The sequence below is a fragment of the Melospiza melodia genome, chromosome 8 (assembly GCF_035770615.1).
Source record: "Melospiza melodia melodia isolate bMelMel2 chromosome 8, bMelMel2.pri, whole genome shotgun sequence".
Lineage (NCBI taxonomy): Eukaryota > Metazoa > Chordata > Aves > Passeriformes > Passerellidae > Melospiza > Melospiza melodia.
In genome coordinates this window covers 34,599,592-35,064,823 of record NC_086201.1, presented here as the reverse complement: position 1 = coordinate 35,064,823, position 465,232 = coordinate 34,599,592, and the positions used below count along the sequence as shown (strand labels likewise).

General features: G+C 41.7%; 2 protein-coding genes across 3 annotated transcripts; both read right to left on the bottom strand.

Moving 5' to 3' along the window:
* Positions 1-16,795: 16,795 nt before the first annotated feature.
* On the bottom strand, positions 16,796-63,258 carry VWC2L (von Willebrand factor C domain containing 2 like). Of its 2 annotated transcripts, none has more exons than XM_063162651.1 (4): positions 62,838-63,257; positions 60,340-60,806; positions 43,423-43,552; positions 16,796-18,769 (listed from the first exon to the last, which is right to left on the bottom strand). In XM_063162651.1, the coding sequence occupies exons 2-4, from the start codon at positions 60,748-60,750 to the stop codon at positions 18,621-18,623; spliced, it is 690 nt and encodes a 229-aa protein (XP_063018721.1). In that variant the 5' UTR covers positions 60,751-60,806; positions 62,838-63,257; the 3' UTR covers positions 16,796-18,620. The 2 variants fall into 2 exon arrangements, with proteins under 2 accessions (XP_063018721.1, XP_063018722.1); XM_063162652.1 differs by lacking the exon at positions 16,796-18,769 and adding an exon at positions 34,660-37,748 and having other exon boundaries at positions 62,838-63,258.
* A 1,252-nt stretch (positions 63,259-64,510) lies between these two features.
* On the bottom strand, positions 64,511-443,902 carry SPAG16 (sperm associated antigen 16). The gene is made up of 16 exons (XM_063162650.1): positions 443,845-443,902; positions 440,575-440,621; positions 440,041-440,139; positions 433,926-434,050; positions 429,519-429,656; positions 423,010-423,117; positions 421,648-421,765; positions 420,011-420,080; positions 415,093-415,244; positions 388,700-388,830; positions 266,542-266,685; positions 243,960-244,145; positions 221,864-221,990; positions 190,770-190,835; positions 171,054-171,180; positions 64,511-64,844 (listed from the first exon to the last, which is right to left on the bottom strand). Exons 1-16 carry the CDS (start codon positions 443,888-443,890, stop codon positions 64,663-64,665), a joined length of 1,866 nt encoding a protein of 621 aa, XP_063018720.1. The 5' UTR covers positions 443,891-443,902; the 3' UTR covers positions 64,511-64,662.
* Positions 443,903-465,232: the final 21,330 nt, after the last annotated feature.

Here is a 465,232-nt window from a genome sequence, read left to right as displayed (position 1 = left end):
AGCTGTAGCATGAATTTATATTAGTTAATGTTCTCCTGCTAACCTGCATATATTTAATGTGCACTCATGATTGGGGCATTTCACAGGAACAGAGAATGGGTTGGGAGGGACCTTAAAGATCATCTAGTGATCATTACCTCACGTGAAGAGACAGAAGTTCAAGGCTTGCATTCAGGACTGTAGATATTTTTATTGATCTTGATCAAAACCACTGCATCACAGAATGGTTTGGGCTGGAAGGGACCCCAGAACTGATCTCATCCCACCCCCTGCTATGGGCAGGGACTTCCACTGTCCCAGGCTGCTCCAAGCTGGCCTTGGACACTTCCAGGGATCCAGGGGCAGCCACAGCCTCTCTGGGCACCCTGTGCCAGGGCATCACCACCCTCACAGGCAAGTTCTTCCTCAGTTAATGATTTTCAAGCATCTTGAAAATTATCTGTTTCTCTTAATTAATTAGTTGATCTGGGACACCTGATAACACCTTCAATAGCAGTGTCTGGGGTTCAGTGACAACATCAGTTTAACACCCCTAATAGTTAACAGAAGATAACATTTTAAGTAAATGCTGTGAAATCTTTTTGAGAGGTGTTTCAGTATTTCTGCAAATGGTTCAGGGAAACAACAGGCAACCAAGCAGAACCAAACAGCAGTAGCTGCTTTTGCTCTCAAATCAGAAATGGCTTTACCTGGGAGCTGCTGTGGCTGTTTCTCACAGCCCTCCTGTAATGATAACAAGCATGGGAGTGTCCAAAGATCTCTGGTAAAAAAGATGTCAGCAAGTGCTTCACCCAGCTGGCACCCACACAGCCTTTAGGGGGATAAAGCCCTTTCTTCTGCTCTGTGCCAAGCTGTGAGCTGAGGCTGAGCCTGACCCAGCATGGCTATCCCTGATCAGCCTGGGCAAGGCTCACTGGAGGGAATTAATTCAAGGGAGTAATTCTAGGCAGGGGATTGAAGCTGGGTCTGTTTCCTCCATAGTTCCAGTGTCTCAAGACCAGACTAACTCTGGAGCAGTTATTTTGTGTGGCAGTGTTCCAGGAGAACTGCATCTTGGCTGATGCAATCTCTGCATTCTGCTCAGGACATGGAAGCTGTGGCCTGCTGTGAAGCTGCACGTTGGTGTGGGTTATTTGGGGGAAGTGAATAAACACAGGGGGGATGCTCTGGTACCCCTGTCTGTGCTTGCTGTGCTGCCTGCAGCTCCTGAAGGCTGCCTTGGCTGCCAGGGTGGCACAGGGCAGGCGAGCAGCAGCTCCTCAGTGCCAGCCCTGCAGTGCTGACAGAGCTGCTGGGCAGGAGCCCTTCTGCCTGGCCTGGCCTTTGGCTGAGCTGCCAGCAAAGTCTGGGTAGCAGCATCTTGGCATCTTGTTGAGGACAAGTCTGTGAAACACAGCAGAACAAAGCTTTCCCTTTTTCCTCTTTAGGCTATTCTGTCCTTCAGTGCTGGAAGATCACCAGCAAATGGGGCAGATGTGATGTCACATTAATTGGTATTTATCAGTTTGGCCCCATGTTCTATTTCTGCCTTTACTTTGATAGAAAGGTTTGAATCTTTGATGTCTAAGGGGACAGCTTTGTGTTTAAAGAGCCAACAAAGCAGGCTTAAATACCAGCTTAAAAACAACAGCAAGGGGTCTTTGGACAGCTGGGTAGTACTGGCTTGGGAATGGGCAGCAGTGTCTCAGTGGAACAAATGAAGATTCAGTTGTTTTTAATAGCAGTGCAGCATGTTCTATCTTTTCAGACTTGTTTGATTTAAATTAATGGTAGTTTAACTAGTGTTAAATTGCCCTTAAAAGCAGAAGAACATTTTGTGTGCAATCAGATGGAAGAAGGGGAGGAAGCCTCCCCACCTTTATTTGTTTCTTTTCCTACGGAGAAGATGCACTTTGTGTGCTTCAATTGAATTGCCGGCAGGAGGGCTGGGCTGATGAAGGAGCAGAGAGCCGTCAGCTCCCGCTGCGTGTGTGAGACCCCGCTGCCATTCCCTGCTCCGAGATGCCGAGGGCCGCGGGGAGGCGGCGTCCCAGGGCTCGTGGTGCGGCAGGGCTCGGGATTTCTGCCTCCAGCGGGGTGGGGACAGCTCTGCTGCGCGCCTGGGAGGAGCTGCGGGGCAGCTCCGCCCTCGGCTGCCTTCCAGAGCCCGCCCTGCGTGTCCCGGGGTGTTCCCGAGGCAGGGATGCTCCTTCCCTGGGAGGTGTGGGCTGCCCTCGGGGCTGTGCCTGCCCAGGGACACTCGCTGCAGCAGGGCAGGGCTCCCTTCTCGAGCCCTGCAGCAGAGCAGGTGCACAGTGACAGCAGGGTTAAATAGGGATTAAAAAACAGAATGTGAAGCAGCAGCTAAGCTGGCTGTCTTGCTCAGCTCGCTGGAGTGATAAAAATGTACTTATTTCTTCAGCTGGTGTGGGGCTGGGTTAATTTCCTGATAGTTTAGGGAACTGCCTCTTCTGGAGGCTCAGTTGCCATAGGAAGGCTTCTGAGGTTTTTACATTGCCATCCACAGCTGTGTGCTTCCCAATCCCCTGAGGGGGTCCCAGTCTCTCTGCAGGGTTTGTGCTGGGTGCTGCTGGCAGCCTGGCCAGGGAAATGGTTCTTCCTGCTCAGCTGGAAGTGTCAGCTTTGAGCAGCTGGTGCCAGGAGAAACCCAGAGCAGCTATAGTTTGGGTCTAGCTGGAATTCGTGGGCTAGCAAAATTTAATTCTGCAGCACAGAGGATCTCAAGGAACATTTAAAAAAATTGTGAGCCTTTTAATTGAATTAAATATTAATATGGATAATGCAATCAATGCTTTATTGATTGCAATAGCCACAATAATGTTTAATTCAATAAGTCTGCAGTGCTGGATCTTTTTCTTCCCTTGTGCAGCAAGGGAATGCCATATGCTGTGCCTGGCTGTGTCCCCCAGGCCTGTTCAGGAGAGCAGGAGGTGATGGGACTGGGAGAGGGCAAAGGAGCCAGGCTGTGCTGGGGGTTGAACTCCTTCATGTGCCCTCAGGTTGGCTGTGTAATGCCAGGGTCACTGGCATGGCTGGATTCAAACCAGCTGCTCTTAGCAGCATGCCTCTTTCCTAAAGCCCTCTTACAAACAATATTGTTATTAATGCCATATTGCCCCTGACCCTGTGTGCTCCTGGAGCCCCTGCCCAGTGCAGTGCCTCATTCCTGCCCTCAGCAGCTGAGCTCCAGCAGCTGTGTCTGTCAGAATGGGAAGATTTTCCACCCTCAGCTCACTAACGTGCTTCTGAAGAGGTGCCAGCTTCTGGTTTTAAACCCAGCCAAGCTTGAACAATTTTATCTGTGGTTGTAGGCAGAAGGCTTTTATTAAATTAAAGTCACAGTTTTGTTTCACTGCAAAATCAGAGGCAGATGTTCTCCCCAGCTCAGTCACTCACACTACAATATTTCTGGCCTGTGCTTCTTTGCTTGCTGTGTACCTGTTGCACAAGGTGTGGTAAAAACATCTGGGAAGAGCCTGGAATAAACATTTGGGGGTTTTTCCAGTGATGTCTTTTAGAGAGTTTGATGAAAGCACCCTTGACTCAGTAAGGAGAGATGTAGGAACTGCCCATACAGAATTGGCAGCTGCTGCAGTGCCTGGGGCTCAGAGTAGCCTGTCCCTACCCAGGCTGGGATCCTGGAAGCTGCAGATGTGGTGTCCCTGCCATCAGCAGCACACCAGGCTTGCCCAGGGAGCTGGCTGGGTGTCTGTGCCTACCCTGCACCCTGGGCCAGCCTGGGACACTCAGGCTTTCACCAATCTCTGGGGCCCCTGAGGAGATTCTCACCAACAGGCAGAGGTCAGGATTTGATTTGGTCTTGTTGCATTCCATCTACACTTGTCAAATCCAAGGAAAAACCCCTAACCTTGCTTTGATTTCCTCCTTACAGGGTCCATGTGTTTCACCACAAAGCCTTATTGGTGTGCAGGGAATCTGGGTGCACAAAGGATGGGCTCAGCTGCAGTCCATCCGCCAGGACCAGGTTTGGACACAGGTTCATGTTTTCTCTTGGTTTTGGGAGCATGCAGTCAGGTACTTTGGGCAGGATTTGGACTGAAGGACAGGCTGTGAATGCAAAATGCAGTAGAAGCTCCCAAATTCACACATCAATGAGTGAGTGATCAGGTGCAGCAGCTCCTGCTGTGGTTGTTGCACACTGTGATCCACAAGCTGGAAGGAGCCACAGTTCTGAAGGCCAGGCAAGGCTCTGGATCAGTCTCTGGATGGCACCACAGGGAGCTGTTAAATTGGGGGTGGCACTTGCACTGCAGGCATGAGCAGTAATGTTTGACCATGGCAGGTAACCACACCTGAGTGCAGCAGGGAGAGAGAGAGGCTCTAACCTGGCCTGGGGATGTGCTGCATAGTCCCACACTTAATTAGGGCACATTAATGTAAGTATTGCAGCTTTCTTGGTGTATTATATATTCACTTCTGGTCTCATTCTTTCCCCTTTCTCTTCACATCACTGAAAGAAAAGCACTTTAGTCTTACAATTTCAAAGCAGAACACCACGGCAAGTGAAAACCCCCTCAAATAAAGGCATTAGAGGCTGTTCTGTCTCTTCATTGCCATGGTCACTTTCACCTCTTCTGTTCCTTCTTCACTCTGTGTCCAGGCTGCTCCTGGTATTTCTTTCATCTTCAAAGAGATGATATTAAGGATAATTTTGTACCTGCTGGAGGAGGGAAATCATTGTTTTGGTGCTGCCCAGCCCAGCACAAGAACTTGGGAAGGAGCTCATGTTGCACTGCCCATCAGCATTTGTGTGGCAATGGAAGGGGTTTTATACAGGGGCTTCAAGGCTCTGCTCTTGGCATGAGCAACAAAATTCCCCTGCTAAAGGGGCACTGCAAAGCTCACTTTGTGAATCCTCACCTCCCCAGAGCCTGTTCTGCAGGGTTTCTCTGCCCAAAGCAGATGGGAGAGCTCTCTTTGATCATCTTGCACCTGTAACCACCTTTGCATGGGTTCCTGCTGTGCCCACTCCAGAATTTTGGCCTCATTCCCTGCATCAGAGCAGTTCCACACTCTGCTTCCCAGGTGTTTCCCTCTGCATTAGCAGCTAGTATCAGGAAATCTGGTACCAAAAGGTTAATGTTCATCCATTAGTCCTCTTCCCCCCTTCTTCTTTGTGTGCAAGTAGAAGACAACCAGTTTCATTAAATACATTAAGTCTGGAAGCACTTGAAATTCTGTATGTGCAGAGCTCTGGGGCTGTTAATATTGTCCTGTGTAAGCATGCAGGTCAAATGGGATTTGTGGATGTTGAATGATTCCTTTCAGGTGTTTCCAGCCTCCACAACCTTTCTCTTCCTCTTAAAAGGAGTTGGGGGTTTTGGAGACCTGCTCAGGATTACTTGCTTGGCATCTCCTCCTTCTGTGTGGTCTCTCAGCTATGGCAGGGTAAAGGAGGAGGGATTTTAGGGAAGTTGGGATGGTTGTTTGGGCAGCTGAGCTGGCTTTGACAGCCAAACTGTTCCTCCAGCTGCAGCAAGTGGTTTTCTCCTTCCTCTCCCTGAAGCCAGCATGACAATTTCTGTCCCACTAATTAGAGAGAAGCTGAACCCTGTGAGTATCTCACTGCATTCTCTGACCTGCATTTTAGACAAGGAACTCTGTGAGTATCTCACTGCATTCTCTGACCTGCATTTTAGACAAGGAACTCTGTGAGTATCTCACTGCATTCTCTGACCTGCATTTTAGACAAGGAACCCTGTGAGTATCTCACTGCATTTTCTGACCTGCATTTTAGACAAGGTCAAGCTGTTTCAGTGAAAAAAAATCTATTACTCTAACAATCCCACGTGGCAAGTGGGAGGGCTGGAGGGGGCTGGCTGTTTGTTTTGCCTTCTGATGTGTTTATGATTTGAGGAGTGTGCCACGTGCTCTAACTGAAGCCTTGTGTTTGGAAAGGCAGTAATGTGGGTGGTGGTGCTGTAAGGCCTCCTGTCTCTGTGTGTGTTGGGATTGCACAGCAAGGTTTGGGCAGCAGCTGGAAGCTCCCACAGGAAGGAGTGGCAGAGACAGCCTGTGATGCTCTGATGCAGCCCCCACTCCCTGTCTCCCTTTGCCACTGGGGGAGAGGAGGTAGACCAAAAAAAATCTGTATTTTTAGGTGAAATGGGGACAGGCAAAGCAGGGGTGCATGAGCAGCAAGTTCAAATGCAGCAGAATCGTGGCCAAAAGAAAAGAAAAAAGTTCCCACGGGCTTTAATTTCACTTAATGAGAAACCATTCACAGTGTTCCATTTCTGATCCATATCTTTCCATTCCTATTCTAATGGTAATTACTGTAGCAGTTTATTAACAAAGAAATCATTTGATAGCTTTCACATGATCCCATACTTCAAGTATCTAACAACCTATTGATTCGATAGCTTGGCAGCCTTCCTGATTGAGGGGCTGGAGTTTGATTTTTTTAATCACTTTGATCGTCTCACATGCAAAGGATAATTATTTTTCTGGTTGAAACATGGGCTGGATTGCAGAGTGATGGAATTTAAGCATGTCCTTGTGTGGGATCCCTGTTGCACCCACAGTCAGAGTGAGCAGTGTCTGTGCTCTTACAGAGGGCTGAGTTACTGCAGTCAGGTGTGCAACACACCTGCACAGAGGGGATTGCAATATTTGTCACCACTGAGTGTAATTATGCTGCCCAGAGAGCTGTGGATTCCCCTTCCATGGAAGTGTCCAAGGCCAGGTTGCATGAGGCTTGGAGCAACCAGAGACAGGGGAAGGTGTCCCCAAGACAGTCTGTAAGGTCCCTTTCAACCCAAACAATTCTGTGGGGATTCTTTGATCTCTTTGTGGAGGGTTTTGTGTTTGCACCTGTGTGCCCTGCTCTGCTGAGCCCCAGGTGTGCATGGAGCAGGTTTTGCAGTGGCATTTTGGCAGCCCTCCCTTGTGCTGCAGACTCATGGCACTGCTGGCTGATTCTCCTGCCCTGCTCTCACTTGCTCAAGGTGTTTGGGGAAGTTTCCCTGGACAGCAGCTCCCACTGGGACACAAGACCAGGAGCTCCTGGAGGGCTGTGAAATTTGGCAGGGGGGACTCTGCCAGAGCACACGAGCCCAGAATTGTGGCCCAGCCCCTCAGAGACAAGCAGCAGCCAGTCTGCAGTGTCCAGGGATGGCTGGTTTGTATTTCACTGGCAGCAGTGTGTGGCATAGGCTACTTGTGCACGATGCTTTCATACTTTTTGAGAACTTCTAGGAGATTGTTCCCAATTTTATTGGAGGCCAGTGTGGGAATTGTGTTTCTACTGTTCAGTTGGGAAGCTTGGCTAGAATTGAACAGTTAGACTTGGACCAAACAGCTTTTGTCACATCGTGAGCCCTTCTGAAAGGAATGAGGGGAACAAAATGGATGGAAGCAATTTGCTGGAAGTTTTCTCATGCAGGTTTGGAAAGAACAGAAACATCTGGACCTCCATGAGGAGAACCTGCCACCTGTGCTCTCTCAGGGCATTCTGTGCACATGCCCCAGATGGGTCCCTGAACTGGTTGGTTAACAATTCATACACTTCTGGAACAGCCTGGATTGATCATGCAATGCCCAGGTGACCCTACACCCTGTTGGGAATAAGGTGCTGGGAGAACTTGAATTACAGGTTGGTCATTTTCTCATCTCATATATCACAGACTGAAAGCTTTATGACTTCAGAGCTTACTGTATTAATTTTATGCATGAGTGCTTTATTTTTTGCCATATGAGATATATCACTGGCTTACTAGAGCAAAATATCATTAGACCTGGAGAAGGATTTGGTCACTTAAACTTTGTCACCAAGGATCATTGCACACAGATTATGGAGGGCTGTACTGTGCCATTTCTCATGTGTTTATTAAGTGATTATAAATATCGAGCTGTGTGCCTTCAGGGGACACTTGAGATCTGGGCCTGCAGCAACATTTCATTGAAAAGGTGGCACACACACACACACACACACACACACACACAGAGTGATTTGTGCCTCAGCAGGGTTTGCCTGGTGGGAAGGCAGAGGTCTGTTCCACCTGAAGGAGCTCTCCACTGTTTTTAGGGATTGGTCACAGGTTGGACTCGATGCTCTCAGAGGTCCTTTCCAACCAGAATGGTTCTGTGGTTCTGTTATTGTGCATTTTCTGACATCCTGCTGGCTGCCAATGAGGTCAGGATCCTGTGGCACCCAGGCTCCAGCCCATGCCTGAGCCCTCAAGTGAATCAAAGCACCCTTCAGCTGCTATGGTTTCCTCCATCTCAGCTCAGGATGTCAGTCTTGGAAACACCACAAACCTTTCAGAAGTGCTGAGCCTACAGTGTTTATTGTTTCAATAATAACAAATGGAATTTTTATATGAACCCATAAAATGCAGCTGTTCACCCTGAACATTCCAACTCCTCCTGCACAAGCCATTTCCTGGCATCAGGTGATAGGACAAGGGGTGATGGCTTCAGACTGGCAAAGGGCAGGTTTAGATTAGAGTCAGGAAGAAATTCTTCTCTGGTGAGGCCCTGGCACCTCCAGGGTGCCCAGAGAAGCTGTGGCTGCCCCTGGATCCCTGGGGGGTTCCTGGCCAGATTGGACAGGCTTGGAGCAGCCTGGGCTAGTGGGAGGTGTCCCTGCCCAGGTGGAATGAGATGGTATTAAGGAATTTAAGGTCCAAGCCAGGCCATTCCATTTCTGAGTCTGAAGCAGTGCAGGACCATGGCTGACCACACCAGAGCTCCTCCACTCCTCAGTCACCAAGACCAAAGAGCAGCCCCCATCTCCAGATTTTCCTTTCCATTTGCTGCCAAGATCCTGCTGCCCAACCTGATCCCTTCAGTCGGGTTTTCCAAAGCACTGTGTTCCTCTTCAGTCACTGCAGTAGGTTTTATTTTCCACAGAAAATTAGCTTGTAAAGCATCTGCAGGAGAGCTGGTAAAGGCTGAGCCTGTTCTGGAAATGGATGCTTCTTTAGGTCCCTTCTTTTCAAGTAAAATTTTATATTAAAATCTTTTCTGCTGGATAAAGCACAAGCTGGAATTGTAGCTGTTCTCCATTTCTGGATTTCCACCTATAGCTGAACAACTCAGGCCCACCTTTGATTCAGTGATCCACAGAAGAAAACACAAACCTGCTGTCTGCCTCTTAAAAGTTAATTAATGCTTCTGTGATTCACTAATGAAAAAGACCAAGATGAGAAATAGGTGAGCAGTAAAGAGCTGCATAAATTCACCAACAAAGCTGACAGAAGCCTGCAATTGTGTTCTGAGCCTGAGAACACGAAGAAATGGGGATAAAATGATTTGTGCCCAGGAGAAGGAAGAATTTCCTTCTGTTACATGACTGCATGTAACTTTTATTAGTTTGATGATGTACACAGGGACTATTTCTCTTGGAAATGGCTTTTTGGTTAACATTTCATTTTCCTCCCCAAAGTTAGCTCTCTTGCAGTGATAGGAAACACAGCTCCCTGCAATTTCCTAGCCCCCAACTTTATTAATGGCACTTGTTGTCATTGCAAATGATCTATTTCAGGCCAGGCCACAAAGCTCTTGTTTTGCAGGTGAGTGAGCCCTCTGCCCTTTATTGCATAGCATCTCAACAGCAGGGCAAGGATGAAAAAATTGCTTAATAAAAAATAGCAAGAATAAAGCTCATGATAGGTTGCATTGATAGTTTTATATCAGCTGCTGCTCTTTAGGAATTGGAGTCTGTGCACTAATTTGATGTCATTAAATTATCCTGGGTTTTGGTGTGACCTCTCTCAATATTGCATTTCCAGCCTTTGGTATTGCCCAGTGCATCCAAACAACACCTGCAAAAGTACCAAGGTCACTCCTGCCTGCAAAAGGCACAGGTTTCCAGGGCTTGAGAGGTGGTGCAGATGACCTGGCAGTGGATTAGGATACATTTATCACCAAATAGACATGAGAAAATCAGATGGAGTGCCCTCTTGCCTTGGGAATAGTTTTCTGTGGGGAATGGAGCTTTTAAGATCATGTCTTGGGAACGGGGAGAGATTCCTGCTCCTGTTGGTGCTGGATCTTCTCATGAGGCCAGTTTTTACCCCTGCATCTTCTCCAGGAGCAGGTTCTGGTCTAAATTTCTGTTTGCTTGAAGGGAATGTGACTCAGTTGTTTTCATGTTTCTTTTTTTCCCCATTTTCTAACCTGCTTGGTTTCTCTTTTCTCTTCATAGGTAACAGAAAGGCTTTAGCTTCAAGGCTTCCCTCCAGCACTGGTGGCCCCTGCACATGGAGGTAGCAGAATCTTTGCTATGTGTTGTGCTCTACAGGTGTTTCCATTCTCAAAAGAGTGGTTTTAGTCTCAAATTTAAGGTCAAATGCCATGGTCGGGTAACACTACTTGAGGAGTGTGCCTGACAAAATGACAGAACAAGTCTGTGGTGGATGTGGGTGGATTTCTCAAAGCCACTCTGTGCCCTGCTCATGGTTAGAGGTGCAACAGGCCAAGCCTGGGTGGTGACACTTCCCTTGCTGGGGTAATTCCTCCAGAGGATGCTTTAGTGGTCAGGAATTCAGGTGTGTGTCCACCTAAACTTCTATTTCTACACTGACCTAACCTGCAGCATCTTGTCTCCTATCTGGGAATTTCTTATTTCTGCCCTTAACATGATTTCACAGAAGCAAATTCCTGTATTTCTGCCAGAAGGCATCACACTCGTGGGCAGCATACAAACACTGGGGGAATTTTGGCCTAGGAAATGATGGCTTTGGTTTGGGATCCACTTTCTCAAATCCAGAAGTGTAGGGGGATAGAATATGAGAAAATAAAGATGGTGTAGAGAGTAATCTTACCCCTAAGGAGTTGCAGCTGGGCCAATTATCAAAGATTAGGAGCAGGCCTGACTTTAACAGGCCACAGATGAGAAGAAGATGCTATAAAAGAGTGGGGTGGCTGGGTGAGAAGGGAACTGGAGTCAGTGGCTGCTTTGGGAAGAAGAAAGAGTCAGTGCTCTGAGGAGTTGTCCATGAGAAACATCAAGGTATGAAACCTTTGTGATAAGGAAACAACAGGTATGGAACCCTGCAATAGGATGACAACACAGAAGGATGCAGAGAGATGAGACTGCAAATGATGATTTGGTCCCCATGCTCCAGCTGGATGGAAATCAGCCTGGGATCTTCTCAGAAGCACCCAAGAGGAGCAGGCAGGGAACCCCCATGGTCTCATGGCAATGTGGTATGATTTCAGGGCTTGTCTTTCCCATCCCCCTGCTGTCTTGCCTGAGGCACCTGCACCTCCTTCTATTTATTATTTTTCATGCTGCTGACAAAAGCCAGTGGGATTTAGGATGCCTTTTAGGAGGGCTTAAATATCCCAGGAGCTTCCCAGCAGGATAACAACCACACTTTATTATCCAGGCACGTCTCCCTTTGCTTTCCCTTCAGCTGGGGGCAGGGAGGGGCAGTGCTGTTTGTTTGGGAATGCAATTAGCCCAAGTGCTCGGGCCCATGGCCAGCCAGGAGGATAACCTTGAATCCAGGGAAGTTTGGGGAAATGTAAAGCCATCTGCAGCTGCAATGGGTCCCCACACACCCCTTTGGCTCTCAGCTTCTATTCCTGACAATAAAGTGCCAGAAGATTCGCACTACAATGGGAAATTGCTTCTTTGGGTATCACAGTATCTTGACTTAGCAGTGCTTTAACCTTGGCCTCATGCTTCCTGTGGGGCCTGTTTGCTGGGCTGCACAAGTGCCCACAGCAGCCAGCAATGTATAGGATTTTCCATCTGAGGAAAATTAAACCCCAGAACCTTTACCATCCTCTCGTTGCCAGACATGCTCTACCTGCATTAACTTGAGCTTAATGGACTGCAAAACGAGCCTTTCAGCCTGAATGGGAGTGGGTTATTTGCAGCAGAGCAAGTTCCTCACATTTTTATCTCTTCCCTTTCCCAAAGCTTTTGTCCTTTGGAAAAAAAAAAAAAAAAAGAGAGAAAAGGCAAACACAGCCAAGTTGTAGGAAGAGAGTTGGGCCCTAGGAAGTCCAGAGAACTGTGAGGGCAAGGCAGAGGGTGCAGCCACAAGTCATGTAAGTAATGGAAAGAGCAGTGACCATTGCTCCCTGTCTCTTAAAACCAAACTGATGTTAATTAGCCAAGATCTTGGTGGCAGTGTTGGGGATGGTACAAACACTCCAGGCCACACTTTTCAGCACACCAGCTGAACTCCTCACCCTGGGCCTTATTTCAGCCATCCCCAAAGTCCTCCAGGTAGGACCTGAGGCTGCAAAAGACAGAGCCTGGTGCTGGTGGGCTGCTCCTGTCTGCAGGGTGCACTCATCAGCTCCCCTGTTGCACAAGGGGTGATGGTTTTACACTTTATACTGGATGTAAGGAGATGGTTTCTGCAGTGAGGGTGTTAGGCCCTGGCACAGGCTGCCCAGAGGTGGTGGCTGCTCCATCCCTGGAAACATTCAAGGCCAGGTTGGGTGGAGCTGTGAGCAGCTTGGGCTGATGGGAGGTGTCCCTGCTCATTGCAGGGGGTTGGATTGGATGGACTTTAAAGGTCCCTTCCAACCCAAACTATTCTGTGAGTCTGTGATCATCACACCTTGTTTGGAAAGGCAATTTAAAGCCTGGTGAGCCCCCTTTTTCACCTGCTTCCTTGGAGGTTTGCCTTCCAGATTTCCAAATCACAGGATTTTTTTCCCAAACTCCCTAGGCTTGGATTTGGCTGTTTGTCCAGACACAGAGCCAAGGCACCACTGAATCCCTGCAGAGACAATCCAGATGGGTAACAGGACAATCCCTGTGCAGCCTGGGAGGGACAATGGGCTGCTGGTTTCTCTTCAAGCTCTCATGGGTTATCATTGTCAGGACAAGCAGCATGGAACATTGTGTGTGTTTAATGACCAAAAGTACCTTCAGTGTGTCCTTCCAGTGCCAGATGCCTTAGAGTCTAAATGAGGATCTTTAATAGAGGCATTAATTATTACTGAGACCCTGCTTTGTCCCACTGAAACAAGTCTGATAGCTCACACTTGCTCTGCCTCTCTCCTCCTTTCCCCAGATCCCCATCTCCTGTATCTGATGCCAGTATCAGGAAGGCTCCTGTCACCTGGCTGCTTGGGCCACCAGCATGGGGTGCTGTGCAGAAAAGGTCAGGCACAGCTCCAGGGCTGCTCCATGAGCTGAGGATTGGGAAGGATGCCCTGAAACTGTCAGAGGGCATCACTTGGGGCTGCCATACCCACACCATTGCCTTCTTTTGTGGGAAGCCCAGGCCAAGAAAATATCAGCTCCCAGCTCACAGGGATGCAGGTAACTAATTGAAATAATTAATTAAATGCAGATATCTCTTCTCTGTGAGGGTGGTGAGGCTCTGGCACAGGGTGTCCATGGAAGCTGTGGCTGCCCCTGGGTCCCTGGAAGTGCCCAAGGCCAGGCTGGTCAGGTCTTGGAGCAGCTTGGGATAGTGGAAGGTGTCCCTGCCCATGGCAGGGGGTGGAATGGGATGATTTCTGAGGTCCCTTCCAACCCACACCATTCCTGATTCTGTGAAATAGTGGCTCCAGGGGAGCCAGCACAGTCAGAGGACGTGAACTCCTGAGAAAGGAGAGGCTTTGTCTGGCGCAGCCATGGATAAGACCCAGCTGTCTGTCTGTCCAGAAGATGAGGCCATCTCTGCAGATGGGTGCCACCATCACCTGCCCTCAGGGACAGGAGCAGTCAGTGCTGGCAGGTGTGGGGGGAGAGGATGTAAGAGAACAGTGCAGAAGGTAATCCACCCCTGAGGAGCTGCAGCTGTGCTGATCACCAGAGATCAGGAACAGGCCCCAGCTGTGTCCAGTAATGATGAGTGCTATAGAAGGGTGGGTGAGCTGGGTGAGGAGGGCATGGAGATTGTTGGCTGAGCTGTGGAGAAGGAATCAGTGCTGTGAGGAGCTGTCCATGAGAAATCACCAAGAAAGTATGGGAGTTTTGCAATAAGATGACAACAGGCAGGGGCGCCATCTTGTTCTGTGCCATCCCAAAGGAGCCTGACTTAGCTTTTGTGTTGGGTTCTGTCTTTCCTTCCAATTTCCTAGTGTGTAATTATCCCTTTGTCTGTGTGGGGCTGAGCAAGCTGGCATCTTCTGAGAGCAGAGCTTTTTTAGGTACTGGACTTAGTCATGTAAAAAGATAATTTCTCTTAAAAAAAATAAAAAAGGTAATCTATCTGCAAGTACAAATGGTATGTTATGGTATATAATTTACCATATGGTTTATATACCATTTAATAGTCCATGTGGTATGTTAGATGGCCCCTGAAAGGTTCCAACCCAACTCATTCTATGATCCTAAATATATAAATACAGGCAATTCCTTTCCATGCCTTCCATCCCCTGTGTTTTAAAAGCTGAGCTTCCACACCACAAGGAAGCTGGATTCTTGATAAATTTTTCATTTTCTCTATTGACTTGCTGTTGCAAACCCATGTCCTTTTGCTGTGTAAAGGGCATTCATTTGCCCTGTATCCACATGGGCCCTCTTTCCCCTTTAACAAGCACCAAACAGAAACACTTTATTGCTCTTGCTGTGCTGGAATGTGGGATTTGCTCTTTGCTTTTACCTCCAGCAGAGCTGTGGCTGCACAGGGGTTGCTGCAGTGGGTCTGGTCTCCAGGGATGGTCACCAGGGCACTCAGCTCAGTGTGTGCCACTGGAGCCACGGTGTGCTGCTGCCTCAGGAGCCCTGGTAGGGTGGAGAGTACCCAAAGGTGGGGATTTTCCCAGGCTCAGCCTGGTTTGGAGTGTGCTTTGCAGCTTCCTGGGGGAGAAGGACATTGCCCTGCTGTGCTCTGGAGCTGAGTCACTCCCCCTGGGGTGTGCAGGAAATAATTCTGTAATTATAAAACAATCTTGACTAATGGCATATTAATGAGGACAGGGAAAGGTGATGCTCCTGGGATGGGCTTCCCCACTGCTAGGAGAAGGAGAAGGGAATTGTACACAGCTGCTGCATTTGGGGGGCAAAAATGGCATCACATCAGCAAGAGGTGTGAGAACCCTAAGGTAGGACTTTTCCTGACTCTGGGTCTGTTTCTTCTGCAAAATTCTTCTGCAAAATTCAGTGTTGTTAAAATTCACACAGCTCCTGCTGCAGGTGTTGCCTCTGAGCTGTCCACTCTCTGACCTGCTCTTTTGCTCCAGTTTGAGTCATTTTGGCTCCTGTTCCAGCCACATCTGCTAGGCTGTACCATTGCTATCTCCCCTCATTTTTCCAACCCATCACCTCTACCTTCCCCTACTTTCTGCCCTACCAAGCCCTCTGCTCTTCTTCACCCCTCAGTATCTTCCCTCACCTTTATCCACCTTCTCCATCTCCCACAAACACCTGATGTATTTTCAGGAGTGTCAGCCTGGGGGCACGGGGAGGATGGTGCCCACAGAGGGGGTTGTGCTCTCCCATCTGATAACACATGTACCAGGCACCTTTCCCTTCAGCTGGCAGCCTCTGGAAGCCCAAGATGAACCTTTCAACAAGATTAAAGAGATGGTATTAATTGCTATCGATCACGGGTCAACAAATTAAATTGCATCTGCAGCTGCATCTCTGAAAGGTCTAAATGAGAAGAGTAGTTAATGGCTCTGGCTGGCCCAGAGCTGTGATTAATTAAAGAAAGAAATGAACTACAACACTGAAAAAAAAAAAAAAAAAAAAAAAAAAGGAGGAGATTGGGTGAGAATGACATTCTGTGGTGTATCTGGAGAGTGCCTGATGGGAATTCAGTTCTGGTTCCACCCTGGCAATGGTTTTTGGGGCTACTGGCACCCCAGTGCTGTGGGGACACTGCCCACCTGTGACTGGCAATTCTTCCACGTAAACAGTGGAAGGTTTCCTAGAAAATGATCAGTGCTTTTCCCTTCTCCCTGTGGGATCCCTCAGTGGGACTGTCTGACACTGCTGGATTTGGAAAATCACTTTCCCTTCTACAGCCTGAGCCAACAGAGCCCTTGCAGCCACTTCCATGATGGATCTGCAGGGCTTTCCCTCCTGTGACCCTGAGCATGCTCCTGCTCCCTGTGTGGGCTCCTTGGGGCAAGGGGTCCCCCTCCATCTGCTGCCTCTTCCCATGTTTTCCCACAGAGTGAAGGGCAAAATCCTGAGCATTCCCCTGTTCCTTAGCAATCCCCCTGCTCTTCCCATGCCAACCCAGCAGTGCAGCATCCCCCTGGCAGCTGGGACCAAAGGACTCCTGGGTGGGAACAAGGGTGCTACTGTGACTCCTTGGGAAATGATGAAGTAGCACAGCATGGAATGGAGATGGTGCTTAATTAATAATGAAGAAAATAATAATATGTGGCACGTATAGTGCTGTACTTGTTCCAAGCACTGTACAAACATTAACTACAGTAATTAAGCTGTAATTAATTAGAGTAACTACTAATCAGTGTAAATAATGATGCATCTGGAGGTACCAAAAGGAGTTTGTGAACTGAAAGCAAATTTCCATGTTCAGGAAATGGTATCAAATATAAAATGGCACCAGTAAAAGTAATAAAAAAGCAGATGGAGGTTGAAGTGAGAGCCTGGGAGCCGTGTTGGTCCATGGCAGCTCCACAAATGGGAATCCTGGTTTGGCAAAGCAAAACTTTCAGTGAGTTACTGCTGAGACACCCCCTAAGCAACCCATCCCATCCATGGCATTCTCATGGCTACTTCCAGGCTTCTCATGTGCTCTTCCCACCCCAGCTGCACTCACCAACACTGGGAAGAGGCAGGGACTGGAGCAAGGGGTGAGATGGGGAATTGGGAGCTTGAGGAGCTGATGATCAGCTGAGTAAAATACACCACAAATATGTAATTTTGGGGTTGTTTTGCTGGTTCACACACTTTATATTTAACAAAATAATTTTTTAATAATATAGTCTTTTACACATCAAATATTGTTTCTAGGACCCCTCCCTCCCATTTGTACAGATTTTTTTTTTCTCACTAGTTTCAGGCACACCATTGTTTGTAAGTTTTGAAACTGGATAATCATTGACAGGCAACAGCTTACAGAGAGATGTGGTGATGATGTCTGGAATGGTACCAGCTGGGCCTGCAGGGAGCCAGTGCTCAGCCACAGGACAGCACTGCTGTGCTGAGAGCTCCTCCCACCCCTGCCCTCCAGGGAAACACCAAAATGGGGGAGAAATGGAAGTATAAAGGCATTAATTAGTGTGTATGGAGTGAGCCTGATGTGCTGATCTGCTTGGGTGAGGATGCTGTGGGGAGGATTTGCTGCCATCACTGGGAGCAGGTGCTGGACTGGAGCCTGAACTGAACAAAATGAGCACCACCCCCATGGATGGCACTGACCAAAAAGCAGGGAACCGAGCGTGGACAGAGATGGGAAAGGCCCCTGTGCTCGCCTGGCCAGGCAGGCAGGGAGGTGACATTGGTGGCCTTTCTTTCACAGTATTGCCTGGGAGCTGCAGCCTGAGAAAGGAGGAGGTACCAGTGCTGGAATCCCTTGGCTGCTGGGGAGCTGTGCTCCTGGCAGGCAGGCACAGAAAGCAGCTGCTGTGGAGGGACAGCCCTCAAGGAGCCCAGGCCTGCCCTGCTGGCTCTGTCCCCAGCTGTGTGGGTGCTCCCAGGGAGTGCCAGGGCAGCTCCTCCCTCTGCAGCAAAGGGTCTCACCTGCCAGTGAGCCAGTTTAGTGCTGCCACAGCCATGGGACGTTCCTGGGCACCTCCAGAGTGGGGTGATCCCATATGTTAATTGTCACCTGCTCTCACTGAAGGCAGTGGAACTCTGCCCTTGGCTCCAGCGAGAGCAGCCTGGGGATGGGACAAGGCAGGTGAGCACGTGCTCAGCTCAGGAACCAGGGACAGACTGGGCCCTCTTCCCTCTGCTCCACCACTGATGCCCGAGCCAAGAATCACACATACAAGTCATGTAAGATTTTGCTATCATGGAGCACTTGGATGGCTGCCCCAGCCTGCCCATGCAGCTGCTGTGGGCCCTGCTCCCATCAAGGTCACATTGACTGTGTAGGTGTCTTCAACTTTATTGTCCCCACTCAGTGGAGAAAGTGTTACACAGATACAGCTTTGTGTCATGGCTGTCCAGTCTATACCTGTGCATCTACCTCAGTCCTGCTGCAGGTTACATTCCAGTTGGGATTTTTTTAAACCCCCCATCCTTTGTAATTTCTACCTCCCTGCTGTCCTTAGTGTCCCCTGCACTTACAGACACAATCCAAATGCTCCACCTCTTGCTCCACTCGTAGCTGTATTGTCCCGATGATCCCAGCTTAGGAAGAGACTTAAAAAAAAATCACAATAGCAAAAAAACCTTCAAATAAATAACTGTGAAAAACCCCAGGATCCACACTGCAGGAAGTGAGAGCAGTGACTCCATCGGTGCCTTGCCAGGCCAGGAACATGTGTGGGCTGTTTTCCTGCTGTCCTCCCCTGCCAGCTCCAGTGACTCCCACAGCAGAGCAGACACCTGGGAACAGAGCGTGTACAGAGGGACAGGAGCTGCAGGGGACACGGGGACACCCTGCCCCACAGGGACCCAGCTCTGTTCGTGTGGCACCCGCGCAGGGCTCGCAGCTGGCAGGAGGTCGGGCACGTGGGCAGCATCGAGGCCATTCCTTCATCATCACCATCATCACCATCACTGTGAGCAGGCTGTTGGCCAGGGGCTGCTACAGAGCCTGCTTGCCCTGGCACTCGCGCTTGGAGCACTGTGCTGGCTTCCACCAGTCCCCGTTGTGGCAGTGGCAGATGTTGCAGTCGTCCACCTTCACCTCGATGCCCGCGGGAATGATGGTGGTGCCCGCAAAGCAGTTGGGACCTGTGGAAACAAACAGGGGGGACAGGATAAATACTCTGTGTTTGCATGGGGCAGTGCTCTGCCCTGAGCCTGGCACAGGCAGGGATCCACAGGGAACAGGATAAATACTCTGTGTTTGCATGGGGCAGCGCTCTGCCCTGAGCCTGGGACAGGCAGGGATCCACAGGGGAACAGGATAAATACTCTGTGTTTGCATGGGGCAGTGCTCTGCCCTGAGCCTGGGACAGGCAGGGATCCCAGGGGAACAGGATAAATACTCTGTGTTTGCATGGGGCAGCGCTCTGCCCTGAGCCTGGGACAGGCAGGGATCCCAGGGGAACAGGATAAATACTCTGTGTTTGGATGGGACAGGACTGCCCTGAGCCTGGCACAGACAGGGATCTGTGAGGGAACAGGATAAATACTCTGTGTTTGCATGGGGCAGTGCTCTGCCCTGAGCCTGGGACAGACAGGGATCCCAGGGGAACAGGATAAATACTCTGTGTTTGCATGGGGCAGGACTGCCCTGAGCCTGGCACAGGCAGGGATCCACAGGGAACAGGATAAATACTCTGTGTTTGCATGGGGCAGTGCTCTGCCCTGAGCCTGGCACAGGCAGGGACCCATGGGGGAACAGGACTAATACTCTGTGTTTGCATGGGGCAGGACTGCCCTGAGCCTGGCACAGGCAGGGATCCACAGGGAACAGGATAAATACTCTGTGTTTGCATGGGGCAGTGCTCTGCCCTGAGCCTGGCACAGGCAGGGACCCATGGGGGAACAGGACTAATACTCTGTGTTTGCATGGGGCAGGACTGCCCTAAGCCTGGGACAGGCAGGGATCTGTGAGGGAACAGGATAAATACTCTGTGTTTGCATGGGGCAGTGCTCTGCCCTGAGCCTGGCACAGGCAGGGACCCAGTGCCAGCCCCTTGCTGTGCTCTGGCCATGCCACCAGCACTGCTCATGTCTGCAGCAATGCTCTCACCTTGCTCAGTGCCCAGCCCTGGACCCACAGCAATTCCTTCTCATTTTTTGGTTGCACTCAGGCACTAAAGGGGAAAATGAAGGCCTCAAAACTTTCCTCTTTGTTTCTAGAACAAATGGCATTGGCAGTCAGTTTTTTCTACTTGGCTGACCACTAATTTAGTACCTCTTTCTCAAATTTTGGCTGCAGGATGGACAAGACCATGAGGACACAGCCCAGCCTTCCCTGCTCCAGTCTGGTAAAGCTGCAAGGAGCTGCAGGGACCAGAGCCAATCCATCCCCTAGGGCCATTGGCAGCCATGCTCCAACACCAGGTAACCCCAAGGACATCCACCAGCTTGGAGCTATTAACCAAAAATTATGTCTTACATCACCTCTCCAATTAGCTTTCTGATAAAATCTTGGTTATTCTCCTCAAGAGTAATTCCTTTAATCTGCTTATTATTGCTTTGGGTATTTTTTAATTTATTTTTTATTCTTTATAACACAATATCAAAGCTGAGCAGCAAGTCAGCAAGGATCTTATTTCCCAGTCACAGAATGGTTGGGTAGGAAGGAATCTTAAAGCCCTTTCCTCCTCCTCCTCATAAAAGCCCCACAAATATCCACTGCCCATCTCTCCCTCTGCAAGATCTTTCTTCCCCTCTTATTCCTTCACTACTTGGTGCCAGGAATTAATGTCAGAGCCACACAGAAAATTCAAGGCAGTCACACTGGTGGCATGGAGGAAGCATAAAGACATTTGAAAAGTGTTTTGTGGCTCGAGTGCTGCTCTGAAATGTCACCCCTTGACTGGCCACCAGTTTCAATCCATGTCTCCAGTGCATGAGGTGCATTCCAAAGGTGACAGCATGTACAGACATGGAGTTATGGGCAAGTTGTTCCTTAAGGCTGGGGAAAGGGAACTGGGGTCCCTTACAGGCTGGAAACAGGCTGAGCTGCAGCCAGCCCAGTGCCAGGGTGCCAGAGAGCTGCTCATGGGTGCCCTGGGTCAGTGAGGTGCTCCTCAGGGCCCTTTGCTGAACAGGCAAAGGGTCTGGCAGGGCTGGGCTTAGCCAGACAGTTCAGGGTGCCTCAGTGTCTTTCAACACCCTCCTGCCTTCATTAAAGGCCCCTTCAAACACGGCCTGCTCTCACTTTCACAGCAAAAAAAAAACTCCTTTTCATTGTAATATAAACAAAAAAGCTCCTGGAGATTCAGGTGGCAAGGAAAGGGGAAGATCATCTTCCCTCTTGTTGCCCTGCCTGCTAAGCAACTCATTTGAGAGGCCAGTGCTGCCTGCACACCCACACATGGCTCCAGACACAGCTTTGTCTGGATTCACAGCCCTGCCAGCCCATTCTGGGGAGGCTGGCACTGAGGGAGCCAGCAGGGTTTGCTCACTCAGGCGAGTCAGCTTTGCCTCCCAGACAGCTTTGGGGTCCCAACACCTCCCTCAAGGGACTTTGGCACCCCAGTGGTGCAGGGACCATGGTCAGCCAAGGGTGATGGGGTTGGGACTGGCTGATGGGTGCTGCCAACTGGGAAAAGGTTATTTTTCCTTCATCCTGCTTATCTGTCCATTCCTTGGCTGCCCTTTCTCCTCCCAGCAGCCCCAGGTCTCTTCTCCCTCCTGAGCTTCCCCAGCAGCTCATATGGAAATAAAATAATTAATAAATACCATTCATTAATGCCCCAGGACAGGCAGGAGCAGAAAGCAGACACTGAGCAAAGAGGAGATGGATGAGGGGGATGTGCTAAAACATCACCTGCACCTCTGAGGTCCCACTGGAGAGGGGATCCCTTACTCTGGGGACATGGGGCAACTCTGCAAATCTGTAATTGAACACTAATGATCTGCTCCTCAGTAATTAAACACTAATGATCTGCCCCTCTGTAACTGAACACTAAAGATCTGCCCCTCTGATCCCTGTTGAGCCTGGAAGGACCTGGCAAACATCTCTCTGTCTCACAGAAGATCCTCGGGATACTGCCCCCATCCCAAAGGGGGAGAATGACAGCTGTGGTGGGTAAATCCCAGGCACTGCCACAGCAGCCCCACTGCAGCAGCACTGAGCACCCCTGGGCTGCCCAGGGAGCTGCAGCCAGAGGCTGAACTGAGGGGCAAATCACAGCAATTGGGTTTGTTTTCTTCTTGGCTTTTAGCAAAATGGAGGAAAACATGACCCAGGGCTCTGCTGACATCTGTCCTCCTGTGGGAAGTTCTGCCTCTCCCCAGAAAGACTTCAGTACTTTTAATTTGGGCCAGCACTGCCACTGCTCTGGGCCTTTTCTTTCCCAGCCCTCCCAAAATAGCCCCTTCTGCTCTGCCTGAGTGAAATGGTTTCTTTTGCTCACCCAGTGAGCTGGACAGAGCTTTACTGCATCCTCCCTCTGCCACTGCTATCCCCCATCCCTACAGAAACATGGATTTCTAACAGAAGGCAAAATTTCCACACTGCATGTGTGGTAATTGAACTTCAATTCCCACTGCCTGAAATCCAGTTTTCCAGCACAATCACTACCAGCCAGCCTCTCCCCCTCTGCTTGTTTTTTCTCCCCCATTTAACTTCTCCCACCTTCCCATGGAAAACTGGGTCCTGTTTGTCCAAACTGGGATGCAGTGAGCATTGCACCTGCAGTGAAGGTGTGAGGAAGAGGCACTCAGAGAGGGAGCACTGCTGGAATTCAGGTGCAAATGTGCCATGGCACAGCAAATGCTGCTTGGCAGGAGCAGAAGTCACCAGGGAGTTTTCCAGAAAGGTTGGGATTTATAGAGCTGGCAGCTACTGGTGGAGATAACCTCCAGCACCTGGGGATCTGCATGGCTGTGCCATAGTTGTTGTTTTTTTTTTCTTTTTTTGTGCAGTAGAGCTCAACAGACTGTTTTAAATTCTCTAATATTCTTTTTCCCTCCCAACATTTCCAAAGCTCAGGGCCCCAACCCAGCACTGCTGAGGACTGGCCTGAGCTTTTCCCACCGTGGCTGCTTGGAGGAGCTGGATGAGAGCAGGGTCTGCCAAACCCCCAAGGAATGACACAGAACAGCAGCATGGCTTTTTTAATTGTCATTCAGAGGAGGACACTGCTCAGAAATATTTGATGACATGTCAAGAACATCAGGTTACTTAGGATAATAGCAGCAGGAGCAAGATGCTGCTTGGGGCAAGGGCTCTTGTCCTGCTCTTGGTAAAAGCAACTTAAACCACGACTGTGATGATAACAGGACACCAATCACCCTTTTCCTTGCTCAGGGAGACTGATGGGAGAGGTTTGCTGCTCCCACAGACAGTGTAATAGTGAGATTTGCTTTGCTTAACATAGTTAATACTCATAAAAGCCAGCAGCACTCCAGGCTGTTTGCTAGAACAGCTGTGAAGACTTTTATGGAGATGTATTAGGGACATTGAGATGCTGGTTTGATGGGAGAGATGTAAAAAAAATCATATTTGGTTTGTGGTTTGGGGAGAATGATGGAAAATTCTGCAACCATCTGCTGAAGACCAGTACTTGGGTGATGACCCTGCTCCACTGCAGCCCTGTTCCAGAGGGGATTCAGGGCCAGGCTCTCTCCAACACCACGAGCTGATGCCTTGGAGCCACTCTGTGAGATCAGCAGGGTCCCCCCAGCTCCCTGGGACTCCTCAGATGGGTTTTACTGAACTCAGCAGCTCTGCCTGTGGCTCTCAGCAGCTCTGATTTAGCTCTGTGTGTGCAGAGAAGCAATAAAAGGAAATCAAATGTTAATCAAACAGCAAGCACTGATCACTTCAGGCCAACTGTGATATTCAGATGTGCCCTGAATAGCATCTTGCCCCAGACACAGCTCACAGTCTCCACCAGAACATCTCATTGTGCAGCCTCTGATTCCAGCAAGAGCAGAGGCTTCCCCTCAATAAAACATGTCTCCTGCCACTCTGAGCCCCTCCCCGTGCCTTTAGGAAATATTAAAGCTGACTCCAGGAGAATTTAGCTCATTCAGTCAATGGACTCCATCAAGGAGGGAGAGAGGTGCTGATGGCTATGCTTATCTGCCCAGCTAAGACAGCTGCTAAACAGCAGCTCAATTCAGCAGCCATCCCTCAGGCTCCCAAGTGGTGTGCCCCACTATTGAAGCTGCAAGGGATAAGTGCAAAGCTGTGCTGTTCCCTGACAGTGCTCAGGAATGGAGACATCCTGGAACATCCCCCTGGACGCTCACTCAGCTGAATGAGGCTCAGGGATTTTGCTTTTGGAGCTCCACCATGAGCACAACTGGGAATGGGGCTTTGCTGCTGGCAGTGTGTTCTGCCTGGGGAGGTGTTTCTGCTGAGCATGGCCAGGTGTCTTCCCAGTGGGAAGGCAGATTTTCCTCTGCATGTTTCCATAAAAACAGGCCTCTCCCAGGCTTCACCATGACCACCCCACACCACAAACCATGCAGTCTCCAGCACTGGTGTCTGGGACTGAAACAGGGACCAAATGAGGATGCCACTTGGAATCCACACAAGGATGCTCGTGGATCCCCAACAGAAAAAGAGGAAAAACACAACAGAATCCCCAGGCTCTGTCACAGAGACAAGAAATTGCCTGTGCCTGCATCCTGGGACTTTTCCATGTCTGGGCTGAACTCTGTGCTCAGAAGGAAAAGAAAACCATCATCTTGTTTTTAATGATGGCTGCCATTTCTGGAGGATAACACCACTCCTCTCTGCTGATCCTGCAGGATCTTTTCAAATGTTCATGTAGCTCTGGCAATGTTATTCATGTGATCACTTCAGATTGCAAGAAAAGAGCTCAATTTGTGGCTTTAATTAAGGAGCTGGGGAGGGAAGAAGTCCTGTTTTCACTCTGCTATGCAGAGTGCCAGGCCCATCTCCCTGGGGAAAGGAGGCAGCAGGAGAAGCAGGAGGTGAGACATAAAGAAATCAGCTGGTGCTGCTGAGCTCTGCCCTGCTGAAAATTAAATTTGGTGACACTCTGCAGGGGCAGCTGAGAGCCCCACCCATAGAAAACAACCCTTGAGCTTTCTTGTGTTAGGAGGAGGCCAGAGCTGGAGAGCTGGCTGGGAGCATGGCTGAAGCCTGAGGCTGCCATGATCCCAGGATGTGGGGCAGTGAGTTCCCACCCCAGGAACCCCTGGCTCTGACCCACGTCTGCCACTCCTCAGTGGTGGCAGGAGGTGTCCATGTTCCCCAGGCTGCAAAGGACACAGCTCCTCCCAGTACAAACACCAGGAGAAAAGACCCCCCTGGACTCAAAGTCCATCATCACCCAACCACCACAGAGACTCCTGCAGGGCTGCCAATGGGGCTGCTTCAGGTCAGTGTCCCCATCCCCATCAAGTCTGGAAGCTGCTTCTCAGGCAGCAGTGAGCTCTCCTGTGGTGCACAGACTGCATCACTGCATCAGCTGCCCCCTCAATAAAATCTGTATGCTGCTCCATTTGCAGGAGGCACTGAGAACTGAATCTGCCAATCCATGCCAGCCTGAGTGCCACAAATTAAACCTCCTTCCCTCCAGTGGCCAGTGGCGGCTCCAGCACCCTTCCAAAAGCTCAGGAATTGCTCTGTTCCCCTTTTTTTGGCTTGCTGTTGATATTTTCAAGTACCAAAACAAAGCCTTGACCTCTGTCAGTTTAACCCCATTCCCCCTTGTCCTGTGTGGCTCCCATCTGTAGTAACAAGTGTCTCTTCCTTGAGGTGACCCCAGCATGGGAGGTTCACTCTTCCCCTGCCACCCTGCCCAGCCACCCAGGGAGAGCTGGCTCTGGCTGACAGCTCCTGGAGTCATCTGCTGGTGCCTTCTAGATGTCCAGGAGCTTTCACTCATGTGCACCACTGCCCCAAAGAATTCCACTCCTCTGAAGCTCATCTGCAGCTCTTCTTCTCCATCCTGCCTGCATTTTGCACTGCTCAGAAGTCAATGTTAACAGCCCTTCTCAAGTACTGCCTATTTACAGGGGAGATTTTTCCAGCCATAATTCACATTACTGGGTGCCTGAAGATGCCTAAAAGTTATTTAATCTCTGCATTAAAATATATATATATATCTCTGCAGCATCCTTGTCCAAATGAAATCCAAGTTGCTCAGTCCAAGCAGCCCTCCATCTTTAGAAGGAACGCATTAAGAAGGCGAGGGGGAGGTGAAAAGCTCAGTTCAGGTCAATGGGAGCTGTTCCACTGATTTTTGCCAGCCATGCAGCCACACAATAAGGAAAATAGAACACAGCAGCAGCTCCCAGCCAGCCCAGTGGGACAGGGACCTCATTGCCTCCTGGCTCTCTGCACACTGAGAGGGTCACATCGTCCAGGCTGTGCTCAGACAATCCCAAGTCTCTGCTGCCTTGCAGTCTAATGGATGCAGGGCCTCACTCGAGTTCCCTAAATTGTGAGCTGGCACCAGTGACAGAGACTGATTTAGGCCTTTGCACTGCAGTTAGAGAAATACTGATGGCTCCTTATCCATCTTAATCAGCAGCAGCAAACGTGAGGGACAGGGAGACATCCAGAAGGGAACACACGGCATTACTCCTCCTTATTGATAGCACAGTCACTTAATTTGATGTGGAGACATAACTTGAGGCATCACTGAGTAGTGCAGCAGGGCTGGTTTGGTGCAGGGAAGATCCATGGGTGCAATTTAAAACCCCTCTGTTTGGCAGCGGTGACGTCCGTGGCGCCCTCACGGATCCCGGCTCTGCGGACAGCTGGACACCATCCCTCACCAGACAGATGGGACAGTGTCCCTTCCACAGACAAATGCAGCAGCTGAAAATGGTGGAGCCTCACCCCACTCTTCACTTTCTGTGCTTGTGGGGTGGGCTGGACAACAGGGGACCAAGCCAAGACTGAGCACAGAATCCCAGAATGGTTTGGGTAGAAAAGGACCTTAAAGCTCGTCCACCTCCACCCTCTGCCCTGGGCAGGGAGACCTTCTGCTGGACCAGGCTGCTCCAAGCCCCATCCAACCTGTCCTTGGACACTTCCAGGGATGGAGCAGCCACACTTCCAGTGTCTGATGGCTTCTGGTCATGTCCAACCCTCCCTTCCCTGGGCAGCAGAGCTCTGGGTCAGACCTTTGGCACAGCTCACTCGGGGGAGGCAGCATGGAGATGGTGGAGCAAAGCTCATATCTGGGCACACCAAAGAAAATAACGCATGCTGTACATCTCCCACTGCTTTAGGTAATGGTATCTGCCTCCCCATATGGACATTTCCCCCAGCCCTGTGCACCCAGCCCCTCTGTTTCTGATCCCAAGGGCACCAAAATCAGAGCTGGGAGCATATCCAAGTGCACTTTGAGCTCCCTGCAGCCCCAGGCTGCCCATTTGCCTGGGTTTCTAACCCAGCTGTGGGTTAGGGACTGCTGGCCAGCAGGGTTAGGCATTGCTGCAGTGGGAATTAACAGGTATCAAATTCATAACCCTTTATTCACTCTGCTCACTCATACAGCCTTGAAGTGACCTGGCTGGAGGAGCCAGCACGTGGATCAGCTCCCAGACAGCACAAGAGCAACTCCCAGTGTTTCAGACCCATCTGTAAATCCAGGGCTTTCCCCCCTCCTTTTAGTGTAAAAATGCAGGTTGGTATTTTCAAAGTCACCTATGGGATTTACATACCAAATTCCTCTTCATTTTAAAAGGATCTGTGTGTGCAAATACCTTGATCAGCACTGAAAAATTGTAAAAAAACTGCAAAGGCAAAGGGCCCAGCATTGCATAGGGACAAACTGTGCATCCAAAGCAGATTTTCTGCACCAGGTTTTACTGTGCCCACTCTGGGCTGGAGGAGGAAAACTGTAACACCTCAAAGGCAGCAGTAACCACCTATTAAAGGAGAAATCTGTGTTTCAGCATTTACCTGAGCAAACAAACAGCATTAGCTCTTAGAAACCTTTTTGCAGACAGCATAAAGTTTTGGGAAAATAGCATAGATTTCTTTTTAAAATACAGGTAGATTGCAGCTGTGAAAGCTACTCTGAGGTAATTTTAACCTTTCAGGTAAGTAGCAGGCTTTCAAAAATTTGTCTAAATGAGTACTTCCCAAAATGAATTCCAACAGCACTGAAGGTACATTCATTCTTTTAATGCTTCAAACGTTAAAAGGTGAGGTGAGTTTTTTGAGCTGGTATCAAATAGATTAATTGAAAAGAAATTAATTAATAGAACTACCATTAAACTATTGCATCAGGTGAAGAAAAAAATCTATAAAAGCATGCATAATGTGCTGCAGTGTTTGTGCTTCCTTCACCTCCCTGGCTCAGGTGCCAGGAGCAGCCACAGAACAATGTGTGCCATGGAACAGGCTCAGGCCCAGGACTGTGCCCTTGCAGCCAGCATTGCCCAAGGAAGGAACTGGGATGCAGAGAAGCAAACTCATCCAAGGATGCATGCTCACCCTGCAGTGCTCTGGGACACTGGGACACTGTCAGCTCCCACAGGCAGCTGCAGCTCTTGGTCCCTGCAGGCATGGGAGGACACCCTGGTGTAGGGAAATAAGGGCCCGGATAGCCCCTGGATGCCAAAGCACCAGGCCTGTGGAACCCTGCCCAGACATGTCCACTCAAAGGCAAAGGTTAACAACAGAAGAATAACAAGCAGAACTTTCTCCCTGGGTCTTGTGAGATTTTAGCCAACTTATTCGCCTCTTGGTTGCGCTTTGTGTGAAAATATAATGATTTTTATGGGCCACTTTAACATTTTTATGTCTTTTTTTCTTCAGAAAAAAGAATCCCACATTTGGTGTAAGAATTAAAACAGTATTTCATGCTTAACTGCAATCACAGATGATGTATGGAAGAGAGCTGGCTTCATGTCAACTCAATATAAAGCCAGAATTGAATCTAACTTGGTCACTACAGCTGTGCGATGTTTTATGGGGTGAGGGGATTTTTTCAGATCAGTCATAAATGAAATGGAAACTTTGACTGTGCTCATTTTGTATCAAATGGGAGCAAAAAAAAAAAAATGTAGGGCAGAACCAAGACTGCTACACATTCATCTGAGTCGTTCCTTTAGAGGTGGAGCGTGCTGCAAAGCCAGCCCAGCACCAGGCCCTGCTGCAGTGCCCATCGGTGCCTGTGGGCACAAGGGCCCTGCCAGGGCAATGGGGCTTTCCTGAGCTCTGGGAACCACACGTGGGGATCAGCCCCCAGCTCCTGTCTGCAAACAGCAGCACTGCAGCCCAGAGCCCTGTGGGATGGGCTCAATTGATGGAAAAATGCCCTCAGGCCTTTCTGCCACCATGGCATGGGTGTGATGCCTTGAGGGCACCAGCACGGTCCCACCTGCATTCCCTACCTGGTTTTTTGGATGGTTTTAAATGTGGGGTTGTGTTAGAAATGGGAGTTCAGAGCAAAGATAAAACTTTCCATGTAAGGGAGGAGCTCCTGTGGAAACCATTTCTTCCTGCTCTTGGCTCATGTTTGAGTTGTTGGGTTTTCTGCTGCTGACTTTGAGCTGAACCCATCTCCTGCTGCCTTCACACCACGCCCATCTCCCTGGCCTCCACTATTCCCAGCCTCCTGGCCTCTGTGATGATGGACACAGAAATGATGGCCACAGCCAGGTAAGACCCACATGAAAGGGGAATTTATTGGTAAAAGTTAAAGTCAGTCAGCAAAGGTTCCCCTTCCAGTCAAAGGATGGATCTCCTGGGGGGTGTTTAACAGCATCAGCCTTTGGATCTGCCTGTTTTCATCCCTATAAATTTAGGATGGGCTGCAGTGGCAAAGCTCCATTTCTATGCAAATCCATACAAATGATTGATTCCTTGTAGAAACAGAATAACCACAATGGCAGAAACAGTATTTCTTTGTTTATGTGGGGAAGTTAATTACTTGCCTGTGGCACAGGAAAAGAAAATCAGGAGAACATCTTCCCTGAGCCCACCCCAGCCATTAAGGCTGGTGGAAGAGAGACAGGAATTGGCACTGCTGTGCCAAAATCTGCATCTCCTGAGGAAACAGGAGGAGCAGGGAATGGAAGGGGCAGGGCAGGATTGGTGGATGGATCTTGAGGACTCACATGGGGAGACCAAAGCACTGCAAGGACGGGCACACCTTGGTCTGATGGACAGAAGACACAAACAGAGGTTGGTGCTTCTGGAATAAACAGGCCCCTAAACACTTCTGCTGGCACCTGCCCTGCTTTCTCCAGCAGCTGCAGAAGAGCTGTAATCCGTGTTTTGTCCCAGGTTTTGCCCTTCCCATGCTGTTCCATGCCCTGAATTGAATGGTGTCCATGGCATTTCCAAGGTGCTTTCTGGTGGTTCAGAAAGAGCCTGGCTGGTGACAGAAATGAAATGAGCAGTGCTGGTTTTGCATGGGAACAGCTGCATTTAATGACATCACCCAGTGAAAGAAGGAAGGTCCTTTGCTCATAACCCTGGGTGTCCCCACAGAACACCACAGTGCACGAGGGCCTTTGTTCCCTGGAGGGTGAGGCTGTGCTGATGTGCTGGGACAGGACAGTTCTGTGAGGTACCAGCTGGCAATGATGAAAGGCTGTGGGAAAATGATGCTGCCTACACGTGGTTCTGCCTCCCTCCTGCCCAAACCTCCCAAATGCTTTGTTGCCCTTCTCTGCAGTCTGTTTTTATTCATTCCCAGATGAAATTCTTGCTCACCCTCTGGTCTCAGTGGCACCACAGGATCTGAATGGCTCACAACCCCTCTCCTCCCACCTTCCCCTGGCTCAGGGAAGTGCACTGGGCAAACTGAGGCACGGAGGCAGTGGGGGCTCATGAGGGGATGCAGGTTATTCAAACTACATCCAGCAGGAAAATGGATTTGACTTGCAGCAACAGGAAGGCTTGAGGCTGCAAACTGCCTTCTCAAGTGTGATGGGAACTGGTTCACCTTATTGGCAGAGGGAAGGAACTGTGGGACAGGCTGGCAAAGTGAGGGACAATGACACCCAAAAATTCCCCAAATGGGGAGTATTCCCACACTCTTCAGCTAGTATTCCCTGCCTTGTTTTTCCTGCGTTCATTCTGTGCCTTAGAAATTTTTTTTAAAGCCAGAAGAGGGATTTAGACATTAGAACAGCTCCTGACCTGATATGAGTTAATGATTTTATAAAACCCCTGAAAAATGCTTTACTTTAAAAGATTGATGTTTCCTATTGTATTTTTTCAATGCCAATTAATTACTTGATTCATTAGCAATGTAACACAGGAATAGTCTTTGAAAATCTGCTGCTTTGTGTAGATGCCTTTAATTATGGATAATTAAATACTGTGGAAGGACCTGATTATACCTCTGAGCATTTTCTAATCTGGAAAATGAAACACACTCCTGTACTCCTGAACACATAAAACAAAAGCTGAGCTCAACAGCCACAAGAAGTAAAAAAGATGGGAAAACAAACACCCCAAAAGCCAGAACCACTCCAAACCCTGCAACTACAAGAGGGTGGGAGTTCCTGGGGAGGCTGGAAGGCTTTGTGATGCCCTGACACAGGGTAGCACCCAGATCCTGCCTTCTTGGGGTACAAGGGGGAGCCCAAGTGTGCTCAAGGTGGAGCTGCTGCAGGCAGCTAACAAACATGGGCCCAGTGAACACGACTGGAATCATACAAACTGGTCCCTGTTAGCACTTGCTAAAGCTGGGAGCAGATTTCCAGGTGTTCCTTGTACATATGGCAGCAGTAGCCAAAACTGCCCCAAAGAGCAAAGCAAAGCACTCTGCAAACATAGCCATTGGAAGAGAAGAACCTGCCAATGGCAGAAGTTATGCTGTGGTTTCTTTCTGTCTCAGAGTTTTAGCCCCAGAAGAAAGCCAAGAAAATGCTTGTCTTGAAGACAGCATTGCCCCAGGGCCTCTGAGCCAGATCCCCTCCCTGACTCTTCCTTTGCATCCTTCCTCCCTGGGCCATGAAGTGCCAAACTCAGAGAACAAACTCTCTTGTCTTTATTTATTTCTCAGCTGGCAAATTTTTGGAGAAAACTTAGGACAGGTCTTGTGAAACATTAGGGGCAGGATGGCATGAGGGGCACAAATACATGTCTGGCACAGATGGAGACACTAAAAGAAGGAAAATGTCATCCCTGACACAGGGACTGCCTGCCTGCTGTAATTCAAAGCAGCAGTGTGGATGGAACTGGATGATCTTCAGGGCCCTTTCTTACCCAAACTCTTCTGTGATGATTTCTGGGTGCTGATGTCCAAGTGTGCGATGTTCCCCTGCCCCAGAGATCCCCTCCTGGGTGCGCTGCCAAACTCCTCAATGCAGCAGCTGATTTCAGCTGAGAGATGCAGAAACTCAGCCACCATGGGGTGAACTGCGCAAGGACACATTGCAGCACGTGGGACAGACACACTGCTGGGGGCAGTGCCCAAGGCATCTCTCAGGATTCCTGTGTGCACAAGGACACACTGCAGCACGTGGGACACACTGCTGGGGGCAGTGCCCAAGGCATCTGTCAGGATTCCTACTGTGTGCTGCCAGGTGCCAGGCCTGCCAGCAGTGCCAGCCCCACTGCTGCTCCCACCTCACCCCCTGGTGAAGTTTGAGACATGATGAGCTCATGTGGGGGATTGTATTTAATTATTTTTGCCCAACAGATTAGTGGAAAAGAGAAAGTCAATGCTGTCTTGCTGACCCCCACAGCTGTGCCCTATGAATGCACACAGTGATGAGAACCTTTGGGTTGGCCCCACCTTGGAGCCAACATTGAATGAGCCCATGACTTCCCTGTGCCAACACTTCCTGTGCCAGGGCACATTGTGTCTAGAAAGCCCAGACCTCAGTCAGGCACACACCTTCGTGATGCACCTTGAGCCTCACCATCACATCTGGCAAGCCCTGTTCCAGCAAGGAGAAGCTTTCACACAACCTCACTCTTCAACTGAGCCTTAGCAAGAGGATAATTGAATGTGCACATCTGGCCTGTGGCATGCACAAGGTAAAACCTTTCATGTTGAGCAGGCTCACGTTTGCTTTGGAAGGCTGGTGCATCCATGGGTGGAAGAGCAGGGCTTGTTGGGCACAGCTTGTCCTGGCAGTCATGGTGCCTGTCAGCATCCCACAGGAACCTGTCAAGCACTGCTCTTCATTAGCTGATGCTCTCATCTCCTCTCATCTGTGGCTACTTTAACCCTTGGTTACAAGAGGAGCTTGGGCACATGAAGAGGGAGAGAACAGGCAGCACTCCCCTGAGAGGGAGAAAACAAGCACAGGGCAGTGCAAGCTACAAAACCACTGTGCACACAATAGGGGAGCAAGGAAAGTCCTGGGTGTTCTTTACTGGGGGCTTGTAATGCCTTCTGTGGAGGCCACTCCTGTCTCAGCAGCTCCCCTCTAGCCTTTGGATCCATAGACAGGAGTTAGGCTAAATCTGTAAAGAAAAGCAGGCACCTTTATTTCAGGGGTTGACCCAACTAGGAAACCCAGATAACCATTTGGGCAGGGGTGTCTCTCAAGTGTGGGTGAAGCTGTCCAAGGAGGGGCCTATGCAGGCCCAGGAACTGGCCCTGATTATTTTTGTGCATGTGAAACCTTCACTATCCAGCTGCTAGTATGAATGAGAGTGGGGGCAGATCCCCAGCACACAAAACCTGGATGTTTCCCTTGGAGCAAGGCAGCCAGGCTGGTTTTCAGCAGCCTCAGGGACTGGATCACAGCATATTTACTCTCTGGGGGGGCTTGATGTGGCCAAGACAAAAAGTGGTTTCTGTACAAAACCAGCAAATGTATCTGATCGTTACAGTTGTGGGCAGGTTTTCATTCTTTAACACAGTTTCCCTTTTAATTTCCAATTTAATAATTACAGTTTGACGTTGCCTGTAATAAAACATTTCTTTTTTGTTTGGCACAGCTTGAAAAGTAACCAGAAATTCCCTCTTGCTGCTTTCCTTGTAGCACAGGCAGTTGTTAAGGGGGAGCAGTCACTGCCTGGGTGTTGTAGCCCTTTCTGTACCTGGTGAGAGCTTCCAGGGATGCAGGGGCAGCCACAGCTTCTCTGGGCACTCTGTGCCAGGGCCTCACCACCCTCAGGGAAGAATTCCTCCCAGTTGTCTAAACTCTGTCAGTGGGAAGCCATTCCCCCTTGTCCTGTCACTCCAGCCCTTTGTAAATTGTCCCTTTCCATTTTCCTTGTCAGCTCCCATCGATCCTGGACCTGGTTACTTACCCAGATGAGAGGGAGAGCCAAGCAGGAAGGACATTTCCCATCAGACAGAGTTTTTCTCCTATTCCTCTCCCACTCACCTGGGGAGGGAAAGTCAAAGGTGCAAACACTTTCTGCTTTCAGTAAAAACCAGAGCAGGCTGTCTGAAATAATAGGACAAAACGTCCCTTTGTTTCTGTCTTTTCCATTGAAATATTCCAAAGTATAAAACAAAGATCTACATCTGAAACCATATCACCCCTTTTATCCTCCCAGGTTTGAGGGAGTTTGTTCTGAAAGTTTTAAATGGGGCATCTCATCACTTCCAGTTTTTTTCCCAAACCTTTCTGAGGTACAAACAGTGAGTTTGCTGTAATTGGCCCTTTTCCCAGGGAGGTTTCAGTGAGTCAGCATTTTCTGACCAACATATTCCCATCTTCTTCAAATACTTTCAGGCAGCTGCAGTGAAAATGTCAGAACTTTGACAGCCTGGGGAGAACTTTGTGTGCTCTTCTTCATGCAGATCCACTGCTCCCAACAGATCCTTGGGCAGGACACCAGCGCTCCTCTCTTTGGAGCATCAGCTCCTGCTCCATTTATTCTAACAAACTGCTTCCCTACCGGCACTACCTGGCACAAAACATTTGTAACTGGGACAGATTGTGCTTAGTTGATGTAAAATGAGTTACACCAGTTTGCATCAATGGTGGCACTGGTCTGTAATGACTCCTTTGAACTCCTCAGGGAGTTCCTCGAGGGGATTATGATTCCAGAAGTGGGCACAAGTGGAATATGGACATCCTGGAGTTCACCTCCCATTACAAATGCTCATAGGGTCCCATGGGTGCTCCTCTGTCCTTGAGCTGCATCAACACGGCCAGAGCTGCAAAGAACTGACCCAGGCCAACCCCACCAGCCACAGCAAAGAAAGCAACATCCTCTCCTCATTCCCACCAGGATTTTATTTGCTCGTGACCAAGCCTAAGCTCTTCAGTCTTGGGCAGCAATTCAGACCAACACTGCAGAAAACACGAACAAGGAGAGCAAGAAAGGAAGCCCTGCACCAGCCAGGCTCTTTTGCAGCCATTGCTGCAGTTGTGGTGCCCTGGTGCTGGGCTTGCATTGACACTGAAGGCGCCTGTGCAAAGGCAAGCAAGGCAGCTGGGAGCGAGGGTGGGCCAAGGGGGGGAAGTGATGGATGCTGATGTTTGTGGGCAGCAGAGCACCCTGTGCAACAGGAGTTATGTGATGGCTGGCACTGTGCCAGCCCCTCCCTGTCCCACAGGAACCTCCCTCAGGCAGCACAGCGCCACCCCTGTCACACAGCAGCGCCACTGCCACCCGCACACGGTGTCCTTGCACCCCCACCTGGCTGTGCTGCAAACTGAGGGTCCCTCTGGCAAAATGCTCTCCTTTTTGTTCTGTTCAGGTGAGGCACTTCACCAGCAAATCAGGGAGAGAGATGAAGAGCAACACACCTTCAACCCCCTGTTAGTCTCTCCAGCCAAAGGGATGGGTGAGTTGGCAAGTGACAGGCTGGGGTAGTGTGTGGCCACACAGTAACAGCCAGGTTGAAATGACTGCCCTGCTGTCCTTCACCCAGCTGTGCCCTGTGGGAGGGACAGAAGGCTGCCCTGGAATGCAGCACCCTGCCAAAGGAGAGGGGATGGAGATGTAGGAAAGGTGGAGGGAAGAAAAGGAAGCAGGAGGAGAAAACTTGTAAGCACCTTTCTTAATTCCAAGTGTTCTCAGACTTGCTTAGCTCTAATCTTTAATTCATATTTTCATTTCAGTCTCTTTGCTCTGTAAAGTCTGCATTTCATGTAAAAGGAGCAGCTCAGACATAAATTATTTGAAATAAGTCAACCCCTTCTTAAAGACCTCTACTCTACACATGTGTAGGCTCCAATAAAGAAGCATTAAACATTCATCAAATGAGAAATACATGAAGACAGTGTCTGCCACTCTTCTCACACAGACATGCCTCACAACCCCAACCTTCTGGAGCAGCCAAAGCAAAGCCTCTCTAATCCTTTCAGAGCCCTGGCCATGCTAAACACCCCAGCCTCCTGCAGTGTGCCCCTGAGCCACCCAGAGGTACCTGCAGGTCAGATCCTCAGCTGGAGTAAATCAGAGTAAAAAATGCTGTTTTACACCAAGTGACACCGACACAGGATTTGGCTTTCAGCTTCTCTTGCAGCAAAGTGGTTTACAGCAGTGTCATTGGATCATAAAGTCACTTCTGGTATTTTAAAGTCACACCAAGAACCAGGTGGGGAACAGCAATACAATGCCTGCTTGAATTTCAGCACTGCCCAGGCTCCTTGTGTTCTGCAAAGGAACCTGGCTTCCCAGCTGGAATGCAGGAACTCCTCCCTCCCCTCCAAAACCCCCTAACCCAGCCCTTCTCTACAGGACACAATCGTGATGATAGTGAACCTTGGACTAGCACTCTCACAGGCCAGTGCACACAAACTTCAGCACATCTCCCCAAGGGAGAACAACCGTGATGAGCAAAAGCTTCTTCATAAATATTTCTGAGTTTGAGGGGTAATGCAGAGCAGGTAACGTGTTTCCCACATCTCTGAGAACTGAAAGAGAGCTTTGGAGCTGCTCCTGTCCCACAAATGGCTCCTCATGATCCTCCCTGACCCTTCCATGATCCTCCCTTCAGGGTGCCTGTTACATTCATCTGCACTCTGCTGTGTGGAAGCACAGGAGCCTGGTTAGGACCTGGGGTACCAATTCAGGCCAGCAGGTAATTGCAGCAGTCAGGCAGAGCCTTTTCCTCCTGTTTAACTGGTGAATGATCCCTTTCTTGCTTGCAGGGCAGAGAGCACAGAGGCTTGGGAAGCAGCAGGTGACCCGTGCAGGTGAACACACCAGGTTCCTGCTGTCCTGCTGGCTCCAGGCTGCAGCTCCCTGGGAATGGAGCTCTGCAGCAGCAGCATCCCTGCACTGCACAGCCCAGCAGCCTGGCTGTGTGCCAGCACTGAGCTGTGGGATGGGTTTCATCACATTGAGTGCTGCTCAGTTCAGGGCTTTTTTGTTCTCCAAAGGCTTTTCCTCTCCCTCGTCGCTCTCAGTCTCACTTCCTCTGAAACTTCACAAGGTGGCAGATCAGCTCAGCCCTCCCTGATGCTGTCTAACATCAGCATGGCTAATTTTGGAGGTTTCAACTTTTCCAAAGCTTTTCACTGTTATTGAGGCCTCTTCCAAAAGCTGTGACCCATCTTGAGTCAGCAGGGCATTTGAGCAGCTGGAGAATCCAAGTGCTGGAGATTTCCAAAGCAGTGGAGGATCTAGGTCTTGACAGATGCTTTTGTGTCAAGTTCAGCACCTACATGCCTTTAAGCCCTTGGCCTGAAGTGATCAGATGGACGAGCTCCACTGAAAATCAGTTTCAGGGAAATGACTTCTTAAGGAACAGTAAAGCAAGCACTGGAGTATTTTGTCAGGTTGGTGTCTGCCTGGCTCTAATACCCCTCTTCATTATCAGTCTTGATCTTCTACCAGCTTTCAAATCAATCCTTTTTTCTTCTTCTGTTGGTAAGGAAATCACTGCTTCAGTTGAGCTCAGAGGGCTCCACAGTTCACACTCCTGGTGGCCATCCCAGAGAGCATCATCCAGTCCTTCCTGTGGCCCCTCAGGACGACACCTGAAGGGGGTGGTGGCCGTGGGGGTGACCAAGTGCCCCAAAGGGTGGCTGCCATCAGTAATTCCCAACCATGCAGGGTGATGGGGCTATGCTATGCTACTGCCTTCAGCTGCCAGGACCTGGGGAGAGGATGGTGGAGTCCAGCAAAATCCGGCGTGGGGAGCACTTCTTCTCCTTGGCTGGGCACATTCCCTGGCATCTGCACAACCAACCAGCACATTGCATAGACTGGGACTGAAGGGGGTTTAAGTGCAATCTTAAAATCTGGCCATTTCAGGAATTTCTGAAATAAATTAGAAGAGGAATTTTATTTAGTTGTTGTTGTTTTTATTTTTCTCTAAAGGCATCTCCCCATGGCTCCAAATCACTGTTTTCCACAAAGTAAATGAACATGAAGTCTTCTCTCATCCTCTTGCCACAATTTCTGTGTTGCCTTTATCCTCCATCAGTTGTATTTAATCAAATGGCAGACAAAACATCCTGTCCCCAAATCCTTCCCTCTTTTTTCCTCAAATTTTAGTAATTTTTTTCCATGCTTCCTTGATTTTTTTTTTTGTCACTGATCAAGTTGGAAGCAGAAGCTTTCCAAAACAATGACCTGGAGCTTCAGCGATCCACATCTTGCAGATAAGTAACAAGCTACATTTCTGCACTGGATTATTCCATATTAAAACCTCGGCACTTTTCAAGCAGTGATAATTTGGAACAACAGAGAGCATGTGGGGAAGGGTTTTTGTCAGTACTAGTTACCAACATGCACTGTTAATCCATCACCTACAAGAACTGAGATGGGGCCTTTTGTCCTGCCAAATCCCAAAGGGTTTTGCAAAGAGGACAGCTCCCATTGCCCTGCCAGGGCAATCCCTGAGCAGGGGTTTGGCTGTCCTGCTTGGGAAGGAGGAGCCCTGCTCCCTGCCTGCACTGCCAGTGCCTCTTCCTGGGGCATTCCTGCCCTGCTTACTTTGGGAATGGGAATGAAGCTCATGAACCACCTCTGAACTGGCTGGGCAGGTCAGGAACAGCCTGGCCCATGCCCATTCACCAAGTGCCCCAGTGCCCAGAGCCCAGCTTTTCCAAAGGGACACCCCCTGGGCACTCCCAAACATCTCCCACTCAGAAAAAAAGCATTTCTGCATGGCACTTGCTAAGAAAAGGCAGCATCAAAGGTCTGCCCCCAGGTGTTATTGCACACAGAGACATGCCAAGCTCACTCAGGGACACGTGGAACACGGAGTTGTTTGCCAAAGGAGAGGCTTCAACAGGCTGGGAAAATCCCTGGGGGGTTCCTGAGCAAGACACACTGTGTTACAGCAGGATCAGGCTGGGGTGCAGAATGCTTATTTCAAATTAACTCCAACAGAGAAATAATGAGCACTGAGTTTATATTTCAATAAATTAAGACAGAAGCTTAGGTGAAATGTGGGTTTATATGCAGAGAAATAAATTATTATTTACTCACATTTGTGCTCATGCCCTCAAATATGAAGATATTTGTAGGGATTAATTAATATTTATACCACATTATAATAAATACCCACAAGAGCTTTGCATGAAGACATGCTATTTTACCAATGTAAAATCTGTTGAAGGTCAAAGGGATCTTTTACTTGTGTGTGGATGGCAGGATCAGCCTCTTTACGTGGAAATCTGTATCAAGTGTGATAATTTAAAACTTTAATTAAAGACTCAGTGACACATTATCTACAAAATGTCTTCCTGCTGCCCAGTATTCCATCACAAATGTCTTCAGAAGCCCAGGCTGAGTAAGCACACTTGCCAGGAATTATTTCACTGTGGACATGTTAGCTTTTATCTGGCTCCTTGGGCAACAAATTCTTTTGTTGAGGATTGGTGACAACAAACTTAAATTGGAGGCAAAACCAGACCCAACCCAAAAATGTATAATATTTGTTTTGTTCATCCCTCAAGAAAATGAAGCACAGGGAATTTCTCCCTTTGTGAAGTGCAGCAGGTGAGAGTTGCTTGAAGCTGGCAAAGCAGAGGAACCCATTTAATCTGGAGCACAGATTAAACCAAATGAAAGGATGTGAGGGATGATACAGTGGGGATGGCCCCATCCCCTGCTCCCAGACCTCATCCAAAGGGTTGAAGGAAATGGGAAGAGCAACCTCCAAGTGATGCACAGAAAGGGAGCTAAAACACACACACCCCAATAGCAGGGCTCACCCCACAGCAGTGGATGGGTTTATGGGGAGGGACAAGCAGAGCTCTGGGAATGAGGGGCACAGGGTGAGCAGAGAAGGGCCCAGAACACCTCACAGGCACCTCTGCAGCCCTGGCCATGCAGACCTGGCTGGGAATTTTGGCTCTGCCACAGTGGGGGGATGTTCTCACAGAACTGCAGCAGGACCTGGGGCAGGAGGGACAGAGGTGGTGGCACCACGAGCTGCACTCTCACAGTGCCAGGCACTTGGAGACTCCACACAGCACAGAGTTAACAGCAGTGACACACTTTTGTCTGGAGGAGTCACAGGGACTGGAAAGAACAACTCGAGGCCATAATTCTGCGGTCTGTCACTACCAGGAAACGTGAAATCCAGTGACCTTTCATCTCTGTGACAGAAATGCTGCACAGCACCTGGAGCCATCGCCCTCAAAATCCACTCTGGCAAATTGGATGATAGGACATGAAGGAGAAAACGTCCTCTGCCTCCTTCACCCCCAGACTGGAGCCTCCCAGGGAAGTCTGCATGCTCAGTGTGGAATGTGGGATCCCTTGCCAGGAACAGCCAGCCTTGAAGGAGCTGCTGTGGTTAGTGAGGCACGAGACAACAATTTCATTTCTTTGGCCAAGAAGCAACAAATCTCCCAAGCCGTTTGTTCAGACTGCTCTTAAATGATGGGACAGAAATCAGTATTGGCCTTCTATGAAAGGCCAGGAATGTTAGAATCAACAGATTTTTGCATTATCACAGAATCACAGAATTCCAGACTGGTTTGGGTCGGAAGGGATTTCAAAGATCATCCCTTCCACCCCCTGCCATGGGCAGGACACCCTCACTATCCCTGGCTGCTCCAAGCCCTGCCCAAGCTGGCCTTGGACACTGCCTGGGATGGGGCAGTCACAGCTTCTGTGGGCAGCCTGTGCCAGTGCTCACTGAATCACAGCACTTCTGCCCTTGGCAGAACATAATTAATGAGGTTATGAAAATCTACCTGACTGCATGGAAAGAGAATTATTCTCTCATTAATAGCAGCAACAGCTAAACAAGCAGGCAAGTCATGCTCCTAGCATAGTGCAGCAAATGATGCAGGGCTGTGCTTAACCTAAAATAAGGATTTTCCCTACCAAAACTTTAAGGGGTAGCTTTTGAATTGAGGATTTGCACCACAGAGAATACTCCCCCCCCCCCCAACAACTGTATCCCTTGTGCTCTTCTGTTTGTCAGCCTGACATTACAACCACAGGGACTAAAATCTTTTCATCACACCAGAACATGGCACTGTGTCTTCACCACCTTGGCAGAAGACAAAAGCTACCCAATGGAAGGAAAAAAAATAAATTTAAAAAGGGTGTTTCAGTCATTAAGTGGGTCTGTCAGCTTGTGTTATCTTCATGCATTTGTGAAACTGAGCTTTAATTGGCTGGCTGAAGCAGAGAGCTGCAAGACAAAATGTTGGTCTCAAGATGAACACAGAGCTGAAGACACTGTGCTCCTCATTCATTAGGATGTGTCAGAGGGATTCAGATGGGAAGGGACACAGGAATGGCTGCTACACTTCCATTTTAATCTCTCAGACTGTAAGAGAAAGGTGAACACTGTGTGCCACACTCAGCCACATCCAGGAGCAGTGACAAACTCTGAGATCAGATTCCCCACGACACAGGAACTGCCTTGGTGCCTACCAATTTCTGTCCTGTGGGAATCACTGCATTACACTGTGAAGGACACAGCCCAGACTGCCAGCTTGGGCCAGCTATGAGCCAGCCAGCCCCAGCAGCAGCAGCAGGAGCAGCCAGCCCTTCCAGCTGAGGGGTGTCCCTCCCTACAGCCAGGCTGGGACACCAGCAGGGGTGCAGCTCCCCCACAGCACCCCATGCAGACATGCTCCTCCATCCCAAGGAACTGCCAGGACCTCCCCTGGCTGAGCTGTGCTGCAGCCCCAGAGACCAGCATTCCCAAGGCATCCAGGCTGCTCTGAAGGGGAGCTGGGAAATACATCCCTGCCTAAAACAGGTCTCAGATGTAGAGCTTTATGTGTATCCCCAAGAGATGAGCAAATAGAGCATTGGAGAGATTGGCTAAAACCATGGATGAAGCCTCCTGGTTTCCCTGTGAGGGTCCCAATCACTTCACTGTGTCCCACAGTCCCTTCAGCACACAGCTGATTTTCCTCCTGCCCTCCTGTCCTTGTGCCACCAGCAGGAGCTGCTCTTTCCCTTTCCCCCTGGCTGCTGTGGGAAGAAAGATGCTTCTCAGCCCTGGTCACCATCACAGAAAGCCACCAAGCCCCAAAGGGGTCCTGGGGGGAATGGCCATGGTGGGAAACACAGCAGCTGCTGGGGCTGTGGGAGCCCCTGTGAGCCTGCACTCCTGGGAAGCCCAGGGATGCTCATCACAGGTGGGATTGATGTGACACAGGCTGGGTGGGATGTGCTGCCACTGGAAATGGGGGATTTGGGATGGTGCCCTACCTGAGACAGGAACACAGAGGCCACACAAGCTCCAGAGGTGTTTGTTGGGGTGACAGTGGCTCTGAGCTCGGTGACAGGCCTGGGGACAGCCTGAGTCACCAACCCAGGACACCAATCTTGGTGAGTGTGATGAGAAACCTCACAGCCAAACACAGCTGTACACAAAGGTGGTGCACAGAGCCGGGTAACAAACCTCTCCTCTGCACTTCAGCAGTAAAAGCAAACCAATGAGATTTCCTACAAACATTTTCTGCTTTCCAACAGAAACACAAAACTCAATGAAAATCTGACAAAATATTTTGGAACAAAAATACAGATACAAACCTCAGGATTTCAAGTAATATTTATGGTGTAATTTTCCAAACATTTTTAATTTTTCAAGTTCCTTCAGTAAAAGTATTTTATGTTTCAACTCTTTGCCTTTACTCTGTCTGACAGAGCAGAAAATGTGTTGAAAATGTTATTTCTTCACCAACATTTTCATTTAGGTACAAAAGCAGCCATTACTCTTATCCAGCAGCAGTGATGTATGTAAGAGCAAATATATACGGATAGTGAATTCTAAACACAAGGAGATGAATCCAAGGAGCCATTTCTTACATGTTTAGAAAGCTGTGAAAAAGTTTATGTGCAGCTGCCTTACCTTTTCATCTGTCTTCACATCTCCATTAGGAGAAAGGTGCTGTTTCAGAGATGTATGTGAGTACAGGCTGTGGTACAAGACCCGGGAGACCTTTTTGGAAACAGGTTTATTTTCCAAAGAGGTACTTCCAGTCATTCCAGAACATTTCTTGAAAGTATTGATGAATCTAATTCATGAAATCACTTCAGCAGGACAATGGGGGCCAGTGCTACACAGAGACTCCAGCACACAGCCAACAATGGGGTTCTTCTGGGGTTGGGGGGTGTCTTACTGGCCACAGGAAAAGTTCTGCCACTGATTTTGGTGAGTTTTCCCTTGGCCTTAAGCAATGACCAGTGGTTTGTTAATGCAGGGACAAAGGCCCTCTCCTTTCTCATGTACTTGATTCTCCATTAGACTCATTTTGAGAAAAAAACAAAGAAATGAAACAACAATCACTGACATCAGGACTCAATCCCATAAAACCTTTGTCAAGCCAGCCATTCCATCTGCTTCAAGGAGAAGCCACAGGCCAGGAAGGGCAGCTTAAATGTTCACCCCATAAGCAAAACATTAGGAGAAGGACCAGCCCGTGCCAATGGAAGCAAACCCAGTAAGAGCACTTCAATCAAAAGTTCCCTTTGTGTCTCTGTTAAAGCCAACACGGTTCTTTCTTACCATTTTTGCAGACAGGACAGCACTGCTCTGGCTCATAGACCGGGTTGACACACTCGGGGACTGCGCAGTCTGCTACAACACAGTGAACTTCATTGCTGGGCTCGCAGCGACACCATTCGCATGGCGAGGGCTAGGAACAAAGGTCAGATTAGCCCGTGGCCTCCCGCAGCTCACAAGTTTGCAACATTCCCATCTCGCCACAAGATAAACACATCAGCGCTCAATACCCCTTGACTGAGTCGTTCATCATGGCTGATACAAGTTAACCTCTGGCACAACAGAGCGACAGCTGAGAGAGGAAACCACAACATCAGAGAACCAGCGAGCCCTGTTTGCCCATGCAGAGTGCCAGGTCTTTTAGGATTTTAGGTCCCTTTGCCAAAAATCCTGAGCTGCAGCCTCTAGGTTGTACCTTGCTGTACCCATCTGTGTTATCCTACACGTGTGGCCAGAAGAAGAGCAGGATTTGTGGAAGGTTCATTCCAGGAAGGGAGGACAGGCTGATTTTCCAGGCCATACCCATCTCTCACACAGACCACCATTGCCAGCCCCCCCAAGCTGTTGGAAGGGTGCTGCTGGCATGGCCTGTCCATCCCCCAGCCTCCTGGGCTGTTTGCATTCCCACTTTTCAGAGCAGAGGTGAACAGTGCTGCTCTTGGAGGGACAAACCCATTTTATTCTGTGTTTGTGCAGCACCTGCCTCAGGGGTCTGTGAGCGCTCCTGTAGCACAACCATGAGATCTCAGCCTGGCCCCTCTCCTGCTTGCTTCAACAAGGGTTGTGAGCAACAGTCCCACATAAAATACATAAATAATTAAGAGACTGAGTAATTCTGCTGAGTCAGGGAATTCAGGATTAAAGCACCCAGCGAAATGGTTTTGTTTCAGCGCCACCAACTTGGCCTGGAAGCTCTACCCACCTCCAAATTGTTACTGTCTCGACCTTTAAAAAGCTGTGAAAATCTGCTGCAAACATAGAAAGGTCAGTGTTTTAAGGTTTCCAGTGCCTTATGTGTGTGCTGGTGTCATGAAAGCATGGCAGCAGAGCTAAGGAAGGAGAAAAAAAGGAGAATTGAAAGGAAAATAACTTCCTTTCAGTACCAGTAGGTTTGATATGTAACTCCCAGTTTCTCAGCATCCATCACTAACATTTCAGTGAGTAAATGTGGGTATTGGGAAAAATTCTGCTTTATGTCCATCTGCAGCTGTGAGAATTCCTCAATATTAAAAAATATTACTCAATATTAGAAAATAAAGTGGGATGCAAAGAAAGAAGGATTCATGCTGATGTATTTCATACCTCAGTGCTGGGTCACTCATTTCTACAAGACAGATATAACCTGCGAGCCCCCTGTTTGTGGCTTGTAAGAAGCTCTTCAGTTCACCTCTGAGAAGCTTCATGTGTCTTGAGTTGAATAATTTATTCCCAGGAAATTTATTTCTACCTTCAAATGCACTAATTAAAGCTTCCCTTGCTTTGTCTCAGCATCTGCAGTCTATAATTCCCATCACCTCTCATTTGCTCATGGCTTTGGCAATTTAGATAAAATCAGCACTCCTTGAGCAAGGGAAGAAGTGTGTGGAGGTGGAATTCCTCTCTCTAATTATCGCTCCTCTTTCAATCCTGCTTTGATTTCTGTCTCAAGCACCAGGAATCTAAATTCATTTGACTGACATTTCTTATTCAAGGCTATTTAATAGGAAGAAACAATACAGAAGCAAACAGACAGAGCTATTTGCTGAGGGATCAATAAGAAAATTGCTGCTTTGTTTTTACTCATTTTAATCACTAATTATATGGAGCAGTAGAACTAGATCTTGTGATTTGTGGAAGCTTTCACTGGCATCTCCTGCAGGGCTTGTACCCATCCTCACAACTCCAGTGGCTGCAATGCTGAGGAATAAGTGATGCTTTTCCAGGGCTGCAGCCCAATGCAGGGCTCAAAGGGGATCAGCACAAGCAGAAGCTGCCCCTGAACGACTCTGCAGCTGAGCAGATGAGACATGACACACACATCTTCTGCTCAGCCTTGGTGGTGCAGCCTGAAAATGACACTGTGACAAAGCAGGATGTTGCCTGATGCTCAGAGCAGCTTTCCAAGCAGGAAGAGCTGCACACAATTAGAGAAGGAAAGCACACCCTGGCAGAACACGGTGAAATGATGCTTTGAGAAGGCTGACCTAGAACAGAGTTAAAGAGTCAAGCAGGGATTTATTAAAAGGCCTCAATGGTTACATCTTGGGCAGCACAAGAGCCCAGCCAGGGATGCACCCAAGATGAACCAAAATGGTCACAAAATAGATGACCAGTCACAAGGTCTCTCACTTTTATAAGTTCTGCTCCATTTGCATATTGGAGTTAATGGTCCAATTACAGCTTTAGGCTATGAAGTCCCACCCTCCTTGTTTTTCTCTCTTCAGTCCACTGTTGATACTTTTTGGGCCTGGAGTTGTAACAGTTGTCCTTGGACAAGCTGGAAAAGGAGTGTTGTTCACCTACCCTGTGAAGAGAGCTTGCTAACACTTAGTATGAAGCTCAGAGTTACACAATAAAGCAGCACAGAATCTGAGAAATATAAAAGCCAAAACTTAAGGCATCATTCTCCCCTTTAGAAGCTCGACCTAAGCCACCAGATGAAAAGGCAGCTTTGGCATGAACCAGACCCTTCCCTGCCACCTCCTCCTCCTCACTGTGTTAAGGTCAAGCCACTTGGTCTTGTCACCAGGATCTTCCTCTATCTGAGCACTTAGGTCACTTGTCAGTGCCACTCACCATGGGGGACTCCTGCCCTCCTGTCCTCTTGGTTTATGAGAGCCTGGGCACTTTCTTCCATGGGATGTGCTTTGGGATGTGACCTGCAAATCCCTGCCCGTTCAGAAAGGACTTTGCCCCAGGCACACTGGTTGAGCATTTGAAACTGTTGTCTGCAGGCTCTGTATCCAAGCTATTACTTTCCCTGGGGCTACCCTTCTTGTGGAACAATTCTGGGACACTGGCCAAAAAGTCCTCTGTCTGTTGGTACAGGCAGCAGGAAGCCCAAGCAGCAAAAGGACAAACTGGGAACCAGTGAAGAACAGGGAACCAGCAGAAGATGTCCTTAATTTTGGTTTCCTATTTCCCAATTTAAAGATTTATCACTCATGACAGAGGGGTGGTTTACACTTTTGCAGCCACCAAAGTTCAAAGAACAGTTCCAGAAAAGGAGCTCTCATCCCTGCTGAAGGATACTGAAAAAACACAGGGGGTTTTCTGGAGTATGAGGGAGAGAGGACACTGTCCCACATGAACAGTGCAAATGCATTATCTGTGTCCCTTTAACTGGTCTTCTGGAAAGAGTGTTAAGATTAAAGGATCACAAAAGGTGGTAATTTACTCACTCCTGTGTCCAAGGCAGGATAATCTCTTAGAAAACTCTCTAGGGAAGGATTTATTAGGCAGGATTTCAAGAGCTGTTGGTGAAGAAACATTCTGACCACTGCCCAAAAGGAAAGGGTGCTCCTGCTGCCCAGCCACAACATGGACACATATCCACACCATTCCATGGTCCTGCCCTGCTCAATATGATTCCAGAAATGGCTCTATCAGGAGCAAGCTGAGCCCTTCTGTAGAAGGTATCAGTCAGTAGAGCAGCCTGACTTGGCCAAACCAGTGCAGCACTGAAATTCTTTTTACCCCCTCTCCACTCCTCATGGGGGTGAGAGCAGTGACCCTCAGAGCCAGTGGGGTAACACATTCTTGGATGCTGTTGTCAGGGCAGGGGCCAAGTCAAGCCAAGCTGGTGGGAAGCAGACGTGGCCAACATCTATCCACCATCCATGGGCTTTTAACAGCAGCTGAAATGGGGCACAGAGCACAAGGGACCTTCTCAGTCTCTGCAACCACCCCTGAGATCACACCCCCATTTCCATTTCTCTTCTGTTCTACTGATCTCAAAGAGGACTGTTAGGCCAGGTTTTGCTGGGAGGGCAGGTTCAGTCCCTGGGCAATCCTCTGTGGGACAGCCCCATCACACCTCAGGATGGCCAGAGGAAGGAGCCAGCACTCCCTCCATTGTGTGCCTGGCAAACCTGAGGCTCAGGTGCTGTCAAATGGGAAACATCTGCAATCAGCAGAGTTTGTTAACAATGCAAGAAGGAAGGGAAATTAGAACAGAGAATAGAAAATACACACGGCTAATAAAGATTTTATGTGCACGGGCACATAATGATAAACTTGATAGACGACATAAACAAACACATGGAAAAGGCAGCAAAGGCAGCAGAATGAAAAACAAGATACACCCTGAGCAGGGGAAATGGGGAAACCAACCAGGATATGGGTGCTCCACCTCCTCATCTTCACTCCTGCACCCACACACACCAGCTCCCCACTGCTTTCACCCTCTTCTTGGAAGCAAATGCCAGCAGATGTAGGAATTATGACTGCTAACATCATCCAGCTACTCCTCTCTTACAATGCTGGGCACCACCTGGGTCCTTCTTTAGTCTGCTACAAGGTTTCAAAAATTTTTTTACCTCTGAGGGGTCTATTTTGTGAGCAGGCCCTCTAAAAGTCCTCTAAAAGGAGGGCACCCATAGAGATCACACAATCAAACAATTCTTTAAGCAATACTCTACAAAACTGATTATTTCCAAATATAAGGGAGAGGTGGAGAGAAGAACACGGAAATCTGGATTCAGAACTCAGAATGGTTAAATCTACTCCTTTATGTTTTTCTACAGCTGAAGAGATCTGAATTAAACTGGTACAATCACACCAATAACTGACACACAAAACTTCAAGATTTTAGGCAAGACCTTGCAAGAAGCACCTCAGTCATCTCATTTAGTCACAGGAATTCTCCTGTTGCAAGTACTCACTGAACCTCATCTCTGTATTTCTCCCTTAGCTCATGTCTTGGCCATAGCTACAGCACCTGAGCCACCCCTCTGCTGTCCCAAACGTGGGAAAGGCTTTTCTATGTCCTCACCACGTAGGGAATATTCTCCTTGAGTGAAAGGAGGAAGCACATCTGTATCTGTGAAATATCATTTTGCAGCCCTCTTCTTGCCTGCCTGCAATCAGGATTTCTCTGTCTTTCTGTCTGCTTGTCCATCACTCTTAGCTGCTTCTACCACAGCTCTGGAGAGGTGGAGAGGGAGTGATTTACCTAAGACAAACTAAAACCCCTGCAGATGACATCTGACTGATACTTTTTGTTCACCTGTTTGTTCTGTCAGTCAATGAGAAACCATTTCCCTCACTTTCTGCTCTGCTGCCACATTCACCAGGCTAACTGGTTTCCAAGCCAGGAGATGTCTCAGACCAAGTTTGCAGTTCCCTGTGATCAGTTGGGATTCTTCCAGCTGGCTTTGCTCAGACTTGGGGTTTGAGGCTCACACCCCTCCAGGAGCTGGGAAAATGCTGCTCATTTTCCAAGCAGCCTTCCAAGACTAAAGTGCTGTTTGGCACCTGAGGATTTCAAGAGCCAGTAGATCTCGTATCATTAAAACTCTTACTCCTGGAGACCTTCCACTCCATGAATTTAGACACCAGCTCCTCCAGGCATGTTTAGCTCAGCCATTTCCCAACACTTAGGACCTCTCCTCACTTTTCCAAGAAAAGGCCTTGAATTGTGTGGCATTTTCTTTGTACTTGGGTTTTTTGCCTCATGGAAGAAGATTTACATCTTTGCTGAAGTCAGGCTGCTCAAAGCCTGAGATGCAGTAATCAGGATTCGTTGTGCTGCTCTCTTCCCCTCCTTCCTACAGCTCAGCCTGAAGAGATTTTGTACAAGGCTGTGCCCAAATCCCATCCTGGAAGCTTCACCTCATTGCCAAGGTCCCATGAAGTGGTGCAGAAGGATCAGGTTCTTGTGCTGCCTGACACACAACAGCCCTTCACCAAGCAGACACAGCTCCTACCAGACTGGGCAGAGCAACACAGACTTCACAGCTATTGTATCAGGAATACTTCACTTTTCTTTGGGGGAACAAAATAAGTGTTCACAACCACCTAATCATGTTACAATGCACCTACTGATCATCATGCAGAGGCTGCATTGGAAGACAATCCAAGTATTTTCACTGAATACTGTTATTGAGGGCTGTGGTGTTCTTCAGTCAAAAAGGTGAATTTATAACACGGCCTGAATGACTGGAGCAATCTGCTTGGTTGACTGGAACACAAAGAGGGGTATAAGCACAAAACTAAGCCAGTGGGCTTGACTCTGAGCTCTGGGGAAACCCAAGGAGTCATCACCTCAGAGCAAAGGCAGAGGAGATACCAGGACTCTCAGTACCACTGCAAACCAAAATCAGGCATTTCAGCTCCCAGCTCCTTCAAACACCAAAAAGGACGTGGTGTCTAAGGATGTTCCTCTTCTGGGTGATACTGCAAAGGGAAAAAATGCTTTTCTTGGCAGTTTTACTGATTATGGAGTTGAAATACTTTCTCCCCCTTCAAGAACACTTTAGAAGAAGAAGTGCCAACCCCTTAAAAAGGAAGTGCCATCCTCTGCATTTCTGCTGATGCCAAGGTGGTTTGGGATGCAATGGATGTCAGCTGGCAGCTCTGCACACTTAAGGCATCACTGCCATAGATTCAGATCCATGAACTGCATCCACACTCACCTCCTGCCCACACTCTGGATGTGTCCCACCCCTTGCAAGTGCTGGGCTCCAAGAAAAGGAAGACTGAAAGCCATGGCTGCTGTCAATCCCTCTCTCTTTTAGTTTTCAAGAGACTCCCAGAGAGAATCCCTCAGTCAGGCTGGACTGAAGGCATCCTGCTCAAAACAGCAGGAACAGCAGAGTGATGCAGAGTGACGTCTGTCAAATTGGGCACTTCATCTTAAGAGGAGCTGTAACTTTTAATGACACCATGGACAATGGCAATTCTGATGGAAATTATCCCTGTAGCTATAGTTTCAGGTGGGGAATTTATTGGCAGGAAGCAAGAAAGGGAAGAAAGTTTGAAAGGACCTGATGAGTAAATTTGGAGGCAAAAATGGCTTCCATATTATGGCTGAGGTGGGAAGTCATAAACCAGGGGAGAGGAATAAAAGAGGAACTGGGATAGCATTCATCAGAGATACTCCTGGAGGAGAAATTAGAATCATTTTCATTGTTATTGAAATTGCCTGTGATCTCAGACAGATTAGGAGAAGATTGCAGGAAAATTCAGAGAGCTTTCAGCTGAGAAATTTTGCAGGTGCCAAACTTGTGGAGAAGGAGCTGGTGAACAAGTTCCACCTGAAGGTGGGACTGAAACCTGCCTACTTCTCTTCTGAGCTGCTCACTTGGCTTCACTATAAGCAGTGCATAAATAACCATCTAATTTCTGTTAAAAATTTGGTAAATGGCTCTGTTGTATGTGCCAATACAAAAACCCTCAAAGTGCAAAACTTTCTCTCATTTTTGCCACTTACTTAATAAAATAGAAATCATCCAGCCAGCTAGTGGAGATACAACATAAATTATACTAAAAAAACTGTAACCACCTGGATTTTCCATAGGTGGAAAGTTGCTCAAATCAACAATATGTTGAGTAATTATAGACAAGCACACTCACTGAAAACACCATCAGGTTGCAAATGACTTTGCAACAGGAAAAAACTATTAAGTCATTAGATAATTTATCTGCAGTGAAAAAATTGGAGCTCTATCCTACTTATGTGGAGCCCTAGCAATACAAATCAACTTTGCCATCCAAAAACTGAAAAATGCTTGCACCACACTGCAGATTGGCTAAACCAAGCACCAGGCATCCAAGAAGCAGCAGAAGCAGATGCTGAGATCCTGTTTTTAAGGGAGCCCTCAACACACACACAAATATTGCTAACACAAGAGTCTTTCCAGGGTGCTGGTGACCAGGCTTGGATTCTGGAGCTGGAAAAGCACAAGGATGCTGTGTATTCCTCTCATTCCTCATTGCCATGCCTGTCCATGATCACAAACAACATTTTCCTTGCCATTCTTTGTACACATTCCTGGGGAGCCCTATAGATCAGTAAAGGCAGATGAGGGGCACAGAAGATGCACCTCATCCTGGCTATCCTGGGCCCACATCTGATGAGTCAGGGCTCTGATGGCTTTAGGAGCTTTGCACTCAGAGATTAGCTCTGTGCCACACAATCTGATGAGTTTAAAAGGCTCCTGGAACCCTGTCTGGATCTGAAGAGTGACTCCTCCATTAGCTGATGAGAGAGACAACCTTGAGCTCAGTCCTGGCCCCTTTTCCACCAGAGCTGTGTGTCTGCAGTCTCGTGGTTGCTTTTCCCTCCCGAGAGCAGCAGCAAAGCTTTCTGTAAAAACATGACTTTGCATTTCCTCCGTGAGAACACTCTCTTTGCTTTGATCTATGTCTCCTTTTATTCCTTACAATAGTTGCACCTCACCTACCCTGGGGCTCTGGCACTTTGCTGATAATTTTTATGACTCGATGACAATGGTGTTTTAGTTCAGACATGGCCAGTGCCCAGGAAGGGGACTCCTGAGAGGTTACAGACATGACAGATGGCTCCAACGTGTGATGTGCAGCCCTGTTTGGACACACACAAAATGTCTGGGTGTGCTTCACCTTTGTTAAGCTGCTTTTAATGTCAGCAAGGGAAGTGAGCCCAGCTGGCAGCTTTCTGCTCTCCATTCCCTCCTGGTTGGCTTTTGCAATGATGGAGCCAGATGCAGGAGAAAGCCTCCTGGAGCAGGGAGAAAGGAATGGAGGCCCTGGTCAGAAAGGTGATCCCTTTTACACATGTCTGCTGTTTCCTCCTTTGTGCACACTGAGGTGGGAGAAGGTGGTGAGATCAGCTCCATGTACTGATAAAACACTGAGTTTCCATTATAAAGGAAGGTATAATACAAGCAGACATCACTGGGGAGGAGATGTGGACCTTGGTCCTGGTTCCTTCTGCAGCTGCCAGGGAGGTTCCTGTCCCTCAGGGGATGTCATCCTTTGGTTATGAGCACAGGCTGGGAGGGATGTGAGCTGAAATCAGGTTTGAATGGGTTACCTGTGATGAGAGAACACACTGGGCTCTGCTTACACAGGAGCACACTGGGCTAACCCTCAGTCACAAAGTTTTGCTGACTGGGATGACCACAGCTAACAGACTGAGAGATTCCCAGCTTTCAGGAGCTGTTTCAAACCCTACAGCTTCTCCAAGCATACTGATTTCACTGCAATTCCCAAAGAATTACCTCTGATATTACCACAGAACAGAGTAAGGAAGCCTCACACATCCTTATTTTGCAACTAGACTGAGCATTGTCACTACACAACTTATCTAATTACAGCTTTTAAAACAGTAACTAGAATAATTGGCTGATTGAGCACTTTTTTAATGAATGCAATTCTGCATGGAGCACATTCCAGTGGCAACAAACACATACCTGCACTTCCCCTCCCTCTGGCAGGAAACAGTTTCCTAAAAAACCTTCTCACCAATGAGCTCTGGATGTTTCTAAGGATGACATCCTTCCTCCTAAGCTGATGACCTGAGGAGCTCCTCCTGCTCAGCAGCCCCACAGAAACAGCCTGGGTGACAGAGACAAACAGCTTGGGGGAGCCAAGGATGAGCAGGTCTCTCCTTGGCACAACAATAAAGCCTCAGACTTGATTTTACCACTCTTAGTAACACCTGCAGGAACACATATTCCATTTTCTCAACAGCAAGGCTCCAGCAGCCATGGAGGGAGGGCAGGAAGGTGCCAGAGCTTCTCCACTGGCTGTGCAGAGATATCCCCTCTCCTTCAGCCCCCTCTCTGGAAGCCAGCAGAGCTGATGGGCGTTTTCCTGCAGTGAATCACTGAAAGCCCAGCCCCAGCTCTGGCAGCACCAATGCTGGGCACACATTAATTCCTGTGTCATATTGACTGGGGAAATACCAATCCCTTGGGACTGCATGTACAGGCTGAGCTCTGCACTGTGACTAAAACCAGGGGCCTGTGCTCAGTTCCTGCTGATTCTGAATAGTGGGGATTCAGGTTTTGGGTCTCATCCATTTCAGTGGAGAGCTCTGAGACAGTCTGTGTGTGGCACAGCCAGCATCACTGAGCTCTGAGCTTTTTAGGCCTCCCATGTATTACTGTGCTCTATTTTCTTCCATGGATTTTTTTTTAGCCAAATTCTGAATAAAGCCCACCTTCTTCCACCTATTGGAACAATATATTTGTGCATAATGTGATATATATGTTACAGAATCAGTAGCTAAATTCATAGCATAATTTTAAAAATAGGTTTCACTATAGATCAATATGTGACAGGCCTATCTATTTTAGTATGTTTTCTTGGTACAAATTATGACAGAAATACAGTAAGTCAGTAATTTTAGATTCCTTTGCATAGACATTGTCACTGTAATTTTGCCAGGAGGGAGATAATAAATCATACTTTTCCATCTGACTGATGTTCTGTTTCCCCTGTCTGATTTCAATGGCTGTGTGCTATCTTCAGAGCTGGCATTGTTCATGGCTCCTTTTATTAAAGCACAGGCACGTTATTGAAATTTCTTTTGTATTATGATTTTCTAGCCATATGTGAAATTGCAGAACACACAAGAAGGGGGGAAAAAAAAGCCCCACTTGTTTGAGTCATAGTAGGAAAAAAAAAGCCTGCTGCACACATCTTGGAGAGAAAAATGCCAATATTACAATGGGGGACCCATGCTGGCCCACTCTGGTTTCTCAGAGAAATGTTCTCTAAGAGCACCACCCCACCCCTAACACTCTGCACCACCCCAAGTGCTCCATTCATATTTGATGAGCTTGCACTCCAAGGCTGGGTACCTGGTGGTCAGAGCCAGGCTGTTGTTTACACCACTTAAATTCTATTTCTGTTCAGAAATTTCTATTCCTGGCACACTTCTGGGGGGTGGGGAATCCCTTTTTGGTTTCACTGCCTCCTTTTCTCCAGCATCAGGATGGACACACTGTGTTTCAGGGGCTGAGAGCTGCATACCTGCCTGCACGTGCCTTTTGATGAGAGGCCTTGCTTTGCTCAGTTAAATTCAGGTAATTGCATTAATAAAACATTTTAAAGAGAATTACCAAAGGAGAAGGAGGTGCCACTATGCTGAAGTAAAGGTTTCCATAATGAGCTGAGAAGCAGTGGATGATAATGCTATGCTTACACGGTCCCTCATGTATTTTGGGTTCTGATTACACCCTGAAGAACCCTGCTAGAGCTGTGTCCCTACTGTGCAAAGCACTGTTCAAGAAGACATAAAGTCAGCAAGATACAAAAGCCTTCACTGAAGGATTGCAGGTGATTTGTGGACAAAACAAAGCAATGAACTTAAGATATAGTGGCAGGGAACAGGGGAGAGAAAAATAAAGTAGAATTTTTGCAATGAAATCCTGCCTCTTTTCAAGTCAGCAAAAACTTTGCCCTGGAAGGAAAAATGTCACCTTTCCTGCCTTTTTTTTTTTTTTTTTTTTTTTTTTTTTTTTTTTTTTTTTTTTTTTTTTTTCCTTAACAGTGTGAAGGAAAAGGGCATGAGCAAGGTTTGTTTTCTCACCTCTCCACACTTGTGCTGATGCAAGGGACTAACACTTGGGCATTACAATTTTCAGTGAGGATAGGTCTGGGAGGAGGCAAGGTGGAAGGGGAGAGGACAAGGAAGTGGAGAACTCATTGGGAAGGGCAGGCAAATAAAGGCAGCAGCAGAGGATAAGCACTGGCAGAGCCAATGGCTAGAAGAAATTCCAGCTCTGTGTAGGGGGCTGAGTAAATATATGTGTAGGGGCCTGAGTAAATATATGTATTGTAAATATATGTATGGCAGTAAAAGATCTCTGCATTGTATTAGTGACCCTGCCCTGATTCTAGTTATTGTAAATGGGCTGCAGCTGTGATGTCCTTGATTGGGCAGCAGCTGTAGCCCATGGAGGTAGCTGGGATTAAAGGGGGTGGGGTGGTCAGGGAGAGCCTTGGAGAGGAGCCCTGACTGAGAGGCAACAACACCACTGCTGTGAAGAGCTGCTGTGAGAAAACCACCCAGAAGGTATGAGACTCTGGGAATATGATATACAACAACATGAATACAACATCTGGTGACCCCGACGTGATTAAGAACATGCAGCCAAACATCAAATGAAGGTATGGAATCCCCCGGACAGCCGAGAGCTGTGGCAGCCTGAGAGCTGGGACAGTAGAAGATAGGACAGCTGAGAGCTGTGGCAGCCTGAGAGCTGGGACTCTAGAATATAGTATGGCCTTTGAATCAAGGAGCTGTAACAGCAGAGAGCTGTAAGACTATGGCCTTTCAGAGAGCTGTAAGACTATGGCCTTTGAGGAAAAGAGCCTGGGAACATCTAGGGATTTGTGTGTATTCAAGACAGCCGAGAGCTGTGGCAGCCTGAGAGCTGGGACAAAAATGTGTATTGTAATTGTATAATTGTTAAAAGAAAAGGGGGAAATGTAGGGGGCTGAGTAAATATATGTATTGTAAATGGGCTGCAGCTGTGATGTCCTTGATTGGGCAGCAGCTGTAGCCCATGGAGGTAGCTGGGATTAAAGGGGGTGGGGTGGTCAGGGACAGCCTTGGAGAGGAGCCCTGACTGAGAAGCAACAACGCCACTGCTGTGAAGATCTGCTGTGAGAAAACCACCCAGAAGGTATGAGACCCTGGGAATATGATATACAACAACATGAATACAACAGCTCTGTGCTTGGCAGAAAGGAGGACAGCCACTGAAGAGCACCCAAAAAACATCCAGAGTGTTTTCCAAACTCAAGTTCACAACTGCAGGTTGAAGCTGCCCTTCTCACTTGAACATCATCAGGAAGGCCAAAACCTCTGGTGTTGCCACCCAAAGGGTAACTCACCCAAGGTTCTGCCAGGCTAACACAGATATTTCAATGTCTGTGCTTAGGAAATTCCTGTCACTGCCCTGCAGGAGGATGGCACTGTGCCCACCCTCCTGCAGGGACAGGGAGCAGTCCCTGCCTGTCACTCTAAAATGGAGAGAATATTTCAAGATGTCAGCTTGACAATCTCTTGTGAACTGACCATTTATCTCCCAGCACTGGCATTTTGCTACACATCCAGAGGTCTGCAGGAGGTTGTTGTGGATGTGCCTCTGCTGGGTGATGAGAGAGCCAGGAAGTTCAGAGCTGATGATGGACTTTCCAACCTGACAACCCAACCCTCTTCCAGTGGCTCCAAATACACTGCATCCATGCCATAATTGCATTTCTCAGAGGTGTTTGCTTTTCTGCCAGTAAGTCATGCAAGAGAGCAAACACTAATCAGCACTTGGGGACACTGCTGCCTCAGTGACATTTGCAGAGCTCTCCATCAGCTGCCAATGAACATCCATCACACTGCAGAACACTGTCTGCTCAGCTTCCCATCAGTGCTGGCTGGGGACATTCATCCCAAACACAGCCATGGGGACCTGCAATAACCAACACCAATCCCCATTTGCTTCTTTTCTGGCTCTGAAAGATCTCTGCTCCTACAGGTGAGCACAGAGCACCTGGGCTCAGAGCTCAACCTCCAGGACTGAAATCAAGGCAAGGATGATGTGGGAGAGATCTCTGCTGCTACAGGTGAGCACAGAGCACCTGGGCTCAGAGCTCAACCTCCAGGACTGAAATCAAGGCAAGGATGATGTGGGAGAGAAAATGCAGCTGCCAAGTGACCCTGAGAGCCCCTGCCAGATCCCTCTGGAGAAAAGAGCCTGGGACTTCCAGCATCCTTCACCCCTTCCCTGCAGCCACCACAGCTGCCTTCAGCCCTGCTCTGAGAGGGGGCATTGGGGACCTGAGGTACCACATTGCAGTCCAGCAAAGAGAAAAGCAGAGAACAAGATGGGAAATAGAGAGAGGGATCCCAGTACAAGCCACCAGACCTGCCCTCTGTCCTGCTCCACAGGTATCAGAATCATGACCACCAGGCATCAAATCTGTATTTCTGTCACATTTGAATCAGATCATGGCTAACACTACAGAGATTGTGCTGGCCTTTTCTGCAGGTGGAACCCCAGCCTCAGCCAAAGCTGGGAGTAAATCCCACTGAAACTAGGGAATGAGGCAGGCCCCAAACCCACCAACATCTCCCAGGACCCATAAGAGATAAAGATGCTACAAAGATGCTGCCTGGGGTTACTAAGCCATCTGTCAAAGACACAACATTTTACAAAAGGATACAAGAAAAATTCTCAGTGGGTTTGGATTTATAATTGAACTTCAGCATTTCAGTTGTACATGTTAATGATTGAGGGGCACAAGCATAAATATTTGGACAGCTGTCTAAGCTACATGGCTTGTTGGCATGTTTGTATTTTGTGCTTATGGCTGTTATGACTCAAAAAATCAGATGTACAAGATCTGTTCACTAGAAGAAAGCTACATATTCAAGAAATGGGTCTTTGTAACTACTCCTTTACCCTGACAGCACTGCAGTTACTGCCAGTGGTAAGAAAAAAAGATTGAATCACATTTGGATTTCTCACCCCAAAGCTGAGAAAAAAAAAATCTAGAAACAATTCACCCAACTGGAAACCTCTCATAGATATTGATATCCTAGGAAAAAAAATCCAAGAGAAAAAAATTAATCCCAATTTGTGAAAGATCAGGCAGCTGAAATTTCTACAAGATGAGTCAGTCCTGGCACACATACACAGACACACACTTGCAAAAGATTTTTAAATAGAGGCTAATTTCAGCTGAAACTCAGCAGTGACAAGCACTTCTATAGATGACTATTTGAAATCTACATACCAGCAAGAGTAAATCAAGTGGGTGAAAGGGTTCTGAGACCACATAAAACAGTGCCTCTGTGTCCACTGAAAGCAGCCTGGGCCTGAGTCACAACAGCCTCTCGTCTTTGACTTCAGTGTGTGTGCAATGGATGGGAGAAAGTTTGCAGACATTATAAATTCAACAGGATGAGGGAAGAGCAGAGCTCAGAGCCTGTAAAACCTATGAACTGCTCCAGATTTCATCTGCAGAGATAGCAGGTATAATCTTTCTTCTGCTGAAATAAACAACAAAATGCTTGGATGCCTCATAAAGTCAAGACTTCAGAGCAGCAGCTTCCTGAATCTCAAAGTTCTGCCTTTCCTATAGAATTTATAAAGTTCACAGGTGCTTCTTTATTCCCCACAAAACAGTGATCTTCCATTGTCTGACTGTCCTACAGAACTTTGAGGGGAAAAAAGCAGCCCACTGTTTATTCTAGGTAAACACAGAGGTTTCCAAAACATTGGTTTCTGCCCTATCCCACAACATACTGGGCTTTCAGTAAAACACAGGTCCAGGTCAAAAGTTTGACTGCCAGCTAAATAAAGTGTGAAGGATCTGCCATTAGCTCTGGACAGAAGGTTAGTGTGTCACAGTGGTGTGACACTGTCTACTTTGTGCTTCCCAGAGGGTGCTGCAACTTTGCTTTCCACACAGCACCCCAAGTGCTTGAGTACAGCAAGCAGGGAACCAGATGGCTCCTAACTCTCTCCAACAGCTTTTCTCTCCTCTATTCTGTTTTCCTAGAGTTTAAGCTGTTATCAGGATGAAATTATTTCTTTCAGGAAAAGAGATCACTACTTTTCCACTTAATTCACACACAAGAGATATTTTTATGACAAGATCTATCTCTCCCACTGAAATCTCTTCAGAGTCCTTACAAATTTCTGCTTCCTAAAAATGAGACCTTATAGCTCTCACATGTAAACCTGATCACCTAGGTGGGATATCTCACCACTTGACAACAGAGCTGTCAAAATGGGACCACTGATGTGGGATCATGGGATGAACTTGGGCCTCCCCAGGGCAAGAAGGATCTGAGCAGTTATATCAAGATCAGCATCTTCACATCCCTCAGCAAAGCAGAGCAGGTTGATCAGGGTGGCCCTCAAGGAGATGCCCCTCATACATCTGCTTTATGCTGTGTTTGTGACATCAAACTGTCTTGGGCAGACTCAGTGACTGCAGTTCCAGATGGACAGAGAAGGATAAACACAGCACACATGATAGAAAAAAGGAACTACTGACTGCTACCCTCCCTGAAAATGCCCATTTCTGTGAAAAACAGAACTGCCATCTATGTTACTGACAACTGTGAAGTACTCAGACCTGTATGAAATTATTTTCCTTGCAGGAAAGACAACAAACTGGCCAAGTATATAATAAAATCTAGCACTCAGCCAGGAGGAGTTACAGGCTGTTGTTAATTATGGAGGTTCAACTCTCAAAGCCACATGACCTGAACAACAAACTTGTGTACCTGCAGCTTTTACAGCCCCTGTTCTTCACTGGGAAATGCTGTTTTCAGAATTGAATAGCACAATTGAAAGCTCGTGATCAAACTCATTAGAATGAGAACTGCAGGTTGTGTAGTGGTTTTGGAAAACACTGACTTGTTTTTAGGATCTATTTCAGGATTTCTTTATGACATTCCTTACAATAACTCAACCATTACAATGAATCCCCGTGCTTCTCATTGCTTGAGATGCTCATCTGCCTAGGATTTCATCTTCTCTATTCTAGACAGCTTCATCACAGTTGAAATGAAAAAAATAAATAGAGTTTACCATCTACTTATTTGCATGCTCATACAGTTATAAGTAACAGCTCTCAGTACCATGCCATCAATTTTTTGCTATCCAAATTGCAAAAGGGGTTCTTAAAAAGCACTCAGTAGTGGGTTACACAGCCTTGGCAGTCCAGCATGAGCCATGCTATGAGCAAAGCAGGCAGATGCAGAGGGCTGGCAATTCCCTCAGAGGCTTTGGCTGACCACTGGCCCTCAGGGATGCACAGAAAGGGGAGGTGACAGCTTTTACTTGAGCCAGATCTGCATCACAGCTAAAAATGACTTCAACTTCAGCATTCATCAGTGGCAGTAAGCAAATACTGAGTGCCTTTGAGAGCTCCCACCAAAAATACAATTCCTAAAGCATACTAGTAGGAAATACTGAAGAAAGGGTTCCATACCTTAAATTCCTCCAAGATTTTGTAATTTTTCCCATGATATTCACAAAAGTTTTTCACTTCTTTGCATTCTGGACAGCATCCATTGTGTTCCACTTTTGTGCACTTTGGGTGGATTTTAGGGCATTCTGGTTGATCACAAACAGGTCCATCCTCAGTACAGACACAGGGACAGTTGGAATGTCCTGGGAAAAAACGTTCTCCCAGTTTGTACACAAAGCCACTGTCATCCACACAGCCCTTCCCCCGGTAATCATCAAAGATCAGATTGTCATTGCTGGAGGTCTGGTCCCCTTCATCAGCGGGGTAATCTTCATGATTGATGGCAGCTGGAGTGACCAAACCAGGGAGCACAAACAGAAGTATCCAGGCTTCATGGATGTGAAGAGCCATCCCCCTCCTCAGCTTCTCCATGGGACCTCAAAGCCAGATACAAACAGCTGCTTCCATAGGGAGACCAGTGTTGTGGTCTGAAAACAAACAGTTTCAAGTGAGAAAAAACTCAAAATTCAAGGAATACTGACTTATAGAAGTCATTGTTTCAACCAGTACCAAAGAATAAATCAAAGTTTTTAACTATCACTGTTTCATTTGAATTAAACCTCTTCTTAACTATTGGCAAAGAGAACAAAGCATGTGAAATACCTAAAATTAGACACACATGCCTGGAAGCATATGACCATAAAATATCTCTGAAGGAATGGTGGTTCACAGAATCATCTAATTTTTACTTTCCTCATTTTTGCAGTTGAGTTTTTGGATGCACCAGAAATTAAACCAGCTGCCTGAAATCTCATGGTGATGGGCAGCTCTGAGGGTTTTGAAGCCAAGTTTAAGGATGGTCTAAACCTCCTGTGAGGGCCACTGTCCCTTGGTGCTACGGATGGAGCACAGCCCACTTCATTAACCCGAGGTGGGAAACCCGAGCTGAAAAAGGAGTTAAACATAATCTGCTGTCAGATCTGTGCCTGATCTGAAAGATGGTGCTGGGTTAACTTGGGCTGTGAGAGATGGAATAGTACAGAATCTTATTTACAGCATTTCTGAAGAGGGACTTTTGGGCTACCAACACAGCCCAGCCTGCAGCAGGTACGTTTAACCCTGCCAGAGGCAAAGATGCAATTCTCCATCCCCATTATTCAGCATTTCAGAGATTCCCAGCAAAAACCGCCGAGTGCAGGACGTTAAATGCCTGCATAATGCATGGAGCCGCTGAAACGTGTCGGCCTGATTAAGCTGGAGCCTTTCTAAAACTTCGGGAGCGACCTGCGGTGAGCTGTGCCGGAGCGGAGGAGCGAGCACGGAGCCCAGCAGGGAGAGAGAGGGGCTCTCGGTGACCCCCGGAAAGGCTCCGTGCCGGTGCCTCGGGAGCACCTCTGGCTGCCCACAGTGCCACATCACCGCCACCAACCTGCCCACACACCGGTGCAACCCCGGCAGCAAACTGGTTTCTGCCCCCTCTTAGAAAAGTATTACAGGAAACTTTTAAATGAGATGAAATATCAGCATTACACGGACTGCAGAACTACGGAGGCAGATGCTGGCACAAACCAAAACAAGAAGGGCTGTTGGGGTGTGTGTGTGTCATCATCCCTGCTCTTCCTCCATTCCCAGAGCATGCACACACAGGCTCACGGAGTCTACACAAACATGCATTATCCCCCACACACGTACTGCCCCCACCCCTCGGGGTGACATTTTTATATACTGGCTTTTTTGGTGGACTGCAGATGTTCAGCAATTAATTCTCCCCTAATTGAAGCAAAAAAGGAGCAGCAGGAGGAGAAAGCTTTAATCCCAGAGAAGCAGCTAAAGGATCCTGTTGACCAAGCAGTTTTTCCGAAGCCACAACAGAGGGAGACACCGGATATTACACAAGATTTATCAAATTCGAAAAGATATCTTCTTAATTGAAGTACTAGCTGTGTTTCCATCACAAGGACTGTGCACCCTCTTGTTACTCCTATCAGCAATATCTCGTGTAACATGCTGTTTGGAAATCCAGCGATTCATGCAGATACGGCTGCTTTACATATCTACAGAGCAGAGCATCTCCCCACCTAACGCTACAGGTAGGTTGCAACACTGCAGATTTGTGGGCATTTAGGGGGAAAAAAAAGAGCAGCAAACAGAGTCATTAATATCTGAGGAAATGTGAAACGCTTGTGAGAATTTGCTGGAGTTTCATGAGGAAGCTCTCAAAACAAATGCGTGTGTATACATATATGTATATAAAAGTTCTCCCCAGATATTTTGCTACAGCAGCTGAGATGTCCCACAGCAACTCACAGGCACTCGGCTCGATCCTGTAAATCAGACAGACTGCAGACGTCTTGCACGGACACATTTCAACAAGTAAACAAATGCTGCTTGGCTCAGAATTAGTTTACAGCTTGAACTTTCTCACCATTTCTCATCCTGAGAGGGGCCAGGATCATAGGTAAGTCTCTGAAACGCTTTCATCCGCCTTCCCTCACCCCAAGTAAATAATTCACACCTACCTGATCGGGCTGGATGTGAAAGCTGAGAGGGGTCACAGGCCAACATGGACTGAAAGGTTAGAAACCGATTAGTGAAAGCAGTTCATCCTAATCACGTTTTCGGTGTTGACTCATGGACAATCCCTTTTCCTCCACCTCCCATCGCAAAACGGGAGCGCGGCAGCCCAGCAACCACAACATGAGAACTGAGCTTTAACCCGGCGCCGACGATTCAGAGGGAGCAGGATTCAGGCGGTCCGGAGGCTGCGATGCCGCGGAGAAGCCCCGGTGCCAGCAGCAGAGTCATCGCGGCGGGCGAACTTGGGCTGCATCTCCTCAGGTCTCGGGGCGGGCGGGGGAGAGAAAACAACCCATCCCTGTCCCCTCCCTGTGCCCGGCGGATCTCCTGCGGCTCCAGCTTCGCCTCGGCGGGGGAAGGGGGGGAGCGATCGCGGGTTAGGCGGGAGGCAGGCGGGGGAGGGCGGGCGCAGGAGCCCCGCGCCCGGCGGGCGGGCGGCCCCCGCGCCCCTCCGGGGACTCCCCGGCCCGGGCGCCGGCCATGCCCGCGCCGCGCAGCTCCGCGCTCCCTGCCTGCCCCTATCACGATTAATTTTGCTTTTAGCGGGGTGGTGGTGAAAAAAAAAAAAAAAAAAAAAAAAAAAAAAAAAAAAAAAAAAGAGAAGAGCCGGGGGGGGTAAAACCCAAAAAATAATGCAGGGGCGGGGCGCCTCCGCCCCGGCCGCTGCTCCGCCTGCCGCCGGCTGGGGCGACAGCTCTGCCCAGACCTGCCGGTCCCCCTCAGATCCACCGGCTCCCGTCAGATCCGCCGGCTGGAGCTCCTGTCAGCCCGGCTCTCTTCAGCCCAGTTCCCCTCAGATGCACCGGCTGGAGCTCCCCTCAGCCCCGTTCCCCTCAGATGCACCGGCTGGAGCTCCCCTCAGCCCGGTTCCCCTCAGATGCACCGGCTGGGGCTCCCCTCAGCCCCGTTCCCCTCAGATGCACCGGCTGGGGCTCCCCTCAGCCCGGTTCCCCTCAGATGCACTGGCTGGGGCTCCCCTCAGCCTGCTTCCCCTCAGATGCACCGGCTGGGGCTCCCCTCAGCCCGGTTCCCCTCAGATGCACCGGCTGGAGCTCCCCTCAGCCCGGTTCCCCTCAGATGCACCGGCTGGGGCTCCCCTCAGCCCGGCTCCCCTCAGATGCACCGGCTGGGGCTCCCCTCAGCCCGGTTCCCCTCAGATGCACCGGCTGGGGCTCCCCTTCAGCCCCGTTCCCCTCAGATGCACCGGCTAGAGCTCCCCTCAGCCCGCTTCCCCTCAGCCCAGCTCCTCTCGGCCCCGCAGCCCCCTCAGATCCACCGGCTGGGGCTCCCCTCAGCCCGGCTGCCCTCGGATCCGTGGGCTGGGGGTTCTCTCAGCCCCTCCGCTCTCTCCAGCTCCGGCTCATCGCCGCTGCCCCGGCGCTGTCCGGGAAAACATCCCCCATGGCCGCATTGTGGAAACTTCGCCTCATCTTCCCACAGGCGGCTGCGCCGGGGAAGGGGCGCCCCGGCTCCTGTGGCTCGCGCTGCGCTACATTAAAAATCAATCTCCTTGCAATTCGGCTGCGCCGGCATTAGGCGTCATTGTAAAGCTGTTCTCCAGAAACCGCCAAAAGAGAGATTCTTGGCGTTGGGGAAAACGCGGTGACAGCAGGAAGAGGGAGAACTAGAGGGGTTTATTTGGATAAAACGCTAAATAATGCTCCGTTTGGGCGAACATTCCCCGAATAGCGCAAAGACGAGCTAGGAAGCTATAAGCGCGCAGTGCTGCTGTCAGACCGCTCTCGTGGAAGGCGATGTCACTGTGTGTCACTGTGCCCAGCTCCAGAGGCAAACCCTGCCATCGGCACCCGCGGACAGCAGCGAATCCTGGCTGTGGAAGCGCACGCAGCGCACCTCGACCCCGGGGCCGCGCAGGATGGAGAGCTGGCCCACGGCCAGGGACAGCACCTTCACGGAGCCCTCGCTGCTGGCCAGAGCCACCAGGTCACCTGAAACACACGGCAAAGGCATCATCGAGGTTGGCAAAGGCTGCACAAGAGAGCGGCACGGGAAGTTTTGAGATGTTGGCTTTAATGAGACTCGCGTGTACTCCTGTTTTCTGAGATAAATTAACAGAAAGTTGGACGGATCAATAACAATGAGATTGGATTTTGGAGTAATTAGGCCAGTCTGGAGACATCATGTTCTCCTCACAAGGAGCCTGGCTACTTAGACAGAATGACAGAATCTGCTCAGTTGGAAGGGTCCCACACGGATCATGGAGTCCAACTCCTGGCCCTGCACAGGACACCACAAGGGTCACACCATGTGCCCAAGAGCGTTGTCCAAACCTTTTTTGAACTGTCAGGTTTGGAGCCGTGACCATCCCTGGGGAGCCTGTGCCAGTGCCCAACCACCCTGTGGAAGAAGAACCTTTCCCTAATATCCAACTAAACCTCTCCTGACACAGCTTCAGGCCATTCCATGGGGTCCTGTCACTGGTCCCCACAGAGCACAGATTAGTGTCTGCCCCTCCACTCCCCCTCACAAAGGATTGGCAAACCCGTCTCCCCTCAGTCTCCTCCAGCTGAACAGACCAAGTGCCCTCAGTCATTCCTCACACAGCTTCCCCTCAAGGCCCTTCACCATCTTTGCTGCCCTTTGGATGCTGTCTAATAGCTTAATCATTTTTTTATGTTACAGTGATGAGAAGTGCACACAATACTCAAGGTGGAGCAGACCAGAGCAGGACAATCACTTATATTTAAATACAGTTGTTCAGGGACAGATTCTGAAACACAGACTGAGCACCAGAGGAGTAGATGCCCTCCTAATACCTGTAGGTATCAATATCAGACCATGCTTTTGACACTCCTTTTCTTGTACCACTCTAAGACATGAGGATATGAGTTTTCAGCTGAATTTCCAGAAAGTCAGGCATCTAACTGTACTGAGTGCTTGCTCCCTTATATCCTTATGGAAAAAATGATAATTAAATCCTTAGTATAGAACAGGGATTAACAGTAGAAAAAATAAAAGAAAACCTAAAAAAGGTTCTAAGGAGTTCTCAGTTTCCATGTGCTTTTTTGCAAATCAAATGGACTCACTTTTGAACACTTTTAAGGAAGCAGAATGTGTTTATTATCTCCCTGCTTAAATAAAAGCAGAGGTAATAGTTGGTAAGTGATATGTTTGAAGTGCCTCTTATCCAGCCTCCAGATAAAGATTCTCCTTTAGAAATTAACTATAATGATCATGAGTTTCATGTACAAAAAATAAAGATCAATACATTCATTTCAAATCTGATGTGGCCCTAACAACAATGGGATCACTATAGTGTCAGTAATGATCTTGGTCAAACACTTTTTGCTATTTAGAGCAAGTTCAATACACCCTGTGAGTGATTACAGCTCTTCTTATGTATTGAGATTTTCTCTCTGAAAGCAAAGACATCACCAGCAGAAGAATAATTGAAATTGACGCAGACCAAGTCCACTTGGCACCAAGGTCATAACTTTTGGGAAGATTATGAAAAACAGGACATATTTTTCTATTTTTAGTAACTCAGGTTATTTACCAAATAGCCAATGGGAACATACTATCCAACAGACATGAGCATGGAGGAATTTATCCCAGTTTTAACACTTCAGGGCCCTGGATGTGCCTATATGATGTACAGTTTATGCAGGGAATATAGTGTCCCTCTGTTCAAACTGGTCATAACAATGATGCTGTCTGTTCTGCTCATGAAGATCTGATGGCTTCATTTCACCATTTATCAAAAGAAACACGTAGCCTCAAACAGCTTACAAATGCACTGAGAATATCTAACCACAACTTATGCTCAGTGTGGTCATGGATATTTGTGCAAGAAAGGGAACTAACAAGTAGAGCTAACCATGATAAATATGCCCTATTTGCAAACCTTTACAACTACCCGGCTTCTTCATCTAGAACAAAGCCTGACACAGCAAAGATCTGTAGGATGGATTAGAGTGTCCAAAGCAGCAGATGTGAATATTTATTATAAACTCTCCTCCAGCAAGTCTTTGCTGACAGAAGCATTGCATATGGATTGCACTTGCAGCGAGACTCTCCAGGCAATCGCTGGATGACTTCTCCAGCAGCCAAACAAATGCCATTCTGCCTGCAGCCCTGACACCACAACAGCTGGGCAGGGGGTTAATGTCACTTCCAGCTTCTCAAAACCACTAATGAACCCAGTTGTTACAGACAGGGACAGGCAGGAGAAAAGATCTGGACAGCTGCTGTCCACTCCAGAAAGCAAGGGCAGGACAGAATGACAACTGAGACAAAGCTTCAGCTCATTCACTCCTTGGGCTGAGCAGGGCAGGGGCAGGCCCCAGCCCTGCATTTTTCTGCATGCTTTGCTAGGTAAGCCACATGCCTGAAGCAAAACCATAGCACTCATCCTGTCAGTCCATGCCAGAATTCTGACCGTCCTGGGAAACGACAAAGCCAAGAGGAGAACAGAGAGGGTCAGTAAGAAGCAGCCAGCTCGGAGGTGCAGTAGTACCTGCACTGCCTCCATCACTGGCACTCACTGGGGGAAGGATGGAGCTCATCTGGCAGCCCTGGTGAAGGATGATCCATTCCACAGGAGTTTTCCCTGAGTTAGGATGTGTTAGTATCACTGCCCACGACACAGCCACCTCCTGGCTCAGCAGCAGCAGGATGCACAGGCAGATGTGTGCGAGGGGGAATGCACAAAATGACAACATCTCATTTCCCTCACCCTTTATATCAACACTGATCTACAGGCTCATAACCATTTGCTCATTATAATGTAATTTACTCCCTCCTTCCTTCCGAAAGGAGATGTTTCAATTTGGGAAGAGGGAACAAATTGTGTTTTATTGCTCTGCCAAAATTTTTTTCCAATTAGGAAAGCAAACAAAAACTACTACATAATTGTGATGCAAAGCTGTATTTTAATGAAGGATACTTACTTGTCACTAACAAAGGCACTTTGATAGAACACTGGAGGAAGATAAAAGCCTGAAGAGAGGTAGTTCTTCTTACCTCTGACCCAACTGTCAGGTGGGACTGGTCTATGCAAACTCACTGAGCTGAGCAGTTAGGCTGATTTGCATTGAAATGAATAGAGTCTGCTTAGAAGATGCAAAGTCTCCAAGACTCTGACCTCTAGATCTCACAGCCTCTAGATCCCCAGCTCACAGGGCTTCCAGAACCTGCTCTGGATCTCTTGGTTCACTTGGCAACATGGGGAGATGAAGCGAAGCTTTGCTCTGGCTGGCCCCATGCCAATCCTGAGCTCAGCCTTCTTCCTCAACCTGGCACACAAGGAGTGATGACAAAGCACATTGCCTCCACAAAGAGACCCTAGAGCAGCAGCCTTTGTGCTAGTCACAGCTGATTTGCTCTTGCCCAGTGCTAAACACAAGTACTAATTTTTCTGATGTACCCCTATTATGTCCTTAGAATAACATAAGCTCTGACCATCTGGACACTTGCTTCAAGAGGGATGCAGTGAGTTGGAAAAGGTAAAGAAAGGTAGCAAAGCCAATTAAAGGTACAAACAACTTCTGTGCAAGGGATCCTTGAGGGGATGACAGCTTAGCCAAGAAAATGGCTAAGCTGTGCATTAAAATGTATTTGGCTGATGGTGCTTCCTCCATGTGTAAACCTCAGGCTTTATTCCTTCCTTGGGGATCCACAGAGAAATGTGGAGCCAAGCCAGACCCAGATCACCCCCCAGGGAAGGTGAAACACAGGGTTTCCATGAAAAATGTCTGTATCTCACCTCACCTAGGAGCTGCAGGGCAGCCAGAATCTGGAATCTCCGGACAGTCACCTTTCTGCTTGGACCAGGCTGAGTTTTCTCTGGGGAATCACTGCAATTTCAGCTCTCTTTTTTGCCCCTACAGTACTGCTGTAGGTTTCCAGTCCCAGTGTCCTACAGAGAACTGCTCTGTTCTTGTCTCTGGACTGGCAATGCTCTTCGGTTTAGGCATTGATTAATTACAATGCAGTGCTGTTGTTTGGGCTGGAAATACATTTGTACTTAAAACAATAAAAATCATCCATGCCCTTCTAGAAGAACTATTCCTGCTACTAAAACTGTATATCTACATTGTTTTGAGACAAAAGCTGAACCCTAAAATCATTTAGTACCTCAGAGAAAGTAATATTTTAGTAATTTTTTTTTTTTTTTTACTTATAGGATACATACCCCACTCTGAAAAAGGGGGTAGTTAAGATTAATTATGTTGTATGCAAATCTGTTCTTGTACATTTTCCAAATGTACAGAAAGTTATGGGTTTGATAAAGACCATAGCCATAAAGTGCCAAAAGCAGGAATCTGGCAAAACTCCCACCAAATTTACTGGAGTGTCCATACTGACCTAAACATGTGAACTTAAAAGCAAAGTTACTGCATTCAGCGAGGCTCAGTTGTGTTAGATATAAGTAAGCAACCTGCTTTTTCTCATCTGCAAGGAACTGTGCATACCTAAGGAAAGGAATCCTAAGGAACCAAAGCCCCTCCTGTGAAATCAGTATGAAATCCATCTCCTAATTTGAACTGGTGGATAAATTTAAAATAGGGCAGGCGTGTTGAAGCAATCTAATTTGTTACTGCATTTCTTCAGAAGACAGAACTAGACAAGATTAATTTGCTGGGTTGATGGTTCCAAATTACTTGGGGTAAAAGGAACAAAACCTGTACTTGTCAAAAGACAGTTTGACAATTTATATTTCAGGAGAGCCTAACAGAAATCACAGCCATGATAACTGTGTTCTTTGTACAGTGAATTTTGAGTGAAACCTCGCCAGGACCACACTACACACTGCTTTACATGTCCAAAAAGCTGCAAACTGTGACAGGTTTGGAGCAAACCTCACCACTGCTCACTGGTGAGCCTTTTTATATGCCCATTAAACATTTAACTTTTCTTTGGGCAAATTAATTTACTCATTCTGTAACATCCCATTATCAAATAGTCTGAAAAGTTCTGTTTTAGCCCACCAGTACTTCATGTTTCTAGAGGAGTCTCACAGCTTCAATGCTAATAAAATATTGTTGTAACAAAAGTCACAAAGTCTACAGGTCCCCAGGCACATTCCTCGTGATGACTGGCACTATTTGCTCACTCCCAGTCTATTTTCCATAGACTCAGCAGCTCAGGTGAAGTCTTCTGCTCAAAAATGGGGCACAACAAGGACAGTGACAGATCAAACCCTCTCCTCCTCTCAGAGACAACAGAGCAGTCGAGGAGCAGGAATTGGGCAGTTGTTTCTAGGAAAAGTACAGCAGTTACTTTAGATTTCCTTGCAGATAATTCTGATGTGATAACTTCCCCAATTTAAAAATTACTTGCACTGCCTAACTATAAGCAAAACATCCACCTTCAAAGACAAACCTAGCTATTTCTGGGTTTAAATTAAAAATAAAAAATCTTGCATGGATTGAAGAAATCCTGTTTATCATAACTGCATACAGAAGCCTGAGACCATTCCTGATGGCAGAGATGAAATAACATATCAAAGAAAGAAAGCAAGAAAAGCTATGATCAATAGGGAAATGGTTTTTATACACATCAGAACCAATTTAAAGAATTCTCTAGGATCAATTTAGATAGACAGAAATGCTTCTCAGCATTTATTACCTGTGGAGGGAATATTGATCCCATCCATTGATTTCTCCTGTGCATGTAGAGCAGCATCTGGTTTTGTTGTGTGGGTTTTTTCCCAAAGAAAGATGACCCAAAGTGGAAGGTATCAAGAAACTACTTATATTTTAAGGATTTACATTAATGGTTCAACCAATGTCATCACTCAGAACTTTTAAACTCTGTTCAAGAATAGTCAGAATGGAATTTTGCTTAATTTTGGCACATGATTGTTAGTCAATGGAATATATTTTAAGATAAGTGGAGTTTTTTGAACCTTACTTACCAAAGGCTACCACTTCCTTACATTACACATTGCATCAAACATATTTTCTTTCCTGTTCCCTTTTTAAAAGGAATGTCTCTTCACAATAATGTTACAAATTGCACAGCCCTAATGGATTATATTCCCTCTGAATTTAGGTCTTTTATCATTATTGGAGCTGCAAGTATTTGCATCTTCAGCAGGATCCCTCAGCCTGGAGTCTCCTAGGAATTGGGCACCTCTCAAGTGAGGTGTGAAAGGTAAAAATACCCAGTCCCTCCCTTTAGCAATCTGCCTAACAGTTAATGTGCTTGCCTACATAAAAGTAAATGGAATATTTACAAGGGCTGCAAACTATGATTGCAGTGGCTGTAGATAAAATTCTTCATTACTGTCACACTAAGCAGAATGTTATTTACCAGGCAACTGATTAGAACATATGATAGATGGTGGACAATTTTTTTTGTTCTATAAACAGCTTTCAACAAATATAACAACTATTTCTTGTATGCTATGTTTTGCTTAGGAATGCACTTTTTAGATATTATTATAAGTCCTCCATTCTCAAATGTGAGTACAACCTCATAAATATTCTTGTGGAAATAATCATGACTTCCTTCCTCCCTTTGTATTTACACTCTATTTAGATCTTTCAAGGGTCAGGGCATAGAAGAATAATCTTGAGCAGTTTGTAATTCACTTGCAGCAATTAACTAAATATTCTCAGTAATGAAGACCAAAAGGCAAGCTGGGAAAGAGAGAAGACATCCAAGAATCTGCTGATACAGGTGTTTAATACACTGGTACCAAAATAAAATTCTTTTGTCATTCTCTCCAGAGACCTTTTTTTCCCCCCTTTCTCAGAAGTATTTAAATAGCCATAGATTTGGCAAAGCATATTAGGGAAAATTAGCTCATCTCAGAGTGCACTTAGGCTTGTGACTCACAGTGTGCATGTGAAGTCACTGACATCAGTGCAATCACGTTCCCAAACGAGGCAGGATCAGCACACCACAAACACAGCCACTACTGCAGCAAGGACTCACAGCACTCTAAGGTCTCACAGTGAGCAAACTCACTGCTTGTCTGGCTTTCAGCAGGACAGCAACAGTCAGGCCTCCCAAACAGAAAGGCAGCTTTTTATGCTGAGTAAGGCCATATGGTGCAGGTGTCCCAGACCAAGGATCATAGAAAGGTAATAACAGGAAAGTCAGCACAGAGAAGTTTCTCAGACAAATTATTCAGTAAAAATTTACAAAGGTAGAAAGGGATTCCCCTGGAACACAGAAAGACTTCAAATTACCCAAGCAGTGTGTTAGCAGAAATTCAATTCACATCTTTAAAAATCTGCATGTGGAGATTTGGCCTGGCTGATAAGTGAGTGTGGAGTGGGATGATGTGGCCTGATGCATTTCCCTCCAAAGAGCAAAGGCCTGGAGTGATGTTTGGCTGATGGAAAAAGGGGACTTCTCTTAACTTCTTACTCTGTGGAACTGTGACCTAGATGAAGGGGCATTATTCCTGGAGCTTAAACAGATCTCAGAACTTGACAAATCTTTTTCAAGCAAGAAATCACCAGAAAGTTACTCAGAGCAAAGAAAGCATTTATCTGATAGAAAAAAATCCTTTATATAAAAGAACTTAAAGCCTTTTTATAAGGATTTCTAGACCCAGGCCATTACTGTAAAGCTCCCTTTCAGCTGGACTTGAGCTTGTTTATATTACATTTTAGTTGGCCTTTTTGATAGCATTTTGTATTTTTAAAGTTGCTTCAAAACACAGCAAAAAGTATTAAAGCAGAAACTTTTGAAGCAGAGTCTTCAAGATGTCAAAACCTTTCTGGATGTGTTAACGAGGCATGTTGAATATATTAAAAATAAAATCTTGGGAATAAAAGGAAAATACCTTCTTGTCTAGGATTGGGTTTTTAAAATGAAAATGTCTGTCAGAACAGAATATTTTTATGCATATAATAGAAAGGCACTTGTCTAGCTTTCAGTGTTACCTAGAATACCTGTATGTGGGCACATGTGTAGGTCTGTGTTTCCAGGGGAATCTACCTTGAGGGAAAAAACCAATGAGGGAGGACCAAGCCATCCTGGCAAAAATCCTTGGATTGCTACCAAGTGCGGGACCTCAGGCCCACCAAGCTGCTCTGAAATCAAAAATCCCCAAAGGCAGCATCTGGTTTTTTAGTCACCACTAAAGGGGAGGTGTTGAGTGACACTGCATCCATGGGGAGCTGCAGTAACAGGGCTGGCTGAGAAACTCCTGAGAAGGTGACATCAGTCCTGGTGCTGCTGCAGTTGTGCTTGTGCTGCTCAGGGCAACAACATGACAAAAATGTCACATTTTAAGAAAGCAACAGAGGAAAAGAGGATAGATCAGTATCATCTGATGCTCTTCAAAAAGGAATAAATCACCATAAAATTATCTGCAGGAGTTGCCAAGCTGAACCTCTGCTTGCAAAGAAACTTTTTATGTGATAGCAAATGCTCCAGAGCATGGTTACAGTTCACATTCAGATCTTGTTCTGAAGAATAAGCTTTTCTCTTCTGTTAAACTTAGGTATTGGAAGCAGCATGCCAAGTACTGTACTGCAAGTAACACTGTCTCCAGAACACATTAGCTGTTTTCTTGGTGTTTCAAGAGTTGCACTTATATTAACTAAAAACTTTCATTAAGAAAAATAATACTTACTGATGAGCTAACTGAGAAAAATTAAGTCACAGCAAAATTTCTGTTACCACAAATTGAAAATTATTCTAGTTTCTGCTGCAAGTGAGGTCCCTGAATACAGATTTGGATGCACAAAACCAAACTTCTTACTTGGCTGCAGCTGTATGTGTTTTAGGCACTGGTGTGTCTCACTTTTAAGAATTCAGTGAAGTTGAGTGGTGTATAAAGAGATGAAAAATTCCAGGTGTGTAGGAACATAGCTCTGACTAATGGAAACACTGCTTTACAAGCATTCAGAGAATAGAAGATAACCTTTGTATTAATCCTCTGCTCCTTCTCCTTCCCCTGCTTTGAGATGCCTGCAGTCATTCAGGGAAAGCCTCCCTGATCCTCCTTCCCTTCTCAAGTGATAAGATGGATATGCTTGTGTTACAGGAGATGAGACTGGGATATGAACACTGATTTATTTTTCCCCTGGACAGCATATGCATCATCCTTTCCATTAACTGCAAGGGAATGACCAGATGTGTAATCTCTTTCTGGATTCATCTCATCTGACCTTGCCATCCCACAGTGGGCTCAGTTCACCCAGGCTCCCTCTGCAGCTACCAGAGAGGAAAATTCCCTTTTCCCAGGAGCTCCCTGCCTCTCTGGGACAGCAGGTGGCTGCCTCTGTGTGCTGACTACAGAAGGACCTCCACAGCTCCTCCTCAGACACCTCAGGCAGGGTGGCACTAAATCCCATGCAGGAGTTCAAAACAGGCAACTCAAAGGAATTTTAAAAGAATTCCCTAACTTGCACTGCTGGCAGATGTGTAACCCGGAGCAAATGTACCTAGGCACATGTATCTATCCAGGGGTTTAAATACCATTGAAAGCCAGATTTCCATAGGCAATGACCTCAATTAAACACAAGTCTTAATCATTTCCTGCAACTCCCATGCTGTGGCAACAATCCATAATTTCAGTAGCATTTGATAGCAAAGCAGATCATGTGCATTGTCAACATTTTGTAACCCTATTAACTCTGAGATAATGGACTAGTCTCTGCTATATTTCTAAGCTTATTGGAGTGGACTGTAATTAGCACTTCCTTTTTTTTATACAAATCTCTTGACCCCCAGAGCCAGTTCTTACACCACAGCTAATAACCACTGCAGGTGAGCAAAGCCTGAGATGGAGGTGGGACACAGACCTAGAAGCCAAACTTCAGTTTACTTCCAGAGTTGAAGCAAGTCATGAAAACTACTACTTCAGAGAAAAAGTGCTCTTAAGGGATGGTAATATTTATTTTGATTTGCCTCCAAATTATCTGCTTAAGTGTTTTACCTCTGAATATGCTCCTTAAAGAGAGGTTCAGTGTCTTTATGAGCCCAGACCTGAGCAGCTCTGGATAAACATTGTGGATTCCTAAAGCTTTTTGCACTCATCAGTGTTTCCTTTTTATTTGCTAGGAAATACTGATGAGTATACTTATTTCCTAGCAAATAAACAGGAAACACTTCTGTTTTGTCCTTAAACTAGGTTCTTGTTATCATTATTATTTCAAGCTTAGAGGATGATCTAATGTATGTGGATTCTGGTTTCTGTCAAGCCAAGTCCTTTGTTACATGATGCTCCTGGGACATGGAGGCTCATGTGGGGAAGGTTAAAGCCCTGCTGAGGTGGCTGGGAAAGCCAGGCTTGGTTTGTGCCTCCAGCTTAGCCTGAGGTTCCCCTCCTGACTGTGCAGTGTCCCATCTGTTGGAGCTGTCTGGGCATCTTCTCTGGTGACTGGAGAGAGATGAGTGGCATAAAATGTGCTCTGCACACCTGCACTCTCCATTCACCCCATGGCTAGCTCGAGCAAATGATCTCATTTTCAGGTGGTCAGATAGATGGGGCTCAATGCCACTCTTCATCTCAAACTTCAGCTCTCCCAAATCAAGTTGGGTTTTTTTGTTCATTTGTAAAACTTGCCAGAGGAAAAAAAATTGGAGATTTTAAATCTTAATCAGTGCAGCCTTCAGATGTTGCCTACGCTATGACAATGATACAGGTGAAGCAGCGCTGCAGAGTGGCTTTTATCTTTCTTCCACAGTACAACTAAATAGTATTTCACTATGGTAGTAAAACCAGACAGACAAACACACAGGAAGACTGAAAACAAAACAAAAACCCTGAAGTAGAAAACTGGGCTTAATAATAACTTCTCCAATACAAGCTCCAAGAGTCTCCCTTTAACTTAAGCATGTTATTGTCAACAGTGGCATCTTTGTTCAGCTGTTCCCTTAAAAACATTCCTATTACTGTCATTCCTCAGGTTGTCATATTCACTGCCTTGACAGCACAAACACTGTGCTGTAAAATCTGTCAGAGAGGCCACTTGATTTCCTACATCTTCTGACACTTGCAGGTCTTTAATATCAGGCTGTCAGAACACCTGTGAGAGAGGTGGGTGCTCCCCTGTTCAGGCTGTTCCTGTGATTACCTTCACACACACTTTCATCATTAGCCTCACACTACTGGGAGATCCTGAGCTTTTATGCCCTCAGAGTTCCATGCCAGAAAATGCTGCTGGCATAAATCTATGGCAGAGGTTAGCTGCCTCACTAACCATGGAGTTCTACACCAAGTAAAACGAAGCCTTTATGTCTTTATATTTTACAAAGCTTATATAGTGTTTTCTTAAACTTTCTTCTGTGACTTTTTTCCTTTTTTTTTTTTTTTCTTTTTCCCAGAGGGGAGCTGTAGTAGGTGTAACAATTACTCAGTGACAGGTGTAGGTGAAAGTCATCTGCTTAAAATAAACCCTTCTGTGCCAGGACCCTTTTGTCTTTGGGTATACTCATGGAGCAGATGAGCTTGGTGGGCAGTGAGTTTTCTGTAATGCAAAACTCCTTAGATTCAATATTAAAATGAAACTGAGAGAAGCAGAATAAGAGTAAATCAGACCAGAACAGTCCCTGGTCTTTAACTGTTTATGGCACTCCCTTTACAGAGATGAGAGCATCTGTAATCCTGCTCCTGCTTGGCTGTTGTCCCATAAGTGACAGTGAAGTGTTCCTGGGGCAAATAATTACCCTGGGATACTTGGATACAGAGAAAAATAAATGAAGAGCTGTTAAAAAAGGTTTTATAGCCCCCAGATCTGGGTGCTGTTGCTACCAACAGCCCAGTTGATCTCATGGTGTGACACAGTGCCACATGGGTGATGGATTTAGGAAATCCCATTCCAAAAACAAAGTGTGATAAGCAAAGCATGTACTTCTGTGAGTCAGATAAGCCACCAGGAATGATGGATGAATGTTGTGTAGCTTTAAGTGACTGTATTGATGCTCCAAGAGTTTCTGCTCACAGAGAGGAGAACAAAAATTTAGGTCTTTAGTGCTTTAATTGCTAAAGAACATGTGCTGCAGGAACCTAATAACTTTTTTTTGTGTGAATCCACGAACACCCCACAAGGACATTACTGGAGAATCAACAGAGCTGTGGCTGAGGTAGAGGTAGGACAAGTTTGGAGATCAGTTCCAATAAGAGCCTTGCAGCCCAACAGCACAGTTTGTTTAATTTCCCTGGGCCTCAGCTCTCCATGTGCATCAGAAACCCGAATCACCACTTTGTTCAGCCATCTCTTTAGGCTGACTGGAGTGGGAACTCCTACAGCTTGTCCAGTGGAGCCTCTGGGCATCTTGAAAAACATCATAAATAATCACAGAATGGGTTGGAAGGGACTTTAGAAGTGGTGTGAGGCAGCAGCAGATCCCCTGGCTCTGTGTGCACACCAGGGATTGAATGAACCTTGGGGGATAACACACAGTGTCACCCCTTGGGCTGCCAAGCGCCCCTGAGCTGTCCTCAGGGCACGGCCAAGGCTGGGCAGGGAGTGTGGGCTGGCTGCTCCTGCCTGCAATGCTGCTGCTGTGGGGGTAACAAATAACAAATGCTGTCACCACGGCATTTATGGCACTGATGCTGAACTGCTGGACAGCATCCACAAAAACCTGTGCTGAGGAAATGGGACACAGCTAGAGAGTGCTGAAAGAAATCCTCAGCTAACACAGCTCTGATGGTTTTGAGTGTACACAGAATATCTTGTAATACTACAGCTAAGTGATAGTTAAATAAACAACAAAGGTACTTGTAGGGTACTTCAGTCCCTTTGCAGATTTATGGTGCTTTGAAGGCAGCTCCTTGCCAAGGTTTTCAGCAGGGTTAACGCTTTTGACTCCTATGTTTTAGTGTCTGAAAGATATGAATTGTGTTTCACTCGCTGGCCTGGACTGACTGGGATATTGCTACTTTTATTCACAGTCAAAAAATATCTCTAATTCTTTATGGATTATTCATCCCTTGCCTGAGAAGGCAGCATAGGTCAAGTATGAATGAGTTTGTCTCAGACCCTGCAGACCAGCTGCTCTTTCAAGCCTAAGTCCATGACGTGCAATGGTTTCCAAAATTAAAATGTCCTGCTAGACCCAAGTAGTTTCTGATATATTAGATTAAGATATAAAACCTAACTGTGAACCCCTTGAACTGTATTCCTTTTCCTTGAACTTGCCATTTGCAATCCTACTGATTGCTTGGAGATGTTAGTTGCTCTTTCCTGTGCTCACAGAGCCAGTTGCACACAAAAATTGTGGTGCAGGGGATTTTTAACTCCAATCCATCCCCTTCCTAGGACTGCATAGGCATGAGTAGTTTAAATTATTTTCTTTGAAATCCAGGTTACCAAAGCAACCCTGTCAGATAGAGGCATTCACCCTTCTCATCTGCTGGATGACTCTGGCTAATACTTAGGCTGTCATGGTCTCCAAAAGAAGGAAGACTGCAATTCTGCTCCACCACCATATTATCTTTTCTCATTGCTTTTATATTTTGGCAAACCTGCAATGATAGGAGGTAATTCTAGCTTGTAAGATCTGAGAAGAATTGAATGCAAATCCCAATGCATAGCTTTCATATCTAAATATGCAATTTTCTGCAACCTCCCTGTCTCCTCCTGATTTACCCAAAAAGCTGGTGAATGCTTTGCTATTTTCCCTTTCTTTTGAAACACAGGCTTTGCTCTAATAGCTCTTTTCCCTTTCCAGCAATAATTTTCCTTCCTCTTGTACTGAAGCTCAGCACCTACCTGCAGATGTTGTTCTCAGTCTAGCCTGGTTCTTCTATGTTCTCTTCTACACCCATCCAGTTCTTTACTCCACACTCCTTCTTCTTCCACACTTGTGCCTCAGGTGGTCCCATGGCCATCCATCCATCCATCCATCCATCCATCCATCCATCCATCCATCCATCCATCCATCCATCCATCATCCATCCATCCATCCATCCATCCATCCATCCATCCATCCATCCATCCATCCATCCATCCATCCATCATCCATCCATCCATCCATCCATCCATCATCCATCCATCCATCCACCATCCATCCCCATCCATTCCCCATCCATCATCCATCCATCCATCCATCCATCCATCCATCCATCCATCCATCCATCCATCCATCATCATCCATCCATCCATCCATCCATCCATCCATCCATCCATCCATCCATCCATCCATCATCCATCCATCCATCCATCCATCCATCCATCCATCCATCCATCCATCCATCCATCCATCATCCATCCGTCATCCATCCATCCCATCCTTTCCCCACTAAACCTGCTCTTCTCCTGACACATTTCCAACTTGAAGCACTGGTTTGAACTTGTTTTTTTTGTGATTTACATGTTCTTTTGACCATTTCCAAATAAAATCTTTGTCATTTAGCTTTCTAACCAGCATACCAACACAGGCAGGCTCCTGGAACTCCTGGATTACTAAATCATCTACACGACTATCCTGATGAGTCAAAAAATGATATTATGGAAAATCACTTAGAAATTCCATCCTCCACAAAATTTTAAATGCCTTCTGTATTATTCTTAATTAGTAAGTTGCTTAATAATACTGTCCTGACATAGTCCTGTGAGGAATTATAGGAATTAACCTGAGCTGTTACCAGGCACAATTTTCCTTGTCAGAACATGAGTCTTACTCTCACAGTGCCACGTGTTTTGGGCCAGCACAGACCCAGGCCCTGGCCAAGAAAAGCTTTGGCCCCATGGTGGGACAGAGTAGTTGTCTCACCAAAGAAACATCAGCTTTGTCTTTCTTCTTCATTTATACACAAAGAATTCAAACAATGATGTTAGGGCAGAATCCCAGATGTTATTTTGTGTACAGGGAAAGCTGGAGTTAGGTTGTGTTGCTCCACATTGGGAGAGCTTTTTCTCTAAGTATTACCTTGTACTCCTGTGATTCTATCCCTATGGACACAGATCTCTTTCATCTGTACACTCAGATGGTTCCCTAACATTGTTAATGTTTTTAACTTCTAATAACCCCCACAATTAAATTAATTTGAAATTTCCATCAGACAATTGTGTCTGTTCTTTCTTTCTACTGTGAGTGAGTCAGATATTTGAGTTAAAGCTGCAAATGGATGCAGCTTCAATAAATGGTATTTGTTTTAAAATGGGGCTCCTGTCTGGTCCTAGAGTTTCTCAAAAGCTGGAAATGCTGCACTGAATTTCTGATTGCAGCAACTACTGAAGGGAAAAGCCAGGCTCCACTTTCATTTCCAGCCTCTCTCTGAGTCTCATTATCCATCTATCTGTCTGTCTGTCCATGTAAATGGATCTCCACAAGTTTGATTCAGACTCAGTCGCTGATTTCTTTATGTAATACATTTGCCAGGGAGTTGGTCTGGTTTCACAACAGCTTTAGCCACATAACCAAAAACCATGCCAGGCTGCATAAATGGAGTTTCAGCAAGTACTTCTGAACAGAACCTCTTCACCAAATTGTTTTTCTGTAATTGAAAAATGTCTTTCAAATGGAACCACTTAGCATAGCTCTGAACTCCATCCAGGATGGTCATAAACTGCTGCTCACTGGCTAAAGCCCAAGGTTTTAACATCAGATACAAATGCAGTAGCAGATGCCCATTCTGCCAACACCGAAATCTGGCCTGATGAGCTCCATTTTAAAGGGTTTGTTTCTTTGTTCTCATTTCTGCTTGTAAAATCAAGGAATGCATGAAAGCAGAGCTCAAATGAAATATTCTCTGGGAAAACCAGCATGAAAACTCTCTCCAAGCCAGGCTTCTGGTCTGCCTCAGTCTTATCCCAAATAACCCAAATAGCTTGTGATGGAGCCTTCTCCAGAACTCCATATTCATATATGAGCAATAAAAGAAATATATACTGAGGTCAAGATACTGAGGTGAAAAACCTCAGTATCAGCTTCAATTATTTTCTTATCAAAGCATCCCAGATAAACATAATTTCAGCACTTCTTCCCTGTTGTCTGTAGTGAATCACTTTTAGCTTCTCACTGCACCCCTTTCAAAGGTCTCCGTTCTCCAGTCACACCAATTCAAAATTCTTTCTCCCAAGACATCTTATTCCTTTAGGTATTTCATCCTCTCCATTCCACCTGTTTGGCTTTCAATGTCTCATTTCCTGATTCACCCAGCAGCTTTTACACCCAAAAGCTCAACAACCCAAATATTGATGCTTTCTGCAGAACACAAAGACTTGAATGGGATCAATTGAAACCAAACTGATGTCAAATATAATGTTAAATGTTCTTCCTGCTCTTGGTAATGGCTGTTGAGAGAAGAGCCTTTCATGGGACTTGCTGCAAATTCAGACATTTGAACAGCACAGACGCTGCAGTGGAGTCACAGGTAGAGATGTGTCAGCAATGAGTCAGAAGGCAGAGAGAGGGGGAAAACGCCTCTTGTATCAAACTGATTGTTCTTGTTTCAGCCCAACACCTCTGTAGGCAGCTGCTGTGCCACCACCTTTACCTTCACTCCAAGCTCATTCCTGGAGTACAACTCAGGCTTTCAGAATTACTTGGGGAACCAAGGTCTGAGCTTCTGCTGAAAGCTCTTTGCATTTGGCACCCAGCCCTCAATTATATTTCTAGTTAATACCCCTAGGGAACTAAAACTGCCCCAGTCCCATCCCGTGAGCAATGCTGCCTTGGAAAGATGAACCACTGCCCTGTCCTAGACCACAAACAAACAAACAAACAAAGGACTTTGCTGCCTTGAAGCTGGAAATCAAGTAGGAAAGAAACAGAAGTTCCAAGAAGGGATCCAGCCTAAGGAAAATCCTAGTTCCTGTATTTACTGCAGCTATTCCTGAGCTAGTATGTCTGGGATAACAAGGATGAGAATTCCAACAGACAGATGATAATGACTAGAAATAATTTGATATTATCTGTTTCTCTATCCCTACTGTTGGAGTAGTTTGTTTCTTACAATTTTGGTTTTGCATCACAATAGATCATGGGAAAATAATGATTAAATCTGAGGTCTTACAGATGAACTATTTGTAATACCTAGTATGAGAAAATAATGTAACTCTTAGAATCTACTGATTAACATATAATTCATGTGATTCCTTTTACTGTTAGAAATACAGTTTAATTTAAAGATAATCTTCTAATCCACTGTATTAAAAAGCAATTATGGCAAGAGTGCATTAACTAACAATCAGTTGCCAGAGACAAAACAGCTCCAGGACTTTATTAAAACACACTCATGTGGTGGTGACTGAACAACTGGGGAGGGCATCCCTTAATCCACTTAATTATTTAATGCAACAGGATTTAATTTGCTAATGAAATTAATGAAATTGTTGGATACTGAACACAGGCTGGTTTATGCACGCCCACCATGGCATCACAGATACTCCTCCCTCTGTTTGCAGGCACTGGGGCTGAGGGGGCTGTGGGCAGCATCAATACTGGGAAAAGCTTCCCAGAAACCTTTGAAATGGAATTTAGAAACTGAGATACAGGAGGAAGAAGCATTTGTAATCAAGCCATCCTGTGCACAACACCACAGAACTTCTGCACGTGCCTCTGGCCTGTATGGGATGCACTGATACATTTAAGGAAAGATGGAATCCTTAAGTGTAAAGTTTTAGACAGAAGGGTAGAATCTCTCCTCAATTAAGGAAACCAGGGGAAAAAAAAACAAAAGAGAAGCCCACACAGACTGAACTCCATTGTTTAGGATGCTAAAGAGAGATTCTACTTAAAAATTAAAATCACATTTTCCCTTAGTACCAAATATCAATAATTCAAATACTTAAGTCAGCAGAAACGATAGAGTATTGGATCTGCACGAACAGAAGAAGTCAATGGCACATTCAGGATTAGAACTTGAATCTGTTTCTCAGAACATCTCCTTTTGAAATTCTCTTTGTGCTACATGGATCAGTTCCCATCACTCCAGCTGCCTCAACAGGATGTGTAGAGTAAGACTTTAATTCCCCTGAAAGACCCAGGCATATTACAAATTATTAGCATCCTCCACTGCCTGTATATGGAACTCATATACCTATTTGTCTTCTGCACAATTGGATTTCAATCTTGATTTTATTGGTAACTTGTTCTGTATTTGGATTAATTATTTAGTGAAAATGAACATCACTATGTGTGGCAAAGATGAAAAGCTTACCAATGGAGAAGTAGAATTCCCTTTTAGAGGTAATTGTACTCACTGCCTCTCTGAGTGTATCATGAATGCACACATGATTAACTGAAGTTTTTCACTTCTCTCTGAAGGAAACCAATGACCCCTTTTTGCTGTCCTCAAGTTGCAAGCTTTAGGTGCTCTGAAAACAGATTATGGCCCCTGCAGCTTTATATTATTTATTGATATTAGCTGCATCTTGCTAATCTGCCCCACACAAAGAGAGAAGATTCCTTGTTTCAAAGTCAGATTTATCTGAGAACTGATTCCAGACTGTTTAAAAGTCCTGCTAAGTTTGAAATTTGAATATTTCTATAATTAACAGAAATGCAGCCTGAGTAGAGATTTGTTCATCTACAGCAATGATTGTTTCTTAAACTTCAGCTCACTGTGGTTTTATAGCAAAGGCAAGCATACAAACCTGAAACCATCTCATATGAACCTGGGTGTAATTGGGCTTGCTCTCTCACTAGTGAAAAAAACCAAAATACAGGCAATATTAAAAAAATAAACCATGATTAAGTGAGTTGAGGCTACCTGGGGGCTGAGCAGGACACAGCAAGAAGAGAGGCAGGACTGCAAAGGGAGAAATCCCTTACTGGATGAAACCAGCTATTTTTTTCTTGGTGGATGCCCCACAACATTGTGGCTGTGAACACCTAACACCTAAGGATGTCAAAAAATTTTAAGCAATTAAACAGGAAAAAAAGAGAAAGTGTAGTTGATAAGTGTTTGTAGGAGGAGCAACTGACTGGTTCAAAACAACCAGGTGGAAAGTGGAGGGGGAACAGGGCAAGCTCTGTGGAGGTGGACCCAAAATGGACCCCAAATCCTTGGTGTAATTTCTTTTGCTGCCTGTGGGACTCACTGGGTAGGGAGCAGTGAAAATAGGAATGTCATTGCTCACTGCTTTTGTATTTTGAACGGTGTAGCTGCTGTCCATGGTGTGATCACCTATCCCATCTCTTCCCTCTTTTCTCCCTCTATCTGCTGTGTGAAAATCACCAGCATGGAAGAAGATTTGGAGTGAGCAGCAGCAGCAGAGGAATTATGGAATCTGTGAGCTATGGGTGGTATCAGACTGAAATGTTACAGGTTCAGGGCTCACACCATCAGCCACTTGCAGAAGCAGAGAGTGCTCTGCTGACCCTGTGCCTGGGAACAGCCCAGGGAATGTGCCACAGGGAAAGGGAGAAGAAAGAACCAAATGACAGTCCCTGGAATCACCCATGGATGACAGAGCACTGGGAATCCTCCAGAGACAATGGGTAATTCCCACTGCCTTGCATTTCTGGAGTGGAATGAGAAACTGCATTTCTGCTGACAGGAACTAAGCATTAGAAAAGCAGCTAAGCAGAATTTCCAGAGCTGGGAAAAGCAGCTTTCTAAGTAAGCACAATGATACCCTGAGATGAACTGTGCATGGGTTTGCCATATGCTCTTGCCATCACTTCATGTGCCAGCATTCCATTTCCCTCCCATCTCTTCTGTGACTTCAAGACAAAACAAAGCCAAGGCAATGCTGTGAACACATCCAAGTAGTTTAAAGAATAGTGAATAGTGACTTTCTCATCCTGTCTGTGTGTGACTGAATTTGAGCTGCATTTCTGTTGCCTGTTTGCACAGTCTGGGGCCAGCCTGGGAAGTCAGCAATACTTCCAAGGAGGAGTTACTCATTTAGCAGAACAGGTAATTCACTGCCAAGCTGAACTGGTCATGCAAATTCCCTGCACTAGGCAAGCTTTTGCTTCTTATATGCTTATGCAGCTTATCTGTTACTCTCTGAAATCCACACATGAATCTTTCCCTGCATTCTCACCTAGGGCTGCATTCCAAAATTTTGACATCAGAGGCAAATACCAAAATCAAGTCCTCCAAGTCAGCTCTCTCTGTTCCCACTACTGTTGAGCTCCAGATTTCTGATCTTAGAACCTGAAGGAGAATAAATATAGGGCTCCTATTTGATTTATTTCTATGTTATTAAATCTTGCTTGAGCTTCACCCAGGTACAAGCAACAGTGTGAACTTATTTCATGCCACAATGGATCATGTCATCAAAAGTCATCATTCCCACTGGAAATACTGCAGTTGCTTGCAGCCTTGGGAGCATATGATACTCCTGACTCCAGACTCTGTGATGGGAATGAAATTCATTGTAAGCTGGTAATTACATCTGGTCCTATCTGTGAAGATACAGGTGCTTAGAGACAAGCATGCCAATACTCTGTGTTTATATTTCTGCAAGATAGGAGAAATTCAATTTTATTCAGCTGCTTCCCAGTTTCTGCAACTATGTATCAGCAGAACTTTTTCCACTTTTTATTTTAAAGATAAATTGCTTGGTGCACTATCAAGGATACTTATAATTTAAGAATAGAACCTATTAGGCTGTCACTCTTCCAGAGACACAGACCTTCAAGAGTCTGAAGGAGCAGTCTTCATGTGACAGTATAATAAGGATGTCAGGCCCCCTCCCTCCTCCCCCAGTCTTCCTGAATGACACTTTCCCCAGCAGGGAAAATTAATACACTTCAAAAGTTACAACAGGCCAGGAAACACACATCAGCCATCAGCATGATTTTCTAAAATGAAGCAGTGGAGAAACCACATTCTTAATCAACTTTCATAAACCAGCTCTCTTCCTTCTGCTAAAAAAAAAGCAAAATAAAATAAAAAAAAATTTGCTTCATAATGCTTTCAGTGTGTAGCATTAGATTTGCTAGTGAAGTGTGGAATATTTTTCTTCTTATGTTATTAAATTTCAAAGCCACACTCCTCAGGGCTTGTCTTAAGTCTGTCATCTGTGCTGCAAGTTAAGACTCTTAACAGCTGGACAGCCCCATCCTCCCCTTGGAGCAAATCCATCCAAATGGCAGCCCCTGCCCTGCACGCAGGCTTTCAGCAGCCTGCCAGGACTGCTCCCATTCCATCTCACTCAGCTGGCCCCTGTCACCCCTGGGAGGTGTCACTGTCACACAGGGGTCCCTCCGTGGGGCTGGGTCACAGCCAGGAGTGGCTGGTGCCTCACAAAGGGAGGAAAACAGAAGAAAAGCCAGGGAATTGAACTATGGCAAAATAATCAGAGGAAGGGAAAGAGAACAAATACGGAGAAAAGGGAGATGAATATAAATAAGAGGAAGATGACAAAGGATTAAGGAATATGAATCAAGAAAATATTATGTCAACTGGAAAAGCAAACATGCTATAAAAATAAATTCAGATAAGAGGAAACAATATGAAACAAACCCAGCAGATTCAACTACAAAATAAGAAGTGAGGTATCATCATTGATGTTCTCCTCCCTGCCAGAACCTTTTGTACCTTTTGCCTAAGGCTGTGCAGAGAGTTTTATAGGCAGTGCTGCCTATCAGGGGGGAACAAGACAAACATGAATTCAGGGACAAAAGGGTATGACTGTGAAGGTGGGCAGCTTCCCTTGCTGGTACTTCCTACAACCTCAATAGAAGTTCAAGGTACAGAGCAAGCTGAAAACATTGGCAAATCCTTGCTAATGATTCATGGAAACAAAAAGGGAACAAATGCAAAGCCCCTTGATGGTCTCACTGACCTGCCTGTGATCAGGGAAAGATTAAAGCTTTACCTGGCAAACCATTTCCCCCATTAGCATCAGGCATGTGATGGAGAATAAAAAATGAGTCAGGAAATCCATGAACAATCCAAGAGTCCAGAACTATATCCAGGACATGGCATGTGTTCCAGGCTGCAAGGCAAGATGTTTTCCATTCCCATCTGTTTGGCAGATCACCTTTGTCAAGTGGGCAGTTTGCCTTATCTCTCTCTTTGAGTGACCACATTCACACCTCCCTGGGAGGGGACATTGCTGATAACAGACTATTGAATGTCACTGCATGGCTGATAAGAACTAGAACATCCCATTGGGAGATGTGAGCCCAGAGGGAGGAGCCAAGCATTGCTACCCAGATATAATCTGGAGCTTCTGGAATAACTGCATGGCTTCTGCACTGGATTCCCCAGAGGAACACCTGCTTCTTTTTCTTCCCCTGGATCTTCAGAGGAACACTTCACCTTTCTACAGGATCCCTGCTCCAGCAGAACCACCCCTGACACTGCAGGAGGGCTGCAGCCACATTTCCAACGGGACTGCCACCAACACCCTGACCCACAGGGTGTCAGGCTGAGTTCTGACTCTGTCAGTGTTGCTCTAGTGTATTGCACTGTTTATTTTATCCTTTTCTTTTTCTTCCCTATTAAAGAACTGTTATTTCCTACTCCCATATTTTTTGCCTGAGAGCCCCTTAATTTAAAATGTATAACAATTGGGAGGGGTGGGGAGGGTTCACATTCTTCATTTCAGGGGAGGCTCCTGCCTTCCTTAGCAGACTCCTGTCTTTTGAAACCAAGAAACCACGAAAGAGCTGAAGCCACACTGTGAGTCTGGCAAGTGAAATGGGAAGGTCTACATCACATTCATATTTTCTGAAAAATCCCTTTGCCAGGATTTCTCTCCTGGGAAGCTGAGAAGCCTCAGAGAGAAATGAAAACAATATTATCTCATTTGCTTCTCCTGTGTTTTGCTGCTTTGGAAAGTGGTTGGAGATTGTTTATCCAACATGTGAATTGTTTTTACTCAATGACCAATCACAACCAGCTGTGTCAGGACTCTAGAAGAGGTCATGAATTTTTCATTAGTATCTTGTTAAGCCTTCTGAATCTTTTCTCTATTCTTTAGTATAGTTTTAGTATAGTATTCTTTAATATAATATCATAAAATAATAAATTAACCTTTTAAGAACATGGAGCCAGATTCATCATTTCCTTCTTGCCACAGGAGACCCCAAAAATACCACAGGTCTAGAATGGTGTTCAAATAAATAAACCTGAGTTACAACATCCCAGAGCCAACCCTGTGGAACAGGACAACTGCAGCATCCTCTAAGGGCTTGAAAATCCCTCTGACTGAAGCAGGGCTGTCACTTGCAGGCGTTTCAGAGGAACTGATCAGTCACAGGGAAAACAAACACTGGCTCTGCACCGTGTTTGCCTCTGAGGGGGCAACTGGTGGTCAGTGGCAGTTTACAGCACTGCCAGTTTCCTGATTAGCTCCCTTAGAAACAAAACAAGCAGAGATGACAGATGATGATGTCCCTATCACTGAGCAATAGTTTTTGCTACACAAATCATGTTATTTTCTGTTTAGAGGAGGCAGTGTGGTTATATCATTAAAGGAATTGCTGACAGCTTCTGCTATTAATGGTCCCAAATGTGCCTCCTGCCATCTGTGATGGGCAAACCACAGAAGCAGGCAATGATTGGCTTCCTGAACTACACTTAATGAAAAAGCAGATTTTTTTGGAAGCACAGATCTGTTTCTTAGTGGCCCTTAAGAAAGCTCTTGATCTGAGTCATCTGCTTTGTAAAATGAGGTAATTTCACAGGGAAGTGCCACAAATTTGAGGAGTACCTAAGTTTGCACTTATGAATGGATTTTCATTATAAACAAGGTGGGAATTACCTTTGCTGTCAGGACAGTAAACCAGAACCAGGGGGATTTGGCAACCTGACTCTGAGGGCAGGCTGTGTCAATTTGTGATGGGGTGCAGGCTCTGTTCATTTTGCTATAACTGCAGCTATGGGTGTTAAACACTTCTGGGGTTAAATATTTTCCTGCACTGCTGGGGTTAAACATTTTGATTAATTTTCTTTTCTTTTGCAATTTCAGTGTGCTGTTCTTTTTTCCTAGAAGGGTATGTTAGTCAGCCAAGTCGGGGCCACAATGGCAGTCCCATATTTCTCGCATCAGCTGTTCAAAAACTTCAAAGAATCATCTTGAAAAACAGAGCAAACTGAAAAATGGCTTGGTTGGTTTGTGCCTTTTTTAAATAAAGCAACAGAAACCAACTGACTCAGTGCTTGATGATTGCTCTGAGTGTTTCTGCAAGCACAATGGAAGGGAAAAAGCCATACAGCACTGAATTTCACCAACTGGTCAAGTGCCAGCAAAGGTGGCTTTGCTGGCAGGCAAGTTAGATCTCCAATTTATCCAACATAATGAACACATATTCCCTTTTATTTTAAACTGAAATTATAATCATTTCTGAATAGAAATGTTTCTCAGCCCTCTAATATACAGTCCACTAAATGCACACACTTTATAAAGCTGTAAAAAGGCTGTAATGAGGTTCTAGTCATGCTAAAAAATGTGTCTTTATTGAAGTTTTCAGGTGCAGCAATGCAGGATGGATTTGCATCTGCTTTGACTGTCCTCAGAGCAAGCATTAAAGAAACTTGCTCTAGAATAGAAACAGATGAATGCCAAACTTTTCTTAAAGAAGAAGAAAGGGAGTATTTGAAAGCAAAAATGAAGGAAGTTGTCCATTTTTTCCCCCTCTCAAGCAAACAATGGAAATAGAAATATTTTTCTCTGCTTATGATGGAAAGATAAAAACATCCCTTTAGGGTCAAGTACAGGACACAAAAGTGCAGTGCTGATGTTGCAGGAAGTCCTGCCATCAGTTGGAGCAGCCAGCACACAAAAGACAGACCTTCTCTTGAATTACATTATGCTATTCATTTTTCAAAGAAAACTTATGGGGGCAAGATTTGCTATGAAAAAAACCCATAAACTGTAAACAGTTTTGTACTGATACACTCTGACCCAGGAAAGAGCAGCAAACAAGGTGGGTGAGGGGCAGGAAAGGCAGCAAAGCTGTAAATGCTGTCTGAAAGAAGCTCAAGCTACACTTCTACCACGGCACTTGCACACCATGTTATTTTCATCGTGAGTAATTAGTGAGAAACAAAAGCTACTCATGGCAGGATAAGAACTGTCATAAAGAAATCAGTAAAACCATCAGGTGATGTCTATTAAGACCAGATTTAAGAGGGTCATTATTTTAATTTTAATATTGCCAGCATAAAACATAATTTAATGCAACAGAGCCCAGCTTTTATTTAGGCAGTTACCCCACTGGATTAATATCATAGTAAAAAGGAAAAAAAAAAGAAGGTCAATATCTGTATTAAACATTTCTAGTGCTGTATTAATTTAAGAGCACTCATGCTCAGCCCATCCTGGAGGGGGAGAGGAATCTTTGGGGTGGATCTTTGATTTGAGGATTGAGTCATAGGGTCCCAGAAGGGGTTGGAAAAGACTTTAAAGAACATTTCATCCTGCCTGCTGCCATTGCCAGGGACACCTCACCCTGTACCAGGCTGCTCCAAACCCTGTCCAAGCTGGCAGCAGATAAAATGTCTTGTGCTGTCCCAGAAGGATCCCTGGGCTTGGAACTTCATCCCAGGGTGAAGTTCATCATCAGTGATGAGCAGATGTGATCCCACCCCGTGTCCAGGTGCAGGGACTCAGTTATCCATCAGCACACTGCTCTTCAGCAGGGTCACACAGGGGAATGAAGAGGAGAATCCATCCCTGATCCCTCTCTCATGTGTCTCAGCTCTCATCTGGAGCCTCACAGACACAGATCAGAAAGCCAAGGCTTTCCTGCCAAGGGAAAAGGCCAAGTGCTGCTGCACAGCCAGTGCTCTGCCATGAGACCCTCCTTACAAGCACCACAAGTGGCAGAGCACCACTATATGCTGGATTTTGGCTGCTTTTTAACTTCTGTTAAGATTAGGATTGAAGGTACTTGAGATGGTATTTCACATTTAGATGTTTATTTTTTCTTAGCTATGTTACAGTCTTACAGTAGCGAGTTCTGCAGTATTTCACTAATAAGGTACAAAATGGTTATCTATCTTTTTTTACAAGGCTTTTAAGGTTAAACTATCTAATTAAGAAATGGCACTTAAATTATTTTTATTTTTAACTCAATAACTAATCACTCAAAGTCCACAATGTGGACTTGTCTGCCTAATTATAAAATACCACCCAAACCCATGAAGAAGGAGGAAGAAGGTGAAGAAGAAGGACAAAGGTGAAGAAGAAGGACTAGCTTCTGTCTTCAAACTTCCATCTTGTTTTATATATATTACTATATTTAAAAACTTTAAGTTTTCTAGCTTGTGATATACATTTCTAATCAACTAGTAACCTTAGTTCTATCAATCAATTTTGGAAGCCTATTCTATGGCTTCAGGTCAAATGTGGTGTTTTTTTTGGGGTCAGAGTCTGTCAGCACAGAAAGTCTAGAATTTTTAGCACCTAGAACTCTAACTGCAGAGGAGATAAGGGAGAGATCAAGTTTGTGCATATTCTCCTTCATTTTCATAAAGTAACTTTGTATCTGAGGAGAAAGCTGGCTGCAGAATACTTGGGGGAAAAAAAAACCACTGAAAGGCAGATTTGCTCACAGTTGTCATCTTGGTGTCCTTTTGCAAACAAAATTCCCACTAACTTGTGTATTTGAAACAGATTCTGCACAAATTTGCCCAGCATCCTCAATGTATATTTATTTAGATACCAGAATAAAAACCAGTCAGTCACTGCATACTGCTCTGTGAAGACACCTCAAAAACAGAACCCAAATTGTCCTTTGATATTTGAAATTTTGTGTCCACACTGGGAGAGTGGGGGGTTTCACAGGGAATTGTAAACTATTACTACTTCCAGGTAGATAGGGGGTGGGTCTATGTGAAAAATGCGTATTTTATGCTTGGCTTTTTGCAAATATTGAAATGAATATTATATATGTGTTGTGTTAGAAAGTGATGCTGTATTAATTCTCTAAAGTACTGTGTTAAATATAGTTTTAGATTATAAAAATGTTAAAATAGAAACTGTGCTATGTAGGATACTTTTTTTAAAGAAAGGACTCACATCGAGGTAGCAGCCACAGGACACCTGAATCTTTCAGAGAAAGAGAATTTATTGCTCCATTATCAGAAGAAATGAACTTCTTCCCACCTCAAAGGTGCTGTTAGGATTCAGAGGAAGAAGTTGACACTGACCAGACAGAATCCTGTGTTTGAATGGAATTTATGCCTCATGTATGAGGTGCATGAATATGCAACAGGCTGTTGCTGTTAAGGGTTAATCCTCTGTTAATGTGGGTACTTTTTCGGGCTCTTGCTGCCCAGAAAAAGGTACCAGGCACTGTCCATAACTCTTTGTATTTGTTGTCTCATATTGTCCTAATTCAAATTGTCCAAATTATTATCACTCTAATTGTATTACTATTTTTATTACCATTTTATTACTATTAAATTTTAAAAATTTTAAGAACAAGTGATTGGTGTTTTTCACAGTCTAGATGATGGTTAAGGGCCCTTCCAACTCAAACCATTCTGTGATCCAGCCATCTACTCAAATATTACAGGGAAGAGCTGGGTCTGGGATAGCTGCAGATCAGAGGCTGTGCAAGAGCTGTCATTTCCAAGGGATTTATGTCCTGTAGTGTCCTGGCAGCAGCTGCTGTGGTTGCTGACAGGAGCTACTGTGGAGGCATGTGAGTGCCTTTCCCTTCTGGGGCACTGTCAGGTGCTCCAAAGTCTCTGCAGGAAGCTGCCAGACAGGAGATTCTTATTCAAATGGGCATGAACCCCACGTGGAGACAGAGAGAAAAACAAGGCCAGGGAAGACATGTACGGGGTAAATAACAAAGAAAGCACAATGCTGAGAAAATGAGGGATCGGAGAAAGCAGCAGAAATCTGTGTGCTCATTGGAATGAGAAGTGTGACATTTAAATGACCCAGCAAGTTTGTAGGAGCAGTCAATCGGGCGTGCTGTTACAGCATTTAAGGGATTTCAGGCCATAAGGCAGTGGCACCTGCCTGAGGTTGGCCAGAACCACGCTCCCCCCCGCCACATTATTGCTGAATTGTCCATTATAGGGGTTTTAAACCATTTTCTGAAGCATCTGCTCTTGGCTCCTGTCAGAGGCAAGGCACCTTTGCAGCTCCAGATGAACCATTGCTCTGATGTGTTATGACAATTCCTCTGTTCCTACAAATGTCTAGATTAAACTCCATTTTCATTTCAGCTGAACAGTCCACTTTGCAAAAACAGCTCCTGGAAATACTTGCTGGGAAAAAAGAGAGGATAGTAACCTGAATATCTTGCCACTACAATAATTAAAATATCATATCAGGGGCTTTCCCCAGAAATTATTTTCATTGGAATTGTATTATCCTGCACAGTGTAATGGCAGGCCACAGGCATTCCCAGTCAATTGACAACCCACACACCAGATGCAGGAGATTAGTTTGATGCCTGTTTAGTTACTCTGGTGGCTGCTGTGACAAACCCTCTGAAAGGTGAACCCAGATTGCAGCAGTCCTTGAAAGTAAAGAAAACATTAACTCAGAAGCTGGGACAAATTTAGCAAGGCTGACAGTGCCAAAAGAGCTCCTTGCAAGAACAATGAAAAATTATCCCTGGGGTTTAAGCTAAAAAAGGGCACTGAATGATTTCAGAAAAAGTGGAAACTCTTTTGATTTTAAATCCTTGTAAAGCAAAGTCAAGTTGAAGCTGTCACTGTAATCTGAATGGAAGTTTCATTTCAAATCCCTCACAGCCTATAATGTTCTGATTTTAAAGGTTAAACAAGAAGCAGAAGCACAAGTTTATTAACCCTTATCTTCTTCTCTCCCAAACCCCAAACCATCTAAACACAAACAAGCTAAATTAGCTGGAGGCCAAATTTAACTTCGTAGCTGACAGCTGGTTGAAACAGTGATGGAGGAGAAGGAAGAGCAAGAAAACAGGAGCTCTACCAAAGTGAAAAATGATGTCTTAGAAGATTTTGTTCATCTTAAACTCCTGGCATCATCTGCTTCATAAAGGAGAGAGAAGGAGAAGGAGAAGTTCTCCTTGGAGCACTTTAACAGACACAAACATAAGGAAAATGTCTTGCTCCTCTTTGCCAGTCTGATCTGTCAGAATGAACAATTCCCAGTTCAAATCAATCCCCTCCTCCTACTTTATCAAAATTCTTTGTTTTACAACATGCTGCCCAAGATCATTTACAGCTCTCCTGAGTCCTTTTCTCCACCCTGCAAAACCTGGGGGATACATCTCTCTTCCCCCCCAGAAGAGGGAGGACTTATGCTAATTAAATTGATTTCCCTTTAGGAAGGGGGAATGTTCTTCTCTACTGGTGTTTCCATTACAGTATTACAAGCTCCCCTCTTCTACAGAAAGCAAGAAACACAAATGACCTTTTCCACCACCGAGAGAATTGCCAGGCAGCAGGAATAAAGATCCACAGGGCTGGAAAGACACACACAACATACAGAGAGGGAGGAGGAAATATTTCACTATAAATAAGAGTATAAAAATTCTCAGAGCATGGATGTTTTTATGGACTCCCAGTGAAGGAATGGCTTCCAAGAAGCTATCCATAAGTGAAAAATCAAGCATCACCACGTTGAGATAGATCTGTTATCGCTGTGGGTTTATTATTTACTTCCCTGACAGCTGCCACTCACTGGCATGCAGCCTGTGTCTTGATTTGCATCTCTAAATCTGTCACAAGAAGCTGAATGACTGCATGGCAAAGTCCTGGAGATCTGATGGCTTCACATCTCTTGTCAACCTGACCCATTTCCCTCTTCTGCAGAGGAACACCACAAACCCACTGCTCTTCAGCCCTGAGAAAGGAAAGAAGCTTTTCTCAGAGAGCTGAGGGTCAACAGGCCATCCATCCCAAATCTCCTGCTCAGGGAGACTCATGGGTTTGCCATCAATAAAGAAAGACAAATTGACTTGCTCAGGTCACAATCTTTCCCCCAGGTGCTCTCCCTCAGGAATGCACCAGGAGTCACTGCATAAAGAGGAATGGCCTCTGCAAGGTACCTCAGTTTTGGGTAAGAAAATGCTGGGTGGTTCTGCATGACCCAGTTTGCTCAAGTTCTTATCTAAAGCTCTGAGCACCTTCAGTCTAAATAACCAGAGACCACAGCCACAACAGAAGGGCCAACAGCACAGAAATACTTCCCAGAAGACTTCAACACCCTTCATTCCAGCTGAGAACTCTGAGAAACACGCTGGTTTAAGCTGGCTAACATCAGCAAATCAAATCCTAAGGAATAAAATGTTGATATATGATGTCTCAGGAAGGTTTCAGGTTCAAAACTAAACTTTTGAGTGGATTTGTGCCGGGACAGGAAACAGGGTGATCCATGGGAGTGTCTGCACTCTTGTTGAGATGTGTAGCAAGAGGCAGAAGACAGAATTATCAACACCACCTTGCAAAGGGGATCCCCAGTGCTTTAAGCTCCACTAAGAATATGTTGAAATCTGATCTCAGCAAGCCTTTAAGAGCCTCTAATATATCCATAGTTAAACTCCATGTTTGCCACTGGGAAAGCACAGCTCCAACACTGAGGGTTCCTGTGTCTGTAACCATTTGTAATTAGGCAGTTTTTGTACAGAACAGAGGTTTTCTGGATTTTGTAACCAAGCTGACCAGAACAGCAGTGAGGGTAAGAAAAGGGAGTACAACTTACATGAAGTGATGAAGAGGAAAAGTGAAGCCAACAGTCCTAACTTGACCTAAAGGAGCAATCACAGAGCCCTGGAAGCAAGAGAGAAGCCTCAGGATGTGTCAGGGGGCTGGAGCCATCTGCTCTGGGAGCAGGTGCCCTGGCATCTTTCCAATGCACTCCCCTCCTGTGAATCTGCCCCAAAATGTCCTCCAGATGCAGTAACTTGGCTGTCACTGAGGATACCCCTTCACTCTCACTGCTGAAAAAAACACTTCTATCAGAAATGCAAAGCCAACAATCCAATGTCAGAAAAGGATTATTTACATCACAAGAAGCAATTCCACATAATTTGAAATTTTTTGTCTGCATTTTGTCTTATGTCCTGGAATTGGTGCTGTTAAATTAGGTCAGAATCCTGTCCATTGACTGCAGAACTACTCATAATTTAATCTCCCTAATAACATTAAGAGTGCAGTAGCATCATTCCAAACTAAGGGTAGGATGATCTATTAGCATTTCAAGTATATTTTCATGCAGGATGACTGATACTAATATAAACAAATTCTGTAAAATATGAATAGTTTCAATACATTATTTACTGAAACCTGAAAATAGAACCCCTGCTTCACCAAAGGTACAGTTTAGGCTTTTTAGGAGACTCCTACAGGATTTATTAGAGATGAAATTAAAAATATTATATGAGGAAATAGAAACTCTTGGGAACGCACTCTTCTGAAATAGAAGGATACAATTCCTCCAAAGGATGTCTGAAGTGCCTTTTTTGGTGCACTGTTTGTAAGGCTCTTGCATAAGTAATAAAAACAGAAGAACTTTTTCTGCCTTTTAAGATGTTTCTATGCCAGACTAACCCCACAGGTGAAGCCATGTGCATTTAAAAGGCAGCTGTGTGTTGGAATCAAGGTGCACTAGTAAATATTAAAGAACAGTGAAAATGAGTCAGGAGTTAACACGAGATATAGGTAGAAGGTTTTAAATTAGTTGGTTCCAGGAGATGGCCCATCAAGAAAAAAATAAGGAGAATAATTAGATTAGTTAGAAATAATTAGATTTAGGATGAGGACTAAAGCACAGGTTTTACTTTACATGTGGTTTCAAACAGTGATATCTAAAGTACAAGAAAAAAATCTGCCCAGAACACAAAATCCACAGCTCTGCTTCACAATGGAAATTACCTATGTGAAAATGTATTTTTCCATAAATGAGTCCTGAAATGTTTTCAACTATAAATCATCTCCCTTTTCCAGCCATTTCCACCTCCTTTTAATGCCTTAGCTGGTTATCTCAGCAATAGCTGGGTTTCTCTAGCCCGGGCTAGGAGAGAGGCCAGGATTGATGAATTTCTGAAGTGTTTGTGGCTCTGCTGGCAGCCCTCAGCCCCACTCAGGGCAGAAGGGGATGAGCAGGCAGTCAGGAATGATAGCCCTTCTCCTATGACCTCCAGTTCTCCTGACAGGCAAAACACCTCACAGAGCTGGAAGATGAAGGTCTGGGATGATTTTTGAGGCCACAAAGACTCTGAAAGTAATTTTTATATTCTTTATAATGGTATAAAAAAGGGACAGTAGCAATACTAGTGCTATAAAATGACTTTGTGAAGAATCTCCCCTGATCTTCACACTCCAGACTCTCTGTCACAAGCACAAGTCTAATGTTTTCATTCATCATCTCAGCCTAGATAAAAATGATCCATTTTTTGAGGAGCTTATTGTCTTTGGATTACTTCTTCTAAACACAGAGCCTTATCTATTCAAGGTGGATGCCTGGTTCAACCATGACCTTGTCAATCTCATTAAGTCTTGAATGAATTTTCTCAAATTTTCTTATCAATCAAGGTAATTGCTTCTTGCAGGAAATCCAATCTTCTGTTAACCACATCATTACCTGGTGATCGAAGTCCTCAAACTCTGGGTAAACTGGAATTACTCAAATTACCCAAGAGAACAGAGAAGCCTAAATTCATAAAAATCCCCACAGGTCATTTCCATTTCAGCAACTATTCCACAGTTTGTCAAGTAGCTTGAAATATTTCTCAGAATTAAAAATACTTTCACATCACAGTTTTACATGAGGCTTTGCAGTCATAAAAGATGACAGCATCCTTGCAAAGGCTGTGTAAGATGAGAAAGGAAAAGAAGGAATTACAAAAACCTCTAGAAGAAAGGGGATTTTTAGCAGGGATCTGAAGACTACAGTAGATAAGAGCTTAAGAATATAAGAGAAGTCACAGAGATGGGGCAAAAGGTCCTTTCAAGCTAAAGCCTCCCCAGCTGGGAGTGTGAAACAGGAGTGCAGTGATCCCTGCTCAGGGCAGCTTTCCTGGGCCAGGGCAGCCCTGCTGTATTTCACAGCCCACACTGGATTTCCCTGCTGTGATCCCACCCAGCTGATTTGAACCTACAGAAGCTTTTAGCACATGCATTATCTCCCTATTTTGGCCACGAGTGGCTTGGATCCCATGCTAATTCAGGCCACAGATAACTTAACTTTGAAATTATTTAATTAATTACAAGAATGTAATTAAGAAGAAGGGTTTGGGGAGGTCTGGAAGCAAGTAAGGAAAGTTTCTCTTCCGTTGATACAGACCAAGACAGATTTACCAAGAGGTGCCCTGCTTTCAGAGAGACTGCATGAGTTTTTCTCCCACCAATACAACAGCAAGTGCTGGGGAGAATGGTGCTATGTGCTAATAGTTCTAAGCTATTATAAATCAAAAATATTTATTTCACAGGCAAAAATGAATTAGTCCTTCAGTACTAATTTTTTTTTTCATTTACAGCTCTGATCTTTATATTAATATATTTTCTTTTCAAATACTGAACATAGAGATTTGTCTTGTCCTCTCTCCTCAGGCTCTAGGCAGGCATCCTTGACCTGTTAAGTTGCTGGGAATGCCATCATTGCCTTCAGCCAATGTAGGCAAGGTATCTGCTCATGGTGTGTGAATCTGTTTCAGGTCCCTGAACAAAATCAGTAAATTCCTTCTCATTTACAAATCTCATGTGATTAAGCACACAAACAAATGTATGCTATAAGTAAATCCCAGAACTGTGGAGCTCTATGTATATACAGACTTTCTACAAACTTTAATGGAAGAAAGTATGGAATCCAGACAAGCTCCTGAATGCCTCCCAGTTCACCCAGTAAACACTGACACAAATGCTGGGGGCACTGATGTTCTCTGTGATGCCCTGTGCAGGCTGACCTGGAACAGAGGCCAGACAGGGTTAAAGAATAAAGCAGGGATTTATTAAAAGGCCTCCATGGACCCACCTTGAGCAGCACAGGAACCCAGCCAGGGCTGCACCCAAGATGAACCAAAATGGTCACAAAATGGACAACTGGTCACGGGGTCTGTCACTTTTATATGTTCTGGTCTATCTGCATATTGAAGTTAATTGTCCAGTTACAGCTTTAGGTTAGGAAGTTCCATCCTTCTTGGTTTTCTCTCCTCATTCCACCATTGTTTATGCTCTTGGGCCTGAGATTTGGATAATTTGTCTTTGGTCCCCAGCTAGAGAAGGAATTGTTTTGTCTCCCTACTCTGTGAAGAGAGCTCACCATCCCCTAATATGAAACCCAGACCCACACACTAAAGCAGCACAGAATCTGAGATACATAAAAGCTGAAACCTGAGGCATCAGTGTGGAGGAACAATTCACACTCATCCATAAAACTGGCTGGGCAGTACTGAGTTACAACCCAGAGCTGCCACACTACCAGAGGACATGTGTGAAGCCACTTCTGGAGCCATCTGGGTGTCCAGGAGGACCAGGCATTCACATGCTGAGCAGAAGTGCCCACAGCCTGGACACAATGTGGGATTTCCCTGCTTTGGGACAATTACAGCTTTAAGCTTCTGGAAAAAGGCTCAGAACAGACCTGAGGCAGACGTGGGAGCTGGAGCAGACCCTGCTTGGTGTGAAGGGGGAAGGTATTTTCCCCCTTGCGTTGCCCATCTGGACCTGCACTTGTCCAGGGCCCCTCCACACCACCTGGGGGATCCTGGCACATCCAAATGCAGAGCCCAGCTCCACTCTGGAAAGCTGTGCACTGGGATTACAGTCTGAGTTGTGCTATTTCCTCCCCTACCCCCAGCAGTAACCCCAGGCTGTGGCTGAAACAGAATGATGACTTTGAGGGAGGCTTGTGCAGACAGATCACTGAGGAGAGCAGGAGCTCTGCTTCACCAGAGAATTGCAGCTCTGTTTGAGGAGGCAGCAACAAGAAAATGACTGTGATTGTACCTTACAGTTCACCTCAGACAAACACCAGGAGCACAAGGGACCCAAGGACACAGCAGGAGACATAGGAGTGAGTGACACAAAGCCACCAGCCACTTTATTTTCCCTTTCACCTGACCTAAATCCTTCCCTTTTATATCTCTTGCTCTGGTCTCATAAGGAAAATAAATGCTGGATTTCCAGATTGCCTGCACTTGCACAATGACTATATTTAAGCCTGAAAAAGATTTTGGTCTGACTGAAAAATTTCAAGACATGTTTTGCATTAAAGATAAGACAAAGGCAACCACAAGATTTTCAGCTTTTCAGAGGCAGAATTCAGTGCCTGTCTCAGGAAGGGAAGCCTTTCCACTTGCAAACTCCAGGGCAGCTCTGCAGAACCTGAGGAGTCCTTACAGGATTCATTTCAATACAATTAACTATGAGGAACCAATCACTTGCAATAAACTAAACATGAGATAAACAGCAGATGGAAAAATCCCAATAAAGATCCCAAAATGCAACAAAGCAGCAGCTTCTCTTGTAAGTGAAAGGAAAAGATGCTGTGGGTGCATGAGTGCCCTGAAGAAGGCTGCAGAAATGAGCATGGCCAGACTTCAAGCTGTGTGTTCAGAGAAAGATTCCCAAATCACAGTTACAGAGAAGATACTCACAGAAGGAGCTTCATCCTTCCCTGTCCCCTCTGGCTGGGGCTGGGCCTCTCCTGAGCACACAGCTCTGAGCTTGAGGCTTGGGATGGCATCCAGCAAAATCCATCTCCCTCCACCAGCCTGAGAGGGATTGAAGAGAGCCTGGCCTCCCAAACTCAGCCTAGCTCATGGAGTGGAAGCCTATAAAAGCTCCTTCTGGGGATGCCTAATCCAGTCTGACAGGCATCTCACACGCCTGCAATAATGACAGGATCTCAAGAAATTACATTATTATACAGTGAGAGCTTTATTTTATCAGGTTTTATTAGCCCAGACTAACGGCTGGTATCCTCCCCAGGGACCTCAATCAATGATCAGGTTTTGTTCAGCACCAAAGTGTATTTTTACATAGCTGAGAGTAGGATCCCAATAACCTGTCACACCATTTCTATGTGCTAAGAACATACTGCTGACATTTAAGATTGGTTTATTAATATCTTAATTTTTAAACTCCTATAGCAGTGTGTTTGCAGGTGCAGAAGTCAACCTTTGCTTTAATTATTGATGAACACAGTTGCTACTTTTGTGTCTCATATTTTTGGATGATAGACAGAAGTCAAGCATTAAAAACATTCACTTGAAATTTCATTTTTCTAATAATTAATGTTCTTTGTTGGTAGGTATGGAATTACCTGTAAAGCTAATTCCAAAGTAAAACTAATTATAAAATTATTGCTAAATAAATGATTGCTTCTTCGTTGCTCATGCGTCATATAATTAATACCATGATGTGATCTAACATATTAAGGAAATAAGAATTTGCCATCAGCAGGCTGAAAGAAATTTGTTTATTAGTTTACTGTGATTCAATTTATGAGAATGTGCTTCAGTGATCTTTGCAAAAGAACTTTAATTGGAAATGAATATCACAATCTATTTACCACACCACTAAACCCAGTCTGCTACAGTTCATTTAAACTACACCTGCTACTTAATTTTCCAGTAAGAGAAAAACTTTGAATTAATACAATAAGGAGCAGTTAGAAAGCAGGCCCAGCACACTGCTGCTGCAATCAGGCTGTTCCTTGCATGCCCTTATGGAATTCTGTGAGGAGCTGTGTGCAGAGTTTATCTCAGCCTGCACTCAGCCACTCTGCACTTTGCTGCTTTCAACATGCAAAGTCTTGGCCTGCAAGACCTAAAATCCACACCCAGCATGCACATTCAGGGAAAACATTTCCATACTTGGGACCAGAGATGCTCCTAACACAAGGACAAAAAAACCCAAACCAGACTTTTCCATCTCTGTGCTCTCTGGAGAGTTAAACTGGGGAGAAGCCTCATGTGCTCCTGGAGAGGAGAATCAAGGAAGGAGACAGAGTGTAGCACCCTCATAGCCTAATCCCTGCTTTTGAGCAAGAGTCACAACAGTCCTGAAGGTCTTGGAGCCACTGGAAACTGTTAGTTGGAATCTTTTCCCAAGGACAGAAAGCATATGTGCCACCTTTGGTGGGCAAGGGGTCCCTTTTAGGAGTCTGCCAGGGATGAAGGATGACCTGGGTCTGTGTATTGTGATAACACTGCCAGGGAACTCAGGACAGCAGCTCCTCCTGCCAACAGATGGGGGGGAAATACCCTGCCAGGTTCACCTGAATTTACAGAATCACAAAATGACCAGGTTGGCAGTGACCGTAGAGATCATCCAGTCCAACCCAGCCCCAACACCTCAACAAACCCTGGCACCCAGTGTCACATCCAGAGATGGTGACTCCGCCACCTCCCCGGGCAGCCATTCCAGAACTTGATCACCCTTTCTGTAAAAAACCTTTTCCTAATATCCAACCTCTATTTCCCTTGGTGCAGCTTGAGGCTGTGTCCTCTGGCTCAAGGCAGGTGTGAGCCAAAGCACAAACCCCCCACCTGGGCTAGGATTGGGAGGTTTTCCCCCCAAATAATCATCACCAAGCAGCCCCCCAACTCCATTTCCCCACCTGTCAGCACTCTTATTTACTCTTCATTTAGTGAAGTTCCTCAACAGTGAGCATGCAAAAAATACATCTATATCCTGATGTAATATGTTTATCTTAATTAAAGAACAGGACTGCAGTGCAACACTCATCTCCTTCATAAAGCCTTTTCCAGTTTAACACAACAACTAATTAATAGGGTTCTTTTAACATGATTACTCTTTGTGTAATACTTTAAGAGATTCTGAAAAATTAATTCTTTCACAGGTTACACTCATATAATTATAATTTTTTATTAAAGATGTTTTGTAGGGTCAGCTTCTGACCCTGCATTTTGGAAAAATGGAAAGCATTAACTACTGCAGAGTTATTGCAGATTTATCACATCTACAAAAGCTGGTATTGCACAGCCTCAGTGGGAGCTTTGCCCTCTGGCTAGTCACACTGCCTCTGACACAATTATTTTCTTCCCTCTAGAAACACTGATTTGTCAAAATTGAAACTGCTCTCCCAAAGGAAGAGATTTCAGGTGATTTTCCAGACCCAGAAAAATAGTGGAAAAAAATTAGGAATGACGAGAACGTTCCCTCTGATTTCTTTGGGATGAGAAATCTTAAAGGGAGGGCTGCATAAAACCACTTTCCATTTTAAAATTTAATTCAGGTCTCTTTCCCAAAAGGTGAACTATAAAATGAAAAAGAGTAAAGATTGTAAGGAGATGTTACAGTTGAGATTTGCCACAATGCACAGAGCATCACCACACAATTGCAGAAGGCTTTAAGCATTTACCCACACACAGTAACACCTCACCTCTTCAGCAGGCTGCAAGCATCTGCCCTCCTTGTCCTTCAGCCCAGCCTTTTATCCCCTGCTGTTGCTGCCCTGCACCTGTGTGCCCTCTGTTCCCTTTGGTGGTTGGTCAGTGCCCTGGGCACTCCATGGCTCGTTCCCTTCAACAGCATTCACCTGTCCTGCACAGCTGTGCCCACTGGGGATGAGGCTGGGCCAGTCCCAATCACCACAAACACTGTCCCTACAAGGAGATATTCTGAAAATATCAAAAAGGAAATACTTGCACTGGCCACATGTTTTTTTCCCCTACTCTCTGAGAATGTATCAAGAGTGTCACTTTTTATCTCAAGTGGGGATGCCCTGGAAGGGTCCAAGGCCAGGCTGGATCAGACTTGGAGCAGCCTGGGATAGTGGAAGGTGTCCCTGCCCACAGCAGGGGTGGCACTGGATGGGCTTTAAGGTCCCCCCCAAATCCCAGCCATCCTGTGACTGTGCTATTCTCACAGGAAGGGGTGGATGGTTTGCTCTGAGTCTCACCTCTACCCTGGGGCTTTTCAGGGAGTGCAGGAAAGGCAGGAGTGCTGCCAGCAGAGCCAGGCACTCGGGAGGGCTGGGATGTGCTCCGTGATGAGTGGTGCTGATGCTCCCCCGCATCAGAGATGAAGGAGAGCCCTTTGCCAAGGCCCATTTCTCCCTGACTTTCTGCATGGGCCTAGGAGTTGGACCGTTACATTACTTTTCCTGCTCCCAAATTGTTCCCTGCTGCCTTGTGAAAGTATGATTAATATTCTTCAGGACTCTGTTATTAATTCTTCATTACAGCGTAGTCGCACAAAAGGCAAGGGGAATATTATGTCTGGCTTGTTGCACCTCACCAACCATTTCAATAAATATCTTAAAGAACAGAGGGTGTGCAGAGAATGAAGAGTACCAGGGACTGCTTACATTTTGCACTGCAGAATAGATCACTAATCTGTCTGATTTAATAAAAAAATTGTACAGAGCAGAGTTAAATCATAGAGCTGCATGTTGGAAGTAGAGTACTGTGAATGTGCCTTAATATATTCAGCACTGAGATGGATATGTATTATATATGTTATTTATTTTAGCTGCACAAAGGCAAAGAGGTGGCTTTTACATGCTATACTGTTCTAATAAATATGGTGGTTCCAAAACTAAATTATGAACGGCATTAAAAATGAAGTGCTTCCCAAACGTGCAACCTGTACATAAAGAATATCCTATGGGGAGAAAAAGAGCTAAAAGAATTCACCAGTGAATAAATACAGCACAGCATAATTACAGGCTCCTGTGTTTTTCAGCCAGGGTACAATCATACAGTTTACTCAAAAGTCTTCTAATAGCCTCTGGGTACGTACTGCATTTAGGAGAAAGCTTTCTATAGTGAGCTCTCTCCCCTCCCTGCCTGGCCCTCCACACTCTTTAAATGTACTTTTGGGAAAAAGTCTGCACTTGAAAGGGGATGGAGCAGATTCTGGCAGAAATAATTGGCTTTTCTGAAGTTCTAATTCTGACCATTCTCCCTTTCTCAGATCCTCCCCAAGTCCAAACTCTGCTGATGCTCATAGCTACTTTTCACTTGACTCTGGCTTGGACCACATATGTTTTTGCTAGGTCCAAAATTTATTTATTCATTATCCTTCCCTGGCTATTCAAAAGAGGAAGATATTAATAATTAATTTATTCTAAGCTGTCACCTTACCATGTTTAGTTAAGGCAATTTAGCAAATCAGTCACTTTATAGAGACTGCACTACCATGGTAATCCAGCATGTGTGATCACACATATTTAGTGCCACGTGTGCCCCCTTTCCCCCATTTTCCATCTCCTGGCAACATGGGAAGAGCAAGAATATAAAGGACCAATTCTGCCAAGTTCTAATTGTTGTTCCAAACTTTTAGGGAGGAGTAATTCTGAAGTAATGTGACATTGTGAGTGCAGCTCCATCTGTCAGTGCCAATTAATTAGGGTTTCAGCTATTCCACCACCAAGCCCAATGAGAGCTGGTTCTGCTAATATTTCCCCTGCAGGTCACAGATACTCACAAAAACACTGTCAGTTTTGGGAGATTTATAAACGTTTATATACAGTACTTTGACTCTTTATTTTGAGACTTCCACACCACAGGAAAAATCTTATTGGAAATCCAGTCAGAAAGATCTTTTATAGAGATTACTGACTTTAAAAGGACCCAAATAGAGTATCTTAAATCCATTTGTCATTGATACAAATGGATTTACCTTTTTCTTGCTTTGATCAATGGGAATTTGGTAGTTTGTGAGGGAGTTAAGCTTTCCAAAGCTCTCCAAAGGAAAAAAAAATAAAATGCTGCTACAGGTTGTGTTTGTGGAAGCACCAACTGGCAAGAATGATAAAATGTGACTGATTTCCTAAAGCATGAAATCAAAGCTTGCTTTGTTCAGAGCATTAGCACATTTTCTTTTGACTGTGTATTTATTATAGAAGGTGCACTTTAAAAAAGGAGAGCTAGAATAAAGCTATTGGGATTGAGATCATGGGGATATTGAATCAAACCCAGGTTCACCCAGTCAACCACTAACAGAGGTTTGTATTAAAATACATTTTAGAGCAGTCCTGGGATCCAAAAATAAACTGCCTAGATAAGAATCTGAATGGGCTCAAGAATCCTGTTCTTTTTTATGAATGCAGGCAGAGAGGCTAATTCCAGGTGCAGGACAGGCCATGGATAAAGGCAGTTTGCTCCCCCAACACAAGTGGCTTACAGAGGACACACATTCTAATGAGAAGTGCTGCAGATGAACACTCCTGAGGTGACAATGAGACAAGAGTTTCCTCTCCAAACCCCACTCTTCCTACCAACTCCTCTCCCTCCCTGTGCCTTGGCACTCCTAAGAGCTCTCAATCACTCCTTTCTGTGAAGTACTTGCTGTCTCATTTCCCTCCTGCTCATCCTTCCCCTGCCTCAGCTCCTCTTTGTTCCCCTAGCAGCAGATTAGACATTATTCCCTCTCCCTCAACAACCAACCTCATCTCCAGACATGAGCAGCCTCTGCCATCCCTGCTTTATCTCCAGACATGAGCAGCCTCTGCCATCCCTGCCTCATCTGCAGACATCCCTGCAGCCTCTGCCATCCCTGCAGCCTCTGCCATCCCTGCCTCATGGCCAAACATCCCTGCAGCCTCTGCCATCCCTGCTTCATCTCCCTGCAGCCTCTGCCATCCCTGCTTCATCTCCAGACATCCCTGCAGCCTCTGCCATCCCTGCTTCATCTCCCTGCAGCCTCTGCCATCCCTGCAGCCTTTGCCATCCCTGCCTCATCTCCAAACATCCCTGCAGCCTCTGCCATCCCTGCCTCATCTCCAGATATCCCTGCAGCCTCTACCATCCCTGCAGCCTCTGCCATCCCTGCCTCATCTCCAGACATCCCTGCAGCCTCTGCCATCCCTGCAGCCTTTGCCATCCCTGCCTCATCTCCAAACATCCCTGCAGCCTCTGCCATCCCTGCCTCATCTCCAGACATCCCTGCAGCCTCTGCCATCCCTGCCTCATGGCCAAACATCCCTGCAGCCTCTGCCATCCCTGCTGTGGCATCCTGGCAGCTCTGAGTGCTGCCTCTGGAGGAGGAGCATTACTGCCATGTTTATGGATGCACAATTCCCAGTGCCCAGGGAAGCAACATGGCCAGGCTGAACCAGGACAAGGTGAAAGAGTCCTTCCAGAAGGAACAAAACCTCCTGACTTCTCCTTCCAGGCTCTTGCCATCATATCCATTTGCCATGGAAGGTAAGAGTTCAGGATTTAACTCTGCAAACATGAACAATGACCATGGACCTCTCCAGAACAGACAAATATCTGCATATTTCATCTTAAACAAACCTTTAATCTTCATGAGAACATGTGATAACTCCAGTCCCACATCTCAAAGGTGAGGTACATCTCACCCCACATGACCTACAGGGTACACTTGTTTTTTATTTAAAACAATTTTGGGATGAGATGAATCATTATTCAGAAAATAGCTCTTGATCTCTCCAGAGACCACATGGGGAGGAACTTCAGATGATTAGAGTCAGCTGAGATGGAATCTTTCACAGAGAGATGAACAAAGTGTACAAAGCAGAAAGATTTAATGGAATATTTTGCCTGATTCTCAACTGAAATGTTAATTGGCTACTATTTGCAAACCACAGAATTGTTTAAATGTAGTTAAACAATAGAATGTAGTTAGAGAAGCAACTTCTATTTTACTTTGTAGCACTGATGCTCATTTGATAAATTTTGGAAAAGTCAGACATAAGTTGGAATTGCCTCTTAACATAAAGATACATCTTTAATACTATTCTTTCTTGCAAGATGCATGATTCACAGGAAAAATTTCTTTTGTAAGCAATAACCAGTTCAGTCTTAAATGACTGATCTTCATACCACAAAATAATCTCTTCATATTCAATGTAACAGCCAAACTTGGCAGAGAAAAATACTGAGGAAATGTACTTACAGCTGACATGAAAATATAAAAGAGATCCAACAATGTGAAATAAGCAATAGAGCTTTGATAAAGGAGTGTGGGGAACGCAATTCAGAAATATTCATTCATCAGATAGGTCTGAAGAAGTCTACAGTGACAATCTGAATTTGGATTAACTGCACAGGTTTTGATCTGTCTCATGCTACTTCACCCAGGGTATGTAACAGAGAAGGTTTTCATAGAACACAAATGAGCATACAGGATAGAGAAAGAGTAAGGGAATGCTGTTCCAAAAAATCAAATGTGAGCAGATACACAGACTATGAAGGTTTGGATTCACATTGCATATCCTGAAAAGATGTAACTTAGAGAATCAAAGCAACTCCACTTACAGCTCATCTGCAGGAATGTGCTAAACCTGCTACTTCTACTGAGTTAGCAATCTCAGAAAGGTTCCTCTTAAATAAATGAGCCTGCTCTTGAGGTGACAGCATCACACCCAGTGCTCCTCCTGAGGGACACTAACACAGCACAGATGGCTGGGACAGATAATCCCAAACATCTGCAGTGCACAGTGGGGAGCACTGGTCATCCTAATGTTGACTCTTGGTTAGATGACAGATGCATGACAGTGACAGATTCATGACAATGACAGATTCCCAGAACATGCCAAAGTGGAATTAGCATTCTCATGAAATCAAAGTAGCTAAAAGAGAAAACATTTTTTGCTTGGATTAAACCTTAATATGCCTTGACATCTTAAAGATTTACTGCACGTTTTTTGCAATCAAACTCCCCATACAAACAGAGGTAAGGTCTGGATGAGGGAACAACCTCTCCTCCAGCAGGCCAGCCAGAAACACTTCACCTTCAGGAGTATGAGAACACTACTGCAGAGTGTTTCCTGAACTCTGAACTCATTCATTCTGAATTGACCATTAGAATTCCCCACTCAGGAACACGTTGGAAAGATCAGCTTTTGTCCCCGTTTTGTGAGGGAAAACCTTAAACACTGAAGAAATTCTCTGTAGAATGGCTCATCAGGGATTTCAGAGCAACCCACTGCACTGATCACAGACAGGCTGGCCTGATCATGATCTTCCTCTCCTGCTTCCAACATGTCAGGCTGTAGTAGGAGTCCTTGTAAAATATATGTATTGTGTAAGTGGCTGTGCCCCAATCCTAGTTGTTCTAAATGAGCTACAGGTGTGAAGTCCTTAATTGGGCAGCAGCTGTGGCTTGTGAAGGCAACTGGGATAAAAGGGGGTGGGCTTTCTGGTCAGGGAGAGCCTTGATGAAGCAGCAGGCACAACACTGCTGAGAAGAACTGCTTGTGAGAAAACCAGCCAGAAGGTACAGGACTCTAGAAATAATATAACAGCAATATGAATACAATAAGTGGTGACCCCGATGTGATTGTTGGCAGAGATAAAACAGTCAAGAGCTGTGGATGGCCTTTGAGCCAGGAACTGTGGATAAGGCAGCCAAGAGCTGTAGAAGAACATGGCCTTTGAGTCAAGGTGCTGTGTGTGTTGTATGAGGCCTTTGAGTCTTGGGGTAAAACATGTATTGTGGGGAAATGTACATGTTGTATTTAAATATCTATATTGTGTTTGAATATCTGTCAGTAAAAGAAAAGGGGGAAATGTAGTAGGAGTCCTTGTAAAATCTATGTATTGTATAAGTGGCTGTGCCCTGATCCTAGTTGTTCTAAATGGGCTACAGCTTAATTGGACAGCAGCTGTGGCTAATGAGGATAACTAGGATAAAAGAGGGTGGGCTGGCCAGAGAGCCTTGGAGGAGCCCTGATGAAGCAGCAGGAACAATATTGCTGAGAAGAACTGCTCATAAGGTATGGGACTAGAAATAATATAATAGCAATATGAATACAATATTAGGCCTGAGAGAAATTCCTTTGATCACAAAACGGTTTGGGTAGGAAGGGACTCTAAAGCCCACCTTGTTCCACCCCTTGCCATGATTCCCACTATCCTGGGTTGCTCCAAGCCCTGCCCAACCTAGCTTTGAACACTTCCAGGGATGGACAATCCACAGCTTTTTTGGGCAGGCTGTGCCAGGGCCTCACCAACCTCTACTTCACACCCACAAGTGAAGACGTATCAGTGCTCCTTTCAAAGTTCCTCTGCAACTTCATCTGGAATACTGTAAACTCTAGTTTAACAGCTCAGTCTAAGTGGAAAAGCAGGCAAATCCAAGAGGAAGACCTAGGAAATGAGGAGCCTGGAAGATGTAATGTAGCAGATCCAAACTAGGGTCTGAGCGAGGATGAGTCTGATATTACAATAAAAGCTGCAAGAGAAAAGTTGATGTTTTAAGAGAGAATTTAAGTGAAAGTATGAATTGACTAATTATGAATAAATGTAACCTAGAAACGAAAAGCATTAGACTCATGAAGGCTTCAAACAGCCTTCCAGTAGAAATAGTGGGAAGTAAAAAGAAGAAAAAAATAGCAGCTATCTTTTTTTAAACAGAGCTTGAAACTTTACTCTTGAGGAATAAAATCATCTGTGATTGCTACCTTGAGAATGACACCACAATATCTGGTTTAGGATATCAATTGATTTTCAGTGGGAGTCAAGGTAAAACCAGTGCACTAAACAAACCTCTGAAGAGCAGAGAATGATGGAGCACAGGAAAGGTCAGTCTGTTCCAAGAGGGTGGGAAGCTTTCCAGCCTCTGTCACAGCCCAGCTGAACCCAGTGGTTTTGCAGTCCTTTCAGTGGAATATGAAACTCTCAATATGGCATTCAGCTTTTCACTCACACACATGTTCAGGCAGCTTTCAGTGCCTGAGAATTGCCAGGCACACCAGCAGTCACTTGCCACCCAACCTTTCTAAAGGTCGCTAAGTTAATGGATCTAACATTTAGAGACGTGTTTTACCCTTTGTACATTCCTGTTAACTTCCACAGGGTAGCAAGGGGCAAGATTGCTGCAAACTTCTCTCCTTTGGTTAATTTATCTGTAGAAAGACTTAGAAAAGCTTGCAATACAAAAAGCATTTCATTTGAGAGGGAGAGCAATGGACACAGACATTATATGCAGAGAAGATGGAAAGGCAAATAGGAAGGGAAAGACATGCAAGAGAAATGTTTTGGTAATAAATGCCAGCCTACCTGAATTTGAAGGCAATGAAAAGAAAAAGCAGATTAAAAAAAGATGCAAATAACAATATTTTGAATTGCTAAAGATATTGTTTTCTCTTTGGAATAACTGTTTTATCATACACGTTAAAATGTGTGATTTGCTTCATTAATCACACTCATTTCCCACCCAGAGGTAGGCATATGATCACAACCTGTTTCACAGGACTGAGATAAAAAGGTTGAGCTTTTATTTTCTTTCATTTGAATGTTCAGTCTGATTACTGTGAAAAACATTTCCACCCCAAAAAGTTTAAATGCTTTGTATCTGAATGCACAGGCTGCAATAGCCAGCAGCATCTTTTGCCTATCTGTAGTTGCAATTCCAAATTCCCTTTCTGACTTGGGAAAGAGAGATCAGTGATTTATTACTCTACAGGTTACCAAGAATAAAGGCTTTGATTCTAGATTTTTCAGCTTGGGGAGAGCAAACCCAGCTGCAGCATGAGTTCAAAGGGGAAGAAGAGGAGCTAAACCCAAGCCACAGAAATGCTTTGACTTAAAACAACATTTAATAATGGAGGGAATAATGAGGACTTAAAAAACCCCATTCTGGACAAACTGAATGGAGCCCAATATTAAGGGTTAGAAATCACAGGGAAATTACTTACTGAATGATCAAAAGAAAGGAATGGCAGGTCATTCTAACAAAGCAACTGAGAAAGGTAAAGTTCAGCAATTCTACAGCCTAAATGCTTCTCCCTAAGATGCATTAAGTGAAATTCATTTAATATGAAGAAAGCTTCTGAATTTACAGGCAGAATTTGTCTTTGTGCAGGTCCCAAGGAGAACAGGCAGGCGAGATTGCATTGAATAACAATCACGAGGAGAAGGGGGACATTTTCAAAGACAAAAGAAGCCAGTGCAGGACTGCCTGGAAAAGGGCATTATTCTGTCTGCAAAAAAGAACTCTGGATGAACAACAGGCAGAGCTTCAAAATATTTTTCAGTCAATATGTTAGTCAATCCAGCCAGAACTGCTTTTACAAAGGCAAACGAGTTCCCTGGTATTTATCACTGAAAGTAATGCATGGGTATGAAATTACAGAGGATTCACTAAAACTGTGCTCTTGGGCAGGTGGTTTTCCTGGAACTAAAAGCAGAAAAGATAAATCTTTAATAAAAAAAAAAGAAGAAAAAGAAATTATACTAAAGTAGGAAACACAAGTCAGATTCACAACTGGTATAACCTGGAAGGGATTCTTTGCCTTCCCATTGAGGACACACTTGTGTGAAGCAGCTGCCCAATGAAAGCAGTGTCCTTCTTTTTCTCACCTATTCATCATTTTTACTTTCCTCCAGTCCTTGTTTCATTCCACTGCAACAATTAGCAGAAGAAAAAGGGAGAAAAAGGTACTTGTTTCTCTTGAGTTTTCCCACTGCTCCCTGCCCATCATCCACAAAGCAAATGCTACTGGATTTCTCTTGGGTTTTACTTTTTTCCACAAATGATATCCCAGTAGCAAATCCCTGCTTTCCACATGAAGAATGGTTGTGACAAGCCCCTGGCAGAGCTGCAGCTGGGCCATGGCTCCTGGCTCAGCACCTTTACACAGCAGCCATGGGTCATGGCTCAGCTCTGCACTGAGCAGGACCTGCCTGCTGAGGCAAGGGCTCTGTCTTGGTGTGCTCAAAAAATCCTGGCCTGCATCTCCAGCCCTGGTACAACAGTGGACATGCTGTGGAGTTACACAAATGTCAACTCTCCGGGGAGGGAAATGGCACAGAAAAACAGGACACAGCTTTTCAGCATGAGAAAACTGAAATTCACATCTCCAAGTTAAGTGACCTCAGCTGATGTTCTTGTTTATTGCTTTAAATGTCTTTCTTGGAAAGGTCAAGCCTGCATCCACCTGATTTCTTCAGTGTCTTTGGTACTGCAAAGCAGAGGTGACACCTTCTTTGCCACTTGTTTCCAGAAGTTAGATGAGCTCCAAGCTCAGAGGGTGAGCTCTAGAGCTCCTAAACCAAGAGGAAATGTTATCAACACTGGGTCTAATGAACCTGCATTTCAGTAAATTCCAGCTAAGCCTAATTGTCATTTTACCTTACTAAATTTATTCTCTTCTCTCTGATAATTTGTGTGTGTGCCTGCTTCCCTAAAAGCTCCAGGTATAACAATTTTATTTATGTTAAAACAAATTGTTGCTTAAAGGAACAGGATAGGATTGGCATGTTCACAAATGGGAACAGATTTCTCAAATCTTCTCAATCTCAAACCCTTGTGTGCCAGAAGGGATTGTGTGCACTTAGAGCATTTTCCTCATTAAACACCAAGTGTTGGGGCAATATAAAATTGCTGACATTTTTCTAATGTACCATTGCTTTGGAATACAGCTCTTTATTCCATTGGAGTTCAAGTGGCTGGGTTGCATGTGAATAATTAAAAAAAGTACAGGTAAAACAAATTTACCTATGGTTGCTGGGGGAATAAAGAATCCTGCAATTTAGCTGGCCAAGACTGAAGAGAAACATGGCCACCCCAACTCAAGGAAACTCCAAGGCAGTAACTGGATCACAAGAACAACAACAGATCATATTTGATTACATATGACCTGCTTTGGGAGAGCTCCATCTGCATTTACAAACATGTAGTGGTACTGATCTTCACCAGCATCCCCTCATTCCCTTTGCTGAGTTTTCATCCCTTCTGCACACATGGGAGGCCCTCAGTTCCAAGGAGTGTCATGGACATATCTTATGAAAAATCTTTTAATTGGGTTTTTCCCCAGAGAAGCTGCGAGGCCTCAGAAATGAAATGTAACCAATGATTATCTGCTGCTGTGGAATGCAACAGGTGGATCTGTTATTGGTCTCATGTGGTTGTTTTTACTGGATGCCCAATGACAGCCACCTGTGTTGAGGCTGAGCAGTCACAAGATTTTATCATTCCTTTCTATTCCTTGCTAGCCTTCTGATGTAATCCTTTCTTCTATTCTTTCAGTATGGTTTTAATATATGATTTTTTTAATGTAATATATATCATAAAATAATAAATCAGCCTTCTGAAACATGGAGTCAAGATTCTCATCTCTTCCCTCGTCCTGGGACCCTTGTGAACACCACCACATTTGGTGACCTCGAGTGAGGAACAGCCACAAAGGAGAGCTTGCTCCCTTTTCCACAGAGGGTGTTTCTCTGCCCAGTTGCTGTTACATGATATATCAAGCTGAAAGGCAGAAAACCCGCCTCGGTCCTTCACCTCCCTCTCAAAAGCTGCCATGTCCTCTCTACCTTTCTCTGGAACTAAATTTAAGTTCTTAAAATAGCTCAGGAATGTCTCCTGTGTAACAACAGAAAACTTTTAAGTCCCTATGTAACACGAACAATACCCAGTAATCCAGGGGTAGAGCAAATAATCCAAGACTTTTAATGTAATAATCTGAAGAGCTTTCCAGAATTCATTTTGGTGAAAAAAATGCTGTTTGTTATCGAGGAATGGCCTCATTTTTCTAGTTCTAATGATCAGCACATATGAAAAGCAGTGCAAAGTGCACAGGATCCAGCCATTCAGGGGCATTCCTGCCAGAAACAGCTGCTTGTGTTGATCCAGCTGTATTCCCTGAGCACTGGGATCAGTCACACTCCGTTCAAACCCACCCCTTCCCAGGTTTCTCTTTCCTGAGGCACACATGTGACAGGGGAGCAATGAAGCTCTGAGCCCAGAAGGAGAGTGTGGAAGATAATAGATATTCTCAGAGCAGCAGCCTCACTAAATGCAGATGATATGCACTATATGATCCCATTTATGGGCTGTGCCTGCTCGGTGGCACGCTGCATTTGCTCCTCTCGACGGTCGGACACGGATTATCCTCATTGCCGCTTCTTTTACGGCCCACAAATGGTGAGCTAAGCCCTTCAGAGGAGTGCAAAGATACAGGCCCCTTATCCCAGGAGCTGTGTTAATTCATGCAATAAAACCTGGGGCTTAGGAACTCGCCTTACTCTCCTGCACACTGACCGAGTTCAGCTCTTGCTGTTTCTAAACTGGAGAACTGAAGGGGAATATGAGAGAATAATTCAGATTGTTACAGCGTGAAGGCCTAAGGCAATTAATGCTTCAATCGACAAAGTACTGCGTGCATTTCCCTAACAACCAGAGATATGCTAATTCAGGGAAGGGAAAAAAACCCCCACAAACACAATGACTTCTAAAATTTGAACCTGAGAAGTTCAGACACAAAAAATATTAAAACTTTTGAATGGCACATTTATATGCAGGCATGGCGAGGTGTTTGTCTCCTTCATTTGCATGCACACGTCTGGCAGAGACAGGCACAGCCTCCCCACTGAGCCTGGCTCGAGGACACAGCTCACCCTCCCTGAATCTGGTTCCTCCCCACAGAAACAGAGGTGCACAATAATTTCCTACTGCCCCTCAGAGGCCAAATCCTCACTCTGACAAGAGTGGCTCTTGATTCCAACAGGAATGGTAGAATGTAGTGTGTTTATCCCTTTCCACAAAGGATTTAACAGGATCAGCAGATCTTCCTGGAGAATTGCAGAAGGCATCTGGGATAACTTATGTTCACCTGCCCCTTACTGGCTTTAAGTACCAACCTACCCATCTCCTAGTATGTCTGAGTAAACATAGTTTGGTTTTTTGCCAGGAAATAAATTTAGTTATCGTGTGTCTAGTAATTCAGGAAGGACTTCCCACACCTGCAACTGCTTGGCAGCCCATTTAAAATTCCCTCTAGGAAAGAATACATTGGGAGAGCACTAAGTTAACTGGTGTCTGTAGTTACCTGGGATCTCTCAATCCCAGTTCCTGCTCCCAGCAGCTCTGAAGCTGCACACAGCAGCAGGCTCCTGTGCACAGTGGCCCCAAGCACAGGCTGTCAGTGCTGGCAGAACAACAGCCAGAGCAGATATTCATATTTCCAGATCGATTGTGCATCACACACATACCTGCAAGGCTGCAACATGGGAGCAGTGCTCAGACAGCACAAGGCTGACAGTATTACCTTGACAGAAAGTCCTTTTTCATTTGTTCAGCAGACACAGCCTTTGTACTGCCAAGGGGGAGCTTCTGAGGGACTCTACAATGCTACCCCACAAATGTGCTCCAAACCCTGTCCCTTCACTGGTCAGTGTCACCGACGGGGCAACTGCCCAGGGAAACAGCAATGAGCAGAGCACCACACGGATATTCAGCGCACGTCAGGGAATGCAGACAAAGTGACAGGGCTGAGGGGGGTTTGCTGCTGCAGACAGCTTGTACTATTACATTATTATTCTCTTTAGCTGTCACAGAGCAGACAGAGGGCTGCCTTGACTGGCCTGAATTTCCCAGTGTCCTCTGTAACATCATGGGAGCTCATCAGCTCCCCACACAAACATCTTTGATCCTCCTCCCTTGCAGTCTGCACACGTGGCATAGCCATCCTCAATTACTTTGTGAAACACTACACTGTTTTTTTTCATCCTTCTCCTAGACCTACCTCTTCCAAAATTACTGCAAGAAAATTATTAATAATAACATTTGCAATATCAGGGAAAAAAACTTGATATATTTGCATGATTTTTTTTTCATATAGACAGACATTAAACAGCTGCTTTTCTGAAGAAACAGCAGGAACACAACAGGATTTAATTCACTTGCAGTGTAAAGCTGCCTGCAATAATCACAAAATAAAGACCTGCCAATGGAGAAATCATTTAAGGCATCTTGAAGAAACATAAAATATAAGACACTAACAACAATATCCTGCACATATGGTTTTCTTGAGTTTTATTCCTGTGCACAGGTTATAGATGGCTTTTCAAAATTAAAAGCAATAACAGAGCTTCTCAATAAATCACAATCCAGAAGTTACTGGTGAACACATTATGGCAAAATCTGCCTTGATTCCAGCAAATAACTTCTCCTAGGAGTTCTTGCACTGAGCCTCTCTCTTCTAGATATATAAAAATATACTTTCTATACTATATCCCAGTGGTATATGTTAGACTGTACTTCTTCCACTCCCATACTCACCATCTCCTGTTTATGCTTATATAAATCCTGGGGCTTACATAAGTTCTTGTGAAGAAAGAAGAGGCCTGTGTGGATCCCAGCAGCACAATGCCAGTTCCAACTGCAGCCTGTGACACAGACACCACCTGGCTGTTCCTGGGGCAGGGATGCAGCAATTTGCTGCTCTTCAGAAGATGCTTCCAGCTCTTACACTGGACTTTGTTTTGCATTAACCTGCAGGATATTAAAATTTCAGATCTTTCTTGTCAGATCCCCTTTGAGTCAATACAAATTCAAGGTTTGACTTTCTCAAACTGTGTCATTCTTCCTGAAAAACTGCTTGACAGTGACCCTAGGAAGAAAAATGCATTTTCCACCATGAAGTGCCACGTTTCTCTTTTTATTAATCACTTCTTGATCTTAATAATACAAGAAGTAGAGTCAGAATAGCTGACAACTTCCACAGCTTTGGCACTGATGCTACTCAGATGATGAAAGGCCTGTCCACTGGCAACACCTGAGAGGTTCAATATATTGTATTTCCACAAATCCTGTAGACTTTCTGAAAAACCCACTGTCCACAGTGTAACCAGAACTCCTGCTAACCCTCACAGATTCTTCTGATTCATCTCTTTCAGGAACTGTAATTTTCAGAAGTTGTCATATGTGTTTCAAAGTTTGACAGAGAATATACTGGCCTGAATGCTTGTTTTGCTATTTTAATTAAAGCCAAGCTTCAAATGCTTACATTTAAAAGTGCATAAAACTATGAACTAAAGATATGCATTATTACTCATCAAATTTTTTATTCCTGTACTGATTTTATATATATACACACAGGTTAAATATTCATGTGTTCCTTCTCCCTTTCAGACTATCATAACTCTCAGTTCCCTATTCTCCTGCACTGGTGTTTCAATGTGCACTGTAGAAGTTGAAGATGATTTAGGTAAAAGCATCCTTAGGGACCTCTCTCTAAAAATTCCAAATTAAGTGGGTTTTTTTCCTATATTAGTAGTGGAGAGCTGTCCATATGCTTATGTTAAGCCTGACAGATCTTTGATTACCCCTTAGCTTGTAGTTATGCAGCTCTAATGCAGTTTAGATACATTCCATAGTTGTTAATGGCTCAACACACTGAGACCTTGAAGAATAACAAGCAAGGTTATTTAGTAATGTAACACAGTAAAATAAAATAGACTTCACCATGTGTGCAAAAGTAGTAAATGCTTTGCTGATTTTAAGGCATATGTTTCTTTAAAGTTCTCAGAACATAAATGATTTAACTGCTACAAACACAAAATCACAAGCCAAATTCACTGCAAACCTCACAAGCTGCAACAAATAGGTGAAGGCATAAATTGCTGGCAATTAGGAGTTTGCTGAAGAGGGCATTTAGGGGAATTGCGCTGATTCAGAGAGATGAAATGCAAATCTCAGGCGCTGCATGCCCAGGGCACTGCACCTGAGCCCGGGCTGAAGCACAGCATCAGCAAGTCCTGCCCAGCACAGGGACCCGAGGGTGCTGGAGCACAGCAGGGAGCCTGGAAGTGAGCAGGAGCTGGGCCCCTGTGCCACCTCTGAGGTCCTCCTACACTGCAGTCAGAAAGCAAAACTGCACAAGCCAGCACCGATTGCACCAGTCCTGAGGCACTGGCAAACTGTAGTGAGAGTCCTATGTATTGGATAAGTGGGTCCTAGCTATTCTAAATGAGCTACAGCTGCCAAGTCCTTAGCTGTGGCTCGGAAAGATAGCTGGAATAAAAAGGGGTGGGTCAAGGGCAGAGGAGGAGCATCTGTGGAAGTCATGAGGAACTGCATGGTAGAAAACTAGCCAAGAAGATATGGACTTTAAGAATATAATAACAACAGTATGGGACTTGAGAAATATGAAATACAACAAGATATCATCAATTGGTGACCCCGATGTGATGGAGGTATGCAGCCTGAGAGCTGTAGCAGCCTGAAGAGCTGTGGAAGATAGGTGTAGCAGCCTGAGAGCTGTAGGACTGTGGGAAAGGCAGCCTAGAGCTGCAGAAGAACATAAAAAGGGGGAAATATAGTGAGAGCCCCTGTAAAATCTATGTATTGGATAAGTGGGTCCTAGCTATTCCAAATGAGCTACAGCTGTGAAGTCCTTAGTTGGGCAGCAGCTGTAGCTTGTAAAGATAACTGGGATAAAAGGGGTGGGCTGAGAGCCCTGGAGGAGCCCCTGTGAAGTCATGAGGAACTGTGCTACAGAGAAGAACTGCATGGCAGAAAACCAGCTAGAAGGTATGGACTTTAAGAATATAATAACAACAGTATAGGACTCTAGAAATATGGAATACAACAAGATAACAACAGCAAACTGGGGATGGCAGCTTCACCCAAAGAGTGTCCCACTGCCCCCATGTGTCCTGTGTCTTTGTGGCACTGCAGGATGGCAGTGGTTACCCTAAGGAAAGCCCAGACCAAGCTGACTGAGCACTGGCAGGAACATCATTTCACCTCCTGGAGATGAACACGGCCCAGTGAGGATGTTCAGGGATGGGCACGGACCAAAAGGTCCTGTGAGTTAGGAAACCTCCATCTGCTGAGTTCCTTCTCTGCCAATGTATTCAGGCTGTAGCAAATCCTTGTGGAGTAGTCTAAGCTGTGGGCTGGGGGCTTTGGTGAGGTACCTCTGTCAGGACACAGTGCCACTTCTGTAGGGGCAGGCTGGAACTGGAGGGTGATGAATTACAAGCCAAAGGGAATCCCAGAATTCCACAACTGTTAGAGTTGGAAGGGACCCCTGGAAATCATCTAGTCCTATCCAAAGTACAACATAAGAGGGAAGGAGCACAGTTGAAGGTCTACAATGCACCACACACAGGAATCCTACACAGACTCGGTGGAGCCAACACACAAATGGAACACAATAGCTGTCCCAGCCTTGGCAGGCAGGAATGCCAACTCCTTACCCTGCCAGCCCTGTTAGCAATCCTGGTCTCAGGACAGGCACACATCAAATCCCAAACTGCTGTGCAAGTGGCAGAAACTTCCTTACAGAGTCACACAACCTCCTGGGTTGGGAGGGACACACAAGGATGAGTGTGTCCTGGCCCTGCTCAGACACTCCAGGAGTCTGTGCCTGACACCATTGTCCAAATGCTCCTGGAGCTCTGGCAGCCTTGGGGCTCTGACCATTCCCTATTCAGTGCCCAACCACCCTGGGGGGGAGAACCTTTCCCTAATATCCAATCTAAACATTCCCTGACACAGCTTCAGGGCATTCCCTCAGGTCCTGTCACTGGTCCCCACAGTGAAGAGATCAGGTCTGTCCTCCTCTATCCCTCATTAGGAAGCTGTAACTGTGATGAGTTTCCCCTCAGTCTCCTCTTCTCCAGCTGAACAGACCAAGTGCCCTCAGCAATTCCTCTCATGGCTTCCCCTCAAAGCCCTTCCCCATCCTCATGGCCTCCTTTGGATGCTCTCTGATAGCTTAATAATCTTTCTTATGTAGCACAATACTCAAGGTGAGCCAGCCCAGAGCAGAGCAGGACATTGCCCTCTCTCACCTGGCCATGCTGATACATCCTAGAAGTTGCCTTTAGCAAGACCTAATCCATGACAAGTCTGTCTTTCCACTCCAGGATAAGCCAGGACTGCACTTAGCATCCAGTTGTTGGTGTTCATGACTGCTTGAGCCTCTGTGCTGTGCGTGCAATGTCCCCTGCCCTCAGATCAAGGGGGGTTCACTGGCCACTGGCAGGAGGAATAATTTTGTTGAGATTCAGTCTATAGCTAAAATAAGCTGTAACACAAGCCAGGCTCAAGGGAAATCCATTCAATGAGCAGCTTGAACAAATCTGTGTTCAATTAATGTAGCTTTTCAAACAGTGTGACAGTGTTTGTGCTCTGAGAAGATGGTTAAGACATTGCTGCCACCAATCATTATGGCTGCTCTCCTTCCTCTCGGGAAGCAGTGTCAGTCCAGGAAGGGAGCACAATTAGCAGTAACAAGAGAGTATGTGGGGGAGTGCAGGATGAAAGGCAAAACTGAAATTGCTGTTGAGGCATTCCTTCGGAGAAAAGGAACTTATGAAGAGAGGATGAGGACACAGAGGTGAAAGATGGAAAAAGGGGGAAAAGATAAAACCTTCTGAAAGGAGAGAAGGTAGAGAAGGGAAACATATGGAGGGAATTCAAACAGAACCTGGAGCTTGAAGAAGGAAAAACATTATTCTGCAATGCATTGTATTCAGGTTGCCTCGTTTTAGGTAAATTGTGTCTCCTGTTGCCTTGCCCTGCCCTCCTTGCCACAACTGCCCACTTGTCCCATTCAGTTGGCAAAGATGAGAAATAGCACCAAGGCACAGAATGGATATTAGTGAACAGCTTTTTTCTGCCAGATATAATGTCCAGGGCTGAACTCTGCCCCATTTTCCTCGATTCACTACTCACGCTCTCTGTCCTGTCCCCAGACACTTGTTTTCACAAAACCTTAGGGAGTTTGCCCTCTCAAACTGTGCTGCCCCTCCCTCTGCTTTAGCTGCAATTAGCAAACAGGTTCCAGGTTATTAAAGAAGGATTGACAAACACACAGAGGGCCTGACAGATGGACTAATTATATAAACCTTATTTCCTCAGGCATCCAGGCTGAAAAGAGGACAAGCCATGAGCAACACGAATCATGCTGGGAGTAAAGCGAAAGTGTGTGGGTAGGTGGCTGAAGGGATGTGGGAGCAAGGGAATACAAGAGGAAAGAAATTGCTGTAAGGGAGTTGAAAGGGACAGGAATGAGCAATAGAAAGTGGTGATGTTACTGGAAGGGGTCTGGAGTTACGTGTCAGGAAAGGCAGCTGGTTTTGAAAGGAGAGTGTGTTACCTGGAGCTGTAAAGATGCTCTGTAACAGGAGAGCCCTGGGAGAAAGAGTTTGCTGGGAACGTGATCCAGGAAGTAATAAAGGGAGCACAAGAAGTTGGAGGATGAGGTTAAGGACAGAGAAGCTGTGAATAACTGCTGAAGTCTTCAAGGGATGAAGAAAAAATGAAGAATAGAATAGATTTCTCCTTTGTGCAAAGTGAGATTCACCGAATTTGATGTTGCTATGGTGATTTAGACCACCCGAGGACCCAGGTTCAACTGTTTAAGGCAATGCATATAATTATTCTTTTTATTTTCACAAATAGTTATTTCAGCCTCTTGCTTATATATAACGTGTTTTATAATTCAGAACTCTGCCACAGTTCAACAGCTGGCTGGGGTATTTGCAATAGCAAAAGCAGTAGCAGCCTTGACTGGAAAGGTGCAAATAAGAAGTGTGTTATGAAACAAAGGCCCTTTACAACTTAAATGGCATCTGAAAAAAATGTGGTAATTTAACAGGTAAGTATAAAAGAGGAGAGAAAGTAAAATCCAGTCTTTAGAAGATTGGTTTCATTTGAAAATTAAAGAAAGGACAATAACAAAGGATAGACAGTTTTGTTATCCAGCATAGACAGCAGGGATCCAAGAATCCAGCATTACTAGAAACTTCTACAACTTCTGATAAGTTATTTAAACCCCTGTGCTTCTGTTTCACAACTTGCATAATTGCTGGAACTAAACTTACCCGAAGGATGCATTTTGAGACTTCAGTAATAATTCCTAAGTGCTTTCAAAAGCACTACATCATGTAAGTGAAGAATGTCATTATTAAAATTGTGCTTCAGAAATCATCACTAACAAGGGTTTGTTCTACAGCTAGAACTGCACCAAAGACATTATTAGCTTGCAAATCACAAAGCTCCCATTGACTCAGGAGAGCAGCAGTGACAGAGCAGTGCTGCAAGGGGAGGGCAGGGACACCCAGCATGAGAGCACAGGAGCCATTGCTGGGCTGGGCAGGGGCAGTGTGGCCATGCTGAGGTGCCATGAGCTTGTTGCCACAACTGGGACCTCACAGTCACAGTTATTCTGTTCTCAGGTGGTGTTTTTAGAAGAGGAATTTGTATGAGTTTAGAGTTCTGGGACGCCTTCCTATGCATGGATGTTGGTTTGGTACAGTCAGTGGCTTCGTGTGATTGAAAAAATATGATGTGATGTTCACATGATTGAGAAAACCTGTCAAGATGCATTTCAGAAGACAGCCAGAGACAATATAGAGAGGGAGCTTTATTTAGGAGCAACGAGGAGTGTATGTAAAATTTAGCAGAAACATTATGTGAAAAGCAAGCCTGCCTCCATCCCACTTTGCAGAGAAAGGAATTAAGCTAAGGCTATTAGAAAAGGACTATTCTCTAAGAGAACACAGTTTTCCTGTAAACTCTAATACTCTGAAATCCTAGGAAAGCTGCTTGTGAGTTGGAACAGCTCTACACAAGTTGTTACCTCCCTCTAACATGCTTGTCCCACATGCAGGACAAATGTTCCTGTAACCTGCTGCCAGCTTTATGTAAACACTGAGGTGAGTGATTGTGTAATTCGAGGTCACTGGATGCCACAAGTGCCTGCTAATGTGAAAAGCTTGTTAGCTGTCTAGTTGTCTGGCATTGTTTAACCAGCTTTGTCTACCAACTCAGACAGAAAAATCATCACCTTCCTAAAGACAATCTGAGAAGAGGCATTGTCTTCTGCAATAGATATGTAATGTTTGTCTTCCAACATTTTATTAAAAACCCCAGTATTGCAAAGCATCCAAAGTATGTTATGCAAAGATTAAGGTTTGTACTTAGTTCAGTCTTTTTTAAACTTCTTTCATAGCCAAGTAGGGCAAAAAGAGTATTTTGGAAAATAATATTGAAAAGATTTAAAATCCTTCCTCTGGTCTGCAAGTTTCATCAACAAAGACATAGGCAACTAAGCCTGAGTTGTATTGGTAGGGCACATATTACATATGCATGAACTGAAAATCTCACCAAGACACACAACAGTGCTGAGCCAGCTGAAGGGTAAAAGTTGATTTTGAATCCAGACACAGTTAAAAATCTAAGTATTCCCACCTTCTATGAAAGGTGTTAGGAGCATTCTTCAACTCAAAAGCTGAAGCTGTTGGTTCAGCACTCTGTCTGCAGTGCAGGTACGTGCCAAACCTTCACAGCCAGCATGGCTCCTGAGGGAGATGCATCACTCTGCCTAAAAACCACATATTCCTGCAGACAGCATGGTTATATCCTTGATTTACCTCTTCCAGGACAGCTTTCTGGAGCAAATGACAAATGCTTGCCCTGTGCTCATAAATCTTATCTAAGTTTACTCCAATTGGTCACAATGGAAGTACATAAACGGCTTCCTTTAACCCTGATGCATTGAACACAGCCAGGATCCAAAGCCAGTTTGGTCTTCTTTTACAAACTATTTATTTACCTGTGGTAGAGATAAAAATGGGACACTCTACAGGGACTCACTGCTGCTGTTGGGGCCCTTCATCCCCTTCAAGAAAAAGCCTACTTGTGAAGGTGAAACAAACTACAGAGGAGATACCAAAGGGACTGTAAACAGAATGACTGCAATTAGGCTGAAGTTTTACTTTCATACAATCATAGAGCATCTTGAGTTGCAAGAAACCTACAAGGATCATGGACTCCAACCCCTGGTCCTGCACAGGCACCCCAACAATCCCACCCTATGCCTGAGGGCATTGTGCAAACACTCCTGGAGCTCTGGCAGCTTTGAGGCCATGAGCATTTGCTGTAAATCAAGACCTGGAATGCTTCCTGTCTCAAACAAGCCAGCACCCACTCCTCATCACTGCTTCTTTTTGGCAGTCATGTCCCTTACAAAACCATAAAGATTCATAGAGAATCCTCTATTTGTCCATGCAGAGAAAAGTCTTGAGGGTTAGTCAGAAGAAACAAAAGCTGTTTTCAGGGTGTATTTCAGATAAAATATATCACTGTTTAGCTTAGAACAGCTCCTCTTGCCTCAGCCTGGGCCACAGAGTCACTGATGAGGCTGTGCCCTGGTCTAATGGGCTCTGTGCCTCCCTCTAAACCTCCTCCCACCTCCCTGTCCCTTCCCTCCTGCCCCAGCTGCTGCCCCTCAGCCCTGCCAGGCACTGCACAGCCCACCAGGGCATCAGAGCATTGCTGCTCTAATATTTAATAATGCTAGAACACTTCTAAGGAAGGTGCATAAATACTGGGTGGGTTTGGCCAAAGGCTCTCCCCCAGTGCCCCTCCACAGAATCTTTCAGGGTTTGGTGAGACACCTTTAAAGCTAGAAAGTTAAGCTTGAAATAAAAAGTGTTCATTGTGTTCTGGAGAAAACAAGGCATAGGAAAGTCACTGCAATCAATCCAAACTTCTTCCTGTTAAAATCTAACCCTGTCTTACAGCTTTGTTTTGTTATTTTTCTCAGATCTCCAGATTCATCTTGCAATAATGTGCTCTCTCCCCAGAGAGCGAGCCAGTGCCTTTCATCAGCAACAGCCCTCCAGAAGTTCCACTTAGCTCACAAAGCAAACACAATGTTTGGCATAATATTTCAGAAAGGTCATACTGTGCTTCCTAACTTAATGGCCATTTATATTGCTTTACAACATTCAGATTCACACTCTGCTATCAAGTGGAGCCATGCCATCTAAAAATAAATGCTTAAAAGCTAAATAAAAAAAAAAATGCCCTAGATACCTGGGTTTGGAAATGTTTTCTGCTTATCTGAATGCAAGTTCTGATGCCCTTCTGGAGTCCGTTAACTCCAGGGCAGGTCCACTGAAAACAGCAGGGCTGATGCTGGGGCTGTTACTCACAGATAGTGCCACAGGTTCCAAAATACCCATAGTCACCCTCACATGATCCCTGTACACATCTTGAATTGAGTTTTTACTTTCCCAGCTCCCCATTGGAAGTTGCAAGGGTATCAATGGCACAGGACAGTGAGGCACAGAGAAATCCATAGCACACCTGTGTCATATCCCAGACAGGAACTGGTGCCAATCCATGGATCTGGAGATCACACCACTTCCATACAGGCTCTAAAGCTAGCACAGGTACCTGGGCACAAACAGCTCAAACTCTGACATTTCCCACCTGAGTGTTACCTTACCTGTAGTATTTGCAGTGACTCCCTGTCCTTTGGGAGGGAATCTCTCCAAATGCCACTGACCCAATGCTGGCTTCCTAATTTGCATTGCTTTTACATATTTCACTTTAGTGCCTTTCAACCACTGCCAAATCTTTGAAAATTGCAGTGTGCCAAAACTGTAGGCAATCCACACTGACAATTTCACAGGTCTGGGAATCCTCCCTTCCTCATTTGTTCCACTTATTCAAACTACAGGTTTTCACTCACTTGCATATGAAGATAAAGCAAACCAATTATTTTCAAATATGCACATTCACCATTAGGCTTTCCAGGGGATGTTAAAAACCCCCTCTGCTTCATGAAGAAGTATGATATAAAGCTGGGAATTGGCACATCAATACCACAGTAGATCAGAAAAGGGTACCCAAAAATGAAAAAGCATAATTTTTCTCTTTTTTCCTTACTTTTACATAGCTATGCTATGTAATTATCTGTTATTTTAAAAATCTCCATTTCCTACCAAAAGATGATAAAGGTTAGATTAAATGCAAAAGTGCTATTGTAAGTCCATATTTTAATTAGCAAGGCCCAAATTTACTCTGCCATGCAGTTACTTCTGTATATCTTATCCTGTGAAACCTGAATTTTGGTTTTGCTGATATCACAGTGGATTCTGTATGAAATCTGTCTAAATTTAACACATTTTACACTAATTTCAAGTCTCCATTTTTCCCTTACCATAATTATGGAATGGTGATTAAGGAATGCAGAAAAAAGGCTATGAGAACATTTATCCCAAATCCAGAAGCAGCAGGGGCCATGTGGAATTTTTCTGCTGGAGTTGCACTCGTGATCATGAGACACATCTTGGGCAGCTCCACTCAGCATTTTTCCCTCTGCACCACTGCTCAGACTTCTAAATTTCTGACTCTTTGATCTTGCCTAAAATAGTGACAGCCAAATATGCCAAGGGCTTTTTCAGGTGGTGGCTCCTTCCAAGGGCTTTTTCACTGACTTCCAAGGGCTTTTTCAGGTGGTGGCTCCTTCCTCACACTACATCAAGAGCCATTCCATTAACTTGGTCTGCACAGCACTGGGGGTGGAAGATAAAACTGGAACTGTTTCTCCTCTTTGCACTAAACAGCACAAGTAAAAACCACAACAAATTTCTCCAAGGGTTGTCCTTCCATAGAGAAAAGTGACAGCAGCTGCCCCACCACTGGCTGTGCAGTGACTGGGTGATGTTCTACTTAAAGCAGAGTCTGTCCTGACACAGAATAAGTAAATATTTTCAAATAAAATAACCTTTTCTCTGCTATGAATAAGAGACAAACACTGCAACATTCCCAAGTTAGCTGCACAAATCAGGGAAGTAACAGTTGTGTTAAATTATTTCATCCCATAAATTCTCTTCCTTTGTGCACAAACTACTTTCAGTATTTACTGTTTAAATAACTACATCATATTCTTCCATGAACAGTGAGAATAAACCAGAAATCAGATGCATGGCCATTCCCTGTCACATTTTTGTGGATCCATAATGAAACATTTGAGAAACTGTATTTGCTGCCTCTGATCACAGTTGTTATGTTCATTAGTAGACACATTCCCAAGTAAACTTCCAGCCACACTGCCAGTTAAATCGACTTATTTGTGTTTGGGAGCTAATTAATAGTAAATTAACATTCTGAATTCCATGCATATTTCTTATCCATACATTAAATTTATCTCATGGCTGGCATTTCAGAGGAATTTTTTGTGAAATTATTTTCATCTAACAAAAGAAGCTACTAAAATGGCCTTTGTGCTTTGTTTTGTGGTGGCACTGAAAGGCATCTTTCAGGATAATTTACCAAATATTTTCAAAGAACACTTTTCCCCTCCTCTTGTTTGTAGTAGCTGTCAACACTGCATTAGCATCAATAGAAGTGTTGTAAAAAACTGGAAAAATAACCCCTTCAAGCTCCTAACTCATTTCACCCTTGCCTGTTGCCACTCCTGGGTTGGTATTTATTCTTTCTACCTCCCAGGCCATCAGATGTGACAAAAGGAAGCCAAATGAAATCATACATGTATCAGATAAATAGCTGCACCTAAGACAGATTTTTCCTTTGCCCTATTAAAACATTTACATGGTAAAAATGAATTAAAACACTTACTCCTGACATGCAAGAGTAAAAAAGAAGTTGAAGAACAGCTCCAAAAAACCAGAAAAGAGTCATGATTGTGTCAGGCATTCATGCTAATTCATGGATAGACCTCTGTTCCCTAAGCTTTCTGCTGGCCAGTATTTTTCCATATTTTTCACAGATTTAGCCAGTTCCTTCATCAGCTTGGTTCTATATTTGCTGAGGACCATTTCCAGGTCCAGACTGAGTCCAGGTCCCAGGTGGCTGCGGGTCCCTGAGACATCTCATGAAGGAGCACGTGGCAAATCACTTTTGTGAGAAGAAATTCTGCAGTGGGGCCAAGTTAAATGTGCTGCTTTCTTTGCTCAAGAAAAGCAAGGAAGCAGCAGGAATCAGCTGCTGGAAACAGGGAGAATCCAAATTTGGGGCCTGATAAAAATACAGTGGTGAAAGGTACTTTCTTGACTTGTGCTGAATTGCACATGGGTGCAGTGATTGGGCTACAGACTGTCTTAGGCTGGAAAGATGTGCCTGGGGCTGTGTATTCTATTCTGTATCTGTCAGAGGTGGGGCAGTTCTCTTCTGTTCATTGAGCAGTTTTCTTTATCTCTTCCACACCCATCCTCCCTTCAGGAGATCTCTGCTGTCCATGGCCAGTGAGTGTCCCTGCATGGCTGATAAAATTCCATCATCCCACTGGGAGATGCTCTGCCCAGGGGAGGAGCCAAGCATTCCTACCTGGATACAATCTGAGGTTTGGAACAGCACAGCAGCCTTTGCCCACTGCATTCCCAGAGGAGCAGCTTTCTTCTGCCCTGCATTCCCAGAGGAGCAGCTTTCTGCTCCCCTGCATTCCCAGAGGAGCAGCTTTCTCCTCCCCTGCATTCCCAGAGGAGCAGCTTTCTGCTCCCCTGCATTCCCAGAGGAGCAGCTTTCTCCTCCCCTGCATTCCCAGAGGAGCAGCTTTCTGCTCCCCTGCATTCCCAGAGGAGCAGCTTTCTCCTCCCCTGCATTCCCAGAGGAGCAGCTTTCTGCTGCCCTGCATTCCCAGAGGAGCAGCTTTGTGCTCCCTGCATTCCCAGAGGAGCCCAGGCCCATCTCCAGCACCCCTGGAGCTTCAGAGGAAACTCCCCCCTTGTGCAGGATCCCTGCTGCAGCAGAACCACAGCTGGCACTGCAGGAGGGCTGAGCCACCATGGAATGGGACTGTGCCACCTCCCTGACACACAGGGGGGCAGCTCCTGATCTGACTCTGGCAGTGTTGGTTTTTTTTGTTTTTATTTATTGCATTAATATTTTTAATTTTCCTAGTAAAGAACTGTTATTACTACTCCCCTATCTTTGCCAGAGAGCCTCTTAATTTCAAAATCATAATAATTCATGAGAAATAATTCATTTTCCTTTTAAGGGGAAGCTCCTGCCTTCCTTCACAGACACCTGTCTTTGCAAACCAAGACACAGACCCAAACCATAACGATGGCAGAGCAGCCTAATTAGGTTGATTAGTGCTGGGACTTCCTCAGGGACAGAGCCAAAGTTCACACAGTTATTTCTGTGGCAGCAGCACACAAGGAAGGAGGACTGCCATCCTCCAGATCAAACCAGTGCCCCTGCAGGGCTCTGGGTGCATTCCCCTCCTTGTACATCTTGAGCAGATCAGGAGTCAACAGCCCAGAGCTGCCTCACTGAACCTCCAGGGCCATGGACTTCAGAGCAGCTGGAGGAGATACGAGACCTCCAGTGACCACAATATCAGATTCAAGATTGCAAATTGCTTGTTCAGGAGCCCATCATGATTTCAGAAGTCAGCCACTAGAAATGGAACATAATCAATTCTTTTTGATAACAGCTATTTTAAAGAATGGTTGAGGTCAGCTGTAGAATATAACTGCAATTGTACAGCTGAGCCTGTAAAATTACCCTTTGCTAATACAGCTATGGCAACTTACACTGAGCAGTCTGTGCCACAGAGCTTATGGAAACATTAGATTTGCTTAAAATTCCACTCTGTTTCCAGAGGATGACACTCAGAAGGATGTCTGGAGGGAGTGTCTATATGTACTGCATGGTTCTGAGTCACCAGGCAGCTCTGTGATATAATTGTCCATGGAACTCTAATGGTGACCTGCTGAATAGAGGCTAAAATCAGACAGGAACCACTGAATTACTAGCAATTCTGAAAGAAAACCTGTTTGAAGTGGGTTTGTGGTGACCAGATCCTTTAGGAATGCTGCCCTGCATGTAAGCATGTCAGAAGACACGACAAATAAAGAGATCACAAATCTGTGAAAAAAAAATCTCTGTAGTTTCCTCCACTATCACTTTAAAATAATGCTTCATCTGATCTTCCAACTATATTTAAATTAATTAAAACCCATTTATCACCACAAGTTCTCTGAAGTACTTGTGGATTGGAAGTCAGTTTTTCTTGCTCTATCAAATATCCTAGTTTTCTAAGTGGGTAGGATGTGACCTATAAATTACCATGATTAATAACTTCGTGAGCAAGAACGTGGGTCACTTTTTCATTAAAATTAAAAGGTCCTCATTCTCTGTTGTCAGATTCTCAAGTGCTGCAGCAAAGGGAAACAAAGAGCTGTCAAACAGAGTGATTATATTTTACACACAGTTTGCCCTGCTGTAAGGAACACGTCATGTTACAGGACACTGCGTAGGCACAACCATTACACTCTGATTTCAAGGACAGCAAGTAAATTCTGATTTATTCATGGAGAAGGAATTTCTTGCTGGTTGAAACTTGCTTCCACGAACACACAGGGTCAATGTACCACTTAATTCCTATATAAATCTTCTGAAGATGAACAAATTTCAAGCAGTACAATATTGTATCATTTCTGCCAGTCTGAAGGAAAACCAGCATTACTGGAAAATCCTTCTCCTCATCCAAGGGTTTTGAAAGTCAGAGGAATGTGAGCAGGTTGTCAAGTTATGGAGACTGCAGGTGAAAGACAGATTTTAGGGTATTCTTTAAAATGCAGCAATGAAGCCTCCTGGCATTACTGTGCATTTTACAGAAAAAAACTACCAAGAGTAAAAGATGCAGCTGAGAGTCCTTAAAAAAAATTTGAAGGTACCCTGAAAAGAAGCCCAAAAGCAGCTTGAATACTCTCAGCTCACAAGTTCATAACTTCAAATTGTTACTTTTCAGCATGGGGACAGCTGTTCCCAAAAGAAGTACTGGTGGATGCCATGTAAGAAGAGAGAAAGTGCTTACAAAGCAAAAATCAAGTGCCCCAAGGAACATGCATGGGAACAGAAATACATTTCTCTAAAATATGGACATGGGCATTTGTAAGAACCATGGAGGAGTGAAGCTCAACTGGAGATGTGGTATTTTCCCATTTGTAGTGGCGCCTCTCTGGTGTGCACATGCCCTGACTCCTGGAGAGCAGGAGGCACTGGAGGGAACTCTGTCCTGCCAAGGGGCTGCTTTAACACTCAGAGACTGAAAGGTGCTGCCAGGGACAGCAGGGCTCTTCTCTTCTGGCCCTGTCACAGACAGGAGGCACCTCTGCATCTCCAGCCAAGCTGCCTCTTCTCCAAAGCAGTCAGCTCCTGAAGGAATGAGGGAATGGATCTGACAGGGCTGACATTTTCCATCCAAGCCAGTTTTCTGATGAGAAAGGAAGGGGGGATCAACAGAGGAACTCAGCAAACTCTTGTCCTAGAAAGAGAGATGTCACACAGTGTCTCCCAAACTCTGTGAGGCCAGGAGGGAACCACAGGTGAGGCTCTGCAGTTGGCTCTGTCAGCAGATACTTTTTGAATTTGGTGGTTTATTTACTGATTTGTAGCAGTGCCCTTCACAGAGATTTGCAGGATTGTATAAAGCAGAACAAAGAAATGCTCCAAGTGTCTCATGACGAATAGATAGAAGGAATATTTAATGTTTGACCTTAAACATATTGAAAGCATAATATGGTTTCATCTGTTTTCTTAAATGAGCAAAACATCTATACCAAGAAACTGCAGAGAACATAAACAGAACATGAAGTGAATTACCTGACGTGAAAAATAAGGCTTTGGGCAAAGAAGTGAACATTAATCAGCACACAAAGATAAGGAATGAGCCAACAAATGAGGGGTTTTCATTAGAAATAATGAAAATTTGCCTTCTAATCCTGCTTTTGCGTTAAAAGGGAGCTAAGGAAGTTTCTTGAATAAAGATGTGAGAAAGGTGGATGGCAGAGAATTATAATAGATATGTTACTGAACTCTGAACAGGTCAATATAGGTAATGAACAACACAAACATAATACAGACAAACTGTAAATAATAAAGAAATTCACACCTACAATAATATAGAATGATTCATGAGAAGTTAATATATAACTACACAAAGCACACTGGGACAAAAATCATAATCAGATATGTGAAGACAAAAAAAGTGAACCAGTTTATGGCGTGTTGAACTCACACAGCTTTGAAGAGTAAATCACTTAGAAGCACCTTATAATGATTTTATGTTCTCCCTCAAAGCACAGGTTAGTTCAGCCCCACAGCAGCCAGAAGAGTGAAGCAGAATGTTCAGTATCAGAACCCAGGAAATTCCTCTGGATGTCCTGGATTGCCTGAGCCCCTGCCAGGGGGCTCAGAGACCCTGGCACAGAGCCCAAGACCCCTGTGCCTTTGATTATGACCCATGGAAAAAATTACCAACCTTATATGAGGATCTGCAAACCACGAAAGTTTAAGTAGAAGGATAGTGAATTTATCACAGGGTGAAAATGCAGAATTTCGGGGTTTCTAGAATGGGGGTTCAGGAGGCAAGATGGAGGAATCTGAGTGTGCCCAGACTTTCTCCTTCTTCTTCCTGGCCTCCATTTTCTGCTGTGATGGTGGCACTTTTGGGTTGGTTTAAGGTGGAAGCTCACTGTCTAACATAGGTGATGGTAAATAATGTACACGTAGTTTTTAGTATAAAAGGTTAACACTGCCTCTGAGGGTGTTAGAGTGCCTCCATCCGACCTTCTGAATGGACCTTGGCAGGAATTTTATAGATAGGAAACAATAAACAACCTTGAGCGTCACAGACATTTTTCCACAGAAATCCTTTCTTTCAGATTTCTGTGTCTTCTGGAAGGCAGAGGCCTCAGAAGGGAAGGTAAACAATTGTTATCAGCTGCTGTGGAATGCAATAGGATTCACCTTGATTGGCTCATTTTCTATGTTTATAATTAAGGGCCAATCACCAGTGCAAGCTAGGGGACTGAGTCCCTGGACACAACTTTGTTATGGATTCTTTTCTATCTATTCTTAGCTTAGCTAGCAGCTCTGCAAACCTCTCTCTATATTCTATTAGTATAGTAATAATGTATTATATATATTATCTTAATAAATCAAGCCTTCTGATCAAGATACAAGATTCACCGTCTCTCTCTCACCAGCTGCGACCCACTCAGGCGCGGTAATACTTGAGAAGGAGAACTGCAGAGTTCTGACTCTTTCTCTGACAGCTGGGCTGGAAAAAGTGACTTTCTAACGCATCTTGGGGTCACTCTGAGCAGAAGTCCTGAGAGTTCAGAACAGCTTTGACACCCCACAGGATTTACACATTTACACAAGTGTATTCCCTGTGCAAAGGTGAGATCCAATTGCCCCAGCCATACCCACTTGTCCCTGCAGACCCACACAAGGTCCATGGTACAGCATCCCTGTCCCCCTTGGGAGAGGAGCTCGAGTGTACCTGGTGGGAGCTTTGGGGAGGCTGCAGAGAAGGGGAGCTGTACACAGACTCTGATTTAGTCAAGATGGCTGAGGTGTTCCTGCAGATGGGGGTTGAAGCTGTTTCCCCAGGGCAGCCCAGGACCCATCCTGATCTGTCGGATCAGGCAGTGCCAGGGCAGTGCCAGGAGGTTGGCAAACAAACACAAGTGAACAAGGTGCTGTCTCTTTTATCCTTTAAAGAAAAAAGGGAACAGCCTCCCTCCTCAAGGGCAGGCACCAGCCCCCAAAGCACATGAATTTCAGCTCTGTGGATTTCAGTCACCTGAAATACAAGTTCTCAGAGACACAATGTGACTCTTTTGAACCTACATGCTCCATCTTACTACAAAGATATGTTTTTAAAGAGAGGATTTTATAGTGAGCAGCAAAGCATAATAATGATTAATCCCCTGATTGCCAGCAAGTGCCCTGAACAACTCTTACTCCACAGACAGTGACATTCTCTTGCTCAAGTGAAAACACAGTGGCATTTCAAGTTAAAAAAAAAAAAAAATGTTCATTGAAATAGAAAAAGCATTAGCTGGCCCTGAGAGTAACAAATGAGAAGGTCAGCTGAACAGACACAAACAGCACAGAACATAGATGCAACATACCCTGTGCAGGATTCCTTCCAGCAGCATTGATAAAGCTTACATTAGTTCAACAAAAAGAAAAATGTATTACACTGCATTTGTTACCCTTTTTGATTAAATGCAAATAACTCCTAATCAGCACCTTCTAGCAGGGTTGCTAATGGAAATGCATTAATTAATGCTGGACACCTATTATTTTATTCTGGTTTGAAGAGTAACTGTTATTTGCAGCTCTGTTATCCAGAAGAACACCTGTAATTTTCAGAAAACCCAATCAAAGCTTCACAATAGAGTTTTAAACTGTGATTCAGCAAAGGCTCATATGCTTAAAGTCCTATCAGAACAATATCCTAAGTAAGCACCTATCAAATCTTTTTGTGAGGATGAAACAGAAAGAAAGTACTCCTCCTTTTCCTTTACCTGATGGATCTACCTGAAATCAAGGACAGCCAGTGCTCCCTCTGTGCACTTCCAGAGGCTTTATGGCACTCCTGACAGGTAGGTCAAGCTCAGGCTGGATTTAAGGCAGCTCTCAAAGCTTTGTGCCAGGAGGTTTGGAGATAAGGCAATACTGGCCCTAAAGGCCAAATTCAGGTCAAAATGGATAACCAGCATCTGGAGCAAAAAGGCTGTGGAGGAGCAAAAACTACATCCATGCAAAATCTGTGTACACAGAGTGTGCTGGAGTCTTAAGTGATCAAAACGAGAGAAAGAATCCACAAATTAAAGATTTTCTGTAGTCTGAGTTAGCAACCCACAGCTACAATTGTTTTCTGATAATAAACAGAAATACCAGTTCAATTTGTATCAAAACAGTAGCTACCTGAAGGGAACTGGAATGTATCTGGATTAAACAGGTGAAATAAGCTGGTTAAACACCTTTGAAATTGTATTTGGAACAGAAAGTTTGTTATAAGGTCAGTATTATCACCCAATGAGGGGCTCTGCCATTCTGCTGCAGGAACCACAACAAACAAAATATTTTCCATTAGGGATTTGTGTTTTGTTTTTAAAAGCACAGACCTTATAAATAACATTTTCACTCATACACTTGACATTACCTGAAATAAAAATGGAACAGGAGCGAATCAGCCCCTATCACACACTGATGAGTTAAAAAAAGCCCTGAAAACCTGGGGTGCAGGGAAAACTGAACACAACAAGAGAGACTTTAAAATTTTTTTTGACCAAAAAAAAATTTGACTGAAGATAAACTTTATTTGTATTCCTGTAGGACACCAAATTAACTGCTACAGGGGAAATTATTAAGCTCAAAAGTATTGGAATCAGCACCAAAACATACTTCAAAAAAAACAAAACCAAACAAACTGGCTGATGGGGATGAAATAGGATGTGGTAAAAGAGAAATGATCAAATGGGGAGAAGCTTATTAATGCAAAACCTCCAATACTGGTCCCAAGACTCATTTTATTTAGCATTTTCATCAGTTATCTTGGCACAAAATACACGAACCAAACTAATTAAACATTAATTGCACAAAGTTAGAAGGCAGTGACCATCCTAATGAGGATCCCAATCAAATACAAGAGGAGCTGGATGGCATTAAAGACTGGGGAAACAAAAATTACATAAATCACAACAGTAAGAAGTGCAAGGTCTTGTCCTGGAGATTAATACAAATTACTCTATAATCTGAGGGCAGGAGAGGTGTGCTGGACATGGCAGTGTGATGGAAGCCAAGGAGATATTGCAGGAAAATGGGTTCTTTAGCATGGGGAGCATCAGAGAACTGGAGAGATGATGTTATGAGTGGGATTTCAACACCCTCATTATCCATGCCCACAGAGCAAAGCTGGCACAGGGTACCACTGCTCAGTGAAATTCTGCTGAACATTCAACACCACTGAGGAGAGAAAGGCCATACACACAGGAGAAGAAGAGGTGCTTCAGGGTTGGAACTCAGAATAAAGTTTTCAGCTTCTCAGAGAATAAAGTTCCAAACCAGTCTTTTAAAAGTTAACAATTTTTAGGGCCAGTTTTATAAAAAAAGGATTAGCTGCCACATTTGCCTGCAGTTAGAGAGCAGTAAACATGGTCACCCAGGAGAGCTGCCTTTTGCTTCCTCATTCCCTGTTGCTAATGGCCAAAAGCAGCTCAGTGACACAGATGGAGCTTCAGTTCTCCTGCCAAGCCTTGGTCTGAACTTGCAGATCTCAGTCAGGGACAAAGGCAATGCAGCCCAGACCCTGCCCCACTGTGCCCTGTTTGATCTCCCGTAGCACTGTGGGTTGGAACTCCCTCAGGAGATCCCTGTGACCCCTCAAACTGGTTAAAATAAGGCAAGCATTTCCTAGTTTCCTATTTTCTGAGTATTTTGGCAGTTGCTTTCATGTGATTTCCCACAATATTTGAGTGAAGGTTTTTTGAAGCCTTCATAAAATCCAAGCATGCATTACAAGAAATGACTTAAGTTTACGACCTGACATTATGTCATGTAATTACGTATTAATGTCATTTTTAAAAAGACAATTTTTCTTCTGATTGCAGCAGAAATGCTGCCACACATATAAATCCAGCAAAGCTGTGTCCTGCCCTGGAATATATTACTGTTCAAAAGTGGATTTTTTTGGTGTGACTTTGAGAAGTGAGCCCTTGCTGTTCTCACAGAGGCTGCTCTGCATTCTGGGCAGGGGAGAGGGTTAGCCATGTCACCAGAAAATGTTCCACAGCAGCCTCTGAGACATTCCCAGCTCCACAGCTTCACTGATGCTTTAGTGACTGGAATCCAACTGCACTTCTGTTGTATGACATGGAAAGAAACTCACCCCTGTGTGGAGCTTTTCAAAAAAGATTTCAGATGCAGTGTTTCAAATAAACATTTTGGTGGTGTAACCATGAATTTTAAGTGGTCTAGTTTTAGCTTCTCTCTACTAAAACTCTTAAGGACAACTTAGCTTTCATCATTCATTCTTGTCAATTGTTGGTGCTCATAATCAAAATGAAAGACATTAATAGTGTTTCATAATAATTAAACATTGTCAATTTAGCTTCTCCATTCATTTATCAAGGGTTTTTGCCTTATTTGCCACTAAGCACCAAATGTTCACTGATCTGTTACGGAGACAGAATTATTAAAATTATTAAAAAATATTAAAACCTTATTTTCCTAGTTCTGAATGGAAATTCCTTAAAATAACACTAAAATACTCCAAACTTGGCTTTCATCTATCAGAAGCCTTAGAGAGCAAGGCAAATCTTCAAAATGCTGAGTAATGCCTTTACTCCACCAGTCTTTTACTCTGTCAAAACATTAACTTTTTACTGCACCCCATTTCCATGCCACGCACAGTAATTATGAGGTGACAGAGAGGGAGCCTGGCAGGTTGGGATCCTGTGCAGGCTCCAGACTTTAATGGGGCTGATGAGCCTCAAGGACTCTTTTGCTGCAATGGGGGTATTGTTCTGCAAGTATTTCCATATATTGTTTAACAAAAGGAAAGCAGCAGCAAGGAGAAAAGTCAGAAAGCTGTAGAGAGGTTAAAAGCATGGTATAAATCTCACTGGATATTTGCCAGTGTTTCTTTATTTGAACTGGCACATGCAGAATTGTCTAGTCCTTTCTTATCTATGCAAGGAAACAGAATCTGAACTCTCTGGCCACTGCAGGTACAGAAGGGGCTGGCAGTGGTACAGGCCAGCATGGTCAGTGACACAGAGCTGTTGGAGCCCTGGCTCACTGCTGTGGGATCTCAGCACCTCAGGATGAAGGTGCAGAGTGACCGAGACCACCCTTGGGGGCTCGGGAGTCCTGGAATGTTGCCAGAAGTGTCTGGTGGCTGGACTTTGATCCTGCACGGGAGACGACACCTGTATGAGGACGGGAGGATTTCACTGGGTGAATGGTGAAGGGATAAGTTAATTAAGGTGTAGAACACAGGGTTTAGGATTTCTGTACAGGGGGGTCTGGAAAAGTAAGATAGAGGAATTGGGGCGTGTCCTGTCCTTCTTCTTGGCCTCCATCTTCTGTGGTGATGGTGGCACTTTGGGATTGGTTATTACTAAAAGTGCACCGGTTAATAAGGGTAGAAGGTATTGGGGAAAAATGATAAATATTGTACACGTAACTTCGGGTATAAAGATAAGTGACCGCCCCGGGGCCTCTCAGTGTGCTCATGGCTGGCTGCTGTGCAGACCTCTGTTGGGCTGAGAGAAAATCTTTTAGATAAACAATTAATAAACACCGAGACCGAGAAAAGATCAGAAGTCTCTTCTCGTCCTGTGAAGCGCCGGGCTGCCCAAGGCCACCCCGGGCCTTTCCAGGCCACCTAAACAGCCGAGAAACCGACACACTGCAGCATGCCCTGGTTCACCCCTCACTGGAGTTCCTGCCATGACTCTGGTATCTGACCAAGGAAAATGGACTGCAAAAGGCTCAGACAAAAGCACTGTTACAGCTACTCATTGACAGGGATGTGGCAGGCAAACCTCTGCTTCTGTCAGCTCCTCATTTGGAATCTTTCCATTCCCCTTCTTCTCCTCAAGTGCTGCAGCTCCCAGAGAGACCTGGGGGTATCCAGTGGTGCCTGGTGGTACAGCTCAGAGAGCAGCAGGTGTGAACACATCTGCAGCACCTCCTTCAGTGCTCAGCTTTCAGAAAGTGCTGGCCTGGGAGTGCTGTGCTCCCAATCCTCTCCTGAATAAACAGCAGCACCCTGCAGTGCAGTCACGACTCACCCTGAGCATTTTGCTTTTCTCTACTTTCAGGGAAGACGATGTGACCACAAAGCCCTCATCTCATTGGGCTCCTTTGTCATCTCTTTTTGCAGACAGAGAACTAACACAGCATGTTCCATCTGCTGCCATGAATCATGAGCTTCCACTGGCTGCAGATCAGTCTGGGGCCAGGCAGAATTAACACAAGGCAGCAGCCCTCCAGCCACAGCTCTGGGAACTGAAGTGATCTGGCCACTCAACATGTCTTTTCAACAGCTCCTGGAAAGCCAGCAGGCATGGCAGATCCCCAGAATGCTGGAGGAATCATTGAGAGGTCATGTCTCTTTCTGCCATCTCAAGGCAAGATCAACTTTACTGCAACTCTTCATGACAGATCTTTGTTCTTGGAGCTGTAAAAGGCTGGAGCTCCATCCCACAGCTCTCCTCAGCATTGTTTTTCAGCAATAGTTAAGAAATTCTCAGAAATTCACCAACATGAAGAACCTTGCACCTCTGAAGACTGAAGAAGTAGGAAAAGACACAAATGCTTAATTCACAACACAAATGCTGCAGACAAAGCTGATGAGGGGAAGTTGAGCTTGAGATGTCTGAGGGCCATTACTATCCCAACCCTCACAGCTCTAATTCTACTCTTTCTGATGGTAAAAAGCCCCAAGTGAATTTTTCTTTCATTGCCTTCCTTCTTAAATTGTTAAAAAGAGAGATCTTTTGTCACAGACATTTTATGAAAAATCCTTTCGTTAGGATCTTTTCTCCTGAGAAGCTTCAGCTTCTCCATGTTTGCTGCTTTGGAATGTGATTTGAAGAATTGTTTACCCAGCATGTGAAATTGTTTTTACTTGATGACCAGTGACAGCCACCTGTGTTGAGGCTGTGAGCAGTCACAAGATTTTATCATTCATTCCTTTCATTGCTAACCTTCTGACTAAATACTTTCTTCTATCTTCTGTAGTTCTAAAATATCATTTTCTTTCAATATAATATGTATCATAAAATAATAAATCAGCCTTCTGAAACACGGAGTCAAGCTTCTCATCTCTTTGCTCATCCTGGGACCCCAGTGAACACCACCACAATCTTTCTCTGATAAAGTCAAATCAATACCTAACAGAAGAATGGCTGGAAACATATTGTTTGTGGCAAGGAGGGTTAGAATGCAGACTGGAATAATTTCCATGACAATTACCTGCCCTGTTGCTGTAGAGAAGAGCTGCAGAAAGCACAGTGCAGGGAAACATCAGAGTCCCGTGGCTGAGTGGGAGCAATCAGTAAGGAGTTATCCAGGAATGGCTGGGAGTGCCCAGCTGCTGCAGCTTTGGAATGGGGGAAGCAGCAACACAGCAACCAAAATTCACATCCACATTTGTCCTTTTTCTGTCTTACCCAAAAAGGTAACCTGCACAAACAAACAGGAAGATGTGATCTCATCCCCTTGGGCCCTGCCAACCTGGGAGGGACACCCAGCTGGTGTTGCTGCATAGCCTTGGCCAAGTCACCTCTATCTGTTTCCCTGACCACTGTTCCTTTGTATTCCTTACTTAGATGATACAGTTTAGGTTCCTAAAGGCACTTGGGCACCTCATGCCTCTGTAGACACATTGTGAAGCCCACCAGGTCAGGTACTGTCTCTCACACCCTGCACAGCCCAGCCTTAATCTTACCTGCCACACCTCACTACTGATCCCAAAATTATCATCACAGCTCAGCTCTGAGCTCTGCTGTTCTACACATGATTATCAACCACAGGGACTGCAGGAGGCAACAAGGGAATTCACTTTTATACAGTCACACACATCAGGATGAGGATTCACACAGAAGGAAGAGCAGATTCAGGATCCATGTCACAAAACCACCATATGAAATCCTCTTCACAACAATGACAGCTTGTCTTTAACTGTAAATTTCATACAGAAGAAAATGTAGGGAAACATCACTTTATTCTGAGACCAGAAACCTCCCCCAGTGTTTGCTGCTCAGCAGAGTGGGCTCAGGACACCTTAACTTTCCTGAGCTTTAGCAGCCTCATGTGGCCACTTCCAGAGCAAGGGGACCACAGAAAAATTCTGGACAGTGGAAAGGATGCTCCAACTTGGACCAGGAGCTGGGCAGCTGCAAACACACTCAGAGTCACAAATTGTAATTCTTCCTTAAAAAAACAAAGGCTGAAATGTGACCTTAGTGCCCATGTGACCTTACAGCAGCCAAGGGAGCTGCTCAGCCTTATTAGATAAAGGTATCATCAACCCCATGCTCTGGTAGCTGGAGAAACTCAGTTCTGTAAAAGCTGCACTCTCATGGTGGTGTGTCCTTAAATGCTGCTGGTGCACCACCTGAATTTTTTAGATGTTTTGCAGAACTACTGGGAAGAACCCTTGACTCTGTAATACACAGATCCGGTCACAGGCTGGCTACAGGATGATCTATGATCTATCTCCTGATACCTCAAGACCTCTTAAAAATGTTAATACTTTTTGTTATTTCTATGTTTCTACAGGGGCTCTTCTGGCCTCAGAAGATGGAATCTGCCCTAGCTAAGCGCTGCTGCTGTGTCCTTATCCCATCCCTGAATAGAGGCCAATGAATAGCATGCCCCATTTGGCAGGTGCTTTCTCAAGTGTAAACAAGTGCGTTTTTAAAATGCCCCTCCCTACTCCTTCTTACAAAAATAAACCAAACTCACCATATTAACTGTTAAACTGTGTACTAAAGTACTGACAAAACCCAGCAATAAATAATAAAAGCACAGCTCTGCATTTCAAAAGAAGCCTTGGAACAGAAGGAGAGGTTATCTCCTTAGCTCCCAGGAAGAACAAGGATAAAACAGCAGTAACATTGTGCACTATGGTTTAAAACCTTGCTGAGATCAGGAGGAGAGGCACTGTAAGATTTCAAATTATTACATTGCATAGTATAAATTCTATAGGGATTGAAATGCTCATGTCTTTTTAAGCCCTTCTATCCTTCAGGTAATTTTTCTATTACATGTAGTAAAGAAAAAGCTACCCAGACACATTTTCATTGCTCACCTGAAGGAATTTCAGGAAAAAATTCAAAACCTGCATACTTGGTTTTTTTTATACATGTTTTAGGAAAAGAGACCAAATAAAATGAACGGTAAATGCAGCAATTAAAAGCAGATATTTGAAATAAAATATATTGATAATCTGCAGTGAGTTCAGTGAAAGGTCACCATGTTGGTCCAGGGGTTTGGGTTGCTCTGGGAGGTGCTGGATGATGGATGGGAGACAGAAGAACAACAGACATAAATTGAAGCTAAAGAGCTTTACACTGGATAACAGGGAATTTTTGCACAATGAGGAGAGCTGAGCAGTGGAAGGGGCTGTCCAGAGAGGCTGGAGGTTTCCAGGAGCAAGCTGGATAAAGCCCCCAGTGGTCTGATGTCACATCTGCCCTGCTTTGGGCAGGAGGGTGACTAGAGACATCCTGCAGCTCCTCCCAACCTGATTTGCTTTACTTTCCCCACAATGCTCAAGACAAGGGAATTCTGAGGAAAATGGGAAAGCAACCAGATATATGAGATAGTAGAGAAGAAAGTGATGAGAATTCTTTCCCTGTCATTCTTCAAGATGACTCTTACACAGTTATATATGTAAGATTCTGGACACTGTCTACTATGAAAGCAGAACAATTTACAGTGTAATCAGGGGCAAAAAGGATGTGTTAAAAATGCTTTCCCAAAGCAAACACCTCATTCACATAGAACCAGGTGCTATAGTTGAAAGGGACATAGCAAGAGGTGGATATGAAACTTTAGATCTCTAAGTATCAGGTAAAACAGCAAACATTCTCTGGTGTTGGTCTTGGAGTGTTGAGTTCTTTAAACAAGAAGTTCCAAAACCTCAGGCACTGCATCCCAAGAGCTGTTCCAGTGGGTCTCTAATCCATTCCTGAACAGGATGAAATGAAAAAACAAAACTTCAAGCATTTTAAAGTGTGTTTATAGTCAATCACTGCTCAGTCAGATGTGTGCCTTTCCAATGGTGAAGGTACAGTTCCAAAAACTTATTTGAGACTATCCTCAAGGAGCTCAATTTTAGGAGGAGTTAATTCATGTTTAATTCAGAGAACTAAGAGGCACAGAGAAACTTGGCCAATACATAGAGGTTTTTAAAAAATTCTCTGTATTCCCTGATGTAGAGACAATTTATGATTCTCTTAGGGCTGTCTTTGAGAGCAGGAAAAACACTGGATTGAAATAAGACTTCAGATTCAGGGGATAAAACCAAACCAAACATTTGGAGAGATCACTTCAAATGAAGGCATCTCCAGTGTTAAGGCAGATTCACATCTTGTACAAACCCACACCAATAACACAAACCATCAGAGACCCTGACATCAAACAGGCCCAGCAACACATTCAATTGATGGAACTACTCCTGCAGCCTTGAAATGATGCTGTGGCTGGATGCTCTGATCACTGCAAGCTGATTGTTGCAATCCTCATAGCAAAACTTCAGTTTCTCTCTCACTTCAGAAGTTTCCAGAATCCACAGGAGCTTATGCAGTGTCCTACTATAGAAAGGGCCTTCACTAGGAGGCAATCTCAGTTTCACAGGCACAGAGATTTCAAAGTAAATGGAAGTTTAAAAGGAACTGTGTGCCCATCCCTGCAGGCCCACAGGCTGTTTGGAGAAATAGGTTTTTGGGGGATACATCAAGCTGCAGGAAGGCTACTTCATTCTGGGAAGATAGAGAGCAAAGGCCTGTGATTAAGTCAGGTTTTAGGAGAAGAAAAAGAGTTTAAAACAGTGGAAAGACAGAAACTTCAGTGTCACAACTGGAGAGTTTCCATCCCCGATGTGTCCCATAATCTGTGTCTGCACAATGTCTCTAAGAAAATGTAACCTAGAAAAGTGCTAGCATAGAGGAAAAACCTCTTAACATATAAACCCCTCTGTCCTCTGCACTCAGTACAGAGATTATTTAATACTAGTGAGTGTGGAAAGGGGAAGTCAGCTGGCAGAACAAAATCTATCTGTATTAATAAATACCTGAATAGAAATCTGCCTTCAGGCTTGTTATACAAATTTGAGGATGAAAAGGCTTGTTCACAGTTCTTGAGATAATTTACCACTTTTCTTTCTATTAAGGTACACATTTACTGTGTATAAAATTATGGTTATGAAAGAATATTAGGGGAACTCAAAATAAATTCTAGTTTAAATATGGAAAAATTGTTAATGGAGCATTTAAGAACAAGGCTTGCATCATATTGCACAGATTAGGATTCACCAATATCTCCTGACAAATTACAGAAAGAACCATAATTTCTGCCAGAAAGAAGTTCCAGAAACTATTTGCCTTTGGAGACTGATTCTGGTGTTTTTCTTATCTTTAAGTCAGGTTCCTATTAAGTCCTTGGATTTACTGTGAATATGTTTTAAATCTTGGAAAATGCCAATATTTCCTCCCTTTCTTTCCCATTTATTGCAGCATACTTCTGCTTTCTGTCAGCCTCCATAATTGGCAGAAAATAAGAGAAAAGCCTGGCACAGTGCTGAATCAATCTAACAGCAAGTTACAGCTGCTGGAGGATCCAAACTCAGCAAGAAATGGGCTGGATTTTCCCAAAAGGGAGGAATCTCTTATTTTGCCTTCAGGGGCTTGGGAGGAACCTGTGGGCCAAGGGAAGGGGTGACACCAAGCACAGCTCAGTGCAGGACACCAGGTGTCTGTAGCATACAAAGGAGGCAGGTGGTTTTGAGGCATTTCCACCACTTCTTCCTTTTCTTTATACACCAGACCTTTTAATTCCATGCTTTTAGCCAGCTAACTTCCATCTTTCCTGACTAAGGAATTAGAGGGAGGTAACCTGCCCAGGATAAGCTTCTGCTGTGCACTATTAATAGAGCAGAGGAACCACTTAGAGCTGCAAGTTCAGAGCCCAAATCCACTCTGACCCCACAACTGCTTAGAGAATATGTAAAATTTGCAGGGCACAGCCATGCATTAACACCAGGGCTAACAAAAAAGAAGCCACCTGAAAGGTCTCCATTTGAAGTTACTGTTCACTTACCAGTAAGTGCAAGTTCCTTTCTTGGGGCTCTTTTTCACACTTTTTAAATAGCATTTCTCTGGTTTGCTACCTTTTGTCATCCATTCCTATTGCAGAAAAAAAACTAAGCAAATCAGAGTGAAGCAAAGAAAAACCCCAACAAACTATAACAGCTTGGGATTTCTAGCAAGGAAGGATGTAATTCCATCTAGTAAGATGCACTTAAAATTTAAAAGCAAGCCAAACAAATGTATAGCTGTACAGATACACATCATCTAAATAAAAAATAGCAGTTCAGTTATTCTTGCTGAAATTCAATCACACTAAGACTCCACTCATTTTAAAAATAGCATGAAACAATGCTTATTAAGCCATCTGAAATGTATCTTTGGATGACTATTTAAACTTCTGAAGCAATTTATATAAATTCAGATTTTGGCTCCTTTAGGACAACACATTAATGAATTTTATGCTCATTTAAGACAGAGATTCTTCCTGATAGATTCAAGTGCCAAACAGAAAACTGTTTAAATTATTTCAAGCATTATTGCTCTCTAATATTTATGCAGCAGCAAATGAATAAAAGGAAGTAAATTCTTCCTAGGAATTTACTTATAGAGCAATATTCTGAAGTTATCCTGAATTCCACTTAAAAAGCAAGGTGGAGGTTTTAATTCCTTTTAGAAGAAAAGCAAAAGCTACTTATCAAATCAATCAGGAAGCTCTGCCTGTGTCTCTTATTTATTTTATGAGCTGTTGGTTGCATGAACATAAGGAATCACAAAATCCTTTAGGTTGTAAAAGCCCTCTCAAGATCATTGAATCCAGCTCTTAAACCTAACACTGCCCAGCCCACCACTAAGCCACTTCCTTAAGCACCTGCCTTGGGTTGAAAGATGTGCCTGGGGCTGTATATTCTACTCTGTATCTGTCAGAGGTGGGGAAGTTATCTTCTCTTCATTGGGCAGTTTTCTTTATCTCTTCCACAACCAATCCTCCCTCCAGATCTCTTCTGTTCATGGCCAGTGTGTTCTTCTTCTGTTCTGAGTGTCCCTGCATGGCTGATAAAATTCCATCATCCCATTGGGAGATGCTCTGCCCAGGGGAGGAGCCAAGCATTCCTACCTGGATACAATCTGAGGTTTGGAGCAGCACAGCAGCCTTTGCCCACTGCATTCCCAGAGGAGCAGCTTTCTGCTGCCCTGCATTCCCAGAGGAGCAGCTTTCTGCTGCCCTGCATTCCCAGAGGGATCCCAGGCCCATGTACACTACCACATGTACACATCTTTTCCTGGGCAGCCTGTCCAGCTGTTTGACCACCCTTTCAGTGAAGGAATTTTTCCTGATATCCAATCTGTATCACAGCAGAGTTGCTCCTTATGCTGACAGGCCAGCCTTTGTTTGGATTCCCCACCATCTCAGTGTTTGTCAAAGCAAAGGGAGGATGGAGCCCCAGTCCACCAGGGAATGCACAGAATGCCCTGCCACAGAAGCTAGGGAGCAAGCAGCTCCCCATGCACCCTATTCATTGAGCCTCCAGTGATCCAACTTGGCCACTCCTGCCTAAATAACACCAGGCTTTCCTTTTTCTAAGCATAACTGTCTATTTTGCTCTAGTCACTTCTACTCCCCAGACTTGGGCAACCCAAGGAAAGTGTATTCCATCTGAAGTCCTTTTGTCAGCTCATTTGTAATTCTCCCTTTCAGCAGAGAACTATGAATATAAACAGCCATTAATGCAAAAGTCTCCCATTCGACCCAACACACAAACCCATACAAGCTCATTACTTTTAGCAGAAAATAAATCTATTCCCTCCACCTGGAATTGGAGAGCCTCCCACGCACGCTTTGAGAACAAAATATGACAGGGAGGGAAGTAAAGAGCTGATGTATTGCACTTTGCTCAGTCCAAACTGAAAGCCTACACGCCCTAGTGGCATTTTGGTTTCCCAATGAGTTCATTGAATAATATTCCCTTCCCCTCTTTCTGTTAGAATATACAGAAATTAATAATTTAGTCTAGTTATACTGTAGGCCACATGAGTGGTAACTTCTGAATAAAACAATAACCATTCATACCCACACTTAAATTGCTGGAAGGCTTTTGAGACTCAGTGCCAAATAACTCACCCATCTTGAGCATTTGGAGTATCTAGGACTTTGGAAAAGCAGCTGAAGCCCAGTCAGCATTAAGTTCAGTTTAGGAGTTTGGGTTTAATTTGTTATGTTGACTTGTGGGAGACTCTATATACACAAGAAAAGGGATGTCCAGAGAAAGAACACAGCCATGGCTTGTACAGCTTAGTGGAGCTGCCCTGGGACTTTTCCTACTGCTAGGTCACACAGAGTCTCTGGGCTCTGCCCCTCTGTCAGCCTGTTAGGAAGATCTATGATCATCATGCTCCTGTCAGCAACACAGTATCCAGACAGGATCACCATGTCTGGGACTTCTGCATTGAAGAGATTCATCCAAGTCTGTGCCAGGACCCAACATTTACAGGGGTCACCACTATGTCTTGTAAGTGCAATCAGAATATACAGTAGATGAAAGAAAAAAAAAAAGAAAGAAAGACAAAATGTTTCTGTAGGGCACATCAGTGTAGAAAACACAAGCTCTATATTGGTGATCCATATATTGCCAGGTCAATTCCCTACGAATTGCAGCTCAAAGGTTGCAGACTGCTGTGTTTTATTACACAGGGGCACAAGGACAATTGTGGAGGCTCAACCTGTGCACCTCAGAGGTTTAACCCTCTGTGGTGAAGGTTTCACACCTCAGGAGCCAGGGAAATCTGCTTAGCCCTGATGGCCTCACCCCTGCCAGCAGCTTCCCTCTGCTGTCGCCTCTGGCTTGATGTTAATTAAATTCTCCACTTTAGCACGCTGGTTGGAATAGAGGCAGGGTTTAGTGACTGTAATTCCAGCCTCCAGCTGTGACATTAGCACTGAGACATGCACAGAGCACATCCAGAATTAAAAAAAGCAGGTTCCCCCTCGTTTACATGATGAGATGAGAAGGATTCAGCCGCCTCAGACATGAGTGTACCAGAAGCAGGGGCTTTTGGCACTGAGGAGGAGGAGGATGTTACATGCCTGTTTTCTGCTTCCAGCTTCTCAAAAGCATTACTTCAGTTTGCCACTTATTCCATTATTCTCTTCCTACTTATTCCCAAAGCCAATTAAAATGCAAACAGGAGATTTTAAAGGCTTCAGTTTGATAACAGGCAGCAAGACAAGCGAGGCATGGGACAGCACTGAAATATGGCTTTTTAATGCAAGCATATTAATAGAAATAATTGGATTCCTAAAGGCTCACAATTGAAAGCCTTACCTCTTATTGTCCATTAAACCAATAGACATCCTGCATTTGTTATTGCAAAAGTGTGATTCTGATTTCATGAAGAGTGCTAAACACTCAGTTTGCTCTACTGAAAGCTGTGAAGAAAGCTCATACTGAAAGTTTTCTTCTGAAATACATCTGAGCCTCATAGCATGCAAGAGATCCAAAGGATTCCCCAAAGCCAGCATGGTAAATGCCACCCTTGGAGAAATTAAACTCTCAGTTTTGCCTTTAGGAAGCCCAGAGTTTCATGCCAAACACATAATGTGTTATTAAGCTTTTAGCAGTTATAATAAAGGAGTTAAAGAACTTAATTTCAACTTTTCAAAAGAGTCTATGGGAAGAAGATGCCAGAGCTCATCAGAAGCTTCACTGATGAGAAATTAGAATTACGCACCAGTCATGTACGGTTATAGATCTAATTCCAAATTTTAAAACATAAATTAATATTAAAAAATAGAAAACAAATAAGTATAAAAATGTGCATTAATAATATAATAATGTATATTTTATAATTATTATACTTAGTAATTTTCTATTTCTTACTCCAACATGAATATTTCCATATCTATAGCCTGATAAATGATCATCTTTTTAAGTCTTCCTACAAGCAAGACATCAGTTTTCTATTCAGCTCCTTCAGATAGTGCCTTCTAGTGCCATGTTTTTATTACCACTAAATGCAGAATAAGTAATTCTTCCAGTTGACATAATGATAACTATATCACAAACAGAAGTAAGAGCAAACATGTTTATGTTACTTCTTTAATGGTTAAAAAAGGAAAAAAAAATACCACTTTTCTTGCATTTCCTGGAAGGAAGAGTTAAAGAGCACTTAACATACACCTCATAGTCTTGAGCACTAATAACTTGAAAAAAGGGCTCATAGTGAAATAGCTTTTTGTGTTTTTACCCTAAGGTGAAAAGCAATGTAGGGGATTGAGGATTTACCCAACAGAAAACTAAGTATCTCAATTGAAAATTAGAATTACTTTTTGTTTTAAGCAAATGAAAGGAGAAAATAGTGACAGAGTTCAATTCTAGTTCTATCCTCAGTTCTTTAGCTCTTAATTCATATACTTAAATCTATTGCATTGAGTATTTTGCACTCAAACATGGACAAAGTAATGAAATGTAAAGGTTAAGAGATGGAAATCAGCATTATAAATGATCAGCACTCAAATGGTGAGCAAAGAAAAAAATGCAGAGACCCAATTCAGCATTGTAATCCCTCTGCTCTGGACCATTCCTGTCAAATTCTGAATGCAGCCTGAGCACCTCACTTCCTTCACTGAAGTAGCATCACATAGAGGAAAAAAAATAATCTTTAAAAATTCCACTAATTCGAGGCTACAAACAGGAAAACGTCTTAATTGTTATTTTACAGCAGAATTTTATGCCAGTACATATTTTTTTAGATGCCTTAAACTGCTAATTTCCACAACTTAACATGCCTGGGTCTCTTTTAATAGTAAACATAACTTTGCATTTCCTGCTTACAATGCCAGGCTTTAGCATAATTATAGCATGTTCCCTGTTTTCAGCCCCATAAGGATCCCTCTCACTGCTCTCTCCCCAGCCACGCTCTGCTCACCAGTTTTGTATCAGCACAGGCACAAAATGAACCTGCAAGATTTACTCAGATTTGCTGCATGCAGAACACTTACATGTGTATATGCAAACTCACATTTGCATCCTCTAAATGCCTGCTGTTGCCTGCAAATGAGAGTTATTTTGGCATGCAAAATTCCCTTCTTCCAGCACCAATTACCTACTCCCCCACAACCAATACACCCCCTTTCAGACCCTATGTCACTTTGCTTTCCTGTAAGTCAATAAATACTGCCACGTCCCCCTACAGAAATGTCTTTGCCCAATTGTTTTTATGGATTCTGTTGATTCTCTGCTGGTTCCTGTTTTCTTTCCTAAATCTTCAGCTCCCTCTCCCTTTGCCCAGACTCTGCTTTTGCTCTCACCATGACGAGAAAGAGCAGCAGCTCTGCCTGTTCTGCTCCCTCTGACACAGAGGCACCTACTGCTCCCTTTGCTAAAGAAACAGCATCCCCAAAAGGATTCAAAAGGATTCAGTAGGATCCAGGTAAGGGACTGTGACTAGGGCTTGACAGGTTAAATTTACTTTTAATTTTCCCCGCTGTATAAAGCCTATTTGCTTAATTTAATGTTTTACAGCTATCTTTAATGTGCAAATACTTTCCACAGTGAATACACAATATATAAAAACAATCAGAAACTCTCACTCTGAAGTTGGGCTATTTATTTCCTTCCCAAAAACTCAGCTGAGTGAAGTCAGGTTAATTGCCTTTAAGTCACTATGAATAATGCTGCAGAGCCTTGCACTGACAGTCACACCGTTCTTCTGCTGCTTGTGTATCCCAGAGCTATTTCAATGGATGACTGTAATTCATTTTGGCTGCTAGATCTGCATGTAAAGATAAAAGCTGAGAGCAAAATTCTTGAGTCTACCTCAACTTTCTACCCAATAGGGGTAATTCTGGACATCTTACATGCTCCAGAATAAAGGAAGTCTTTGCTGCCCTTACAGTATTCCCTGCATGTGTCCATCACTTATGGCAGCAGCAGCTGTCCCATAGCTCATCAGGTTGAGCTGATCTTGCTACCTGATATTCTTTTCACCAATCAATCTGTTGATTACAACCTGTTTAAATTGTAGCCATAAACATGATTCTGAGATTTTTCAAAGGACAATGGAATCTGAATTAATTAGCATGCAGCAGAGGAAAACCAAAATCCTCCTACAAATAGAACTGAGAAACCTCAGAGCCCACAAGGACACTGTTTATGGAGCAGTGGATGAGTTCTCACACGCTTGTAGAGCAGGAGAGCATGGCATCCTCAGCTCCCAGACACCTCTCAGGCTATGGAGCAGTTAATTCCCACACAGGAATTTATTAATTACACCTTGAAACTTCACCAAGTTAGCTTGCATTGACGCCAGCACTCTGACTGTGCTCATGCATAACTCATCTTTACAACCTGTAAGCATGAAGATTTGAAGCTTCTGTCAGAAGTAATTCCAGGTTACACTTCCTAGGCTATCACACACACCTCACAGAGCCAAAAGCTCTCCCAGCCTGACATGTACACGGATAACTGTCGCAGCACATGTCACAGCTGAGGCAGCCACACTGCACAGAGCATCCCCACACAATTTCAGAAGGCTTTAAGCATTTGCCCACACACAGTAACACCTCACCTCTTCAGAAGGCTGCAGGCACTGCCCACACACAGTAACACCAGGGCACCTCAGCAGGCTGCAAGCATCTGCCCTCCTTGTCCTTCAGCCCAGCCTTTTATCCCCTGCTGTTGATGCCCTGCACCTGTGTGCCCTCTGTTCCCTTTGGTGGTTGGTCAGTGCCCCTGGGCACTCCATGGCTCGTTCCCTTCAACAGCATTCACCTGTCCTGCACAGCTGTGCCCACTGGGGGTGAGGCTGGGCCAGCCCCACTCCCAATCACCACAAACTCTGTGCCTACAGAAAACCAGGGGAGGAAAAAAATACCTGTTTTTTTCAAACTCTCTTTACAATATGTTCCATAGTTGACAACATAGCGAGACAGGAGGTGTAGATTGGATGTTGGGAAGGAATCCTTCCCTGTGATGGCACAGGCTACCCAGAGAAGCTGAGGCTGCCCCATCCCTGGAAGTGTCCATGCCAGGTTGGACAGGGCGTGGAGCAATCTTGGATAGTGGAAGGTGGCCCTGCCCATGGCAAAGTGTGGAGCTGGTGATCTTTAAGGTCACTTCCAATCCCAACCATTCTGTGATACTATGATTAACCAGTTCTCACAAATGCTTTTCAAAGGACATTAATATACATTGCCTTTGAAAAAGAGTTAAAAACCTAAAAGACATTATTTGCATGGCTGGCATTTATAAAAATAACAATAATAATCCTCACTTTTATGGACAACAGTAACATTTGCAATCCAAGAAACCATAAATGTCCTGTAACAGATGATGATCACCTTGCTGACATGATAAATAAGAGGCATTTAGTTTCTAATGGCTTTCGTAATTTCTTTTTTCCTTATGAGAGCACCACTCAGTGTAAATGTAAGGCTAAAATGTATTTTAGTCTTCAGTACTTGGGAGCAAATTCACACATTATTATTCTACATTAGCTTCATTTGTCAATTTGATGACTAAAGACCTACTGGCCAGATGCAAATGCTGCTTCCTAATCTGGATCCATCACGCACAGCAGCCGTGGGATGCCATTCCCCACAGAGGAGGATGAATCAGGAGAGGTGTTCCATAAGGGAAGGTGCAGAGATAAACCAGATGCATTCATTACCTGGAGGAAGTTCTGGTTTCCTCCTGAGAACATTTAGTTCTAGTGAAAAACCCCAATCAAAGTGGCCCAGGTGTAAGATAAGCCCTGTCAGAAGTGCAGGTTTCCCAGTCAGGAGGTGCTGGCACTGGCCTTGGCTCTGTGTGCTGAGGAGCTCTTTGCCCTTCACCAGCCACATGTGAATAGTCTGGAGAAGTCAACATGAATTTTGATGTTTTGCTGGATCCAGGCCAGGAAATCTAATATACTTTATTTCTCATTTCCATCATGTGTGCATAAGGTGATATCCTTGAATTCAGGCATACATAAAATAATTAACTTCTTTTTCTTCAAGTAAGCATCAGGAGAAAATAGTAAGATGTGTTAAGGGTTTGCTAATTGATGATATATTGCCCTAAATTAATTTTCTACTATTAATGTTACTTAATGGAATTTCATATTTCTTATTTGAAAAATGAGGGTCAAAGGAAGCAATGATGAGAGACAATTACAATTACCACTTAGGACCATTAATATGTAAATATATGTGTAAGTTAAGATTATTAATTAAAGTTGCATAATTGCTGGGTATTTTTGAAGTTAGAGCCTAATGGGTTCTGCTGTTATTCGTGCCTGCTTTATGCATACAATGTCAATGATTCTTACTCTTAACATACCATGAATAACAGCATGGCATTTATTTTATTAACTGATACGGCCATTAATGTCTCATTATGCCATTAAAACATTTTATTCCTTTCTAAAAATACAACTGGTTAAAAAATTATATCCCTTATACACCTGCATGCATCAGCTCATTAGTCAACCCCAAAAATATCCAGTGGGAAGATCTCTCCATAACCACCCAGTGAGCTTTTTCCTACCTTCCCTTGCAGCACTGATGTTACCAACTTTAAAGCACAGATATTTTGAAAAGGTCAAGGTAGAGAATGGACTTGATCCAAGGATACCCAACTATAGCAACCCAAAAGTCAAGAGAACTCTATCAAATGTCAAGAGAAGCTGGAAAAGACTTTGAGAAATCATTTCTGCAATACTTCTCATTTATGCCATGTGTGTACAAGAGGAATACTTTAATCAGTTCTAATTCAATAATATTTCACAAATTTCATCTTATTTCAAGCAAGTAAAGTATAAAGAATGAGAATTTCCTCAGTTGTGGTATTATTTTTTCATGAATTTTACACTGTACCGAAAACTTTTAAAGAAAAACTGTCCTTCAAAAAATATAATCCTAAGTTACAGCCTGTATTACACAGACCATGAAAATAAAACAGAAATAATACACTGCAGGACAGTTATAATCCCAGTGCATTATTCACTTTAATTTAAAATAAAATATGTGTTCTCAGAAGAATGCTATGCATCCTTCTCACAGAAGTGTGAAAAAAAATGATGGCTGTAGGAATTTTTGTTATATATGAGTTCAAGAAAACTTTGAAAATATGGAGGTTTTTTTCCTTAAGGTATATATCTAGTGCAAATATTCAGTGTCTCACAGTAAAATAAAAGTTTTCAATTTCCAAAAGTACAAGGAATTTTCTAAGCATGTTTGCTAAGATATAACCAAGCTAAAATCATTAAGATCTTCCTTCTCCTTCCCTTGCATGATTTAAATTAATGCTTGGTTTAAATTAATGCTTGATAGTTCTAGGAAGGCATCAAATAAAATCAAACACTATCATCAGATGAAACAATTTTCTTTGGCATGTCCAAAGACATTTATGTAAACTCTCTTCAAGCACACCCAAAGCATAAATAACTGTGTTGATAAGTTGTTGCAACAACTTTTTCTTTTTATTTCTGAATCTCTGTTCTGCTGCAAATGAAAGAAATGTTTTGGACCCATGAAGAAGCAACTCCCTCTCCAATATGCCCTTTAGTCTGTAATAAGTATGATGTGGCCTTTCTGTAGACAATTCACTCATGTCACTGCAGAAGATATAAAAAATAAATCAAGCCTAATATCTAAGCCATCTGTAATAAAGTTTTAACTACTGATCCCAGAGATATTTTCCCCATAAATTGACTCACTGTACAATTGGGATTGCTCCAAGCCTTTAAGGCTTTATCTGCTAACTGTTTGGAAATAGAGATGATAACTCCCCACAGCTGATAGAGCCAAGCAGTTAAAAAGTGTTTTAGACAGTATCTTCAAAGGTCTTGACAGAGAATCCCATAATACTCTGAATTTCTTTAGCTGTGATCTATTCTTAAATATAAACCTCTCCTTTAATCCATGCTTTGGACTGCTGGAATCACTGGATGGGGTGGGAAAAGTATTTTGTTACAGCTGAACAGCTGAAGACTACTATGCCCAAATGCCTACAGAGATATGGAGAAATCTGTGTAAAATCCCAGAATCCAAGAATCATTGAGATTGGAAAAGGCCTCCAAGGTCATTGAGTCCAACCTGTGACTGATCCCCACCTTGTCACCCAGCCCAGAGCACTGAGTGCTACATCCAGGAGATCCCTGAGCACCACCAGGGATGGGGACTCCAACACTTCCTTGGCAGCCCCTTCCAATGCCTGGCAACCCAGTCTGGGAAGAAATTCTTACCTAAAACACAGCTAGTCACAGTTTGCAACAAAGAGAGTAAAAATTAGGTAAAACATTCATCCTTTGAAGTGACAGAAAAATTCTAATTTTACCTTGGCAATGAAGGCTGGAACTTCATGGAAAGTCTCCACTAGGAAATGCTGTGGTGGGAAGCTTGAAGAGTAAGGAAGGTTTTGGTGGTCAGAATGGAATTACCTGCCTGGGAAGAGAGCAGCAGTCTTCCAAACACCTGAACCACTAAAGCTGGGTGGGAGGTCACTGCTGAAAGTGAGATGAATTCACAAATTTTGGTTCCAAAGAAACTGACAAGGAGAAAACCCATCCTCATTCTAAATCTGTAATTCAAAACTTGCAATCAAGTCCATATTTCTTTGAAGGGGCTAATTTAATTTGCTCCTTTTTTGACTTGGCCTCATTTTATTTTTTATTTGCCGTGTCACTATAGTTTATGTAAAGAATTTACACTTTGATAATTAAATCAGAAGTTAGAACTCTTTAGAGGTTTTTATTTGTTCTAAGAATTCTAAAGCAATTTTACCAAAGTTCAATAGAGTAGGAAGAAGATTAGGCCACTAAATGAAAGAAATGCAAATGATCTTCAAAAGCTGGCATCCTTCCATCTTATCTTTGAGAGTGGATAAATCCACTTTGATACCAGGATTTAATAAAAAGATCAAACAAGTCCACATCCTTATATCTGATGTTATTCAGGCAATATTGTTGTTGAAGTAGTTCTAGGGATGGAGCCTCAGGCAGGGAATGAGCAGCATTAGCTCTACATTTGTAGAACTCCTGGGACTGGGGCACACAGGGAAACACAAAGTTTGGAGCTCCCCAATTCCTCTTTCTCTTTTAAAAAGAAGTTTAACAATAAAAGAAGTTGACACCCCACAAGAATACTTTCCACATGACCAATTAGATATAAAATAATCTATACCTTTAGGTTTGACAAGAAATGGTCTGAAGGTCTCCAGATGAAGATAAAGAAGTGGAAGGGGAAAGAGAAACAGGAGACCAGACTTTGAGCCACTGTAGGTATGAGCACATGGCTTGCAACTGTTTGTATTCATTATGAAACCAGAAGAGAACAAACTCTTTTAATTTTAATGCTAAGTCCATAATTTGTCTTGCAAATGTTCTATAAGACCATACTAAAACCATTAATTGTATAGTTTCTTATGAAGAGAGAGAGAGAACAAACAGGAAGAGCATTCTTGAATGATAAAATGTCTGAGGGATCTGGTGGGAATTCTTCACATAAGATGTATTCTTCTTTAGGGAACAGCTGTAGATCTAAACAGATGGGCTTATCTAAGTAGAATTGGCAGCTCCACAGATAGCTGCTTTCTCTTCTATATGATTTTTCAGACTTGCCAGGGTATTCAGGACCACTCTGCTTAATTATTCTTAACATTTTGCCCATTTCATATGTTCACAATATAATGGGCAAATATAAAAATAATTTAAGCAAACTGCAGTTTAAATCTCAATAAAAACAATCCATTTTATTCCAACAAAACCCTTAAAGAGGGAACTGCCTATTTTATTAATGTTAGTCCATCTGTTTGCAATAGCTCCTTTGGAAGTATTTGTTTTGCTTAGAAATACCCAAACTGATTATGTATGTGGCAGTAGATGGGCTGAGCTGTGTTCAGTGATTTTAAATCACTGAGCATATGAAGGTGCTTTTACTTTAGTTGGGCCAGGACTACAGAAGACATCAAATGATTGAATCCCAGACTAGAGCATCTCCTCTGTGAAATCAGGCTGAGAAATTTGGGATTATTCAGAAGAGAAGGTTGTGTGGAGACCTCAGAGCCCCTTTCAGTATCTAAAGGGGCACAGGGAAGCTGGAGAAGGACTCTGTCAGGAAACCACAGTACAAGGAGGGAAGGGTTCAAACTGACAGAGGGTAGGTTTAGATGTGATATTAGCAAGAAATTCTTCCCTGTGAGGGTGGTGAGGCCCTGGCACAGGGTGCCCAGAGAAGCTGTGGCTGCCCCATCCTTGGAAGTGTCCAAGGCCAGGCTGGATGGGCTTGGAGCAACCTGGGATGGTGGAAGGTCCCATGGCAGGCAATGGAATGAGATGACCCTTAAGGTCCTTACCCAAAGCAGTCTGTGATTTGGTGATTCTGTGCTCCTCTTCTGGGGAGGCTGCACCCACCAGCATGTTTCCATGGTGATGGCCACGCTGTACTGGGGTTCAGCTCTCTCCTCCACCAATGGCAGGAGAAGAACAAATCAGATCCCACAAGAGAGGAGTCCAGTGCAGGACACTGAATTCATGCCCACAAGGTACAACAGTGCCCACAGCACAGCTGACAGAATCACACAGCTAATTCAATTGGGAGCATGGGATCTACCATTTCCTAATGGCCACTCTGCCAAATCTTTACCAAGACAAGCCCCACACACCTATGAACTAATTTCTGGAAGTAAAATTTCTGGAAATAAAACCTCCTCATCCAGCCTTTAGTACATCATTCCAAAGAGCCCAAACAGACTGTGAAGATGGATGTTAAGAGCAAAACTGTGCAGAGCCACAGGACCATAATCCACATGTACTTGTACACAAGGTGGATGTCAGCTCTGTGTTATGGGTGTGATTGTGCTCCCAGCTATGGAGCAACCCAGTCTGTGTCATTTTGGATCTGCTGAATTATTAATTCACCTCAGTACTACTCAAACTTATAATTGCAGAGAACATCAGGACAAATCACAGAAGTGAACATCAAATGTAAGAACAGAAGAGCTTTTGTAGCAGCAAAAGAGAAGTAACAACAGAAAACAAATGAGCAAGGAATGAAAAGGAATTATCATAAAATATGTACCAGAGCCCTGGTTAGTGTAAGAGTTTGAAGCAGGCAGCCCCAGGAGCCCTCAGGCCAGCAGCAGGCACATGCAGAGATTTAAATTCCCATGGCTCTCAGTGAAGCTGTGTTTGGAAAACTTCTCAGAGCTGGGATGAGTGAGCTAACCAACCACTAGAGACAGGCAGAGGAGCCTGCTGCAGGTTCAGCCTGCACCTTCCCAGCTGGGTGCCCTGCAGTGTGGGGGATGCCCTACACACAGCACGGGGGCACTGGCAGGGGCTGGCTTGGCTGATTACAGAACAGCCACCCAGAGCATGCTGCAGTTTCACAGAAGCCAAGAAGGGGAGGTCACAGGCTCAGACTTCTCTTCCCTTTAAAGAAGCAACACTGAGACTCAAGGCAGCCTCCACCTTGGCCCAAGAAGCCCAAGGCTGCCACAGAGAACCTGCTGCACAAGGCACACAATGCCATGAGGATGCTCAGCACTTCCCAGCAAACATCACTGGCCTCTCCAAACACTGTGTGTATCTACCAGATTAGGCTGTGGGTAATATTTCAGGAGAGCACCTTTTTTCATTAGCTGAGGGGTTCTGAAGGAGGTGATCCTTAATAATTTCTATGGGCTTGGTTCTTCTTATTGATTTCCTTTCCCGTTTCCTTTCCCTCTGACTTGCTCTGATGCCAGAGAAGAAGTGTTCATTATACTCAATAACCTTGTGTTTACTACGCCTGCAATATCCCATCAAGCATCAGAGTTGCCTACTAATTTACTTAAACAAATGTGTTAATTAATGAAAAAAAATCAGCAGCACATTACATCACTCACAATACCTGCACCATAAGGCTCAGCAGTCCCAGATTCAAGCACTCCACATCAGATGCAGGAGCTGGAACAGGAGGGCTGGGAGTTTCTCAAGCCAGGTTGTTCACTCATTCCTGGCACTTGGAGGAAGGTGGAGGAGCCCCCTCAGCCCCAGTGCTGAGCAAGGCCAGCACTGGCACAGATCTGCTCTGCTTGGGGTCTGACTCAGAGGCTTCATCTGCTTAAATGAAGCCCTTTATTTTGCTGGTCCATCAGCCAATGACTCCTAATCGTGCCAGTGCCTAAACTCAGCTTGCAAGCACAGCTAAAATACCAACCATTAATTTCAGTCACTTATAAATGCCTGTTATGCTATCAGGTACATTCCAAGTGCCACTCAGGATGACTGGCTGGGGCATGGAAATTGAAGGAAAAAGAATACACAATAGAAAATAAACCCCCTCAATACTGGGCACAAAATGGAGATGTTAATAATGCCACTGATGCAAGGAAAGACCTGTTTGGCCAAATACACATAGCTGTGTACCAGAGTTTTAAGGAGACAGCTGGGACTGCAGTCTGGAACACAAAAAGGGATGATCCTCAATAAAAGGCTGTTATCAACTACTACTACAGCTCTACCAGGCAGTGGAAGGCAATGGATTTAACAGACTGTGTTTTAAGTCACTCTTTTTTTTTCATGGACTGCAGAGTAAAATGCTCAAATTCAGTGAACCTTGCACTCCCAGGACAGTGTTAACAATTTGACTCCTAATTTTAACACCCAACTTCAGATGCACATCAGCTGAGCAACCAAAACACTTTCTATTATATAGATAGATGTCTTTGTTTGAAGGAATTGCTGACTCATTCCTTCAGTGGGAATAGTCATCCATTCCTTTGAAGATGAGGTCATGCAAAGGAAGCCAGGTGACCCATATAGCAATAGCTTAAATCCCTCTCCTCTGTGAGGGATTCCAAAGGCACCTGTGCACTATTCCAGCCATCCTCAAGCAGCTGCAATCCCACCAGGCAGAGCAGTGCAGAGAGCTGACTGCTTTTGTAACTCCTCAGACAGACTGCTTTGGCTACTTAACAGGAAACACAAGTCCAAAATCTTAGAATGAGGTGATTAAATACTTGCCAGAAGCAGAAAGTATTCAAACAGGAACGTTAAATATGAAATTAACTGAAATTGCTCCTGAAGCAACTGCTTAGCCTGGCCCAAGGAGCAGAGGAATGGAAGGTGGTAAATGTGACAGCAACTTCTGAAAAGAGCCTGAGAAACTGCCAGCTGGTGCCTGGGATTTATTTACAGGTCCAATAAACTCAGCTGAATAATAAGGAGCAGATTGAGCTGATGCATGAGGAAATACAATACCACAATGAGGAGTTATCATATCTTTTACAGCTCAAAAATTGGTCAGAAATTGGCCAAGAAGCACAGGAATAAGGGCGAACAGGCTGACATTAGATACTTAATTTCCCAACAGTTTTGATGACCAAAATTGGGAGGGAAAAAATGGACTCTTTCCAATAGGACAGACAAGTGAGAAAAATACAGATTACCAGAAGAATGTGACATTTATTCTGGGACCTGTGCTAGTCAGCACATCAAAAATTTCTTCTTCTTAAAGGATGTGAAGATTAACACTGAAAAAATAAAATTATTCATATTTTTCAAGACAACAGCACATTTCACAGAATGATTGAAGAATCCCAAAATGCTGGATTAAAGAATAGAAAGGCAGATGGAATTGTAATAAAAGATGGAACTGAATTCTGAGAAACATTAAATGATTCAAATAAACAAAAGTATTCTTAATTATACAAATCCAGTGACAGACAGTAAACTGTCCTTTGTCATTCAGCACAGAGATCTCCCAGCCACCATTGACACTTCTTTGAAAACATCACCTTGTTATAATGTCAAGAATTAAGACTGGGGGGAAAAACCCAAAAGCTAGAGAAGAAACTAAAAAACCCTTATTAGGCCTCTATTTAAAACCCTGATTTAAGCACATCTTGAAAACATCATATCAGACTCATCCCTCTTCTCCCTTTTTATAGGAAGTACCCAAAATAAGATTTACAGAAGGGCAACAAATGAACAAAGAGGAGGAATAGCTTATGTATTTAGGAGATTAAATGGACACAGACTCTTCAGCTCCACAAAGAGGGCAGGGAAGATGTGCCAGCAGGAAGGGGTTGAACAAGGAACAATTATCCAATAATTCCCACAGTATGAGAATCAGAATGTATCATTAAGAGATTTAGAGCACAGGCAGGGAGGTACTTCCACATGGCTAAGGGCTCTGCTGGAAATACAAAGTGCCAAACCAAAAGTTTCACAGACCCAGGAACACTGAAGTGCATGAGGAGCCAGTTCTGGTAGCCCTGACCCACAGGAGAGATCCAGGAACACTGAAGTGCATGAGGAGCCAGATCTGGGAGCCCTGACCCACAGGAGAGATCCAGGAACACTGAAGTGCATGAGGAGCCAGTTCTGGGAGCCCTGACCCACAGGAGAGATCCAGGAACATGGAAGTGCATGAGGAACCAGTTCTGGGAGCCCTGACCCACAGGAGAGATCCAGGAACATGGAAGTGCATGAGGAGCCAGTTCTGGGAGCCCTGATCCATAAGAGAGATCCAGGAACACTGAAGTGCATGAGGAGCCAGTTCTGGGAGCCCTGACCCACAGGAGAGATCCAGGAACACTGAAGTGCATGAGGAGCCAGTTCTGGGAGCCCTGATCCATAAGAGAGATCCATGAACATGGAAGTGCATGAGGAGCCAGTTCTGGGAGCCCTGACCCACAGGAGAGGGCCAGGGAAACCACAGCATCTCCTGAGTTTATCTGTTGCCCTCAGCATTTCCTCCTGCCCAGCTGGACACTGCCACCACAGACCAGAAATGCTCTGCTTTTCTTTCTTTTCTGTGTTTTCAGGCAGGTCACTGAGGTATTGCACACACATTCACTTGCAATATAAAATGTCAAAGGAGGAAATGATGTTTGACATAAACCCAACATTAAAGAATTCACTGTCATCACGACCTCTTTGGTGTTCTAGAAGGGGGGGAAAAGGATTAAGATATTTCCTTTTTACACTCAATTTAGTTTAGGAAGACTGAAAGGAAGTAGATTTTACCCTACTCCCCAAGAGCATGTGATACTCAGAGAGATAACAGCTCTTCATAAAAGATATTTTTATGAGTTGAAAAACAGGAAAAGAAATAAAGGAAGTCATTCCAGAGGAAAAAACCCCAAACAAACAAACAGCTCAAATATTCAAGTCAGGAGTTGGAGGCTGTTTATAGAACTTCTTTCCTTGCTTATTTTCCCATTCATCATTATGTATAATATTTTGCCACAGCAAAAGAAAGGGAAATAAAATACTTTATTTAGTTGCCCAAAAGTTTCAATGCAAAACCTCTTTTCTGCCCAGGAAATGACCATGGGCTTGCTGGTGGGAGCCTTTACAAAAGGACAGGCAATATTTATGAGCAGTTTGAAGGTTTCCTAGTGAATATCCATCTGGACAAAGTGGATATGCAAGCTTTGCACTCTCTCTCCCTCTCTTTCTCATTCCTAGGTCAGTTACCTAATCCTAAAATTACATCCAATTTTCTCTGAGGAATAGCTCTGCATAAGTCTAAGTTAAATGCCTCAAAGGCATCTAAATCAGGATTTTCTTAGTAGTGGAACAGCCTTAAAAACAAATTAAAATCATGCTTTCATGACAAAGAGGATTTTGTCTCAGGCTTTGAATTCCTTTCATGGAAATGGGTTTACTTTGTACCCATGCAAGCTTGACAAAAGGAGGCTGCACATCCTGTGGTGGGAGCAACTGGTGGCATTTTTCCCCTTTCACCAAAGATGCTGCCAGGCAACTGCAGAGATGCCCTGAACTTTGTCTCACTCACCTTCCTGCAGCTGCCCCTTGAAATGCAAGCAGGACTCCCAGATTGGCCCATAAAAAATAACAAGCACTCCTAGGACATCTGTATGGAGATTATATTGTTAATCAATAGATTTTGCATAGCCCCATGGATCACTTGTTATTGATGATTACACACTTTAGCTCCTGTGACAATTTGTCAATAAAATAAAAATAAAAAAAGGCTAAAGACAGCATACTTTTAATTCAAAGATGATCTCTTTCTTGAAAAGAAGTGCCGCTTTCCAAGCTCTGAAAAGACCTAGTTCATTAATATATTCCATTTACCAAGTGGAGGAGCTGTTCAAGGATTCAAAACTTTCTTGGTAATCACAATACAGGTATCTGAAAGTGAACCATTTTCTTTTGGACTTTGGTTACTTTAAAAATGAATATTGAAAAAAGAGGACATTTGAGTTTTGAGTTACTGAACGTGTGTTATTCAAACTCAGCATAGACTGGCATAGTTTTTACCCCCACAAAGGAGAAAGAAAAATGCTGGTTATGGACAGTTTATCTTTTTTTTTATGGAACTGACATTTCATCTCTAATTTTAATCTAAAATATTAAATACTTTGCTTTCTAAGAGGGAAAAGAATAGTGGGTGAACAGACCAAATTCCCTAAATTATCCTTATGTTTGAAACAGCATACTTGAGTTACTTAGGCAGTCACAAGGATTACTTTTCTATCCACAGCATCCCAGCCCCTCTGGACTCTTTCTCCTCTCTCAGGGTTTGCTTCCCTTAAACAAAACTACCAGGTTCTCTGTTTTCCTAAATGTGTTTTCTCCACTCCCAGCACAAGCCTGGGTCAGCCCACAAAGCTCCCAGCTAACTCTCAATTACTGATGACTTTCTGTTTAATTTTGGCAGTGACAAAGATGCAAACGCTGTCCCCTTGCAGATTGCCTGACCTATCCAGCCCTTGGCAGAGAATGCCATGGCCATTCCACCTTCCATATTCAACACACAGAAAGGACCCACAAATACTAACCCAATATTTCAGAAATCCCTTTCCTTTATTACAGGATATGAATGATGAATGCACTATTGATCCTCTCTTTACATACAGATGCTGTACTCAAAACACAGGACCTGGGGAGCTGTCGATATTTAAGAGGAGCTCTCATGGAAGAAAGGCTGTGCTGACTTTCAGAGGTCCTTCATCCCTGACTGTCTGCAGGAGTAAGTTAATCAGGAGATGAAGCTCTTGTATCTAAGCCAGGCTTGGGATAGAGCTGTGCAGTCTGAGTGAAAGTAAGGAGTTCTCTTTTATCACTGTAAATACATTCAAAGTGGGAATGGGCTAATTGCAGCACTCTGTGAGCTGGAATTAATATAAACAATAAATATAAAATGGAATCCATAAACCTGGTAAAGTTACAAAAGCAGTAAATGTTAGAGATGAGAGGTTGAATACATTATTATTTTAAGACTTGTGCCTAGTTAAAATAAGATTAGAAAAAAAGCCAACTTCTTGCAAGCCATTTTAATTCAGTTTGTGGATAGCTGCTGGAGAATCAAAATTTTGATCAGTTATGCCCCACTTGGGATGAATAAAGCTCCGATTTTCAGCTTCTGTTAGTTTAATACAAGGATGGCAAAATTCATGTGGACATTCCCTTCATTTACTCTTGGAACAAACAATTTGCTCATCCCCATGTTTTGGCTGTCTGCCTGAACTGCTGGAACTGTTGCTTCTCCTTGAAGAATAACATTTAACCAGACAGATGATAACCCAGTCACCCTGAGGTCCTCCAACCCCCCCCTATCAGGTCAATATATTGCTCTAATGAGGAACAACCCTGGCTTCCAGAACATTGTTTTTCTGTGGGAAATCTGCAGGTAGGGGAGATGGGGATATTCAGGAGTACAGCCTGTACTTGAAAAAGGCTGGCTCTATTAAATAGCTGTCCATCTCCTGGCACTCCAGGGAAGGAAGCATGCCCCTCTAACAAAGATGAAGGGAATATCAATGGGGCTAATCTCTTCAAAGTGCTCTGTGCTCAAAGCAATCGCCTGCAGTAGCACAGTCCCCACCCTCATTAGCTCAGCAAACACAGCCAGACACAAAACACTATCTGCAATCAGGGCAAAAAATGTAAAATACAGGAGTTCCAAGCCACCTCCCTCTCCTTTCCAAAGGACAAATATTTCATACATTTTAAATTATGTCCGCACTGAAAATAAAGTCGTATATTTTAAGAATCCCTTTTCTTTCCCTTGCACCATATTTAAATATTGTGGCGTTTGCTTGTATTGAAAAATGGCCATGACACAACAGAAATACTGCACAGCACAACTCTCCCCCTGATCAACAAAGGGGGAAAATTCATTGCCAGCCTTTTCCCTTTGGCAAACTGCAACAGTCAGAAATAAGGAGAGTGATAGTTTCCTACCCCATGAAACAAGGAGACAAAATGATCTGTCAATCAGCTCTTATTTGTGTAAGTCCAATCTACCCATTGCCTCCCAATTAAAGCATTTTTATGGTCAGGAAAACAGATGTTGTGAATGAGAAAAGATGGCATAGAGCAGCAGAGAGGGAAGGAGTGAGAATTATGAGACAAGGGATTATTGTTGAGTAATTCAGTCTTGCACACATCCTTTTATTCCCATGCTGACCATAGGAGCAATTAAGGATGGCCAACAGACGCTGTAAGCACTGCTCAGGGAAAGGGGCTGACAGGGACGTCTTGTTGATCTCACTTCCCAGGCAAAGCAGCATGATCAGGGCTGGAAAATAGGCCATGGCTTGTATAAACCCACTCCCACCACGCTGCAATCTCCCCAGGGAGCCCACTAATGGATTCACCAGTGCAAACACGTGGGCTGGGAGGGCTACCTAGGGACAAAACATCAATACTGGGGCAGTGACAAACAGCACACAGCTGGGGCAATGGCATCTGCTCTGCCAAAGCAGGGATTTCACCTGGAGGCACAAAGGACTAAACATTTTTCCCAGTGTGGCTGAGGTGAACCACCCCACCAGTACTCCTTCTATCCAAGGAATCACTTTTGAAAATCTTTGGCTTGTATACAAACAGCTTGGTCAATGAATGGACCTGAAAGTTTATCTCCCACCCATCAGTTTAAAGTAGGGCTCCATATTCAAACATGGACCAAACATGTATCACAGGCTTTAAAGGGGAGTTTTATAAAGGTATATTCAAGTTTAGACTGAAGAATCAGAGAGGGACGGACAAGACAAAGGAGAAATGGAGAACCATCACTGCTTGAAACTTGCCAGCATAAAGCAAAAGGCCTGACTTTTGGTGTTCAGCCCTATCCCCTCCTGGAAGGAAAGAAAAGGAGTTTTCCCTGACTACTGCTTGGCCAGAGGAGGCAGACACAGATCAGACACACAGCCCTGACACAGCACTTGCACATGAGCTGAAGCCAAGAGGAAAGTGAAGATGACCTAAAAGTGCTGAGTATCAAATAATAAATGGCAAACTAAGATATGCAGGTGGCTGCATTTGTGCTCATTAAGCAAGATCTGTGAGAATGTGGATCAATTATATACAAAAGAAACAGACCATGTGAATGCTTAGTTAGTACAGAAATGGGTGTACAGGGATGCAGGGAAAACCCACAGATCTTGGAATGCTGACCATAGGAAAACAAATGGTTCTGAAGGGACAGACATGAAGCAATTCCTGATGGGAACAAGGAGAGGAAAAAATGATGTAAAATTACAAATGGACTTGGAAAAGGCCTGAATGAAAATCAAAGCAGGCAGCAAAATAAGTCTCAATTCTCTATGTAAAGAGCAAATCTTTCAAAGATTTAAAAGATGTGCTCCAAAACCACAGCTTGGTCCCTTTGCTGTCCTGTCAGGAGGAGTTACAGCACTGGAGCAAGTCTGAACTGAGTAGTAACAAGAACTGGGAGTTGTCTGAGTGAAAGGGCAAGTGCCAGCACAAATCCAAAGAATTACACTCCTCCTGCATCCCCTGTTGCTGCACAAAGGAATTGGGATGATGGAGCACAGCCCACAGCAAAAACAAGGCAAGAAGAAAGCAGGAAGAGGGAAGGAGAGATGTTTGGCTCATGGTGAGACTGGGGAAGGGGGAGAAAAAACACTTAACTTTAACAATTGTTTAATCCTTCATGGTTTGTTTTTTCTCAATACCCAGAATCAGTGATCAGAAGGTCGTGTTAATTGTCAAGAACTTCAATCAAGTAAAGATTACCCAAGCTGAGGCTGTATTGCCTGTGACAGCTTATACATAGTCAGAATTGAGGCAGGAACTCAGGCATTGAACCACAAGGGGAAAAGCACCCTAAGGAATCAATTGATGTTATCAAGTAATCTGCCTTGGAGATTAAAGAACACAGAGCAATAAAGTGTTGTAATGAAAAAAGCTTTTGAGCCAGAAATGGGAGGCATAGGAAAAAACACACATTAATGTCAGCACATAATTGCTCTATGTGGACAAAATCAGATGCCTCTAAAGAGATTACTGCTAAATTCTGTGCTAGAGGATTCTTCTCCCATCAAGTGTGACTTTTACTGTAATCAAAAGGAGACAAATACAGAAAGTAAGTTCCAGAAACTGCAAAACAAGCAAAGGGTGAAGATCTTGTCCTGCTCCAGTTCTGTTTACATGTGCACACAGTGGCCACAGTCACCTCCTGAGATCTGCAAGTTGCAGGGGCATCCACTGCTGATTCAGCCTCTGACTCCAAAATCCACTGTTGGCTTCCCAGCAAAGGAGAGCTTCTTTCTTCCAGCCTAGAAAACTCTCCACTCTCCACCCTACCAAGATGAAGCTTTATCTCCTCAGTGCCACTTAAAGAGTATCAATTAATTAAAAATGTGAAGGAAAAGAGGAAAGAAGGAGCAAAGACAGACACCTGGCTCTGTCACCTTAACACCAGCTTGTCTTTGCAGTCAATACACCAACCAAAATTGAGGAAATCAAAGAGAAAATTGAGAGGGCACCTCACTGCAAGACTGATTTGCAAGGACTACATCTTGCAAATCTGAGCACACAGATTGTTACCAGATTAGGGATACACTGCAAACTGTAATTTTGGAACTTTACCTGATGTCTCAGTATCAGTGGAAACCATCTGAGCTCTAACCTCCATGCCCCCCTCCATGAGGGGATTGCTTGTGGCTTTAGCATTATCAGTAATAGCCCAAATAATATCAAGTGCAAATATTGAAAATGCTCCAGCAATAACATCCCAGAAATCCTGTCAATAATTCTGTGTTGTGTAAAAGGGTGGGTAATACAGAGATGAAAATTTGTCTCTGCAATTTGACACCAAGAACAACTGCAGAGGAACAGCAAACAATTGCCAGCCATTGGAGCAATGTTTGCCTTGTGGTTATGGTGCTGGGTGATGTCATGTGATGTGTAATTAAGCAAATGAAGCTTGCTTTCAGAGAGCAACACTGAGCAGTTGCCCTGACCCCACCATGGCTGACAGTGGGACCATCTGTTCACTGTCAACGGGTCTCCTGCATCCCTAGAAATGTTGTCTCCTAAAATAAAAGGTTTGTATCACAAGAGAATCTTGATCCTGCCATTTCTCAACTTTCACATTCATTTACAGCTTTTACATTCTTTTAATCTACTTTTCCTCAGGATAAGACATGCACCTATGGCCCTTGGGAATGGTGAGAAGCATGGAGAGGTTATTTGCTCATGCTGAGAGCAGCACAGCCCAGCCTGGATGGAGGCAGGTTAAATGTTAACACCTCACTGTATCTCCAGAGCTCAAAATAAAGCAGTGCATTTTTCCAAATATTATTTGCTTGCCCTCAGCCTTACTGTAACTGCTCTTGATTTTGGATTGTTGCTGTGAAGTGGGGCTTGTTTGGTTTGTTTGTTTTAATGTGCTGTGATAATTAATAAATACCTCATAGCACACAAGCTAGAACCTTCTGCACCTTCTCTTACATATGCAATGCTGAGCTGTGATTAATCTCATTTACATTTTCTAAACAGCAAATGGAAAAAATAAAGGTGGTGACAAGAGGGTGCTCCAGGAATGCATGAATGCTACACAAGAATATGTGCATGTGGAGATGCTGCTGACTTGCACATAAAAAAGTAAAAGTGAATTTAGTTTAAAAATCAGTTATGCTGGGGGTCCATCTTGCACAGTAACTCTGGTCAGCCATCCACAGCATGCAGAATTCAAAGGATATGTTAATTGTGTATGACATCAGAAAAATTTCTGATACTAGACACAGTATTGTAGAGCAATACCACCAGCAGGCTGAGTTCCAGGCAGCTCCATCACCACCTCTCACTGAAAGACCATGAGTTTGTTGCAGAAAGTGCAGGACAAAGCAGAAAATCCCCATGAAGTGCAGTGGCAATTAATAATATAATTATTTTCTGTTAATTCACAAGTATGGAAAAGTCCACCTTTAAGCTGGGCTAAAGAAAAGCTGAGGCAGAGTGCAGCTGAAGCAGAAAGATTTATACACAACAGCTGTCACTAATTTATCTAAGATCTGAGTGTGGCTCTGGTCAAGCAGGAAGTGGCTTTAGGCTGCTGTTTAACTAACAGTGCTGCTCAGGCATTTAGGCCTGGACCAGCAATGGATCACTGGAGCCAGCAAGGCTCATCCCCAAAAATGCCATTGGGAGAACCCCAGTAACTCACAAACTCCTCCCACCTGGAGCATGTCATACCCACAAAGGTAACACCACTTAAAAACAAAAGGCAAGATGTGCTTGTCTACACTGCATTTGCAAAGATAATTACTTGAAAACAATACAAAGGAAAGCAGAACAAATTCTTCCATTAGCTGGGGCCTTCCTATCTCCACCCTCAATCTTGTTTGCTGATACTGCCAAACTTTTCATAAACCTCTTCTATCATTATTAACTTTCATTTAAATAATTATTGGGCAGAAGAAAAAAAAAACTTGCTCAACCATGGCTCTCTAATCTGGTAATTAAATCCACCTGTAAGAGCTGAACAATGTGTGCCTCTGACTATTAATGCAGTCAGGCATTTTACACTGGGTGGTGCAACATCAGCTGGAGAGACTGAGGGACACAGCTGGAAACTGAGCCATGTTTTGATAAGGAAAATCAACACAAGCTGCTCCACAGGCAGAGGTCCTGACTGAGGCAGATGTCCCATTCCCAACAGGCTGTTAAACACAGGATGTATTTTATCTACTCTGCCCCTCTTGCAGCAGGTACAGCGTGTCTCAGCCAGGTATTTGCCTATCTTCAGCCAGCTGGAATTCCATCCTTTTGCATTCTGCCTCTCTGATCATCCACCCCAATTTGATATCTCTGTTGTGTGGTTATCTCTGCAGAGATAATTTTGGATTTTGTCCAAATGATGGAAAAACATGCCCATTTAGATTACCTGAAGCTGAGGACATTTCTAAAAGAAAAGTTCCCATCTGGCAGAACTATTACAACTGCATTTTTCAGGGGTGTGGTTCTGCTGCAAATGACCCAATATTATATACCATAAACAAAGATGCAAAACTTCTTCAAATCCTCCTGAACAAAAAATGATGTCTTATTCCAAATCACACACATAAATACCATAGTGGTTAAACGTGTCTTTGGGAAGCTGCCCAAAACTGGACACTGCCAATGCATTTTTTATCCCCTGGAAAATGCAAGCACCTTATTCAATGATACAGCAGAGAGATCCATGAAATCACTACACATATAATATGGAATTTGATGTCAAAGTTTCCTGCCAAGGGACTCAATATATTGATAATATGCCTTCCATAGTATGTGGGTCATTATGACAAAACATCATCCTATTATTTTTCTTTAATGATTCCTTATTATGCCTCAAATTCTATCAAAGCTTTATGTTTTATGAACACATAATACAAATGTATACTTATTTTTCATGTGCCTATATATATTATGTTATATATTGTTGTATTATATCATGTTGCACTAGCTTTGAGTAAAACCATTTCCTAAGCCAGGATCTAATTCTGTGTTGCAACAGGAATGCTTGCCTGTGCTTTGGAACTGAAGATTGTTTTAAAACAAAAATGTTTTAGAATGGCTCCTCTTCAAATGAAAATGCAATGTGCACTCACAGTACTGCTGACATGGTAATACATGGTTGATGATGAAAAAATAACTGCTTAATTCAATTCCTGTGCCTAGCAAGCAGCCCTGTCAGCACGATGAAGTTCTGAGGCACTTCTAAGAGGACTTTGTAAGAGCGTTATGAAATGCAACTCCAGAATTAGCAAATAAAAGAACAAACAGTAATGGGGAATAAACACCACTGGAACATAGGTAATCTCACAATGATTTTTACCTCCATTGATCAATTCTGTATTTTATATAATACTGTTGCAATTAATTGTACTCTTTGTTATCGTGCATTTTTCATTTTATATACATGGAGCAGCAATCCAATTTGGCAGTTTAGCCCATAGAAAACAAACATATTGATCATTGCCACAATCAGGCATTTCTTCTTCAAAATTACCACATCTGTGCTGTCTCACACATGTTATCTGCCTCCAGAACTAGAGAGAGATTAGAGAGACTGGACAACAAACCATGTTTTAGGGAGGAAAGCTGTCTTAGAAGCCTACCAGAGCGATGAAAGGCCACCTGGTTGGCAGGGTGGGGACCTGCGTCGATGGAGAGAACAGGGAGCAGCATCCGCATGTCCCAGAGCTTCAGCACGCCCGAGGAGTCACAGGAAGCAATGCTGTCCCCCTGCCAGGGATGGAAACAGAGTCAAGGCATTGCTGCTGCCCCCTGCCATTCAAGTTCATTGACCCGTGCACCTTCCACTCCTTTTTCATAGGGTGAATCGAGACCATGGAATCACAATTCCTCGGATTCTGTTCTTAACTTTAGGAGAGAAGTACAGCACCTGAAGTACCTGTTACTGATGTGATACCCAGAAACACAGAGTTGACACATTTCATTCTTGGCCAATCACAACAAGCAAGACTAAGAGGATAAGGCTGGCTTATTTTCATGACACTTTTCTTGTTTTCAGGTGAAACTTTTTCATTAGCTTCTCTCTAAAAGGAGAAAGTCCAGTTCAATGTCCCGACCTACTCCTGCAAGTATACCATTTGCTTTGTCGAGCCTAAAAATTGAATAGGAAGGTACGGAGCCCCCCGGAGCTAAGAGCCGCTCCGGGGCGTCTTTGGGCAGAAGCCGCGCTAAGGAGAGCGCTGTGAGCGGCACAATCGTCTTTGCGCGGCAGCACAGGGCTGCCACACACAGCAACTGTAGCTAAACAAAGAAATAAATAAGCTATTAGATGTGAGCTTATCACAGCCTCTTATCAGCTCTGGTGGCTTGAATAGCAATGGAGACAATGAGACTAGTTCTAAAGAGACCAGTTCAGGAGAAACTGGAAGTACAAAGGAGAAAAAGTTCATCCTGTATTCTGACACCAGTGTCCACTAAGAACAGGTCTTGTGGTTCCTTTCTTCCCACACAGACACAGGGTTGGCCTTTTAGCCCTGATTTTCTCATGTTTTCCATGTGAAGAGTACGATGAGAGCAGAACAGACACTCCTTCCACACTAAGGGACAACTCCCCATCCACTTCAGGGCTGCACTGGATGATCCTTCTGGGTCCCTTGCAGCTCAGAATATTCTGTGATTCTGTGAGAAACTCCCTTCTTTCAATGAGCCAGAAGCATGCAGGGACTATGCAAGGAAAGAGAGCAGGACCATGTGTCCCATGCCTCTGTTCGATATTAACTAAAACCAAACCAACCAACCAAACAAACAAGACCCCCACAAACAAATAAAAAACTCAAACAAAAACCACCCAAACAAACAAAACCACTCTATCCTGCCCTCAAAAAAACCAAAACAACCCACCCTCCCCACAAGAAACAAAAAAACCCAAACCTCTACCCTACAAAGAGTTTTTTGATTATGTAGCATATAAATAAATGCAAAAATCTAAGAAGGCAGAGTAAAGGATGCCAAACTATAACTTTGTTTAGCTAATTGCTCCCACTAGAAGAGAAAGAGCTGCCCAGCTATCCATGCAGAAACATTTATTTTTCATTTGAACCTTCTAAATAAGGATTCAAATCCCTAAGGCAGCTCAGCTGGTGTGCACTCACACTTATCAATGTCTCTTACAATTCATGTAAATATAAGAATATATTAAAGAATATTGTTTAGAAGGGGAATCATTGTGGTATGGAAGTAAAAATCAGCTGAAACAGGGGTCAGATACTGCAGCCATGATTTTAAAAAACAAAATATTTTTTACATCTTCCACATAAATAGTACCTGCAATAAAATTTGTGGTGTTTTCTAGCAAATAGAGGGTTTAAGATCTTAAAATATCCATCAGCTGCTCAACTAGAAACTAATGGCTTGCAAAACACTACCCTGGTGTAAGTAAAATGAAATCTTTAGGTTCATTTGGAGGAGATCTAAATGTCAAAACTCCATTCTGGCTTGTTACAGGGACTAATGCAGACTAAACACCAAGCAACAAAGTAATCATTGCTTGGAGAATTCAGCAGCCAGGCTCTCAGCACCTGCTGTTTTGCAAAAAATATATCAGTAACCACAACTATACCCCACCCAACACAGTGCCATGAGCATCATGGCTCTTTAACTGTCTCACCATCTGTGCCCACTGAATTCTCCTTCATTTCATCTGGATCCTTCCAGCAAATTCAGCCTGTACAAAGGATGAGGGCAAGCAGGCTGGCTGGGAAACAAAAACCAAAAATCTCCAAAATGCAACAACTACACTCCAAACTGTTGTATGGCTTGAACTGGAACTCAGGAAAGCAAATTCTTAATGTGGGGGAGAAAAACCCCATCATTGTGGATATGAGACTTGAAGAGTCATCAAACTCAGTCCCTTCCTCTTACAAGCAGTGTTTTCATACATTTGCTGTGTTAGAAGTGCTAAATTCCACATCAGCTGCAATTCCCCATCCACCTCATGCTGCTGATCCAAAGCAGCCCATGAGTATAACAGGAGTGTAACAGGGCTTGTTCACATGCAAACTGTGTCCTTTAGGTTAAATAAAAGTGGGGTTTTGCAGCAAAACTCCCTTCTTGCTCCCTGATGCATTTCAGTTACTGTGTTATCCACATCCCACTTGGACACTATTTTCTTAGACTATAAATAATTAGCCCTTCCTTCTCTCCTTCCCACCCTTCCCAATAGCATTGAGCCTGGATTAATTATGCATACACCCACTGCTGATGTTTATAAAGCAACTCCTGCCAAACTGATCACCAATTTTGAAATGATCTCACACTCAGAGGGGCTAGGGATGCACATCTCAGCTGATCAGAGGTGTTACACAGGAATAACTACAGAGTGGGATGTCCTTCCCTTAGGTCATCACCCATCACTCCAGTAAAGGGAAGAGGAAATGATTATGTGTGTACAAAGATCCCTCCATTCCCCAGCATAAATTCTTGACCTCTGGACCAGCTCTTCACACTTCACCAGCCCCTCATTTCCAACTTCTTCTGCAAAGATTATATCCATCTCTATCAATGGCCCACTTTGGAAATCACCAGTATCCTTTACACCTGCTATTTCATATCCTTTAATACGACTGTGACATAAATTGCATTTTACTCTGTTTTTTTTTTTTTTTTTTAACCAGAGAGACATTTTAACAAAAAATTACTTTGGGAGTGCGTGTGTGAGTAGCAGTTTTGGTTTGGTTTAGAAATGCGTGCCTTCCCACTTGTTTTGCATGTGTGCAATAAATGAGTTCAATAAATGCTGCTTAATTACAGCTTTGGTAGCTCAGCAGCTCTGACCCAGATCAATGGGCAGCCCACCTGGGTGAGACTGCACATAATCCACTCAGGGTAGTTACAGGAGACACTCCAGTGGCTGCTCTGTGACTCCTCCTTGTGTCAGCCACAGTCACACCCATGGATTTTCAATATGACATTTCTCCTGTAGGTAACAGCACTGCCCAGCTGATGGATCACAGCAGCACTGAGAATGTGGCCCTGGAACAGATATTATGCCAACATTGATCAGAGACAGTCCCTGCTGCAAAGTGACTGAGAATGGAGAGCTGACTTTGACCTTCTCACTGGTCCTGATGTGAGCATTGTTACTAGTGGCATAATTATGAGGAAAACACTCTAATTTACTTGTATTGCATGTTTTCCCTTCTAGTCATTATTTTGCTACAGTAGCTGGCTTATCACAAGAGAAGAGCCATTCCCCCCTTTCTCACAATGCTGCCATCCCATTCTCTGCCATGTTTACTTTGCTCCATTGCTACTACAGACCCCTACAGGGGAAACAAAGCTCCTCTCTGGCAGGGATTTACACAGTCCAGCTGTCTGTAGGTGCCAGATGCACTGCACTGCCCTCACTCATTCTGGACTCACTTGCTCAGGGCCTGCTGTTAATAGGACTGAGGCTGTGGGTTCAGTCCCTGCAGAGGCTACTCACTGAAGAGCTGGACTCGATGATCCTTGGGGGTCCCTTCCAACTCAGATTATTCTGTGATTCTGGGATGTGTGGCCACACCAGAAAGGATGAACCCCCTGATCCCTGAATAGCAGCAGTGCTGGAGAAACCTACCCTGGGATCATCCCACTGTGCTGTGTGCTGGGTGACCTAGACGAGATGGTCCTGCTCCAAAGGGTTCACACACTGCCTCAGTGGCAAAGATAACCAGCTCTTGCTGTCACAAGGCTGCAGACATTTTAGCAATTTCCTCCCAGAGGCCTGCTATAAACAAAGTGTGTGTAAAATGTAACAGCCAGCAGTGTATTTGGCCTGATTTCTGTGATTAGACAGCACACCTCATCAGGAAACAGAAGCAAGAAAACAGACTTCTGGTGGCAACATATCAATGTACACAAACAGGTGTTTGATCAGCCTTGACACACTCTGCCCACAGACTTATTACTAAATGCATTAATTATCCCTGATCCCGAGGCAGCTGTTCACTGAGAACATCACATAATGATTTTGTTAGTGAGCTGGCTATTACACTTCAGCACTCCTTCTCTCTATTCCACACCTTATCCAAATCAACTGAGCTGGAGATGGGGGATAACAACTTTTCAATAGGAAGAAATAAACCAGGACTGTAACCAAGCTGAAAAATTATTTGGAGTTATACACCATTCAAAGAAAAAGAAAAGGATAAGTCATATGTTAAATGAACTCATTTCCATCTGGCCATGGGCCATTTTCAGAAGCTTTTAAGGCAGAATCACTCTAAATTCTCCTGCGAGCTTCTGGCTTTTTCATCCCTGCTACAGTTATTACTTTAGTCATTCATGGAAGAACCCCCTGCCTTGCTCATGGTTTTCTTCTTGTTGTTTCTTGCCACACTGAAGTCTTTTTTATGATGTATTTTGGATGCTGTATTTTACTGAACAGCATGGTAGACTATCAGGGCTTGACTGATTTTCTACATGTAAAAGGAGAAGACAATGAGTTCCAAGGAGAAGAGGTGCAAGAGCAGATTCCCCTTGTTCTGATTTCCATTCACACTACATTTGCTGCTGCTCAGCCCAGCTGCATCAGCTCCTTTAATCAGAGAGCATGTAGAATGATTCTATAAAACTGGTCAGACTTGCTGCCTAGTCTATAGAATCAAGCTGGTACTGTTTCGTGTGTGCACGCTGGAGTAATTAAAGAATTTATACAAGGATTCAATTAGTTTGCATTCACACACTGGCTCTGTTCCAGGCTCTACTTAAAGGACTTTGCAAGTCCTTTAATTGCCTTCACAGTTACATCCTCCACTCTTTACCTTCCTGCCAACTCAATGAACATCTTTATATTCCAGAATACCTCCCATTAAAATGGACATGCTCAGCTCCATATGCATCACAATCCCAATCTCAACTGACACTTGCAACAAACCAAATAATTGTTACATAGGGAATGAAAAGATTTATTTAGTTTCCATGAAGTTTTTTTAAAAAAGCAACTTCCTTCTTCCCTTTTCTTAAAAAATGCATTTTTCCCTTCTGAATATTAATGGTTAGCAATGGGACTAATCACCAGGTACACTTTAGGTAAATATTCCCTGAAAACTGCTGTTTCACACCCCTGAGAAGGATAAAAATCTGCATAATTATGTCTCTTGCTTATAAACACACCTCTGGATTTATTGCTGAAAGATCAATAATACATGAAGCACATCAGGCTGCTTTATCTCATTGAGACTGCAGTGGCATCCTCCCAGGAGCATCCTCTTTAAATTGAAGGCAGGTCAGTAGTTGTTCCATCACCTTTTGCCCATATTTTTAAAAAGGCAAAACAGCGGCTGAACAGCAACTCATTTCACTATGACAAGTCCACTGCTTTGCAGTCCTTTGTTTCCTGGACAGATGCAGCTGGATGAGCTGTGTTTTAAGGGACTCCTGCAATGACTTTGACATTTTCATCAACCCCAGTGGCAACAGATCTATGGTAGGCCCCTTCCCAGCCAGAGAGAAGCTTGATAATTACTGCCCCTTTCCATTACTCCTGGGAATCTCTTGAGCTCGGCCATGACAAAGGGCTGTTGTGTCGCAGACATTTTTTCACAGGAATCCTTTATTTCAGATTTCTGTGTCTTCTGGAAGGCTGAGGCCTCAGAAGAGAACATAAACAATTATTATCAGCTGCTGGGGAATGCAACAGGGGCACCTATTTTGATTCCAGATATTACCGCGCCTGTGTGGGTCGCAGCTGGTGAGAGAGAGACGGTGAATCTTGTTTCTTGAATCAGAAGGCTGGATTTATTAAGATATCATATATAATACATAACTATACTAAATAGAATATAGAGAGAGGTTTGCAGAGCAGCTAGGCTAGGCTAAGAAATAGACAGAAAAGAATCTATAACAAAGTTGTGTTCAAGGACTCAGTCCCCTAGCTTGCACAGGTGATTGGCCCTTAATTATAAACATAGAACATGAACCAATCACCAATGAAAATAGGTGCCCCTGTTGCATTCCACAGCAGCTGATAATAATTGTTTACCTTCCCTTCTGTGGCCTCAGCCTTCCAGAAGACACAGAAATCTGAAAGAAAGGATTTCTGTGAAAAAATGTCTGCGACATTGTTGAGTTTCTTCCTGGTCCTGCCAGCCTTGTTCGCAGTCTCTGAACCCAGCAAAAGGAGTTTTGTTCTGTGTGCACAATCTGGTGGGAGCTCTTGGCCATGAAGTGCCAGTAGGCAAGGTGGCCACATGAGGAACAGCTGCCTCAAAAGGAGAGGCTCCAATAATCTGCATTTCTAAGGCTCCCTGTGGGACACATCCTAAATCACTTAACTGTACCCCCATTTCATACACCTTCAAGGGAATGTTTTTAAGAGAAGGAGTCATTACCTCCCACATTTACAGCATGAGCACATCAGAACCTGAGGAGAGTTATTACCTTGTGGCAATGCATAAACCAAATACTCTCCATAAAAATAATGAGAAACACAGGCAGTGCATCCAAAGCCCTGTCCCTGTGCCGCCCCATCCCACTGTGGAGCAAGGGCAGAGTGATCCCAAGAGAATCCAGGCAGAGGTGGGTGAATCTGCTGTAGTGGTTACAAGGAAAAAGATTTTAATGTCCAATTAATCCAAATGAATTATGTAAAATATGATAAAGATGGAGGAAAAAATGTAGATGCAGTCCATTATTAGATTAATGACTAATCAATCACCACCCATTTTTGAAATATCATGCTTAAAACATCACAGTTTCAGATGAAAATAGCATCTTTTTAGAAAGCCATGGAATTACCTAGCCTGGCAAAAGTACAGAACCACACTGATTACACTTTCAAAGTGTGGTGGTGCATTTTTAACAATTATGAGCATCCAGAGTGGGGGAAAACAGTGATCAAGGGTTTTTAACAGGCACTTTTAACAGGCCAGGATTTTCCCATCTGCTTTTTTCCTATCTTTGTCCTTTCATAGTTTTGAGTTCTGCATTGTGATCAAAGTTGCAGAGCATCAATTATATTTCAAATCAACTGAAAACCCAGAGCTCATGAAACTGGGGTTTTCACTCCCAGTGGATTTTTTTTACAGCTTTGAATAGCCAGGAACTGGTGAGACACCAGCTCTTGTGGGGGTGAGGAGAATCCAAGACATTGATGCAAAACCAATAATCTCAAAGCTTCACTGTTGGCTCCTACAGAAGATTCCTCCAACTTAGCAGCTGTCAATGAACAACTCCTGATTTTGCACTAAGTAGAACCAGGAGAAGTTGACCCAAGAAAGTAGCCATTGTTGCTTCCAGAGCATATGTGATGCCTCAGGTTTTAGCTTTGATATTTTTCAGATTCTGTGCTGCTTTAGTGTGTACTTCTGAGCTTCATATTAGGGGATGGTGAGCTCTCTGCACAGAGTAGGGAGACAAAACAATTCCTTCTCTAGCTGGGGACCAAGGACAAATGATTCAAATTTCAGAGCATAAACAATGGTGCAGCGAAGAGAGAAAAACAAGCAGGATGGGACTTCACCATCTAAAGCTGTAATTGGACAATTAACTCCAAGATGCAAATGGACCAGAACTTATAAAAGTGAGAGACCCTGTGACCAGTGTCCATTTTGTGACCATTTTGGTCCATCTTGGGTGCAGCCCTGGCTGGGCTCTTGTGCTGCCCAAGGTGCATCCACTGAGGCCTTTTAATAAAGGGATTATTAAATGGATCCCTGCTTTATTCTTTAACTCTGGCCTCTGTTCTAGGTCAGCCTTTCTAGGCATCATATGGAGACTCAGAACACTCCTTGTGTCCTCCAAAGGAGGAGCTCCACTAAAAGCAATCCATGGCAATGGCAGAACTTTGCTGCAGCAGAATTTCCAATTCTACTGACTTTCAAAAACAACCATGGATCACGGGTCTCTAGTTTGTGTACATGCACTCTGCAGGCTTTTCCCTTGCTGTGTGAAACCTGGGGAGTCTCTCCTCCCTTTGTCACATCAAGTAGCAGGAAGTGCCTGGTGGTGTGTTTGAGGAGCACAACACATGCTAGGATTGCAGAAACCCTTTGCATAAATTTACATAAGAAACCACTGCACTCCCTGCAGAGTTGCTGCTCACAGTGTTTGACATTGCACTTGAAACAGTGCTGCAAAGGGAGCAACAGCTTTTGCAGGGAGGTTTAAAATAATCAGTTTTGTTTTTCCTTTTCTAACCATCAAAGAAGGGTCTGAATGCTGGGAGCTGTGCAGTGAGAGGAGATGAATGATAATTGCCATTACTGGCTTTTCTCTGCATTTTTGAGGGATACCATGACTAAAGTAAAGTTAGGTGCCATCATTACCTGATCAGTCACTGCTGAGAGCAACAAGCATAAAAATTCCTGAGCTACACCATGTTTGTGCACAAGGATTTTTTTGGCATTCAGTTCCAAATGTGAAAAACTGGGTACTATTCACTGTAGCAATGTTAAAACACAGATATAACACATATTTTATAAAATTCATAAATTAGAGGCAAGAGATCTATTGCTGAAATGCAAAATTGTTCATTTTAAAATGCAGAAGATCAAAGTCACTGAAAAAAATGAATGTCAGTAAAGTACACGTGATTTTTTTAAAGAGAAACCACCAAAGAACACATAAAATCATGGAATCCTTTAGGTTGAAATAAACCTCTAAGATCATTGAGTCCAACATAATATTTGGCTCCTTAACGTGTCTTTGGGTATTTAGTAAGGGGAACTAAAAGCATAAAGAAAATTAGAAATGTATTCACACAAGCTTACCCAATTCTGAACTCAAATAAATGTATGAATCTCTCTCACAGTTAAAATGTATTTCAGGTGAAAGAATGATCAGTTCAACAAATCTCATCCCATTATTTTGAGAACAACTTAACAAAAAAACCAGCTAAATATCTATGGTGGGATGACACTGCTGTGATCCAACTGTCCCTCAAACCCACTCTGATTCCCTGCCTCAGCTAGACAGGACAGAGAGAAACAGAACAAAAGTTTTGTGGGTTGGATTAAAGACAGGGTGATATCACTCACCAAGCACTATTATGGACAAAACAGACTTGACTGGGGAAAAGAATAATTTAATTTATGTAGGAGACTGGAGGAATGGTTAACAGGCTCAAAACAACCAGGTGGGAAGTGGGGTGGAAACAGGATGAACTCTGTCTCTTTTTTTTCCTTCTTAAGATATACTGTAAACCTGACTGAAAAATTCCAGTCAATGCCTTCTTACCTGCCTTCTTGTGTCTGGGTAAATTGAAGTTCCTGAAGTGCCTTATTCAGTCTGGATGTTGTTTTACATTTTGCCAAGTACCTTATTTTACCTTAATGTTCTAAAGTTTGCAAGTCAAAGTTTGTTATTCAACCACCTGAGAATTTAGTTGTTTCTCCCATTCACTGCCCAGATTAAACCAAACCACCCTCTCCTGAGCCCACTGAGTGGGACAGGACATTCCATCCTCATGGACCTCACTGTCCCCATGGCCCTCACAGCCCTCACGGTCGCCATTGCTCTAACAGCTCCCACAGCCCCCAAAGCCCTCATGGTCCCCATTGCTCTAACAGCCCCCCACAGCCTTCACTGCCCCCACAGACCCCACAGCCCCCAAAGCCCTCACGGTCCCCATTGCTCTAACAGACCCCCACAGCCTTCACTGCCCCTCCAGCCCTCACAGCCCCCATAGCCTTCATGGTCCCCATTGCTCAAACAGCCCCCATAGCCCCCATGGTCCCCATTGCTCTAACAGCCCCCATAGCCCCCATGGTCCCCATTGCTCTAACAGCTCCCACAGCCCCCAAAGCCCTCACGGTCGCCATTGCTCTAACAGCCCCCCACAGCCTTCACTGCCCCCACAGACCCCACAGCCCCCAAAGCCCTCACGGTCCCCATTGCTCTAACAGCTCCCACAGCCCCCAAAGCCCTCACGGTCCCCATTGCTCTAACAGCTCCCACAGCCCCCAAAGCCCTCACGGTCGCCATTGCTCTAACAGACCCCCACAGCCTTCACTGCCCCTCCAGCCCTCACAGCCCCCATAGCCTTCATGGTCCCCATTGCTCAAACAGCCCCCATAGCCCTCATGGTCGCCATTGCTCTAACAGCTCCCACAGCCCCCAAAGCCCTCATGGTCCCCATTGCTCTAACAGCCCCCACAGCCCCCAAAGCCCTCATGGTCCCCATTGCTCTAACAGCCCGCCACAGCCTTCACTGCCCCCACAGACCCCACAGCCCCCAAAGCCCTCACGGTCGCCATTGCTCTAACAGCCCCCCACAGCCCCCAAAGCCCTCACGGCCCTCACAGCCCTCATGGTCCTCATTGCTCTAACAGCCCCCCACAGCCTTCACTGCCCCCCCAGCCCTCACAGACCCTATAGCCCTCATGGTCCCCATTGCTCTAACAGCACCCACAGCTTTCACTGCCCCACAGCCCCCATGGCCTTCAGAGTCCCCATTGCTCTCACTGCCCTCACAGCCTTCACTGCCCCCACAGCCCCCAAAGCCCCCACAATCTCCATTGCTCTCACTGCCCCCAGTGACCCCACAGCCCCCACATGCCTTCACTCCCGCCCTACCTGGTCCCCATTGCTCTAACAGCCCCGACAGCCTCCATTGCCCCCACAGACCCCACAGCCTCCACAGCCCTCAAAGCCCTCACAGTCCTCAAAACCCTAACAGCCCCCTCAGCTTTCATGGCCCCCAAAGACCCCACATGTCTCACAGCCCTCACAGCTCCCACACCCACGACAACCCTCAGAGCCCTCACAGAGCCCACAGCCCTCACAGCCCCCATGGCCCTAACTAACCTGAGAGTTCCACACACCCCACAGACCTCTGCAGGAGACCAGAGAAATGGCTGAGTGGCTCAAAACCACCAGGATGGCCACTGCTCCTTCCCCGTCTTCTTGAGTCTTAGTCAACCTCTGGGTCACACTGAAATGGTGGTGGCTAACCTATGGCCTGTCCCAAATGGCAGCGACTGAGCCATGGCCTGCCCTGAAATGGTGCAGCTGATCCAGAGCCTGCTGAGGGCTCTGACACAGCCATGACTGAGCCATGGCCTGCCCTGAAATGGCGGCCGCTGATCCAGAACCTGCTGAGGGCTCTGACATGGCCATGTCTGAGCCATGGGCTGCCCTGAAATGGCGGCAGCTGGTCCAGAACCTGCTGAGGGCTCTGACACGGCCATGACTGAGCCATGGCCTGCCCCGAAATGGCGGCAGGTGATCCAGAACCTGCTGAGGGCTCTGACACAGCCATGACTGAGCCATGGCCTGCCCTGAAATGGCGGCCGCTGATCCAGAACCTGCTGAGGGCTCTGACACAGCCATGACTGAGCCATGGCCTGCCCTGAAATGGCAGCAGCTGGTCCAGAGCCTGCTGAGGGCCCTGACATGGCCATGACTGAGCCATGGGCTGCCCTGAAATGCTGCAGCTGATCCAGAGCCTGCTGAGGGCTCTGACATGGCCATGACTGAGCCATGGGCTGCCCTGAAATGGTGGCCACTGATCCAGAACCTGCTGAGGGATCTGACACAGCCATGACTGAGCCATGGGCTGCCCTGAAATGGCGGCCACTGATCCAGAACCTGCTGAGGGATCTGACACAGCCATGAATGAGCCATGGCCTGCCCTGAAATGGTGCAGCTGATCCAGAACCTGCTGAGGGCTCTGACATGGCCATGACTGAGCCATGGCCTGCCCTGAAATGCTGCAGCTGATCCAGAACCTGCTGAGGGATCTGACACAGCCATGAATGAGCCATGGCCTGCCCTGAAATGGTGCAGCTGATCCAGAACCTGCTGAGGGCTCTGACATGGCTGTGACTGAGCCATGGCCTGCCCTGAAATGGTGCTGTCTGCATGGCAAACCTTGCCCTGCAAACCCAACACAGCACCAAAACAATATGCATTCCTAGCCCTGATGGACTTCAACTGTGCCTTCTCAATTATTTTCAGATTAAATCAATCTGATATTCAAGTACTTTCTAACAGTGATATTTATTCAACCACAGATTAATTGCATTATCATAACAGAGAAGCTTTTCCAAAGTAGGTCCTACTTTCATGCTTGCATAAATTCCTTTTAAATCCATCTTGATATTCTGCAAAGCCACATCCTTTGCACCACAGATCCAGCACTGTTCTAGGCACCCTGCTTCCCTTCGGGCATGATTTGAGAAGTGCTAAATGTATTCTTACCAAATACAAACCTCTGGTGTAAACTAATCCCATTTTTCTACCTTACCTTTAGGTTAAGCCCTTTTGAAGACAGCTTTGCACAAACATTGCTGGAAGAGCTGTTCCTTGTCCATAACCAAAGCAAATCCAATAGCACCTATATCAAGAGGTGGCTCTGCCTCACAACTCCCAGTCCAGGCAGTGACAGCAACAGCAGAGCAGGCAGAACTTCCACAATTTGCCAAAAATGTGACTGTCACATGACAGAGTCACAGGGTAGAAGGTGGGGATGCTGTGCTGCCTTCTCATGTGTTTTAGAACATAATATCCCATGAAATGCCACAAAGAGAGGCAGGTTGGACCATATTGCATATGGGAAGTTGAATTTTGAAGAATCCAGGTGGATCTTTGCATTCTGGTTTTGTTTGTTTTGCAAAAAGATGGGTTTAAGAAACAGCTGGTAAAAAATGAATTATGCAGGGGTCTGGACCCATGGTGTACATCTGCCACAGGAAAGGCTGGTGTGCTGGGCCAGGAGATGCAATTTAGAAAAAAATCCTTATTCCTTAGGATACACAAATTAATTCTTCTCCTCTAAGAAAGAAGGGCAAAGTTTTCCACAGTGCTTGTGGTTCTGCATGCTAAACAGTACTTGCTTCATGTACTGTATACACAGAGGGTCACATTCACTGCAGAACACAGAAACAAGCAAACAAAATCACATTAAAGGAGATAATCTCTGTTTCATTTAGTTAGCAGCAAACAGACATAACAGTATGTTTATATTTGTAAATATAAAGTCCAAAAACATAAAAGAAAATACTCTATAGTCAATTATTATCAGTTTCTGCTGAGGATCTTTCAAGGGCCAATCTGACCTAGAATATACAATTCTTTGAAGTCTTTTTTAAAGTCTTTAAAGTTACTCAAACCCAAGTTATGTCAAAGCCATCTAAACATGATGCCACATTTTTTCTTCCCTGTACAGGTCTGTACAGAGCTGTCTGAATCCAAATGTCAGTGCATTACTCCAAATTTTTATCATGAAGTGTTGAGGCAAAGCTTCATCATGTGCAAATATTTACACGAGAGCAAAATCTGATTAAAAGCTTCAATTAGAAAAGCTCAATATTTAAGTATTTCATTTACTGCTGGTTCAAAACAAATGAATGAGACAGCGTGATGGCAGACACCTGCCTTGCTTCCTATCCCACATTCCTCATCTACACCATCATCATGTGGATTTCTTCCCAATATCCAGTCTAACCCTACTCTCTGTCAGTTTGAAGCCCTTCCCCCTTGTCCTGTCACTCCAAGCCTTTGTCTCCATCTTTCCTGTAGGCTCCTTTCAGGCACTGAATTTCTTGATGTGTACTGAATTAATTCCTTGATTGGTTTGAAGTACTCTCCTAGAGCCAGCCATGAAGAAGAGCAAAAGAAGGTCTTCTAAAATCTAACCTTCCCCAGTTTGTTTGGGTGAATTTTACAAGATAGTTTGGGCTTTACTGTGAGTCCCTGCATGGTGACATCAAAGAGCACCAGAAGGGGTTGTAAAAACAGAACTAAAAAACCAACTCTGTGCTAAATCATAGAATCACAGAATATCCTGGCTTGGAAGGCACCCACAAGGCAAATCAAAGTCCAACCCCTGGCCTGCACAGGACAGCCCCAAATCCCACCCTGTGCCTGAGAGGATTGTCCAAACAAAAGGGGGATGCAAACCCTGAGCATGGAGGAGAGAGGTCCTGTGGCAGAATGAGCTCATCTCACATCTCATAATGCAAAAGCTTGAAACAAAAGAAGGCAGATTTCCTTGAGCTGTGGTTATTTTTAGAGTTAGTAAACTCGACAGGACTGAGTTTAGAATCTTCAAACAGGTATATGTTTATTTATATATAATGTATTTATATATGTTAGAGAGAATAGAAAAAACAGGTAATGCCATGTTTTCAAAGGCAACTTGTGCCTTGATGAAGCAAGCTGCAAGGCTAAGAGATTTTTAATGATTTTTTCCCCAGAAAAAATTATAACTGGGATGTTGATCCAAAAACAACCCAGTGAGACAAAACAAGCAGAGAGTGGAGGAACCGCATTTTGTGTGATTTTGGAGTGCAGAAACAAACTCCAGCAGCAGCCAGTGAATTTACTGACACTGAAGGTTTGTTTCTCAGTGCCCATCAGCTGCTGCACGTGGCTTTTCTCTGCCCTTGGCTTATCGAGGTGTGTGACACCTATTACTGAGTTTTTCTTTGCAAATCATTTCTGATGAGAAACCTGAAATGGTGATGGGAAACTGAATGACACAAACAAGATGTGACATTTCAAAATCAATCCTGGATTTGTGGGTGTTTTAATCCCACTGAAGGGCCTTGGCTTTGAGACTGTCTCTTTTCTCAAGGACACAGGGATAGAGCAACTCAGGAGAGCCACTCCCTTCCGACCAATGCATCATGAATTTCCTTGGTCTTTAACACTTAAATAAATCTCTACAGTTTTCTCACAATAAGATCCAGAGGAATATTTTTACTTCTAGGCTATCTGCTAGACATATTTATCAATACTTCCACATCGAGTATCAGAGCTGGAGAGCAAAAATATTCAAACTGATCAAAAGAAAGATGAACCTATTCTATTCTATTCTATTCTATTCTATTCTATTCTATTCTATTCTATTCTATTCTATTCTATTCTATTCTATTCTATTCTATTCTATTCTATTCTATTCTATTCTATTCTATTCCATTCCATTCCATTCCATTCCATTCCAAATTTTTCTACCCCATTCTACTCAAGTGGCCTCAGAACATGTTATCAGGTCTGCACATAATGTGTAAAGCAGGCCCAGTGCTAACTGCAGGCTCTGTGGGTAAAACAGAGAGGATGGCCAAGGGAAGGGAGCACTCCAGCAAACTTACTTCCAAAATTAGGGAATAACATGACTATGTCAGATAATGGATGTAGAAGTGAATTCCAGAACAATTTTCAGAGTGACTCCCTAATATCAGAAAGAGCTGCTTGCCACCAAATGAAATGGGGGTGTTTTGACACAGATTTTGTTCCTTGCCATGACAGAGAAATGGAATAGATTTGTTTTCACTTCTAGGAGTGTTTGATAGCCTGAGAATGGTTAACTAATGATAATAAAAAATCTGTACTTAAAATGTAATTCAGTTCTGTAATTATATTTCTTATGCATGGAGACAGAAATAAACTAGAGGAAGAACCCATTAGCCCTTTTGCATGTATAATTGAACATGTTTGATATTACTGGGTAACCTTTGTAAGCAACTGGCTTTGAGCTTATGCAAAGAGGTGAACACTTTGAATACATAAATAACAATAGGACCAGAGAGGTTTTTGATTTTGTATTCTGTTCTTTTCTTGTTTGTGTCTGTTAGATGCAGTCAGACATCCCTGGCTTTATCTGGCTATCCATAGAAACATCTGAGAGATCTGACTTTTGCATCATTTGGGTGCAGTAATGAATAAGAACTGACATCAAATATCAATATTATTGGCCCAGCTAAATGGTAGCTGACATCTAACTGGACTGCTGAGGAGGTAAACAAAATTGAAATTTTTTTTTTTGTTTAAAAACTGTCTGACATTATTTGCCCTTCAGTAAATCAATGGAGGAATGACCTAGATGCTGTTTGCATTTTGGCCTGGGGAGGTAAAATTGGACAGTTGTTCTCAAGCATATTTTTTATAGTCTTTTAGGTTTTCCTAATATTACCTGTAATTCTAAAAATACTCTTTTTTTTTGTTTGTTTTAGGGAAACTTGGTAACCACTGTAATGATTCCTAAACCTGCAGATACAACACAAACACAGCATGGCATACTTCTATTTGGACACAAACACATATATACACACACATGAGGGAGCAAACCTTGTTCTACTTTAAATTCATGACTCAACCAAGCATCTATAGTCTTTATACTTCATTAGCAGAGGTGATTTACCATTGTAAAGAAGGAACAGAGCTTACCTGAAATGCTGCTTGGGTCATATCCTAGCGCAAAATAAATACCTGAAACATTTTTCTCTACAAAGTTACTGTGTTCTGGAAACATGGGACTAAAAGGGATAGTAACAGTAACTTTTAGGAGGAAAGGTGCATTTTTCTATGTCCTCAGTTCAAAAGCAGCTGTGTGAATTTTGCTCAAAAGTTCCATGGACAGAGAATCAACTTGGACAAGTGCAGGATTTAAATGCTGCTGGAAGTGTTAAGTGCTGACATAACCACAAGAGCAGAGGTTTGTGCAGGGCATGGTGACTCCTGTGTCCCAGCAAGGCAGGACCCAACAAAAGGGCACATTCCAGGTGCCAAGCTGGCAGTTCTGTTCCATAGAGAACAGGCCAATTAGGGAATCTCACCACTAATAAGAGTACTGGCTGCAAACCTTGCCCACTTAACCAAAAAACTATTAACTGCAGTTTCAGAAGCATGGTGTAGTAAATAACTCTGATTTAATCAGTTTCACAAAGCTTAATGAGGATTTATTTAATTTGTATAAATGCATTATTCTCTTTTATCTTCTTCTTCACACAATACTCTTCCCCTTAATATTTGGACATACTGCCTGAATGCCATCCTGATCTAACTAGAAAATTATTCCTTGTTCTTGTGCAATTAGAATTTCATAATTTTTTAAACTTCTTTTGGCATCAAGCAGCCTGAGACAGGATTACCACAAGCCCACTGGAGGGATGTAGGAGCCCACTCAAGCTGACCTATGTCCAAGCAGAAAAAGGAGTGAATCCCTTGGGATCTCTCACCATTACAGCTCTGCACCCACAGAGTGTGACCATGCAGGCAACACTTCTGGCAAAGCATGGGATGTGCAGACCCATGACATTGGGATATAAGAAAATATAACAACAACAACAACAATCTAAGCAGGGTTTTTTCAGCAATCAGCCTTCAGTTTTGTCATTTTAGACTTCCTGGGCCAGGTACAAACATTAGGTTGGACATTCTGAAAGTAATGTTGCACTTTGTCCAAATAGTCAATGATCGATGTCCAAAATCTTTTCTATGAAAGTATTGTTGAAAATATGAGTGTTTCTACAAAAACATTTTTCCTCATAAAATATGCATTTTAAAACAAAAATATTGACACCCAAAACATCTTAATCAGCTTGCTTAGGGTGGGGTATTTTAATTTTTTGACGAGCAAGCACTAGAGGGTAAGAAAATAGTTGTCAAGTGCTGTATTTGGCTGAAATATAACACTTGCTTTGCTAGCCAGCTGTGAGACAACTGTTACTTGTTCAACACAGGGCCACTACCTAATTTTTCAGTGGCAGAATTAACGCTTACAATTGCAATCACAGCTTCTGGAGTTATATTCCTCACTCTGACCAGTGCGGCACCAAGTATTTCCATTTTTACTAATTCGATCACTGAGAATGTCAACCATTGATTTCAGTCTAGAGGTAACGCCAACTGTAATATTCCTTACCATAACTCCATGCTTATCTGAAAGGTTATCAACACGTGGTCTTTCAGCTTCCTGTTAATCATTGTAGGTCTCATGAGGCCCTTTGTGAATTAACACCCACATTAAGGACAGCGCTGTGGTATCTCTACAGGGTTTCCCTCATCATGCTTGCTCCTGTGTTGTAAGATGTGTCTATTCTATTTGCCATCTGTTAGAGGTGGGGCAGTTCTCTTAATTGGGCAGTTTTCTTTATCTCTTTCTTTATCTCTCAGCCAACCCTCCCTCCAGGAGATCTCTGCTGTTCATGGCCAGTGAGTGTCCCTGCATGGCTGATAAAATTCCATCATCCCATGGGGAGATGCTCTGCTCAGGGGAGGAGCCAAGCATTCCTACCTGGATACAATCTGAGATTTGGGATATCAGAGCAGCCTTTGCCCACTGCATTCCCAGAGGAGCCCAGGCCCATCTCCAGCAGCCCTGGACCCTCAGAGGAAAACTCCCCCCTTGTGCAGGATCCCTGCTCCAGCAGAACCACAGCTGGCACTGCAGGAGGGCTGAGCCACCATGGGATGGGACTGTGCCACCACCCTGACACACAGGGGGTCTGCTCCTGATCTGACTCTGGCAGTGTTGTTTTGTGTTATTGCATTGTTTATTTTATTTTTATTTTCTTCCCTAATAAAGAACTGTTATTCCTACTCCTTTATCTTTGCCTGAGAGCCTCTTAATTTCAAAATCATAATAATTTGGAGGGAAGGGGTTTACATTCTCTAATTCAGGGGAGGCTCCTGCCTTCCTTAGCAGACACCTGGCTTTTCAAACTGAGACATCCTGTTAAACACTCTCTGTTCCCCACCTCTCAGTGTCTCAGGGCACTGAGAGGCAGGTTGTGCCTGTCAAATACAGATAGATGCACACAGCCAAGAAAGAATTAAGATGCCTTGGGAATTCCTATTCCCCTCCCTGAAATTAGTTTATCCCACACCTTCTGCTGTGCCAGCCCCTGGGGTTTGCCCTACAAACACACAGGGCTGGCAGAGCAGTTGGCAAAGCAGCAGCTGATACTGAGCAAGAGGAGAATATTCAGGATCTCCAGCAGGAAAAATTAGTACCTTGCCCTGCCTGTAATGAAGGTGCCAGTGGGAGCACAGGAAGCAGGAACACCACAAAGTTATTTTTCAGGAAAGACGGTCTCTGAGAAAAAGGCTGCAGATACCAACACATGCCTCAGCACTTCCACACCAGCTTTAAAGAGCAGTGTGGCCAGGAGAGCTGCAGGAATCATACATCACAAATGTTTGGGTCAGACTATTTCATACGGCCTCTTAGAGCCATTCGGAAGAAATTCCTCCCCTTCCAAAGTTATCAGTCTTTCAAACAGCAGTCTGTCACCAATCCCAGTCAAAAAGGTTCTTCTCGGACAACAACTATAAATTAACCATCCAGGGGAAAAAGCCCAACAAAAAATTCAGTTAAATAAAGTAATCAATGATCCCAATAGAGGGGAATGGCTTAGACATCATGCACTGATCTAAGGAGGAAGGAGGGAGCAGCAAGGAGTGGGCAGCTCTATTCTAACAGGCACTGGGGCTCTGCTCTGGCTGGCAGCTGGGGCCACTCTGAGCCACCACTGATTCTGAATCCAGCCCCAGAGGTCTCTGTGTCACCAAGGAGCAGGACAGTGTGGGCCAAAACAAGGAACATGATGGTTAAAGGGGGAAAAAAAAAAAGGAAATTTGCATGCAGAACTTACCTTCCTGTTGAATGTAGCGTGATTACAGGAATGCGCGTGACCCTGGAATGTGTAAACACGGAGACCCTTGGAAAGAAACAAACATTTAAATCAGTTACTGCAATGTAAGTTATTCTACAGCCCTGATGTAAACAGAAAGACCTTGTTTTTATGGCTGTGTGAACATCAAGACACACTGTGTGATACAAAGCCAGCTCCTGGTTGCTGGAACAGGAACACGTTTTGCACCATTGCTAAGGATGTATCTCCTCACTTCCCATGGCAGCCAGCAGCAAAGGTGCATTCAAATATCCCCAGGTAAAGCCATGCCCTGGCTGCAGGGCTGCAGTCAGAAGGTGGAATTGCTCCTGCCAAAACACTCAGGCACTGAGTCACTACATGCTTCTTGGTATTCCACACACACCAACTAAGGCTTCCCTAAGGAATCACAGGCATGAAATCAAAATTAATTATCTTTTGTCATCTCCCACATTAGGCCATAGGTGACCTACATAGTGCACTAACATATGTCAGATGTCATCATTGATATCTGGCTTGTTCTCCCAGTACAGGAGCCATTCAACCACAGTATCTCCTGCTAAAAACCCTGAAATCTTCACGATGGCAAGACACAGGCATTGAAAAGAGATATCCTTCTCTGTTTTCATAGAAACCACTGGCTTCATGGGTTAAAAAATACTTCCTGTTAAAAGTGAAGCCCAGGTCGGAGCAATGCAATCATATGCTGAAGAACAGATTTTCCTCTAAGAAAAGCATTTTATTAACCTGCAATTGAAAGACAGTTTGCTGCATTTTTCTGGAGAGTTCAAAAAACCCAAACACAAGATCTGAAACTCCACTACTCATCCTGGTCTTGAATAAATCTCACAGGAGCAGGGGTAACATAGGTTAATCATATGTCTGTCATGCTTTTGGAGTTTATATCATCAGCTTAATCCCATTTTATTTCCCTGATTAAAAAAAAAAAAAATCAATCCTACTCTGACATAAGAAATTTGAATTCTCTTTTTCACTGATAAAACCTCCTACATTTTATCATCAGCATGTCTAGCAGCATATTCTCACTGTTTGCAACAAGCCCTTTCAGAAAGCAGTTAATGAGCTTTGACCACAAAGTAATTCTAGAGGGACACTCCCCAATAATGCTCTGTGGTTCATATTATATCTCTGAACCACTTAGGAGAACTCAGCCCAACCAAGCAGCAGTTGAAGGGGATTACATTGTTGTTGTAAATATCTCAGGGGTTAAGAGCAAAGAGGGGAAGGAGCTATTGAGGCTGAAGAGCACTGTTGATGCAGGAACATATGGGGATTCATTATCTGCAGAAAAATTCCAGTGGAAAATTAGAAGACAGTTCTTGAACAGAGAGATACAAAAACTTACTCCACTCCAAGAAGTGGGGATAAAAAAAAAATCTCATTACTATAAGAAGCTGCTTGAAAAGCCTGGAAATAAATGACCTTCTCCTGTATGTGATCTTTTGCCTGGACTTGGAGACCAAGGAGGCTCTTTCCAGTCTCACTCATATGGCATTAGAATACAAATCTCTGATAAAGCCCAGCATTTAATGCTGCACAGATCTCCTTTTGTTTAAAAAAATGTCACCCAAAGGAGGGAGCATGCTACTTTGGCAAGTGCCATTTTGTATCTCATTGTATTTTTCATTTACCTCTCTGTGTTCAAGTAGTTTCTGTCCAAGGCCACATGGCTATTGTGATCATACTAGGAAATTGGTATTCCCATAAAAGTATTGCAAGGCAACAAGAGAAAAAGGCTCTGAACTATTAAAAGCTCTGTATTTAAAGAGCACACCATCCACCTTGAGCATAAAAAGGTTATCTGAGCACAGTTCTTGAGTCCTCCATGGTTTTCAACAGAGTTACAAGGGGAAATAGTGCTAAAAAACTCATTCCAAAACCCCTGCATATTTATAAGTTAGATATTAGATATAGGCTGGATATCAGGAAGAGATTCTTCCCCCAGAGGGTGTGTGGCACTGAACAGACTCCCCAGAGAATATGGGCACAGCCCCACGGTTGCCAGACAGGGTGGGATTGTTGGGGTGTCTGTGCATGACCCGGAGCTGGATTGATGATCCCAGTGGATCCCTTCCAGCCCAGCAGATTCTGTGATTCTGTGATTTCTAAGTAATAAAACATGAACCAATAAATGCTGATACAAGGAAAATTTTAATAATTACAAATTCACTGCTGGAATAGAAATGCAACTATACAAAATTCCCTAAGACTGACAGGCAACTTAATTTGATAAAGTTAAAAGGATAGGAGACAAAGATAACCAAACATAAGCAGTCTAGTGAGAAAAAATGTCAAGGACATGAGCTGTACCTTGTGGCCCAGCAGCAATATCGATTGCACCCAGCCCATGGTAACAAACCAAGTGTTGGTGCATGTTTTGCATGTAAAAAGTAGCCCTTGTAAAATAACTGCTGCTGCTCAGCAGGGTGTAGTATTTACCCTCAGACACTCTCAAATACCAATACACACACAGCAACCTTTCCACAAACACAGAAAAAGCATGCTGTCACAAACCAGTGGGAAAAAAGAAAACCACACACATGCTGCACAAAATGGATGTGAACTTTCAGCTTTCCCTCCTTAAGTCAATTCAGTGCAAGCCCTCTGAAAAGGATTTTAATAAAAGTAATAATAATGATAATAAAAGTGAGACAAAGGCAATGGTTCTGCAAAGTGTTTCTCAATACTATCAAAACTTAATTTCCAAATTGCCACTTTGTTTTTATTCAGTGCACAGCTCAGGTTTTCTTTACCCACACTGGGAAATCTGAGTTTTGCAAACATAAAAACAAATCTGGAAAGCTACTACTTGGCTGTAATACCAAATAGTAATAGATATTCTGTGGACCAGAATTCAAGTCAGCACTGAGCTTTCAGCAGCAAGAGCTCAGCAGCAGGTTAATGAAATCCCTTTTGCACATGCATTCTGCTTTTCAGGCTTTAATTATAAAATAAGCCACTATAGCACCACCAGTGCTTCATGCAGTGTGGAACTGAACAGGGTTCAGTTGCAACCCGGGTGCATCTGCCATTTCAATGAGTTTCTTTAAGGCTCAAGTTGAGCAAGAACAAACATTTGGGACTTCACAAGGAAAAGAGCAGGGAAAAAGAAGGAGATTGACATTAGGACATTTCTTAGTTAGGGGAAAATTATGGTCCTTTGCTGTAGCCTGAAGGTCTCACTGACCATCACCCCCTACAGAAGGAACAATCACAAACAGAGCAGGAGCAGCAACAAAACAGCAGAGCAGAACTCTGAAACTGGAAAAAGGCCCATTTCCCCCACCTTGGTCTGGACCAAGGGTCTATCCAGTCTCATTGAATTGGACATGCCAGCAGTATAAACCATGGAAAATACATTATTATTGTCAACTGAGTCTTGACTGAAACATTAATGGAGGAAGTGTGAGTTCCATTCCCTCCTTGAGCTATTGTCAATTACATTAATAACCATCCAGTCTTCCTCTGCAGGAAATACATTGACAACAGCATCATTCAAAGAAAACAAAATATGAAGTGCTCTCCATTGTTGAGATTTTGGAGGTTTTTTTACTTATTATTCCCACATGCACACACACATATAATTTTCCAGTCTGAAATCCAGAAATTAACATTAGAATCAGTGGTTAGAAACACTCTGGCATTATGCTGTGGAGCCTATCAACCCTTCAGCTTCCACTGAACACAGGCATTAATTGCCTGCCTTGGACTGGAGCTACCTAAAAGACTCCTGAGAGAGAAAACATTCCTTTGTTAGAATGAAATCTGGTATTGTGGAAAAGCAACCTGATCTTTGGAGCCAGGCATCTGTGAGCAGTAATCCTGCTGAAAAGTAGTTAAACAAGGTTTCAAAATTCAAATTATTTTTTTTGTTCCTACTTTCAAAGGATAAAAGCCCAAGATTTGGGAATCAATAGTAAAAGTCTGCTGTAAATCCTCCCTATTGTGTGTCCACATAGATATAAGAATACCAGGGTAAGACAAGACAGGCTAGAGACAATCCTAATTAATTTGCTTCTTTGCATTGCAATAATTAAGTTCCACCTTTAACTATGTAACACAGCAGCTGAATCTTCCTGTACTTGTTTTAATTACCATTTCAACAGCAACAAACTAAAATTCCCAAACTTAACAAGCCATACTGCATGCACCTCTGGAGAAAACAGCTAAAACCAGTAGGGTGTCATTTGAAAGCTATTAATGTTTCTCAAAGTCTGCTCTTTTGGTTTTCTTTCTGGATTTTGAATGATTTGCTGTACATGAACATCTGACACAAACAAACTCACTTTGCAGGTCCAGAATCAAGATAACAAATGCATTAGATCAAGCTGGGTGTAATATTGTAGTCACAATAGGTAATTATCTTTATGAGTTTGATGTGAGCTTTTAGATAACAACATTTGAGTATGAGATTTATCTAAACAGTGTTCAGATAGGAGATTTATTTGTAATTTCTTGGTTCATTTAGAAATTAACTCAAAGAAATAATGTTCATTCAGAAGGACTAAACTGAGAAAAGTGTTCAAACCATGAAGCACTCAGCTGTGGAAATGTTCACCACATTCTCTTTATTAAAAACAAACAAAACCTCCCATAAGTTCTTCATGAAAAGGTTTAATTGTGTTTGGGGGAAAATGAAAGTTCTGAGCTTACACAGGTAGAATTTTTCCAGTAAATCAAATATCGTAATGCTTTGGAAGCTCCCTTGGCTGGACCTGAACTTTTCCTAAAGCAGGAATGTTCAGTGTGCTGTGATTTCTGGCTAACGACTCATTTGGAAGTTCTAACTCTCCTCCTTCCTTGTTGGATTATATATCATTATATATCATGGCAAAATGCAAAATTAAAACGGTGCATCCTCCTCATTCCCATGCCTTACTCACAACATGGCCTGGCTGCCTCAGCCAGCACTGGGGAGCTCCGCAGGGAATGGGGCAGATCCAGCAGAACTGTGGTTCCACCATCCCTCCTTGCCATGAAGTGGGAGACATCAAAAGGGACTTGGATCTCTTCACGAGAGCAAAAGGTCATTTTTAGGAGAGAGAAAATTCATTTTCATGGGAATAATGGGTAAGCACAAAGACTGGAAGAAAGAGCCCAAGTCCTTTCGAGCTCTGCAAGACAGCTCCTTTCTTTCCCAACCCATCCCAACCATATGGGGTTCAACAAGGGAAAGTGCACTTGGGATGAGGCAACCCTGGGGGTATGGACACACTGGGACATGAGATGCTGGAAAGAGGCACTGCAGAAAGGGACCTGGAGATCCTGGCCAGTTGGATCTGAGCCAGCAGTGCCCTGGAACCAGGAGGGACATCCCTGTCCTGGGGGATCACCCCAGCAGTGCCAGCCAGGCCAGGGAGGGGACTGTCCTGTCTGCCCTGGGCTGGGCTCCTCAATGTAAGAAAGATATGATACCAGAAAGCCTCCAAAGGGCAACAAAGATGGTGATGAAGGGCCTTGAGGGGAAGCTGAATGAGGAATAGCTGAGGGCACTTGGTCTGTTCACCTCAAGGAGACTGAGGGGAGACTCACTGGGGCCTGAAACTTCCTTGTGAGGAGAAGAGCAGGGGCAGACACTGATCTCTGCTCTGTGGGGAACAGTGACAGGACCCAATGGAATGGCCTGAAGTTGTGTCAGGGGAGATTAGGGTTGGATATTTGGGGAAGGTGCTTTCCCCAGAGGGTGCTGGGCATTGCCCAGGCTCCCCAGGGAATGGGCACAGCCCTGGGGCTGCCAGAGCTCCAGGAGTGTCTGGACAACGCTCCCAAGAATGCACAGGGTGGGATTTTTAGGGTGTCTGTGCAGGGTCAGGGGCTGGATTGATGATCCTTGTGAGTCCCTTCCAGCTCAGGCTATTGTGTGTCAGTAACTCATTCCAGCAGCCCCCTGCACACTCCAGGCTCTGTGTGTGTCCCCCCAGGCCAGTCCTGCTGGCAGCCAGACCACTGTCCATCTGTCCCATCCTGTCCCACTCCCAGCAGGCAGAACTCCATCCATCTCCCAGTTACACCAGAGGCCTCACAGGCACATCAGTGCAGTGCCTGAGCAATGAGCACTGAGCAAATCTGGAGAACAGTTCTGCCATCTGTCACCACAGAATTTACTGCATGAACAGGAGCACAGAACCTTCAGTGCAAAGTTTGCTTCTGTTCTCATCACTTGGAATAGACCCTGGGTGAAAAAGAATCACACAAGAAGGTTTCTGGATGTTACAGCAGGGGTAAGGCCAGGGCATTACTCTGATGTTTTGTAATCCCTTCTTTGGGAGTAAAATTAACTTGCCACTATTTGTGTGCTCTGTTACATGAGGATTCACAGAGAATCAAAACCAAAAACGTTTTGTGAACCAAAAATGAAGTGCATCAGCTGATGGAGGCTTTTTAAAAAAAAAAAAATGTTATTCACTTCATCTTCCTAAAGAAATGGAAAACAATTCTGAATCTCTTTAAAATGTATGAACTTCTATAACAACTTTCCTACAGTGAAACATTAAAAACTTGAGAAGCAGCATTTTTCTAAATCTGGTAGGCAACAGAAACTAGAAAGAGAGCTCTGCCTGCCAGCTAAGCCCAACATCATGCTCTTCATCACAGAGCAGCCTTCCTTTCACTTCACAGTTAGTAACACCTGCTATTAAATAAATCAAAAAACTTAATTAACCTTGCTCTGGAATACCCCTGAATTACCTCATTTGTGTAGGTCTGAACTTTCACCTGAATGTAGTATTAATATACCTTTTACACTGATGATGCAGACATATTAATCTTTCATAATTGGGATGAGAAGTATGTTTCTAGGCCAAGACCTTGTATGCTAAATCTGTTCAAAGTGAACCTCTAAGGCTCTCCTAAAAAACCTTAAAACCAGAAGTTTACAGTAGAAATGCTGACAGATTATATTCTTGCCAGCATAATACAACCTGACTCAAAGATAAATGTTTCATGAATTAAAAAAGTTGAAAAAAGCTCCTCTGTTCAGCTTTGTTCTCAAGATGAAAGTGAATTATCTTTTTGTCTTCTACTGACACTTGGATTTTTGTACTGCAGTCTGCAGAAAACTGTAACCACAGGCAATATTTAAACAGACATGACCGTGTGGGATTCTCTGCACACTCAACTCCTGTAAGAGACATCAAACTTCCAGCTGCATAAGGAGGAACAAAGGTTTGATGGGAAGCAGATCCTTTCTTGTCCCTGCTTCTGTGAAGAGAGAGAAATGTCACCTCCAGTTGAAGAGATCACACAGGAGCACAGTCCCACCTGCAGGGCCCCGACAGGACAGGCAGGGAGGGCACACAGAAATGCCTTTGCTGGACCCATCATTCCTCTGCAGAAAATAAACAGCATAAAGGAATCCCTCCAAGCATTGGAATCCTTTCAGTGAGAGCAGAGCTGTATTGCTGCCCTGGCTGGGGCTGGGTTCATTAGCAGAAGCTGCTGCATCTTCCTAAGGATCCATAAAGCAGCTGAACAGAAATCACCCTGCCAGCAGCAGGAAAGCCAAATTCCAGAACTGCATTCCTCCTGCCCAGGGTGACTTGGAGTTTCAAAGTTCCAGGGAGGGAAGGATCAGCAGTGCAGGGGTAAGGATGGCCAGGGAAGTTCTGCTGTGGTAATGTGAGTTGCAGATTAACCCAGAAACTTTGCAGCACTTTCAATTAACTTGGCATTCCATTGCTTTGCAAAACAGAGCAGCCATTTCCAGGAGAGCAATGCCTGAATGACAGGAACCTGCTAGGGCTGTCTGAAATTAAACACCATGAGCTCTATTACTTTAATGTAAAAAAGATCAAAAAGATGAATTATAAATGAGCAGAAGCTTCTGGTGGAATAGAACTGGAAAAGTTACAAGTGCAGTGCAAGCATAGAAAAAATACAAAATCATTTCTGTTGGCCTTGAAAATTAAATTATATGAAGGCAGAATAAAACAATGAATATATAATTTAATTATATGTAAGAAAAAGTGAGAGCACTACATGTGGGAAATAATTTTCTCCTTACATGACTATAAGTTGCATATCAGTCTGAAGGGCTTTAGTGCTTTTAAAAACTGAAGCTAAATTTTGGCCAAAATGCCAAATTGTTGCCTTCTGTGAATTCCTATCAGAACAATGATTTTTTTGTAGCAGGAGAAAGGAAAAGCTAAGTGGCTTTAACCACAAAAGTCAGTACAGAGATAAAAGCAGGTAGATGCACAACCATGTTTATTAAGTAAGACAAGGGAGGTGGCCCAAACATTTAAAAAAAAAGAAAGGAAAAAAAAAAAAAAGCTAAAGAATTTCTTCCCTTCAAAGAGTCAGCATAAATCAAGAGTAAGCCAGTAAGATCAAAGTTCTTATTTGTCTGACAGCCACGGGGAGAGGGTTTACTTCTATTGAAATAAAGAAATTTGTAAGCCTGCTGCATTCACAGTGTGAATTTTGTTCTGGCAGTCACCATGCATCGAATGCATCTCAGTCAGCTTTCAAATGGCAGATGCACAGCAAAAAATACCAATAAAAGCACAACAAAAAAGGGCAAACCTCACAGAATATGGCTGCAGTTCTCCTCCACCAACCAGCACAGCTGAACAGCTTTGCAAAGGTAAACTCTTCTTTGATCTCTATTTCTCCATTAACCAAGAGGAAGGGAAGTGACTTCCCAAAGAGGGCTTGGCAAAGAACCCAGGACCTGAATGGAAGGGGAAAGCACACCTCTTGCTCACCATGATCTGCTTTCCCAACTGCTGCTGCTGCTTTGGGAATAACAGCATTGCTGACCTGAGTGACCAGGATCAGAGAATAATCCAGATTATTTGGCTACAAACACTGAAGAAGCTATTAATTGAAAAAGAAGTCCCTGCAAGAAAAAATCAAAATAAGAAAAAAAGTGACTGTGTAGTTAAAAAAAAAGTCTTTAGATATCAAAATTAAAATGAAAAAAACCAGCTCTAGAAGAGGAGAAAACATTGCAGTTTGCTCTTACAAACACACTGTCCACAGATTGTCTACAGCAGATCCTGCTTACATCATCCACAGATTCTAAGTGAAAGGAAAAAAAATGTTCGTAAAAGCCCATCAAAACTATTCCTAACCTCAAATTTCAAATTCTGAATTCTAGAAGTATTTGAAATCAAATTCACATCAACATTTTCAGCAGTCAAATTTTCTAGAGAAAAAAGAAAGTATTACAAGAAGGTCTGGGTAGTGATGGGAGTAGCTCTGTTTTTGTAAGCCTGCTGGATATTTAAGCTTTATTTTTGGTCATAGCACCGCTACTGCAAATAAAAATCTGATACAAATGGAATTAGGCAAAACACCAATTTTGAAATTCCTACCTGCTTTTAAGAGTTTATTGATCACTCCACAGCATAATTATTTTAATAATTAAAATTATACTCTAGTGGCTTAGCTTTGTTAAGTTTATTAATGTTCCCCAATAAACTTAATGATGAAAAGACATAGGAAGAAATATAGTTTTCAATCCATCAGAACTGGTGACTGAACTTTTGGGATCAGAGCATGCTGCTATTTATGTCACCTTCAAAGAAGCAAGAGTAGAGAGGTAAAGTAAAAAATCTTTATCCCACAACAAACCAGATGTCATTAAAAAGTCATACATATGTACATAAATACATAAATCCTTCCTGTGTAAGAAGCTGTCAAATAATAAAAAAGCACTGAACAACATAATTCCAAAGCAGCATGGGATTTTCCTAGAATGTTTTTGTCAGGGGTGATAACAACATTTAGCAACTGAGAGCAACAGCTCTTCACCTGTTTTAGCACCATTTTCCCAAGATATTCACATCCTGGCAAAATACTGCAGCGACACTGAAGAGAAACAAAATTCCTAGCAGCCTTTTCAGAGGCCTCTAGTAAAATTACAGCATGATGGCATTACCTCTTAAATTAAAAAAAGTTTCTCACAAAGTTCAGCCTGTCAGAGTTGCCAGGATTAGATCTGGGACCAAATGTATTATGACTGAGCTCAGTGCTGTATAAATATTAGATCCATTATTCAAACAGCTCACAGGGCACCACCAGCTTGATTTTACAGTCACAAAATCTCCTTGTGAAATCTCTGCCCTGGGATTTTTCCCCAGGAAAGGAAGGGCTGTGGCATGGGCCCTTGTCTGAGCAGCAAGGAGTTGTAAACAGCAGGGTCCCACTAAAGGAGCCTCAGACAAAAGAATTGCAGCCTTGGGCTTGGTGAGTTATTAGCAGCAGCCGGCTCTGTAATTGTCAGTGAAATAATCTCATTGACACATACAAGTTAGGAAATGGAGGGCTCATTAACAAAGCCTCCAGCCTTTATTAGATCATATAAATAACCAAGAGCGCCTGCAAAAGATCGATTACGGCCTTTAAACGTTTACTGAATCAGTGTTTAATTAAGACAATTTTAATATGCAAATCAAGCCTAATTATCATCATTTGTTAATGTTAGTCTGCCTGAGCTCTAAACAACTACAGCTGCAAATAGGGTAACAGCATCATATTTCTCCTGCTTTTCTCCCCCTACAAAGACCTGCAGAGCACAGATCGAGGTGCACTCCCCATGTGTATGAATGCTTTCAACACCACATTTCCATCCACTGTTTGAAGGTCAAAAAAGTGCTCAGTCTAGCATAAAATGGAGTGGAAATGTTATGCATTTTTTCACCCACTATTTTGCAGAATGCTTTAATTAATGTATTTCCTACCCCAACCCCTCTGGGAGCTTCTTTTCATGAATATCTGCCCTTGTTCCTTGCAGTGATTAAATAGGTGGGTTTCTAACACAGACTTTTGTCATTCAGAAGCTGATATTGGGACTTTTTTTCTCTTCCTATTTCCTCTGGCCTGGGAATAGTAACCTTCCCATGCTGAGAAACCACAGCACTATGGCAAAGCCCCTGGAAATGAAAGTGTGAAGCAACCAAGAGAACAATGCAGCCTTCAGCATTGTGATGGGAGGAGCAGCTGGGGAGAAAACAAATGTCTGTGTTCTGATTCTAAAAGTAAAATTAAAGCCTCCAACCTCCAGGAATTTGTTTTGGGAAAGAGGGTGGGGCAGCTGCAATACAATCCTGGTAGAAATCATTCCCTTTTCCTGGCACTGCTGCTCTCCTGATGCCACGATGAGCTGCACAGATTAAAATGAAGGAAGGGAAGCACGGCCTGCTGATCACTATTGATTTGTTGTTGATGCTTACACTGACAGTGAGGGAAATATGAAATGTTCCTGTTGGCAACGTTTCACAATATATAAAGTCCCTTCTTTGTTTTTCTTTGCCATTAAGTTTTCTTTTCTCACATTCCCACCAATTTGGAGCCTGTAGCTGCCAAGCCCTCAGCTGGCTGAGGGCAAAACAAGAGCTTTCTACTTTTACTTTCTATAATACATTTGGTATTTCTAAGGAAAACAAGTCCTCATGGAAGGAATAAAAGGACATGCAGTTACAAAAGGCCAGGAGTCTCTTAAGACAGAATGAATAAAAAATGTAACAATCAGAGGAGAAAAGAAACAAGAGACAACTTGAAATGCCCCCAGTTCAAATGGGAGCAGAGTGGCTTTCACTGGCATATGGACAGGCTGGTGGATGAAAGGGCTCCCTACAGGAACCACATTTGGATTCATCTGGGTAGAGATCTGTCAGGATCTCCCAACTTCTTTTTGAAAGGTCTTCTCTGCAGACAGCCTTGGAGAACAGGGCAAATCCAATAAAATCTGGCCATGTAATTGCCCACACAGCAAGTTCACACTGAAGCTGGGCCAGGCTAGAGCACAGATTTGGGCTGGGGGACAAAGCCTTGGGTAGGAGGAGCCCCTGGCCCATGTGAACTGCAGGCAGTGAAGAGCCAAGGCTGGAGATGGGGCTCAGCACAGGCAGGTACCAATTCCCTGCATTCCCCATATGTTCTTGGGGAACTGTGCAGGGGCACAGGGCTCCCACAGGGACTGATAACAGCTTTGGGAGCTGTGGGTGCTTCTGGTGAATACCTGAACCTGAGGAAAGTACAGGAGTTTGAACTGAATCATGTGAGGGAGAGCCTGCAAAGTTTAGTCTTCTAAAGTTCTCCAGTAGCTGTGATGAAAGATGTTGACACTCTCTTACTCATCCTTCATTAGAGAAAATGGCCAGGATTTTCAGAGCTGGAATTGCAGTGGAACTGTGTGTAATGAGTGAAACAAGTGCACTTTCAGGAAATACCTGTGTCACTGTGATATTTTATGAAAAATCTCTTTGCCAGGATTTCTTTTCCTGGGAAGCTTCAGCTTCTCTCTGTGTTGCTCTTCTGGAATGTGATTTGGAGAACTGTTTACCCAGCATGTGAATTGTTTTTAATTAATGACCAATCTCAGCCAGCTGTGGTGGACTCTCTGAGTCTGTCACAGGTTTTTATTATCATTCTTGTCTAACCTTCTGATGTCTTTTTTCTCTTTTTTTTTAGTATAGTTTTAGTATATAATTATAATATAATATAATATAATATAATATAATATAATATAATATAATATAATATAATATAATATAATATAATATAATATAATATAATATAATATAATATAATATAATATAATATAATATAATATGAAATCAGCCTTCTGAGAACTTAGAGAGTCAATTCTCATCTCTCACCTCATCCTGGGGACCCTCACAGCAAAGCAACATACCTGCAAATCCAAAAGGCAGGGAAGAAAGACTGGAAATCAAATGCAAGTAGACTTAGTGGAGAAGTTCCATGCTCAGACATGGGAAAAAAAACACTTAAACCTTGGAACTATTCCACCAGGACTAGGGCAGGGAAAACCAGAGGAGCACTTCGCAAGTACAGTTCATCCAGACCTTCCTTCAGCACTGCCTTGGCTGCTTTTGCCCAGGGGATGTTTCCCTAAGAGTCAGCTTTTGACTTCAAACACACAGGAACTGATGGGAGAATTCATGGCTGGGAGTTCTCCTTTTCCTGGTCACCTTCAGGCTACTCAAATAACACTGGAAAAGAGACCTTCTTTTCTGTTCCAGTTGCAACTTCCCACCATGGAAAGGGCTGTTTCAGTTACATACAAAACCTGCACTGAACAGTGACTCTGCTGTCCCCACCATTATTTCATGTTCTCCAGTTTAACCTTGTTATTCATATCACAAATACACAAAATGCATTTTGACATCTTCTATGGTCCCACTATATGAGTCAGATGCCCATTCACTTTGTATCCTGCTAAAGGTGATGGAAAGTTACCAACATTCCCAAACCCCCTCCCGTCTCAGCAAGATTCCTGAGTCAGACATGGATCTGACAACTCCCTAAGATACACAGACATATCTCGAAGCAGATATTACTGTCAAAACCCACAGGGTTTTAAAAATTAATTCAGAAGAAAAATGATCTGCATAAGACATGCATATCAACAACTCTGCTCCATAGCAATGTTCAGGCATCCTCCAAATTCAGAGGTACTTCTGACGCAGAGATCTTCTCTGGGCTCAGCCATCTGAACACCAAAGTTCAAGAACATTGTTAAAAGAACTTTGCACGTGAACATTTTCAACACATGATTTTGATTAGCAAAGAATGAAGTACAAGCTAAGCTTTGTCTTTTCAGAAGGCAAAGGCAAAAAATTATATATAATTTTAAAATGAGAGATGCCTTCTTTGATAAAATGCTTTCATTTGGGTTTGATTACTACCCCCCAACATACTATTTTCCTTTTTGCTCATTCTCCTTTCCTGTCTCCCTCATCACTAGGGTCAGCATACTCAGACATCTCTTGATCTAAGAAGTAAAGCTCTTTCATTAGTTTTATTGGTTTTGTACTTTTCAATTTAAGCCAGAGCTTTACTGATTACTCAAAGACAGACAAGCATTTTTTCTTAAATTAGAAAAAATTTAACATAACAAAAATATTTCAACAAAAAAAAAAAAGCTCAAAAGGAAATCACATAAAGCCCTTTAAAATGCACATGCATTTTAACTTGCATTCCAGTTCTGCAAACTTTCAAATAAAATTCTAAAATCTCACGAACAAGACAAGATGGCACAAGAAGCTTTCCACTACAAGACACCACATTCTGTTCATTTTCTCTCCAGTGAACTGAACTGCAGATAAATGACCCAGAAACCAGCAGGAAATGAGGACATATCACCAACAGGGTTTTATGAATATTATTTGTTAGCAGACGTAGCTCTCTTAACAATACCTGACCTGTGACTAATTTCAGGGGGTCAGGGTGATCTTTGCCCTCCCCTGTGTAGGGCATTATTCTTCTCTAGAGAAGTTCAGAGGTTAATGAATAAAGTGCCAGCAAAGAAGAAATGAGACTGAGCAAGAAAATGCTCCTTCTTGGTCTCTGCTATAAATAATGCTCTCATTAAAATTCTGCCTTGGAAGAAAGGCAAGTCCATTAGTCTAGGAGCTAATTTTTACTGGCTCCTTAGATGTATGCATATTAAAAATTCAGCGTTTATAATTGCCAGCCATCAACCACCTAGTCAGTGCTGTTCTTGGAGTTTTTAATTATTTACTTCATTTGCATAGACACTCCAATTTATGATCAACCATTTGGTTATCAAGGGACAGTTTTAGCAATTCCTCTTTTGCGTTTTTATTTATTCCTTCTATATCCCCAGCAGGAGGGCTGAGAGGACCTTTGCCAAGGTAAGTAGCAGTGGGATGGGTTCATCCCCAGCCTCCCACTCTTCCTCATGGCCAGGTTCCATGGACACCTGCTGAACACCACCTTGGAGCATCACAATGGGGTACAAAACCAGCCCGCCTACCCAATGCCTTTGCCTCCTCTTCCTCAGCTCTTGCTGAAGGCCCTGGCCTGGTTCCATGGCCCCAGAAGAGGAGGGAGGAGCTCTCACCTGGCAATGTGCTCCCTCTTTTGCTGAAGGTTGTTCTGAAGCTGTTCTCCTTTGGGATTTCAGTCTGGGGCTGTGCTCTCCTCCTCCCACAACCTCACTCTGCTCCCTGAGGATACAAATGCTGCGAAACCGCCTCCAGTCCCGTCCTCCCTGGAGAACAGCAGCCTCTGCTCTTCCTGCTCCTAGGCAGACACTCCATTTTCTCCTCACAATGCTGTCTGCCCAGTGCTTGGGCACATAAGAAGGAGAGAAAACTTTGGGAGCTCTGCAGTGGCACAGGAGCTTGCCCCAAGATGTGCCCTGGGCAGCCTGAGTGCATCTCCTGCTACCAACACACCCTCCAGCTGGACATCATCCCCCAGGGAGCACCAGCCCAGAGGGACACTGACTCCTGAAAATCCACTCAATCTTTGGCTCATCCTGAAAAACAACCAAGTTACCAAAGTCAAGGCATGCTGTCCTCAGTGTTCCTGGTGGGCTCAGCAGCCATGGCAGATTGATTTGCCATCCTGGTACCCCTGTGTCCTCCCTGGACACACAGCCAGTGACTTTTTGCAGACAGGATACCAGGCAGCAAAGGGGATGGGAGGGAGCAGCCCTGGCTGGCAGGAAGGGAGCTGATTACCAATCCCTCTTTTTGCCAGGAACCATTTCTTTGCTGCAATTCATACTTTTCAACAGCCAGCCTCCAGAAGGCTTTGGGGGAAATGAGGGCAATGACACCAGAGATTACAAATCAATCACTACTAGAGAGCCTTTTTATCTGGTAGAAGCTTCTGAGCAGAAAACAGATACCAAAAATATATAATATATCCTGATTTTCTGTTAGCTGTTTCCTTTCCTTAAGCTCTTTTATATCCTGTTTTTCTCTTGACACCACTGCTTACTCTGTTTTCACATCGATCTCTCTTACTACTTATTTTTCATTTATCCTTGATTTTATCTTTCTATCATTTTTCTCTCTCTTAACCTACACCATGCACAGTTATCTGGGAGGGAAGTATAACATGGTCTATCTACTCTACACTGTCATCTTCCCCTTATTCCATCCTCAAAAATGGGACAGTAACACTGACAGAGGATGGAGCAAGGTCTACCTGATTTATATTGTCCTGAAGTCATCACTTAGATCATTCTGCCTGCTTTTGGTCATGGCATTTTGTGGGGTTTGGCACGGTAGGATCCATGCAATAAGGAAAAATTTCAGGCATGGAATGGGACATTCCTCATTTATGGGACACGTCTCATCAGGGCAGGATTGTTGAAGGGCCACCATGGATGCAGCCAGAAGAAATCAGAGCTGGGAACAGTGCTGAGCAGCCAGCCCTGATGGTACTCACATTTATGCTTTCTCTCATCATCTAATTTGCATCCCGTTATTAACAGAAATGCCGTCAGCAGGAATTGACAAAGTGGGAAATAGACCTCTCCTAACAATAAACCTAGTCAAGGAACTGGTCAGTTTAAATAACACAGCTGACATGAATTTGGTAAAATAATATCAGCAGTGCTGAAAAACACCTTTTATAAAGTTTAGGCTAACTGAATCAAAGCAACTTCCTGTTCTAAAATATTATGAAGTTAAGGTTTAAGTATATTGTTAGAAACTGAAAAATAGATCAAAAATGTCAAAGGGGAATATCCAAAATTATGTACACTACAGTCTGGTTCTGCAGAACAGAGGTTTCCTCCATGAATTGATACACAGAAAGTTTTCAACCTCTTGACTTTTCCTGCTAATCCCAATGATCCCAGTCTGCAGACAGCAGGACACAGCTCATGGGGAGTACGGGAGCTGAGTGACCCATTCCACACATCCTGATACAAGATATGGGATCCAAGTGCTGTTTCTCCATCTATTCCAGGATGAAACTGTTGACAGAAGCAGCTCCACCAGACATCCCTGGGCTGCCCAGGCCCTTGGCAGCACAGCAGCTCCTTTGCCAGGCACTGCACACCCCGAGCTCTGAGCTCTGCCCACCTCAGGAATCTGAGGAATCTGCACTGAGCCCTCCCTGCTCCCCCTGGGGATGGAGAAAATTCCCACTGGGATGTTACCCAGCACGTGAGAGAAGCCTGCAAAATAAAGATGTTTCCACAGAAATAATTGGATCAATCAGTTCTTATGATTAAGTTCTCTTTCATCAGATAATATTCTAACCATGCTAAGAGTGATTTTGTGTTTAGGTCTCTAACATATCCTTAGCCTCTGTAATTATTTGGAAAACTATACTGTGTTTACTGTATTGATTCAACTATTGGAAATCTTGAGATTGCCACGAAATATTTCTTTTTATTATGCCATTTCTGAAGTTGAATATTGCTGAAAATAAATAGCAGGCAATTATTTTAATACCCTCTTACTGCACATTACTTATGAAGATTGTTCTAAATTGCTAAAGACAGAACCAATTTATCTAAACAGAGTTATTTAACAGCAGTATGGATTAACTTTATTTAGTCAGGTAGGCAGAAACTAGGCAGAAACTATGGAACTCTTTCCTAGTCTTAAATTAAGGAAAAGAGTGCTGCTCCAGAACAAGTCCAAGCATTGACTTTTATACCAGAAAGATAAGATGTCCTCTATCAAAATCTCTGCTACTTTGGTAATGCTTATAGAGCAATTTGGTGTTACTGAGGAAGTTTGTATTTTATATATATATATATATGTACATATATATATATATATGCATATATATATATGTATATATATAGATAGAGATAGATAGATAGATAGATAGATAGATAGATAGATAGATAGATAGATAGATAGATAGATAGATAGATAAAAGCACCATTTGCAATCCATGTTACCTGTACCTAATGAATTGATAAATTCCTCTAAGCTCATATACACAAGGCACAAGGGAAGAAGATTTACAGAAATGGAAAACAATTTTTGGTGGCTTTTTTTTGGCTGTGAATGCTGGCAGAAAGCCACTGCTTTTCTGAATCTGTAATTTTATGCCCCGGTGTTCAGCAGATGTTTATCTAAATCATTTAAATCTGTCTTTTCTATTTCAGACACATTTAGTATTAAGGAATGATCCCCGAGTAACAGCATACATTAAAAGTTAATTAAGAGGAAGTTAAAGAAGAAAGAATTACTTTTTTCATACCCCCAGCAGACATTTATTTCATTTTGACAGGTTAAAAAATGAGAAAATTTGGAGTAAGGTGTGAGAACTGGCAATGCATATTTTTTGGGAAAAGCTTTATTATCCATTTCCTTACATGCTAATTAGGGAATGCAATCCACTTGCTAATGCTGAGTGAGTAAGAAATGTAAATTGCTCCATTAATTTGTTTAATAACCAAACTCTCAAAAGTGGTAAGTCAGACAGCAGATGGGGGCTGTCACCACAAACCCAGCCCAATTTTGAACATTACACCAGTACACACAATTTACTGCCTTCTCAGTTGTCATCGGTGCCAAGTAATGTCTTCATTGTTTTAGATTTAACACAAAAATTTGCTCTTGACTACTCATAAGTGTTTCTGGGGTAGAAAAATGGATCCAGAAAAGGTGTGCAGCCCCATCCTCATAAACACACACTTTTACAGGTGTGTGGCAGCTGTCTAACTCTCCTTTACAGCAAGTCATACTCCACTGGAAACACCAGGGTATAAATTAAAAGCAATATGTACATTTTCCTCCAGAAAAAAAAGAGCATTTTCTGGATTAAAAAAAAAAAAAGAAAAAAAAAAGAATACTCTGCAAGTTCATAGCAGTTCTTGCAAACTCAATTTTCTACATTAGGAAAAGAAAGGTTATAGAGGGACCCAATTTCACCAAAAAATTAGCCCCTAAACCAAAATTATTCAAATATGTTACACATTTTCTCCCAGAATAAAACTGCTTAACTTTTTCCCCCTCGCAGCATCTTGCATTGCCAATCCCATTTCCTATGAACCTTTTTATAAACTCCAATTACACCATAAAAATACAACTGACATTTATTTGCACTTTAACTGGGTCAAATAAATTCTACCTGCATTTCCTAATGCATTGAGTTTCAAACTCAGCTTTCCATCTCAACAAAACCAGTTGCATGGCACCACTGGATGGAGCTGGGGAGTGGGACAGCCCTGGCACAGGCCCTGACCATTCCACTTCCATAACTTTTTGCTCAAGCAACTCTTTGTTGCTTTTTCATGAATGTCATACAAACCAGGTAAGATTTAAATCAAAAGTAGGCCTTGGCACAGTTGTATCAATTTCCAGCACTGAGTAACCTCCTTTCCTGTGTTTGTTCACAGTGCAGAATTGGCCCATTGATGCTGGACTATTGTCACCAGCTCAGGGAGATCACAGACAAAGGTTTGAATTGCTGAATTCTGCTTCTTGCCTACCAGCTTTGTCCCAGTGCCTCCAATCTGAGTGTGATGTCTCATTTCTGAAAGATTATTGCTTCTCTATAAAACGTTTTCTGAGGGGAAAGAAACAATCAGCTGAGTAAGGGACTGGCATGTAAAATACTATAATTTGCAAAACACTGGCCTGAAACCCCCTTGGAGGCACAGAAGCTGGGCTTGAGCCACAGAAGAGGGAAAACAGGAAAGCCATAATCACATATTTATTTTTAGAGAAAATGAGAAGCTAAATAAACTGTAAACCCAGTCTTTACTGGTAAATCCTTTCTGTCCTGACAACCACACTGAGCAGAGTGGGAACTGCCAGTTCCCAGGGGAACAACTGGTGGTACCTTTTTGGCAGTGCCTCATTCCTCCTGTGTTGGTGCCAGGACACTTTGAGTCCTGAAACAATTAATTTCAGTGGTGCCACAGTGAACCACTGCCAGAAATCTGAACTTGAGAAACAATGGTGCTGCTGCTGAAGATGGTTTTTCTGCTCCAGGTCTGAAATCACCTCGCAATCAAGAGGGGCTTTGGGACTGCTCTCCTGGAAAGAAGCTCCCAGACCTCAGCCTGCCAGGAAAGCAGCACACAAAACATCCAAACATAACATTTATGAGGGGATTAATGCACTCACAGTTGGATTTGTCATGGGATGGTGTGGGACACTGGGATTTATGGCAGGGATGAGCAATTGCATGCTGACTGCCTTGATAAATGTGTGCCTTTGAGGTATGTCTAATTATTCCAAGAAAATAAAGGAGATGCCAGTATACAGAGGAGGAGAAAACAGGCAGAGGAAATTCTGTGAGCAATCCCAGGGCACTCAGAGGACAAGCCTGTCATCAGCTGAAGAGCCTGGCAAATGTCACAGTGCAAGAAAACCTGGCTGTCAACTGCAATGACACAGCAAGTCACACCTCTGACTGGAACACTGTCTCCTTGATGGGAAATTCCAGATGGGCCCAGTGATGGAGACAGATGTCTTTCCACTGCCTCACATTAATTTCACATGCAATTAGCAGTGGATTCTCTGCTGCTGAATGAGGGACACTCAGGGTGCTCAGGTTACCAGAAAGGACAATTCTCCACAGAGTCACTTGTGGTTCTGACAATCTCACAATTCCAGTGCCATGACACCACCTCATCTGCAAGGCAGCAAATGGACACGTGCTCCCATTTCTATGGCAGATGTGAAATCCCACCAGGATTATCTCCTGGAGCACTTTTAAATACAACTGTACAACACAAATGCCCCTTGTTGGGTCTTCTCCCCAGCAGCCCATGCCAAAGTCTCCCAACCCACACTGAAACTGTTCAACACCTGAAGCTCCTTCTCAGGAGGTCTGTCATAGTCTTCATCCCACCTCCACCATTTTAGCAATCAGCTCTGTCTCTCATCTGCATCAAATCAATCTTTTCTACAGAACAACCTAAAAACACAAGTGGAGAAAAAGATCCCTGAAAGAGAGAACTGAATATGTTGGATTTTAGAATATCAGTTGAAACACCTCGATGCTTCTTGGAGGTCCCTTCCAGCTCAGCATATTCTGGGATCTCTAGGTTGTTAGTACAGGGTAGTGGGATAGAATATAAGATAGTGTAGAAAATAATCTTACCCCTAAGGAGTTGCAGCTGGGCCAATTATCAAAGATTAGGAACAGGCCTGACTTTAACAGGCCACAGCTGTAACCAGTGAGAAGAAGATGCTATAAAAGAGTGGGGTGGCTGGGTGAGAAGGGAACTGGAGTTGGTGACTTTGTGAAGAAGAAAGAGTCAGTGGTCTGAGAACTGCCCATAAGAAACACCAAGAAGATGTGAAACTTTTGACATAAGGAAACAATAGTATGGAACCCCTACAATAGGATGACAACAGTACAGCACACTGACAGGGCAAGACTCTCACTTTTTGATGTGCTTTTCTCATGCCTTATTGTAAACTGCAGGGCAACCCTGATGTCTGGGAGGAATGATGCATCTGACTCCATGATATCAGAAGGCTAATTAATATCTTTATTTATATTACACAACATCTAAACTGAAACTGCACAAGCACTCAACCCAACTCAGCTGCCCAGAATCTCATGGTTGTCGGCTGGCAGTCCCGACACACACACATGGATTCACACATGGCCAGTGAATCAAAACACTCACACCAGAATCCAATCCAAATTGCATTCAGGTAAACAACCTTCCACAATGCATTCCACTTTGGTACAACACAGGCACAGCAAATGAGATAAGAATTGTTTTTTCTTTCTCTGAGGTTCAGAGAATGCGAACCCCAGAAAATCCTTGGGAAGTTGTGCCTTGCTTTTCTATGTGAAGAGAAATGTGGCCACAATGCCCAACCCTGCAGCCCAAGGGTGCAAGGGGAGATGGAAGAGAGGGATATGAAGAGATATGGTGAAGGGATGTGCCTACCACTCACATGCAAATCCCTGGGGCTGTGAAGAAGCCAAGAACCACCTCCTAAGTTCCACATCTATTGCAATGGACCAACCCCACTGCCTCTTAGCACAAAACATCCTCACTGCTAATCATGCTTCTAAATGTGGCAGAGGAATTCAGCTGTAGGCAGAGGGCTGCATTTTGGCCTTGGACTACAGCATGTGAACAGCACCTCCCTGTCTGCTGCCTTCAGGGTGTCAGAGAACAGAACTGTTTCACACCCCTGAGTGCCTGGCAGCTCCCATACATTAAATGTGCACCACCACAATTCCATCCTTTGGGCAACATTTGAAGTGTGAATTCCCAATGCAAACCTTCACCATCCATCAGTGCTCCATGGAGTGTTCTACCCAAAACCAAGCTGACAGCCTACAGCTTTTCCTGCAAAACCAGGGCCCTCAGCTATTCTGCACAGGATCAAATTGACCACTTAAGCTTTCTTGAAGCAACAAGAAAATATTTTTATGCAAATACCTTACAAGGTCTGAAATTCCATTTGTCTGAACACAACATAGCTGAAGTCACTGCTTCTCAGTTTAAGCCATTTCCCAGGCAATATCTGGTTGCTCCTATGAAAAGGATTTGAAGTCCAAAGCAGCCATTCCCTGAGGCTGTGGGGAGCCAGAATGGGAATAAATGTATCCACTAGCACTTAAAAGGGAGTAATCTACAAAAACACATCAAGTCATCACTAATATTTTGATCCAGTTTTTTACCAAGCTGAAAACCTAATCATTGAAAATGTATTACTTCATGTTATTGTTAGAAGAAAAGAAATTGATTTGTGAGGCTTGGAGTTTGTTTGGGTTTTAATAGATCTTTTTGAGAATGTGTAGCCACAGTCACCATAGCATTTAACTTCACTGACTAACAGATTTATCTAGTTCTCTCACCACCTGAGCTGCACAGGAATTCCCTCCCTCTCCCCCTCCACCACTGCCTCATCCAGAAGAAGATTTGGTTTGGAGCAAGTCCATTGAAGCAGAATCCATCTGCAGCCAGCACAACAATCACTATCCAACAGTGTTAAGTGGTCTTCTGGAATTTTTTCTGGAAACATCTTTATGCTCTCCTCCCTGCCACCTTTCCCACCTGTAAAAATCCATGGACCAATCTGACTGGCATCTATAAACCCTTACTTCTCACACCTATAAAAAAATAATAATTAAAAAAATAAATGCTCAGTGTAGTACAAAGCATTGTTTATGACATTAAACAATAACATAATAGTTCCAGTGAAATTTTGTGCTCTTTGGCTGAAGTTTCTGGCTTCTGCCCTGGGCTCTCAGCTGTCCAGAGCAGAAACATGCTACAGCTCCCTATCTCCCACTGCACTTCACACACCAGAGGCCTGGTCTGGAAGAGATGTGTTAATATAACATCAACTAAGTAAATTTAGCCATTATTTTAAATTAATTTAGGTATTGTGTGGTCAGTGGTCATCTGGTAGACACATTATTACACACATGCACACACCAAATTGCTTTTTTGCTAATGACTCATTTGTTTTATTCCTGCCTGTTTCAAAAAAGCAATTAAGTTGAAAATGACCTTTTGAAGATTGTACTTGTGGACCAATCTTTTCATTTTTAATTACTTACTTTGGTTTAATTGTTACATTAGGAACTATTAAGAAAGCAGCCAGCTTCATAATCAATAATTTAATTAGAGTTTTAGGACCAAGAAGTCAATGCAAATGTTATTCTGCAGCCAGGCCTTTCCCAAAGCCTTTGAAAGAACTTTACTCCCATTTTGTTTCAAAGTGACATTGGCCACATGGAAATCAAACTCATTCTTACTGTAATATATCCTGCCCACACATTATGGATGGACACAGGCAGCTGGTAAGAAGTTCACATTCAGGTCAATCTTCTCTCTGCCCAGGCAGGAGCACAACCTGCTTCCCTCCCTCCATTTCCCTCATTCTCATTTCACCCCATGCTCCCCAGAGCCCTTGCCAGGAGCCACACAGTGCTTACTGGAACCCATGGCCAGACTTCCAATATGTTACATTTATCTATTTATAGCTCTCTAATTACTACTAATATTCAAAGATAAGCAGCAACAGATGAAATCTGCCTCAGTGGGTGGTGAATTAATGTCCCCCTTGCCTCCAGTGCCTCTCTCTGCCTGCCCTTGCATGTTTGCAACCCAGCAGTGCAGGGAGCTGCCAGTGCAGTGGGAATTGCAGGGCCTGAGGTGTCCCTTTGTGAAGGCAGAGCTGTGGATCACAGGGCTCCATCACTGCACACTGCCTTGCCCAGCAGCAGCTCCCAGCAGCCATCAACCACCACCCATCACCCATTGTCACAGACATATGTTATGAAAAATCCTTTTGCTGGGATTTTTCTCCTGAGAAGCTGAGAGGCCTCAGGAACAAAATGTAAACATTGATTATCTGCTGCTGTGGAATGCAACAGGTGGGTCTGTGATTGGTCTCATGTGGTTGTTTCTAATTAATGGCCAATCACAGTCAGCTGGCTCAGACTGTCTGCTCAGTCACAAGCCTTTGCTATCATTCTTTTCTATTCTTAGCTGGCCTTCTGATGAAATCCTTTCTTCTTTTCTTTTAGTATAACTTTAATATAATATATATCATAAAATAATAAATCAGCCTTCTGAAACATGCAGTCAAGATTCTCGTCTCTTCTCTCGTCCTGAGACCCCTGTGAACACCACACCCACCATCCATCATCACCCACCATCATCCTGGGCAGAGGAAAGCAGCACAGGAATGAGAGGGAGCCTTGAGCCACAGCAGAAGCTTTGCTAGAATGCCCTGAGCCCTGCAGGGCTGCAGCAATGGAGGCAATCCATGTGCTGGGAGCTTTGGGATTGGGGCAGCAAACAGGAATTGCAGGACAGGCACTGCTATATCTTGCTAGGGATGGATCACAGGGCTGCTCACATCCTGGGAAAGGCAGGCATGTGAGAAGGAGCTCCAAGACACCAAGTCTTGACACCAAGTCTTTGACACTAAGTCAGAGCCAGGCTGGGCTGCACTGCAAGAAGCTCTGGAGGGGGCAGACTTTGGAGGAAACTCCTGCAGAGCTCCTGGGGAAACCATGGCTGCACAGGAAGGAAAGCATCTGGCTGCAGAGGATCCTGGGGCTCTTGGAACTGGCTCACCACAGAATGGTGACAGCCTCAGGGCTGCCAGAGCTCAAGGAGCATTTGGATAATGCTTCAGGGACAGGGGGGGATTGCTGGGGATGGTGCTGTGCAGGGCCAGGAGCTGGACTCGATGCTCCTGGTGGGTCCCTTCCAGCTCAGCAGATCCTGTGATTCTCCAGCAGCAGCTTAAATGACTGTGAATGTCATGATGGAAAGTGTTACTTTAATCTAACCTCACTGCCATTTATACATTTCACATGAATTGCAAGCCAACCTGGAGATTTAAGCTTTAACACACAGAACTGTCTTGTCCTCTCAAAGACTTCCCTTTGAAATTAAAAATGCAGCTTTTCTGTGTTTTGGCAAAAAGGCAGAGGAAGGCAACTCATTAATGGGCTGAATTCCTGCTGGCAACAGGACTCAGACATCCACTGGACAGAACTGGGCATATCAGTGAACAGGAACAGCTTAATAAAACAATTATAACCTTTTAAGGGCCACTAATTCACCTGGAGCTTTAGAATCATGGAATCACTTTGCTTGGAAAAGACCTTTAAGATCATCAAGTCCAGCTGTTGAGCTCTGCAGAAAAACCTGATTGATTCTAAAAGGTTTAGCCTGGTTTAAACATAGTTTAACAGGGAAAAAGCCTATGGGATGAGCTGATTATACAGTTTGTTAAACTGTTGATTAAATGGTTTGATGTGGAAGAAAAGACAAAGAAGGAAGAGGTAAGAAAGACATAGTTCCAGTGTGAGGGTGATCCTGGGGACAGCAGCCACACACAGTTTGAAGGGCAGTGGTTTTCCTGCCTCCCAAAAAGAAAAAAAAACCTCACAGCAAATCCAGAATATTGGATATTTTCTTGCTTACATCTGGGTCAACTGATCCAAATTGCACTTATATGTTCATTATTGGAAATATTTTATTACAATCTGCCTTTTTCAATGAAGCTGTTTTGAGATAAAGTCAAAATGAAGCATTTTAAGAACTACATTGACCAAATCAAACCTTTTTTCCCCAATTGTTTTTCATTATTGGAAAGTAATTTTGTTTTTTTTCCTCAGCCATACTTCTGGTTTTTAAAAAACTGGCACTAAGTCTCTAGGAAAGCATCCCAAACAGATTTAACATAAACCTTTTCAAGTTTTACTTTTGTCTTTTGTGATACTACTTCTGGGAGCAAACATAATCCCTATTCATAACTATTTGTTCTTGATTTCATATTTCACTGTGACTCAAATTCCTTTTCATGTGAAGACAGGGAGTTTTAAAATATGAACCCATTATTTACAAATGCACAGAATGAGGAACACAGAATTTGTTACACTTCATGCCAGGAACTGGACTTATCCTTGCACATCCCTTATTTACAGCAGCATAATTCAATTGCACTGGGAGATTTGGAGTTTGCATGGAAGAGCTCTTTGTCTCCAACACTGACAACTTCAATCTTTGACCTACTTTTGAAGAGGATTGATTTGGACCTTAAACTGCCTGTCAAAGGTTTTTTAAATGACCCATCCTGTCTATCCACTCAGCTCATGAATTCATTCCTCGGGAGTTCAAAAGGGTTCAAATAAAACTGACAAATCCAATACTCTGAGGAGATTCTGACTGATAATTTTGTGTCTAAGGTGTTTACTTGGGGATAAATCAACTGAAATAGGCTAAAAATTATAAAGACAACCAGACTGCTTTTCAAAATCACTCCCTTTTGCTTGCTTAATGCTTCTCTCGTACACTTGATCCTTAAATTCACTTTTCCTGAGGTTGCCTTGTGAATGACCATTTCAAAGGGACACGGCCAAAGAACCCCCCACCACAGATGGGCACAATCCCTGAAAAGATCTGGGTGTTCCTATATGTTTTAAGTCTACTGACAAAAATGTTCTGACAAAATCCATATGGAAAAGCAAAACATCTACAAACTAATTTATATTGCACTGGAAGAGAAAAAACTAAAATAGGATATGCAGGGGAATTACTAATTTGGAAATTACTAAATAGTGATAAAATAAACACTGGAAAGTAAGTGGTCTAAAAGATCATTTAATTAGAATAAAATAAATTTAGAAGGTTATCTAAGGAAATTAGAAGCTTGGAACAATTTCCCAGTTTAACCAAAAGTTAACCAAATTTGAACTGCAACAGGAACCACAGCAAGGATGTCCCAGGCCAAAGACATCCCAGGATGGGAGAGGATGGGCAGTATTGGGAAGGAGAAGATTGCAAGGCTGCAGCTTAGATCAGCATCCTGTAATTATTCTACATCCATATGAAACACACAGGCAGCCAAGTGCTCATCATTAAAATGCTGCAGCACAGCTGGAAACCTCAGCCAACAGCTCAGAAACTGCCCTGTGCATGGATTTATTTATTCTCTGGTAGGACACAGAGTGAAAAGCCCTTAGAAATGGCCACTGTCCTCAAACGACCCACGTGCCTTCACCCAGAGCCCTTTTACAAAGGAAAAAATGCAAATGACCACTCCCAGATTCTTGGGGTTCATTCTACACAGATTTTGAGACCTCTGTGGGGCAAAATGCAAAGCCAAGGATGAACAGAACAGGACCTGGACTGTGACACTCCTCAGAACGTGCTGCTGGGGTTGCTGAGTGCTGCTGCTTGCCCTCCCAGGTGGGACATTCATTTGGGTTTCCCTGCTGTTTCCCACAGAGCTAATTATGTGGGAACTCAATCAAACTCAGCCAATGCTCAAGAGCCATTAGCACACCATGATAAGCAGACACTGGAGCACAGAAGCTGCAATTTATTAACTACTGCTCTAAAAAGGGCTGTGCCTAAGAAGTTCTTTTATTTTATAGTATTACCCTAGAGAAGCCCCCAGCAGCCTCTTGCTCTTTGCCCTGACTATTCCTTCCCAATGAACTCCTGTGGGTGTGGTGCAGCCCCAGGGCCCCAGCCTGCCCTGCTGGGTGAAGTGTGGTGCACCAACTCAGGAACTATTCCCAGGGGCTCAGAGATCCAATTTCTCCACAGCCATGCACAGATATCCCTGCAGGAGCCCAAAGGAGGCTCTGCCTGCATTGCCAAGAGGGGAAACTGCAGGAGCCTCTGAGGAGAATGGCCTGAGCTGCGTTTTTACTGGGAAATTCTTGCTGCTGCTCAGGCATGATTTTTGGGCAATTTCATTCTGTTTTTTTTTTTTTTTTTCTTTTTCCTATGAGATTGGTGCCTGCATTATTCATCAAGGACCACACTACCTTGCAACTTCTAACTTTTGGTTCTGCTGTCCACAAATTACTGACAAGGACACAATTTGATGTGCAGAGCCAGAACTGTGGTCACTGTGCTGCCTTAGTCATCTTTGACACAAATAGAGAAAAGTTGACATCCTTGATGTCTTCCTCCCTGAGTATCAGAGGTATTAGTTTGATAGTGGGGTGGGAATGGGATCCTTTTATTTGTGTTATGCAGCAATTTTCTGCAAACAGAATGCAGATAAACCAGGTCTCATCTTAAACCACTGAGCTGCACCGCATAAAGGAATATATCCTGGGTAACTAAAATATTAAACTTGAGTACCAGTGAGCAGTAGAGACCAAAATGGACACGAATTATCAAACAATATCTCAAATGCTTGTTATTTCACAAAATGGAATAGAAATAGAGCATTGTATGAGTGTGACTTTTTACAGAGCTCTGTGTGTGCTGAACTTTGTTCCCAAGAACAGTGTCACTGATGTAAATGGGCCTCTGTCCTGCTAAGGACACACAGAATTCTTCCCAAATCCTCATTGGACACATTCCTCAGGGCATTACTACTGCAAGCTGCCTTTTAAATGACAGTCTCTCCACAATGTTTTCAAAATTGAAATATCCAGTTATAAAACCTGACATTTCAAAAATCAGAAAGCACATGAGATAGTTACTAAATCAATAAGTTTCAAACATGTAGAATGAAAAATGAGTATGTTTTTTTCTTCCCTTCTATTTAATTATTTAAGTGTATAAATATTTGGTATCTCATCTGTCTGAAAAAAGGCTCAAATGGTGTCGGGACAAATGTGAGTGGTCCCAAGAAATGGCTCCTGAGGCTGTGGGAGATGCAGAGGAGTGGCAGGAATTAACCCAGGCAGGGGACCTTGGACTCAGGGGAGGTCAAGGGGCTCTTCTGCACCTCTCCCATTCATCACTGGACACACTTAGCAATTCATGAGTGGAGACGCCTTCCCTGATGTGTCAGCGAGGAATTGTTCTGGTGAAAAGCCAGACCACGCTTGTCTTTCTATGAAACTGGCACCAAGAGGAATAAATTCTGCAGCTTATCTTGGCATCAGAGCCATCAGCTTCTCTGGCAAGAAATTCCCACCAGAGAGCTGCAGCCTGGGTCTCCACATCTGATCTACTGCCTGTCTGGCACAGCACAAGCGTGGTTGCTGCCCAAATCCAACACCAAAGCTGTAATTCTCCCTCAGTGTCTGGAAAGAGCCACAAGTGCAATTCATCTTCCTCTGTTCTCACTTTCCTATAGGCAACATAGCCCTTAGGTTTAAAATTAGAGTCAATGTGATGAAGATTTTTTTAAACCACTGGATGGATCTTACTTTGTTATCCAGAAAAAGAAAAAAAAAAAAAAGAGGAAAAGTAACACCCTGCATTTCCAAAGTCTGCAGTCTTTAGTATCCTAGTAATTACAAAGATTTATGTTCCATCCTGCCCCAAATCCAGAGCTCATTGTCCATTCAACTTACACTGCGCTGACTTACAGCTCTCTGTATCCATTATCTTTAATAATAAAGAGCTGACTGCACTTAATGATGGGAGAGCAAGATGTGATTAGCAATAGGAATCTGATTTATGAGCAAACAAACCCGAGCGTGGTTTTCATGTTTCATTAAAAGTATCTTAAATGTACTCCTTAATGCTAATTGAGCTCACAGAGATGAGAAAATACTCTATTCCCAATTAATGGGACAAAATAATTCATCTTCTTTCTGGAGGGAACATTTAATATCATTCAGCATTTAGAGGGAGGTGGCATCTTGACAGGGATTTTACCACCTCAAGTGAGGTTTCACTGTGAGCATTTATCCTAAACTTGCAAGATTTCCCACTGGACATGAAAAAAATTAAACAGCATAAATACACCACAAAATGCCATATACAGCATTTTCTTTTCACAAAAGTCTTTCCTATCTTAGCTAAATTACTCAAAGCTGAAAAACAATATTGGTGAGCAAATAGAGAGGCTTTATCCTTATGTTTGTCAAAGGAAAACTCCTTGATGACTCTGTTAATTTGCTACAAGCAGGAGATTACTGAGATATTTGCAAGATAAAGTTCCTTGCAGGATTTATTGAAAACAAAACAAAGCAGAAATCTATTTTTCCATTAAGCATTTCACTTTTGTTTGTATTGCAATAATTTTTTTCCTCTTTTTGAATTATTCATATTTGGATATCAAATATTCCTACAAACCAATGCATTTAGGAATAATGAGTCCTGACTAGTTTCATTTTAACTCATTGTGCTTTCTGACCAGGATTATTATTATTATTATTATTATTATTAAATGACCTTCTATTCAGTCTGTTTCTATAATCCATAAATAGAAATTGCCTAATGAGCATCTCAAGTATTCCAGTGTCATTTCCATGGTAGTTTTTCCTACCCTGTGTTTGTATAGCTCTGATGACAACACCATTTAATCCACAGCAACAGCTCTGCCTGCTTCCTCTCAAATCCCTTCCATGAATATAACCTTCTGCATTTGAGGCTGGAATCTTGTACCTTTACACTGAGTGGCTGTAACAACAACTGAAGAATTAATTTGAGAACTTCAAAAGTTACTCCATACCACAGAAACAGCAATAATTATTAGATTTTTCTGATGAAAGAGGAAAAAAATTTCTTTTGCCTTGTTCTCATGTTCTACTTGAACAGGATTTGCATATTTTGTTTGCAAAGCAGCAGGGACAAATACACTCCCCAGTGTATTCAACCCATTTTTACCCATTCCAAAGAAAGAAGATAGAGAAGAACAAAGGAGGAGATGCAGAGTTTCTCTCACCACCTGCAGTGATATAACATGGAGAAAATAATGTATGTTCCATAAGGAATCAGCAGAGTTCTGGAGGAGGAGAGGCAGATTCCTTCTAGAGGAAGTGTTACATGGTGACATTTTTGGTCAGAAGATAACAAGTGTATTAGTGAATATTTTACTGGCACATTGCCCTCACTTTCTATTTTGATTTCACACTGGGTATTATTTTTCTCATGTCACACACATCACTACATCCTGAATTTAGGGAAGACCAAGGCAAAGCCTGCCTACCTTTCTGACATCCCAGAGAGACAAGGTCTTGTCAGCAGAGCTGGTGACAACGGTGCTGGAGAAGGGCAGGAACTCGATGCTGTTGACTGAGTCCTTGTGGCCACGCAGGGTGTACCTGCACCTCTCACTGCAAGAGAAGAAAACAGGAATGCAGCACCCTCCCCTCATGGTAATATCATCAACAGACAGCTTTAGGTGAATGAAGAACACATTTTGTGCATCTCTGGAAAAATGAGCACTGACAATGATTCCTCACCCAAACACTGCACCACAGAGACAGCTACAAACCCCAACCCACTGGTGTTTGCTTCCCAGTAAGGAAGGCTGGAGCAGGAAGGCATAAAGAAATGAGAAGTGGGTTTGAAAAGATTGAATCCTAAGGAGGAACACTGAAAGCACCACTTTGTGTTCCCTGGGTGGATCCTCAAAAAACCTTGTTGATGCAGAATTGAAAAGGAACGTGGATGAAAAGGCAGGGTGGAGACAGCAGAGTTTCCTTTATACAGACATGAAATTCCTTGTTTTCAGAAGGTCTGAGAGATCTATTGGACTGTGCCCACATGCCCTCTGAAGAAAGCCAGTGAGTGCTGGCAACCTGGTTTTCCTCTCAAGGTCTGCACAAAGGCTTAGAAAAAGCAAGTGGTGCCTGGGAGCTCTTTACTGAGGGTAAAGTCTTGTCCCTGTGGACACCCCAAACCCCTTTTCCCTGAAAGAGAAGTCTCTGGCTATGGATGAACCACTCCAGAGGCCACTGTAAGCTCCAAGTTCTTAAGGCAAAGGTGAGGGAACAGAGGTGCACCCCAAGAATTGAGGTGTTCATCATGAACTGACAGCTCAGATGGAATTACCTGTGAAGTGGTTCTGAAAGTTCTTTCAAGGCTGAAGACACCCAGTCACTGCACCTTCTCCCAGCTGAGCAGTAACACCCTAGAGCTTTTGGGCTGCCTTTCTCACCTCCTTGCTTGGTTTTCTTTGAATGAGTTGATTTCTGGGACAACACTACTGGTCCTTCTCAGCTGAGGGGATGGACCTGATACAGATGGAACCCCAGACAGGAAACTTTTCCCATTGTAGGAAACATTGTGGACACAACCACAATGACACTGCTGTGGAGAATCAGTTCACTCACCAAACAGCCTGACCTTGGGTGCACAGCTGTAATCCCATGAAAGCTTTTTGGGTTTTGCTTTGCCTTCTGTATGTACACCAGAGCAGAACATTCCTTAAACTGGAGGTGAGGACAAGAGAAGGAAGAGCCCAAGGATGCCCCATCCAGACAACACAGAAGGTGACAGACAAATCTGGGATTACTTAAACTCAGCAGACTGGCAAAGGTTTAACTCCTTCAGGAGAGTGTCAAGAGGGGGGATGATTGAAATAATCCAGGATCCATCACTCATTATTAATCAAGGGCATCACTCTGTGATTTCTTCAGATATATGTAAAACTTAAATGTGCAGTATTTGTATTGTTATATCCTGTGAAAACACACAGGTAGGGGAGCATAGTGTAGAAAACACTAATCAATGTAAACTCAGTAGCAGCTCTATCCTCTTTGTTCAGCTGAGTAAAAAACAGTATGAAAAAATAAAAGCCAACAACTCATCATAAATTACTGCAGCTTTCAGCAAGAGCTCAGAATTTTATTCCCTGCTCATGTGATTCTGACAGTAGAAACACACCTCCCTGGAGCTGGCTGCTGAATATATCACTGAGGCTTGCCAATTAGATTACTGGGTGGCTCGTAACAGAGAAATTTCTTACAATATTTATTAAGGAAGCTGTCAGCAGGGGGGAATTAAAGATGTGATTTTTCTGCCTTTATTTTTCCCTGCCTGTGTGTCCCCAGAAGGCTTTCAGAGCTCTTGCCAGTTCTGTACCACCAGCACAGGAGATCAGTGTCTGCAGTGAGAGCCAGGGGAGTTGCAAGGTTGGGATGGACACTGCCCTGAGCACTGATCTAACCCAGGGACTCCTCTGATCTGTTCAGTGCTTTTCCATTTGCCACTCTGGAATGATATCCTGTGCTGAACACCAAGCCTGTCCCCACAAAGGCAGAGCAGAAGGGAAATAAGTAGCTTCTGAGGAGAAATATTATCCAGGACATAGATTTCAAAGAAATATTAGATTCCACTGGTATCATTTTACAGAATCTATGTTTTTCTATTATTGATAATACATTATCTCACCCAGTGTTATCTGTTATATAGACTACATGTATTATTTTGTCACAAGGACTCATTTTAAACTAGACATAAAGTGCTTGGCTGTTAGAACTCAGTGCACAAGGTATCTGATATTCATGATCACTTGATACACGACAGTAAAATAACTTCAGTAAAATAATTCTTTTGTTTCACAGTCTCGTGGCAATGTTTTACACCACAGATATGCCTTTTCCTTCTCAGATCTTACACTTTATTTGTGCCTAGGAATGCCATTTTTTAAAGGTGTCCAATCATTTCCAGCCAGCACGTTCCAATGTAAAGGCTCTGAGCTGCTGAACAGTTTCTGACAAGGAAAATCCTGCTGCATTTTTTTGGGGGGCACTTTGCATTTTTGAAAACACAGACAGCTTTCCATACCACAGTGTGAGAGTGGTTCCATTAGAAGAAAGGGAACTACTTCCAATTTTCCTGTAATAACAAGGTGTGTCTATGCTCTCCTCAAAGGCTGGAGAAGAATAACTCCAACCTGCTTGACTGGGCTTGGGATGAAAGAATACAGGAAAGGGAGGCAGTTAAAGGAAAAATAAGATATTTTTTCAGGCACTGATGTAAGATCTGGACTGTCCCAGGCAGACAGGCTGCAAGAACAGGCTTGTGAGAGATTAATTAGGTGCCAAAGCAGGAAGGCCCATTCAGAATCCCTTAGCAAGGTGAAAATGGACTGGTGATGTGATGGACCCTGACAGCAGCAGAAGGGAAGGAAATGATTTGCACTTTTCCATCAGGAACACAAACACCCAGCCCTGATGCAGACTTTCACCTTCCCACTTCCCCATCACTGCACTCTGATGAGCTCTGGCTCTCGAGATCTCATTTACCACTCTGATAACTGACTTACTGAATATTTTTGAGAACCTTTCCCCAATGCTATATAAAATAAATTCATCTTTCTGTCCAGCTGAGACATAATTTCAGCAAGATTGTCTTGTACCAGCTATCTTCTGGTCAGAAAGGGCAACAATTTATCTAGATGTTCTTTTTCCACAAAAAAAAAAAAGAGAAGTTGATATGAAGGTTAGAGCACCACCCCATTTTTTCCTGGAAGCTCATGTTTATATTCAATGGAACAAGTTTATCTACATTAGAATAAATCTGCAGTGTTTTTTCATGGAAGCTCATGTTTCTATCCAATGGCACAAGTTTATCCACATTAGAATAAACCTGTAGTGTTTCTTTCATGGAAGCTCATGTTTCTATCCAGTCGTTTATCTACATTAGAATAAATCTGTGGTGTTTTTTCATGGAAGCTCATGTTTCTATCCAATAGTTTATCTACATTAGAATAAATCTGTAGTAGTGTTTTTTCATGGAAGCTCATGTTTCTATCCAAAGAAACAAGTTTATCCACATTAGAATAAACCTGCAGTGTTTCTTTCATGGAAGCTCATGTTTCTATCCAATGGCACAAATTTATCTACTTTAAAATAAACCTGTAGCTACTTGCACTGGGTATTTTTCTCACTGTGAACACAGAGCCTCGTGGATATAAGCCTCACAACCTCTGAACATCCTTGTTCAGAAGGCAGAGGGGATCATGTATGAACAGAAGGTTAAACACTTGCACAAATCTTGATGCCTCAAGAGGTTCCCAATAAATGATGTCACGAGATAAATGCTGCTCAGTAGTTTAGCATTTTGCAGATTGCATGCTAAAACATCACTCAGCCACCACTCCTACCTTCATCCATCCCCTGTGTTAGTACAGGACTAATTATGTGCAATGTTTTCTTTTTATCTGCAGCCAATTCCTCTCCCTTAAATCCAGGTGAGATAATAATGTCCATCAATAAATCAGCCCTCATTCTACCTCACCAGGTTTGGATATTTTTTAAGAGTTTCAAAAAAACATGGACAGATACTAATCCAGAAGCACATCTGTGCCAGGAATGTTGGCTTCAATTAGCCATACCAATATTGATATAATTAACTCAACACATTGGGAAGATTTCATTTCTAGAGACTTCTCTTCTGAAAATCACATTCCAGAATGGTTCATTCAAATTCCAAAGGGCTTTCAGTACAAACTGCATTGAAAACAGAAGATATGAAAGATTTTCACTTACATAAGACTTCAGTGAATATTCCCAGACTCTGCACAAATGTAAAACAGCCAAAAAATGCACCAGTCAGATATTCCAGAGACTGTGCAGTAACTGAAAGGGAAGACAGGCAGTGGGTAGATTCCTCTTGCCCTGCATGGTTTCCCAGTAAAATTCAGGAAGAACAAAGCAGTGCCCAGCCTGCCCTGCCTGCCAGCCATGCAGCAAACCCCAGCCACGAGGCACACAACGTGTGGCCAACTCTTCTGCTACTTTAGTGTTTCAAAAACACCCCATGCTGTCATTCCTACAGAATTAGGATTTTTTTCCCTGTTTCTTGGCTTTTTTTCTTTTTTTTTTTAAGGTTTCTATGTTCAGCTCTATTTGGAAAAATTGGGGGAGTGGAAGGTGATACCATTTCAGTGAGTACTTAGGTAGTCATCATTACTTATTTTATTTCTGTGCCATATTGAGCCTCAGTTCAAGCATGGTAATTAAAACTACCTATACAGCCAATGAAAATTAATGAGATTTTGAGCTTGTTCTTTGGAGTCAGTGCCTCTCCCACACACCTTTTTCCATGCCTTCAGAAGAATTCATTAAATAACGAATTCCCAACCAGGAACTCCCAAACTGTACTATCTTTCCCTAAAACTGCTGTCCCAAATGGAGCAAACACTAAGCTAAACTCTCTCTCATGTCTATTGAGAAACATTTTTCTGTGTGAGCTGCAATCACAATTTTCAGGGCAAGTTACACCAGAAAGTCTCCTGCTGTGAAGGTGGACACAGCATTTCTGTGGTGGGTAAAAACACACCACAACCAGCCTCCAGTGCTCCTACTGGGCTGTAATTGGAACAGTCAAAAGGAGAATCTTTCTAACAAAACCTAACCCTATCACTTTCTCATAGTATGGCTCTATCTCCAGAATTTGTTTACATTTGGCATAGAACTTTCCCAGCCAAGATCAATGGCCAAGGATAGCAAATGGGCTGGCTTAAGACATTAAAATGCCAGTTTGGTTTATGCTGTTATAAATGCATCCTATCATGTCTTTACATTTTATGACCTCTATTTTATTTCTAGGTAGCTTCACATATGACACATCCAATTATTCATGTCAAGAATGTAAAACTACCAGTATTTCAGTAAAAAGTGCCTGCCATCATTTATGACAGTGATTTTTTTTTTTTACCCATTATTTCACTAAATGTAACACATTTTCTGAGACATTGACATGTGAGGACACTTACTCTAGAAAGTACATTTGTCTCTGAAAAAATACATAAAAGTATGATGCTGTCAATATGAAACACTTTGTTTGATTATTACTTCTATTGAAGAAAATGGAACTCTCTTCCAATTGTGAACATTCATTTGTGCTCTCTCTCAAACCAGCGTTTGACACTTGGAAAATGCAGTGCTAAAGGAGACATTACTGCAGCTTCTGTGACAATGCAAACATTTCTCCTCCAGTATTTAGAAACATTTAGAAAGAAAATACAAATTTAAATCTTCTCTGTGTAATTTATTTTAATATTTAGCACCTGTGGAACGTTTTAATCTCTGAGTGCTTTGCAAAACAAGGAGCAATCCCCTGATTTAAACAAAGCTCCGAGTCAGGCTTTCCCTGGTAAGGATCAGTTTGAAGCGCTACTCCTGAGTTTCTCAATCTGGTGAAATCTGGTGTCAGATAATTTTAATTTTTGCACTTTTTAGGTTCACATTGAGCAGAAGCAGGATTCAGCATTAAACCCATCAGGGGCTGAACCACACAGGCACTGTGAGCTGTCCCAGTCCCGCTGGAAGCAGCACAAGCTCTGCCACTGATGGCAGGAGGAGCAGGACGAGATCCAGCTCTGTCACCACAGGAGCCTGACAGCTCACACTTTGCTCTGGTGCACAGGAAATTGAGCATGTAAAAGGAAACTGATCTCTGAAGGGGGATGGACTTCACTGCTTAGTGCAAGGGTGTGATTCTCCCCCTTCCTCTGTCCTTGTCTTCCTCCTTCTACCAAAAGCAAAGAAAAGTTTCCCAGCTGGGAAGGCTTAGCCAAGGAAGAAAGAACCCCAGACATGATACATATGTTTCATTACTGTCTTCTGGGCATATAAACAAACATTCCTCATCTGACTCAGCACCTTTCTAAGTCCACTGTAAAATCCTGTAACATCCTTTTCTCAGACCTCCTTGTGAACAGTTGTACTGTTAAAACACAGAGCCTCTGAACTGGATCAAATTGTGTCCTTCCACTGACAGGACATAAGTCAATGTCAACAGTTACATTTTTCACTTGTTTGGTAAGTTTTGAAAACCTGCAGCAGTTTATTTTTGAGAGTGCAGATTTCCTCTCTGAGGTCAAGCAAGACTCTTTTCCCCTCCCTTTTCAGGAGCTGAACCGAGCACGGCAGCTTTCCTTAAACACCAGTTTGTAAAGACTCAACTCTAACCAGCTCTGCTGCAGCTCCTGCTGAAAACTGCAATAAAAGCACCAGGATTTAGTAGCTGAAGAGATTCCACCTGCTGCAAGAGGGAACTGCAGTTCCAACCCTCTCCTGGCCCTGCTGGGGGAAGGAACACGCTGGGCTTTGTGCTCACACAGGATGCACCTACACCTCCAGGTACCCTCCAGTCTGCTTCAAATTTGTCTCACACTTATTGGGGGCCCCCACTTTTAGCAAAACTCCAAGAGAAGGCTGAAGGGAAGTGCCTGAACATGATGGTCCTTAAATGTGGGTATCATTGAGCACACCTCGTGCTCCCAGCCCAGCCCCACGCACTTTGGGGCTCACTCTCGTGAGCACCTCCAGAGGGTTAAAGCCTTCCCACAGCAGGGAGGTGACCAAAATCTTCTCTAATCCCTCCCTTCCCACTCCACACCCTCCCATTCCTTGGTGCTCCCTCATTTGTGTGCTGTTAACAAGATACTCTGTCAACAGCAACACCCAAACAGGACAGGAAAGCTATTTTATTGTGTTGGAAATTCATTTCGTCTCCAGGGACCTTGCCTCCTTACATATTTTGCTGTTCTAAAAATGACTTTGTCCCATTTCTATAACTTGAAAGAGCCTCTTTGGCAAATAATACACAGAAAGGGAAAATTGAATGTACCTGAGAACAAAAAAATACAAAAAGCCACATGCAGAACAGAAAAAGAGGGCAATGCATTACGTTAAATGAAGTCTGATAGCTTGAACTTCAGATTCAGTGAGGTCTAATAGTGAGGGACATTTGGCAAAATTCCCCTAATAAATTTATAATTAACCAGCAGATAGCAAGGCTCCAGTCAGATTTCTATTCTGCAGTGAAATTAGATAACAGCCAAATAATCACAGTCCTTGAAAGAGAGTGCTGTGAATGCAGGAGAAAAAGGCTGCAAAACTTCATGCCTTACCTTTGGGATTGAAGTGCTTATTTGCCTCAATTCCTGGTAATTTATGTAACACACTATGTATTACTGGAAAAGTAGCCAATTATAACACTGTATTTATTTTTCTGGCAGAGCTCTACTGCGTGTATTTAAGTAGAAGCTGTGTGTTTATTGAGCGTGTGGAAACTTCCTTTACCAGGCGGACACCAAGATGCAGCACTGAGTTTAAAAATACTCTCAGACAAAAAAAGCACAAAGTTTTGAGGCCACCACTGCTTGCTGTGGTGTTGGACATGGGCCTGGCTGCATGATGCCAGCCTGGGAAATATTAAAAACCTTATTTTTTACCATGTTTCTGTATGAAGTGCACATAGATGGTGGTAGGGTGAGCTTTACAGAATGAAGACTCTCCCTGTGCCATGGTGGGTTAGAACTCTGTGGCACAAATAGGCAAAAAAGAAAAATAATCAATTACCTTTTGGTGCTTGATTGAGTCCAATACTACCCAAACTCAGGATCTATTTTGATGAAAATTGAGAATACTAAATATGATTGACAAGAGCTTTATATGTTTTTGTGAGTGGAATGCCCAAGTTATTGAATTAATAATATTCTACTTAGGCTTTCATTAGAAGGCGTGAAAACTTTGCCAATAATCTATCTCCTTTTTTATTGGCTTGAAACATGAATAATGAATCTGTTCATTATTACACTGAAGATTTAGTCTCTTAATGTCTTGCATTTCTTGGAACAAATGAAGTGTTCCATGAGAAGTATTATTATTTGTATTTTCTGATTCTAGATGAAGGGGTTTTGCTGTGAAGCTCTATTTTTTTCAAAGGAAAGAAAATAATAAGACTGAAGGACTTAAAATCTCTACTTAAGAAATGGTCTAGGGTCTTTCTGTAAGATCGTAATGTATTCTTCAGACCCTTTTGCTATCTAGGCTTGGCTGTAGCTCATAAAGGTATCTTTAAAATCTCACTGCTCAACACTTGATTGCTGGCAGCACAGGGCACGTTTCAGCTCATGGCAACAGCTGTTGCACAAGCTCACTTTACTGAAATTGGGCTCCAAATACATTTTGGTAACTTATTTCTGCAATTTTAGTCTGAACAGAAGCCTGTTACTTACAATCCAAAATTTTCAGAAGTGAGATGAATTTTTATATGTTTTGAATTTGGATTATGTTCCATTTGACAAGGACTGTACTTCCCCAAGGTTAGAGTTAGGTCAACAAAAATGACTTTGGAAGTCATGGGACAGAAGATGATTTAGGCTTTTATATCCAAAATGTAGATTTTAAGTGCCCTTTTCATCAGCTTGGTCAAAACAGACCAAGTCAATTACAAGGTCTTGCTTGAAAATGTGCCTAACAGAGTGACACCAGGGAATGATCTAAAGTAATCCTGGTTGAATTAGCAATTCTCACCCCAGCTGCCAGTCAGAAATGACACATTTGTTAATACTACTCTAATGGGAATGTTCTGTGCATTCCCAGAACATCTGTAACACAGCAGTGGGATCTGGTCCCACATTGGTACCCACTCTGAGCACCATGCAGGAGCACACACTTCTATATTTCAAAATCCAGGTTTAGCTCTTTCCTCTGCCTCTGGAAAATCAACACCCACGTACCAAACCATCCATTTGTGGCTATGGCTTCTAACTTTTCCATCAAGTCTGTCTGCATGCAGAAAATAAATTCCATCAGCCAAAGGGAAAGCTTTGTGCAGCTCGGTGCTCCCAGCACCGACACGATCTGCAGCCGTTCCCCTCCAGGGTCAGCTCTTGTATTTCACAGTGATGGAATAAAATGCTGTTTCAATCCTTCAGCCAGGAACTAGAACACAAACTCCTCCTTGGAAATGCCTGTGCCTCCCTTGCAACATACAAAAAAACAAGCCACCAGAATCCCAAACCTCAGTCCAGGAGCAAGGTACACTCAGGTTCAAAAAGGTACATGGTAATTCTGAGATTATTTTTTGACTCTGACCCTTGCTCAGCACTTTCTGCAAATCAAGTTTCCTCAGGGGATTATTTTGTTGGACAGGTGAAGACAGGAGCATCAGAAATCACTTATTGAAACGCAGAGCCTTGTTTCATGAAACAATTATCTCCTCCCCCCTCCAGGCTCAGGGGTCTGAGCTAATCAGATCAGCCCAGGCTCAGTAATAATGAAATAGCTGTAACCCATTTAAGCAGGGCAGGACAAGCAGCGTGTTTGCTGCTCAGCAATTCTGCCACTGAACAAGCAAAGCCTCTCCCCTGGGACAGTGGGCTCTCCTCAATTACCACATCAGCTGACATCAGTGCTGAGCTCATGGCCTGCTCCACACTCCATATGAAGCTGTCATCATCTTATTATTTGTGTCTTCTTTTTCCCTTTTACTACAAGGACTTTACCTCTAAAACTACTGTCTTTTCAGGCTAACCCTGAACAAGTAAATGCAGATGTCTGAACAAGTAAATGCAGATGTCTCAATCCCTCCTTGCTTTTCAAAGACAACAGCACACATGTTTTGATGGATCACTGTCAAGTGATTTCATTTTTTGTGTCCTTACATTAAGGCTTATGTGAGAGCTATTTGAACAGGTTATTTTGCAGTTTTAGGCTTTTGCTGTTCAAATAAAATATTGTGGAGAAGATGAGCCATCTGCACTCCACATAAAGATCCCCTTTATGGTGCATTCCAACCATCCTGAACAATTTGTTATTTTTTTCCTTCTCTTCCTTGTCATCATTTATTTTATTCTTCTACACGATCATGTTAATAAATAAAGAATATGGCATTATATGCACAACTTTTGACTGGTGAGACATAACACAGAAAATAACAAATATGACAAGGAAAAACATAATTTGAAATATATTTTCACCAGAAGACCAGATAAACTTACTACATTATGCTGGAACACACATTTTCTTTGTGAGGCTAATCTGATCTATTGCTTCTGAAAACTCCCAGGCAATGTAGGAAAGAATTGTTTTCAACAAGAGTTTAAGTCTGTAACAGTGGATAACTGCACACTTTTAAAAAATGTCACTCCTGTAGCACTAAAGCCTAAAATACCTCACCAAAGCCTACTATGTTCATCCCATTAAGCTCTACCATGTCATGTTCCCTATAAATTTACATATTTAGGAGGAGATTTCCAAGCTGCCTGGACAGTGCAGAATCTGAGATTCCTGCAGCTGTTGGGTGCCCAAATAAAGGGATTTTCCCACATGACAATGTGGCCACACCAACATATTTTCAATCAACCCCTTGGGCTCTTTGAAAACTCCAACTCTGGGTGAATTAAATGAAGGGTTGGGGTGAGGCAGCTGCTGAGGGACAACTTGTTTTGTGAACTTGTTTAGAACTTCTTCTGTGCTGTCACCAGAATCAGGGAGCAGCTGATAAGGCGAACAAGTGGCTCTCTTCTGTTTGCTGCATTAAATTGCACGATGGGTGACCCAGGTCTGCACTAGCACAAAATTCTTGCCTTTCTTCAGAAAAGCCACCACTTTTGGAAAACTACCAACAAAAGGGAAAAACTGAAACAGGAACTGTACAGGAGGCCAGCAGAATAAATCTAGAGAACTCAACTAGGTCCACACAGTTGCCATAAAACTGACTCAAACCAGCTTTTAGCTCTCAAAAAAACAACCAAACCCGAGTCCAGCCATAATTTCATTTCACTACTTTTTAATAATTTTTTGTGTCTTTAGTATTTTTAATTTATTTTTAATATATTTCTTTTATGTCTTTAATCCCAACCCATGTACATAAAAAGCACTGTGACTCTTGTCGGATGTTAGTTTATTTTCCTCCACATTTTAAATTTACTGAAACTTCTTTAGACGTATTAAACAAGCAAATTCTTTTTGAAAACAGTACAACAAGGCTGAGATGCAATAAATATAAGCACTTCAATACTTAAGTGAGGAAAATGAATTTCAGTGTGCTTTCAAATTGTTTTTTTTCAGTGTAGAGTTTCTTTATTTGTCCAAATAAAATGGATTTGAGTGGGTGGCAGCTTTAAGGAGTTATGCAGCACTATTCAATAGATTTGTGAACTTGGGAAGGGATTATGAATAATGGATTTGCTGTGCTCTTAGACATGGAGCCACAACAAAACCAGTGCCATTGGAAGCTCTCTAATGGGCATCTGCTGGAGTGAAGAATAAAGAGCCTGGTCCACCCACTGAAGCTACAGGTGCAGGAATGTTTGTTTAGATCAGTGCCTGAACACAGAATGGGAAGAGCTGAATTCCCAGGGATACCTCCTACCACTCCCCAAAAAGGGAAAGAAGGGCTGGATTTCCCTTTGCCAAGAGCTGGAGGAAGGAAAAGATTAAGTTGGAACACAAGCACAAAATACAAGAGTGATTTCGTCTCCTCCTCACCTAGATGTGAACAGTTTGGTTTACTTTCCTTTTTGTTCCAACTTTCCCTGTTATCAGCATGATTTTCCATCAATATATTTATATTATAACATATATATTACACCTGTCTGATCCCAGTGTGCACACAAAATAAGTGCCACTGGATGAGAAGAGTCTCTACTGTTCTCCAGGGAAAGAGAGGCCTTTCCAAGTCCCTACTGAAACCTTCAGCTGCACACAGCAAAGCTCAGTTTACAACTGAATATGTAATCAAAGTACTGTCAAGCCATGAGTGATAACCAGATATGGATCACTTAAGAAGGCTGACACACTTAGAATTAGGTTTTCATCAGCCCACAGTGCCAGCTGCTAACTTCACACCTTGTATCTCAGTGTTCCCAAACCCTCATTTCAATCTTAACCTTCCAAAGTCAGCTAAAATCTGTATAACTATGAAACAAACCCTGATATTAAAAAAAAAAAAAAAATTTAAAAGGGGCTTTTAAAGGAGCAGAAGATCACACACAGTGTTTTTACCTTTTCCTTTGAATTTCAGAGCAGGGATATGAGTGTGACTACAGCTGTGTTCCCAGTGTGCAGCAAACTCCTGTGCCCTTTATGCCACAGAAATACTCTGTGACCGTCTGCTCTGCATTAAATAATTCACAAATTTTGTTGACATTTTACTGCAGTCTCCATATTAAGATTCCATTATCTAGAATGTTTGTGTTGGTGACAGAAATATGCTTGAAAAAGACACTAAAATATAAAGAAATTCATTGGGTTTGCATCAAGTGGATAATTCCAATACATATTTAATAGGTTTCCCACAGACACATGCCTTTGCAGGCTCTGAGTTCAGTAAATAGATGCATAAAAATTGTCTTGCAGATGGTGAATTGATTCCTAGCTGGGAATGATATTGGTCAACCTAAAACAAGATTCTTCTGTGATGATGTGTCTCAATTCACATCAGAAAACCTACAAATATTGAAGTGCAGAAGGGAAATTGCCAACATTTTAATTTGCTTCATCCTGATCTTCACCTCCACCAAGGCAAAATCCCTCTTATTTTCCTGGGAAGTGTCAGAGGGGTCATGTCTGCTGAATTCACAGGCTTAACCACTTGGGTCATGTGGGAACAGACCTTACAGCTCCCAGCCTGCTTGAGGATTTGGAGATATGTCTCAAAGAATAACCCACACCAGAGAAGCTGTGTTACTTGTATGAGGTCCAACAACTTAGGCAAGTGTAAGGAGTGAGGACAGAAATGAGCCCCAAGCTTTTGAAAACTGCCCCAGAGAAATGAAATCACTATTGGGCTGGGAACAGTATTTATTCATATTTTAAGGAAGTACAAAACCAATTCAGTGTCTTCCAACATCAATTAAAAACCCAGGACACCTTTTTTTGTATGCAAGAATTAATTGTTAAAGGACTAAGATGCGACTTGTGTTCATTTTCCAGCTGAGGCTAATCAAAGATGAATAGAGTTTGCTCTAACAGGATGCACAACCAGAGTTCCACCACTTGGGAGAGAAAATAATCTTGTGTAACATCTGAACCCTTAAAAGGAAACAATAAAAAGGAAGGAAAATAAAACCCAAAAGCATCACACACAGATATGTCTGAAGACTGCCTGGAGCCAGAGGACAAGAACTCAGAAAATTACAAGAGGAATTTACATGCATTAAGGCATCCTCTACAGCAGACTTTTACTTTGAAATCAAATGACCAATGCATCTGATTTCAAACCAGGAGACATGAGCAGCTCAAAATAGCTCACATTCAGGTGGATATGTGGATATTTCTGTCAGAGTATTGTTGCTTATGAATAGTAAGATGTATTCCTGCTCTTTTTTAGTTCACTGGGAGACAAGAAGAGAAATAACCTACAATTACCTGTGCTGCAGACACGGAGATTTTGGGTGACAGTGCTCCACTTGATTGTGGAGCACAGACTGTGTGTGTATTATTTGCACTAACTGGTACTGACAGGATGTGGGAGTGATGATAGAGACACATAATTTTAATGAGCTGTTGTCTTCCCTGAGTTCTGTAATAATATCTGACACTTTTCACTGCTCTGTGAATGACTCTGTTGGTACAATTAATTTCTGGTTTGGTGGAGATACTGTAAGTCAGTATTTCTAGGAAAACAGCTTAGGTAAAGAAAAGCCTGCCAGTAATGAGTGACTGTAACGTGAGGGAGAAAGAAAACATCTGGATAATGAGCCTGGATGTGGAGTGGAAAACTATAATCTGACTTCAGTTGTGCTGAGTGCCTGCAGTGCTGATCCTCTGCACTTCAGTGCTGAATCTAGGACAGTGGAAACACCCTGTCAAGATCTGACTAACATTTTGCAGGCTATAATACCTGCACACTTGCAAATAGGACAAAGAGAGAAAAAAGCAGTGCCTGAGCTTCCTCCAGTGCACACAGCCCCAGCAGACTCAGATTTTTGGACCTGCCAGGTGCTCTGGTTAGGATTTGGTGGAAGGAAGCCTCAGTTTTACCTCCCTCATTCCTCCTGCTCCTGAAGTAGCTTGCAGGGAATTGAGGAGGTGTTTGGACAAATGAGGGACACCAAGCAAAAGGTGTTCAACTTCCAGAGGAGCACATTTCCTCACCAGCTCAAATAAAGCTCCCTACTGTCCAACAGGAGCCTCTCAGCCAACTACACATAATTTAGGAAATCTGGCTTGAAAGAGGAGAACTAGAACATAAAAAAACCCTAACAGCTGCACCTAGTATGTTTTTCCCAAGCCATACTGAATGCTGAAACAACAGAAGCAAGGAAACTTCTGAGATCAGAAAATTATACACCCTTTAATGTAAATCAAGTGCAACTTTCTCATCTATCTCTTCATAAAAGAAATACTATGTAGCTAACTATGGTAGAGTTCAGGTAGGCCTACTCAGAAATCTCTGCAGCACTCAGACTTTAGAACCAGTTCTATTTTCAGCTTAAGTTTAAAAAAAATAAAGTAGTAACTTGGTTTTTTCCCCCCTCCATTAATCAAAAACTCCCCTGTGCATCTCAAGACCAGTAGCAGAAATCAGAAAGCAAAGCACTTACATTTCTGTGTATTTAATGCTTTATGAAAAAAAGTCAAGATATTCTTAACCAAAAAGAAAAATTATCACTTTAACTACTAAGATCTTCAAATATGCTTCTTGAGCACAGGCTAAATTGCCACAGATGGTTCCAGTAAAAGCCAGAGAGAAAATGGATTTATCTAGACCAGTAGCCAGCAGTCACCACTACAAATATTTCAGAAGTTACACTCCTGTCATTTTTTACAGAGTAATTAATAATCACATTAACATCTATCTCTCATGGATCTATATTATTACTGAAAATCCAATACTGATTTTCTTCCCACCCAGTAGGAAGATTTGAAGTCAACTAATCTTGACATATTTTCATCATCCCCAAGGAATGGAAAGGCAGGGTTTTAATGATGACTTCAGTTGTTGGCCTTGAGTAAAGCCCTTCCCTCTTTGTTTATTCACCAGATGTAAATAATGGTGTGGCTTGCCCAGCTCAGGCATTCCATGGACATCAGCTAAGATTTTTCTGGCCTTTGGGACCTGCAAATATGTGACCGTAATAAACATTTCTCATTGTTGATGCATGTTGCCTTATACTAAATTCCCTATGTGATTTAAGTTTACAACATTGAGTTCAAGCTACACTTCCTGTAAAGTTTTGTACTTCAAGCTTCATCTTATCCAGTATTATGAAGATTTAGCAATATCTTCCCCTTAACTGAATAGCTCTGCTTTGAATATAATCTTTTCCCTGATAATTCGCATTTGCAAATTGATTTTTTACAACTGGCTCTCTGGGAATTATATCAATGAAATTTTAGACATTCCTGATCCTGAAAAATGTGTTATGGAATTGTAGCATAATTATAAATTTGGAGGCTTGGGCATAGGCTTGGATTTGATTTGAAGGATTAATAGCAGCTTGTCTCTCCAGTGCTCCTTGGGGGATTCCAAAGGGAATTCTCCTTTATCAAAATGGCAAGCACTTCCTGCTCTGCTGTCAGGAGAGGCATTACAAACTACCCAAAAATGGTCCTTCCACATTTCCTCTGAGTTCTTCTACCTGCCTTCTAATTTCCTGGAGGACATTTGTCTTCTCTGAAAATAGATTAGCTCCACTCTTACTGGAATCAATTAAATGTGGGATCTGGCCAGAGGAGCCTGTGGCTTGTGTCCCACTGAGCAGCCATTCAGATACCTCAAATGGGGTATCTGGACAAGGACTGGCTACACACACTCACCCTGATTCAAAAAGTGAAAATACAGCTCCATTTTGAAAGTGGGAAATCTTTGGTTTCCTTCTGAGGTGATTTTTCGGGATCCTGATATGGATGCATTTGGTGTGGTGAAAAAACCCTACAAATCTGTGAATAAATAATGCAATTCAAAGCTGTCCATTGCCTAAGGGAAAAGGAAGAAAAAGAAACAGAATATGAATGTCAAGGATGGCAGGAGAAGCCAGGCCAAACCCTGAGCTCTGATAGCACAAAGCAAAGAGCGTGACCAGTCCACTTGGCTACTCCAGCTACATTAAATCATTACTTTAGTGAAACTAGAGAAAAAACCCACCCCAAAGTGTAGCAGCAGTTTAAAAGTGTAGTTTAAAATCAACTTAACCATGTCTTGCACAGCACACTCAAGATGTGTATTAATAAAACACAGGCAGTGCCATCATTGCATGATATCATATCATGGTATCATTCCAAGAAAACTGTAGCTGACAAGGGGCTTCTAATTAAACAAATTCCATCCCTGCTTCATTTCTTTAAATACTAACCCTAAATTTTCCAAAATTAAATGCTTCTCATGAAAAGAAACAAAACTATAAACAGCAGTTACCAAGGGGAGAGAAATCACAACAGGAGATAATTTTAATAGGGGCATTGGAGCAAAAGAAGGAATTATTTATATAAACTAGTAATTAATGTCAGATACATCTGACCCTTGGGCAAAGAAGTGAGAATGTCCAGTCTTGTTGCAGAGAAGCAAAAAGTGTCAACAACGTTTTTTGTATATCTGGAAATAAGTAAAAGAAATATTAACACCTCAGTAACAGGATGCTATCCTGGAGGTTTTACAGGAGAATCAAAAATAATCACTATTAGTCACTTCTAACATTTGCACTTGAACAAATGCACCAAATGATAGAAACGACTGAAGACTCAGGTAAACACGCATTTTAAAATTTTAAAATAAAATTTGATTATGGGAAAATTTCCATGAGTAGACAAATTGCCAGGTTAATGGAAAAGGAAAACAAATGAGTGATGGATTAAGGAAGCAGAAGTAGCTCCAATTCACAAACACTTCCTCACCCTGGGCTCTGCTGCAGGACAGCACAATTGCATTTCTTCCTGGCCTAATTCCACATAGTTTGAAAGGAAGTAGAGAAAAATGGAGAACTGGTCTAATGAGTGCAGAATGGATCAACTGGAGAAAACCAATTCTGGCTGTTCTGACTGCTGCAAACCATTTCTCAAGCTCAAAGCATAAATAACAATGTTTGCATTTAACATTCGGTGTGGAGCATATGTCTGCAAAGCGAAACAACCGCCTGTGTTTACATGAGATATATGATGCTCAGCTTGATTTGCATATCACAGATCAGGCTGTAAATCTCTGATGATATTTACCACTGGATAATTGAAATTAATCCTGCCAAAATGACTTTGACAGTGTTGAATTTATGGTCTGAGAAAACACCCCTGGAGCTGGCTGCTGTGCTAGAACATAACTGGCTGCATATTTTCAACCTGAGCTATGCTGCTGCATAAAATCCTGGCCACAAATGAGAAACCTCTCCCTTTCTTCTCCAACTTCCTATTTCCATAATCATTAAGAAGTGGGGATAATTTTGAAGGTAGCAGATATGTCCCTGTTTTGCTGTTTTGTTTCGGTTTCATTTTTTTCTAGCCATGGCAGGCACACAAGTTACCTTTCTTCCCTGCACTCCCCATCCCAATGTTACAACATTTTCTTTTTAATTCTCTTTAAAAGCAACCAATTATCCCAGCAGAAAGCATCAGGAAGTTCCAGCAGCAGAACTCAGATTCCCTTGAGTCCTTCAGTAACTCAGATCATGGCTGTGTCTCAGCCTGTGTCTGTGTTTCCAGAGAAAAAGGAAGGGGCTTGGATTTTTGTTTCTTTGCTTTTTGTTTTATTTCTTAAACTCAGCTTGTATCTTTAAATAGAAGGCACATAAGTTGTCTAGAACACAGTTTTATACAAAGCTACCTCACATTTTCCTCCTGGTAGGAATGTCATTTGTGGCTTGATATATGATTGAAACTTTCATTATACAGACAAGAAAAACATTTGTGAATAATAAAAACCCCCCAAAAACCAAAAACCCCAGCAGTAATTTTACATTCTAAGAAAATAAAATTCAAATATTTAGTAGGCAGAGCTTTCTCATCATTGGCAAAGAATTATAATTTATTAAATTGTAATTTATTAAAACTACTGACAACCTTTTCCTATTCAAGAGATGTTGCATCTTGAATTCTTTAAACTCCAATAAGGGCTTTGATGATTGTGCAAGTTGCACCTTGGATTTCAGTGATAAAAGATAGCAAATAGCCTCCCCAGTTTCTTACACCAAGTGTGCAACTACAGAGAATGCTGTATATTTTCCAAAAGCAACACTTACAGAAAAGTATGCACCTAATGTATAAAAGTGGCTTTTTTGAAACTCAGGAAATGAAAAACAACTGTCACCCACTACAGAAATGGATGTATTTTTATTTGTAGCATTTTTTAAAAATATACCTCTTTCAGAGAGGTGCCAGTGATAACTCTGACATCCTTCTTGCTTTTCTTCCCCTACAATCTGCTGCTTTCCAGGCCCATTCAATTTGAAAGCAGGCATCCATCCAAATATGTAATATTAAGGAAGAAAGACAGCTCTCATTTATAAAATCTTAATTCCTTGTTAGTGGAAAGAATAAAACCACCAGATTAACTGTGATCACTGATTATTATCCTCCCACGAGAATGTTATCTTGGGCTCTGTCCCCTGCTCAGAGCTTGTGGCACCTGTGATGCCTTGTCAAGGCTGGCCCAGAACAGAGGCTAGATGGAGTTAAAGAAGGGATTTTTTTAAAAATTATGAAGTAGGGATTTATTAAAAGGCCTCAATGGATGCACCCTGGGCAGCACAAGAACCCAGCCAGGGCTGCACCCAAGATGGACCAAAATGGTCACAACATGGACAACTGGTCACGGGGTCTGTCACTTTTATAAGTTCTGATCCATTTGCATATTGGAGTTAATTGTCCAGTTACAGCTTTAGATTATGAAGTCTTGTCCTTCTTGTTTTTCTCTCTTCCTTCCACCATTGTTTGTGCTCTTGGGCTGAGACTTGGATCATTTGTCCTTGGTCCCCAGCTAGAGAAGGAATTGTTTTGTCTCCCTGCTCTGTGCAGAGAGCTCACCATCCCTTAATATAAAGGTCAGACTTACACACTAAAGCAGCACAGGATGTGAAAAATAGAAAAGCCAAAACCTGAGGCATCACTTGGACAGAGAGAATGCTGATGATGGCACCTGGATGAGCACCTGTTGTGTGGGGATGGGGAGACAAGTAACATTCCAAGCATCATAAACCATGGAAGGCCTGCTCCTTGTCCCTCCCAAGGCTGCCAGGGAGGCTGAAGGAGGGCACACATTGCTGTGGTGGCCAGCCCAGCTGGCTGTGCTCACACCAGAGAGCTCCAGGCTCGTGGCACATTCCAGAGGACACCCTGGGACAGCTGGGATTAGTGCTGCACACTTGGCCAGATAGCTCAGCAAGCAGCACTGCCAAGCCCAAACTCACTGCAGGCTCTTCTGTAGAGCAGCTCCAGATCTAACAGCAGCAATTTAACAAGCCAATGGAAACCATCAGCTCATTAATCTGTCCATAGCCTTCCCTAATTTCCAAATCTTGCTATACATCCTGCACAGGCTGATTTGTCACTTGAATGAGCCAACATGGGCATAAGGCCCAGCTGCAGCTGAGTGTTCTGCAGAACCAGGATGGCTTAAGCCTGAAACAGCCACATTGTCATCAAACCCCTTGTAGAGAAGCTCTTCCAAAGTGTGTCATTTCTGCACAGCCCTCATTTCATATTAAGTGCCTACACCACCTACAGCTCTACAAACTCACCTGAGCCGACCAGCAGAACTCACCTGTTTTGCACTGAGGCAATGCAACAGCACCCAGCACATGGCTTTTACTGGGAACACACCAAAACCCCAAAACCCCAGCAGTGAGGACTCCCACAGCATAGGGGCTTTGTTTTTTTTCATACTCTGAATACACCTTATTTTAATCAGACTATGTCACATCTTTATACCACTTCCTGCTGCTTGTAGCCACTGAGATTTTGCATCATTTTTGGTGTTTCAGTGATTCTGCATGGATAGTGAGCCTTTCACATCATGGCTGGGTTGTTACTCTCTTATTTTCACAAGCAAAGCACAGCTCAGATAGACTGGAGGCAGAAATGGGAGGTGGTGATGAGTGTGAGTGGGAGGCACCATGGGCTGGTGGTGAAGGTTTGCTTTGATTCTTCTGACTACAAAAGCTTCCTCAGTAGAGAAAGCATTTTCAACTGTCTAAACAAAACCTTTGTCTATGCAAATTCAAACCCATTCTGACATAAAATTAAAGCTATTGTTAGTATTATTTTTAAAGGTCATGAATATGCCATAAAGGATGATCAAACCATTAGAAATATACAACAGGTTAAGAAAAGAGGTTACAATACATTAGATTTTGCTCTTTCCATTTCTAAGGAAAACACTGACCATTAATGTTTATTACTGATAGCAGTGGTGGAACATCATCTGTTCTCAGGACTTGCTGACCATTCATGTTATAAAAGCCACCTCTCAGCTGGCTTGAACTTTGCCAAACCTTAACTAGTTGGGGTTTTTTTCCAAAATAATTTGGAATAATTCATGAAAGGATGGGTAGTTACCCCATTTTGAAAACAATATTTTTAATATCATTTAATGCTTCTTCAATTCATGGTTTGAAAGCAAGACTGGAAATCTGATACTGACAGAGTTTTAATTAATTCTCAATGGAATCTGGATGAATTGCAACAGTTTGAAAAATCTCCAATAAGAGCTCACTGCAGCTGCAGAAGACTGGGAGGGATTTAGGAAAAAGGAACAGAAAAAGAAATTTTCTCTTGCTTTTTCAGTGAAGCTTCTTCCCCTGCATTGGCCAACAATCATGAAGGGGTATTTTACCTCATTCAAATGTAAAGGAAGTAAAAGACCAATAGGAAATGGAAAAATCCATTAGGACAGGATAACAAAGAACCAGGGAAAAGGCCCATAGGATTGGAAACTTCTCTGTGGACTGATGGCACTCAGCTGTTAATGATCAGACGTAGCACAGTACAGTACAGGAGTCTAGTTTATAGAGAGATAGTTTGGAAAGAGATAAATCCATCCCATTTCTTTAAGGGGTAAGTAAATCAAAACTGAAGACAACTGGAGAGAGTTAAGGAACTAATAATTAATTGGTAAGCACAAATACACTGATATTTTAAAAGCACCTTCATAAAAATGCATTTGCCTGGATAACAAAGAAGGTATATGTTGATTTATTAATCAAGAGTCACCTTGCTGAAACATAGATAATGACTAAAATAAATTTCCACTCGGCTAACCTTAGAGTGTGTTGTGTACTTATGAGGTTGAAACAGCATATACAAAACTTACTGAGAGTTTTATGCAGTTACTTATTCAAATTACACATTGAAGTTCCACTAAGCTCTTCCCTTAAAAAACCCGCAGCAGTGAAGAATAATGGATACCAAGTGAAAGCCTGTAAAAGCAAACACTTTCTTTTTGACACTATTTTAATTTAAGTCCTTCCCAGCTCCCTTTATCTAGTAAATCCCACCCGAGGCTGATTTTTCCAGCACTGCCTTTGATTCCCTCTGCTCTCCGAGTGAACTCCACCCATCGATGGGGAGCTAAACCCCACCCCTGGTTAATGAAGGTACCAATTAGCGAGCACAGAGCCCCCGTACCTGTTGACATCCCAGATCTTGCTGGTGCAGTCGGCGGAGGCAGAGGCCACGAAGTCCCCGCAGGAGTGCCAGGTGCAGCCGCGCACGGCGCGGGAATGGCCCCGCAGGGTCAGGATGCAGCCGCTCCGCGACAGGTCCCAGAGCCGCACCGTGGTGTCACCGCTCGATGTCACCAGCTGGGTGCCACTGCCACAGGAAAACAACACGTCTGAGCCAGGAGACAGATGAGAAATGGTCAAGCAAAATAATTTAGCTCTGTTTGGAAAGACAGGTTAAATTACAATTGTTGATTTTACCTTAAATATGAACATAAACGAACAATATGAACATAGGAACAAAAATGATCTTTGGAAATGTTCATATTTTACTGTGCATGGTTTTCTGACATGCTATGGATGAAGTGGCCACATGTGGGAACCCAGGACAGCCAGGACCACTACCAGGGGGCTCAGAAGCCCTGGCACAGAGCCCAAAACACCTGTGGGTTTGATTATGACCCGTGGAGCAAATTACCAACCTTATATGGAGATCAGCAAGCCATGACAGTTTAAGTGCAATAATACTGAAGTTATCACAGGGTAGAAAAGTAGATTTTGGGGGTTTTGGTATGGGGGTTCAGGAGGCAAGATGGAGGGATCTGGGCGTGTCCAGCCTTTCTTCTTCTTCTTCTCTACCTCCATCTTCTGCTGTTGGCACTTTTAGATTGGTTTAGAGTAGAAGCTCACTGTCTAACATAGGTGATAGGTATTGGAAAGTGATTGTAAACATGTTATACATAGTTTGTAGTATAAAGAGATAACAGCGCCCCGGGGGCAGGCAGAGTGCCTCTGGCTGTCCTGCTGAGTGGATCTTGGCTGGACAGAAAAATTTTTATAGATAAGATCCAATAAACAACTCTGAGACTGAAAACTGAAGAGCTCCGACTCATTCTTTGGACACGCCGGCCGAAACAGAGACTTTTCACGTACCTCGGGGCTGCAATTAACAATTAAACTCCGAGAATACAGAGCCCAAAACACCTGTGGGTTTGATTATGAGCTGTGGAGCAAATTACCAACCTTATATGGACATCAGCAAGCCACAACAGTTTAAGCAGAATACTACTGAAGTTATCACAGGGTAGAAAAGTAGATTTTGGGGTTTTTGGTATGGGGGTTCAGGGGGCAAGATGGAGGGATCTGGGCATGTCCAGCCTTCCTCCTTCTTCTTCTTGGCCTCCATCTTCTGCTGTGATGGTGGCACTCACAGATTGGTTTAGAGTAGAAGCTCACTGTCTAACATATAGGTGATATGTATTGGGAAGTAACTGTAAACATTGTACAGGTAGTTTTTAGTATAAAGACATACCACCACCCCAGGGACAGTCACTGTGCCTCGGACTGTCTTGCTGAGCAGACCTCAGTAGGGCAGGAGAAAATTTTTTACATATAAGATACAATAAACAACCTTGAGGCTGAGAAATGAAGAGCTCCGACTCATTCTTCAAGTGCTCGGGCTGAGAAAAGAGACTTTGAACATTCTTGGGGTCACAGCAACCCAGAAAGACCCCGAGAGCCACATATTAATAAATACACTATCAAAAGAAAGGGAGATAGGGAGTGGCTATCCCTGCAGGAAAGTAAGTATGGCTTTCAAATAAATTCCTACTTTTTGCAGTTCATTTATGAGTTAACCAGACCTTTCAAAATACAATAAGATAGATTCAAGGAAGAATATTTTGTTATTTTCCAAATTCATACAATTTTCAAGATATATTTATTTGTTAAAAGCATCTTAATTTTGTTTTTTCTAAGTTTGTATAAACACTTCAACACATTCACCATCTCTTGGGGTCATAGATATGTTACATAAATGAAAAATACAGGGTTCATCTCAGATTTTTTTTTGGCCAAATCTCAGATATAAACTAGTATAATTCTGTCTCCTTAAAGCACAGACATATGGCTTCAGACTAAGAGTCCATCTGTAACATTTTATATAACTAGTAGGAGATTCTTAATAAAATAATTAGAAAAAGTATTTAGAGTGTTTCTCTTATTAAACCCTCCCAGACCTACCCTGTTGCTCAGGATTTCTTTGTGCTTAAGAAGAATCCATGGATTTTTATTTTTTTTTCCCTATGAGTAATTGATTTTTGAACATATGCAAACCTTTGGCAACTGCAATCTCTTATGTCAATGAATTCCAAAATTTAATTATGCCTTGTGTGAAAAGCTCCTCTGGGGTCTTAAACACCTTACTTCATTTTGTTTCATGCTTCTAATTCTACTGCTGTGATGAAAAACAAACACTGAGTGCACCTTCACCACGTCTGAGTGTGCCACCAGCTGTGGTGGGACAGGGCCTGTCCTGTTCCCCTGCCAGGATGGAGACTGACTCATTCCTTGTGCCCTTGGAGCACATTTCCCATCCCTCTCAGCACCCTGCCAGCTGAAAGGGAAGGAACAGGTCCCCAAGGAAGGCACACAAGGACACTGTTTCCTGCTTTATTCTGTCTTCTTTCCATTTAGTTACTATTTTTGGCACTACTGAAGAGAAATTTTCAGCAAACTGACCACAGTGGCTCTGAGATCTCCTTCCTGAGTGCTGATAATTAGACACACTCTTACCTATTATCTATTCTTATCTTAGGACTGTTTCTTCCTGTGTGTATTCCTTTGTCATCACCTGCACTGATTTTCAGCTGCTGCTTCACCATCAAATCAACTGTAGAGACAGGAATTTTTTCCTGTAATTCTTCACATGCTCCTTTTCACTGCCCTGGCTAATAAGCAAGCTCATCCTCATTCCCTTCCCCAGTTTCCAAGATCATCTTAACAACTTAGGTCCCAGCACACATCTCTGTGGGACTCAGAAATTAATTTCTCTGTTCTGAAAGTGACATTTGATTCCTATCCTTTCACCAGTTTTTAAACTTGTGAAATAAATTTCCTTTTTATTCAGGACAGTTCTGCTTCCATGAGAGTTTCTGTCAAATGACCTCAAGAAGAATTTGCTGAAAATCCAAGTATAGGAAATTCATGAACCTCCCTTGATCAAGTGCTCAATAAACCCTTCAGAGAATTCCCAACTGATTTCTGAGGCTTAATTTCCAAAGCCATGCTCACAGCTCCCAGGGCTTCACTGTCATAAATGTATCCATGGATCCTGTAATTTGCCTCTTTAATATAATTCCTATCAAGATATGAAAATTAGATCAATCCATCTAGAATGCCTTCATCTCAAAATCTTTTAAAATATTGAAAAAAGTTAACACAGCCCTCCCAGGAATAACAGAGGTTTTTACTTTCTAAGCAATAATCTGTTTAAATTGTTTTCATACTAAACAAAAACAAGAAACAGGAAAAATGTTTGGGGATAATACACAAAAGCACAGGTCAGAAATAGTTAAGCTGTAGGTTTTCAGACCAATTTCTGCCGTTATCTGAGCAACATCAATAAGATGACCTTGCCCTTAGGATCCAATGAACTCTTTTATTTGAATAATGGCAAAGGTCCTATCTCAGGCAGTAGAAATCCTTCTTCCACATCTCTGGATATAAAATTGTGGGAACTGAAAACAGCTCAAGGGTTGATCCTAAGCACTATTGTAAAACTCTGAGTAAGAATACACTCAGAGATATGTAATTCAGTGCTGCAGTTAATTTAAAAAAAAAGGTCTGGGACCTGTGGTGTCAACCCTTTTATGTTATATTTTCCCTTTCCTCCTTTTCCAATAGATGTCCACTGAATCACTTGGTAAAAGTAGCCAAGTGACAGCTTGAAATATGTGCATCATTTACCTGATAGATCTTAGGGGAGAACTTGCCACTATGAAAGATCACCCAGCCAAGATTTTGACTATTTTTAACACTTGCAGTTTAGGTTGCTATTTTTTGTGAAAATATCATTATAATATTCATTAATGCAGTTACACCCCCATGCCTCAGACAAAGCCTGGAGAGATTAATCTCTCAACATTTTTTTATAACGTTGCACAAGAATAGTCCTGAAGCTTTTGTCACATATATCAGAGCATAAAGGCTTGAAGTCTGAGTAGGGGTTCTGAGGAGACCCTAATTTTGTCAAGCTGTCAGGAATAAATGTGCTTTTGTTAACGAAACACTTTCAGTTTTAATAAGCCAGATCTCAGTTCTGGAGATAGATAAAATTAGAGAAATGACAAATTATCATAGTCCTTAGACATTTATAAAATAGGAGCTTAAAACAAATTCAGAGTCAGGTATAAAGTGGGACTGATGAAATCTGCAATTGATTCAGAGGGAAACATGCACTGCCACTGTTGTGAATCACAAAAAGAGATATATGGTTTATGCATTTTTTAATACATAATCCCCAAAATGCTACACAAAGAACAGGTTCCTTGGGCTGAATTTCAAAAATACACCATCCAGGCAGTGATGAAAATCTTTCAGAAAACAGATGTGAGCAGGAAGGTAGTTCAAATGGATTCAATTTGGCAATCTGCAGCAGGGGAAGGAGTTACAAGTGAGGTTTAGCACTCCTTACAGATCAAAGGAGAAAAAATAGTGGAGATTGGAAACAAAAGTGCAGCAGGAAGCAGTTTTGAGGGACAGACTGACAGTGGAAGTAAGGGCAAAAATACTCAGGAATACAGGAACCCAGTGCCCCAGCCCCTTGCAAGACAAGTTCCCAGATATTCCCTGTGCACAAAAAAAGCATCAGGTCATTAAAGGATGGGGACCTGTGATTATCCATGTAGGAACTTAACACCAGCATTTTTGGGAAGCACAAAGGGAATGGTGGCTGTCAGGGCTGCTTCACACAGGGGCTGCACTCCCTGCTCAGGAAACCCTCCTGGTCAGGATTCACACCAGACACACACACAATGAACAGCAAAGTGCTGTGTCAAGCCAAGTCAGACACCTAAATCAAGATGCTGCTATTAGGAAAAAGCCCTATCTACTTAAAAGCTGATCAATAATGACACACTTTCTCTGATTTGCAGCATTTTTCAGTCCTGGGAGATAAAAAGGAAATGCTCCAAAATCTGAGGGAATGTTTTGTTACCCATGGCTGCAAGGTTTTTTGTACAGTGCTATTTTTCCTTATAAGAGCATGTGGGGGGAAGAAACAAATGTATCAGGGAAAGCAGCTGTTTTTAATGTTTAGTCTGTCAGTTTTACCCAGGTATGGTAGTCACACAGTCCTTTATCATATGACTGATTTAAAAAAAAAATAAAGCTTATTTTGATATTAAAACATATGAAAATATGACCTCAGCCTTAATTCTCAGCAGCAATACATAAACTCCATTTGAATTTCAGACTGCTCACTAACAGAGAAAGCTCCAAAAAATCCTGTGCACTGTGCATATATCTAACTCAGAGGAGAATAAAACACTTTGTTTTTTAACAAATACATCAAAGAACTAGGCAAGATATTAGGAGACAAGAAAAAGGTAAATCCTATCTTGTTCTGTCACTTCAAACACATTCACATTTATGCAAATGACTTTGCCAGCTGTCAGAAATGTGGTGTTTTTGTAAAGAAGCAGCACCTTTGTGCATGGTGCTCTGTGGATCCCAAACAGTTGGGTTTGTAGGGTCTTGTGTGGCTTGGTTTTGGAGGTTTTCTGTTTGTACTTTCTAGCAGACCAAAGGACTATATGGATGAAACATGCTTGTATTGAATAAAATATTTGTCTAGAAGAATCTTTCCAAAACTCTAGGCAATGGAGAGCCCATGGCACCCATAACCCCTGTCTTGCCTCCATGGATAGACCATTTTTAAAACCACAAAATGCACATAAAGTTCTACCTTTCTGGTATTTCTAGTATTCCTAACTGATACTGTAAACCTGCTCTTCCAGAAACAATTAGAGTGGAAACAACTTTGGAAACATTAATTCCACCTTCCACAAAAAGGGGTGGAACATTAACTTCTCAAGCCTTAAATCTTTCCTCCCCATATATTCTAAACACACATTTCTTTTCATTACACATTCCTGCTCCTTCCAGCTTCACTGTTCTCACTACAAAGACACCTCTCCATTAACACTTCCCAAGTTGTAGACACATTAATAATTAAAACTCATATTCAGCAACAACATCAGCCTTTGGCACAGAGTCACTTTACAGCATTTCAGGAGGGTGAGTGCCAGTCAGGTGAAGGCAACAGCTACACCAACAGTGCTCCCCTGTGAATGTGTCATTCCTAACACCAACAGCCAAAGTGCAAATATTGCTCCTGCTTCAAATATTTCTGGACAAGGGACTGAGGTCTGGATCTCAGGCTGCTCCAGGGATTGTTCATGTTCCCTCTGAAGACCCAACAACAGTTCTCAAAGCAAAACTAAGTCAAACACAACCTGGGTTCAAGATTTTTGTCCTAAAAAAGCTGCAGCAAGAGGCAGCATCTGACTGGAGCTTAAACAATGCAAGTGATGCCTCAGGTTTAGCTTTTATATTTTTCACATTCTGTGCTGCTTTAGTGTGTGGGTCTCAGCTTCATATAAGGAGATGGTGAGCTCTCTTCACAGAGTAGGGAGACAAAACAATTCCATCTCTAGCTGGGGACCAAGGACAAATGATCCAAATCTCAGGCCCAAGAGCACAAACAATGTGGGATGAAGAGAGAAAAGCAAGAAGGGACTGCATGGGCTAAAGCTGTAATTAGACAATTAACTCAAATATGCAAATGGACCAACACTTATAAAAGTGTGAGACTCTGTGACCAGTTGTCCATTTTGTGACCATTTTGGGTTCAGCCCAGCTCAGCCCTGGCTGGGCTCTTGTGCTGCCCAAGGTGCATCCATGGAGGCCTTTTAATAAATCCCTGCTTTATTCTTTAACTCTGTCCAGCCTCTGCTCCAGGTCAGCCTTCACAAGGCATCACAAGCCTCAGCAACACAACAGCAAATCTTAAACATACAGTCCAAAACATCACAGGGGTAAGGGTCTTTCACCATGACACTGAAAAACACTTCAAAATCAATATTCCAATCAGTTAATTGGAAAAATGATGTCTCTTATTTACCTCTGTTCATGCAATTATTCTAAAGCAAAATTCTAAAAGCCTCTATGTTATTTGCAATATCAGCACAGGTTGACAGTGGGCACAGTAAAGTACAAGGGAAGAACTGCAAATGCTGCTAAAGTTTACTTGAATTTTGGTGACATTTTCTGCTAGGTCAGAGAGGAAAGATAAAAAAAGAAAATGCCTAGGAAAAAAAGTTATTCCATGAAGCACAGAACTAATCAACACTGAGTGCCTATGGAAGCATCTTTTGCCTACTTCCTTCATCATCTTAGCTATTGATGAAATAAATATATCAAGAATTGATTGATTCTTTAGAGTTCTGTCATTGAATTTTGGCCAGAATTACCCTGTGAGTTAAAAGTTACCAGAGAGAGTGGAAGAGACCATAAGGAACATGTGCAAGGGGGTTGGGGGAAATACATCCTTGTAAACCTAATTTACTTGGAAACAGAGTAAAATCAGGAATCCAGACAAGTACACGTAGGAAAGCAGACATCTACTAATGGAGTCCCACCTTGGGATACAACAGCTGTATTTAAAAATTCCATTTTCCAGTTGGTGCTGAAAACAATGTAAGGGATGGAAATGCCAAACATCAGTTAAGCTCTGCAGCTGCTGCAACTCTTCTTTATTCTCCTGCTTTGTCACTGCCCTGCATTTTCCTCTCACCAGAGAAGGTGGAAATTGGGCTGAATTTAAAAAATGTTGGAGTCAATTTACAACTTAAGAAGTTCCCATGAAAATGATTGGAAAGGCAATGGGTGATTTTGTGCCTCACCAGACAGGATGCTTGCACACTTCCTCTATAAAGGGTGATGTGGATTCAACTCTCTGTGGGTCCAAAGAAAGATGGGACAAAGACATGGAAGAGGAATTCACCAGGGATTACATGGAAACAGCATCTGGCTCAAAGTACTTTGAAACAAGAAGGAGAGTCCAGGGGAGTACTAAGACCAAACCTCACCAATGCCTTTCCTATTCTTAGCTATTCTGAGGCATGCCCTGATACTTACTGCTGGGAACTGGATGATGGTCCAGAAAATTCTGGCATGGAGAGCCATCCTTATGGTCTTAGTCTGTGTTTGAACAAAACACTCAGCAGCAAAGATTTTGTTTCTAAGATTTTCTGACCTTGAAACAGACTTCAGATATAGTTCACTTTTCTGTTGCTGAAGTTCTAAGACTCATTAATTATTTACAGTGACACTTCTTATTAAGAACCCCTAGGTTTTTTTTTGGATCCATGGTTCGTTTTGGGTGTTGCTTTAATTATCCTGGTGGTCTATGTGTCTAAGACACATTTTATGTAGTAATTGTAATATGTTTCATCCTTCAGAATATTCTTAAGCCAAATTTTCCTCACTTTATTAATAGATATGAAATGTCATTTTTACAGAAGGTGAATGCTAGAATACTCAGCAGCAGAAATACAAAAATACCTTTTCTTTTCTCATTCATCATCGAAGGTGAGGAGGAAAAAAATTAAATTTCAAAAACACAAAATCAATTATAAACTGCCATTCTACAAGCCAAGGAAAGCCTTCCAAAGGCAGGAAGCAGGGCAGTACCCAGCAGATGGTGGATGGCACATGGACACATGGCTTTTTGTAAGGGAAGGAAAACACAACCATCCTGCAAAATCTTTTGCCATGAGGCTATTGGCTGGAAATCCCCAGAATCCTGTCAAAGTGTACCATGCCAAGTGCAAAACTTGAGGCAATTTTTCACTCCACTTTACCTAATTGGGAGATCTTTCTGTGCTATTTGCTGCTCATACGCTGACCTGTGCCAGGACAAGTGTTTCCCCTCGTGCTGCAGCTGGCTGTGACAGCAAGGGCAAACAGCAAAGCAAGGTATTGGCACCAAACTGCTTCTGGACAGACTGACACCAGGACTAGGCATCACACAAGCAGCAAACTTCTGTTTGAATGAAGTTCATCTTCTCCATGTAAACTTCCTCAAGGCTACTTCCACTTGAAGAGTGACAGGTTCACATCTGCAGACTTTTAAATACAATGTGCTCCTAACTATCAGGAAGAGTCCTGGTATGGGATGGGTGAACTCCAAGGTAACAAATTCATGCCATTTATCAACAAATTTCAATTTAGCAAGTCCTCCATACTTAAAACCATCTTTCCTTTCTGAGTACTGGTACCAAAGCTGCTGTGTGAGCAATCCTGTTTCACCTGAGGCCCTTCCCACTGCTCTTACCTGCACATCTTCCTGTGCCCAAGTATCCCTTTTTCCCCAAGTGCTGGCCCACTCTAAACACAGCCTATAGTTCTACATTCATAGGATCATTATAGATTTTTAATAATTTTTTTAACATGACTTTTTGTTACAATAATTTGGTATTTTCCAGATTGCTCCAATGCAGGTTACAAACCGCACAGACTCCACTCAGGCCTTCCCCATTCCAGTATCTGAGCTTGGTACTCCCCAAAAAATATTTACTATTTACTGCAGGCTAGACTCTTTGATGCATGAAAATGGCTTAGCTGTCATGCAATATCATGTAATTAGAGGTGGTTATAAAATAAATTAGGTGCCTGGTAGAAGGCAGCTTTTAAATTTAAAATTGGCTTTTAGGAGGCTTGGGAAGCACACCAGGTAAGGAATAAAAATAAAAAGAGGAAAGATAAACTAGTTACAATACTTGGAGATTAGATGTAGCAAAATATGTGTCAGCAAGACAGCAGGCACTACACAATGCAGGGCTCTGGGGAAAATTAGACAGCAATGAATTCCCTTTTTACAATTATTTGGCATTAAAAAAAGATGCCTTTTCTAAAAGCTTCCTGCCAATGCACATCTAGCAGCCCACAGCAAAATCAGACACATGTTTAACAAGGGGTAGGAGAATCCTGGCCTCCAGCTGGAAGCAGGGAGCTCGTGGGAGCCTGGCCAGTGATATCTCCAACAATTACGAGGCCCTCTTATGCTGAAAGCAGTGTTCCTGGGTCCAGTTGTGCCACTTTCCTGTAGCCTACTGCCAAGGAAATTTTCCTCCATTAACATCATGAGAAATAACTATTTTACCTGAAATCAAATCTAATGAGTAAACATTGCAAAACCGCCACATTTTGCAGAAATGAGATCTATTCTGTACCATTCCAACACGTTCTCTAAAACAATCCAGTGTAAGTTAAAGTCTTTCTGTACACTGTTAAATTTTTAAAATAATGTATTTAGCCCACATAAAATCATGCATAGTACCAATCAATATCCATGACATACATTAAACAGTGAGCCATTACAGTGTGATATTTCATCTCAACACCCATCCCATCCAGTCTGGTCATTTTTCCTCCACTGGAATGACTCCAAATCCTCAAATTGTAATGAAGGGCTGTTGAAGTAGGGAAAAATGTAGTTTGGAAGGAGTTCAGATCCATGAATTCCATGTACAGAACAGATTTATGACCTATATTAACAGCGATAATCCTGTGTCTCGGTTCCTCTGAAATGCAAAGTTGTGACTCAGTCGTTTTAAATCCATTATCATCCCCCTGTGGTGGTCCAGGGATGTCTAATCACAATCAATAGCCACTAATGAACCACAGTCATTAATCCCATTTGCATGTTTGTATAAAGCATCATTTTTAAGCTGCATATTCATATGCAGAGAGAGTTCAGTGAGTGCACAGAGATTTTGCAGCCAGTGGAAAGTTCTGCACTGGGATTTGAACATTCCCAGGCCCCTGGAAGGATATTTAACTCACTCTGTGTAATGATCCTGGCAGTGAAGGCCAAGAAAACACACAGGACAGTGCATGAGCCCAGTGTTTGTACTTGGGGCAGGTGATGAGCTCACTGAGCCATGCCCTGGGGATACAGGGACACAGCTTGAGGATGGGGAGTGAGTTAATGGAGACAGTGATCAATAAAAATCTAACTGCAAGAGTGGAGGAGGAATGGAAATGCTGAACATGAGCAGAATCCTGGGCTGATACAAGAGAAAGCAGAATAGCAAAGTGAATATAAATTTCTACCCTTTCTCTGAAAGGCTTTGTATGAAAACTGAGCTTTCATCCATGAGGCCATGCAGCCTAAACACTGACTGCTCAAGAGAGGGGACACCAGAAACCCCTTCAAACACAGCAACTCTCACAGGTGATCTAAACCACAGACACAAACACCGTGGCCTTCTCCCTCTGATCCCCATTTGTTTTATATACACTACCCAGACACAAAGGCAGTAATTACCACAAAATAAGAACTTGGTTCCACGTCCACATCCCTCAGCAGTCAAACAAGTCCCGATGCTTCTCAGCCTAAACACTGACTGCTCAAGAGAGAGACACCAGAAATCCCTTCAAACACAAAACACAGGTAATCTAAACCACAGACACAAACACTGTGGCCTTCTCCCTCTGAGCTCCACTTGTTTTATATACACTATCCAGACACAAAGACAGTAATTATCACAAAATAAAAACTTGGTTCCACATCCACATTTCTCAACAGTCAAACAAGTCCTGATGCTCATTCCCAGCTGGGCAACTCCTCCTGCTTCCTGTGCTACTGCAACTGTTTTTGAATCTGGAATTTCCCAAATTACTGCAGCCACACAGCTTGAGGGGAAGCACAGAAACACAATAAATGACTGTGCAATTCATACCTGGAGTTTGTGCTCCAGACAAAATCTTGTAAACACTCTAAATATTTGGGGGTTATTTCCAATTCAAATATCTTAGATATTGCCTCAATTGAATTGCCATTCTCTAGTCAACTCTAACACTAATGTTTGTTATTTTAACAGCTGCACTTTAGGAAAGGCTCGTTTTAACAATATAACAAACACAGATATCTCCTTAGCCACTCCACTAGAACCCTTGCAGCAGACCTGAGGGAAAATACAATTGCCTTTATTGCACAGAAGAAAGCAATAATGAACCGAGGATGTTAAAGGCATCAAGATTCTAATTGCACTCAGAAACATAACACAAGAGATTCTATTAAGAGAGATGTTTTGATGTGTATAACAACCCTGAACAGAGTCAGAGCAACATGGCCAGGATCAGAGCAGTGAACTGAGACTCCCCAGCCCCAGAGAGATGGCAGCTCCCTCTGCATCTCCAGCTCTCCAGCACAAAATGCTGATGAGGCCAGAAGAAAAGCTAAACTACTCAAAATCTGAACCACCAAAGTGAACAACAGGTTTCTTTCTCACAGCCTTAATAAATGATCAGCAAAATTGAACTGCTTCTGGTGACTCACAGGCAGCAAGAGCTGCAGGAACTGAAAATCAGACAGATGTACAGAAAAAGAAACCAAGAGCTCCTTGAAGAGCAGGCAAATTTCTGCAAAACTTTCAGAGAACACACTCATGACTTCAATGAAGCTGAACTAATAGGTTTAGAAATATCCCATTTTATTGATACTCTATAAAGAGATTTCAACTGCCTATTCCTCCACTCTTTCTCTATCAAAGTGGTTATCATATAGAAATTACTTTTTTTCTTTCAAGTAAACACCAAATCTAATTACCTCACAGTTGATCAGAAAGTTTCCTTGCAATTTCTAAGTCAAAACAATTACATCCATATGGTGATTCTTAATAACTAAATGATGTTTTTTTCAGAAAGAGAAATTGTAAAGAGAAAGATTAAACTTCACACCTCTTTTGTGAAATTGATAATCACAGTATCTTTTCAACCTAATATCAGAGTGTTTTAAAGCCCTCCAAATTAAATATGTCAGTTTTCAGATGTAAAATTCAGATAATGGCAGAATGTAGCACATGAGGTCATCACTTAAGCAAAATAATACCATTTCTGTGTAAGGTAAACATTCAGAACAATTGAAAACTATTACCTTATGGGCAAGCATAGATGAAGATAAGGTAATTAAATAAGAAATTAAATAATACTACACAAAGACCAGCTTACTTTCTATCCCCATTAGGATTTCTAATGCACCCAAGGTCACACATTGTGGGTATGAAGATTGAGGTTTTGTAAAGAGCCTTTACAGAGATGTTCTGCATCTGTGATGGAGGGGCTGCAAATTCATCAGTAGAAATGGCTTTAGTTTATCAAGAGGATGCAGTCACTGGTGTTGAAGTTCAGTGTGTTTAAAGCCACCTGTGAAAGCAACTGCAGAGTTCTTTCAGCAAAGGGCAGCATTTATGACAAAGGTTTTTCTTCCTGTAGTTATTTCAAATATACATCTGAATTGCTCAGTGGGAGGACTGCTGCTTCTGCCAAACCTTTCCTCCTTCTCCTGTCTCCAGCTGTCCTCAGCACTTCTCTCTCCTGCCACTCACTGAATTATTGTAATGGAGATATTATTAGTGAATCACTACCTTGGAGTGGTCACTGTTTTCATTCCTTGTATAAGAAACACAAGCCAAAGGTAGTTTTTCATGGATGAAAAGTGAAGCCTATTCAGTAACCACACTATGGAATTGCACACTGTTTGCTTTCTAAAATCAATATAATGAAAGACTCTCCAGGTTCCATGCAATAGGAACATTCTTTGGTCTTTTTATTGATGGGGAAAACTACTTCTGTAGAGCAGAGGTAAGAGGTAACAGCCTTGGAGAACATGAATGGCCTAATTATGAATGTATCTGGAGGCAAACCTTCCAGGTGGCATGTGGGCTGCCACTACAACCACCTCAGAGACAGAAGATGAGAAGCACTGGGGTAAAGCAGGCAACTGAGGATTTGGCAACAAAGAAAATCTCCAGAAGTTTGGACACCTGCTGGGAGCCCTAGCCTGTGTGAGGAAATTCTCCTCAGAAAAAAGCCAAATACTGAACAACAAATCAGGATCTAAATCTGTAGCAAAGTTCCAATTGTTATCAGCCCATGTTTTCATGCTTTTCAGCATTGCAGAACTGAGCTCTCCAAAGAAACTGAAAATGAGATACAAATGAGATTCAGTTTTTTCTTGAAATAGATACTCACCAATAGTTAACAGAGCTCTTTGAAATGAAAACATACTTTATGTATATATTTACATCTCAAAACCCCACAGAGAATAACCAACAGTGCCACATGCCAGAAGAGATTAGAATGGGTAGAAACATTTGGCTTTTGGGAGTGGGTGGAAGGGGAAAAATTTTAATCAAATCCATTACCTGGTTATTGATTTCTCTTTGCCAGACTGATCCTGTAGAATACTTATAAAGCCTTTGACATTGAGACGTTTGGCCAAAAATATTGGATTAGACTAAGCAAAAGCTGAGCTTCTCGTGTAATCTCTCATATTTCATTTATATGTGATTTATTCCTTTGTCCAGCAGAGGCTTTTTATTGATAAAAATAATGAGATTGAGAATCCCAAAGGAAATCTAATGCCCACCCACACATGTTTGTGAGGTAAAAATAGCAGGCTTTGTAAGCTTGAGAGAGAATGATGTTATGTTGAAATTGTTTCCTTGTATAAAAAGTATGAAGCTTTTCAAAGATTTTGAAATAAATAAAGCTACTTTTGAAATTAAAATTTTGCTATACTTGAAAACACCAAGCACACAGTGAATACTGTACTCTGGGGAACTGAATGAAAGACTTCTGAAATAGTTTTTTTTTCCTTGCAGAATAAATGAATACAACTTTTTTTTCTTTGGGCTCCTGTATTAGCTCAGTTTGATAAAACACTTTAACAGATGTCTTGACTGCTAAATATGATGTGTTACATAAAGCCAGTCGGATGACTGAAAATTAATCGTACCACTCAAAAGAAGTTTCTTACCACTGGCAAATTTAGTATGTAATCTGGTAACTAAAGGCTTTATTGAACTATACAGGAATTAATCATCCTCTAAAAAATTAAATCATTATGCCTTTTCATGAAATAAGTGTTCAAAAGTCCTAAGTAGAACATACAGACTATCTCACGTTTCTTTCATAGCTATCAATAGTAGTAAAAGGATAAATAAAACCCATCTGTTTCTGCAGTGAGACCTGAATGAGGTTTTAAAGACTATTTCAAAGCACAAATCAAAATAATTCTATTCCACAGATAGCCAACAGAGACCTTTGTGATTAACCTGAGCCTTACAACTCTTTTTTAACTTAATGCTTAGAGGGGAGTTGGTGGCTTTCAAGTCTCAGCCTTGTTTAATGTATAGTGTGAAACTCAGCATTCACAACTCCAAAGCCAGCAGAGAAAGTGTTCTGTAGCTCATTGTCCATGGACCTTTTATTATCAGTAATCTCCAAATCTCTTCCCTGGGAGGACTGTTGCTCTGGCTGGCTCAGTGGCCAGGCAGGAGGGTGAAGCTGACATTCCCTTCCTCCTCCTCCTCGTCCTCCCTGGCTCCCAGGTGTGCACAGCAGCTCCTGAGCAGCCTCTCCCACCAGGGCCAGTCCTGCCTTGCTTCAGTTCCTCACTCTCCAGCTAAAAGGTGCAACAATGGAACCCTGTAATGTAAACTCTGCTCATGAAACCACTTCCAAGATTTCTGTGCTGTCCATTATTGTTGTTATCTTATTGTAGTGCATATTTCTAGAGTCCCATATATTGTTATGATATTCTTAAAGTCCATACCTTCTTTCGATGTTTGCCTGCGTGTTCTTCATCACGTCGGGGTCACCAATTATTGTTGTTATCTTATTGTACTGCATATTTCTAGAGTCCCATATATTGTTATGATATTCTTAAAGTCCATACCTTCTAGCTGGTTTTCTACCATGTAGCTCCTCTCTGCTGTGCAGTTCTCCTCACGGCTTCACAGGGGCTCCTTCTGGGCTCTCGACCCACCCCCTTTTATCCCAGTGGCCTTCATGAGCTACAGCTGCTGCCCAACCAAGGATCCCGCAGCTGTAGCTCATCCAGAGCAACAGGACCCACCTATCCAATACATAGGACTCTCACTACATATAGATATTCACAAGGACTCCTACTATACTTCAGTTGTTGTATTCTTGTTGTTGTTATAACAATACATATATTCAGGCCCCCACAGTCCATCATGAATCCAGCAGCTCCCTGAGAGTGCAGACAGAACCTATCCCTGGGATGTGCTGCACATCTCCTGCCCGCTCGGGCAGCTCATGCTCAGAACTCAACCCCTCCAAAGGGCATTGCAGAGCCACACAGTGCCTGCCCAGGGAATTACCTGTGAGGTCCAGGGGTTGTGGAAATGGTGTGGGATTGGGCAGTAATCCCATAAAGGTGCACAAATTCTTAACACCACTGGAAAAGCAATGTGGAGCACAACAAACAGGATGGTCCCTGAGCACATCACTGCAGAAACTATTTCATAACAGGGTTTGAAATGGTCCCTGAATTTCCAGCCTGCTCATCTCCAGGAGCTTCTTTTGGTTCTGCTGGCTTACATGTACAGGGTCACCTTGGTGTGACTGCTGACCCAGCCTGGGCAGTGCCTCTGAAGGAAGGGTGATAAAAACCAACAGTTGAAAATCACTGACTCCAAACCTCTCTTAATTTCTTCCTGGGGACAGATTTTTTGCAGACCCCAAAAGAATATGTGAAGGTCTCTTCTAAGAGAGAGCCTGCAGTAGCATAGTCAAATCCCACTGCTTAATGCTAAATTACAGTTTCCATGCAGACAAATGCTGCTGCATTTCACTAAAACAAACAAACATTAGATTGTAGCAACATCTTGTAGATCCTGGAATGATAACTTCAGCAGTGACTGTTTGTTGTCTAAGTCCCCCTAGTTCCACCAAACAACTACAGCATCAAATCTTGGAAGCCAGAACATTAAACAACATGGCATCATAGATAATTCCTGCTTCTTTTCATAGAAATAAAAATGAATTGAAGAATGGCATTAGGAATTATTCAAGTACAAGGAGAAATACATTTGATGTTAGTGGAATGTTTTAAATTATCTTGCTACTGTGACTAAAGAACCTACTCTTCCCTGTATGTCATCAAGTGCTTTTCATTTGCTGAGGCTTTGTGGGTCCTGTACCATCTTAGCTATTTAAATGATATTATTTGTAATTTGTAACTAAGAAAGCAGTCATTTATCTTTAGTACCAGATTTTGTGTGGTTCTCTTCATACCCTGCAGATGTTTCTCACCACACATTCTACCTGAGGACATTATGATTGTCAAGAAGATTGGTGTGGATTTATGCTTCAGCAGCTCCCAGGACTGGGACACTCCTGAGCAGCACAGCCTGTGGGGAGCCAAGAGCAGCAGGGGTGGGGGATGAATAAAGCAGCACACCTTGTAATTCACCTTGATAATCAAAGCACTTGGGGCTCCCAAACTACAAAGGCACGTCCACTGAGAAATTCACAAGTGGTGCCTAGACCTGCCAAGCTGTCAAGCCTGATTTTTGCTCCTCAGTGTTTCCCTCCAAGCACAGAGTCCTGTGAGATGCAGTGAGCAAGGAGCAGTGTCAGCCTGTGCCTGCTGCCTCAGAACATCTGAGCCTGCCTGGATCAAACCCAGCTGCCTCTCCTTTCCGGGACTGCCCTCCCTCCCATCACTCCTCAGAGGTTTCTCCATTCCTGTTCTGCTGGGCTTTTCAGTCCCTTCCTCCATTCCTGTTCTGCTGGGCTTTTCAGTCTCTCCTTCTTCCACACAAAGTCATCTCTGGAGAGCTTCTTCACAAATGACACAATCAAAAAAGAAATTAAAATAATGTAAAAAAAAAATAAAATTAGGGGCTTACCTGAGTAAGAATTAATTTAACTTTCAAAGTTTATTCTGACTTCAATTCTGCTCAGGAATTTACTTTTTAAGAGGATTTTATGAAAAAAAAATTCTGAGAAGTTTTGTATGATGAGAAAATAACTTCCACTATGATAGAGTCTTACATATACAATTTTGTATTTATCAGACACTGCTCTTGAAAACTTTGAGCAAATATCATTATTCTGGTTCTTTTTCCCCACTCTGGATTGTCAGCAACATTTTGGACTTGGTCTTGAGCACTTGAACAGAGCTCAGTTACCCAGAGCCTGCTACAGAATTGCCCTAAAATCTTGAGTGAATTCAAGCCCACCTGGAGCTGCATTCCCTCCACAGCTCATTCAATCTCTCTCCAATTCCTCACATCCTTCTTCCACAGATTCTGCTAATTCTCTCTCTACAGGGTTGTCTTTCTCCTATATCCATGTACAGGTTTCATCTGAGTAACATAAGCTCCTCCAGCTTTGAGAAATACCACCCAGACATATATAAATACTTATGCTCTGGAGAACATGGATTTTTATTTCATCTTTCCCTTGCTTCCCCTCATTGGCAACTTCTTCAAGGGTATCAAACATTACATGCCTTTATTTGCATGTTTGGTGCATGAACATACTTATTCTACCTTTCCTTTAGTTTTTTCTACTAATTACTAACTGCCTACATGTTTTCCAACAGCAACAGGACTTTTACCTGTGTGGATTTTCTCTAAGTGCTGTGGCAATTTTTATATAATAATAATAAATCGATAACAGTTTTGATTTCTTTCCTCAGGAACTCAGGAACACCAGAAACTCTGCTTCTTTTTTAGGAGAACAGGACATTACAAAGGAGTTGACAATCTGTCAACTTTCAATGCAAGTTTTAAATAGCTTCAAGAACCTACAGTTTGTAGTTCAATTCAGAAATTCATTGTATTCCACAGAACCAGACAATATTTGCATTAAAAGGGCTACAAACATTTTAGAAGAGTTGACTTGATTAATATTTATGAATATATTAAGGACATTACATATTATACTAGCCCACAGGCAGGGCAAGAATATAATATTTTACTGTTCACTGGGATTTATCAGACATTAACACACACTTCTGCTATGCTGCAGAGCTTAATTCTTTAGCCACCCAGGAAGGTTAGTAACAAAGATAAATAAATCTAGTACATGCCATGAAACACCTTTGTGTAATTAGAGTATGGTCCTTAGAGGTACAGCATTAACATCCTCAACTTATCCTGGAAATTGGCAGAAGATGGAGATTTTTGTTTGCTATTTCAAATATCTGAGCCACCTGGCACACACAGGTGCATGACACAGCTCTTCCCCAGCTCTCCAGATTCCAACCACAAAACCTCTGTGTGTCTGTGACAGCAGTCATTCTCATTCCCTCATTCCTTCACATCTAGGAAAGCCACACTGAAAAACAATAAATTTTTCAACAGTGACAGGAGCTTGAAACAGCTAATTCATCTGCAAAGCAGTGTTCAGCCAGACCAGACTAAAAACACTGGTTTTTTTTGAAGTTTGACCAGGTGTCACCTGAGTTTCAAAGCAGGAAGCACTGTTCTCCTCCCTCCTCCCAGCTGCAGATGACAGGAGCTGTTTGAAGTTTTACTTTTATTTTAAAAGCTCAAGGCAATGCTTTACTGTCAGATCAGCAGGGAGCTGCTCTGCTCTCCTCACATGCACAAAGCCAGGCAGCTGCCCTTCATCCCCTGTCCTGGGAGCCACTGCAGGGAGAACACACGGGGCACCCAAAGCCTGTGTGCTGCCCCAGGAGCGACACAGCAGCAGCCTTGGAGCCTCAGCACAGTGTCACCTCACCCTGCTTTGATCACAGGTGAAACAGAGGTGGCTTTCAGCATGAAATCACTGTGGAATGAAGCACACTGTCAGCGGGGGCATGAGGGGGGAGACTCCTCCACCCAACAACTCTTTGCCCCTAAGGCTCTGTGATGATGCTTAAGGACACAGTCCTGGCAAAGCTCCTAAGGACAATCCTCATTTCTCTAATCCAGAGCCTAAACCACACCTTTACCTTGGTATTGCTACTTCCTGGAGACAATGAGGATATATAAACCCAACTTTGAAGCACTTTAGCTTCAAGTCTCTAGATCTTGCCAGCCACCTGGCAGCTTTACCCCTGTTTACACAGTGGTGGCACAGAGACAACCATGAGAAAGCCCCTTGCTCAAGTAATACTCTGTGAGCACATAAACCCCCAGATTTCTGGGATTTTAAGTCATTTGTATGTTCAGAAGCATCAGTGAAATGCCCATCACAGCTCCCCTCAAATCATTAGATTTTGGGTTATTATTGCAGGATGCTGTGGCAGGTGATCTGAGAGCAGACTCGTGTGCCTGCACACAGAACACTTCCCACACCAGAGGTGCAGGTTGTTCTAAACCTGATTTTACAGAGAGAGAAGAAACTCAGAGAAGTGATCTCACAGAGAACAAACAGGAAAGACTATACAACTATGGAAGTTCTACACAGGTCACCACTTAATAGCCCAGTGGAACAAAAATATTTTTCTTTTTCACTTCTGGAGTGAACATCACTGCAAATCTTTAAACAAGATTTGCAACGGAACAAAACTAGAAGTTATCTACATTTGATTCCAGAAAAAGAAAAAAAAAATCTATTAGAACTGTTCATTTTTACTTAATTGGTTTTCCTTCCGAGAAAAACAGATATATAAAAGTTTCCTATCTAAAAAAAAAAATTAAAAAAATTAAAGTATGATTAAATGTATTCTGCCACATTATGTATTTTATGCAGTAACAGAAGACAATATTTTAACAGCACTGCTTTTGAATCACTCCAGAGCATTCAGCAGGAGTCAATTTATACTGCAAGAGAATAATGATGTACCTCAACTCATTTTAATTTCAATAATTGAATGAGAAATAGGAAAGCCTATTGAAAGGACTGTATTCTGGTCAAAGACTAATGAGAAAATAGTTCTGAGTCTCTGAGTCAGCGGGTGTCATGGTAACAATGCATTATCGAAATCTGATTAGTATGGCCAGCAGCCTTATAAATGATAACATGCTCTTCTAATTGTATTTCCCTTTCTTCCCCTGTGCTAAGTTTTACATTCACAACAGGTAAGAGGAAAAGGCAGGATTTTGTTTATCTGCAAGTTTAAACCATGTCCAGCACTAACAAACTCTGAAATCTGTCATGCAGCAATAGATAAATTTTCCTACCACCTTAAAACAAGCTTCCATTTCTCTCCTCCTGTATTACATGTAATTATTTAAGTTAAATATTGTCCTCTTCTTTTAAATGTAATTATTTCTAAAGATATACAAATGAAAAAGAGAACACAGTGAAAATGCAAGCATCTTAAGAAAAAGTCTATTTTTCTTAGGAGAAAGTGATGCAAGAGAAGAGTAAATGCATGTTTAATTCATCCCAGAAAGCGTGACTCCTGCTCCTTGAGGTTTTGAAAAGAAGGAGGGGATTTTCTTGTGTTTAGAGGACTATGTCTGCCTTTGGTAGCTCATTACAAACTCAGAAATCAGGAGGAACCATGAAATTAAATAGGATACATTTCCTCCTCGTGAAGAAGAGAGCTAATATTGCTCAATAAAATAAACACAATGAAAATACAAGGTTGAAGGCTTAATAATGCTCCTTTTATAACCAAGCCTCAGGTGAATAGCCTGGCAGACCTTTATTATACTAACAGTAAAGAACTCTATTTAAAATGCTGCCTCACAAATCTGATGCAAACTAATTTCAACATATAGAAGCTGAGCCTTATCAAATGCATTTTAGTTTTGAGAGTAAAATGGTGTCCTATTTTTCAACAGAAAGGTGAAAAAATCTACTTCATGTTTGCCCTATTTCCATGACCCTTGTAACTTAAATATTTAATTTGTATTTTCCATGTTCACCTTCATTTATTAATTCAGCTTCAAATCATTAAGATGAAAGGGCAGGAAAGCTCATATTCTTTAGGTAAACCCAAATATTCTTAGTCATATGACAAATAATGCATAATACAAGAAATCAACTTTTCAGTATTATTAATAATGGGGCTGTGTTTGCCATAATGCATAAACAGGGAAAAAATTAATATAGCAAGGCCTGAAAAGCTTATTACTCCTTGTTACATGCACTGCTATAGGGACAGAGTTTAAGGTGTACAAAATATTAAAAGCCATCAGTCTGAAGTCAACATTGTGAGAGGCAGAGGAACATTTTATCTACATGTTTGGGAATTCAGCAGAGTGCAGGGGGAGAACACAGAGGCAGCAAAGCAGGGCAGTGGATGGAGGAGCTCCAGGAGGGAGCAGGGCCTGTAAAAGGACTTGTGGGAACCCAGAACATCCCTCTGGCTGTCCAGAACAGCCAAGACCCCTGCCAGGGGGCACAGAAGCCCTGGCACAGAGCCCAAAATGCCCCTGTGGTTTTGATTATGACCCTCGGAGCAAGTTACCAACCTTAGATGGAGATCAGCAAGCCACAACAGTTTAACTGCAATAATACTGAAGTTATCACAGGGTGAAAAAGTAGATTTTGGGGTTTTTGGTATGGGGGTTCAGGAGGCAAGATGGAGGGATCTGGGCATGTCCAGCCTTTCTCCTTCTCCTTCTTGGCCTCCATCTTCAGCTGTGCTGTTGGCACTTTTAGACTGGTTTAGAGTAGAAGCTCACTGTCTAACATAGGTGATATGTATTGGAAAGTAATTGTAAACATTGTACACATAGTTTTTAGTATAAAGACATAACACAGCCCGGGGGGCAGGCAGAGTGCCTGGAACTGTCTTGCTGAGCTGACCTTGGCAGGGCAGGAGAAAATTTTTTATAGATAAGATACAATAAACAACCTTGAGACCTAGAAATGAAGAGCTCTGACTCATTCTTCAGGCACTCGGGCTGGGAAAAGAGACTTTGAACATTTCTGGGGGTCACTCTGAGCAGCAAAAGATGCTGAGAGGCACTGACCTGGGCCTGAAGCAGCAGCCTGAGAGCCAGTCCGTGTGTCCCTCCCCTGTCAGGAGGATGTTCCCATCGGGGAAGCCCCACGTCTTCCAGAGGTGGTCATCACCGCCCGTCAGCACGATGTTCTTCCGGGGGTGTAAAGCCAAGCTGCAGGAGAAGAGAAAGGCAGGTTATGTTCTGTACCAGCTCCATTTCATAGGAAACACATGAGATCCATTTAACTCAGGGCAAGAGCCCCAGGAGTCTGATTCTGGATGGACTGAGCAAATGGCGATGCTTTCTAAGCTCATGAGAATTCAAAATACACGCTGTGGAGATGAGCTGCTGCTGCTGGTGCTGAAGACAAAAGAACAGAACTGATTTCTATGAAACCAAAATTGTTTTCACACTCTCTTCAAGTTCCACTTAACACTCAAACAATGCTTTGAAATACTTTGTTTGGTTATGTTCTGACAAACATGCAAGAGGGTAACAAGCTGCACCAACATCATTAACATTCCCACTTATCCAAAATAATTCCAAAAAGCACCGATGTCAGCCTATCCCCACTTGTGCCCACAGGTGTAAAGTCTGCTACCACTGTGAAATAACTGAAATGATAATTACAGTCCAGGAGCTACAGGCATTGCCAGCACTTTAGAGCCCATTCACTGGGACTAGGTCAGAAAATTCATTTCAATTCTGTACTCAAAATGTGTTCCATGTTTTCATTTTTAATATGTGGCACGCTGTGATGTAATGGAAATCATACACTTAACACGCCCGTAGACTGAAAACTCAGTTTATTTTTGATTTAGCAACTGCAGTGCAGCTCAGAATGGATCCAGGGAAGAAAATCAATCTGTTGGAAAGATAACAAGAAGAGTATTTCATATGGATTTGGTTATTTGATTTAAATCATTGTAATGCCTTACTATTTTGTTGAACATCAAAAAGTTCTAGTAGTTGATTTTAGTCCCAGGAGTGGCTTCTTTAGGCAGATTAAATCTGGAATTCAGACTCAAACTGCAGTAATGGGGAGAAGAATCACAACCTGTGTGTGCACCTATTTCAGCTGTGCATCGGGGCCGACAGGTCGGAGAGAAAAAAGCTTATTAAAGCAGAATGAGAGGAGAGAGACAGACAATGCTAAGCACCCAGATGGGGAGAAAAGAGAGGACTTAGAAGGCACAATGTCATAAAAACTTCTTTTTTATTAGCACCTTTCTCCTGCACTCAATTTTGTTTCATAAAATTCCTAAACCAGAACCACAGCATCTACTATAGTGGGAAAAATAATTCCCTCTATCAAACCCATGCTAAAAATATATTTATGTCAACTAGAATTTCATCAGAAAACATCTTTTCTTGCAGTTTAATGCCCAGCCTAGGAAGATTCCTACAGACTCCTCAGTTGAATCCATCTGCTCGAGCGAGGAGCCTGGGATTTACTCATTCTCCACTTTCTTAGAAAAAAATGCTTTCTATCTTCTCCTAAAGAGGATAAACTTCCTCTGCATTTATAGGAAAAAAGAGAAGGAGGCAATGATGCTATTTAAATTCTCCAGAGATGCACAGAGAGCAGTTGTATCACTCAGATTGGCCACAGCAGATATCTAGAAGAGCAAGGGGGGAATAGAGATAAAAGGAGAGAATTAAAGGCTGAGGGAAGGCACCAGTGGCCTGCAAATTACAGGATGAGAAGAGCTGTCCCAGAATCCCTCTGCTACAGAGACCTCTGAAGCACCAACAACCCCACTGCTGCCTTCTGCATGTGCACACAGCTGACATTTTTCTCTTAACCTGCTTCAGACACTTCAGATCCCCTCCAGTTTTCCCCTCCAGATATTTCTGCTCTCAGTGGGGGCTGTTGTGAAGCCTTTCCATCAGCTCTCTTAAAACCTCCTAAAGATCTCCCTTCTCAGTTTCCAAGCTGCATTATACAGCCTTAGATCACCTTCAGGTCACCTTCCATGCAGAGAAAATTTTACCTGGTGTGTTCCTCTAGACCCTGACTCCTCCTGAACAATCCTTACGCCCTGGCCAGGCTGCAGCTGTGCTCTCATCCATCCTCAGCTGCCAGGAACATTCTGCCTACCCTCAACCCTCCCAGTCCAGCTTCTGCCACGCCCAAACTTCTGCAGTGACCACCAGACATTCCTGTGGAGCTTTGGGAAAACCTATAAAGTGAATTTCATACAGAAGAAAATATCTTGCTGTCTGTATGAAGGCTGCAAATTTGTTTTTCACAGTCTTCCCTTTAAATTGCAGAGCTTTTGCAAAATGCTGCTGCTGTCCAATGTTTTTCTTCCTCCATGCCATTTTTACAGGCACACAGTGAACACCATTTAATTAACAGCAAATTTGTGACACAACTGCTGTTGAGCTGCTTCTGAGGAAGGGAAGCCCATTCATCCAAAAGGCATTCTATATGCAGCATTAATTAGGCACCCTTGTCTTCGTTTCTGGCAATCCAGCCTTGTATAGATTTTTGCTTCATCTCTGTTCACAGGGTCTAATTATTTCCAGCACAGAAGACTTTGGGTGGATTGGAATGGAAATCAATAATGGAACATGTGTGATAGGAACATTAGTTTTCTCCTCCTCCTCCTTGGGGATAAAGTGGGATCAGTGGAGACTCAGCCAAGAAAAAAAAAACAAACCCAACAAAAAAAACCCTCTGGGAGATTTGCTGCTGTTGAGTATATAAATACCCTTGTTTATACAACTCACTCTGGCATTATAAGACATTCTCATCTCTTCAGCACTTGCCATGGTAGATATATAGTACTCCCAGTAATTTGCTTTCAAAACAATCATCGATTATTTTAATTTATTATGACTGAGCCATAAATAAAAATACAGTTTCTTCAGATGCAAAATACTTTCAGTCTCAGGGCTTTCCACACTTGACCACATCACACAAAATCAACCTTCAGGTCAGGAAGTGCTGCCCCCAGAGGGGCCTGAGGAACATCAGTTGGGGGTTTAATACAGCCACTCACTTGAGGGAGGGCAGAGCTCAGATCCATGTGGAGGAGAATTTCCTGGCACCAGGGTTACTGAAACACTGGAACCAATGTGCCATGGGCAGCCTGCTCTCCCAGCTCCCAGCACACCCTCAGGTATTAGACAGGTAGATGGGTTCCATCATGGTTAGGAGAGGGACTGGGCATTCCACACACAAAACTGACACTGCTTGGATGTGAAATAAAAACATAAATTGTCTCAAAATTAGGCACTGAGAGAATGAAAACCACAAAATTAATGACCAGTTTAGTACTCCTAAGTGACTTATCCAGCCTCACCCAGTTTCTCTGTGGCAGAAACAAGGACAAAATCCAGTTTTCTATAGTTTCACACCCAGGATTTATACAGAAAATATGTTCTCAATATAGACAGCATTCAGCTGCCAAATTCTGATACAGCATTGTACTGGATGCTGCTTGTGATACGTAATTTTTAGAACTTCATGACTTGATCAAATTTATTTGCATTCCTGGGTACTGGCAAAGAGGTTTCTTGTTAATGCCAGTAGCTGCTTTCAGACCAGAAAGCTCTTCTGCTGCATTTCTTACTCCAAAATATGAGAGCAGGAAAGTTCCTGCAAGATTATAAAAAAGCTCTCAAATGCATTTTTCCTAGTGACAAAAAGATTGCAGCCAACATTTTCTTACATAAAAAAATCAGCCTTGCTCGCCATACCTAGCACAGGAAATTTTGGGCTGAGCAGTTATATTTGGGTGAAGTTACAACTGGCTGAAAACCTTGGTTTTATAGTGGAAACTGTTGGGAAATTGCTGATATTTCTTCCTCTGTCATCAAGGTGGGTTTTGGAGGTGAGGATTTGACATGCACTGAATTCCAGAGGATGGATACTGGTTACAGCCTCAGAGGAGAACAAATATATAAATAATATATATATATATATAATATATATAAATAAGAGGGCATTAACAGTCCTACTGAAATCAGTGATATTGTTCACATGCACATACTGTTATATTGCTGGGCTGTGCCCTAAAAATCTACAGAGTTTGTAAAATCTGAAATGTTATTCCGGCCTGATTTTGCTGGACATGAGCCAGTTGTGCTGAGACAAAGGACACATTAATCAGAGCATTAGGAACAGTTCCTGTGGCAATGCATGCATGAAATGCACAACCTAACCATGTTTTCCCACCCATGAGCTGCCACTAAGGTGCTCCCACTCACTTTTGAGGTGCCACCCAGCCAATGCCACCCAGCTTGGGCCCAGGAACAGCTGCTGTGGGATTGATGCTTTAAGTTCTAGCTTTCATATTTTTCAGATTTTGTACTGCATTAGTGTATAACTCCGAACTTCATATGAAGTGTTAGCAAGTTCTCCTCACAGTTTAGTCACACAAAACAATCCAGCCTGAGAACCAAGGACACCATTGCAGCTTCAGGCCCAAAAAGTAAAAATTAAAAAAAAAAAACAACATATTGAGGAGAGCAAACTGAGAGGCTGGGACTTACCCTAGAGCTGCAACTGGACCATTAACCCCAATATGGAAATGGACCAAAACTTATAAAAGTGTGAAAACTCGTGACTTGGGGTCCATCTTGCGCGGAGCCACGGCCAGGCTCTTGTACTGCCCAAGGTGCATTTATTGAAGGCCTTTTAATAAATACCTGTTTTTTTCTTTAACTCTGCCTAGCCTCTGTTCCAGACAGCCTCTTTAGGCATGAGGGAGGTCACTATTCCCTCACACCCATGCTCCAAGGATCTCACTACAAACAAATTTAGCCCACACAGACCAGATCCAGGCATGGCCCATTTTCCCCTCACGGCCAGCTGAGGGGTGCCAGCGGCGCCATGGAAATTCCCTCCCTTCCAAAGGGGAAAGGGAGTGCCAGAAAACACAGAGATCACCCTTTTGCTGCAACACATGCCTTATTTCCCTCCTTACCTACCTGATGGTGGCTGGGGATGAGGAAAAGCAAAGTAAAAACCAAGGTGAGCAGCAGCACTGTGAGGGCAGCGGGAGCAGCTCCGGCCGCTGCCCCACAGAGCCCCTCAGCCACACCGGCCAAGGAAAGGGGACAAACTGCCAGAGAAATGCTCTCAGCTGAGATTTACCTGCCAAAAAATTCAAACTAAACACTGCACAACAACCTAATCAATCATTTTGCCTGTTGCAACTCATCCTCTCTCTAATATAGTCATTTCTGCCACCTTTTTTATCTTGGCTTGAGTTACCTGATCTCACCTGACAGCGTTCTTCAGTAATAATTGCAACACTGACATTTAATTCAGGGTTTTATTATGCAACCGTAGCATAACTGAATAGCTTGCATTGCTGTTTGAGGTCTTAGAATTTATCTAAGAAAAATGGTTTCAATAGAGAAAATAAGAGCTAAAAACAGACAAAAAATGGATAAAGAAAAAAACCCCGACCAAACCATTAAAGAACATAAGAAGGGGGAAATACTCAGAGCACAAAGCTCCTATCTTTTGTTTCATTTATATAAATGCCCATCTGGAAGTCAGTGATAGATCTCAGTCACAGCAATGCTCAAGAAACCCTATCCTGTCTGGTGAAATTCCTGGATGCTTCCCAAGCTCCTATGACTCAGGGTTTGGGAGGGAGAAAACTTGCTAAAATTCTGATACACCTGACGTTAACCTTCTAAACTGGCCAGCAGACCTTGGTACACCCTAGAAAATAATGAGAAAACAGTCTTCCAGAGACTTGAACTTGTATCTCTAGAGGCCAAGCAACCTCCTAACTCACAGTCGAGTTTATGTGCTTGTTCTAGTCTCCATGCACAGAGAATCTTCACTCCCAGCTGTAGAGCAGCAGCAAACATATTTATTCCTGTGAAGTGGAATAAACGCACACACTTTCTAACTTGGCAAACCCAGTTCTCCTCTCAAAAAGAAACAATTTCAGGAACTGGACTCTCCCTACAATATAAAGTGCCTCCAAAAAGAATTGTATTAAACACATCACTCTGTATTAAACTCTATCACTCTGTGATAGAGACACAGTTGTGATAAATTCAGAACATCCATTTTGTGGTGTTCTCTGATCACTTTCTGTTTATCTACTCCATGTGCAATTATGAAAATGCATCAATTTAACTGAGTGTTGTAACCTACCCAGGTTTTACTGCATTAGATCTGACCATGTGCCAATATAAAATCATCTCCTTCTTAAGAACAAAGTTTGGCCCTGGATCAAATCTGAGAAAAAGTCAAAACTATGCTGTTGATCCACGTGTGTTTTCAGAGGTCTCATCCTTTAAAGACACGTGCATATTCCTGAGTTATGCAGTACCAGGAATAGTGCCAATTTCACAGCATAGCAACTTAAAAACATCCATAATCTGGTTTAAGATTGTCTCCTTAATCACATCAGGGCAAAAGGATTTTTCTAGAAGCTTTGTAATAACATACAAAGTGTTTATGTCATTATAGTCTTGTGTATTGCAAACCTCTGCACCCTAACATGAAGCTTTTTATCTAAAATGTCTGTAAAATAACAACAGGCATGAATCTAAATTACTTCTTAAGAGAATCTTTGCTTATTAATTCCTTTGATTGTGCTTACAAGGTTGTTGATAATTACTGCAGGCCACAGGAGGAAAAAAAGAATAAAAATCACTTAGTCTGCAGCATCGGCTGTTACCCATTTCAGAAACAACTCCCTTCTAACCTGCTTTAAACCAGAGCAGCAGGCAAGGAACAAATCACTTTTCTCCACACAGAAAACCACTGTTTATTTTCAGTGCAAAATCTAGGGGTGGGGCTTGGCTCGATTTTTAGATTTATTCAAATTGTCATAACGTTTAGATGCTGACAAAGCTGTGAACAGAAAAAGAGATCAAGTCATTGGGGTATTTTTGGTAAGACTGAGGGTGCTATTAAAGAAACCAACTAACTCAGGAGCTGCTTGCTGTAAAGTAGCTCACAAGCTCTTATTTAATATCTATTTGAATCAATTTTTCAAGCTTAGTCAACTTATTAGGTAAGCAGCATACTTTAGGGAGAAATAATTAAGCCAAAAGCAAAAAGAATGAGAGTAGCAACAAACAAGTAAATGCAATTAAAAAGTTAAAACACTGACATCCTTTCCTAATAGCTTTCCTCTGGAGTGAAAGCTGCACGTCCGTGCCTGAAATGATTTATGCCATGATTCACACTGCCCATCACTCACCTTTTACTATCCCTTCATGAAAAATGCTACATCACTCTTTTAGGGAAAGGCAGCCCCCTAGGAGTGTTAAATCTCAGCATCCAAAAGAGCACTGGAACGAGAGGAGCTGGGATCTGCAGCTTCTGGAAGGGATCACAGCTCTCAGGGCAACTCCAGAGCAGAGGGGAGAGACAGAAAACAGGGACAAAGCTTGGCAAAGGAAGTGCCTCTGTGGGTTTTCACACTGCACCTCTGCTTCTGAACCACTTCATGGGCAGAGAACCAAAGGGAAAGGCAATGTTGGCAAACTTGGCAAAAACTTTCCCTCCTCAACACATCCCTGCTGCCTCCTTTTTTGCCCTTCTCATTGGGTAGAGAGATAATGGCTGGGCTCCCTTTGGAATGAAAGAAACTGCTTTTCTAAAAGGCTATTCTAGCTTGACCAGCTTGAAAAGATGCAGATTGCTTTCCCAAAAGCTTCTACCTGTGGCCTGGTTTGAATTAGTTTCCATCATTACTGTTAGCAATTCCCGGCCTTCTGTTCCATGGCAGCTTTCTCACAGATGATTAGGAGCAGTGCTGTGGTATAAAAGAGTTTGGAAGAAAAAGTACTTGAGACTTGCCAGTTGGTAAATTCTGTTAAATTATCAAGGTTGATAAAGGAAAATATATAAAAATATAATTTGCAATTACAGCATCAAATTAACTCAGATTTCTAAATTACTAAGAAACCAAAGCATTACCTTTTCAAGGTCAGTTTCCTGCCTGTGTTTCTCACTTTTGGAGGCAGAGAAGAATTTAATGCTCTGTGCTTTAGTTCACTATTGTAATGCTGAAAAATGCTTCCATCAACAGAATTAATGGAAACTCTTGTGGGAAGAAAGTTACATAAATAAATAGTTTCTTCACAGTTAGGACTAAGAGGCAAAGTCAGCAGCTGTGAATTGTGTTCTTCCTCTGGTGATCTCCATAACCAGGTGTATGTGTATGAGAGAGAAATGGATTTTGGCTTCAGAAATTCCCTAGTCCCATGATCCCAAGCAGCTGCAGCCCCACAAGGCTGTGCTGAGCCTGCCCCACAGGGTAGGAAGCTTTCCCCACTAAAAGCAGCCATTCCACTTTTCCAGGACATTTCAAGAGAAGAATTTTTCAAGCTGTTCATTCTATTTTCATCTCCTGCACAGAGTTACAGACACATGCTGAAAGGCATCACCTCATCCACCTTGGGCTCAGGAAGGTACACCCAGCACAGATTTTATAATTTCTCCTTGAATAGCTTCTACAACAGCTCTAGGTGGCTTTTTCTGGGACTCAGGCTTCAAAAAGTGTTTTACAGAACACAACCTTCATCACTGTGAGTGCAAATAGGCAAAAAAATTCCCTTAATTTTTCCCTCAGGAATATGGAGAAAGTTTCCCTCTTGCTTTTGTCTTAAAATCTTTAGATATCAGATGGTTGTTACCAACACTGTCTTAAATTAGGCAGTTTTCCAGAGGCTTTTTAGAAGTCATAACCAAACATGGATACAGCATGCCAACTCAGACCTCACCAGCCCTAATTTGGAGTAATTACCCAGCATTAGAGACACAGCATCCCCCTTCACACGTTCCAGAATTAATTTCCTTACTTTGCAACAGCAGTGTACTGTTGACTTTGTTACTTGTTTTTCCTCTTAACTGAGCAAAACCTTTTCCTACCTTGAATTTGTGTATCTCAATTCTTTTCCCTAAATATATCATGTGGCACTTCACTTAATTCCAGTTCTTCTTGCTGATTTCAGACCATCTCTGCAATTTGCCAAGTTTATTTTGAATTCTGATCTGATACAGAAAAGCATTTTCAGATCCTCACAGCTTGGTGTCATCTGCATACTTTATAAGCTACTCTGTATTCCATCCTCCTCTCTGCTAATGAAAACACTGAACAGAACTGATTTCCTAAGCAAATTCCCAAACTGAAATGCAGCCTGTGGAGTTCAACCAAGAAGTTCCTGGCCTAAGCCACTACATTGGTTTGTATTAAAACCCACCCTTTAGAAAGGAACACAATACATTTTAAAACCCTAAATATAGGAAAAGCCATTTCCTCTGCTAAATTGTTGTGATAGTTAATTATCTTGGTTTATTTTTATAGAATTTTACTTTAAAATCAGGCCAGCTGCATATTAAACTCTAATTACTACACCAGAGAAAAAATCCATAGAAAACACTGACTTAGGAGAATTACAGCCTGACTCTTCCATATTCTGCCATGTCATTCCTCAGAATTCCTGGAAGAAATCCTGTGAAGATTAATCCATGGATTAATCTTCATAGGCAGTATGAGTTAAGGATTTCTGAATATTTGGTGAGAGAATCAAGTCATATTCCTGTTTGTTCCTGGCTCTGCTATGGAATTGTGTACAATCACTCACAGAAAATTATTACCCTCTTGGGCAAAGCCAAGCCCTTGGAGACTATGGAACTTCTAGAATGTTTGCTACACAATATTTGGTGTATTTGGCAAATTTTCTTCCCATCTTTCCTCCCCATTTCTTTGACTGTCCATAGGGAAGAAAGTAGAAAGCAAAGCTCTTCAAAACTGGAAAACAACCTTAGAGAGGCCCAGATGCACATAACTTTTTGAAAACTACAAACAGGTCTCAGAATTTCCTTCAACTTCCAGCATGCACAGAGAAAAAGAAGAAATAAGATACTAATTTTGGGGGTCACTTCCAGAGGGAGGAAAAAAACCTGAAGATATATTCCAAGTGTTGTTACTTAGATATTTACATTTTGACAAAGCCCTGAAAATATTCCTTGTAATGCACATTAGCCACAAAAAACAATCTTCAAGGTTGACTCTGCCAGTTGCTACATATTTTTTACCTATTCCTAGACCCAAAAATTATAACATGGAAATGCTTAAGTAAGGGAGTTCCAGCATTTATAAAGATGCATTCAAGAACCCTGACAGAAGAGTTTGGAATAATAAAAACACATATAAAAATGACTGCTGGTACTCATGAGTTTCTCTGACACCTATGGGAGCCTTACAGGCAAGCTGCAGGACTTTTCTGAAAGGAGTTATCTGAAAGGTGTCTTCATTCTGTTTAAATTGTAATGTTTTTCATGACTTACTGATATCTACAAAACAAACACCTGAAGACTCAAAGTCATGCAAGCTACAAATTTTCAATTCAAAGCGTATTTGGAATAAAACACCATTTCCAGAGTCACATCCAAATTAAAATCATGGGATTCCAGATTTCAGTTTTTAGTCTTTGTTAGCACTTTCACCCTCTGCTGCCACTGGCACCACCTCCTTCCATTTACAGACCTCAGATTCATGTTCCAAAGTGGTTCTAAATCTTAGGATGGTCCCAACAACCTAACTGCTCTGCTGTGCCATGGATTCAGCCTATTAAGCAGCTGGCTGGTTTTAAAAAAGTCACAAATAATAATGTCCACTTGACAGAAACATTGAGTTTTAGGGAGCCACTCTGTAAAGCTGCAGTCATCTAAAGGAGCCTGGTCTACTCCCCTGCCATGTGGAGTTAGGTAAGAATCAGAGAGTATCCAGATCTGGAACCCACTAGGACCACGGAATGAACCCCTGGCCCTGCCCAGGACACCCCAACAATCCCACCTGAACCTGACAGCATTTTCCAGATGTTCCTGGAGCTCTGGCAGCTGTGGGGCTATGATCATTCCCTGGGGAGCCCTTCCAGTGCCTGACCACCCGTCCCTTCCCAACATCCAGCCTAAACCTCCCCTGGCAAAGCTTCTAAACCTCCTGGAACACATTATCACATGTACCAAGACTTTCCAACCCTCCATGACCATTTTGTTGGGTGGTGTTGTCTCTGCTGAACATCAGAACTTCTGAAATGATGTTTCTGAAAACCACAGAACCATGTCCACAACTGAGAAGCTATAGCAGCATTAACCTCAAGGGCTGCCATTTATCCTGCTTCCAAAAATTAGTGTTCATTCCCTTCACAGTAGGCTATAGTGAGGGATGAAGAGGAGTTTCAACAAATACAGACTTTTAGGGCAAAGTACAGTCCAGCTTCCAGAGCAGGAAAAAGAGGGACAAAATTGTTGAGAGACTTTAAGTCATCATTCCCATGGAAAGAAACACAGAGTCTATTTATAAATGGATTTGTGGTTTTCTCATATTCTGTGTGAGACTCAAAAAAAGCTGTGAACACCTCAGTTTCATTTTGCCATGACCACTTTGTGTCCCACTGTGTGTGCATCACATGCCTGTTCATGAAAAATAAAAAGCCCATATTCCTACACTGTGGACTGGAGACAAATACTAGTCCACAGAAAATGAAGGACCTTTGAGAATCTGACCAAATACTACCAAAGCCAAGCCCTTGGAGACCATGGAATTTCTAGAATGTTTGCTACACAATATTTGGTGTATTTGGCAAATTCTCTTCCCATCTTTCCTCCCCATTCACTGTCCATAGGCATTGCAGGGAAGAAAGTAGAAAGCAAAGCTCTTCAAAACTGGAAAACAACCTTAGAGAGGCCCAGATGCACATAACTTTATGAAAACTAGAAATAGGTCTCAGAATTTCCTTCAACTTCCAGCATGCACAGAGAAAAAGAAGTTGGAATAGAAGAAATAGAGACTACCAAAACCCCTAACACGTCTAACTAAAATAATTTTTTTACACATTTAAACATCAGTGCTTCATTTTAGAAGCCAGAGAGCTATGAATGAGAAGGGTGCCTGCTTACTTTTGACATGAGAGAGACTCACAGGAAATGTTGTTACCATGCCATCTATTTTGTAAAAAGCTAATGGTGTCCTAGAGGAAGTGGTGGATGAACTGGGCACCACAGCTTGTACCAATCACCCAGCAAAGCCTCACAGACAGACCTGCAAGATTTGCTTCAGATGAGGCACAGGCATGAAGCACAACTCAAATTAGAGTTTCAATTTGAGAGTAAGCACATCTGCATTGCTGCATGTCTCTGCCAAGGCAGTGGCCATTTAGTGACCAGGATCTGGCATGCTGGGGATGGAAGGGCACCAACAGCTGCTGCAGAGATGAAACCTCTGGATGAAATGTTGGGATACTCACTGAGTACCTGCACAGGTGATGTCTGAGCTGTGAACTTTCCAGCAGTACCTCTGTGTGTGACACCAGCTTAATATCACCAAAAAGACCATATAAGTTGTTTGTGGGGTTTTTTTTCCTCTTTAAGTAAAAGCTCAAATTCCTCTAAACTCAAAACACTGGAATATTTTGTACCACTAAAAATAACCCCTTTGTACTCACTAAAACCCAGCAACCTGAAAGCCAAGACTTAATCAGCTTTACCAAAACAGCTGATCAAGTGTAGCTGCACATGGCTCTCTCACACATTCTAATTTTAACATCTGTAGAATACCATTTACATTTGACAAATATACACTGCACACCAACCCCCCATCACGCCTCACAGAGCTCACTATTGCTGCAAATTTAAGAACCACTAGGAAGTCAAGAGTGCAACAGAACTCCATAGTCTATTTGTCATAGGAAAAACAATCATCAATATGGTAATTGCAGAAGTGCAAAATGCACTTTAAAGACCAATGCTGGTAATTTTTTATTCCATGGAGTAGGAAAACTAATGAGGCACATCTTAAATTAGTTTAGGGTAATCCTAAAAGCAGTAAATAATGCTTACTATGTAAGTAGTTTAAAGTAGATTGCTTAAAGTGAAAAACAGACAAGATTCCACTCTAATGTTACAGATGCAGAAACAGAGGAATTTAAATCACCATTAAATGGACTATTTTTATTACCATCAATTACTCAAATTCGGCAAAATACTTCACATCACATTAACTCCAATTTTAATACGATCCATTTTCAAATTGAAAAAAAATACATATGGCTTTGGGTTTCTTTAAAAAAGGTACAAATAATAATGTCCACTTGACAAATACAGAGTTTTGGGGAGCCACTCTATAAAGCTGTAGTCATCTAAAAGGAGCTTTGTCTGTTCCCCTGCCATGTGGAGTTGAAAAGGCAGCAATCTCAGCATGAGCAGCTTAAGCTCTGTATCCTCAAGTGGCCACAGCACAGATAAAAATCCCCAGAGAGCTGAAGCAGAGTCTGGGCCAGTCCTTGGAGTAGCAGGGTTCTCCTGCTCAGCTCCCAAAGTGCAGGGAGAGGCATCTGAGCTCTCCCTGCAATTCATTACACCACAAAGGACACACTGAAATCCTTCTTCCACAGGGCATATGTCACAGACATATTTTATGAAAAATCCTTTTCTAGGATTTTTTCTCCTGATAAGCTGAGAGGCCTCAGAAACGAAATGTAAACAATAATTATCTGTTGTGGAATGCAACAGGTGGGTCTGTGATTGGTCTCATGTGGTTGTTTTTAATTAATGGCCAATCACAGTCCAGCTGTCTCAGACTCTCTGGTCAGTCACAAGATTTTATTATCATTCCATTCCTTTCTATTCCTTTCAAGCCTTCTGATGAAACCATTTCTTCTATTCTTTTAGTATAGTCTTAGTATACAATTTTCTTTTAATATAATATATACGATAAAATAATAAATCAGCCTTCTGAAACATGGAGTCAAGATTCTCATCTCTTCCCCCATCCTGGGACCCCTGTGAACACCATCACAGCCACACCAAAACCATACAAAGGAACCTCCAGAGCAACTCCAGGGTTCAGTTCTGCAAAATTACATGGCTTGGCCAAAGAACCAGTTCCTGTGGTGCTGTGCTGTCACATAGCCACACCTTTAACATGCACCACCTGCTCCAGAACTGGCTCCAACACTCATTTTTACCCACCACAATCATTTACTAATGATCTTCAAGGTCCCCTCCAACCCTAACCTTTCTCTGACTCTCTGATTCCAGCTCCAAAGTGGCACGCTTTCAAAGGGCTGTTTGGGATTTCTCCACATCCCAACATATTATTTTCCTTTGCATGTAACAAGGACAGAGTTTAGCAGTGTTCACACTTGAATCTTCCCAGCCAGGTGTTAAAGTTAACGTAATCAATAGAAATCCTTTCTTCATTTAATGAGGCTTGTACAGAGAATTGCTTAGAAGAAAAAAAAATACCATTAAAGTTCATGGGAATTTGGACTGACTTAGTATTTCAGCATATAGCTCTGTGCAAACAGTTGCTTAATGTGCTTGGTTCTCCCTCTGTAAATGCCACTGATCAGCTCTGTGTGTCCTCCAGCAGGGAAAAAGGAAACAATACCCCATGTCCTATGCCATGAAATAGCTCCACTTCCAGTAATAAAATAGGGATTTATAGAAACATCTACTTTAAACTGTTTGTAAAGCTTCTGAAATGTATTTGGTCTGGTTTATTTCACTCCTGCAAACCTGTACAAATAAATGCACTCTGTTAAGGCTTTACAAGTAAGAAAATGCAGAAAGCAGCTGTACCAAAATATGTCAGTCTGTTAAACCACAGCAAAAATTTCTCTTAAAAATCATAAATAAAGCAGATATTATGTTTGTACATGTGTATAAAACAGCAGAGCTTTATAATGCTCTATTTAATACCTAATCCTGCACATATAACAAGCAGAATAGAAGTATTTGGGCTCTTTCTGCAAATGCCAGTGTTCCAAATAAGAGCAAATACAGAACATGGATAATTGAGGGGGACACAGAAATGGAGCACCACTATGCTGCTTTAAAACATGCTCCTGAATTGTTCTTTGAGTTCTGGCTGTAAAGAAGTCAAAAGCTTCAGTTACATGCAGAACTTCATGCACACAATTAGCCCCACAAAGCAGAGCTGGACATCAAACTGCACCAATTTATTTTGGTGTCAGCGGGATTAATTACATCCTTCAGCTTCACTACTGCCATTTGTGCAGAGAGCAGCTGATACCAACCCCAGCAGCCAAGAGCCCCCATTCCCAGCTCCCTCCTATCCCGTCAGGATATTCCAGGTGTTGTCCAAGTTGTACGTGGTGAAGCAAAAAAAAAAAGAGACATTTTATGAACCTGGAAAATCATTCATCTTGCCCTTGTTATTGTGTGTGTTTATATATTAGCAGAGCTTGCTACTGCAGCTGGCCTTCATATTTCTATATAATAAAGTAGAATATTGAGAACAAGTATCTGTGTAATTAGCACATCAATCATGTCACTCTTTAATATAAACCAAGTATTAATTCACATCTCCACAGATCCCCTCACCATAACTAACACAAATTATTAATTAGCTAACCACAATCCAAAAAAAAAAAAAAAAAGGAAACCACTAGAGGTACAGAAATTCCAGCAGTTAGAGCTCAGGGAGCACCCACAGGAGTGCCCCATTTGCCTAGCATTTCTCAGACTTAAAAATTTAAATCTCTTTGTTGACATCCACACTGCACACAAACCGTATAAATGTATTTCTCATAATACTTATAGCCAGAGACAGCAAGAGAAGACCATCCTTCCAGTTTTCCCCACACTATGCAGTGACCTTGTTTAGAGGCCACAAGGACCTCAGGAGATTATTACAGAACTGAAAAGTGGATCCCATGCTGAGACATATCCCTCTGAACAATACAGCACAGATATCTCTCCCCTAAGGGATATTACAATTTTAAATGTCATTTTCTCACTTTTGTTTCTGAAAAGAACCATCTTCCTCTTTCTGTATCCATTTCAGCAAATCAAAATTTGAATTTCAAGGAAACTGAGGAGCCAGCTCATGAGAAACTATGCAACTTTTCCCCCTGGATCAGAGTAATATCAACTCAGCCAATGTCGCTGTCACATGGTGGTGACATAGCTCATCCTACAGGATACCAGTAAGTTTATTGACCCATTCCCCTCTGTATTTTTGAAGGAGATTTATATTCCATTCAACTTTTAACTCTAAATAAAACCCTTTCTAAAATTTTCCCCAGGTTTTTAGCTCTTGGAAAATTTTATGCCTATATCTAACTCAAAGGACACACTGGACATGTCTTTATTTTCTTTCTATACCTGCTACCATCCCCTGGTCACTAAGCAATGGAAATATATTTTTTTTCTTCACAAAATATGTTGTAAACCAGACCAAAAATCCAGAGCCATGCAGTCAGCTGTACAGACAAATAAATGGAAAAATTCTAAGAAAAGCAACAGCATAAACACATCTTTGAGGGAAGAAAGGTGAAATAATTTCTATTGATTTAGCCAGCATGATTTAGCCTAATATTCTTCCAAAACCTATTTATACTAGGAAGATGACAAGTGGTAAAACTCTTCCCTTTGAAGCATTTATCTTCAATGGCCATTAAAGCTCAGTGGCTCTGAGTCCACAGGCACAGAATCCTTCCCCCCTTCCATGTGCCATGGCAAAGCCCTGGAGCTGGCTGTGGCCCTGGCATGTGCAGGTGAATTTGGGACTCCAGGACTTCTCCAAGGTTTGGTTCACTCCACAGGGGAAAGCCAGGATCATTTTTACCTTTTTGTTCCATCACCCTTGATGTTTAATTAAGCAGTCACTTCTCTGCATAAGAGATGCTGAAACCATCCTGGGGTTCAAGGAAAGTGATTCCAGCTTGCCTGGGCTTCCTGCTTCTTGTGCCATTTCCCAAAACCAAACAGAACAAATGAGTGCAGCTGAGCCCACTGAGCACTTCCAGGGGCTCTGGAGACATCAGCCATCCCTGTTGGATCTCTGGGCTTAACTCAGCCTTCCAGAGCCCTGCCTAGCACACACAGGGAGGAGCAGGAATACAGGTGCAGAAGCAGTGGGAAAAGGGTTGGCTTAAGGGTTCCCTATCTACCATTGTACAGGGAAAAAAATTAGTATTGATAAAAATTAGTATTGATTTGCATTCATCAGGAATCCTCCCTGGATTAAATATTCCTTACAATCAGGAGCAGCTGACTGACATCAGCCATCCCTGCTGCCTCTCTGGGCTTAACTCAGCCTCCCACAGGCCTACCTGGCACACAGAAGGACAGGGAGACAGACAAGGAGAAGCAGGAATACAGGTGCAGAAACAGTAGAAAAAGGGCTGGCTTAAAGGATCCCTATCTACCATTGTACAGGGAAAAAACAGTATTGATTTGCATTCATCAGGAATGTGCCCTGGATCAAACATCCCTGCCAGTCAGGAGCAGCTGCAGTGCAGCTCCCATGCCAATGAAATCCAAAGGAGCTGCCTGAGGACAAGGAGAGGTGCCCACAGCAGGAGGGGCACCAGGAGGACACCAGCAGTGGCATTTGTGTGGGCACAGGAGAGAGAAACTGTGATTGTGTGGACAGAGAAAAAGGAACCAGGGAGGGGAATGATGAGGTGGGGCAGCAAGTTGTCACTGTAATGAGACCCCAAGGCTGTGAGCCCAGGGGCTCCAGCTCACAGACACCACAAACACTCACTGGGAGCAAAGGATGGGCTGTAAGGACCTGGCAGGGCTCATCCCTGTCCTTGCAGGGGTTGAGGTTGCCAGAGGCACGAGGTGCCTTCACCAGCCTCCTCAAGGAAGTGTCTAAAAGCAAATCAGTAATGCAGGATAATGTACAAAGAAGGCCCTTGCACAGAGAAAAGGAGCCGTAGGAAATTCCCTTCCAAAGGACCAAATTCCACCCAAGCAACAACCCCCAGGTGCATGAGGCATCACCAGAGGCCAGGAATTGCCTACTAAACTCAGAATTAGTCCCACACCTCCCAAAAGCAGCAGGGGAGAGGGTAACACCCAGCTTGCTCACAGTTAATAGGCAGGGACAGAGGGGAGGCCAGAAAGGAATGAACCAGAGATGAGCCTGTGCTCCCATTGCTGCTAACACACCTCCAGCTCAGTAACTTCTGACTATTGCTCTTCATTTCTCTCCTCCCTGAGGGCTTCCAGATCAGGCTTCCACAGAAAGTGAAACAGAAATATATATAACACAAATCAATTTCCAAAATATTTGTAATTTTTATCCTTTTCAGATGTGCAAAGAAATCAGTAGTGGGATATTTTATATTTTTACCTCAGATTGGTTGTTAGGGATTCTAAAAAGCCTCCTAATGCAGTTTTGCAAGCCAAGTATTTTCTGCTGTTTGCCTTCAAATTATCGAATGATAAATGATCAAATGATGAAGGGGTTGGTTGGTTTACAATTCCCTTTGAAGTGAAAAAGCCCAGCATAAAGAATCCTATGAATAACAAATGTTGCTGTTTCCCTCTGCCATTTTAGGGTGTGGATAGCACATTTTTCACATTTTCCCACATCCCAATGGCTAAGCCTGGAAGAAACACTGGAGAGCAAAAGTTTTCTACACCATAGCCCAAAGGGTGAGAGAATAAGAGTGGTAAAACATCCTTTTTCCAATGACTCCATGATGCAGAAGTGGCAGCTACAACACACAGACCAGGGCAGAGAAGACAAAGCACATTTCAAATCCAGAAGGAAATCTGCGTGCAATCAATGCAGAAAGAACACACTGACAGATGCCCAAGCACAGAGTCTCTGTAAGATAAGGAATGTGAAAAGGGCATTTTTTCAAATAAACAAAACAAGGACAGCTTTTTTTTTTCTTTTCTTTTCTTTTTTTTTTTTTTGCCTTACAAGAAAGAATTGAGGAAAAGGCAGAGAAAAACATTGGAAAGATGGAATCATGTTTCACAGCAATTGACATGGGTGATAAATGAGCCAAGAGGGAAAGACCTCAGAATGAGAGATGCAACAGGGCTCTGTCTGCTGTGCTCTAGCACCTCTTAACTCTGATTAAACACTCTGGTAGGTATATGCATATATACACACCATACACAAGGAACAATCTGTTTTCCAGCAAGCCTTGCCTGAATTGAGGCAAAACACAGCACCACTGCTCAGCTCAGCCATCAACACCAGCCTCAGCAATCCCAGAGAGCTCCCCTCCTCTTGTCTCAGCTCTACACTTGTTCTGATATGTCCTTCAGGGAAAAGAAGTAAAAAATGTTCGTTGTGCACACAGTGCAGGTTGTTAGAATCTCATCATTCTAAACATATGGATGCTCTTAAAATTGATGTGTATTTGCCACAGACAGAGATAGAAATGTGAAGTTTTGGGTTCTGCAAGGAATTTATTTTTTGGCTAGGTGCATACACACATCTGGGTCATTTCTAGCCCCTGAAAGGACTCTTAGGCATTTTCTCCTCATTATTTATTGATTCCTGACACCTGATCACTGACAAACTTAGGGCAGAGCTTGACTAAAGTGCCACAAAAATCCTGACACACAAACTCCCTCAATACTGCTTAGAGGAAACAGTTTGACTGCCCATGACATGCTGGGAGAGTATTCCCTGCAGGCTGGGGATGAGGAAGAGGAGGCAGAAGGTTTTGTAACCACACAGCACAGTGGCACAGAACTCTGCAGGGCAAGAAATCTGCTCTGTAAAGAAGTAAAAAATGTTAGTTGTGCACACAGTGCAGGTTGTTAGAATCTCATCATTCTAAACACATGGATACTCTTAAAATTGACATGTTTCTGCCAGAGAAAAAGAGATAGAAATATCAAGTTTTGGATTCTGCAAGGAATTTTTTTTTCATAGGTGCATACACACATCTGAGTTATTTCCAGCCCCTGAAAGGCCTCTTGGGCATTTTCTCCTCATTATTTATTGATTCCTGACACACTTAAGGTAGAGCTTGACAAAAGTGCCACAAAGATCCTGACACACAAACTCCCTCAATGCTGCTTAGAGGAAACAGTTTGCACATGAGATGCTGGGAGAGTATTCCCTGCAGGCTGGGGATGAGGAGGCAGAAGGTTTTGTAACCACACAGAACAGTGGCACAGAACTCTGCAGAGCAAGAAACCTGCTGTGTAAAGAAGAAAAAAATGTTAGTTGTGCACACAGTGCAGGTTGTTAGAATCTCATCATTCTAAACACAGGGATATCTTTTAAATTGAAATGTTTCTGCCAAAGAGATAGAAATGTGAAGTTTTGGATTCTGCAAGGAATTTTTCTTTTAGTTAGGTGCATACACACATCTGGGTCATTTCCAGCCCCTGAACGGCCTCTTGGGCATTTTCTCCTCATTATTTATTGATTCCTGACACCTGATCACTGACACACTTAAGGCAGAGCTTGACAAAGGTGTCACAGAGATCCTGACACACAAACTCCCTCAATACTGCTTAGAGGGAACAATTTGACTCCACATGACACGCTGAGGAGGCAGAAGGTTTTATAACCACAGAACAGTGGCACAGAACTGCAGGGCAAGAAACTTGCTGTGTCCCTAAATCTGCTCCCCTGGAGAGGGCTGACTGGAGAACATCCTTGTAGCTCACACCAGTTAGAGCCAGTTCCTTCTTCCCAGTGCTTGGAGATTTCCAGTGACAGGCTTCCTGCAACTGGCTATAGCAGAAGACAACAAACACTCCCAACAGCACTTCCATTTTCTTGTCCATCTGTAAACTTTCAAAAAAAATTCCTTGGCAAGTTGGACAGCAAATGTTTAACATAGAGAAATTTGTGTTTTCACACTATTCCCCAGTGCCTACAGCTATGGGTTGGTGTCCTAAATATTCAATAAATATATTAAAAAAACCTCAAATGCTTAATTTCCAGAAAACTTATTTCTCAGCTTAACACAGTAAATTTTCATTAATTTCTTCCCCTAGGTTAATAGGAAACAAATTACATATCTGAAAATGTTAATGGAATTTCTCTGCAGTTTCTCTCTTATGTACTTACACCTGCAAATGTTTAAATATTATAAAAATATAGAAGTAGGGCAAGACAATGGACAATTTATTCTATTGTAAGCACAGTACTGCATTGGATGAATTGAAAACATGAGAGGGAAAAAAAAATCTCTATCTGAAAGGTCTGGCTGCAACAGTCTGTTCTGTCCTTAAAAGAATCCTGAGAGTAATAAAAGCATCAGATGATGTCCTGTAGCCCCATGGAACAAATGGGTGGGGATGCAAGGTTCAGTGGAGAGGAACAAGTGGTATCAGACAGAGAGATTAGGTCAGGAAGACAAGAGAAATGAAGTTTGGGGTGATTCATCTGTAGCAGGGCTGGCAGAGAATGTCACTGACAGCAAATCAAGAAGCCCAGCTGACATCCAGTGCCATAGAGGGGTAACAGTAAAGGATTTCCCATGACACAGGATCTGCTGCCGTTCTCCCAAACATCAGGATAAACACCACTGAGTCATGGCAGCACCCTGCCAAATCAGCTCTGTGTGTTGGGAGCATGCTGTGATGCACTTGGAAATGTTTCTGTTTTGACATATCCACCCACAAGGCCCATTTCTAATAGACAGTTTAAATGAAATAGTAACACAACTATTCCCAAATGCACATTGTATTCCTTCCTGACACTGCTCCCAACAGGTAAAAGCTTCCATGGTGATTCCCACAGGGCTGCCAGCAGCAGAACTGCCTCAGCCATTCCCCCAATCCACCTCTCCAGCGCAAAGTTGAAAATCAAATTCTCACTGCTGTCAGGCTTGCAGGAGCATTCTGCTGCCCTGCATGCATCAATGGCAGAGCATCCAGCAGCACTGCACATGGCCAGGGTGTGGAGTCCCCTGCATGTGAAATTCCCAAGGGAACATCTGGAATTCTGCTGTAAATGGCACCTGCTCTCCCAGGTGTTCCAAGAGGCAGAATTTCCTGTAAGGATCCCTAAGGGGCAGCACAGCTCCATGAAAGTGCAGCCCATGTTTTACAGGGATCACACACCTTTCACTCTGAACCTTCAAGTGCCAGGCAATTCCTAGAAAGCTGCTGCTGTGGTTCCCATAGATAAAGGAAGATTTGAGAACCTCCACATGTTTCCACACTCAGAGAGGGAGGAGTTTGTAAATTCAGTGTCAGCCTAGGCTTTTACGAGTAAGTGACAATCATTTTATCCATCTGAGCCTCTGTAGGTCAGAGCAAACCTCCTGTATTTGTACAGGCAGAAGTGAGAGCTATGGTCAATAAAGCAGGATGAGAAATTACATGGTCCAAGGGTTCTCCTGAGTTCCAGGGGTGTGATCAGCAGGACCAATCCAGCTGGCACTGAGTTAAAGGGCTCTCCCAGGCTCAGTCCTAGGGCTGAGGCTGTTTACCATCTTTTAGAAAAGGAAATCATATGATTAATATCTAACCTGGAAAAAACAGTACTAAGACTAAACTAGAACATTCCTGTAAGTTTTCTCCTAACTAAAATGAGAGTTCTGAAAATCCAGTTCTCACTTCAATGCAGAGCAGAAGCCACTTCACTGGTTTTACAAGTGTTCTGATGCCAGTATTCATAAAAGGAAAGCTCCATCAACTCAAGAATTGTCACCTTCCAGAAACACAGAGCTTCTCAGAACTTTCTCAGGGTGTACAGTGTGAGTGTGAGGATGACTCCAATGCTTCCCTGATGGCCAAACTGCAGTCACTCTTAGGAAACATTTGAGACCATTTCCTCAAGCTCACTTAGAGCAACATTTAGGGCAGGACATGGTTTTCCCAGCTCCTCCCTTTCCCTGGCACCCCATATCCCCTCCTGCTGGTGTACTGTTAATAACTCGGGCAAAGGAATGACTGCAGCCATTCCCTGAGTAAAAACAGCATTTCTAGCTCACTTAGAAACCACCCTATTGCTCTAAAACATGGGTTTCATTTGGCTAATGGTTGCTTGATAGATGGTTTGTCTTAACTAAAACCTAAGTCCTTCCTGCTCCCAGTTTTACTCAGAGTAGGAAGTTTTTGGTCCCCCAGACCTCACTGAGGGTGGGCTTCTCACTGCAAAGTGATGCACAAAGTGCAGAACTGCCCAGGGCTGTTGGTGGATCTGTTCCTGATGTTTGCACACACAGCCACATTCACTGCTTTCAAAACCAGGACTGGTCCTGTCCAACAACAAAACCAAACCAGACTCAGAATGCAGAATTCTCCCTGGAGCTTTATTTTCAGTTCTGATATTCTGGTTCCCCCTACAAGCACCCGCATTTCAATAGTGAATGAAATGCAGGCAGAACACATTTCACACTTCAAAGAGGTGGGCCTGGAACCTGTTTCCATTTCAAAGAAAAAAGGCACAAGTCAATTGATTGTCACTCAAAATTATTTTTGCTGCTGTAGAAAACAATACTTTAAATTGTATTTCCTTTTTGTATGATCTGTAAAGAGAATCCATAGAAGAGAAAGGTATTTTAAGAGAGAATGAATTAGCATAGTTTACAAAAGCCAATTAAACTATTGAAAAACACTCAGCATGCCACATTTTAAAGAAAGTGTATTGATTAATTAAGAGAAAACTACTGGCTTATTTATAGTTAAATTCCCTTCCTTTTATACTGAAGTATTTTCTCTCTTTCTTAATAGTGACACATAAATGACATGAGGGTTTTTTCAGATCTAAAATAATATAACTCAAGTACAACACTGCACTTTTGTGTGGCAGAAAACAAAAGCATATATATTCAGAAATTTCACTCATGCAAATGTTCACACTTCTTACTCCAACTTCTTCAAACAAAATTATGGATTACAAATGCTACAGTCTGTTCCATTAATATTAAAGCTCAGCTAAATTCATCAGACTTTCTGAGCTATCTCAAAATGGTAAATAAAAACTATATTCCATCCTAATGGAAATAACTTGCAAGGTATATTTATACAGGACAAATTGCAGGAACAGAAGGGATGGAGTATGGAAACACACCATGCCATTGGCAGGGATGCCACTCAGCGATGAGGATTAGGATGACTTTGTGCTGCTTTCAACCACCACCCTTACAAGGTGGCTAAATTTAAATAAAAAATATCTGGACATAATTTTGTGAGTCTTCTCAAATGACTGTAAAGAAACACAGGGTGTGAAATTGTGCCCCAGCTCCCACTGACTCCACTGCAATCAGAATTTCCCTCCAATGCATCTGGTTAGGGACTGGGTAGTTCTGATTTTTTAAAACTTTGAATTAAAGCCTAATCCTTTAAGAACCTGATCCATACAGGTGATGATTTTGTTCTTACAAATATTTATTAGCACAAATCTTCCTGCTCACACAGATAATCCCCTCAGGTTCAACACCAGAAACAAATATGCTGCACTAAGGGAAAAAGAGGAGGAAAGTCTGCAAAAAGGAGGAACAGAGGATGGTCAAAAATACTGACAGAGGGAATGGGAACAGAGCAGAGTCTGGAGACAACAAAACAGTAGAACACTGAAGTGCTGGGGGAGGAGATGAAGGCCTGGAAGCCCTGATGGACAGGTGACAGAGGCTCAGGAGTGGGACAGAAGGACACCTCTGACAGCAGTGATGTCCTGAGACAAACTGTGAGGGGGTGAATGAGATGAAGGGAAACCAGGAAAGGGAGTGGTTTAAATCTGGGCAAGTCTGAGCACTGGAGATCCCTAAACATTGAAAACCATCAGCAGCCCTTTGTCAATAAAGAACAAAGAGGACAGAGGGAAACAAACAGAATATGAAATACAAGATACCAAGTTCAGAAGTAAAGGTAGAAAAGCAATGTAAGATTAACTAAAATAAAGACAAAATCAAGCTTATATTTAATGTCATGAAAGAACCTGAACAGTTTCTGGTGTTTCCTACAGGCTCTTTATCTGAGTCTGTGAAAGCTGAAACAATTCACATCAGAATTCAAGTACCACAAGGAGCAATCTTAAACTGGGATGAGCAAAGCCATACACTGTCATTTCCACCTCTAATTACTCTGTTTTCCAACACAGTTTTACATTGGAAACTTATATAACTTTTTTATACCCCTGAAACACTACTTAGGTTCTGGCCATATGCATGACAAAGCACAAAATAGATGTGAATCCTGTTTGAGGTCCTGCATTTCCATCAGGCAGGTATCAAACAGACATATATGGAAGAATGTAGATGTTTTAAGTTAATTATGTCTTATGGATGGTATTTCAGAAGAAATCTCAGTAACAAAAATACATAATAAATAAATAAAAAGGGATGGGCTTGGTAAGACTTGGAATACTTGGTTATCAAGAGAAATTCAAGATTATGAGTTACAGTTCACACACACTTCAAGGAAAACATGAATATTACCAAAAGACAACCAAATTCTACAGAATAGGGTATCTATGTTTCAATCCATGTCTAATATAGATTGAAGACAACAAGAAAATTAAGACTTCCCAGTCATGTTTAAGTGTTTCAGTCAATCAGGTTAAAATTGGAGTCTTGGTTTTCTCCCCTGTGACTCCTAAGCATCTTGTTAGATGCCATTACCAGCTAGTTAATAGCAGCAGCTTAAGTGGACAACAGAATTAATCCTTGGTAGAATGAAACATGGCAGCTATTTCATTATAAAATGCACAAGCAGTGTCACAGCCAAGTATGAGCTCTCTGGATGATCAGGATGTTCAGATCCTGACCCACCTCTGGGTGGCTGGATCAGTTAATAATGATAATTATTATATCAGATAATGATCCCTGCCCTGCCAGCAGCACAACACACAGGGCACAAATCAGTGCCTGGGGGTAACAAGGTTTGCAGCCACTAAACCAAATATTCTGTAACTAAACAGGGTGGTCACTGTGCTGTGTTCAGCACATCCAGCTGTGTGTTCAGCACATCCAGCTGTGTCCTGCCCTGTTCCACACCATTCCTGCTATTCCCAGTCAAGCATCTCCCAGGGAGTGTCCTATGAACATGCATAAACCATCTAAATATGTTTTTATTTTGAAGAGAATGCCAGAAATTTAAACATTTCTGTTCAAATCTGTCTTCTAGAAGTGCCAGGGCAAAGAGAGATGCAGATCTATCACAGACATTGTGGAGGGCACCTTGCTGTGGTGGGCATGAAGCTCATAAATAGAAAAGGGTGATAATGAGGGATGGGGAGCAGAAATGGGAACTGGTTCCTTAAAAAGCACAAAGTATGAGCTGCCCATGTTCCTGTGACACCCAATTAAATTCCTGCTAATTAAAACAGGGGCACAGAGTTAGTACTGGGACATGCAGCTTCTCCAGTGGAGCTCCAGCTCAACTGTGAGCTCCAGCTTGATTGCACAGATTTTGATTTCACAGCTTAGTCTGAGCTGGAAGGGACCCACAGAGACCATCAAATTCCCATCAGGGATAAACCCATGGCCCATCCAGGGACTGCAGCCACAACCCTGGTGTTATCAGCACCAGGAGCCAACCTCAGTTTCTCCACCTGGAAAACAGTCATCAGAACTGTCTCTAGTTTTTTCAAGTCCCATAAACTCCATGCTGGGGGCTAAGAAAGTTCAGTGAGATGTGGGTCTCAAACAAGTTATTCTGAAAAATATATATACATATATTAAATCTTACAGTGGTTGTATCTCCTCCTTCAGAGTGCAAAGTTATTGTTGAAATCTTGTTATTCCAAATTGAATTTGCAAGTACAAAATTTGACAATTCTTCCTTGTATATCCACGGGGCACAAGAGATAATCTCAAAGCAAAACCTTTGAAGAAGTTTTATCAAGATTGTACTTATTCCAATTGCTAATGAGCTAATGAGGAAAAAAAAAATCAAAAATATTTTTTATGTAGCAGAAATTAGTGATAAAAATGCCTGAAGGAACATCATCACATTCATCACCATGCAACAACAGCCACACACTGAGATGAACAAGGCTTGGAGGCTGCAGTGTTTCTAGGGCTCGACTGAGGAAGGGCTCCTGAATGCAATCTCTTTCCCACAACACAGGCAGAGTTATAGCTTTGCTTAGAGCCAAACTGTCATAAAATAGCTCATCCTAACTCACAACCATTTGGCAACAGAATTACAGCTTGTTCCAGACCACAGCATAACAAAAGAACTTCAACTTCTCACCGGGACACTGCTGAATCAATCTCACATTTTACACCTGAGCTGTCTGGGTTTAATTAGAGCCTTGCAGTATCTCAACATTGCTCCTAATAGCAGGCTCACTAGCAAATAGATATTGATATTACAGGGCCTGCAGAAACCCCACTATTTCCTCTTCCTAACTCATCCTGATGCAGGACATACACACGTGGTTTAATCAGCGTGGAAGAGACAATTTTCACTGAGAGGCAGCAATCAGTTACTGCTCACTCAGACACACAATGTCACAGGCCTGAGGTTGTTCCCAACTTTTTATTCTTCCCTGGAAGAGGTTTGTGCTTTTCAAAGCAATGATCATCATTTCTTTATAAAATAATTACAAACAACTCCTTATAGGTTAATTACCATCTCAGTTGTCTCCTCAGTGCTTTCAGCAATACTTATTTTCTGAAATACTCATTCTAAAGGTGACTGGAGTTGAAGGGTGACATTACTGAGGGGCCCATCCTCAAATACCTTCGACGGTTTAATTTGCAAAATCATGGCTTTGAAATCCTCTCCCAGCTGTCACTACCTCAAACCTGATATTAATCACCAGCTTTAAAAGGAAAACATGCCATTCATCTAAATAAAGCAGCATTTTGTACATAATTAATAAGGAAATTAATAGCAGAGTGCTAACAGTAGCAGAGAACTTCCTGACTTATTTTCCTTCCAACCCATCCACCTTTCAAGCAACACCTAAGTAACAATGCCATGCTACTAGCTTAAGAATACTTGGTTTAATATTTGCACTAAGCCTCAGAATCTGCCACTGTAAACATGGCTGTGCCAAATCTGCAACAAATTCATAAACTCCTCTTGATAAACCTGACTCCTATATACTATATATATATAGTATATTTACTATACCCAAGGTATAATATAGTATATTTACTATAAATAAAGTACATTTATTTTTAGTATATAAAAATATATATACTATATATAAAAATATATACTATAAATATATACTATATATAGTCCATTTAATATAAATAAAGTATGTTTATTTATAGTAGATACAAATACTGTAACTTATAATAACTAATAATATCTTTCATATTATTAGAGTTATTATATGTTAATATATATTAATATAAATTATTACTATATATATGCTATATAACACTATATATATATTATTATATAACACTATAATATAACAAATTTATAATATATTTGATTACTTTGCCTACTCAAAAAAATCCAGCTCCAATCTCCCCTTTCTCCAAGTATTGTTTGTGTAAATGGTTAATGCAAAGGAACCAGCATCATTTACTGATAATTCTGAACAGGGCCTGATTAACTTTACCACAGCTGACACCTTTCATCTGTCAATAACAGAATATTAACAAGGTTGGAAGCCATGTAATTAAAAGGAAAAGAAGCACACCTGCTGTAACACCCAAATATTGCTGGCTATACATTAGAATTTCAATGTACTCATACTCCAAGTCTGTAAGGTCAATTTTATATAAGATGGGCCTAAAATTCCTTTGCCACTCATGACAAGCAAAATTAAATATTCACACCAAACACTCCTTAAGTTTCTCTAGGTTTATGGTCAAAGCAGGTCCTTTGCCACTCATGACAAGCAAAATTAAATATTCACACCAAACACTCCTTAAGTTTCTCTAGGTTTATGGTCAAAGCAGGTCAATCACATCCATGTTTTGTAGAAAAGTTCTTCTCCTGAATAACCATTAATTTTTGAATATTAAAAATGAAGTTTTCTTCTTTTTGTGTTTTTCTGCCATAAGAGAACCAAAACCAGAAATCTCAATCACACACCTGGATGCCATTCTGCATTTTTTTACACAAAAATGCTGCTGTCCCACTGCTGCTGGCTTTGGGCTGAGCCACAGCAAAGCCCTTCTTGTAAGGAAAAGCTGCTTCTTGTCTGCTTCCACAAAGAGGAACAGCACAAGGAATTCTTGTCTCAAGCAGGAATGATGACAGAAGAGAAAGAAAAATCTTTTTCTTTTTTCAAGGTTTTCAGGAAAAACCTGGGAACATGGTGGAGGAAAGTTCCTTGGGCTTTTACACAGGTGTAAAAAAAAAAACTTTTTTTGGTGGAAACTGAACACAGTCTATTCATCTTGACAGCTCATTCCAGCCCACATCCACAACAGCATCAGGCTGCAGGTAGCAAGCACTCAGGGAAATGAAAATTTAAATGAGTGGGATCCAGGAAAGGGCTAAAGACAAACTAGGGAAATAATGTTGTTGTTCTTGAGCATAAAACTCACACTTTTTTTGCCAGACTCAAAACATGCACTCCTGCAGGAAAGAGATACATAAACAGTGAGACAATGTGGAAATATTCTGAATTAATGTTTCACTTGGCTCTCACTCTTACTTGCCAGATTTTTAAAGGATGTCAAATAAAAAAAGTCACAGGTAAAAATCATTCCGCTCATATTGCAATATACCAGGAGAAATTCAGACTTTTTGTTGTTTAAAGAACATTCTGGATTTCTCAGGGATAATGGCTGACTAATTTTAGTTAGGCAACATGCAGTAAACTTTCAGGAAGAACTACAATTTGCACAGCAAAAACAAACACAAAAACCCCACCAAACCAAACATCTAAATTTTGTTCCTTTAGGTTTTAAGCAATAATAATTATAATGATTCATTGCTGAATATGAAACCTTTGTACCTCTTGTGCGGCAACATATACTTAAATTATTATGAAACCTACCTGTACCTTTCCCTACTTCTGCCCTTCCCATTTAAAAAGCAAAGATAGTGTTGGGAATCCATCCTAATAAAGACATGTTAATTACCATATCAAGAATCCTATTTTGGCCCCAGTACCACTGATTTTGTGCAGATCACAAACTAACACTCCCAGATTGCAATTTCTCACCTACCAGCCTGTTCCTGTGTATTTATCATTTTAAATCAAGACAAAATTCCACTGTGTAACTTTTGCCACAAAGGAAAATATGGGAACAGAAGGAGATGGAAACAACTCACTGCCACTTAGCAGCCAACAATTCGCCAGCTCAATAGTCTGGTTTGCAAATGAGCAGAAAACAGCACATAAAAACCAGAGGAAGCTTTTGGGTTGAGAGACAGTTGCCTTCATCCTTTCTGATACAAATGCAGGGAATCCTGTAATGGTTTTGGCTGGAAGGGAACTTAAAGCCCATCCAGTGCCACCCCCTGCCATGGCAGGGGCACCTTCCACTGTCCCAGATTGCTCCAAGCCCTCTCCAACCTGGCCTGGAACACTTCCAGGGATGGGGCAGCCACAGCTGCTCTGGGAAACTTGAGCCAGGGCATCACTGCCCTCACAGGGAAGAATTCCATCTTTATATCCCACCTATCCCTGCCCTCTGGCAGTGGGAGCCATTCCCTGTGTCCTGTCCCTCCATCCCTTGTCCCCAGTCCCTCTCCAGCTCTCCTGGAGCCCCTTAAAGCACAGGAAAGGGCTCTGAGGTGTCCCTGGAGCTTTCTCTCCTCCAGGTGAGCACCCCCAGCTCTCCAGCCTGGCTCCAGAGCAGAGAGGCTCCGGCCCACTGATAAATTCTGCATCCCAATGCTGGGAGCCCCAGGGCTGAGGCAGCTCTGCAGGTGGGCTCTCACCTGAGGGGACAGAGGAACAGAACCCCCCTGCCCTGCTGCTGGGGGATGAGCCCAGGACAGGTTTGGTGTCTGGGCTGTGAGTGCACACGGCCAGCTCATGTCCAGCCTCTCACCCTGCACACCCCAAAGGCCTTTTCAGACACAAACACCATTGATGGGACAGGCCAAAGTCAGTCCTCAATCAAATCAACTCATAATTTGCTAATATTCTACAAGTTATATTTACAATTTTTAATAGTATATGGTAGTCATACTATTATACTAATATATATACTTATATATATAACTAATATAATACATATATATATAACTAATACATATACACTAATACTATTAATTACACTAATTTCTCACATGTGAGAAAATATTTGGAACATAATACTACTAATATAATAATAATAGTATTATTACAGTAATAAGTAATATAATATAATATTATAAATAATAAAATAAATAATGTAATAATAAAATATATTAGATAATATAATACAATAATATAACTAATATATTATTATAAAATAAAATAGTAATAATTTTGTTATTACTGGCAGCTAGCAATTCTGAATTGCTAGTTGCCAGTAATAACAAAATTATTCCAGGAGGAGCAACTCCATTTTTGGAATAAGTCCTTGGATTGTGTACAGCCCAAAGCTGGATCTCCTTGATTGAATTATAAAAACACCAGCAGCACTTCTCAGGTACAAACACTATTTATGGGACAGGCCAAAGTCAGTCCTCAATCAAATCAACTAATAATTTGCTTATATACTATCAGTAATATTTACAATTATTAGTAGAATATGGTAGTAATACTGTTATTATACTAACGCTATTATTCTACTCATACTAATATATATATATACTAAATAATATATATAACTAATATAAAATATATATATCTAATATATATATACTAACTAATACTATTATTACACTAATATTCTCACAAATGAGAAAATATTTGGAATATAATACTACTAATATAATAATAATACTATTATTCTACTAATATTCTGAATTGCTAGTTGCAAGTAATAAAATTATTCCAGGAGGAGCAACTCTATTCTTGTCAAGTCCTTGGCTTGTGTACAGCCCAAAGCTGGATCTCACTGACTGAATTCTAAAAACACCAGCAGCACTTCACAGATACCAACACTATGGGACAGGCCAAAGTCAGTCCTCAAACAAATCAACTAATAATTTGCTTATATACTACAAGTTATATTTACAACTATTAATAGAATATGATAGCAATATTATTATTATACTAATACTAATATATTTAATAACTAATATATATATACAATAGATATATATGTACTAATACTATTATTATACTAATATTCTCACATGTGAGAAAATGTTTGGAATATAACACTACTAATAGAATAATACTATTATTATACTAATATTCGGAATTGCTAGTTGCAAGTAATAACAATATTATTCCAGGAGGAACAACTCTTATTGTTGAAGTCCTTGGTTATGTACAGCCCAAAGCTGGCTCTCCTTGACTGAATGATAAGAACAGCAGCAGCCCTGTGCAGCCCTCAGAGGTGTTTTCCTGCTCTCCTGCTGCTGAGGAATGCTCCAGCAGAGGCTCTGAGGCATACAAATTGCTACAGGCTGCAGCAAATGGACCTTGCTCAAAACCTGCCCCTGAAAGAACCACTCCAGAGCAGAATGGGAAAATTGAGCTTTGATCAAAGCCTTTAGCAGACATCATCTGTAATGTGGTCACTCAGGTGAGCAGAGCTTGCCCTGCTGCTCATCCCATGATGTATTTGTGCACACCCTGCACACACCTGTGACCCCTGGGGATTTGACACTTCTCTTACTCCCCTTGCCATTTCAGTCATAACTTCCTAATCCTCCCTCTTTTTTAAAGAGCACACAAACTGCTTCCAATTATGTTTTTCCCTTTATTAGAGGGGTATGATTCTTTCATTATTTTTAGAGGTATTATTATTATTCTCTCCAGAAAGGATCACAGACATTATCTAGTGTGGATCTCTCCCCAGTGTACAGCCTACAACAGTACTAAGAGTGTAAATAGAAATATTTGACTTCTCACACTGAGAGGAGCCAGCAATCTTCTGGTTTGTCCTGTTTTATTTGAAAAAGACAACATTATTGCTTAGAAGTTCAGCTCCTTGCTTACTGTAATGGCTCTCAGTTCCTACCTGTGCTGGATCCCATCAAACAAGGAACACTCCTGGGCATCCTTTTACACATCTTTATTTCTTCTTCTTTTCTAACTCTGTATTGCATTGTGCCTTTTTCATTAAGTTTCAGAAAACACATCATTTTTATTCTGACATTTTTAGGGGAACAAAACAAATGTAAACACATATTTTTAATGACACCAAAAGTAATCTAAAATCCTCAGTGAAAAATCTTTCTAGCCAGGACTAGAAGAAGCCTGTTATGTGCTGACCTTCACTGATATCCTTTTGAAATCTCCAAATGGTTGCAGCTGCCAAGGTTTCTTTTATGAGACAACAACCTTGTCTGATTAAGTGTTAAAAGAACCCTTCTCATTACTGTTGGAAAGCAGGATTTCTCCAAGAGTTGTTAATTTAAATGAACATTCGAGTCTCTGTCTTTTAAAGGCTGTTATTTGCTACATCCATTTTCTGAACTCAGAACAGAAGATCCCTTTAACTCCTTTAATCTCCTTGTTAGCCATACCCATCTGTCCTTGCAAGAATCTCACAGGGCATCAAGGTACACAGTTGGCAATTGGAAACCAACGTGTCATCATTAGTTTCAAAGTCACATTTTAGCATCCTCAGGCTGAGAGAAAACACAGCTTTTCACTGGGGACTTCTGAAACTTTAAGTCTGACAACACTGGAAACTGTGATTATACTAAAAAGCATTTAAAAACTTGAAATTAATTTTCAGGTATATATTAACAGGGGTAAGAATCCCCAATTGGAAGTGAGTTTTGAATTAATTTACAGGTGTGTATTAACAGGAGTGCTAGCCCAAAGAGAATCCCCAAATAGAAGGGTGGAGAAAATGAGGCAGGAGCCTCACCTTACACAGGCAAACTCAAAACAGCAGCAATTTTCCTGGTATTCATCTTACTGCAAAGAAGGAAAAAAAGAAAGTGATACAACACCCACTACCTAATTTAGCAACATCAACACCTTCAGATTCATTGCCATTGACCCACAAAACTTGCTAATATAGACGCAGGCACCAAAACTGAGCTGACTTTGCTTGCTTGCAGTTCAGAGTATCCTCACCTGCACTAGAGCTTTTCTTTTTAAAACAGAAAATGGTTTGTCTCATCAGGCCACAGCAGTCATGAGCAGTGAGCAAGCTCCATGCTGGTAAAAAGCAGCAGAATGACAGAACAGCACAGAAGCCTCTGCGTTTGTGACACTCAGGGCTCTGACAGTGCTCAGCCACCGAGCGGTAGGGATTGAATAACATGCAAGAAAACAGGAATGCACATGTAAGAAAAACAGGAATACACATGTGAGGAAACAGGAATGCACATGTGATAAAAACACGAAGAGCGTGCAGGCAGGTACAGCGCAAGTTCCTGCACCACACACTTGAGTTTGTATTTGTGGCAGGTTTGGGTCTAAGAATCTGCACCTTAAGGATTTTTATACTAAAACAAGGAGCTTGTGATGTTTTGTCTTGATGTTTTCTTAATAAACTCATAACTAGGTGAAGCACTCCACTGTTCCAACACAGCAGCAACTTCGCTGTAAACTGATGAATCCCCAATACTGGAGGAAGTTTGCCTCCATTGCCTCACAAGAATCAAGCTGTCAAACAAAGACCAAATCTCCTCAAGATGTGAAGTTTCCAAGTCATTCAGGCAGCTAGTTGTATTTTGGCTTAGGACAAGCCAGCACAAACTCTGGGATGGTTTACAAAAACACACAATATATGAATATGTGGGGAAAACTATTTAACATCATGCTTATCTAGCAATTACTTCTTTTCCAACCTTGAAATGAAAGGGACAGTAAAACTAAAGTATCTTCAGTGCTCCTTTTCCTTCCCCAGGATTACTCAAAAAGCTGTTGAGTACATTTTATGAACTCTACAGAATTTAATTTGACTAAACAATAAAATAAAACAAGATGTGAAGTAAAAAACAGGCACAGAGACACAAAAGAAGTAGTAATGTACACAGGTGAAGAAATTACACCAGAAAGTGCTATGGGCTTGCCAGTGGGACACTTGGCTTGCACTAGAACATCCCAAATGTGATGGTGCAGACACTGACAGATCTAAGTTATGATAGTGAAAGATCTGAATGATGATGGTGCTACTTCCAACCCACCTACAGACAAACAATTCTAAAAAGAGAAATACTGATAGCAGTTGTACTTGGAGAAACCCACTGAAGCCAAACAGCTGTTCTCCTTGACAAAGATTCTCCCTTCACTGAGATACACAGAAATATTCAGAACTGAACAAATTAAATTACAAAATTAATTGAAGTACAAATGCAAATGAAGGAATCATATGCTGATACAGTTACCAGCAATTTGCAAAGCCTCAGCTGTGAGCTGTGTATGTAGAGGAGAGATGTTCTTTGCCTCATTTTTCTGCTGATGCTCTTAATGAGATTTGTCCTTATATACACATTGTTAAATTTGATCAGTTGCTAAGTAATAAAATAAATTCCTCCTTTTTTTTTTTTTTTTTTTTTTTTTTTTCTTCTTAGCATCACAGATAGGTTTTAGAAACACAACTTGTAACAGCACCATTGTGGCCAGCAGGAGCAGGGCAGTGCCCATGCTCCCATGGTGTGCCCAGCTCAGGGGGAGGACATTGAGGGACTGGAGTGTGTCCAGGGAAGGAGCTGTGCAAGGGGCTGGAGCACCAGGAGTAGCTGGGAGGGTCAGAAAAGGAGGCTCAGAGGGGCCCTTCTCACTCTCTCCAACTCCCTGACAGGAGGGTGCAGCCAGCTGGAGTCTGCTCCCAAATAACAATTTGGGGTCCGCTCCCCAATAACAAGCAACAGGATGAGAAGAAATGACCTCTTTGCTACAGTAGGGAAAAATTCTTTACTGAAAGGTGCCAGGCAAGGGGTGGATTTGCCATTCCTGGAAGTCCTTAAAAGATAAGCAGATGTATCTTGGGTTTCTGCAGTTGACATGACCCCCAGGGTATTAGAAAACCTTTTTTTTCCCCAGCCCTGCAACTGAAGAAGTCAAGATTTGTCAGTTCTGCTTTTCATGGTTGTTTATTTTCTCTTATCTATTCCATTCCTTCTCTGACCTGCTGAGGTCTGTCCTGCAGGTCGGGTTGTGGCACAGTCCCTGCCCTTGGGGTGGTGTTAACTTTTTATACTAATAACTATATGTACATTATTTACAATAATTTTCCAATACCTATCACCTATGTTAGACAGTCTATCTCTACCCTAAACCAATCCAGAAGTGTCACCATCAAAGCACAAGATGGAGGCCAAGAAGAAGGAGGACAGGACACACCCAGATTCCTCCATCTTACTTCTTGAACCCCCATTCTAAAACCCCAAAATCCTACTTTTTCATCCTCTTAAAAATTCACTATCATTCTACTCAAACCCTAGTGGCTTGTAAACCTTCACACAAAGTTGGTAATTGTTTCTATGGGTTAAAATCAAAGGCACAGGGGTTTTTAAGTCTGTGCCAAAATCTTGAGTCCTCCAGGGCAGCCAGAGGAATGTCCTGGGTCCTGATGTACAGCTCCCCTGTCCCATGCCATTCCATCACAAGTTATTTTCAACAGCCTCAACCAGAAATTCACAGCTGAGCAACTCTGTACACCCAGAAAGATGCTGGAAATGCATCAAGCCAGGAGAGGAATTCATTTGTGGCTTCAAGTGTCTCTGAACACTGGAATTCCTGACTCCATGAAAGGGAGAGTTGGTGAGCATTCATCATACAAGTTACCTGGAAACTGTCACTGATCACTTCAGGAGCTTGTTCCACCTGCCCAAGCCAGCACTGAAACACTGACTGATGGGCCAGTGAATGCTTTTTATTGACTACTGCTATTGTACATTCTTCCCCCGACCCTGAGCTCCACAGTAACTCTATGGAATATAAAACAGTGCATTTTGTCACTATTTCAATTTATTAAAAGCATGTCTTCATGAAAAATAAAAAATAAAAAAAGCCCCAAAAATATAAACCAGATAGCTAGAAGAATATTTAGGATAACAAGGCAGAAATCTAAAAATAGGATATTTAAAAAAAGGAAAAAAAGAATTCTATATTTCTTACTCCACCAGTTTTTGGACTTTTCATTTCAGGATCCAAAATCAATAGTCCAATAAACAGCACAAAATCTATGAGACCAAAGTCATCATTCTATGGCCTGAGCATAGATTTTGTTTTGTAATTTCATAGATGCTTTGCAACTTGATAAGAAGTTGATGTTCTTATCATGGAAGAAATAAATTCATCCAGCTAGCTGAATTTCCATCCCAGTATCTGGATGAAGTGCTGTTAAATCTGAGCTCAGGAGAAAGGTAATGATTATTTGTAAGACACTAGGCCAGTGATCACCTTCACTAAGCAAAGCAGATATGTCCTGAAATAAGGGGGGGAAGAGGCAGATGATGTATCCAAGCTGCAATTTACCCTCAGCACAGACTCATCACTCTGCGATAAGGCACTGGAGCTCTGTGATGCCGAGCAGGTTCCAGTACCCAGGTGCCTTTACTGATGGCCTTCATGGCTGTCCATCACTGGAGCTGTCTGACACTGATGCTGCACATGGAATGGCCTCCACTGATGAGCTTTTGCAAGAATAATTATACCTCACTGGTATTTCCATGTTGGAACTTTTGTTGATTTAATTTCCCCAGTTTCTTTCGATGTCTTGTGAAGGCTGACCTAGAGCAGAGGCCAGACAGAGTTAAACAATAAAGTAGGGATTTATTAAAAAGCCTCAATGGATGCACCTTGGGCAGCACAAGAGCCCAGCCAGGGCTACACCCTAGATGAACCAAAATGGTCACAAAATGGACACCTGGTCATGGGGTCTCTCACTTTTATAAGTTCTGGTCCATTTGCATATTGGAGTTAATTGTCCATGAAGTCCCACTGTTGTTTTTCTATCTTCAGTCCACGTTGTTTGTGCTCTTGGGCCTGAGATTTGGATCATTTGTCCTTGGTCCCCAGCTAGAGAAGGAATTGTTTTGTCTCCCTACTCTGTGCAGAGAGCTCACCATGCCCTAATATGAAGCCCAGACCCACACACTAAAGCAGCACAGAACATGAAAAATATAAAAACTAAAACCTGAGGCATCACTTTAGTGCTTCTGCTTCCTGCAGTTTTAGGAACTGTATCCTCCCTTCTCTCCCAGAATACAGAGACAACACTTCTCCCAGAATCATGGAATGGGTCAGGCTGGAAGGGACCACAGGGGCTCCTCTGGTCTAGCCTCCCAGGGCCATCCCTGAGCACAGGGCACAGGATTGTGTCTGGAATATGCCCAGTGAGGGACTCCACAGCCTCTCTGTTACCTGCTCAGTCCCTGCACACAAAGAAGCTGTGTCTCATGTTCAGCTGGAACTCCTTGGCATCAATTCTCACGTGGCAGAGCTGAGAAAGTGCTGCCCTCCCCAGAGGAAAGGGTTCTGAAGAAAAGGCATCAAAGATTCCTATAATGCCTTTTGCATGTGAAGACTCCCTGGGATAAATGATGCTGCTTTATAGCACAGAGTAGAAGTCTGGAGAAAGCACAACTAACCAAAATGCCCAGAGAGTCTAGAAATCTCATTTAACTAAGATACCTCAATTTATTGTACAACTATTTTAAGCATCACTGGGACAATTTAATAACATCTTACAGTAAACCAACAGAAACCCAGACATTTTGAACATTAAACTGTCTGCAACATTCACTTGATGATTTTGACATTACAATTAAGAAGGAAAATACTCCAGTTTTTGTTTAGCACTTTGGAGGGTGAGAACACAAACACCACAAAAGGAAGATCCAGTGAGAATTCAATTTCCATACACAATTTGCTGCAGTGAGATCACCAAAGTCCAACAATTCCATTAAAAACTGAAAGCTATTCCTGCATAACCAAAGACAGAACTTTCACCATGGGAATCACCTGGAACATCTGCAAGGGTTTGAAGCAGGACACCACACAGACAAGAGCCACAATTTGCATTTACAAGAAGAAAAGGCTCTTTCCCTTACTTTGAAGTGCTAAGTGAGAAGTTAACAAGGCAGTCACTTCAAAGATACCTGATTTCTCTGAAGGACCTTCAATTATCCTCTCCACTGGCCAAGGATTCCTCATGCCGGCATCCTCAAGTTCTTGGGTGGCACAACTTGAAAGCCATCTGTGCTCAGAAAAAGCACAGAGAACAAAAAAAAACCCAGCCCAACTATGGAAAGCATGTTGCCCATGGAATATATCCTGCAATACATGTTCTTCCTCCTCTATTTAATGAATTCTTCTGGATGTGGAAGTTTCTGTAGAGAATAGGGCACTTCTTTTCCTACTGCTGTTGCAGTTTATTTCATGGTTATTTAAAAGTGGTGGATGTGGCACATGGGGATAAGGTTTGGTGGGAGCCTTGGCAGTGCTGTGATAAGGGTTGGAGTGATGATACTTAAGACCTTTTGGAACCTAAAATATTAGATAATTCTATTTAAAACTTCTAAGATACAGTTAATTTTACCCCTGCAGACTGAGTAGAGCATAGAAACCATATGCTAAATGTTTCACGCCATTTCTTCTCTCCTCTGGTCAGGGAAGCCAAGGGAACCCATGGTCCAGTTCTAAGGAGTCACAAGAAAAGTCTGAAAATGACAGTTTTGGGAAAGGGAAAGTTAAAGAACTGCACCCTATGGCATAAACACTAAGAAGTGACATAAATCTCATTTCTTAATTTGTAAAGAACACAAAATGTAAAAAGCAGCCTCTGAAAGGTCTTTAAAAAAAAACCAAAAAAACAAAAAAACCCAAAAAACCTGCCCAAATGTCATGTTTGCTGTGGTGAATTCTGTTACACACTACACCCATAATTCACATATCTCACAAATAAACATCTTGGCTATTTACCTAAAAAACCCTATTTTTTTCACCCAAATAGAAGTTCTGAAATCATTCATTCAGACTGAAATGTAGGTTTTCAGAGGGAATTTTTTTTAAAGAAGAAGTAAGACTCTAAGTTAGAATCACAAAATCATTAAGGTTGGAAATATATCAAAATATCGGATATCATATATTATATTTAATATTATCAAGCCTAACCACCAAGCCAGCATCACCACTAAATGGTTCATCACTAAACCACATCCCCAGGTGCCACATTCATTTGTTTTTGACCCCTTCTAGGTACGGTGACTCCACCACAGCCCTGGCAGCCACTTCCAACACTTTACAAACCTTTCCATGAAAATTCTTTTCCCTGATATCAAAAATAAATCAGCTTACAGCTCACCTAATAATTATTCACAAAGTTAACAGAAGAAAAAAATATTTAAGCAAATGTTAAAATAAAATGACTGAATTTTGATTGAAAAAGGCTGTATTATTAATTGCTGCTTTGGCTTTTACTCACACAAGTAAGTAAATGAAAGAACAGGAGATAATTTGTTCTTCTGAAACAAAAGGGGATTTGTTATCATCTTCTCAGGATTCTTTTACATCCCAGACTTCCTTAAAAACAAAATCCAAGAGACTAAGCCTGATCTTTACAGTAACACATTTTTCCTGGAAGCAATTTCTGTATTCTTAGATACTATAATGAGAAAGGTAAGAATGTTCTCTGTGTCTTTTTTAAAAACCTCCCATTTTTCATTCAGCATGTATTTCTTTTACTCCAAAAAGGGAGGGAAACTTGTAACAAAGTTGGTAAGAAAACCAGTTGTAAAAATAAAACAAATCTCACCTGCTCTGCAATGGGCTATTTTTCATTTTCAGCACTATGTACTAATGTAAGTCTACATGCTGTAATTTAACTAGCAACAAGTTTTACATCAATCTGACAGCCTTATTGGCCTCTGTGGAAAAGGGAAACAAAGAGGAGGTAGCTAATATGATGATGGATTCAAGCTTTCTGCATCTCTCCCCTGTCTTTTCAAACTTCATATTGAAAGGCCCTGGGGACTTGTAAAGAAAACTAGTTAACTCTTTATAGCTCATTAATTGTGTCCATTCAAAAGCCATTTTTAAAATTAGTCAAGCTCTTAATCAAATGCTCTGGTTTTTAAAAACTAATAGAATAATCAGGTTAACAAGTTCTGCTCCTCATGTAATCTCATTTTGCTTTGTTCTGTTAGTAATAAAGCAAGTATAAACTTGATAAAAGAAAAAGGACAAGGGAACTTGCTGATCATTCGTAGAATGAACTTTCTTTGTTCATTTGTATAAAACAGACAACAGCTGCTTCATTGGCTTTTACAGGCCAGCTCAGATTTAATGCTGCAGGTTGTTTTCTGCTGTGGTTACTAACTAAGAAAAGGCTTTTCAATTGCCAAGAAAAAGAACCTCAGCACTGGGTCACTGTAAAGTGCAAGCCTAAAAGTGAAAACCCGTATGAATTCAGAGTCTTGGGATGAGCTACCAGGAAAAAAGGTAAATTGATTTACCACCTCCACCCAATAGTCTTTAAACAGCAACAGTTTACTGAGAGTTGCTAAAGCAAGGAGTTTTAAATACGAAAAATTACAAATATAGCAATTTTCAATATTCTCAGCAGATTGTTTCCCTAGTTTTGTCTCTCAGTTCAGTCAGCCTGCCAAGTCTCTGGGATGTATTACGACTTTCAGGGATATTATGTCAGACACTGGGATAGCACAGAGCAGCCAAGGCCAGATTAAATTCCCAGCCCACCTCTGGAATGATGAGGATCTCCACAGCTGTTCATTACCAGATAGATTTTCATGGCCTCAGCGCATTCAGGAGTTAAAACATTTATTTTTATTTTGCTTCCAAAGAAACAGATCACATTACTTACACATTCAAGAGGAGGAAAATTATGTCTAAAATATGACAATCCCAGAAATGAAAACAAAGAGCTATTTTCAGGCTAATAGTAATAGATGCTCTGAAATCACGTTCACAAAAGCTAAAGATGAGAGACAAAATACAACCTTAATTCCTTTAACTGAGAGCTGCAGGAAAACAAACTATAAACACAAATATAAGAGTTGTTGTGAATTGTCATAGCTCCATTAATTTTCACTTTCCACCTGGGATTCTTCTTATCCTGATGCTTAGATATGAATATCTGCTTTGTCTCTCTTCTACTGAATTTCAAGTAGCTTTACTGCTAGTTCAGGCATTAATGTAAATTTACTTATTCTCATTTGATCTGTGAAAAATGAGTGTAAGCTTCTATACTACAATGCCAATCTGTTTGGGGCTTGTTTGCTCTTTAAAAAATGTAACTATAATGCAACACTGCAAATTCCTGAGCTCTCCTTTCTTCTCACAAATACAAGAGGCATCACCTGAATTAAATACTCCACTGGAAAACCCTGATGTCTGTTAAAACATAGGGAATATATAGCTTTCAATTGGTGGGTTATGGAGATAATTAAGCAAAAATGGTGAACCTTCAAGTTCATCATTAAGAAAGCCTCAGATTATTTACTAAAGCAGATTATGTCAGACAAACAAGTAAGATGATCAACATTAATTTTATTATTAGGATCTTGTTATTTAGAAAAAAATGTGAAACATACACAAAGCCTGTAACAGATTGATGAAAAACACAAAAAGCCGAGTGTTACTGCTTTAAAGAAAACCTGTTTGAGTGAAAAATGGTCCCATCACTCTACTTGCAGAGGAAAATAAAATACATGTTCCCCTTCTTCACCACAGTGCAAATGAAAACGTGCCACCTATGCAGTGTCCAAACAATAAAAAAGAGATTTTTAAAAATTAAAACTCATTGCTGATCATAACCAAGTGTCCAAGTTACCAAAGCCATGGGCACAGTCTGCCTACAAAAGCAAGGTTTGCACTTGCTTCCCATTCACAGATCTCTGTGCAATTTAAATTGCAGCAGGTGTATTTTATTTCTAGTATATTATCATCTTCATTTTAACAATTACACCTAAAACCCATTAAACTGTATTTGAGAAGAGAAAAGAAAACCTATGAGGTATTAATGATAATGGTTTAAATATCTACAGTGCCTTAATAGCATTAAAAATCCCAATAAAAGAGGACAGTAAAAAGTAAGTTCTTGGCCTTATCTTATTAAAAAGATTAGACAAATGCTGCAAAGATGGAAAACTAAAGAGATATTTATGCAAGGATATGTGAAAAACTCTCACAGCCACAAGATTAAGAAATTAAATTTGAAGGGAGAGAGTAGGGGGGTTTGAGAAAGCATGAAAGTGTAAAGAAAGAAATACTGGGAACAGAACAGTTATGGAAACTTTGTAGAGAACTAGAGGAAATTAAGGTTGTAAGAGAGGTCTCAACAGCTTTATAGGTGAAAAGAGCATGAACCCAGGCACTGATAACTTGAAGCAAACAAAAATCTACTCAGGGAGCCCAGTGGAGCCAGATAAAGATGATCCCACCAGCAGCAGGGCAGCTCCTTCCAGGTGATCGCAAAGAAGGCAATGAAATAATCCAAGTGCAACCTGGAAAGTGCAGGATGCCTTTCTGTGCACTGCTGAAGGCAGTGAGAGCGAGGAAGAACTCAGATTTCACTTCTGAGTGGAAGGGAGGGGAAAAATGACACAGGGGACAAGCATTGTAGATGATGGGGGAGATAATGGTGACACTAGAGCTGGAGAATTCATAACTGAACACATCCTGATAACAAACATCACTGACTGGGGATGAAATATGCTGCAGGTGGGATAAGAAGTGAGGGACACCAGAGAGTTTTCCAGGGCAGATACAGAGCTCTGCTTTGCCTTTGTTATCACAAGCTGTCAGGCCACGAGTGCTGGAGATGGGAGATGAAATACACGCCTGAACAGAGGCAAACAAACCCCAGGCTGACAAACTGATTTGCAAGTCATCTGCATAAAAATAGCACCTGAGCATGTCTGAGGAGAGGAGGTCACCCAGTGATCTGATTCACAGAGAGAAGGCAGTCAAAAACAACCCAGCATTCTTACAAACAACAGGAAGGAGCAAGGAAAATATCCACAAAAAATGATGATGCAAGGAGCTGAGATGGGAACTGCAGAGACAGGGAACTGCAGTAACAAGGGAATACAAAATATGATAGAAGGGTGAAGGACTGATCAGTGTTAACTATGAGAAAGCACGTGGCAAAGGCTGCAATATTTGATCAAAAAATCATATTTTAGGCTTACTGAGGCAGTTTTCTCTTGTTAAATAAAGAAGGAAACCAGACTATGGTGCACTTTTGAGGAACACAATATATTTTTAGACCATATTAATATGGAGGGGAAGTCAACAAAAAAGGATAAATGTGGACTAAGAGTAAGTCACAGTGAGAAAAGAAAGTAGCTGGACAGGATGAGGAGATGGATCTGTGCAGTGAGTGGCTAAACCCTAAAGAAAACAAGCAGCAGTGGCTGTTCCTGAGAAGAGACAGGAGAAAGAAATCTCCTCCAGTGAGCTGTAAAAGAAAATAGATGCAGAGGGAGACCCTGGCACTCAGCTGGGTTTGGCAGGCTGATGGAAAAACATAAAGCATAAATGAAGTACTTGACTCTGAAGGAAGAATAACAAAAACTGAAATGAAGGCATTAGGGAGTCTGGATGGCAGGAATACAAACTCACCTGTACAAGGAAAACAGTGGTGCTGGAATAACAGTGCCAGTCGGGGGGGAAAGCAGGAGGAAAAAGGCGGGAGGAAAAATAGAATCACAAAAGGCACCAGGCAAGGTGAGGCAGAAGGAACTATGGGACATCCTGAAAATCAAAAAGATTGGTGAGTCACTAGAAGATACTCTATACATTATAAAGTAGGCAGAGGAATAATTCTGAAAAATGTGAATCATGAAGAGAAATAAAAGTCTCTCAGTGCAAGCAGGTGAAACCACCAAAGAATCTGCTGCATGTAAAAAATCCAAATTGTAATGTGAAACAAGGAAGGTTGGAGCAAAGGGCTCAGTAGTCAAGGAACCAAGATGAGGGACTAAAGACTCAGACTGAATCCAAAAACTGGGTGGGTCCTCAGATGATGTCCCAGGTGCCCTCTGGAGATGTAAATCAAGATCTGTACATCAGATAGTGGGGAGAGCCCAAGAACAGCCCCAAGTCAGAGTGGCTCTCACTTCATCAGTCTAGAAGAGGCAAGATCACCAAAGAGTCTTTCTTGTCTTTAAGAATATGCAAGAACTAGTGTGTTACTCATGGCATGGCTGATGAAATTAGGGAAGCTGTGCAGTTTACATGTGGCAGTGTCCAGTTCTTTGTCCCCAAACTCACCACTCCATTGTTCAGTCATTTACCTCCTGCTCAAATCCCATGTCCTGGACCACAAAATGAGCTTTCTTCCTTCTCCAGAGTGAAATGGGCTGTTGGTCACAAACTGTAGTGGATATTTTTGCCCCTGACAAGGGGAGAGAATGATGCATCTGACTCCATGATATCAGAAGGTTAATTAATTACTTTATTATACTATATTATTCTATATTATATTACATTACATCTAAACTCAATCGGCCAAGCACTCAACTCCACAGAATCTCGTGACTGTCAGCTGACAGTCCCCACACACACTTGGCCCTGACAGGCCAAGGAAACAAAACACTATCACTCTGGGTAAACAATCTCCATATTGCATTCTACTTTTGCACAAACACAGGCACAGCAACTGGGATACGAATTGTTTTTTTCTTTCTCTGAGGTTCAGAGAATGTGAAACCCAGAAATATTCTTGGGAAGAATTGTGCCTTGCTTTTGTCCGTGAAGAGAAATGTGGCTACATCAAACTCATTCTGCTAGGAATAATGAACCTGAAACTTTACAGGTATTTTCCAATCCCAGAATGGTTTGGGTTGGAAGGGACCTTAAAGTCCACCCCACTTCACACCCTGACACAGGCAGGGACACATTCCACTGTCCCAGGTTGGTCCAAGCCCCATCCAGCCTGGCCTTGGACACTTCCAGTGATGGAGTCAGAGCTTCTCTGGGCACCCTGTGCCAGGGCCTCAGCACCCTCAGAGTCAGGAATTCCATCCCAATATCCCACCTAACCCTGCCCTCTGCCAGTTGGAAGCTGTTACCCCTTGTTCTGACACTACAGTCCCTGCAGTGAATGTATTTCCTCATTACCAAAGCAAGGTTTATTACAACAGCAACTTCAAGTCTTAGAAAAGAAATGCACCATTGCAGAGCAGAAAGCCCTAAGCTCAAGATCCTTCAGCATTCCCTTGAATGTCTTTTGTGACTTACTAGTCCAAATTCCCAAACTACACCAGGCCACACCACATCCTTAACTGAGGTACCTACAAATTTTCTTGAGGAATAGCCTCATAAGAATCAATAATCCCTAGGAAGTAAGATCCTAGTCAGCCTGAAAAGGAGCCAAATAATATTGCAATACCTGAATTAATGTCCCACTGCATTCCCTTCACACCAATGGGATATCAAATAAAGTTGAAGAACAAGCAGGGTTTTAAACACCTGCCTGCTTGTAATTCCAACCTGAAACCCATCAGGTTAGTGACAGCTCTTGTGGAGCAATTCAGGGAAAAGTTTCTATTACTGGTTCTAAAATGAATCCAAATTCACATTGGTATTGAAAGAGAACTTCTCTATCACACTTTGCTTACTTAATAACAGACAATCTCTCTTACCATTATCTTTTTAATTTTTTTTAATTAGCCTCTTGGAAGATTTGCTGTAAACTGATACACTATTTTTATTTGCTCCAAGAATAAAATCTAATAAAATTTCTTGGCTTTTTCTCCCATTTCACTAAATGGATAAAGATAATCCCTGAGTTCCTCAAACAGCAGCATTTAAAAGAAGTGATGAATAGCTTGATACACAAAAATTTAATCAGAAAACAGAAGCTGCAGATTTCCACTGGTGTAAATGAACCTCATCAGTTGCTCCCAGAATTGTTGTTTAAATCACTTAGCTTTAAAGCAAGACCACACTAATCTACATGAACAAGTAGGAGAATAATTGAGGTCTTGGTGGCTGTTTAAACTGTATCTACAGCTGTTCTGCATGACTAGAGGAGTACAAAACAACTGGTGCATGCCAGCTAATCTGCCTTGTTCATTCCTTCTGTATTTTGACCAGTGTAATTTGTTTCCCAACATTTGTGCTTTAACATAATTCTGTAGTGAATGGGATATAGAATGTGATATGGAATGTGATATAGACTGTGATACAGAATGCTCCACTGAGTCAATGAAGTCATCAGGAATCTGAGCCCTTGTTAGAACAGCCTGCTGGGGAGCAGTGGGAGGGCATGTTTCCTCTATGGAATTTTGTGTCATTACAGCACACAAGGATTAGTGAGGGACAGACACTCAAAGATCAGCAGCTCATTGAGGTTTCTTCCAACTTCTAAAGGTTTCACTTCTTCAAGTCAAGCTGCTTTCCCTCCAGCATCCTGCTTTTCTACACTGCTTGTGGTCTGCTCACTTAGAAGAAAAACTGCTGGGAATCTACCAGACATTCTGGTTTTCTTCCCTTTTTTCCCCTCTGTTTAAAATCAGTTAAGTGCTGCCTGCCTTCTGTTCACCAGCAGGGTTTCTCCTCTGAGACTACAATTAAACTCACTCAGAAAAGTGGTTGGTTCCAGGAACATATGGGGCAGCTGGGGGGGTCCAGCCTGGAAAAGAGAAGGCTCTGGGAAGACCTCAGAGCCCTTCCAGTGCCTAAAGAGGCTCCAGGAGAGCTGGAGAGGGACTTTGGACAAGGGATGGACAGATAGGACACAGGGAATGGCTTCCCACTGCCAGAGGGCAGGGATGGATGGGATATTGGGAAGGAATTCTCCCTTGTGGGGGTGCTGAGCCCTGGCACAGGTTTCCCAGAGAAGCTGTGGCTGTCCCTGGATCCCTGGAAGTGTTCCAGGCCAGGCTGGATGGGGCTTGGAGCAGCCTAGGACAGTGCAAGGTGTCCCTGCCCAGGGCAGGTCCCTCTAAGGTCCCTTCCATGACCTCACCATTGTTTTCTGCTCAGTATCCACTGCCCTGCAAGGGCCTTCTCATTGCAGCACCAGAGCAAGGAAGGACATGATTGTTACACCTAGCTAAGCCAAGGCTTCTTTCTTATTCCTGTAACAGCAAAAGTCATAAGACTTACCTGGATATTGTTTTCTTGCAGACTCAGATCCCCTTTTATAGGTGGCAAAGCAATTCCCATCACATTTAAACTCTTGGAGGTGAAAAATGGAGATGTATCACTATGAAAAAGGAATCCTTCCATAATGCTTTGGGTATTAAGTGATCAAGAACATTCAGATCAAATTACTTCCATCTCTTACAAAAATTTGTATAGACAACTGATGCTTTCCCTGCCCTGCCCAAATGCACACTACAGCTCTGTAAGGAAACACAGGGAAATCAGAGGGAAGCTGCAAAATTAAATAAGCAAAATGACAAACAAAATGACATATTACAATTAACCGTGTTGAAAGTTATCACACACCTTGTCAAAAAATCCGTCTGGTTTTAATTTCAAAGATTTGCAAATTGTTTTGTTGAAATACCAATGCTCCATTTAACAATAAATTACTGACTTATTTGAGAAGCAGCTAGAGATTTTTCAAAGCAGGCTTTATTATTGATTAATGGAAAGTTCTGCTCACAATAATACAGTCCTGAGACTCAGCCACTGGCAAACTGCTGTGTGAGGACAAACACTGCATCCTAATGGCTTCAAAAAGGAGTGTTCTCATAGATGTGATTACAGAATGAGGGCCCACAACATCACCAGTTGCTTTCAGTGAAATTGTACAGCACTCTCATGGCTGCATGATGTATCATGGCATTCTATATTTATATTACAATAAAATTATATGTTAATTAATCATTAATTTTTTCCTTCCTTTTCCCCCTCTACCTCTCTTTAAAAATATAAAATTATGCCTTTATTCTTAACATATTCTAAGCAGCTCTGCAGTCAAAGTTTCATAATTATTACCAAACAGTTACGAGGGATATCTTCTCATTTAAGTACAGCATAAAGCCAGGCAATTTCAGATACTATCTTATAAATGGAAATTCTGGGGAGTTCAAAGCTCCTGGGTCAGTGACCTGCATGAGTAGCACACTCTGTATCAGAGATGCACATCCTGTGCCACAGCTCTGCTACTCTGGGAGGTTTTCAATAGCAACTCCATAGCAGAAATTAAACCCCAAAGGTCTTTAGAGGCATCTCTGGACACACTTGGCAGACTGGCAGTGGCAGTACCCACATGGATCCCCATGGATCTGGCAGGATCAGCTTCTCCCACACTGACATCACCCATCCCCAGCTCTGCACCAAACAAGGATTACAAAATCCCTGCATGGGGAACGTGACTTACACTCATCCAGAAATCTCTGGGGTTTTTCACACTCCCCTCTTGTGCCAAGCAGTGGAGGGAGCACAGTGAGCCCAGCTTAGCCCTGACCACTTGAAACACCAAGTGTAATTTGTTTTGGTGCCTGCTGGAAAAGAAGTGATTTCTCATCTTCTTTTGTTCCAGAGACCTTTACAGCAGGCCAGTAATTTCTTCCAACTTTAGTTTAATTGTAACTGGAGCTAAAGGTAATTGAGGACCTAATCCACAGGCTTTAATAAAGCTGGGGTCTTGGAGGTTGTGCTGCTGGTAAAGCACTACCTAACCAATTTAAAAACAAGTCCCACATGGAGGTGATAAATCAGAATTTTGTGGGCTAGACTATCACTTGACAGCTGCAAAGATTTCACTTTCAAAATATAATCATTTAGGTGTGACACCATGTAACCTATGTTTCCTGGTAACTAAGCAAGAATTATGAGGAGATGAGTCAAAAATGCTGCACAACTAAATAACTCAACTCCCTAGGAGAAGAGACAGGGAGGTGGAAAGAAAAAAAACCATTATTAACAGTTTTTGCAGGTACATTGGAATAGCAAGCAGAAATTGCTGAGCCATTTTAAGTCTGCAAATGAAAAGAAACTAAATTAAAAAAATCAACATTACTCAGGTTATCATTTTGCCAACTCTCCTGTAGGTTGCTGAAGACCAGCAATAAGCCACTGCCAAAGCATTTCAGTAAAGTTTAAAGTCTAAACTGTAACAGCCATGCTGAACATCCACATGGACATATTTAACTAAGGATGCCTTTTGCCCCCCTTCACTTTCAGTCCATTGAGATGTCCAAGTTCTGGCAGACACTTCAGATATATCCCATTAACTGTTCAGACAATGACATATTGCAATAATAATAATTCTCTGTCTTCCCCCCAACATCCCTGCTGCCATTTCAGTGAGTTCTTCTGAAAAATGCACTAATCTTTTCTTCTCTCTTTTCTAATTGCTTTTAAAAATGTGAAGTGGTTTAATTTTAAGCACACACACAATAGAAAATATTATCTAGATGTCAAGGTGAAACCACAGCTTCCAAAGAGGAATAATGGAGAAATATCATCCAAGACTGGAACAGATGAGTCCATTCTCCCTGGTACCCTGAGCTCCATTTCACCTGTTGCTTCCAATGGCAGAAGATCAACTTTCCAGCAAAGAAATTGCACAGTTTCTTAGCACTTTTGACATTTCTTGCCTATTTTCTCCAGCCTGGAGTTGCTGACCACTGTGCCCATGGAATGCATCCATGGTGACTGTGCTGTGTTGGGAAGATCAGCATGGAGTCACAGACAGGGCTTTCACTGCCTCAAACAAACAAAAAAGGAAAAATAGCCCACAGAGTTATAGTGCCTTTGACCTGTAACTTGTTCCATCTTTACTCTAACCACTCAAGACTTAACCCAGATGAGTGCTGAAAACTTTGAAGGATAGGGACTGACAGGTTCTCCTGACATTCTGTCCAAGTGCTTGGCTGCCCTAGAGGGTAGAAAATGTCTCTCCTTGTAACCAGCCCTCGATTTCATGACTTGCATTATGGAATCCTTTCACACAAAACCATGATTTTTTCCCCTCAGTTCACTAGTCAAAATATACTCTGTTGGCTGGGACCTCAAGACCCAGGTTCCAGTTATGTCCATACATGTTTCAAAGGGAAAAAAGTCATGCTCAAGAGCAGAATATACCAGGAAATTGCTAACTCTATTTGACATTAACATCACAATTACAGTTCATGCACTGGAGCTAGTCAATTCTCTCAGCTAAATTACTTCATCTTATTTACTAATCATCTGGAGTAGGATTCAGGATTTTATGATGATGGCAAAATGGAGCTACAAGTGCGTCATTAACTCTGCCTCCATTTCCACATGCTTTTGATGAAGCGTGCTCAGACATGGAGGAAAAAAAATGAACTTGGCAACAGATTTGATTAAAAAAAAACCTAGGCATTAAATTACTAAGTGACTACAAAAAAAAAAAAAAAGGTGGATTTTAGACTAAACACTTTCATGGTTCATGATGTTATGATGTTACACTTTTGTGGACGCGTTATTTTCTGTACTTCACGGAAAAGTTTGAATATTTTACATTAAACACACATAGTGCAGACAACAGCTAAGAAAGAAGCCCAAAAGAGGAAAAGGTGGTACTGCCTGAATTGGAAAAGTCAAGGCTGTGCTGACATGCATTTCTCTAAGATGCCCCCTCCCAGAATGTCTCACTGCTCCATGTAAGCAGCACCCATTGTCTGGCACTCCCTACCGAGCACAAGCTCTGCCCTTTTAATTTCCCTGTGACACATCACCACCACCCTGCCTTTGTATTGCTCACAATTGTAACTATGTCAGGCTTTCACCCACTTGGAAAAAATACGAAGAAAATGAGTTAAGAACATCAATACAAATTTATGGAGGTGGCACTGCAGTGTCAAATCAAGAATATGGTATCAAGATGAAATACAACAGTGTCAGGATAAATGTACCAAGCTGACAGCACAAAGTCACAATGGAGCAGTGTCACTGCAGATCTACTGAAACAACGTTCAGCTGTCAAAACAAAATCATGTCATTAAACATTAAAGAATAGCTTAAATATACTGAAATGCCTAACTACTTGTTCAGATTAGCAAATTCCACCCACACTATCTTCCCAGCAGGGAAAAAAATACAAGTGTTTGGCAGATATGGGCAAGTAAATACTCTAAAAATGGGATGTAATACTACAAACCCAGTTAGACAAGGAGCAGAAAAGCCTGAGAGTGCAAGGAAACTTCCAAGTGAATGTGGTGGTGTTCTCAGGGGTCCCAGGATGAGGGAAGAGATGAGAATCTTGACTCCATGTTTCTGAAGGCTGATTTATTATTTCATGATATATATTACATTAAAACTATACTAAAAGAACAGAAGAAAGGATTTCATCAGAAGGCCAGCAAGCAATAGAAAAAAAAACGGAATGAATAATAAAATCTGGTGATTGACCAGAGCATCCAAGACAGCTGGACTGTGACTGGCCATTAATTAAAAACATCCACATGAGACCAATCACAGATGCACCTGTTGCATTCCACAGCAGCAAATAATCATTGTTTACATTTCATTTCTGAGGCCTCTAAGCTTCTCAGGAGAAAGGATCCTGGCAAAGGGACTTTTCATAAAACATGTCTGTGACAAGTGAGGAGCAACAACTAGAGGTCAAAGACTTAAAGTGACCAATAAGGAATGACCCCAGCAGGAACAGGGACTACTCCTACAGGAGCAAGTTCAGCCACCAACTCATTTTCAGCTCTTCACTTTCACACAACTGAGGCTGAGGAAAGGCTGGGAGAATTGGGATTGTTCAGCCTGGAAAAGAGGAGCTTTGGGGTGACCTAACTGTGGCCTTCCAGCACCTCAAGGGAGCCTGCAAGAAAGGGGAGGAGAGACTTTGGAAAGGGCCTGGAGTCACAGGACAAGGGGGAATGGCTTCAAACTAACAGAGGACTGAGATCGATGGGATATTAGGAAGGAATTCTTCCCTGTGAGGGTGGTGATGCCCTGGCACAGGGTGCCCAGAGAAGCTGTGGCTGCCCCTGGATCCCTGGCAGTGTCCAAGGCCAGGTTGGATGGGGCTTGGGGCACCCTGGGCTAGTGGAAGGTGTCCCTGCTCCTGACAAGGGGTGAAACACAATGAGTTTTAAGGTCCTTTCCAACCCAGGCCATTCCCTATATACTTCCTGACCTATTACAGTCCAGTCCCAAACATTCCATACCTTTCCTTCTTTTCCTGAACAGCATTATCCCTCATGCTCACTCACTATGAAGTGAGCACCATGTAACCCTCAATAAAATGCTTTAAGAAAGCACTCAGAGCTGCAGACTTGCACTAACCCTACTCCTGGGAATAAGGTCATCATTAAACAAAATGTCAATCACTATTTTAAAGTTGTCTCTTGAACTCAGAGACTGCTAATTTTAAACTGCACACAGCTAAATATACAGCTGTTTCTGGGAATTAATAGATTATTTGATGCCACAAGAATAGATACAAAAAACCACTTCTGAAGTAGTTTTCCCAGTGCTAACAGCTGTATCCATCAACACATCCTCACATCTTCAAAAGTGGAGATGAAATTATTGACATTAGGAGCATATGTGCAGAAACAAATGCAATAATCAAATTCTTTGAAAGGCATGATTTTGTGTCTGGGTGTGTCTGTTCCTAGTAAATTAGAAAATAATGGAAATGTGAAAAATGCATTTTCTCTGCACTTCCATAGCTTTAGTATAGAAAGGAACTATGGATCAGTGAAAAACTGTAAATAAAATAATCACACTTAAGGAAAAGATTTCTTATTACTAAGGGAAGAAAAATAGATAAAGAAAATACCACACATCATTGAAGAATGTCTAACATTGGTGTTTATGCCAGTCTTCAGGAAACCAGTGCAAACATCCATGCATGTTTCTAACCAGGAAAAGCTTGTACTGCAAAACATTCTCTCCACAGCACTAGAGATTAGCACTCATTCCACTTCCTTTCCTCAACATCTCAGAGATTTGAAGTGGAATCCAAGTCTGATTTAGATTCTCTCTTTGGAGGGGTTGCTTTCTCAAGCAGCATTGATATGAATCACCCTACATTTCTTTAATAATTATTCTTTCCTCCCTCCATTCAAAAGGATTAAGTTAATTGAAAATTCATTAACATATTCTAACAGAGAATAGTTGAAACCACCTGCTGAGGGAAGAAAAGGTGTACAAATGGAATATTTTGCGAGCAAAAATCCATACATCCTCTGTCAACTGAACCATGAACACAAAGGCAAACAAGAAGGTTCTTTTGAAGCTGACTGTTCCTTTGATTATTTTGATGATGAAACATCACAGGGGATAATTTATTCTGTGAATTCCTTCAGACAAAAATTGACCAACTGCTACACATAACCAAAGGCAAGGTAACTTATTTTATAAAACATGGGGGGTTTTTCTTCTTCCTTTATAACCATTTCTTTTCAAATAACAATATTCACCTCTCACCCTACTTGTTACCTGATGCTGAGACCAACAGGAATCAGCAGGAGAGCTTGTTAAATAGAGACAAGGTTTTCACCACAAAAGCACAGAAAACACCTCCCTGATACAGAAATAGGAAAAATTCAGATACACAACCAGAAATCCTGTTTCCACATGCCCTTTCTGACAGAGAGAAGAGCAAAGCCACAAGCTTGGCTGCAAACGCATTCCTTTGCTTTGGCTGGAGTCAGGGTTATTATCCAGCCTGTCCCTCCTACAAATCCCAACTTAGCTCCTAGGGCATGTCATGTCCTAGGCCTGCTCACTGGGCTGGATCTCCACATCCCAGGGAAATCTTCATTACAATCACCCCTTGGAGCAGAGCATGACTAGACTTCAGTGACTCTGTAAGACACAGGGCCAGAAGCTTCTCCCAGCTGGTACCAATCTTCAAACCCCAAAATCTTTCCTGAGAGCAAAGTGCAGTTCCTCCCACCATGGTCTGCATCTTCTAGGGCTGGATTTTGGTGCATAGCATTCCTGGTAGCTCTTATGAAGAATGGTAATAATAAGTTTTCAGAATTGTTGGCTCTCAAAGCTAAAACTGCCCATAAATTTTAGTGCTGCACCAGATGCTAACACATACATTCACTTTATCTAAACCACTACTTATTAAATTCTCTGGCTGGAAAGATTTCTCTGTTTGCCAGTTCAAGGATGCAGGATGTCAGACTAATCAAGCAGCTCTGATTCATGCACAGCCTTTGCAGTCTGCCTTGATATGACACTGTGAAACAGCTATTTAATACCTAAAGTTACATATTAGTTAAATATTTGCCATGTGGAGCAAGCCCAAAAGGAAAGAGGTGGCTACTAAGACTCAGGAAGATATTTGTAATTAGGTTCTAATTAAGATGAATTAAAACTCAAGAAGCCATGTCTGCTTTTTTATTTCCGTGGATGGCCCAGTTATAACAGGCAGCCCAGTTTACAAGGGGCTGTGGAAACAAGTAAGAAAGAGCCCCCATCTTCAGGTTTTGAAAAGACACAAAAGAGTTTGTGCAGAGAGAAGGAAGAGACAGCAGCAAGATGAACATTGTGTGCATAATAAGCAATTCCCCCAGTGCTACCAACACAGCCACTGAGAAGAATGATGATGAGCTCTTCCACACATGCCAAGAGCTAAGCACTGAAAGAAAATTCTTCTCCTTCAAAAGGGAATGCTCACATTTGCTGAGAACAAATTGTATTTTTTTCATTTTATCCCAGCATCTCCAAGTCCAAACACACCATGGAAGCAATATCAGTTCAGCAAAGTGCAGATGAAAGAGAGGAAAAACCCTTCATGGATTTTCAGCTGTTTCTCTCTACCTTGCCCCACAGGGTTCCTCAGCACCCTGCTCACCTGCTGAATCACCCTGGAGTCAGCCTGCCTTCCCACAGCCACTCAGCCAGCTTTTACTTCACAGTGAATTCCATAAACTTGGATTCCTTCTAGAAAGAGTTTGTCTAAAATCCTGAAATACGGACATCCTTCACAGATCATAATTTCACTTTATTTCTTCACTCCAAACTGCATGGTAATGGTGTCACCACACAAATCATAACTACAACTCCACTTGAGAAACAGGGAAGAGCACTGAATTTCAATTCCTGTATTGCAAATCATTCCAACAGTTTAACTCCAGATCCATCAGCGGTAGGCTCTCCTTTCCAGTGTTAAAGAAAAAGGTAGGATTTTGAAATTTAAAGAGAATTTTTCTGAGATAATGGCCACTCTAAGATTTATAATGGTTTGTACAAGAAATATTTGTCCATATGAATGTCTCCACCGACCCAAGTCAAGCTGTCACTTCCCAAATTCATTTACCAATGTGCCCAAGCCAAATTCACAACATTCAGCTGACTTTGAATGTAGATGTTTGTACATAACCTTCCTCTTGAGGCAGATGTGCTGTTGAAACAAGTCTGAGCTTCTGGATTACCCCATGGGTTGGCAAGGAAGGAGGAGAGGATGCTGCAGGGAGGGCCTCAGCCATGCCTGGACCTGCCCCAGGGATGCAAAGTGCTGGAAGGACTCCCAGGCCATGGAGATGGCCAGTGGGGTGGCACCAAGAGGCTTGTGTGCTGTTGCCAGTTGATGAACCAACTTCAAATTCAGTATTTCCAAAGAAGACAGACAGCTAACTGAATAGATCACTACACCAAAACTGCACTGCAAGAACTTCATATTCATATTGGATACTGAAAAATGCTGCTTCATCTGCCTCACTGCAATGCCTTGGGTTGGAAGGGACCTTAAAGACCATCCCACCCCCTGCCATGGGCAGGGACACCTTCCTCTAGTCCAGGTTGCTCCAAGCCCTGTCCAACTTGGCCTTGGATATCAAGCATTATTTATTTAAATCCTGGGATTCCTCCTGAACAATTAATACAGGGGCAATAGAGGACTGGTCAGCCACAAGGTCTCCTGGATAGCTCACAAACAAGTCAAAAATATCTTTAGGGAGGTTTATATCACAATAAGCCACCTGCTAAATAGCCCATAAAACAAAATAACTGACTTCAGCTATTGATACCATGGTATTAAAAAGGCTTAAACTACAGCAGGTTTTTCACTTGTACTTGATTCAAGAAAAACAATTATATTACTCTGCTCTTAATAAAGACCATCTGCACATTTTGTTATCATGACTGATAGGAGCCTTTCATTTTAAGTGTTACTGCTTCTCCTCTCATTAAGACCAAGTTCAGACTGCAGAACTGCCAGCTCTGTAAAATGCTTTACACAAGGGAGGAAACAAAACATGAGAGGCCAACTGTTCATAAGATAATGTCTTCACATTGTGCTTTAGCTGTCTACAATAATTAGAAGAGCTTTCATATGTATCTCACATTTGGGTGACTTGCTTTCAGTTCTGCAGTGCTGTGAACAACTACATAAGATATGAAAAGAGCAAGTCAGTTGTGATCATTCAAAAATGTGTTAACTGCTGTGGTTTATTTCTCACATGAAGTGTTGGGGTGTTGATGTTTAAAATTACAGCCTGAAGTTATCAAAGTCCAGCTGAAACCATTTTCTTGACTGGGAGATTTATCCTGGACTATATAAAAATTATTCTGGACTAAGTTTAGTGACCCTAGGCTAACACACAGTTTAAAAACTGCAATGCAATACAGGAGTTACCATCACTTCAATCACATCATCTGTATTGAAATGCCTTCTTCAGCAAAACCATAGAAAGGTTCCTGAGAAATGCCTCAAGTCCCTGCAAACAGGTCAGGGTTATTCTCTCCTGGGTGTGCAGGAAGAATGGAAGTTGGAATCAGTACTGGTTGGGTTCCAGCCTGACCTGAGCCCAAGCACCACTTAAGAGATGTCAGACATCCAGGAGCACTGGTAGGAATCCATGTACTCCATTATCTGCCACGTGTGGTTATCACAGAGCAACTCTGGCCAAAATCTGACACAGCAACACAAAACACACAGTCTGACATCAGCTGTACCCCATTTATATTTATTCTCCATGTTTCAACTGTACACTCAACCCAGAAGAGCACACTAAGACTGTCCATGCTCAGAAGGGTTAACAGGCACTCAGCAATTCAGCTGAAATGCCAATATTTGAGAGGAAGAATTGAAACAACGGAAATATAAGATGGTTGGGTGGGACTTGGAGCAAACTGGTGTAATGTAAGTCCCTGCCCTTGTTGAAACAAGGTAATCTTTGAGGTCCCTTCCAACCCAAACCAGTCTGTCACGGACATGTTTTATGAAAAATCCTTTCATTAGGATCCTCTCCTGAGAAGCTGAGAGGCCTCAGGAACAAAATGTAAACATTGATTATCTGCTGCTGTGGAATGCAACAGGTGCATCTGTGATTGGTCTCATGTGGTTGTTTTTAATTAACGGCCAACCACAGTCCAGCTGTCTCTGACACTCTGGTCAGCCACAAGATTTTATTATCATTCCTTTCAAGCCTTCTGATGAAATCCTGTCTTCTATTCTTTTAGTATAGTTTTAATATATCATTTTCTTTTAATATAATATATATCATAAAATAATAAATCAGCCTTCTGAAACAAGCAGTCAAGATTCTCATCTCTCCCCTGGTCCTGGGACCCCTGTGAACACCACCACACCAGTCTGTGATAGCACATACTGGAAGTAGGTACAGTTTTGAAAGAAATGAAATGCCAAATACATTTTAAAGCCAACATCCTAGTGTTAAAGGAGACTTTCTTATTTTATTACTTGCACTGAAGAAATGGGACCCAAGTGAGTAAAGCACAGTGGGTCTGGGAGATGCTGCTCCAAAGAGCTCAGGGTTTTAGGCACTGAAATCTCTGTGCCGGCTAGAAACCCTGGCACGCATTGAATGATGTTTACATATTCCACTGGAAGATAAGATAATGTCAATACAGAACTGAGACACCTTTCAAAGATCATGCAAATAATCATGAAACTCATTAATAATCTCCTAAAGTCTATTCAAAGTCTCTATATTATAAGTGATTAAAAAATGAGCAAAAACTTGGTTTTGCAACACCTCAGAAATCAATTAGCTTGCAAGGAGATTATGTCAATGATGAATATTGTTAAAATATTGAATTCAGCCTACATATTATCTCTGTGTATTCATATGTAAAAATGACCACAAGAAGGAACCCAAACACTGTGAGAAATGTACCCACATGTACCAGACATTATTCTGGACATTGAAACCTGCAAACGTGGACCTGAAAAAGTACAGAGGCAGAGGCACCGTTATGTCAGAGTAAATGATGCCCTCAGAGTGAAGGCACTGGGAGCTCACAGGACTGACAGACAGCATGTTGGCAGCAGGGTCAGGAACAGCGAGCAGAGCCATGAATCCTTGCTGTGGACATCAACCCCTGCAACACCATCACTGCACAACACTGAACAAGAGCCTTTTAAGGAACAATTTTACACTGAATTAGCAGAGTAATTAGAAGCAAAAATGTATCAAAATTTAACATTTTGATTTTATGTTTTTAAGTTGTCCTTCATGCCTGCACTGCCTGTTGCCACTCTCTGCTCTCCTTAGCTGTACTTTGCCAGCTCTTTGTGGTTTAAGCAATAAGTTAAAAAGGGAGAGACTGAACAACTAAGACAGCAATATCCTAAGAACAGCCAGGAGAGCTTACAAAAAAAGAGGCAGAGCTAGAAATAAACGATTGAAGGAAAGCCTACACCCCTTGTGCTGGCAGCAGAACAATGCCCAGACAGCTTCTACAAACATTTGTGGGTCTCAGCATCACAGTTGGTTTGAAATACTCAGATTATTAATTCTCTTGTAAGCTAAGTCTTTGTGTGCACACAGAGACAACCACATGGGCTTAATGAGCTCAACAAGCCTGGTTTACAGGAAAGATCCAGGCCAGCACAGGCTTCGGGCTCTCCTTGTCTTCTTGCTTTACTACCTGCTTTAATGGGGCAATAGTACCACCAGGGTCTTGTCAGGCCTCATAACACAAAGATTATTCCCTTACTAAATCATGCTGTCATGGCATTAGAGTCCTGGTTACACCACTGAAGAGCACCTTCATCCTTTCAACTCAGAAACAACCCATCAACACACCCATTAGGTGTTAGATACTGCACACAGGCTACATACCAACAGACACACTTTCATGAGCAGTTAAATAGGAAATAAAACGAAAATAAAAGAGTAACAGTGCCTGAGACAGAGTGTGGCACATAGCGAAAGATCCCTCCTTTTATTTTACAACTTTAACCCACTGAACCCACATTCTTGCTCTTGCAAACCTGCTCCTCTCCTGTCCTGCTCTCTGCCCAAGCACAACCACCAAGCTCAGCCTTGAGAGGCTCCCTTTTCCTCAGCAGGGGCTTGGAGCAACCTGGTTCAGTGGACTCAGACTGTTCTGAGTATTCCAAGCCCCACAATGTACCACAAAAGCAGCTGGTGAAAATACTGAATAAAGAGGCATTCTCTTTGACATATTAAAACAGGTGGGAAAACAGCAAAGCCCTTGGAGGTAATACAGATACACAGCTGATGGATCCATGGTTTCAGCATAACTTTGGGTTTTCAGCATAATTCAGGGCTTTCCAGCATGTTCTCCCACATGTTTCTACATACACCTCATGCCAGAATCAGCCACTGCTTTGTGGGAACACTGCAGCCTCATTTCTGCTTTTCCACCCCAACTCCTCCTTGTGTATAAACTGTGTTTGGTGTAAGACCTGTACAGGAAACCAGGGTCAGAGAACTCTCCTGTGTTAAAACAAATGAACTGCATTGGACTGAGATAATGTTCAGTTCACAGCACAGCCATATGAAACAAGTGTGAGGGCAGTGAACAGGCTGGAAAAAGGGACTGAGAAAGGAGGAAAAGGTTTGTTCCTTTTGGCAGAAACACCAGTTAATGCCTCCATAAGATGCCCCCATGCACTGGGATCCTTGTATTTTGCCCAAGGTTTTTGCTTGTTTGTATTTTTTGTTCTTAACTGCCTTGGATTTTTGAAAGATCACTGGCTTAATTTTTTTCCCCCCAAAGCTTTTCCTTTTGTCACTCTGCCTTTGAACAATGAAATAGGCAGAGAAGAAAGAAGAAGAAGAAGAGAAAGAGGAAGAAGAAGAGAAAGAAGAAGAGAAAGAGGAAGAAGAAGAGAAAGAGGAAGAAGAAGAAGAAGAGAAAGAAGAAGAAGAAGAAGAGAAAGAAGAAGAAGAAGAAGAGAAAGCTCTTCAAAAATGGAAATATTTGCAGTCCATCATTACAACAATGAACTTGAGGCCATTTAAACCCCACCTGCTTTGAGATGTTCATTTCTGTAAGGAGGAGAATTTGGACAGATAACAGGCTTTCAGAGGATTTCTTTCTACAGTAATAATTCTAAAATTTCCTCAAAGAGAAAATTTGATGCTCATGTTTCATGGAACATAGCAGAGATGCTCTTCAGATGCTGTCTTCCAGAAATAAAAATGAATAAAAGCACTGAGGAAATAGCTGAGAGACCTGAGAGTGAGGGACAAAAACCACCCAGACACTGAACACTCAATCCAACATCAAACCACTGTATCTGATGTTGTCCTATCACAACAACACAGAAGGGTAAATAGATTATTGCTGTTCTATCTGTTTTCTGAAAATTGCTTGCCTCCACAGCTGTTGTACTATCTTTTAGCAGCACAGTTTTTAGGGGTCTGCTGTCACAAGAAAACTGTGTCTTCTAAAGTTTCTTGGATTTTTGCAGCAGAGCATTTCAGAAACAGAAAGCTGGAAGGGGCACCTGGATCTGCAGATGTCCTGGCCTCACCCACCACCACCAAAGAATCATCTGTGGGACAGAAATCACTCACTTCACATGAGAGGTGGACATGACTTTGTCCTGCTAAAAAGCAGATTCCATACAGCCAGCACGATGCTGCCAAATTACTACGAGTAAATCAACTGCAAGTAAATGTCTTTGCAGCCCTTCCAGGTGAAGTGTGCACCAAACCACGTTACAGTATTAAAATGTAAGTTAAATTCACCAGTACAGAGAAAGAAATAAAACACTTTCTATTCTCAAGTGTGATCCTGCAGAAAGCTGCTGCTTGGAAAGCGGCTTTTCAGGAAATCAACCTGTCAAAATTCAGAACTGAAGTGAATTTATTTTTTTCAGAGAACAGTTCTGCACCAAGACACCCATATTTCCTTTCCAGTATAAAGATACTTTCTGCAATATTCCATGCATGCAAGATACCAGGAATTATGGAGCACAGTAAAGCTGATTGATAAACTCTTACCATAGGTGTGGTTTAGACTTGGATGGCTCTGGGCAAAGCCATTATACCAAAAACGAAAACAAACCCCATGATTTCTAAAACAGGATGCTTTTAGCAGATAGAGATTGAGCTCAGCAAAGTGCCCACATGTGGACAGCAAAAATTCCAAGTTACCTAGAGCACCTCAGCCTGCTAGGAGCATTCCAGGCTCCTCTCCCCACGTGCAAAGGCCCAGAGCAGGGAGCTGAAGAACAAGCACCCCTCCAGTGCAGCAGGCTGGGCTCTCATTTAGCTTTTGCTCATTTTCCTACTCTGCAGGAGGACAGCAGCTAATTGCTGTCTGCATAATAATTAACAAAGCCACTCTTTCCTGCTCTTCATCAGTACAGAGAAGGAGCCAGTGGCAGTCCCAAGGAGATACAACTCCTGGGACAGCCACAGCAGGTGACACTTTAGTTATTGGTGGCACCAAGGAGGATGAAATCCCTGACAGGCTGGATTATTCCTCTCCTTCCCACACCTTTCTCAGCCCAGCCTAACCCAGTGGGTTCTTTGGATGGATCTGTTTGGAGATACTTCCCTCTCTCCCAGCCCTAGCAGCAATGGGAATTGCACAAAACTCACTTATTGAGCTTTATTCCTGCAGCCCTGCCTCATTTCTCCAGAATTCTCCTCCTAGCAACCAACACCACCACAAGGATTTTACCTGCACCCCTTTCGGAGCGCTCATGAATTTCTATTTCATATTTCAGTTGAACAATTGCCCTCTCACACTCTTCCTGCCAGTCCCAGATATAGAGACTGCATATCTCACATATGTAACTGGGGAAAGTGGGGTTTGGGGCATTACATACAAATAAACACTTTGCATCAAAGTCCTTCCTGTAACTGTATAGCTGCTTTATGGATATAAAAGATAACATGTCAGATTCCAAAAATTCTGGCTGTGCGATGTCTCATCATCATGTAGCTACAGCTCCTGATAAAAATATTTTTTTGCCTAGGAGACTTTAAGTTATAATAATATTTGGTATTTATATACTACTTTAGATCTTGAAAGCACTATCCAAACATGTACCTAGTTAGTCTTCCCAATTTCTCCATGAAAAAAAATCTAGAATGAATTAAGATATCAATAATTATCACCCTATTGATTTGATAAATACTGATGGCCTACTTGGCCCCAAGCATGAAGAAAAATATTTCTGCCTTAAGGACTTCACACTCTGATCTGTGAAGAACTTGCTGAAGAACTGCCAAAGGCACACATTATGCTGACAGCAGAATTCAGTCCCCCCTGTTTCAAAATTCAAATGAAATCAAAGTCAATTTTCTGATGGAAAAATCAAGCGATTTCCACACTAAACCAAAAAAAAAAAAAAAAAAAAAAAAAAAAAAAAAAAAAAAAGTAACTCGGAAACCTGAAAGTTTGTAGTGGAAACAAGAAAAGCAGCACCACTGGGTGCTTTATTTCACATACACACGTGACATACAGCTATTCAGGGAACGGAGTAAAAGCATAAATTCAATTAAAAAAAAAAATGTAACAAAGAAAAGCCCTATCCAAGGTCCTGGTCCAGGTCCCAAAGCCTGAACAATCAGGCTTTTAAATAACCAAGGCTCTCTGACAGTTTTATTTACAAATTTGGTGATTGTTTTTATTTTATTTTTCTAACAACGCTGATGCAACCTGGAGGGTGTTTTATTAGTACTATCACAGGACCTTCTCCTGGGGTTGGATGAGAAACAAATACTGCACCTCTCAGCAACCTTTCATGCAGCTGCTGCATGCTCACTAAATTACACACCACAGTCTCAGGAATCCATTCAAAACCAGGTAAATAAATCTCAGACTTGCAGGCATCATGTGAGACATTTATGTGTCAGTTAAAATTCATACTCTATGTTTTGTTTGCTAAACCTTATAAATTAAACAGATTTTTGCTGTTCACATAAGCAGCATGACGTGTCAGACCTCCCCTCTGTAGGAGGATTGTAACACCAGAGGAAAAAGAATGGGATATCCTTCCTGGAAAAGTCAATATTCCAGCCTCAGGTGGGAACAGGAGGAGAAATATCATTTCTACGCAGATGAGATGCAGAGCTGCACTTCAGGGTGGGATTGTCCCACTCCATGGAGTTAGTGAGTGATCTCTTTGGGGCACATCCCTGCAGCTGTTCAGCTGAACATTTCAGAACAGATTCTCAGAGCTCAGATAAACAAAATTTCCAGGAGCTAACTCCTAACAAAAACACAAATCCAGATTTATTACTGTTTGTTATCTTCTCCCTTCTGCTGATATTTGAATTTTAGTGATTCCAAGTGAAAGCAAATCTGAAGACACAAAGTCATCTGAATGGCACACACCTGAGTATCCCACACCCTTCCTGGGATGATTTGCCAACAAAATGGGATATTAATTTATGAATTGCAGCCTGTGCTGCTCCAACACCTATCCCTATCAGTGGGACAAATGCATCCCAACATATCACTTTAATATCTAGTGTGAACACAGCCTTGGGAGAGTAAGAAAATTGAGAAAGGATTATGTGTACTAAGGAGGTCAGCCAGGAGCACAGTAAACACCAGAAGTGGGTATTCTGAATCACCTATTTTTAGGTGACTATCCTAGGGATGGACATCTCCTATCCCTGGGAGGGATTTTAAAGATTTGCAGACCTCAGAGATGTGGTTTAGTGCTGGGCTTGGCAGCACTGGGTTAGCAGTTGGACTTGATCTTAAGGGTCTTTTCCAAGCCAAATGATCCTATGTTTCTTGAAAGTAAAAAACTCCAAGTCATCAGAAAAAACTTCAAAATAATGGAAACTTCCAAAGGAGATATAGTAGCCTCCTAGGGCACAGAGTCCTCACAGGCACACAGGTTTTATCTAAAGGCAAATTTCCCAACAACTATCACCATTCACCATCTCTTGCAAACACCTTTGTATATTTTTCTCCTATGTTAAAAATGTTGAGAGATGTAACAGATTGAAATAGCTTCAGCTAATATGTAAAAAACTATTATTAAATATTTCTTAATGAAATCACTAAGCTTTTAAATTTGTTCTGCTCTGCCTCTTCCAAAGCACATTGAAAACAAAACAGCACCATCTAAAACACCCAGCTAGCTTAAAACAGCAATTGACACTTTCCTTCATATGACAGATTCACTTAGGCAAAAACAACTGATGTGTTCTCAAAGTAAAACAGCACTTAAGAAAATAGCAGGATTACCCTTGTACACAGAAAGTAATTTGAGCTAAGCACAGGCAACTCTTGAGAAGAAAATGGTAATTGTTTAATAAATATTCTTTTCAGATTAATGGTTTCCTACTTCTTTTCATTTTGTAGCTTGAATATGGTGATTCACTACTAAAAAATGTAATTTAAACATTACTACTGGATTCATTCAAAAGAACCAACCCTAGAATTACTTGTGAAGAGAGTTAATACAAAAGTTCAAGGGATACCAGTTCTTTTGTTGTGTGTGAATCATCACACAAGCTGAGCTAAATTGAAAATACTACTTCAAGTAGTTTGACTTTGATCTCAGTTAAACCAGCTTGGGCTCAGACATGGAATTTCATTGAGAAAAAACTTCCACTTGTAATACCAAGTTCAATGGACCTCTGGGATGTAGGGGGTTGATCCCATTATGTCCTTATGTGATCTGCAGAGAGGGTTTTGCAGGCACTATTTTAATTACTGAAACTTGGAAGCCATAGAGAATTTCCTGTGGAAGCCAACAAAGAGGAAAAAATTGCTTTTCTCACAGTCTAGGAAAGGGATTGTAGGAGACAAAGAGGCCACCCCTCTACAGGAGAGATTTAGGAAGAAAATAACCAGAGAATTGGCCTAGCTTCAGGTTTATCACCTGATCAGTGACCTTCCAAAGGACACAGCAGGGAGGGTGGGTTGGCAGCTCTTTCCTGCTCCTGCCATTCCCTTTCCCACACTGCTTGGCTGCAGTTCCACAATGCCAGTGCAACATCTTGACAGCCATAAGGAACTTCAGTAAATAGGAGCTTTCATCTGGAGACACACATCCTTCCTCTCTTAATCCACAGTGGTGGTTAAACTGGATCCCAAGGTGATGCCATGGGCATAACTCCATAGAAAGGGTAAAATAAAATAATTTTGTCTTCAGAAAAGGGTACTAAGTCTGTGGTGGTGTTCACAGGGGTCCCAAGATGAGGGAAGAAATGAGAATCTTGACTCCATGTTTCAGAAGGCTGATTTATTATTTTATGATACATATAATATTAAAAGAAAATTATATATTAAAACAATACTAAAAGAATAGAAGAAAAGTTTTCATCAGAAGGCTAGCAAGGAATGGAATGATAATAAAATCTTGTGACTGCTCACAGCCTCAACAGAGGTGGCTGTCATGGGTCATCAAGTAAAAACAATTTCACATGCTGGGTAAACAATTGTCTAAATCACATTCCAAAGCAGCAAAACATGGAGAAGCTGAAGCTTCTCAGGAGAAAAGATCCTAATGAAATGATTTTTCATAAAATATGTCTGTGACACTAAGTCCACCCCTCTCTCCTCCACTGGTGAAAAGCCAGTATTTCCAACCCCATGGAGCATATCAAGCTTCCAGTTTGGGGTGCAAGGCAGCAGCAGAGGATTCTCATCCTCCTTATCATCCCAACTCCTTCTGCTCACTACAACTTAACACAGCACTGCATGGCAGGTGTCTGGAATTCTTTATTGTGTTTTTAATCCAGGCCACCACGACAGACCTTGATTTAGAAGCCTTCCTAAGTCTCATCATAGCCTGTCTGATAACTGAACAGGAAATTTCAGGCACCACAGACTAAGCCAGCACTGAAAACCAATTTGGTACTACAGAGTGCCAGAGACCTCTCTCTTCCACTTCGTAACTCTCCTCTCCAACTCCACATTGTAGAGCAGTAACTGGTATTTCAAACTTGGGTATTTTCTGCACTGTAGCTTTTAACATCACTAATGCCACATGGTGCAGGGAATGACAGAAGAATGGAAAGGTTTGAGAAGGAAAAAAAATAAAAAAAAGTGGTGGTGGCATCACAAAGTCCTTGGGGCGTTTGTGACCCTTGTAAGGTCAGGTCCCCACTGACACCCAACTCCATAGGAAAACCCCATGTCAGCTGGACAACCACTCCTCTTCAAAAGGATCCATTTCCCTTGTGAGTTCCTCAAGACATGGCTCAGACAGGTCCACACAGGTGTGGGAACCAGACCTTCTGCTGGAAGGGTTAACTCTGCATTCAGCAGAAAGAAGTGTTTTGATTTACATCAGCTTTGAACCTGCAGTCTCAGTTAAGGGCTGTTTTTCCTCTTTGTTACAAAAAAATAAAAAACAGAGAGAGAAAGAAAATCAGATCCTGCTTCTTAAAATTCAGTATGCAATACATCTGCTTGGACACAGACTCAAGCTTTTATTTCCCCAAACAATAATAGTTTAAAACATCCCAGCTATACCAAGCAGATACATTGGCACATACTGTTCTTAACTAGCAGTTCTTCCTCAGTATGTTCTTTTGCTATTGCTTGTTTCTCCTAACTCATTATTTCAGATCTGAAATAATGTTGGAAACCCTTCTGAACATAGAAAGCACCCTTTGCTGTATCTATAGAGCAGAAGATACTTTAAATAATAATAACACACACTTTTGTTAGACACAAATAAATCCTCAGTTCAGAAGAAGAGATGAATCAATTGATTGAGGAAGCAGAGGAGTTAGCAAAGCCAGCTGGGTCTAAAAGGAATTTAATTGGATTTCTTTAGTCCTACCATTTCCTGCATATAGACTATGCAGACTACACAGAAACATTTAGACTTAAGGCTAAATGTGTGAACATATGGCTGGGGGAATCTAAAATTCAGGCTGGCACCTCAGCTTCATCCCAGGGAGGCACTTCCATGCACAAACTGGTTTTTCAAGGCAGTTCTGAGAAGGGAAGCAAAGGATATTTCTGGTGCTGCTATACTTGGAACCACTACCACATTCAGAGAAATAGCAAAGGACATGGCATTCCCATTTCCTGGGCAGCAGCCTACCTCTCCTAGACATTTTCCAAGCATTAATTCATGCCCTTGGGAGTGTGGGGACAGGCACATAAAAATATAACTCCTATGACATTAAGAAATAAACTGAAAAATGCTCCCAGCTTTTATTTAGTGCATAACACACATTACTTGAGGGTATATCTGGGAGACAGAGCTAAGAAAATAGCTCATTCATTATTTAAATTGAGGAATGGACTCAGAAAGGTTTTATTAATGTTCAAAGAAGTGAAAAAGCCAGAATCTTCTTATGCAGACTATATCTGTCTAAATCCTGTTTACAGCATAGACATTTGACAACACTTTTGAAGTTCTAAATTATTTCCATAGTGTAGCAGTACTTTGGGTAATTTTTTTTCCCTTATGTATTAAAAACAATCATGAAAATATCCTTCCAAGGTCACTTTACCCAATTCCTCATATAAGATAAAATGACAAGTCCATTAATCATTGTAACAGTGAAGTATTGTAAAGTATATCTTGAGTTCAGTACCACAACTTGCAGTAAATCATCTTCAATCAATTAACAGATTACCTTAATTCAACAAAATCCAATACCTGCATTTTCCTGATTAATGTCTTTTATACATCTAGAGTTCAGGTAATTATATACAGAAATTAAAGATGGATTGTACATTTGTGGATACAGAATGGGAGGGCCTGTGAGACTGGCAGAAATCTCCCTTAAAGTGAGAGTTTTCACGGCCTGAGCTGTGAATATCATTAAAATTAGGGTTCCTGATTTACCTGTATTCATTGTGGCCTAAATGCTGTCAGAATAAAAGGCTTGGCATCAAGATTTCTAAAATGCACACATGTTGAGGCATTTATTAGCATGTCCTCACAGGTTTCTGTCTGGGGTTGAGCATTCCAGTGCAAACATTCCTGCATCTCTGCTGATCTTCCCAGCAGGATTCATTCGGGGGCACCAATTTTAGCAGGAACCTCTAAAATTTAACCCAGTGGGCAGCTCAGGACAGATGATGGGTTCTGCCAAAAAAACTGAACACTCACAAACATCTTGGGGTGAGAAAGAGCTGCAGTGAGGGCTGCCCTATCCAAAGCAAGTGCTGAGGATGAGCCTGACTGCTGCCCAGGAAAGGAAACAAGGGCTGTGCATTCCCCAAGGAAATGCTGATTAGCCCAGTCTGGAGATGGCATGATGAGAGCTGAAAGCATTCAGGGCAGGAGAGCCAGAAGCAAGATGAACACGTGGAAATGGAAACTCCAGGCAGCAGGAGGGGAGCACTGAGAGCTGCCCATGCCAGAGGATGGAGACATGCACAGATGAGCCTGCAGCAACAGAGCCCTGACTCCAAATGAGAGGATTTCCTTCTGTGGATTGTGATTAAATTCCAGTGAAATTCAGGGGAATTCAGCACTCAGAGAATGACCCAGCAGACTGGAAATGATAGTTCTGCCTGACACTGACTCTTTCAGTTCTGGGCAGCAGCAGGAGCTGGGACACTGGGAAAGCACAGCTATGATGGCAGCGCTCAGTGTCAAGGCTGGGGCCAGTTTTAAACTTGATTGTACAATCAGGGACTGTGCTTTGGGAGTTCAGAGCCCAGAACAGCTGCAGTGTAAAGGGTTCACATCAGGCTGCCCAACAAAATGGGCACAAATCAAACACTGATCCTGCTTAAAGTTCACACTGCTGGTATCCAAACCACCCTCTCCCACCCAGGCTTCCTTCAGTGTGCCCAAGGCAGCAATCCCTGCAGACACATTTCTAGGTCTCTCTGACTTTTAGCCAGACATTTAACTGGTGAAAGCATGGCTGTTTGAAACTACAGCCCAAAATACACAAGAATTGTTACAGAGTGAACACAAGCAGGGCTAAACAGAAGTGGGGAAACTCCAGCCTGTGCACTTCAGGTATTTCACTGTAAAATACCTTCAGTATTACTAAGATTCAGAACAGAAGCCAGCCTCAAGATAATGTTAACATGGAGAGCAGTTTGAATTTACCAGAAAAAAAATGAAGTAGAGATTCAGACAACAAACTTCAGTGAAACTCTGAGGTTAACAAGAAGGACAAAATCAAGGTTGTACTTGATGTACAGTGTATTACAGAAACTATTTTCTTCACTCTCATGCATGCAAATGTTTTTCTTGGGCAAGTAACTGACTTCCAAGTAAACACAGTCTACCAAAATAAACAGAATTTTTCTAATTGATTAGACTTTTGGATTTTCCACATTTTCCTACCCCAACAAAACTCACATTAACAAGGCAATGCACAATCAAAAGAGCCATATCAATATTAATAACATAGAAATGAAAAGGAAATTTAACATTCTAAACTCTTAGAATTATCTAATCAGTAAGTAAAATTCTATTATCCTGCTTTAATGAAGATATTATACACTCATTTTCCTTGGATGCACACAATCCTAATTACTGCATGCGTGGGTGAGCCCTGGAATTATTTTTAATAGACATTAGTATATGTATTGGTTCTCCACAGGCAATAGCATATTAATAAAAAACCCATCTCCCATCAGCAAAAAAAGAAAAAAGTAGAGATAGAAGTTATTGCAACAAAACAAAGCAACTCTGAATACAGAATTTAACAGAACTTAAATCTAATTATTTTTTCTAAACCCCTTGGGACTATTGCATCACAGACCCTTTCTAATTTAGCTACCAAAGTGTCTAAACTCCACTCTTGGAAAATTCAACTCATATGACAGTCTCAAGTCTTTTGAGCCACTCCTCATGCTTGGAAATACATCATTTTTTCAGTTTCTGAGGAGCTTTAGATACTTACAAACCCAGACAACTGCAAGGCAGTTGGTAAAATCTGACATCAGTTTCTTTAACACCTGCAAAGCAACTCTGACAGGATCTTACAGGAACACTTCATGCCTTCAAGTCTTCTGCTGAAACAGTTGCCAAGAGGAGTAGGTGATTAAAGAGCCATTATTCACATTATCACTATTTAAAGGAAAGCCAGCAGGAATTACAGCAGTGCCCCCTCAGCAGTGTATATTTAATAGACTGCTATCATTGCATACATGGGATGTGGCAGTAAGTCAATTGCATATTGAGCAGTACACAGAATATACATTCACACACATATGGAAGCACAGAGGTGCAAACAGGGCCAGCACAAGTCTCCCAGCTCTGCCCCAGGTGAGGAATTCTGCTGCCTTTAAAGGTACAGGAGCAGCAGGCAAGATCAACCTCATACCAGAGCTGAAAGGGGATGTAAGAACAAAAAAAAACACCAAAGCAAGTGCCAGGCTGTCTTTCCTTCCCATGCTCCCTCTGGTTTCCAAAGGAACTCCCCACACAGATCTGAGAGGGGATGTTTTTTCAAAGGCAGCCAGCAATGTGGAGTGTCAGCTGTGCAGGCAGGCTCACAGATCAAAGCCATCAAAGGTTTCAGTCCCAGTGACATCTGCACAGCTCTTCCACCTCTTCTGCCCTGAGTTGTGCCAGCTCACACTGTGTGTGCTGAGCTGGGTATTCCAGTGCCTTGCTGGTCTCTAAAACCAGCTTTAACACTTATCCATCACACTTTTAACATCCTCTAGAACTTCTTTAAGGAGCTCAGATATTTAACTCTCTGCATCCCAATTTTCAAGTCATGAAGTACAGCTTAGACCTAGTTTATTCTCACATTAAAGCAAAACCAATCAGTATTAAAGAAGCTTAATAGTTCCAACATAGAAAAACTTAAAGAATAAACAACATTGACTTTAAATACTGCACTTGTACAACATCTGACATGGGACACAGGAGCTCTGGAACACATTCAGTGTCTCCAGTCCACAGGAGGCCACCAAGCTGATCAAGGGGATGGAGCTCCTCTCCTGGTGAGAGAATAGGGACTGTCCTGACTGGGGCAGAAAAGGCATTGGGATGAACTGATTGGGACCTCCCAGGGCTTCAAAGGAACCCACGGGAAAAATGAAGAGATTATTTACAAAGGCCTGGAGTGACAGGACAAGGGGGAATAGTGGGAAGAAATTCTTCCCTGTGAGGATGGGCAGGCCCTGGCACAAGGTGCCCAGAGAAGCTGTGGCTGCCCCTGGATCCCTGGAAGTGTCCAAGGCCAGGTTAGACAGGACTTGGAGAAACCTGAGATAGTGGAGAGTGTCCTTGTGAGATTCAATCCAAACCATTCCAGGATTCTATATCCTTTTAATTATATAACAGCTGGATAATAAGATGAAATTTTTTTTTAAAGCCAGTAAGTCAAGCATAATTTTTGATATGAACAGCAAATCTGGCTGAGAAATACACAGAGCAGAATCAAATCTCAAAATCTCCCTGCTCCTCACTTTCCAAGTAAACTGTACCCCACATTTTGGACTATGCTTGTGAGTTAGAATTCTTTTAACATCAGCCCCCACTTAACTTGTCTGGTACCACATTACAAGAGCCTTGCAATATTAGGGACTGTTTTGTTAGATGCAGATTAGTTTACATGTGGGTAATTTATCATTTAATTACTGAGTAATAATTGGAAAAAGATCAAATGATTTCTCCCTTTATAGATCAGATAATTAATGGTTTTTTCTATGGTAATTTGTCAAGGCACAGCTGGAAGAATTAGACAACTATTCAGCTAAAGTGCACATAATCATTTTAGCATTAACATAATCTGAGTGATACAAGTATTTCTGCAATTATACACAGCTCCAGGAGCTCTCACCCCTCATCTACATGGACCTGAGTGAGTACACAGCTTTTAAGCTGTCCCAGTGGGCACCTGCAGGGAGGGGAGGGGTTAGCAGCTTAACAAAATAGAAAATAAGTACAACTAATCCTGTAACAGTGATATATGAATGCATTTCAAAACTGAAACTGCAGTTGTGCAGAAAGGGAAGAAGGTCAGACTGCAGACCTGGGGAGCTGTGGGGGCTCAAGGGCACCTCAGGCTCCAACATGGGATCAGTACATCCTGCCCAGTGGGAGGGTTTTTCTTCTACCACACCTAATTCTTGACAGGAAAGCTTTCTGACTATTCATATTTGTGACAAATGGATTTGGCAGAAAGATACATTCTACAAGCTCCTCCCTTGGTTCATTTTATCTTCAAATTTTTCTTTGGTTTGAACTGCACTGTCTACTTAGCAGAATAGATTTTTTAAAAGCCTTTGTTTTCTCTGCTGTGGCAAAACCAAGTATTTTCAGACAACAAGAAGTTACCTTCAGATAAATTAAAAAAATAAGACAGACAACATCCAAATCATGAAAACTATAAATACAAACTGCATGCAAGATTCCACCCTAGTCACATAAACCCAGTAAAGTCAGCTCAGTTCTGCCCAGGCCACAAACACACAGGTCAAAAACCATGAAAACCATATTGTCAAATCTACTATCACATTTCTCCATACATTCACCCATAATAAATGGCTTTTATAGTCATAGGTTCAATTCATTTTGAAACTACTTTCTAGGAAGCTGAAGATTATTATTCATGTTTCTTATGCAACAAGACTCACAGTATTCCATTAAGAACAGAGAAGCTGCATATTCAAATTCAGTTTTACAGGAGTGAACTTACAGCACCAACCCTGGGACTTTGCACTTGCAGAGGATTCAGTAAAATCCTGCAAAAGTCAGACTTTGGACTCTTAACTCTGTCCTGGACTGCAGATGCATTCAAACTCCACCTAAATATGTTATTTACAGCTTTTTACTACTGTAAGCAGTGAGATGCAGAATTCACCAGGAATATCATCATCTGTGAACTGCACTTCAGTAATGAACCTCTACCTTTCTTGCTTTATTATCAGTTCTCTTAATTATATCTAATGCAAGATTTTCAATAAACAGTTTGTGTGTAAACCAGACAATGCACTAGAAAAAGCTGAGTAAAACAATGTTGCCTTTTTACTTCTACAGAGACACACATAAACGGCTGTAATTTGATCTTCAAAATGAGCAACATGCTTTTAAAAAGGGAAGAGTTATAATAACCTAATTTGTTCTGCATGGACAGCAATTCATACTGGCACCATATTAGTGCAAACCGGGCATCAATACCTTAAATCTAGACATGCTCCTATTATGGTATCCATTCATTATAAGAATTTAGAATAATAATTCTAAATAATAACAGTAATAATAATTCTAATAATTTAGAACACACTTGCACTTTTGAAGTATACAACAGAAAACCTGTCTAGCAAAAAATACCAAGTTAAAAAACAAAGCCACTAACATTATGCCATTCCTTAAGCCCTTGACAAGTAAAGGCATTTTAAATAAGAAAAAAATCACTATACTGCTCTTCCACAGACATTTGCAGCACAACTACACAGGAAAGCCCTCCTGAGTGCTGAATGCCAGCTGCTGGATTTGGGGGAATCCAAGGGCCACTTGGATACCAGAGCTGTCCTGAGGTCCCCGTCCCATTTTCATTTCGCTGGGATTAGAGGCATTGAGTGAATACAATTAAATAGACATGGAAAGATTTTATGAAATAACTACAGAATGTGCTTGAATGCCACACTACACAAAAAACTTAAACCAGCACCTGCTAGTCAAAGAAATTTGAAAGGAACTGGATGAGGGAAGACAGACACTGGGTTGTACATGTAATTCATCTCATAAATAGAAAATACCACCCTAAGAATAATTTTTCCTCCTTTCCTGTAGCCCCAACTCTATAAATTCTCATTCAGAGTAGAGTGAGGCTGATAAAGAAAAACAAGACAGAGGAGATGTGCCACAGGATCACAGATCCCTGGAGGCTGGACAGGAACTACTGGAGGTCACCAACCCCATCCTGCTCAAGCAGGGCCAGCTGCCCAGGACCACCTCCAGACGGCTTTGGAAAAATCCCTAAGGATGGCAACTACACAATCTCTGTGGGCAACCAAGCACTGGTCACACTCACAATGAAAAAATATTGTCTTAGGTGTTTATCCCTTGTGCTGGGTTAGCCTACTGAACAACCCCCAAAAACAGGATCAATGGGGGGTAAACAGAAGACAAGTAGGACCTTCCTCTGTCACCAGCAGAGCTGCTAACTTGCTTCTTATCCTCTGTGAAAATAAAGCCTGAAAATGGATCAGATGAGAGAGGAAAGCATCGCTTATCTAGCACTAAAATCTCTAAAAATGGATATAAATACCAGCTAAAGAAATCTGAGGAGGAACCCAAATTCAACAGGGTAGAAAGGAAAAAATGGTAAAATGCACTGCACAATGGATAGGTAAAGTCACAAAAGGAGACTGACTTATTTAGCTAGATAAACCAAATGAAGATGATATGAATGCTTGCAATGCCATGTGGATTAAATTATAAAAGCAAGACAACAACACTGCAAAAACAACCATGGCTATCTCTCATGATTAAACCTGAAATCTGACGACTAACAAATAATGGGCATGAAAGGTTTTACAAATTAGACTTAAAATTGAAGAGACAAACCTCTGTGCTTGGAAGGAAATTAATTGCTCAGGTGCAACAGAGGATTACCAAACTCTGTGGGTGCCTGAGCTTATACAGAGACCAACAGAAACACCTTTTCTTCATTCCTAAGCCTGGCAGCATCACTCTGCTAGAAAACAAATATAATGTTCAATAAAATTACCAACAGAACACGAGCTAACTCACACATCTTTGCAAAAGACACTTTCCAGGGACTGCTATAAACTTGCTGGATTTATTGTAAGAGCTCCTGCTATCTACTGAAGCAGCTGTTTGCTCTCTATAGACAAAGATCTGGGTCATCTGTTCATGACCTCAGCAGTTTGGGGAGGTTTTCCCCCCGCTCTGCTTTTGCTGCTTTCTCTCCCTCTACTGTTCCCCACCATAAAACAGCATTTTGAATGTGATTTCCATTCCACAGCAGGGCTGCTCACTCAATGTTTCACTTTGGGGTTTCAGCTATTCAGGAGTGAATTCCTGAAACCTGTAAGTGAAACATAGAGCAGTGGATCTCACTCATTCTCTCCTTGATGAATTATCTGCTCTCTGTGTGCTGTGAGCAGGTGAGATCAGACACTCCTTCAGCACCCAATTACCAAGAAGAACAAAGACTGGAGCCCAGGCTTCTCTCCAACATATTAATCTCTAGAGATAAGAGCAGCTGTAGGAAAAGCAACAAGGGAAAACGTGGGGCTCTGAGCAGCTTCTGTTCACACAGGAGAGAGCTGGAATTTCTTTGAGGTTGTGAACCTCAAGGCTCAGTGTATCTTTCCTAAATGGGTGTATTCTGCAGTGGAACTGCAGACCTGATGCCCTGTAAAGCATGCTAAGGTCTTTGGGGAACAGAACTATACAAACACAAAACTCTTCCACTAGCAAGGCTGGCCTGGATATTGTTGGCATGTTTGGTTGAAGCCATCAGATTGCTGAAGGGGTACTGGGGACAGTTGAAGGTGATACAGAGACTTTACCATCAGAAGGCATGAAAAGACACTTCATTATTAGAAATCTACAGTTCTTGTAGAAACAATGGTGGACCTACGACTTGATTGGCCTTTAGAAATCTTCTCTCACACTATAGGTGAACTATGGCTAACACACTCTGGAGAACCATGTCTATAAACAAGGGTTACAGAAAGAGAGATAATAATTGTTCAATTATTTCTTCTAAGATTTCCACAGCTTCCCAGGATTTTCTGGGAAAACCATGTCTCCCTCTGTTCAGAAGATATGTAGTCATCACCATCAGATTTAGGAGATGGGAACATGAACATAGAATCATGAAGGTTCACCAATATCATCTCCTAAAAAAGCTCAACTAGCAGATACAGAAATAACTCCATAGAATTCCTGCACTTTTCCTAAATAAACAAACACACAACTGACATCAAATCCAAGTTCATTTTATCTATTATCACTGAACATAAAAGAAATTTATTCCTTTTGTAAGCCAAGCCTCCAGCAATTGCTGAGCAATTCTAGAGAGCTCAGTCTTACGAGCGTGTACCTAAGTAATTATTTAGACAATATTTAAGCATTATATGACACACAGTTAATGAGATTATTTTTCCACTGAAAACTCATCAAATTTTATTTAGCTTGCAAATCCTTCTTTTTTAAATAAAAGGAGTCAACAAATCAAGAAATTGAGCACTCACTTGCAAACTTTTTGTGGTTCCTTTTATTGTAAAAGGAGAGTAAATTCCTAGTGTTTAGATACCAGCATCACATTAATTTTGTGGGGGTCAGAGATTTGTACCAAACTTCCACAAATCCTCCAGACATTTTACCAACACAAGGCAGGCACCCACAAGAACTCTCTCATCAACAAACTGGTGAGATAAAGGACCTGGTCAAGCAGAACTGATGCATCTTGAGAGCCTTATTTAATCCCAGCTCTACCAGAGTGGGACATTCAACAGCTCAAACAGCCCCTGGCTGAGGCTGCAGTTTTGCACTGCTGGCTTCCACCTCCTTGCCTCATCCTTCAGATGAAATATGAAGTCCTGACACATGAGAATGGTGAGAAAACCTGACTCCAGCCTGGCTGAGAGAAGTCAGGTTCAACACATCAGTATGTGGATCTGCCTGCTGAAACAGAACTGGAACACTTTTGGAAGGTAAAAGTGGAACTATCACAGAATTTATGGATGATGCGATAAACCAATCAGCACAAAATTCTGATCTCAGTCACCTCATCCTCCCAAAGTTAAAAAATAATAATGATTACATATAATGCAAGTGAAATGCTTCTCAAACTGTGGTAACTTGACAGGAAATGAGCATTTCCCATTCCACAAGAAAAGGCTGGATGCCTCAGTCCCAGTTAGAGAAAACATGCCCTCACAGAAATATTAAGCAGTTCTTTGGACCCATTTAAGCCCCTAATTGATTTTCCTTGCTAGTGAGAGCTGTAAAAGAGATCTGTTCATCCACGCCTGAACTTGCTGAGAGCGTCACACACAGAATAGCTCCTGCCTTGGCAGGGAGACCTCCAGAGTTCAGCAATCCTTCTCAAAGCCTGCCTTAGCCAGGAGGGACTGATGCTGTGGGTCTTAACCTGAACTCAGCCCAGCCCTGAACAGCAGAATACCTAATTTTTCTGTATCTGAAGCAAAACCATCCCCTGGGAGCTCCACTTGTGTAGCCAGTTAGCTGACAAATGTCTTTTTCATTATAATAACCCATCATTAAATGTGAGATGGGATATTTCACACAGTATTTTGTATCCAAAATGCAGAGCTAACCAGATGCCCCCTCACCCTAAGTTAAATATCCATTTTTCTCCACACTAAATCATAGCAACAAACTCAAAGATTGACAAAGGTTTGCCTTTTTCATGCTAAACAAGGCAAAAGAATCAGAAATTGAATCCTAATAAAAGATTTGTTCACTAAATTCCACTTGCAGGATAACTTGTATTTAACTTCAAATAAAGCTGTTACTGCAGATAGCCTAATGACTTCATCTGCACGGCACTTCCAATGCAAAAAAAAATAAAATTTCCTCCTTCATTTGCAGCTCTCGCAATTTGGGTATTTTAGGGTGAATGCTTCCCCTTGAAGAAGTATTTTGTGAATCCTATTTCCTGACATGGAAAGATTTCTTAGCTTTATTTACAGGCTAACTGTGAGGACTCAGGAAGATTACCAAGTTCGTTAAGCTTGCACACTTTCTGGCTGTTAATTAGCTTTTCCGCTTGGTTTGAGGATTTCAAACACGAGCATGTTCCACAGCAAAAACACAGTGTCAAATTAGTGTGTTTAAGACTTGCAGTCAGTTTCAATTATAGAATATGAGAATTAACAACATCTTTATTAATATATTAATGCACTCTGATGCATTAATGTATTTTGATGGAAAACTATCAAAGGCCTGAACTGACTCATGTAGCTTTCAAATACAGCCTCGAGCTCACTTTCAAATTTGAATAAAGATCTTGTAGCAGGCTTCCTGGACTGATGAATGGTAATTTTTTATTTTTATGGTCAAGTTCAGGGGGACCTGTTGTTCCCAGAATAACTGACAATAATAAGTGAGGTTGGAAGGGGACTCTGGAGAAGATCCAGCCCAAGCCTCTGCTCACAGCAGGGTCACCCAGTACAGGATGCTCAGGACATTTCCAGTCACATATTGAGTACCCCTTAAATCCATGGGGGCTCTGCAGCCTCTCTGGGCCACCACCTCAACATGAAAAGGTTTTTTCTGATGTTTCAATTGATTGCCCTGTACTTCCATTTGCAGCCAGGTTCCCAAGTAATTCAATCCAGCTGCCTTTTTTAGCAGTTTCTGCCACAACTCCTTTCACATCTTATTGCTGATTTTCAGTGCAATAAGGTAAATCTGGTCAAAATTTCTTCTGCGGTGTTTGTGAAATTAGAGTATTTTGGGCTTCTATTGATAACTCCTAGATATGTGTTCAGCCTCAGAACCATGGTATTTATCATCAGTCACAGCCTAGAAACTTCCACAACTTGGAAACAGCAGTTAATTAGCAAAAGACTCCACACAGTAACCCTGAGCATTTCAACATAGCTGTGAACCAAAGTGAAAGGTTTTAAAGGCCTGCTGACCCTCAGGGCTGCCATTTTCCCCTTCTCCATGTTAAAACCCTAATGGTAGAAATCTCTTTCTTTTGCACCTTCGCAATTAAGCAATAAAACAGGAACTTACACAAATAAAAGCAGTGTGCATTCCTATTAATGCCATCTCTAAGCCCCAGTCAGTTAAAATGGTTCTTCAAAGGAATTTAAGATTTTCTGCCCTTCCTCCAGATCTGCAGGTTGAAAACCAAGCCAAAAGTTTAAAAATCCCAATTTTTCAATCATCTTTAAAAATTAAAGCATCTGGAGATTTTTCTGTACCTATTACCAGCATCTGGACCCTACTGAAGTCCTCCTTCAGCTTCTGAACTGCAAAGAATTCAATGAAATCTCTTGGTTCACTATTAAAAGCTCTTACAAGTTCCCCTTGGGGACATCAAGTTCTCCAGTTCACACAGAATATTTTGATAGTCTCTATGAAGCATAAGGAATTGGACAAGTAGCTCTAATTTTCATAAAAATCTAGATAACTTGGTCAAAACAGTTCCAAGGCAGTAACTAATAAAGAAGCTGAAAGCCTAATTTGTAATATGCTTTCAGTGCACATTAAAAAAGTCAGTCTGTCAAACAAAACATTTTTTCTTATAAATCATACTTTCAAACATTCAGAATGTTTTATATAGCAGTGCAAACATCCCATGGTAATATTGCATTCCTGTAGAAAGCTAAGTATTTCATCAATAAAAATCACAGAACTTTATCTCAAATTTCATTACACTTAAACATCTCAATGTATTGAATTTGTCTACAGAAATATTCCTCCAATCTCCACTCCTTGCATTTAACTAGAAGCACTGTCCTTCAAGTGCTGACTTTCCTGCAATAAAAAGAGATTTTATTTCTCCTTTACTTCGTTTCCTTGCAGTACATCAGGGAAGGAGACAATAGGTATGCTGCTATAATTTGATTTTTGTTTGATTCACAGCATACTTTGGTCAGATGTTGAAAGCTGCAAAGTAAGGACACATTACAAAGTTGACAATCCTATTTTTAAACATCTCCTGTGAGCCATGGATTTCTCCCTAGACATACTGCAGCCTGCATTAAAAATAAATGTATTTGGACTACAAAGACAACAAACCCAGCGTGGCAGAAAACTCCTTGGTATGAGTCTTTCCTTCCTGACAGGTAAATGCCTTCAAACTTTCATTAGCAAATGAAGCAAGAGTGCTGCAAAGCCTCCCATTTGTGCAGAGAACAGTTCAGCCTCTCCATTCTGTTTGCTCACATGTTTTGTAAAGACATCTCTATTATATCTCTATAATAAACAAAATTTGTAACTCTCTCTGGAGAGAGCTGCTTTTATTACACAGCCACGTGCTAGGGAAAACAAAAGGCATTGTATTCCAGTTGCAAATAAAAATGCTGGGAAAGGGATCTGAGTACCACAAAAACCCCAAAACAAAACACCTAAACCTCAACCACCATCTACCACCCCCAGATAAAAAGATGACAGCCAGACAGAACGATGATTAGTTTTACCTGCAAGCAGGTACATTAAAAAGCTAAAAATTAAAATTATTTTTATGCAACTGTTTTGCAAAGCTTTATATGGTCACACACCAACACACACCAGCTACTCTGTGGCACAGATTACTCAATACTGGACACGGAGCAGTATTTGATCATAACACACAGTTTAATTACACAGAACCCTGTAGAACTCAATCACACCAGCCACAGGTGTACAAACCACACTTGGACTTCAAGAAAAAGACAAAACAATGTTTCTCATGAGACACAAGCCTTTATTTTGCTCTTTTTTAAAAAAAAGTAGTGATTTGGAATTAAACATAGACTTAAGCATGAACCTTCCCACCTCAAGACAGTGATGACAATATTTAGATTAAAATGATATTTTTGAACACTTTGCCCCAATTAATGAAGCAGAAACCTTAGACCTTTATGCAGAACAGAAAAAATCCTAACCACCTTTTTCAGGGATCACCATGAACCTGTGTTCTGTGTCTCTCAGAACAGATTCTCCAAATTCCAAAAGGAAAAGCAGTCACATTTCAGAGATCCTGATTTGAGTTGTAGCAAATACTTTGCATTACAGCAAAGCATTCCAAGCACTTTCTGAACTCTTAGCTCCTAATTCTCAACAAAAGTGCTGCTGTAAAACTACAAACGAAGAAAAGTAAAATATTAAGACAAGAGGGAATGGAAGAAGCTTCCTGTTCTGCATTCTTTCCTATCCAGCAGACTTTAGGAATTACATGAAGGAGAAGAGCAAATGAAGCAAGTAATGCAATAAAAAGTGCAAAGTCCTGTGGCAATTCACAGAAAATTCTTCTGGTTCTGCCATTTCAAAGTTATTTTATCGACTCCTTCAGCATTCTGTGTTAAATGTAAAGGAAATCTCAAATCACTCAGACCATTCAGGCTCTAAAAAAGCACAACAAAATCACAACAAAACGACTGAGGAGTGATCAGGGCAGCTGCCTGCAACCTTGTACACACAATAGATGAACACAGGCAACAATGACAATCTCTCCTTGCCTGGAGGATTTCCAGCCACACACCTCACTTATTTGCTAAGTTGTACTGGGAAATGAGACCCCTCTGTGACAATTATTCCCTGCAGAGAGTTATTGAAACAGAACAGTGTTTGAGAAGCTCAGTTATAAAGCAACAGCAGTTATATTTATATTGCACACATTGATTACTTTGCAAACCAATGAACTTGGACTGCTGAGAAGCACCACCACTGAAGCCATACAAAACAATACAACAAAGCCCAAAACACTGTATATTCCTCATTCTGACTACACAGAAGGACAAAGAACAGTTATAAAATTAAAAGCAGGAAGTGATCCTGTTTTTAAATCACTGATACAACACTAACAGCAGACATACACAGCAACTGTATCCCAATTAGCCAAGATACTCAGACACAGGTGAGGAAATAATACCCAATTACTTAAAAAACCTTCCAAACTCGAAGGGGTGAGAGGATTTAATCAGGTGAAGCACAAAGCAGCACTACAAACCATGGATAAAAATGAGCCTCAATGGTCAGAGGTACTTAATGAAAACACCTTTTCCCTGGCATGCCCTAAGTGGATCACAGGAAAGAGGACAGTGCCTGTCTGAACACAGCCTGGAAAAAGGCCAGAGGATCAAACAGCTCCCAATGATCCTGAGAAATTCAGCTCACTTCTGAAGGCACAGCTATGCAACTGAACTTGAAAGAATATTGTTCTCATCACTGAGCCTTTTGGGCTGGGTTTGTTTCCCCCTTTGCTTCCATAGCCAAAGGAAGAGCTGTGTTTTGTAGCAGGTGAAAGTGGCACTGAAGTTTATGATCTCAAATAGACAGAGCAAGGCTGAAAAAGAAAAAGGGTGAAAGATTTTCTTTATGCTACCATTTTAAAGAGATCCTACTCCTGCTGTAAGCACTCTGGCATTTTCTTTCTAATTTAAGGAAATAACCATTGCTAATTTAGTACTTCTTCATTTCAGAACCAGCCAATTAAAATAATACAAGTCCTAAAGTTTACATTACAGTGAGCAGCTGTGTGCACTTAGAGGTCTTAAAAACACTCCACACAGGTATTAATAGCAGAAGTTTCCATTAGGTTAATCTCAGACCCCCCAGTCACACAGAGAATTACTAAATGCACCAGGAAATTCCTAACCACTTGTATTTTTGCAGACATTAATAGCATAACAAGTGACATTTTATCTTGAACCACCTTAACACTCTCAGAACTCTCAGCAGAAAGTTCATTTCAATCAAAAGCCCTGAGATATAAATTCTGAAACACTAAGTACAGGAATTTTGTATTTGAAATCCCATTCCAGCCATGTAGAATGACTGAAATATTTACTGCAGAACAGTTCCAGCACTATGGCTACTCCACTTTGTCCAATGTGTTCCAAAAACAAAGGAACCCCAGCCCTTCAATACTAAGTGCTCAGTTCTAAACATGCACTAGTATGAATATCTGCAAATAAAAGGTGACTAAGGAATAACTACAGTGACCAGTTTTGGACAAGGGGTTGGCAAAAATATCGGATGAACAGAGTATATTATTAATTATGAAAAAAAACCTAAAAAACCCCACCACATTAATTAAGGTTGTTAAGAATAAGTGACTAAACACTATACATAATATAAAAAGTAATGCATCTAAATAAAGATATTCAAAGTTTGAAAAGAAAAAGCCTTTTGGCAATGTTCTGGGGTCTAGGACACCAGAAGTACTTTCCTGGGGAGGTAGGGTGGACACAGTAAAACAAAATCAGTTTTATTCCCAATGTATATACAAACTTTAAAATTGAACTTAGTAATTGGGAATTTTTTCTCTCAAAAAAAAAATTGGAAACTCATTCTGGATATCTATGAAAGAAATCATGACAAGGTTACCAGATGGTTGCAAAAATATACATGTATACATTATGATAGATTTCTATATCTGGGTCCAAACTAAGCAATCATTTTGTAGCCTGAAAATGAAACACTGGCACCTTAGCTTGTTAAATGCAAAAAAGCTGTTGTATTCACTATATTTCTTCTAGCAAAGCCTGTCACATTTCATTAAACAATATCATACTGTGATAAGCTTAGTAATAAAAAAGCAATAAAACTTCATAGCTTAATTTCTTCTGGGGAAGACACTCCTGATTTATGTAGCCTTCCCTATAAAAAGTGCCACCTAATGGAGCACACAATTGACGTACATCAAGATGGCCAAATTGTTTGGTTTTAAAAAGAGCTTATTTGTGTAAGGCTGTACCTTAAAATCAGCAGTTTGCTTAAGATCAAGAGTTCCAGAAGGCTAAAAAGCAATACTTTTTTTTTGTGTAGATAAACTCTATCATGCATCTTAAATATTAATCTTGTGGTGGGATTTTGTTAGTAGTTCAAGCTTTTTTTTTTAATAACAGTCCATTGAACAACTTAATAGACATGTGAAAAGTTGAATCCACAAATATGTTCTGAATCTTTTTATATATAGCCAAAATAGAAATGCACAAGGTCCACAACAAACCCTACTGATCAGCAACACCCGAATTATTTCTTTCATACTTCTCTGCATAACAATTAGCATTTTATTACCATTTTTAAAATACTGGATTTCTCAACTATAATCCCAAATATGGAGCTCAGTCTGAAAAAAACTTCCATAGAAAATCCTTTCTAAAGGTCAAAGTGGACTTAAAATCCACCTAATTAAATACAGGCTGAGTAATTTCAGAATGAAAATCTGCCACTGGTTTTCCTTTTCTTTTGTAAGAACAAGCATTTCTTTTTCTGTTGAAAAATCCCAGTGAAATGGGAAAATCCAACACAAAGGAAAACAGGTAAATTCATCCCTTTTTTCCTTGACAAAGAATCATGAAGTGTCTTGGGCTGGAAGGAACCTTAAAACTCATCTCATTGCACTCCCTGCCATGGGCAGGGACACCTTCCACTCTCCCAGGTTGCTCCAAGCCCCATCCAACCTGGCCTTGGACACTTCCAGGGATCCAGGGACAGCCACAGCTTCTCTGGGCACCCTGTGCCAGGGCCTCAGCACTCTCAAAGAGGAGGATCTCTTCCCAATATCCAATATTCCACTAATATCTAATCTTTTAGTGTCTAATCTTGTCCCCTTATCATGTCCAGTCCCATCAGGATTTGTGGGACACAGCAGAGAAGCAGACCATGGATTTCTGGAACTTGACAGCTTGTGAGCTCAGGAGAGGAACTTTTTGGTGTGTTGTTCTTGGGGTCAATCATTTTTTCTGAGCAAAATTTCAGTGTGCCTTTCAAATCCAGCTGGAAACTGCCAAATCCAGTGGTTGTGGGAAGAGGGGGAGAACAGACAATATGGATGAGGGACAGCATCCACTAAGCCTTGTTCCCAAAGGCTGCAGATCTGTCATCTCATATGTGATTTTTCTTAATGATCTGGAAAAGAAGCAAACTGGGATTTCATGTTTACACTGAAGGTCTGATTCTGCTTTAAGTGGAAAACTATACTGTGCAATTTTAGAAGAGGAAGATCTGCTGCAATTCCATAAGTGAAAGCCTAATGTGAAAGCCTAATGCAGCACTTAGTGTTCTCTCCTGAGGTATTTCAAAAAGCCTACACCCCAACTAAGCCTTTTTGCTTTAAAACGTGATGAAAATATTATTAAGGATTTCACCAAAAAATGGAAAATATCAAAAGCATCAAAAAGTTGCCATTAAGTAACTTGCATGTATTTTAGACTGTATTGTTGTTATGGTCTCACCATATCAGCTTTCTGGATAGTTTTGAGCACACTGAGCACCTGATTACAGGAGATAGAGATGTTCTCTATTTCAAAGGCCTTTCAGGGAAGGTAAGAACAACATTTAGAACTCTTTCAGAAAGACAGATGTATTTTTTTCCAATGTCCCCCCTCAATTTGAAAAGAGCAAAATGTTAACAAAGACATTAGAGAAAGAAAGAACTGCACTTGTGATAAACTTGCTTTATTCTTAACACAGATCTGGTATTTCAGTCTGTATTGATTTTAATGAAATTCTCAGTTTTTAAGGTGTCAGAAACAATAATGTGAAACGCTGATGAGTTCAGATTATAGATTATCTATACAAGGGAATGTTCATCTTCCTTGAATGTTTCTTAATCTGTGTAGGAAAATTCTAGCAGTATTTCACTTATTACCACAGGGGCTGTATAGAGAGATAGTTAAAATGTACATAACTACAAAGTACATTGCAAAAATAAAGAGTTTAATCAAAAGTGAAGCACTGAAGTTCCTTCTACTTTTGCTGTAGAAATTCTTTTTACCAAGATCTCCCACAAAAAAAAAAAAAAAAAAAGCCAATCATGTTTAGTGAAAAGCTCTCAGTTCAGATTGGGTGATGCATCACCCAGAGTCATTGATACAAGATAATCTGAAAATGCATCAATAAATGGCATAGATCAAAAGCTACAATTACAAAAACTACTTTAAGCAGCTCACTGCACCTCTGGACCAATGACTATAGTCTTTAAATAATTTGGAAACGTGTCCAGAACATTTAGAACTAAATCAGTTTGGCCATGCATGCAATATGTGGGTATTTTTGCTTAGAAGGGTGTTCTGGTATCACTACAAGCACAGATTGATACCCACCACACTTGTCCTGCAGCTGTAAGATCCTGCTGTCTGGATACTGCACTTCACAAGGGAATTTTGGAAATAGATACCTCAGGCACAGTGAGTGCCAGAGAATGAAAGCATGGCTGCAGCAATACTTCTAAACTTCATTTTCTAACATCTTGTCATTGTGTGGTGAATGGAGTAGAATGAGTTTCATATTCCACAGTGCAAATAAAAGAAAAACTGAACTCAAAACAACCCTGAACTGAAATTACTGAAGTGACAAAATTGAGCATCAAAACCTAAATGTGCCCACAACTGCCTTTCAAGTTTCAGGCATATAACAACAGTGTTCAAGATCAGAACCACTTGGTTCTTCCAGGTGGACTCTGCTGAATCATCAAGTGATTAATCAGTATTTAATCTGCATACTGAAAGCAATGCAAGTTACTCCTATTATTATTATTATTATTATTAGTTATGTTAATAAACTCCAGCAGCATCCCACAGTGAAGACAAAATTAATGCCCTCAGTTATGGGTCTTTTGGGGTGTTCTCACAGCACTTTTACTGACAGCATTTAAATCTTTCAAAACCAGTAAGTAATTCTCTCAGCCCCAATATCTTCTGAACAAAACTGCAAACATTTTAAAGCAGTCATAAGAAGAGTCAAAAGGACGAAAGTGAGGAGCTGCAGGAGCCAACCTGGCCAAACCCTCCCTGTCACAGATATTCACACCCAGCTCCAGGGACACCCACTCCCACCAAGGGCTCACCCTGGAACTGGGCATCTCCTAAACCCAAAGTGTGCAGTTTGGAGCAAGGGAAATAGTCAACACTGCACCACAGTAAGCAAATTCCTGCAGAAGTGACATGCATGGACCATCTTTGCTGCTGTTTCCAATACTCCTAACAGAGGAATCACAAATATTTTCATTTCTGTGCATTCATGTGTGGTATTTGCTGGGGTCCCCAGGACGAAGGAGGAATTGAGAATCTGATTCTAAGAATTCCATGTTCTTAGAAGGCTAATTGATTATTATATTAACTTAAAGAATGCCATACTAAACTATACTAAAGAATAGAGAAAGGATACAGACAGAAGGCTTAACAAGACACTAATTAAAAACTTGTGACTGATTCCTCAGAGTCCTGACACAGCTGGCTGTGATTGGTCATTAAGCAAAAACAATTCACCTGTTGGACAAACAATCTCCAACCACATTCCAAAGCAGCAACGCAGGAGGAGCAATCAGATAATTATTGTTTTCCTTTTTCTCTGAAGCTTCCCAGCCTCCCAGGAGAAGAAATCCTGGCAAAGGGATTTCTCCAGAAAATATGACCGTGACATTCATGCAATGCTTTTGTAAGCAAGTATCAAAGGAAAACTTTGATGACTGAGGTGTTCTTAATAATTTTAAGAACATTATTATCATGGTGACTTTTAAAAAAAATATTATTTTCACTGTTTTTCTCAGAAGCAGTACTAGTTAACAAGGATAAATGTCCATACTGCCAAGTGTAATGTTTACTTGTTATTTGTCTATTCAGATTAAAGAGAGGGATTTTCCAACATTCTGGATAGTACAGAACTGTCAGAACTCACTATATATTCCTTACCTTTAGCAAAACACAGAGTATAGGTATTTTGTTTCACAAAACTTGGTCACCATCATGTTACTTTTAAAAGCAAATTTCTGCTTACCCTAGGCAAGACACCATATGAAAAACCCAAACTGATGCCAAGCCAAAGGCACATCTACCCTTGTGTTCTCCTGCAGCTGAGGCATCTTTCCCTTAGTGCAACTCTGAAGATACATAATGTTTACAAAAATAAAAACCCATATCAAGAGGGACATCAGCTTCAGCAGTTCTTGCAGATTTTCTCTCTGCTGCACACCTGGGCTGGGTCAAACACAGCCACTTGATTCAAGTTCCTCCCACTGCAAATGAATCCAAGACAGGCAGCAGCTCATACTGCAGTGAAGTCAACATCTCACAGTCCCTACTGCTTCCCATCCTAGTCAGTGCCATTTCCCCTGACAAGCTATTAAACATTAATTTCATTACTAAAAAGCATCTGAATACTATTCAGTGAACAAGAAAAAAAATGTTGTCAGCCTTACTGTGCCCTTTTGGAAAGTGCTATTTGATGGCGATTATTTGCATATTTTGAACTGAGAATTTCCTCTCCTTGGGGATAACAGAGTGACAGTTCCCACAGCTCCATACAGACAAGCATCTGTGAGGGTTTTTACTCTACACACACTCAAACCAAGTAAATTATGGGGCAAAGAAAAGCTCCTGAGGACAAAACTTATATCAGTAGGAGCATAATGGCACGAAGGAAGGAGTAGCCACAATTCAGGCTGAGGCCTAAGAATGAAAGCAACAAGGCAGGCAGGAATTCTGCCCAGGCACTGCAGAACTATCAAATGATGAAAAGGAAACTTGGTCAGTTCTTAACTGCACAGAACATCTGCCCATGAGGCAAGTGACAACCAAGCTGCATGATTCCTGGCTGCTCTGTATCCTGCACACTCAGGAACAACTTGAGATCATCCCAGGTCGGATGGGGTTTGGAGCAATCTGGGATAATGGAAGGTGTCCCTGTCCATGGCAGGGGCTGAAACTGGATGGGCTTTAAGGTCTCTTCCAACCCAAACCATTCTGTGGTTCTGTGATTTCAGTTCATGGTTCCCTTTGTGCTGTTTATGAGGGTCCCCAGGACAAGGTGAGAGATGAAAATCTGACTCCAAGGTCTCAGAAGGCTGATTTATTATTTTATGATATTATATTAAAGAATGCTACACTGAAACCACACTAAACAAAGAAAAAGGATACATCAGAAGGCTTAGCAAGAATGATAAAGAAAAACCCGTGACTCCTCAGAGCCTCAACACAGTTGGACAATGATTGGCCATTAAATTAAAACAATTCACATGCTGGATAAACAATCTCCAAATCACATTCACATTCCAAAGCAGCAAAACAGGGAGAAGCTGAAGCTTCCCAGCTTTCCAGGAGAAGAAATCCTGGTGAAGAGATTTTTCAGAAAATATCATGGTGACAACCCTTGATACTCATTTGACTGCTTTACCACAAAATAATTGGGTTCCATCAGTGTGTGGATCTCCATCACTGTTGAAAACATGAGCATTAATTCTCACCATACACCATTATGATTACTCAGATCACTGGGATTTGCCTCCCCTTTGTGCCCATGACTGCTGCTGAGAAACTGCACCAAACAAGCTCACACTTCGTAGGTTAAACCCTCTTTTAAAAGGCTTCTTCCAAGAACCTTCTGTCCCTTTGAAGAGCTAAAATTGCCCAGCACCACCACCCAAGATGTGTTACCTGTCCCACACACAAAATGCTGAATAACAGGGAACAGAACTGCAGCCACCACATGTGCCATTCACATTCTCTGAAAAAAAATCCCTTCACCCAGGATTTTTCTCCTGGGAAGCTGAGGAGCCTCAGAGAAAAGGAAAACCATTCTTATCTCATTTGCTTCTCCTGTGCTGTGCTCATGAGTTTGGAAATTGTTTACCCACAGGTGATTGTTCCATTGGATTCTGCTGTGAATTGTTTTCACTCTTTGGCCAATCAGGGCCAAGCTGTGTCAGGACTCTGGAAAGAGTCATGAGTTTTCATTATTATATTTTTAGCATTCTCTAAGCATCCTTTCTGTATTCTTTAGTATAGTATAGTATTCTTTAATATAATATAGTATAACAAAGTCATAAATTAGCCTTCTGAGAACATGGAGTCAGATGCATCATCCCTGCAAATACAAGAACCACACTGGAGCTAAAGCAATCCCTCCCTTGCTCCCTTCCAGGCTGTAACCAAACACTGCTATTAAAGAGCTGTCATTTCACTTAATCAGAACACTGTAAGCCAAAAGAATGAGGAAACAATGAAAATAATTTCCAATCACTTCCTAATCTGGCAGTGAAGAGCAAACTGATGCATCTTTGTGGGGACTGACACCTGATGATCATTTGCTTCCAGGCAATTACTATTTAATGAAGCACAAAACCACAATGATGGAACACACCCGGGTGATTGCAAAGTACCTTCTCAATATCATTACTGAATAATTAATGCTAAGATGACTTACAGAACAATTTCAGCCTGGGGAAACAAAGGGAACCAAGACTTCCAATAACACAATGCCTGCTTGGGGCATAATAATGATGGATTGGCTTTGCTCCAGTGATCAGCATTTAACCAGCACTCCTCATCCCCCAGTAACTCTCCAAAACACTTCCCTGGGAAGCTCTGCTTGCCAAGGGATGCACTGACATGCATGCTGACATTATTTATCACCTCACAGTTAGGAAATTAAAATGATACTAACACCCAATTAACAGCATGGCATTAAAGTCCTGTTGTAGATATAAATTTTACAGAACCATTAATCCACGAAAAGAATGCAATGCTTGCTTAAACTTTTTTTGCCAAATATTAAATGTGATCTCAATTTCCCCTTCCAATTCTCTCTCTTTTAGGTTGCCAAGATATTTATCTTTAGAGCAAGATAAAACCCCAAACCAGTAGCTCCCATTAAGTGACATCTGTGGTCCTCCAGAACTACCTTTTCATTCCATTAGCCAAACTTCTGACAGCATGCACACAGAATTTGAAAAGTGAACCCAAAAAGTGAATAAAATGTCAGGTTTGATATATTTTAAAAAGCAAACCTGCATTTCTTTTTTAAGTCAATTGACAGTACACAGACTTGCCTGTCTATCTGTCTTTGTCTAAGTTTTTCCAGCTGGATAAACCCAGTTGCTATTAAAGTTGACAAAAGACAATGATATTATTAATGAAAGCAGCTACATGATGTTAGACTTTTCATTACAGGCTCCTAGTGAACTCCAATTAATTGCATGGCTGCTATGACTAAAAAGGCTGCTGAGGGAAAGGAGGCTTGGGGGGAAGGAGAAAGGAGGTATTTTTAACTTCTTGCTCTGAGGTCCTCAATCCATCATTTTCCTCCTCAATTCTAAATAAAATATTGCTTCAGAAAAGCCCTCTTTAGATTAGCTCTATGGGTTTTTTTTCTCTAAGCACAGCCTACATTAAACTACACATCTGTGTTTACCTTTGTAGACAGCTCCTGATAGAACACAGCTCTATATGGTGTCTCCAGCAGCGTGGTGTTTGGCTAACAGGTTTCATTTTAGCTGAACAGAACACAGAAATAGCACTGCCAGCACAGCCCTGGCCTGGCACCCTTTGTCCTGCCCTGCTGTCCCCACCCTCCCTCCATCCAAATGCAGCTGAGGGAAATGTCTCCAAGGACTCCCAAGGATTCCACTCCCTCCCTGCCCACTTTGGCTTGATCTGAAACTACAAATACCTTGTTAGCAATAGAGACGCAAATGAGAGCTGTGCTTGACTGAGCTGTTCATAGACTATTAATAATTCACACTAAGTCCTCTCTCTCACCCAGGGAGGCAGCAGGGATACCTCCCTGTGAATGCTTTCCAAACTCTGAGCTCCTTTGAACCCCCTACATGCAGGCATGTACATGTAATTAACTGCTACTTCATCAGAGATTCTTCATTACTGCCACACCCAAACCCAGCTATCACTGTCATATTTTCTGGAAAAATCCCTTTGCCAGGATTTTCTCCTGGGAAGCTGAGAAGCCTCAGCTTCTCCTGTGTTTGCTGCTCTCAAATGTGGTCTAGAAATTGTTTATCTAACATGTGAATTGTTTTAACTTAATGGCCAACCACAGCCAGCTGTGTCAAAGCTCTGAGGAGTCACAAGTTTCAATTATTCATTCTTGTTAAACCTTCTGTCTGTATCCTTTCTGTTTTCTTTAGTATAGTTTTAGTATAGTATTCCTCAATATAATATCATAAAATAATGAATCAGCCTTCTAAGAACACAGAGTCAGAGTCACTCATCTCCCACTTTGTCCTGGGGACCCCTCACAAACTCAACACCCCTTCTGTCCCAGCTTTGAGACCCAGCAGCAGACCCCAGGACAAATCCAGCTTTGCCCTGCACTATGCCTTTGTCAGCAGTTCAGCTCCTGACACACACAAGCCTTCTCTCCATCAGCACAAATTTAGGTAAAGGCTGAAGAAAGTTCAGGGTTTTTTTTGGTCATCCTTTCTAAAAAGTGCTTCAATTATTCTACCCTATTCCTAATAGGTTTAACTCCAATTTTCTCTTAATTACAAAAAAGCAGGGAAGCTTCAGTCACTTCCAAAAGCATAATTTCCTCCTTCATCTCATGAGTAGGTTTTGCTGATTCAGAAAACATTGGGTGAATTTTGCCTTTTCTGCCACTATGTTATCTTTCCTCGTGATCCTGTCATCTCCATCCCTTCTCTTCCATCCCTCTGTTGCACTATTAGATGATTTTTCAATTAGTATTATACTTGATTGAGTGTTTCAGGCCCTGACAAATTTATTGATAGAAATACAAGTTCTGTCCCAAAGCAAGTAATTAACTCTGGCTTTCTTTTTCTATCCCTTTTCATATTCATTCATATTCAATCACTTTTCTCCCTCACAGTATTTTCATGATGGTCCTGCTGAAAGGAGTATGGAAAGATATTACAACTATCTTCAAATACAAAACTCTGCTGTCTCTTGGGCTCCCTGCTTAACTTGTTGGTACTCTGTCCTCTGCTCCTTTCATTTTAATTGATTTCTCTATTTTTAGGAGCAGGTAAGAAGCAGCAGTCCAGAGTTCTGTATAAGTCTTTTGCCATCATATACATTTATGCAGCTGTATTAGTTTCTGTGCCTGGGCCATACATCTCTACTTAGCTTTAGTTATTCTTGCAAAAAAGTCCCAAAACATCAACTAAACATTGCAGTGTATAATCCTCAAACTGGCAACTCAAACTGCAAGTCAGCAGCAGGTTGGTCCTGCATCAGAGACAAGACATTTCAGACTGAAGCTTCCAAGAGTTCATAAGAAAACATTTTAAAAATGCCTTAGAAATGCATTGAAATATATAAACTGTGGGTGAAGTCTAGAAAAAGAAAGGTCTCTGTACTTTTGACAGCCAACAGCTTTCAAATTTTCATTTATCTCTGCTTTCAGGAGCACTCACAGCACACACTGACATAAGCAGCTCATTTTTTTTTTTTTTTCAAATACAGTGTTTTCCTCATTTCCTCTTGACTCTCCCATTTAAGCCAGAAACGCTGTTCCTGTCAGACAGAAAACACAAAACCCAAGGCACCTAACAAGGACAGCTCTCCTCTCTTATTGATTTTATTATTCACTGCAAACCCTGCTGGAAATAGCAAAGTTATTGACATGTTCCAGGAGGAGCTTCTGCACACACACCCTCAACATCACAATTCCCAGAATTTCCATTTTTGCTTATATTTTTCAGTTAAAAATCACTAGTAAATTGCACTGTTGTCATGGCAAGCAGGGAATATTTAGCAAAAATGCCAAGATAAAAACATTTGTTTTCATGTTTTTAACTGGTATTTTGAACTTCTGGTTCCGTGAAGGTTTGGTCACTTAATTTTGCAATCCTGGGACTTCACAGAGAATGACAGATCTAATTTTCAGACAGTTTGAGTCAACACATTTCACCCTGAGCATCTTTAAGTTTAAGAAGTCAGTACTGGAAATGGAACAAGCAGTTGATTTAACTGGCTTTCAATACTGACTAACATTAAATACTCCCATATTTACATTTCCTATCACAAACTTATTTCCAGCCCATCCTACAGAAGAACACCCAGCAAGGTGCCTCACCATAGCTAGAACAGGCATGAGAAATTAATCTGGATTCCACAAGGCATGGAATATAAAACTTCCAATAATCTATAGTCAGGACAGGTTGCAGCCTATCCACTGGATGTGACTTTGATATTTCAGAGCCAATTTTTAAGGGCATTTTTTTACTTTTTATGAAGAAGGAGCCTGAGCAACATGATTTAACTTCAAAACTGCATCTTCTAGAACAGCTTGGACTGAACAACCTCTTTGGTCATTTCTAGACTAATTTATTCTGTCATTCAATAACACCACCATGGCCACAACACAGGGCCTTTGGATAGCAATAACCACATCTGTTACATAAACTGGATGAAACAGAACATTATAAACATGGTTATCTTCCTACACAGGTAACCTTTATTAATTTTATTGCATGCACAGCTGCTCTTTATTATTTCTCTGTGCTTTCTTAAAACAGACTATCTACTTAATGGACTAAAAACAACATTAAAAGCACCTGAAATAAAATACTTCATTCTACTAATTGAGAAAAACAAAATCTTTCCAAGCCACAATTTGCAGTTATTACACCTTAAAATTCACACACACATTACATGATGAATTTCACCCTCTTCTTTACAAAGCTGCAATACCAAGAACACTTAAATAGGGTATCACATTTGGTCCTCCAATTTCATTAGCTGCAGGAAATGTGAACTTCACAAACTATATATCACATATATCACTACCAGCATCCCTTGCACAGTAAAAGTAGCTTTGTGATGAGTGATCCTGTAGGCTGAGCTGTCCCAATGGAATGCAAGGAGAACAGAAAGCATCACCACAAAGTATCTTTGTGAACTTCTACATTTGATTATATAAAGTCTGCATGACTGTTGGATGAAGACAGCACAACACTGCAAAAATATCATTAAAAGTTTTGAAATTGTTCAAATTGCAGAGTTAATAAATGTTAGCAAAGGTCTACATTTGGGTGGGCTACATTCAATTTCTTGTTAGACAAGCATTAAATTACTGTGAGGAAGGCATCACCTTGATAATAAGTAGTGGAAGACACATCAACTGTGTCTATTAAAGGATAAAAAGAGGAAATGAATAACTGAAGGTCTTTTAAATCACTTGTGTGCCATTTTGATGCATTCAGTGTGGTACTTACTTTAAATTCTTCATTTCATAAAGTATATGAAGTTCATGATTTAAAACAAATTTCCTAAGAGACTGCTTTGCCCCTTTCCCTCTGACCCATTTCATGATTAAAAGCAGCAAAGCTGTAGGATCATAAAAGGATGTGTTATTTGAAACGTGGTACCTTTGCATATCCTTTACATTAAATGAATTCATTAGTGAAATTTCTATTCACAATCACAAATATACTTTGCTTAACAGTTGTAATGATTGCAGGACTGAACGAATGGATTTTAAAAATTGGCACTTAATAAAAATTCCAAGTGATCCCTAAGGTCCACAACATTACTGAACACAGACTGACTCAGAAAAAACTTATTAGGAAATCTTATATATTCTATAGGCAATTTGGTAACCCACTAACAATTGCACACATATGTAGGTATCAGTTTGCCAAAAATCCCTCTTTCCACCTTGCTTTGTGGAGTTTCATTTTCAGAAAAGACAGAAATAGGCATTTCTTTCCTGCCAGTATAGCACTTGAACTAACGATTAGTGGAAATCAAACTTATGCAAGAATACTTTAAAAACTAATTTATTGAGCTGTAAAAGAGTTTTACCTATCTCAGACTGCAATTTCATTATTTCAGATTTCATAAAATTACAATCAGAACACCATCCTTCTCAAAGGTGGCCACAGTGATGTCTAACAATAAACTCCTGCATTAACCCTCCATAAAACTTTGAAATATACTTTTAATGAAAGGGCAGATACTTTTTTATTTGATTCAGTTATTGAAGCAGTTACTAACACAGACTGAAATTGTGCTAAACTCCAACAGCCTATTCAGAGGTAATTCCAAGGGGAACCTAGAGAAGCTGCCTTACTTCCCCCTTTTAAGCCACACACCTTGAAATGAGATGGAATTTAAAATATAACATAGCTCCATACTGGTATTGCATCAGTCAGCTTTCATGTTCCATTCATCAGAAAACCCCCACAAAATTTAAAAAAAAAAAAAAAAAGATTAAAACAAAATACAATATCCATCAGGATCCATGGGGAGAAACAGATGAAAAAACAATCTCCAGAAGGTACAGTAAGGGAAAACCTCAACCTTTGACCCAGCAAAGAATTTTGATTATTCATCTCCTCCATAGTATTTTCTGCTTTTTTATTACCCTCAAATTCATATAAGCAGTATGAATTATTACTGCCCTTCCTCTGTTTCCATTACGTTTTCCTTAATTGCTTTTTTTGGACAGATATACAAAAACACTTAAAAAAAAGAAGAAATCTATTCTTACCATGTATACATTTATTCTCTCAAAATTTACTGTACATCTTAATTTATTGTACTTTCTATAGAAAATCTGGGGGGTTTCAAAGAAATACTGGAGTTGGCCACTGCAAAACAGGAGAAAATACTGAATCCTGGAGTGTAAATTAAATTTAGAGCCTCCAACAGATTGAAGTCTAGTAGCAAAGCAGCTCCAATGTTCAAAGTAGAATTCCAACTCCAGCTTGTGCTCCAAAGGCCAAACCATTGCAGAGGAATGTTTGCTGGTTTGTCTACAACTCACTACTGGAAAGTTCATAATATCATCATAAAATTATTACCAAATAACCAATGCTAACCTGGTGCTAATAACTACAGCTTGCTGACAGCTACACATTATTTACAGAAAGGTAAAATATCTCATTTTTATTATTTTCTTTTTACATATTAAACTCTCGAAAGTTTTCCTATAATTTAAACTAAATATCTCCTCACACAGGAAAAGAATTAATAAGTATGACTAATAAAAGTCAGATACACAACCCTAGCACTCATTTTAATGTAAAAATTATTTAAAGAGGGTGAAGTTAACTATGTATTCTTACATGAAAAATATATCAAATCCTATGCTCCTGCATAAACCAAACTGCTTCTATTTAGCTGAAAACATGACAGATTTGGATTTAAACAAAATTAAAACAAAAATATGCACATGAAAGCAAAGACTGATTAACTTTTCAGCATTAACTGAAGTGACATTTCCCAGCTCATTTATCCATAGCTTGCCAAATTAAACCCATAAGTTGTGGTCACTGCAAACACCTGTTATTCAACTACAGCATTTCCCAGCCTTTTTAGCTTTTTCTGTTCTCAACTCAGACACTTGTGCAGAGGCTAATAGGAAATAATTTTATTTTACAGTTTCAGTAACTCCACTCTAATGATACCAAAGTGCAGGTGCATGGAAAACTACCAAGCTTCTGAACTGAGAGAACTGATCCTGACAATTGGAGAACAGTTAGAGCTTCACAAAAAGACGTGCTTGGGACACCACAGAAAATCCACAAGTTCCCTTAAAATATGGTAAAAAATGCATCTTGTAAAACCAAATTAAGGCTGCCTTGCCTATCTCCTCAGCCTTACATCTCCTGCTCTCTTTAGAGCTGAACTCCTGACTTGGAAGGTGAAAACCGGAAAAACCTGAAGCCTCACTGTGACCATGAAAATTTTGCCAGCATGGATAAAAACATATTTTTTTAAAAAAAAGGTAGACAGATATTGCTAGAAGTGAAACCAGAGGTGCAAAACATAAGCTGTTTTCTTAGCATGTAAGTATTATAAATTCACCTGCCACTGGGTCAGGATGCAGAGCTGGTCAATAAACAATTCAGATTTTGCAAGCCAGTTGTGAGCATGCCCTGCTTTTCCACAGGTGCAAGCTTTGCTGGTTACAGCACTCTACTTGGGAATCAAGGACTACACCTGCTGTAACTTGCTTATCAGATAGAAGAGCAATGAAAATTAAAAAGGAACTGGCCTGATGGCATAAAGCACAAGAAAACTGAAAATACAATACCACTGGTTGCAGAATTTAAGAGAATTCCACTCACATGGGGTCATTCCACCCTGAAAAGAGGAGCTACAGAATAGAGGACAGAGTAGATATAGATAGCAATTAAAGCAGGACAAAGATGCCATTTTTAGGTCTGTGGGGCACTATCACCAATGACACCACAAACATTTGAAATGAGCTCAGCCATTTTCAAAAATTATCCCCCTGGGCCCAATTCTGAGGTAAGAAAAACACCAGTGATGAAGACAAGGTGCAGCTATACTACTATAAAGAAAGAAAACCTATTCTTGAAAGTCTAGTTCCTAAGGAGAAACACTGCTTTATACCCCAATTCTTCTCTCATGAGAAAGCAATGAATTCCCATAGAGAATAATAAGCAAAAAAAAAAAAATTAACATTAAAGTCTTACCATATTTCCATAAACAAGCTGTGGAAATTACAGGAACAGATTAGTGTGGTGCTGCTAGTTTGCTGTTCCAGAACAGATAAAGCCAGGACATGAGTTTGTCCAACTCTTACCATTGCCACGAAGGTATCATTCTACTACACACCCACATCATCACATTTATTCACACATCGTCATTCAAAAGCTGCACAAAAATAATTAAAGACTCTAATTGATTTTCTGTCAATAGAGAACAGCCTAAATGTTCCGTCCTGAGTTAAGGTCATCATTCTTTTGTCAAAAATTACTCTGAAGAATAGTGATTTGCTCATAATCATTAAACACATGCAGTTATGGAACTGAATTTAGAGTACTGGCACGTTCAACACACAGTTCAACTCTCATCATGCCTTTTTCTTTCCTTAAAACAAGTGCTCTCTAGTCAAATACACCTTTAAAGCACACTCCAAGTGAACTAAGCAAGGCTACTTTAGGACTCCAGGAATGACTACACAGTTCTACACATAAAACTTCCAGACAACATTTTAAGGTACACACATCAGCATGAAAAACAGGAAATACTTTGAGCCTAGGACAGAAAGTTACATTCCTCAAGCCATGTTCCTCAAGATCAAGGTTTAGGCTGGCATTTTACACCTTGTGGTAATTTTGCAGCACCCAGGCTTTTTTAACTATAACCAAGCCAGCTCAGCAAAAATACTCCTCACTTCCACTACAAACAGAAACTCTCTGACTGGGGCTCAGAACTTGGGCTCTGGATCACCAGCAACTCCCAAGTTCCCTCAGTTAGGCTGCACTGAAGGTGTGCCCACATGTCACATCCCTGGTTCTCATTTCTAAAGGAGCAACAGAAAAAACAACTTGGAGTTGAAATGAAATTGTTGACACCTTGTGCAAAAGGATTTCTGTTGCAGCATATGTCATAGTAAAGACAACCACCATGCACAGAGCATCCCCACACAACTGCAGAAGGCTTTAAGCATTTGCCCACACACAGTAACACCTCACCTCTTCAGAAGGCTTCAGGCACTGCCCACACACAGTAACACCAGGGCACCTCAGCAGGCTGCAAGCATCTGCCCTCCTTGTCCTTCAGCCCAGCCTTTTATCCCCTGCTGTTGCTGCCCTGCACCTGTGTGCCCTCTGTTCCCTTTGGTGGTTGGTCAGTGCCCCTGGGCACTCCATGGCTCGTTCCCTTCAACAGCATTCACCTGTCCTGCACAGCTGTGCCCACTGGGGATGAGGCTGGGCCAGCCCCACTCCCAACCACCACAAACACTGTGCCTACAAAAAGTAGCACAAGAATATCTGCTTGTCTTCAGTTTCAGAAGCTCCACACCCTGCACTGTCCTACAAGGGTGTATTAACCCAAGCCAAACTTATGAAATCACTAAGCTAATGACTTAATGATCAGTCTGAGCACATCTACTCCAGCCCCCAGACCTGGAAGATATTTTTCAGTGAACTGTGGCTTCAATCACAGGCACAGTCTAACAAAGCCACTCCAAAATCCATGGAGCAGTAGGGACTTTCAATCCTTGGGGATCAGGCTCAGCTGCAGCCCCACTCCCAATTATCACAAACTGTGTGCCTACAGATTTCCACTGTAATCCTGATGAGCGGAACAACTTCAAAAGTGGTACCTGGAAATCTTCTTCAAGTCAAGCATTAAAGCATAAATGCATGTTTTGCTACATTTAGTAAGGATCACTTTCCCAAAAGTTGGCCTTTAGTCTGGAAGGAACATTTGTACACGATGCCAGGTTCACAATTGTCCTTGTGTCTGATCTACAGAGCTGTAGCACAGCCTAACATTTGGATCTAATTCAGCTAGATCTCACAGATACAAGAGGAGCAACACTAAGATTTTCATATCTGAAAGATTAGACAGTCTAGACATATTATTATAAGCAAGAAAGAAAGGCTGCCTTAAAAATACATAGAAAGCAACCTGAAATATAGCAGGAAATACAGCCAAGCATCCCACCCCTCTGAACCTCAGCAGCCATACAAAACGTGGAAAGAGGGAGGATAGAAACTTGTTCCCCCAACTCCTTGGAAAACTAAGTTTGAGTCTGAGAACAAACCCAGCTTAAAGGTGCTTTTTTAAACCAGCCTTCACCAAGTTTTTTATTATTCAACATCACACACCAGATTTTGCCACCTTTATTCCTCAGAGACACTGAAATGCCTCAGACACAGAACTGGGGCTGGAGTAAGATCAGTGACTTTTGCTGAGTTATTAGTGATTAATATGCCTACTTCTAAGGAATGTTCATATTCCCTTCCCTCTTTAATTGGTGTCTTTTTGGTCAGAACATTTAATCTCTGGCCCTTCAGAGTGGTTGTACATGGCTTTATCATTCACTGTTAAGTAATTCCATTCCATGCACCTTCCACTGTCTGGATTGTTCAAAACCAGAAATTTCATCTTTTATGTCACATTAGCAGATGTTCTTTGGTCATTATTCCCTTAAGCCTTTGAATGCAAAGCACACTCAGGCTCATTTTCATCACTCATCTTTGCAGCAGCTGAAGTGACAGGCTGCTCTTTTAATCCCACAAAAGGCCTTTTTTCATGTTTTTTATAGACAAAGTCCATGGCACTGAACAAGAAACAAGACTGAGGAAGAAACAGGGTTGTAGATGCCCCTGATGGGGTTTCTGTGTTCTGCTCTGATGGCTGGGGCTCCTAGCAGGAAATCCCTGCATTTCTGAATGATATTTCATTGATATTACATGCCACAGGCCTCCTGCACCATCAGTTTTAGTGTACAAATTTTTTTTTCCTCTGGCTCACTGCTGCCAAAAGATTGTTAAAGGCTAACAGCTTGAGGCATGACTCAGCTTAACTTTTTTATTTTTAATTTAAAACAAAATCAAGTAGTTTAAGCCACCTCAAGGCAGGTGAAAATAATTACATTTAGCAGCTGATAAAACCCACATGGTAATTGAATCCAATTTTCAAGAAAATATTAGTGCCACAGATGCTGTATTTATGTTGTAACACCAAAACCTTCAAATAAATCTTTAGAAGTTTCACTTTATAGAGTTCCTGCAGTTTTTACTTACTGCATAAAATTTAAAGAATGTTACATGATGAGAAGGCATGGAAAGGAAACAACATCACTTCTGCAAGTGAATGCCCATAAATTCAAAATACCCATTTCAACAGTTAGGAGACATCAAATGCAAACTTTGAAAATTCCAGCTCCAGTCCCTGAAGTAACTGGAATTTAGACGCACTGGTACTGAAATGTAGAGTTTCTCAGATTTTTTCCTTGTTTGCACATTTTTTTAAAAGCCATCATTTCATTTTTTGAAAAACCATCATTTCATTTTTGAAAAACCATCATCATGTCTTCATGTAAGCTCTGAAGACATCCAAGATACAGCCACATACCCTGCAGATTTTGAGCCTGCAACTCTGATTACTTCTCAATCCTAGACACAAGACAGCAGAGGGAATCATAAGAAAATTATTTTCAAAACTAAACTTCCACAAGGTATCACCTGACTTCACTAGAACAGCAACACAATTTTTACTGCAGCACAAGAAACAGAAATACCTGATTTTTTTAAAAAAATAACCCAGAGTGGGTCAACATGGCATGTTGTGCCAAAAATCTAAAAAGCCAACATGACCTGCTTTTCATCAAAATGCATCAATAGAAGCATTCACAGGCACAGGGCAGACACTGCTAAAGTTCTTGAAGGGAGGTCACCTTTACTTGCTGTATTTTAGTAAATTGTTTCCTTTCTTTCACTTTACAGTTCTGCCTTAGAAAGAAATCATATAAAAATTCCAGTATTTGAAAAATAGAGATACCATTACTGATATACTTCAATAAGAATATGGAACATGAGAAAACAAAAGCACTTCCAGGAGCAGAGGAATATACAAAGCCTCATTCTCTATACAGACCCATCTTGTCACTGACTGAACGCTGACTCCAGTTCCTTCCCATGTTTCTGACAGCAATAAAAATAACTTCATCCCATGGATCCTCCAGCATCAATAAATGTGGGATTCACAGACCAGCTGCTCCCTATTTGTGCACTTTACATCATCTCTCTTTTCTCACTATTCTCATCTTTATGTGGCCATTGATTTATCAAGTGAGTGCAGTAAATGCATAAATACCGCACACATCAAATAATTTCCTAAGTCTCTGTTTCTCCAGGATATAAAAGTAGCAAACATGAATACTGCCAACAGAATCCTATTACTCATCATGAACAAGTTTCTTGCACATTCCCTCCCAATTTCCTTCCTTCCCTGTTTGCCTGAGGGGGGAAGAAGTTCCTCCTAAGGTAAGGCCACACTGCAGAGCAGTGGAAGATCTATTCAAGATTTCTATTCCCCAAGAGCAAGAGAAACACAGAAGGCCCCACTTCAGCTGTAAGAAATGTATTGTGGATTAAGACAGGACTGTGACTTTAATTTAATGCAATTACTTGTTAATTTAATATCCCTCAATCATTATTGCTCTGGGGCTTTTGCCTGTGACTCCATTAATTCTTCTCATCCCACTCCACTTGCAGCAAAGTGAGCAAGGCCATGCTAATGGAGAAGCTGCAATTATTTATTTTGTGCATTTCCTGCTGACTGAGGTTATTGCACCATGCAAGAAATGTCAGTGGGTTTGAATAAAATGCTGATAATGGCACGACATAAAGCAAGAGGTGACTGCAGTGCCATCATCTGTCATTGAGTTTTTGCCTTTGGGGTGAGCAGAAAGGCATTGAGTTGTTAAATGAAAGCTTGGCATAACTGAAACGTGTATTTTTACAAATTTTCAATAAGAACTGCATGATTTTTCCATTAGTGAAGTATTCCAAATCCCATTTAATTTACTTAACTATGAAATGTTTACAGTCAAATTCCTACTGTTAAATCCAGCAACAGCTGTTGAAAAAGGTTATTATACACATGTTTAAAAACTCGAATGCATAGAGGCTTACATAAGAAATGAAAAATTAGGTGATTTCTCTATAAAAAACCTAAATTAGATTGTATTATTTTTGTATGACTGCATTATTTAAACATCAGCCCTACAAAGAATAATTAAGGAAGGAAAGGGTCACACTGCCAAGCTCTACAGGACCTTTATCCATGTTCTATATAACAGTATGAATGAAAACAGATTAAAAACAGGAGTTAAAGGGTAAATAGATTTTCACATATCCACTTCCTAGCATATGAAATTCATCACCTGCAGCCTCAGGTACCAGCGCTGCAATGGAGTCATGGGACTGGGTCACTCTCTGGGAAGTCACGGGGTTTACAGCACACCAATGTCCTGGCACTCTGCTCCAAACTGCAATTACACTGATTTCTGAGTGCCAGGGAACACTGCTGGGCTTTATTCAGCTGCCTTTATGAAACACATCAATACACCAACACAGCCTTCTAAAACTGACCCAGAAAAGGTAAAAAAACCACCCCAACACCTCCACAGATTAAAATACAACCTGAATTCATAAGAAACTAAAGAATGTTTACACACATGGAGGGAAAAGAAGAAAAACAAGACATCAAGTGCTTAAAGGAATCAATAGAACAAAAAAGCAAAAGCCAGAGGAGATGTCATCTGAACATAAAAGACTGCTAAAGTGACAAATGCAGGTCTGAATATCAAACACTGTGAAGAGTCCTTAGCTAAAGTGAATTGCTGGCAGAAGTGCTGTCTGGTTCTACAAACATAAAGTCATATTAAAATAATAGATTTTAAAAGCAAACAGGGGAAATAAAAAATCCCGAACATTCTCCTGGTTTTGAATGGCTCTCCACACAGCTTTCTTTTATTAGTTGCTTTTGTTGTTGATTTTTTACCAAAGAAGAGGATTCTCCTGTGTTTGGTCACATATTCAGTCACACAAAGTAAGACTTAAACCAACAAAAAGGGGAAGAACCCAAGCTAACCCCTGAAGCTTGTCACAGCATTATAAGAATCACCAACACTGGAAGTGGCTTACTGCAAATAATCTCTGATATTTAAAGAGTTTATAGGTCATAAGTGGGAGAGCAATTCCTAGGGGATTGCATCTTCTCTGCTCCTGCTGATTGACAGAACAAACTCTCCTGCTTCCTAAAGCTGCTGTCACCATCTCAAAAGTAACAGGCACCTGCAAGAGGTCTCCAGGTGCAAAACTTGGGGTTACTTACCTTTTAATGTACTTACATAACAGTAAGTATTATAATGCATTTAACATTATTTTTCTCCTCCAAACAAACACTCCCATTATACAGGCATGAGATTCCTTGTAGAAAGTCTGTATAAATCTTCAGAAAGCAAAAACTAATGTCTGTACAGCCTAAGCCATCTTGTTAACAGGCATTTTATCACCTGAATTTTGTAAGCTTTTCCATTTTCTCCGGACAAGAAGCTGAGATTTCTCATGTACCTTTGGTGCCATTTAATTCACAGAAGCTCCTAAATGCCTTGAACACCCAATTTTTACAATGAAAGAGCTTTCATTTACCATCCAATCACATCCACTAACACTATTCTATTACTTTCAAATGCAATAAGAAGACACTCGGTGGGGCTTGTAACAGCATAGAATGAGAACTGTATTAAAGCTGCTGCCTTTTGACCCAGAAAAAAGTATCCCTTGATTGTCCCTTTCACTCGGGGTAAGAACTGTCAGTCAGCCACTCAGCAAAAGAACACATCACTCGGGAAGCAGGAGGTATTTAAGACTTGTAAAAGGGTTGGAAACGTGAATTTCACAGCAAATTAACATCCTAAATCAAGCTTAAGACTGGGGTCATTATTTTGAAATCCTTCACTCGGCTGAGAGGTTCTGCTGATGGTATGAGTGGGTCACAAAATCAAAGTTAACACACAAATTAAATTCTAAATTTGGTGATAAAAGCTAGACCACAGTTCTAAATTAAAGGAGTAATGAGTGTTACTGACAGCACCCGAGAGGAGCCTCATGTGACTTCATTCCCACAAATCCAGTCTTGGCTGAGCTGGGCTATCTTTTATCTAGAAAGAATAACTTTCAAACTGAAAAGCATCCGTCAATATGTGCTCTAAAGCATAGCAAAAAACTCAATTTCAAAGGCAGAAAGGGTACAGCAAAGAGCAGCTCCCAGTGTAAAATTAATGCTGAGGTGCTGAAAATCCCCTCAAACCTCCCTCTGATTTTAATAAGGTGCTTACACTTGTTACAGGCACCTACAGCCCTGCTCCTTGTCCTTCTCTGAGGAACAGCACCATGCTGGCTCAGAGCTGGTCTGACCTCAGCAACTGAAAGAGAAGCACTTGATCACAAATAAAGGATGAGTAAATTAAACTGTTCAAGTCCCTTTATCTGTTCAATGTGGCTTCCCACAAATGGGACAGACCAACAAAAAGAAAACAAACCAACCAACCCCACAAAACCCCTAAGCAAACAAAAAACACCATGGAAAAAGGTTTTACCCAACAGAAAAGTTATCAGCAGGTAGAAAGGCAAAAAGAAGAGGGGGTGAGTATCTTCAAACTTCATTCTGAGTTAGACTGGAATGGACTGGAGTGTGTGACACAAATCCCATACAAACACTGGCATCATCAAGAATGAAAACAAAACCACCTCTGTGGAGTACAAACAGCAAGACTCAGCCAAAAAACTTCCAAATGATACACAAAGTAGAAGACCAGGAGAATTAATATATCAAATTGACAATACACAGCAGAAGTAATGAATATAAGCTTGGAAAGATGTAAGATGTGTAAGATCTGTTGTAAGATGTGCCTCGCAGCATTGCTCAGATATTTATCTGTGTGTCAACAAATCCCAGCTTACACTCCACAACAGATTGCTCCAAAGACAACAGAGAGGAACAGCTGGAAGTGATGAGAGCACAGATCAAGGCACAGTTACTGTAATGGGAATCATCATAAAGATCAGATCAACAATTCACCATCTATTTAATCACACAACCCCAGGATGGCTCAGGCTGGAAGGGACCACAGTGGCTCATCTGGTCCCACCTCTTGCTCCAGCAGGACTATCCCAGAGCACAGGGCACAGGATTGTGTCCAGATGGGTCTGGAACATCCCCAGTGAGGGAGACTCCACACCTCTCTGGTCTCTCTTTGAAAAGATCACTGAATCACAGAAATTCTAGGTTGGAAGAGACCTTTAAGGTCATCGAGTCCAAGCCATGTTCTAACACCTCAACTAGATCATGGCACCAAGTGCCACATCCAGTCTTTTTTTAAACTCTTCGAGGGATGGTGACTCTACCACCACCCTGGGTAGATGATTCCAGTTTTTGATCTTCCCCTCCTGTCCAGGTGGAACTTCCTGAGCATCAGTCCCTGCCCATTCCTGGTGTGCCATTGCTGGGCCCAGCTCTGAGCTCTCCCTGCACGCAGGGACACCCAGGGCTGAGGTTCCTCCCTGCTGGGGCTCCTCTCCAGGATAAACAGCCCCAGCTCCCTCAGCCTCTCCTCACCTGGAGGATGCTCCAGGCCCTTCCTCATCTCTGCAGCCTCCGCTGGCCCTGCTCCAGAAGCTCCATGTCCTCCTGTCCTGATGATGCCACAGCTGGGCACAGCAGTGCAGAGGTGCCTCCCAGGGCTGAGCAGAGGGGCAGCATCACTCCCTGAGCTGCTGGCACTGCTCCTCCTCACACACTGCTGAGTTGATGGCTGGTAAAGAAAGCTAATTCAAGCCATGGTTCAAAACAGGCACCTTCCTGCAAAGATACTGATGCCACAGAGAGGTCAAAGAAGCCTAGACCATTACATTTCCTAAACATGAGGGGGAGAACCCCACTTCTCCCAAGCTAACACAGGCTCAGGTTCTTGGTCAAAACACCTCCAGTGTCAGTCTGCTCAAAACCAGTGCAGATCCAACTCCTGTGTCTAAGGCATGAAGACTGCCAGATGTATAGGGAGGGGGAAAACAACCCCTAAAGGCATTCATGGAGTGCTTCACTTCTTGGGAATATTGTTCCTCTTTTATTTTTAAATGTTACCCTCACACTTATTTATTTCTTAATCTTCATATTATCAAAAAATTCTTTAATTAATATATTTTGCATAGATAAGGAAGGGAAAAAAAGTGGTTTATATTTAGCATGCCTCTTGTGAATTTCTGTCCTTCTCACATCAACAGATAATGTTTAATCTAGTAAACTCTGGCATAATTTAAAATAGCACTCGTCTCCAAAGTCTTGTAGATCTCCAGCATTTGGAATGTTATTCTGCAGGGAACCCATTAATTTTCACAAAAAGGTCTCAAAGGGCTGTATTAATTAACAGATCCAAGTAATCTACAAAAACTGAAATACTGCCAAAACACTCTGCACGTACTCCCAGCTCATTAAAAACGCCAAAATCCTCAGTTTAACATTAAATAATTCCCACAGGACTTACAAAAAAGCTTACACAAGTATGGTATTTAAAAATCATTTTAAATGCTAGGGAAATTTACAATGATTTATTATCACAATTACACATAATAAACCTTTCAGAGCTAGAGCTCTAACCTAAGTTATAACTGTTACTGTGTGATAAACTGCTCCATCAATATGTCCTTTCCATATGGACTTTGTGCTCCCATTCTCTCACTCCTGCTTTTTAGAGAGCATTTTGTTCAATCTGTCTAAACTGCTACAGAAACAGAGTTAATCTTACACCACCATTGATCTAAAGAGGATGAAGAGCTCAAGAAGTGATACTGAAGGATGGTAATATCCAACTCTAAAGAGATGAGGAAGCAAACAAGGGCAAGTAGTGCATTGTTTAAACATAAAACCAGGCTGAGGATGCTCATGGATTAGAAATTGTTTGTAAAGACTTGGCACCTACTGTTTAACTCATCAAAAATTACCCTCAGAAAGTTTCAATGACTATCCAAGTTATGCCATCTTTGTTCTACTCAAACTGTACCAACTGACATATTTTATTGTCTTCTCCTCCTTTGTCCTTCTCCCCACACCCCTCCAAGCATGACTGTGCATAACCCAGTTCCATTTGTGTCCAAAGTTCCCAACTGCAAGGTCACACAATTCTAAACTCAATGCAAAAATCAGGCCCAAAACCAAGAATTTTTATTTCCCTATGTGTCAAAGATAAAACATGTCTTCTTTTCAAGAAAAAAACAGCCAACCTAAAAAAAAACAAACCTGAAGACTTTAAAAGCCTTGAACACTCCCACAATGTTACATTCCATTTTCTTTTCCTTGGACTCTCTTGTGACTTCACTTTTCTATGAAGTATTTTCAATACTTCTTTATCTACATTTGAATAAAAACTCTTTGTGTTGGTCCTTTCCCCAAAGATACACTTCATCTTGCATAATGGAACTATGACTGCAGTATTGCAGACCTTGGCACACATACTCACATGAAAAGCATGTTGAAGCACTTCATTGTCCAGGAAGCTTAAAGTCCACAGAGCATCACATCTGTTAGAGTGCTCCATTATGACAGGAATGGCACACATTGGGATATCTTTAATGCCTGAACTGCCTGAACCATCACCAGAGTGGTTTTTGCTCTATAACCACATGCAACACAAAATGGGGTTGAAGGACATTTCAGTATCAAAGGCACCAATTTTCATATAAGCCATGCTAGCCTATATGTCATTATTAGCTAGTGAATTAAATTCAGACCCCAAAAACTATTAAACCACACTTTACTGCTTCATTTTTTAAGGCACACTGAGTTTCATGGATGTTTCCTTGCCACTAGATCAGGTTACAGCATTTAAACAACATCTTTTGTTTCTATTTTTGCCCTGAATGCTCAGAAGTGCAAGGAAGTCAGTTTTAGACAGAAAACTCTCCAAGTGGCCATCAATCTTCCTTCATTTGCTGTTGTCTCATTTGTCCTTCCCCTGCCACGGTCTCTCTCCTGAGAGGTAGCTGATCCATTTAAACACTGTTCACAGCACAAAAAGAATTTTCTGGCCTCCCTGCCTCCCCCAAACATCAGCCAGGAAAAATGCAGTTAGTACTGTGAACTGTCTAAAGGATGTACCATCCACAAAATCTAAAATTACCATCTAATCCTCATCCCTGGAAGTGTCTAAGGCCAGGTTGGGTGGGGCTTGGAACAATCTGGGACAGTGAAAAGCTCCCTGCCCATGGCAGGAGTTGGAACAACATGAGCTTTAAGGTCCCTTCCAACCCAAACCATCCTGGGATTCTGTGATATGAATCTAGCTTGAAAAACTACAAAACTGCACTAGAGAAATTCCCCATCATGTGAGCAAGTAGTGCTGCTCGTTTCTGGCTGCTGGTACTTTTGCTTTTGAAAGCAGTGATATAAATATGCACATATTTTACTAAACCAGACATTTGTATAAGAAGGCTATGTTAGAATAGCAGTGCTTGGAGAAGCACTAGAGCATTTGGCAGCATCAATTCCTGTAAAGTTTTACTGAACATCTTAAAGTTGTCTTAGAGTTTGATTTATAGTTGGTTAGCAGAATTATGAGGCTTGATTTCCCAGCAGTTTCAATCCATAATTCAAACATATGAAAAAGCAAACAAATACCAAACAGAAGCATGGGGACTTCATTGATTTTAAGTTTAAAACTCCAAACATATTTCAATTGAAAGAAGCTCAGAAAGAAACTGTAACTACTCTACAAAAGAGATCAATAAATAAATCAGAATGGGTTCATTGCTGTGGTTCCATGAGGGATAGCACACACCATTTAATAGCAATTTCATTTTATCAAAATGCAGCAATGCCACAATGAGCAGGAAAACAAGAGGAGCAACACACTGACCCTAACCCACGTTACCCAAACACCAAGAAGGAAGGACAAAATTTCAATTACTGATGAGAAGAAGAAGTTAAAAAATAATCAGCATTCATACACCCAAAAAATTATTTGAATTATGGAATTATTAAGTTTGGAAATGACCTCTCAGATCAAGTCCAACACCAAGGTAGCAATGCCAAGGCCACCATGTGTCCAAGTGCCACATCCACACATCTTTTAAAGGGAGGTAGTGATGGTGTGGGATGCTTACTCCACCAGTTCTCTGTCCAGTGCATGACAACATTTCAATTAAGGAACCTCCCTTTCTAGCAAAGTTCAATCTTGCTCATTTTAACACAAGAAATTAATGGAGAATATTCAAAATAACCTCTATTTATGAATTAATTTTAAAATCAAAGCACAAAAACAAAGCAAGATAAAAAAACACTGTCTGCAGCTATATGGAAAACTATAATCCATAAATTTTAATAAAACAAACTTGTTTTGTTTTGGACACTGTGCCTAAAACATGCCATTTCACACACAGATGGCTTTATTTTTAAGGGAAAAAACAAACCCAAACAAATAAATATCAACAGAAGTTCAGTCTGGAAATAGCCCTGATAAATGTAAAAACAGTTTCCAGTGTTGCAGTCCATTAACTTCCATGATTATGAGCTCTCAGAAGGAAACAAGGATGATCACAGTCTTAGACAAACATTCACCTGGTGACATTGTTATTTCAAATGCCAACATTTACATCCCAGGGCCCAGAAACTGAAATCTCCATCAGTTCTGTTTTGGTTATAAGTTAAGAGTTATAAATCTAATTGGTTTGAAACAAGGAAAGAAAGAGATCCAAGAAAAGCTGGCAAGGACCATTCTACCATTTAGTATCAATTAGTGAAAAATCAAAATCAAGACAGTCTTTTGTCTCATTTGACAGAAGCAGTTTGTTACTCACCTCATCTGTCCTTACTTTGATGATAGAAAAATGTTAATAGGAATTTAATGATTTAGCTTAAGACTGAACTAAGAACTCCACAGATTTTCAAGTCTTAGCAATATCTACAACTGGAATGAAGTTTTCAGAATGTGCTGAGCATCCCCAGGGAAATGTAATCATTTTATCTGAGTCTCCATAGGAGAATTGGTCTCTTCTGCAGTATGGATGTTTGTTTATACACCTGCAGAGTGGCTGCTGAAAGCTGGATCTGAATTAGAATTTGGGCACTTACATGATACAGAAAGTTTGTCCCTGAAGTCACAGCCCCTGAAAATCTGAGCATTAGTGAAAATATTCAAGTAAGATTATTGCTGCCATACATCTGCTCCCTTTCACAGCTCTCAAATCCCTAGCTAGGGATCTCTTACTCCTTACCTGATATGCACAGAACAAAAAAACACAAACCAGTGTACTCTAATGATGCTGCTCACCAGTCCTAACTAATCATAACAGCAGCAATTAAAGTCTATCCAGTAAATAAACCCATAATCACAACTCACCACTGGCATGCATTTTCCATCAGCTCCTAAGGACTTGTTCCAGCACCAGGACACATCCTCCTCCTGGCATCCAGGGGGAATAGAACAGAAGCACCACTGCAGACAATGCCCAGCCCCTCGATTTTATGGCATCTCCATCAAAACCAAGAGTTAAGAGTCTATCACTGAATTCCTGGTACTGGTAGGCCATTCCAAGTTCTCCTGACTGTGGCAAGAAATAGGCATCCTGGCCTAAAATACTGCTAGAAAAATGGGCATCAGCTACAGAAGTGAAGCTACTGAAAAGTGTTTTTAAAGAAAGGCAGACATTGGCCAAGCACTCAGAATATACAGGATTCTCTACTTGATTTCTTGTTCAATTCTATTTGGAAGGTTTTTTGTGCTGGAAATTCTCCAGGGAGATCCTTCTGAAAGATTAGGAACTGAAATCACAAGTAGAGGAACATGCAGGGAATTGTGGTGTGCACAGGCCAACAAACCTCTAAAATTCAGCTTCAACATTTCAGGGGAAACCCACAGGAATTCACTCTCTTCCCATGAGGCTTGAACATGCTTTTAAGCATTTTGAAAACTTCACCTTTCAGACTGAGTTCAAATTTTACTTTTTCTGTCAGTCTTACTGGGTGCATAGCTCCAAGTGTGTCAACAGTGATGTTTTCAGAATTTACCATGAAGGAAATTTTGAAATCAGAATGGAATAAACAGGAAATCATCACTAAGAGGGTTGGTATTATTCTTGTATCTTTCACAGGTATTTCTCCTTATTGCTCTTTTATACTTAGGAACTTTTATTCAACAACGCAGCAAGTCTGCCCAAAATCTTTTCCTTCTGGACAGATGTGTAGTTACTCACTCAAACAAGAGTAAATACACCTACACTTTCTTCTTTAAATTTCTTATATTTATCTCGCTTTCCTTCAGAGACACTGCAGCTACTATAGTTCAAGTACTATGCTCATTTTAATTACTGAAAATCTCACTTAAAAATATTTATATAGCAAAAAATCTACAGAAGATTTTTTTAAAAACAACAGCTATTAACAGCCTGTAAGATAAAGCACTGATATGAGATTTCCCAAGCCACAGGGATTAGGAAATAGAGGTACACAAATGGAAACTGCCACCTTTATGCATCTCTGTGTTAGTGCTGTATCTCTAAATCTCTGCAACCATAAATACCCTAAACCCTCGGTGATTTTACATTTGGCTTATGGAACTGGTCTACAAATGAGTGGCAGTGATTTCAGGTTCTATTACTCCAGCCAGTACAGAATCATTAGAACAGCAGGTTTGTAATACATGCATAACTTTTCATAGGTCAGACTGAGAATAAGGGAAGACCACAAGCATTAATAAATCAGTTTACAATTTCTACAGGATAGCATCAAAGAATGAAAAGTGCTTAATGGTATTAATTGCAATGTATTAAATGCTTTGGCAAGTAAAATTCCTCATTAAAGCAAAGCTAGAGCAATCCTACATACTCCCTCTGATGACTTTTGATTATGCATTATTCTTGTATTTATGTAAGTTACTTCTATTTAGAATATATTTTTATTTGGCCTTATCTTATATTTTTATTATATTTCCTCTTCCTTTCTTTCTACCACAATATATTATTCCTGAACACTCTGATTCTCAGGAAAATCAGTCTACAATGGCCTTTCCCAGAAAACAAACCACTCATCCATGGGCTAATTGTACACATATCTTTTTATGACTACAAACTCAAACACTACAAACTCAACTTTTTTAAAAAAATCACTTTTCCCAAAGATATGTATTTCTTTACATGAAAAATTCATTGCCAAGTACTAGAAAATGTAAAAATTGGTGTATATGAAATCAAAACAAAACTTCTAACCATCCTAAACAAAAGTATTTGTTTCTTGACAAATAGTAAGTAGTTCTGAATGGGTTTAAAATATATAATGAAAATGTAAATGGATTTTAAGTTCACAAGAAAAATTCAGAGAACTGAATTCAATGAGGATCTTGTGGATAATTATTTAGAATTGTAGCAAAGTGAAAGAAGTGTCATGACACATTAGTCACCTTCTAGAAATCCTAAAGTTTAGCATTTCTCATTTCTAAAGAAAAAAAATCCCATTATATGAATTCCCCCCTGCTAATTAGTATCCTTTTAAAGTTCACAAGTATACTCCATTTCAAGAAAATCTCAACACCTTGTTCATACTTCATGAGATATATTTAAAAGCTGACTTATTTTTAAACTGTCTTTGGTTAGTGTATCAGCCCATGTGACAAGTGTCAAAACGATTTATTTTATTATTAATATATTACATCTGTTCAATATAGAATTACAGAATTATAGAATATCCTGAGTTGGAAGAGACCCACCAGGAATCCCCAGTCTAGGTCCTGGCCCTGCCCAGGACACCCCAACAGCCTCATCCTGTACCTGAGAGCATTTCTCATGTCCATTAAATATTGAGGTTTTAGTGCATTTGGAGCCCAGAATAGTCAGATCACCACAGGATGATTGCTTTCAGTTAAATACTTATCAGAAAATTACTAACCCAGTCTCATCAGCCCTCTTCTGTCCACAAACTATTGGGAAGAACCAGCAAAAGCCAAACAATTTAGCAGAGTGACAGTTGCCAGGCATCACACCTTTGGCTCTGTGGAGAATACACAAGAGCCTCAATAAAGTTATAACCATATCTTTTTACTATCTTTTCTTTTGCAAACAAGCACTTCTGCAAAATCTGCTCAATAACTATGAAGATAGCTAATAAAAAGAAAATATATTATATTCTTTCCCTCTGTTGACCCTGCCTAAAAATAGTCCTTTTTTTCTGGTAAAGATGCTTGTTCACTAATAAAATTACAGATACCCAGCTCTTCTCATGAGTGCACCATAACTACACAACATGCCTTGAGATTGTCCTTCAGATTATTGCTGCTATGGTTTCCAAGTGCCTGTTCCTGCCAAGGCCTTCCCTCAGGAGCCATCCCTGGTGGCCAGAGCTGCAGTCAGACCTAATGAAAAACAAAAAGGCTTCTAAAGACTCTGAGAGCCCAAAGCTATAGAGATGAACAGGAAGGAATGTCACAGACATGTTTCATGAAAAGTCCTTTCCTTGGGATTTTTTCTCCTGAGAAGCTGAGAGGCCTCAGGAACAAAATGTAAACATTGATTATCTGCTGCTGTGGAATGCAACAGGTGCATCTGTGATTGGTCTCATGTGGTTGTTTCTAATTAATGGCCAATCACAGCCCAGCTGTCCAGACCGTCTCGGTCAGTCACAAACCTTTGTTATCATTCTTTTCTATTCTTAGCTGGCCTTCTGATGAAATCCTTTCTTCTATTCTTTTAGTATAGCTTTAATATATCATGAAATAACATATCAGCTTTCTGAAAAATGGAGTCAACATTCTCATCTCTTCCCTGGTCTTGGGGCCCCTGTGAACACCACCACAAAGGAACATTTAGGAAAGGTGGAGCCAAGGGAACCATTCACTTCCCCTCTGATTGCTGTATTAGATGGGAAAAGCTCCAAAGGAGGGTGAGAGAGTTGGAGCCAGGAGCTCTGCATTCCTCCTGCCAGGGCAGCAAGGCCTCCCAGAGCTTATCCAAGTGTGAGCCACACAGTTCTCACTGATTATTCACGGAGAACTCACTTTTCCTCTCTATTAAACTGCATTACAGGGAGCTAAACTGCTTCTGACATTTTCCTCTTGAGTGCTCCCTCCACATAAACTGTGTCCAAGCTGTTGTAGAGCTGCACAATAAGTCTGTGGAACAATCCCTCCATTACAACATGGGCCTTAATGCAGACAGAAATTAACTTAATTTGTATAGAAAACAGTGCTACTCTGCCATGGAGGGTTAAAGCACTCAAGTGTGACTTGGAAGACATGAATTTAATTTCTGGATCTTCCACTTGGGCAATCTAGCAGGAATAATTTCACAACAGGATAATGCTGTCTCACAGGACTGCTGGGCACATAAGGACATGCATGAGGCTGGCAGGGCACACGCAAATTGTCACCACGATATTTTAGGAAAAATCCCTTTGCCAGGATTTCTTCTCCTGGGAAGCTGAGAAGCCTCAGAAAAGAATGAAAAAAATAATTTATCTGATTCCTTGGGAATGTGGTCTGAAGATTCTTTACCAACAGGTGAATGTTTAATTGAATCTATGTGAATTGTTATTAATTAATGACCAATCACCATCAGCTGTGTTGGACTCTGAGGAATCAGTCATGAGCTTTCATTATCATTCTTGTTTGGCCTTCTGATGTATCCTTTCTCTAGAGTTTAGTATAGTTTTAGTAGAGCATTTCTATAATATAATTATAATATCATATAATTGTAATACAACTGTAATATAAGTGTTATGTAATTGTAATGTAATATAGTATAGTATGATGTGATATGATATGATCAATGTGATATAATATAATATGATATAATATGATATATATAATATGATATATAAATATAATATGATATATATATATAATATGATATAGATATGATATCATATCATATCAGCCTTCTGAGAACTTGGATTCAGATTCTCATCTCTCACCTCATCCTGGCGACTTCACAAACACCACACACAAATATTCTTCCCAACCTCTGTAAGTGATGTGGAGTGTACCCACACTTGCAGGCTTTAGGGTTATTTATCACTTTTTCTTTGCAGAAGGGTGAGAATTTCATGTGCAGTTTAAACACATATTCATGCTACTCATAAAGGCCAGTCATGGGGGGGAAAAAAGGCATTAATTGCAAGAATTTTTCAAAGGAAAGTACTTGAATTTGCTATATGGCAAAGAGAGAGAGATATAAAATTTATTAATAACATTAATTTGATGGTAAAAGACTTGACAGGTTTATCTGGGAAAGTTAAATGTTTAAAACATCATGAAAAACCCTTACTGCAAGTGTACAGACTGATCTGTCAAAGTGATCCAAGCTGAGCTGCTGGGTTTTGTCCCTTGTGCCATGGAAAATGCACTAAGTGACTTGTTAATTTTACATTTAACCAGCTCTAACACTACTCTCTTAACTATATTCAAAGGCTGATCAAATGGAGAGATGAAAATAAAACATGAGAATCAGAGATTTCTTGTCATATATAGAAGGAGATAAAGATTAACCCAGGCTTCCACTCATATTGCTTTTGTTTTTGAAAAGACACACAATTTGAATAGTTCAAAAGAGGCTAAATTGAGTCTTTGAATATTTCAGCACACATAAAAATCCAATTCTGCAACTCTACCCTTCTTCAGCAGATGTGAAAATTAACAGCATAAATACACTTGTGAGTATTATTAGACTTAATTGAATTTATACATACTAATGTGTGTGTTTATGGGCACCTTTTAGCACCCTCCCTTCAATATCTGTGCACACTGATGGATGAGATCTGCCCCTGAGCCCTCTCTTCTCCTGGCTGAGCAGCCCCAGCTCTCTCTGATTTTCCTCACATGAGAGATGCCTGTATGTAATATTCCTTTAAAAGCAGGTATAATTTCTGTAGGAAAATTAAGCAGCAGCTCATGTTGCTAATGCAAATCTCCAATTCACTCTGGCTACTCATGCAAGAAATCGGCATATGATGGCACAATTAAAAAGTTTTACTGTTAATGGAAAAATGTAATTTAATTAAAAAAAAATCTTTCCTAATTCCCTAGGAGGCAAGAAGAGGGTTTAAATAATTAGTAAGGATTTTTTTTTACCTCAGTAAACTCTTCAACAGGAAATTTCCTCATGGATTTTGGACTTTGAACCCTCTTTCCTCCCTTGTGTTACACAAAGGACACAAAGATCCATATGACTGATCACCTCTTGGTAGACAGACCCTATTTTGCTTGGCATTGCTCAGAGAGAGAAGAAAATGACATTACTTCCCCAGCTCTAAGGCAACAGAGAGATGGAAACAAATGGGCAGAACACAGGAAAAAAGGAGCCAACATTTGTCAGCTTGACAGGCAGCAGTCTCAGCAAACCATCAGGGTGGCTGTTGTCAGAACTCTGCAGGCATCACAGGGAAGGAAATCAAGGGTAGTGACAAGACAGACCATGGCAAAGCTGCTCTGAGATGTTCATGCAGAGCTCTTGGCAAAGAGGAGCGGCAACAAAAAGAACCACCAAGATGTTTGCTTAAAAATCAGCTGTGCTACTTCTGCTACTTTGTTTACACACAACACAATTTCAATGTCCTGCTCTTCCCACAAGTAGATCTTACTTAACTCTAGAACTCTAAGAAAGCTAAAGTCTGAGAATAAAAAAGAAAACAGGCAGTTATGTCTAGAAAGGACCAAAACATAGTCCAGAGCAAGTGTGACATCTGACCAACAGAACAAAACACCTTGTTCTTCCCACACTGTGTGTGAAAAAAACTCACTTAAAACATATTTAAATTAACACACACACTGTGTGTGAAACTCCCTGTGCCTCCCCACCTTACCAAGTAAATGGAAAACTTCACTTTTATCTAATGCAAGTGGAACTCTCAAAGTCAGTGCACAACAACACCACCCATTCTGCAGCAGAACTTCAGGCTATAATCTAATTCCAACAAATTTCCTCATGCCAACACTCAAAGGATTCTCTGCCCTGCAGAGCTGGCTCCTCTGTGTGATGTGGATCTGCATCTGTGTGCATATATGTGCTCAGCTGTTAAGGAGAAAAAGTGGGAAATATGAACTCTGCTCCTCTGAAAAGGTTCCAGGGTTCTGCAGTGCTTTCCTACCTTCATCTCTTGGCACAAGGCTCTACAAGACTGTACCTTTAATTTCAGTTACACAATTTTATGCCACAAGTCAATTTGCATGGTTCCCAAGGAGATAAGTTTTTAAAATCTTCTCTGGAATCTACTGATAAAAATAGGGGAAACCAGTCTAGTAAGATATAATGATGAATTAGACCCAATTGAAAAGTTATCTTTATTTCCTGGGCCAATCAGGAAATGTGAGATAATCACTAAACATTTTGTATTTGCTTTTCTTTACTATTATCTCCACCTTCCTATTTTTACTGTGCCTAGGCAGAGCATTAGAGCATTGCTCTAGGAAGCACTGTGCTTACTAGAACAATTTTCTATCTTTTTATTTTACAAAATGTCACAAAAGGATAAAGGATTTGAGAACATCAGGTTACATGTAAATAAGAACAATATACATTTCCTATTTATGCCTGTACACTAGTAGGTAAAACATGCATTTAAAATATAGAATCACAGAATCTCTAAGGGAAAGGGGAATGGGGAAAGGGGGAAAAGGAAAGGGGAAAAGGAGTAAAGGGGAAAAGGACCAAAACAGCCTAGATGATTACTGCTTATTTTTCAGCTTCCTCTTGGGTAGTCATCTCTCCACCTTAATTCCTGGCATTTTCCTGGTTTCCAACTGTGCTAAACATTAAAAAATTGCCCTGAATACTGTTATTGTGGGCACCTTTCTTTTCCCAAGTGAAGACAAGATAAACCATGACAGATGTAGCATTGCATGTGGTGACTGCAGAGGTAATTTTTGGGGAAGCAATACAAAAGCTTCAAGCAAAGATGCAGAAAGCCAGTGAGAAGAAAGTGGACAAGTAAGATTAAGGAAGATCCTTTAGTCACTGTAGTTCTTAGTACTGTCCTTGTAGGCACAGTAAGATTCAGCAGGATATTTAAAAAGACACTGGAGCAATGTGGATTTAATGCAGAAAAGGAATGCCTGTGAGATGATTTGAGAAGTGGGAATCATTCAGCTTAGCAGCAAATAAACATGGTTTCCCAAGGGATTTCTCCTCCCCCTTCACTAAGATTCATTTCAATGAATACTGATGAAGGTCTGAAGAACTAATGTATGTGAGCTTGTGCAAAATGTGAATTTGGATTTGCAGGTGCTCCAGTTTCTATGGAAATGTAGAAGAACCCAGTAACACCCATACACAAACCAGATTCTGTTCTGCCCTTTTGATAAACTGGTTCTGGTGAGAAAAATCTGGTCTTATAAGTCAAGAGAATGTTTTCCATCTATTCTATAAACTACAAGAAAAACTTAATTTTCATCTAGTGCATATGAATTTCCCCTTGTGTCTGTAAAATCAGATGTACAATTATAATTACTAGAAAAACATTTAGTGAATGTTTGGAATTTCTTTAGATAGGCTATTTTTATTTAATTCCCTACACAAATAATTTAATCTAAGTCATTCTTCTCTGAAAAATATTGATTTATGCATTTAATAACCTCTTGGAAAACTAGATTCAGAACTGAATAGCTGCAGTGCCAAACTAAAAATCCAAGCTCTGTGTGCATTACCTGTGTGCCATGGGGTTGGATCCTACAGCATCTAATAAGGTATGAGCTCAATTTGCAGCTCTTACCCCATAAATTTGCAATTTCTCTTTTCTCTGAGTTCTCAATCACCTGCAGCCAACAGGATCCTAAAACTGACCCTTTCTTCAACAGAGATCTGATCTCTTGGAACAGTCCTGGGAGCCTCAGGACTTGCTGAGTCTGTTAGTCCTATGTCAAATTTGCTTGAAATTGAGGAAGGTGTTCAAAAAATTACTGTAGGAAATGTTGTCAAAAAAAGGCAAAGCAGGCTGCTATAGAGCCTTTAGCAGTACCAAGAAAAAAAAGAGTCTCTCTTTTCCAGCACTTGCAAAGGCTGATTTTAAGTAGCAGTATACATATAGGAAATAATTTTTGTTCATTTAAATGCTTTAAGGGCTGTTTTCAGATATAGATACACATGTAGTAACTACACCCCCTTCAATGTACACAGAGACTTTTTTAAGCAAATGGAGAAGGTTCAGTTGCTTTGTTTATAGTTTTTCAAGCACATCCTACAATTCTTTTGTTCTTTACCTTATTATAAATGATCACATTTCTTAAAAGAAGAATTTCAGTGAATTTCAGAGCATTATCCCAGACTCTCACTTTCTTTAAAGGAACATTATTTACATGAAAGTCAACATCATATTTGCAGTATACAAAACTAAACACACATCCTCTCTGGCAGGTTTCTTTCAGTATAGTTGTTGTTTCTCCAAGCAAGTTCTAAAGTGTTTCCAAATAAGTTTAAGGACATCCAATTTACTTTTACTTTAGAAAATTACTTGCTGAAGTGGCACTGTATCCTTAAGGTGTGATATCCAATTATAAATTGCAAAGAATACTTACAATTTCTCAGCACATTAAGTATCTCTAGCAATAATGAGAAACACTGCATAGAAGGATCTACAGAAATGATATAAAAATATAATTCAAGAAAGAGAAAGAAAACAAGGAATAGTCTTACATGACCATATTTACCTGCTGCTGTTCAGCTACAAAATAATGGAAAAATTTTGTTATACCAGAGCTTCTAAGACTTAATTACATATAAAATACTTCTAGATTCACAAGTATTTTGTAACAACATTCAGAAGTACTTTGCAACTCAAACCTGGCTTTCTCTACAGATAAAGGCAGACTTTTAACAAGGAAATGATGACTTGAGCCTGTGATACACCAACAGCTTGTGCTGCTGCAGCCTTGAAGAGCCACAGCTGGATGCTTACCCACCTGATCCACTGAAAATCTTGCCCAGTGTGGAAGTGTCTTCCTTCTCCAGACTGCTTTTATTTCTGGTTTGTATTTTTTTAAACACACACTATTCTTGAACCTGTGTCCTTCAGATAAGCCTAAGAACCCACTGATATTTGGGTGGATTTGCTACAGGCTCCTCTGAGCAGCAGCACCGAGACACCAGCTGCAAGCTCTCCTTCATGCTTAGACCAATATGACAATGTCATTTGGGAGAAACTTATGCAAACCAGACAGAAACCCAAAACTGAGCATCTGGGAGCCCAAGCAGAATGCTGTTGATGGAGGCCAAAGCTCAGAGCAGTGTGGTGGTTATTTACTGCAAAATGTGGGCAGTTACCAAAGCAACTGTAAGTGACCTTTGCATTATAAGTATTAAATGTATAAAGATTTTTTAATTAATTTAAAAACATATTCACACCTAGTCAATGTAACAGAATTGTCAGAACTTTACTATGAACTTTTACTTTTTTTTTTTTTAATATTTTTAGGTTCATTCTTCCTCAGCTGCAGCTAGCAAGCCCTGAAATGTCATTGCTTACAAGCCAATCTAAATTTAAACTCTTCTGATTTTTGACCCAGAGGTATAAACTACAATCAAATACAAATTGCAAAAATATTCCGTGCTATAATTCAGTTTTGTGGAACCAGAGTTTACAGTCATTTCTGGTTTCTGTTTTTTTACCTACTAACCAAATCCCACTCTTCCTACATAAAAGATAAATCTCAGTCTGTAAAGTTCTGCCCAGGTGTTTTACTGTACTTATACTCCCACTGCATTTCATGATCAGTTTTCCCACTCTGTTATCCTTCAGAGAGGAAGTCCCCTGAGTGCTGCCAGTAATTTTTCAGATATTTACTTACACTAAACGTTTCTCAATGACCTGTTGAAAAATAAAACTCCACATGTACATAATAAAATTAATGTACTGCTCAGGGTTCCTACCAGCTCACTGCGAGGTCGTGCACTTTCAAAATGCTGCTCAGCTGATACTGTCCAGATTTCTGGGGCTGAGTCTGTTCTTTAGCATGCTCAAAGGACAGGGTTCCTTCAGCATCAACAGGGAACTCTGAATCCTGCAGAAAAACAAAATTATCAAATTCCCAGAAATGCTGCATAACTTCACACACTGTATTATTTATATTACTATTTCGAAAAAACAAATGTATCTTATTTTTCCACTCTTTTTTCTCTTCTATCCAATTTTCATAATTTTTTACATCACTGTTGTCCTGATTTTATTAATTTTGACACATACTGTTAAAGCTGACTGCAAGCAGAATAACTGAACACTAATAATTAGTTCTTTTCAAATTATATTCCTACTATTTAAGATAACTGGCCTGACATAAAGTATAGGACAAGAACTTGGAAGGAAGATTTTTATCAAACCCCTCAGGAAGATTACAAGCATGGGCTATTTTCCATTTTTCCATGGCCTATTTGTTTTCTGTACCTGTTTTCCATGGGAGGTTAGCTCCACGAGCTGCATCCAGAGGCAAGGCTGCTGTATTCTTCAAAAGACCTTTCTTATAAATATAATGTCAATAAAAAGTCAAAATATGTGTAGCTAATTTACAGCCTCATTTTCCATTGCTGTGGTTTAAGGTATTTCCTAAGATTAATCAGCAGACTGGGAGATTTACTACTAGCTCTAATTAACCAAGCTAAATAGCTTTATTAAAAATAGATTGTCATTAAAGAATGCAACGAGGGTAACTGTGCACAATATATTTTAAGGACTGCACCAGCCATTACAAAACCACTTTCCAAGACACCACAGTTTGCTGAAGACCTGCAACATTTTAAAACATCCTGCTGTGAGCAGCTTTAAAGGAGACTGAAATCACTGTACTCTTTAAAATGCCCATCAAACACTAAGATTAAGGAGGGAATAAAATCACTGTGTTTTAATCTGAAAGCACACACACACAGCAGGGATAACCACTAAGTCTTTTTAGTATTTGTTTGCACCAAGCTCGATAGCAGCCATCCTGTTTGCTGATAATTTGCAGCAGTGAGCATAAAGCAAATTTCACAACTACAAAGCAGCACAAGAATATCTGTTTGTCTTCAGTTTCAGAAGCTCCACACCCTCTCCTACAAGGGTGTATTAACACAAGCCAAACTTATGAAAATCACTAAGCTAATGACTTAATGATCAGTCTGAGCACATCTATTCCAGAACCAAGACCTGGAAGATATTTTTCAGTGAACTGTGGCTTCAATCACAGACACAGCCTAACAAAAGCACTCCAAAATCCATGGAGCAGTAGGGACTTTCAATATGGACTAATATCAGACAACTGTTAATTCTCTGACTGGGGAGAAACACAGAATCTGGAAATCATGGTGATGCCTTGTGAAGGCTGACCTAGAGCAGAGGCCAGACAGAGTTAAAGAATAAAGCAGGGATTTATTAAAAGGCCTCAATAGATGCACCTTGGGCAGCACAAGAGTCCAGCCAGGGCTACACCCAAGATGAACCAAAAATGGTCACAAAATGGACACCTGGTCATGGGGTCTCTCGCTTTTATAAGTTCTGGGCCATCTGCATATTGGGGTTAATTCTCCAATTACAGCTCCAGCCCATGCAGTCCCATCCTTCTTGTTTTTCTCTCTTCAGTCCATGTTTTTATGCTCTTGGGCCTGAGATTTGGATCATTTGGCCTTGGTCCCCAGCTGGAGAAGGAATTGTTTTGTCTCCCTGGTCTGTGAGGAGAGCTCACCATCCCCTAATATGAAGCCCAGACCCAAACACTGAAGCAGCACAGAATCTGAAAAATATAAAAGCTAAAACCTGAGGCATCAATGGAGAGCAAATGAGCAGTCATCCTTTGCTTAACATAGATACTAGCAAGATACCTACTTTTGCAAAAAAACCAAAAGTAATAAATCTGCAATGTTCAGAATTGGGAAATAAATGTGTCAAGTACAAGTACATAAAGAATAAAGTAATCTGGCATTGTTAATGCAGCAAGGAATGTGGTTTTGGCTAAAGTTCCACATTTTTATACAACTGCATATCATGTTCTGACTGTGTCTCAGCCATAATATTCTTTAAAATCTCTGAATCTAAGTCAAGAAAAATCTACAGATTTTTCCAAATTTAGGAATAATTACAATAAGTCTGCTGTATTTATTCTACACACACACTAAACTGAGTTAAGATATTATCTAAAGGTAAGTATAGTCCCAACATGTGTCAGTGCAACTCTTGGAAGCTTTCTGTACTCCTTGTCTTACAAAGTTCTACCTTTCAAGATTTACAAATTTGAACAACTCTGATTATAACGTAACAAAGGCATAAAATCAGCATGCTTTTTGCAAATTGTTTCATTCACTTTCTGGAACACAAACAACTAGTAAATGCTACCAGACTTCCTCATTTCAGAGTGAAACAAGCCTAGGAAAGGCAAGGCTCTCTGAATAGAAGTGACAGAAGGTCTTGCATTTTTCAGTACAAGAAAATCCCCAGATACTGCTTCAGGAGATAGTGCTGTAAATGATTGCTGTAACATTTAAAAGTACAGTAAAGAGAGAATAATATAAAAAATATTAGGGTTTTTGTAACTCCATTGTAAGTATCTGAAATATTTCTGAAACTGGAGCCTTTGCACCCTTTGCAGTGCTAATCCTGTATTCTACTAGAGCAGGAGATTTGCCCTCTGCTGAGATAATTCATACCTATGGTTCCATTGGCATGAACAGTGGGATCACTTGTTATGGCCAGATGAAATGCTGATTTCAGTAGCTCCCCAGCAGGTAAAAGTCAGAGTGTGACTTTTTTCCCCAGACACAAATATTTCTCACTGTGGAATAAATGGGGTATTTTTATCCTAAAAACTTGCTACAATAGTACTAACTGTTCAATAATGCTTGCATGAAGAGATCTCCTCTCCCCTGATAAATTTTGCCAATCAAGTTTCATTATTTAATCCTTATTCTATTATTTCCAATTGCTAAATCGTAAGGGTAAAAGAGACTCCATTACACAAGTTGAGACTTTGCATAACAAGGCTTGTGAAACTTTTACAGGCATTAACTGCAAACTCTGATGTTCCTTCAGCATGGGCAAGGGTCATGTGCAAGCCAAAATTCAGGAGAACATCCTGAGTGCTAAGGAGCCAAAGCAATATACTGTGGTTTTGTGCACTCCTTTATCTGCTAGCTACAAGACATTTGTACTGTGACAAAAATAAAAACCTAGCAAGCTTCTCTCTCACATCCATATAAAATAGGAATTAATGCTCTTCCTGCCTTGACATTAAACACCCTTTTACAGTCACCAAAGGCAAGGGACAGAACATTCAAAAGAATGTCCTAGGAAGAATATGAACCAAAACCGTCCTGAATGCCTGTCCTCAGTCACTGACAAGGGTAAATGGTACCTGTCCCTTCCACAGTACACTCTCTCTCTTACCTAAAATCACAGGCGCAACAATCAGCCCCTCACTAAAAGTTGCCATAGCTCTTGGGACATTTACACACAGTATTTCCACAGCTGATTAAATATCAGAAGACAGAAGGCTACAGAAGTCAGGATTGTGTGAAGTCATAAAGGCATTTCATACCTTAGGACCTCACAGGTTCACGTACAAAAAACAAACCAGAAGAGAAGAGCTTGCCTTTCTTTTGTCTGTTTGGGATTTTTTTAGTTGCCTTTTTTTTTCCCTTTTAGTTTAAGAGCCTGAACCATAAGAGGATTCATTGATTTACCCCAGATCAAGCTGAAATTCTCTAGGACAGCTAATAAACTGAACTCTCTTCTGAGTCTCAAACCATTCCTTAATTTCCTCTTATAAGATAAAAACCTTGTTTTGATGCAAACTGTCATGAATTAAGAAAATTTACCCTTAAAGCTATTAGAAATATCTCTTTTCTGTCCTGAATTTTTCCAGTAAGACTGCCTTTACTCTTCCAACAGCAGGGCTCTTCAGAGCAAGACTACACTTTCCTTTTTCCTCCAGAAAGACACAAGAGACTCATTTGTCAAAACATACAGAAGGCAATGAATAGATAAGTGGAACTGATCTAAATCATCTCAGAGCTGAGAAAAATGTAGTAGAGTTTAATAGAAAACATCCAAATCAGTTTGTCTAAATCACAGCTTGGCCTTGTCTATATCATTATTACAGGTAGTGTTGAGTTTCTCCTTACTCAGATGTTAAAAATTGAAGTCAATTGAGGAAGCACCTTCACTCTGTAACCAGGAACAAGCTCAAACCTTGCTACTTTAATTCTGACAGAAAATAGAGCGATCTTAAGTGAGGCAAAGCCCATCAGACGGCAAATTAGTGATCACTGCCTTTCAGTGAGGGAGGAGTAGGTGCAACCTTTTCTTCTTGCAAAAATTAATGACCATTATCATCAGCAGTTCCAATCTGAAAGCTGTCAAGGTCATTCCAAGACTGCAGTTCAGACATGCACAAGGAGCACAGTCACAGGTGCTGCTGGATCCATGCATTCAATTTAAAAAGCAAATAATATATATCCTTTCAGAAATGTGAAGTAATGAAAATGAAATTCTTCTTAGGGCACAGCTACTGTCTATGTCCAAGACTCAGCAAGACAAGTCTAACTTTAGTTAACACTAAATATATTCAAGGAAATATTCTATTCTCAATTCTCACCCAAGAATCAGCATTGTCTCTGTTTTTCTGTACTTATAAATGAGTCCTGAACTAACCACTGATAGCTATACTGACATACAACTGAAATTCTCTTTTTATTCAAAGTTACAGAGAATTTTAATAATTGTTCACTTATTTTTCCTGATAAATCTGATAGACATACATTATGGAGAACGTATTTTGTCTATTTTCATTTTAAAACTGAAATTAATTTAAAATTGAAATTTCCATATTTTAGTTTTTAAATACCAAAGCAGTCTCATGGAAACCAGTAGGTGTACTCAGAAGCTACTTATTACATGTACAGTTTTGACAACAGGGCTTGAGTTTTACAGTCATTTTTGGTCCCAACTTTCAAAACAATTTAAGGATTGCTAAGAATCCATAAATTCAAAATGTGCACATAAACAAAGCACTCTTAAAAAAGAAACATATAAATAAGAATGAAAATACTCTTGGCTGCAATTGCTGACAATGAATGAAACTTGCTTCCCTGACCACCAAAAATAAAATATATCAAATAAGTAAAAACACCTTAAGAGCAAACTAGAGTTTGAGATTTTCAAACCCCATTTTACTTTTTGTTGGCTATACTAAAAATTGTTTAAAGTTTCAAAGTAAATGAAAAAAGATTCATTTCTGAATGAATGTTCCTGTTTCTCTCTTTCCTGTGAAGAAAACCCTGACAGTCTGTTCTCTGAGGAGCTCAGTTTTGCAGCACTACAGGTAGGCAGACTCAGAAGGAACCAAATGTTAAGCAGGAAAGTGTTAAACTAACATTAAAAAGCTTTGCTGCAAGAGTGACAAAAATTTGACATCTAATATAGTAGCTGAGCATGATTATACTTTGTTTTCATATTTTTGTAATTGAAGGGACAGGGTATCCTTTTCTAGCAAAGTACAAAGAAATGCAAGTATTTAGTGCACCCACTGAGCATAATGCAGCAGTGAAATAGTCAGTAGGCACTGTTAAATACTAAAACAACTCAACTTCAAAATGCTCCAGTGTCTATAGCAACCACAATACAACACATTTGCACATTATTTTACTATGCTAATCATGACCACAATTATTTTATAAACATCTGAAATGTAAGGAAAGGAACTTGAAAGCAATAGCAGGAGAGTGTAGTAAAACTTTTACTGCCTGCTCCATCTTGCTTGGCTTGCTAATAAAAACCATAAAACTCAGCTACAAAGGTTGTGGCCACATAATTCCTCCTTATTCAGTTTATAATGCTGACATTTTTTTCCTTTTTTAATAAAATAAACATGAAGATACTCTGTAATAGGCAGTAAAAGCCAGATTAATTAAAAAAGCAATGGTAAAACTGGTTCAGTCTTCAAATGCAGGGCTAGCGTAGCTCTTCAGACAGTTTGTGAACTGGTGCTAACAGTAAATTTGCACTTGAAATTGCTCCTGACAATGTCAGTTTTAAGGCTCTGCCACATCAAGTCAAGGCATTGCCTCTGCAATAAAAAACTAGAAAGTTCCACTACTCAATGTCTAACCCTGCCACAGACACTCCATCACTTTTGGACTAGAGCTCTCATTAGCACTCATTGATAAATATACTGCAATTATTTTCTACTATCAAAAGGATAAACTTCAAGCTCCTGCACTTCACTGGTTTTGTTTCTTTTACTGCAGCTATTAAAACCAGATTTGATTAGCCAGATATGATTAATAATCAGAGAGGTTTGAAAAAGTAAGAAGAGAGCAATTATTCAAAGATCCATCACTGAAACACAATAGCTTTCTTCCAGTCTTCAGCACCAGGGCTTGTTTAACTTTATCACCACTATTTCAGAAAGTAACAGTACAAAATGCAAAATTACTCTGTGCCAAGCATACTGCCCAACACTACAGAAATATAACTACTGTTTTAGCTTCTGCTAAACTTCCTCTCCAATGCCCAAGTAAATCACATTTGTCAGTTGAAAGCCACCCAGCTGCGGCTGATGCTGTTAAGGATGAGCAGGACACCCCAGTGTGGAGACTGGAACATGGTCTGTGCACTGGAGGCATCTGCCCAGGGAGCTGGGAGCCACAGGACAAGGCTGGATGTGTCCAAGGCCAGCCTGGATGGGACTTGGAGCATCCTGGTCTAGGAGAAGGTGTTCCTGACCATGGCAGGGCATGGGATGAGATGAGTTTTAAGGTCCCTTCCAACTCAAACCATTCTGGGACTGACCAGAGGAACACAAAACAGCTCCTTGAGCCTTGCTCAAGACTGACCACAGAACAAGGACTAGGCTTAAGACGCTCTGCACCCACACTGAATGGAAGACTTAAGCTATATAAAGATGAGATTTCTGGATAATTTCTCCAGAGAAGGAAAAATCCTTAAAAAACCTCCAACATTCCTTGAGTATTGTATTTGCGGGTCGCCTCAATAAAGACAGGAATGATGGATCTGACTCCATGTTCTCAGAAGGCTAATTTATTACTTCATTATACTATATTATATTAAAGAATACTATACTATGCTATACTAAAGAATACAGAAAGGACACTTACTAAATGCTAAAAAGATAATAATGAAAACTTGTGACTCTTTCCAGAGTCCTGACATAGCTTGGCCCTGACTGGCCATTGAGTGAAAACAATTCACACCAGAATCCAATGAAACAATCTCCAAACACATTCCACATGAGCACAACACGGGAGAAGCAAATGAGATAAGAATTGTTTTCCTTTTCCCTGAGGCTTCTCAGCTTCCCAGGAGAAAAATCCTGGGCGAAGGGATTTTTCAGAGAATGTGAATGCCACACTTGAGGACGTGTTCTGTGTTCAAAAGGAAACCTGTGCTGGACAGAAATACCCCATGCAGCCTACTTCCAACACCTCTACAATCCCAGCTACATCATCAAATGTATTTTAACCCCTTCTTTTGATTACTCTTCTCTGTCACAGCAAATTGCATGACCAACAGTCTCTGCAGAGTCAACAAGGTGAGTGAAGAGTCACAGTAAATTATTCCAGAACAGCAATGTACAGTAATTCTAAGTGCTAAGTTGAGTTACAGTCTCAAGAAAGTGATATAATGATCATCCAGCTTTTCACTTACTACTCCCTCATGGTGGGATTGAGTTTAATACATGCAATTGAAATTAATTTCTTAGTTTAAAATTATTACAACTCTAAGATACAAAGTCTATACTAGCACTGATATGCTCAGATTTTAAATATCTCCTTCTGCTTACCATTAACAGCAATTATGAATACAAGTTCGTCACATGTGAAAGAATAAATCCAGTTCTATTTTACTGGTAGTAATTTCCAGTTTGTCACCCTGATTCTCATCATCATCTCATCGCCACAATGCAACAACAGAATGTGCTCCTGTTTGTTTTTCAGAGCACCATTACATGTCTCACACCTAATTAACCAATATGTTCATACAATAGAGATGTACACACAGCTATGTATATAACTTAATCTAGCATAAACAACTGCAAACACTGCTACAGAACTCAGCTTGATCATTTTGCAAGAAGTAAAAGAACATCTATGAGAATGCTGCAATAAATTATCATGATATGAAGCATGCAATCCATTTTCATGGCAGTTTTCTAAGTCACAAATAATGACGCGCTATTCCCAAAGATGTTCCCTATCCCTTCCTTTTAAGGCCTATGTTTGAAAATCAACTACATTTATGATCAATGTTAAAATAAACAACAGTGCAATAAAATATAGACCTCTTACAATTATAATTATATTTTGTAGATTTAAATTTTGATTATGGTGCAATTAAACGTCAGCAATATTTTAAGCCACACAGCATACAATATTTTAAGCCAGGCTGCACACAATTCATCATGTTAAAGAGGCAATGCTGAGTAAATGATAGGCATCAAGTTACTTCAGCTTTCTGACATACTCCAGAATATGTAGCAATATTGTATTTTTTTAAATATATACATATATATTTAATTTTCTTAGAGATTAATGTGAATTTTCTCTACCACAGAAGTATCCTACCATAGAATCAACTAGAAAATCTAGATGCTTTCTTGATTTTCTCCAAGAAAACCTCAGTACAAAAAATGCAAGACCATCCAATCATCCACAGATGTTCCAGAGGACAGCTCATCTGAATTCATTTTGATTTTATTCCTAAAACATATACTGTGAAAGCCTGTGGAAAAACTCTTTTATTTAATGATTTTTTTTTACATAATCTCACCTGCACTTTTAACAAGAAAAAAATACCTGTTCCCAAAGGTTCTCCTACCACTAGTAATATCCAAACATAAATGCTAGAGGTGCAAATAAGTTCTAAATTTTGCCATTCTTTTATTAATTTTCCAAATATTAACAAACAAATTTTATTTTAGCTCAAATTACTATTCTACTTCTCAGGCACTGTTGGGAAGCTCAGAAACTGTGTTTATATTCTCAGTAGCCTGGATACACTAATTTCTGCCAGGGCCCAAGTACCCACTGTAATCATCTCAATAACTGTTATAAGGCACCCAGGGTTTGCAGAGGTCCATACATCACTACAATGAACTGGTAAACACATTCAGGGGCCATTAGTTATTGATTTATTTGCAATTATGCCTTACAGATGCCGTCCATGTTCCCCCCCTTGGCACTTCATCATCCTGACTCCATTTCAGGACAGCCAGTAACCATTATCCCAAGCTCCACATAATGAGAAATAATGAAAACAAAGCTGTAAGAGTACTGTGACATGCAGGTACAAAGCCATCAGCTTGTCAATACTGCAGAGAAATGGATTCTTTATAATAAAGAGCTAATTAATTGATTACTGTACTTGTAAGCAATAAGTACTTTATCAAACAGTGATAAAGCTGGTTATCTATCACTGTTAACCACCAGAAATATTTGCAGCACTGCAGGAAGTGGATACAGCAGAATAGGAAAGAGCTTCTGCCAGGCTGACTGCACAAACATGCCAGTAGTGAAACTGAAACTGCTAAAAGTGCCTGAAGGTGGGATGAAGTCACATTCAGCAAGGCAGAATATGAAACCAGACCCAAAATGTCTGTAGTCTGTCAATGATTTTGGACCACATAAAACCCAGGCCTCTGCACTCCCCTGAACTAAATTTCTACTTGAGCTAGACACAGCTTTAAAACCCCCTATTATTTAGAAATTGTCCATTTTTTCAAGGCTGAAGGATTGGCTGTAACTATCAGTACATTTGTGAAATGCCTAACTACATTCTCTATTAAAAAGCAACTCTATTTCTAACCCAGAATGTCCTCGTGTTCAATTTTCATCTACTAAATTCTATTCTACTTCTGTCTTCTAAGTAAACACTGCTATTAAGAGTACATTTTGTCCCCTTTGTCACAGTCAATGATGAAGAACACCCTAATTAAGCCTCTTCTAGTTGAAGATTACCCTGCTCATTGTAGGGGGAGTTGGACTAAATAGCCTTTAAAGGTCCCTTCAAAGCCAAACTCTTCTATGATTCTGTGAACTTTAAAAACATAGTCAAAAAAGCGTATTTTTATTTCTCTTTATCAAGTGATCCAGACTTCCCCTCTTCATGGAAAAAGACCTCACCAGTGTGTCATTTGATAAATTTATCAGTAACTCAAACACAAATCAGATTTCTGAGATTCTTTTTTTTTCCCCCCAAGTCACATACAAAAATGCTAAATAGTTTATAAGAAAGAAAAAGATCTCTGAATACATTTGATTATTCTCCATTTAAGGTTTCATGTCAAACTTGAACATACAAGCAACATTATTTACGTTGATTTTGTACAATTCCACAACTGTATCTTCTACAATCATGGGATAATTTGCATTGATTGAAGCTGATTATTTATAGTTTTCAGTTCTATTATTTTGTTTCTCCATTTCTTGAAGCAATTTTTTACATTTTAAATATAGTTTTGAAAGTAACCAAAGATTGCTGGTACAATCTCCCTGCGACAATTTCTTACAACAGAAGGAGACGAAAAACCAGAATAAGTTTATCACCACCTGACTCCCAAGCTACAAAATTGAAACACTGAGCTTTCAAGTGGGATAGCAGGAACTACAAGATTTTATTCAGTTCTTGAAACCTAGCCCATGTACTCTCAATAGAAAGGCAATTTTGTTCATATGGGTTAGGACAGATGGCATGGGGACCTAAAATAAATTTTACTCTGACAAACAACAATTGTTTACCCAATGGATCTGTTCTTTTTCTGTATTCAGAATCATCTATCCTTGGAAAAAAATGTAAGTAACAGTTTTTATTGCTTTTTATTACCATTAGCCCCTCAAACCCACACAAGTTTGAGATGGAACTAGGGGCTATTTTGTCTTTTTTTTGGTGTCTCTCCAAACCTGTTTATATAAAGTTCTCTGTTCCATCCTGTCTGGCCAAGTCAGAGGGAATATCTGAAACCAATTCTTCCCAACTGTTCATCCATGGTGAGATTCAAGACAACTTGCAATTTCATTCTAAATTTAGGCACTTGGGCACTGCCATATCTGCAAAGGTTTTATTGGAGATGTCAAATTTCACTCACCAGCAGCTACAGCACAAGATGAGTGTGAAGAATGTGCTGCACCAATTTTTAAGACTGCTATTTATCAATATTTCTTTGTGGACTCAGAGAGTGATGGTACAGCCAGGATTGAGACACAAGTGGGTAAAACCCCACAAAATTCACTGACCACAGCTTTCAGCCTGATGTTTGCAGAAACACCACCAGAAATCTACAACAGAAAGGGATACAGCCCAACAATACCCAGAAAAATGGACAATTTGTCTGATCACAGGCTGCACCCCCCATTCTAATTCATGGGCCATTCCTAGAGATAAATCTGAATTAAAATAAACCAAAGACAATCTGGAGATAAGAGGAGTGAGATTCTAGTGGGGGAAAAGCAGCCTTCAAACCAAACACTCCAAAGAATTCTGCAGTAGAGCACACAGGGCCCAGCACCATGCAAAATCAGTCTGAAGAAAAATCAAATAAGTAAATGGTGCAAACAGGGAATATGTCCCAGCTTTTTAGGAAAGTACCCTTTCAGTTCATTTTAACTATCTTTATATATTAAATTATTACTTCTGTTTTCTCCATCCACTCCTCTAGCAAAGGCTTTTTATTCTAACTTTCCCAATTCTTGAGGATGTACAGGGGTTCAAACCCTCCCTTGAATTAGAATTATGCCTAACTGCTCTTTGAATGTGCCTGAGCAGGGAGGACTCTCCCTTATCCCCTGCAAGAACAAAGAAATGTAATTAATTCTAAATCTGAATTTCACTCTGACTTGTACTGTATGAAATAACCTTTTTTAGTAAATGTCCAGTTCCTACCTCATCTTCTTGGCAACCTTCTCTGTGACTTCAGTAAAAGTCTTGGGATAACAATTCACCCTAACACATTCCTCTTTAGAGGAAACCCAAGTGTAAAGGAGTAGGCAAACTACATTTCCCTTGCCAATGCTCTCCCTGCATTAGAAATCCTATCATTCTTTCCTGATTTTACAACACACAAATTCCACTACCCTTTTCCACTCACAAATTCATTTGCTTTTTTCCCCCCTCTACTTTCTGTCCCCTAAAACTCTAAACCATAATCTTCTGTCCCCTTATTTATGATCTAAAAATCTGTATCATTGCCTCATTCTTTCTTGACTTGCAGTTTACAGTCATCTGAATTAATTTTGAATGAATTCACATCCCCATGTGCTTTGTGCATTGCTCTTCCTGAGCTTGCACTCTTATTTCCTCTCCAGCTTTCATGAATTCCTGGGTTCTTCCATGCTACATGGAAAATTCTGTGGAACATAATTATTCCAGTTATGCACAAAGAGAGAATCTGCACTGCCACCTTTCCCAAGTGTTCTGCCTCACGTGTCAGCTCCTTTTATCTTTCATTTCTACCCTCAGCTGTTACACCAACACCTCATTTCTGGTTCTTGTGCTTCTGCCTCCCCTCTGCAGGTATTGAAGGTAATATCTGCCAAGAGTAAATCTGGAAAACAACCATCACATTTTCTACTCCAAGGAACTGCAGTTACTAAAAGCATTTAAAGTTGTTTTTAAACAACTTTCCTATGTGATCACAGCTATTACTGCACATCAGATACAAGGCCTGTAATGTTTAAGCCATAAACTGCACCATGGACTGCCTTAGTACATGCCCTGAAGGAAATCCCAATAAAGTCTCCAGCTTCCAGCTCCTAACTGATGAAAAATTCAGTAATACTCTGCCTCCAGACCAGATGGAGAATTTGACAGGAATCACACTGCCAATTTCTTAGATATTAAAGATCTTCTTTTTTTGGTTGTGCTATGGAAGAAAATAAAGGGCCCATTCAGCACTGCAATTCAACTATATAAACTAATGCTCACAAACACATCAGACACCATTTCTCTCCATTTATATCATTCCTAGAATTAAAGGCACACATCCTTATTCTGGAGTGGAAAAAACCTTACACTTAATATATACTGGTAATGAAAAAAGGGATTATGGCATCTCTGATCATTCTCTCAGGATTATACTCTGACCAGTAGTTTCTTAAAACTATTGTATTTATTCAGAACAAAAACCTTTAAAAGAAAATCCATTTTCAAATTAAGAAGTCTCTCATAAAAACACCTATTCTACATTCAATTACTTAGAAACTATCCAAAAAAAGTATCAAGACTAAAAAACTTCTCATTTTTCCCTCATGCCAAGTCTTGTACTGAAAGTCAGACATGTTACTGCATTGAGGGGACCCTATAGTGAAATTCAAGTGGTTTGATGCCTCTTGTGAGTCAGAAATCATAAAAAAAATATAATGTTGCAAGAGCATAATTAATAGAGAATAATTAATCATGTTTGAGAAGTGGGATCCTAACTCCATATTTCTATGCTTAAATGAAGCTACATTGGATTTTTTCACCCAAACAATACAAACACACTATTTGTGTGTGCCTATAACCTCAATAGTGCTTAGACACATTTTTGGAGGCTTCTATCAAACTGATGGGTACAGTCTCTCCAAAAATTTCCTTTTCTAACTCAGAATCTAAAGAAAATATAAAGAACAAAGCAGAAGATGCATTGCTATAATTACAGAAAAATCAAAATCACTTGCAAATTTCAGGGGTTTTTCTTCTTAATTTCAGTCAGAGCACTGCACAAAGCACATGGGGATGAAAGAGCACAGATTTACCTGGTTATTTCCTCAGAGGGCTGGGGGGAAGAAACAATGACAAAGAGCAAACTTCAAGGTAATAGCTGAGAGCAGCACTTTGAATTTCCACAGAAAAACCACTGCATGGAAGGTGTAGATATATAACCACAATTTTTGCACTGACACCTAATACATATATATATATATATATATATATATATATACACACACACACACATATATATATACATATATTTATGTATTTGTAGCTTGCATGCACACTTGAGCAGAAAGGTAAAATGCAGTAATTCATAGAGCAATGTCTTTATCACAACAACAGAATTACAGCTTTCTCAAACCCAAATCCCCCAAACACTGCCTTACCTGAGCAGGACTGGAGAAAACCCTTCAGCACAATTTTTAGAGAATAACTGTAGAAGAAAGGCACACTATGAAAGTCCTCTGTAGAGGGAGACAAATTCTGACCATTGATCAATAAGCCTACACTTACTGAACTTTGTGAATTCCTCTACAATTCCAGCAGCATTCTGTCTCGCATGTAGACAGGATTCTGTGAGAATTCTGTAAGAATCATCACAAACTTGAAATTCCCCCCAGAAATTGTCATCTACTCTGGAGTAAATGGGAAAAAGTGCCCTGGAACATCCTGGTCTAAACCCAGCAGATCCTGTGTCTCACACATCCAGCTTCCCTGGCACTGAAGAGCATGGATCTGAACCCACAGCCATCCTGTCCACCTCATCATTCCAGGAGAAGACAAGTACCACCAGGAAAATGGATTCTTTTCTGCAAAGAATGGAAGAAGAAGGGAGAAAATAGTGGCAGGAAAATGGAGCCTTGTCATTGGCAACATTAGATCTGTTTAACTGATTATTATTATTATACTAATTACCAGAGAAAATTAATTTACAGTGCAACACTATTTAATGATAGCTGACTCCAAACAGAAGCTGGCTATTTAAGCTTAGAAAATTTATTAGACAGTATTATCTACCCAGTCTTAAGCCCTAAATTCTCAAAAGCATTTAGACATCTGATGTACCTCCCAGCCCAATCCACTCAATCACTCCATGACCTATTCCTACTAATTTCCATGGCAGGGAACCTGGACACCTTTGCAGAGCTTTAAATACTAATAACTGCTAAATGTATGGACACTATTTTGAGAAAAAAAGTACCTGAAAGGTTAAAATCCCTTGGTAAATGACATTCAATGACTGGGTGGGCAGCTATAAGAAGACAATGCAGATGACATCAACCTCTCACAGACACATACTTGTGCAGCTAAAAATAACAGCCAAATTAGTGTTGGTACAGACTCACCAAAAAGAGAGGACAAATAAGGTTAAATCTCAGCTGTAACATGGCTGGAACAATCCAATGACATACTAAAGTGACGCTCAGATACGTGTGGCTGCAAAGAGGGGCAAAAGGTTACTCTTTCCTTGTTTCCTCTCATTACCTTCGTTACAGTAACTTACTACTGACAGGAAATTCACAATTAATTAATTAATTCAATTAGGAAGAAGACCTTTAAAAGCATTGAGAAGGATGAAAGTATGACAAGAAAGTCTCACAGATATGTATGCTTAGCAGAAAGATTTTTGAATGTAAAATCTGATGAAGGAATAGAGATGGAAGCAAGTTTTGATATAGAAGAAAAGAATTGCTGAGCCAGTCTTACTGGATAACCAGGGAGGCAAAGGGTGTGTTAGTTAGAAGGGGTTTTTATGACTTAGAGCAAAGGATAAACCCACCCCAAACAAGAAGATGTTTTGACCAAGCAGAAGGATAGAACAGGCAAGCAAGTCAGCAAATGTGGCAAGTAGAAAAAAGGTCTCAGAATTTTCCACTGCAAGAAAACTGAAAAACAACTTCTAGCTTAAACTGTAATGTGCTGACTTACAGTGATTGGAGAACAGTGACATGAATATGGTAATTACAGTAGTTATGATAGGCTGTAGATAAAAGTTAAGGTACAGACTGGTTCTACTGTATTAAGGTTCTCAGCAAAGAAAAGTAGCTGGAGCTGACAGCTGTAGGCACAGGCTCTGTCACCCACGACCCTGGACTGCTGTCATGATTTGGATGGAATAAACTGCATTTGGAAGAGCCACCTGGAGTCCCACATCCCTCATTTCAGCTCTTACATAAAAGTAATAAACTCAGGATTTGTAATGTCAGGAACAACACTGACACCTCCAAACCTCTAATTTAAAAGCTTCCCCAATGTTTACAAATTATTTAAAAACCCAAAGTTTTTAATACAAAGAAATAGAAGAGGACCACTTCAAAAGGTCTAAAATGTGAGCCAGTCTGGAGCCTTGCAGAGTAGCTGACACAGCTGATAAGAATAGTCCCCTGCACAGGTGTTGGCATGTTCTGACTAAGCTCCCAGGCACAGCTTTGGCACAGCCAGCCTCTTCTACTGCCACTGAGGCTCTCCACTCACACATGTCACCAGATGGTGGTGGAAGCTTACTCACTGTGTATCCTGACAAAAATGGAAATAAACTGCAAGAACTGTAAAGAGCTCCTTGCTATGACTCCCAGACCAAAAATCAGTTAACTTACCACCAAGGCTAACAAAATATGTGAGTGTATTAGCTTGTGTGGTTGTGTTCTTAAAAACAATACAGGAGTTATCAAATACAACACAAGACCTCTCCAGTTATCCTTAAACATGCTCCAAATATTGTCAGCCTTCCCCCTCTCATTCTTTTTATAAACTCTGCAATAAAACACTCAATTAGTGCATAATAGAATGTCTTCCATTAAAATAGAACAAAACTCTATAAATAAACAATTATTCCAACAAAGCCCTGTCAGCTTCTCTTCATTGTTATTTCCCAGATTATTTTAGCCTGGGTGGATTTTTGAGATCAGAGCAAGCCTGCACACTCTGCTCTTCACAGCTTTGGTGGCAGGCAGGAATTGGTCATGAACCATAAGTTTGGAGGGGCAGGATGAGAGCAAGAGGAGTTTAGCCAACAACAGAATAGGAGCAGCACAATAAACAGCTGCCAAAGCCTTCTAGCCTGGAACTCAAGAGAACGACTCTTTCCAATTACCACTGTTTGGATAAACCCAATTGCTCAACAGCTGACTGTACATAAAAAAAAATCCAGGAAAAATATACTCAAAATGAGGATTCCTCTCTCAAAGGATAGCTTTACTTTTAAAAAGTATATCCTATTTCATCTCTATCTTCATTACTAGTTTTTTCTCATTTGCAATACTGAAAAACCAAGGACAGTATCTTCACACTAACCAACCCTGTGATCTATATCAAAATACATTTGGTGCATTCTTAAGTATTACATTACCATGACTCTTTGATTATTTTTCTGCTGAGTTCAAGCCAGGGCATGTACATTTTAGCACAGAACAACCAATTGTGAAGGAGGCCTGTGAATTCCTCTGCTATTGCTAACATCCTTTCCCGACTGACATGTCACAACAATATGCATTCTTCCTAAATTATCTACAAGAGTTAAGTAATCTAAACATAATTTTAAAAAATTATAATTATTACACACCAGAAGTGTGGAAATATAGTGTAGACATTTTCACATTAACTAGTACCACTGGTAAACTAATCTTTTTAATCGTTATGGATTTTAAAAAGACTATGAACTGTGATTTTACATAGTAATTTTTCTTGTTTATCTTTTTTTTGTGGGAATAAACTCTTGAGAGATTCACATCACAGCAAATCTCAGTTTTTGTTGTACTGCTTCAAGAGAACAATTTCTTTGAAACATTGGGGAGGTTTGCTTTGTACAGTCAGTGAAGGATTCCTGCAAAAATAGACACAACTTTAGATATCTAGTGAATTATAAATGTCAGATTGGCTGATCTGCTTTGGGTAATTTGCAGTATACAGCACATTATCTGAACTATATATACACAAGGTAAAAACTTGGAAACAATAAATACAGAGCTATGGTGTAAAACATACAAAAGAAATGCAAACTGAAACTGTGCACTGAGTATCTGGTGTTCTGCTGTCACATCTGCATGGTGTGGCCTTTGTTCTGTCCTGTAACCAGTCTTTCAAACTTGTGTGTTCAAAATTTGTCATTCAGCACCTTAACTGAAAGGATTTAGAGAATTTACAAAGAGCAGAGGTAGGAAAGAGAAGGGGAGCTGCTGCTAGGGAGGAGAGAGTGTTGTGGTGTTGTGAGGGTCCCCAGGACGAGGTGAGAGATGAGAATGACTTCAAGTTCTCAGAAGGCTGATTTATTATTTTATGATGTTATATTAAAAGAAATTATATACTAGAATTATACCAAAGAAAGAGAAAGGAGAGATCAGAAGGCTAGACAAGAATGATAACAAAAACTGGTGACTCCTGAGAGCCTTGAAACAGCTGGACCATGACTGGTCATTAAATTAAAACAATTCACATGTTGGATAAACAATTCTCCAAATCACATTCCAAAGCAGCAAAACAGGGAGAAGCTGAAGCTTCCCAGGAGAAGAAATCTTGGCAAAGGGATTTTTCATAAAATATCACAGTGACAGAGAGAGGATTTCAGAAAGGAAACAGGAGAAAAAGCATTCTTCTCAATGAGCTGTGAAACCACTTGACTCATTTTGCTTTTTAGCCCCCAAGCTCAGAGATCATGGCCAAACTGCACTTCTGAAAAAACAAATTTGAATATGAGAAGATTCCTAATGTGCCCACAAAATTGTTTAGCAGTTGTGCTTTACAAAGTGGTTCCATGTAGTGGAAACAAATCTGAATTGCCTTCATTGTCTGAGCATCACATGAATAATTTCTGCTCCTCTGGTGTAAAAGCCCACCTGTACAGACATCATTCCAGGCTGGGTTCCAGCACAAATCTGTCCAGCCTCAGCCTCCCTGCTGACAGAGGCTGCCCTTTGCTTACTGAATGTAAGAGCAGGTAAGATCCATGATTATACAACAACTAGTTTTAATCATGATCAAACCTGTCAAGCCTGAATTCAAACTGGAAATCCAATTACAAAGAGGCCTGTGACCCTTTAACATTATCCTCAGAGTATGTGACACTCCAATGAAACAGTGTCACATTTTCTGGGGGAAATGCTCTGATTATTAATTCATAAACTGTTTGGAGTAAAGACTTAGTATTTTATTTCATTTCATTGTATTCAAACAGAAACAATTAAGATTTTACTTTCCACTCCCAGAAGTGCTGTTTGAATATACAAGACAAACAACCCTGAACACTGTGAGCAATGCCAGAGCTCTTAGGGTATGTTAGAGATTTGTTACCATGAAAACTAAATGCTAATGTTGAATTTCATTTTCCTTAAAGTAATGTTGACATATGCAAAGGCTTTGTTTAAATATTGGAAAAAAAGATTGAAACACCAAAATCCATAACTTACTGCAGAATAGTTAATTTAAAATATAAATACCACACTCAGCACCTGAGGCTTTCCCTCCAGATTTTGGGGGTCTGAGCACTTACTTCATATTTCAATCACATTTCTCTAATTTGAAAGGGATCTAGTTTTATCCATTAATAACTTTAGCTGAATTACATTAAAATGGGAAAAAAAAACCCAAAACAAAAAAACCTAATTAGTATTAAGTTTGGCCTCATTTAATCTACTTTTTTGTTAAGTATATGAAGCAGTAGTTCATACATTGCCTTTTTAGCTACATCCATGAACATCAAGCTACAGTTAACCACTGAACAACAGATTGCAAATACTTCTGAAAGAATACTCCTTTAAAAACAGTGGTGATTATTTGCCCAGTTCAAATACAATTACCATTCTGAACATTTTGACTTGCAGTTGTGTATCAATTACAACTAATACTTTTATGTGTTTAATCAGTACCCAAAAACACCAAGCAAATAATTGATTTGAAAATTAAAACTTAGTATAAAGAGTTTTCAAACTCTTCCCAACTAACACAAATTTCCCAACTCCTATATCACAAACTTTTCATAGAAACAGACCTTGGGGGAAAAAATAGAGGAATTATAATTGGACACAGACCTTTGTGGAATTTAGATTCTTTTTTTTTTTTTTTTTTTTTTTTTTTTTTGTGTCGCACACAAAAAAAAGCATTTCCTAAAAACCATGGACATTTTTCAAGTGAAATGAAATTTGCACCAACATTGTAACTGAGGTACCCAACACTATTTATCTTGGGTAGTGCATTCTACACATTCTGCTAGTTAGTGCCTCGGCATCCTTGAAAGAAATGGGGATCTTGGCAGCAGCTGAATGTTCCAGAGAGCACTGGAACTGCACAGTTAGAGACGCTGTACTGGCAGAATTCCCTTCAGGGCTGTAAGCACTGAACACCTGTCACTGAACAAACACGCACAACTAAACCATTCTCCTCCTCTTCCCCCCACAACTCCCACCTGGTTTCCAAGAGAAATGTTAAGGTCTTGACACTTTAATTAAAGGGAAAACAAAGTGTTGGTCCTGAGTTAATGAAATTGCTCAATTATGGTCTCAAAGGCCAACGGAGCAGACGTGAGCAGCAGCTGTGCAAGCACCATCCCACCTCCTGCTCTGGAGGGTCTGCAGGAGCTTCTGGTGTCTCTGCAAAGTTCCCTCTGAACTCAGGCAGAGTCAAACCCCACCTTACAGCCCAGCCTGAATGGGGGAAAGTGCTGCAGGAACTCAGAGATAAAGGAAAACCTCCTTACTCTCTCTGTTTGTCTGTCCTGAGGAAGACAGCAGCAGCTGTTTGTAAAAGCAAAGAGAACCAAACATTTTTAAATCTTTATGGCATTTTTTATATCTGCTCCATCTTCTCTGCAAAGAGAATTCAAAGGCTTTTTCTTCAATTAAATACAATTTCAGTACATCCCTCTTTCTGCATACAAAACCCAGTAATTTTATTACTTAACAGCAGTTTTTGCAAGTGACTAGCAAGAGTGAGATTCACAGCCTATTCTAAAATCTGTCATTATTGATGCTCAAAACCAGAAAGAAATACATGAATATGCAAAACCTATGTACAATTAGAATTAGAATCAAATGCAGCATACTTCCCAACAACTTTCTGTGCTGGTTCTCCATCTTGGGGCCTGTTACTTTATTACTCTTTGGCAGCATGCAGTGACTCAAAACAAGCCTTGTTCTTCAGCACAAAGAAAAGCCTTAGCATGCTCTGTGAGGTATTTTTATCAAGTACCAATGGCTTACAGAATCAATTTTACTACTAAAAATGCAAGGCATTGGATGTCTCCATTTAACAAAGCTGCAAAGGTGGATGGAAAATTCTATAATAAGTTGTCTTTATAATTTGGTCTTGCAACTGAATATTTCCTCTATAGCTTTATTTGTAGCTAACATTCTGAAGCATTTTCTCATTTTCTCCATGTAGGCCCAACATCTTTAAAGACATTTGAGCAAGCCCTAAAACTAAAGCCATCATTACATTATCTATTACATTACAGAATACAATAGACAATTTTTTTAAAAGCATGAATTTCACCTAAAAAGCAGCTTTCTTTTTACCATTTTCAAGTCCATAGCAAAAGTATTTTTTACAAAAATACAGACTTGCCTAACAAAACACACAATTCTTTTAAATTAAATTCCATCAAAACCAACTAAAGGACACATTTTAGATTACACCCAGTTAATCTTGGATCATACTCTATACATTTGAGTCACAGAACATTAATTCTGTAAGTAGAAGGAATGAAGCATCATATTCTAAGGATATACATTTTCTTTGCTGCTTAACACCCACTGTACTCTGAATAACTCTTATTGAATTTCTACTTTATTACTACTTGTTCTAACAAGTTGTTTTGTAATTTTGGATTTACTTTTGGCTTTATTTCTCATTTTTTTAAACAGAATTCTGTTTTAAGGATGCATCTTGTCTCCCCTTAGAGTTCTTTTCTGTAGACTACCCAATTTCACTTTACACCCTTTCTTTGACAGTTTCACAGACTTCTAATCATTCTCATTGCTCTGGTATAGATGCTCTACTTGTCTCCTGAAGAGCTGTGATCAGATTACACAGAAAACTGCAGCCAAAGCCACATGCCATGTGAAATTAGTAGGAGGAATATTCCACATGCTCCAGGCAATATTCCTGATTTACACTGCAGCACAGTGTTCAGCTATTCCACAATATTATGTGGTTTTCAACTCATGTTAAGCCTTGTTTTACACATCATACCCTAGAGCCTATTCTAATGAAAAGCCAATGATCAACTCTTTCTAATCTTCTTGATCTCTGTTTGTACATTGGATCATTTTTTAAAAGCTGAGCTTTGTACCTCTTCTTACACTGTCTGTTATTTCTTTGGATCAGTTCTCCAAGAGGAATTCCACTGCTGTCCTCAGCTGCACTCACTGTTCCAGCCCCACCAAACCCAGGCCACTTGGTCTGCAAATTCTGTCAGCTTATTTTCTGTTCCATTTTCCAGATAATTAAGGACAATATATCCCTGCAAAAAAGCCTCTTCAGTATATCTGCATGTTCCTAATCTATTTTCCATTAATTAAAAAAAATTGTAAAAATTGTCAGGCCAAATTTCCACAGTTGTTCACAGGAATTAATCTGTGAGACAGCATCCAAAGCCTTTTTAAAACTCTAAGTGGTCTTGTATGTTATCCATGGTACCTCTTATCCTTCCATGGATGCAATATAGACTGGATTTAAACAATTTTTCCTTGCATACCCATTTTCCCAGTTAATTCTTTCCCTGCTTTCTTGCAGATACTGTGTAAAATTTCAGTTATACACTTCCAGCTTCCTTAGGAATGTAAGTAATAGTGTCTAGTCTATGATTTCTTAGCTTTTAATTTTTATCTCATTTGAAACACAGACATTGTATTTCCTTTTCCTCTCTCTAGGCTGCAGTCCTATATTTGGGTAACTTGTATCAATTTTCTTAGCTCCATGTCTGCAGTTTTATTATCCCAGGGAAGGGCTGTAGAAATAAGGATTCCCTCTGAATGTGTATTGTCTGTCAGTCACCTCCTCGCTTCTGAATATCAAATCAGTGCTTTCTTAGCCACATTATTACAAACACAAAGTGATTGTCTGTTTCATTTATGACCCTTTCTAACTACTGTGGGACCATCTTTCCAATTCTGTCCTCAATACACCTGTGCTAATTTATATTCAGACTCAATAATCTGACTAAGTAATCACTTGGTTTCATCTCCCCTTCTACTTGAGAACACAGGAAGAGCAGTTCTTGTAAATTTTGTACTTTTTTTTTCCATAGAACTGAGGAGAAACTACAGTATAACACATGTACCCATTTGATATTTTAACCCAAAGTCCCATTAATTACAAAAGCCATATCTGTATGATCCCTGAATTTTACTTCTCTATTTTTAATATACACAATGGTCATAATTGCAAAATCTGTTCTACAGAAACAGATAATTCCTCAACTCCAGAAATGTCCAACACACCTTTAGATAAAGTTTTACAGCAAGTAAAACTTGAGAAAATTACACTGGGCTGTAATACATGTAGAGATATAATTTAGTGAACATAAAGAAACTGCAATTGTCCTGCTAAGATTACTTTTAAAAGCAATCAAACATGGAATGTACTTTGAAAGGAACCTGAGAGAATAAAAATAGGAAAGTTTTCAAGAGCATAATGAAATTCACATTATTAGAGGTTCTCTACAATTTTAATGACCTATGAGTGCATTTTAATTAATTTAAATGTTTAAAGTAGTACTCTATGCACATTCTTAATCTACAACTACTTCTACTATTGATACTGGCTTATTAAGGGCCAGATATGTAAATAGTTTAGACTAATTGTCTGTTACTACAATTTAATTCAGTCTCATAACAAGGATTGTAAAATCAGGATAATGCATTCTCCTAGGAAAAAAAAATCCTGTTGCTTTTCCACTTACTGTTTCAGTGATAAACTTCCCATCAAAGGGACTGTGTGTTTTAAATGACATGCCAGCTTTTACAGGATATTGCAGTAACACAATATATGTCTGTCCTTGAAGTAAATGTTCTAGCCCAGCTATGACTCATATTTGCATCTACTTAAAAGCACAGGCATTTGTTAGATCACTATTTAGCTACCAGACACAGAAGAGATGTTAAATCATTTCCATCACCATAGTTCACTGCAATGTAACAGTACAGGTAATACAAACATTTATAATTTTGTCTCAAGGATACCATCTCATGACAATATAGTGGCTTTTTACTGGATGGGGTATAATCCAAGTGCCTGAACTTATAAATTGGATAACATGTTCACTCTAAAGTTTTGTAAGCTTTAAAAGTTCACTTAGATTTACTGAAGCAGGCTTGACAATACTAGACAGTGAATTTTACCTAGATTTTCCACATCTTCTGTTCTCTTTTTCTTTATTTTGTTGTAAATATATATGCAGGATTTCAATTGCATTTATTTCTTTATTTATTCCTCACCCACCTCCATGGAAGTGACCAAATTCATGTTCTGACTCCTAGTTCCTTTGTGGTATAAACAGAATTTAAATAAATCATCATCCCAATAAGTATAAATCAATTTCACCCTTCCCAATAAAACATTTAAATGACTTATGGAACACTTTTCATGTTCATTCACACTGAATCATTTTAAGAAAGAATCTAAGTTACATAACACACAGCAGAACTTAAAAGATTTTTTGATATAGGTCAGAGGAGATGAGACACCACACAAGCTTGATTCCAAGTATCACAGAAATTCACCTAAGGAAGGGAAGGCTCTCCTTTATACATATTATATACATAATTTATATATTTGTTCCCATCTCTTCCTTTTGATGGGAACAAATATTTAAGACACCTAAACACTTGAATAAAGACACATTATTTTAATTCAATACATTGGATTACAACTGTAGTTCAATAAATGTGCACTACAGGACAGAGTTCAGTCTCTTCTGTTTTAAACACAATTTTAACTCACCTCTTTGCACTCTAGACATTCATCATTCCCTCTGTCATTTATTTCTTACATCCTAAGCAGTTATCCACATGCACTATCCAAGATGGAATCCTTTATTAGGGGAAAGGAAATATTTAGAAATAATAGATCCGGGAAATGTGAGGTGAAAAAGAACTACTTTTCCATTTGGAAGAGATGCTAATCTCACACATAAAGTTTTAGACTATTGCTTAGGCATGGAAAATTCAAACATGCCCATATTTTCTGATGCCTTAATTCTGGAAGTAGCCCAGTTTTCTAATCTATTGATTAAATAAAGACATCAGGGCCTCTGGTGGGACTCCTTTGGGAAACATAAGATCTGTAAAAACACAGATGCTTGCCAGAACCAGTCAACTGACTGTGCTCATGAATTTCAAAGAACAGGAGTCAGACAGGCACACTACCTGTGCAGAGTTTTTATTTTGGGGGAAGCATAACTCTGCTCAGGTTTTCCATAAAAATCCTGATGACTTCAGTAGAAACAGAAACACAAAAATAATTTCTTCTTGGATTATGCAATTGTATCTGTTTACAAGACAGAATGAAGAGAGGAGAAGATTCTAAGAGTCTAGCACTGAAATTTTCCACTGCACCTAAAACAGGGAAAGTAGATATGGACTGAGTAGCACATGCCTCAGGTGTGGGACAGTATGGAGAAATATTTGTTATACATGGTGAAAAATGCTTCAGTAAGCAACAGAAGAGGTACAGAGAGATATAGATGTTTTTATTTGAGGCTCAGGAGCAGAAAAATGAATGAAAACAGAACTAAAATGGTATGTTTGTCTGTGGAGAGGTGCACTGCCAAAGTGAAACAGATGAAATGCTCTTGCAAAGCCAGACAGAAACCTGCAAAAATTAATTACCATGGACATATTTGTGTGGAGACAGGGGAAGACTGAAGTTGCTTCTGACTACATCATCATCATCAACTAAAGCTCTTTTCCTCACAGTTTAAACTCTAATTGCAGTTCTCAAACAAAAATAGAGCAGTGTAACAGTTTTGAGAGCTTTTGAAATTTTAAATATTACAATGTTTACCCTAATCTGGAAAAATAAAAAGCATTGTTATGTAGTCCCAAAATGCAACCTCAGTAAATAAAACAATAGGAATAAAGTAAACATTATTTTCCATAATAAAAAAAATATTCAATCAGGAATTAGTTTTGATTTTGCACAACTTCCAGACTGAAGCAGCAACTTACATCTGGCATACTCAGGTTTAGAAGCCCTAACTATTAGGAAAGTACCAGTTTTTTGTCCTTAGTCTTGTAAATATCATCCCCTTGAGTCCCAGCTGGAACATTCTGAAATGCTGGAAAAGTTTGCAAGCATCATGGAACACATCAGGATTTCTCAAGTCACAAAAGAAACACAACAGAGCAAGAAGCAATTACAGCCAGTGCTCCTCCTCTGCTGGGATTGGATTCTCAAAATGTAGACTGCTAGCTTCAATTAATCAGAGTTCCTGTAATTCCCTGAAAACTTAATTGTGATAGAAACTTGTATTAAAAAAACCCTAAACTTGTTACCTACCTGTCCTATTTACTTCAGCTAAGCAGGACTTCTTTTAATCACACTGGACAGGTGTCTTTCACCTGTATAAAGAGGATTGATACAGCTGGAAAGAACACAGTACCTTTAGATCTCTCCTGCTCATCTTCTTCTCTGCCTCTTCTCCTGGATCACTAGAAGAGCTTGCAACAACCAGGAATTTTTTCTGCCTGGCTTCCCAAAGACCTTTCTGGGTGGGACCTTCAAACTCTTTCTTCTTTGTACATTCACAGCCTTCTATAAAATAAAACCAACAAAAATATCATCAGAATGCTTTTTATTTGCTCGTTCAGACACATGAAATTCTCAAAGAAACAGCACTTGAAATAAGCAGATATTCAGGTTACTGTGCCATCCACATAAAGTATTCCAGGGCTGTGTGTATCTCTGCTCCACAAATAATTTCATCTTATCTAAAGGGTAGCCTAGACTTGGCCCCAAAAATGCAATAATTTTGCAGTACACAGAGAAGCACAGGGAAATGGATGCATTCTTTCACATCCCTCAGAACCACAGGAAACATCAGCTCACTGCATCCTATCCACCAACAATGCAATATTCTGATTTACAACTCACAATTCCTTTTGTTTCCATGCACTTTCTGCCAACCTTTCAAACAAGGAATTCCTGATGAATAGGTAACTCAGTAAAAAAATTCTGATGAACGGGTAACACACCTTTTAAATATTAAAGGTTGGAAGGGATAGGATGAAGACCACAGTACAAGGCATCTGCCATGACCTGGCAGAAAGGACACTGCTGACAGCATTTGCATTGGCAGCTCCCACAAATCCAAACACAGCCTGTACCTTGTTGCAGTGCTCTGTTGGATGTACATGTGTACATGGAAAAGGATGTTATACTGATTTCCAACAGGATTTGGGAACATCCCTCCAGTTCTTTGAAAAAAAAACTTTGATTGAAAGAACACATTATACAGCTAAAATCCAGACTGAAACATACTTCTAAATTATTGCTCTTGTAAAATGTTTTTATTAAGACCTTTACACCAAAAGGCAAATCTGATGGCTTAAAGCAGAGAAGAAAAAAACCCAAATACTCCCTCCACTCTTGAGGCAAAAAAGGAGATCAAGCAACACAAAACCTTCCTGTATATCCAGCCTGAGTACAACTGGAACTGGTGGAAAGAAATACACCTGGATTAAAAAAAAAACCTTTAGTATTTATGTATTCTCAGTGTTTTAAGAGTTGAAGCTACTGTCACAGATACCCTGAATAATAACTTTCTCTGGGAAAAGTAAAAGGCAAAATTGGTTTGTGTGTCTAACACCTTCTACTCACTTAGTAACTGCTATCCACTAGCATGCTGCTCACAGAGTATTTGGTTTGTTGGTCCTTTTGAGATACACATATCTATAAAGCAACAGTGCTCTGACAGTTCTGGAGCTTTAAAAGTCAATAACCATGAAAAAAAAAAGAAAGAATGAGTTCCAAAGAACTGTTGCACTTAGATGTCAACAGCTTAGGTTCAAAGATTTTCTATTCTAATTGCATTGCACATGGAATGGGCACAACCAGGCTAATGTTAAATTTCTTTTTGCATGACCTTCTAACTGCAATTGCATCAGATCAAGGAAAGGAAAAGCACAGTTAACAGTATTAGCAATGAGTTAATTCAACCATGAGCAAAGAAACTCATTGAGTTCAACTTCTGAATATAATTGGGTAATAAATAAGCAGCTGTTGTTTTTAGAAAATACAAGAAGAGTACTGAGCAAGGAGCAGTTTTAGAACATGTTTAGAACCAGCTGCCACAGAAGTGTTCACTTTGGTTTATAAGCAAGCCACAGTCAACACTGCTAAACTCCTGCAGGCAAATGAGTTTGGTTTTTTTTTCAGAGCAGCACTTAATGCTGTGTTTTGATCTGTAAGGAAGAGTGCAAGCACTGTAAGTATACACCAATACCCTAAATAAAATACCAGCTTTCTCACTTTGATAATTAGGCTCCTCTATGTATGATCTTGCTACCATATCAGGAAGGACCAGATTTAAAACACAACCAGTTTTTAATGGAAATCCATTACTTTTTAAAAAGTAAACTGAACTCAAAGTAAAATTTCTTTTCAGAGCTGATTTCTGAGAGGGCATCAGAGAGAGAGAACCAGCCCATGGGATGACAAAGTCCTAAAAATAATTGCTAACTAGTTCCTCTCCAACTACTACATGTCCTTTATACCCATTTGAAATAAGCAAGGCAGGAATTAGGTTTCTTCAGGTGTCTTAAAAATTATTAGATGTTCTTCTCTTGAAGGATTTCTGTACAAAGCTGAACAGCAGCCTGACAGTGAGACAGCAAAAACTGCTAGTAAATAAATTACATGCCCTGTATTGTGGATGCTATCTTCAATTGTTTGAAATGCAGCAGGATGAAAGCTCCCACATCAAATGCCTGAGTAATAAAGTCAAGAATAGTTGCCCTAAAATTAAGTACTGTTAATTTTTTCTACCTAGCTGCCAGATACAAATTTACAATGCAAACTCACTGTGAATACTAAGAGGTTCCCCTTTGTTCTTTATTCTGCACTACATGACTCAAAAAGAAAAAAAACAGCCCCAAATTAAAACCAAACCCACAATCACTGAATGGTTTGGGTTGCAAGGTGCCTTAAAGCTCATCCACTTCCACCCTTCTGCCATGGGCTGGGACACCTTCCACCATCCCAGGTTCCTCCAAGCCCTGTCCATCCCTTGGACACCTCCAGGGATGGGGCAGCCACAGCTTCTCTGGGCACCCTGTGCCTCACCACCCTCACAGGGAAGAATTTCTTCCTGACATCTCATTTAAACCTATTATCTCTCAGCATGAAGCCATTCCCCCTTGTCCTGCCACTACATGCCCTTGTAAAAAGTTCTTCTCCTGCTTTCTCGGAGCAGATGTGCAGAACCTCTCATTCAGCAAATCCAAAACTAATAAAAAGAAACTCTCAGTGCCCTCTAGCCAAGCCAGCATTCCAGGTGTTCCCCAGGCAAGTCAGGCTGTGGGACAAATGCAGCCTGAGGAGCAGTGAAGGGCAATCCCCTGCTGCTGGGCAGAGCTCTCCTCCTTCCCTCGGGCTCTGCACTGCAGTGAAAGCAGAAAGCACCTGCCAGGAGGGGCAGCTCAGCTTGGCCAAGGATCGTCTGCCACTCTGAGTGTGCACTGTCCTCTAACTCAAGCATCCCAATGCACACAAGTCAGCCCAGAACACTGAAAAGTGCAGCTGGAATTCTTTTTACATCTCAGATTTCCAACTCCAACAGCAATCTGAATTTTGAGAAAAAATTAAGCAAACATTTCTCCAGTATCCACAAGAAATCCACATTTCTCAGGGTTACACTCTCTCTCAAATAAGAATTTGATCACCTTTCAAGAGGCAGCAGAAAGTATTTTAAAGAGGCAATATTACCCACTGAGACAAGAGTATGACCTACAGAGGGCAATAAAAATTATGTAGTATTAGAGGACAAGGCACTGAAACAAAATGAACTGAAATAGTGATTAATTTATGATACCCAAGGTATGAAGCAAATTAAGATTTGTAGAAGAATGTGGGTGGCTGATGAGCTTAATTTGTGTTGGAGACTGACAAGGGATTTTTTTATATAATTATTTATCAAATGGCTCCCTTGCTTGTTACTTCTTGGTATTACAAAGTGCTCTCAAGATTTCTGGAGAATAAACAAGACTGAACAGCCAGAGCGTGGTTTTTAGAATCCAACAACAAATGGTTTGATATGAAAAGGAGACAGATCCATCCACACTGTAAAAAAAAAAGCCCAGGGAAGATCCCACACTATGAATCCTCTATAAAGGATCTAGAAAGCCAGAGTATATCTTAATAGGAAATGAAGGCAATGCTTCCTAGCCTCTTCACTCAACTACAAACACACACAAAAAAAACCCCAAAATAAATGTGTGTGCCTACTATTCTCTTTCTCACCCTTGTGTTTTCTAGAGGAACTTTACACAATGGCAGGAACTCCATGAACATGGGAACTAATGAAGCTTGATTGTCAAAGGCTGGGGTGACTCAATGGCTTTTCACCTGGGATGTATTGCAAGTGCCAAAAAAAAACCAACAAAAAAAACCCCCAAAACCACTAAAAGAGATACTGAATTAGACATAATTGGAACATATTCTTCAGCTGGAAGTTGTATAGTATTTGTAGGGCTCTCTAATTTCAAGTAAACAGTTCTCTGTGATGGGAGTTCTGCCCATGACTAAGGCAGGTGCCACATCCCCTTCACATGTGAACACTCTGTTGTCAGAGGACAGAGCTCACCACTTCCCTTTGGCACCGTCCCACTTATTTTAAGGAGAATTTCAGCAACCTGGTTTCTTTGAAACTTATCTTACTGTCCAATGTGGCTGCAATTGAAAAATAGGTTCAAAATTATTAGTGGGATTAATGCTTTAAGAGAATGTGATAGCATGAGCTTCATTTACTTAGAAAAGCAGAGGTGATACAGTTTTCCTGATGGAGTTAGAAAACATAATGTAAAAATTACACAGGGAAGTAGTGTGGTACCATACAGATAGTATTCCAGCAGGTATTATATCATTTTAGCAATCTTCTGTAAAAATGAGAATCTGGATTTCATAATACCAGGATTTTCAAAATGTTTGTGACCACAGTGTATGCTTTCTGAAGGGTGAGCTGGGAAAGAACACATACACACACACAAAAAAGGCAATATCAGCAAATACAGTAACAAAATCAGTCACAAAATAGATTTCCACAACAAAGTCCTTCCAAGTTACTCATATATTCCATATTGCCTTCAGCAGTCTCACTCTCCTTAGTGAATACACCTCAGAATAAAATATTCAAATGATAAAAAAACTGCTGCTCAAACACCAGGTCAGCTCATAAAACATAGTGCAAGTATTTTTGATTTACTGTTACACCATATTTTGAGATGCAACACATCAACAAAAAAAAACCAAAAAAAAACCAACCAAACATAGCCAGTCTGATCCTGGTGATGGGAATATTTTACCTTTTGCCTCCGAGAGCTGCTTAGCATATCCAGACTCTAAACTGTTTAACGCAGCCTGCAAACCTGTAACCTAATTTTAAAAAGAGATAAGAACAAGAGGAAGAAATATGAAAACATTACTTTTGATGTGTCTGTTCACAACACACAGAATTTATGCTGGTATACTTCATTAATTCCATCTATATGTTTATATATTCCATCTATAATTTTTAAATCTTGGTTGTTGTCTCTAAGTTATGAACATAACTCCTAATTCAAGATTCGGAAAGATAATGCAGTAGAACACAAGCCATCCAAAATCTCTCAAAACATTTTACAACTCTATTAAACAATGCAGACATACAGAATACCAGGGTTCTGACTACACCAGCAACTTTTAGAACTGCTGTCACTGCACTGAGCTCAAATTTAATGGCACAATAGGACTTACAGCTTCATCACAACAAAATGTCACAAAATATGGTGTTACGCATTACAAAAAACTCATTGCTCTGGAATGAATACAGTTCATAACTGCAGAGGTCCTATACTATAAATAAATATAAATATAAATATAAATATAAATATAAATATAAATATAAATATAAATATAAATATAAATATAAATATAAATATAAATATAAATATAAATATAAATATAAATATGTACATACATATATATGTGTGTGTGTATATATATATATACATGTGTGTGTGTGTGTATACACACATATATGTATATATATGCCCCCAAAATTTCACAGCATTGGAAATGTTCCATGTTTTGTACTCTTGATTCAGCAGAACTCCATATGGGCATAAACTTCCTTTTTCTATAGGGCATTTTCTTTTCCTTATTGAAATTTCAAACATTTCATCCTCACTGTTTTATAAGCAAGCCCTGAGGTGACCAGAGAAAAACTGAGGCAGAGGAAAGGAGGGAATGAGAGATGAAGACTCTCAGAAGAAGCTGTGAGCATGGTAAATTTATTTCATTTTACACACATATAATTGATGCTACTGCTCAAACAATTGCAGGAATATAATTGTATAAAATATATTGATATAAAATGTAATTTGGGTATGGTTTTTTCTTCTTTTTCCCTACTTCTTTCCTTAAACACATGCACTGTAATTTTCTGTCATCCCTCCTACCTGTGCTCATACTGCTTCCTGTCAAAAGGGCAGAATATCTTGTATACATCAGGTAAGATTGGAGAAGAAAAAAAATGTTGAAATATTCCACTCAAGACAGAAAAAAATGTCTGATCTCTTCATGTATTTTTTTCTAAACTAGCAGGTCACTCCTGGGTGTATTTAAGAAAATAATAAAATAATTAACAATCATAAAGGAAGTTAAAATAAGCTTCTTCCAAAGGCATAGATGGAAGCAGGGGAAATGTGTGTGAATATCACACTGCTGCACACTGCTGGCTCATGTAGAGCTGCACTGAGCAAGCACACACAGACATCTATGACTCTGTGGCACCATGTTTCACACACTTTTACTGCTAATATTTCACCAAACCATGAAACTCACAAAAAACTCTGCTTCAGAATACTGCATAAGCTTTACCAGAAATATCCTGTGTATTTTACCAAAGTAAAAACCAGAAGTTTCCCTACAGCTGTGCAAGTGGTATTCACCACATTTTTACCTGCCCCATTGCCTTGTCTCTCTCCAAACTGGTTAACATTTTCTGTGTCAGTGAATTCTGGTACTTTTCTGACATCTGCTTCAGCATTGGCTCATAGGATGCATAATGTGCCTTCAGCCTGTGAGCAAGACGAGGAAAAATTATTCCTCACAGATGAGTTAAATCAGAGATTTATATCTGCATAACTTTTCCCCTCCCCAAACAAATGAGCAAAATTACCAAAAGGTCAACACAGAGGAGACAGCAAAGCTGTTTAGTATGGAACTAACCAACTGCAATACCACAACAAAGGAGGAAAAAAAAAGTTAGATGAACGAATAAGAGGATTCACAGCTTGTTTGGTCACATCTTAAAACAACCCATCCAATTTTGTCCTTTTGTTAATCCTTCATACGCATACTGCACATTAATTTTGGCTAATTTGTTTTCTTACAGATGGATTGTATTTCACTGGAAGAAAGAGAACTACAGCTGTTATCTGACTACCAAATAAAATCCTCATCTGGACAAACCAGTCATAATATAATTCTGATTCTTTCTTCACTGCACATTACACAGTGAATATTTATGTACTTTAATTCTCAGACAAACTAAGATTCAGACAAAAAATACGTGACAGAACCAGCTCCAGAACCACTGCATCCAGCAAAATGCTGAGTCACAGAGGAGAAATCAGTGCAGAGTGCTCTCCAGCATCAGCATGTATGCATTCCAAGGGTGGGGATGTAGAGCACAGAGCTGCTATTACATGCACTGATGGATAACAATACCAGCAAAACTCAGGGAACTGACTGGAGCTGCAGATGTAAGCCTCTCCCCAGTGTTATTTTCAAACACGTGCAAAGAAAAGATTATAACTCAGCTTCTATTTAGAAATTAAATCACTATAACTCAGTAGAAATGGACTGGTTTGGGCATATTTGCAACCAAAGTAATATAGCAAGTTTCTTATTCAGAGTTCAAGATGACAGAAAAATGCCAGCTATGAGAATCAGGAATGCAAAGGTTCTGAACTTGGTGCGATACCAGTTACCCTTAAAACAGGCAAAACAGAAATCACCATCTATTTATAGCAAAATATCTGGGCAAAAAAAGCCTTTTTTTCCCCAACTATTAGAAGCACTATATATTTTTTTTGTTGCAATTAATGCACATTGCATCAGAGAAAATCCACCAAAAATAAATCATTGGAAATTTTTTGATCTGTGTGGCACGATGGTCACATGGAGCTGCTGTTTAGCAGGACATACCAAAATGCAGCTAGACTCACCTCAGATTCCTTAGTGTTATCTCATTAACAGGCTACAATTCAAAACATTATATTTAATGCTACATGTATAACAACTAATATTAATTTTGTACCTTTTCAAGTCACAAACCAGCCTGTTTTTCTCCTGGAGCACTCGCTTATGATGCATTCGATGGAAGTCTCGTTCTTTCTCCATTTTTAGGAGAGCCTCTTCCACTTTACTGTGTGTAAAGACAGAAAATGCAGGGCAGCACTGTTAGTCTCCTCTTCTGAACTGCATCAAGGTATGCTGACTACATATGGAATTAATTTGCAGATCTTGGTAATACAATTTGTGCTGGAGAACATGTACTTTTGAGGTCTTTTTGCTGCCACCTGAGGCTCAAATTCATGGATACTTTTCCATTTCTCTCAGATCCTTCACACAGAATCCATTAGGATTCTTTCATTATAAATCTCAGAGTTGAGGTCAACATTATGTTAAGCACAAGGAGTCTCATGGAGATACAAAAAACAATCCTCTTGTTTAAAATCCTGTGCAAAAGCATATTGATAATACTGATAATAGACTGAAAACACTGATTTTTAAAAAATATTTACATCACATTTGTATTGTTGCCTTGCAGATTAATTTGGAGAGCCTTCTGGAAAAAATTGGGCCAAAAATGTTTTAGGCTCTCTTCAATCATGATTATAACCTGTCCCAAGGTGTTCCCTGGATGTGAGAGCAGGCAGCAAAAGGACTCTGTTTTAAAATTAATTGTAAATAAACTGATAACCTGTTATTCTCTGAGCATATTCTACACACAGCCATGGGACACCCTGAGATGCTCTGCTCCATAAACTTCAAAAGAAAATATTCTACATATATTCAGTACATCTTCTCCTTGCCTTTATTGATACGGGTTTGGCAGGAAAGATTAGCAGATGAATTGTTTAATTGCAAAGGAAGCTTGAAATTAACTTGCACTGAAATTAGATATTTGCTTCTTGCAGAAATAAAGCTCATTTCCTCTGCAAACAGAGCTGAAGAATTAGGTAAAACCAAAATGAAAACTGAATATGCCAAAATCAGAGGTCCAGGACGAAGATCCATAACTGCCAGTGCATTGTATTTAATATTTTAAAACATAAAACATTTACTAATACAAATAATTGATATTTGCTGCACATGCAAGCACTCTGTGTGTTACCTATACAAACTATGTCACAGTGACACATGTATATTTCTGTGTGAATTGGTGCTTGTAGCACAGGCTGAAGGAGCGCCCATAGTTACCCTGAGTAACCATAAATTTACTGGATCTTTTCCCTGATATTTACAGAATTCCTCTTTGATATTTCCATATTGCCCCATTCTGCCTCTAGAGGACTGACTGCAAGGAGTAAATAAGCTTTGGGCCTTTGTCTCACCCAGCCAGCCCAGAACTCAAAGGCAGAACCATAGACATCCCAAACTGTAACCTCCAGGACATTTATAATCACCTGGATAGGGAAGTATTGCTATATTTTTAAAGAAAATAACAAGTTACAGCATAGCCAAATTTGACACATGAAAGTCTTTCAAACCTCTGGCTGTAAGGAAACTGAGATGCTCAGATGTTAGGTTTTAAGAGTATTTCTATTTCACACATCAATACAACTGCGTGGTGAAATACAAAGTCTCTTCTTCCTCTTCTCCTTTGACATTCTTTCTGTGTACATTCGCTGTGACATTCTTTCTGTGTACATTCTTTCTGTTTTCAGCATATCTTCCCTTCAACTTGCCAAGTCAAGTGATATTTCCTATTTCCTTCCTTTCCAGTGAATTCATGGCAGCAGCTCTGGGTGAAAGCTGCCCTGGCACTGGAGGGCACACACATCCTGCTGCGTGCACACACACCTTGAGCTGTCAAACACAGCAACTCCAGCCCACATTAATGATTCTGCTCAGGCTTCTGCCAGCATTTGAGAGGTAAATGAATCAGTGGTCTCAGGATAGTTCTGGGAAACAACTCCTCATGACACCGTGCTCAAAATCTGACTTGCCTTAAAGTCAGAATGAAAACCCTGCCCCTTAGAGCTCAGCAGATGGTTTGTTCTGAGTACAAAAGGTGTTGCTACAGCCATAGAAAAGCCAATATCCATTTCTTTTAGGGAAGATATATGTCAAAGTCTGCAGGTCTGTCCATTTAAACTTCTCTCAAGCAAGTACTTGTGTTAAAATAGCAGCAGAGGGCAGGGTGCAACAAACCCAAGCAGGGATTTTCAGAGGCAAGTTACGAGCCCTGATCCCTCTGAATTTAAATGGGACTACATTCCCTGAGATGCTGCAAGTTGTAGCCCTAAAATTTTAATTGAAATAAAGACAGTCTTAGAAAGCATATACTTTCAGGCTTTTACTCTATCTAGTTTACATGGCACTTAGCAGCAAAGATGCACAATATTGCATATGTTATGCACCATATTTAAATGCACCATGTAATTAAACAGCTGCACTTAAATGTCACAGACAGGTTTTATGAAAAATCCTTTCCTTAGGATTTTTTCCTCCTGAGAAGCTGAGAGGCCTCAGAAACAAAATGTAAGCAATGATTATCTGCTGGAATACAAGAGGTGGGTCTGTGATTGGTCTCATGTGGTTGTTTCTAATTAATGGCCAATCACAGACCAGCTGTCCAGACTGTCTCAGTCAGTCACAAGCCTTTGTTATCATTCTTTTCTATTCTTAGCCAGCCTTCTGATTAAATCCTTTCTTCTATTCTTTTAGTGTAGTTTTAATTTAATATATATCATAAAATAATAAATCAGCCTTCTGAAACATGGAGTCAGATCCTCATCTCTTCCCTCATCCTAAGACCCCTGCGAACACCACCACATCTAAATATGGTGCATAACACAAATAGTGTGCACTTTTATTTTTTCCATGGTGTAAGTGGAAAAATGTGTGCAGGAACAGTTAGATTTTGGTACAGAAACAGGAGCTGAACTGAGAATTTTGTTGCTAATGTCACTAACCAAAATAATAAATACGACTTCCAGGATTACTTTATATATTGACCCTTCCTTTGGCTGTAATCTGGGTGTGTATTTGTGAGCATGCTTACAAAAAGGAAAGAAAGGTACCTGAAAATATTTACACTTCCTAACTGATGAACTCAACCACATACCTCAGGCAAAAGCTTGATACAACTTTGATTCCATCTACATAAGAAATTCCTAAACTTTTAAAGAACTTTTAAATATCAGAGTTCACAGTCCCCATGACCAATACAACCTTACCCTGACACATCTGTCTGACTGCACATGTTCAAATAAACAGGCAACAGACAGGGTCTGGCCAAAGGAAAACACAAAAATATTCAAAAGATTTTATATCATCAGATAGGCAGAATTTAACATGGCTATGAAACTGCAATCTATTTTCAGTTCAGAAAAATGTTACCAGAATATTAAGTGACCAGACAGCACCTGATGAATTAGAATTAACTAGTCTCATTTTTAACAGGTAACAATTTTCAGTGTTATTTACAAATTTTTCCTGCATATTGGGAGGAAAGCCCATGCTTCCATTAGGGAAATACTCAGCAGATAACAACATCCCTTGGCAAATCAAGAGGAAAAAAAGGGAGAACATTTGAGGTACCCTTTAAGTAGTGTCACATGGCAAACCAATGTAAATTCAGTTTTGCTTCCTGTCACCACAGAATGGTCATTTTTAGAAATAATTTTTCAGTAAAGATTAGAAGTGTATTTAAACCTTAAAGTAATAACTATACTAGTTTTGGAGTTAAAGGATTATGCTGATATTTATTTCTTTTAATGTATGCAGAGAGATCAAGATGCCTTCAGACATTGCACAAGCTATAAAAAATACATGCTCACCATACAGAGGAAATGAAGCTAACTGTAATTTTCTTTTTAAATAATGAAACACCACAGTGAAATCTAACCAACAGCCTGCAATCTACTCAATTTGCCCCCCTGCTTGCAAGCAATCATGAAAATACTATATTAAAATACCCAAAATACAATTACAGTTAGCTTCTAGACATTAAATGTCTTCCACCAATTGCTAAACAACATTAAAGCAGGAGGTAATTGGTTTAGAGTCATTTATCCTGGGCCCCCATATTGCCTAAGTCCCAAATAACATCTCTTTTCTGCAAGATGGCCATCAGGAGTACCAAGCTCAGAAATACCAGATGTAATTAAAAGCTTTCCTCAAAAACATTTCACAGCACTGCAGCTCTCAATCAGTGTTTTCTGAGTAATCCACAGAGTAAAATACAGGACTTTGCTTGATCACAAATCCTTGGTTTCTAACCAGTCAAATCAGCATTTTTCCTGTGCACTCAGGCATTCTGCTTTCTGAGTCATTCTCTCTGAAAACCTGAAAACCCACGTTGTCCTCCAGGTAATTTTGGCTCCAGCTGGAATATTTACCACAGCAAAGGCAGTGATTCAAGTTACTGAATGTATGAACAAGAAAAAATGCTGTTAGTAGTCACTACACTAAATGGATTTAGTACAGAGTTTATGACCAGTGTTTATCCAAAAGGCATAAAAGAACACTTTAAGAAAGAACATTTAGCCCAGTACAGCAAAAATGCTCAATTTCACACATTGCAATTATTCCAGAAGCAGTATTGGTTAAATTAATTGATTATTCAGAACAAAGTGTATGAAATGAATGTCACAAATACTAAACTTTTAACATTAGTATCAGTGAGATCTTTGAAAGTTATTTGAAATGAAAAGGCTGGAAAGTGCAGTAGTGACAGAGTACTGTTGGCACAAACCAAGTTTTACACCTGTGTCATTCCAGTAACAGCTGACAGACCATGGAAATAAAGCTCTCCCTGCCATTGGACAAAGGAGGGGTCTGGTTTCAGCAGTGTTTTCACAAAGCACATGCAGAATACCTGCAGGGTGTAACAGCAAACACCAGTGAACAGCTGTGCTCACACAGAATCTGTGTCTCAGAACTGCCCTGAATCTCAGAGCCCTCTCTGCAACACCAAACCAGTGATGTGACCCATTTGTTTGCCAGCACAGTGTTGCTACTTTAGGTTCCAACAAACAACAGAATGGGAAAAAGCAGGGCCCAGTTTCAGTTTGTAGATTGAACTTGAGTGGATTTTATCTAACAGGGAGCCTGGAGCAACCCAATATACCAGCACTTCTTTCCCTCTGCTGCTTGCACATTATCATGTCATCTTTCAGCCTTTTAACCAGACAGCTGCTGTAAAAACTTTTCTGGCACCCTATGGAGTAACAAGATATTCTTGTGGGAAAAAAATCCAAGTTCATTCAGACTGTGGTGAAATGAGTTTGAGCTTTATATTGTTAAATAATCATGCAGCAATACAACAAACCCAAGAAAACTCTTATCATGTCATAATCCACTCAGGTGATGTTGTTACAGCACATTCTGCTACATAGGAGGGGTGAAGAGGGGGAGGAAGAGAGAAAAAAGGTGGGGGAAAAAAAGGAAAATAAAGCTCTTTGAATTTACTACTGCCAAGGATAAGTTTCATGAGGGCCACATTTTGTCCTTCCTTCTTTTACTCTGCATGACTGCTTCTTACTCTCCCCCACTCATATGAGACACAATCTTTGAGTACCCATTGTCCAAAGAAGCTGCAGATTAAAAAAGGAAATGTTTTCTCTATGGGCTGTCTCCTCATGCATTATTATATTTAGACTACACAGATCTGACTTGATTGTTGCCACTGTTTATTAAACTACTTGACTGTGGCCAATTAATTCATTAATTTAAAATGTAATAAATCATTACAATCAGAAAATAATTTAATTACTATTATCAGCAGCAATGATTATTTAACATCTGAATAATTTTGGTTTTTTTCATAGAAAGGAACAACCTAAATGAAAATGAGCAACTTCAGCAATCCTGAGGAAAATCAAAGAGATGGAATTAAACTTTACAGTTCCATGTCTGGAAACCACACACTGGCAAATCTGAAGTGAGTGCATCATTAGCCCTCAGAGTGCATCCTCAATGAACACACACAAGTGCAAACACACCATTCCCCAGAAAAGGCCATGTGCCATAGGGCTCATTACTACATCTCTCCATTTTATAGGCTAAGTGTGTTACTTCTCTTGACTGAAGTACTGAAGACTTGTAGAATAAACTACTACAATGTACCCACCAGTATAATCAATGATGGTAATTTACACTGACACACCATTACCACTAGGCCCAGAGTGATAGATTTTTTGTAATTAAAAAAATGAAGAATAAATGTATAGTGATTTTTTCCCCCATGCTGAAGGTTTGTGGTAGCTGTAATTTATAGTACTGTAACACAAAATGCACATAATTTATTTTTTAGTTCTACCTATTAGGCTCTCATGATTCTCTGTAGTAATTTGTTATGATTACTGGATACTGAAAATTATTTTTGGCCTAGTAAATACAAATAAAAGAAATTAAGATTTACATTTCCAACAGAACTCAGAAAAACTTTAACTTTAATTATAAATGTCACCTAGAAGCAAAAGTCTGTGTAGCCAGCATAACAAACAGGAACTTACTATTTTTCACTAAGTACTTGGGTTTATTTTACCTGGCCATCTACTACCATATGTAAAAGTTTCAATGAAATCAACATACTTGACAGCTTGTCTGTAGTTTTCCAGATCTTTCTTCAGGCTCAGATTCTCAGTCTCCAGCTGCTCATTGCGAGTGTACACGTCGGGAACCAGCCCAGCCTCATCAGCTCTTAACTCACCTCTCTCTATCAGCTCATACCTGGCAGAAAAGAAACAGATTTAATTTCTTTTATTGCATGTTTCCATTTCCTCACTTCACTCATGTTTCCCTTCTCATGCTACCATTTACCTAAACTAGAATCATAGCAATATTTAGCATCTTAAAGCACTTAGAAATGCTTTTTGTTTCAACAGCATGATTATTGATAAATGATATTGGTGATTATTCACTTCAGATTTCAGATCTTCTGCTTATATCCAGGTGTAGGAGATAGTGTCCAGTATGATTTTTATTTCTATTTACTTCTGTTCTTTTCATACTTCCTTATTATGTGGAAACAAAAAAGTGCACAGATTCAAGGTATTTTTCACCTGAAAAGGCAAATAATGTTCATGTTGCTCCTTCTAGTGATATCCCACCCAAAACATCTTCCCAGCAGGGAAGGTGCTTGTGGGGTTATGGTGTTTGTCTGATTTAAGTTGGTTACAGCTCCAGGCAGCCTCTGGTGAGCTGATGGCATGGCTGAGGTCTCACTCTCCTGTCTGTACTGCATTCTTAGGTTTTACTGACATATCACCAAAAGATGGATAGTCCTAAAATAGGATCCTGAATGAGCAGACGGAGCTGTAGAAATTCTTGGGGTGCTACCCAGCATCCCAGGCTGCTTCAGATACTTTTAATTCTTAAATCCAAGTCAGTCTGTGCAAGTATTGAACTAAAGCAACCTTCAGCCTTCTGCATCATGGAATCAAGTGTTCTCAGGGGCTGGTAAAATAGGTAAATATTGGTAAATATAATTAATAAGGAGAGGGAAAATAAACAGGAAGGAATTAAGACATATCCCTAGGTGAGCTCTGTGTTCCATGTTGAAGATGGCTCAGAATAATTCATCCCTATTATCTGCAGCTAGAGTCCTCAAGAAAAAACCCCAAAACAACAATGTATTTATCTCACATGTATTTGAGCATGTGAGATAAAAAGGACAGTGAGTATATACAAATGCTATTTGAACAAGAATATTTGTTCCTGCTTTTTATTTAAGCCATTTAGAAGAAAGGGAGAAAAGAATTGTTTTAATGTGAAGTACTGTGTTATGTGTCCTGACTCTTATGAACAATACACATTTTAGAATGAAAAGTAGAATTTAACAGTATGGTGGGGTAGTGAATTCACTGCTGTAAATTCTTAATGATGGAAGATGTTCTGGGTGGGACATCACTAGAAGGAGCAACATGAACATTATTTGCCTTTTCAGGTGAAAAATATCTTGAATCTGTTCACTTTTTTGTTTCCAAGTAATAAGGAAGTATGAAAAGAACAGAAATAAGTAGAAATAAAAGCATACTGAACACTATCTCCTACACCTGGATATAAGCAGCAGATCTGAAATCTGAAGACAGTAATCCCCAATATCATTCATCAATAATCATGCTGCTGAAACAAAAAGCATTTCTAAAAAAAAAAAAGCAAACTTTACTTAACATCCTCCAAAAAAATTAAAGTGAATGTAACTATCTCTGTCCAAATGACTTCCTACAGTCAGCTACATATTGGCATTCTGAGGATGCTTCTTGGAATGCTCATCCCTCTGAATTAAGCTGTCACATTCACCACCAGTAGATGAAAAGTTTTCGAAAAATTAATCTGAATATGTCCACAGTAAAATTCATTCTATCATCACTTTATTTTCTTAAGTAAATTAATGTAGGAACAGGCTTTAACACTAAGAAAGAAGCTTGAGGGTTTTTTTCTTTCCATCACACAGTGACTGATGCACAGGTACAATTCCTATCAGAAATACTGCAGATAAGGGCAGCCTCATGGCAGAAATTCACAACTCTAGCTAGAGCTGTATCCTTCTCTTGCTGGAAATATTTCTCCACTGAATGCCCTAACTACACTTCATGAAAATTACCAAGTATCTGCACAGACTCATCAAACATGGATAATTGATGCACCTCAACTCCAGCAGAGCTCAAAATTCTGACAGACAATTTACATGAAACACAATTAATACCAATAAATTCACTGTAAGAACGGGACTGAAAGTGAATGTTTTTGTGCATGTAGCAGAAATGGAAAACCACCCACCAAATAGCACTGAGAAATCTCATTATCTTTCATCAGCCTGGTCCTGGAAATCTCACAGACCTCCTCCATACTGAGCTGACTGCCAAACAGCTGCTCTTCCACTTCTTTCATTGCACATGGAAATTAAATTAGTTCCATGCACACACAGATATTTTACTAAGCTTTTCAGAGCTACTGAGTTATAATTCTTACATCACTATTAAAAATTAACCAAGAATCTGGAAACCTGAGGAACAGATGGTTAACTGTGATTCTGCCATCAAAGCTCAGTGCAGACTGACTGAAAATAAAACATTATTACTGTATACTTTACATTATAATTCCTAGAACTTGGATTTCAAAGGAATCAAGCTGCACAGAGGCTCTGCAATGAACTGATTGCTCAGGATGACCTGGGCTCTCAGGATTAGGAGGGAGAGATTGGCAGATGCAGGAATTCACAGCTGATCTGCCTCTGCACTTCATACTTAAAAGCTGTCAATCCAGTATTTTCAATAAGCAACACAAGTCTTGTATAACAAAATAATGGAAAATTAGATAGTCAAAAAATAATTTAGCTGTAAAGTTCCTTAAAGTGTAATGGCAATAAAATGTCTATGTGCAAAACAGCCTACATAATTAAAAAAAAAAATCACAATACAACTGTTATAAAATAATTTGTTACTTCATTGAAAATAAGAGTTTTGGCATAAAATAAACCATAATCAAATCATGCCATTTTATACAGCTGGGTAGAGTTATGCTGTTTTCCCAAACCCCAAAATAAACACAGACAATTTGGTCCAATTTAAATGACCTTTAGATCTCAGACAGACAATCATTTCAAAGGCAGCCTTTTGATAAATTTTCTCTACGTTAATTAATTTCTCATTTTAAATTCCATTAGTACTTGATCACCACAGCATGAGAGCAAGAGTGTCATCCCAATACATAATGAGGAACCTGAGTACACTAATCTGCTCTCACTTTCATTAATATTGTAAATTATCCATTTCAAACCAACATGAAACATTTTGAAATAAGGTATTAATGCAGCAAGTCTCTATACAGTAAGATTAGATACTGACATGCTGAGCTCATTTGTAAAGCTACTGAAATTAAAAGTATTACTTCTAGAGGAAAAATATATGTACAGCTAAGAATTTACAAGATAGGGGCCTGTTAAATCCTGCACTTTCTGTTAAAAAGCTATTTGAATTTTGCCATTGATATAAACTCGGACTCTAAGTGCTTCAAAGAAAGCTGTAAGCTTCATAAAAAGGTCACTATTTATATCTGCCTAGTATTAATTATCTTTTAGCATAAAAACTATTCGAATTCAAACTTGATATCAGTACTCATATCAGTTCTTTCGTTGAGAAAGAAAACAGGAGTATCATGTTCCTTCTCCAAGGAATCATTTAAGTCCATCTTTATGCTATCAAAAAGCAAATCATTATTAATTCTAAAGGCAATGCTTGATTGATGAGTAAGACCAGAGCTTTGCAAATTCCAGAGCACAGATTCCACACCTGAGAATATTTCTAAGAAAATTTACAAGCTTCAATGCTTTTGTATGAAAAAATAAGATGTTTCTAACTCTTTTCTAGTTTTCAAATTACATAATTTCAAGAGACTTTACTTAAAAAATAACCCTCTGAACTTCTCATGTTTGAAACTGAGAACAAGGTTAATCAAAGAGAGGTGTTTGCAGAATTTCTCCAGCATAACCTGGTGGTTCAAAGCAAGTCTGTAACTTCATGTTACTCCAAAGTAATGCAGCTCTCCTCCAAAGCTTTGCAGCATTCCTGACATGTAATTTTTAATCAAGAGTAAAAAAATTATACATCCTGCAGGATGTATGAAGAGAGTGGTGTATTTAAACAAAGTTGCACCTTTAAACTTGTGTATAAAGTATGGACAAAATCCCTGCAATCTACAAAAGCTCAAGAGTTTATTATTCTTCTTATTATTGTATAAACTAAATCTTAAAAAATAAAAAAATCATATTTGTTAATTGCTGTACCAAGAATTAGCAATTAATAAATATTATGATTATTCTACTTAAACCAGGGTTCTTCATTCTCACCAGGAATACATTTGTTTTTTAAAATACTACATTTTTAAGAATGACTTGTACTCAGGAGAGTTTTCTGAAAAAATGTCCTGAAATACCAAAAATATTTGAATCCTGACCCTCTAATTCCCAAAGCAACACGGACATTTAAATTATTTTACCATTCAGTCTGAAAGCAGTCAAGGGTTCTAGACATTCCCAATCTGACCAGAAAATTGCAGAAGTCATCCATTGCTTGAGGTATGTCTGATATCAATTTCTCAGAATTCAGAACCGACAGAAATTCCTGAAATTAAATTTTGACAACTGTTAAACTTAAAAGAGAAGTGTCATGATCATACTTTCTGGTTTTGAAGTTATCTGAAGTCACAGATTTACTGGAGTACGACTTGAATGTTCTCCTTGTCTTTACAGATCAGAACTGTAATCAGTGATCCTTCTAATGGCATGGTTTGTGAAAGGTTATAAAGAAATAATTCAAACACCCCTTATTTAAGCAGGTATTCCAAACCTGACACCATCTGGCAGAGCCTTGAAAGTATTAAAACTGATCTTTTGTCCCTGACCAGAGGAAAAGGCAGTCCTTATGAAGAATGTAGCTGTCCAAGGTGCCAGCAGAACAGCTTGTATGCTTTTTGTAATGGTGCATGCAATGGAGGGACAGACAGAACTTCATTTCCATCCCCTGATCCCTTAGGAATAATCACAAAGATTAGGGGACCTTCCTCTCAGCATGCACTGCAGGAAGCTGCCAGACAGCACTGCTGCAAGTGTTAGCAGAAGGTACACCAGGGCTTCATGTGCAGCTCCCCAGTGCCACCCAGACAGACAGACAGACAGCTCTGCAGACAGGGTCAGCTCGTGGGGCAAGCACATGGCCAAAAGCACAACCAACACAGAGCAGAGCAGTCCTGCTACAGAGAAAAATAGAAAAAAAACCTTTCACAGCTTTCTGATGTGATGCAAATCTCCTCCCTTCACCCAACCCCACTCAGCACACAGCCTAGGAGAACTCAACATGCAAGGAGGTATGGAAAAAAAGGAAAATGTGACCCATTTGAGACTACTCTCCCACAAAAAGCATTTAAAGGCAATGAGATGAGACTGCCACAACTCAGCAGCCAAAGAGGTGGCCTTATTTCACTCAGATATCAAATGGATTGCAGTGATTTGACATTGCTAAATATGAGGGTCTTGGCTTTTGGGAACTCCACATGGGCACAGTGCCAAAATGGAGCTCAGCACACAGCTTAGTGTTTCTCTCCCATAGAGAATTCAACATGCAAGGAGGTAAGCAAAATAAGGAATTACAACCCAGTCTGACACTATCCTCCACAAAAAACATTTAAAGACAATATGAGAGAGACTACCACAACTCAGCAGATAAAGAGGTGGCCTTATTTCACTCAGATATCAAATGGATTGCAGTGATTTGACATTCCTAAATATGAGGGTCTTGGCTTTTGGGAACTCCACATGGGCACAGTGCCAAAATGGAGCTGCTCCACAATGTATGACAAGCTACTGCACTGCACATGCTTCCTGGTGAGAGATTATAAAAAATATCACAAAACTGAGAAAACCCCACTGAGAGATTTATCAAGAGATGCTAAAGGCCATGACTGCAAATCATTTCCTCCACCATTTATAAAAGAATCTGTAAGGCCAGGCATTTCTGATAACTCCATTCATTTATGGCTTATTCATGCCCTTAGTGGCAGCTCTCTCACCACGAGTGCATAAATTACCTGGAGATAAAGGCATTTCTCTTGATAAAATAAAAACACTGGAAAAATCTCTTGGCTATTTTGTATAACAGAGAAAATGTTGTCTTCAATCCAACCTACCCACCTACCATAACCCAAAAAGACTGTACATCTCTGATGGAGGCCTCATGACTAGTACAATATGCCAAGTGCAATGTAACATTTAGTATATTTTCATTACTAGAGCTCCAGTACATCAGGCAGGTCTAGTTTTTAATTGTGGCAATACAAGAAGCAAAGAGTACATGGGCAGACATGCAGCTGCATCCCTTGGCTTGCTTCTTTCTTCACTCCAAGTGAGGCAAATGTGCAATATTGTTGCTTGCAGTTTTCCAAACACATCTATAAAGGCAGGCTTTGGAAGAAGTGACACAGCTTGATTCCCTTAAGAAATGGAAATTTGATAGGAATTCATTTCATCCATGCAGAAGAGAATTTATTAGTGAGATCCCAGCACTGAGCACCATGGATGCAAAGCTCAAGCAGGGAACAATACAGGGAGAAATTAATCCAGTCTAACAGGCACAGAATCACAACAGGACCTCAGGAAACCAGAACTGAATTTCCAGCACTTTCCCAGACTTTGGAAGTGATATCAAGCCAAACACTTGCTTCAGTTTCACTGTAATCTGTTGGCTGACTACCAACAGAAGAGCATAATGAGAATTTTACTGTATATATTTGCTTGTTTGGAAATGAGGAAAATACAATCAATTAACATCATGCAGACAGACATCCTATAGCAGTTGTATGAACAAAACCATCTTATTAAAAGAGCCTGACCATGGAGTCAAAATAAATTACATATTTGAGTTGTTAAGTATTTCTTTGTGTTAATTAAAATATTTAAAAAATTGTGGGTGTAAAGATATTTACTATGACCAATGAAATAAATTAATTTCTAAGAGCTTAACTTTAGGAACTTCCACAGCACTTCTAAGAATTTCCATCCATTGAAGAAATACAGCCACCAAATAAATTTATAAATTCTCTGGAAAACAAGGTAAGATGTTCTCAAAAAGGTACTAAATTTAAGAAGAATATGAAAAGGGAATTCAAGGATTTTAACATGTTCAAACAAACTGAAAATCAAGCATATATAAATTGCAACATTAATGAATGTCAATGCTACTTCACATTATCATTGTAGGTATTAGGACAAAAAACTTGGAAGGAAAGTCTAAAAGCTGTAACTACTGAAGAAAGTTTTTCAGCCAGCTTTCATTTCTGTGTGGCTTTCCAGAAGTTTGGCCTCCTTTTCCTACAGTCCTATCAGCTGGATATTTTCTTTTATATGCAGAATATTTTTTGTATGTGTGGAAAAATAATTTATATTACTTTAAAATGTCTCAAAAAAAAAAAAAGAAAATACAAAAAAAGAAGTGCTTAAGGACAAATGATGTTACTCAGCTTAGAAACTCTGGATAGTTTTAGTGCCTGCAATTGGAAAATATCCAATTTTTAATATTTTTGGATGATCACTGATCTGTGCACCTAACACTGAACTTTAATATGGGATTACATACACAAGTAAAAAACAAGTTAAGCAGTAAATACATACAAGCACTTAAAACAAACATCCAGGTTATGGTTATCACAAAATTTATTTTAGCAAAAATTACAAATTATTAAAAATAGGCCAATTATTTATCATGTAAAGAAGACAGCCTTCTACTTTGCTTCCCAGCTCAGAGTTGGGATGTTGAGTCAATATTAATTCACAGCAAACAGTGCTGCTAACTTGGGTCACCAGAAGTGCTTGGCTTTTCCAGGGAATTAATATCAAACCATCGAGTCAGTGAGCCTCACAAAATGTACAGTAAATCATTATGAAAGCTGTCAGGGAACTAGCCAGTGTATTAGAACATTTCTCTACTCATGTCTTTCTGTCCAAAGGCTGAAAACATTACTTCGGTTTCAAAATTATGAAAAAAATGAAGCCTACAAACAAAAAATCAAGCAGGAAGAAGGCAGACAACTCTTAGCATAAGCTTAAAATCAAAGAGAATTTAAGTTTAAGCACAAATTATCTGCTGGTTTTAAGGAAAAGTAAAAGTTTCTTCAGTTTGATTAACTGGGATAGACATTAACATACTGTTCCTAGCACTCCAAGTTCAACAAATCAATGAAGAGGTAAAAGAATATTTAAATACAGCAGTGTGAAAAGATCAATAGGTTAAAAATGTTCTCTCTTTTTTCACTTCCTATTTTAACATAACTCACACAGTAAAACAATCATAACCTCAGCTGTCTCTAAGGGACAAGAAGAACTTCTAATACTTCCTTAGCATTAAGCATTTGCCATCTCAAACACTTCTGCAATCTTTCCCTTAATTTTCATATTCAGGCATATTCAGTTTTAATACACATAAAACTCTGTTATTTTCATTTTCCACTCAGAGTTTGAGCTAAAGTACAGAATTGATCTGTTGATTAGCACAAGTGCTAAAGAAAACACACATTTTCCCTCCATTTTGAGTTTAGGTATAATTCACTTAATTTCATCTTTTCACTATTAATTATTTACTTTTGCAAAACAAAGACTATGACTTTGTGAGGCTACAAAATAGGGGTGGTATTGGAAACACAGCAGGGAAAACCACTTTTCCATTAGATTGTTAAAAACAAGTAAATTCAGGTAGATCTTATTTTGAAAAATGCAATACAACAATCCCATTGTGTAACTCTGAACTATTACATAACTGCTTTGAAATCAAACTGTAAATGTAAGGAATGTCAAAACTAATGGTGTGGAATGATTGATAATTTCATTAATATTTGGATTCAACATAATATAACAGTCCATTCTTTATTTTCAATATATTAATAATCTCTTCTAGCAAACAGTTGAAGCACAACCTTTTGTTTCTTTTCTGTGCCAGGGATCACATTCTCATTTAATCTGCTCAGAAAAAGAACAAACTTTAAAATACTGATGTAGTACAATAATATTAATATATTTTAAATAGCTAAAGATTTGGCTACATGTACTTGAAATATCAGGTTGTTTACAGAACAGAAAATGAACACAAGTGAAAGATTGCTGAAACCCAGGAAATGTAAGTTGTCTTTTCCACTATGGCATATGTTTACTCCTGTAAGCTTGTAAGAAACTACGAGACAATCTTTCCCACACAAACATTTCATGATTACTATGAACTGTGTGTAAATTTCATGATTACTATAAACATCTGTGTGTAAATTTCATTATTACTATAAACATCTGTGTGTAAATTTCATTATTACTATAAACTGTCTGTGTGTAAATTTCATGATTACTATGAACTGTCTGTGTGTAAATTTCATGATTACTATGAACATCTGTGTGTAAATTTCATGATTACTATGAACTGTCTGTGTGTAAATTTCATGATTACTATAAACATCTGTGTGTAAATTTCATGATTACTATAAACTGTCTGTGTGTAAATTTCATGATTACTGTGAACTGTGTGTAAATTTCATTATTACTATGAACTGTCTGTGTATAAATTTCATGATTACTATAAACTGTCTGTGTGTAAATTTCATGATTACTATAAACATCTGTGTGTAAATTTCATGATTACTATAAACTGTGTGTAAATTTCATGATTACTACAAACATCTGTGTGTAAATTTCATTATTACTATAAACTGTCTGTGTGTAAATTTCATGATTACTATGAACTGTCTGTGTGTAAATTTCATGAGTACTATGAGCTGTCTGTGTGTAAATTTCATGAGTACTATAAACTGTGTGTAAATTTCATGATTACTATGAACTATCTGTGTGTAAATTTCATGATTACTACAAACATCTGTGTGTAAATTTCATGATTACTATAAACTGTGTGTAAATTTCATGATTACTACAAACATCTGTGTGTAAATTTCATTATTACTATAAACTGTCTGTGTGTAAATTTCATGATTACTATGAACTGTCTGTGTGTAAATTTCATGAGTACTATGAACTGTCTGTGTGTAAATTTCATGAGTACTATAAACATCTGTGTGTAAATTTCATGATTACTCTGAACTGTCTGTGTGTAAATTTCCTGATTACTATGAACTGTCTGTATGTAAATTTCATGATTACTATGAACTGTCTGTGTGTAAATTTCATGATTACTATAAACATCTGTGTGTAAATTTCATGATTACTATAAATTGTCTGTGTGTAAATTTCATGATTACTATAAACTGTGTGTAAATTTCATGATTACTATGAACTGTCTGTGTGTAAATTTCATGATTACTATAAACTGTCTGTGTGTAAATTTCATGATTACTATAAACATCTGTGTGTAAATTTCATGATTACTATGAACTATCTGTGTGTAAATTTCATTATTACTATGAACTACCTGTGTGTAAACTTCATGATTACTATAAACTGTGTGTAAATTTCATGATTACTATAAACATGTGTGTAAATTTCATGATTACTATAAACATCTGTGTGTAAATTTCCAGCCACTAATGTTAACTGAATTAGAGACTCTTAGATTGTTGAGGAAGCTCTTACCATAAGTTTGGCATCTTCAGCCTGCTCTTCAATAGTCTGCAAAGCTTTGGACAGATCCTCATCATCTTCAGGAAGACTGAGGTCATCATCTGCTGAGACCTAAATGAAATGATGTAGAGTTTTGGTATCAACACATTTTATACAGCTTTTTTCACACTAAAACTGCTCCCACTCCCATTACAACTGCTGAAAATAATCCCCTCCTCATTAAAACACCATTTTTCTATATGTAAATAGAAATCCTATTACTGAAATATTTTTACAAATAAGCTAAAATATCTAAAGACATGTTTGATCTAAATAGAAATTCTTATATCTTTAAAAAAGTATTTATTGTTCAAATAAAGGTAATACACAACAATTCAACTAACACTGAATCTTCTCTTGAAAAACAGATATGCACTCTTTCATCACTTTATAAAAGGAGATTTGTGTAATTTCTCCCAGGATGTCTACATGACTGATGAAGTAAAAAGAACGAAATATGAACACTCTACCAAAATATATCAGAATATTATCAGTTTAGTAAGTTACCTCTTCATATTGATAATCATCTTTGGAGTCATCTGTTATGGTAATCTCTGCAGGTGTAGTTAAGTCTAGAACAGCTGGTGCACGTGAGGAGTTCCAATTTAAATTTAAAAAAAAAAAATCATAAAATAACCATCTATAAATCTGCTATCACCACCCCCACCCTTTTCTTCTCAACACAAGACTTTCAACTTCCAAGGTTTCCTCCAGCCTCAAGGTGAGCAAGCCCAGTTCTGTGCACAGAGACAGAATTTAGGTTTGAGTTTTCACAGCAGGTTTGAACACCATTAAACATTGACTCATCACATCTCAGAAGCCAAGCACTATTCCAAAATAAAACAGCAGCTCAATTGTGCTCTCAGCCCATCATCAGTTTTGAGAGGGGTCTTTTTGCACCACAATTTCCACAGCCTTCTAAGCAGAAATAGCTTCATGCTCTCAGAAAATACCATTTTTTAGCAAATTTAGATGTGTGAGTTCAAACAGCAACACCTGAGGTCAAACCCTGAACACCACAGGGCCACTTAAAAGAGCTGATGCAAATGCTTTAATAATCACAAGATTGTTACAATGAAAAGATGAGGAACTTTCAAAACTCAAAAATTCATTTGGAAATTATCTACAGTTCCTTGAAGGGCTTTAGAGTCAAACTTTTGATTAAACATCACTACAAATAGTCTAAAATAAAAGCCAAATAAACATCTTTTCATCCACTAGCCTCACAGCCCATGAAAGAATAATGAAATGTTTTTTGCAGATGCTGTTGACAGCTTCCCTAGAAAATCAGTTAGCCTACAAGTGACCCATGTAAATAAACCAGGAATTAACTTCCAAAGAAAAGAAAAGCTGGCAATTCAGTACTTCAAACACAGAAAACAAGAAAAAGAAAAAAAAACAACATGATTTTCCAGCTTTGCACTGTGGTGCCCAAATCTGAATTATTCCTCCTAAAAACCGGCCTTTTGCCAATTTTCACAGTATATATGTAAAAGCACAAGACATAGGTGAAGTATCATCTGCATTCAAGACTGTAGCATCACAGCACCAGGAAAACTCAGATAAATTGTATCCATCTGGAAGGCTAACAGCTGAACACCATAACCCCCTGATAAGTAATAAATTTTCAAAAACTGGGGATTTTTTTTCCTCAATTTTCTATTGACCTGACTGTCCTTGTGATCCACTATGGTCTAAACAAATGTATCATTGCAAACAATTTGTCCAGACTAAAATATTACTTGAAAACCCTGGTGTTTTCCTCCTTTTTTTTTTTTTCCTTCCAAAAAATCATAGCTAGGTGCACTATAAAACAGAGAAAATAATTTTTAAAAAAGAAATTAATTTTAAAAATTTCTCCACACTGTTAAATCTGCCGAGGCAGTGCTTTTTAAGCACACAATGGTGAAACAGCTGTGCAGATTCACTAAAGTAGAAATTGAGGCACAAGCTGCAAAAGGACACTCTTCCACTTTTTAGAATTGGCTTTATATTGGCTTACAACTTAATTCTAGCAAGGCAGGAAAAACTAAGGTATGGTAGGGGGTAAAGTATGATTATTTAGCCTCTAAAAGCATTAGAGCTTCTTGATTTGCAGCTCACAGCTGCAAGAGAGCAGGTGCACCTCATCTGGCCTAGTGACAATAGCAGAATTTGGGTGATGTGACCAAAAATATTACACATTTAAAAGCCATAAGCTTCCAAAATAATTTGCTAAAATGTGGAAAGAATTGGGTGGGGGTTTGTGCTCTAAAAGCCATGGCAAAGTTATGCCTAGGTTATGTATCACAACCTCAGTACTCCTACTCAGTACAAACCACAAATCATGAATATCCCAGCAGTTCTTCTGCAGTGGGAAATTAAAGGAGCAACTTTTCCAGCAGCACATTGGGACTGGGAGTCTTAATAACAAATTTTGTGCTCCCTCCATAGGGATTTTGCATTTAGTGCTCACTAGCTAACACAGGAGAGGTGATGAGAGCTTTTCATGCCGGTGAGAGGAATGGTGGATTTGTCTTTACAAACAAGCTGTGGGTCTGCTGCTAGATAAAACCAGCGCTGGAAGATAAAAGAAACAATGAGAAGGATTCCACTGATTGATAAATGGAAAAAGAGATTTGCTTTTATAAATAAACTTTAGGTTTGCTGATAAATGAAATTAGATATTGAAAGATGAAAGAAACCATGGGGAAAAAAACTCTAAATTCTGTAAGAATTGAAAATTAGAAGGGAGGTTTATACATTAGAGAGAAATCTTTGATATCAGGTATATCAGGGAGTCTGTACCTCCCAAGTACCTCAGCCAATGGAGAAAGAGAGAAGGGAAACAGAGATAAGAAATTAAGATAAATAGGAGGCTGCATCCTCCAAAAATTTGAGAGATCCTAGGGGAATGCCCCATGGCCTCTCCCTTTATTCAAAAAAAGCCAGAGAGGACTCCTCTGTCTCCTTTTTAGACATAAACCTCTGGTGTTTGTAGATTAATATGCCTAACACTGGGACTGTAACTCCTGCTCAGGCACTGGAGGATTCAATCCCCCACTTTTCCAAGGGGCATTCAGGAACCCCGACCTTCAGCCAGGAGAGCAAACACCACCTCACAGTGAGAGCAAGCCCTCACTGCCTCTGCAGGGCCAAAACCCCACATATTCATGGAATTGCTTAAGTTGAAAAAGACCTCTGAGACCAAACTGTTAGCACAGCACCGCGTTCACCGCTAAACCATGTCCCCAAGTGCCACATCCACACAGGGCTGTTTAACCCTTCCAGGGATGCTGTGGCCACCGCTTCCCTCGGCAGCTCGTTAAAGGAAGAAATTTTTCCTGGTACCTAAACATCCCCTGGCACGGATTGAGGCCGTTTTTCGCCTTGTCCCATCCCTGTTCCCTGGAGCACAGCCCGATCCCCCGGCTGTCCCCTCCTGTCAGGGCCCCCCTGAGCCCTTTTCCAGATCCCTCAGCCGCTCCCGGTGCTCCAGCCCCTTCCCCAGCTCCGCCGCCCTTCTCTGGACAGCCTTCAGCCACTTCTCAGCCTCCAGGCACAACAACCCACAAAAATAACCAACAAGCCGGGAGGATTTTTAACTTTCCCCCCATACTCTCAAACACTGCCCTCGCCCCACCCATTAACCCCCCCGCCCCCAGCAGGTGCAGGGGCCTGCCCGGCTGAGGCGGGAGGAGCGCTGAGGAGACGGAGCCCTGAGGCGGGGAACCGGCACCCGCAGAGGAGCAGGAGGATGAGGATGGAGGGGGAAAGGCTGGGGAGGAAGAAGGATACTCTGCAAGCTGTAGGCCGCCTCGGAGACCTTCGCCTCCTCCGCCATGGCTGCGGCGTTGCCGGGGGCGACCTCTCGCGAGGAGAGGCGCCCGCGCCGCGGCGGGAAGAGACCCGGGTTTAATTGAATTTAAATGAATTTCGTTTAATTCAATTCACTTTAATGTAATTCAGCGCTTTGTAACTCCAGGCGAAGCTCCTCGCCCGTGTGGGAGCGGCGCTGTGAGGAGCGGGATGTGAGGGCGAGGAGTCTCCCGAGGCGTCCCCTCAGGGCGGCCCCTCCGGCAGAGACACACCGACCTTCCTCCAGTGGAAGGAAAAACAGCAGAAAATGAGGGGGGAAACTGCTTCAAACTCTTAAGAGAGGATTAATTTGTTCTGCAGATGAACATTTTTATAGCTGGAAGCTGAGCTAAGTCCCGTGGGAGCGATTGCTTAAGTCCCTGGAGGACCCAATGAGGGCGTCCCCTCAGGGCGGCCCCTCCGGCAGACACACACCGACCTTCCTCAGGTGGAAGGAAAAACAGCAGAAAATGAGGGGGGAAACTGCTTCAAACTCTTAAGAGAGGATTAATTTGTTCTGCAGATGAACATTTTTATAGCTGGAAGCTGAGCTAAGTCCCGTGGGAGCGATTGCTTAAGTCCCTGGAGGACCCAATGAGGGCGTCCCCTCAGGGCGGCCCCTCCGGCAGACACACACCGACCTTCCTCAGGTGGAAGGAAAAACAGCAAAAAATGAGGGGGGAATCCGCTTCAAACTCCTAAGAGAGAACTAATTCCTTCTGCAGATGGAACTTCTTTTAGCTGCAAGCTGAGCTAAGTCCTGTGGGACCGATTGCTTAGGTGCCTTCAGGACCAAAACTCTCCTGTGATTCTATATTCACAATTAAAAGCAGGAGTTTTCCCAGGAAAAAGTTTGGGAGAGCAATATTTTTCTGTGGAGAACACACGTCATGGCTCCTGGGAGTTTGAAATCAAGTTGAAAAAAAAAAATTCTGTCACTTTTTCTGATTTTAAGATAAGCTTAGAGGTACCAGTACTAAATTCACATTGAGTTAAGGGGCTTTACATGCAACAGGAACTCAGAATCAGTGCTTGAATTAATGTAAAGTAACAGAAATAAGTGCCCAAAGTATCTAGGAGGAAAAAAATAATTGCAAAAATCGTAAAAAAATTGCTGATGGCTGGGTTAAAAGGAGAGTTTTACTTGCAGGGTTAACAAAAAACCAAAAAAACCAAAACAAAACAAAAACCAAAAAACCCCAAAACAAAACAAAAAACCCCACCAAACCCCAAAAATATAAACAAACCAAAAAAGGTAAGCATTGACACATTGACAAACAGCCTGAAGATCAGAGCAGATGCAAGTGGAGGAAACTGAATTATATAATTTAGTTTAAATTTTAGCCTGAAAAGATACAGTCCTGCAAGAGGACCTGCTGCCTGTGAAACTATTGTTTTGGCACTATGCAGTGATTGTCACACAGCAATGCCATTCCTCTCCCATGGCAGACACTTTCTTGAGAAATCACAAGTACTTTGGCACTGTCAGAGTCTCCAAATTGTAATAAAAGAACAGTGTTTTGGCACAAGATTGTCACAACACCGCAAAGATGACAAGAACTGTTGTATTCCCCCAAATTCTCTCAAATACTGTTGTTGAGTTTAATACATGTCAGGACTTGAACTCAGCTGGTTTCAAAAGGTAGAGGGCAAATGGTGACGTATCTTCCTTGATCTTTCATGGTTGGGGGACATCACTGTCACACTAAACCATGGAAATGTGGGGTATCCACAACTGAAGAAGAGTGATGAAAGCTTAAAAAGGGCTCAGAAAGGTGCTTCAGGGAAGATTATGATTAGAAAACAATTAAGAGTGGCTGACAAAAGGATCTCAATCTTCTTGGTTTATTTAAGAAATCATAAAGATCAATGTCAATGGGTAATATTTAGAAAGAAAGGCTGTGCAAAGATAGAACCATATCAAGTGAGTAGATCTAGGTTAGATTTTAGGAATAAATTAAATAAAAAAAATTAAGTAAAAAATAAAAAAATAAAAATAAGTCATAACTAAAAGCAGAGAGTTAATGTTTTAGCAAATCCAAGTGATTTTCAAGTATCCAGAAGGATTTTAAGAACCACAGGGTTCTTTTTTAAAGTTGTATTCTCACTTCAGACACCAGCTAGTTCAGGACATCCTATGGCTCCCATTTTCAGAAGTCAGATATAGTCAGTGCACTTGCTATGAAAAAAACTTGAAGCAAAATATAACCAATTCCATCATACATGGATGTTTGCCAGTACTGTAAAGGACCCATAGAGTTTATTTGATTACTTTTAAATAAAAGTCAGTTGGTCAAAGATTGTTATTTCCCAAAGATTTAAAGCTTTGTTTAGAAACAGTGTTTGGTTGGCAACTTCCAAACCCTTTATGTCACCCCACTGTGACTGTATAAATGGCTTCATCGTACTGACATTTTCCTTCCAAAGGCATAACAAGCCAACTAGTTTCTCTCTTACCTCGTTCAGAGCCACCTGCCATAAATACTTTGTATTTGATTATTGCTAAGCTGAATTCCAAGCACCCAATTCACCCCGGTTTATGGCCTCATAACAGTCTGGGTTATAAATGATTATCATCTCCCAAATGGCAGCAACCAGTGCTGTTACTGTATCCCATAACTTCTCGTGAGAAAGACATGGGAGCAGCATCTGAGCATTTCATTAGGCAGGCTGTTTGCTTTTCTCACAGAGTGAGGTGTGTATCTCCACCAGATCTGCCTGAGCAATCAGCCAGACAAGGCAGAGGATTTAAAGGAGATCATTTATGACAACTGGACAAACTGGAATGCTCCAGAAGCATTGCCTGTGCTCCCAATCCCTAAGGGCCAGCTACTCTTACCTTTATACCACCACCTGAAAGACTGAGAGACTCTCCTTGCATTCAGAGCCAAATATCCCCTCCTGCTGAATTCAACAATCAAACCAGCTACAATTTTGACAAATTCAGTTTAAAAAACCAGAACAAGCACGTGAGCTACTTTCAGTGACTTTCCCTCCCCTGCGGGAACACATCCAAAAGTTTCAGTGTATGCACTTCATCACAGCAGACAAGCAGCCAACAAAGAATTATCTGCCCCACTGACTTCCACACACCCATTTCTAATTGTTCTTCGGGGAGGAAGGACGAGGCAATGTCAGCAATTCAGCTTTCTGAGCAGCCCAAAGAGTGGCTCTAACAGCACCATCACGGTGACAGTCAAGGGGCCATTGTCCACACGGTCATGGTGGAGCAGGGGACCACAGCTGGGAGCCAGAACGAGTTGGCAAACATCTTGTTCCAGCTTCTGCTGTGCCATCTGGCTTCCAGAGAGGTGACTGACGTTAAATGTATTTTCTCTGTATTGCCATCTGGCAGCTGCTTGTACAACAACAGAGTAACATGCAGAATTTGGCTAAGGCTTATCCCAAGAATCACATCAAGGATACTTGGAACACAGGCTCTGAAATGGAAGGAAAGCTTACAGGGGAAGTTTTGTCAGCTGCAGGCATTTTACAGGCACAGACTATTGGAGGTAGGTAAGAGGCAGTGGGAAATTATGTATCCCTATGTTTTAGGGATATTATATATCCCTATGTTTTTGTGTGTTTATTTTACAGAGTTCCCATAAAAGTTTCTACAGGGAAGGAAGGGACACGCAAGTTTCCAAAGGACACAAATATTGTATCCAGTGAAATGTCTTGTTCTTGTCTTGTTCACCAGCACATTGGCAATGCTGTAGAAGCACGATCACTTTCCCAACTTTAGAAAAGTAGGACTTTCTTTTCCTGCTGTAATGTTGTATGCCAAAGGTGCTTCTGATAAAGGAAGGAGATTGAAGGAATTGATTAGTACAAACACAGTCTCAAAAAGAGAGAGACTGCTACTTTAACAGAAATTTCATCTAAAAATGTCAGAGTTGCCAAAAGCAGTGTAACTACAGTGTAATATTACCTGTAATGCCAGGTCATTTTTATAAAGGTCACATTTGCAAAGCCACAGTAACCTTGCTGAGCTTTAAATGTAACAGAACAGGGTGCTTCCAAAAAACAGAGTAGGATTTCTAATAAATAGGATCCCATGACAGCTTAAATCAATCAGCTTTCTACTCTACCTCCTGCTGGGGCACTCCTGCTTTTTTCCTTGTTCCTGTGTTGGTGCTCATATGATTCACAAATAATTTAAACCTAAAAAACCTAATCCAGATTTATTTTTAAAGGGGGGAGGTGGGGGAGTGTTAGTTGGGGGTTTTTTTTCTGTTTGGTTACTTTTTTTAATGAGGGAAAGTAACACTTAAATGCTAGAGGTTTGGCATTCAGAGTTAAGCTGAAGTGACTAAATATATATTTTATATCTACCCTGTAAGAACATTAAATATATAAGGCTCTGCTTTATTTCCAGGTATGTCTATAGATGTAGGATACACTAAATCTCTTTAAAAAGGGTTTGAGTTGAGATCCTATGAAAACAAAAATGTTTGTTTTCCAACACATCAGCAGTTCTCTGATGGTTGTTCTCCTTAACATTTCATTGAAGCACAATAAGCATTAGGTGGAATACCAGTTACACTACTTAATCACCAAACACAAAACATTGCTTTGTTTAGTAAATTTCTAAAATCCAGTCTGATTTCTGGCTTCAGTGTCACACAGCTCTTTCACAGGAAAAAAAGAGACAATAATCTGCTCCAAACCCAACAATATAAGTGAAAACAGAAGTATGAAGAGTTTTGACTGCACTTAGAGAAAAATTTGGGAGTCAACAGCCAAGGATTTTGTCAATAATACAGCAAAGACATCAGTACAACGTGAGCCCAGGGCAGGGCTCTGAGGAGTGCAGGTGTCCCACTGCAGACCTGGAGTGGTAGTGTACACAGTGCTGAAATATCAGTCCAGTCTGTACACTGCAATGTATAATAGAAGAGTCATTCCATCCACACTGGTGCTGCTCTTGCCAAGAACTGCAGCCTCCACACCCCTGGCTCATGCTGCCCTTGACAATTAGCAGGAGCACTACATTGGCTCTGCCTGGTCTAAATTTGGGAGCATTTCTGCATCACAGGGAGAATAAGTAGTGCTAAGAGACAAGAGAGGTGCCACATAGTAACTTTTTATTTTACAAGTGGGTGGAGCGAGCAGTGTTCTCTCTAAACTCCAGTTTTGTGAACACAAGTGTTTATGCAGCTTATAAGGACTAATGATCATTGGTTCCTGATAATTAGAGGCTTTTCACTTAATATGTTCTCCTCCCCTTTGAAATTAAGTTTAGTTGATGTGCTCTTCAAGGCAGCTGTGACCACAAAGCAGCTAATGCACTCCTACTACAAGCTAAGGAAAAAAATAACTCCATGTGGCTGTAGTAAAAGGAAAAACCACCAGCCTTAGCACAAAAGATGAGAGAAAACAAAGTGCTATATTTTTTCCTAGTCTGTACTTAGCAAGAATTGAGACACCACCACATCAGAAAACATGAAATAAAGGACAAGCAATACAAAAGCTTGCAAAAACTGTTCCTTTTTCTTATTTTACCATGCTTCCAAGGGCTTCACTGCTTATTACCCAGGTGATGCATCTTCCCATTGGAAGTCTTAAGTCTCATGCTAATAATTAGTACATGCCAGAATCATTTTAGGTGGTTTCCTGCTCTTTTTTTTTGTTGTTGTTGTTTTTGTTTTTGGAGGTCATGTATGTACATGTTTGCATTAAAACCAGACATGACAAAGTTTTCTTTGTCAAAATCAGATTTAAAATTGACATAAAGGAATACATCTACCAAAACCATAAATTATTTAAAAGGATTGGGTGCTTCAACAACATTTTCTCCCTGCACCCAATCCTGTCTTTTATCATTAGTAAGGTAGAGTGCAATCTCCTTCACTTTCTTCCTTCTTGTTGCCCCAAAACACTTGCCTGCTCTTTGATGCTTTCCTTGCTTTGTCTCACTCCTCCCTTTTTTTTTTTTTTGCTCTAGCTTTCCCTATTCTGACCAACCATTTACATTTCTGTTTTTTAGCAACTTTCACCATCCTGTGCTATTTCTTCAACCTGTTTACAGAGATTGACCTAGAATAAATGGTTTATTCTTATTCTAAAAAAATTATAAATTAAAATTATATCCAAAAAATGGTTCAAGAGGTCACAGAATTTGATGCAAAATGGGCAAAGAGTAGCAGGGGATTTGTAGCCAAAAGCAACATTTGCTAGCAGAGCTTTTAGCCAAGCCTTTCCTCACCTGCTTAAAGCTTCTTGCCTTGATGGAGACCAAGCATGGAATCTTAAATTCCTCAATCATTTTCTTTGGTTTTGTTGCAGTGTCTTTTTTTTCACATACAGAATATGAAAATAAAAGTAATTTCAAAGTGTCCACCTCTAATCTGTTTTAGCTGAGCTGAGGGTGGCAGTACATACTGGTTTCTCTAGATTAATACACAATGAGGACTGCACTGGCTTTATGTCCATCTCTTTGCTTTGTTAGTATTAACAGAACTATAGAACTCTGGGCAACAATTCTATTAAAATGCACCATTTTGAATAGTTTTTTTTTAGAAAAACCAGAACTCTTCTGTGTCCAAATACTGATTGTCATTTGTGATGTGAATGAAGCATTTCATGGCTTTCATTTTCACATGCCTCTGATGAAAGCAGTAGTACAATATTGGCACCCTGTACCTAAATGTCAAAGCATTGCTTTGTGGGGCTTTTAATATTTTGTTTAAATATTGAAGTGCCACAAAAGTGAAACCTGGAAATGCTATGTTTAAGTTCTTTCCTTTTACCTTCATACTACTTATAGCACAGCCATAACTTTTGCTGTCAAGCCATTTGCTCATTTTTGTAAAGAACAGAATGAGCAAATGTTGGTAATTCAGCTTCTCAAACTAGACCTAAATCTTGGGCACCCTGTGTTGCATTTGAAGATGCCCAAAGGGGTTTGAAATGGACTAGCTCACATTGGAAGTTTACCTTAATATAAATTCTTCTCATAATTATACTTCAGATATGTTCCCAGTAACTTGGAGCCAAATATTTAACATAAGGTGAAAATCTAAAGAGGCCCTACAGGGACACAGGAACCCAAGAGGCTTTCACTGGTTCCAAACCTTACAATTGGCTCTGTCAGCTTGTTCCCTTTTTGGAAATGTGGAAATGGCAATTGCAGTGCCTGTGTCCAAGAGAGACTTGCTGCCTCTGGGCCCCCAGTGGTGTCCAGTCCTTCTCCTGGATCCCAGCCCCCAAGCAGGATGTCCTTTCAGATAAACCCTTTCCAGGGCTGCTTTGACCAGAGCAGGCATCTCCTTGCTCTGTGTTGATTTCCATCCTCCCCTCCTGAGGCTGTGAGCTGTCCAAAGCAGGCATTTACAAGGCAGTCTGATGGCTGCTGGTTCCTCTCCACTGCTCAGGCACAGAGAGAAATGTAGCTTTACTTTTAACAGCAGCTTACTCCACTGGAAGTTGGATACGAAGATGAAGATGGAAGATGATATAGCTATTTAAGAAATACAACATTTATCTCTTCAAATTAACCCCACTTTAAAACAAACACGTCCCTGTAAAGGCATTTCTGACCCTTCAAAAGATACAGCTGAGTTCAGAAGAGAAAATTCAGAATTTCCTCACATAAATTCACCTTTAAACTTCTGAACACATATTCAAACTTTACTGGGACATAATGTGAGTATCTTGACAGGCCAGCATGTCCATCAATGCTTCACCTAAGAGCCTCAGCTCACTTTGCTGGGCTTTGTAGGGCTCATGACTCTAGAAATGGTTCTGTTCAATGCCAGCTGGGTAAGGTGCGGTTCCCTAGGTATTGCCCTTCCCCAGCTGAAACCCCACATCAAAGTGTGGCTCCTTATAGTCCATTCTTTTGGCAGTGAGAAAGTCTAAAACAAAACATTCAAAAGAAAAACAAAGTATGTGGAGTAACCCATCCATATCCCTTTTGACATTTCCATCAGAGATGTGCAATTTTCACCTCACATTTTTCACCAAGTTTTTTTAAAGCACAGCCAACATTAAACCTGTACAAGCTAGGGACTACAAATCAGTTATGTCTGAATACTTGACAAGTGGCTACAGTTGCAATTCCCACCCTTGCAGAAGGCAAGATCTCTTGCTTAAAAAAAAAAAAAAAAAAAAAAAAAAACCAAACAAACAAACAAACAAAAAAAAAAAAACCCCAGTAACAAAAAACCAAACCAACCTTGTGGACAAAAGCATCTTTACACATGGAGCTGGGGTTCTGAGTGAGCCAGAACAGAATTTTTGAAGGAGTACCTATGTGTCCAGACCCCCATTCCTTCTCCCTCTCTCCTGTTCAGGAGGGAACATGCCTGTATGGCACAATGCAAAGTACCTGTGTGTCTTCAGCTTTCCTGGGAGACTTCACACAGTGTCAAACCCTTGGTGGCCATCAGCTGGAGCCCTTGTGAGCCTGGACAGCCTTCCTTTTGCCATCTTGCCAAGTCTTCACCCTCCTTAGCCCATGCCGGGTGATTTCACAGTGAGCCAGCAATTAGTCAAACTGGCATGTTGTCAGGTCATGTGTCAGATACATTTATCTCATTTGCAAGCAGAAGATTCTCCAATGAATAATTCAGAAAGAAATAATCACCTTCATGGTCCATTTTCCCAACCCCAGGCTAAGTCTCTAACAAGCACCCACTGAACCTGGCGAGACATGTTGCCTACAGAAGGAGCAATTTAAAAATAAGAGTGTGCACACGCAGACGTCCCCCCATGATTTTACTTTCTGCTAGAGGCAAACAGCAATCTGTTGGCCCAACCCTCAGTGAAATCATGTGAGGTTTTCCTATCAACTTAAAATGCAGCTGGACTGAATGTAATAATCTGAACCCAGAAAGTTCATCATTCACCAGCTCTCATCATCACACGTAAAATGATCTGTCTTTTGGAAGCTACTTGTTATTTTCTACTCACTAGCCTCAGGGAACATGGGTTTCCACAAAGCATATAAAAATAGCAACAGCTACACTATGATACTGCCCAGCAAACCTAAGGCTAACGGAGATAAAGTTGCATCAGCAATGTTTCCTTGAGCCTTCTTTGTAGGGGGATACAATATAAGCAAGTGAAGGTAGTATAGAAAATAATTTTACCCCATTAAGGAGTTGCAGCTGAGATAATAATTAGAGATTAGGAGCAGGCCTGATGTTAACAGGCCACAGCTGTAGCCAATAAGAAGAGTGTTATAAAAGAGTGGATTGGTTGGTCGAGGAGAACTGGAGTCAGTTGGCTGCTGTGAGGCTGAGTCAGTGCCTGGAGGAGCTGCCTCTGAGAAACATCAAGGAGGTAGGGAACTCTAGCAATTAGGAATTCTTGCAATGTAATGACAACGCTTTCTTTTCTAAATTATATTTGCCATACTTTGTAAATCCATAGCTACATCTGTTTTCTCCTCATTGGTGCATGAATCTCAGTTGTAAAGTTATTTAAGATGGTGCAGAGAACCTATTTTGTCATCTGTATGCTATCCTGTGGGTTACCTTACTTTGTTCAAGAAAAACAGTAGAAATTTTGGTAATTAGATTATATGGGATAATTTGTGCTAAGTAGCAGCTCTGATGAAAGTGTTAAAACATAACCCATTCCCCCAGACTGTATTTTCATGCTGAGAATGTCTGGCCAGATCTGTGTGATTGGGACATCTAGCCCAAATCCCAATATCTGAAGGAAGATGTGGAGGAGCAAACACTAGTCCATTTTTTTTTTTTTTTCTAACAATACCAGCTACTCCAATTCAAAATTATTATGATTCCTCCCAAACTGTGCTTGAAGAACAACAATTTTAATCACAGGAGGAATGCAGGAATAACCTCTAAACTTTACACACTAAATTATGTCACAGACATAATAGACCTGTAGATTTTGCCTTTATGGCAAGAGGCATAACAGAGGATTGGTTTTCTGTTTGACTCTAAGCTGTGTAACTGGACATTTTCAGACTTGACATCTCACTTGCTTCAATTTCCAGAGTCCACCATGAGACTTCCTGAAGGAAATTGGGCTCAGAGCAGGATGGCACCTGAACTGGACAAAATCTGCTGGCATCTCCAGCTGCATCCCTGTCCATACTGTCATTCACCTGTGAGATTAAGGTGAGTGCCCTCCAGCCAAGTGGAGCTATTCCCAATAAGCCCAAGTGAGGACTTCGGTCTGTATATGAAAAGTCTTGTGACCATTAAACACCTTGCCTATCCCATCATTACACAGAACACAATGCCTAATTAGCTTTTGATTATTACTCCCATTAGTGTAAATTAATATTAACAAGTAGCAATGATTCTTAGCATTGATGAAATGGGTCCCCTTTTCTGGATTTGATAACTGTACCCAGACACACAGATGAAAAGCCACACTGAAAATCCAGAGTGCACTGACACTGGGAGCTGGAAACCAGCTCTGGTTCCAGGTTCATGGATGAATTTTCTAGGTGCTTATTCTTGCACATGTATGTAAATGTAGATCTCAGTTCTGCAGGTTTAGCCCACCTTGGAGTTACTAAGCACAATGGCATTTCATTGCCAATATAATTTTATAGAGGCACTGGTTGTTAGGATGCAGCTTTGTTCACCACAGTTAACCATACTGTCTCAATTCATCATGCACCCACCAGACCATAAATCTGCTAATTAAAGAGAGACACAACTCCAGCTACAGTATTTGGACAGTGCCTTCCTCCCAGGCATGGATTCAGTGATGCTTCTCTCACAGCACTGTGTCAGCTTGATGCTTTCACTGGTCACAGCTAATTAGGACTGAGTGAGCTGTGCTATTGTAGCTCTAAAATGCTGATGTTATAAGCAGCTCATACCCATCACAGGAGGCTGAGAGGAGCCTCCTGAAGGCACAGCAGTCTCCATAGCAGCCTCCCTGCTTCCCTGACCATAGTCACTACTTTTTATGTTTTTTATTATGGTCAGGGAAGCTGTTATAGAGACTTCTGTGCCTTGGAGTTGTCCAGGAGCAAAGACAAAGCACAACTTGGACCAGGCTCAGTTGGTTTCAATTCCAAGACTCATACCCTTCTGCTGCAAATTGGAGTGGGTCAGGTATGAAAGTTTGGTAGGACAGGAGGTCTCTATCTGAACCTTACAGAAGGGACCATTTGACCTGGTCACCATTAAGCCACGTGCTATTATCAGTGCTGAAAGCCTGTGTGAGCACTGCCAGCTTTGCCCATAAAAGTTCCCTGCTTTTCTGTAATTATATCAGGGATAATAAGAGCCCTTAATGGGGATAGTTATAATCTTTGTCTGATCCATCCCCTTTACTCCTTAGCCAGTACTACATAAAGATCCCTACTACTTCACAGGGAATTTATAGTCCAGCCATGTCAACTCCTCTAACAGTGCATTGTCTGATCCTTTCTTAGAGGGAAGATTCCAGATCTGTTAAAATCAAGGAAAAGATCCTATGGGTGCCAATGGTCTTTGTGTTAGGACCCCATGAAAACTTTTTCCTCCTGACAAAGCAGAGTAAATTTCCACAGACCAAGTGTTGTTGAGGAAACCTGTTAATATTGAAAAATCAAACATTTACAATTCCTTTCCTTTGCATCTTCTCAGCTGTTGCCACATCTACTTGTCCTCTGTGGCAGTGATAAACCCTGGCACCAAGAGCATATGCATGTTGTCCACAGCCAAAGGAGAGACAGTGATCCTCTTAGAAAAGTCAGGTCATTTCAAAGCTTCTCCAGGAATCCCAGAAAGTCCCCTTAGTGAGCAATTAAAATTATTCATTTTTAATATTTGAAAACTTTTAAACTAAAAAGCCCTTTTAAATTATCAGGTATTTTGGCCTTAAGTGTGAGCACACACCTTGCATTCATTGTGGTGTTTCTCCAAGGATGTGTGGTGCTACCCAGTTTCTCTCTCAGCCAGCAAGTTCACAAATTGACAAACCATAAGAAGGGCCTTTTTTATGGAATGAAGAATCAATAGCTGTCTACTTGGATAGCCTCAAAAAGTGCTTAACTTTTAATTGAATGCTGGAAAAGAAAATGCAAAGCACAAGAGCTCAAAACAGCATGAAGCCTGCATAATTATCTTTCTCCTTGCAGTCCCTCATGTGGGCTGGAGACTAATTAAACACATGTGCAGGCTACAAAATGATTTGCAAGGATATATCTTTTGTCAGTTTGCAAGGGGACCTAAGCAGAAGGAAAGTACCAGCAAGGAACAGGAGCCACAGCCAGCTGTCTGATACTGTCATTTTCACTGGTACCTTTGCTTTAACTTCAACCATCTAGAGCAAAAACAAACTAGATTTTTGCATCTGCTTTGCAATGAGACAAAGTTCAAGGCAACGGTGAACTCGGGCTTCTAGAGTGGTATAAACACACACACAGGAGTTTTGAAGCACTTTGATGCTGACTTCATGCCTTATACAGATATATTTTTCATTGTAGAGCTACCTAGCCTAACATGAGCCATTACATAACACAGAAATAAATTAAAATTAGCATTAGCATTTTTCTTCCTTCTGGTGCAGAAACACAAAACCAAGTAAAGCTTTTAATCTTAAAATCCCTTCTTTATCATTTATCATGTTAACAAACATGATAAAACAGCCATTAAAAAACATATCTGTTTTTAAATGTAATACTTTTGTGAAGTATTTCTCCAGCATACAAGCCCCACCTCCTTTCCAGAAGAAAGAAGATTTCAGCCTGTTCACCAGGGCCTTAAATCATGTCTCTTTTCACATCCAAAGTAAAAGCACCTGCCCAGTCTGGCAGGATTGAATTAGAGCCCAGCAGCTGTTGCCCTAATAGGAGGAAATATTATTAACTTTAATTCATTCACATCAGCATTGATCAGAAGCAGTTACTGAGTACCAGGAAGATACTGGGATGTCAGTACCTGGCACTCAAGGCCAGTGCAATTACCACAGAAATGAAGGATGCTGTGATCAGTCCAAACAATTGTGTGCAATTATAATGGAAAGTTCTGATCTGTGGATTTCACCCTGCATGCACTGTAGGAAGGCTCTCACATCCAAAGGCTTCTGTGAGTCTTCAGTCCCCAAAAAATTGTCAGCTACTTCATAAACTGTAGGGTTTTTTTTAAAGAAAGTACATTTTAATGTGATGATGAAAATCTTCAAATGATATTTCCCACCAGTGAAGCACTGCTCATAAATGGTGCTGCTCCAGGGTGTGCAAATTAAATGAAACTTTCAGATGTGGCAGAGTGTGGCTCTGGCAGAATAGTTCAATGCCACTCCAGAATCCCAAGAGCTCTGGTGGAGCAAGACTGGAAGACTTTGGATGTGTTGTCAGTCTCTCAAAAAGCCATCAAACTTTTAGATACCCAAAATGCTGAAATCCCCCAAGCAGAGGGACACCTTCCTGAAAACATTTGCTCTGAGAGGAGCTGTGGTAGAAGTTGGGATGGGTAAAATCTTCCAAGATAAATGATCCTTTCTCATCTTTACCAGCATTTGCACTCCATCATCACTACAAAACCTCCAATGTAAATAAATGCACCACTGAATCCTGTCTCTGATTCTCTTCCATTTCATCACTCTTCTTCTGCCCAGCATTCCCATTCTCTCTCCAGGCCTGGGGAAGCACAGGGAGGGGTTGTGGGGACACAGCATAGGTGGATGACTGCTTTCTTTTGCTCTCACTCAAATGCTCTCTGGATGAAGCTCCTTTCATCAGCATCATTGCCCCACACTCCAGCAGGAACTTTCTCTCCCCTTTCCAAACCACTGGAAGCAGGAGGGGACAGCAGTGCCAACAGGGCTGGCTGCTCACGTGTGTCCTCACCACGCTCAGGTTCAGCACAGTGAGTCCCAGCTGAATATGTGTGAGCTGCCTGGGGCCACCTCAGGCCAGCGCCTATCCCAGAGCTGTCCGGGAGTGGTTCTGATCTCAGGTGTCCCCAAGCTGCCCCCGAGCAGTCCCCTGCTTGCCCAGCCCGTGTAGCTCGGCTCCCGTGGGATGCACAGCTCCTGGCCGCCGCCAGTCCCCATAGCGCGGCCAATGCTGCCACCCTAATGCGAAGCAAAGAATTATCTGCGCCCGGCAGGAGGAGAGAGCCCCTGTCCCTGCACTGAGTCACCTCAGGGAACCAAGCTGAGGGCGCGCCTGGAGGGGATTTTGTCCGCTCGTTGGCAGAGATTTAAGAATAAGCATCAGCATCCTCCTGAAAGGCGCCGGAGTTTCTAGGAAAGGCTGGGGAAAGGGATGAACAGTGCTAAAGAGATACGGCCCTGGCTGATGGGGAGCAAGGAGAAGAGAGGCAACTCACCCTTCACAGCCCCTGAGCAGTCAAACAAAGAATTAAGAATTTCTTATATGTTCCTTCTCACAGTCATGTGGTGTTGAGCTCTTTAGCTTGTCAGAGTGACCCCAAGAAATGTTCAAAGTCTCTTTTCCCAGCCTGGCGCTTGAAGAAGGAGTCAGGGCTCTTCATTTCTCGGTCTCAAGGTTGTTTATTCTATCTTATCTATAAAATTCTTTCTCTTGCCCTGGTGAGGTCTGTTCAACACGACAGTCAGAGGCATTCTGCCTGCCCACAGGGCTATGTTATGTCTTTATACTAAAAACTACAATGTATACAATGTTTACAATTGCTTTCCAATGCCTATCACCTATGTCAGACAGTGAGCTTCTACTCTAAACCAATCTGTAAGTGCCACCATCACAGCTGAAGATGGAGACCAAGAAGAAGGAGAAAGGCTGGACATGCCCAGATCCCTCCATCTTGCCCCCCTGAACCCCCATTCTAAAAACCTCAAAATCTACTTTTTCCCTTTGTTATAAATTTACTATTATTCCACTTATTATTTTGTGGCTTGCAGGTCTTCATCTAAGGTTGGTAACTTGCTCCACGGGTCATAATGAAAACCACAGGGGCATTTTGGGCTCTGTGCCAGGGTCTCTGAGCCCCCTGGCAGGGGTTCTGGCTGCTCAGGACAGCCAGAGGGATGTCCTGGCTCCTGACAATATGGTGTGAAAAATCCTTGAAGAGAAACCTTCAAAGCATATCTTGCAGAGCATTTAACTGATGGGAAAAGACCATTGTCACTTTTATCCATCCTAAAAAAAAAAAAAAAAAAAAAAGCCTAGGAATATGCAGAACAGCTGAAACAAATGCTGTTGCCTATGAGCTGAATATTTTGTCTCGGTGAAGATCTCGGTGGCTGCGCCGGAGCAGCGGGGAGGCACAAGGCAATGCTGACATCTACTGTCGGCAGCGCCGAACCGCCCGCACCCCGCACGCAGCGCCCGGGGATCCCGGCTACGGCTGGGGCCGAGCACACGCACCGATAAACCGAGGAAATATAACCCGGCCGTGATGTTACAGCCCCGATAAACCGAGGAAATATAACCCGGCCGTGATGTTACAGCCCCGGAGAACGAGTGAGCCCAAGCGCAAATATTTATGGAAGGGTCTGTTGCACTGCTCTCAATTTTGTTGCTGGGCTAAGGCACCTTCAAAGTACATATTCTCAGAGCAGGTAAACATTTGCTTTCTTAAGGACACCCCACAGGATTTTGGTGCATTAATTTCTTCCCCCTTCTGGATTTATTTTCTCTATTAAATTTTACACCGTTCCTTTCATCCAATTAGTACTAAAATCTTCCCTTTTTTTTTTTCATCAGATAGAAAACATGTTTTATTCCCTGCAGCAAGAAAATATAAACTGCCAAAAAAAGCCCTGAAGATTGCAAATGAAACTTATAAAGGTGTTTGTGCTTCTGCTGCAGTGCTTGAACACTGTGTCTGTAATTAAAGCTAGTGACATCCAGGAATCCCTTGTATTGCACCTTACAGGAGCCACCAATGGGGGGAGGAATAAACCTTGGAACTGCAAACCAACTGCAATACTGAGAGGCACTGGGAATTATTAGAAGCAGAGAAGTTGTGTATGGCTGTGCATCTGTTAGGGAGAATAAGCAGCACCCACCCCTTCCATGCACAGCAAAGCAGGCAAAGTGGCTTTCAGGTGTGTGTGAGAAAAGGTTGTAAAAGTTTATTGCAAGATGAGCTATTCCTGCTTAGTGGAGGAGTCTAATTAGAAGCAATTAATTTGCTTATAAAGTGGTATTACAACCATTCCTGCTGGCATCTCTTCGGCTCACTGTGCACAACAAGCAGCTATTGTTGCAAAGTAGGACAGGCATTGGAAAAGATCCTGCTATTTCTGACATATCTCATCAAAAGTCACTTGAAAATAAAAGAAGCTTTGGGCTTGTCTTTCCTCTCCCACCCTTATCTATATTCTGTGCTGGTATGCACGAGGCCCAGCTGGGGAGCACTGGCACAAAACTCTGTAAGATTAACATCCCACAAGCATTTTAACTCAAATCCAAGGTGTACTTGGATAGGGATGGTGGCTTTGCTGTGACTCTGGGGAGGAGAGCAGTAGCTGGGCTGGTCAGAATTTTTCTGATGGAAGAGTTCATCAAGAGAAACTCCTCAGGCAGGCTGGTAATGATGATGGGGCTCTCCAGTATGCTGGAAAACTTGAGCTAATGCCCTTCTGTTGCTCAATTTGGGCTCAAATCTCATTCCTACTTCCTCTTGTGTTGATTAATTTAGAGAAGAAGCAGAAAGCATTTTATCCCTGTTTCAACAATTTTGTGTTCCCTTGAATAAGAAAGAGGTGAACCTTGGGAAAAAGCTCCCCTTTTTCAAGCTAGAAAAGTGGTATCTAGCCAGAATCTTCTCTTTCCTCGTGTTTATATTCTAACACCATCTGCCTCTCGCAATGTGTTTACTGTACACATGTACCATAAAGAGTTGTTTGTTTGTTGGATGAGTGGGGTCATGGTGCTCTCAGTATCCCAGCTGTATCCTCCTGGTTGCTTCTGACTGTCTCCTTGCAGGAGCTCACAGGTTCCCTCTGCACAGGAGGTAAAATGGCTTCTGTGTTGATGCTTGTTTTTATGAAGAGAACGTTTGTAGAGCCTCAGTAGGGTGGAGAGCTTTGTTTTGTGGGTACTGAGCATAAATCATTTCCATGTGGGTGGGAAGGAGGAGGAGGAAGGACTGCATGAAACAGCAAGGTGGGGGACAGGAGTGTGTGGGGTCCTGGTGGCCACAGAACACCCTCTGCCCCCCCTCAGCAATGGGGACCTGAGGTGACACCTTGTCACCTTGGCTGGAAGCACTTTGGGGGATAAATGGGGTCTGGATGGTCCCCAGGAAGCTCCAGCCCTTTTCCTGCAGCACAGGAGGTCCCACCTGCAACCCCTGAGTTGGGAGAGGCTATAGCCTGTCTGGAAAAGCTATTTTGAGGGAGGTGCTATGCTTTCTAACACAGTAACAAAATAAAACATCTCTGTGTCCAAAGGCAAAGAGGAAAGCACTGTTCTTGTTCCCTGGCTCAGAGCATTCAGCCCTACCTGCGTGCCAGGGCACTAAAAGCAGCATAGCAGACCAGGGCTGGCTGCTCTGGGGCAAGGATTCCCTTGGGGTTTGGGGGGTGCCCACAGCTGGCACCTTCCAGCTTAAGGAGAGGTGAAGGGAGCTATTTTGAAGCAACAATATAATCCCACTCTATTTTTTTTCAGTGTATGAGGTAATGAACATCTTTAGTGCTTAAAGGTGCTGTGGGAAGCTGCAGGGCATGTGTGAATGCCAACATTTTATAGAAGGGGTGGTTTTACTGCCAGCAGACTTTAAAAAAAATCCCTGCAGTTTATATTAATAAGAGTGGATGTTATTGCATGTCAGGAGTTATTGTGATTTATAAAGTACTTCTTAGGTGGTGTGTAATGAAAACCCTTGGCTTTCAGTCCCAGTCACTAACAGGAGATGATAGCAGCTTTATCTGCAATAGCCAACTTGACCTGGAACCTTCTGTCACTTTTAATGATGCTTCAGTGCTGCCTCCTGCTTTCACCTGAGTTTGGGGTAGAGTCAACTTTCATAAAGGGAAAAACTAGCAGAATCCTTTTAGGGAAAAAAAAAAAAAAAAAAAAAAAACAACAACAACAAACCACAACCTGTTAAGGGGGAGAGCTGCACTGCTTGGTATTAATGTCCCAAACAGCTCTGCTCTCTAAGTGCAGTGCTGCAGAGTTAGTCCTTTATTAACATGTTCTGTCTGCTCTTCCCAAGCCTCTCATTCAGGACTATTACTCTTCTCTTGAGAATTTCACATGTCTTAGAGATGACAAAAACATAACAGGGGGAAAAAAGGGTGGAGATGGATGTAAGTAGATGGGTGGGTCCACAGCTAGGAAATTGTTTCCAAGTGCGCTTCTTGAAAAGAATTTTTTAAAACCAAGCTATATTAAGACCCCCACCAACCTATATTTAATACCCAAAGTGTTTTGCTGTGAGTGGAGAAGAGGCTTTCAGAAGGGGATTCCATGCTGTATTGTTCTTAGTCCCAAAATCATTTTTATATATAAATTTAAAGAAGCAACAGGCACAGGGCTTCTTTGTCACTTCTCTGTTGAGTTGTCCTTTAAAGGATTAGGTAAGGTGTGGGTACAAGCTGATAACTGTGCATCACCATCCTGCCAGAACACAGCCCAGCACAGAACTTCTGACCTGTTCATCACCTTTGCAACATGAGCTGTTTATTTATAGTCCTATGGCATCCCCAGTGCTGGAGCAAGTGGGAATTCCTGGAAAGGCAGAGTTTGGCAAACTCCCTGCGTCAGGAAAGGTGTCAGAAATGGCTCCAGCCTGAACAAAGCCCAGGACACACTCACACTGTTCTGTCTCCACAGGGCAGCAGGAGGAGGTTTCATTAATTATTTAATGAATCCAAAGCAATTAATGTATCCTGCTGGGTTAAATGCAGCGGAGTTGCTGGCAATCTCCCTGCAGAGCTGCATTTTTTCTCTCTGCACGCTGCATGGGGCTGTAGGGCTGCAGGCACAGCACAATCCCCACCCTGGCCTCTCCCAAGTCCACTGGGGCAGCCTGGGAGCCAGCAGCTGGAAACAAGTGCAATAGCACTCTTTTCCAGAGGTAAGGAAAAGAGCTTCCCTCCTAGGGGGCTGAAAAAAAATCTCATAAATACCCAGAAATGGGGTCATTTTTGGCAGTGACGATGGGTGATGTCACTTGATCTGGTTTGGACCTTTTGTCACCAAGCAGGGCTGGCCCCATCCTGCCCCGCTGGACGCAGAGAAAGCTCCTCTCAGGTTCCTGCAGGATTTTCACACCTATAAAAGCCCATGAGCTATTTTACTGGCAGCTGGGACATGTGGGAAGGCTGGAAAAACCTGTCTGAATGGAATTGCTACTGGATAAATTGTAATTGTACTTGGCAATCCAGTCTTTTAGGTTGTGTTTTCATTATAACTAAGCACAATACTAGGTTCAAGGCAGAAATATGATGTAAAAGGAAAATAAACATAAAATGCACTTAACTTTGGGTGATGACTGCCATCCTCCTTTGAGAGGCAAAGGCACATCAGGAAAATGGCAAGGAATTCTATAGAATCAGCCCAGCAGGCACCAGAGCCAAGTACAAGGGTGGGTACAATTGCCTTAGAGAATGGCAAATATTTCACAGAGAGCCTCCCTCTGAAATGCAGGTGGAGAATGACCACAGATGCTTCCAGGAGACTTAATTGTCCTTGCCAGCAAGGCTCATTATCCATACATAAACATATGTGCTGCCTCTCAACAGCAAAGTGCAGTTTTTTTCAAGAGAGTATTTTAAATCTGAGCTGCTTGAGTGTCAAATTGGTTCAGTCTGGCTTCATTTTAATTACAGCAGCCATTGGATCGTGCTGGTGGGTGAGGGAAGATGTGCTGCTGCTTCTGTAGGCAAAGGAAGGTGTGTTTGTAAAATTACTGCCTATAAAACACTGCTTTGTCTTCCAGCATCACCACAAGAGTGAGACTGGAGGTCAGCAATGAGCCTTAGTGCCTGTTCCCCTGGGGTTTTCTTCAGCCAGGGTTACCCTCTTAAGAGAATGCTGCCTTTTATTGATGGAAACTATGAAAAGTGAGAGCTGCACCATGGGTTTGTTGCCCCACAGCACCTGCAGCCCCTTTTACCAGAGCAGGCACATGGAAAACACAGCCAGGTTAGACCAATAATGGTGTTTAATCCTCACTCTGCATTTGTGTGAGGCACTGGGGAGCAGAGCCCTAGGGAAGCAGGCAATTTCCTGCAGGTATTTAACAAGGTGTGGCAGGAAAATGAGGAGAGGGCAGCACCTCTGCAGGCAGGATTAGCAAAGAAGGGGTTTTCTCCCCTCAGGCCCCATTTGTAACCACCTCACTGGTGATGAAGGTGAGGCCCAGGTACTTCAAAGTAAAGTGTAATGTTGGGAGTGGGCTCTGAAAGAGCTGCCTTTGAAGTGTGACTTGAGAATAGTGGGTTGGGCATGGGACAAGAGGGGTGTCTTGACAAGTGGAACAATTTGGGTGGAAGGAGGGAGAGGATTTTTTTCCCTAAGTTGTTGTATCAGTGCTAACCCAGAGACCAGTTCCCATCTCCTCAGCTTGGCCAGACTTCTTAAATAATAGTTAGCTGTAGCAGCAATCAAACTGCTGGATATTCTGGTTGGTGAAGTGGAATTGAAAGGTGCCAGGATGCAGGTGCTGTCAGGATTATAACAGGGTGGTGGTCACTCTCCTGGGAATGAACCAAACCCACTCCAGCAAGCTGGGCTTGCCTGGGACACAACACCCTCAGCTTTCAGAGCTCAGCAATCCTGCTCTTCACAGAAAATGAAACAAAACCACTGTGGTTGCTTTATGTGTACCCCAGCCCTTGGTGAAGGACCCAGGGGGCCCCACCACTGCAGCAACATGAAGGGGCACTGCTGACACACAACCTCTGCTGTTTCCCCACAGCCTGAGCACAATCTGTGAGGTTTATTTATTTTTATTTCCTAGGTCTGGAAAATCATGATACGCATACTTGCATGAGCTTCTCCCATGAGCAGGATTGCAGACTTTGCAAACATTATTGTTGGAGTGTCTTCCTTCTTCAAGTAGCCAAGTCACTACACTTAAATGTGAGTTTTCAGGGATGCTGAAAGCCTTTTAGAAGTTCCTTTGTCCTTGTACTGTAAACTTAGCAACAAAACCTTTGAGAATGCAGGAATGGAAACTCGATGCCTGCAGCAATTTTCTCTAAGCTCATACCATTTGTGAATAAAGGTTAATAATGTTTGAAACTCTTAAAACTCAGTTCCATTTACCATCCTTAGGCAAAGCAAAACAAACCACTACCAAAAAAAAAAAACCAACACACCCTGTAGGTATTAATTCAGGAAAACAAGTAGCAGGTTTTGTCCCATCCACTATAAAGAACAGCAAACCAAAGTGTACAAGCCAGCCCAGGCACTAAAATCAAAACCAACAAAGCCAAATGATAACTGACCAAGCAGTAA

Bases quoted from the DNA above. Each gene is read 5' to 3' on its own strand.
- SPAG16 (XM_063162650.1), bottom strand. From the start codon at position 443,890: ATGGCGGAGGAGGCGAAGGTCTCCGAGGCGGCCTACAGCTTGCAGA. The intron at 420,081-421,647 runs GTAAAAATGTGG...TTTTAAAATTAG, and splicing joins GAGACAAGGCAATGGGGCAG to GTTACAGGTTTGCAGGCTGC. The intron at 221,991-243,959 runs GTACGGGGGCTC...CTTCTCTTGCAG, and splicing joins AAGATCTGGGATGTCAACAG to TGAGAGGTGCAGGTACACCC.
- VWC2L (XM_063162651.1), bottom strand. From the start codon at position 60,750: ATGGAGAAGCTGAGGAGGGGGATGGCTCTTCACATCCATGAAGCCTGG. The intron at 43,553-60,339 runs GTATGGAACCCT...CTTTGTTCCTAG, and splicing joins AAATCTTGGAGGAATTTAAG to CCCTCGCCATGCGAATGGTG. The intron at 18,770-43,422 runs GTAAGAAAGAAC...TTGTTTCCACAG, and splicing joins CTGTCCTGTCTGCAAAAATG to GTCCCAACTGCTTTGCGGGC.